General features: G+C 38.4%; 6 protein-coding genes, 1 long non-coding RNA gene, 1 other non-coding gene and 3 pseudogenes across 22 annotated transcripts; 6 read left to right on the forward strand and 5 right to left on the reverse strand.

The window, feature by feature from the left end:
- Window positions 1-10,346: 10,346 nt before the first annotated feature.
- On the forward strand, window positions 10,347-114,331 carry ATR (ATR serine/threonine kinase). Its single transcript, XM_060149694.1, has 47 exons — window positions 10,347-10,470; window positions 20,486-20,577; window positions 21,703-21,852; window positions 23,300-24,177; window positions 24,995-25,173; window positions 25,787-25,978; window positions 27,333-27,526; window positions 28,230-28,382; window positions 29,122-29,314; window positions 29,547-29,809; window positions 31,344-31,534; window positions 31,682-31,782; window positions 32,435-32,606; window positions 33,232-33,402; window positions 34,985-35,179; window positions 36,752-36,937; window positions 41,701-41,793; window positions 43,296-43,426; window positions 44,834-44,977; window positions 47,049-47,142; window positions 48,130-48,255; window positions 55,542-55,748; window positions 56,827-56,940; window positions 61,093-61,208; window positions 64,905-65,025; window positions 66,368-66,505; window positions 67,336-67,546; window positions 69,573-69,751; window positions 71,608-71,772; window positions 72,836-72,927; window positions 75,730-75,821; window positions 76,058-76,235; window positions 77,410-77,589; window positions 78,031-78,190; window positions 80,412-80,591; window positions 84,855-84,997; window positions 96,135-96,232; window positions 96,825-97,057; window positions 97,992-98,126; window positions 99,648-99,848; window positions 101,206-101,349; window positions 103,601-103,751; window positions 106,390-106,546; window positions 106,661-106,814; window positions 108,049-108,200; window positions 112,629-112,734; window positions 113,968-114,331. The coding sequence occupies exons 1-47, from the start codon at window positions 10,412-10,414 to the stop codon at window positions 114,139-114,141; spliced, it is 7,938 nt and encodes a 2,645-aa protein (XP_060005677.1). The 5' UTR covers window positions 10,347-10,411; the 3' UTR covers window positions 114,142-114,331.
- Window positions 114,332-115,501: 1,170 nt separating this feature from the next.
- Window positions 115,502-216,374, forward strand: XRN1 (5'-3' exoribonuclease 1). Of its 5 annotated transcripts, none has more exons than XM_060149695.1 (43): window positions 115,502-115,651; window positions 123,199-123,431; window positions 126,906-127,003; window positions 128,174-128,283; window positions 128,374-128,484; window positions 130,477-130,559; window positions 132,776-132,863; window positions 132,946-133,114; window positions 134,016-134,083; window positions 134,401-134,538; window positions 136,236-136,302; window positions 136,517-136,622; window positions 139,920-140,009; window positions 142,044-142,200; window positions 144,003-144,122; window positions 148,811-148,980; window positions 150,181-150,301; window positions 150,401-150,499; window positions 151,685-151,882; window positions 154,654-154,757; window positions 157,167-157,298; window positions 160,007-160,169; window positions 160,870-160,983; window positions 163,305-163,403; window positions 165,826-165,941; window positions 166,455-166,601; window positions 172,362-172,451; window positions 172,836-172,971; window positions 183,711-183,767; window positions 183,907-184,039; window positions 186,614-186,683; window positions 189,248-189,455; window positions 190,981-191,076; window positions 197,585-197,687; window positions 200,663-200,724; window positions 202,590-202,712; window positions 203,130-203,289; window positions 205,654-205,835; window positions 207,665-207,778; window positions 207,873-207,975; window positions 210,257-210,295; window positions 210,657-210,817; window positions 211,300-216,374. In XM_060149695.1, the coding sequence occupies exons 1-43, from the start codon at window positions 115,577-115,579 to the stop codon at window positions 211,597-211,599; spliced, it is 5,313 nt and encodes a 1,770-aa protein (XP_060005678.1). In that variant the 5' UTR covers window positions 115,502-115,576; the 3' UTR covers window positions 211,600-216,374. The 5 variants fall into 5 exon arrangements, with proteins under 5 accessions (XP_060005678.1, XP_060005679.1, XP_060005680.1 ...); XM_060149696.1 differs by having other exon boundaries at window positions 203,130-203,277; XM_060149697.1 differs by lacking the exon at window positions 210,257-210,295.
- Window positions 216,375-240,977: 24,603 nt separating this feature from the next.
- On the forward strand, window positions 240,978-314,850 carry GK5 (glycerol kinase 5). Of its 2 annotated transcripts, none has more exons than XM_060149159.1 (16): window positions 240,978-241,191; window positions 246,592-246,685; window positions 248,646-248,721; window positions 274,380-274,473; window positions 277,640-277,771; window positions 285,495-285,570; window positions 286,140-286,201; window positions 286,659-286,732; window positions 286,937-286,997; window positions 288,403-288,529; window positions 289,734-289,838; window positions 301,218-301,351; window positions 307,659-307,762; window positions 308,624-308,683; window positions 309,049-309,182; window positions 312,920-314,850. In XM_060149159.1, exons 1-16 carry the CDS (start codon window positions 241,030-241,032, stop codon window positions 313,066-313,068), a joined length of 1,644 nt encoding a protein of 547 aa, XP_060005142.1. In that variant the 5' UTR covers window positions 240,978-241,029; the 3' UTR covers window positions 313,069-314,850. The 2 variants fall into 2 exon arrangements, with proteins under 2 accessions (XP_060005142.1, XP_060005143.1); XM_060149160.1 differs by having other exon boundaries at window positions 301,257-301,351.
- On the forward strand, window positions 250,401-251,089 carry LOC132520404 (large ribosomal subunit protein eL15-like; annotated as a pseudogene).
- Window positions 314,851-324,977: 10,127 nt separating the features above from the next.
- On the forward strand, window positions 324,978-489,938 carry TFDP2 (transcription factor Dp-2). 10 transcript variants are annotated; one of them, XM_060149700.1, is made up of 13 exons: window positions 364,110-364,213; window positions 372,205-372,271; window positions 432,280-432,426; window positions 440,045-440,148; window positions 445,296-445,417; window positions 446,995-447,042; window positions 467,098-467,260; window positions 473,333-473,479; window positions 476,238-476,306; window positions 480,631-480,782; window positions 485,022-485,188; window positions 489,396-489,501; window positions 489,717-489,938. In XM_060149700.1, exons 1-13 carry the CDS (start codon window positions 364,199-364,201, stop codon window positions 489,898-489,900), a joined length of 1,491 nt encoding a protein of 496 aa, XP_060005683.1. In that variant the 5' UTR covers window positions 364,110-364,198; the 3' UTR covers window positions 489,901-489,938. The 10 variants fall into 10 exon arrangements, with proteins under 10 accessions (XP_060005692.1, XP_060005690.1, XP_060005683.1 ...); XM_060149702.1 differs by having other exon boundaries at window positions 440,072-440,148; XM_060149701.1 differs by having other exon boundaries at window positions 364,114-364,213; window positions 473,336-473,479.
- On the reverse strand, window positions 354,378-354,449 carry TRNAG-UCC (transfer RNA glycine (anticodon UCC)). Its single transcript has one exon. It is a non-coding gene; the product is annotated as a tRNA-Gly (tRNA).
- On the reverse strand, window positions 469,994-470,306 carry LOC132520406 (protein FAM32A-like; annotated as a pseudogene).
- On the reverse strand, window positions 487,526-492,325 carry LOC132520889 (uncharacterized). The gene is made up of 3 exons (XR_009540649.1): window positions 491,962-492,325; window positions 488,567-488,643; window positions 487,526-487,795 (listed from the first exon to the last, which is right to left on the reverse strand). It is a non-coding gene; the product is annotated as an uncharacterized LOC132520889 (long non-coding RNA).
- A 10,473-nt stretch (window positions 492,326-502,798) lies between these two features.
- LOC132520407 (large ribosomal subunit protein eL32-like) lies at window positions 502,799-503,552 on the forward strand (annotated as a pseudogene).
- A 7,921-nt stretch (window positions 503,553-511,473) lies between these two features.
- On the reverse strand, window positions 511,474-553,103 carry ATP1B3 (ATPase Na+/K+ transporting subunit beta 3). Its single transcript, XM_060149711.1, has 7 exons — window positions 552,769-553,103; window positions 533,545-533,673; window positions 529,118-529,225; window positions 523,454-523,638; window positions 520,687-520,737; window positions 514,378-514,464; window positions 511,474-512,149 (listed from the first exon to the last, which is right to left on the reverse strand). Exons 1-7 carry the CDS (start codon window positions 552,875-552,877, stop codon window positions 511,979-511,981), a joined length of 840 nt encoding a protein of 279 aa, XP_060005694.1. The 5' UTR covers window positions 552,878-553,103; the 3' UTR covers window positions 511,474-511,978.
- LOC132520892 (transmembrane protein 203-like) lies at window positions 538,163-538,609 on the reverse strand. The gene has a single exon (XM_060149713.1). The coding sequence runs from the start codon at window positions 538,607-538,609 to the stop codon at window positions 538,163-538,165; it is 447 nt and encodes a 148-aa protein (XP_060005696.1).
- Window positions 553,104-576,716: the final 23,613 nt, after the last annotated feature.

The raw sequence follows: 576,716 nt of genomic DNA on the forward strand, positions 1-576,716 counted from the left end.
ATTATCTGCATCTTGTAATAAACCTCTTTATTCTTAAACTAGCAAAAGGGACTTCGATACTGACAAATGCATGTTCCATCTGGGAAACACGTTGTCTTATTTGAAAATGACCAGTAAATAAATGAGAAAATGAATACTAGGAAACTCAAATACAAAAATCCTAGTAAAAAGTACAAAAGAACACTTTTAACCTTGGGGTTAACCTTCTTAGGCAAGACTCAAAACCCAGAAGCCGTAAGGGAAGATACGGACAGATTTGATACAATAAAAATTAAAATTTCTATATGACAAGAAGCAACTGACAAAGAGAAAATATTTTCAGAGTATCTATCAGAAAAGGGTTAATGTCCATAATATATTAAAATGCTCCTATAAATCAATAAAAAGATACAACCAAAATAAAACTCATAAAGTCCTGAGTAGGTAATTAACAGAAAACAAAATCCAAATGATTAATAGACATATGAGTAGATGCTTGAGCCTTTTGGTAAGTAGACAAATGCATATATATATATACACCTTACTCCAAATCAATCAAATCAGAATCTCTGGGAATGCCCAGATACCTTTTATTTTTTACATTATTTTATAATTTTTTCTTCCAGTTTTATTGAGATATAGTTGACATACAGCACTGTATAGGTTTAGGGTGTACAGAATAATGATTTGACTAACATACCTCATGAAATGTTTATTATAATAAGTTTAGTGAACATCCATCATCTCACAGATACAAAATTAAAGGAATAAAAACAAAATTTGTTTTCTTGTGATGAGAACTCAGGATTTATTCTCTTAACAACTTTCATATATAACATATAGCAGTTAATTATATTTATCATGTTTTACATTACATCCCTAGTACTTACTTATAACTGGACATTTGTAACTTTTGACCACCTTCATCCAATCCCTCCTCCCCCAACCCTTCTCCTCTGGTAACCACAAATCTGATCTCTTTTTCTATGTTTGTTTATTTTTGAAGTATAACTGACCTAAAACACTATATTAGTTCCTGTTACACAACATAGTGAGTTGGTATTTCTATATATTTCAAAATGATCACCACAATAAATCTAGTTATGATACGTCACCATACAAGGATGTTACATAGTCATAGACTATATATCCCACACTACACATAGCCATATGTATGTGATTATTTTAAGTTGCTGATCCCTTAAGTTCAAAGGTACTTTAACAAGCCTGCATTTTTTTCTCCCCACCCCACACTTACTGTTTTCGACATCGTATTTTACATTTTGTTTGTGTGTGTGTATCCCTTCACTACTTACCATGGATATAGATGATTTTACTGCTTTTGTCTTTTAACCTTCCTACTAGCTTTATACATGGTGGATTTACTACTTTTATTGTATATTTGCTTTTGAGCTTTTTCCTTTCCTAATTTTCACGTTTCTAGTTGTGGTCTTTTTTGCTCAGCAGAGTCCCTTTAACATTTTTTGTAAAGCTGGTTTGGTGGTTCTGAACTCTTTTAGCTTTGGCTTGTCTGTAAAACTTTTGATCTCTCCATCAAATCTGAATGAAAGCCTTGCCAGCTTGAGTATTTTTTTTTAATGAATTTATTTATTTATTTTTGGCTGCATTGGGTCTTCATTGCTGCGCGCAGGCTTTCTCTATTTGTGGTGAGCGGGGGCTACTTTTCGTTGCAGTGCACAGGCTTCTCATTGCAGTGGTTTCTCTTGCTGTGGACCACGGGCGCTAGGTGTGTGGGCTTCAGTAGTTGTGTCTCACGGGCTCTAGAGTGCAGTCTCAGTAGTTGTGGCGCACGGGCTTAGTTGCTCTGTGGCATGTGGGATCTTCCAGGACCAGGGCTCGAACCCGTGTCCCCTGCATTGGCAGGCAGATTCTTAACCACTGCGCCACCAGGGAAGTCCCGGCTTGAGTATTCTTGATTGTAGGTTTTTCCCTTTTATCGCTTTAAATATATCACGCTACTCCGTTCTGGCCTGCAGAGTTTCTACTGAAAAGTCAGTTAATAGGCTGATGGGAGTTCCCTTGTACATAACTTGTGGCTTTTCCCTTGCTGCTTTTAATATTCTCTCTGTATCTTTAATTTTTGTCATTTTAATTACAATGTGTCTTGGTGTGGTCCCACTTGGGTTGATCCTGTTTGGGTCTCTCTGTGCTTCTTGAACCTGGTTGTCTGTTTCCTAACTTCTGTTAGGGAAGTTTTCAGCTATTATGTCTTCAAGTATGTTTTCTGTCCCTTTCTCTCTCCTTCTTCTGGGTCCTCTGTAATGTGAATGTTAGTATGCTTGATGCTGTCTCAGAAGTCTCTTAAACTGTTCTCATTTCTTTTTTTTTTTTCTTTTTTCTGTTCAGCTTCAGTGATTTCTACTACTCTGTCTTCCAGCTTGCTAATCTGTTCCTCTGTATTATCTAATCTACTGTTGCTTCCTTCTAGTATACTTTTCATTTCAGTTATTGTATTCTTCATCTCTCTATGTTCTTTATATTTTTTAACTCTGTTAAAAACTTCTCATGGGGGCTTCCCTGGTGGCGCAGTGGTTGAGAATCTGCCTGCCAATGCAGGGGACACGGGTTCGAGCCCTGGTCCGGGAAGATCCCACATGCCGCAGAGCAACTGGGCCCGTGAGCCACAACTACTGAGCCTGCGCGTCTGGAGCCTGTGCTCCGCAACAAGAGAGGCCGCGATAGTGAGACGCCCGCGCACCGCGATGAAGAGTGGCCCCCGCTTGCCACAACTAGAGAAAGCCCTCACACAGAAACAAAGACCCAACACAGCCAAAAATAAATATACATTAAAAAAAAAAAAAAAGAGCCTACAGTGGCCTCTGGAAAAAAAAAAAAAAACTTCTCATGTCTCACTCTGTTCATCCAGTCTTCTCCCTAGTTTTTTGAACATCTTTATGATCATTACCTTGAACTGTCTATCAGGGAGATTGCCTATCTCCACTTAGTTCTTCTTCTGGGATTTTATCTTCTTCCTTCAATTAGAACATATTCCTCTATTGCCTCTGTTTGCCAAATTGGCTGCTTTTATTTCTATGTATCTGGGAGGTTGGTTATGTTTCCTGACCTTGGAGAAGTGGCCTTTTGTACGAGATGTCCTATGTATCCCAACAACACACTGCCCTCTGGCCACCAGACCTATATATTCTAGGAGTGCTCCCCATTTGGGCTGCATGGGCCCTTCTGTTGTGGTGGTCTGACTACTGTGGGCGGTCTGTTAGGCATGGCTGGTCCCTGGTCTGGTTGGTTGCCAGGTCCTGCCTTGTGCAGAGGCTGCTGGCTCTGGGGCCCTGGTGGGTCTGGGGGCTAGTGCTGACCCACTGGTGGGGAGGGTCAGGTTCTGGAGTATGAGATTACAGGGTTGTAGGTCCTGGATCTAGTATTGGCCTGCTGGTGGGTGAGGCCAGTTCCTGATATAGGGTGTCTCAAAGCTGGTATCGGCTTGCTGGTGGGCAGGGTCAGTGTCCGGGTGGGGGGTGTCCTAGGGCTGGTGTTAGTTTGCTCATGGGCTGGACTGGGACCCAGAGGGTCCTGGGGCTGGTGCTGGCCTGCAGGGTGGTGGGTAGGGTGCAGGGCTGTGGTGGTCCTAGGACTGGTGTCCACCTACTGGTGAGTAAGGGTGGGTCCTAGGCCTAGTACCAGCCCACTGGTGGGCAAAGTTGCATCCTGGGGTCTCTGGTTGCAGGGCTTGGGGGTCCTGGAGCTGGTGTTTTGGCCCACAGTGGGTGGGGCTGGAGCCCAAGGGGTCCTAGGGCTGGTGCCTACCCACTGGTGGGCTAGCCTGGTCCTTGGGCTAGTGCCAGCCCCTCGGTGGATGGAGCCAGATCCCAGAGTCTCTGGCTCTAGGGCTGTGGGGTCCCAGGGCTAGTGCTGGTGCACTCTCCTGGGCCCTCTGCTGTGTGGGGCTGGGTTAGGGTGTCTATGGGCTCAAGGGGTCTTAAGGCAGCAAGCCTGCTGGTAGTGAGGCTGTGTCTCCATCCAGTTAGTTGCTCGGCCTGAGGTTTTCCAGTACTGGTGCCAAAAGGCTGGTGGGCAGGGCTGGGCGCTAGTGCTAATGAGCTAGAGTCAGGACTTCAAAATGGCATTCGCCAGCTCCAGAGTCCATGGGGTAGATGGTGCTCCCCAAAATGGCTCCTACCAGTGCCTTTGTCCCCAGGATGAGCTCCAGCTGCTCCTGCCTCTCTGAGAGGCTCTCTAAGATCAGCAGGTGGGTCTGACCCAGGCTTGTTTCAAATTATTGCTTCTGCCCTGGGTCCTAGAGCATGAGATTTTATGTGCGCCCTTTAAGAGTAGAGCCTCTATTTCCCCCAGCCCTCTAGCTCTCCCGCACTTGCCTTCAAAGCCAAACTTTCTGAGGTCCCTCTTCCTGGTGCAGGACCCCCAGGCTGGGGAGCCCAATGTGGAGCTCAAACCCCTCGCTCCTTGGGGAGAGCCTCTGCAGTTGTGATTATCCTCCAGTTTGTGGGCTGTCCACCTGGGTCTTGACTATACAGTCTTTCTGCCCCTCTTACCCATCTCATGGTGGTTCCTTCTTTATATCTTTAGTTGTAGAAGATCTTTTCTGCTAGTCTGCCAGTCTTTCTCATCAATAGTTGCTCTGTAAATAATTATGATTTGGGGGACTTCCCTGGTGGCACAGTGATTAAGAATCTGCCTGCCAGTGCAGGGGACACGGGTTTGAGCCCTGGTCCGTGAAGATCCCACATGCTGTGGAGCAACTAAACCTGTGTGCCACAACTACTGAGCCTGTGCTCCAGAGCCCACGAACCACAACTACTGAGCCCGTGAGCCACAACTACTGAAGCACACGTGTCTAGAGCCCATGCTCCACAACAAGAGGCCACCACAATGAGAAGCCCGTGCACCGCAACGAAGAGTAGCCCCCACTCGCCGCAACGAAGAGTAGCCCCCACTCGCCGCAACGAAGAGTAGTCCCCACTCGCCGCAACTAGAGAAAACCCACGCACAGCAACGAAGACCCAACGCAACCAAAAATAAATATAAAAAATTAAATTATAATTTTGATGTGCCTGTGAGAGGAGGTGAGCTCAAGGTCTTCCTACTCTGCCATCTTGGACCCTAATGAGGCTCCATCATCACCCAGATACTTTTAAAAAGCTTCCCACTCGTTGGGCCTTCCTGATGGCGCAGTGTTTGGGAGTCCGCCTACCGATGCAGGGGACACAGGTTCGTGCCCCGGTCCGGGAAGATCCCACACGCTGCGGAGCGGCTGGGCCCGTGAGCCATGGCCGCTGAGCCTGCGCGTCCCGAGCCTGTGCTCCGCAACGGAAGAGGCCACAACAGTGAGAGACCCGCATACCGCAAAAAAAAAAAGCTTCCCACTCACATAATTTCAATGCATAGTCAAGGTTAAGAAATGCTACTCTATAACGGTGCTAACTCAAAGTGTGGTCCATGGACAAGCAGCATCAGCACTACCTAAGAGCTTGTTAAAACGCAAGTTATTGCATTTTCTTTCAGGCCCATTGAATCCGAATGGGCTGGGGCTCAGAAATCTGTTTCAGTAAGCCCTCCAGGTGATTCTGCTGCATGCTCAAGTTCGAGAACTCAGAAACCTCTCCTCAAGCTTTATTTCATTACAGAGCTACTGGGAGGATAACCGCAGATGAAACAGATGAAAGGATTTTGAGAAAAGTAAAAAAATGGTTGCAAATGCAAATAATCATTACCATTTAAACACATTTGATATAAGATTAGGGTCATGCTTGAGACCTTAGCAATGTAAGTGCCAATAATTCATTACTGAGATAGAAATCTCCTGGACACATGCAAAGGTACTCCATGTCATTTCTGAATTGTATCCAAATACAATGGAGTTCTTCTCCAAAATACAGCCTTAGCAGATGTGAAACTGCCACATGGATAGGAAGACAAATAGCTTTACACTTAAGTTTCTTCAATATTTTAAGTTCCTCTATGAAACTAGGTGTTTTTTGATAATGGGCTTTTTCAGCGTTTCTACTAAATGGGTTTAATAGAATTAAATTAATTCATTAATGCAGTTTGGCTGTACAGGATCATTTGTTCTGCTTTATTAAGTTTCAGAATGTTGACTTGTGGTTATGTTGGTCTGTTATTTGAGGCTTTAGCCAATGAAAACCATTAGACATGTGCCCCTTTTTACCCACTAATCTGACAATATTCAATACACAGTCAAGCTACTGAAGCAGGGGAATTGCATAATCATACCTGGGTTTTGAAAAGGTGCTCTGTCTGCCATGTAGAACAATTCCAAACAACACTGGCATCATCTAGGAGCAAAGTTTTAAAAACTATTAAAAATGGAAATTATTAAATAATAAAAAATAAATAACTTTCAAAATTATTAAAAATGAGGGACTTCCCTGGTGGTCTAGTGATAAAGAATCCGCCTTCCAATGCAGGGGATGCAGGTTCAATCCCTGGTGGGGGAACTAAGATCCCACATGCCGCAGGGCAACTAAGCCTGCGCGCCACAACTACAGAGCTCATGCACCTCAATGAGAAAGCCCATGTGCCACAAACTACAGAACCCACGCTCCCACAGCCACAGCTAGAGAGAGAAAAACCCGCATGCCACAACTACAGAGACGCCCGCGCCACAACGAAAGATCCCACATGCCTCAACGAAGATCCCAGGTACCGCAACTAAGATCTGATGCAGCCAAATAAATAAATAAATAAAAATTATTAAAACTTAAAGTTATTAAACATTATTTAAAATGAAAATTTGTGTGTGTGTGCGTACCGAGGAGGTGTATATTGAAGTCCATTCAGTTGTAGAAAGGAACATGGAAAATTGTTTATATTTTTAAATCTCATTTCTTTAAGATTTCTATTTTAGTGTACACAGTAAAATCCTGACAAAATGGAGTTAAAAAAAAAAAATCCAGGGACTTCCCTGGTGGCGCAGTGGTTAAGAATCTGCCTGCCAATGCAGGGAACACGGGTACCAGACCTGGTCTGGGAAGATCCCACATGCCGCGGAGCAAGTAAGCTCGTGCGCCACAACTACTGAAGCCCTTGCGCCTAAAGCCTGTGCTCCCTAACAAGAGAAGCCACCGCAATGAGAAGCCCGCGCACCGCAACGAAGAGTAGTCCTCGCTTGCCACAACTTGAGGAAGCCCCGCGCACAGCAACGAAGACGCAACGCAGCCAAAAAAAAAAAAAAAAAAAAAATCCAATGCATTAAAATGGAACTTGCAGAGCTAGGCAGCCAGGGGTTTGGGCATCTGACGGAGAACGAAGTCCATCTTCGTCTCATTTGGGTTGTGGTGCCACCTGGTGGTCATCTTCCACTCTAGTTTAATCATCCTTGGGGACAATTCTATACACACAGGCCGGCTGAAACTTCCAGGACATTGGTTGGTTGCCCTGTTGTCAACTTGATCTGAGATGCTGGGCTTAGGAAACCAAGGTCCCAAGGACATAGGAACCCACCCACTCAGTCTCTCAGCTTCCTGCTTCACTCTCCCAACACACTCAACTTCCCAAATGATAAAACCGGGAGGGGGTGAGAGGAAGACAGGAAGCAATCAACAGCTGCATTATGTCCATGCATATTAGAATATATTACTAAATATATGTAGTTAGTAAATATGCACATATTAGGGTGCATAGTTTAAAAATTTCAATAATACTGTTGAAGAGAAAAAAAAGTTGTAATACTTCAGTGTAGAGAATACATTGTAGGGGAAACAAGCCCAAAGGAAGAAAGGCAAGCTAGAATGTCATGTAAGTAATCTGGGCACAAGACAGCGATGGTCTGAAACTAGAATGGTGATAATGGGATTTGGAGGGAAGTGGATGGGTTTGATATTTAGTAGGTAGAATTTAGTCCTTACCTTTAAGAGATACAAAATAAAGTGTTTACAGATAAATTGATGAGTTGTCTGAGATTTTCCTTAAAATAATCCAATTAGAGACAGGGGAAATGGGAGGGGTAGTTATAGATGAAACAAAGACTGGTCATAGGCTGATAGTTGTTGAAGTTGGATGATGGGCATAAGGAGGGGGTCCTTATTCTACTCTCTCTACTTTTGTATATATTTGAAACTTTCCATAATAAAAATTTAAACAAAAATAAAATGCCTGGGGGGACTTCCCTGGCGGTCCAGTGGTTAAGACTCTGCGCTTACAATGCAGGGGGTGCGAGTTCGATCCCTGATTGGGGAACTAAGACCCCACGTGCCACATGGCAGAAAATAAAATAAAATAAAATACCTGGGAAAAATTCAAGGGAAAATAATTCAGTAGAAAGGAAGACATAATGAAATATAAAGCTCAGAGAGAGATCTGAACAGAAGGAAGAATTTGGGAGAGATCAGCACGTCATCCAAATATAACAAATTGTAGATTTGTCATGGTTAATCCAATCCTATTAAAAGAAAGCCTTCACAGATATGTTGAAACCTTCTCATTTCATTCCCTTCTCTCCCTCTGCAGAGGTACAACTCTCCTGGAGTTGATGTATATCCTTCCCAACCATGTTTTTATACTTTTATCATATATGTATGTATACAAAATTCACTCACTAAAAGTCTTATTTTGTGGTTTTAAAATGGTATGTGATTTAATATTGTTATGTATACCTTTGCCATTTCCTTTCTTTTTCACTCAACATCGTTTTCAGAATTCATACTTCATTCATTTTAACTAAGAAATGGTATTCCACTGTAGGGCACTACCAACTCTTTTTTAATCTTTTTTTTTTTTGCGGTACGCGGGCCTCTCACTGTTGTGGCCTCTCCCGTTGCGGAGCACAGGCTCCGGACGCACAGGCTCAGCGGCCATGGCTCACGGGCCCAGCCGCTCCGCGGCATGTGGGATCTTCCCGGACCAGGGCACGAACCCGTGTCCCCTGAATCGGCAGGCGGACTCTCAACCACTGCGCCACCAGGGAAGCCCCTCTTATTTAATCTTTACTGTAATCTTACAAGATAGATATTACTAATCTCATTTTATAGATGGAAAATCTGAAGTACAGAGAGGTTAAGTAATTTTACTGAGTAACTTTAGTAACTATAGTTGCTAGCAGGTGAAATGAGAACTTGCACAGGGCTTCAACTTCTAATCCCATGTTCTTCCCACTATAGCATTCCACAATTTTACAAATATTTAGTACACACCAACTATGTACCAGGCACTGTTTTAGGTCCCAAATATCTAAGCAGTGAATAAAACAGACAAAATCCTGCTCTCAGGATTTTAGCTTATATTCTAATTGGAGGAGACAGTCAATAAAATAGTATATAATTTGGTTCTACGTGTTGTGAAGAAAATAAAGCAGGATGGAGGGGAAAAGAGTGTGAGTGTAAGTGTGCTAGTCTATGTGCTCTCTGGTGACATTTCAGCAAACATCTGAAGAGGGGTGATGAAAGAGGGGTGTTTAAGGTCAAGGCAAAGGGCACAGCAAATGCAAAATCCCTGAGGCAGAAGCGTATTTGGCTGTCACTCCATCACTTTGATTTTTTTTAGCATACTGTATAACGATTATTCTCATGTGTAAGGAACCAATGTAAGCACACTGCATGGCCTTGCCTGATTAAATACATAATTTTGACATGTTAACAGCTTCTTATGATGACCATTTTTCGTATAAACAAACTGGGTTGAGGTAGGAAATGTCTACAGCCAAAAGCCACTGATTTTACTTTAAAAATTAAATCATAGGTAATAGATGCCCGTAATGGTGACATAAAAATACATAGTACTGCTGCTGACTAAATGAGACACAAATAAATATAATTCAACCCTCTTTTTAAATAGTAAACGTTGGGAGAATCCTCAAGGAAACCTAAGGGAGACTTCAAGTTGGGAAAAACAAAGAAACAAAAAAAACCCTGCTGAAACAAAAAGGACAAGGAGGAGCCCATCTTTTGCCCCGTATCTCTCAGAAAGGATGCCAAGAGAGTGGTAGAAAATGAAGGACCTGGAGGTGTGACTCCGCGGGGAGACCTGCGGTCTAATCCTGGGCCTTTAGTTGCTGAATTGTCTCAGTCTTCACATTTGTGATGCGAGGCGTTCTGCGCTGGTGCCCACCACGCCCCTTTCCTCCCCAGATCCAGGGGTCTGTCTTATCTGAGCCGCTCAGGCTGGGAGTGAGTGACAGAGCAGGACTGCAAAAAACCAAAACTCTCGCGAATCTCGCCTGCCGAGCTTTCCCGGCTCAGAACGCCCCCAACGCTGGAAATTTGACCGGAGCGCACCCCGCCCTTGCCCCGCCCCTTGCCCCGCCCCCTCGAGTCCTACGCGGAAAAGAACTCTGGCCTGGAGAGCGGATCGGCCGCGGCTTCCGGGAGGAGTTTTGGGCCCTGCGAGCCCCCGTCGGGCGCCGCGCTTTTTCACCAGAGAGAGCTGAGGAGACGCCAGGAGCCCGCCTCGGCGTGGTTGAAGAGTGCCTCGCGTCCTCACCATGGGCGAGCATGGCCTGGAGCTGGCGTCTATGATTCCGGCCCTGCGGGAGCTGGGCAGGTAGGGCCGGGCCGGCGTCTCACGTGCTCTCCCTTCCCAGCCACGCACGTCCCGGCTCCGATCCCCTAACCCAGGCTGCGGCCCTTGTGGAGATGCTCCTCCGCTGACTTGAGCGCTTCTCCCTCAGAGAGGCCGTTGAAAGGACGCGGGGCGTCGCCGCAAACCTGCGGGTTGCGGATCCGAGGGGAGGGGTAGTCGGCTGGCCCCACTTTACCTCAGCGGCGCCGGGGAGCTCGTCCCTCTCCCCCCCCACCCAAACCCCAGGGGGATTGCCTCCGCAGCGGGAGGGAAAGGTCCCTTCCGAACACTTTCTGGTCACTTTCCTACATTCATTTGCTTCTTGAAAGCCTCTTTCCTTACATGGAGTACTTGACGCATGGACTTTCCCTAGTTTCTGTGCTTTATGATCGCTGGTGGAGGGATTGATTTTTACCTTTACGTTTTGACCCAAAACTACCCTCGGAAGAAAAATCACTAGTTCTGATTTCTGTCAAGGAAGGCCAGTTGCTAGGAAAAGTTCGTTTCTAAGTGAAACCATATGCCATTCTGGAGATGGGACCCCTTTCATATCGATCATCCAGTCCTCAATCCGTTATTTTAGTCAGAAACCCCAGGGATCGGCCACAAAATCCACAGAATATAAATGTGCACAGAGTATTGCCAACATTTGAAGATAATGTTCCATTTGCAAAAGCTCTTTTTTTTTTTTTCCTTTCTGTAAACCCAAGAGTAAAATCGTGTAAACCAGTATTCTGCCCGAAGAGAGTAGGTAGATGTTGATGGCTGCTGCCCCCATTCAGGACACACACAGCCTTTCCTAAACCTGACCTAAAGACGAGAAGGCAGGGTTTTTGTTCGTTTGCTTTTTTTAAAAAAAAATATTTGTAACCCACTGTGAACAGAAAATAAGTGAGCTTGTACCACTGCTGCAGTTGAACTATCAATTGGAATAGTTGCTTTCCGATTTCTTGAACTGGTTGGAAACTTAGCACACAGCCACAACTGACGTTAAGCCCATGGGATATTTAATTCCCTTTCTTTTTGCAGTGCAGCTGTGTCCATCTCCACTTGTTGACCGTACAGAGACACTGACATTTAGTCTTCCTCGATTACATACATAAGAGGATATAAATGAAGGGACCATACTTGTCTTAACTGAATCATCATATTGTTGTGTGTATGATTTTTTTTCCACTTTGTATGAATGTTGCAAGCATACTTGTGTTAACATTTTGTAAAGTAACATCTACCTTTCTAAAAGAAGATGAAGGCAAGTGTTCATATAGGAAGTTGATGTACACATTTCATCTTTCAGGCTCGATGTGAAGCTCAGTGTACTTTTCCCACCTTACTTTAATATAGAATTTGCTGATTAGTACTTCTCTTCCCTTTTGTTTCTTTCTCTGTGATACTTGTTAGTAAAAATAATAGGATCTTGGATTTATTTTTAGTCGCTTTCATCAACAGAGCTTATAGTTACCTTTCACTCATTTGTAGCCATTCTAAGAGATGGAATAGAAAAACTGACCCATAGTGAATTGTCTGATAATAGTTTTTACTTGTCATGACTTTTTCATTGCAACTGCTTCATTCAAGCTTATTCAGTCTCACAGTATCTCCATGATATAGAATGGAGCAAATATTATCACTGTTTATTAAGAATCAGAGTCACAGAAATTGAAGTACCAAAGTCAGAGAGATAGCAGTTAGTATTAGAGCTGGGTTTCAGATTCAAGCCATCAAGACCTTGTCTCCTCAGTTGTTGTTTTTTTTCTTCATTGACCATGGCAATTAGATATCTGAAAAAAGTAAGATGTTACTGTTTTAATGTGTGGGCTCTTCTTCCTCTGTCTCTCAGGGATAAATTTTGCTTCAGTGTTATTTTCTGTTAGGACTCTTTTCTCTGCCTAGTCTCTCTGGGTGATCTCATCCACTCTTCCTGCCTTCAACTACCACCTGCTATTTGATGACTCCAAATCTGTGTCTCCAAGCCATGTTTCTTTCATCTAGAACCATATATGCAACTGTATACTGGCAGACTATGTTAGCATAACCCATTTGTTCCCTGGGTGTCCTATATGCAGTTAAGACTCAATATATCCAATTTAAATTCTCTGCATATCCCAAGTGGTTTTTCTTTTTGGTTTTTTTTTTTAATTCCTCTTATTCACTGAGGTAGGGATATCTACCGTGCTCACTTATTTTTCCAGACTGGAAATCTAGGAATCATTCTTGACTCCGTATGTGCTTTCGGGCTATATCATTAGTCCTCTTTCCATCTTCACTCTCTTCCTCAGTAACTTTGTCTAGTCCCATAACTTAAAATACCATCTATATGCTGATAACTCCCAAATTTATCACTCTAGCCCAGAGATATATATTAGGTTGCTTACTCAACATCTATACTCAGAAATGAAAATTAACATATCCAAAGCAGAACTGCTGATTTGTTGTCCTTAAACCTGTTCCTTCCCCAGCTTATTGTAAATGTAGGAACCAAAAGCCTAAGAATTATCCTTGATTTTTTTTTTCCCTTACCCCTTAATAATCCATCAGCAAGTCCTGTCAACTGTACCTTTAAAAACACTTTTTGGGCTTCCCTGGTGGCGCAGTGGTTGAGAGTCTGCCTGCCCATGCAGGGGACACGGGTTCGTGACCCGGTCCGGGAAGATCCCATATGCCGCGGAGCGGCTGGACCCGTGAGCCATGGCCGCTGAGCCTGCGCGTCCGGAGCCTGTGCTCCGCAACGGGAGAGGCCACAACAGTAAGAGGCCCATGTACCGCAAAAAAAAAAAAAAAACCACTTTTCACCATCTCCACTGCTATCACCAAAATTTCTTATCTGGACTATTACAGTAACCTCTCAGCTGATCTTTCCATTTCCACTTTTACCCACTTACAGTGGATTTCCCACTTAGCAACCAAAGTGATTTTTACAACTATAAATCATATTGTAGATTATATAACATTACTCCCCTGCTCAAAATCTTCCTTTGGTTTTCCAGCATACTTAGAATAAAATCCAAATTCCTTCCCAGGGCCTCTAAGGTCTGCCACAATCTGGCCTCTGCCTACCTCTGACCTCATGGCCTTGCTCATCCTGCCTACCTCATCCCTCCCTTGCTCACTCTACTCCAATGACATTCGCTTTATTTTTTTTTTATACACCAAGATCATTCCTGCCTTCATTCCTTTGCACTCGTTTCTTCTCTCTGAACACTGGCTAGTTCCATTCAGTTGTCATTTCCAAGAAGCTTCTCTGACCTTCCTGTTTAAAATTACTTTGTAATCACAAGATCTTTTCCAACAGTGATAGTTGCCATTAAAATGTTAAATGGGAAATGAGAGGGAGATGAGGGGCTGGGGAGCAGCAACATTAGCCACTAGAGGAGGTTTGGATGGTGAGAAGAAGCCAGTCATGTGAAACTGGGAGGAGAAGTGTCTGAGATGGAATAGAAAATACAAAGATCTGTAGGTGGGAATGAGGCTACTTTTTAAAGAGGAGGAAGAAGCCTGGAACATAGGGAGCAAAGATGGGAGTAGTATTAAGGATGGAAGAGTAGGCAGAGGCCAGATCCTTTAGCACTTTATAGGGCAGAATGAGGAATTAGATTTTATTTTAAGTTCAGTGGGAAGCCACTGGGGTGTTTTAAACAGAGAAATAACGTAATTGAATTCATGTTTTAGAAACATGTTTAACCTTCACTCACCTGCTTAGAACCCTTCAGTGTCCCATTGCCTTCAGTACAAAATTCAAACTTGTTAGTCCTTTGCGCTTTGACCTTATCTTCCCTCTTCAGCTTCATTTCCAGATACTACCTCCCTGTTCTTTGGCCATGTAGAACCTCTGACAGTTTCTAGAGCAGCTTATGTTCTTGTTCCTGACCCTTTGCACATGTTGTTTCCTCTGCTGGAATACTCACCTTCCTTTCCTTATTTTACCTGCCTAGCCCCCTAGGGACTCAGCTTTGTGTCATCTCCTCCAGGGAGCCTTGACTGATAGGTCCTGCTCAGGGCTGAGTGTCCCTCTTACGTTCTGTCTTGGCTCTATTAACACTTAACCATGCTGTGTTAAAACTGCCTGCTTACTTTTTTGTCCTTTAAACTACGAATTCTTTTAGGGCAGATATATGGTACCTTGGTTTTCCTGGCGTTTGATACTTGCCCCACGGGAGGTTTTCAAGTGTTTGTTAAATGTATCCAAACTTTATGTGATAAATTACCACCCAAATGTTACTGTATACTTTTGAAAAAGTATACCCTCTTAGCTCAGTACCAAGGTAGAGGTTGCAAAATAAGAAATCCTTACTCTTCCATGAATTTCTTTATTCTGATAGTACATCTAATAAATGACAATCACTTCACCTTTATAAAAAAATGATTTTTAAAAATTATGCAAATGAAATATGAATGCATAACCTTTTTTACAGAGTTACTTTATAGGAAACTCTGACCACCAGCCACAATCCTGGTTCCTCTCCACCACAAACCTCCTCATTAACATTTTTAAATGACACTCGTCAAATTACACTTGGTTTATGACAAAATCTCCTGACTTTGTCTAAAACAATTCATGTTATCTTGTAATTTCAGACTTAAAATTTTTTTTGTTATATTTAAATCTGTGATGTCCTATAACCTACTATGGACACCAGCCAAATGTTGCCACTGAGCGTTTCACATGTGGCTAATCTAAACTGAGATGTGCTCTAAATGTAAGATACTGGGTTTCAAAGACTTAATTACCACCCCGCTCCAAAAGGAATGTAAACAATGTCATTAATAATTTTTATATTATTACATGTTCAGATAATATTTCGGATATATAATTGGGATTAAAATTGCCTGTTTCTTTTTACATTCTTAATGTGACTACTAGAAAATTTAAAACTACACATGTGGCTTGCATTGTATTTCTGTTGGTCAGTGCTGGTTTAAATAAGATAAGAAACAAAATTTTTTCTCTTTCACGTATAAATACAACTACTTGTTCTTTGATTCTGTACACCTAGAGTTTATATTACTTGCAAATATTTATTAACTTCAGTAACTTAGTTGTTTTCTATCAAGCAAGACACAGTTCTAGGTGTGGTATAGGGGATGCAAAGGGAAGTGAAACACATTTTCTCTCCTGCAGGAGCTTATGGTCTAGTGGTGCTGCAGGAATTCATAGAGAAATAAAACATAGTCTCCACCTCTAGGAGCCTATGGTCTAGTGGCAGAGAACAGGTAGATAGATATTCCACAGGTCCGAAAAAGTTTATACATTAAGGATGAAGGAGACACAAGATGCAGAAAGATTCTTATGAACCGTTCATTCATTCAGCAAAATTTTTTGGAGTGTTTACTATGTACCAGGACCATTTCCATCATGGCAGTTATTGCTGTAGATGCCTTGGATCCTGTACGTAATCAATTAGGATTGGACTTTGTGATTGAATAATCAAGAAAATAATTAACCTTCTCATTTTTTCTTTTAGCATTGTTTAAGTGGGAAAACATGTACATTTATAGTACTATGTGGATGTTATAAGTTGTTATTTATATGAAATACATAATTTTATTTTGTGTAAATAACCAGCTTACCTACTATATCCTCAGCTGTTTTGTCAGTAGAAGTGATGGAGTGAGCTAATCATTTATACACAACTTTCCATGAATCCTCTCTGCAGAGCTAGTTATTTCCTGCTTTGGGTGTATATGACACCTGATTAAAATTATTTGTGTGCTTTCTTACCCTCTCCCCAGTGACTTCCTTGAAGCAGGGCATCTGGTTTTATTTGTGTTTTGAATTTATTGTATTATTAAAGTCTGTACTCATCCTTTCCTCCTGTATTAATAAATATATATTAATGATTGTCATTAGGATTAATGATAATCATCCTGTCCAAGGATTATCTCTTTACTTATACATGGTCCCAGGAAGGAAAGCCAAATTTCAAGAATCAATTGTTCAAGTCTTTCCATCTTAAGGGAAACAAAACAAAACCCTCTTGACCTCATATATTCCTTTAGTTACCACTAACTCCCAATTCTTCTCTTCATTCCATGGTCAAGCTTTAGAGAGAGCATGCTATTCTCAATATTCACATTTCATCTGTTTTTCACCCTTTGCAATCTGGCTTCTGCCTTTATCTCTACACTAAAACTTTAAAATCCAAAGGACATAAAAAAATTAACTCAAAATGAATCAAAGACCTAAATGTAAAACTATAAAACTCTTAGAAGAGAACTCTTAGGGGAAAAGCTTCCCGACATTGGATTCGGCAGTAACTTCTTGGCTATGACACCAAAAGCATGACAGCGTATGAAAAAATAGATCAAATGTAAAATTAAAAAGTATCAAAATTTAAAACTTTTGTGCAGCAAAGGACAGTATCAACAGAGTGAAAAGACAACCTATGGAATGAAAGTAAATGTTTGCAAGTCATATATCTGATAAGGAGTTAATATCCCCAAAATATTAAGAACTACAGCCCAGTATCAACAACAAAAAGCAACCTGATTTAAAAATGAGGAAAGGGTCAGTAGAGTATGAGACTCTCAAAAATGAGGAAAGGACTTAAATAGACTTTCTCCAAAGAAGAAAGACAAATGGGCAAAAAGCACAGGAAAAAATGTTCAACATCCCTAATTATTAGGGGATTGTGAATCAAAAGTACAATGAGATACCATTGCAGACCCATGAGGATGGCTGCTATTTTAAAACAACAACAACAACAAAACCAACAAGTGTTGGTGAGGATAAGGAAAAATTGGAACTTTGTAAGTTGTTGGTAGCAATGTAAAATGGTGCAGCTACCGTGGAAGCAGTATGGCAGTATCTCAAAAAACTAAACATGGAAGTACCATATGATCTTGCATTTCCACTTCTAGGTATACACCCAAAATAATTGAAAGGGACTGAAACAGATACTTATACACCCATGTTCATAGAGGCATTAGTTACAGCAGCCAAAAGGTGGAAGCAATCCAAGTGTCTATGGAAACATGGATAGATAAATAAAATGTGGTATAAACACAGTAGAATATTATCTAGCCTTAAAGAGGAAGGAAATCCTGACACGTTACAACATGGATGAACTGTGAAGATGTATGCTAAGTGAAATAAGTCAGTCACAAGAGGACAAATGTAGGATTCAACGTGTAGATAGATGTAAGTAGTCAAATTCATAGAGACAGAATTGTCAGCGGGGGGAATGGGGAGGTATTGTTTAATGAGTACAGTTTCACTTTGGGAAGATGAAAAAGTTCTGGAGAGGGATGGTGGTGATGGTGTAGGATAATGTGAATGTACTTAATGCCACAGAACTGTACACTTAAAAGTGGTTAAAATGGTAAATTTTATGTTAAGTATATTTTACCATAATAAAAAAATATATCCAAAGGACATTTTAACAAACTAGTTTTATTTGATTGTGTGGACAGCTCCCTCCTTAAAATTCTAACCTCCTTGGATTCTAGAACACATCTCTCATTGTTTTTCTTTCTGTTTCTCTGGCCCTTTCCTTTTCTCCTCGTGCCTCTACTAACCTTAACTTTGGGTTCTCTCTGGCTTTCTTATTACTTACTACATTTGCGTTCATATCCAAGGCTTCCACTACTACTAGCTCTAATAGTGGTAGATTATATAATCTCTGTAAGCACCAGTCTCCACATATGCAAATTAGGGTCTAATATCCCTATCTTATTTCTTGTGAAATATGAAATAATACAATGTGTTTAGCCTTGCTTGTTATGTACTATTATATATCGATAAGTTAATCTATATCTCTAGGCTAGGACTTGAGGTCTAGAACTGTAATTACAAAAATCTTTTGGACATTCCACTTAGTTGTTCCCTTGAGACCTTAAACTCAGTATTTCTAAAACTGAATTTTTTTTCTTCCCGTATGTGTGCTTCCACCTGTGTTAACTGTTTGGGTGAATGGCCTCATAATCCAGCCTGGATAGAGGGCTAGATTGATTTATCAGTCTCCTCCATTAAACTGTCTTTCACCTTCCCAACAGTAGCTTCTGATGTGTTGTGTGGCGCATTATAGGTACTCAGTAAATGTTTGTTGATTACACGAATAACTGTATGATTCCTCATTATGTAGTGGAACACAGGCTTTCTATTATTCTATTCCTTGGTTATTTACACAAATCATGGAACTCAAGTTGAGTTCATTCAGGATTCTAGGATACTCTTCCTCTGCTTAATTATTGTATCTCCTTTTAATAATTTTTTTTTTTTTTTTTTTTTTTTTACGGTACACGGGCCTCTTACTGCTGTGGCCTCTCCCGTTGCGGAGTACAGGCTCCGGACGCGCAGGCTCAGTGGCCATGGCTCACGGGCCCAGCCGCTCCGTGGCATGTGGGATCCTCCAGGACCGGGGCACGAGCCCGTGTCCCCTGCATTGGCAGGCGGACTCTCAACCACTGCACCACCAGGGAGGCCCTATCGCCTTTTAATATTATTTTTTCATGATTGTTCTTAAGACTCAATATGTGTATTTTTCCCTAACATTTATTGAATTTTTATTGTGGAAAGTTTCAAACTTACAATAAAAGAGAAAATGGGGCTTCCCTGGTGGCACAGTGGTTGAGAGTCCGCCTGCCGATTCAGGGGACACGGGTTCCTGCCCCAGTCCAGGAAGATCCCACGTGCCGTGGAGCGGCTGGGCCCGTGAGCCATGGCCGCTGAGCCTGCGTGTCCGGAGCCTGTGCTCCGCAACGGGAGAGGCCACAACAGTGAGAGGCCCGCGTACCGCAAAAAAGAAAAAAAAAAGAGAAAATGGTATAACTGATTTCCCATTTCACCTAATAATGATCAATTCATGGCTCGCTTCCTCTCCTCAGAGTACTTTGCAGCAAATTCCAGGCATCATTTTATCAATAAATACCAGTATTTATCTCTAAAGGATAAAGACTTTTTTGACATACCACATACCGTTATCACACCTAAAAATATAATTTCTTAATAGCATCAGATATCTAGTCTGTGTTCAGATATTCCCAATTGTCATATATAGTTTGCTATTTTTATTTTTGATTCAGAATCCAATGTAGAGTCATATATTATAATTGGTTGATATGGCTCTTAAGTTCATTATGGGTTTCTCCTCCTCTCTTTTTTCCCTTGGAATTTCTTTGTTGAAGAAACTGTTTTCTCTTGATTTTCTAAAGGTCTAGATCTGTTCAATAGAAATATAAAGGAAGCCATGTATGTAATAGAAAATTTCTAGTGGCTACATTACAAAAAGAAAGTAAGTGAAATTAATTTTAACAATATATATTATTACCATATTATATTACTTATATGTGGAATCTAAAATATGACACAAATGAATTTATTTATGAAACAGAAACAGACTCAGACATAGAGAACAGACTTGCCGTTGCCAAAGGTGGGGGAGGGGAGGATTCTATTGGGAGTTTGAGAATAGCAGGTGCAAGCTATTATATACAGAATAGATAAACAACAAGGTCCTATTGTATAGCACAGGGAACTATATTCAATATCCTGTAATAAACCATAATGGAAAAGAATATGAATCACTTTGCTGTACATGAGAAACTAACACAACATTGTAAATCAACTATACTTCAGTAAGAAAAAGAACAAGAAAAAAAAAAAGAACAAGAAAAACTTTAAAACCTCACAAAAACCCCAATGTATATTATTTAACTCAGTATATCCAGGTATTATCATTTCAACATGTAATTAATATAAAATTATTAATGCGGTATTACACATTTTTGGTAATGAATATTCAAAATCCAATGTGTATTTTATACTTGTAGCACATCCCAGTTTGGACTAACTACATATCAGGTTCTCACTAGCATGTGATAAGGGCTGCCATATTGCGCAGGGCAGGTCTAGACTTTGCAGATTGGATACTTTGCAGAAGAATACTATCAGTGTCAACATTAAAACTAAGCACATTTGATAAGTTCAACTTTAGAGAATTTTTTACAAATGACGCTATGAGTCCCTTTAAGGGTTAATAACATTTTATTTGTATTTTAGTTCCAGTCCAGAGGAATATAATACCGTTGTACAGAAGCCAAGACAAATTCTTTGTCAGTTCATTGACCGAATACTTACAGATGTAAATGTTGGTAAGAAACAATTATTTCTGATATAAATTTTATAACTTAAATTGTTTTCTTTTCCATGTATACACATTATACTAGCATTTTTCTCCATATAATTTTAGATATATAGTTAGTGTTTATGTTAGTTACTATTTTCAAGCAAGTTCTTTACAATATTACTTGTTACATAATGTGATTTAGGCTTAATGTGATTTAGACTTTTAAAGTAATTCTGTTTTCCTCTTTGTTATCTAGATTTTCTGCTGCTTGCTATGAGTTCTTCTTTGATATATGATATTATTATAGGTAAAAATATTCGGCCAGTTCTGTTTTAGCTAGGTCTTGTGTCAGTGGTTGAGAAACAGTAAATGCCATTAAAAAAAAACTCTTTAAATAAGGGTTGGCACCTTTGTCTATGGGAGGTAATAAGATTCTGTGAGTTGTCGAATCAACTATTTCCTGTTTGTGGCAATCTAAAAGACAGATATTACCAACTTGGCAAGATGGTGTCATATGTGTCATGTCTGTTAAAATTACGTGGAAGGGATAATACAGAGTGGCATTTGGCTCATGGTTTATAAATTTAATTCCAAATTTGACACAGATTTCATGACTTAACAATAGTCATTTAGCCTTTCTTTTTCAATCAGTAAAATTATACGTTCCTGAAAAATAACAAATGACTACTGAATACTTGCAGGATGTGTTTTCATATGGTACTCCATCTGTTTAGACCACTTGTCCTTACCCTGTCTGTTTGACCAACTCCTCATCATCTAGGAATCAACTCCTTCAGGCATATTCCCAGACACTTGTTTCCTCTTTTGTAGATTAGTGCAGTTAACATATAATGACTAGTTTGTCTGACTCCCTCACCTGATTTTGAGGGTTTTTTTAATCCTCAGATTTTCACACAGTGCCAGGCGTATTGTAGGCCTATAGCACATGTTTGGTGAATGGATATATAACAGATGAAAACATGTAATTATTAAACATTTAAAATTAGATAGGATTGTAGTGTGTTTTTAGCCCCATCGGTTTATCATGAGCACTGTGTTGGACATAATTCTTGTCACCAAGTTTAGTTTCTTAAAAGCACTGCCATTTAATTTGTCATGACTCTTTAAAATGAATCTTTTATTGTTTTAGTTGCTCTAGAACTTGTAAAGAAGACAGACTCTCAGCCAACCTCTGTGATGTTGCTTGATTTCATCCAGCATATCATGAAGTCCTCCCCACTTATGTTTGTAAATGTGAATGGAAGCCATGGACAAAATGAGGCCAAAGGCAGTTGTATTGGTAAGTCCTGCTGTTTGTGCATTCATTTTCAATTTCTTCTATGAATTCTACCCTCTTCTGCTCTTCTGAAATACAACATTATAAATATAACAGTATACACATTGTTACACATATTTTTGTCAAATTTGGTATAAACTGAGGGAGCAAAATGGTAATGGTTAGTTTTATTTCATGCATCCTTATTGTTTTCTTTTATTATGAACTAGGTACCCAGAATGGAGTGGAAGTAATTGAATATGTTCATATGCCATTGAAAACTTTAGAAGTTTTCTTTTTTCTGATTTTGGTAATCTCTTTCTTCTAGATCAGGCGTTAGCAAACCATGGCCCACAGGCTGGCCGCCTGTTTCTGTGAACAAAGTTTTATTGGAACACAGCCATGATCATTCGTTTACTTATTGTCTGCAACTACTTCAAAGGCAACACTGAGTAGTGGACATGGAGATCATATGGCCCTCAAGCCTAAAATGCTACTTTTGTCTCTTTATTGGCTTCCTCATAAAGAGGTGTAAAGCACATAGCTTTTTCTTTTTCTGTACAATGCATAGAGTATTTAAAAAATTTTTTACTTGAATTTAAGACTCAACTTTGATAGTATGTCCTCTAAAAAGTCTTTTCTGACTATTACTGACTGCCTACTCTAGGACTGGCTTAGTTGCTCTTTCTTTATGCTGTTAGTACAGGGTGTTCTATATTTCTTCTATCATAGTAGTTTTTAAACTATATTATAAATACCTGTTTGTCTAATATTCTTTGCTATACTGATTTTTAAAAAACAGGTTATAACCCATTTAGTGGGTATTGAAGATGAAATATAATTGACTAGAAAATATCATAGTACATTGCATGTAATAAGTACATGCAATGTACATGTAATAAGTACATGAAACTTTTGTTTCACATATTTAAATTTTAAAAATATGCATATGTATACTGGGTTGTGATATAAAATATATCTCTTAGTTGCAGTTAAGAAGTTCGAGAAACTATATTATAGGATTCAGGAGGACAGGACTATGACTGATTTGTTCTTATGCATCTGAGACAGAGTCACTACTCAATAATATTTGTTGAAGGAGTGATAATTACTATTTATTGAGCCTTTATTTAACTTGAGACACTATGCTGAGAATTTCAAATATATTATCTTACTTGATCAGGGTAGCATATAAAGTAGGTGTCATTATTCCCCTTTCATAGATGAAGTTACAGAAGTTTAGAGAAATGAAAAGTTCACACGACTGATAAGTGGAGAGCTAGGAACTTGTCTGACACCAAAATTGGTATTCTAAATTATTATAATATGTTTCCATTGTGTAGGGAATGTTTTAGACTATTTTGTTAGTGAAGTTTACACTTTAAAAATAAATCATCAAGCATTTAGCAAATTGATTGGCACTCTGATGTATTTATTTATTTAATATCTTTTTTGTTTGTTTATTTCAAAGAATTCAGTAACTGGATCATAACAAGACTTCTACGGATTGCAGCAACTCCATCCTGTCACATGTTACACAAAAAAATCTGTGAAGTCATCTGCTCATTATTATTTCTTTTTAAAAGCAAGAGTCCTGCCATTTTTGGAGTACTGACGAAGGAATTATTATATCTTTTTGAAGATTTGATTTACCTCCACGAAAGAGATGCAACGGGACACTTTGTGGAATGGCCAGTGGTAGTTAGCCGATTTTTAAGTCAATTAGATGAACATGTAGGGTATTTACAACCAGCTCCTTTGCAGTTCATGAACATGCAAAATTTAGAGTTTATCGAAGTCACTTTATTAATGGTTCTTATTCGTATTATTGCAATTGTGTTTTTTAGAAGGCAAGAACTCTTACTTTGGCGGATAGTTTGTGTTCTGCTAGAGTATGGTAGTCCAAAAGTTAAATCCTTAGCAATTAGCCTTTTAACTGAACTCTTTGAGCTTGGAGGACTACCGGCACAACCTGCCAGCACTTTTTTCAGCTCATTTTTGGAATTATTAAAACACCTTGTAGAAATGGATGCTGACCAATTGAAACTCTATGAAGAGCCATTGTCAAAGCTGATAAAGACACTATTCCCCTTTGAAGCAGAAGCTTATAGAAATGTTGAGCCTGTCTATTTAAATATGCTGCTAGAAAAACTCTGTGTCATGTTTGAAGATGGTGTGCTTATGCAGCTCAAGTCTGATTTGCTAAAAGCAGCTTTGTGCCATTTACTGCAGTATTTCCTTAGATATGTGCCAGCTGGGTATGAATCTGCTTTACAAGTCAGGAAGGTTCATGTGAGAAATATTTGTAGAGCTCTTGTGGATGTGCTTGGAGTTCAGGTAGATGCAGAGGTAAGTCATTTGTAAGGTTACTTGTTAAGCATGTAATTTGTTCTTAATTTAAGTGTGTGCATATATGCAAGATTAATAATGAGAAAATAAAATATCTTTAATAATGTACATTCAGAATGGGATGATTTTCATAATCTACTTTGGCTTCCTATTATGGATTTTTAATTTGATTTTAGAAACATTTGTGCACTACATTGGTAATGAACTGCCAATGGAGTTTTAAAGTAGAGTTTGTGAAGTGTAAACATGTTCGTTGCATTATTAATTAAAAAGGAGCCAGTTATCAACTTCATTGCAAAAACTTTGAGCACTCACATAGATTTTTCTTTGACAGGTTATAATCAGTCACTTCTAGAAAACCTATGGGTATATAGTACTAGTCATGCCAAATTATGCCTTTTTTTCCTACTTGGACTGTGGGAGACACTACAATAAAATAGATATACAATAAATTGATTAAATATTTTAGTTTATTTTATCTGTAAGTCTTGCTAGATTTGTAGTATAAAAGAAGTTAGTAATTCCCTTGTAGAATTTTTCTTTGTGTCATTTTGGTTTAGGGAAAAACAGGTTATAGAGAGAAGGATTTGTCTTAGGCCTTCTAAGACTATAGACCATAGTTCTAGATATAGAACTATACATATGTCGATGTATAGACTGTGAAATAATATAGATTAACTTAGGTTTTTGTTTGTCTGATGAGACTCTGAAAATAATTTACCTTATTTGACATCTTAATACCTAATGCATTTTTGCTATGAATAATATAAACTTATTTTCTAAGAATTAGTTTTTTAAATTATTTTTGCTTTCTCAGTATTTGTTGGGCCCACTTTATGCAGCCTTAAAAATGGAAAGTATGGAAATCATTGAGGAGGTTCAGTGCCAAATTCAACAGGAAAACCTCAGCAGTAATAGCGATGGACTGTCACCCAAAAGGCGTCGACTCAGCTCATCTCTTAACTCTTCCAAAAGAGCACCAAAACAGACAGAGGAGTATGACCTTCATTCAGTTTGTATTTAGCCACTTAATAAAACTTTAGTCACTTAAAAATCATTTACGTAAGTGCTTTGACTTAAATACACAAAGAACATTTGTTCTTTCTATAGGTAGTCAAAGGAATGCTTAAAATATCTTAATAGTGCTTGTAGTCTATTCTAGTATAAGAGATTTCATGGCTAAATATGGTTACTTAAAAGACTTTTTAAGTCTTTACTTGCCTAATTTAACTTTTTAATACATGAAAAATCTCTGAGACTTTACATCTATAAGCAATTTAAAAAATGTTAACACACTATTTTTTTGTAATGTAGCCAAAGAATTCCCATGCTTCAGCCAACTATAAAAGTTGTTTTAAATTTCAATAGTTGTAGGGTCCCTGGCAGTCCAGTGGTTAGGACTCGGCGCTTTCACTGCCGTGGCCCAGGTTCAATCCGTGATTGGGGAACTAAGATCCCAGAAGCCGCATGTGGCCAAAAAAAAAAAAAAAATTTCAGTAGTTGCCATTACATGCTATCTTTTGTTTTAAATATTTTTCATATGTGAGCAAAATTATATAAGTTCATATGAATATGAATATCTTTATACTCTGGTTATAATTAATTACAGAACTAAACATGTGGATATGAACAAAAAGAGCATATTATGGAGTGCACTGATACAGAAGGCTGAGTCCCTTCAGGTTTTCCTTGAATTCAATAACCTGAAGAATCCTGTTATTGAGACTTTAGAAGGAATCGCTGTCATCCTACAACTGACTGCTCTGTGTACTGTTCATTGTTCTCATCAAAACATGGACTGGTAAAACAACTTGTATTTTCTGGGTGGGTTTTGTGTAATAAATTTGAATTTATTGTTTTAGAAGACCTCTTTATTCACTTGATTTTTGTGACCTTAGAACACAAACATTTCAGTGAAATAGAAATTTTTTTTTTGAGCACCTGCTAAATGCCAGATACTGTGTTAGGTACTGTACATATCTTATTTAATCTTTACAACAGTTCTGTGAATGAAGTAAATGCTATTATGTCCACTTTACACACTAGAAATTGAGGCTCAGAGAAATTGAGGCTCGTTTTTGTCTGAAGGCTAAACTAACTTTCCTGGGCAGAAAAGTAGAACACATTTTTATACAACTCAGAAGCCAGTGCTCTTCTAGCCAAACGTTTCGTCAAGAGAACTTTGCCCTTTGATCATAAAAGTAGGAATTTAAAAATCGTTAGAGGTATATTTTCAGTTTAGCGTTCTTAATATAGGCTAATTATCAGAAGAAACAAAGTGTGAACCCCCTCTGAAGATTTAGTCTTATTTTTACTGCCACATTATAGACCAACACTCCTGGTTAATTTTTTACATAATCATTTATTCTGTATTTTCTGACTCTTAACTAGCTAATACAAAGTTATGAAGGAGATTTTAAAGAAACTATAATAATTCAGATTGCATTAAATTTGGAATTTGAGATAACTTGAAGGAATAGCTAATTAGGTTGAAGTCTGCCTTTCTCATATACTTAAGAAACGGTTTACACAGGCATATCTTCTGTTATTTTAAAGCCTGGTGGTGTCACATTTAGGTATCATAGATTAGCTTTACCAAATCCTGAGTGATTTAGGCATAAAGGGATTAAACTTAAAATAATAATGATACATTCATTGATATGCGCATTTACTTTGAATTAGTTTAAAGTTATAGGTTAGTTTCATACTCACAATTTTTTTTAATTAGTTTATTTATTTTTGGCTGCGTTGGGTCTTCTGCTGCGCACAGGCTTTCTCTAGTTGCAGCGAGCCGGGGCTACTCTTCCTTGCTGTGCGCAGGCTTCTCATTGCAGTGGCTTCTCTTGTTGCGGAGCACAGGCTCTAGGTGCGTGGCCTTCAGTAGTTGTGGCATGTGGGCTCAATAGTTGTGGCTTGAGAGCTCTAGAGTGCAGGCTCAGTAGTTGTGGCGCACGGGCTTAGTTGCTCTGCACCATGTGGGATCTTCCCGGACCAGGGCTTGAACCCGTATCCCCTGCATTGGTAGGTGGATTCTTAACCACTGCACCACCAGGGAAGTCCCATACTCAAAGTTTCTTTTGGCTTACTACGGTACTAGTTTTGACTATAACAAAATTCATTTTAATTCTATGTCTTAAAAAATGTTTTAACTGCAGCTACTGTGATTTCAAGGACTGTCAACAGAAATGTGAGAAGAAACCTTCAGTAGTGATAACTTGGATGTCTTTGGATTTTTACACAAAAGTGCTTAAGAGCTGCAGGACTTTGTTAGAATCTGTTCAGAAACCTGACCTGGAGGCAATTATTGACAAAGTGGTAAAAATATATGATGCTTTGATGTATATTCAAGGTGAGTACAAAAACCCAATAGATCAAAATAACCTTAAAAGGTAATCAGTATAGAATAGGTTTTCTCTTTTGCCTAAGGCTTAAATATGCAATTGTTGGGACTACCCAAAAGTTTTTTCTTGACTTTAGTTCTATTAAGCTGAGTAATTTGTAAGTTCTGAATTTATTTGTCTAACATTTTGATTTATTCTTTTTCAGTCAATAGAAACTATAACTTTAAAATTTTTGATTTGAGAATCTGAAGAATGCTATGCTTCTTCTCCTAAAAAACATATAAATGCATTTTTTTTTTTTTTTTGCGGTACGCGGGCCTCTCACTGTTGTGGCCTCTCCCATTGTGGAGCACAGGCTCCGGACGCGCAGGCTCAGCAGCCATGGCTCACGGGCCCAGCCGCTCCGCGGCACGTGGGATCCTCCTGGACCAGGGCACGAACCCGTGTCCCCTGCATCGGCAGGCGGACTCCCAACCACTGCGCCACCAGGGAAGCCCCCGTAAATACATATTTTTATAAAGTCACATTTAATTCCTTTGAATTCACAGACCTCAGAACATCATCTCTGTGTTAAGAACCCCTGTTTATTGAATGTTTGCTGTAATTCCACTTGTAAAAGATGTTTAGAATGTCTTTTTTTATTGAAAGAAGACACAGGTAAATATGATTAAAGAAAAGGTATAATTAATCACCTATTGTGTATTTCTGTAGTAAAAACTTCATTTGAAGATCATATCCTGGAAGACTTATGTGGAATGCTCTCACTTCCGTGGATTTGTTCCCATTCTGATGATGGCTCTTTAAAGTTGACCACATTTGCCACCAGCCTTCTAACAGTAAGCCAGAGGATTTCAGATAGCTACTGTAAGTGGTCACAAAATTCTTTATGTGTGATTTGTTTTCTTTTCATTTATCTCTATATAGGACTTCTAACACTTATCATTTCTATTTTTTCAATAATTAGAAGAGAAGGTACATTTTTTAATAATTTAAAAAGAAGGAGTTAGATGTATAGAAAGGAGTAAATTGTAGGATTTGTACATCCTCAACTCTATTCTGCCAACATTGTTCTCCAAAGATGTCATTCCAGTTTATATTTCTGTTAGCAGAATATGTGAGTTCCTGTTGTTTCATATCCTCACCAGCACTTGGCATTGTCAAATTTTAAAATTTTGTTATCTTAAAAAAAAAAAAGAGGGAATTCCTTGCCGTCCAGTGGTTAGGACTCTGTGCTCTCACTGCAGAAGGCCCAGGTTCGATCCCTGGTCAGGTAGCTAAAATCCCACAAGCCACGCAGTGCGGCTAAAAAAAAAAAAGAAAGAAAGAATGTCAGAGACATAACTACCTAAACAAACATGTTTTTTGCTATCTGATGGGTGTTTCAATTTGGATTTCCATGATTATCTAGTAAGATTGGGCATAGACCTTTTTCAGTGCACGTGCTTTATTTTTGGAAAAGGAGCTTTTAATTAAATACTATATGTATTTTAAATGTTATTTGACTTTACAACAGAGAATAAATATGTGTGTGTGTGTGTGTGTGTGTGTGTGTGTATAAAATTAACACTTAGAAATCTTGATTTAATAGACTTAATTTTTTCAGCACCACAGGCACAGTCACGATGCATATTTCTTCTAACTCTTTTTCCAAGAAGAATATACCTTGAGTGGAGAACCGCAGTTTACAACTGGGCCCTGCAGAGCTCCCATGAAGTAATCCGGACAAGTTGTATTAATGGATTTTTTATCTTATTACAGCAGCAGAATTCTTATAACAGAGTTCCCAAGATTCTTATGTATGTATTAATATTTTAATTTGAATATACAACTTGATTGGACAGATATCATATATGCAAATTTATGTTTATTGCTGGGTATATAGAACAAACATTGCTTTTAGTTTTAGAATTAAAAATTTTTTCCTTCTACCTTTTGTTTTACCAGTACTTTTGCCTCAAATTAAACAAGACTATTTAGACCACAAAATTAAGCAAGAAGGTTTAGTACTTTTTGTTTTTTTCCCCATAGAGATAAAGTCAAAGATGATTCTGACATTGTCAAGAAAGAATTTGCATCTATACTTGGTCAGCTTGTCTGTACACTTCATGGCATGTTTTATTTGACAAGTTCTTTATCAGAGCCTTTCTCCGAACATAGACGTACTGACCTCTTATGTAAGAGCCTAAAAGTCACTTCTCAACATGAATGTTCATCTTCTCGACTAAAAGTGTCTGTTTGCAAGCCATTCCTTTTCCTACTGAAAAAAAAATTACCTAGTCCTGTGAAACTTGGTGAGTGGTTTGTTATGATTTATTTAATATTTTACAACCTATTTAAGGGCTTCCCTAGTGGTGCAGTGGTTGAGAGTCTGCCTGCCGATGCAGGGGACACAGGTTTGTGCCTCGGTCCGGGAAGATCCCACATGCCGCGGAGCGGCTGGGCCCGTGAGCCATGGCCGTTGAGCTTGCGCGTCTGGAGCCTGTGCTCCACAACGGGAGAGGCCACAACAGTGAGAGGCCCGCATACCACAAAAAAAAAAAAAAAAAAAAAAAAACCTATTTAAGCTCTGTTTTTAAAATCAGTGGTGGAATTAGGCTAAAGCCTTAAAAAATTAGACTTGCTTGATAGAGTCAATGCTTATGTAATGATCATTCATAAAAGGGATGTCTGGTATTAGACTGTATCACAGAACTAACAATGGAAGTAATTTTTAGATTTTCTAAATGCTTTTGTGATTTGACAGTATAATGGGGCATACCTGATGTTTGTTTCAATATTGTGAGTTTCAGTATTCTATATCCTCTTCAGTGATCCCAGGGACCTTGTTAATGTGTCCCCTGCCACTACTTTGGACCTTAAAACTTCAAATAGTTAGATACTTTGCCCAGCTGAGGAGTATGGATTGTATCTTTGCTGCTTTCCGATGGTAATGGTGTATGGATTTGTTGGGAGCATGAGATGTATACACATACTTGGAAGATTGCTTTGTTTGTGTAATAAATTACAACTTGCCCTCAAGTTTTCAAAACAATGTATGACAGGTGATTTCTAGGACTCCCTAAATCTAGTAATGTAATGTAATGTAATATAAGATTAACAGGGACTGCCCTGGTGATCCAGTGGTAGAAAACCCGCATTACAGTGTAGGGCACGCAGGTTCAATCCCTGGTCCGGGAACTAAGATCCCACACCCGCGGGGCAACTAAGCCCCTGCGCCACAGCTACTGAGCTTGTGCTTCCTGGAGCCTGCGCGCAACAACTAGAGAGAGAAAACCCGTATGCCACAACTAGAGAGAAGCCTGTGCACCACAGCGAACAGCCCGAGCACTGCAGTGAAAGATCCCACATGCCGCAACTAAGACCTGACGCAGCCAAAAATAAATAAAATAAATAAATAACAAATAAATCTGTAAAAACAAAGTAAGATTAACAGTAAGGCTAAGCTTGCCCTTAATTCACAGTTCTTTAGATTAGTGAAATGTGCTTTTAAATCTATCCCAGTAATATAATGATCTACAAAATCTAAGTGACTAGTCATTTTAAAACTTTAAAAAATTCTAGAATTTATTTTAGATTTAAATTATGTGTAACTTTTATTAAGTAAAAGTAAATTTAAATTTATAAGTATTCAGTTTTATAAGTATTCAGTATTTATTCGTTTTAATCCTCCACAATTCTGTGTGCTTTACAAATTTAAACACTAAATATTGACTTTATTAGACAACTTAGCATTCTTTGTAGTATATTATTTATTGACAGTATTTTTATAGTAAAACTTTTCTGTTTACTGTGTTAAATTAAGTATTTTATGCTTTTGCCCTTTAGCTTTCATAGATAATCTGTATCATCTTTGTAAGCACCTTGATTTTAGAGAAAATGAAACAGATGTAAAAATGGTTCTTGGAACTTTATTAAATTTAATGGAAGATCCAGACAAGGATGTTAGAGTGGCTTTTAGTGGAAATATCAAGCATATATTGGAATCCTTGGATGCTGAAGATGGATTTATAAAAGAGGTTGATGATTTTTATTGTAAATTTAAAATTTTATTTTACTTTATTTTTATTTTATTTTATTAAAATTTTATTTTATTTAAATTTTATTTTTTTGTGTTTTCATAAACCTGACTTTAAAAATTTAACTAGTTAATTTTATTGGTCTAGCTTTTTGTCTTAAGAATGAAGGAAGCATATACACATGCTCAGATCTCAAGAAATAATGAGTTGAAGGATACCTTGATTCTTACAACAGGGGATATTGGAAGGTATGTTTGGCAGCTTTTGTATACTTCCTAATTTATTTTGGCCATTTTCCTTTATTGTTTGCCTGCTGTTAGAAATGGTGATAGGAACAGGAATAAAGACACAGACCTACTGGAGAACGGACTTGAGGATATGGGGAGGGGGAAGGGTGAGCTGTGACAAAGCGAGAGAGAGGCATGGACATATATACACTAACAAACGTAAGGTAGATAGCTAGTGGGAAGCAGCTGCATAGCACAGGGATATCAGCTCAGTGCTTTGTGACCGCCTGGAGGGGTGGGATAAGGAGGGTGGGAGGGAGGGAGATGCAAGAGGGAAGAGATATGGGAACATATGTATATGTATAACTGATTCACTTTGTTATATAGCAGAAACTAACACACCACTGTAAAGCAATTATACCCCAATAAAGATGTTAAAAAAAAAAGAATCAAGAACATAAAACAGTTAAAATTCTAATTTGTGTACATTTTTGTTGCAGAGAAGCTTAAGAGATGACTAATAAAAGATTTTCAAGTATTAAAAAAAAGAGAAATGGTGTTAGGAGAGATGTAATGTTATAGGAAGAAGTGTGATATCAGTATGCATTTATTTGTGGATTTCCATTTATTTTCAAAACATTGATGGTAACTTTTTTTTTTTTAATAATTTTAGGGCAGCAAAAGGGGATTTGGTACCTTTTGCACTCTTGCACTTATTGCATTGTTTATTATCCAAGTCAGCATCTGTCTCTGGAGCAGCATACACAGAAATTAGAGCTCTGGTTGCAGCTAAAAGTGTTAAACTGCAAAACTTTTTCAGCCAGTATAAGAAACCCATCTGTCAGGTGAGAGTCAGCATTGGCCTTGACTATAGGAAATAGAATTACTTTGCAAAAGTTAAAAAAAGAACACATATATGTTTTACTTTTCTTGCTTTAAAAAAGAGGTATTTTTAAAAATGGTTTATTTAAAAGAATCTAAATCTCATCAATTTTATATTTTCGTATCTTGGTCTGAAGATATTGTTTATAAATGGGAGAGGGGAAAAATCTTATAATAATTATTATTCTCTATTGTTAATCTGTTAAGAGAAGCCTTTCTGTATTAGCCTTTCTTTTAGTGATAATAAACTTTTTTATGCCTTGATATTATGGATAAGGCACTTTGTTTTAAAAAAAAAAAGGTTGATTCAAGGCTGAAAAGTAAGGATATGTTAAAATACAGGCTTTGCACTGTGTTAGTGGTGTAATCCTTAGCAAGATATTCAAGTTTCTTAACTAAGCCTGGTTACTTCATCTGTAAAAGGGAGTATATGCACAATCTACCTCATTAAGGTTGTTACAAAAATTAAATGAACTAATTTAGGTAATATGTTTAGAACACTGTCCAATACTGTCCTTTATGTTAACTTAAAACATATTAGTTAAATGTTCTTCCTTGTGTGAAAACTAATAAATCATTTTGCTTTAGTTTTTGGTAGAATCCCTCCACTCCAGTCAGATGACAGTGCTTCCTAGTACTCCATGCCAGAATGCTGAGATGCGGAAACAAGATGTGGCTCACCAGAGAGAAATGGCTTTAAATACCTTGTCTGAAATTGCCAATGTTTTTGACTTTCCTGATCTTAATCGTTTCCTTACTGTAAGTTGCAAAGTATAGTTGACTTAATTGAGGTTTTCAATTTAATATTTTGTGTTTATTCCATTCTAGATTTTTTTTAAAGAAAATCTGGCAAGTACAATGTAGACCATAGATTTTCAAATTTGCATGTTTTCCTTTGACTTTGATATGATAATATTACTTATGTTATAAAAGTGAAATACGTGTTGATTTGAGTCATTGCTCTATAGAGTTAGTTATCTTGAAAGGTTCATACTATTTAATTAATGCTAATTAGTTCAGTTTACTGAGCCCTTATGTCTTTAGTGCTATGATTGGTTCCGTTGGTAATGGAAAGTCTAATATGATCTTACCTACCCCTAAGGAGTTGGAGTAATATAGTACAAACTAGTGCTGTAGATGACCTGTGAATTCAGATGATAGAGTTTGTAGTATGGAGTAGTTTGGGAAGCCTTTGAAAAGTCATTAGTGGGGCTGAGGTTTGAAAGATGGATGGTGTAGATTATCTTCTTATGTTTTCCTGAAGGCAAAGTTTATTTTTCTTAGTTAATATTATAATAGTGATCCATGCAGAATTTTTCTCTACAGTATTATCATATTTTAACAAAGTTAAATTGGACAAATCCTAGAAGGAAATATGATACTATACACTAAGGACCACAAAGATATTCTTACTTTTTCCCTCAGTAGTTCCATCTGGGAGCCCCAAAGCACAGATGTTTATTGCAACATTTTCCAAGTAGCAAATAGACAAAACCCAGAGAAGAAACTAGGTGTCTAATATTTAGGTCCTAGAATATTATGTACCTTAACATAATAATTATAAATAGTTTAGAGAAACTACCTTATAATGTCATAACAGTCTTACAGGATTAATATTAAGTTGAAAGGCATAACAGAAATAAGGTTTAAGTGTCTCTGAGGGCAGGGCCTGAGTGTTATTTGCTGTCACATCTTCAGTGCCTAGGATAGTGGCTGACATGTAGTAGTTGTTCATTAGATACATAATAAATGAAAGATCAACCATTTTATGTTTGGGATTTTGTGTATTATTTTATGAACGAGATCTTAAAGGAAACCAAAATCAAAGTAGATTTCTTGCCATGTTGGAATGGTGGGTGTGTTAAAAAGGTTTTCTTTAATATTGCAGCATCAACTTTTTAATTTAAAAAATTTAAAATATTGTATTTATGGCTACTCTTGCTTATTGTCTAGATACTATAGTTAGCTCAAATAGTAAACCAGGCTTGGAACCACTGCCTTAAGAGCATGAGTACATTTTAACACATACTCATGAGAAATTATTTTCTTTGCTACTTGTACATTAGCTTATTTATTGTCTGTCTCTCCCCTTCTGCAGTGTAAACTCTGTGCCATCAGGGACCTTGTCTATTTTTTCACTGCTGTATCTGAAGTGCCTGAATCGTAATAGATGCTCGTTAAATATGTGTTGAATGAATAAATGGTATATCTGAATTCAGATATGTTGTATGTGGACTCCAAATTTGTGTGGCATTTTAAATTATTTTTGAACATAGCTTATATGAATATTTTATCACCTGGACAAATGTACTTTTTAGTAATTGTAGTGTTTCTTTTTCAGAGAACGTTACAAGTTCTGCTACCTGACCTTGCTGCCAAAGCAAGCCCTGCAGCTTCTGCTCTCATTCGAACTTTAGGAAAACAATTAAATGTCAATCGTAGAGAGATTTTAATAAATAATTTCAAGTATATTTTTTCCCATTTGGTCTGTTCCTGTTCCAAGGATGAATTAGAACGTGCCCTTCATTATCTAAAGGTAATTGAATATTTGTTTATATTTTACTCTTTTGTTTAAATTAGCATTATAGGAAAGCTGTTGTGACATTCTTATAGGAAATAGAGTGAGTAGTTTATAGTCTATCTGTAATTTATAGTCTATCCTAGGGTAATATAAGTTCAAATGGTACGTAAATAAGCTTTGCCCTGGGCCAAGGAGAGTATTAAATAGAATTATTCTTTTGTTATATTCTTTGATTGTTTTACCATAATGGTATATGATAGGTAGTCATCCATTCATGGATCAGATTCTCAGCTAATTTCATATTTTTTTTTTAATTTTATTTATTTATTTATTTTTATTTTGGCTGTGCCGGGTCTTAGTTGGGGCATGCGGGATCTTCACTGTGGCATGCAGACTTCCTAGTTGCAGCATGCAGACTTCTTAGTTGTGGCATGTGGGCTTCTTATTTACAGCACACGGACTCTTAGTTGTGGCATGCATGTCGGATCTAGTTCCCCGACCAGGGATCAAACCTGGGACCCCTGCATTGAGAGCATGGAGTCCTTCCCACTGGACCACCAGGGAAGTCCCAGCTAATTTCATTTTAGAATTTATTAATTGATTGGAGCTGTAAAATGACTAATGATATGCAAGTGATTACATCTATTGGAAGAGGCAGTATCCTTCAACTGTAGTACAGTGTCAGCCCTGAGTTTAGTTACTTAGTGCTCTGATTACAGTTTGGCCCAGTTTCTTGCTAGTTTTCAAATTTAAAATTATAGCTTGTGTTTCTTTTTTTGGTGTTATAGTAGCAACAGTATCTGAGCAATAAGAGGCTGTATGGGGACAAGAGAACCTATCAGATATGCATATGTAACTCTACTCTTTTTCTCTGATGTTAACTTATTTCACATATTTCATGATATGCCAGCTATGGATCTCTTTCCACATGAGACTTTTTGAATATTGAGTGTATTTATTCATTTTGAGAAAGAAAATCTTTATTGTAAAGGTGGAATGATAATAACATTTCAGTGCTTCTTACTACATGCCAGAAATTTGGCTAAACAATTTTTATGGATCATTTCACTTGGATAACTCCTCACAGTTACCCAGTGAGATAAAAGTACTATTTTTCCATTTGATAGATGAGAAAACTAAGGCAGAGAAAGGTCAGATTAGGTTACTTGTCTAAGTCACAGCACAACTAATAAATGATAAAGCTGGAATTTAGATATCAGCAGTCTGACCAGAAAGACTGTGCTCTGAGCCACTGATTTTCCTGTCAGGGTTACATTTCCATGAATAATGAGTGAATGACATTTTGAACCTTTATAGAAAACTAGACTCCGTTTTTAAAATTTTATTTCAAAATAAAGTCTGATCACTTATTTTCATTACCTGTAGCCCATGGCAGACCTACCAGGAGAAATCAAGGTCAGAATCCTTTTCCAATGACTTTTTTATATCATTAGTAATTCTTGTCACCTGATCTAGAGCTCCTGATTAACTAATAGTGTATTAAAATCAGTATACTTATTTCCAAGATACTAGTATGGAGAAAAAAAAACTTGTTTCTTAAATTTCTGAAATGTGTCTTTGGGTTAGAATGAAACAGAAATTGAACTCGGGAGCCTGTTGAGACAAGATTTCCAAGGACTGCATAATGAATTATTGCTACGTATTGGAGAACACTATCAACAGGTTTTCAATGGTTTGTCAATACTTGCCTCATTTGCATCTAGTGATGATCCATATCAGGGCCCAAGAGATATCACGTCACCCGAACTAATGGTAAGGAATATGTTGTATGGGTTTTTTGCTTGGTTTTTCTCCTTTTTGTGGCTTAATTATGAAATTGGAGAAACAGGTGTTTTATATATTTTCCAAATGTTAGAGATTTATTTAAATTTTCAATTGGGATTTTTATTTTGAAAAGGCTGATGATTTAAATTACATGGTCACAGCATACATATTAGCATTGAAAAATATGCATTTTCATATGATCTTAGATTTTATTTTTTCATTGGGTAAAAATGTTCATTTTTCTTCACCACTTTTTCACTGTAGATTAGAGTGCGTTTGTAGCTCCCCACGCTACCCCTTCCGTGGCATGACATGCTAACTTTATCACTTCTAACTATATTTAAATCCATTGTTAGATTTAAGATAAGTTAGAAAATATGTTATTCCTTTTTCTTTCCTTGTCTTAAATTCGTATCTGAAATCATCTTACTATTTTATTTCTTCACCTGAAAAAACATAAATCCTGAGGCTTACTATTTTTTCTTTTGATTGCTTTCATTCTTTCAAGAGACTCAAATTTTGCTGATATTTTGCTGATATTTTGACTATCAGCAAAATATCTTGAGAGGTTTCTATCTCTGCTTTCTCATTTCCCATTCATTCTTTAGCTTATTCTAGCCTGACTCTGTTCTAAATATTCTACTGAAATTCTCATCTTAAGGTCAAAAGCAGTCTTCCTGCTATCACATCTAATGGTCACTTCTCTTTTCCTATCTTATTCGGCTTCCAGTAGCATTCAGTACAACTGACCATCCTTTCTTATGTGGCATCTGTGACACTGCATTTTCTTGATTTTCTTTTTGCTTCACTGTCTACTCATTCTTTTTTTTAAAATTTATTTTATTGAAGTATAGTTGATTTACAATGTGTTAATTTCTGCTGTATAGCAAAGTGATTCAGTTAACATACATATATTCTTTTTCATAGTCCTTTCCATTATGGTTTATTACAGAATACTGAATATAGTTCCCTGTGCTATACAGTAGGACCTTGTTGTTTATCCATTCTATATATAATAGTTTATATCTGCTAATCCCAAACTCTCAATCTATCCCTCCCCCACCCCCTCCCCCTTGGCAACCACAGGTCTGTTCTCTATGTCTGTCAGTCTGTTTCTGTTTGGTCGATAAAGTTCATTTGTGTCGTATTTTAGATTCCACATGTAAGTGATAGCATATGGTATTTGTCTTTCTCTTTCTGACTTATTTCACATAGTATTCACATAGTATGATAATCCCTTGGTTCATCCATGTTGCTACAAATGGTATTATTTCATTCTTTTTTATGGCTGAGTAGGATTCCATTGTATATATGTACCACATCTTTATCCATTCATCTGTTGATTGTCCACTCATTCTTTTTTTTTCTTTTTTTTGTCCACTCATTTTTTTTTTTTTTTTTTTTAACGGTACACGGGCCTCTCACTGTTGTGGCCTCTCCCGTTGCAGAGCACAGGCTCCGGATGCACAGGCTCAGCGGGCCCAGCCGCTCCGCGGCATGTGGGATCCTCCCGGACCGGGGCATGAACCTGTGTCCCCTGCACCGGCAGGCGGACTCTCAATCACTGCGCCACCAGAGAAGCCCTGTCCACTCATTCTTAATCTTTACTTTATCTACTTTATCCTCTAAATGTTAGATTGATTCAGTACTGTGTAATTGGGTCTTTTTCTCTATAAATATTCTCTCTTTAAATGAGAAAGAATCTGAATTCATCTGGTCCTGTAATACGATTTACGTTTTGATGATTTCATAGTGGAAATTCTAGTCCAGGCCTCTCTTGAGCTTTGGACTTTTGGGCTTATGCAAGTTAGGTCCTGGCAGGAAACTGATGGAATACACAAAAATGTTTCACTGAAAAGAATTTAATGAAGGGACTATTTTCATTGATATGGGCAAGGTTAAGAGAACCAGCATGGAATGTTAAGGAGCCCAGGGACTAGAAACGGCAGAAAACATATGCTCCCCTTAGTCCTGGGCAGGAAGAAATGGCATTACCAGAGCCTGGTTGAGAGCTAGAATCATGGTGCGGGGGAAGGGCTCTCATTGTATATAACCACTGCCAGGGCCACCTCACAATGCAGAGAGAACAGGAAGCATAAATACCACATGCTCTCCTCCTGCCCTTTGTTCCCTTGTTGGTGCCTCCTGTTGACTGAATTTAGTGGGAAGACAGAGGGAAAGATATCTTGAGTGATGAAATCTGGTTAGCCTCCTAGGCACATAGCAAGGCAGAAAAGAGCAGAGAATGGATCTGAGGATGAGGGAAGATGACAGATAGAGACTGTCCAGCTTTCTCTTTGTAATCTCTATATGTCCGTCTTTTAAACATCTCAATTCCGAACATTACATGTCCGTTAAAAAATCTTTATTTTCCCTTTAACCTGTTTCTCTCACAGTCTTCCCTTCTCAGGAGATGGTACCAGTGTCTACCTAGAAGCTCAGTTGCTTCAAAACCTGGAAGGTATTCATGAGCCCTTCATTTCTTATATCCTTTAAAATTGAATATCAACAAGGCCTTCCAAGTCTAGCCCCAAAATATATCTTTCCATCTCTGCCGCCACCACCCTTATACAAGTGACTGTCATCTTTCTCTAGGAATACTGTAAAAACCTCCAAACAGTTCTCTCCTATTGCTCTTCCTTTCCTGCATCTTTAATCAGTTATTTACACAGCATTTGAAGTACTCTTCTTACAACTTATACTCACATTATCTCCTGCCTAAATTCCTTCTATTGTTTTCATTGCTCTTATAAGGCTGTACGTGCTCTGTATATCTTTCCACCATCATATTGTGGAACTTTTTTTTTTTTTTTGCGGTACGCAGGCCTCTCACTGTTGTGGCCTCTCCCATTGCGGAGCACAGGCTCTGGATGCGCGGGCTCAGCGGCCATGGCTCACGGGCCCAGCCGCTCCGCGGCATGTGGGATCTTCCTGGACCCAGGCACGAACCCGCGTCCCTTGCATCGGCAGGCGGACTCTCAACCACTGCGCCACCAGGGAGGCCCCATATTGTGCAACTTTTATCTTCCTTTCTCCCTGTATTTCAGCATTGTTTTGTTTGTGTTTCTTAAACATGTCAAGTTTTTTTCCTGCTTTACAGCCTTTGCAATACGTAGTTTCTTTACTTGGAATATTATCCTGGATCTTTTTCATTCTTTAGATCTCAGAGTTTCCTGATCACCCTATCTAAGTTCCTGATCACCTCATCCCAGTTCTCTCTCATGTGATCACATTTATTTCTTTATAGCACTTATCACAACCTTATGTACGTACTTGTTTAATGTCTTCTTCTCATATCAGTGTCCCATGTAAGCAAGTAGGGAGAGCTTATCTCGTACACCTGGCACAGTATTCTAGGCATACATAATAAATATTTGATGAGTGGCAGATGAACGAACTTTTTGTCTAAATATAAGAGCTTTAAAATTAGAATGTTGACACAGACTATGTGAGTATCATCTATATCTGCTTTTCATTTAAGAATGGGCTGGAACCATGCGATTAGTGAATTATGGCTTATTAAACCTAAGCTGAGTCTTAATCCAAATCAGAAGTTCGTAAATTAAATGTAATTTTAGGCTTTGGTAAAACTGATGATTCTCTGTGCTTTGGAAGAGAAAAAAAGTTTATCCCAACATCTAACCTGGAGAACGTGTTGGACACCTAATTTCCTCTCTACTGTGAGGTAGTGCACACCCTTCTTACTGCCCCCCGACCCCAGCCTGGCAGTGTGTGTAACCTAGAGATACTTAAATTAGGTGCCTCAATGCCAAACAATGCAACTTTCTCCTGGAGTTGGAAAATATTCTAATTGCTACTTCTCCCCAGCACCCCCCCTTTTTTTTTTGGTCCCTTTTCTTGCCTATACATAAAGATTTTTAAAGAGGGGAAAATTCTTCTTTGCAGAGTACTCACATTCCCAGTTTTTAATAATACTAACTTAAGTTTATTTAACACTTTACTATATTCTAAGGACTTAACACGCGATATCTTATTTAATCTCTTAACAACAAACTCTATGCAGTTGGTGCTTTCATTGTCCCATCTTACAGACCCAGAGGAGCTAAGTAACTTATCCCGTATCAAATACTAGGAAGTGTCAAAACTGGGATTCAAACCCAGGTTTGGCTGAGTTAAAGCCCATACCCACTCCTCTAGGACCCTTTTTCAAGAAAGAATTAACCCTGTCCACTTCAGGAGACCCAAAGTGCCATGGACAGTGATACCTAACCTGTAATGGTTGATGCCCAAGGCTTGTACCCCTTTATTACTATTACATCAGTGGATATTGACCTCTATGTCAGACCTTCATTCTGGCAGGGTACCTGTTCCGTAATCAAGTACTTTTTTTTTTTCCACCTTAGCTCTAAATGCTCTAGATAAGGACATTCACTTGTCTTTCTCTATTCTTCTTCTCCTTAAGATAAATATCCTCTCCACTCTGGATGCTGACATGAGTCAGATCCTGAAAATCCCACCGTAGCTCAACTGTAATTCAAAAGCTTATGATTTTCTCACTGTACAGTACTGTTTAATCATATTTTGATTGTAAATCAGTTTCACTAATTTTTAAAGTATTACATGTGAAAATATATGCTTTGGGAAAAATTTAATTTACCAACTGTTTATTTCCAATATTCTAATGTAGTTAGATAAAATAGAAATAATATAAATAAATTGTTGATTTATGAAATTTGATCTGTATAAAACTTATGTAGTACCTTTTTTATGTGGGTTTTTTTTTCCCTTAGGCTGATTATTTGCAACCCAAGTTGTTGGGCATCTTGGCCTTTTTTAACATGCAGTTACTGAGCTCCAGTGTTGGCATTGAAGATAAGAAAATGGTAGGTGGTGATAGTTGAGTTGCAAAGTGCCAGAACAGAATTCATATAGAATATGCAGGAGACATGACTTCTCCTTCTAGCTGCAAACATTCAAAGATGAAAAATAATCAAACGCATGATATTCTGTGTTCCTGAACAACTCACATAAGCTTTCGGGGAATCTAAACAGAAAAATTATATCATTTACTGTTCTTTTGTTTATAAGGGACAGAAAACTCACCCAAACTGGCTTAAAGGAATTTGTTGGCTCTGTAACTAAAAGTGTGAGGATAATATAGCTTCGGGCATAGCTTGATTTTGGACACGGTGTTCTCAGAATTAATCAGTTAGCTCAAATTCCTTTGGATTGGCTCTAACTTAAGTGCTAGGTGATGGCCCTAACGGCTTCAGGCTCACGTCGTCACAACATCTAGCTCAGTGGGAAGAAAAGAGACCAGCAGTCCCTGATAGCTCAAACAGAAGTTGCATTATTGAATGCATTGGCCCAAATTGGTCTCATGTGAGTCATGGCCCGTGGTGCTTTTGAATACCAAAAATGTTAAGTTACAGAAAGTAAAGTAACTTCAGTATTTGTCAGTGTATGTTTAAATGCATTTGGCACAGTGAAATTTCCTTATGATTGCTGTCACAATTGGTCACCCCTGGAAATGTTTGTCTGTAGATTGGGATAGAATTTTAGGTATTGATTAAATTTCCCTTTTTATTTGTCTCCACTCTTCAGTTAGTAAAATTATAATGAAAACCCATGAATAGAAGCTTTTATTTCAGTCTGTACTCCCCTTCTCTTAATTAATTAACCTCTAAAAATTTCGGCAACCAATACTTGTCCTTTTGATGTCAACTGGTAAACTTAATCCCCCAAATAACTTCTATCTATGTGAAATCTTTCTTACTGTTATCCCAAGTGAGAGAATAACCTCAAATCTAAGAATACTAGAGTTTGTTTTAAACCATAAAGAGTTTGCATATTTTGGCACATAGTTAAGGTTGACTGGAGAGTTTCTTTACCCCTTCATTAGAATCTGGAGCTATTCATACAAGTCTGATTCTGTATTCCACACCAATACAAATGTGTGTATTATTTTCTGAGTATGTCATTAGTTACCTATTTGTTTTATTACTAAATTAGAGCATGTTGAATTTAGTACCATTAGGACAAAAATGCATGTGCTGCATAGCAGTTTGGGATGGATATGAAGAAGATTAAACAATAGGTATTAGATTCTTAATAGATTTGAAAATTACTGCTTAAGGGGACCACCAGAACCAAAATAACAAATCACCTTCAAAGAGGGGAAAAAAAAAAGAACTCAACTCGTGTTTTTCCAATTTATAACTCTTACATAAGCACTTGGACAGAATAAACTGCCAACATTTATTAGACCTTGTGTTGCCAGAGAATAGGTACTCTGAGATTAGTGTGGGAAGCACTTGTCCTTAGGGCTCATCTGCTCCTGCCAGCTTCTTTATGGCTTTATTTTGAAGCCCTGCTTATTTTATAGGCCTTGAACAGTTTGATGTCTTTGATGAAATTAATGGGACCCAAACATGTCAGTTCTGTGAGGGTGAAGATGATGACCACACTGAGAACTGGCCTTCGATTCAAGGATGATTTTCCTGAATTGTGTTGCAGGTAAATGACTGCCTGAGTTCATTAGATTTTTTGCATTTCCCAATACTAACTTGATTTCTTAATCTCTTTGAGGGAATTTGGGTTCAAACCAGAAATAAGAAATAGTTAAGATAGAAAGGCTATTTGTTTTGAAAAGGGAATGTGTTTCCTTCTTTAAAAACATTTTTCTGTGAAGTATTTTAATATATTGGGAAATAGAATAATATAATGAACCCCTATATACCCGTTTCCAAGCCTCAGTAGTTATCAATATTGTTAATCTTATTTAATCTTTCCACCTCTACCTTTTTTATTGTTACTTGGAATGTTTTAAAGAAAACCCAGTATCATATCATTGTACTTCTAAATATACCTCAGATGTATCTAGAGGATAAGGACATTTTAAAAAATATATAACCATCATAAATTATTATACTTAGCAGAACTAATAGGAATTCCTTAATATTATCTAAAATTCAGCTTTCCTCAATTGTCTCAAAGATGTTTTTTCCCAAAGATGTTGGTTTGCTTGAATTAGAATCCACATAAGATGCATATGTCACACATTTGGTTGTTTGACCCCCTAAGTAACTCTTACAACAGATTCGTCCCTTAAGTCTCCTCTCCACATTTCTTTTAGGCCACTGAGATTTTGGCGTGTAGGATTTAGCTGATTGCTAATTTAATTTAATTTCAGTAATACTGCTAACAATAAAACTACTGAATGCAGTTTAAGCTTCTGAAAGTTTCTTTTTGTTCTTGACTATATTTTATTGGAGATGTACAGTCAGAATAATATATTTTACTATATTCAAAATCCTGTGATAAACCATAATGGAAAAGAATATTAGAAAGAATTAAAAAAAATAATATGTTTTAAAGTCATGTGAAAGAATTCTTTCCTATATAGCTGTGCCATCTACTTGGTGTTATTAGGTTCAGTTTAAGTTTGCTTAAAATTTTTAGAGGTTGCTTTTTCCTTCTATTTTATTTAATTTAAAAATCATATAAAGCATTTACTTTGTCCCAAATTCAAATTTGTGTAACAAGTTACACTCAGAGAATCTAGCCTTCATTCCTGAATTGCTAAAAATAGATGTGTCTATTTTTATTAATTTTTGTATAATCTCCCCCTTTCTAAAAGTATAGCAAATGCACACTTACTCACAGATACTTTTTTTTTCATGTTAACCCTGCACCAAAAGGTAGCATATTATAAGCATTGTTTTTCACCTTGCTTTTTTTGACTTAGTGTATTATAGAGATCATTCTATTTGAGTATACAGTACTGATCTTTATTCCATTTTTATAGCTGCCTTGTAATCTTTTTGCTTGTATGTATCATTGTTTGTTCATCTAATAATTAACTGATGGAGCTTTGCAAAGAATAAAAATGATGTGACTTTTAACTTTTGTTTTTTCACATAGGGCTTGGGACTGCTTTGTTCGTTGCCTGGATCACGCTTATCTAGGCTCCCTTCTCAGTCATGTAATAGTAGCTTTGTTACCTCTCATACACATCCAGCCTAAAGAAACTGCAGCTATATTTCACTACCTCATAATTGAAAACAGGTATTGTAAATGAAATTAATAAAGATAACAGCTTTCTATTACTGCATTTTTATGTCTAAATGAAATTAATAAAGATAACAGCTTTCTATTACTGCATTTTTGTGTCTCAGGGTATTAAGGTTACTGTTGGTAGTGTGGAACTGTTCACATTCTTTTTAATTTAGAGTCCGTTAACAAACAGAAGTAATTGACATGCTTTAAGTCAGTACATACCAAACTGATGCTCTTTCAGTTGTGACATGGCTTTTATTATTATTATATTTTAAGCTTAGTAGTTAGTACATCAATAACTGAAAATTATTTTTCGTCAATTTTGAAAGGGGTGAGACTAATATTACCTTTCTTCTCACAGTTAAAAGGCAGACAATTGAATGCATGAGAAAGATTAGGAGAGCTAATAACCTTTTTTCTACAGCTTACCTTAGTTGAAACCCTTATTACTTCATTGCATTAACCAGCCTCCCTTCCTTTAAGCTTTTATTATGTTTCTTCATATTGTTCATATTTTAAAACATCTCTTTATCTGTATCATTTCAGCGTGCAGAGACACTCTGTGTTTCTCCATTTCCTAGCTGATAAATTCCAAATTGTTTATTTTGATATTCAAGGTTTTCTAAAATCTGGCCACATCTTATTTCTTAAAATCATTTCCCAAGATTTTTCAAAGCAGATATTAGACTGTAGCCAATCCAGACTGCTAATGCAAGAATATACATTACTCCTTCCCATTTTTATTTTTCACTCAGGCTGCTTTTTAGCCTGGAATGTCTTTCTATACACTGAAAGTTTTTTTGTCCATTTTTACACATACTGTTGTATGTCATAGTTACTTCTGAAAAATTAGGATTTAAGTACTATTTATTTACCTACTTATCCTTATTCTGTTGCAGTTCCATTAATCATTTTCTGTAACTGTTCAGTCAGGGAGAAAATACAGAAGAAAAGGTTAATGGAGTTTTTTCCAATTAAAATACTCTTATTTTTGGTATTTTGTACATAATGGAACAATATAATCACTGATCTAGATCACTTTTTAAATACCTTTTGGATTATTAAGCAAATAGCATATCTTTGCTGTTTATTTTAGAGGAATTATTTCTCTGCCTTTTCATATAATAAAAAAATTCTCTTTCACTCTGCCAGATAGAAGACCTTAAGGTCTCTGAGTGAAGGAGTTACCGCAGCTTTCTTTATTTTTACATCCCCAGTTTCTAGCAAATAGTAGCACACAGTAGTTACTTAATACCTGTTTGTTGCATGAGTTAATGAAGACTAGAATTTAGAAACACTTTTATTTGGACCCAGAAATATTAGGGCTTTATATTTGAAGCAAGTTAAAAATTGCAGCCTCAGTAAGAATTACTTACTTATTTTTCTCTAGTATATCTTTGTGAGAATTTGTGTTTTGGAGTTGGGTTTGTATTGCCGCATTATAAACCACTCCAAAACCTAGTGTCTTAAAACAACAAGCATTTTTATTTACTCATGATTTTGCAGTCTGGGCTGGGTTCAGCTGGTCAGTTCCTTGGCTGTTCTTACCAATGGTCATTGCAGTCAGCCAGCAGGTAGACTTGGCTGGGCTTCTCCCTCTTTCATTTAGTCTCAGAGCTTCTCTCTGTCTCCATGTAACCTGTCTCTGATGGTAGGCAGACTTCTTACATGGTGACTCAGGACTCTCATGAGGACAAAACCAGAAGCTTCCAGACCTTTTTAACACTTAGGCCCCAAATAGGCCCAACATCTCTTCTGCCACATTCTGTTTTTTAAAGCAAGTCACACACGTAGCCCAAATTGAAGATGAAGTGACTACACATAGGAGTATATACCAAGACACAGAGATTATTCAGGGCCACCAATGTAGCAGACTGCCACAGGGTGATTTTGTTAGATTTGATTATTTGTCACTATTACCTGAGAATCCTAGACATGGTTAGGAAAAATAATTTGCATGTCAACAGTCAACTAGCACTTTCAAGTGTGAATTACGTTGGCCTTAGTTTCAACCTCTGCTTTGTGTTTTTTTTAATTTCATATTTGGCAAGTAATTCTTTTTCTTCCAACTAACTATTAGGGATGCTGTGCAAGATTTTCTTCATGAAATATATTTTTTACCTGATCATCCAGAATTAAAAAAGATAAAAGCAGTTCTACAGGAATACAGAAAGGTATTTAATTTTTTATGTATAGTTTAGGAGATCATTGATATAAAATTATTCCTGAGTTCCAGAGCACTGAGTAGAGATTCTTTAGAATCATATCTAAGGATATTATAGTCATATTCTGATGACTAATTTCTGATGACTAGATAATCCTATCTTGAGTCCATGATTTTTAGAAGGAAGTTTTCATCTAGATCAAAGATGTAATAGGATTAGATAGAACAGAGAGCAAAGGATACAGTTCTTATGCCTTTACTACCCAGATCACTATGTTCTTCCTTACAGTCCCTAAAAGAAGTGACTGTAGCTGCATACTCTGAGTAAAGAAAAAAAGCTGTGGGAGGATTCCAATTTTTTTGTGCTACAAACCATGTTATGGAAGTGTCAGATCTGATTCTGAGCTTTACAAGGGGAATCATATGTAGTTCCAACATCCTGAAGTTCAGTGAACTCTCTGAAATTATAAAAATATTAGTGATGATTCCATAGAATTTTAGGGCAGGAAGTGGGATACCTGACCTTGGGTCAGAGTAGCAGATGTATTTACTACAGATCGCAAGATTGATTCTGAAGACTTTATATGCTTTTTTACTGGGTAAATCATCAGTCATAAGAAAGTAAGTAGTCAAAATAAGGGGTGAATTATCTGCTTAATCTGTAGACCTCGTTCAAGGCTATTGTGTAGCCCTTTGTAAATTAAGGGAAACTTGCCTTTCTTACCAAGAAGGATTTATTTTGGATAAGTAAAGTCTTTAGTTGAAATAAAATTTTTCTCCAGACCTAAAGATTTTAGAATGAAATCCCTTTCCCTGAGAATTACTAAAAGTTCATGTGCTATACAAAGGAAGAGATAGAAATTATTTTTTAAAACTGCTTTCAATTGGGGTACAGTTTAACTACTTTAATGGTAACTATGTAGGAAATACAGGCCTTCTGAAATGGTTCCTGAAGTGGTTAATTGATAAGGTGTATCTCTCTGTGCTCTTTATATAGGAGACCTCTGAGAGTACTGATCTTCAGACAACTCTTCAGCTATCAATGAAAGCAATTCAACATGAAAATGTAGATGTTCGTATTCATGCTCTTACAAGCTTGAAGGAAACCTTGTATAAAAATCAGGTATACCAAGATATAATTAAAGAGCTATAGAAAAGAAAGGTTGGAAGTTTAAAGAAAAGATGACCGATTGGTGTATTTGCTTGAGATTCAGTAGGTTCAATGAAAGAAGTGATTTTTATTTTACCAAGATTATCAGATATGACTTAGAATCAGTAATTCATGAGTTACCCTTTGAGGCTGAAGAGCTTTGCATATTTTTTTGTTGTTTTGGAAGTGTCATGATTTGGCAGTTATATTTTAGGTTTACTGCATCTTCCTGAGGAAGGGTTGTTTGTGTTTGTACAGCAGCAGTTTCTGTGAGTTTTCTCATATAACTTCCTGTAGCTATCTTTCATATACAATTTCAGTAATTATGCCATTTTACATTTTGATGGAATTAAATGTTTTAATGAAGCTGAATTTTTAAATTTCCTTTTTTATGGGACCATGAACTTTATTCTTTTCCTTGTCAGCATAATGTAGATTATCCCTAACCTTGGTAAGAGTGAGAACTGGTATTTAAAATACAGATCACTATAGACTATAAATCATAAAGTGGAAAAATTTTAAATGAGGTATTCATTTTTGCATATCAAGAACCCATATGATGGGTCTTCCCTGGTGGGCCAGTAGTTAAGACTTCGCCTTCCAATGCATGGGGTGCGGGTTCAATCCCTGGTTGGGGAGCTAAAATCCCACATGCCTTGCAGCCAAAAAACCAAAACATAAAACAGAAGCAATATTGTAACAAATTCAATAAAGACTTTAAAAATGGTCTACATCAAAAAAATCTTAGGGCTTCCCTGGTGGCGCAGTGGTTGAGAGTCTGCCTGCTGATGCAGGGGACACGGGTTCGTGCCCCGGTCCCGGAGGATCCCACATGCCACGGAGGCCGCTGAGCCTGCGCTCCACAATGGGAGAGGCCACAACAGTGAGAGGCCCGCGTACTGCAAAAAAAAAAAAAATCTTAAAAAAAAGAAAAAGAACCCATATGATAAGATATGAGAGCCTAAGACCCTCAGGAGTTAGTGAATTGCAAAACTGTGTTATATTTGTTTTCATGATAGAAGGAAGCATTTACTTAGGACAAAAGATATACATGATGGTAACCAAGTACATGCTTCAGAGTCAGTGCACTTGTGTAACCAGTGTGGGAAACAGCCAACATGGAGATGATCCTACCACATGTGAGGAGCCTTGAATCTCCTTCACTGAGGTTTAACACCCTCCTAACTGTAGATCTAGATTATCAGTAGATAATACAGTCAGTATACTGGCCCAAAACACCTAGGAAAAAAGAGAGAAGGAAATGGTTTCTTTTCCAACTATGGCAAGAAGGTAACATCAAAGTTGAAAGCAGTTCAGTTAAGTTCTTGAATAGTGCTATCCAAAAGAATTTTCTGTGAGGATGGAAATGTTCTGCACCTACACTATATAAGCACTGCAGCCACTAGCCACATGTGGCTCTCTGGAGCACTTGAAATGTATGATTGAAGAACTGAATATTTTATTTAATTTTGCTTAATTTAAATTTAAACAGCTGCATGTGGATAGTGGCTATCTTATTGGACTATCTTAGTGCAGCTCTAGAAGAACCTACAGCAATAACCAGAGTAGGAAAATGATGTAAGATAACAGGGTTAGAGATCAAGAGAGTCTTTGTAGCGATGCTGTGAGAGTCCATGAAAGAACAAACACAAAAGATATTCTTTTAAAAGTTCAAATCTTAGCCACAGAGAAAGGAAAAGATACTTTAGGAGTGCGTTGAAAGACAGTGTTTATCTAAAAGTAGATCTAAAGTTGTATAACTGTATAAACAAATAATTTGGTATAATGTAGTAATAAAGCACACTTAAAGATGGTGTGACAGTTAATAAGGTGATGGCTAATGTAGCCTTGGATGCGTAACTACTTTGATGGACTGACCTTGCAAAAGTGCTGTACTCTAGGGTAGTCACCAGAGGATCATTGACATTAAAGAAATGACAGCTTCTACTCCTTACTTTTAAGGAGGAATATACATTTTTGAAGGAATAGAGGACAGCTAAGCTCAGTGGATAGCAGAAAAATTTAACTTCTGTGTCAAAAAAAATCAGGCTATAGATCAAACTAAGCAACCGTATAACCACTTTATGAAAATTGATGCTGTTCAGGTTGAAGTGAATCCCTATGGTTAAATCCCAGAAGGACAAGTTGTTTGTGTTGAGACCAAAATAAACTTGGATGACAATGCAGAATAAATAATAAAAAGATATATTTACTAATAATTACAAATCTGAGAATGAGCCCATTGAAAATAAAGCTGCTAGGGACTTCCAAGTTATCCTAGGATAATGGTGGATGTCTAAATGTGAATCTATGTATACCCTGCAAAACGTCATAAATAGCAAAAAGGAGAGCAAATAAAACCACACATAAGTCACACCTTCAACATAACTGTGAGACTGAGAATACTATGAACTTCAAATTACATGTAATCAGCAGAGCTATCTCTGGAGCTCATGCCACAAGCTTGTGTTGAGAACAGTTAGATTCTGAGGAGACCCTATGAAAAAAAAGTGGACTGAAGGAACTATGGATGATGATAAAGCAAAGACAAAATCACCAACCGAGACGATCCCACTCTAGGTACAACGATACTGAAAGTTGGTCTAAGATGTGGTACATCAGAGAATTGGTTATGGGGAAGGTACTTGAAAGTGTGTAGATCCTAAGGTTGCAGTCTTTGGAAGCTATTATCTCTGGGGAGAAGTAAAAGAATAGGTAGGGGGAGGCACTTTTTGGAGAGAGTAGTAAACAGAAGGAAGAAAGTAAGAGAGAGAATTTTAAGGGTCCTGCAGAAATAAAAAGAAATCCACAAAATCAAAGATATACCTCCCCATACTACTCTCCTGCCAGTAAAAGCTACTTATGAAAAAAACTACACTGAGCTATGCTGACAGAAAAGAGTACTTACAAAATCAGAATCTTGTAAGCTACTACAAAATCCTTACTGTTAACTGCATACAGCTATTATGAAGGGCCCACAATATAAATAGAAAAAAAAATATATGTTCTATACATATACAAAGTTACTGTAAGACAAAAACAGAAAATGAAATCTTTGGTTGATGACAGTTTCTCCCCCAAAACCAATCGTAAAGCATAAGTAAACTAGACTTAGCACTATAACCTGAATTAAATATTTCAAGCAAGCATTTGCAGATATAAAAGAAGAATTAAGGGAATTTCCTGGCAGTCCAGTGGTTAGGACTCCACACTTTCACTGCTGAGGGCCCAGGTTGAACCCCTGGTCTGGGAACTAAGACCCTGCAAGCTGTGTGGCGTGGCCAAAAAAAAAAAGAAGTGAGAAATTTAAACAGAGAAATGGATAAAAAAACAAGATATGAAACAAGAGGTGACTGAACTGAAGAAATTGAAGAAATGAAGGTTAAATTATAAGGACTGTGGGGGGAGAATATGTATGACTAAAACTTTAGTAAGGAGCATTGACGAAAGGCAGAAGAATTATCAAGAGAACAAAAATGAGATTAGAGAAAGGAGTACAAAGGATCAAAGAAGTAGGTGAAATAGAAGCTCGGCAAAGATTTCACATACAAATAGAGTTTCTCAAAAAGAAAAATAAAACAATAGAACATAATTAGTATTTAAAACTATAACCCAAGAAAATTTTCTGGAAATAAAAGACTTTCATTTCATAAAATGAAAGGATCCATTGTGTACCTGTGAACATTGACCCCAGAATAGTCAACCCTGAGACATATCTTAGACTTTAATAATAAGAAATCTTCAGGACCTACAGGTAAAATATTTTTTAAAAATCACTTAAAAGGGCAAGAAAAGTATCAGAATTCTCAACAGCAATATACAGAGTGAGCCTAGAGGATAGCAGCATTTTCAAAAACGTAAGGGACACAAAAATAAGCCAAGCTGTCCTTAGAATATCACAGATAAGAAACACAGTTTTAACATACAAGAATTGAAGAAATGGACTTTCCTGGCGCAGTGGTTGAGAGTCCGCCTGCCGATGCAGGGGACACGGGTTCGTGCCCTGGTCCGGGAAGATCCCACATGCCGCGGAGCGGCTGCGCGCGTGAGCCGTGGCCGCTGAGCCTACGCTTCTGGAGCCTGTTCTCCGCAACGAAAAGAAGAATTGAAGAAATATGAGTTTCACAAGCAAGCCCTTCCTAAGAGGTATGCTACAGAATGGCTTCACTCAATCAAGAGATGACTGGGGAGACTTTGGCAAAAGAACTTATGGTTACTAGTTATATATTTAAAACAACGGTGGGGACAAATTTGGGAGAATTCTATGTAAATGCTATATATTTTAATAAAATAGAAATTATGCAAGTTTTTAAATGGGAGAAGAAGAGACTAAGATATAAATTAAATGAGCTTTGTCACTATTGCGTAGGCAACAACTAGGAATCAAAATATACTATTTAAAACTGGTAAACAGTTAAAGAAGCTTAAATAAAGAGACCAGAGACATTACAAAAGATATTTCTGTAAAGGGTACCTCTAGAACAAAAGTATAAATTTTCCTCTATACCAAAAGAAATTAATTTTTAGGAGCTAATTATAATTTTAAAAAACTTATAGAATTGAGGCCCGGCATATCAGTCATATTAATAAATGTGAAAGACCTTAAAAGAAAAAATATTACAAATTGACTTACAAAGCAGGAAACAACTCTGTGCTGTTTGTAATACACACGTATAAAATAAATTATTTAGAAAGGCTAAAAATAAAGGAGTGAGCAGATTTTTAAGTTGAAGTAAGAAAGCAGGAATTCTGATTCTGCCCCTAGACAAAGGAGAATAGAAACCAAAAAGTATGAAATGTGACAAAAAAGGGTACTTTATAATACTAAAAGCTGTAATTCACAAAAATACAATAGAAGATATGGAACTTACAAAGACAATACATTATGAATATATATACTCCTGAGCAAGCAAACCCATAGAGACAGAAGATAGATTAGTGGTTGCCTGGGGCTGGGAGGTTGGGAGGAAATGGTGAGTGAACTAATAATAGAATTAATGAAAAAAATCATACTGTTATTTTCATAAATGCTGAAACGGCCTTTGACAAACTGTACCATCCATTTCAGATAAAAACACTAAAGAAAATAGGAATCGATGGATAGTACTAATATATTATAAATGTATAGATATGCATATGTGTGTTTATGTATACTGCATACACACGTGCACACACATGCACGCATGCACACTTGATGGGAAAATAAGATGCATTCCCAGTGAAAGCAAGTTTGCTCATTATCTCCACTACAATTTAACATTCAGTTGGAAATATTGGCCAATGAATTTAGATAAGAGAAAACAATCAGAGGCATAAGAGTTGGAAAAGACATGAAACTATCTCTATTTGCAGATGGCATGCTAATATACTTGGAAAACTCTAGAAAATATCAATAAACTAGCTCAGACAACAAACAAATTCAGTAAGATAGGAGAATATAAAAATCATAATCTTCATATAGCAACAATAACCAGTTGGAAGACTTGTTGGAAAACCCAATTTACAGTAGTAACAGAAAAAGATAATATACTTAGGAGTAAGTGTAACAAGAAATGTATAAACCAATAAGAGGAAAACTGAAACACTCCTGAAAGACACAAAAATGTAATTGATTTAAACAAACGGAAACACCCCTTATTTATTGGGTAGGTTGACTCAATATTACAAAAATTTTAATTCTCCCTAGGATAGTTTATAAATTTAATGCCATCCCGAAGAAATGCCAAGCTGTTTGTTTTTTTAACTAGAGAAGTTCATACTAATGTTAAGATGGAAAAACAAACATGTAAAAAATAGCTAGGAAAAATCTGAAAAAAAAAGAAACTGTGGGAGTTCAGTAGCCCTCCCAGACATTAATATACTCTACAGCCTCTATAATTATAGCAGTGTGATACTGGTACATGAGTAAACAGACAGACCAGTGGGCAAAAAATAGAAAGTCTAGAAATAGACCCAAGTGTATATGGACATTTAGGACATGATAAAAACATGGATTTGTTCTTTTTTTCTTTTCTTTTCTTTCTTTCTTTCTTTCTTTATTGAACACACACTCATTTTATAAATTCTTTTGGAATTGAATATTTTTTGCTGAAAAATGAAACCCAGTTTATGTAACCTAGAAGTGAAGTAAAAACATTTTTAAGCACTTAGGAGAGAGGTATATTTTAAAATTACCTTTCATTTAGTGTTCATGTATTTATTGTCTTGAGTATGAACTGCATTTATCTTTGCCAACTAAAATGTTCTTTTCCTTATTGTTTTCTAGTTTTAGCAAGGTAATGTATGTCTATAATTATATTAGTTTTGCTGTTTATTGGTTACTAATTCATCTATTTTAAGTATTTATGCCTGAATAAACCTGTAATGTTATTTAAATGAGTTAATGTTGAAGTTTCTGGATGACATAAAATGTCTTTTTATTTTTCTTTTGAAACGTATTACTCTAATTTGAATCACAGTTTTAACATGGAGTTTGAGATGCTCATATATGCTTTACTTTTGCTAGAAGGAAAATTATGTAAACAAAGTAGTTCTAAAGTGGTCACACAGCTACAATATCTAAATCTAACTGGCTTGAGAATAGTCATTTCTTATGCCTAACAGTTTTTCTTACAGCATCCTCAGTAGATAGATGAAAAAAGATGACTTGAACCAACATATTTTTTCATAAAGCCTACCTCTTTCTTCCTACGTCTTTTTTTTTAAATCATCCCCACAGGACTCTTTTCCCATATCTTTTTCTGCTGTACTAGCTTTTTATACACTCCTCAGTTTTCTTATTTTAATTAATAGCTCTTCCTTATTGACGTATTTACTAAAATATCTATTATCTCTGAAAAGATACTCTTGAGCTCTTTTTCATCTTCTTCATTTCTTCTTTACCTTGTACACATATTTGTTATTGTACATATTGTATGATATTTTATGTTTGTTTGCATGTTTATTTTCCCTTTAGATTATAAACTCATTGGGATAAGACTATGTCTTATTTCTGTATACTGATGTAATAATACTTAGTAACTGTTTATTTAATGGATTAATGATTAAAACTTTTAAGTACACTTAATGGTTCTAATCCCACAGAACATATTGTGGACTATATTATGTGAACTCAGCAAAAACTAGGTGAAAAGACTAAAGATATAGTAATTTAATTTTGTCAATATTTGTCAGATATTCCTTAATATTTTTAAGCTTTCTGGTTAGGACAATATACTAGTTTGTAGAAGTTATATATAAACTTTCTACTTTTATTTTAGGAAAAACTGATCAGATATGCAACAGATAGTGAAACAGTGGAACCTGTTATTTCACAGTTGGTGACAGTGCTTTTGAAAGGTTGCCAAGATGCAAACTCTCAAGCTCGGTTGCTCTGTGGGGAATGCTTAGGGGAATTGGGAGCAATAGATCCAGGTCGGCTAGATTTCTCAACCACTGAAACCCAAGGAAAAGATTTTACATTTGTGGTAAGTTCTGGTAATTTGGAATGACCAGAAGAGTTCACTGTCCTAATGGGGTTTCTATATTGCATTTACAAGAAACTGTTCAGGTTATCCTTAGTGGCAGCTTGATCTAAACTAGACAATTTAGGTAATTTCTGAGTTTATTCCTTAATACTATTGCAGAGACCTTTAGCCAAAAACTATAAAGTTGGAGTCCAGTCTAGTGTGCTATGTTCTTTTAAATAAGCTTTCTAGGGACTTCCCTGGTGGCACAGTGGTTAAGCATCTGCCCGCCAATGCAGGGGGCACAGGTTCGATCCCTGGTCCGGGAAGATCCCACATGCTGTGGAGCAACTAAGCCCGTGTGCCACAACTGCTGAGGCTGCGTGCCACAACTGAAGCCCCCGCGCCTAGAGCCCATGATCCGCAACAAGAGAAGCCACTGCAATGAGAAGCCCACGCACCACAGCGAAGACCCAACGCAGCCAAAAATAAATAAAAAACAAAAAATAAATAAGCTTTCTAACCTAATCATGACAGATACTTAAAATCTAATTATTTAAATTTTACTATTTAAACACAATTGCTAAGTGTCTCCATGGGAAACTGATTCCCAGGGTGTTTTAATAGTGTGTATATAAAAATGTTTCCATAGTCGAATGAGTGTGGGAAATCTTGTAAAACAAAATTAAACAGAACTTTTAATATATTGGGGAATGTTATGAATCTCCTAGAGAAGAGTGTGTGAAAATTATTTTTTGGAGCTTCTCAGCTGACCAAGGTTCTACAGAATGCAAGTTAGGAAATTCTATATGTACAATTTTCTTTCTAAGAGTTAAAAAACAAAAAATGCAAATTGCTGGATTTATGTAAAAGTTGAATGAGTCTAACACTTTATAAATGGTCTGAAAAACCTTAGATTTGGCTTCTTAGCTACAGATTATATTTTAGTCTTGGTACCAAACTTTGTTTAAACCTTACTGAGCTTTCCTTTTCTAAGTTAAATTGACTTAGGTGACTAAGTTAAATTCACCATGGAATGAGGTACAGTTTAAGAAAATTTATACAAATTAGCCTGTAATTTTTTCTTGTTCTTATTGAGACTGGAGTAGAAGATGCAAACTTTGCCTATGGATTATTGATGGAACTAACAAGAGCTTACCTCGCATATGCAGATAACAGCCGAGCTCAAGATTCAGCTGCTTATGCCATTCAGGTAAGAGTGTATATAGACATTACTGGCTTTATGTTATTAAATTCTAGTAAGAAAGTTGTAAATTCTATGCTTTAGAAACTCTTATTTTTTTTTTGACTGTCATTTTTATTATCAAAGTAATACAAGTTCTTAACAAAAATTTCAAAGAGTACAGAAATGTACCCTCCTAACAGATTATTATATGTACTTTGAAGTTTTTTCTATGTATATACAAATATATATGTTTTCTCCACCAAACAAGCAGATCATAGTACTTTATTTTCTTCTGTGCTTAATAGTCTTATCTTGTGTAATTTTCCATGTCAGTACATATATCTCTAATTCATTCTTTTCAATGACTTAATATTCAGTATGAACGTGCCGTAATTTGTTTAAGAAATTTATTTAACACATTTAGGTTGTGTTCAATGTTTTGTTTTTACAAAAAAATGATTTTTGAAAACATGCATAATTTCGAAGTACTTGAGTGAATATATATCAATAATATAAATATCCAGAAATTAAAATGTCTCAGAGCAGATACAGAGTTTACGTTTGATAGATTTCATCAAAAAAGTTTCACCAGTTTACATTCCCTTGACAAACCTGCCCTTAATTAAAATTTTAAGTCTTTGCCAGTGACAAATAAAAAATGATATTGTTTCATTTTAATTTACATTTAATTACGAGAGAGGTGTAACATCTTTTATATATTTATTGCTTTTTTGTGAATTTTCTCTACATGATCTTTTCCCATTTTTTCCTTGGTATTGGTCTTTTTTTTAACTGATTTTTTTTTTTTTTTTTAAGATACTGGGAGTAGGAGTTTATTTATTTATTTATTATTTTTGCTGTGTTGGGTCTTCGTTTCTGTGCGAGGGCTTTCTCTAGTTGTGGCAAGCGGGAGCCACTCTTCATCGCGGTGCGCAGGCCTCTCACTATCGCGGCCTCTCCTGTTGCGGAGCACAGGCTCCAGACGCGCAGGCTCAGTAGTTGTGGCTCACGAGCCTAGTTGCTCCACGGCATGTGGAATCCTCCCAGACCAGGGCTTGAACCCGTGTCCCCTGCATTAGCAGGCAGATTCTCAACCACTGCGCCACCCGGGAAGCCCTTAACTGATTTTTTAAGACCTATTTGGATGTAGTGGAAATTAACCCTATGTCTACCATACGTGTAATAAATATTTTTCCAGTTTGACTTTTTTTGCCCCTTTTCATGATATTTTTTTAATTAAAAGATTTTTTTATTTTGTTAGATATTCAGGTCTGAAATTCATGGTTAGAGGTATGATTTAAACATATTTGGAAGTTTTCATAGTTCATAGTAGAGATGGCATTTACAACTGTGATTCTGGATGGGATGATCAAGAGAGGGAGTATGTATAGATTAAAAGGTTCTAATAATTGAGACCTGGAAAATGAGAGCTCAGTGAGAAGAGGGAAAAAGTAAGAAAACTGAGAAGGAGCTACCAATAAGATAGGAGAATATGGTTTTCTGGAAGACAAAGTGTTTCAGGAAGTATGGAGTGATCCAAATGCTGATCATAGGTTTGATAATTTCAGGATTGAGAATTGACCATTGGCTGTATTAACATAAAGGTCATTGGTGACCTTGACAAGAGCAGTTTCAGTGTAGTTTAGAAAGCCTCATTAGAGTATTTTTAAGAACATGTGGGAAGAGAGGAATTAGAGAAATTACAGAAACTCTTTTGAGGAGTGTTGCTATCAAGGAGAGCGGGAGAATGAGATAGTAGCTGGGGAGGAAAGGGCGTAAAGATGGCAAAAAAACAACATGTTTATCTGTTGCTTGGAAACAGTTCAGTGGGAGGAGGATAGCGTTGTTGTATAAGAGAATTGGTATAATACTATTTTAAATAGGTAAAGAGATGTGGAATATAGTGTACCGGTGGAAAGAGTAGGCTTAATTAAAAACAAACACAATTTGGGACTTCCCTGGTGGTCCAGGGGTTAAGACTCCACACTCCCAATGCAGGGTGCCTGGGTTTGATCCCTGGCCAGGGAACTAGAGCCTGCATGCCGCAACTAAGACCTGGCGCAGCCAAAAAAAAAAAAATTTAAAAGAAAAAGAAACAAACAAGGGACTTTCCTCGTGGCGCAGTGTTTAAGAATCCGCCTGCCAGTGCAGGGGACACAAGTTTGAGCCCTGGTCCGGGAAGATCCCACATGCCACAGAGCAACTAAGCCCATGCGCCACAGCTACTGAGCCTGTGCTCTAGAGCCCGCGAACCACAACTACTGAGCCCATGCGCCACAACTACTGAAGCCCACGTACCTAGAGCCCGTGCTCTGCAAAAAGAGAAGCCTCCGCAATGAGAAGCCCGTGCACCTTTGGTAGTGTATATATGTCCATGCCACTCTCTCACTTCGTCCCAGCTTACCCTTCCCCCTCCAGCCACATAGCACAGGGAGATCAGCTTGGTGCCTTGTGACCACCTAGAGGGGTGAGATAGGGATGGTGGGAGGGAGACGCAAGAGAGAGGAGATGTGGGGATATATGTATATGTATAGCTGATTCACTTTGTTATAAAGCAGAAACTAACACACCATTGTAAAGCAATTATACTCCAATAAAGATGTTAAAAAAAGAAGCTCGCGCACTGCAGCGAAGAGTAGCCCCAGCTCGCCACAACTAGAGAAAGTCCACGCACAGCAACGAAGACCCAACGTGGCCATAAATTAACTAATTAATTAAAAAATAAAACATACAATTGTGACTCATTAAATTAGAGTAAATTAAAAAGAAAAAAACCAATTCATCTGTAGTAACAAAAGAGAAAGCAGAGCATATAAGCACTGATACTGATATTGCCAGGCTGGGGAGATATTAGCATGGAAGTTGTGGAGATCTCTTGTGATTGCTTGTTTTCTCAGTGAAATATGAAGCAAGATCTACAACTTTAAGTGTATGTGTTTTTTGTTTTTTCTTCCAATTTTATTGAGATATAATTGACATACAGAGCTGTCTAAGTTTAAGACGTGTAGCATAATGATTTGACTTACATTGTGAAATGATTATCACAATAAGTTTAGTGAACATCGATTATCTCATAGATACAAAATTAAATTTTAAAAAAGGTATTCTTCCTTGTGATTAGAACTCTTGGGATTTATTCTCTTAACAACTTTCATATATAACATATAGCAGTGTTAATTAATATTTATCATGTTGTACAATACATCCCTAGTATTTATTTATAACTGGAAGTTTGTACCTTTTGACTGCCTTTATCTAATTCCCCTCCCCTAACACTAAAAGTATAAATGGTCCCAAGACCAAAAAGTCGATTGCTGATTTACTAAGTCTGTTATTGGAGGTTGATTATGAGGACTTCTGTAGCCAGAGTGACTTTGCAAACATCAGAAAAAGCTGGCTTCAAACAAAATTTTAATAACATTTTAAAGTTAAATGAAAATGTTTTGAATATTTCTGTATTTGAACTTTCATAAACTTCCTTTTATTAAAAAATGCTAAATATAAAGTACATATTCTATTAGACAGTATTTATACTTTATAATTATTAGGAATACATCTATTGCATGTGGTCCTTTTCAGTGAAATTAGAAAGAAAGAATAGTAGATGATGGGAGATATAATACCCTAACATATTTGTCTTGTTTTAAAGATTGATATTGGAGACAAAGATTTTTTTTTTCTTTATAAAATCCCACTTGTTTTATTTTCAGGAAAGTAAAATATAACCATTTCATTGATGGACTTGAATAGTAAATTGGTCTTTAACATTTGCATCTTATTTTCAGAATTTTAAGCTCAGTACTTTATATATAGAATTTGAGATATCTTGAATTTTTGAACTATTTTGGATTTGTAGTTACATTCATTAAAATTCAGAAAAGGTTAAATTCTAAAAATTCTACAAATATAGAAAATTCCAATTTTTTCCTCCAAATAGCTTAGTCATTTGTTTCAATACATGTTATGTACAGCACAGAAATTGCATGTTCAAATATTACCACAGCTTTGTGACCTTGAGTAAGTCACCTAAATGATTTTAAGCATTGAGACAACTCCAAAATTTTATCATTTTATGTATTTTTCTATGTATTTTTATGGCTGTAATGTGAAGAATGTTGATGGATGTAAAGGTTTATCTGTTTCATTGACGATTTACAACTGTAAAATATGTATTTGTAGGAGTTACTTTCTATTTATGACTGTAGAGAGATGCAGACCGATGGCCCAGGTCACCAATTGTGGAGGAGATTTCCCGAACATGTTCGGGAAATACTGGAACCTCATCTAAATACTAGGTCTGTAGACTCATTAAAACTATTTTCATAAAATTGTTTTTAACTTTATAAACTAAATGTTATCTTTGATATAACTTTTTAGCATTAAAAGTATTTTTAGTATGTTCTAATATGTGTTTTGCACTAAGATTTATGATTATGATATTGTCAAAATGAGAAGTATAGTCTGCTCATTGTTTAAATTCTGTAACTTTATTTAGTATTTAGACAAATTCAGTGAAGCTGAAAGGATTGATTTTTTTTTTAATTCAACTGTCAGTAGTACTTTGAAAAATCTACTTTAAATTGAATGTGAGTTGAAACTTTTGATGGGTCTAATTAACACAGAAATTTAAGAATTTAAAGCTAATCCCAAAGCCTTTAGTAATCCCAGTTAGAGATTAGAGATTTTTAGCCCTACCAATTTCTCCTCATGAAAATATTTTCTCCTTCTACTTTTAAAAAAAGTATTTTCTACCTTTTTCGCTCCCCATTTTAATAACTTTGTTAGGACTGATTGAAGGCCATAAATAATTTTTTGTTAGAAACTTTAATTTTAGGTAGTCTAAGTCACAAGCTTATTGGATATGTGACCTTGCATAAATGTAGTCTTTGAGCCTTAGTAGACATGTAGTAAAATTCTTTATAAAAGCCCTTAAGTATGCATACTTATTTGCTAGATACCCTTTAATATTTAGAAACCTTTTAAACATCATTTTATTTCTTAGGAAGAGCATTGTTTAAAGATGTAAAATAAATGTTTGTGTTTTCTTTTTTGAGGATTCCATACTTCTCCATTTATCTATATTTTATAGCACATATAGATGCTTAAGAGTTTCTGTGATCTCGTGGAAAGTTTATGGTTTTTAGAGTCATGTAGACCGAAATTTGAATCTTTTTTTTTTTCTTTTTTTTGCTGTACGCGGGCCTCTCACTGTTGTGGCCTCTCCTGTTGTGGAGCACAGGCTCCGGACGTGCAGGCTCAGCGGCCATGGCTCACGGGCACAGCCGCTCCGCGGCATGTGGGAATTTCCCAGACCAGGGCACGAACCCGTGTCCCCTGCATTGACAGGCAGACTCTCAACCACTGCGCCACCAGGGAAGCCCCGAAATTTGAATCTTGACTCTGCATTTGCTCACTCTAAAAATCTTGGGCAATTTACTTAATATTTCCAAGTCTCAGTTTTTTTCATCTTGAAAATGTGAATAGCTTTACTTATGTTATATGATTGTTAGAAATAGAGAAGATAATGTTAAAAAGTACCTAGCAGAGTACCTGACATTTGACTTAGACTCAATAATAAATGCTTATTCAATGTCAGCTTGTTGAATTTTGCTTTTTTCTGGAAGGGGTAGTGTGGCTATTCCCTACTTCATGTGAAGTAGAAGCCACCATTTCTGCCCACGTGTTATTCAATTTAGTATTTCTTAAGAAGCCAACATTTTCTGCCAACTTCTTATTCTTTCATAAGAAGAATATTTAAGTGGTCATTTATAAGAGTGATCTTAGCAAAGCAATGAGAATTCTTATGATCCTTCTACTTTTACATCTGGGAGTTTGAAGGAACCTCTCAGATGGTCCCTCAATGGTAGAAGTTCAATTTATCTAGCTGGAATCTGCTCATTGAAATCACCACCTCATAAATGTAAGAAGTCAATAGAGAGCAATATTAATGGAATTGACTCACTTTTGTATGAAACACCAAGATACCAGGTTAGCCTGTAGGGCAGTTTTATAGCTTGGACTGCTTGATATTTTCTTCACAGGGCCTAGGAGAAATAAAAGACTTCCTAAAACCATATCCTTGTTTTTGCTGCTTTAAAGTTACACTCCTATACTCTCCTTTAATTTATTTTTTTTTCACTTGGGCTGTTTATACGCAGTCACTAAACGTAGATCAAAGGGATGGCTATGTTTGGGAGATTTGATTTTTAGAACTAGATAGATCAACTACAGTTCAAAATTGCCACAGAAATAATTTTAGGAGAAAATATCAGGGTGTGTCTTGACAGAACCTGACTTGTACCCCAATATCAGTAGTTTTCTAACTAAGTTCACCATAAAACTTGGTAAAATCATCTAGAGAATTCATGAAGATTCAAAATAGTGATGGTTAACTGAGAGATTATTGGGTTTTTTCAGTTTTTAGCCATTTGTGATACAGTGAAATATATAATGTTTGCCGAGAACCTTGAGTATAGGGCATTAATTATATTTGTCATTTCCTAACCTTGCTTTGGTGATTAAAAAGGAACCCACTCACCTCAAAAAATTGCTGTACACATGGGTAAGATGAGACCTGTTTGAACATGTTTAAGTGTTAACACTGAGGAGCAAATAGAAAGGATCATGTTGAAGTTATGGAAGAGAGAAGTGGTAATTGATATAATAGGGACCCCGAGGGGCATCCAAATGGTAGCCATATATCTAATGGGAGATTAGATTAGAGGAAGTGAAATCTCTTTCTCTGTAATAGGGGAAGATAAAATAATGGATGGAACTCAGCAAATTTTACAGATTTAGTTGTGGGATTGTGTTAATGGTTTCTTCTTTTTTTTTTTTCCATGAAGTAAGAAGTATAGGAGATGAGATTATTGGCTGAAAGTGGCAGTGGAGTTGGTATAAGTGATGTAAGGAGAGCGGTGATGATTTGAAATAGCCACTGTGGAAAGAGAAGAGAGAGCTGATAAGGAAAACTTAAAAGGATTTCTGGGCAGCATAGAGGTCCATTGAGGTTGAAGACTAAGATATGTAGTAGTACTAATCTCATAAGCAATTTAGTGATTTTTCCTCTATCAATGCAGTGGCCTAGGTATCATTTCAATGAAGGCAGGCATTTAGACTAATCCAAGGTTGGGAGCTTGGTGGATGGGTACAGCTGGTAAAGAAAATGTGGGAGTGGAGTGCATACAGGATATTACCAAGAGAGTACTTGAAGTGAAGCACCGTGGAGACCAAGCTGGCTAGGGAGAGAGGTAATGAAAAGGAGGGTATTATAGATCAGGAGAGTTTAGCAGAGTCAAGGGACAGAAGGTCTCAGTGAGAGAACAGATGTGTCAGAGTAACTGAGCAAAAGAACTGGAACTTTGGGAAACTGGCCATAAAGTGAGGTCTAAATAGTACATTTTGGAAGTGAAGAACTTTCTCTGTATTGGCAAGGGAGTCCGGACAAAGAAGTAGAGGGGAAAGTCATTGAGAAGTTTTCATTTTGACTAGATGGTCCAGCCAGACATTGAAGTCACTCAGGATGATAAAACTTGGTGAAGAAAGAAAATGCAGAGCAATTTACTAAATTTATCAGTGAGTTTGGTAATCAGTGGGTTTGGTAGATGCCCATAATGAGGAGTAGAGAATAGTATATATACCTGGGTGGCTTGAACCTCAAAGGAACAGATCTTTCTTGTACAATGATGGGGTTGGAAGGATCTGAAAAGAGCATTGAGGAAGGGAGGAAGCAGACTTAAATCCTTTGAAGTACTTGGGGTGTGCGTGAATGACCTACTGCCCTGCCATTAAGAAGGCTTTAGGGAAAGTAGTGTCCTTAGCCAGATTTCAGTAAAGGCAAGGCAGTAGTGGGGTAGTCAGTGAAAGAGTTGATGTAGTTTCTTATGCTTTCTTTACTAAAGTTCTAAACAGATGGATATATACATATATATATTTTTTTATATTATAAAAATATGTATATATATTTTAATAAACAATTTTTTAAATTACAGATATAAGAGTTCGCAGAAGTCAACAGATTGGTCTGGAGTAAAGAAGCCAATTTACTTAAGTAAATTAGGTAATAACTTTGCAGAATGGTCAGCATCTTGGGCAGGTTATCTTATAACAAAGGTAAGAACTCTGTTCAGAATTTTTAACTGAACAGAAATTGTAAAGGAAATGAGAACATCTATCTGAATGCATAGTACACACAGTAGGAATTGTAATATTTGTGCTGATATAGAAGTTTTCATAGGAAATGTTTACTACTAGAGAGTAACAATTTCTCTGTTGTTACTAGTAACAGTTTCTGAGTAAGAAGGTAGTTTTATCAAGCAAATTGCTATGTTCATGTGTTTGTAAAATGTCTATTATGTCTGTTCATTTAAGGTTGTAAAATAATACTGTTTAAAAGGATATAAATGCTTTATCAGACTTTTTTACATAATAAAATGATTTCTTAGGTAATAAAAAGATAATATTATCCCTTAGTGGCTACTTCTAAAAGAGGATACATTATCTGAACTTCCTCCAAAATAAAAGTAGAGGTTTTTTAAAAATGAAATTTCATGGAAAAATAGAGGTATATTTCTGACGTTTTCCTAATATGAAATTTTTACATACCTGACAAACAAAAAGGTACCCTGTGTTCACCCAAAATGTTTAAGGTGTATTTAAATTTCACAACTTTTGTTTTTAATTCATATTTCTATTAGTGTTTTAAAATATTACTATAATTTGTACCTGGTAATTTCAAGAAAGTGTCTCTCATTTTCTAATGAACATACTGAAAATATAATATGTGAAATATTAAATTAATACTCTTTAATTACTTTCAGCTATGGAATATTTTATTTAGTTGTAGTTTAGTTTGTTTTTTTTTTAAGTGAAGGATTTGTATTTGAAGAAGGAAAAACCTTTAAATTTTTATAAGAGAAACTGTAATGTTGGTAAATTGAAGGTTAGATTATACCAATAAAATTTGACTCTAACACCAAGTAATTTAATTTTTTTATTTCTTCCATTTTGTTTCCTATACTTAATCACTGTTTACTACTTAATAAAAATGTGATCTTGTACTTAATGTGCTGGCCCAGAGAATACCTTCTGGTTACTTTCGTCATCTATGTGCTCAAGGAATAAATATACTAAATTTAAAGTTAGCTAAGTAAAATATACTGTATTTAGGGAAGTTAATCTGTAACAAAACGTGATTCATTTTAAAATGAACTGTAAGGGGAAAAGACCATTTTTGCTGAGATAGTCGGCAGCCCAGGTAGGGGCTGTAGGGGTCTCAGCAGTTCAGGCACTTGACCAGAGGGATGGTGATGTGAAATCCTCCCTGCTTTGAGTGCATTTCTCCATAGAATACCCACTCTGCAATGTTAAATTAGCTCACATGTTGTTTTTTGGCATTAATCAAAAGAATAAAATGAATAAAACTACTTACTCTCTAAACCATTGGAGTTTATAGGTGCGGCATGATCTTGCCAGTAAAATCTTCACCTGCTGTAGCATTATGATGAAGCATGATTTCAAGGTGACCATCTATCTTCTTCCACATATTCTAGTGTATGTTTTGTTGGGTTGTAATCAAGAAGATCAGCAGGAGGTAAGAAATATCATTTTATTTGGTTTCTGTTTGTCCAAACATTTATGCAATGTAATTAGTGTTAAAAAGGCTACATATTAGTAGGAAATGTAGATCAAGGTATGCTATAATATGTAAGTACATATGAAAATGCTTACAAAATCCTTTTTTTATACTTTTATTTATCAAAGAGTTATATAATGCTTAGTTCATATCCTTTACCTATTTGTGGTTGTGTATGTGTGTGTCCTTTTTAAATAATTGGTAGTTTGATATGTATTCTGGATACCAGTTTGTGCCAGTCATATCTCACAGAAATTTTTTCCAGTTAGTGGTTTTCTTTTTAACCTTTGTTTATACCTTTTGCCATGCAGAAATTTTAAATATAAATGCCAAATTTATAAATCTTTTATAGCTTTTTAATTTAAACCTTTTATGTGATACCTTCTCTTATCCAATGTCATGAACATATTTTCCTACATTTTTTTGATCCTTTTATTTTAACATGCCCTTCAATTACTCTGAAATTGATTTTTACAGATACTGTGAGATATTGTTTAAAGTTTTATTTTCTACTAGTTAACAAGTAGTTTCGTGATCATGTATTGAATAATCTAGAAGAATTTTTAAATATTTTTATATTTACTCTCGTGACTCTTTTACAGTGTATTTTCTTTTCAGGGAAACATTTATTGGCTTAATTATAGATGAGAAAAATGATTTATTATTAATGTATGATGGATTTTTTTCTTTTGAAAATTATTGCCTTAAAGTGGTTAGTCTTATATGTCAGGTAATTGTAAAATGATATTATGCAGACATATTATTCACCATAAAATGATTCTTCTTAGGTTTATGCAGAAATTATGGCAGTTCTAAAGCATGACGATCAGCATACCATAAGTACCCAAGACAGTGCATCTGATCTGTGTCAGCTCAGTACACAGACTGTGTTCTCCATGCTTGACCATCTCACACAGTGGGCAAGGCACAAATTTCAGGCACTGAATGCTGAAAAATTTCCACAAGGCAAATCAAGCAGAAATAAGGTGGACTCCATGAGTAAGTCATAACTTCTGTATACTTCCTTCTCTTAATTATTAACCAGTTAGCTCCTTTCTGTAATTTAAGCATTAGCTTTTAAAAGACCTATGTTTTCTTGCATGCCTTTTTTTCCCTTTAAGATGGCCTTTTTACTGAGAAAGAGCAGTGAATTTATAGTTAGAAAACCTCTCTTTAAATTCTTACTGTCACTTCCTTAAGCAAAACACATACCTAATTTTTCTTTGTATAAAACAGGGTTGATTTTATCTCCCTTAGAAGATTGAGGATTAATTGGGATGGTGATGATATAAATTGTTAAGTGCGTATATATATGAATAGTGAAGTGTTCTTTATACTTTTTCACTTATAAGATACTCTTTGCAGTCTTTTTCACATTTAAGTTTTAAATTTCAAAGAGTTTACTTTCATTCATTTCATGGCCTATTTTTTTTTCTTTTTTAAATTCATCTCATTCTTTTTATTCTTCTTTTCCCTTTCTCTGGTAGTGTTTGGTATCCAGCAGGCTCTCCAGATATGCTTAATATATGTTACTATACTATACTCTGCTACACCTACTATCGTGCTATTTCTTTCCCTGTGATATTACAACTCCCACAAAGGTGTCTAAAAGAGGAATCTCATTAGAGTTTAAAATGACACTTGCCCCTATGATACAAGCACTTGGTGAGAAGAATTATATTCATCAGACATTAATAGATACTCTTAATGTCTTTGAACTTTTGTGTTTTTCATTCTTGCAGCAAGTGGGTAAAGTATATGATACTTCTGCTTCTTGTATACTTTAGCCATTTAGTGGGATCACATGATTTTCCCCCAAAGCTTCGAGGCTAATTGGAAAAACTGACTAAGACCCTTAAAGAGGCCTTCACTTACACCAAGTTCTCAGTTTGTGAGCATCTCCCTCTTGTTCCTATATCTGTGGAAGCACATATATTCCTGTTGTTAAGCACAACAGTTTGTTATTTTCTAAGATTTTTTGGACTTGCAAATAATTATGTTTAGGGGAATGTTTTTCTCTGCAGTAAGACTAATTATTGATATATTTTACATTATTTCAACAATTGAATGTTTGTTTCTGTTTCTGCATCTGAAAATGATAACAAAAAACCAAACGCGAACTCCGTTATTACCATTTCTTACTAACATAGTAATGAAAATTCTAGCTTTTAAGAGTAACATTTGTAATGTTTCAAAAGTACAATACTTTAACATTTCTCATAATTTGAAATGATTTACAAATTTTGGTGGAAGTAAAGAATTTATTTTAAATATAATTTCTTTTAAATTTACTATCTTGATTATGAAATTTATTTGTTTCCTGTTTTCTACATGCTGTTATGAATCATTATTAAAATTTATAAGTTTTAAATAAGAATTCTTAAACTGGGTAGTCCAGAAGTTCCTCAGTTAGGTCTTTTCTTAGACTCTTTAAAAAAATTACCATTTTAAAGTATTTGTGATTTTACTTGAAAGGTACTTTTACTTTTTATTTCCATTGTATTAGTTAATATTGTATATATAGCAACACAGGAAAAAAATGGATTGTTAACAAATAATTTTAAAATTAAAAAGAAGGCTATTTCTATAATTCTGCTTTTTTCCTACTAATAGCTATACTTTATCAGTGTTTTTATAGTTATTAATAATAAATAACTCATCTTTGTATCTTTTGTATTATCTTTATATCTCCTCAACATTTAATATAAATTTACATTTAATTGTCACAACAAAATTGTAAGTAAGGCAAGACAGATACTAATATTTCCCTTTTCTAAATGAGGAAACAGAAGCTCAAATAAGTTAAATGACTGTTCAAGGCAAGATAAGTCATAATGGTGCTGTTGGAGCAAGAATCTTCTGAGCAATCTTCTTGTTGGTAGTTACATTCTAAGTAAGATACCCTAATACATTTAGATTACTTTATTTCATGAAATAGATTAAAAATAAATTGAAATTTAAATGGATACTTTTAAAATTTCATCTTCTCAGTCTTTAATTACTCAATTATCTTTTTATAATCTAGTACCTACTGTGGATTATGAAGACTATCAGAGTGTAACTCGTTTTCTAGACCTCATACCTCAGGATACTCTGGCAGTAGCGTCCTTTCGCTCCAAAGCATACACACGAGCTGTAATGCACTTTGAATCATTTATTACAGAAAAGAAGCAAAATATTCAAGAGCATCTTGGATTTTTACAGGTTTGATATTAATATAGTGAACTTAATAATGACATTTAATATTGCCAGTCTTTTATGTTTAGAGTGTTCATTTTATCAGTTTAGACAATAATACTATGACAGTGTAGGGAAGAAAAGAAAGTAAGGGCCAGTGGGCCTAATACAGTGGATGAAATAATAGGTCAAGATTGTTGGGCTTCTTTTCAGGTCAAAAAGCAGAGTGTGGTGAGAGAACTGGAAAATGAGTAGCTTGTAGTCTTTGGATGATTAGTCCTCTCCTGTCTTTTTCTCCCTTGTCTAGCTCTGGGTCTCTTGTTCATTGTTAAAGTCATTCCTTTACAAGGATGTTCAGCTCCCTCATCTTTCTCCCTCTGTGTTGTATTCACTTTGTAAGACTCCAGTGCTGGATAAACTCACCCATCTGCTTTCCCAGTGTCTGCATGTAAGCAGCTGAACATCACTGGAGAAAAATCACACAATGGATTTTTAACTGGTTTTCCTTTCAACTCATAGTCTCAAACATCAGTGGGACTCTTTAACAGTGCCTTCAGTCATTCTATGTTTCTCTAGTAAAGACTACTTTCACACTCTTCAAGATGACTATTTCTTACCTTCTCTTCATTTCTCTGCTTCCACCTTACTTACTCTGTTGAGATGATCTTGCTTCATTGTTCATTAGGAAAGTAGAAGCCAAATGTCTACCAAATCCGAAAATACATTGGCTACTGTACCATATTCTCTTTCTTCCCTTCTCTTGTTCCTAAGGAAGGATCCCTTCCGCCAAAATTCAGTTCTTCTACTTTTGTTCTTGATTTCAATCCTTCAGATATTCCTGCTTTCTCCAACATCATTAATTTTTCTTTCTCAACCAGAGTACATAGAGCATATAGACATGCTCTGGTGTCGCCTGTAAAATATCTTAATTTTTTATAATTCCCTTGATCTTACAGTATCTTCTTCAGATACTTCCCATCTTTCTGTTTCCTTTCACAGTCAGTTTTTAAAAGAATTGCCCATCTTCTCTGTATTCCTTCTTTACTTCCCATTTACTCTTTGCCCATTCCAACAAGAGTTCTTTCTCCATTGCACTGACTCTACTCTTGCTAAGAAAATTGGTGGCCTCCATGTTACCAAATCCAATAAATGCTTCCCAGTCCTCATTTTCTTAATCTCATGGCATCATTTGACCACTTCTTTATTAAGGTATTTTCTTTTCTCTCATAGCTTCTGGGATACCACATTCTCCAGGTTTCTTCAAACTACTCTGGCTTCTCCTCTCAGTTTCATTTGTTAGTTCTTCCTTGTCTATAAATATACAGGTACTCTGATGTCCTTCCCCAGTCCTCTTTTCTTCTCTCCCTCTATTCATTTCCTAAATCATTTCATCCTTTCCCCTGCCATCTTTGTGCTAATTGCTCCCAAATTTTTATCTTCAGCCTGAACATCTCCTTTGAACCCAGATTTAGTCTCTTGTGTTTCTTGAAAGCATCTCAATATGAATATATTAAAATGCTGTTTAAAATGTTTTTAAGTTTTAAAATGCAATAAAATACTTATAAGCTATACTCAACAGAATTTATTATATATTGGATTTTTAAAAGGGTTCAGGACTTTGAGGTTCTTTACAGCTCTCATTATCAATAACAGTTACTAGTATAGATTTGTATTTAAGCGGAATATGAGTATATTTAAGTGGAACAGAATGCCTGGAAATAAGTTTGCAGTTTCACTGTGAATCTATCTTGAAACAAATACATATTGTTGCTTTGAGAAAAAAATTCTTATATATTTTTTTTTACATAAACTGGTGGCTTTATAGTTTTATTTCCAGTTGTGTTTTTTTCCTCCCTTGATTGTTTTTTAATGATTGAACAAAGAAATTGTATGCTGCTATGCATGAACCAGATGGAGTGGCTGGAGTAAGCGCAATTCGAAAGGCAGAACCATCTCTAAAAGAACAGATCCTTGAACATGAAAGCATCGGCTTACTGAGGGATGCCACTGCTTGTTATGACAGGGCTATTCAGTTAGAACCAGACCAGGTAAGAGATAAATGAAAGGCCTTGTAACAAAAAGAACTCTGAACTAGGAACTTTGGAAACCTTAATTTCAATACTGTCTCTACCAGGGTCACAGTGTGTCTGGAAAATATTTAACCGTCTCTGAACTTGAGTTTCCTGATTGATAAAATTAGAGACATGCTAGAGGATCTCAGAGATCCCTTCCAATACCAAATTTCTGTGACCTTACAAATCTCCCAAATAAATGAGATTTACTGTGAAGTATACTTACATTAAACTCTATGTTCCATTACTCTAAAATTGATATAATTTTAGTTTGCTATTAAAAGTATAAGACTCGCATCAATTTTTAATAATAATAGTGATTCTCTACAGCCTAAGAAACTTTTTCAGATTACACATGCCCCCTATCACCATCTGGGAATCTCTGAAATGGTCCCTTAGAATCACTGGGCTACAGTTGCTAATGGGGGGACGTTGCATATCTCATGTATGTTGGAACAGGAAAGGGGTTTAGAATCATTGATTTATAATCTTGACTTAGATCCTCTCTAATCTCGGGGTATTCCTTTCTGTCATAATTGACATGTTCATTTTCTCAGAAGTTCAGTGTGTAGGGCCTTTATTTTTCACAGGCTTGTTTTCAATTTTAAAGAATATTTCACAATCCTATTTAACTTTTCAGTTACTGAAGCCCAAAATCGATATTAGTAATATTGTGATGTTTGAGTTTTAATTTTTACGTGAGAAATAATATGACAAATAATCTTTAAACAAAGTATTAAGGAGTACTTGTTACTTTTATATTTGATCTGAACCAAAAATCAGACCATATCTGGAAAAGATAATAAATGCAATCTGAGGTTTTTTATAGGTTATCTCCATTAAAATAAAAAAATTCAGATGTGTTTAGGACATCGGTAGAGGGCTCTGCCATACAGCCAAGCAAGTCAGTTGTTAAACTAAGAAAGGTAGACTCAGTGAGGTAAATAGCATTCTTTAATGAATATCAGTTAAACACTTTTTGGTTCCTAAGATGTATTTGAAGTAACAGTTGCTATTTTAAATACTTTTAAATTTCCAGATCATTCACTATCATGGCGTAGTGAAGTCCATGTTAGGTCTTGGTCAGCTGTCTACTGTAATCACTCAGGTGAATGGAGTGCATGCTAACAGGTAATGTTTTTTAAAAGAATGATTTTCTTTTGTTGTTGGTTTGGAATGGGAAATTTTTAATTAATTAATTGGGTTGAAGTAATGTTTACTAAAGTAATGAAATCTTTTTTGTTTTCATGGTATTGGAGATAAACACCAAAAAATAATTTTTCCTGCTGTCTCTTAAGTCAATCTAGCACTTAACAGCTTATCTTCTATGCAAAGAGTCATCCTTGAATTAAATTTGCTTTATGACAGGAACCTGCAAGACTTTACCTACTATTGGTGAAGCTCATATTAGTATTCCCAGAAGATATCTAACCTCTGCCTACATTATCAGCACCAGTTATTTTCTGTGCTGGGGAGAGGGAAACTTTGTGACTGAACTAAGGAATACCACTCTAGAATGTGTGCGTTGATTTTCTCCTAAAAGACTAGTAAAAATGAAAGTAGCCTTCCTTTCCTAAAGAAAATGGGTTTCTTATAGCAAACCAAACGATACCCCCCAAAAAAGTACTTACATGTGGCAGAGATTAAGACATGCATGGTTCTTCTAGTTTAGAGAATTACTAGGAAGGTTGGTTGTGCTCTTGAAAAAGCCTTACTCCTTAATGTATTTACCAGACCCCAGTTGACTTTTCTGGACAGTGAGATCTGGTCAAAAGTGATGGGATCTTAGTTTGCCAAAGAGCACAGGCCACTGTTTTTAGTTAGTTCATGCTGAAAACAGCTCTATAATTTCTATAAATTCCAAACTGTGATTTTAAAGACCACTGTTCTACAATGTCTGGCAGTAGAGAAGCTCAATGTTAGTTGGATGGTTAGTGGATTTATGAAATGATGAAAGAAGCTTTACAGAAGCAAGGAAAGATTTGTTATATGTTTTAGATATGTTTCTCCAGATTAATTGAGAGACCTTGTGAATAAAGGGGTTGCAGAAATTTGGGAAAGTTTGTTTTGGCTCAAGCTGAGGTGTCATGTTTCCTTATGATGCACACTGCACAGTCTTCTCTTTGGATCTGTGATACATAGAGCCTCCTGATCGTTCGATTTGTGGAAAGGCAAGTTTCAATATTCAATGAAGGATACTGTATCCTTGAAGCAAATGGTCATTGAGGGGATGAGTTTTCTTTGGGGAGAATATTTGCATTTAAACAAATATTTCTTCAAAATTATTGACTGTGCTTAACCTACACAATCATTTTTTTAATACTTTTATGGAAGTAAGTTCTCACAGCCTGATCCTCATTGCCATTTGGTACTTCTTGGTGTGATATATACCCTCTGGAGAGCAACTCCTGCTAATTCTACTCAGATTTTTTTTTTTTAATATCTTTATTGGGGTATAATTGCTTTACAATGGTGTGTTAGTTTCTGCTTTATAACAAAGTGAATCAGTTATACATATACATATGTTCCCATATCTCTTCCCTCTTGCGTCTCCCTCCCTCCCACCCTCCCTATCCCACCCCTCCAGGCGGTCACAAAGCACCGAGCCGATATCCCTGAGCCTCTACTCAGATTTGTATCCTAAAATTTTGATACTTTGGCATCGAGTGATAAGCTAGTGAAGTTATTCAAAGTTGGACTTTTGAAAATTATATTTCTATTGTATTTCTTTTAGCTTTGTTCTAAATTGTTCTTGGTGGTACTTAGACATTAGAGAATATTCGATATTTATGCTACTACTTTAGTTTTTTTTAATAAAAATTAATTGACTCATTTGTTATGTTTTCTTTATGTGTTTTTACTACAGAAAGAACAAGGAGGGCTTTTAAGGGCATTGATCCCAGCCTCCCTGAGTCTGTTACCTTATTTATAGTATGTGTACCTTTGTTATTATTAGGTAATTAAATAGAAAAATGTACCTAGCTGAGGGTCTAGTATATAGCAGGTATTCAAATGATATGATTTAATAAAGAAGAAACATGGGGAAGTATAGCTTCTCCTATACAGTCATGATCTAAACATCACTAGCCATCTTAGTGTCACATAAGTAGGATACTTAGAAAAAATAATTACCTATATAATGCTGCTTTTAAAAACCCCAATTTTAAAGTAACTGAAAATAATTTAAGAATAGTTATGTATTTTAGGTAGCTAATTTTGTATCCTTTGTCATACTATTGACACATAATTTGTAACATTGTTATGCCTTTATTATTGAGTGTCCTATGTACCCCAGTACTCAACCTACCCCACCAGCTTCTATGTTTTTTGTCTTAAATTTAATTCAAAATACCAAGTTATTAGAATTGCTTACCTCTGAATGCATGTATGTTCAGTTGGCTCTTTTTTCTCCCTGCTCTTTGTTCAAGTTAAGCATGCAACTCATTTTACAACTGCTCTTTGTAATTATCCAGGCCACCAGCTTCTATGTTTTTTGTCTTAAATTTAATTCAAAATACCAAGTTATTATAGTTGCTTACCTCTGAATGCATGTATGTTCAGTTGGCTCTTTTTTCTCCCTGCTCTTTGTTCAAGTTAAGCATGCAACTCATTTTACAACTGCTCTTTGTAATTATCCAGGCATTAATTCTGCTCTAATATATGACAAATTTGTCCCAAAAAATGACATTTTTAAATGGCTGTATCAGAAGCAATTATTGAAAAAAATGTTTTGGGGGACTGGAAACATTAAAATTTGGGGGATTGTTTTGGATAGAGATAATTATTTTGTACCTACATACAAAATACAATACCATACAAATACAATGAATAGAGCAACAAATAACTACAATAAATAGAGTATCTAAACCAATGAAAAAATCTCTAAATGCCACTTTAAATACATGTTTAAGTGATACGTATTTCTTTTAACAGGTCTGAATGGACAGATGAATTAAACACATACAGAGTGGAAGCAGCTTGGAAATTGTCACAGTGGGATTTGGTAGAAAACTATTTGGCAGCAGGTAAAATTACTTCTTAAAATATAAGCAGTTTTAATATGCCATAAATATTTAGACTTAAGTAGCTAAGCAACATTCGTAATTAATCTCTCAGCTTGTTTTATGATTGCCTTGTTTAAGTTCAAAGTGGAATGAAACTATTTGTTCCGGATTTCTGTTGACCATTTTATCAAATGAAATAAAGCTTGTTCTGGAATCCAGCTATCATGGCATGCCTTGACTCTTCATTTGTTTTTCAGATGGGAAATCTACAACATGGAGTGTCAGACTGGGACAGTTATTATTATCAGCTAAAAAAAAAGATATCACAGCTTTTTATGACACATTGAAACTAGTGAGAGCAGAACAAATTGTGCCTCTTTCAGCTGCAAGCTTTGAAAGAGGCTCTTACCAACGAGGATATGAATATATTGTGAGGTATTTTGAGGTTTCCATTTTTATATTCCTGGTCTGTAGGTGTCATATGACAGGCTTGGAATTTTGTGCTCGCTAAATAAGTGATAGTGTGTTTGGTGTTACGCAGAGCTCACAAAATGGCTCTTTTCATTTTTTTACCTCACAATCACCCTATCTATAGTTTTTTAAAAATGTCCTAACATACATCCTTTTAATTAGAAAGGCAAATATGAGACTTCTAAAAAATAGCAAAAATATCTTACATTTGTCTTGTTGTGATGTCATAGTTTATTTTCTATATAACCTAAATAACTAGACGTCTACTCTGCCTGGCACATTGGTGCTCAGTACTTGTTGGTTCCCTTTCCTTTTTCTCTTTGAGAAATGCAGTTGACATTTCCCACTCCCCCCTCAAATGTAGGTACTACATTACTCACAAGTAATATTAATATTACTCACAAGTAATATTAATTTTTAGAGGTAAGGAAGAAAATGATGGAAAACATTTTAGATCTGTTAATTTACCTGAAGAAAAGAATAAAACATATGCTGTAAATGAACAACAGTAAATTAAAAAGAAAAATACGCTATTTTTTAAATTATATTTTGTATCAGCCCCTTTGGTAACAGCTTAATGAAACCAGAGATTGGACCACTGGGATTAATTCAATTATGTAGCTACTCAACTGCATGCTTGAACACTGGGTTATAGACATGGGAAAAAGTTAATTTGAATGTATCACAAATGTTTCCATCAGCCTTAGGAAAAAAAAAAATTGCATTCATTTCACAATTTTTTACTGGCATCTACTATGCCAGGTCCTCTTACAATAGCACCAGCAATATATACAAATATTTACATTGATTTATATTTTCTTTTATCTTTATACAGGTGGTACAGTCTGGCTTTCATACATTTGAATTTAGTTTTATATACCCTTCTCCAATTTAATTAGAGGGGTCTAGGGATCATAGCAAAGCACTAACTATTCAAATCAACATAAATTAGTGTTTATACCCAATTTGAAAAGTTTTAAATGTTACTGTTTATATACCAAGAATATATATTGGTTAAAGTTTTTCCAAAGAAAACTGCACATTTCATATTCTTTATGGTTAATTTAAAGTACATGCTTTATATGTCAGATTAATATGGCTATTATAACATATTAACATAGGCTCTATGTGTCTTCAGATTGCACATGTTGTGTGAGTTGGAGCATAGCGTCAAACCACTTTTTCACCAGTCTCCAGGTGACAGTACTCAAGAAGATTCACTAAATTGGGTGGCTCGACTAGAAATGACCCAGAATTCCTACAGAGCAAAGGAGCCCATACTGGCTCTCCGGAGAGCTTTATTAAGCCTCAACAAAAGGTTTTACACACTTTTTTTTTGCATGTCAGTTATTGTGAATTCAGTATTATATTTGCATATTACTTGGGAGTATTTATCTTTCCTAATTTTCTCTCTGAATCTGTATTTTTCTATTGTCAGTTGTCAAGTCTACACTATATAGTTAAAATGAGCCTAGAACTTAAAAATTACTTTTATGTGCAATATATCATTTTTTTAATGTTGAAAACGTATCTGGGGGAGGTACAGATATAAGTCAATAGTAAGGTCTTCATAGGCTTGTAATTGATAACAATGGAGAACTCTAAGAAAATTAAAATTAGTTTTTTAACAAATAAATATTCTTTGATTCCTTTGAAAAGATATATTGAGAAGGTTCCATGTTAGGAAGAGATATTTTAATTAAGCTGTTGAATATACTTAAAAATGCTCTTTCCCCCCCATTTTGTCACATTCCTTTAGACCAGATTACAAAGACATGGTTGGAGAATGCTGGCTACAGAGTGCCAGAGTAGCTCGAAAGGCTGGTCACCACCAGACAGCCTACAATGCTCTCCTTAATGCTGGAGAATCACGACTTGCTGAACTGTATGTGGAAAGGGCAAAGTGGCTGTGGTCCAAGGTAATGGCCAAGGGGACGTCATTGTACGTACTTCCATCATAGGTACTTCCTACAAAGGCATGACAGAGATTAGATCCCTAATCTAAATTCAGAACCTTCTATTTCTGTCACCTTTCTGCATCATTTATCTACTATCATCTGGAAGAAACTTCCTTCTATCCTGAAGTCCCCAAATATTTTCCCATTTCAAGACTGAAAGTGCAGTTCTCTCTGTTTTCATCTGTCTTCCATTTTTTTCTTGAGGGAAATGACCAATTTTTACTTTGTTTTTACCATATATATATGTGTGTATATATATGTGTGTGTGTACACATATATATATATATATACACACACACACACATATATATACATGAGTGCACTCAAGAAATGTTTAGGTGAACATAACACTGTCCTTATTACATTCTTGGCAGATAATTAGTTTTGTGTAGACTTGCCACTGTTGCTGTAAAGATCCACTTCTAATCTAGCCTGTCAGAAAGGGCTTAGCTTCAGAACAAACGTCCTCAGCAATCCTCAGATTAAAGCTACAGTTATAAGAAGGGGGCTTTAAAATATACAAACTCCTTGAAAAGCTCATGCCGCAGATTTAAAGGACTCTTACTTTCATGTCTCCTCATGCTTGCCACCAGTCTAGAATTAGTAGTAGGCATAGCATGTTCTGAAATTGACGGTTAGCAACTATAGTTGGTGCCATCTGTGATTAAACCAACTTTTATGGTGGCTAAGAAAGGACAGGGGAGGAGATGTTTCCTGGATGGGAGATGAAAGTAATAATTCAGCCTGCATTAGTCAGGTCATTTTCAGAACTAGTGCTAGAACATGTATGTATTGTAATACCTTAAATTCAGTATGCTCAAATGCAATTCATCATGTAAAATTCACTGCCTGTTTCTCCTCCCATATTCCTTATTTTTCTGAGTAGGACTCTGTCACATCCTCTCATTTATGACAGTAATCTGGGCATCATCTTGAACTTCTTCCTCTCCCTCACTTTCCACATCAAGTTGGAGACTAAACTGACCTTAGAAATATCTTTTGAATCCTCTCCCTCTTATTTATCTTTGCTGCTTTCCTTCATGCCCTTAGCATTTACACCCTCTGGCAATATTAAGTTTTTTTTGAGGTCTCACCATTTCTTGGTGTTCATTACTGCAGTCTGTCATCTTTCTAAAATGTACACTGAATCATGTCACTCCCCCAGTTAAAATCCTTCAAAGTATTCTTCATGGCTTTAGGATTAAGTCAGAACTTTAGAAAGTACACAAGGCCCTTTCTCATCGAGTCTCAGCCTACCTCTTCAGGTTCAGTTGTCACAAACCCTTTAGTATTCACAAACCCTTTAGTCTTCACAAACCCTTTATCTCACAAACCCTTTAATCTTCAGCTAAAACCAGACTACTTGCCTTTTTCTCAACTAAAATTGAGACACTCTTCTACCAAGAGTGTCCTTCACTGAATTCTTTGCCAGGAAAATTTCTACTCATTTTTTAAGACCTAATTTAGATTTTCCTCATGTGATTACTTTGCCTGACCACTGCTCAACTCCATTTTCCTATATCTTCAGGTAGATTTAGCAGACTGTCTTCTCTTTCCTACATAATATGCATGTATATTCTTCTGTTAATAACACTTAGCACATTGTGTTGTTGTTTTATAGTTTATTCCCTCACTTGACTATGAACTTTTTTTTTTTTTTTTCGGTACGCGGGCCTCTCACTGTTGTGGCCTCTCCCATTGCGGAGCACAGGCTCCGGACGCACAGGCTCAGCGGCCATGGCTCACGGGCCCAGCCGCTCTGCGGCATGTGGGATCCTCCCGGACCGGGGCACGAACCTGCGTCCACTGCATCGGCAGATGGACTCTAACCACTGCGCCACCAGGGAAGCCCATACTGTGAACTTTTTTAAGCTAGAGATTTTGACATATTTATGTTTGTTTATCCCTAATCATCTACATATATCTTCAGTTCCCTGCACTTTGACTGACTGTAAAAAACAAGTGAATGAATGAATACAGGAGTTCTATATGAAATGAAGCAATGATTCCTGTTTAGGATTTTACTTTCATAGGAGGAAAATGAGAGATGAACATGAAATTACGAATAGATTTATACATAAAATACCTTATGAACTTTAAATTCTAACAGTTTTATTTGCTTTTCAGAAAATGGAAATATGTTCTTAAATTAAAAGGCTTGTTGTTGCCTTTTTTCTTTCAGGGTGATGTTCACCAGGCACTAATTGTTCTTCAGAAGGGTGTTGAGTTATGTTTTCCTGAAAATAAAACCCCAACTGAAAGTAAGAACATGTTAATCCATGGACGAGCTATGCTACTAGTGGGCCGTTTTATGGAAGAAACAGCTAACTTTGAAAGCAATGCAGTTATGAAAAAATATAAGGTAAGTGAATGTATAATGCAATTTCAGTTAGAAACTCACTTTTTTTGTTGTTTTTGAGAATAGATAAAATTACTTTAAGGTCCATATGGGAAGAGCACATGTATAAAAATAGCCAGGAAGCTTTTTTGACTTTTTAGTGAATATATAACATAAGTATAGTTGGAGGAATTATCACAAAATAAATATAGTCATGAAACCGCCATCCATATCAAGAAGTAGAATGTTCTTAATGCTCTAGAACTCACCCTTTCATCCTCCTTCCCAAAGTTAACCACAGTCTGGCCTGAAAATTTTTGAACAAACACAGTATATACCTTCCTTACTACGTATTAAGCCTTACATAGATGGTGTTAGAAAAGAGATACTTCTCAGTAACCCATGGGGTCAAAGAAAAAATTGCAATGGAAATTGAAAAATACTTTGAACTGAATGATAATAAAAATATGACATGGCAAAACTTGGATTCAGCTAAAGCCATTCTTACAGGGAATTTGAAATATTATTTACATATGTTAGAAGAAAATAAAGGCTCAAAATTAATAAGCTAAGAATCCATCTCAAGAAGTTAGAAAAGGAACTGAAAAAAAATTAGAAACATGGAATATAGAAGATACAAAATAATAAAATAAGAGTGGATGGCTAGAATTGTGAAGCAGACTAACCTGGAAAAAGGAGTTAGACAAAAAGTTCTAGATCTGCATTAGAATCACCACTGAGTCTTTGACTGAATACCACGATACACATGCATAACTCAAAACTCTATGAGGCTCAGCTGGAAACAGCTGCTAAGGAAAGAACAATCATGGGGGAACTATAAGAAGAACAATTTCCAGAAGGCAAATAGGCCCACTGATAGAAATCAACAATGTCAATCTTTTGGATTATAGAGCAGAAAAGAGTGGAGTGACAAGTATATTTTAGAGGGGCAAACTGAGGATAACCAGGATGTGTTTCAAGACTTATTATAAAGGTATAGAAATTAAGATGATGTTGTGTTCATGTAAGGCTAGGCAAATAACCAATAGAACAGAAGAGAGAACCCAGAAACAGATTCTAGGTGGTATTGTAGAGTTGAGAGAATGATCTTTTCCGTAAACATTGTTGTGTTATTTGGATAGCTTATGGGAGGAGAAATCAAACTTGATCCCTTCTTTACAACATAAACAAAAATAAACTTCAGGTAGATTGTAGATCTAAATGTGAAAGGCAAAATAATAAAGGTCCCAAAATAGAATATAGGAGAGTATCTTCAAACCTAGAGGTAGCTCAGGACATCTTAAACAGATCAAAAACAATAACTATAAAAGAAACGATTAATAAATTTGACTAACTTAAAATTATGAATTTCTGTTCATCAAAAGATACCATTGAGAATGTAAAGGCAAGAAGGACGGGAGGTGGGTAGGGGGGAATAGATGAAGAGGATTAAGAGGTATAAACTTTCAATTATTTAATAAATAAGTCATGGAGACATACAGTATAAAGAATATGGTCAATAATATTGTAATAACTTAGTATGGGGACAGGTGGTTACTAGACTTATCATGGTGATCATTTTATAGTGTATGCAAATGTCAAATCATTATGTAGTACACCTGAAACTAACATGATATTGTACATCAGCTTTTATTTTTTACTTAAAAAATAAAAATATATATTTATTAATAAATATTTTTTAAAAGAATGTAAAGGTAAGCAATAGATTACAAGATATTTGCAATACATAAATGGTGAGGCTTATATCCAGAATATAATAAGAACTCTTAAAAGTCAATAAGAAAAATACAGACAACTCAATTTTAAAATTGAATAGAAGACTTAACAGAAGGATATATATAAATGACCCCAAAAAAGAAAATATCTTCACTGTAGTAGACAGGAATAGATGCAAATTTAAAAAGTATTATGATGAAACTAATACAATATTATAAATCAACTGCCGTTCAGTTTAAAGAAAAGTATTATGAGCTAACACTATATACCTACAAGAATGGTTAAAATTTAAAAGATTGATATTTTCAAGTGTTAGCAAGGCTATAGAGCATTTAGACGCTCATACAGTGCTGCTGGAAGTATAAGTTATTACAATCATTTTGGAAAACAGTTTGGTGTTTTCTCCTAAAGGTGATAATACTGTGACAGCCACTTTATCAATGCTGAACACGTCTCCATGGAACATGTACAAAAATGTTTATACCAACGTTATTTGTAGATTTTAAACTGGAAGTAGAAATGTCAATCAATTATAGAATGGATAAACGAATTATAACATATCCCTATAATGGAATACTGTATGTATACCAATGAAAACCAACAAACCAAAGTTACATCCAACAACTTGAATGGTTCTCCCAAACTTAATGTTGAAGGAAAAAAGTCATATGAAAAAATCATACATGTAGTATGATTCCATTTATATAAAGTTCAGAAATGAGCAAAACAAAATTCTTGTATCAGAAATGGAGATAGTGGTTGTTTTTAGTCCATATGCACTGCTATAACAAACATACCATATACTGGGTGGCTTAAGCAACATTTATTTCAAACAGTTCTGGAGGCTGAGAAGTCCAGAATTAAGGTGCTAGCAGATTCAGTCTGGTGAGGCCCTGCTTACATAGACAGCCATCTTCTCCTTATGACCTCACATGGCAGAAGAGGCAAGGGAGGGCCCTGGGGCCTCTTTTATAAGGGCACTAATCTTATTCATGAGGATTCCACACTTATGACCTAATCACCTCCCAAAGGCCCCACCTCCACATACCATCACATTGGGGATTAGGCTTCAACATATGAATTGGGTGAGGGGGGAGGGGGGACAACATACAAATATTTAATCTGTAGTAGTGGTTATTTGGGAGGAGAACAAAGGGAGTAGTGTTTGGGAGGGCGAAGGGGGAGGCTCGTGTTTCTGGAGTTCTTATATAAGTGTGATCACTTTGTGATAATTGAGCAAGCTTTGCATATAAGATTTATCTTTCTGTATGTAGATTTTATTTTCTAAAATAAAATTTTAACTTAAACCAGGAAGGAAGGAGAGAGGGAGGGAGGAAGAAAGCAAAGGAAGGGAGATAGAAAGATGATGAAACCAGATTGAAAATATCTTTTTAGAAGCAATCTTAATTAGCATTTTCCTTCATTCCGTTTGCTTCTCCTTTGACTAGATGGGAAAAGCACACTGGGAGCCTCGTCCCTGTGGCCCGTTTTAGGCACATGAATCCAGCATCTGTTCCATATATCTAATCATGTCATTCTGTCCTCTATCCACAAGCAGGTTTGTATCTGTAAGGTTTTAGGATTAGATTTGGAGGAAACTTACGATCTCATTTTAAGGTTCCTGGTCTAAACTGTGTTCTTAAATTTGCTTGAATTAAGAGTCGAGCTTTATTTAAAAATTTTTTTTTTACTCAGCTGTTCTATGTATTTTCCATCACATTTCAAGTAATATAGTTAAAAATTAATAAACCACACACAATATACAAATATAAGGGAAAGGAAGAGGAAATGACAAAGGCGACTGAGTAGGAGTGGCCAGAAAGGTAGGAGAAAACTTGGAACATTGTGGCCTCACAAAAGCAAAAGGAAGAAAGTGATTCAAAGAAGAAATGGCATGGACAACAGAAACATGCTGAAGAGAGGTTACTCACATGAGATCAGAATTGGAAAGTATGTCTGTTTAAGTTGCTACTTTAGTGGAGTGGTGTCTACTGAACCAAAAAGAAATAGTTTGAGGAATGACAGTGAGTTGGAGAATTCTTTTCAAAAGCCTGATTATGAAGGAGTTGAGAGAGAGGGCAATAACTTGTAGATCTTAGAGAAAAATGATATGTGATTTCTTTTTTAAACCATATTTGAATGCCTTTAAAGTCCTGTCCTCTTCAGAGATTTGGTATTCTTCTTTCTCTGAGGTTTTTTTTTAAAACAATAAAAATATACCTGTACACACATACATGAAATACCTTAATCCATCTGAAAATTATTTTGATGTATCATATAAAGTGGCAATGTAAGTGGAGTGTTTTTCCCTATATAGCAAATTAGCATGACATGTTGATCAGCGGGCAACCCACCAGAACCCACCAGCTATCCTGAGAAAACCTTTGTAAGAAAGTAGCTATTCCTTATTTACACCAGTCAGTCTGCCTTTGACTTTGCTCTGCCTAGATGTCGGTCTCATACTTTTGATCCCTAATTATCTATTTATACTTTACTTCCCAACATAGTGGGGGGTTTTATTAAGTGGATATTCGCTGTTATCTTTTGCAGGATGTGACCTTGTTCCTGCCAGAGTGGGAGGATGGGCATTTCTACCTTGCCAAGTACTATGACAAATTGATGCCCATGGTCACAGACAACAAAATGGAAAAGCAGGGTGATCTCATTCGGTATATAGTCCTTCACTTTGGAAGGTGAGAGTGAGAACTGCATGTTTGCTGATTAAATATATCAAGGTGACTCTGTTGATGTTGAACTATTATCACAGATCTTAGCATATGTAGGATGTTTTCTGCTTTATGATTATCACCTTAGATAAGATATAAATTTTTTCTTTGTACAATTTTTTCCTTCCCTTTAAATAACAACTATTTTAATGGAATAAGTAATATATGCATGTTTTTTTAAAATTCAGTAGTACCAAGAATATACAATGAAAATTAAGTGTCCTTCCCATTCTGGACCCTCATCCTCTGAGTCCCCTTCCCTAGAATTCCAGAAGGCCCTAAATCTAGTACATTTAATGGTTTTACTTAATTGCCTGTGGAATGTTTCCTTCCAGCCCATTCTCTAAGAAGTAGTATATATAAAAATGGTTTTGACATTAGACTTGTAGAAAGAGCTTATCGCTTAAACTAGGTAACAGGTGAAATGTAACTTAATTTCGTATATTAGTGTATTATAGTCAAATAGTGTATTGTCTCATGCCTACTGTTTATATTATCACAAATTATTAATTCCTAAGAAGTAATAATAACGTTCCACTCATTTTCTTGTCATACTCGTGGACCATTGCTTTACTGATGAATAACTTACTTCATACTAATAAATTTATTTAAAGTTGCCTATTATCAGGTATTTTGACTTCTCAGTTCAATATTTTCAGGAATCAAAGCAATGTATTTTTGTTCATCAGCAGTGTTAGGATTGCAAGATTTGGCCAAGCCTTTCTTCCCAAAATGGAATTCAATTTTTGTTTGCTTGTTTGTTTTTTTGTTGTTTGTTTGTTGGCCATGCCATATGGCTTGTGGGATCTCAATTCCCCAACCAGGGATTGAACCTGGGCCACGGCAGTGAAAGTCCGGAATCCTAACCTGTAGGCCACCAGGGAAGTCCCTGGAATTCAAGTTTTATAAAATCCAAACCTAATTTAATTTTTTATTGATTATTAATGACTTGTTATTGAGGAAGAATTCCTGGCATATTGGCATTTTGAAATGGAAGCATAAGCAGAGGACAGTTATTAAATTCATTTTTCTTTTCTAAAATGAATAATACCTCTCATTTGCTCTTTAGTCTTGACATATATCATATGCATTGGTATACAGAATTTACTTAATACATTTCTTCTAAAACGAGTTATTTGGAGTCCTTGATATGCATAAAACTATTAGGTATAGTGTGAGATTTTTAAAAGTACAGTTTAAGAAAGTAAGACTATTTTAGAATATATTTTATCCATAGTAGTTAAAATAAAACATATGGATGCTTAAAGGAGTAAATAAGCTCAGCTATCGATGCTTTTCCTCTGAGTCATTGAATTACTGTGTTATTGCTAATTAAGCATTAGTGTTTGCCCTCAAGGAGCTACAGTCCAATTGGGTAGAGAAACCTTAGCACACAAAATATTTAAATAATGGTACACAGTAGAATGTGATCAAATATCAAAATAAGTGGTACAAATATTAGAAATATCTTTTTGATACTAGCAAGATACCAAAAATGAACCAAACAAGTCCAGGAGTCATGGATTTGGGGCAAATCTGAAGTCAAAACTCAAACCACTGGCTTCATGATATCAAAAGTATCTCTTTGCACTGCATTGCCAGAGAAGTTTGGTAGGCCTTGTGAAGAAGGTAGGATTTAAAAGGTAATTAAATTCAAGAAAGAGAGGACATTACAGGCATATCTCATTTTATTGAGCTTCACAGATACTGTGTTTTTTACAAATTGAAGTTTTGTGGCAACCCTGTGTTGAACAAGTCTATCAGTTCCATTTTTCCAACAGCATTTATTCACTTCAGGTCTCTGTATACTCACATTTTGGTAATTCTTGCAATATTTCAAACTTTTTCATTATTATTGTGTTTGTTATGGTGATCTGTGGTCAGTGATCTTTGATGTTAACTATTGTAATTGTTCTGGGGCACCATGAACTGCACCCATACAAGACAGCGAACTTATTCCATAAATGCTGTGTGTGTTCTGACTGCTCCACCAACTGGCCATTCCACCATCTCTTTTCTTCTCCTTGGGCCTCCCTATTCCCTGAGACAACAACATTGAAGTTAAGCCAATCAATAACCCTACAATGGTCTCTAAGTGTTCAAAGGAAGTGTTGAAAGGAAGAGTCACACATCTCTCACTTTAAATCAGAAGCTAGAGATGATTAAGCTTAGTGAGGAAGCCATGTCAAAAGCTGAGACAGGCAAAAAGCTAGGCCTCTTGTGCCAAAGAGTTAGCCAAGTTGTGAATGCAAAGGAAAAGTTCTTGAAGGAAATTAAAAGTGCTACTCCAGGGCTTCCCTGGTGGCGCAGTGGTTGAGAGTCTGCCTGCTGATGCAGGGGACGCGGGTTCGTGCCCCGGTCCAGGAGGATCCCACATGCCGCGGAGCAGCTGGGCCCGTGAGCCATGGCCACTGAGCCTGCGCATCCAGAGCCTGTGCTCCGCAACGGGAGAGACCACAGCAGCGAGAGGCCCGCGTACCACAAAAAAAAAAAAAAAAAAAAAAAAAGTGCTACTCCAGTTAACACATGAATAATAACAAAGTGAAACAGCTTTATTGCTGATATGGAGAAAATTTTAGTAGTGTACAGAGATCAAATTGGACACCATATTTCCAAAGCCTAATCCAGAGCAAGGCCCTAACTTGCCTCAATTCTAAGAAGGCTGAAAGAGGTGAGAAAGCTGCAGAAAAAAAGTCTGAAGCTAGCAGACATTGGTTCATGAGGTTTAGGGAAAGAAACCGTCTCCATAACAGAAAAGTGCAAGGTGAAGCAACAAATACTGATGTAGTAGCTGCAGCACATTATCCAGAAGATCTAGCTAAGATCATTAATGGTGGCTACACTAAACAACAGAATTTCGATGTAGACAAAACAGCCTTATATTGGAAGAAGATGCCATCTTTCATAGCTAGAGGAGAAGTCAATGCCTGGCTTCAAAGCTTCAAAGGACAGGCTGACTCTTATTAGGGCCTAATGCAGCTAGTGACTTACTACTCTGAAAATCCTAGAGCCCTAAGATTTATGCTAAGTCTATTTTGCCCGTGCTCTGTAAATGGAACCACAAAGCCTGGATGACACCACATCTGTTTACAACATGTTTTACTACATATTTTAAGCCCACGGTTGAGACCTACTGCTCAGAAACAAAGATTCCTTTCAAAATGTCAGTGCTCATTGACAATGCACTTGGTCACCCAAGAACTCTGATAGAGATGTATAGTGAGATTAATGTTGTTTTCATGCCTGCTAACACAGCATCCATTCTGCAGCCCATGAATCAAGGAGCAATTTCAACTTTCAAGTTTTATTGTTTAAGAAATACATTTTGTGATTGGAGTGATGTCAGCATTATGGCAGAGTGAAAAGCTACCTTTGTCTCACCCCATCAATGTACAACCAGTAAAACATCCACAGTACAACAAGGGTACTTCCGCTCAACACACCAGCACACCGGAGAATCCACACATTGGTACATCTAAAGGTGGGTGTACTGAAACACATAGAGAAGTTGGAAGCAAGGGAACAGCAGGTGGTGCCTGCAAAACCCAGCCGTCCAGCCACAGCAACTGAGTCTGCAGCCCCAGAGAACCCAACAGTGGCAGAGGAGGGAGGTACACATGATTCTAGCCTCCTGGCCCCAGCAGCTCCTGTGGCCACGGGTAACTGGGAAACAGTGGCAGTGGGGCCTGAGACCCTGCCCCTCCAGCCACTGAGGCGCCAACAACTCCAGGTCCACTGTGGCAGAGCCCCACGAACCTTACAATACCAGACACAGCAGAGACGCCCATGCAACCTCAGCTCACCTCCCAACTCTCCTCATTCCCCTCGCCCCATGGCAGTGGAGCCTGCAATTCATGGGATCCTAGATGAGATGGCAGAGCCTACCATCTAGATGCACCAAGCAGCAACACCAGTGACAGTGGGAGAAGGAGCTACCATCGACTCCAGAGGCACAAGGTGCGATAATGAGGGCAGGGAGTCACACCTCTAACAGAGGAGGTGGAAGGTGGAAAGGGCCGACTCAAATAGAGCCAGAGGCGCCTCAGGTAAAAGAAACCAAAAACCTATGCTATAGTGCCACCTACTGGAAAACAAAAGAAAGGCCTCTAATCTCAAACCTGCCCCTACTTCAGATGTACTGGCAGAGGAACAACTCATCTAGCACCATGAATAACCACAGTGACAGTACCACAAAAAGCAAATGATGATTTTCCAGGAACCAGACTTAAAGATGCAGAATATTGCAATTTGATAGAGAATTCAATATAGCTGTCATGAAGAAACCCAGTGAGCTGCAAGAAAACTTAGAAAAACAGTTCAGTGAGCTCAGGAATAAAATTAATGAACAGAAAGAGTACTTAACTAAGAGAGTGAAACTCTAAAAAAGAACCAAACAGAAATTCTCGAGTTGAAGACCTCAATAAATGAGATGAAGAGTACATTTAAAAGCATTGGAAATAGAGCAGACCATATGGAAGAGAGAATTAGCAAACTTGAAATGGTACAAGTAGGACAGGAAAGAGAAGATATTTTAAAAATGAGGAAATTCTAGAGAGCTATTCAACTCTTTTAGGAAGGGCAACATTAGGGTAATGAGTATACCCGAAGAGAAGAGAGAGAGAAGGGAGCAAAGCATTTATTTAAATAATAGCTGAGAACTTCCCAAACCTGGAGAAGAAACTGGGTATACAAGTTCATGAAGCTAAGAGAACACCTAATTACCTTCTCTAAGACAGATTGTATTAAAATTGTCAAAAGTCAATGACAAAGAAAGAATTTTAAAGGCAGCTAAGGAAAAAGGGATGGTAACCCACAAAGCTACCTCATTGGGCCATCAGATTTCTCAGCAGAAACTCTACAGACCAGGAGGAAGTGGAGTGACATTCTCAAAATACTGAAAGTCATCACTCAGGAATACTCTATCCAGCAAAGTTATCATTCAGATATGAAGGAGAAATAAAGACTTTCCCAGACAACCAAAAGCCAAGAGAGTTAATCAACATGAGACCTGCCTTACATGAAATGTTGAAATGAGCTTTTCTACCAGAAACAAAATGGCAAAAAGTACACAAAACTTTGACTAAGGCGATAAGTAGACAGAATCAAAAGTTGCAAGTCTTTATCACAACAGCTTTTTAAACACTTTGTTATAGCGTAAAGGTTAAAGAGGGAAAATGTTGAAAAAATAAATATAGCTGCTTCAATTCAGTAACAAACTCACAACATAAAATGGGATAATTTGAGACAACAAAAATATAAAAGGGGAAGAGGAAAAGGATGGAACCTACATAGGTAAATGAAGGTAAGATCCTATCAGCAGAAAAAGGACTATTTTATCTATGAGAGATTTCATACAAACCCCATGGTAACCACAAAACATAAATATAGAGTAGAGACATGAAACATAAAAAAAGAGGAAACTACGAAAAACAGAAAACCTCCAAACCAAAATGGCAGACAGAAACACAAGGAAAAAACAAAACAAAACAAAACAGTGGATATATAGAGCAACCAGAAAACAAAAGCTAAACTGGCAGTGCTAAGTCCTCATCTGTCACCTAAAATGTAAACGGATTGAATTCACCAACCAAAAGACACAAAGTGGTTGGATGGGTTAAAAAAAACAAGACCCAACTATATGCTGCCTCCAGGAGCTCAGCTCTAAAGACAAACATAGGCTGAAAGTGAAGGAATTACCAAGAAAATGGAAATTAACAGCAACACAGTAATGGTAGGGGACTTTAACATCCCACTTGTGTCAGTGAATAGATCATCTGGAGAGAAATTCAAGGAAACAGCAGAACCAGATGGATTTGATAGATCTATACAGAACATTACATTCAAATGCAGCAGAATACATATTCTTCTCAAGTGTACGTGGAACTTTCTAAAGAACAAATCTCAATAAATTTAAAAAGATTGAAATCATATCAAGCATCTTTCCCAATCACAATGGTATGAAACTAGAAGTCAACTACAAGAAGAAAGGTAGAAAAATGACAAGTATATGGAGACTGAACAGCATGCTACTGAAGAGCTATTGGGTCAACAAAGAAATCAAAGAAGAAATTAAAAATTACCTGAAGACAAATGAAAATGAAAATATAACATACCAAAAAAATCTATGGGATGCAGCAAAAGCAGTACTAAGAGGGAACTTTATAGCAATACAGGCCTACCTCAAGAAACAAGAAAAATCTCAAACAATCTAACCTTACACCTAAAGGAAATAGAAAAAGAACAAACGATGCCCAAAGTCCATAGAAGGAAGGAAATAATAACAATCAGAGTGGAAATAAATGAAATAGAGACTAGAAAGACAGTAGATAAGATCAGTGAAAATAAGAGCTGGATCTCTAAAAAGATAAACAAAATTTACAAACCTTTATCTAGACTCACCAAGAAAAAAAGAGAGAAGGGTCTGATAAATAAAATCAGAAATAAAAGAGGAGAAATAACAACGGATACCACAGAAAAACAAAGGATTGTAAGAGAATATTATGAACAAATTGGACAACCTAGAAGAAATGGACAAATTCTTAGAACCATACACCCTTCCAAGACTGAATCATGAAGAAACAGAAGGACCAGACAGCTTCACAGTGCATTCTACCAAACATTCAAAGAAGATTTAATGCTCAAAGTCTGCCAAAAAATTGAAGAGGAAGGAACACTTCCTAACTCATTTTATGAGGCCAACATCACCCTGATACCAAAACCAAACAAAGACAACACACAAAAAAGAAAATTATAGGCCAATATCTCTGATGAACATAGACACCAAAATCCTCAATAAAATATTAGCAAACCAACTGCTACAATGCATTAAAAGGATCATACACCATGATCAGTGGGATTTATTCCAGGGATGTAAGGATGATTCAACATACACAAATCAACCAACATGGTACACCACATTAACAAAATGAAGGATAAAAACCATATGATCATCTGAATAGATGTAGAAAAAGCATTTGAGAAGATTCAATATCCATTTTTGATAAAAAGTGTCAATAAAGTGGGTATAGTAGAAACATACCACAAATTAGTAAAGGCCATGTATGTCAAACCCACAGCTAACATCATAGTCAACCATGAAAAACTGAAAGCTATCCCTTTAAAATCAGGAACAAGACAAAGATGCCCCCTCTCACCACTCTTATTCAACATAGTATTGGAAGCCATAGTCAGAGCAGATAGGCAAGAAAAAGAAATAAAAGCCATCTAAATTGTAAAGGAAAAAGTAAAATTGTCACTACTTGTGGATGACATGATTTTTTATATAGAAAAGCCTGAAGAATACACGAAAAAACTATTAGAAATAATAAACAAATACAGTAAAGTTGCAGGATACAAAATCAGTATACAAAAATCTGTTGCATTTCTATTATACATGCTAGCAGTGAGCTAGCAGAAAGAGAAATTAATAAAACAATCCCATTTACAATTGCAGTAATAAGAATAAAATACATAGCAGTGAATTTAACCAAGGAGGTGAAAGACCTGTACACTGAAAACTATAAGACATTGCTGAAAGAAATTGAAAAAGACACAAATAAATGGAAAGATATTCCATGCTCATGGACTGGAAGAATTAACATTGTTAAAATGCCCATACCTAAAGCAACCTACAGATTCAGTGCAATTCCTATCAAAATCCCAAGGACATTTTTCACAGAAATACAACAAAAAATTCTAAAACTTACATGGAACCACAAAGGACCCCAAATAGGCAAAGCAAACCTAAGAAAAAAGAACAGGGGGCTTCCCTGGTGGCACAGCGGTTGAGAGTCCACCTGCCGACGCATGGGACGCGGGTTCATGCCCTGGTCCGGGAAGATCCCACATGCTGTGGAGCAGCTGGGCCCGTGAGCCATGGCCGCTGAGCCTGTGCATCTGGAGCCTGTGCTTCACAACGGGAGGGGCCACAACAGTGAGAGGCCCACGTACCATAAAAAAAAGAAAAAAAAAAGAACAAAGTTGGAGGTATCACATGCCCTGATTTCAAACTATATTACCAAGCTGTGGTAATCAAAATAGCGTGGTACTGGCAGAAAATAGATACATAGATCAGTGGAACATAACTGAGAGACCAGCAAAACACCCAGGCTTCTATGGACAACTAACATTCAACAAAGCAGCAAAGAATATACAATGGAGAAAGGGTAGTCTCTTCAATAAATGATGTTAGGAAACTGGACATCCATGTGCAAAAAAAAAAAATGAGACTAGACCACTATCTCATACCATACACAAAAATCAACTCAAAATGGATTAAAGACTTTAATATAAGACCTGAAACCACAAACCTCCTAGAAGAAAACCTAGGCAGTACAGTCTTTGACATCCACCTCAGTAATATCCCTCTGGATATGACTCCTTAGGCAAGGGAAACCAAAGCAAAAATAAACAAATGGGACTACATCACACTAAAACATTTCTGCACAACAAATGAAACCATCAACAAAATGAAAAGACAGCCTACCAAAAAGGAGAAGATATTTGCAAATGGTATATCCAATAAGGGGTTAATATCCAAAATATATGAGAATTCACACAACAACAACAAAAACCAACCCAATTAAAAAGTGGGCAGAGGAGCTGAATAGACATTTTTCCAAAAAAGACATTCAGATGGCCAGCAGACACATGAAAAGATGTTCAACATCATTAATTATTAGGGAAATGTGAAACAAAACCACAATGAGATATCATCTCACTCCTGTTAGAATGACAGTTATCAAAAAGGCAAGAGAAATAACAAGTGTTAGAGGATGTAGAGAAAAGGGAACCCTCCCACAGTGTTGGTGGGAATGTAAATTGGTGCAGCCGCTATGGAAACAGTATGGAGATTCCTCAAAAATTTAAGAATAGAACTAGCATATGATCCAGCTATTCCACTTCTGGGTATTTATCCAAAGAATATGAAAACACTAATTTGAAAAGGTATGTGCACCCCTATGTCCATCGCAGCATTATTAAAATAGCCAGGATATGGAAACAACCAAAGTGCCCATCAACAGAAGAGTGGGCAAAGAAGTTGTGGTGTATACACGTATACAATAGAATACTACTCAGCCTTAAAAAAAGATGAAATCTTGCCATTGTGACAACATGGATGGACTTTGAGGGTATTATGCTAAGTGAGATAAGTCAAACAGAGAAAGACAAACACCGTATGATTTCATTCATATGTGGAATATAAAAAAACAAAGAAAAACAAAACAAATGAACAAAACAAACCAAATAAAAACAAACAGGTAGATACAGAGTAGTGGTTACAGAGGGGAAGGGGAGAGTGAAATGGGTAAAGGGGATCAACCGTATGGTGATGGATGGGAACTAAATTTTTGGTGGTGAGCATGCTATAAGGTATATAGAAGTAGAAATGTAACGTACACATGAAACTTTTATAACGTTATAAACCAGTGTTAACCTAAATAACATAAATAAATAATGAAAGTAAATGTTTTAAAAAAGAAATACATTTCGTATTGTAATAGCTGCCACAAGTAATAGCTGCCATAAATAGTGATTCCTCTGAAGGATCTGAGCAAAGTAAATTGAAAACCTTCTGGAAAGGGTTCACCATTCTAGATGCCATTAAGAACATTTGTGATTCATGGGAAGATGTGAAAATATCAACGTTAACAGGAATTTGCAAGAAGTTGATTACATTCCTCATGTATGACTTTGAGAGGTTCAAGACCACTATGGAGGAAGGAACTGCAGATGTGGTGAAAGTAGCCAAGAGAACTAGAATTAGGAGTGGAATCTGAAGATGTGACTAAATTGCTGTAATCTCACGATAAAAACACAATAAAACGAATGAGGAGCTGCTTCTTATGGATGAGCAAAGAAAGTGATTTCTTGAGATGGAATCTACTCTTGGTGAAGATGCTATGAACACTGTTGAAATGACAACAAAGGATTTAGAATCTCACCTAAACTTAGTTGATAAAGCAGTGGCAGGGTTTGAGAGGATTGCAGTTTTGAAAGAAGTTTTCCTATGGGTACAATGCTATGAAACAGCATTGCACCAACAGAGAAATCGTTCATGAAAGGAAGAGTCAGTCAGCGCAGCACACTTCATTGTTGTCTTATTTTAAGAAATCGCCACGGCCACCCAGCCTTCAGCAGCCCCCACCCTGATCAGTCAGCGGCCATCAACATCGAGGCAAGAGCCTCCGCCAGCAACAAGATTACAACTCGCTGAAGGCTCAGGTGATGATTAGCATTTTTTAGCAATAAAGTATTTTACAATTAAGGTATGTATATTGCTTTTTTTAGACATATGCTATTGCACACTTATTAGACTACAGTATAGTGTAAACATGACTTTTATATGCATTGGGAAACCCAAAAATTCGTGTGACTCCCTTTATTGTGATATTCGCTTTATCGCAGTGGTCCAGTACCAAACCTGCAATATGTCCGAGGTATGCCTGTACTAACTTTTCACACATTTGGCAGAGACACAGGGTTGAGTGGTTTGTTGAGAGGATGGTGAGGAAATTGAACTTGATGGAAGATGTATGTGGTGAATAGTGAGAGACTAAGATTGCAAAGTTATAAAGAAAAAGGGTTGTATATATTTGAATCCCGAGCAGAGTCATTCATATAGTCTTAATCTAAAGGTAAGTGATTGCTGTTTTTAAACGAGGGGAGTATGATAAAGCTAGAATTTCAGAAATGGTAGCCTGGAATTTATTGAAGGGAAGAAATGTGGAATTAGGGAGACCAAGTTACTGTAATTTCCCAGAAATTGAGTGATTGGGCCTGACCTAGGCTTATGACCATGGAATACAAATAAAGGCACAGATCCTAAGGACAATTTAAAAGAAGTACTGACAGGAGTTTGACCAGGTCAAAACTTGAATTATTTTTGGTCAGTGTATTGATACTATAGAGGTTAGTGAGGAGTGAAGAAAGAAAAAAGTGGGGAGAGAGGAGTCAAAGATAATGTGTACTAGGAAGAAATACTGATGCTATAAAAATTTTTGTCAGAGGCCATATATTTCTCAAGTGGTAGTTTAAGCCTTTATATTTAATTCATATAATTAAAAAAGAATACTACGTTAATATATTTTCTATGTAATTGCAGGTCTTTACAGTATGGAAATCAGTTCATATATCAATCAATGCCACGAATGTTATCACTATGGCTTGATTTTGGTGCTAAGGCATATGAATGGGAAAAAGGTATAATTTTTTGGTAAAATTTTTAAGGGACTGAGAAGAATTATGATTTATGTGAGAGCAAGAAACGAAATGTTAAAAAAGAGGAGAAAGACTAAGCATAGACTTTTTAAAGTAGTTGGAGTTGCAGGGCCTGGAAGTGTAAACCTGCTCGTTCCTTGGTAAACCTAACACATTTTGAAAAATAATAGTTTAAGCCAAATAATTTACGTTAAAAATTACAATGGATTGTGGCTTGTTCTGTTTGCTTCTAGTCAAAATATATGTATATGTATAGCTGATTCACTTTGTTATACAGCGGAAACTAACACACCGCTGTAAAGCAATTATACTCCAATAAAGATGTTAAATAAATAAATAAATAAAGTCTGTTTAAAAAATTTTAAAAAGAAACGGGCCTTGAGATTTTCAGTGGACTTAAATATTTTTTCCTACCTGGACAGAGAAAAGTATCTTTTCACAAATTGGCAAGTGATCTAGCTTTGGACCTGGGAATAACATATATCTTAAAGCAGTTTTTAAAACAAAATTTTTTTTCTGTGAAATTGATATACTTTTTTACTGCTGTTTTTAACTTTGATTTTTTTTTTTCCAGCTGGCCGCTCTGATCGTGTACAAATGAGAAATGATTTAGCTAAGATAAACAAAGTTATCACAGAGCACACAAATCACTTAGCTCCATATCAATTTTTGACTGCCTTTTCACAATTAATCTCCCGAATTTGTCATTCTCATGATGAAGTTTTTGTTGTCTTGATGGAAATTATAGCCAAAGTGTTTCTGGCCTATCCTCAACAAGCAATGTGGATGATGACAGCTGTGTCAAAGGTGATATATTAATCACAATAGTGTCTTTTTCCATATTAATGCTAATATGTAGATACAAGTTCCAGGGTTTCTCTCTTATGTTAGATTTGTAGCAAGAAGTTTTAAGTATTTTTAAAAAGAAACTATAGTACTATGTCTCATTATAAAATTTAGAAATATTTACTGTATCAAATGAAGTGACTAGTATGTTTAAGATTGAAGGATTTATCATGTGTTTTCTTTATGAAGTATAGTAAAGTGTTAGTGCTTGGTATAAAACGGTAACCTATTTTTTTCCAAGTTTTTTAATCCAAAGTATCAGAACTATTAATACTAGAAAATTTTATTGCATTATTAATAGGAATGTACAAATTGGTAAATATATTGAATTAATAAATATTTTAGAGAATTTAGAAAATACAGAGAAATATAAAAAAGAAAATTAAAATTCACTGTTTATATCATTAATATTTTGATGTATTTTTGTATGTTTATTATCTATGCATATTTTAACACTAAATTTGGATTGCATAAATATGTAATTTCATATTTTTCACCTAAAATTGTTACCATAATCATGTTCCCATGTTAAATATTCATTGAAGAACCAATTTTTAAAATTTTATAAAATTCTATAATGGTTAGCCATCTATAATTTATTTAACTGCTGTTGATCATTAAGGTTGTTTACTTTCTTTGCTGTTGCAAAACATCTAGACACATCTATATTTATTCTCATTTCTGATTATTCCTTCAAGATAGATCCTAAGAAGGGAATTCATCAGGTCGCAGGATAGCAGCATTTTTATGGCTATTGATAGTATTGCCAAATTGATTTCCAGGAAATTTCTATCACTGTAAACTTTCATCATGCGTACTGTTTAAGTTGATTTTTGTCAATCAGAAGTTTTGTTATCTTTTAACAATTGCATTTAACTTTTTTTTTTTATGACAGTCTTCTTATCCCATGCGTGTAAACAGATGCAAGGAAATCCTAAATAAAGCTATTCATATGAAAAAATCCTTAGAAAAGTTTGTTGGAGATGCAACTCGCCTAACAGATAAGCTTCTAGAATTGTGCAATAAATCGGTACTATCATAAATCTTACTACTTATAGACCAAGTTGGATGAAACTTCTATATGATTTCAGCTGGTTGTATTTCATTTGATTAATTAAATTTAAATTCTCATATATGTTGGTATACACATATATCAAAAGTTATCAAATTGTATACTTTAAATACGTGCAGTTTACCTTAATAAAGCTGTTTTTAAAATTTCTAACATATGTCCCTCTCTCAAATATCCTCTAAATTTCTAAAAGTTCTTCTTAATGTAAATTCTTCTGAAAGTAAATTATCCATATTTATTAGAAGTTTTTTAAAATAGAGGATATGAAATATAAGAATATAAAATACTCAGTTAAAGTTCTCTCTGTGATTGTTTTCTGTCATATCTTTGAACTTTCAAAACTCATATACATTAACCTACATACATGATAGGAAAGAAGACTGGAGTTTTGGGTTTCATCCTTTCAGTAACATTTCATCGTCTACCAGGGAACAAGCACTGTGCCTAAGGGAAACAAAGATGAGTAAGACATGTTCTCCTGCCTCGAAGTGCTCACAGTCTCATAGGAAGCCACTCAGATGGTTATCATATACTGTATAACTACTTTTTTCAGTAGGTTTATGACTAGAGTATAGACATGCTTGTAGGAATGAACTAGTATTCTACCCAAGGAATTGGAGGGGAAAAAATCCTGAAGAATGTGTAGGAAGGGTAAAAGTGGGGGTAGGGGTAATTATAAGGCGGGACAGACTCTATAAGGTAAATAACTAGACTTCCCCTTACAAATATTTACTCTATCATCTATTTACAGTTGAGGAGGTAGAGACTACCCTATTTCTCACCTTCCCTTCCAATAAACATCTTGAAAGAGTAATCTGTTTTTGCTATCTGCATTAATCCTGTTTGTCCCCTGACAGTCTTGACATTATGAAAGATAGTGTTATGATAATGGCCAACATTTATTAAACACTGGCACTTTTCTAAGTGCTTTACTTGTACAAACTTCCAGTTCTCTATGTGAAACCTTTGTGGCCAACTACATTTAGAAATTCAGGATTTTTAGATTTTTAAAGATAATGCAGTACATATACTTTTTATTAAGTATCATCACTAGGGGTAATCTGGTAGAGTATCCTGTAATCAGATACATAACTATTTCTTCAGTGAAACATATTAATCTTTGTACTAAGTGAGACGTTCAGATATCTTTTTGCTGCCAAATGAGATTTGGTACAAAAAAAAAACTTTGATTTACAGAGCTCTTTGGAATTTGTAATGTGTGATAACAAATTGTAGGCCACTATTACCTACCTTAGTCATTTAACATCGTATAATGTAGGTACTATTTATTGATAAGTAAAAGAGTACAGAAAGGTTTAAATGAGGTGATGTATTTTTAAAAATTAGAAAAGTACAGACTGCTGAGCCATTGTAATTAAGCTATTATAGAAGTGAAATTTTTGTTTTGAGTAAAAGTAAGCATTCTATAATTCAAGGTAAACAGAGAAATTAAAATGTACTATTTTTCCCCCCCCCCAGGTGGATGGAAGTAGTTCCACGCTGAGCATGAGCACTCATTTTAAAATGCTTAAAAAGCTGGTAGAAGAAGCAACATTTAGTGAAATCCTCATTCCTTTACAATCAGTCATGATACCCACTCTTCCATCAGTTCCGGGTGCCCATGCTAACCATGAGCCATTTCCTGGGCATTGGGCCTATATTGCAGGCTTTGATGATATGGTAAACTGCAATTTTATATAACTGTAACTATGCTTTTAAAATTAAGTTGAAATTTCAAATTAAGTTTAAAAGTGTTTTTCTCAGAGACTAAGTGGATTTTATTTGCAAAGAAAAAATGATTGGAAATACAGAAAAGTAAAACTATATAGTGATGGGACAAAATTAATAAAAATCTCATGTTCAACCTAGTATTTTGATTTTTTCAGATGTTCATATTGTTTTAATATGACTAAAATCTTTATTTTTTCCACAATTTGATTTTTCCATATTCATCTTTGTCCTAAAAATGGGGAACAGAAAGAGAACGAAATACAATTTTTGTTTGTAATTTGTATTTTGGGAGGAAGTGAATTTCAGCTAGGAAGAGCTTGATTCTTTTTTGTTGCTGTTGTTACTATCTTAAAGAAATGGTACCAGAGCACTTCTGAGTAAATACTTTTGAAAACTCTGTATTTATTCCAGTACTTCTGTGGCTCAAAACATTTGTTTAACTGCTTCAGACCAGTTAATAAGCCACATAATAAAATCATTCTCGTCACTTATAGTCATGCTTTGTTTTTAACTTAATATTATTCAACTTATTTACTTACATCTTTAGTTGGACATGATTTTGGAGGCATTTCTTTTGTCAAAAATAAAATTACTTTCCATTGATAAACATTTCTTACCATTAAAGAAATTTAAAAACCATCTTAGGTTCTGCAGAAAAGTCCTAAGAAAATGTTTCAAAAATCTTTTAAACATTACGGCTGCTTTAAGAGGCTGCCTAAATTTGAATGTGTATGTATTTACTTACACTGCTGACAGAGTAATCCTGATTTTTTTTTTATAAATTTATTTATTTATTTGTTTGTTTTTATTTTTGGCTGTGTTGGGTCTTCGTTGAGGTGCGCGGGCTTCTCATTGTCGTGGCTTCTCGTTGCAGAGCACGGGCTCTTGGCGCGCGGGCTTCAATACTTGTGGCACATGGGCTCTAGAGCGCAGGCTCAGTAGTTGTGGCGCACGGGCTTAGTTGCTCCATGGCATGTGGAATTTTCCCAGGCCAGGGATCGAACCTGTGTCCCTTGCATTGGCAGGCGGATTCTAAACCACTGTGCCACCAGGGAAGCCCCAGACAGAGTAATCCTTTTACTTCAATAGCCATTTCTAATGGGTGAAAATGTGTCTCTATTTATGTCCAACCATTCTTTTCATAGATCATAATTAAGATAAATTATTAAAATAATAAATTTGCTACATAATATAGGTTATTATATTTTCCTTTTTATTGTGTTAGGTAACACAATATTTATAATACACATAGAAGTTTAAACAAAGAATTTTGACCTTTATTTATATATAACTCATCATCTTTTAGGTAGAAATTCTTGCTTCTCTTCAGAAACCAAAGAAGATCTCTTTAAAAGGATCTGATGGGAAGTTCTACATTATGATGTGTAAGCCAAAAGATGACTTGAGAAAGGATTGTAGACTAATGGAATTCAATTCCTTGATTAATAAGGTTTGGATATAGTTTGCTTTTATTTTAGAATTGCCATAATTACTATCAATGAGATATGGGCAAATAGATCTCTCTTAAAAAGAGGAAATGAAGTACACTGCCTTTTTCATTTTCACTTAATTTGTTTTATTGGGATAAAATATACATAACATAAAATTTACCATCTTAACCATTTTTAAGTGTTCAGTTCAATTCAGTGGCATTAAGTACATTCACAGTGTTGTGCAACCATCCCTCTCCAGAACTTTTTCATCTTCTCAAACTGAAACTGTATATCTGTTAAACAGTAACTCCCTATTCCCCTTCCCCCCAGGCTCTGGTAACCACCATTCTACTTTCTGTCTCTATGAATTTGACTACTCTAGATACCTTGTATAAGTGGAGTCATACAGTATTTGTATTTTACTGGCTTTCTTCACTTAGCATTATGTCTTCAAGGTTCATCCATGTTATAGCACATCAGAATTTCTTTCCTTTACAAGGTTGGATAATATACAGTTGCATGTGTATACCAATTTTGTTTATCCATTCACCCATCAGTGGATATGTGGGTTGCTTCCACTTTTTGGCTATTGTGAATATTGCTGCTATGAAGATAAGTGTACAGATAACTGTTCAAGTCCCTGCTTTCAATCTTTTGGATATGTGCCCTGACGTGGAATTGCTGGTTTCACTTAATTTTTTAAAAATAAGATACTTTTTGTTATATTGAGAAAAATGTATAAGACATATTAACAAAGGAAAATATTTTCTATTTAATGTTTAAATTATCTATAATATACTTTTTCTATCAGATTTATTTATGTTTTATATTTTGATGCCAGAAAAAAAAATGTTAGGTTCTGTTTTTACCAACACACTTTTTAGAGGTGATCATTAGTATTTTTTTTCAGTTCTGTTGGTAAGTGCTTGATTTCTATCTCAGAGATGATATGAGAAATCTCACTAAAGGGTTATTATAAATGCATAGTCTTCGGGGTTTTGAATTATTCGCTAGCCAGGTATTTATAAGTGCATAGCATCTGTTTTTCCATTGGTAAAAAATTAAACCATACTGTGAAAACTTTATTGTTTTCCTATAAGCTCTTTGTTCTGCCTCTCTATCCCCTTCCTGCATTTTACTGGTACCTCTTTTATTAACAGGAAAAAGTTATGGACCTTTAACATAGAAAATAAATAGCAGCAGATGAGTTCATTTTTTAAAAAGGAGAATTATGGTTTGTGCTTAGTTTAACCAAAAGTAATTTAAAAATTAATACCACAATAAAAACCCATTTCATAGGTATTAAGGGAAAGAATATTTTTATTTAAAATGTTGTTTGGTAAATTGGTAACTTAATTCCCAAAGCTCCCGGAGTGTTTTTCTAGTTGGGAGTATCAGGTGGCCTGGATTTAATTTATAAATTTATCTTAATCAGCCTTGTTACCAATTAAGTTGTTTCATTACCTTTCCCCCACATTAACATGGTCAAATAAAATAGCCTGATTGTGAAAAACTCGTCTCATTACGTTGGTCTAGGAGGCCATATACTGATCTTTACATGTGATTCTCATGCCATACTATTTGGCTGACATTTATGTAGCCTATCTATTCCTAAAGTTTAAAATGTATTTTTGGTCAGTGATTGTGCTTTAAAATTTGACAGGTTACAATTATAGATGTGTGCTTAGTTTGTTTATTTCATACAGTTCCAGAATTAAACAAAATACTGTTTATCCTTACCTAGTATATTTCAGGATTAATCAGATGAGATGTGTAAAGCTTTCTTCTGCTAGGAGATCATTTTTCAAATGAAGCTATGATATTAAACTGTAAGAATAAGATATATGTTTTGGGGATATCATAAGACTCATACTTTTCTGTTCATGCATTGTTTTAGGTAAAATTAAACAGCATTCCCTGCGCCCAAGGACTTACTATTTCAGTAATATCTTAGAAGCAATTTTTAAAGAGTATTTTGTCATTGTTAAATATATAACTATAACATTTTTGAACCCAGTATTGTTGTCACATTAGTACTGAATAATTAAAAGAAGTACTTACCCAAGGCATTTTTAATGATTTGCAAATAAATTAAGGATATTGTCCCAGTAGTTTCCTGCTCTACCTTTCTGAAGAATTATTCATCTATACTACATAATAAGCTTTTATGGACATTATTTTGCTATGAAATGAGCAATCTTTAGATAGGTTTGATATAACATTTAGAAATTTTTAACTTTTAAGTTTATGTGTGTTTTTTTTTTATAGTGCTTAAGAAAAGATGCTGAGTCTCGTAGAAGAGAACTTCATATTAGAACATATGCAGTTATTCCACTGAATGATGAATGTGGGATTATTGAATGGGTTAACAACACTGCTGGCTTGAGACCTATTCTGACCAAACTGTATAAGGAAAAGGGTACTAAAATTAATTCTTACTATATAAGTATGTAATATGGGTATAATAGCTGCTAACATATAATATAGGTATAATGGTTATTATCATTGTACATTTTGGGGGTATAAGCCATAGTAAAATTTCTTGGTACTATTGATACATACAGAAGTAGTTAAGTGATTTCTTCTTTCCTTCCTTGCGTTTTAATTCTTTCTCTATCTTTATCCCAAAAGAATTTGAGGTAGCTTACAAAAATATATATGAAAATGTGTTTTTCTAGGAGTTACTGGTTAGCAATTCTGAAACTACTTTTGTGTAAACTAGACTTCAGCAAATAAATAAATACATTGTGGCTAATGAGAGCTAGTTTTTCATATTAGAGAAAGAAAAAGAAAGGGAAAGCTAGAATGAAACCGAAAGTGTTAGATTAGAGTTAGAGTCTCCCACTGGCCAAACCTGGGATAACTTGAGCACCAAAATAAATAATAATAGTATTAGATTATAACCCATGGAATAAAATAGACAGGAGTCTACACTTATGTAAACAAATACTTGAATTAATAAATAAATAAGTAGGAAGGTAGGAACAAGTTCTTCCTTAGAGTAGAATTACAATGAATTAATGTAGAAGAGATGATGAAAACAGAAAATTGCCAATTAGTAAATATCACAGTAATAATTGTTGCAGACAGTGATTAGCAATGACTGCTGAAATTCGTTGGCAAAAGTATGATGGAAAATAGGTTATTTGCAGAGTCTCAAAGTATCTCTCCACCAGATACTTATTAATTACAAAGGGGAAAAAGTAGTAACTTTACAATGAAGAAACAAAAATATAACAGGTCAGAACTCCTTAAAAATTTCATGGTAATGAAAGACAAAAACAGAAATTTCCCAGATTCGAGGACATTAAGGAGACATGACAACTGAATGCAGTCAGGGATCCTGAATTGGATCCTGACCCAGAAAAAGGATGATAGTGGGACAGTTGAATAAAGTCTGAAAGTTAGTTAATAATACTATGAAAAAATAATTTCTTGGTTTAGGTAATTGTATTCTGTTATGAAAGAGATGAACACTGACAAAATCTGGGTGATGAATATATGGGAAATCTGTATATTTTTTGCAATTTTTTGTAAGACTAAAATTATTTCAAAATAAAAAGTTTTAAAAATGTTTATGATAAAAAAATGTTTATGATGCAATACATTAAAAACAAATATATCAAGTTACTAGAGTAAAGTAAAAAATATTAGTTCCCTAGGACTGCCATAACACATTACCACAAACTGTTCACAAACAACAGAAATTTACTCTCTCACAGTTGTGGAGACAAGGAGTCTAAAATCACTGTGTCAGTAGGGCCACAATATCTCTCAAGGCCAAAGGGGAGAATCCTTTCTATGCCTTTCTGTAAGTTTCTGGTGTTGCCAGCAATCTTTGACATTCCTTGGCTGTAGATGCTTCACTCCATTCTCTGCCTCTGTCATCACACAGCATTCTCCCTAAGTCTGTATGTCCCTGTTTTCTCTTATAAAAATATCAGTCATACTATATTAAGGGCTCACCGTAATGACCTCGTCTTAACCTGATTACATGGGCAAAGACCTTATTTTCAAATAAGGTCACATTCACAGGTACAAGGGTTATTTTTTTGACGGATACAATCAACGCATAGCATTAAGTAATATTGATAAATTACTATATTATGGGTATTATGCTAAGTATTTTGTATATATCATTTTTTTATTATTGTTAACAAGCCTAATTATCACTATTTTTGGACAGTGAAGTAACTTAATGCAAGCTACTAATATGTTGTAGAGCTGAAGTTCAAGCACACTTGAATCTGATTTCAAGGAACTTGCTATTGACTATTTTATTTAAAGATGAAATATTATATAAGTGTTAGTTATTGCTATTGGATTTTTTAAATATATATATATTTTCCATCCTATCATGAACATAGTTGAACTGTGCAACATTTGAGGCTAAAAATCTCTAATCTCAAAACTTGTCTACGGAAATTTTAGCTGAACCTTGGGTCCCAAAAGCACCAAACGAAGGTGGGCCTAAAAGGCACTTTATAGACTGGAGTCATGTCAACCATATAATATGAACTCACAAATACATCAGAAGGAAAATGTCTTCTGCTTCCATTTATGATTTGAATTGTACAAGATTAGTTTTAAAATCACATATCCTGTGAATCTTATAGGCTAGCCTTCACACAGAGTAAATTATTTCAGAGCACCATTGTAGGTTTCTTAGTAATGATTCAGTGTGGACCCATACTGCCTGCTGATTAACAGAGAGATCACTGTAAATTTAGTGAGGGCTGTAAGCATTTTTACATGCAGGGGCACTATTCACATTGGATTTATTCTGAGTGGTATCTTCTGGTATGTGTGGTCTTACTTGGCACTGATTATCATCAACAAGAGGCCTCACTCTAGATGAGTATTAAGTGAAGATAATGTGTTTATTATTTTCATATAGTATCAGAAGAAAGTTTACCTATGCATAATTGAAATGTTTCCATTTATTCTTGCTTTTGACTAAAAGTAGATATTTCCTGTCCTATTTTCACCAAAAAAAAATACATTGCCCCTTTTCTCATTTGGCTTGTGTGATTAATGGAAATCACTCTACCTTGCAGGAGTTTATATGACAGGGAAGGAACTTCGCCAGTGTATGCTACCAAAATCGGCAGCTTTGTCTGAAAAACTCAAAGTATTCCAAGAATTTCTCCTGCCCAGGCATCCTCCTGTTTTTCATGAGTGGTTTCTGAGAACATTCCCTGATCCTACATCATGGTAAGTTACCAAAAATATAATACATTGTTATGGTTAGATTTTTTAAAAAATATTTTAGATGTATGTGGCCCCATATGATACAAGGATACTTGATAGGCATTGTGTTTCCTTTAGGTACAGCAGCAGATCAGCATACTGCCGTTCCACTGCCGTTATGTCAATGGTTGGTTATATCCTGGGCCTTGGAGACCGTCATGGTGAAAACATTCTCTTTGATTCTTTGACTGGTGAATGTGTACATGTGGATTTCAACTGTCTCTTCAATAAGGTATATGATATGACTTACTGTAGTTAATTGTATGTTTTCTCCTAATTTCCTTTCCACAACAACTGTTCTTCCTAGACATACCTGTTAGTAGCAGCTGTAGTCACAGTTGAGTCACATTGAGAGTTTGTTGACTGGTTTTGATCAGTGGATCCCATAGACCTCAGTAAAGCAACTTAGGTTGGAGAGAACTCAGAAGAGTCATATAGGAAAACTAGCACTGAACTTGAAGTCCAAAAGCATAGATCCAAGTTCTGACTTATTGGTTCTTGGTTATATGAACATGGGGTGTTTATATAATATATGAACAGTTCATTTTACTGAGACTCAGTTTTAGAGAGACAGAGTAGTTTAATGTGATTGCTTCCAAACCTGGCAGCAGCATCTAAGAATTTTTTTTTTTTTTTAATGCAGGTACCTAGGAAACATCACAGGAAATTCAGATTGTGTAGGTCCAGCTGGGGTCTGGAAATAAATTGAGGTCATTCAGCTCTCCTTAAGGGCCCCCTCCAGTTTTCCAATGTCATGATCCTGAAAGGCAGACTAATTATTAAACCCATTTTTTCCTTCATCCTTAGTTCTCTATGGGTTGCCGTCTGCTATCACAGGAAACCAAGAAAGGTCACAGACCCAACTGAAAACAAATCAAAGATAAACCACTGGTATAGGGGATTCATACAAGAGAGGAATTTAGGGAAACTGATTGGAGGGATGAAAAAGCCCTAGGAAAGGCAGGTGTTAGAGAATGGAAGAAAATAAATGAACTGGACTTCATTATATTACATGTTACATTTCCTGTCTCAGGGATTGTGAGCATCTAACACTTGGCTATTTCTTTTCCCGTCCTGTTTTAAAGTGAAAGTCTTAAAGAAAAGAAGAAAATTGTGAGAGTATTTTGTTTGTACTTTATACTATTCAAGAAGGATATTAAGGGAGTTAATATAAGGCTAAATATTGAATGCATAAATATTGCTCTATAATTCTCTGTAATTACTTTAGTAATTCAGTGAAAGATGAATCCATCCATCCTCTAGATCTTACCCAAGGAGTTGTGTTTCAGCTCCTCAAAAGCAAAAGTAGAGTCATATGGCTCCTTCAGGATGTAGGCCTCTAACATAAGTTGCACATACGAATATTTTGAGGGTATGTTTGCTCTCTCCTAAAAGCTTTTAATTTTTTGCATAAAGATTTTTAAATTCCAGCATCTTTACTTTTTAATAAAATGCATTGTTTTAAGGGAGAAACCTTTGAGGTCCCAGAAATTGTTCCATTTCGCATGACTCATAATATGGTTAATGGAATGGGTCCTATGGGAACAGAAGGTCTTTTTCGAAGAGCTTGTGAAGTTACAATGAGGCTGATGCGAGATCAGAGAGAACCTTTAATGAGGTAATCATCTATATTTTGTAAACAGTAGTAACTTTGAATGTGATTATTGGTTTCTAAGTTGTTTTCTTTATATAGAGCTACTTTATACTGGTTGAAGTAGATGTTTTTTGGGGGGCTTTTTTGGGTTTTTTTTTCTTTTTTTCGGTATGTGGGCCTCTCACTGTTGTGGCCTCTCCCGTTGCGGAGCACAGGCTCTGGATGTGCAGGCTCAACGGCCATGGCTCACAGGCCCAGCCGCTCCGCGGCATGTGGGATCTTCCCGGACCGGGGCACGAACCCTTCCCCTGCATCGGCAGGCGGACTCTCAACCACTGCGCCACCAGGGAAGCCCTGAAGTAGATGTTTTTTAATAATAGCTTTTATTAAGATATATTTTACATACCATAAAATTTAGTCTTTTTTTTTTCTTAATTTATTTTTGGCTGCATTGGGTTTTCATTGCTGCTTTCTCTAGTTACGGCAAGCGGGGGCTACTCTTCCTTGCAGTGCGTGGGCTTCTCATTGTAGTGGCTTCTCTTTGTTGTGGAGCACAGGCTCTAGGCACACGGGCTTCAGTAGTTGTAGCATGCAGGCTCAGTAGTTGTGGCTCGCAGGCTCTAGAGCACAGGCTCAGTAGTTGTGGTGCACGGGCTGAGTTGCTTCATGGCATGTGGGATCTTCCCAGACCAGGGCTCAAACCCGTGTTCCCTGCATTGGCAGGCGGATTCTTAACCACTACATTACCAGGGACGTCCAAAATCTGGTCTTTTAATATACATACTACGGTGGTTTTAGTATATTCACAAGATTGTGTGACCATCACTGCTATCTAATTATGAAACATTTTCATCACCTCCAAAAGAAATTAGCAGTCACTCCCTAACTCTACTCCCCACCATCTCCTAGCAACCACGAATCTTTCTGTCTCTATAGATTTGCCTATTCTGGATATTTCATATATAAGTAGAATTATACAACATTTGGCCTTTAGTGTCTGTTTTCTTTCAGTAGCATGATGTTTTTAAGGTTTATCTGTGCTCTAGCATGTATCAGTACTTCATTCTTTTTTATTGTCAAATAATATTCTATTATATGGATATACCACCTTTCGTTTATCCATTCATCAATTAATGGACATTTGGGATTGTTTTGGCTATTGTGAATAGTGTAGCTGTGAACATCTGTGTACAGGTTTTATGTGGATATATGTTTTCAGTTCTCTTGGTTATACCTATGAGTAGGATTCTGGATATGTTAACTCTAAGCTTAACATTTTGAGGAACTTTCAAACTGTTTTCCAAAGCAGATGTAATATGTTATAGTCCCACTAGCAATGTCTAAGTGTTCCAATTTCTCCACATCCTTACCAAAACTTGTTATTGTCTATCTATATTATTTTATCCATCTTGATGGGTATGAAATTGTATCTAATTGTGTTTTAATTTGCATTTCCCTAATGACCAGTTATGTTGAGCATCTTTACATGTTTATTGGTCACTCGCATAACTTCTTTGGACGAATGTCTATTTAAATCCTTTGCCCGTTTTTTTTAATTGGATTATTTTTTTAACATCTTTATTGGAGTATAATTGCTTTACAATGGTGTGTTAGTTTCTGCTGTATAACAAAGTGAATCAGCTATACATATACATTTATCCCCATTTCTCCTTCCTCTGGCGTCTCCCTCCGACCCTCCCTATCCCACCCCTCTAGGTGGACACAAAGCACCAAGCTGATCTCCCTGTGCTATGCAGCTGCTTCCCACTAGCTATCTATTTTACATTTGGTAGTGTATATATGTCCATGCCATGCTCTCACTTCATCCCAGATTACCCTCCCCCCTCCCCATATCCTCAAGCCCATTCTCTACATCTGCATCTTTATTCCTGTCCTGTCCCTAGTTTCTTCAGAACATTTTTTTTTTAGATTCCATATATATGTGTTAGCATACGATATTTGTTTTTCCCTTTCTGACTTACTTCACTCTGTATGACAGTCTCTAGGTCCATCCACCTCACTGCAAATAACTCAATTTTGTTTCTTTTTTATGCCTGCGTAATATTCCATTGTATATATGTGCCACATCTTCTTTATCCATTCATCTGTCGATGGACACTTAGGTTGCTTCCATGTCCTGGCTATTGTAAATACTGCTGCAATGAACATTATGGTACATGACTCTTTTTGAATTATGGTTCTCTCAGGGTATATGCCCAGTAGTGGTATTGCTGGGTTGTATGGTAGTTCTATTTTTAGTTTTATAAGGAACTTCCATACTGTTCTCCATAGTGGCTGTATCTGTTTACATTCCCACCAACAATGCAAGAGGGTTCCCTTTTCTCCACACCCTCTCCAGCATTTATCGTTTGTAGATTTTTTGATGATGGCCATTCTGACTGGTGTGAGATGATATCTCATTGTACTTTTGATTTGCATTTCTCTAACGATTAATGATGTTGAGCATTCTTTCACGTGTTTGTTGGCAATCTGTATATCTTCTTTGGAGAAATGTCTATTTAGGTCTTCTGCCCATTTTTGGATTGGGTTGTTTGTTTTTTTGATATTGAGCTGCATGAGCTGCTTGTAAATTTCGGAGATTAATCCTTGGCCAGTTGCTTCGTTTGCAAATATTTTCTCCCATTCTGAGGGTTGTCTTTTTGTCTTGTTTATGGTTTCCTTTGCTGTGCAAAAGCTTTTAAGTTTCATTAGATCCCATTTGTTTATTTTTGTTTTTATTTCCATTTCTCTAGGAGGTGGGTCAGAAAGGATCTTGCTGTGATTTATGTCATAGAGTGTTCTGCCTATGTTTTCCTCTAAGAGTTTGATAGTGTCTGGCCTTACATTTAGGTCTTTAACCCATTTTGAGTTTATTTTTGTGTATGGTGTTAGGGACTGTTCTAATTTTGTTCTTTTACATGTAGCTGTCCAGTTTTCCCAGCACCACTTATTGAAGAGGCTGTCTTTTTTCCATTGTATATTCTTGCCTTCTTTATCAAAAATAAGGTGACCATATATGCGTGGGTTTATCTCTGGGCTTTCTACCCTGTTCCATTGATCTGTATTTCTGTTTTTGCCAGCACCATTTTTGAAGAGATTATTTTTCTCTTTTTTTTTTTTTTTTTTCTTCTTTTTTTGGTACGCGGGCCTCTCACTGTCGTGGCCTCTCCCGTTGTGGAGCACAGGCTCCGGACGCGCAGGCTCAGCGGCCATGGCTTATGGGCCCAGCCGCTCTGCAGCATGTGGGATCTTCCTGGACTGGGGCATGAACCCGCATCCCCTGCATCGGCAGGCGGACTCCCAACCACTGTGCCACCAGGGAAGCCCTATTTTTCTCTATTTAATTGTCTTGACATTTCTGTTGAAAATCAATTGACCATACATGTAAGGGTGTATTTCTAGATACTCAGTTTTATTCCATTGATCTGTATGTCTAACCTTATGCCAATAGCACATTCTCCTGATTACTATAGCTTTGTAGTATGTTTTGAAGTCAGGAAGTGTGAATCCTCTGACTTTTTTTTTCTTTTTCAAGACTATTTGACTGTTATGAGTCTCTTGCATTTCCATATGCATTTTAAGATCATCTTGCCAATTTCTGCAAAGGCCAGCCTGGATTTTGATAGGAATGGCATTGAATCTGTAAATCAATTTAGGGAGTATTGCCATCTTAAGTCTTTTGATCCATGAACATAGGATATCTTTCCATTTATTTAAGTCTTCTTCAATTTCTTTCAACGTTTTATAATTTTTCGTTTGTAAATCTTGTATTTAACTTTTTAAAAATGTGTTCCTAAGTATTTCTAAATGGAATTTTTTCCTTAATTTCATGTTTGGATTGTTCATTGCTAGTGTATAGAAATATAACTAAATTTTTATATTGATCTTGTATCCTGCAACCTTAATGAACTCATTTGTTAGTTGTCATAGTTATTTTTGCAGATACCTTAAGATTTTCTCTCTACAACAACAGGTCACCTGTAGATAGGGATAGTTTTACTTTTTCTAATCTAATCTCAGTGCCTTTTCTTTTTCTTGCCTAATTGCCCTAGCTAGATCAATGTCAAATAGCCATGGCGAGACATCTACATCCTTGTCTTGTTCCTAATCTTAGGGGTGAAGAAGCCAGTCTTTTACCATTAAATATGATGTTAGCTGTGGGAAGTAGTTTTTCTAAAGGACATTTAAAGCTCACTTATTCACTTTTTTATTTAAAACCTGTCTACCAGGCATTATGGTAGAATACATTGGATAGTTAGATGTAGGCAAAGCAAGTTCTCTGAAGGAGGAAGCATAGCATTTTCTGAAACGGTAGTAATGTGTTTTGTAAGAGTATTACCATTAGCTTCTCATCCTTCAGTAGTTATCCTTCACCTAAGTGTTGACTTTAATGAGAGTTCTTTTTACAAAGATAACATTGTATTATTACCATAATATTTGTTTCCATTTTAGTGTCTTAAAGACTTTTCTACATGATCCTCTTGTGGAATGGAGTAAACCAGTGAAAGGGCATTCCAAAGCACCACTGAATGAAACAGGGGAAGTTGTCAACGAAAAGGTTAGTAGAAGGTGTAGCTTGATATGAACCGATATTGTATATCTCTACAAATGGGAACTAATTCTAAATACTGTCAGTGACTGACCATTGAATACTCTGAAATTTAGTTCTCTATCTAGTATGACAAGGCCATAAGTTTTCTTTATTGTCATTACTAATGTTAACATTCTTATCATTAGTATAGTAAAAACAGAGTTCAACACATGCTTGTTTAACCATAAACAAATCACAGTTATGATATAGAGTGGGAAAAACTTGAACACAAATTGCCTGAATTTATAGAGCAGCAGGTCTCAGCTTCAATATGTAGAACTCTTTACTAACATAGTAGTCCCTTGCCCCTTGATTTCCATGGGGGATAGGTTCCAGGACCCCCCTGTGGATACGAAAATCCTGGAATGCTCAACTCCCGTATATAAGATGCTGTAGGATTTGTATATAACCTGTGTATATCATCCCATATACTTTAAGTCATCTCTAGATTACTTATAATACCTAGTACAATGTAAATACCATGTAAATAGTTGCAAATACAGTGTAAATGCTATGTAAATAGTTGCTGGTGCATGGCAAGTTGAAGTTTTCCTTTTTGGAACTTTATGGAATTTTTTTCCCCTGAATATTTTCAGTCCGTGGTTGGTTGAATCATTGGCTGCAGAGAGCTGACTATATTAGCCGAATCCTCAAATTTTCCAGATAGTTATTTTAAATAAGTTAGAATAGATTTGAGGATTGTTTTTCTAATTACATCATTCTCACTTTTGCATTCTGATATGCTTTCTTGATTGAGAAAAATATGTAGAATTCCAAGTAGCTCACTTAGAACTCCCATTTGCATATAACATAATCTAAACATTAGGCATTAGAGTATTGTTGCTCTTATTAGAATACTAATATTCAAATGTTTAAGTCCTAAACACTTTTCAGAGTAGATTTTTTTATACTATTATTTTTCTAGACTCCTAACATGGAAGAGATTCCCTTGTATTTCAGAGTCCTGAAAAATGTCCAGTTGATGTTAGATCAACATTGCAAGCCTCGAGATCAGTATCTCAAGTTATTGTATTTGTTTCATTGCTTCTCTCCTTTGTCTGCATTTGCTCTTACAAAAGGGGTAATGATCAGTAAAATGGCATTAATATTTGTTAGATAAAAGAAAGGCAGTAATTCCAAATTATAAACATCTACATGTCATTGGGTCCTTAGTCCTTATGATTTTCAATTTCTTTTTAGGCCAAAACCCATGTTCTTGACATTGAGCAGAGACTACAAGGTGTAATCAAGACCCGAAATAGAGTGACAGGACTGCCGTTATCTATTGAAGGACATGTGCATTACCTTATACAAGAAGCAACTGATGAAAACTTGCTATGCCAGATGTACCTTGGTTGGACCCCATATATGTGAAATGGAGTTACTTCAAAGAATATGTTAATAATCTAAAATTAATGCACTTGGATCATTAATCTGTGGTTGTATCTATTCAGTTCCAAAGTACAACTTATGTTTATGTTCTCGCAGTAACTGATATTTCTCCCTGATTGTTAACAATATTTAAAATAATATATGTTGTTAAATAAACTGCTTTCTTAACATATACTGTGTATAACTGGAGAAATGGAATATCATATGTTCTTATGCTCTTACAAAGATGTATTTGTGAGAAACAAGCCAGCCTAATTTCATTTTACAACTTTCGTTGATTTTAAGTACTAACATAAGGATTCATTTGAACAAAAAATCATATTGAATAAATACTGTAGACAAAGCACGGATCCCCTTCCCTCTGGGAACTTTCTAGTAAGAGAGATGTAAACATAAATAGCACATCATTAAGTTCACTTAGTAATACTCTTTTTGTATTTGTTGAAAATGTGATAGGGAAAAAAAATTAGCCAATTAACATGAATATGAAAACTATATAAACATTCTGTAATTTTAAAGATGCTGCCATACTAAGTGTACCAGAATGCAGAATCCAGTGGTTGGGGGAAACAGCATTACTTAAAATTTCATGAGGTTTTATAATCTAAAAAATTTTAACGTTAAATTTGGGGGTACATTTTATTGCAGAAGATTTAAAATAATTCCAAAGCAAAGAGGTTATTACATACAAATAAATGAAAACATAATCTTTTTGTAACAGATAATTTCACTTAAGTTTACCTTACAAAATTCTGCCTTTTTGTACAGTTGAAGTGTGATGGGGGAAAATATAATAACCCAAGAGGTATAAATGTGAAAACTAAACGTATACTTTCCTATCGAAGGCCTAATGTTAAGAGTTAAGGAGGAAGCTGGGTGGAGGGGAGTTAGGAAATCATTTTACGCAAATAATTTGGAAAAGAACGTTTTTAAGAGAAATTTTTGTTGTATCCTGAAAGAAAAAATTTCCGCTCACAAAACAAACTAAACCAAATAAATCATCAGACCTTTCCAAATCTGTGTTGAAAAACAGAGATTAGTAATCCCATAAAACGGAAGCAGCCAGGACTCTTCCAGTCGTCTCGTGAGGTTTTCACCCCCTTCCAAATCCACTTAACAGCGCTCAGGTCTGTCAACTGACATTTTCAGAACTGAATTTCACACACGCGTTCAAAAACGCCTGGCGCTCTTAAATGTAACCAGGCAGCTCCGCGGCAGCGAGTTCGGGCCGGGGCTAGAGCCCCGCCCCGGAGATGCAGTCTCGAAGCCGGCCGCTCTAGGCCCGGCGGCCGCTCTCTATGGTTGGCCGGGCAGTGTGTTGTCATCTGCGGAGCGACGGCCGGAGGCGGCAGCGTAGGCCCCGGCGGGGCGTTTGGTTTCGATTTGGCCCTGACTTGAGTTTGTACTGACGGTCGAAATGGGAGTCCCTAAGTTTTATCGATGGATCTCGGAGCGGTATCCCTGCCTCAGCGAAGTGGTGAAGGAGCATCAGGTGGGTAAGCAAGGGGTCAGAGGCCCAGAAGGCGGAGGACCCGGGGCTCGGCGGCCCTTTCTCCACCCTGGGACCGGGGGTCTCCGCCGCCTCCTTCTTGCTCGTCGTCAGCTGGCTGAGTGGCGAAGGGAGGGGAGCAGAACGTTTGAGGACACCCTGGTGATCTGAGTGGGGGCGAAGACGCAAGTCGCTCTCCTGTGGGCAGAGCGGCGGGGATGCGGCTGTTCTGACAGCTTCTGCCCGGGCCGGGCCTGCCGCGACTTCGCAATCAAGTCCCGGGGAGGAGCGCTTTCGGGAGTGCTTCCCTTTCCTCCCCAGGGAGCTGCAGGTTTCGTTTTTCTTTTTGGAGGTGGGATGGTTGTCCTCCTAGGACCTTCCCCCAATCCCCAGCCAGAGCAACAGGCCTACGTACAAACAATAATATCGGCCAACGCAGTTGAATCCCCTTGTTTACTTTCCCGTATCTAGAGCTGCATCCCGCCCTACCCCCAACGCGTAGACTTTTTGACGTGGCTGATGGTTCATATTTATGATACAGTTCCTTACTCTTTTTCTGTTACCCCAAGGACCGTACCAATCCCCTGTTCCAAAAGAAATAAAAATACATTTGGACGGGGCCGGGGCAGTTATTTGGAAGCTTCATTGTGTGAATGTGTGTGTGTGTGAAAGAGGGGAGGAAGGAGATGAGGGAGGAAGGAGACGTGGGGTGAACGGAGAGAGAAACAGATTGTTAGAGCACTAATACTAGGAATAGTAATATTCGGTATATAATGACCCCAGGGCAACGTTTATGTGCAGACTTCAAAAATGTAGTTTAGGTATTAGAACTGCGGAAAAAAATAGTAAGCAGTCGTCTATTAGGTAAACTGGACTTTGGGTCTAGTGTTTGTCACATTTAATGGTTTTGGTAGCTCTTTTGCCCATTTTATATTTTACAGGAAAAAGTCATTTTTGTCTCCGAATGGAGGCGTGGGTTCAAATCCCACTTCTGACACACACACACACACACACACACACACAAAGTCATTTTTGAAATTTGTACAGCTAATTGAGTTAGTTGAGATGGATAGCATTGTATTAACATGGAGGGAAATAATACAGTGAACACCATCATGCTGTCTATTAAATTATGGTTTATTATTTTTAAAAAGTACTGTAAGCATGAAAATGGGGTTAAACTTCTGGAAAGGATTCTTTGTTGTTGGATTCCAGTCAGGTTTGGTATATGAGGAAAAAGCTTACCAAAAATTCCAGAATGGTGGTTTGTCTTTAATTTATTTGAAGCATGGGTTGAATTAGATTTAGGGAAACATTTCTTTCCAGAGAAGAGGATAAAAATGGTGACAACTAACTTAGGCGTTTCCTGGATCCTTCACTCAAATATTTGAGTACCTGCCATGCATCAGGCACTTTATCTCTAAATTGAAAAATTCAGACTAACTTGACAATGCACAATCTGTTCAGTAATCTTTTTACTCTCTACTCTTTGGCACAGAATTTGGTTTGGTGTAAGGATCTTGGATTTTCTCCATCTTGAGGAATTTTGTTACTGAACAAAAATAATGGCTTTAAGGCAATTTTATGACACGAACACTAACAATAGGTTTAAAACTTGGTTCATCAAAGTGATGTCTTTCAAAAAGAAATCACCAGCTACTCTCTCAAGCAGTACTTAAAACATGGTAGTTCCTAAGTCACAGCAGTTCAAAAGCTAGTCCTTGGGGAAAGGGACTGGATGGAGGGGTGGGTTCTGGGAAGATGGTGGCAGTGGTGACATAGCATAGTTTTTGGTTTCTCTGAATCCTCATTTGAAAACAGAAAGAGAAACTAGATAGCTAAATTTAAAATCCATAGAACAATTACAACAAAACCATGTGACAGGGTATCCCCATGAACCCCAAGATACAATTTGGTGGGGACAGACTACCGATAGCCTCTAGACCCAGTTGGTATTGGCATGTGTGCAAGAGGAAGAAGGAGAAATGGGGCAACATCTGATGAACCTGAGAGCAGAACTCCAGAATATTCACTAAGACTCTACAAGCCCATTAGATAGCAGTAGCTGTAACTGGGGGGTTTTAAAGCGCAGGAGCAGTCTAACTCCTGTGAACCCACAAAACTGACTTGGCAAGGTACCATTCTAAGGTAGAGCCCACCCTAAGGAGAAAGTGCTGGGAGTGAAATAAAATTTTATCAGGAAGGAGACAAGAGAGATAAGGTCAAGATAAAAGTGAGGGAGGGTTACAGAGTCAAGAAATCTTAGAAAACAAACCAGGCAAGCCACCATATTTTTTAATACTACCCCAAAATAGCAGAAGAGGGAGCTTTGTAAAGTTAAAGCTTTCCTGAACCCCTTCTCATTCCAAAAGTTCAGGAAAATTAAGTTTACATAAAAATGAATGATAGAAAAGTGTCAAGGTCAAATAGTATACAAAGTTATTATGGGGGAAAAGGGGAACAAAATAATATTCATACAGACAGTAAAAGCTTGCAATAAAAACATGCACACATAACAGACCAAAACTATAACCTACTATTTCAGAATGAGCTAAAGGCACTAAGAAAATAAGACATGAAAGAACAACATATATCAATTACAAAAACTCAGGAATAAGGTGACAGAACCTAAAGAAAATGAGACATAAATGGCAAAATCACATCAGAAGTGAAGCCTAAAGTAGTAGCAAGGCAAAAACAAATGATGCCATAAGAAAAAAATAGAAGGTGGAAATAAGAGAAAATTTTAGAAGATAAAAAGGTTCAAAGCAATATAACAGAACAAATACTAAAACTGTAATTAAACCTTTCCTGAAATTAAAAAAAAAAAATTGAAGCCATGTTGAAAGAATATACCATGTACCCAAGAATATTGACTCAGATGACCAACATCAAGACATGTTCTAGTTAAATTCATGGACTTTAAAGAAAAAGAGAAAAAAGCTTTTGTTACCTACAAGAAAGGAACATGACTTGTAAGGGAAAGAAAATCAGGTTCCCATCATAGTTTTTCACAGTAGTGCTTTATGCCAGAAAAAAATGGAGTAACATAAAGATACTCAACTGACTTTTTTAAAAAATTTTTATTTATTTATTTATTTATTATTTTTGCCTGTGTTGGGTCTTCGTTTCTGTATGAGGGCTTTCTCTAGTTGTGGCGAGCGGGGGCCACTCTTCATCACGGTGCGCGGGCCTCTCACTGTCGCGGCCTCTCTTGTTGCGGAGCACAGGCTCCAGACGCGCAGGCTCAGTAGTTGTGGCTCACGGTCCCAGTTGCTTCGTGGCATGTGGGATCTTCCCAGACCAGGACCGTTCTCCTGCATTGGCAGGCAGATTCTCAACCACTGCACCACCAGGGAAGCCCTCAACTGACTTTTAAGTATAAACGATAAGCTGGTCAAATGATCAGTGTAGAAGTCAGGCAATATTGTTCCTTTGAGCACTTTCTTGAGGAATCTGCCAGAGAATGAGCTTCAGACAATCAAAAGGACTGGGGAAATATCAACATAAATACCAGTGGTGAACATTAAATATAATTTCCTGTAGAACAAAATCAAAATAAGAGTGAAGAGAGAGTTTAGTGTATAATGGCTATGTGTTCTGACAATGTTTAGATAGTACAACTATAAAATAAATGGGAGTAAGAGAGAATGGGGAAAAGTTATGCAAAAAAAATTATATTACCATTAATCATATTAGTGGTAATATTAATATTGTTTTTCTGAAATTCGTGTGTGTGATATGATAAATACCTAATTAAAGGGTATTTTATTTTATTTATTTATTTATTTTTTTGCGGTATACGGGCCTCTCACTGTTGTGGCCTCTCCTGTTGCGGAGCACAGGCTCCGGACGCGCAGGCTCAGCGGCCATGGCTCACGGGCCCAGCCGCTCCATGGCATGTGGGATCTTCCCGGACCGGGGCACGAACCCGTGTCCCCTGCATCGGCAGGTGGACTCTCAACCACTGCGCCACCAGGGAAGCCCCACAGTTCCCAATTTTGAAAACCTTTCCTGTACCACTGGGTAACCAAGAGGCAGAATGATCCCCTTTATAAAAGTATTACAATTAATAAAAAAAGAAGTGATAGAATATCACCATTTTGCAACCTCAAATAAGTTAATAGAAATAGGCATTAAGCACCAATGGCTGGTAATATTAGAAAAAAGAAAGAAAGGTGACACAAACAAATAGTAGAGCTTAACTCTATTCCTATTTTAGAGAATTCTTGACATGGATAGTATATACAAGACTTATATTGGTGTTTGAATGTGTACACACCTAGAACTATTTTTGATGCCTAGTTCAAGTGGTCCAGTAGTTTGGTAGAAGTATATTATGACTATAAAATTATAGTTATTTCATACATCTGTATTGAATATAAAAATTATGTACCATAGGATCCAAAAATACGGAGATATATAATACTTTGTGCAGTCTTATCTTACTGTTAGCATATTTCTTGTTCAGTGAAGGTTTGGGAGTGTAAGGAGTTAAGTAAATAAGTAAATAGGGAGAAAGGAAGGAAAGGAGAGGGAGGAGGGATGAAACCAAGCAAAATATTATTTTTTAAAAAAAGCACTTTCCTTAAAGTTGAGGACAATAGACTAGACCAGAATGTGGAAATTAAAGATTATAAAATACCAAACAAACAAAAAACAAAGCCTAATACAGAAAATCCAAGGGGAAGTTGCACGTCTACTATATGCTTACTCAATGTCCTAGGTTACTGGAGGTAGATGGGGGAAAAGAATTAAACCCTCTGACCAATAACATTTACCATTCTAAGAAACCACAAATTGCCCATACACTATGGTCCAGTTTCTATGCAGATACATATGTAGATAAATATTTTCAATAAGTGGGATAATAATTTACCTGCCATTTTATAAACTACTTTTGTCACTTGACCATATGTATTATGTACATTATCCCATGCCAAATATGAATCTATATTATAATTTGTAATTGCTTTGTAGTATTCCCTTGTGTGGATGTACCATTATCAATTTTCTTTATTATTAGGCATTGTTTTCATTTTTTATCTTTTCTTTTTTTTAACTTTTTATTTTATATTGGAGTATAGTTGATTAACAATGTTGTGTTAGTTTCAGGTGTACAGCAAAGTGATTCAGTTACACATATATTGACACGTATCCTTTTTCAAATTCTTTTCCCATTTGTTACATAATATAATTTTTTATCTTTTCCGAACAGTACTGCCATGAATAATCTTGTACTTAAGTCTTTGTGCACATTTCTGATTATTTCTCAGGATAAATTTCCAATAGTAGAAGTCCTGGGTCACAGATGTGCACATACACACACACACACACACACACACACACACACACACACACAAAAGATGTGCACACCTCAAATTTTGATATATATTTTCATATTAGTTACACCAGTTTATATTCCCATCCCAGACTATTGGGTATATGTCTATGCCACCTCTCTCCCTTTTAGCCCTGTGATTTTCCTCTAATATAAAATGGGGAATCGAAATATCTCTCTTTTAAGATTGTTACCATAATTAAGTGAGAGAATGAATGTAAGTGTTTAGCCCAATGTTTGGCACCTAATAAGCTAATAAGTGCCAGCTATTGCTTTTAATAACATGAAATATGCATTTCTCCAAATCCTTACCAATAATGGGTGACATCCATCTTTCTAATCTTTGCTAACATGATGGGGAAAATGATGTATCATTTTAATTAGAAATTTGGGAATGTGGAACATTTTTTTCATATCATTTAGAGTTTTGTGTTTCTTCTTTTGAATTGCTTTGCATTTTCCATACTTACTTTTAACATATGCTCTTTTTCTTACTTGATATTTGAGGGTTGTTCTGTACATTAGAAATGTTGACTTGGTCCTTATTTGCAAGTATTTTCCTGCATTTTGTCATTTTCAGTTGGGCTTGTTTATGGCACTATTTTTTCCCTACAAGATTTTAAAAAATACATTTTTAGGTAGCCAACTCCATCATTTGTTTGATTTATGATTTCTAACTTTCCCACATGAAAATTGCCAAAATATTTGTATATAATTGTTTTACTTACATTTCTCACATTAAAATTTCTAATCCTTCTGGAATTTATTTTGTTATAAGGTGAAATACAGTTTTGTTTCCAAATAGTTACCTAGGTGCCCCATCCCTTTCTTTCACTGATTTGAAATGTCTTTTATATACTAAATTTCTGTGTACATTTGGACTACTTCTAAACTATTTGGTTCAATTAAACTGTCTATTTTATAATTAAAAATATCATATAGGGCAGGTTTTCCCTCATTACGCTCCCTTTAATATGCTCTCTTACATGTTTATTCTCCTAAGGAAACTTTGTAATCATTTTGTAAAGTACCCCCACCCCCTCAAAAAAAATCACATTGAGATTTTGATTGAGGTTTTTAGATTTCTTGAAACAAACAGTAAATCTTGAATGTACAGTTAAAACCTCATGATCACAGTTGTCATTTCATTCGAGTCTAATACTCACTAAGGGCATTTAAATTTTTTTTTACTTAGTCCAATCCTATGTAAATAGGTGTTTTATAAATGTATTTTTATGGTGTTCATTGATTCAAAGACCAAAACTTTTTACTCCTAAAACTCAAAGGCATGTTATTTTCTCAATAACAGGAAAATGTATTATTACCTATGAATATGGTAAAATTTGAATAATTGTTTCACAGATAGTTTTCATTAAGTTTATACAAAAATGCCCATTATGTTTTTATGTTTGAAAATTCAAAATACTTTTCTTCAATTAGTATGTAAGGCAGACTACTCTCAGATCCCTTAATTACACTAGATATTAAGTTGTGCCCATTTTAGTTCCTTGTTAGTTTATATTTGTTTCAGTAGTGTTCCCATTACTTGTTCACAGACATTTAAATAGAGGAAACGTCAATCAGAGTCAGAACCACGAAGGCCTTTCTATAAAAGTAGATGCCTGTTAGCCAAAGTTTAGAAACTATTTAATCCACCTATAAAAAACAAATCAGTTTTCAAAGTTTCCTAAATTTCTTGGCGTAATCTAAGCTTTTTAAGTTAATATAACCAAATTAATGATTCTGTTTCAGTGAAACCAGATATACAATAGGGCTTTAAATCACTTGTAAAACCTTTTAATGACCATGTACAAATAGCCTTTTGATATAAATGGGCATTATGTTACTCATTTATAGAGGAAATTGAGGCTTTGAGGAGTTAATGTCAAATTGTAGGAAGAAAGGAAACTAATATTTTGAGTACCAAATCAACCAAGAGCTTTATTTGGTGTTTTCTCAGGTTATCTTATTTTAAATAAGTAGATAATTTCCTGACAGTAAATGTGATCAAGCTTTTGGTGCATAATGTAACCACATAATATGTCTCTGTCTTACTTATTCCTCCTGTTTACTTTCTTTATTCAACTGTGATTGTTTACTCAGTTTTTATATAATAAGAATAAGCCCCTGTATCCTGCTTTTGATCAGATGTCTAGGTATCTGTGTTTGATTATAATAATGATCTTGATCATTTTTCTTTGTTTTTTAGATTCCTGAATTTGATAACTTATACCTGGATATGAATGGTATTATACATCAATGTTCCCATCCTAATGATGATGATGTTCACTTCAGAATTTCAGATGATAAAATCTTTACTGATATTTTTCACTACTTGGAGGTGTTGTTTCGCATTATTAAACCTAGGAAAGTGTTCTTCATGGCCGTTGACGGTGTGGCTCCTCGAGCAAAGATGAACCAGCAGCGTGGGAGGCGTTTTAGGTAAAACATTTATGGTTTATTTTCGAATACTATTTAGATTAATAAAATATATTACTTCAAAGGTAATTGACTTAACACAGTGCATCTCCCATTCACGTTTCTTTTCTGCTTAAATTTCCCCCCAGAAGTGGGAGTATCTCAGACTTACAATGTCATGTTTTATCAATCAAGTAAATGAATTAGGAATTCAAATGAGGTGTCATTTCTCAACGTATATGATGGGTTGTATAAAGTTACTCTGTTGTTCTCTGTCACAAATTTTTCAGACTTCCTAAAACTTGGTAATTTGGAAATGGTAGTAGTAGAGAAAGTTCCTAGAGTATTTCGTCCTGAGCTGTGGAACTGCAGAGTGAACTGAGAGATTGTTCTAATGAGAATATCACTGACATTTAATTTGACCCTGGGCTAGATGCTGACCCTGCTTGAACATGGGTCCCCACTGGGCAGAAAGGCAAATTAGATTAGAAGGGGATGGATAGAGTATGAGAAGAGAACTGAGTTAGGACACTCGAGATATTATCAGCCCAGTGTACGACTTGGGTAGTAGAAGCAAAAGGTTGAAAAGGAGTTGTATACAGAGAGGATTTTAAAGTCAAAATCCTGGACCTGTGGAATATTTCTAAATAACAATGAAAACATGCAGTGTCCTTGTTATGAGTAACAGGAGTAAAGTTAAGAGGGTTGTTGGAACTGAAGGAAAGAAACCCTGAGTCTAGTGAGTTTGATAGGTCATTAGCCTAATAGATCCTTTCCTTTCATCACAATGGCAGGTAAAGAAGTAGAAAGGGCACCTATGAATCAGATGTGGAAATCATCAAGGAAGGTGGGAGAGTACCTTGGAGAAGGCTAGCAGTGAGAATGGGTAGAGGATGGTAAACTCTACTAATTTAAATATCAAAAGAGAAAAGATACTGAAGATATTGGAACTGTGAAATCCTTGAAGACAAGGGCCATCTCTTACTAAAATTTAGATTCTCAAGTACCACCCAAGACTTACTTAATCTGAACCTCTAAAAACTAGGCCCTGGAAACTATGTTTACCAGATTCCCCTGGTATTTGTTAAACTAGTTTTGGGGCGCTGCTGGGCTAGATAATCTAGTGTTGAGAAAGGGTTATATAAGCCCACTGTATCAATCAGTTGCAGGTAATAGAAATTTAACTATTCTGAGCAGAAAGAAATATAATACAGAGAATTGGGTGCTTATAAAAATCATTGTAAAAGCCAAAAGGTTGTGCATTTAGGTTAGCCTTTAAGAATGACTTCCAGAACAACACCATAGAACTCACCCACTGATGGCATCACTACTGCAACATTCAGGAAGGTGAGGAGTTCAGAGGCCCTGACCAGAACAGGTAGTTCTAGGAATTTATTCCTTTAGCTCTGATCCAGAGATTAAGAAGCTAAGTCATATCCAGAAGCCTAGCTGCAGGGAAGCCTGAGAGTTTAATTTTTTTATAGCTTTCTTCCAACCTCTCCAGTATCAGAAGACAGACTAGGAGAGAGGAATGGGCATCGAGGGCCAGTTGACCCTAACCACCACAAGCGTTCGCTCGGTACTGTGGCGGCATCGAGTGTGCCATGTTTCCTCCAAATCCCCCAGTCAGCTTTTCCTCATTCTCCATGACGACTGTTTTCTTCGCTCATAATCTTTAATCCTCATCCCTTTGCATCTCTGCCATCTTTTAAATCTGCTGCCATCTGTCTTTCATCCCCACCGTGCCACTGAAACTTCCTTACGAGATTATTAATAGACTCCTTAAAGGGGCTAAATCTAGAGAATAATTCTGTCTTTATATTACTTCATTTATCCCTGGTATTTAGCAGTGTTGACCATTATTTCTTTCTTGAACTTCCTTCCCATGACCTTCAGGTAACTATACTCTATGACCAGGGATGGAACCTGGGCCCCAGCAGTGGAAGTGCCAAGCTCTAACCACTGTACACCAGGGAATTCTTTCTGACTGTACCTTGTTATATTCTCTTCCTCTGCTTTGTCTCAAATATTGATGTTTCTTAAGGTTCCGTCCTGGGTCCTAAGATATCTTATCCGATGACTTTAAGTACTGAATCTGTACTGATGACTCCCAAACTTACCTTTCTGGTGGATATCTCTTTCCAGAGCTTGTATACATCCAAATGCCTGCTAAATGCCTCCTCTGGATACCATAGATACATTTCAGGCTTAATATATTCAGAACTGAACTCATCTTTGCCTCAAACCTGCCTTCCTTCTATGTTTCTGTGAATAACATCATGTAAATAACTGCTCAACTCCAAAGTCCAAGAGTAATTGGACTTCTCTCTCTTCCTTATTCCTCACATCTAAGTCATATCTACTTACTTCTTTTCATCTTTACTGCTACTGTCAGCCTAGGCCACCATAATCTTCTACCTAGATTACTTTAATAGTTTTGCCTTGCCCCTGTCCCAAACATTCTCTATATTGCAGCTACATTAGACATTATGGCTGTTTAATTTCTATCTCCCCACTAGAGTGTAAATTCCGAGAAGAGGAATCATTTCTTTTTTGTTGTATCCCAAGAACTTGTCACATAGTAACATTGAATAATCATTTCTTCAGTCAAAGAAGGAAGGGGAGAAAAGAGGAAAGAATGGCTTCCATTGGAGTGATTACAAATGAGTTGATATCTTCAGAGTCTTTGTTATATTGAAGAGGTTGGTAAGAGAGAGAGGTTAAATACGAAGAAGAGTTTGTTTATCGCAGAAATAGAATTCCACAGGGCACAGTAGATAGAGCTAATAACAAGGCTGTAGAAAATGTACATAAAGCAGGACTTCCTAACTTGTATGCCATGTGGCATATTTGTGTGCCACACATGGGTAACTGGAGAAGCCAGATTGGAATTGGGATGCCAGTATTCAAACCTGTGTCTATCGGACTCTAAAAATCATGTTCTTCTTAGTAAATCCTGTTGCCTCAAAAATGAGATCATTTTGGCTACTGATGTCATTAATGTTATTAGGCTTTCGCTTTAGATGTTTTCATGAGGAAACCCAAAGATATACATTACAATTTTATAATTATTTTTATATAATATTCTTAGAGATCATTTTAATGATGTACTTATTTGATATTATTAAATGTAGTGTGTATAATGAATGTTTATGCGATACTTTTGAAATTATTTCTAGAACTAATAGGCTGTATATTTGTGATTAGAAAAGAATTACTTTATAATAAGTATTTGTAACATTCTTTGTCAGTTTTATACTGTTATAATGTTCTACTTCTATAGTCCCTAGCTGAAAAACTCAGTTCTTTAAATGAAAAGAAACAATTCTGAGGCTCATCTTTATTGATTATAGACATTTCAAAACTTATATGTTTTGAACTTAAAATTGATGAATTAGTATTTTAGTTACAAAAACTTCTAAATAACCTTTTACTTTATGTAGAGGTCTCTATTTTTTCCAGAAAGTTGAGCACTTCTTTTCCCCCTTAACATTTAAGGTCAGCAAAGGAGGCAGAAGACAAAATTAAAAAGGCAATAGAAAAAGGAGAAACTCTTCCTACAGAGGCCAGATTTGATTCCAACTGTATTACACCAGGTAAATTCACTGAGAGAAAAATTCTGGCAGATTTAAAATGTAAATTTATTTCTCTTTTCTAACCTCTATGTATTTTGTCCTTAGGATTCTATTTGCTGTATTTTCCCAGTTATGTCTCTTCATGAGATGGTTTGGTCACCTTGGTCATAAATGCCCCTATGGAGACCCACTGTAGGGATTTACAGATGCTGATAAGGGCACCTATGGACAGGACTCTCCCAGATGCACAAAATTCCTGACCTAGAAGGAACTTACAAGATCAGTCCTACTCCTGCCATTTATTTGTATGAAAGCTGACTCAATGAGGTTGTGGTTCACCCAAGTTCATAGAGCTAGCTTGTATTCAGGAGAAGAAACCCACTTTCCTCGTCTAGAGTGCTTACTCTTCTTCTCAGAGGCTGTTAAGATTTCTGTGACTTTAAGGAAGAATTAATTTATCAGTATTAAAAGTTTAATCTTATATGCAACAGCACAGTCTGCCCTTCCTAGAGTTTTGTCTAACATCATTATAATTCTTTACATTGAAAAAAAATCTTATAATCGTACTATCTCATTAATTTTTGCTATGCTAGTTTTCTCTTTCATTAAGTCCCCTAATGACACATTGCCCAATTTAATAACCAGTTTTATCGTTATACAGTTTAAGACTTATTGCCTTTGACTATTGACTATCTGGGCTTTTCCTGAAACATAATCATTGTAGACTCAGTTTCCATATTAATAGTAATTTTTCAGGTTAAAAATAGTAATGATAATAGTTGTTGTTATTGGCAATCTTATTGAAGCTACATGCCTTAAAAAAAAACAAAAAACTTTAGAATCCAGCAGAGAAATAGAAGATTGAAGTTTGTTGGAGTGTTGAAACCCTGCCCTTGTGTGAAAATATTCAAAGCATAGTCCTGAGGCAGCAGTAACCTTCTTTGAATTTCCCCATCTGACATTAACTTCATTTTGGGGTGCCTGGTAAAGTTGGAAATAGTTGTGATATTTGGTTGGGAAAGATACAACATTACTCGCTTTTCAAGATAAGCAAGAGAGCTTTTGACCTCCTGGGGAGATCTTATACCTAGCTATTCCCTGGATACCCAGATCCAATTTCATGTTGTCACTGGGAACTCACTGTTTTTATATCTCTTTCAGATTAAATTTTTAAAAACCTTTTATTTTTAGGGACTGAATTCATGGCCAGGTTACACGAACATCTGAAGTATTTTGTAAATATGAAAATTTCTACAGACAAGTCGTGGCAAGGAGTTACCATCTATTTCTCAGGCCATGAGGTTATTATCTTATTTTATTTAAAGAGTTTTTTAAATTTAATCTTGAGAAATATAGCATATTACCACATTTTTTTTAAACATTATATTTAGACTCCTGGAGAAGGAGAACATAAAATCATGGAATTTATCAGATCCGAGAAGGCAAAGCCAGATCATGATCCAAACACCAGACACTGTCTTTATGGCTTAGATGCTGACTTGGTAGGTATAATGTTTATTGTATTCTAATCTTATGCCATTGTAGTTAAAATATCTAGGAAACTTGGTCTTAATAAAAGAAGATTTCTGGGCTTCTCTGGTGGCGCAGTGGTTAAGAATCCGCCTGCCAATGCAGGAGACACGGGTTCGAGCCCTGGTCCGGGAAGATCCCACATGCCGCGGAGCAACTAAGCCCATGCGCCACAACTACTGAGCCTGTGCTCTAGAGCCCACGAGCCACAACTACTGAGCCTGAGCTCTAGAGCTCGTGTGTCACAGCTACTGAAGCCCGCACACCTAGAGCTTGTGTTCCACAACGAGAAGTCACCACAATGAGAAGCCCGCACACCGCAACGAAGAGTAGTCCCCACTCGCGACAATTAGAGAAAGCCCACGCACAGCAATGAAGACCAAACGCAGCCAAAAAAAAAAATTAAAAATTAAAAAAAACATTTAAGAAGATTTCTGGCTATGGGATATTATTATATCAGAGATATAATAATGATTGCTACTTCTGCTATTACCAAAGTTCTAAAACATTTGGAAAAGGAGTTCTTTTGCCATAGTTTATGATCAACAGGTCTCTATAGTTAGTGTTCACACCTGACTGACCCTAGTGCTATGAATACTCTGCTGAGGTCAGGATAGAGGGCCCTTTTTACCCTCATTCTTAATACACGATTTTTAATACCACCTGATCTGATGACTCCATAACCCAAGTTTGCTAGACTCTTTTTGTTTTAACTTTCTATTACAGAAGTTTGCAAATATAAACAGATGTAAAGGAGAGAGCATAATGAACCTCCTTGTGTCCTTCATCTGTCTTCAGTAACCTTCAGCTCCTTTCCCTAATCATCTGTCTCCTTCCTTCTCCTCCCCTGGATTCTTTTTTTTTTTTAAGACTTTTTTCTTTTTTTTTAATAAATTTATGTATTTATTTATTTTTTGGCTGCGTTGGTCTTCGTTGCTGCGCGTGGGCTTTCTCTAGTTGCAGCGAGCGGGGGCTACTCTTCGTTGCAGTGTGCGGGGCTTCTCATTGTGGTGGCTTCTCTTGTTGCAGAGCACGGGCTCTAGGCACGTGGGCTTCAGTAATTGTAGCACGTGGGCTCAGTAGTTGTGGCTCACGGGCTGTAGAACACAGGCTCAGTAGTTGTGGCGCACGGGCTTAGTTGCTCCAGGGCATGTGGGATCTTCCCAGACCAGGGCTCGAACCTGTGTCCCCTGCATTGGCAGGCAGATTCTTAACCACTGTGCCATGAGGGAAGCCCATCCCCTGTATTCTTGAAGTATATGACATGTATTATTTAATCTATAAATATTTCATGATGGAGAATATTAAAAATGATAACCCCAATGATATCCCACATAAAACAAAAATTAACAAATCATTAATATATAAATAACCATTTAGTATTCTCATTTCCCTGATTGCTTCATAAATGTTTTATTTTCTTTGAATCAGGATTAAATGAAAATAAACAATATACATTGCAGTTGGTTGATATGGCTCACTAGACTATTTGACTTACTTTGGGGATTAGAATACTATGTGAGAATATTAACTGAAAATATCCTTTTCCAGTTTTTTCTGAGTTTCCACATACTAAAGGTATCTTGGCCTCCAGAAGAGTCCTGTATTCTTCTGTCATGGAAATGCTGTTGCCCTAATTCCTTACCCATTCCTCCGTGGCAAGTGGAAAGGTGTAAAAACCAAGAGAACATTATTGGAATTTTTTTATGGGGGTACAGTGGGGTGGTTATAAAGGTTATTTGAGTCTAAAGTGAACATTTTTTTCTTAGAAAAGTACACAGAATTTACCCAATTTATAACCTGTAGATGTATCATATTTTGATAGTTATACATTTAATTTGCTAATGAATTATTTTCCTTAAATAAGCATGTTCTCTATATAGAAACGTTTTTTGATTGCTTTTGTGAACCCGATGCTATAAAAAATGAGAGAATAGAAACATTTCTTCATCATTTTTCAACAGATTATGCTTGGATTAACAAGTCATGAAGCACATTTCTCTCTTTTAAGAGAAGAGGTTCGGTTTGGTGGCAAAAAGACACAAAGGTAAATCATACTGCCTATATATCAGAAGGTAGAACAGAAATTAAATTAGGAATAGTAATCCCTTAACAGGTATATGACCTGTAAATATTTTCTCCCAGTCCCTGGGTTGCCTTTTCACTCTGTTGATAGCATCATTTGATGTACAAAATTTTTAATTTTGATGAATTCCAATCTATTTTTTTCTTTTGTTGCCTGTACTTTTTAGTGTAATATGCAAGAAATCATTGCTGAATGCAATGTCATAAAGCCTTTTCCCATTTTATTCTAAGGGTTTTATAAGTATTAACTCTTAACATTTAGGTCTTTGATCTATGTCGAGTTAATTTTTATATGTGGTGTAAGGTAATAGTCTGTCTTCATTCTTTTGCATGTGGATGTCCAGTTTTCTGAACAACATTTGTTGAAAAACTGTCTTTTCCCCATTGAATGATCTTGGCTCCCTGGTCAAAAATCACGTGACCATATATGCAAGGGTTTGTTTCTGGGATCTGTATTCTATTCCGTTGGTCTATATGTCTGTCTTTATGCCAGTACCACAAGTATTTTGATAACTGTAGCTTTGTAGTAAGTTTTGAAATCAGGAAGGGTGAGACCTCCAACTATATTCTTCTTTTTCACGATTATTTTGGCTGTTTGGGGTCTCCTGAGGTTAATAATTTTTAAGATAGGTTTTCTGGGTTTTTTTGTAAAAAAGTTGGGATTTTGATTGGGACAGCATTGAATCTATAGATCCCTTTGGGTAGCATTCACATCTTGATATCAAGTCTTCCAGTCTATTAACATAAAATGTCATTCCATTCATTTGTGTCTTCTTTAATTTCTTTCAGTTTTGTAGTTTTAGTGTACAAGTCTTTTGCCTCCTTTCTTCTTTTTTTTCCTTTAATTGAAAATAATGTTTTTAAATATAGTTACCTGCTGTGTATTACATCCTCAGAGCTTATTTATCTTATAACTGGAAATTTATACCTTTTCACCGCCTTCACCCATTTCACCCACCCCCATCCCCTACCTTTGTGAATCATCAGTCTGTTTTCTGTATCTTTGATTTCAGTTTTTTTGCCTCTGGCTTTTTCTTTTGCTTCCTTGGTCAAGTTTATTTCCGAGTGTTTTATTCTTTTGGATGGTATTGTAAGTGGAATTGTTTCTTAATTTCCTTTTTGGATTGTTTATTGCTGGTATGTAGAAACACAACTGATTTTTGTGTTGACCTTATACCCTGCACTTATGCTGAATTCATTTTTTAGTGGTAGTATTTTTTTTTTTTGTAGATTCTATGGGATTTCTACATATAGAATTACACCATCTGTAAATAGAGTTTTACTTCTTCTTTTGCAGTTTGGATACCTTTTATTTCTTTTCTTGCCTACTTGCCTTGGCTAGATTTCCAGCATAATGTTGAATAACTATAGTGAAAATGGGCATCCTTGTCTTGTTACTGATCTTAGGAATAAGAATTCCTTTCCTTGGGAGGAAAGCTTTCAGTCTTTCACCATTGATTATGCTATAAGGAAATTCCCTTCTGTTCCTACTTTGCTGAATGTTTTTATCATGAAAGTGTTGAATTTTGACGTATGCTTTTTCTGTTAAATGATTATGCGGGGTTTTTTCTCCCTTTGTTTATTAATATGGTGTATTACATTGATTTATTTTCTTATGTTGGACTATCTTTGCATTCCTGAAGAAAATCCCATTTGTTCATGGTGTATAAATGCTTTTAATATGCTGTTAACAGCTTATATTCTTACTTGTAATTAATCCTGGAGTATAGGCCACAGCCAGGAATATAGACCCCTATACCAAGCCCGGAAAAGGTAAGAGGAAGAAGTGATGGTGCCTCAACATTGAAGCCTTGGACTGTACTGCAGTAGATACAAAAGTATACGTACTCACTTATCTATATGCTTTCTGCTGGTGGCCAGCCTTAAATGGACCAGATCCCACTGGTTTATTACATCTATTATGTATTATTTAGACTTTCTCAATTCTGAGAGTCCTTCCACAGAAAGCATATTGTAAACCTATTATTATGAACTTTATCTCTGTTGTAATTGTAGTTATATTTTTATCTTAACATTACCCTGCAGCTTGCCTATAAATTACATGCCTTAATGACAAGAATTAACTATTTTCTAATGATGTTTTATTTTAAGCTACGTTTTTAAACTTGAACCTTAAAAATATAATAAGCTCTGTGTTGATCATCTGACTAATTACAGGGTATGCGCACCAGAAGAAACCACATTTCACCTTCTACACTTGTCTTTAATGAGAGAGTATATTGACTATGAGTTTTCAGCATTAAAAGTAAGTATTAATATAACCATGGGCCAAAGATGAATATGCAGAAATTTCCATAGGATTTGACTCTTCTCTTCATATTGCATAGGACAAGATCACATTTAAATATGATATTGAAAGGATAATAGATGATTGGATTTTGATGGGATTTCTTGTTGGCAATGATTTTATCCCTCATCTACCTCATTTACATATTAATCATGATGCACTGCCTCTTCTTTATGGAACATATATTACCATCCTGCCAGAACTTGGGGGTAAGAAAAGTTTAATATTTGTTTGAAGCTACTTTAAGTTAGCACTCAACTAACCCTAAAAATGTCACTCAGTTTATTAGATTATGGTATGTACAACTAAAGTAGGAAAAAAATTTGGAGTTTCTTTTAGTCTAAGGTGCCAAGCTCTCTAAAGTTGTAATTTTCAATGGTTCACAAGCAAAGAAGATGACGCCAGTTAAGCAGTCTCATTTATTGATACCTAACTAATCTCCACCTTAAATGGCTTAAGAAAGCCAGCAGAGGTTGCTCGTTTCACTTAGCTCGTTTCGTATTTAAGGATAGAAATTTAGTTTTCTGAATGGATAATCATCAGAGTATTTAATATGAGGGAGAGATTTTCAAGTTAAAATGGGAAACTGACAGTGGTGATGCTGAATAAAACAGACGACAGGGAATTCCCTGACCGTCCAGTGGTTAGGATTCCGCATTTTTACTGCAGAAGGCGCGGGTTCAATCCCTGGTCAGGGAACTAAGATCCGGCAAGTCACGCTGCACAGCAAGTCAATCAGCTAATCAATCAGTCAATCAACAGAGTAGCAGGACATTAGTCTTTTCTTTCTTAAGTTAACATATCAAATGAATGACCTAGATAGATTCTAGAACATATTTAATTTAATTAACTGTCTCCCAGTGTTGTTTGGAAATTTGGGAAGATTATTACTATGTAAACCTGGAATTTTTTATATTTTCCTTCAGTTCTTACATACTGTGTATTATAGTAACATCAAGTTCATAGAAACTAGGGCCACTTACATAGTCCAACACTGTTTTTTCTTGATTAGTAGAATGTCAAAACTCAATGTTTTGTAACAATTTTGTAGAATTGTTTAGAAAAAATAATGTCAGCTTTTAGTACAAGTTTAGATTTTGTTCCTTTTAGGTTATATTAATGAAAGTGGACATCTCAACTTACCTCGATTTGAGAAATACCTTGTGAAACTATCAGATGTAAGTAACTAGAAGTTTTTGTTTTCCTGTCCCAGGTAGCTATAAATGGTTAGTAACCAATTACATAATACCAGAAGAAAAAGTTTTTGTGATTCTACTCAAGTTGGTCATTCTGTATAAGTAATTTCACCTAAGTTATTTTTATTTCTATTTGCTTTTCATTTTTAGTTTTCAGAGTAATAGATGAAGTCCCCATGTAAAAAAGTAATATCCTCTGATTTCCTATGCCCTAGAAGTAGTCACTGTTAAAAGTTTGGTCTGTATTCTTCTAAACATACTTAAGTTATTTTAAAATAAATGTAAATATTTCTGTACAGTTTGATCGAGAGCACTTCAGTGAAGTTTTTGTGGACCTAAAGTGGTTTGAAAGCAAAGTTGGTAACAAGTACCTCAATGAAGCAGCAGGTGTCGCAGCAGAAGAAGCCAAGAACTACAAGGAAAAGAAAAAATCAAAGGTGTCCATTTTTTTAGGTGTCCTTTCGTTTTTTTAGCTGTAAAGGTAAAACTGATATTCCTTGTTTCTCATTTTCTTTCTTATGATTTTAGGGTTGCCTCATTTTAGTTTCATTTCTTCTTTTCCTCTATGGACATTTTAAAAATTGTTTTGGTTTCTTTTTCTCTATTAGATCCTATCATTTAAATCTGATCTTTAGAAATCAGTTTATTTTTACCATCGAAGAACATTGTGTTTTCTTTGTTCTTCCACTCTATTAATAAGTGTATAAAACATTTCTAAATATAAGAGCCCAGAAAATTAGTTAAAGTGTGGATATTTATAGCATTTAATGTTATGAGACATTAACTAGATCAGTGATTTTTCTCTAGAAGTAATTTATATATAAAATCGTGTGTAAAATACAGTGATAGGCTAGGCTAAGAGTAGTTAATAGCACAATATGTGGTAACTGTTAGGTCCTCAATAAGTGATTAGAGTCAGTTAGAATATGCTAGTACACTGTAAAACACCTCTAAGAAGCCCTAAAGAATGTCTTATGTGTGTTAGCTTGGAAAATAAACCTCTTCTGAAATTTTCCTCAGCTAACCCATAGTTATTGGATTCTGGTGAAACTGATGAGTTTCCTGCACTCTCTTTGCTGTACTGGTTTTATTCAGGCTCAAGCCCAATATCTCTTGCTCCAGGAAGGGCAACTGTCCTGATTTTCTTTAGTGCAGTCTTTCTAATTGCTTAACTTTTCCTCAGTGGAGCTTAGCAGTAGTCAGTCTGCATTCTACTCTGTTTCTTGTCTTAATAAAACAGGCTCTGCAACTTTTGGGGGACCCGTACCCACAAACTTAAATATCAATAATCCATGACTCCGCCCACCTCAGCTCAGTCCTTAAGCTTCACCAGTCATCCAGGGGTGTGTAGTTAACATTAGAGACACTGGTAGATTGAAAGGACCTGGAGAAACAGCCCAGACGCAGGAAATTGGCAGAGGCCCTAGCTTGGATGAAGAAAAGGAAATTGGGAATAAGGGAGTAGGAAGAACTAATGAGAGGCACTGGCAGTTGATAGGCAGTTAGAAGTAGAGGAGAGAAAGGATGAAATCACAAGGAGGAAGAATAGATGGGCAGGATATGAAGGATGTGATGAAATGGAAGAACTTTAGAAAAACAGATGAGTTACATGGAAGAAAATTTAGAAGTGGCTGGTAGAGTCATAGGAATGATGGGATCCAGAGATCCCAAAAAAATAGGTAATGTTTGTAGTTATTGGATTCAATCATAAACAAACAGATTGTGTTAACAATAGCCCAGAATTTGACATATAAAAATGTTAAAGTTGAAAGAATTTGATATTGATTGTGTACTTTTCTCTAAGTAAATGAAATATTCTTGAAGTGTTTTGTTTTTGGAACACATATATAATTAAATATATTTATCTTTTATATTGGTGAACATTACTTGTTATTTATCATTGAGGGGTCTGAATGTTAAGTTCTACATAATAAAGATTTATAGCTTCAGGAAACAGTGATATAAAACCAAAAGCATTTACACAGCATTTGAGGAATATTTTTAAAACAGACTTTTGCAGTGTGTCACTTAAGCATCATTCAGTTATCTTTAGTATTTTTTAAATCTTCCTGTTAAATGTCTCACCTTAAAGTATATCCTGCCTTAATTTTATATTGATTTATAATTTGTATAGGGCCAGGAAAACTCAATATGTTGGGCTGCTTTAGACAAAAATGGAGAAGAAGTGGTAACTTCTAAGGGTGAGTACAAACTATGTATTTTAATATATGCAATTTTTTTTGACAGAATAGTTGTTATATCTTTCCTTTATTAGTACTAATTCAGTAATATTGGATGAAATAGATGTCTATGATAGTTTATAAGCATCTGCTTTGATATGTATTTATCAAAGCATTAGATGTAAAAACAGAATATTCGTAATTGTCAGCCACTGTCTTTCTGTCTTTTTTCTAGACAATTTAGAAGATGAGACTGAAGATGATGACTTGTTTGAAACCGAGTTTAGACAATATAAAAGAACATATTACATGACAAAGATGGGAGTTGACGTAGTTTCTGAGTACGTTTTTGCCAATGCTTTTACTTTAAAGTAGAAAAAAATTAGACTTTGCAGTGAAAACGACATAATTTTGATAGTTATGGTAATGGGTGGAAAGGATTTTTTGTTTTCATAAATTATTGTAAGCCTTTCAACTAGTACCGTTTTGGACAAGGTAACATTAATTGACATGTATTATGCAGTTGACCTTTGAACAACACGGGTTTGAACTGCACAGGTCCACTTATATACGGACTGTTTTTACTAAATACTTAATGCAGTACTACGTGATTCACAATTGGTTGAATCCACGACTGGTTGAATCCACAGATGCGGAATCGCAGATACAGAGAGCCGACTAGTTATAGGTGGATTTTCTACTACACAGAGGGTTGGCGCCCCTAACTCCTGCATTGTTCAAGGGTCCTATGATAAAAATTGCCAAATAGAAAATGGTTAGTGTTTTGCTTCCTATCTTCTAAAGCTCACATCACACTTATCTCAAAGGGCACCTGGCTCAGCCCCAGGTTAATAACTAGTACAAAAGTTCCTTAACAACTTGACCTCTAGAATGGGGGTCCACACTTCTAAACTACAGCCCACAGTATGAATTACATATATTCGTATTTTATTTATTTTAATTAACAAACACTTATAAAGTGCTTACCAAGTGCCAGGCACTATTCTAAACATTTGAAAAATATTAACTCATTTATATTTTAATAATATAAACATATAAATATATATATATATAACATGAAAATGTTAACTTGTAATTCTCACAATAATTCTTTAAGATAAGTAGAATTATTATTACCTTAAAATAGAGGAAATTAAGGAATGAGAGATTTAAGTGATTTGCTCGAAGTGACATGCATAGGTAGTGAGTGGCAGAGCCAGGATTTAAACACAAGCAGTCTGGCTCCAGAGCCCATGCCTAACCACCAGATGAGGCTGCTTTTCTATAAGTGAAATAAGAGTTTCATGAAATGCTATGTACCCTTATTACATTAGCACGTAGGACTTCTGAGACTTGAGAAATAACATATTTAAAATAGTTATGCTTTTAATCCTTTTTCCCTTTGTTCTTATATTTCCTTGATTACAGTTAGATAGAACTGTAGTACATGCAGTTGACATTAAATGCTTAATTTGATAGGAAACTAGTCTTCTGTTTTATTTCTTTTTCCTTTTATATAGTAAAATATAGACTTATGAAAATGAGATACTATTTGTTTGCCTAGTAAATAAGCAAATCTTTTTAAGTTGTTATATTCAGTGTTGGTCCAGGAGTGGTAGTAGATTTCTTCCCTTAATTACTGGTGGAAATATAAATTGGTAAAATTATTTTGGAAACTACATATCCAGAAGCCTTTAAAATAGTCATCCCTTTGACCCAATAATTCTAATTGTTAAAATATCTTAAAAATATAAAGTTAAACACAGAAGATCTTTATACACAAGGAAGTTTATTACAAAGTTTTTTAAAAGTAAAAAATTAGAAACGATGTACATGTCCAGTAAGAATGTTCATCATAATTGTCTCCACCTCCTCCTCATTACAGTCACTATCTCTGCCATTTCCAGTATTTCCAGAATATGCGGAACTGTTAAACTGGTACTTATGGGAAGTTCATAACAATTCAGAAAGATACTTTCAGTATATCATTAAGTACAAATTTTAAAAGCAGGATACAAAAATCATAATGCACAGTATCCTCTCATTAATACTTAAAACAAAACAAAAAAAACCTGGGCATAGAAAAGAGATTGAAAAAAATACCAAAAGATAATAGTGATTGCTATAAGGTGATAAAAATGCTTTTTGTCATTATCTGTATTTTCAGTAATGAGGAAATATTTCTTTTATAATAAAAAAGTAATGCATTTCATTTTAAAAAGCATAGCTCCCAAGACTTCCCTGGTGGTACAGTGGTTAAGAATCTGCCTGCCAATGCAGGAGACATGGGTTCGAGCCCTGGTCCGGGAATATCCCACATGCCGTGGAGCAGCTAAGCCCATGCGCCACAACTACTGAGCCTGCTCTCTAGAGCCCATGAGCCACAGCTACTGAGCCCACGCACCACATCTACTGAAGCCCGCACGCCTAGAGCCCATGCTCTGCAACAAGAGAAGCCACTGCAATGAGAAGCCCGTGCACCACAATGAAGAGTAGCCCCCGCTCGCCTCACTTAGGGAAAACCTGCGAGCAGCAATGAAGACCCAACACAGCCAAAAATAAATAAATTAAAAAAAAAAAAAAGGCTTCTCTGGTGGCCCAGTGGTTGAGAATCTGCCTGCCAATGCAGGGGACACAGGTTTGATCCCTGGTCTGGGAAGATCCCACATGCCACGGAGCAACTAAGCCCAGGCGCCACAACTACTGAGCCTGTGCTCTAGAGCCCGTGAGCCACAACTATTGAGCCCACGTGCCACAACTACTGAAGCCCACGTGCCTAGAGCCCATGCTCCACAACGAGAGAAACCACCACCATAAGAAGCCTGCGCACCGCAAAGAAGAGTAGCCCCCGCTCGCCGCGACTAGAGAAAGCCTGTGTGCAGCAACAAAGACCCAACAGAGCCAAAAATCGATAAATAAAATAAATAAATTTATTTTTTTTAAAAAAAGCGTAGTTCCCAGAAATAATGTAGATCGAGAATATATAAGTGTATCTCTACCTGAATTTTGGTAACAGACACTAACAAGGTTTATAGCCACTTTGGGGTTTAACCTAGAGTGCTCTTTTTTGCTCTGTGTGTGTGTGTGTGCGTGTGTATTGTGTGTGTGATTATTTTACCTTAAATGATGGTTTTTGAGAAAAAGGGATTAGAGGGAATATTGTTCAGTGGATATCGCACTTTTCAAAGTGTGTTCTAGCTCTATAACTAGATTTTAAGATCTTCTGATTTCCTCCTGTGATTCTCTCAGGCATCCTCCCAAATAAAGAAGATTCCCATCCCTATCTCTCGTCACACCCTGAATATTTAAGGCATTGGTAGTGCCACATTATAGAAAGTTTCATTAACTAAATCCTCAAACTTTAAACCAAAGGCACAGTACATTCACTGAATAAATATGCACAGCATGTTTAAGTATTCTGATGGTTGGTTTAGGAAAACTATAAGGCAAACCTTTAATCCGGCATGATGGAATTTTTAAAAAATAATATTTTGGAGTTTTTCTGATTGCAGTTTTTGGTTTATTCATTGATTAAATAAAACGTGAGGCAGAATGTGATATCAGGAGATATGCTCTAAACACAATGGCCTGTCTTCAAAAAATAATGTTATAATGAAAATATTCTTTTCTATTTTCAGTGACTTTCTGGCTGATCAAGCTGCATGTTATGTTCAGGCAATACAATGGATTTTGCATTATTACTATCATGGAGTTCAGTCCTGGAGCTGGTGAGGGAATAAAAACAAAAAGTTTTGTCTTTTATAATGGTTCATTCTACTGTAAGCTCATTTGAGAATCTCTTTTCTTTTTATTTCTGTTTATGATAGTATTTTTTAAAAGATACATACAGCCAAGTTTAAATGAAATACAGGTAATCTTTTTTTATATGAAAATACTTTAAAAAGACCCTTTTATAACAAAGATACTTCCAGCTATAGCAGATGGCCCATAATAAAAGCTCTCTGTTAATCTGAGGATTTAAAATTTTCTGTTATAATGAATGAAGTGTGACAAAGTCTTGATAATTAATGGGTCTGAGCAGTGGTTAAGTGGGATTGTTTATTATATTCTTCTCTACATTTTTATGTGTTTGAAAAAATTTTTCTATCAGGAGTAATTATTGAAGAATGGGTTATATGAATGTTAGACTGGGAAGGGTAAAGAAGAAAGGAGAAAGGAATTACTTGCTTTTCCTGGAAATAATAATAATTTGTCTTGTTTCCTATTTCAGCAAGTTCCATCTACATTTCCAAACCATCCACTTGTTATAGAAAAAAATAACAAGCCAAAATATGCTGCAGGGAAAAGCAGAGACTTTTAAGTGATGAGATAGCTAGCTTGTTTTGTTTTGTATTCAGAACACCTGCTAGGCTCTGTTTTAAAGCACCAACAGCAAAACAAACGAGTGCAAAATAACGTGGCATTAATTTCACATGATTTCACTTACTAATAGCCTTTAGAAATCTTTGCAATAACTAACATGATTCTCAGGGCGTCTCTGAAGAGTATTCTATGACAAAAATCCTTGATTTGCCATTTTTTAAGAGGGTGAGTATAAGTTATCCCTATTATATTACCAGGCGTTAAGGCTAGGCACTTGAAAAGCATGTTCTCATATAATCCTCACAACTATTTAAAGTAAGCATTGTTCTCTGCCTTTTACAGATGAGGATTAGAGAGGTTAAGTAATCTTTCCAAGATGACATATACCCAAGAATCAAGTCCAAGGCTGTCTGATTCCCAAAGTCTATACGTTTTGCCTTGTTTCACATGCCATTCTGCCTCCTAAACTTTCCCACCCTTTTGAAGTATGACATAATTGTGGAATATAAAAATATTTCTTGGGCTTCCCTGGTGGCGCAGTGGTTGAGAGGCTGCCTGCCGATGCAGGGGACACGGGTTCATGCCCTGGTCTGGGAAGATCCCACATGCCATGGAGCACGTAGGCCCATGAGCCATGGCCACTGAGCCTGCGCGTCCAGAGCCTGTGCTCCGCAACAGGAGAGGCACAACAGTGAGAGGCCCGCGTACAGCAAAAAAAAAAAAAAAAATTTCTTCATTGTTTTGTTGGTATCTTTAGTCAAACATTAAGAACATTGAAAGTTTTTTAAAAATTGTATGTTTCAAGTTTTGTAAAAATATTTTTTCTGTAGTTAAATATGGGAAGGTATTAAAAACAAAAATAGTTGGTGTGTATGATTGATAAGTGGTTTAATTCTTACCACAAACACAATATATATATACTAATGCAAAGATAAAAGTTCTTAGAACTGACCAGTAACAGCCATATGAGCTCAGACTCACTGTTCCCTCTGTCCTTACGAGAGAAGCTCAGGCCCACATGAGCTAACTGAACGTCTTCTGACTACCTCATTACTTCATTCTAAGAATCTATTGTTTGGAAGACTCACAGTCAACATTTTCGAAACTGAACAGCCATTATCTTATTTATATATATAAATAATAAATTGTATATTATATATATTTATATATTATTAATATATATATCCTTGCATGCATCCAAATTTTGAGTGTGAAACTGCACTTAAAAAATTAAGGAAATAGAATATTTGTTGCCATCAAATGACCTAAATCTCCAACATTGCTGATTTTTTATATTCAAGTAGCAGAATTATGAATGATTTTTTTGTCTTTAGAATTATTGCCATGTGTTGTTAAAATAGAATATGGAGAAGTATATACTTACTATTGACCTGTTTCATAAAATTGCCAATTGTTTAAAACTCAGTTTTGTTTTATAGGTTTTATCCGTACCATTATGCACCTTTCCTATCTGATATCCGCAACATCAGTACACTCAAAATCCATTTTGAACTAGGAAAACCTTTTAAGCCATTTGAACAGCTTCTTGCTGTACTTCCAGCAGCTAGCAAAAATTTACTTCCTACATGCTACCAGGTGAGTTTTAGAATTAAATGTGTTTACGGTCTTTTTAATATTTAGAAGCTCCTCCTGCAAACTTAGAAACATCATACCCAAATTTCTTTAATAGCTAAATATATTTATATTCAGTTTCAAATATAGGATTCCTTAAACAAGTCCCTTGAAAAGTAGTTGCTTGATTTAAAGTTAGCTTTGTTTTATATTTTATTTTTATTTATTTGGTTGTGCCGGGTTGTAGTTGCAGCCTGTGGGCTCCTTAGTTTCAGCATGTGGGCTCCTTAGTTGCGGCAGGTGGGCTCCTTAGTTGTGGCTCACCGGCCCCTTAGTTGTGGCATGCGAACTCTTAGTTGCAGCATACATGTGGGATCTAGTTCCCTGACCAGGGATCAAACCTGGGCCCCCTGCATTGGGAGCGTGGAGTCTTAACCACTGCGCCACCAGGGAAGTCCCCAAGTTAGCTTTGTTTTAAAAAGGCAAACAAATTTCATAAGCCATTCAGAGCATAGCTTCTTTATTTTCAGTACCTTTAAGCACATCTTCAATTTGTCTCTGCACTGATGAAAGTAAACTGAGATAGGCAAAATCCGAAGCCATCTACTTTGTCCAAACGTTTACAGATTTCATTTCAGTTCTCTTTTACCCTCTACCTATTAGAATACGGATGATTCTAATAAGTTATTTATATCAACAAAAGTATTACCTCCGTTTATATTTGGATTTTAAGCATTTCATTTATCAAATTGTGGAATAAAAGGCTTTTCTCTGGTTAACGTATTTCACGTAACAGGAAAAAGATATTTCAGGGGTGATTGAGTCACCAAAATTAAGCCAAGCCTGCTAAGCTGATTCTGAGAGTAAACTTCATTTAGTTCTTCTAGAGCATCAATCTCTTCTTCTAATTCCATGGTCTGGTACAAGGAACTGGAGTAGACACATATAAACACAAACACACACACCTGCCTTCACTGCTTGAACAGTATCAGGCTTCCTTCTGTATCTTTCTGAAACTTAACCTGTCCTTCATCCTGGCCCCTGGCCTTTCTTTCTTAAGTTTCTTTGATGGTTTTTTCCTACCTTCACATACATTAAGGATTGATACTCAACCACTCTGGACCAGTAACCATGCAGGTTTTTATAGCCACATCTGTTTTGATTGTTCTGTGCTCATGACTTGCTGATTATTAAATACTTTGAATATGACCTTGAGAAATATGCTGTTTCTTTAAATTTTTTATATCATAATCTTCTATATTCTATTCCTAGAAGACATCTTTAACTTTCTTTATCTACTTCTGTTATAAAATCTCTGATAAACACGTCATATTGAACTTCTTATCTTTGCTATTGGTAGTAAAAAGATTTTGGATTTTAGGATTTTTTTTCTTTTTAAATTATCTTAGTTTTTATATAACTTAATAAAATCAGTTGATTAGGACATGAAAATAAATTGCCTAAGGTTAAAAATGGAGTGTGTGAAATGAACTGAAGTCTGAATGGGAAAACAATTTAGATAGGCCTTGTAAAGTGAAAAGACAATAGAAGATAGAAATGATAAAATTCAGAGTAAAGATAGTTTTGCTACATAACTAGCTTAGTGGAACAGGAAAGTGGTGAATGGTGGTGAAATTAGAAGCCTCATACTTGAAAATCAAAATATAACAAGTATATCACAACATATCTAAGATGTGAAAATTTACTTTTGCTTTGCTTAGAAATTTTAAACTGTTACAATTGAGGAAATATTATAAATATATTAACAAAAAGCTACATTGATATTAGTTGTTACATTTCTATTACACTATTTTATATTTTCACAGCATTTGATGACAGATGAAGACTCGCCAATTATAGAATATTATCCACCTGATTTTAAAACTGACCTAAATGGGAAGCAACAGGAATGGGAAGCTGTGGTTCTAATACCTTTTATTGATGAGGTCAGTGCATGAAATAGTTATATATACATGTATATTTTAATCAGATATTATTTCACATAAATTAATAAGCAGTGGATTTTAATCACCATTTTTGTTTTTTTAATGAGTTTTAACTACTCTTATCTTCATTATGTGCATCAAAACTTGTAGGTATGCTAATTATAAGAAAGCTGGCATTGCTTTACTAATAGTAGACAAAGTAGGCTTCAGAACAAGGAGCATTACCAGAAATGAAAGGCTTGAATAACACTGTAAACCTACTCAACTTCATTAATATATGTAGAACACTGTGCCCAACAACTAAAGAATACACATTTTTAAGTGAAAGAACATTCACCAAGATTATTTGGTGAGACATAAAACATGTCTGGGGCTTCCCTGGTGGCACAGTGGTTGGGAGTCCGCCTGCCGATGCAGGGTTCACGGGTTCGTGCCCCGGTCCGGGAAGATCCCACATGCCTCAGAGCGGCTGGGCCCGTGAGCCATGGCCGCTGAGCCTGCGCGTCGAGCCTGTGCTCCGCAACGGGAGAGGCCACAACAGTGAGAGGCCCGCGTACTGCCAAAGAAAAAAAAAAATGTCTGAATAAATTTAAAAGGGTTGAAATCATAAAGAGAATGTTCTCTGACCACATGGAATTAAATTTAAAATCAGTAACAACTCTCTGGGAAACTTACAGATATTTTGAAATTAAATAACACACTTGTAAATAATCCATAGATTAAAGAAATTAAAAGGGATATTTGAAAATACTTTATCTGAATGATAATGAGAACACGTATCGTAATCTATGATAAAGCTAAAGCAAGGCTTAAAGGGAGACTTAAGGTTCTAGATGCTTATCCTAAGCAATAAGACATTTTAAAATAAATTAAGCTTCCTACCATAAGAAGCTAGAAAAACAAGAGCAATTTAAATCCAAACTAAGCAGAATGAAGGAAATAAAAATAGCAGAAATCTATGGAAAATGAGCAAACAATAGAGAAAAATCAATGAAACCAAAAGTTGGTCCTCTGAAAAGATTAATAAAATTGATAAATCCTAGCTAGACAGATCAAGAAAGGCTGAGAAAAGCCAGAGCACGAGGGGAGAACACATAAATTGCCAATATTTGGAATGAAAGAAGAGGTGTCCTATAAATTCTACAGCTATTAAAAGAATCCGTAAGGGATATTGTGAACAATTTTATGACAACGAATTCAGCAACCTAAGTGAAATGAACACAGTTCTTTAAAGACACAGTTTAGCAAAACTGACCAAAAAACATGTAAAAATCTGAGTAGTCCTATATCTTTTAAAGACATTTAGTTTCATGATTTAAAATCTTCTCACAAAGAAAATTCTAGGTTCAGATGTCTTGACTTGTGAATTCTAGCAAGCATTCAAGGAAGAAATAATACTAATTTTACACAAACTTTGAGAACATAGAATAGGAATAATCACTTCCCAATATATTAGACCAGCATGATGCAGATACCCATAGTAAATGATGTTACAAGAAAAGAAAATTACTTGCTAATATCCTTCCTAAAAGTAAATGCAAAAACGTTTAACAAAATAAAGCCAGATGGGATCCAATAATATGTTAGAAGGATAATACTCATAACCAAATGTCATTTATTTTAGAAACAGTGTTGATTTGCGATGTGATTTACCACACTATCAGTATTCAACATCCAATTATAATAAAAATGCTCAACATACAGTACTAGAAATAAGATGACACTTCCTCAACCAGATAAAGTGCATCTTAAAAAAACTTGCTAACAATATACTTAATAGTAAAATTTTGAATGTTTTCTCTGTAAAATCAAGAGTAAGACAAGGATGTTTATTCTAACCAATTCTATTACTGTACTGGAAGTCCAGTGTATTAAGGAAAAGAAATAAAGGCATGCAAATTAGAAAGGAAGAAGAAAAATTGTTTTTATATGCACATAGCACTATTACATATATAAAAAATTCTAAGCAATCTTCAAAAAGATACTCTAACCAATAAGGAAATTTAGCAGGGTCACAGAAAATCTATACAAAATCTATATAAAATCTATACAAAATTCAATTGTTTCTATATACTAGTAGTAAACAATTGGAAAATATAAATTTTTTTAAATAAAAAGATTTTTATTCTGCTTTCAATAGCATTAAGATATATAAAATACACAGTTACAAATTTAACAGCATGCACACTGAATACTACAATAGTGTTGAGATACAGAAACCTAAATAAATGGAGGGACATACCATGTTCAAGGAATAGAAGATTTAGTATTGTTAAGATGTACCCTCTTCCCAAATTGATCTTTGGACTCAACATAATCCCAATGAAAAGGCCAGCAGATTTTTGTGTAGAAATCAGAAATCCTAAAGTCTTTATGAAATTGCAGAGGATCTAGAGTAGCCAAAGCAATCTATAGGAAGAAAAACAATACTGGAAGACTTTCATTCTCTGATTTCATGACTTACCATGAAGCTAAAGTAATCAAGGGAGTATGTTATTTACATGGCAACAGACAGATCAGTGGAACAGAATTGAGTCCAAACATAGATCTATACTTGTCCAGTTAATAAATTTTCAATTAAGACATCAAAGCTATTCAATGGGTAAAGAAAAAGCTTTTCAACAATTGGTGCTGAAACAGCTGGCTATATATGTTGAAAAAACCTGTACACTAATGTTCAGAGCAACTTATTTGTGATAACCCCAAACTGGAAAAAATTTGAATATCCTTCAATGGGTGAGTGAGTAAAAAAACTGTAGTACATCCATATAAAGGCATACTACTCAGCAATAAAAAGAACTATTGATATAAACAACGGATGGAAAAAAGTTCATTTGAGTGAAAAAGTCAATCTTGGAAGGTTTTATATAGTTCCATTTATATAATATTTTTGAAATGACAAAATTATTGTAATATAAAACACATCAGTGGTTGTTAGGGGTTAGGGTTGGAGATAGGGTGTGACTATAAAGGGATAACATGAAGAGGTTTCTTTATGATGATGTGACAGTTCTGTATTCCAGTTTTAGTGGTGGTTACATGAATCTCTACATATGATAAAAATTCCATAGTACTGTATACACACACAAAATTTAGATATAAAAACTAGTGAAATCCGAATAAATCTGTAGTAGTGATGTACCAGTGTCAATTTCCTGGTTTTGATGATGTACTGTGGCTGTAAGATGTTATCATTGAAAGGTACATGGGAACACACCATACTAATTCTGTAAATTCTTATGAATCTTAATGTTTTTTGCCACTGTACACATGCTATGAAAAAAGGACTTGTGTGTTTATGTATTCTTTTTGTTTGTTTGTTAATGCATTCTTTTCTGTTGTTGTTGTTAATGCATTCTTATATATCAGAGATTTTATTTTTATAAGGTAGAATCCCCAAAGCAGGAATGCTTGGTTAATGGGAATGTGTATTTTTTGTTTTAATGAATATTACCAGTCTTCTTTTTCAAGAAGACTGGTCTAATTTACACCAGCAATATTTAAGTGCCTACTTCTCTGCTTTTCTAGTCCTGAATATTATTGCTTTATTTAATTTTGATGATAAAGTCTACTGATGATAAAGAATGCCATTCATTCAAATTTATTTTTCCCTGATTCCTAATTTAAGTATATTTTGATGTATGTTTGTCTTTTGCATTTTCTCTTTTGTAAATTGTCTGTCTATATCCTTTTCCTCATTTTCTTTCTTTGATTTTGAACAACTCTTTTTATATTAGGAATATTTTTCCCCAGTGTGGCATTTGCCTGTTGATTTTTTTGTGACATCTTTTATCACATACATTTTCTTTTACTTGAAAAATGTCTTTTTCCTTAAAGCTGTTCAGCTTTTTCCTGCCTTATTTAAGAGTTTTTCACTCCAAATTATCAATAATCTCCTAGATTTTTTCCCATTATTTTTGTTGTCTCATTACTCTGATACTTGCTTTTATATACGGTATGATATTGGAAAATATATGTGCTTTCTCTCCTAGCTGGATAGCTAGTTATGACAAAAGCGTTATTTAAATATCTGAAATACCATGTTTGACGTAGATTTGGATTTGTTTCTGAACTCTGTTTTGTTCTTCTGGTCTGTGGGTCTCTTGTGGTGTCAATACTTAAATGTTTTGCTTACAGGTAGTTTTATAAAAAGTGATAGGATCTGGTAAGACAAGTTCCTGGTAACTTTGTGCAGCTCACACATTCATCCTTCCAATATGAACGCTAACATCATTTTGTCCTTTAAAAAGAAGTATTTTAAACCATTGTGATTTGATTGGAATTATGTTAAATACAAAAGATAATTGGAAAGATGAACATACTTATACCATTGTACAATTTGTAAAGTAAGAGATCAATGAGCAGTGAATTAAGATAAATTATAATTACGATCAATGCATATTTAAATTTTGATTTTCTGCTGATTTTATCCACACGTTAGTGATTGCTGTTAGAGTGATAGTTTCAGAGGAATTTGTAGTGACAAGCAATATTCTAGGGCCCTTTGAAACAAGAATAGCACATCTGTTTTTCATTTAATGAAATGGAAAAGAATTGTATTAGTTAAGATTTTTGTTTTTCAAGAACACAAATAGTAATTCTGTATTCCTAGGGAAAATATTTATTCTGTATGTTGAGATTACAGACTTTTTGTATTTTTAACCCCTCTCTCCAATCTTTATATTCAGAAGCGATTGTTGGAAGCCATGGAGACATGCAACCACTCCCTGAAAAAAGAAGAGAGGAAAAGAAACCAACATAGTGAGTGCCTAATGTGCTGGTATGATAGCGAGACAGAGTTCACGTACCCCTCTCCATGGCCAGAAAAGTTCCCTGCCATAGGACGATGCTGCGCCAGGTAATGTTGTTTGGTAATTTTTCAACAACAGAGAGCTCAAAAAAAAAAAAAAAAGCAAGCTTTTGAATATCTACTTGGAGAATTAACAAATAATTTATGACAGTTGTAGTCAATTGATAATGAATTACATGCAACTTGCCAAGAATCATAGCATCTCTCTCTTTCTCTCTCTCTCTCTCACAGTTGTTTCTATAGTTCTCTGCTTTGGTCCAATTCTGCTTCTCTGTTTTCATCTTCTGTTAAAGTTGTCCTGCCCCTGTATATATCTGTTCTCTCCCTCAAGAAGTTCTATGAATTTTTGTTTCCATTGCCAGTGTCTGCTCTCAGCATTATTTGACATGCTATGACTTTGCCTCTTATACTCCCCAACCACCCAACTGGAAAGAAGGAGAACAAGAAATAAAAGAGCTCCTCTGGGGGCTTCCCTGGTGGTGCAGTGGTTGAGAGTCCGCCTGCCGATGCAGGGGACACGGGTTCGTGCTCCGGTCTGGGAAGATCCCACATGCCGCGGAGCGGCTGGGCCCGTGAGCCATGGCCGCTGAGCCTGTGCGTCCGGAGCCTGTGCTCCGCAACGGGAGAGGCCACAACAGTGAGAGGCCCGCATACCGCAAAAAAAAAAAAAAAAAAAATAGCTCCTCTGTTTCTTGCCTCAAACCTATTTCTACTTTCTCTTCTTCATTAAGATGTCTTCCTTGTTTTTTCTCTTCTCTCATCTTCTCTGCAAATAATATCTAGATGGCAGTCGTGTTGCAGATAAACGTTTCTCAGTTATGATTTTTCCTTATGTTAAAACAAAGAGAAAGATGAAATAGACATTATAAAATGTTTATTTTCCATTCTGGGTTTTGGAACATGGAGGATATAGAGATTTGTAGTATGTTTTGTATGTTCCTTTAGTATAAAAATCATGTATATATACATATATAATTTATATATTTTATATATATTATTTTTTTAATATATATATTTTTTAAATTAATGGGGAGGACGTCCACTCAGTATCTTACAGGCATGGTTGTGTCTGGATCAATACCAACGAAGAATCTGCTGCTCTATATTTTCTTTCTCTTAAAGGACGAATTGTTAATTCTCCTGTTAAAAGCAAGAAGGACTCTGGCAAAATACTGAAGGGAATGCTGAAAACCTGTGATTGCTTGCAATGTATGAATTTTAAATTAAATGCCTCCATTTATTTTCTAGGTATAGAATAATATCATTAGATGCTTGGCGTGTAGACATAAGCAAAAACAAAATAACCAGGGTTGACCAAAAGGCATTATATTTCTGTGGATTTCCTACTTTGAAACACATCAAACACAAAGTCAGTGGCTATTTATTTTCATAAAATTTTTTCACTTTATTGAATGTGAAGTGATAATGGAGAAAAAATTAAAATTAAATTCTATGACTTCTTTTAAAGTTTTTTTTGAAGAAAAGTGGGGTTCAAGTATTCCAGCAAAGCAGTCGTGGAGAAAACATGATGTTGGAAATATTAGTGAATGCAGAATCAGATGAACTTGTAAGTATTTTCTTCATTATATATTTCTTAGGTGCTTATTATGCATAAAACTGTTTTAGCTGCAACGTGTTTTCCAAAGTGGTATAACATGTAGTAACTCCAGAAGTTCACAGGAAATAAGGGTAAAGTAAAGAAACATTTACACAAATTAAAGGACATATATAATTGTGACATAATGAGCAAAAAAAATGCTGTAGGAATTTGAAGAGGAGATGAGCTGTGTGAGCTAAAGATTAAGTACAGATCTGTAAATGAAAATAAGCTTGAGCTGGGTGCTAAAAGAAAGATTATCACAAAGAGGAAAAAGGAGGGGAAAGGTATTCCAGTTGAAAAGAATAACATGAGCTGGGAGTTATAGTAAAAAATAAATGTGATACATTATCTTATTTTTTTTAACCTTTTTGTAGGTCTGAATTTTTTTTAATACTTTTTCTTTTTTTAGAGTAAATGTGATGTATTTGAGGAGAAGGAATAGATAAACCTGACTGAATCAGAGGACTTATATTGGGAAATAATAGACAATAAGGTTGAAAAAACAGATTGAGGCCAGATTATGGAGGACCTTGAATACCAGGCTAAGGAGTTTGGACTTATTTTTCATGACTGTTATCTTGAAATTGGTATTTTCATAAAGATTAATTTGGTGGCAATATAGTAGACTAAAGTGCATACAAAAAAATGGAAGAAAATGGAAAAGCCTGCAAGTTGAGGTTGTGGTTATAGAAGCCTTAGACAATAAGGACATAAACTGTGGAAGTGGTAATAGATCTAGATGAACAGGACTAAATAAAATTCACAAGTTTCATCATTTGTTCAAAAATAGGGGATGAAAAGAAAAAGAAAATATTAAATATGAATCACTCTTAGATATCAGACTAATTAACTGAAAAACAATTACTGTTTATTGGAATAAAGAAGTTAAAATGGGAGAGGCACTGGCTTGAGGGGATTAATTATCAGTAATAGAATTTCAAGTTGGTGCTAGGACATTTAACTGGAGCCGCCCTTTCAGCCTTTCTCAACAGAGTTCCACAAGAGTTTTAAGCCTTCTTGCCCTAAGTCATCCGTTCGTTTATAATAGATTAATTTACCTTTTGTGCATTTAGAATGGTACTAGTTATGTACCATCCTTGGAAGAATTGGGGAAATACATAGTCAAATTGTTTTTTGTGTTCTGTGGTTCAGATGAAAAACTTCAGTCAAGAAAGGCAACTTATGGGCTTCCCTGGTGGGGCAGTGGTTGAGAGTCTGCCTGCCGATGCAGGGGACGCAGGTTCGTGCCCCGGTCCGGGAAGATCCCACATGCCGCGGAGCGGCTGGGCCCGTGAGCCATGGCCGCTGAGCGTCCGGAGCCTGTGCTCTGCAACGGGAGAGGCCACAAAAGTGAGAGGCCCGCGTACCGAAAAAAATAAATGAAAAAATAAATAAATAATTTAATTAATTAATTAAAAAAGAAAGGCAACTTATACACAGTTGAATACCTGGAGCTAGAGCTTGTAAAGCAATAGGGATATGTAGGGTGTTGGCAAGGAAGTGATGGCTGGGGCCTTGGGGCTCATTTCCTTGAAGAAAGGGGATTCTCAGGGTTCAAGGCCCCAGCATGAGGAAGTACCCATGGGTGGAAAGGGTGGAAAAGGAACCAGTAAAAGTTACATAGTGTTCAGAGAAGAAAGAGAATAATTCCCATGTTTAGTAGTGTCACAGAAGCATGGAGTAGATGGTACATACAGTTCAAGAAGAGTGAAAACTAAAATAAGGTCTGTGAGTTTGTCCTTTGGGCATCATTACTGGACTTTGAGGATTCCATTCCCATAGGTTGTTGGAGGCAGAAGTCCAATTCCTAAGTACTAATCCGGGACTCGTTAGGTGGGAAGTCGAGGTAGCAAGTCTTAAGCCCTTGGTTAAGAAGTTTATCATTGAAAAGAGGGCTAGAAACATAACTGTAGGTAAAGAAGAGGCAGCTCATTTAGCAAATCCGTACAAAAGAAGAGAGGTAGAGCTAAAGAAGAAAGGAGGTCTTAAAGGCACTGTAGAGGGAAAGGATGTGAAGTGGATTGCCTCTAGGGCTTACGGGGAAAGGATTAATCTAGGAAAGAAGGGAAAAGGATAATTAAGGGAGCCTAGTTCTAATGTTGAAACTTGTTTTATTTATCAGAATAGTCATTCTTTTATATGTTCACTGTAAGAGATGTCTAAATATAGTAAATAAAATAAAAAGTTACCCCCAAAAGTCTAAAAATAGTCATCTCTATTTGTTAAAGAAGTATTTGCTAATAATGATTAAGCATAATGAAAAGAAAAAATGTGAATCAAAATTTATATTTCAACTTCAGTTTCTACCACAAAGTTGTTGTCTGACCAACAGTAATAATAATAATAATGTTTCCTTTTAAGAATTTGTACTTAAGGTATTATTTCATACAGAATATTTATACAGTTGTCCCTCAGTATCCATGGGACATTGGTTCCAGGACTCCCCACTGATACCAAAATCTGTGGATGCTCAAGTCTCTTATATAAAATGGTGTAATATTTGCATATGACCTACACACATCCTGCCTTATACTTTAGATCATCTCTTTTACTTATAATACTTAATACAATATAAATAATTGTAAATACAATGTAAATGCTATGTAAATAGTTGCCAGCATTTGTTGAAACTTTCTGGAGTTTTTTCTTTTTGTTTTTTTAAATATTCTCCATCAGTAGTTGGTTTAATCTGCAGATGTGGAACCCATGGATACAGAGGGCCAACTGTGCAGTGTTTTATAGTTTAAAAAAACTTTTGTGTATATTATTTTATCCTTAAATAAATATTGTGAGGTAGATGTTATAACTTCTTCTCATAAAAGAAAACTGAGACTCAGTGGGATTAAAGGATTTGCCTAAGAGTCCATAGCTGAAGAGAGGCAGAACCCAATTTTGGACCCATAGTTTCTAACTTGAAATAAGTCTAGTGTTCTTATTTAATTATACCAACCACAAACTGAAATGAATTACATATTTTAGATTCTGTTTTATGCTATCTGATTATTTGATATGAAATAATAATAGCCCTTTTCTAGACATCTATGCTGTTCTTTTCACTTTTCTCAGTTTCCATGAGAAAAATAAGCTGATAATCATGAGAATAATAGAATCATAGAATTTTACAACTGGATGGAATTTTGTGAGGCAGCTAATCCAGCTCATTAATTTTACAAATTAAAAAACTTAAATGGAGATTGGGAAAGGGACATTCACTCAGCTAGTTAGCAGCAGAACTAAGAACCTAGGTTTCTTGCTGAACATTATTTCTACTAATGTTGGCTATTATTGTGAACAGTAATACTCACATTATAGGTCAGTGTTCTTCTGTTTGATTTTACTGAAACCTGTTTTCTCGCCAAGTAATTTCATTTAGGATTAAAATCAGTGGGCCATCCTTCACTAATAACTGCCAGTGCTGCTGAACAAATGAGGAGGCAAGCTTCCTAGTGTTGAGATGTTTATACTGCAGAAAATTACTTTTAAGTTGGTCATAGTTCCCTTCTAATAAGAAGAGATTGGCAGAGGGGAAGGTAAAGTTGGTAAACTTATACAGATTCATAATAAATTAAAGAATAAAGAAAGGCAGATAAGTAAAAACAACTGAAAAAAAAATTTTTTTTAAGAAGGAAGACTTCTCTGGTGGTCCAGTGGTTAAGACTCCATGCTTCCACTGCAGGGGGCTAGGGTTCAATCCCTGGTCAGGGAACTAAGATCCTGCATGCCGCATGACATGGCCAAAAAAAATTTTTAAATAAAAATAAATAAACTTAAAGGAAAGGGAAAAAATGTAAAAGAACAGGAATCCTGGAAAATGTACTAGAAAGACAGAGAGTAGTTGGCAATAAAGGCACAACTTAGAGAAGAGAAATTTTAAAAATTGAATTCAAGTGGATGGAATAATTAAGTGGGAATAAAGCTGAGAAGAGCAGTTACTAATAGGGAATAATTGGCCTGAGCCATCAAATAATATTTTATATCTGTTTTAATTATTAAGGCATGGTTTTTATAGATTTTAAGTACACTGTTATAAACACAAGCCAGTTTTAATTATTTAATTTTGCCTCTGTAAAATTCTCTCTTGGACCTAAAACATGAATGAACTTTTCTGTTTTTACTTTAAGAGTGTAGAAAATATAGCTTCATCAGTGCTTGGGAAGTCTCTCTTTGTTAATTGGCCTCATCTTGAAGAAGCTAGAGTTGTTGGTGTATCAGATGGAGAAACTAAGTAAGATTTTATTTATAATTTTTAAAGTTTATATGTGCTTTGCTATTTGTTGGCTTTTATTCATACATTTTAACTGATATAATATTTGTAAAATATTTACACTCTATAGTGAAAATGAAAGTCCTCTAATCATACCACTCCAGGTTCAACCACTATTGACAGTTTATTGTACATACCTTGAGATGCATATTTTTTATTAGTATTTTATTTTATTTTTTAAATTAAATTTTATTGGAGTATAGTTGCTTTATAATGTTGAGATGCATATTTTAGATGCATATATTATTTTTTCCCTTTTGCCTTCTTTTCCTTTCAATAGCTTGGAGGTTCTATATCCTAATTCTATTCTACCAGTTATCATTATATAAATTAGCAAATATATTTCTTTCTGACAAGAATAAATAGCATATGTAACCTTACCTTTTCCATGCCTTTCCCAGGTTTCATTTAAATAATATATTAAAAAACACGTATCTTCTATTCTAAAAATAATTTCTTAACATTTTATTCAAGTTCACAATCATTTTATCAGTGATTATTTAGACAAGCTATTCTTTGTCATCTTTTACTTGGTCTGATATCTTGTTCTTTTGTTATTTTTCATGTCTAGAACTTTCTAAAGTAATTTTTTTTTCGGAGAAAATGTGAGGATGTTAATGTTTTCTGAGTTATTACATATCCAAAAGGTTTTTTTGGTTGTTTTTCTCATGCATAGGTTTAGAGTTAGAGGCCTAATCCTTTTTCCTTAGGTCTCTGCAAACGTATCTCAGTTGTGTTTTGTTGCGTAATTTTGTTGATGAGAAGTCAGTACCAGTATGAACTGGTATTGAACATTCTTTTTTAATCATCAAAATTCAGTTCCCCTGCCTTTTTGATGAAGTCCAGTTATCAGTTTTTAGTTTTATGGATCGTGCTTTTGGTCTAAGAACTCTTGACCTAGCCCTAGGTCCCAAAGAAGATTTTCTCCAAAAAGTTTTATAGTTTTACCTTCTCCTTTTACATTTAAATCCATGATCCATTTTGAATTAATTTTTATATAAGGTATGAGGTTTGGGTCAAGTTTCATATGTTTACCTATGAATATTGAATTAACTCGAGTACTATTTGTTGAAAAAACTCTCCTTCCTCCATTAGTTTGCTTTTACACCTATGTCAAAAATAAGTTGAGCATATTTGTATGGGTCTACTTGTGGGTTCTCTGTGTTGTTGCATTTGCCTCTATGTCTATTTTTATGCCTACACCACATTGTCTTGTTACTGTAGCTATGTAGTAAGTCTTAACCTTAGGTAGAGCGATTCCTTACTTTTTTTTTTTTTTCAAAATTGTTTTAACTATTTTTGGTCCTTTGTCTTTCTATATATAGTTTAGAATAATTTTTTTTATATTTATAAAAATCTTTGAGAAATTTTGATAGGAATTGTACTAAACTTATAATTTGTGGAGATTTGACATCTTTACTATGTTGAGTCTTCTGATCCAAATGGATAAATGAAGCTCCATTTATCTCTCCATTTATTTTAATCTTTGATTTCTTTTATCACTATTTTGTTTCCTCAGCATACTGAACCTGTATATGTTTTGTTAGATTTATACCTACCTAAGTATTTAAAACTTTTTGGAGCAACTATAGATAGTATTATGTTTTCAATTTCAGTTTCCCCAGCCAGTATATAGAAATATAATTGATTTCTGTATGTTGATTTTATATCCTAGGACCTGGCTAAACTTACTTCCCTGCCTTTTTTCTTAAAGTCCAAGCCAGTTATTTTTTAGAATTCTGAATTTACCTAGTTGTTTCCTCTTAGTGTCATTTAAGTTGGTCCTCCATCCCACATGTTTCCTGTAAACTGGGAGTTAGGTATAGTGGCTTGATTAGAATCAAGTTAAACTTTTTTAGCAAAACTACTTTATTGGGGCTTCCCTGGTGGCGCAGTGCTTGAGAGTACACCTGCCGATGCAGGGGACACGGGTTCGTGCCTCGGTCCGGGAAGATCCCACATGCCGCGGAGCGGCTAGGCCTGTGAGCCATGGCCGCTGAGCCTGCGCGTCCGGAGCCTGTGCTCCTCAACGGGAGAGGCCACAACAGTGAGAGGCCCGCGTACCGCAAAAAAAAAAAAAAAAAAAAAACTACTTTATTGAATTTGAGAGTATTAATTCTTTAAAATTTTATATTTTTATTATGTATTTAGTTTAATTTCTTATAGAGAAAGAATAATAATTTGTTTTAAATTTTGATTAAAATTTTTTACAAGTGTTTGTTCTGAAATTCATATTACAGTTTTTAAAAAGGAGGCTTTTTGTGTTTTTGCCGTTATACCATGTAGAAATCTTTTCACTTTGAAGACTCACACTACTAGAACTCTATATTAAACCACAAATTTGCGGGTAATATAATTTTAATTTTTAAGGTTTTACTTGGAAGAACCTGCAGGAACACAGAAGCTTTATTTGGGAAGAACTGCACCACCCTCTAAAGTGGTCCATCTTGGAGACAAAGAACAATCTAACTGGACAAAAGAAGTACAAGGAATTTCAGAATAGTGAGTGTCATAAATAGTATTTAATGTCATTGAACTAGAATGTGGTTGTCTAATGTACTTATTTTTTAACTTATTTTCCACTTAGTGTGATTACTCTGAATACTGACTGCATCTTCATTTTATGGTCTAAAAAAGTAATGAGTTCTAATTTAAAATAAAATCTGGTTAGCAGCAGTTCGAGCCTTGCCCAGTTTGTCACTAAAATACTTCATGATGTACAAAAAAAAAAGAAAAGACATAATCACTTACACTAGGAATACACAGTTCATAAGTTGCCTGAATTTGAGAGTTAATTTCACTAACCATAAGGCCATTGAATTTCTTGGCCACATGTAACTAATAAAAATAGGAGGGCATACTCTCCTTTGTTCTTCACCCTTCCCTCCTCCCTACTCCCCTCCTCCCTACACCCAAGTCCCTTATGCTCTGAATTCAGAAATGCAAGGTCTATACCAGCTAAGTAAAGAAGAAGCTAACCCTCCTTGGAATGCTAATTTTCAGGGTGCTTTGTGTCCCATGATCCCACCCTAACAGTACCTCTCCTTTTTCATCCAAACACTAGAATTCCCTAAACCAAAACAGAATAATAGAAACTGACAGTGGCACGTGAAATGGTGTTATAAATGTATATCAGTCAGCCCTCCTGTTCATACTGTAGTAGCATCCATTGATAAATGGGAACTCAAGGAGACACCTCTTCTACAATTATAGGAGCTAATACCAGGCCATAATATCCTTATTCAAAGATGATTAAACAGGAAATATGTAAAAAGACCATGAAAAGCTATCCAGCATAAAAGGAGATGAACACAGCTGTCAGGGGGAGAAGAGCATTTTTGGCCTCCCAATAGTGTAAGTTAGATACCCCTGTCATAGCTCACATCATTCTGAATTTTCTTTTATCGCATATAAATAGAATCATAATAATAAATTTATGAATGTGGTTACTTTAAGACTCTTTTCATAGATAGTAGGCTCCATAAGGGTAGGGAACATATCTGGTTTTTTCACCATAATTTTAATTTAGCTATATAAAATATATGTATATATAATAATGTTATTTAACTATATATAGTGTATATTATATAATACATATATTTTTGTATAAACACATATACGAAAATAAAATTATGATTTCTATAATGAGCTCAGTAGATGGTCTGAATAGTAATATGGGCATACTGAAAAGTGAATCAGTGGGCTAAAAGATCAAGCTAAGGAATTTCTTCAGCACATAGTACACAAAGAGATGAAAATAGTATAGTCAGAATTTCTGATATGTAGCTGAGAGGAGTTCTAGAAAGAGGAAATGGAAAGGAGACAAGAAAATATCCCTCAGGTGAAGAACGATTGCATCTTCATATCAGGAATCAGCACACTTTTTCTGTAAAGGCCAAATACTAAATACTTTAGGCTTTGTAGACTTTACAGTTTTTGTCACAACTTCTCAACTCTGTTGTTATATCACAAAAGCAGCCATAGATATTAAATAAATGATTGACTGTGTTCCAGTAAATTTTATTTATAAGAATAGGAGGCAGTCTGGATTTAGCCCGTTACCATAGTTTGCCAACCCCTACTTTAGACTGAAAAGGCTCACTGAATGCCCCTCCCTGTCAATCTCTATTTTCTCTTTCTGGATTTACCTATTCTGGATGTTTCATATAAATAGAGTCACATAATATGTGACCTTTTGTGTCTGGCTTCTTTTACTTAGCATGTTTAGGGGGTTCATACATATTGTAGTATATGTCAATACTTATTCTTTTTATGGCCAAATATTTCATTGTATGGATATACCACCTTTTGTTCGTGCATTCATCTGTTGGACATATGGCTTCTTTCCACCTTTTTGCTATTGTGAATAGTGCTGTTATGAGCATAGGTCTATAAATATTTGTTTGATTACTTGTTTCCAGTTCTTTGGTTACATACTTAGGAGTGGAATTGCCAGGCTGTTTGGCAGTTCTCTGTTTAACTTTTTGAGGAACTGTGAAACTGTTTTCCGCAGTGGCTGCACTGTTTTACATTCCCATCAGCAGTATACAAGTGTTCCAGTCTCTCCACATCCTTTCCAACACTTTTCTTTGTTTTTTTTTTTGGCTGCATTGGGTCTTTGTTGCTATATGTGGGCTTTCTCTAGTTGTGGCGAGTGGAGGCCACTCTTCATTGCAGTGCACGGGCTTCTCATTGTGGTGGCTTCTCTTGGTGCAGAGCACGGGCTCTAGGCGCACAGGCTTCAGTAGTTGTGGCACACGGGCTCAATAGTTGTGGCTCACGGGCTCTAGAGCGCAGGCTCAGTAGTTGTGGCACATGGGCTTAGTTGCTCCACAGCATGTGGGATCTTCCCAGACCAGGGCTTAAACCCGTGTCCCCAGCACTGGCAGGCTGGTTCTTAACCACTGCGCCACCAGGGAAGTCCCACAGCGCTTCTTGTTTTCAGTTTTTTGTTATAGCCAGCCTAGTGGGTATGAAACACAGGAGTTTCTTACAACTCTATGAGTTCTTATTTAATCTTACAGACTTTGGGAAAGGTAGCCACAGGATAATGCAAAAAGTCTTAAGTTAGGTACTCAGAACTGCTAGCATATTTATTTAAAGTTTATTTAAGCATTTGATTATGAATTGGTAGTTTGAATGATGATTATCATCTTAGAATATATGCACACTCATACACATCTATATTTATTTTTTATTTTTTCTTTGAGCTACCTGAGAAGAAAAGGAATAATAATAAATGAAACATCTGCAGTTGTATATGGTCAGTTACTCACAGGTCGTAAATACCAAGTAAATCAAAATGGTGAAGTCCGTCTAGAGAAACAGTGGTCAAAACAAGTTCTTCCATTTGTTTATCAAACTATTGTCCAAGTAAGTCTCCTTCAGGTCTCAATTCTATCTTAATGTACACTGTTGCACACTGTATAAAGAAAACACTATATCATATTAATATGCAGCAATATATAATAGATATTATTATTTAATGTAATTTGCAAAATACTGTAGTGTTTAAAAGGAGTATAACACGCTCAGACACTCATTCTGTGTATGGTTAGGAAACTTTTCTTTTGTATTTATTTATTATTCTCACAAAAAGTTTGCTTTAAATAAATTAGTAAATACAAAAAGCATTTGCTTTTGTGTTTGTGATCTTAGATGTTGTAAGGGGGCAAATTTTTTTAAATGCATGTAGTGATCATGTAATTTGGGGGAAGCAGTATAGCATAGTGATTAAGAGTACTGACTGAGTTGACTTCTTAGCCATATGACCTTGGGCAAGATCACCTTTCTGTGCTTTAGTTTCCTCATCTATAAAGTGGGGCTAGTAATGGTCTCTGCCACAGAGGGTTGTCTTCAGGATGAAATGAACTAATAAATATGTAAAGTACCTAGAAGAGTGTCTGGCATATAAGGAGATAATAAATTTTAGATTCTGGTATTGTTATGTAGAAAATCTTTACATTTGACATTTGTAGACAGCATAGTCATAATCCCATAGGAAAAAATCTTGATATGCAGTCTATAGAAATTTTGACTGTAACGATTCACTTTTATATTTCATTCTACATAGGACATCCGAGCTTTTGACTCCCGTTTCTCCAATATTAAAACATTGGATGACTTGTTTCCTCCTAGAAGTATGGTTTTTATGCTGGGAACACCCTATTATGGATGCACTGGAGAAGTTAGTACCTGTTATTATTACTATTAAATTTCTTTATGGTTTCAAGTTAATACAGTTATTTAACTTCTCTTCATTTAGGCATAAAATAAAATGTAATACTGAAGGGGGAAAAAAGAAAGAGTTCATTCATCTAATTTATAAACACAATATTTGGCTATATATCTTTAGTGTTGAGCACACTGAGATCAGGAGGTGGTAGAAGCAGAATTCAGATTCTAATCTCTTTTTTCATAGGTTTATTTATTGTAGTACGGACGAAGCAATTCTGAAATTATTTTCAATGTATTATTGGGTTGATGAATTGATAAATGTGTTGATGTTTTGGGGAACTCCAGCTCTCACATGGGAAAAGGTACTTGTAAGTATAGAACAGGAGAATGCAAGAAAGGACCTGTGGGAACAGATTAGAATTGGAGGTATTAATGTGAACTCATGATTGCTAAAATACTTTATACGTGTGTATGTGTATGTATATAGGCACATGTATATGGGTATATTTATGTATGTTTGTAGATAATATGAATGCATATGTGCCTATACGTACATATATTTTCTAGCCCTATTTGCTCATAAGGATTGGAAGCAAAGATACCCTGGTAGCATGTAACACTCTGATCTTGATCTCTAACACCATATCCCACAAAAAGGAACTGGCCTTCTCAGAGAAATGGCTGATTACAGGGCTGAGGCAGAATAAGTACACGATGAGCCTAGAACTACTAGTTATGCGGGAAAGCAAGGAAGTACTCACAAGAATGATGTGAGCATATGTGGTACACAGGTACCAGGTTGAAGAGGCTCCTACCGGCCAAATCTGGGACTGTTTAAGTACCAAAGTAATTGAGTACATATTGAATTATAAACCATCAGGGGCGGGGAATAGGAATGCATGATTCCATAGTGATAATAAATAGGTAAATAAATGGAGAAAGGAAAGACTTTTGCCTGTATTATCATGTCAGGGATAATTGTGGAGGGAATGAGGGATTTGGAAAACCATCATTTAACAAGCATAATGATTCAGATTGAATCAGGCAACAATCATCATTGGAAGCTAAATCTAAGGGGAATTTTTGATCAGGAGCAAGATATTTTCATGGTCTTAGAAAGTGTCTCCCCACAGATTGTTTATTTAGTTGCAAGGAAAACAAAAAACTATAACTGTACAGTAAAGAAATTGAGCAACATCTTGATTGTGTGATCAAAATTAAAAAATAGTGAGGAACAGATGAACATCATGTACCTCCAGATGGGGTACTCTACAAAGGACACATCCTCTGTGCACTATTCTGGCTGAGAATATGTAACATTAACCTAATCACGAGAAACACTAGACAAATCCCAAATGTAGAAATGTTTTTAAAAAGTCAGGGTAGGGGGCTTCCCTGGTGGCGCAGTGGTTGAGAGTCCGCTTGCCAATGCAGGGGACACGGGTTCGTGCCCCGGTCCGGGAGGATCCCACGTGCCGCAGAGCGGCTGGGCCCGTGAGCTATGGCCGCTGGGCCTGCGCGTCCGGAGCCTGTGCTCCGCAATGGGAGAGGCCACAACAGTGAGTGGCCTGCATATCGCAAAAAAAAAAAAAAGTCAGGGTAGAGAGGGAGGAATGAACTATATTCTTCAAAATGTCAGTGTATGAAAGACAAAGGCTCTGGATATATTAAAAGAGGCTAAAGAGATATGACAACTAAATGCAATATCTGATCCTAGCCTGATCCTGTAGTAGAGGGAGTAAAGAGTTTTCTATAAATATAGGTCACTTTTAGGTCAACTGACAAAACTGGTGTATGGACAGTGGATTAGATAAAAGTATTGTGTTGTAAATTTATGTATTTAATAACTGTACTGTGGTAATATAATAAAATATCCTCTTCTTAGGAAATATGCACCAAAATATTTAGGGATAATGGACATGATATATATAATATACCCTCAGAAAGTTTCAAAAAATAATTATGTGTATGTAAATACACACATAGAGCACAAATGTTAAATGGAGTTAAATGTCGATAATAGGTGAATCTGGGTAAATGTTCTTTGACTTGTTTTATTTTTGCAACTTTTTGGTAGTTTGAAGTTATTTGCAAATTAAAGTTAATTTTTTTTAAAAGGCTGGTTAACAACTGGTTAAAGCAAGGTACAATGACTCAAATTTATAAGCACATCCACTTACAAATTCGAAGAAAATGTCCACTATCTACTTTTATTGTGTTACTGTATTTCAGAAATACTAAACACTACTCAAATAAGTAGAAAAACAAGTAAATAAAATGTAGTGAAAGAGACTAAAACATACTGTGATTTTTTTTTTTTTCCCCTCCAAGGTTCAGGATTCAGGGGATGTGATTACAGAAGGCAGGATTCGTGTGATTTTCAGTATTCCATGTGAACCCAATCTTGATGCTTTAATACAAAACCAGCATGTGAGTACTATAGTCCGTGTGATTTAATTTAGAATTGATTACCTTTAAAAATGTTAGAAAGATATTTTTGGTACCTCCTTTGAATTATTGCAAATATTTTATTTAACACTGATTAAATTCTCTCACAGTTGTATCTAGTATTAGTTAAAAATAAGTGGTATCTGTGCTCAAAACTTCATGCAAATCTTTGGGGGAAAAACTGCTGAGATCCCACTATTAATCTATAATGGTTGTTGTTAATGGTTGTTGGTAGTGTGGCTTGTGGGATCTTAGTTCCATGACCAAGGATTGAACCCAGGCCCTCAGGAGTGAGAGCCCGGAGTCCTAACCAGTGGACCGCCAGGGAATTCCCAGTGGCACATTGATTAGCATACCCTCTGGGAATAGACTTGGGTTTTTTTAAACCTTTCGTAATTAATCAAGGTCTGCATTTTTAGTTACAAGTAACAAATGACCTTCTTGCAAAAGTTATATGTCTCTACTCAGCTAAAGATGAACAGTCCCTAGAGAAAATTGGGAAACTGCACTTAAGTTCATGGCACCCTTTTATTTTTCTCTGTTAAAGTAAGGGGATAATCCCGATATCTATCATTTGTTTTTATTGATTGATTAGATAATTAACTTGACTGAAATTAATTCACATTCAGCCAGCCGTTGCTACTTATATTTTATTTTTGCTAGTAGTAAAAATCTAAAACTTCATTTCCTGTGAAATGCGTTTAAGGCATTAGGCATCAGCATACCCGTGAGGAACCTTTATGGAAAGCAGAGAAGTCCCTAAAATCTTGCCATCAGGTCTCTTTTGGAGAAATAATTCAGAAGGCATAGTCAGGAAATCAGGAGAGTGGCCCTTTAGATGAAGAAGCTGGAACTCTGTTTGGGAGTCAGTGGAGGCAGAAGAACTTGTTGCTTCATCCCTGGCTTTTTTTAGATCTGACAGAGCCTACCCAATTCTAAGGGTACAGTGTTGCTAGGCATGCCTTCTCCAGTATACTTTCTTTCTCTTTACATATTTTCTTTATCTTTTACTCAAGCCTTCTTTCTCTACTTTTTATTTTATAATTTCTAGGATATTTGTGGTGATTTAATTAACTTTAACTATACCATAATCCAATATTTTTCAAAAGGAGTACTAATTGTATTTTGAGCAGGACTACTGTGTATTAAATAGGACTGCCCTGTATATGGCAAGACAATTGGCATCTTGGTGCCTGGACACTAAGTGTTCTTAACCTGTGTCAATTATTGTAACTGAATGTGCCTCAACACATTTTCAGATACTTATTAGAAAAGTGGTACTACCTGTGATAGAGAACTATTGCCTTAATTCTTCCTTTATATTCTGAAATTATTTCTATATCTGATAATATTTTTGATTGTGTTGCATTCTTTACTAGCATATTAATGTATTTTAATAGTGACTTTATGTACCAGGCGACTAAAAAAATTTATCCATTTAGGGGTCATTGTAGACATGATCATTAAAAAAATAATCGTGGAAAATAATTCCTTACCATTCTCTGTAAATTTTGCTTTGCTGATGATAAAAATCCTTACATTCCCATGAAATAAGAATATAAAATATTTGTATAATTTATTAAATATAGTATATTTATTATATTTATATATTCATTTACATGAACATAGTATATGAAATCCATATAAAATAAGTATGTATTATTATTATTACATACATAATGTTAGGAGTATATGGTAGCTTACCATAGTTGGTACTGGATTTGTGAGTAATTTACTTCCTGGTTAAAAATTGTATGATCTGGTAATTTTTTTTTTAATTTGACTGTCTTCATAGTTTCTTCCCATAAGTACACAAATAAAGGTTACATTTCATTGACTGAATTATATTAACAATGTATTAATTATGAGCCTATTCATACTTATTTTCATATGATAAATGATTTGGGGAAACAAATATTACTTATATCTATATATGAAGGACACTCAGTTTTGCTCAGTAGCAACTATTTTGATGACATACTCATGTTTTAATTCAATGTAATAATTATCAAGACCTCAATTTTTCCCAGGTATTTTACCAGGTCCTTCTTAGAACATGAAAATTAATTTTTTAAAAATCGTTCTCACCTACAGAGTTTGCCGTTTAATACTTACTGTAGAATTTATTTCTTAAGGCAGTTTCACAAACTGTATGTTTCCTCCCCCTTTCATTCATCCTTGGGAATTCTGTTCTTTAAGGAGAGAGAGGAGCAGAAATATTCTGCCTATAAATCCTTTAACAAAAAGCAGGGTGGGGGGTAATAGGTCACTTACTTTTGAGAATCCTTACATTGCCACAATCCAAAATGTTAGTGATGTCTTATCTCCAGATTTTAAAGGTAAAGAAATGCTGCTTTAATGCTTTGTGTTTCCATAATTGACCTTTTTGTTTTTATATTTAAAGAAATATTCTATAAAGTACAACCCAGGATATGTGTTGGCCAGTCGCCTTGGAGTGAGTGGATACCTTGTTTCAAGGTTTACAGGAAGTATTTTTATTGGAAGAGGATCTAGGAGAAAGTAAGTTTATGTTAGAGAAATTTACTTAAAGTGGCAGAAAAAAATTAAATAATAAAGATAAAATGGTTAATATTTCAGTATTTATTTTCTCTTATTAATTGCTCTGAATTTTCTTTAAAAATTATGCATAGATTCCTCTGATGGTGATCTTTTATCTAAATGGCACATGCTTTAGGTGTTTGGAAAGACAGTTCTTATTTTTAGCAGCTAACAAATTGAACCTTGAAAAAAGGTATCAGATGGTGTGTGTGAATCTCAATTATATATTTCCCTACATTTCCTTATTTCATTCTCCTCTCAATTACATAATCTATTTGTATGCTTTGTTGACTTGGGTTTTGAAGCCTTTCCTCTAGTTTTTCCACTACGGCTACTTTGGAAATAACCATGATAACTAAAATGTAGAAAACCAGTCAAGACTAAACTTTTCTAAAAATTGAAAGCAAAGCTTTTTATTCTTTGAACAAAATTTTAAAACTTTTGTGTGTATGTGTGTGTGTGGTTTAAATTCAGCCCTCATGGAGACCATAAAGCAAATGTGGGTTTGAATCTCAAATTCAACAAAAAAAATGAGGAGGTACCTGGATATACTAAGAAAGTTGGAAGTGAATGGATGTATTCATCTGCAGCAGAACAACTTCTTGCAGAGTACTTGGAGAGGTAAGTGCCTAGCAAGATCCTGCTAGGCATCCAACAATGTAGGAATGTGATAACTATTTTGCCTTGCTGATAAGAAAAATGTTTCCTTTAGTAAAATGTGACATATGTTAATATAAACTTAATTTAGTGTCATGAAGCATCATAGCCACTAGTTACAATAGAGTAGAAAAATACTGTACTTATATTATTCAAAATTAAAAAGGAAGGCGAGAATTGGCCTCCTTTTAATTAAAAATTTCCTTAACTTACTATCTTAAGTTATTCACTACTCTGCATGTCTGTGTCAGTAGTAAGAGGATTGGTATGGATAAACAAAACAACTCTTGGCGTAGTGAATTTTCTTAAAACTCCAGCTGGACAATAGATTACTATCCTAGAATCACTGAATTTAATTGCTGAAATAAATAGTCTAAGAAGTCAACAAGTCTCAGCTCCTCCTTATAAAAATGAGAAATCTGAGTACCAAGATTTACTGAATTAGTGTCAACGATTCATAGGAAATGCTGTACTTCTGGTTAGCAATTGAATGTTCTGTCCATTGTTCCACTGGTTTCTAACCTTCTTATATTTGAGGATCCCTGTATTAGTTTCCTAGAGCTGCCTTAACAAAATACCACAAACTGGTTGGCTTAAAACGACAGAAATTTATTGTCTCACAGTTCTGAACACCAGAGTCCAAAATCAAGATGTTGATAGGGCCATGCCTCCCCTGAAGGTGCTAGGGAAGGACCTGTTCCATACCTGTCTCCTAGCTTCCTGTAGCCTCACGAGTTTTGTTCCTTAGCCTATAGATGCATCACCCCAATCTTCCATCTTCACATGGTTCTCTCCTTATGTGTCTTCATATCATCTTTTTCTAAAATTTTATTGGAGTATAGTTGATTTACAATGTTGTGTTAGTTTCAGGTGTACAGCAGAGTTACTCAGTTATACGTATACATATATTCATTCATTTTTAGATTATTTTCTCTTACGGGTTATCACAGAATATTGAATAGAGTTCCCTGTGCTATACAGTATGTCCTTGTTGGTTATCTATCTTATATAAGTAGTGTGTGTATGTTCATCCCAAGCTCCTGATTTATCCCTCCCTGCCACATTTCCCCTTTGGTAACCATAAGTTTGTTTTGGATGCCTGTAAGTCTGTTTCTGTTTTGTAAATACGTACATTTGTATCATTTTTTTGAAAATTAGATTCCACATATGAGTGATATCATATATTTGTCTTTGTCTGACTTGCTTCACTTAGTATGATAATCTCTAGGTCCATCCATGTTGCTGCAAATGACATTATTTCATTCTTTTTTATAGCTGAGTAATATTTGATTGCACATACGTACCACATCTTTATCCATTTCTCTGTTGATGACATTTAGGTTGCTTCCATGTCTTGGCTATTATAAATAATAGTACTGCAATGAACATTGGGGTGTATGTGTCTTTTCGGATTATGGTTTTCTCCAGATATATGCCCAGGAGTGGGATTGCTGGATCATATGGTAGTACTGTTTTTAGTTTTTTAAGGAACCTCTATACTCTTCTCCATAGTTGTTGTTCCAATTCACATTCCCACCAACAGTGTAAGAGGGTTCCCTTTTCTCCACACCCTGTCCAGTGTTTACTGTTTGTGGAATTTTTGCTGATGGCCATTCTGACCCATGTGAGGTAATACCTCATTCTAGTTTTGATTTACATTTCTCTGATAATTAGCGATTTGAGCATCTTTTCATGTGCTTTTTGGACATCTTTATGTCTTCTTTGGAAAAATATCTATTTAGATCTGCCCATTTTTTGATTGGGTTGCTTATTTTTTTGATATAGAGCTGCATGAACTGTTTGTGTATTTTGGAGATTAACCCCTTGTCAGTCGCTTCATTTGCAAATATTTTCTCCCATTCTAAGGGTTGTCTTTTCATTTTGTTTATGGTTTCCTTTGCTGCATATCATCTTTCCTTTGTTTCTGTCTCTGTGTCCAAATTTCCCCTTTTTATAAGGACACCAGTCATATTGGATTAGGGCCTATCCTAATGCCATTTTAGTTTGATTACTTCTTTTAAAATCCTATTTCAGAATAAAGTCAGATTCTGAGGTACTAGGAGTTGGGACTTCAGTTATGTCTTATGTTGGGGTGGGGGTGGGGGAGACACATTTCAACTGCATATTACCATCTCAAAATTTAGATAATTTCTTCTATTTACCTCCATGTTTCCTTAAAAATGTCATATTTAGACTGCTTTTTCTTGATTTTTCAACTTGACATATGCATTGATTTCATGCCATGAATGATGAAGCTTTAGCTTTCTTTTACCAGCCCCACTCCCCATTCCCTTACCTCCCTACACACATGAACACATTTCCCCTCTCATTATAGTTTTATCACAATTTTTTAAATTAAATCTGTTCTTAAGGTTTAGTCGATTAAGGTAAATGTAAATGGTCACCTCTGGATCTTGTAGAGTATTGCATTTCCTTTCTTGTACACATTTTTGTTCTTTTCTGTGTTGTTTATTCATTTGTTTCTTATCTATGTTCACGTAACCAATGCGGCCCCAAACTCTGTGCCATAGCTGGAAAACTTAATACAGTCAAACAGGTCATGTGACCTCTCAGTTCCATTTTCTTCTTGTATACTTCCTCTTAAAACTGTCTTCCTTCCTGCTTCAGTGTGAACTAATTGCTCTCCTGGGCTGTTGTACAGCTTTCATTCAAGTTTCTCTTTACTCTCATCCTAGGAATTCCCTTCACCATTCTTCTGCATAGGATTCCTTTATTTCTGGGCTTTCATGCTTTATTCCTTCTGATTTATGTCTCCATTTTGATGGAGCACTTATGCCAGTGGCTTCCTGAGAAAGCTTACATGTCTGGAAATTTCTTTAAACCTCCCTGATACTTGGTTGATAGCTCGCCTGGGTCTAGAATCCTAGATTGCAGATTATTTTCCTTCAGAATTTGAAAAGTGCTGCTCCATTCTCATGTTTCCTTTGCTGTCAAGAAGTCTTGTGTTATTCTGATTCTTAATCTTTGTGCATGATCTGTTTTTCATTTTCTGAAACCTTTTTAGAATCTTCTCTTTACCAATACTATTTAATAATGTGAAGATGTGTGCCTTGGAATGGGTCTTTTTTCTTTCATTTTGCTGTTCAGCCCTTTCAAACTTGAAACTGATGCCCTTCCATTCTGAGAAACTTTCTTGTATTATTTCTTTGATAATTTCCTCCTCACCATTTTGTTGTTGTCATTCTCTCTTTCTATTTTTTTTGCGGTACGCGGGCTTCTCACTGTTGTGGCCTCTCCTGTTGCGGAGCACAGGCTCCGGATGCTCAGGCTCAGCGGCCATGGCCCACGGGCCCAGCCGCTCCGCGGCATGTGGGATCTTCCTGGACCACGGCACGAACCCGCATCCCCTGCATCGGCAGGTGGACTCTCAACCACTGCGCCACCATGGAAGCCCTAGGACTCCTTTTGATAGATGTTAGACCTTCTGGATTAATTCTCCTAATTTTCTTATCTCTTTTCATCCGTTTTCTATATTATACTCCTGTTCTACTCTGTGGGAGATTTCTTCAGCTTTAACTTATTTTTTATTTAATCATTTTTAATTTCTAGAAGTGTTTCCTTATTCTCTGGCATTCCTTTTTTTGTAGCATCTTGTTCTTATAATGAATGAAATATCTTCTTTTATTTCTCTGAAGATAGTAATCTAGATTTTCTTCTATTCTTAATACTTTCTGTTTACTACAAATTGCTTTTTTTTTTCCTTTTCTGTTTGATTTGATCCTCTGTTTTCATGTTAAAGATTTTTTTTTTTTTTTGGTCTTGTGGTTCATATTTACTATTCAGTGATTAAAGAGCTGACTGGATGGGCTTCCCTGGTGGCGCAGTGGTTGAGAGTCTGCCTGCTAATGCAGGGGGCACGGCTTCATGCCCCAGTCTGGGAAGATCCCACATGCCGTGGAGCGGCTGGGCCCATGAGCCATGGCCGCTGAGCCTGCACGTCCAGAGCCTGTGCTCCACAACGGGAGAGGCCACAACAGTGAGAGGCCCACGTACTGCAAAAAAAAAAAAAAAATGCTGACTGGAAATTTAATGTGCTTCAGTGAGGCTTCTCTGGTGGGACTTGGCTGTTGCAGCAGAGCATCTCCAAATATCACTACCTATATGTATATCTTTTCTCTTGAGCTGGGTAGTTTTCCCAGAAAGGTATTCTGCAGCCTTTTTCTTGGAGGACAGGTATGGAGAACAAAACTGACTTCCAGTGTTCTGGAAGTTAACCAGAGTAAGGGGGTCTCATTACATAGTGGATACTGTGGTACACACCCAGATGTCTCTTCACGACTCAGGACCTACTCCCTGGACAGTAGGAATGCTGCTGTCTCACAGCCCTCAGCAGTGAGCCGTCTTCAGGAATTGCCCAACAGAAGAGAACTGCCTCACCTAAAGTTATGTCCCTTTCCCACAACAGCCACACATCCAATACCTCATCAACAAGAAGATGTAAAGGCTCAGCCAACCTGATTGCCCCAGTTCAGGATAAGTCTGAGGAGCCATCCTACTTTGAGATCTCTATGCTACTGGCCAAGGAGTTCATTAAGATTGAACCACAGCCCAACTTCTCCCTGAGCCCAATTCCCCTTTCTTCTTTCCCTTCCACAGGTGTTATTTCCACAGAACACACTAATAAACTTTTTCCATGTTTAATCTCCATCTCAGAGTCTGCTTCTTAAAGATGTTATACTTCCTAGCCTGCGTCCTAGTGGCGTGTTGTATAGTAATATTTTCACTGATCCCCTGTTTTCAGTAGGGCACCTATCCTCTCTTCCTCATGCCCCACCCATCCAGTTTCCTGTGCCTGGATTACCCAAGGCTCGAGCAGCCCCCATTTAGCCTCTCTGAAAGTAAACTACATGATTTACGCTGAGGTGGAGGTGACTGCCTAACTACTTATTATACAAAATTTTCAACTAAAAGCCTGTTAAACCCACCCCATACTGCAGCATCAAAATGTACGGAGCCCATATCTCCTGAGCTTTTGCAGACTTTCACAGTTCACATCAACTTGCTTCTTGTTGACTTCCCACTCTGGTGACTTAGGGTACAGCTTAATCCTATCTGTCAAGTCAGTTCATACATATCTATTCAGTTTTCAGTTTCTAAAATTTTGTTAACTCAACATGTACTATCAGATTCTCTGCTTCTCTGTTCATCTGTCTTTATAGGTCCATGCCCTTTTTTCTACTTTACTATTCTTTTAGCAGGCTGGGAAGGGAGCAGAAATAAGCACATGTGTTCAGTCTGCTACGTGTATTTGAAAGTACTACAGTACACTGTTAGAGAACAATGGAATTTTGAGGAATATCAGAAGAAACTTTTAGTGGATTTTCATTTGCTCTTTTGTGGAGTGCTCTAGCTTTATTGTGAAAACTAGAAAATGAACCTGTATACATTATTTTTGTCCATTTATCACCTGTCATTATAGTCTAAGAGGGATAGAGTCAGTAATTGAATCATCATAGTTTCAATTATAAAAATTTCAATTATAAAAATCATAGTTTAATTATACTTAAGAATTGAATCATTTCTCCCTCATCTTTTTTTGAGGACCTATGAATACTTTCAATCTTTTGGTCTCTATCCCTTATATGTGTACATAATTAGTCCTCAGTATATTTAATATATCCCCTTAGGATCCAGAAATTTGATAGGAAGTTTATATGAAATTAGCCATATTTTTAAAAGCAGTATTTTTGTTTGTTCTGCTAGAGCTCCAGAACTGTTTAGTTATATAGCCAAAAATAGCCAAGAGGATGTGTTCTATGAAGATGACATTTGGCCTGGAGAAAATGAGAATGGGTAAGCAAAATTGATGAGATTTATTGCCGCATAGTTCAACTTAGTGGTTCTACTGAAGGGTAGTAGTTAATCAAGAATTTATATTACTCTTGGGGGGAGGGTTTTGTATTGTTTTGTTCTTGCTTTAAGATCTTAATATAATTTTTTATTTCATTTAATCAGTAAAGTACTTCTAAACTAATTTTTGCGTTTCATTATAATTACTGAGAAATAACATGTCCATGTTTATATTGGATTCATAATTAGCCCCAATTAAGTGGTGTGATTGATTATATATTTGATATCTTTTATAATTCATAGCCCTCAGAAAGTTCATATCAGGCCTTTTATATAAACCCTCAGAAAGTTTCAATTAATGTGAAAAAATTATTGTTTTTAATATAGTGCTGAGAAAGTTCAAGAAATTATTACTTGGCTAAAGGGACATCCTGTCAGTACTTTGTCTCGTTCTTCTTGTGATTTACAAATTCTGGATGCAGCTATTGTTGAGAAAATTGAAGAAGAAGTTGAAAAGTGCAAGGTACTAATTTTTAATAACGAAGATTACTGATGAGATTTGAAGTTAAATGAACTATATGTTATCCTACAAATAATTTATTTGTATTTCAATCAGATAAAACATATACTTAGTGATTCTAAATTATGTCAAAATAATCTGTAATTTAAAAAAATATTCCAGCCTTTTCCAGTGTCCATTAAGTTTGTCTAAATAAATATAAATGCCCATCTTTTTTCTTTTGGCCGCACCCTGTGGCATGTGGGATCTTAGTTCTCCGACCAGGGATCGAACCCATGCCCCTTGCATTGGGAGCATGGAGTCTTAACCACTGGAACACCAGGGAAGTCTCTAAAGCCATAGCATTTAAATTTTATGTCCTTGTAGTGTTTCTAATTTTAAGAATTAATATTTTCTGAGTCTAGTCAATTAAAAGTTTGTGATTGAGAAATAAGGTTAATTCCCTATTCTTTCCTATTCTAAGTTCTTTAAAAGATACAGTTCATCTTTTTATAGAACATAAAAACTATATTTATTTCACTTTTATTTCCCACTGATAAACTCATTCAGTTACTAAGTATTTTTGAAATCCCACTTAAACTATCCTTTTTTTATGTCTTGATTTTAAAAAGCAGTAACCTGTGTAGGCTTAACTGTTTTATCTGTTTTGATTCCCAATCTTGATGCAATAGAAAATGGGTTAATTTGATTCCTTTTTTTAACTTACAATTTTATTTTTCATATATTTGCCTTTTTATTAAAATGATGTTGCTTTCCTAACACAGTGCTCTCTTGTTTGAACTAATAGCAGAGAAAGTTAAGAACTGGTCTCTCACGTCATTTTCCCCCATCCCTCTTTCAGTATTTAAAACCTTAGGCAAGATAGTTAACCTTTCCATGCCTCCATTTCCTGATTGGTAAAATAAGAATAAAATAGTCCTCATATAGTCCTCAAAAGAATTAACTGAGTTAATACATATAAACTCCTAATAATGCCTAGCTATTATTAATGCTTAATAATACTTAGCTATTATTATTTGAATTCTCTTATCACATGCTCAAGAGCTATGAATTCGGTCTGGAAAACCACCACTAGATGACTCTTTAAGAAAAAATGTAAGGCTCAGAGCCAAGAGTTTGATATTTTGAAAGGTTAATGATATTCAGCTGAGGATAGAAAGCCTGCATTTCTTTTTAATTGTCTTTCAGTGTAAAGTCTATTTGTCCAGTATGGTTTTTGAAATGAGTTTTCCACTTAACAAAAGTTTATAGCTTTAAGCCCTCAATTTTTATTTGAACCCATTTGGATGCAGAGCTTTCTAAAATGTTTTACACATTCTCCCCTTACTTTGCAAACTGAAGATACACATACAAAGTTGTAGTCCATTATTTTGATTACAACATTTTTAAAATGTATGTACATATAGATAAGACAGGACTTTTTTATTAAACCTGTTAATGAGTCAAGGAGGAGCAGTTATGAGTGACTTTTTTTTTCCCCTTTTCAGTGTTATAATGTTATTAGGGTAATAAAAGAAGGAGAAAAAACTAAAAAATGAACATAACATTCTGAATATAATTTAAACTTTTCTTTTTAATGCTGGGTCATCATTAAAAGTATTCCTAGTTTTCTTATTGACAGTGGTTCCCAAACTCAGCTAATTATCAAAATTACTGGAGGAGCTTTTTAAAAAACGTGCATTCTGGATTCCACCCTCAGAGCAGTACTTCTTGAACTTTGCAAATGAATCACTGGGGGATCTTGATAAAATACAGATTCTGATTCAGTAGCTCTAGGATGAGCAGCTCTTGATATTCTGCATTTCTAGCAAGCCCCCAGGTGATCACACTTTCAGTAGTCGTTCCCCAGAACTTCTCATTTTAGTAGCTGTGGGTTGGGGCCTATAGTGAAAATGCGCTAGTCTATTAATTTGCCTAATGAGTCAGGTTTGAATGCCATATTTTCTAATCAATGCTGTAATTATAGTAATAATGCCTAGGGATGTGTTAGATCATATGGGTTGTTTTTTCATATGCAATCCTCCAGGCACAGTTCTTGTGTCTGCTTTTTTAAATTACTTTAAATCTTTTCTCATATTCTTTTTTCTTGCTATTGTCAGTAGGCACCAGTTGTACTCTATCAGTACTTCTAGTCTGCTATGCCCTGGAAACATAGACGCCTTGTCAGTAAGACCTTCACTTTTCACCCTATTTAAAATTTCAGTCTCTCCCCACACTGCTGATCCCCCTTCTCTGCCTTATATTCCTCTATGCTTTTTATCTTCAAACATGCTATTTTTTTTCCCTTAGTTTGTTTCTTGTATGTCTCCCGCAACTAGAATAGAAGAACAGTTCACTGTTCTATCTCCAGCACCTAAATCAATAAATGGCACATAAATAGAACTCAGTAAATATTTATTGATAGATAGAAATGAAATATCTCTATAATAAAAGAAAATAGACTCTGTTTAAAGGCTGGAGCATTTTACAGTATATAAATACAAGAACTCTATAGTACATGGACTCTGTAGCTTAGGGCTGTTTTGTGCCCTTTTGTACTTATGTCCATAAGCTATAGTCTAAAAATAGGTGACTATCATTACAAGTAAACTGCTGCCATTTTTCCTATCAGGTAAGAATTCACTTTTTGAAAATATTTAATGTAAATCATAGTAATGGATTGCAATGGTTATAAAGTATTCTCACTTTTTTTTTTACACAGTATATTTTTCCCTGTTATTTTTTTAATAGATCTTTATTGGAGTATAATTGCTTCACAATACTATGTTAGTTTCTGTTGTACACCAAAGTGAATCAGCCATATGCATACATATGTCCCCATATCCCCTCCCTCTTGAGCCTCCCTCCCATCCTCCCTATTCCACCCCTCTAGGTCATCGCAAAGCACCGAGCTGATCTCCCTGTGCTATGCTGCTGCTTCCCACTATCTAACTATTTTACATTCGGTAGTGTATATATTGTCAATGCTACTCTCACTTCACCCCAGCTTCCCCCTCCCACCCTGTGTCCTCAAGTCCATTCTCTATGTCTACATCTGTATTCCTGCCCTGCAACTACGTTCATCCATACCATTTTTTTTTTCTAGATTCCATATATATGTGTTAGCATACGGTATTTGTTTTTCTCTTTCTGACTTACTTCACTCTATTGACAGACTCTGGGTCCATCCACCTCACTACAAATAACTCAATTTTGTTTCTTTTCATGGCTGAGTAATATTCCATTGTATACATGTGTCACATCTTCTTTTCTTTTATAAAGTGAAAGGTGTTTTTTTTTTTAATTTATTTTATTTTTGGCTGCATTGGGTCTCTGTTGGGACATGGGCTTTTCTCTAGTTGCAGCGAGCGGGGGCTACTCTTCATTGTGGTGTGCGTTGTGGTGCGGTGGCTTCTCTTGCTGCGGAGCACGGGCTCTAGGCACGTGGGAGGCACGTGGGCTCAGCAGTTGTGGCTCGCAGGCTCTAGAGCGCAGACTCAGTAGTTGTGACGCACGGGCTTAGTTGCTCCGCGGCATGTGAGATCTTCCCGGGCCAGGGCTCGAACCCGTGTCCCCTGCATTGGCAGGCGGATTCTTAACCACTGTGCCAGCAGTGAAACCCGCCACATCTTCTTTATCCGTTCATCTGTCAGTGGATATTTAGGTTGCTTCCATGTCCTGGCTATGGTAAATAGAGCTGCAATGAACAATGTGGTACATGACTCTTTTTGAATTATGGTTTTCTCAGGGTATATGCCCAGTAGTGGGATTCCTGGGTCATATGGTAGTTCTATTTTCAGTTTTTTGGTTTTTATTTTTTTGCGGTACGTGGGCCTCTCACTGTTGTGGCCTCTCCCATTGCGGAGCACAGGCTCCAGATGCACAGGCTCAGCGGCCATGGCTCACAGACCCAGCCACTCCGCGGCATGTGGGATCTTCCTGGACCGGGGCATGAACCCGTGTCCCCTGCATCGGCAGGCGGACTCTCAACCACTGTGCCACCAGGGAAGCCCTCTATTTTTAGTTTTTTAAGGAACATCCATATGGTTCTCCATAGTGGTTGTATCAATGTACATTCCCACCAACAGTGCAGGAGGGTACCCTTTTCACCACACCCTTTCCAGCATTTATTGTTTCTACATTTTTTGATAACTGCCATTCTGACTGGTGTGACATGATACCTCGTTGTAGTTTTGATTTGCATCTCTCTAATAATTAGTGATGTTGAGCATCTTTTCACGTGGCTATTGGCCATCTGTATGTCTTCCTTGGTGAAATGTCTGTTTAGGTCTTATGCCCATTTTTTAATTGGATTTTTTTTTGTTATTGAGCTCCATGAGCTGTTTGTATATTTTGGACATTAATCCTTTGTCTATTGTTTCATTTGCAAGTATTTTCTCCCATTCTGAGGGTTGTCTTTTTGTCTTGTTTATGGTTTGCTTTGCTGTGCAAAAGCTTTTAAGTTTAATTAAGTCCCATTTACTTATTTTTGTTTTTATTTCTGTTACTCTAGGAGGTGGATCAAAAGAGATCTTGCTGTGGTTTATATCGAAGCGTATTTTTCCTATGTTTTCCTCTAAGAGTTTTATATTGTCTGGTCTTACATTTAGGTCTTTAATCCATTTGGAGTTTATTTTTGTGTATGGTGTTAGGGAGTGTTCTAGTCTAGTTCTTTCACATGTAGCTGTGCAGTTTTCCCAGCACCACTTATTGAAGAGGCTATTTTTCTCCATTGAATGTTTTTGCCTCCTTTGTCATAAATTAGGTGACCATATGTGTGTGGGTTTATCTCTGGGCTTTCTATCCTGTACCATTGCTCTATATCTGTGTTTTTGTACCAGTACCATATTGTCTTGATTACTGTACCTTTGTGGTATATAGTTTGAGGTCAGGGAGCCTGATTCCTCCAACTCTGTTTTTCTTTCTCAAGATTGCTTTGGCTATTCGGGGTCTTTTGTGTTTCCATACAAATTGTAAAATTCTCTGTTCTAATTCTGTGAAGAATGCCATTGGTAGTTTGATAGGGATTGCGTTGAATCTGTAGATAGCTTTGGGTAGTATAGTTATTTTCACAATATTGATTCTTACAATCGAAGAACATGGTATATTTCTCCATCTATTTATGTCATCTTTGATTTCTTTCATCAGTGTTTTATAGTTTTCTGAGTACAACTCTTACACCTCCTTAGGCAGGTTTATTCCTAGGTATTTTATTCTTTTTGTTGTGATGGTAAATGGTATTGTTTCCTTAATTTCTCTTTCTGATTTTTTGTTGTTGGTGTATAGGAATGCTAGAGATTTCTGTGCATTAATTTTGTATCCTGAAACCTTACCAAATTCATTGATTAGTTCTAATAGTTTTCTGGTGGCATCTTTAGGATTTTCTATGTATCGTATCATGTCATCTGCAAACAATGACAGTTTGACTTCTTCTTTTCCAATTTGTATTCTTTTTATTTCTTTTTCTTCTCTAATTGCCGTGGCTAGGATTTCCAAAACTGTATTGAATAAGAGTGGCGAGAGTGGACATCCTTCTTTGTCCCTGATCTTAGTGGAAATGCTTTCAGTTTTTCACCATTGAGCATGATGCTTGCTGTGGGTTTGTCATATATGGCCTTTATTATGTTGAGGTAGGTTCCCTCTATGCCAATTTTCTGGAGAGTTTTTATCATAAATCAGTGTTGAATTTTGTCAAAGCTTTTTCTGCATCTGTTGAGATGATCGTATGGTTTTTATTCCTTAATTTGTTAATGTGGTGTACGACATTGACTGATTTGCCTATATTGAAGAATCCTTGCATCCCTGGGATAAATCCCACTTGACCATGGTGTATGATCCTTTTAATGTGTTGTTGAATTCTGTTTGCTAGTATTTTGTTCAGGATTTTTGCATCTATGTTCATCAGTGTATTCATCTATAATTTTCTTTTTTTGTGATATCCTTTTCTGGTATTGATATCAGGGTGATGGTGGCTTCGTAGAATGAATTTGGGAGTGTTTCTCCCTCTGCAGTTTTTTGGAAGAGTTTGAGAAGGATCAATGTTAGCTCTTCTCTTAAATGTTTGATGGAATTTGCCTGTGAAGCCATCTGGTCCTGGACTTTTGTTTGCTGGAAGATTTTTAATTAGGGTTTCAATTGCAGTGCTTGTGATTGGTCTGTTTATATTTTCTAATTCTTCCTGGTTTAGTCTTGGAAAATTGTACCTTTCCAAGAATTTGTTGGTTGTCCATTTTATTGGCATATAGTTGTTTGTAGTAGTCTCTTATAATCCTTTGTATTTCTGCGGTGTCAGTTTTGATTTCTCCCTTTGCATTTCTAATTTTACTGATTTGTATCCTCTCCCTTTTTTTCTTGATGAGTCTGGCTAAGGGTTTATCAATTTTCTTTATCTTCTCAAAGAACGAACTTTTAGTTTTATTGATCTTTGCTATTGTTTTCTTCATTTCTGTTTCATTTATTTCTGCTCAGATTTTTATGATTTCTTTCCTTCTACTGACTTTGGGTTTTCTTTATTCTTCTTTCTGTAATTGTTTTCAGTATAAGTTTAGATTGTTTATTTGAGATTTTTCTTGTTTCTTGAGGTGAGATTGAATTGCTATAAACTTCCCTCTTGGAACTGCTTTTGCTGCATCCCATAGGTTTTGGGTTGTCGTGTTTTCGTTGTCATTTGTTTCTATGTATTTTTTGATTTCTTTAGTGATCTCTTGGTTATTTAGTAATGCACTGTTTAGCCTCCATGTAGTTGTGTTTTTTACAGTTTTTTTCCTGTAATTGATTTCCAGTCTCATAACGTTGTGGTCAGAAAACACGCTTGATACGATTTCAATTTTCTTAAATTTTCTGGGGCTTGATTTGTGACCCAAGATGTGATCTATCCTGGAGAATGTTCCATGTGCACTTGAGAAGAAAGCGTATTCTGCCACTTTTGGGTGGAATGCTCTATAAATATCAATTAAATCTCCCTGGTCTATTGTGTTATTGAAAACTTGTGTTTCCTTATTTATTTTCTGTTTGGATGATCTTTCCATTGGTGTAAGCGGGGTGTTAAAGTCCCCTACTATTGTGTTACTGTCAATTTCTCCTTTTGTGGTTGTTAGCATTTGCCTTATGTATTGAGGTGCTCCCATGTTGGGTGCATAAACATTTTTTTTTTTTTACTTTATTTTATTTTTGGCTGCGTTGGGTCTTCGTTGCCGTTAGCGGGCTCACTCTAGTTGCGGCGAGCGAGTGCTACTCTTTGTTGTGGTGCATGGGCTTCTCATTACACTGGCTTCTCTTGCTGTGGAGCACAGGCTCTAGAGTGCAGGCTCAATACTTGTGGTGCACGGGCTTAGTTGCTCCACGGCATGTGGAATCTTCCCAGGCCAGGGCTCTAACCTGTGTCCCCTGCATTGGCAGGTGGATTCTTAACCACTGTGCCACCAGGGACGCCCCATAAACATTTATAATTGTTATATCTTCTTCTTGGATTGATCCTTTGATCATTATATAGTGTCCCTCCTTATCTCTTGTAACAGTCTTTATTTTAAAGTCTGTTTTATCAGACACAAGTATTGGTACTCCAGCTGTCTTTTGATTTCCATTTGCATGGATATCTTTTTCCATCCCTTCACTTTCAGTCTGTATGTGTCCCTAGGTCTGAAGTGGGTCTCTTGTAGACAGCATATATATGGGTCTTGTTTTGGTATCTATTCAGCCAGTCTGTGTCTTTTGGTTGGGGCATTTAATCCATTTACATTCAAGGTTATTATCAATATGTATGTTCCTGTTACCATTTTCTTAATTGTTTTGGGTTTGTTTTTGTGGGTCTTTTTCTTCTCTTGTGTTTTCTGCCTAGAGAAGCTTCTTTAGCATTTGTTGTAAAGCTGGTTTGGTGGTGCTGAATTCTCTTAGCTTTTGTTTGTCTGAAAAGCTTTTGATTTCTCCATCGAATCTGAATGAGATTCTTGCTGGGTAGAGTAATCCTGGTTGTAGGTTTTTCTCTTTCATCACTTTAAATATATCCTGCCACTCCCTTCTGGCCTGCAGAGTTTTTGCTGAAAAATCAGCTGATAACCTTATGGGGATTCCTTTTTATGTTATTTTTTGTTTTTCCCTTGCTGCTTTTAATACTTTTTCTTTGAATTTAATTTTTGTTACTTTGATTAGTATGTATGTGTCTTGGTCTGTTATTCCTAGGGTTTATCCTGTATGAAATTCTCTTTGCTTCCTGGGCTTGGGTGACTGTTTCCTTTCCCACGTTAGGGAAGTTTTCGACTATAATCTCTTCAAATATTTTCTCAGACCCTTTCTTTTTCTCTTCTTCTTCTGGGACCCCTATAACTTGATTGTTGGTGAATTTAGTGTTGTTCCAGAGGTTTCTGAGATTGTCTTCAATTCTTTTCATTCTTTTTTCTTTATTCTGCTCCTCGGCAGTTATTTCCACCATTTTGTCTTCCAGCTTACCTATTTGTTCTTCTGTCTCAGTTATTCTGTTACTGATTCCTTCTAGTGTATTTTTCATTTCAGTTATTGTGTTGTTCATCTCTGTTTGTTTGTTCTTTAGTTCTTCTAGATGTTTGTTAAACATTTCTTGTATTTTCTCAATCCATGCCTCCATTCTGGTTCTGAGCTTCTGGATCATCTTTACTATCATTACTCTGAATTCTTTTTCAGCTAAATTGCCTGTTTCCTCTTCATTTATTTGGTCTTGTAGGTTTTTACCTTGCTCTTACGTCTGTGACATATGTTTTTGCCATCTCTCTCTTTTTTTTTTTTTTTTTAATGAGCGGGATTGTGTTCCTGTCTTACTGGTTGTTTGGCCTGAGGCTTCCAACACTGGAGTTTGTAGGCTGTTGGGTAGAGCTGGGTCTTGGTGCTGAGATGAGGAACTCGTGAGACCTCACTCCAATGAATATTCGCTGGGGTCTGAGGTTCTCTGTTAGTCCAGTGGTTCCGTCACAGAACTCCCACCACAGAAGCTTCAGCCTGACCCCTGGCTCGTGAACCAAGATCCCACAAGCCAAATGGGGTGGCAAAAAAAAAGAGAGAGAGAACAATAACAAAGTAAAAGATAAAATTAGACTAGGAAGCTAACAGATATGTTAGAAAGAATATAAAAATAAAAATATGGATGAATCAACAACTGGAAGGTACAACAGTACAATTGTAAAAAGGAGGCGGAGGGAAAAGAGGGAAAGAAAAGGCAGGGATGGAGGCCTTGGCTGTGGAGGGCGGGGCCTAAGCAAGGACAAGGTTTGGGCAGTGGGTGGGGCCTGTGCTCAGGACCCACAGGGCCGGAAAAGGCCCTCATGGCTGTGTGGGGTGGGGGGTGGGGCTTAGGCTCAAAGGAACAGGAGGGACCCAGGCATACCCCCCACCCCTGGTCTCAGAGGCCAGGGCCTCACCTGGGAGCCCAGCAGGCTCCCTGAGCCTGATTGGGAAGGGCAAACTCCCTCTGCTCCCCTCCCACTCCTCCTGGAGGGCCCCTCCCGCCTGCCTCGCCTGATCTCCCCAGCCTCCCTCCTGTGCCCCCACAGCCTGGAGGGGGCTTTGGAGAGCAGGGTCCAGCCTGGGAGCTCAGCAGGCTCCCTGTGCCCACATGGGTGGGGCAAACAGCCTCTGCTCCTCTCCCACTACTCCCAGAGGGCCCTTCCCGCCTGCCTATCCTGCTCTCCCCAGCCTCCCTCCTATGCCTCTAGGACCCACGTGGCCTGAAGGAGGCATTGGTGGGGGGGCTACCGGCCTGGGAGCTCAGCAGGCTCCCTGGGCCAGAGTGGGCCGGGTGATCGCCCTCTGCTCCTTTCCTGCTCCTCTTGGAGGGCCCCTCCTGCCTGCCTTTCCTGATCTCCCTGGCCTCAGGGGCACCCATCCTGTCAGGCCTCCACTTCTCCTCCCCCCTGAGTTCCCCCACCTTGGGCATCAGGGTCCCCCACCAGCGGCCGGCAGGCACCCTAGTTGTGGGGCGATGCTAACTTGGCATCTTCCCACACTGCCATCTTGACTCCTATTCTCACATTTTTATTAGGTAGAACAGGTAATATTATTTCCATCTTACAGATTGAAGGAAGCTGGTGCTTAAGTGTGAGGTCACAGAATTAACAAGTAGCAAATAGAGGAGAAAACTCTTCTTCCAGCATTTTTAGATAGTCAAAAATTTAAACACCAAAGCCAGTTTCCAAAAACAAAGACTTTGTATGAATGTTACCTTAATTTTTATAAGTAGCCACAAAACCCAAAGTATTGACATAGATCAATACTTTATACCTGTTTTTCCTTTACTGTTAATCTTTATTGACCATTATATACAATTCTTCTTAGGATAAAAAGGCATTTGAATAGGATAGCATTTACATAAAGTTCAAAACTGACAAGTATAATCTTTAGTGTTAGAAATAAGGTTACATTGGGGAGGGGTAGTAACTGGAAGACAATACAAGCGTTCCCTATTTTTAATTTCTTTTTTCAAGGTCTTTTATGTTGTGCTTAGTAGGTTCTGTTTCTTGAACTGAGTGTGGATATACATACATATGCTCATACTATAAAAATTCATCAGATTTTATACTTATAAGTTTGCATTTTTCTATATGTCTTATATATCAACAAAAAAATTTTACTTTAAAAAATGTAAGAATTTATTCATTCTTGCTTGCATCTAAAGAAATTCACAAATCTTAAAATTACTCATTTCTTTTGGCTTTTTAACATTCAGGCATGTCCATATATTGAAAAATAATTTAAAATTTTAATATTTTAAAAATATTTTCAAATTCTTCTTTCCTCAGCAAAGAAAGAATAATAAGAAGGTTCGAGTGACAGTGAAGCCCCATTTGCTATACAGAGTAAGTTTCCTGTCAGAGAATTCAAAGTTGCTGTTTTTGCTTTGAAAGTATAGAAGGAACAAAATGTTTTCAATACATTAGTAGAAAAACTTCTTAAAATTAGAGTTAATAATAATAATTAAATCTTTCTTCTCTTCAGCCTTTAGAACAGCAACATGGAGTCATTCCTGATCGGGATGCAGAGTTTCGTCTCTTTGACCGAGTTGTAAATGTGAGAGAGAACTTTTCCGTTCCAGTTGGCCTTCGGGGCACCATCATAGGAATTAAAGGGGGTAATAATTCAATATTTGACGTGTCTCCAACTGTGTTTATATTGTAGAGTGAAACACAAACTTGTGTGTCTTATACGTAAGCAGTAAGCAACTATAAATCAGGAAAAACACTAAATCCTTTTATGTTTTAGTTAAGTTTTTTCCAGCTTTAGGTTTTCAGAGAAAATTCTTCTTCTCTATCTTGTGTAATCATCTGGGAAGTGATTAAAACGTGGGGAAGTTGAGGAACGGCTGCTGAAAATTTGGTAGCTTATGTGTAGCACATTAAAGTTATCTAAAACCTTAGAATACATACTTGTGTTTTCATGAAACTAAGAGAAACATTTCATCGGGCTTCATCTAACCTTGTTCAGGGCTTTACCTTGTCATTGTAATCTCTTGATATCTGTGGAGAAATAAACAAACATGATGCATCATGTGGTTAAAAGATTTGCATATTTATTTGAATTTTATGAATACAACTAGATATTGTATGTAAAACAGACCTATCAATCTGTTGTATAACAATGTGCATATAGTTAACACTACAATACTATACATTTAAAAATGGTTACAATGATAAATTTTATATTATATGTTTTTTACAAAAAAAGAAAAAAAAAGAAAGAAAAATGAGAGTATGGAAAGAAAAGGGAAGAATTAGCTAAGCATCTAAAAACGCCTCAAAGAGATGCCTGGAGTGCGTAGCTTTGCAGCATAGATTCCAAAAAAAGTCAACCCAACATGAAGCAGCAAATCAGGTACCTAGAGGTCAGAGCGCTGGCAGCACTGTCCCTCCATATCCCAGGCACTCAGCCTTGGTCTCACTGCCAGAAAGAAGGAAGAGCAGACAGGCCATGAGCCTAAGAGAGCTGCTTATTTATTGCCAACAGTGTGCCCGGCACTTTTACATTTTACATTTAACCCTCCCAACCACCTGAGAGGGAGATATTATTTCCTCGCCTAAGAGTTTAAGTGACTTGCCCAAATTTACACAAATAAGTGGCAGAGCTGGGATTTGAACTCTGTGCCCTGTTTCTTTTCTAACTTTGAGCAGTGGTTCTCCACATTTGCACATCTTCTTGGGATCTGCCTCTAAAAAGAGAATTTTCTTCCCTGATTTTTCTTTGAATTTTTTTGGGTACATTTCTGGTGCTGAAAATGGAGGTGGGAAGGTTAAATAGGTTAAGCCCAGGCTAAGTATGGTAAGGGTCAGATGGGTGCAATGAAGCAACCCTCCTGCTGCTATCTGTTCAGCCTCAGGCATTGGCAGTTCAAATGTTGAGCTTATTGGATTGTACTCTAATTAGATTGTCCTGAAAAAGCCTTAGAACTCTGATAACATAGAAGTTTCCTTTCTTCTGACAACCCCTATCAGTAGTAGTGACCACTTGTAATTTTGTCTTGACAAAAATTTTAAAGCTACATCTACTCTGAGTGGAAAAAGCTCTGTCATTGATTAACCATATCTGCCATGGACATGGAATATAAAGGGAAATATTTGTCTTACTGCCTTCAGCTGATACCTCATCTCCGTTGTCATCTCCACTAAAGGGGGTGAACAATCCTCTTATCAATAATCTTTTGAGTAAGTGGCTTCTCCCTCAGACGGGAAACAGGAACTTAGAAAGTGGACCTTAAGCCTTCAGAGGAGAAACTCCTGCCTCCCATTGAGCCCCACTTTCTTGGGTTTAGATTTTAGGTAAAAGTGTCAGGTGAAAGGTACAGCTAGATGGGGGAGAATGAGTAAGCTCTGCAGGCCTGGTTTCATTTGGGCAATGAGGGACCAAGAACGAGGGACCAAGAATGAGGGAAACATCCCCCAACCCCTGACATAGTATCAGGTATGGTATTAGCGTTCTCCCGAGAAACAGAACCAATAGCATGGAAAGGGATGGGGAGAGAGATGGGGAGAGAGAGAGAGAGAGAGAGTCAATTCTGAAGTTATGTGATAGACTCTATTATTAATTTGGGCTTAGAATTCAAATATTATTATAGTTAATTATTTCACTTTATCTTGGCATTTTAGTAAATTTAAACTTTCCAGTTATATCCCATCATCCTCTCTGCCAAAATTTATTCTTTTCTGTTCCTCCTTAAGTTTATTGCACCACAGTCTTTCTCACGTGTCTCATGTCTCAGTCATGCCATCCATTATCTACCAAGTCATCTCAGCCAGAACTTTGGAGTAGTCTTTGACATCTCTGTTCTTTTTGTCTACACAGGTCACAGACTCCTGCCAGTTCTATCTAGTAGTATATCCATTCTCTCCATTCTGTTCCTTTCATTACTGCCATGTCTTCAAATCTTCACTTCCTTTGTCTGATTGTAAGACCTTCTAAACCGCAAATTCCAAAGTTATCTCTTATTAACTCTCTTTTTATGAATAATTTCCAACATACACCAAAACAGAGAGAAAAATATAATTAATTCTCACAGCATCTAATTTAAAATAGTATTATTTTACTCTGTGAGCTTATTTTCTTTTCATTCACTCTCTGTATTGTTAGTTGTAGTGCTTCTTATCCCCCAAAAACTTACATGCTGATTTTTCTTTTATCGTATGATTTTTCAGTCTCTCTCTTTTTTAAACAGCTAATAGAGAAGCTGATGTACTATTTGAAGTGTTATTTGATGAAGAATTTCCTGGAGGTTTAACAATAAGGTTTGTATTTCCAGATGATAATTATACTTTGTAAGTATGCCCATGTGGCCAATAACTACATTACTTGTTTATTTGTCCACAATTTCAGTTCCTAGTATGTACAAGACATCATACTTGCTACCAGGAGTGTAACAGTGAATAAGACAGACATGGTTTCTACCCTCATGGAGCTTTCATTTTAGTAGGGGGGATACATTGAGTTGGCCAAAAAGTTCGCTCGGGTTTTTGGTAAGATGGTACCAAAAACCCAAACGAACTTTTTGGCCAACCCAATAATTAACTTACTACAATATTAATTTTTTAATTAAAATGTGACAGGTGCTGGGAAGAAGTATTTCAGGTGTCTATAAGAGTATGATCTGTCCTGAGAGTTCTAGAAAGGCTTTCTTTAAGCAGTGACGTTTAAAATGGGACATGAAGAATAGGTAACTGGAGGAAGAGTGACAAGTGGTCAGGAAGAAAGAATAGCATATGCAACAGAGGACATTTTCACTCATTTAAAAACTAAAAGAATGCAGGTGTGTCAACTTCAGCAACTGTGTAAGATTAGAGTAAGGGAGAAGAGCAAGGACCACACTACGCAGGAACTGGTAAGCCACTTTCAGGACATGCTAAGGATCTTGGTATCATGGTCTTTATCATTAAAGCAATGTGAAGCCATCAAAATCAGAAATGTGACATGATCAGATTTGCATTTTTTTTATGGTTAAATAACTTGAGGAATAGAAATGTTCTTTGAATTGAGTGACATTTTAAGTCTTTGTCATTTGTTTTAGTGGAGTTGTGGGTGCTCAAGCTAGATTGGGTTGGTTTGAGGAGTGAATGGCAGGTGTAACAAGGGAGGCAAGAAACTGAGCTGACCCTTGAGAAGTTTGACCATGAAGGGGAGAAAAGATAACTGGGGGTGAGGAGGTTTAAAGGAAGAGGATTGGATTGTTTGTTTTTAATTTAACATGGCGGAGACTTGTTCAAATCTATTTTGGGGAGCATTAATAGAAAGAAAGTTTAAAATTATAGGAAAAAGATCATGTTAGAATGAGAGGTGCCATGGAATATTAGAAAGTGTGGGCTCTTTCACTTAACCTTTGTGTTACCTTAGGTAGGTTAGTTAAAAGCATTCTGACCCTCAATTTCCTCATCTGTAATGAAGATGTGCACTTCACTAGGTGATTGTGAGGGTTAAATGAAATCCTTTCCAGTTTTCCTTTCTCCCTTCTAAACACCAACTGGAAAACTGAACTGAAGTTAGCTTAGTTTCTTTTTCTCCTCTGTTTTGATTAGTGGTAATTAAAATAAAAAATTAATTACTCTTATTTAGCCTATTTGCATAAAATCACAATCTTCAGTCCTTACAAGTAGTGATCACATTCAGAATACTATTATTGTTTTGCAACTTGAATGTGCCTATTACCCAAAGACTTTACTGTCTGCACTCTTTTTTTTTTTTTTTTTTTTGTGGTACGCGGGCCTCTCACTGCTGCGGCCTCTCCCGTTGCGGAGCACAGGCTCCGGACGCACAGGCTCAGCGGCCATGGCTCACGGGCCCAGCCGCTCCGCAGCATGTGGGATCCTCCCGGACCGGGGCACGAACCCACGTGACCTGCATCGGCAGGTGGACTCTCAACCACTGCGCCACCAGGGAAGCCCTACTGTCTGCACTCTTAAATGCAGCAGCAGGGTCTGGATCCCATATCTGATTTTATTTTTCATGAAAATGTTTGATTACCAATAACTTTAGGCAAAATAACTTTGAAATATATTTTTAGGATGATTAACTTTTTTCTCAGGGTTTTTTTTTTCCTCTCCTAGGTAGAGACACCGGATTTCTTGACTGACTGAGAGCTGTGTAAAAGATTACATGCCTGCAATATATTCATTTCTATAATGCAGAATCTTAAACTATAGTTCTCACAAAAATATTTTCTAGAAATCTTACAAAGATTTCTCATGAAGGAATTCTACTTCCCCATGATCTCAGAATATAAGAAAATTACTTTCTAAAGAGGTGATAGAGTTGAAAACTTTTGACCAGAGAAGGCTTATTTTAATATCTAAACACTTTTATCAAGGCCAGGAAGGAAGGAAATCGCAAATACTTGTCTCTTAGCCTTCCCAGTTCTGGAACATTAAGATGGGAAGATGAGGATAAAAAGAACTGGACTCAACAATTGATCAGGAGACAAAAGTGATCAAAGCTAACATTTGCCCTGTTGCATAGGTAGAGCCACACTAGCTCCACACGGGGTAGCTTCATAACCTTTTAAAGAAGTTTGACATTTAATTCATGAATTTTTGGTTAACTCAGCTATTATGTTGCAAGCCTTCTGAGGACAAACTAACACACACACACCTCTACACATACAACTATACCTCTAGAACATTTTCAGAAACTTTTCAGAAATCTTATAAATTGAGATCTTTCTATGATTTCAAGTTCCTCTACTGAATTTAAAAGTAATATTTCTTAATTAGGATTACGGACTGTCCACCCCAAAATTATTTGATTCTTTTAGCTCCCTTTAGTATTAATTTCCTCTGACCCTGATAAAACTTTTTACCTTTAGGTGCTCACCTGGTAGAGGTTATCGACTGCCAACATGTGCCTTGGTGAACCTTTCTCATGGGAGTCGCTCTGAAACAGGAAATCAGAAGTTGACAGCCATTGTGAAACCACAGCCAGCTGTGAATCACTATAGCTCAAGTTCATCAATTTCATCTGGGCATTTGGGAGGTCTGAACCATTCCCCTCAATCACTTTTTGTTCCTACTCAAGTAAGACTTTTATTTAAATAATGATCTTGAAAATATCTGTTTTCTCTTTGTATATTTACTTGGTAGACTAACACTTATTTTGTCTTATATCACCCAAATGTCCTATATTATCTCCTACAAAATGACATTAATTTGAAAGGTAAGGGAGAGGACTATATCATGTTTATCAAAGGCAATTTTCAAATTCCCACCATATAACTCATGGGTGATTTCCTTTATTTCATCTTCCTGAGGGCAAAACTTGAATTGTTTTGTGTGAGATACTTAACTTTATTTAATTCCATGGCCCCAAATTTTAACCAAACTTTTTGTTTTGTTTGTTTTGTTTTGTTTTTAAACATCTTTATTGGAGTATAATTGCTTTACATTGTTGTGTTAGTTGCTGCTGTATAACAAAGTGAATCAGCTATACGTATACATATATCCCCATATCCCCTCCCTCGTGAGCCTCCCTCCCACCCTCCCTATCCCACCCCTCTAGGTGGTCACAGAGCACTGAGCTGATCTCCCTGTGCTATGCAGCTGCTTCCCACTAGCTATCTGTTTTACATTTAACCAAACTTTTTAATCCAAATAGCACATGTTTATTATAGACTAATTAGAAAACAGATAAGTAGATGATAACAAAGGAAACAAGCAAAAATCCTCTCAAATCTCATAGGTAACCACTGTCAAATTTTGTTGCATATTTTTCTAGATTTTTAATTTGCATGAAATCAGTTCTCCATAAGTAATAGCTGATTTTTTTAATCAGATTATTTTTGTGTAAGATAAAAAATTTTTTTTTAATTTTATTTATCTTTGGCTGCATTGGGTCTTCGTTGCTGCACGCAGGCTTTCTCTAGTTGTAGCGAGCGGGGGCTACTTTGTTGTGGTGCACAGCCTTCTCATTGCAGTGGCTTTTCTTGTTGCGGAGCACAGGCTCTAGGTGCACAGGCTTCAGTAGTTACAGCACGTGGGCCCTAGAACATGCGGGCTTCAGTAGTTGCGGCGTGTGGGCTCAATAGTTGTGGTGCATGGGCTCTAGAACACAGGCTCAGTAGTTGTGGTGCACGGGTTTGGTTGCTCCACGGCATGTGGGATCTTCCTGGACCAGTGATCGAACCTGTGTCCCCTGCATTGGAGGTGGATTCTTAACCAATGAGCCGCTAGGGAAGTCCCAAAAATTTTTTAAATAAATATTATTAAATGTTAGCTTGAATAAGATAATATGCCAGTACACTGGAAGACCAAAAAAAAATCTTTTGGTGGGATATTGATTCAGTATAATCTTTTATAGCATTTGTTATGCTTTAAATATTTTTTAATAACCAATTACGTCTGTAGAAGAACATTTTCACTCCAGCAGTATAGTTTTATGGTTACTATACAGAGCTCCAGAAAAAAAGAACTAAGATAACAGATAATGAAATTTAAATATCCTGTCTACTGCTAAATAACTTTAATAAATAAATTATTTGATTTTTAGTCTGAATCTTTATTTTTTCATGTTTCAGTTTTCCTTAAGTTTTTTGTACTTTCCCAGGTACCTGCTAAAGATGATGATGAATTTTGCAACATTTGGCAATCCTTACAGGGATCTGGAAAGGTTCAGCACTTTCAGCCACCTCTACAAGAGAAGGTTAGTATACCTTGCTTGATGGACATTTAATTTTTTTTAATTTATTTTATATTTCTATTTTAGGTATGCAGTGATTAGTTTCCCTCCTGAAATCTCATAAAATAGAAATAACACTTTGATCTTGAATTTTCATAGTTCTCTTAGGCTACATGTGTTTTTGGACTAATGAGTAAGAATGTAGACAATTTTTCTTTTTAATAAAGGCTTTAATGGCACTCATTAACTTATTCACTTCCACTTGAATATATAGCTTTATGCTGGCAGTTGGTTTTCTTAGATGTGAATGAGCAAATTCACATTCCTTGATAGAGTTTAAGAAAAGGAAAGAAATTCTGCTGAAAGAGTAGACTCAGGCACCAAAAAAAAGGAAAAAGAAAAGGAATGAATTCCTACTACATTTTTTGCTAATTACTAACCTAACTTCTCAGCTTAGGTCAAAAAGGAATGTCCTCTCAGGTTTGTAAACCAGTAGCCTGCACCATGAGGGCCTAATTTATTCTAATGTCCCCCCGTGATGGTGGCATCATCAGTGCTAGGGAGGGGAAAATAGCAAAGGGAATGTTCGTAAAGTAAACATGAAACGTGAGAGTGACAACAACACTGTAAGTCAACTGTACTTCAGTTTTTAAATAAATAATAATAAAGTGGGAAAAATAATCTAAACAAAGTAAAAAAAAAAGTGAGAGTTACAACACACAGGTCACTTCTGCCAATATGCTCTTTTAAGTTTTCCTTAAATCATTCATAAATCTTTCTACATAAATGTAATCCATAACCAGATTTTTTAACCCTCTTTTCCTCTCTTATTTATTTAATATGGCTAATTCCTCAAGAGTGCTTTTTTATCATTCATTCAACATGTATTTATTAAGTGCCTACCATGTGCCAGGCATTGTTCTATGCACTGAGAATATAGCTGCAAACAAAACAAAAATCCTGGCTCTCATACAGTTAGTACTGTAGGGAGGAAAGGACAATAAATAAGACCAAAAAAAATGGTATATTAGATGATAATATAAGTTTGAGAAAAATTGCAGGGAAGCAGGATAGGGAATTTTGGGGAGGGGGAAGACAAGGTTTTTCAGGGTTTTTGTTTTTGTTTTCTTGTTGTTGGTTTTTTGGGGGGGGTTGTTTGTTTGTTTTTTACTTTGTTGATTTGTTTTCTGGTTTGGGTTTTTTTTTTTAATTTTGGTTGTGCTGGGTCTTGGTTGCAGCAGGCAGGCTCCTTAGTTGCAGCTCATCAGCTCCTTAGTTGCAGCAGGTGGACTCCTTAGTTGCAGCTCATCAGCTCCTTAGTTGCGACACATGGGCTTCTGAGTTGCAGCAGGCAGTTTCCTTAGTTGCAGCTCACAGGCTCCTTAGTTGCGATTTACTGGCTTCCTAGTTGCAGCACATGGACTCCTTAGTTGTGGCATGTGAACTCTAAGTTGCAGCATGCATGTGAGATCTAGTTCCCTGACCAGGGATCGAACCCGGGCCCCCTGCCTTGGGAGTGTGGAGTCTTAACCACTGCACCACCAGGGAAATGCCCCGCAGTTTTAAGTGGAATGTTCAGGTAACATTTGAGCAAAGATTTGAACGAAGTGGATATACAGATATCTGAGGGGAGAGTATTCAAGACAAAGTCAAAGGCCCTGTTGGGGGTGGTGACCCCCGGCATACACAAGGATGAGGAGACCATTTGGCTGAATCAGTAGGGTGAGTTGTAGGAAATGTAATTAGAGAGGTAAGAGATTGATACTATGTAGGACCTCCTGGACCATTATAAGGACATTGGCTTTTTACTCAGTGAGATAGGGAATCAGCAGAGGGTTTTGCACAGCAGAGTGACATGATTTGACTTATATTTTAATAGGATCACTCTGCCTGCTATCTTGAGAATAGAATGTAGAGGAACCAAGGTGGAAACAGAGACTAGTTCAGAGACTACTGAAATCATCAAGATAGAGTTGATATTGACTTGGACCAGGGTAGTAGGACCCTGTGAAAAGTGGTCAAATTCTAAACATATTTGGAAGGGATTTCCAGCTGATGATGAATTGGATATGCGGGTAAAAGAGAAAGAATGTATTAAAGGACGTGACTCTTAAGGTCTGGATAGAGGGGCTATTAACTGAGGTGGGAAAGACTGCAGATCTGGTAGGTTTGTTGGGGAAGATCAGGAGTTCAATTTTGGTAAGTTTGAGATGTATACTAAACATTTAAGAAGAGTTATTGGAGTTAGATACTTGAGTGGAGATGTAGAGTTGGACATTGAGTCTGAAGGTCATCAATGTTGTCCAGGCTGGGGAGAGAAATTTGGGAATCATTATATACATATATATGTAAATACACCCACACATATACATATATGTGTGTATATGTGTATGTGTGTGTGTGTGCATATACGTGTATATATCTATTTATCTATATCCAAGAAAGTGGATAGATAGAAAAAAAGTTCAACAACTTAGCCTTAGAGCATTCCATCCTTCAAGAGGCAGTGAGACTAGGTGGAACTAACAAAGAAGACTGAGAAGGAATGGCTGGTGACGGGAAGAAAATCAGGGAAGGGTGGTTTCTAGATGCCACATGAAGAACAGATGTCAGAGAGAACAGAGTAATCAACTGTGTCAAACGCTGCTGATGGATCAATTAAGATGAAAACTGAGAATTGACTATGCACAGAATTTAGCACACAAAGGCCATTGGGAACCTTGACAAGAACAGTTTCAGTTAAGTGATAGGAGCGAAATACTGATTTGCGTGGGTTTAAGAGAAAAGAGGAAGAGAGAAATTGGAGGCAGCAAATATGGGTAATTCTTTCAAGGAGTTTTGCTCTAAGAGAAAACATTACCCCGAGTCTCTCCTCTTTCCTTTCCCTGTTTGTTCAGGTTCTTTGTTAACCTCTGTTCTTCCAGCCTTTCACTGGGGGCTGTTATTTCCCTAAAACGCAAAAGTTTTCTTTTCCCTTTTGCCTTATTCCTTGACTGGTGACTTAGGGTCTTTCTTCTCTGCTAATTAACACTTAATCTATGTCTCTAATTCCAACCTCTCAATCAAGATCTAACCCAATATCTCCAACTTTCTAGAAGACAGGTATAGATGGATGCTCCGCCATCACCTCAACTTCAGGATATCTCACAACTGACCTCATCTAAAGCCTCTTCTCTTATCCTTATTTTCTAACGCAACCATTTACTCAGGCATATAATCTGAAAAGCATGAAGTCAAAAATTTTTGCTTCTTCTCTCTAACATTTTTTGCATTGAATCGCCAAATCTTTTTACCCCTTCTCAGTTTTTACAACTGGACCTTAAATTGTCATCCCAGCCCTAGATTAACCTCCTATCTGTGCTTCCTGTTTCTTATGTCTTTCCTTTCTAGTCCTTCTTACATAATACTTCCTACCTAATCTTTCCTAAAGAGCCTTTCACCAGTGTTGCTCAATCATGGCATAATTGAGCAACGTATCTAATAAGGACTCCTGCTTTTGAACTCAGTTTACGCCCTGTGGCAGTGTAGTGAAGATAAATCTGGTATTAGACTCAGAATCAGGAAATCGGGTTTTGTGCCTCAAGTTGCACAAATCTGATTTCCCTGGGCTTCTGTGGCCTCGTGTATAAAATTAAGGCTTGGACTTAGATGAACTCTGAGGTCTTTTCCAGCCCTCAAATAGTGTTGTTCAAATACTCTAGAATGTATAGGGCTTCCTGTTTAATACTAGTGGAATTCAACCTCAACTCAAACTAATATTTAGGCCTTCTATAATCCAACTCTGCCTAGTTCTTATATAAAGTATGTCAACTATTTTGTAAAATGGTCTGTTCTAATCAGATTGGTCTCCTAACTTTCCCTTTCCCATAAACAGGTAATTTCCACTTCAGATTATGTGTTTGCATTGTTCCTTCCACTTAGGATGCCCTTTCCTCTCTCACTGCCAAAAAGTCTACTAGCTATGACCACCAATTTCCTTGAGATGGAATGCCACACTTGATATTATATTTCCTCAGAATCTTCTGTATGCATCTCTTATTATTAGGTGCTATTTCATTATTTATATCAGCTGAACACTCCCATGTTTTATCTCTTGTATATTCTAAGAATTATGAGCCACCACATATAACACTTATATCCATGAAGCCTTAATAAGCAGCCTGGAATTCATATGATAAGCAAATTATAGAGAACTCAACATGATTTTTTTTATAAAAAAAGGTATTCATGCTTCTGGAAAAGGCAAAACTATAGAGTCAGTAAAAATATCAGTGGTTGCCAGAGATGATTGGGAATGGGAGAGATGAATTGGTGGAGCACAGAAGATTTTTAGAGCATTGAATATGCTCTGTATGATACTATAGTGATGGATATATGTCGTTACACACTTGTCCAAACCCATAGAATATACAACACCAAGAGTGAACCCAATGTAAAATAAGGACTTGGGGTAACAATTATATGTCATTGTAGGTTCATCAGTTGTCACAAATGCACCACTCCAGTGGGGATGTTGATAATGGGGAAGGCTATGCATGTGTGGGGCAGGAGGTATAGGGGAAATCTCTGTACCTTCCTCTCAGTATTGGTGTGAACCTAAAACTGCTCTTTCAAAAAGTCTTTAAGGGCTTCTGGTGGCGCAGTGGTTAAGAATCCACCTGCCAACGCAGGGGACACGGGTTCGAGCCCTGGTCTGGGAAAGTCCCACATGCCGCAGAGCAACTAAGCCTGTGTGCCACAACTACTGAGCCTGCGCTCTAGAGCCCGCGAGCCACAACTACTGAGCCCGTGTGTCACAACTACTGAAGCGCACGCGCCTAGAGCCCGTGCTTCGCCACAAGAGAAGCCACCGCAATGAGAAGCCCACTCACTGCAACAAAGAGTAGCCCCCGCTCGCCGCAACTAGAGAAAGCCCATGCCCAGCAACAAAGACCCAACACAGCCAAAAATAAATAAATAAATTTATTTTTTTTTAAAGTGTTTAAAAAAAATTCAAGTCTTTATTGGCAGAATATGGCAATGTGACTGACACAAATAGCTTTATGTAGACATCAAACAGAAGAACTCAAAAAAACATACTTAAAAGTAGGATATTTTCTTTCTAATTAAACTTAGGGCACTTTTTGTCTGAAATGGTACTGTGAACATGGGTTTTAGAGTTAGAGCTCAGATATCAGCTCTCCTATTTAGTTCTGTAACCAATTACATTATCACTTTGAGCCTCAGTTTACTCCTCTATAACATGGAATCAAAATACATCATAGCATTTTTATGATTATAGCATTATTATAATGATGTTAAGATAATGGATGCAAAGTACATCTTAACCATGCCTGGCACATAATAGACACACAGTATTCGTTCACACCAATTTATTGAACCTGCTGTTCTAATTCCCTTCTTTAGAGTCAGAATCCCCCACAAGCCATTGTGCTATGTGGATGGAAATCTCTTGGCCCTTTTTTTTAAAGAGTAAAGAGCCCTTTTTTTAAAAGAGTAAAGAGCCCTGGTAAAGAGCCCACATGTACCCAGTGTTCATTTGTCTGTGCTCAGAAAAAATTAAATAGGGCCCACCAAAAGCAAAATTGTGTAATCATTGTAAAGTGATTAATTTGTATTGAACATCTCCAGCCCCTACTTCTGCTTCCGCTTCCCACTTCAGCTGTGGCAAGTTATCTGTCTCTTTTTGCCTTCAGGTCTCTTCTCCCTATCAGAAAGCAAAAGGATCTGCTGTGATCTTTATATGAAACTTACTCATGTCATTTTGCTAATTTTGTCCATTCATGCACTGTCTCAATTACAGCAGCTTTATAATCAGTCTTGCTATCTGGTAGCAGTAATAGTCTTCCAGCATTTGAAAACCTTGACATTATAAATATTAATTAATAAAAATCAGATATTAGGGGAAAGGATGTGAAAGGGCTAATAATATCCTCAACTTTTATAACATAGGGACAGGAATGATGAATTTTTTAAAACTCTGATGGAAATTTTTAAAATAACGAAGTCAAGAAAATAGTATAATAAATCTACATGTACCCCTCCTTTACCTTGAACATGTCCACTTCTGTTTCTTCCATGACACCTATTCATTTCCTATCCCCACATACCCCAGAGATAGGTATTTTGAAGCAAATCTAGAGGGATCTTTAGAGGCTGATATTTCTGTTATGAAGAAACATTCACCTGAAGTTTAATCTTTAGTTTCTCTTGAACTTCAAACAAAATTAGATTGAATTCTTTCTATTGAAAGCATTTTTGTAAAATGATTGTTTTCTGTGTACCTTACTATCTAACTAATGCATAGAGAAACGTCTGGAGTGGTGATCGTAATGTTAATGGTTATTTGGGGGCGGTAGAATTTGAGTGGTTTTCTTAAATTCTCTGTACTTTTCTGCATTCCTTAAATCTTTTTCTAGTGAGCTCTATAACTTTTATAAAAATAATAAAGTATTTATTAAGCATTGAGGAAGAGAAGTAGTTTTAATATTAAGAGTTTGTTTAAATCATTTATAAGAATTTTAATTTTCAGGGTGCAGTTCTACCTCAAGAAATAAGTCAAGTAACTCAACATCACAAATCTGGCTTTAATGAGAACAGCGTTAAGCAAAGAAAACATGAGCCTCACAGAAAATGTAAGTTATGAGTTAGAAAGTATACTTGTGGTGCTAACTGCTTCCTTTTATTTTTGTTAATTAACAGCTTTATTGAGTTATAATTCATACATGATAAAATTCATCCTTTTAAAGTATACAGTCAGTGTTTTTTGGTGTTTTCACAAAGTTGTACAACCAGTGCCACTGTCTAAATTTAGAACAATTTCATCTCCCCAAAAAGAAATACCATACTTATTAGTAGCGATTCCCCTAGCCCTGGCAACCACTAATTTACTTCTGCCTCTGTGGATTGACCTATTCTGGATATTTCCTGTAAACAGAACCATAAAATATGGGACCTTTGAGACTGGCTCCTTTCACTTGGCATAATCTTTTCAAGGTTCATCCATGTTGTAGCATGTATCAGTACTTCATTCCTTTTTACAGCTGAACAATATTCTATAGTATGAATACTACATTTTGTTTATCCATTCATCTATTGATGGACATTTGGATTGTTTCCACCTTTGGGCTGTAATAAATAATGCTGCTGTGGATGTTTATGTACAAGTTTTTGTGTGAACATATGTTTGCAGTTCTCTTGGGTATATATGAATGAATGGAATAATTGAGTCATTTGTTAACTCTATGCTTAACTTTTTGTGGAACTACCAAACTGTTTTCCAAAGTAGCTGTACCATTTTACATTCCCACCATCAATATATGAGGATCCAATTTCTCTACATCCTCTATAACACTTGCTATTATCCATCTTTTTTATTATAGCCATCCTAATGAATGTAAAGTGGGGTCTCCTTGTGGTTTTCATTTGTAATTCATTAATGACTAGTAGTGTTGAACATTTTTTCATGTGCTTATTGGCTGTTTGTATATCTTCTTTGGAGAAATATATATTCATATCCTTTGCTCATTTTAAAATTGGGTTGTCTTTTTATTCTTGAGTTGTAAGACTTCTTTTTATATTCTATATCCTATATGCTGAGCAGATATTTGATTTGCAAATATGTGCTCTTATTCTCTGGGTTGTCTTTTAACTTTTTATACAGTGTCCTTGAAGTACAAAAGTTTTTAATTTTCATCAAGTCCGATTTATCTGTTTTTTTTCTACTTTTTCTTTGTTTGCTTATGCTTTAGGTATCATCTAAGAAACCATTGCCTAATTCAAGGTCACACAAATTTACACCTATGTTTTCTTCTAAGAGTGTTATAGTTTTAGCTCTAACATTTAGGTCCTTTTTTCATTTTTGAATAAGTATATACATGGTATGAGATAGGGGTCCGTATTCACTCTTTTGCATGTAGATATCTAGTTGTCCCAGAACTATTTGCTAAAAGACAGTTCTTGCCCCATTGAATTCTCTTTGCACTCCATTGAATTGTCTTGGCACCCTTGTCAGAAATCAATTGACCATAGATGTATGGATTTATTTCTAGTTTGTCAATACCATTTCACCTATCTATATGCCATCTTTTTGGAACAACACACCGTCCGTCTTCATTACCATAGCTTTGTTATCAGTTTTGAAATTGGGAAGTTTGAATCCTCCAACATTGTTTTTCTTTTTCAAGATTATTTTGTCTGTTCTGGTCTCTTGCATTGCCATATGAATTTTAGGATCAGCTTGTCTGTTTCTGTAAATATGGCAGCTGGAATTTTTATAGGGATCATACTGAGTCTGTAGACCACTTTGGGTAGTACTGTCATTGAGCAATATTAAGCCTTTCTACTCCTTTCAGTGATGTCTTGTAGTTTTCAGTGTACAAGTGTTGAACTTTTTTTGTTAAATTTATGTCTAAGTATTTTATTCTATGTAATACTATTGTCAGTGGAACTGTGTTCTTAATTTTGTGGGGGGAGATTGTTCATTACTATTTATAGAAATAAAACTGACTTTTATATATTGATCTTGTATCCTCGCACCTTGTTGAACTTATTTATTTGCCCTAATTGTTTTGGCTTCTGCAAATAGAGATAGTTTTACTTCTTCCTATACAGTCTGGATGCCTTTTATTTATTTTTCTTGCCTAATTGCTGTGGATAAAACCACCAGTACAATGTTGAATAGCAGTGGTGTCACTTTTTATTTTCCTCCTTTTTGCAAGAATTCTTCCTTACCTTCCTCTCTTCCTTTCTTTTCCCCTCTCTGTTCCCTCTCTTTCCCTTTCCTTCCCATCTTTGTCCCTTCCTTCCTCTCTCATTCCATCCCCTCCCTCCCCCTTCCATCCCTTCCCCTTACTTCTTTCCTCATCCTCTCTTTCCTCTTTTGTCTCTTTTGTCTCTCCCTCTCTCCCTTCTTCCACCCTTTCTTCCTTCCTTCTTTTCTTTTTTCCCTTTCCTTCTTCCTCTTCTAATCCATCCTTTTCACTTTATTTCTGTTCCCGTCATTTCCCCTTAACAAGAATACTAACATAGCTTCCTACTTGGTCTCTTACTCCTTCTACCTAGCTAATAAGCCCCTGCCATACTATAATTTTCTTAAGGCACAATTCTGATCAGATTCCTACCAGCTCAAAACCTTTCTGTGATTGTGCCTGTTGCCTACCAGTGTAATTCCATAGTCTTCAGTCCTTTGCAGATTGTGGCTGCAGCCTGCTTCTTTAGTTAAACTAAGCTGCATTATACTCCTCAACCTCCAGCAGAACTGGTCTGTTTTTAGTTCCACAAATATTCCTTGCTTTCTGCTTCTACTATTATTTATCTTTTCTCCTATTATTTCCTTTGCTGGAGTACTTAGCCTCTTATTCTGCCCTTTGGAAACCCGCCGTCCTGCAAGGCTCAGTTAGATGCCACCTTTCTTTTTCCCTTATTGTTGTCATCTGTGAGTTTCTCTTCTCACCCTCATCTAAATTATAAGTTCCTCAAGATCAGGGCCTTTGTCTCCTTGGAATTCTGTGAATTTTTTACACAGTGCCTTGCTATGGTAAATACTTGGTAAATTTAATTGGTGTGCAGCAAATTTCATTTAACAAAATCTCTGTTTTCTTGTCTCTAGTTAAAGAAGAGTGTAAGAGTCCTAAAACTGAGAGTCGGTCACAAAAAATATCAAATAGGCAGGTAAGCTTCTTAAAATCACATTTCTAGTAGCCCACTTTTTTTTTAAACATCTTTATTGGAGTACAGTTGCTTTACAATGGTGTGTTAGTTTCTGCTTTATAACAAAGTGAATCAGTTATACATATACATATGTCCCCATATCTCTTCCCTCTTGCGTCTCCCTCCCTCCATTCCACCCTCCCTATCCCACCTCTCTACGTGGTCACAAAGCACCGAGCTGATCTCCCTGCACTATGCTAGTATTTTTATTGTAGTTGGTGGCTCTGTGGCATCTGACTGAATTTTGCAGCCCTTTCAGCCAGATTCATAAAGTGCATGACAGGAGGGTTGCTGAGCCTGTCAGTCACTTGGATGGGAGGTTGTACAGCTGGAGTCCAGGATTTGGAACTAGAGAGACCTGAAGTTCTGGTTCTGCCATTTAACAGCTGGGTGGCCTTGAGCAATTCACTACACTTCTCATAGCCTCAATTTCTTCATCTTTAAAATGGAGATAAAAATATATCACTTGTGTCTCTCATTATATATAGTCTGTATATACATAAATACATACAAACATACCTACATATATGAATATATGTGGGTACATTATATGTATAAAATATGTAGAAATATGTTTGTATATTCAATGAAAGTATATGGACCAACATGGCAAAGTTAACAGTTAATTCTGTGGAGTTAGGTTAATGGGGGAAACTGAGATCATTTATGTTTTATTTTATATAGTTTGTTGTTTGATAAGGAGTATGTATATATTTTATAATCAAAAAAACATTTTAAGTCTAAAAATATTTATGTACACTTATGTGCATTTTATATGCATATTATATAACACAAAGTTCTTAAAAATTAGATCTCTTATAAGCTATAATATATTACATTTATAAAAGATACTTTAGGGCTTCCCTGGTGTCTCAGTGGTTGAGAGTCCTCCTGCCGATGCAGGGGACACGGGTTCGTGCCCCGGTCCGGGAAGATCCCACATGCCGCGGAGCGGCTGGGCCCGTGAGCCATGGCCGCTGAGCCTGTGCGTCCGGAGCCTGTGCTCCGCAACGGGAGAGGCCACAACAGTGAGAAGCCCGCGTACCACAACAAAAAAAGAGATACCTCAGAAGATATCTTGGCACATAACAGGTTCTCAGCCCATTAATTTTTAGATACCAATAAAGGGTTGAATTGCATGACTTTCAGAGTCATCTCTTATGCTATAATTTCCTTTCTTCTAGAGAAGGGGTTCATAAACTCTTTGTGCCGTGGACCTCTTTGGTGAAGCCTATGGACTCTTTCTCAGAATAATAGTTTTAATGCTACAGTAAAATACATAAGATTTGAAAGAAAACCAGTAATATTGAAATACCATTAGAATCACCACCATTGTTTTATTGCCTACATTCATAATTGAAGGGAATACTAAGTCTCATTTAGAAATTAATGAAAATAAAGATGGAATTTTTTCCCTCATCAAGTTTATGGGCCCCCTTTTTTCTCATGGTATAAAAGAGAAAATAACACATTAAAAAGTTTGCAGCAGTTTATTTAGAATACTGTTAAGTCGGAATTATAATTTTATTTGCACAAAAACTCATTCGTACTCTCTTACAGGTGTTTGAAGGGCCTGCCAAATGTAATGTTAAGCTTTTGAAGAGAAATTAGAGTGCAGAAGTCTCAGAAAACCGAAAGGTTGAAACTAGTTATCCAAATGCCATTGATAAGCTAAAAGACTGGTTTATACAAGTTCTCTTCCCAAACTTTAACACCTGGGAAGAAGATTGAGTGAAAATTAAATGATCATTTTTGTACATAAAACTCTGAGCTATTTTCGTGTCCTTGTACTTTCATCTTCATGTACAAAATATTTATTCTTTTAGCCTAATCCTGGAATTGAGAACTTCTTAGCATCCTTGAATATCTCCAAAGAAAATGAAGTACAGTCATCTCATCATGAAGAGCCTCCAAGCGAAGAACATTTGTCACCACAGTCATTTGCTATGGTTCGTATTTTGTAAGAGCTTGTACACTATGGTAATTTCATTACTGTTAGCCACACATACCCTGTGCAACAGTTAAAACACTTTCTCTTATGTAGACTGGTGTGTGGCATTATTATTGTCATCCTGTGAGAAAGATCGGGCTTCCCTGGGCAATTTAGCCACCATAGCTCCCTTGCTTTTCAAACATTGCCACTAGACAATTTGGTCAAAAGTTAAGCAGAATGATAAGTATTGTTTCTTTGCCAGGAAATGTGAATTTTTTTTTCAACTCTTATTTTTCCTTATTCTCTATCTGAATGTAGTTATCATCTTAATTTTTAACAATGGAACTTATTAAAAGAAACATCAGTAAGGTCTGTAGCTTTTAACTTTTCTCCCTTATCCCTACTATCTCCATACCAATCATTTTCAAAACAGAAGGGAACTCGGATGCTTAAAGAAATTCTAAAAATTGATGGCTCTGACACTGTGGACCATAAGAATGAGATGAAACAATTTGGTAATGAGGTCACTGTTTCCTCCAGTAGAAGAGATGAATATGGATCTTCCTCACAGCCTAAACAAAGTAAGAAATTAAGTAAGTAAGCTAAGTACTAGTACTAATAACCAATCACTTCAAAAATCCAGTTCATTTATTTTTTAATCATGTGATTTTTAAAGATAATTAAGTATAATTAAGAGTAACGTGGGCTTCCCTGGTGGCACAGAGGTTGAGAGTCCGCCTGCCAATGCAGGGGACACGGGTTCGTGCCCCGGTCCGGGAAGATCCCACATGCCACGGAGCAGCTAGGCCCGTGAGCCACGGCCGCTGAGCCTGCGCGTCCAGAGCCTGTGCTTCGCAATGGGAGAGGTGACAACAGTGAGAGGCCCGCGTACCGCAAAAAAAAAAAAAAAAGAGTAACAAATAAGAGTATAATTTTATACTTGTGTCATTTATATAACAGTGTAACTATGTAGCCAATAGATCTGTAGTCCCTAAATGTCTTCTTGTGACATTTTTTTCAATACTTCTTTTTTTAATAAGTTTATTTTTTTAATTTAATTTTATTTATTTTATTTTATTATTTCTTTTGGTTGCACCAGATCTTAATTGCGGCAGGTGGGCTCCTTAGTTGCAGTTCGCCGGCTCCTTAGTTGTGGCACGTGTGTTCCTTAGTTGCGACCAGAAGGCTCCATGCATGTGGGATCTAGTTCCCTGACCAGGGATCGAACTGGCATCCCCTGCATTGGAAGGCAGATTCTTAAGCACTGCGCCACCAGGGAAGTCCCTCCTTGTGACTACTTAAATTATACTATTACAGATACTCATTATGGAGATCCCAAACCTGGAAAGGTTTTCACATTTTAGCTTTTTCTCAGTAATTTAAAAATGATTATGTAACTTAAATACATTACTTAACTTTTCTATAAATTCTTTTATCTACAAAATAACATTGCAAATGACGGTTGTGATAATTGTATGACATATATAAAGCGGTTAGCACTGTGTCTGACACATCATAGGTGCGAATAATTGATATTAGTATTACGTTAAAATAACTTGACCAACATAAAAATAGGAGAAGCTGTAAAATCAATTTAAAATAATTAATGGAGGCACACGCTGGAAAGTGGGCACTTACCTAAAGTCTAAGAAGCCTATAGCATAACATCTGGCACATAGCTGGATTTCAGTAGATGTCCATCATTACCCCTACCTTCTGCATCCCCTGTACTTTAATATTTTGACTGTAATTATCTGCAAAAGCCTACCAGGAAAAATGACTCATGTAAAAGTAGATTGGGGACAGAAGTTTCTCAGAGAGGTAAAAAACATTTTGAAATAAGGTAATCTGCATTTATTAAGTATCAAAATCAGAGCCTAACTTCATTTATACTCCACTGAGTATTGGGATAAATAATTTAAAATTCCAGTAACTATCAGGAAACAATATTTATCCTAGGGACAGATATGCTCTTGAAATAGAGCACAATAAAATTTTAAAACAATATTGGATAAATATGGTCCCACTGTCAAAAGCAAGTAACTTTTACTATACTTCAGCATAGTAAAAAATATCATCTACCTTAGAGTCAAGAACTCGGAATCCAGCTCATGTAACAGAACTAATGTGTGACTTCAGGCAAGCCACTTAATTGCGGTATGCGGGCCTCTCACTGCTGTAGCCTCTCCCGCTGCGGAGCACAGGCTCCGGACGCGCAGGCTCAGTGGCCATGGCTCACGGGCCCAGCCGCTCCGCGGCATATGGGATCTTCCCGGACCGGGGCACGAACCCGTGTCCCCTGCATCGTCAGGCGGACTCCCAACCACTGCGCCACCAGGAAAGCCCACATTTTTTTTTTTTTTAATCTATAACAGTAAGAGGTTTAGATTCATTCTTCACTGAGGTGTGCTTTTTGTTCTGTTGGTGAGTTTGTTGATTATAAAGAATGTGAACTTTCAGAATTTTTATATCATAATAAAGGCACTTAAAAGACTTAATTTCAGAAAAAGTTTTAAGAAGCATTATTTTAGAGCAAAAGAAACATTCATCCGTGTGTTCAGAAAATAGGATGGAATTTTGAGAAGACTGAAGCTAAAGCCTCAGAACTTAAGAATTAATTGTAAATCAGCTCAAGAAAGCCATTTGCATGTTTAGATTTTGCCTGTGAATAACTGAGTAATCATTAATCTCTCACAATGCTAATTTTTGGCAGTCATCTACTTACATTTTTAAATCTTTGTCTTAATTATATATCAGTAATTAATTATAATCATCTAAAATCTTCATTGAATTTAGTCATTTTAGGCAAAACTAAATAGTTCTTATATTTGCTTCATGCGAGATTCCTCTTCTCACTTTTTAACAATGTCCTCCTTGCTATTCTGTAAAGCCCTGCCATAATTGCATAGTTTGAGATATCATTTAATGTGGATATGTCCTTTTCTCTTTTTTGGCAGCATCTTATATGAACAAGCCTCACAGTGCTAGTGAGTACCATAATGTTCAGTCTGTGGACAGTGTGTGCTGGCCTGCTGCCAGCCAGATTCCTCCTGTGTCCACACCAGTAACTGAACTTTCTCGAATTTGTTCCCTTGTTGGAATGCCACAACCAGATTTCTCCTTTCTGAGAACACCACAGGTATTGTATATTACCGTTCTTCCATTTACATAACTTATTGAACACTGAGCTTAAATAAATTGACTGAAAATCTTTGACTAGAAATAATATAGTGGAGCTGATTTTTTTGACTTTATGAGCAGCATAGATTAATACCTCTCACTCTGGGTCTTCCATTTATGCATAACCAGACCCCTCAGAGAAACTGGTAGAGGAACCTGGGCAGCAGGTAGCCTCACAAGATTCTTCAGACTGATAGAGCTAGGGATCTTGGTCTCTAGCAGCAGTTTTCAAACTTTTTGGTCTCAGAAACTCCCCATCTTTTTTTTGAGGACCCCAAAGAACTTTTGTTTACTTGTGTTATATCCATATTTACCAAATTAAAAATTAAAACTGAAAAAAATTTTAATGTTGTTAATTAAAAATGACATCGAGGGCTTCCCTGGTGGCGCAGTGGTTGAGAGTCCGCCTGCCGATGCAGGGGACACAGGTTCGTGCCCCAGTCCGGGAAGATCCCACATGCCGCGGAAAGGCTGGGTCCGTGAGCCATGGCCGCTGAGCCTGCGCGTCCGGAACCTGTGCTCCACAATTGGAGAGGCCACAACAGTGAGAGGCCCGCGTACCACAAAGAAAAAGACTTCGAAAAAAATTTAATGAGAAGAGTCACATTGCTCTACATTTTTGCAAGTCTTATCCATCTTCTAGCTGAATAGAGAAGCTAGATTCTCATATCTGCTTCTTACTATCAATCTCTTGTAATACGTGGTTTTGGTTGAAATATATGAAGAAAATCTGGCCTCACACAAATAGATAGTTGGAAAAAGGAAGAAAATTTTAATAGCCTTTTCATATAACTGTGGCTATTCTTTGATACTACATTAAAACATGGTATTTTCTTAAAAGTTAGTGCAATGTAGAATCTGAAATTATATCAATGAACTTTTTGTTCTCTGTATACTTATGAAAAAATGAGAGTGAAAAGGGCAAATAGCATTTTCATATTATAATAAAAATAGTTTGAACCTCAAGGATCCCCAGAAAGGGGCTGAAGGACCTCCAGGATCCCCACACTGCACCTTGAGAACCACGGCAGGAAGGCCGTTTTCTCCTTTTTACATCCAGATTCTTGACACATTCTCACCTAAAGCAGAAAGCATGATTAAACTAATAATACTACATAAAAATGGCTACCTTTTGAAAAAGTAACATTTTTTAAAAATCTTTTTTATAAAAGAAAAGCGCATACTGTAAAGAGTTATCATTTAAATGTAAATATAAAATCAGTCAGAACCTCTGAGTCTTTTAAATTTTAGCAGTTAATTCATATTAGCGAAATATGTGCTATGTAAAGGATGGTGGAAAGCAGGGTCAGCAGATTTTTTCTATAAATGTCCAGATAGTAAATATTTTAGGCTTTGTGGGCCATATCGTCTCTGTCACAACTACTCACCTCTACAATTCCAGTATGAAAACAGCCATAGGTGATACATAAGAGTGGGCTTGGCTGTGTTCCAATAAAATCTTACCTACAAAACAAGTAGAAAACCTAGTTTCCTGATCCAAGATATAAAGAAAAAAGTTTTGCTGGCTTTCATTTACATTATGATGGTTGGTCCTTCACCTAGCTTAGAGATAATTTTAACTTTGTAAACATTGAAAGATAAGGCAACAATTGTAAAGTTTTTGCATCATAAACCAGAACTTAAGCTGATAGTCCCTTTTTGAATTCTTAAATTTTTTTTTAACAAAATGTTAGATGAAATTATTCCATTTGTTTAAACTAAGCTTTGGAGGAGGAGGTCGACTTCCTGGACAGATAACTTCGTAACCATTCATGTTCTTTTTTTTAGACAATGACAGTTTGCCAGGTAAAATTATCTAATGGCTTACTGGTACATGGGCCACAGTGCCATTCTGAAAATGAAGCCAAGGAAAAAGCTGCACTTTTTGCTTTACAACAATTGGTGAGAACTGTCCATGAATTCTCTACTAACTCTTTAATTAATCCCTCTGGATGTTTTTGTTGTATTGTTTTATAACTTTTAAATACTTCCATAGGGCTCCTTAGGAGTGAATTTCCCTTTGCCTCCACCAATATTTCCAAGTTATCCTCCTGCTGTACCACCTGGAACCATTCCTCCAGTTTTTCCCCAACCTACTGGTAAGGTATTTTGCTCTTTTCAATATTAGTTATTGAATTATATTGTTTTTGGAAAGTTCTTTTAAGAAGCATCATTTTGAGGAAACAAAAAAAATTACCTAAATGCTTAGGTAATTTAAGGAGTTGTGAGAAGTAAGCCTGAAACCAGAGTCTGCAGGTTCATCTAAAAATACCATTTGCCCTCCTACAGTCTCTAGTGTGGCTAGATAGAGTAGGACTGTTCTCCGTTTTGGGCAGCCCAGTAGCTGCCAACGCATGAGTTTGGGTTTAAGGTTGACATCAAAAACACAGGGATGGGGGGGCGGGGGTTGGTTGTAGGGAGTTGGGGGAGGTGTGGGAAGAAAAAACAGAGATGAAGGGAATAAGAAGCTGTGGATTTGAAAGAAACTGCCCTTGGTGATGAGGGAAATGAAGAGCGGAGGGGATTTTGAGCTTACTCTATGTATGTTTCTTAATATTCTCTCACATTAAGGATAGGTACATAGAAGACTAAAGAGCTTTTAAAAGATAATTACTCTTAAAAGAATTTTTTTTTTAAGTTTACAAAAAAAAAGAAACATAATCAGAGTACCCTACTTGGCTTTGCAGTAATAATATTTATACAGTCACATATCATAAACACTTTATAATTTTAAACAAACATTGTAATATACTTACATTGGGAGGACAGGGTAAGTAGTGAGGGGTGGTATGAAAGAACTGAATTTTGATCTATCATAACAGGAAGTCTAAAAATGCCTAAAATTGAAAAATCAACTAGCAGTATAAGCAAATTATTGAACAGTTTGGAAATAAACAGCTAAAACAGTTAAACCTGGGATGGACTGGATGACTGCTATATTATGTTGAAAACCCTTTTTATTACAATATGTATGTGTATAATTATCTTTACTTTGATTTGTTTAAAAATGCAATTTGTCTAAGGTCATAAGTTACTAAGTAGCAGTAGTAGCATTCAAAAGCAAATATATCTAATTACAAAGCCCACAATTTTGTTACTGTACTACACTGGCATTCCTTTGCCTGTATAAACAATGTGTAGTCATAAAATCTTTACGACACAGTGGATCTGAAGTTTTCATATAGCTCAAGGTAGTAAGTCCACTATAACCTGGAAAATCTAATTTAACTACTTTTTCACTTTCAAAAATGAATCCAGCAACTATATATCAATTAATTTTAAGTAATTAGTTCATGCAGGTTACCTAAAGGTCTACCCACAAGCTTCTCTCAAAAAGGATTTGTCTTATGAGAATATATTATCTAAAAGAAATGATTGTTTTCCCATTTATTATTGATATTTTATAGCTTGATATTTTACCTTTTTAATGTTGATTATTATGTTTACGTTCATTATTATATCATGTTTATTAGTGTATTCATACCTACCAAGAATTTTAAAGTTTAATTGGAGTTCTTTTGGTTTTGTGCTCTCCAGTGTTCCAATAATAATATATGATATAAAAGCCATGAGATTTGAATGTTAATCAGGAGAAAACAACTTATGCATCAGATTAAGATTTTAAAGTTATTTTGTAGATTTCCACTTTACGGTATGAAAGGGTCCCAATGGAGAAAAATATATTTTATATTTAGGACAGTGATTTTGGGAAATGGTTGAGTTGACCTATGCATAAGATTACTATAGCATCTTTTAAATAGGTCTTCTTAGTCTTATAACTGCCACCAAACTTGCACATAACTTTCTAAATCTTACTAGTGTGTTTCATATTAAGACTGTTCTTTATCCTGGAATTTTTACATGTGTAATTCATAACATTGAAATATATTATTATTCTTCTCTCCTGATCCAAACATTTTTTAAGTAGCTGAGTTTTAGTTAAGCTATACTGTCTTATAATTCTGGCTGCCTTTTTATCTCTTTAAAAAGAAGGTTTGAGCACAGTACATACCTTCTTTGGTGGCAATGTGCTGGTGTCTCAATTGTCATTGTTTAATGCAGTAGTTCCCAAATGTTGCACTGGTGCTGACTGTGGAAGAATCACCTGTGGAGCTTATTAACAATACAGATTACTGGGCCTCTCAGAGTCTGATGTACTAGGTCTGGAGCTTTGCCCAGGAATCTGTATTTCATAAGCTCCCTATGTGATTCAGATACACAAATCAGTCTTGGGAACCACTGATTCAATGTGCTTTTAATAAGAAAATGTAAATTTTAAAAAAATTCTTGAATTACAAATATTAGAATAGGGAGAAAGATTCTACTGTTATATGAAAGTGATCAGATTTCAAGACTTAAGCTTTTTTGGTTTTTTTGTAGGCTGGGATCACTATGGAAGCAACTTAGCATTGGGGGCAGGTGAGATTCTTAAGATTTCTCTCTTTGTGCCCTGGCTTTTCTCCCCCAAGGGACAGTTTCATGACCCTTTTATTATTTTTTAAAATATTATTACAAATATTCCTAAAGCTTATATCAGTATATGGTACTATTGACCTTCGTAGGCCAGACAGCATAATGATAAGCTGACTTCTGTAGATGATTCACAGTCCTTAAGGGGCTCCTGAGGTTGAACGTTGTAAGCAAGGGTAATCAGAAATTAAGTGTATGTGCCCTTTGCCAAAGCAAAAAAAGCCAAAAAAGGGTAGCAGAAGGAGGTCTTAAATTTCAAGGCTTTTATGATACCATTTTACTAAAACAGCTTTTCCATAATTTTTAACAGCTAATATAATGCCCTCATCATCTCATCTCTTTGGCTCAATGCCATGGGCACCACCAGTGCCAGTTCCTGGGAAGCCCTTCCATCATACTTCATATGCTGGGACCATGCCCATGGCTGGAGGAATGCCAGCTGGTGTGCACAATCAGTTCATACCTCTACAGGTGAGACCTGAAAGAGAATTATTATATTTTTTTAACAGAATTAGTTTCTCACTGCTCAAAGACCATTGATAAAATTTTGTTTATTCAGTAATTATTCAGTGCCAACTAGAGGTCCATTCAGTACTGGTCTGGGTACTGAGAATATATTTTGACCAGTGGTGACCAGTCTGACCTGTTCCCTGCTATCTGAGTTTGTGTTCTAATAGATAATAATAATTGCAACAAGTAATAACATCCTTTTCTAGAACAAAGGGATTTAAAATCAGGAATATCAATTTTCTTTATATTTCAGTTATGGATAATTTTTAAATATTTTATTTGTAACCATATTCCTTGAATTTCTAAAGTCTGGTTTGGAGGTTATAAGTGGAAGTCACAAGTCAGCAGTGATTGACAAGTATTAGCAGCATGGTTTATGGTATTTTCTGACACTAGCTTTTTTGGTCTACATTGTTAATTAATGATGCTTTTATTCCTCAAAGGTAACTAAAAAAAGGGTTGCAAACAAAAAGAATTTTGAGAACAAGGATGCCCAGAGTTGTCAAGCCACCCTACTTCAGACTAGCCAGTCAGCATCTTCTGATGTCACCAAAGTGATTCCACAGGAGAGTTTATCAGCTTCCTTCAAGTCCCCTCAGATTACTCAACTTGCGTCTCCTTTTCAAGTTGAAGCTGCCTCCCCAGGCCATAGTATGTCTCACCATAAATCAACACCAAGCTCCTCAAGAAGAAAATCAAGAAAACTGGCTGTCAATTTTGGAGTTTCTAAACCTTCTGAATAAATTGTACTTGGAATTAAGTTAATTTCATTCCTTTACTCCCACCTTTTTATAAATCCATATCTGCGTCTCATAAAAAATTACAGTGTACTATTTTAAAACAATATATTTCAATTAAAATTTTTTAAATTTTTAGTTGTCAGGCACTTTTCATGCTATTTAAAAGACTATATGTCAAATTGTGCATCTTAAGTATGTGCAATTTGTTTTACATCAATTATACCTCAATAAAGCTGTAAAAAAAGACTAAATTCAACCTTGTTTTAAAATAATATCAACGGACTAAGCATTCAGATATACCACTCTAATCATTGGCCTCATCATTAGAAGCATCCTAAACTATGAATTAGACATCATATTGCAATAATTATAAACATTTTTTACACTATCATTGAGGGATAATTAAATGGAGCATGAAAATTGGATCTCAAGTATAATTTACTGAATGTGGATTTTATTTCTCTTTTTAATGATGTAACAGAAGTGTCAGGAGAATGGCTCTTATTTATAGGTATTTTAACTTAGGTTTTATTATATCTGAGGGTCCTTTGGACCTGTTGTGAAGTGATCACACTTGTGGTGGTGCTGCCAGTTTTGCTTTATTCTCAATTTTGTACCAAAGCAACTTCAGAATACTGATCAGAATATTTCATTTAACTGCTTAGAATTATAAATAACAATCTAGATTTGAGTAAATAATTACAATTTTTTAGATTATTCAAGAACCAGCATTAGTAATTTCTAATAAAATTAAGTTTCAAAATCTGCAGGGTATAATGATTACAAATTAATCTTCTAATAGAATAAAGTACAAAATATTAATCGTGTTAATTAAAATAAATTGTGTTATCAATTTGTATAGCTTTTTACCTGCTTACTTAAACATACATGAGAGCTCTGTTGTTGGTCCATGTGTAGTGCTTCCTGGAACTGATGAAATTCTAAATTTTTTAAAAATAACAAGGTGTGCACAGGCACCATCAGTGTATACTGTACATTATTTATATGACAAGTGCCCGTCTCATTCTCGTTCCATATTTTTAGCTTTATGCTGAACTGCCCAGGGACTCTGGCGTTTTGTCTTTGCATGTCACGTGTGGGTGTGTATTGTTCAAGCTGTAGCTGTTGAAATTATTTTAGAGTTTATGAAAATGTCTCAGTGGTACCAGGGCCTGAGTTTTTATATATATGTTTGTGCTTTCATTTTTGTGATATGCTTGTATTTTTAAGGAAGTAAGTTATCATACTTTTTTAAAAGTACGAACAACAGTCTTTGTATGGAACTGCTTATGATTATATTTAGTTTCATTTGGCTCATTGAAAACTCTGAGTCTTTGTTTGTTTTTAAAAATGCTAGTACTGAATTAAATGGATTTCTTTCTCTAACTGCTAAATGTTAGAGTTTCTCTAAATGTTAATAGGATATTTGTATATTAGTCGTGCCTTTAGTGTAAGAGATAAATGTTCATTATCTGTCATTTATCACAGTCATGTGAGTTTCTGTGATTTTATTTTCTATTAATTTTCCTAGATTCAGATGTTCATTGGTTCCCAGAATTTCTTTTTTGGGGAATATTTGTTTCTCTGTAATGGGATCTTGAGTAATGAGGCTCAAGTAATTCTCAGTATTTGTCCTTATTGCCTCACGACCTTTTTTTTTTTTTTTAAGGGAACATCTGTTTGGGGCATACAATACAAAAAAGTTAAATTGTGACGGTAAGATTATGTCAACCTCTTACTACTTTAAAGTGTATAATATTTTTCACCTTATGTAACTTTACAAACTCCAGCATTCAAGAATTGCCTCACTCATCATTGCTCTGTGACCACTCTATAAACAATGTACAACCCACATCTTTTTTAAAGCCCAGAAGAAGGAGCACGTGCTGTCTTCTGAAAACTCCAAGAGAAATTTCGGTAAGCACAGTGCCGCTGAACCCGTATACGGATGTTTCCTCAGTATTCAAGCAAAGCAAGCTGACAATTCTAGGTGGATAGGCAGTAAAAGTGTTTTCTTTTCATTCTTTCTTCTCTTTTTAAAAAATGTATTATTCTAAAAGTCAAGACTAAAGAGAGATTAAAATGGGAGAGAGCTCCATAATGACTAGATAGTGTCAGGCATTCATCTATGTTCTCTTCACCTTGTTCACCTATTCTAAATGTGGGCCTGAGAGCAGTAGATGTGCCCTCTCTGGGGAGGATGTAAGAGGCAGAGACTGTTTTTAATCTCTCATGACAATCTTGAGGAGACTAGATCCACTAATAGACTGGGAAACTTACAGTTTTTCCTTTTTTGGATGGTGCAGACTCAGAATACCCCGAAGTTTAGAAATACGCCCATTCAACTGTTGAATCTGTTGTGGCCTTTCTGTGGAAACCATGGGCTGTACAGGGCACAGAGGATCAGATTCCCCAAAATACTTCATGTTTCCACGTACTAAAAGCAGTTAAATCTATTTAAACCTTCTTCTCCTCGCTGAAACATTATTTCTAAATATCTTTGTTCAATAAAGTTTTTTTTCTTTTTTTTTTTGAGCAAATTAAGTGAATTTTGAAGATTGGTCCTTCAGTCTCATTGTTCCTTTTCACCATTTCCTACATTACCTGAGCTTTATAATTTTACAGATAGACTGTATTAATTGACTGAAACATCATGTAGACTCACGTCTTAAACGTCTGAGACTCAGTTGCCTGAGAAATTAATTTCACCTCTGTATCTTGGTTTCAGTTTAAGACTTTCCTTGCTGTTCAGAGGGATAAGTAGTTCTTTTAGAACTAAAAAGATAAGGAGATCTTTTTTTCCTGTTGGTGGGAGAGATGAAAAACTCCTGATGCAGGTTTTTTGTTTTTTATTTCCTTTTCTATAATCAGGTACTTGCTTTGGTTTTAGACTGATATTTTTCAAACTAATCTAGGTTTTGGGGGGAGGGGTCAGAGAGGGAGGCAGTTGGAAGAAGGAAACAGTTAAATAAGACCCATCCAACACTGCATTTTTAGACTATATCTTTCTAGCTCAAGGAAATAGATAAGTTGCAGGGTCTTTTTTATTCACTCACTTTTTTTTTATGATTTTTTTTTTGAATTGGAGTATAGTTGTTTTACAACGTTGTGTTGGTTTCTACTGTACAGCAAAGTGAAGTAGAGTTCCCTGTGCTATACAGCAGGTTCTTATTAGTTATCTATTTTATACATATTAGTATTCACTCACTTTTAAATCATCTGTTTTATTTGTATTAATAAATCATACATTTTCATAGTGGTTGTCTAATTTTTACCTTTAAGATAGCTAGGACTGTCCAGCTGTCCTTTGAAGTTCATTGTAATGTGCTTCATCTCATTGTCCAGAGCCTCTTTTTTAAAGCAACTGTGTACAATCTCCTAGCTTTTTGAGTTTGCTATATTTCTTAGCACCATCTGGCTTCCAAATTGTGTTTTTACTGTGGAGGAGAATTAATTTATTGGAGAGAAATGACCATGACAGACATTCTCAACCTTTAAAAAGAAATGAATCACAGAAATTCCCTTATTTTTTTTAGAGACAGTGATATAGAACTCAAACTGGCAGTGTTCTTATTTAATAAGTTTTGTCAGTGAAACAGTGTTTTTTTGCAGGAGCTTCCTTTCCTAGTTAGGATAATGCTTAAAATTCCAGAAATGAATGTGTTTCAGACAGAGCTGGTTCAGATTTCCATCAGACCACTCCATCTTCTGCCAGGGAGCAGTATGAGACAGCGGCGAGACAGACAGAATGGGGGCAGGTGGAAGTTTCACTGACTTAACTCCAGCACCACTTATCCTTTGTTTAGAAGGAGAGAAAAAAACAGGTATAAAATAGTTTTCATAGTTAAGAATATCACCAATCCATAGCTGCTTTGTGTGTGTGTGTGTGTGTGTGAGAGAGAGAGTGAACCAGCAGTAATGCCTTGCTCAGTCGCATTCAGCCATCTCAAGTGCAATTCATGATGGAGACTCTGGTTTCCAACAGATAAAGTTTTACGTAGTTAAACCTGTAAAAATTAATTTTTTTTCAACAGTACACCTATTGCTATTATGTCAGCAATTGGTATACTATTAAATTGCCCAGGCCAAATAATTAAATTTCTGTAGATGTTTTAGTAATTTGAGCCAAATCCTCATACTGTTTTCTCATAAAGAATGAGAATTTGGTCCTCAGTTTGCTTTAAGTTCTCTTATTCCTTTCTTTCCCTTACAGTTAAAGGACTTTTTTGTTTGTTCTGAAGCTTGGGGGCTTTTTTTTGCCTGAAGTGTCATACATTTTCTTTTGCCTGCACCCAGTTGCTTCTTTGAGTGTTTTCATCTATTTTGATATATGAGTAATAGATAGTGTACTATATCATCAGAGTGTTCCAACGTTTTGTTCTTTTAAACAATGTAAGTATAACTCATACATATACATCTTAATTCCTTTCTTTCCTCACATAAGTATTTTATAAGTAACCGGAATTTTTCATTAGATCTTATACAGAGCAGTATTTTATTAAAAGTTCAAAAGGGAAGACTTTTATGTGCTCATTTTGTAGTTTTTGGTTTATAAATATCTTTACATTGTCTTCAATTAAAGTGTTTTAAACTTGCATTGGAATGGACTCCGAATGTATTTTTGTGTTAAGCTGTACATTTGTAGATTTCTAGCATGAAGTTAGCCTCAAAATGTGCAAAAGGATTTTAAAATATATGAATCACTGAAAGAGTTTAAACATCTATACATGTTAAATGATATATGGATTTTAATTAAACCTTTGAGAATGATTTCATAAGTTGTTTGTTCTTGTATGTTTGCAGTGATATTAAAAGCAGAAACATTACAGTATTCACTTAAACCTCATATCCTTTTTTTAGCAAGTTTTTAAAAAGTATTTATTTACTTATTTGGCTGTGTCGGGTCTTAGTTGCAGCACGTGGGATCTTTGTTGAGGCATGTGGGATCTTTTGTTGCAGTGCACAGGCTTCTCTAGTTGCAGCGTGCAGGCTTCTCTCTAGTTGTGGCACGCAGGCTCCAGAGCATGCAGTCTCGGTAGTTGTGGCGCACGGGCTTAGTTGCACTGCAGCATGTGGGATCTCAGTTCCCCATCCGGGGATCAAACCTGCATCCCTTGCGTTGGAAGGCGGACTCTTACCCACTGGACCACCAGGGAAGTCCCAAACTCCATATCCTTTTATATTGGTATTTTGAAACTATGTCAGTTAGCATAAACTAGACAGCACGATTGGTGGAGAAAGTCGGACTATAGATTCTGTTGGCCGCTGTTCAGATCCTACCTCTACTTCTAGTTGTAAATAAATCATTCTCATTTTAGGACTGGCAAGTTATGTAATACCTAAGCCTCAGTTTCTTCATCTCCTAAAGGAAGAAAACACCCCTTGTATGGTTAATATGTTTAAAGCACTGGGTACATAGCAGGTATATTACAGATGTTAGTACATAAGGATTTGTCACATGTACCCAAACACACAGAGTCCTGTATGGTGCCAAATACCTCTATGCTTTTCCCACTGAGTCCCTCTCCAGTATTCAATTCATGCAGAGTCCCCATGCCTCACTTAGGCATCTGGGAGACTTTTCTCTTTCTGTTCTTCCTTTTCCCTGCCATTGATCCCCTCTATCTTTTCTACCAAGGGGAAGGTTCTTACAGAGCCATGTTGGAAGAGGCTTTAATTCTTACTCATAAGACTGGGGAACCTACAATACTAACATCTTGCTAATTGGCCATGTCTCACAATATAACTCCAATGCATTATTATGCGTATTACCAAAATCTCTCTATGGTAGGGGTGGGAAGGAGTTGGAAAGAAAGGGTTAAAGAGGGAAGACAATCTCTACCTACTATATCTGCTTCCAGCTCTGCCCCTTCAACCTGAGTCTGTCTCTACTGTTGTACTTTTACTCAAGACCCCAAGGAGTGGTCACATTCTGATATGGTGTTGGGCCACCTTCATCCAGCAGAAGGCACGAGGCCTGGGATCACCAGTGGAGACATCGCCAGCTGCTTTTCCACTTCATCCCCCAGACCGCCAGCCCCCCACAGTAACCACCCCTGTCTACCCCAACTCTGTAGCATCACTGGGCTCCCCCAACCTTGGTGTCAGTTTTTTTACTTGAAAATCAAAACTAAACAAACCAAAACCCACTCAAGCTAGCTTAAGAAAAGGAAATTTGCTGTAAGAATATGGGACTATCTCAGAGAATCCAAGCAGGCTTCTCAGGAACTGAACCTTAGTCGAGGTGTCACCTTCCAATTCACTCTCTGTCTCCTCTCCATGGGGCCGTGGGCTCTATAGTGTCTGTGACTCTCTGTAGATCAGGTCTTTGCTCCGACATCTATATTTGGGGGTGGGGGACAGGTCACCTTGAGGGGCCACCCCTGCTGGACTGTGGGTTGATGAGGAAATTTGGACCTATCAAAGGTAGGCTCTTAAGAAACAACCATATTCTGGACTGGCAGTCAGTCCTCATAGTTCATATATAAAAGAAGGCCTGCAGGGACTTCTCTCGTAGTCCAGGATGTACAGAAACCACCTAGAATCCAAAAGCAGAAACACGGCTGAGCTTCAAAGGGGCTTGGGCCAAGAGCAAGAAAGCTATCAGAAACATAGATACCTAACTTCTCCAGTCTTACCTCTGCCTTTCTGTTTAACACTCAAGCCTTCCATATTCCCTTTGTACATTGCTTTAGTTCTAGCAACCAGCCTCGGACTAGCATCTCTCCATCATCTCCATTCCAGATGGGCTAAGTTTGTATCAGGTGTCCACCTCCATGTAAGCAATTAACATCAACTAACACAAACATGGCTGCCAAGGCCCATTCATGTGGAGCGATGTTCTTCGGAGCAAGAAAGATCAGGATGTGAAGATACCCCTAAAAGCTATTCTCATAGGAGCTATTACATGATTTTAATTAAGTAGGGGTTATTTGCTCTCAAAATGAAAACTGGTGGCATTGCAGAGAATTGATTAGAGAGAGTGGAAATCTGAAACAGACAGAAAGCTGTTTCAGTCATCCAAGTAAGAATGATGTAGCTGCACTAACTCTTAGGGGCTCCTATATTGTTCAGTATGTTGAATGTCAAAGAGAAACAAGAAATGTGGAATCAGAGTTCCAGCATCACCCTCTCAGGCTGACCCATTAATATTTTACCAGAGATTCTCTCTGGCATATTGTAATTCATGGTGTAGCTGGTCTGGAAGCAACACAATAGATCCAAGCCTTCCTGAGGACAATCACGTTCTCCCACATCCTCCCGTGTATGACCTGCTGACTTTAGTATCTAAGAAATATGAGCTCTTTCCAAGAAGTCTCTCTCAGCCTGATGACACTTCCTAGAATGTCAAACAAACATGACTTCTGCAACTATATTCGTGGATAGCAGAAGCAAAAACTGTTTCTTTTTTTTAATATTTATTTATTTATTTTGGCTGCACTGGGTCTTAGTTGCAGCACGCGGGATCTTTTAGTTGCAGTGTGTGGACTTAGTTGCAGCATGCAGACTCTTGGTTGCGGCATGCATGTGAGATCTAACTCCCTGACCAGGGATCGAACCCGGGCCCCTTGCATTGGGAGCGCAGAGTCTTACCCACTGGACGACCAGGGGAGTCCCACAAACTCCCATTTCTTACCAAGAATGTATCACATGGAGTCAGAGCTAGCCTCAATCACAAAATCCTCAATGACAGTAGGTACTCTTTGCTCATTATATTAGTACATTATGTTCTACAAAAGACAACTGAGCACAAACTGATGGAGATATCCCTCGCGTTATGGCCAAGGCTGGGAATTTCTCCACTATGTCGGTTGCAGGGCAATTTGTATTGTTCACAGGCACAAGTCACATCATTAATTATTTCTCTATGAATATAGCACTGAAGGTTTGTGCTCCAGGCTCAGTGATAATAACAGTTACCACTTACGGGCTATCTGCTAGGTACCATCCACTTTATATAACACTTTCAATCTTCAAAACAACAGTAATATAAAATAGTATTAACTCATTTCACAAATAAGGAAAGTAAGACACAAAAATGGCTAACTTGCCCAAAGATACAACATGCAGCTGAATTGGAATTCAGAAGAGATCTGTTGCATCCCCAAACCCATGTTCTCGTTTACTTTCTCTTTTGAAATTAATTTCTAATTGTTTAGGTAACATATGGCTGCATTTCCTACAAATTTTGAAAGTATGGCAGGTAAGAGTAAAATCTTTGGACCACCTTCTAGAAGTAATTGTTGTGAGCATGTGGTGTGTGTCCTTCTAGCCTTTTTTGATGCCACCCTATCTGCACATACAACTACTTATAATTGCTTTTCTATTTTACATAAATGGCGTCATGCTTTAGGCATCATTCTGAAACTTGCCTGTTTCCCTCAGCAAGTATCTCTGAGACTTGGCCTGCTCTGCCACTCATGCTGTTCCCCTTCCTAGGCCCACCTGCTTCTCTGAACACCTGGCAGAGTAAGAGGTAGTGATGAAGATCTCAGCTGATCACCACTGACAGCACCAGACACTTTGAGGGAATTTTTTTCTTTTTTCCAACATTTCATTATGAAAATTTTCTAATAGCAAATATTATACAATGAGCATGCATATACCCAATACCTAGATTCTACCGTTAACATATTACTATACTTGCTTTATTACATATCCATCCAACCACATTAGCAGAGCTCCCTGAAGCACCTCATTGAGCTATCAGCTCTGCTCAGGTTGTCAAATGACCCATATGACACCTAATGCGCGGGGAGCAGTGGTCAAGCTACCTGTGGAACCCAGTTTGTTAGATGTCAGCAGAGTTCTCTATCCTGGAAAGGATGTCTTTTATGGAAAAACTACCTATCCTGCAGGACATCCAAGGCGATTTGACTGAAGGAATCACTCAAAATGGCCTAGAATTGTACTTAAGGTTGAAAAGACTGTAAGAGAATGGATTACATATCAGCCTGCCAAAGCAAACTATCCTGGGTCCCTCCTTTTCGGGAGGGCGGCCCCAAGAGCTCCATCAAGAATCCAGACTGACTTCAAGGAAACCATCATGGTCGATAGCTTCCCCAAATGGATCCAGGTCTTCCCCTATCCAACTCAAACCTCTGGAGAAACAGCCCTGAGAGAGACAACTGTTTGCAGCACCAGGATGTCAGGAACGACCATTTATGACAGTAAGTCTATCTTTATTTCATTTGACATGAGGAAATTTGTGGTCAAGATCCTTACTGTGCAGTACAGTGGGTCAGGTTGTAAAAACAGTACAGATCTCTAAGCACAAACTTGCCAGGTTTTGTGTCCCTCCATAGCAGATATTTTTTTAAGGAATGTGGCCAAGAGTGAATGAATGAATCAACGTTTTTTAAAACAGAGCATTATCTTAAAGCTGGCTTTGCCTATTTGCAGCAAAACTTAACGGGCATACAGCATTCTGGTTGCAGTTTTGTCTGTAGGGATTCTTGAGTTAGGTTTATTCCAGGAGTATATTCCCACCCCTGTGACTCGGGTTATTGGGCCTGTGACATGTACTAACAGGCCATTGTGGTATCCCCACACATAGCTGAGGCAGAAGTGTTCCTCAAGGAATGCAGGGGGTGATATGGCACCAGAAAGAGGTGAGATTTCTGGCAGAGGGCAAGAAATTAGTGGAGGGAGTGCCAGCAGGGACCAGGGATAGATTAGTGGAGCTGGCAGTGCAGAAGGGAAAACTTCCTATACTGCTTGAAGGAGATGCTTTGATATTGTTCCACAAGTATTAGTTGAAGGCCTGCTATGGGCTGGGCACTGTCAGGAAACCCAGGCTTCCAGGGAAGGACTCCAGAGGAAGGAGAAGAGAAGCCAGTACTCAGCCAGCATACAGACTTTATTCCCTTCACATAGAGGTGACTGTGTATTTATCACACAAGGCCGCTACCTCATTCAGGACCCTCAAGGTCAGTTTTCTTTTTCTCTTTTTAATCAGAACATTTAAAAGTAAGCTGACATGATTTCCAGCCAAAGAGGGACTTTTGACAGGGAATTTTGCTCTCTTCCTTTGCTGCAAAATAATGTATATTTCTCTTCTGGGGAATGAGCACACAGACGCTTGATTAAGCACAATAGATAATAGTCACAGCTCACTGATTTCATCTATTTCTCCCCCCTAAAGAAAAAAAACATTACAGGGTGATATCAGAGAGTCCTCATAAGGGGACTTGACTGAGAATACAATGCAAAGCTCAAATGAGCAGTATCAGACAAATGAGGGTGTCCATAGCAAGGAGTCTGGGAGCTAAAACCGCCAGGTCTGCACACGTTGCAGAATAAGCTATGAGACAATTTTTTTTTTCTTTTTAAGTAGAAAACATTATTTATTTATTTAGGCTGCCCTCTGTGTTAGTTGCGGCATGCATGCAGGATCTCGTTCCCCAACCAGGGATCGAACCCCAGCCCCCTGCATTGGGAGAGCGGCATCTTACCCACTGGACCACCAGGGAAGTCGCTATGAGATAAATTATTAATGCAGCTTTTGTGATCTTTGCTTTTCTTCTTTAAGCTGTAGTTCACCATTGCTAGATAAATGCTTCCTGAGTTCAACACACACAAACAACTTTCCCCATCTCAATAGCTTAACCAAACACCAGTGGAGTCTTAACCAGTGTCTCTGGGGTTGTCAGATGATAATTTCCCAATGACACTTCCTTATCACCACTAAGTGAAGGAAGTCTTCATTTTGGCCTGAAATGCCATCATGTGATATTTCTACATTTATTGCTAATAATAGAGGTCACAGCTGCATGAGTCATCTTTGATTCCTCCTTTTCTTCACCCGCCACACGCACTTCGCTTGTCGTGGTGCAATGTCATCTCCTATATCTGCCCTCTTCTCTCCATCCTCATGGTTACCTTACCTTAATGTAGGTTCTCTTCTTCTCAATCTTAGCCTATTGACATGGTCCTCTTTTTTTCCTGCTTCTAGACTCCAGTCCATAAGAACAACAATAGTAAGTACTGTTTACAGACCAAGTGCTTTATAGCATTCTGCCATTTAACTCTCACCACAGTGTTGTGAGAAAGGCATTTTTTTTCTTTTATTGTGGTAAGAACACAACATGAGATCTACCCTCTTTACAAGATTTTAAATATAGAGCACAATACTGTTGACTGTAGATGCAATATTGTACAGCAAATCTCTAGAATTTATTCCTGTAAACTGAATTCATGTAGAACTTAAAACTTTATGCTCGGGACTTCCCTGGTGGCGCAGTGGTTAAGAATCCGCCTATCAATTCAGGGGACACAGGTTTGGTCCGGGAAGATCCCACATGCTGCGGAGCAGCTAAGCCCGTGCGCCACAGCTAGTGAGCCTGTGTTCTAGAGCCCACGAGCCACAACTACTGAGCCCGCGTGCCTAGAGCCCGTGCTCTGCAACAAGAGAAGCCACCGCAATGAGAAGCCCGCGCACCGCAACGAAGAGTAGCCCCTGCTCGCCACAACTAGAGAAAGCCCGTGCGCAGCAATGAAGATTCAACACAGCAAAAAAATAAATAAAATAAGTAATTTTTTTAAAAAAATTGAAAAAAATCATAAAAAAAACCCCTTTATGCTCATTAACTAGAAATTCTTCAATTTCAACCCCTGGCAACCACCTCAGATTGACATTTTCCTCAACTACCCAGCAATGAATGAACATATGCTAGGGTCCATCATCATGGCACTTTAGGATACTGAGGCAAAGAAGCTCTTGAAAGCTTTCAAGAAAAAAAAATCACATACAAAGGGTTAGGAGTAATAATGATTTAAGACATCTCAAAGGTAGTGCCAGAAGCTAGAGAATAATGCAAAGTCTTCAAAATACTGAAAGGAAATAATTTCTAACATACAATTCTATACTCAACCGAAGTATTGATAAAATATTAGGATATAATAAAGACATTTTCTAACGTAAAAGTCTCAAATAATGTAACACTTTTTTTTTGTTTTTGGCCACACTGTGCAGCTTGTGGGATCTTAGTTCCCCAACCAAGGATTGAGCCCATACCCTCAGCAGTGAAAGCATATAGTCCTAACCACTGAACCACCATGGAATTCCCTCAAATAATGTAACTTTTTTTTTTTTTCCTGTACGCAGTCCTCTCACTGTTGTGGCCCCTCCCGTTGCGGAGCACAGGCTCCGGACGCGCAGGCTCAGCGTCCATGGCTCACGGGCCCAGCCGCTCCGCGGCATGTGGGATCTTCCCGGACCGGGGCGCAAACCCGCGTCCCCTGCATCGGCAGGTGGACTCCCAACCACTGCGCCGCCAGGGAAGCCCCAAATAATGTAACTTTTAAGTGGCCTTTCTCAAGAAACTATTAGAAGATATGCACTAACAACGTGAGAATGTGACCCAAGATTGAAGATTTAAACCAGATGGAAAGAGAAGTTCTGATCTAATTAACACAAGATAATTTCTTCAGTGATAGCAAACGGAGATTTCATTATGGAAGCTGTCCATCAGGTCTAGAGGTTGACTAGTACAAACTGGAAAAAGTTAGAAAGCCCCAGAAGAGATGGCTTTAAGAAAATGAAACTGAGAAAATTCCTGATGTTTCTGAACATCCAAAGGGGAGATTTAGAAAATTATAAAAGGTACTTGGATTGAATTAATAATAAATTTATAGAAAACCAGAAATATCAGATTAAATATTAACTCCAGAGAAAATGGAAAAGTTTTGCAGGAAAGGAAAATATTCATAATTTAGGTCTAGCAGAAAATAGCATAATTCAGGAGACCTTAATAAAGACACTAAAAACTTGTAAGGGTGTAGGTAGACTTAAGAAAACTAAAAAGACTAATAACAACATAAGAATTGTTACCACTCCAGGACAAAAAGGGCAAAAAGAACATGCCATTACTTGACTCCAAAGAGACGGAGGCTGTTGCCTGACAAGAGCTGTGACCTTTTGTAGAACTAAGCAGCTAACCCATGGTCACCTAGTTGGGCAGGAGCTGGGGAACATATACTATGACCTCATTGTTTCTCCCTCCAGTGTCCTGCTGGTGCTTTCTATTGGTCAAACCCAACTGAGTAACCATGGGGCAAGGGAACCCTTTGATGGAGTCCGTGCAGATCAGCCTCCCAAGACACAGCAGAATGGAGAAGGATGAAGAGTGAATCTGGAAAGGCAGACAGAAGAGACACAGCATAGTACTGATACACTGGGTCAACTGTGGATTATGGTTATAATAACCATGTTAAAACATATGATTATAATAATGGAAGCCAAATAGTCATCTAAACAAAAGCATGTTATAACTGTATTAGGAAGATGGAAAGGGTGCACATAGGTGGTGGCAGATGGAAATGTGTGTGTACTCTTCCATGGTGAACGTCAGTAGATCATGTCCCAAACTGATAAAATATGTCACTAATGGAAATACGAAAAGAAGACTTAATGTAACTGCCTACAATAAAATGAAATAAAACAATAAAAGAATTAACCGAGAAGACCTCTCACGTCTTTCTCAGCCCTAACACCTTATTATTATTATTCTCATGGTCCATAGGTGGAAAATTCTACATTTGACTAGTGAAACCTCCACCTCAAGAATGATTAGGGGCTTCCCTGGTGGCGCAGTGGTTGAGAGTCCGTCTGTCGATGCAGGGGACGCGGGTTCGTGCCCCGGTCCGGGAAGATCCCACATGCCGCGGAGCAGCTGGGCCCGTGAGCCATGGCCGCTGAGCCTGTGCGTCCGGAGCCTGTGCTCTGCAACGGGAGAGGCCACAAGAGTGAGAGGCCCGTGTACCGCAAAAAAAAAAAAAAAGAATGATTAGAAATTTAAAAATCCTAAATTAGGGACTTCCCTAGCGGTGCAGTGGTTAAGACTCCACACTTCCAATGCAGGGGCCGCAGGTTCAATCCCTGGTTGGGGAACTAGGATCCCGCATGCCGTGAATAGAAAAACAAAAAAATCCTAAATTAGGATTCTCACAAACTGGATTCTCACAGTCTCAAAAATATCACTCCATGGATTACTTATTAAGTACAGAAGGGGAGAATGTACCTTCATAGTGTGGAGATTTGGCAGTCACTATTTTAAGCAAACAGTCAAGCTTGGCAACGGTTGCAAGAGTAGTAGGGAAGGACTGACCTTCTATACTTCTTGATGTGATGCCAGTTGTTGAGGACTCAACATCTCCAGTGTGGTATTCTTGCCAAAAATGCTTGTCCTGACTCTAGTAGAGGGAGACACGTGGGATTTACAGCATAAATCAGGACCAGATAACTGACCTGTTCTCTCCAAGGGAGGTTGGGGGCAGGGAGGGCTGGGAGAGATTCAAGAAAACTAATGGTCAGATACAATGTGTGAACCTTGATTGGATCTAGGTTAGGAAAAAATAACATTTATAAGGTACTTTATGGCTCAATGGACTTCTTTGAATATGAGTGATATTACTGAATTAGGGTCAGTTTTCTCAGGTACAGCAATGATGCCTCAGTTATGTAGGAGATGTTCATAATCTTGGAAGACACACACTGTTGTATTTAGGTGTGAAGTGTCATGTACCTGCCTCCCACTTTCAGATGGTCTGGCATAAAGGAAGCATAGAAAAAGATGGAGGGAATGTGATCAGATGTCAACAATAGCCCTTTCGATGAGGACTATTCAGGTAAGAATACTGAAGACTATTCTGTCAACTCTTCTGCAGATTCAAAAGAAAAGATTTTAAATGCTTCTGAGGAGGGACAAATGTGGGGATTGGTGGGGTATTGTTTCATAATAAGCTTTGTTGAGCGTGGGCTCTATCTACATATCTACATAGTACATATTTAACCTTGATAAGGATAAAAACTAATAAAATAAAATCACTCAAAGCCAACAGGAAGGACTTCCCTGGTGGTCCAGTGGCTAAGACTCTGCGTTCCCAATGCAAGGGGCCCAGGTTCAATCCCTGATCAGGGAACTAGATCCCACATGCCACAACTAAGGGTTCACATGCTGCAACTAAAGATCCCACATGCTGCAAGTAAAAGATCCCGCATGCCACAACTAAGGCCGGGCACAGCTGAATAAATAAATAAACATTAAAAAAAAAAGCCAACAGGAGAAACATTACAATTTTGATAAATGTCATTTGGAAATTAGTACTTTTTACGTTTAGCAGTTGAGTCTTAGGGCTGGAACTTGCCTGGAGAACCTCTCAGCCTGCCTCCTCTGTTGTAGAGATTAATAAAGTGAGGCTCAGCAGAGTTAAGTGACTTGCCCAAGGTCACACACCTATGTAGCAGCGGAGCCAGGTCTAGGGTGGCCGCACTTCTGCTCCAATAATCTTTCCTTTATGTACCGTGAATCACTCATCTTCTATTGAATGCCATTACTGCATAGTGAGTACACCACCGTGCAGTGATCTGTGCTCTTTCTTAAGAACGATAACACCAACAGCAGTGAAAGGGGAGAAGAGGGAAAACCAGGAGGCTACAAAGACCACAGTCCAGTATTGGCTGGGAAGGGAAATTGACATTGACATTGCAGAGTGGTCCCTCTCAGGCAGTAAAGAATCCATTCGACCTAATTAGAGGGTTTCATCAGTTCACACTCTAATTGACCATTAAAGCTTAGTAATTGATACTAAGAAGCTTGTAAGCCTTTGGCTCCCAAGTTTGGCCCAGCTGTCAAAAGTCAGCGCAGTCAAGACAGACAATGAAGCTTTGTTGCTGCTTGTGGTCACCAGTGAGATTTTTAGACAAAGAGAAACAGTTCTTAGAATTTGGGGTACTTGGCTAGTTTTAAAAAATTTCCTTGCCACGTTTTAAGGCTCCAAACAATAAGGGTGTGTTTGACGATGTATATTTTATTCTTTTCCCCTATATCTTATTATAAAAAGTTTCCAAACACACTAAAAAAAAATTACTTCTGAACATCCATATACACACCACTTAAATTCTACCATTACTGTTCTACTATTCTTACGTTATTACCTATGCATCGATCCATCTCTCTTTCTATTTACTGGTCCATCTTGTTTTTGTATGCATTTCAAAGTAAGTGGCAGACATCAGTATACTTCCCCCAGATACTTGAGCATGCATATCACTAACTAGAATTCAATATTTGATGGTGCCTTTTTGTTTCTTTACAGGTAAAATTTATATAAAGTGAAATGCACACATTTTAAGTGGACCATGAGGTCTGGCAAATATACACACACATGCAACCTAAATCATCACCAAGGCACAGAACAGGAACATTACACACACAAAATTCCCTCACACCCTCTCCCAATAAATCCTCAACTGCCCAGAGGCAACCATTGTTCTGAAATTTTTTCACCAAAAATTAATTTTGCCAGCTCTAGAACTTCATATCAATGGAAAAAAACAGTATGTACTCATTTTAAAAAAAAAATTGAAGTATAGTTGATTTACAGTATTATATTAGTTTCAGGTGTACAACATAGGGATTCGGTATAGAGTATATACTGTTTATGCTAGGTTTCTTTTACGCAATATAATGTTTTAGCATTCATTCATGTTGTTGTGTGGATCAGTAGTTTGCTTCTCTTTATTTCTGAATAGTAGTCCATTGTGTGAAGAAGATAGCTTAAGATTTATTCTCCAACTGATGAACAGCTGTTCTGTTTCCAGTTTCGGGTTCTTATGAATAAAGCTACTATGAATGTTCTTGTACATAGCTTTTTGTAGACATTTGTTGGGTTTTTTAAAATATGCTTTTTAATGTACTTTTTCTAAAAAATAAATTTATTTATTTATTTTTGGCTGCGTTGGGTCTTCGTGGCGGTGCGCGGGCTTCTCATTGCGGTGGCTTGTCTTGTTGCGGAGCACGGCCTGGGCTCTAGAGCACAGGTTCAGTAGTTGTGGCACATGGGCTTAGTTGCTCCGGGGCATGTGGGATCTTCGCGGACCAGGGCTCGAACCCATGTCCCCTGCACTGGCAGCCGGATTCTTAACCACTGCGCCACCAGGGAAGTCCTAGACATTTGTTTTCATTTATATTGGGTAAATACCTAGCAATGGAATTTGTGGGTCATAGGATATGCATATGTTTAGTTACATAAGAAGCTGTCAGACTTTTTCGATGTGGTCATACTAACTCGTACTTTCACCATCAATGGGTGAGAATTCAATTTATTCCACATGTCCACCAACCTTTGTCTTCTTCGTCTTTAATATGAGCCATTCTGTTGGTGTGTATTCTTTATTCTTTGATAAACACATTAATACCATTAAAATCAGTCTGTTTTTAGAAAAAAAGTGTACCCTCACTTAGAGAAGTTAAGACTTTGCTTTCTTGCACTCACAGGAAATTGACATACTTTAAAATATATACATGCAGTCTCTCTTTTTTTCTTAGATTCTTATTTTTTTGTCGTTTTTCTGTAGTTTTTTTAAAATGTGGCAAAATACACATGATGAAATTAACCACTTTAACAATTTTAAAGTGTACAACACAGTGGTATTAAGTACACGTATGATGCTGTGCACTCATCACTGTATCTAGCTGCAGAACTTTTTCATCAGCCCAAATGGAAACCCCACTTTTCACTCACCCTTCTCCTTCCTCCAAGCCCCCAGCACCCACAAATCTGATTTTTGTCTCTATGAATTTTCCTATTCTGGATATTTCATATAAATTGGATACTACAAAATGTGGCTGTTCTATGATTATAGGATAGTAGGTATGACTATAGACTCTTTGGTTGCCAGGACACAACACAAAGGCACTCTGGGTAGATGAAAGGCAGAACATGTTGTTACTTACAGCTCCAAATGAGAGAAGGCTTCCTTGCAGGAACGCGCTGGGTTGGCAGGGGACAGGGCAGCAAGAAGCCAGAGCCGTAGGAGGCAGCTCAGGTGTGACAAGCAGGGTGGGATTGAGCTTGGTTTTATGGGCTACCTGGGAAGTGGGAATTTTGAAGAATTATGTAGGTCTAAGGAAGAAGAGGTCACCCCTGTTACGTATCTGGGAGCCTCTGGCAGTTGGGAATGTTTGTACATACCCCAGGAGTGTCAGAGCCCCAGAGGGAAGTAGTTGGGGTGGATGCTTAGCAAACTGCCCACAAAGGGGAAATGAGAATTTTCACCATGACTTCAAATTGGGTCAAGAGAGCACTTGTGAAATATTATAGTACAGCAACCTTTTGTGTCAGGTTTCTTTCACTGACTACAGTGTTTTCAAGGCTCATCCATGTTGTAGCATGTGTCACTACTTCATTCTTTGCTGTGGCTGAATACTATTCCACTGTCTGGATATACCACATTTTGTTTATTCCTTCATCCATGTAATGGACATTTGGATGGTTTCCACCTTTTGGCTATTAGGACTAGTGCTGCTATAAACATTCATGTACAAGTTTTTATTTGAACACCTATTTTCAATTCTTTAAAGCATATTCCCAGTATATTCTTTAGAGTGGAATTGCTGGGTGGTATGTAATGTACTGAGGAATCTCCAAACCATTCTCTGAGTGGCTGCATGATTTTACATTTCTGTCAGAAATGGACAAAGATTCCAACTTCCCTACACGCTCACCAACACTTATGATTTTCCACCTTTTTATTATGACCAGTCTAGTGGGTATGAAGTGGTATCTCACTGTGGTGTTTTTTTTTCTTTTTTTTTTTTGCGGTACGCGGGCCTCTCACTGTTGTGGCCCCTCCCGTTGCGGAGCACAGGCTCCGGACGCGCAGGCTCAGTGGCCATGGCTCAGCGGCCATGGCTCACAGGCGCAGCCGCTCCTCGGCATGTGGGATCTTCCCGGACCGGGTCACGAACCCGCGTCGCCTGCATCAGCAGGCAGACTCTCAACCACTGCGCCACCAGGGAAGCCCTCACTGTGGTTTTGATTTGCATTTCCCTAATGACAGACGACAGTGAGCACCATTTTCTGTGCTTGTTGGCCATCTGTATATCTTCTTCTGAGAGATGTCTATTCAAGTCCTTTGCCCATTCCTAAACTGAGCTGTCTTTTTGCATGAAATCTATCTTAACTCCACAAGGCAACTTTCTTTTTTTAAATAATTTCTCCTTATTTTCAATACAGGCATACCTCAGAGATATTGCAGGTTTGGATCCAAACCACCGCAACAAAGCAAATATCACAACAAAGTGCGTCACATAAATTTTATGGTTTTCCAGTGCATACACAAGTTATGTTTACACTATACTATAGTCTCTTAAGTATTGCATTATGTCTAAAAAAGCAATGTACCTACCTTAATTTAAAAATAATGCTGTTGCGGGCTTCCCTGGTGGCGCAGTGGTTAAGAATCCACCTGCCAATGCAGGGGACATGGGTTTGATCCCTGGCCCAGGAAGATCCCACGTGCCGCGGAGCAACTAAGCCCGTGCACCACAACTACTGAAGCCCGCGCGCCTAGAGCCCGTGCTCTGCAACAAGAGAAGCCACCGCAATGAGAAGCCTGCGCACTGCAACGAAGAGTAGTCCCTGCTCGCCGCAACTAGAGGAAGCCCGCGCGCAGCAAGGAAGACCCAACGCAGCCAAAAATAAAATAAAATAAATAAATTTATTTTTAAAAAAAAATAATAATGCTGTTGGAAAAACGGTGCTGATATGCGTGCTCAATATGGGGTTGCCACAAACCTTCAATCTGTAAAAAATGCAATATCTTCAAAATGTAAACAATAAAAGGAGGTATGCCTGTGTTTGTAGTTTTAACTTAATAAAAGATAAAGGTTTGCTTATTCCAACATGCAATATTTTTAAAAACACGGTTAAACAAAATATGTGCACTGTTTACGTAAAAGGATCAACTTTTCAGATGACATTATTCTAGTTTTCAGAAAAGAACTGAATATCCTGATTAGAAGGCATTAAATTAAACTGAAATTCAAACCTTATTATCCTATTATCAGAACAGGTGGCAAAAACACTATTCTTTTTTTTTTAACGACTTTATTGGAGTATAATTGCATTACAATGGTGTGTTAATTTCTGCTTTATAACAAAGTGAATCAGCTATATGTATACATATATCCCCATATCTCCTCCCTCTTGCGTCTCCCTCCCACCCTCCCTATCCCACCTCTCTGAGTGGTCACAAAGCACCGAGCTGATTTCCATATGCTATGCGGCTGCTTCCCACTAGCTGTCTATTTACATTTGGTAGTGTATATATGTCCATGCCACTCTCTCACTTCATCCCAGCTTACCCTTCCCCCTCCCCGTGTCCTCAAGTCCATTCTCTATATCTGCATCTTTATTCCTGTCCTGCCCCTAGGTTCTTCAGAACCTTTTTTTTTTTTTTAGATTCCATATATGTGTTAGCATACGGTATTTGTTTTTTCTCTTTCTGACTTACTTCACTCTGTATGACAGACTCTAGGTCCATCCACACCACTACAAATAACTCAGTTCCGTTCCTTTTTATGGCTGAGTAATATTCCATTGTATATATGTGCCACATCTTCTTTATCCATTCATCCGATGATGGACACTTAGGTTGCTTCCATGTCCTGTCTATTGTAAATAGAGCTGCAATGAACATTGTGGTATATGACTCTTTTTGAATTATGGTTTTCTCAGGGTATATGCCCAGTAGTGGGATTGCTGGGTCATATGGTTGTTCTATTTTTAGTTTTTTAAGGACCCTCCATACTGTTCTCCATAGTGGCTGTATCAATTTACATTCCCACCAACAGTGCAAGAGGGTTTCCTTTTCTCCACACCCTCTTCAGCATTCACTGTTTGTAGATTTTTGGATGATGGCCATTCTGACTGGTGAAAAACACTACTCTTGAACGTAACAGGAGATGTTAAATACAATGGAGAAATGATGAGTCTCCTCAATTAAACCTAATTAATCCTCCAAAATAATATTTTAAATGTGGGCAAAATTTCATCAAGCTATAGTAAGAAAGCTAAATTTTAATACTATTAAAATTAATCAAAAAACAGGCCTTGGCCACTATAATTCTAGGTAGTTTTTTTGCCTGCATCAGACAAACTGTATCATAAACAGGAAAATCATACCCAACATGACCAATTGAGGGATTTAACTTTTCACATACATACCAAATTGCAAACACCCAAGAGTCAGGGAACACACGAAAACTAACTCCTAGTAAATACTAACTGAATTCAACCCAGTTAGAAACCACAATTTCTCAAAGTAGAAAAACAGGCCAAAGCAATCCAATGGACTTCTTTCAAGTGCTAAATAGGTGGACAGAAAACATGTAAACAAGGATAAAATTTATTTAGTCTAGAAAAATAAGTACAACTAAGCTTTATACCAAAATCTCTTTTAAGAAAATAAGAGGTTCCTTGGCCTAAAGGAAAATTTTTCTGGAGAACTGCCTTAGAGATGAGAAACAGGGCAAGAAAAAATGGACTTCTCTTTTGATCTCAGGAATCAGGGTGCACACTTGTTTCATTTAACATATTGGTTCTAAATCTGGGAGAGGAAGGTCATAGTGACATATTTAGGTTGTTTGATGAACCCAAATTGTTGTGTTATAAAAATGTCAATCAATAAATCAATAAATGTAGAAAGAATGATGGAATGAAAAAAAAATCACAATTTGGCAACCATCTTAATAATTGATTAAGGCAAGAATCATCAATAGATGCTAAAATTATTGGGTGAAATTTTGAAGAGTGATAGGATATTTGTATAGTCTCAAAGTATCTCCCTATAAGACATTTATTAATTACAAAAAGAACTACAGTATCTGCACAATGAAGAAATCTGGCTGACACCACCTTAATCAAGTGACCAACAGACATCATACTGAAATAATAGATACCACATACCTCCTAAGATGATGTACTGAGAAGCAGGGCGGGTACTCGGTTGAGGCAAGCAAGGCATTTGTAGTTTACCCTGTACTAGCTGAGAATGAATATCTCCTTAACTTTTGTGCACTGGGTACCTCCTTTGCCTCATCCAAGGCCCAGCCCTGCTAAGAAGAGCACGTTGCTTTTGTGCTGTTCTGGCCCAAACTGCATAACCACCTGAATCTAATCAAGAAGAAACATCAGTCAAACTTAAAAGGAGGGACGTTCTAGGGCTTCCCTGGTGGCGCAGTGGTTGAGAGTCCGCCTGCCGATGCAGGGGACACGGGTTCGTGCCCCATCCCACATGCCGCGGAGCGTCTGAGCCCGTGAGCCATGGCCGCTGAGCCTGCGCGTCTGGAGCCTGTGCTCCGCAACGGGAGAGGCCACAACAGTGAAGAGGCCCATGTACCGCAAAAAAAAAAAAAAAAAAAAAATGAGGGACATTCTACAAAATGAGTAGCCTGTACTTTTCAAAAATGTCATTGTCACTAAAGACAAAGACTGAGCAATGGTGCCAAGTGAAAGGAGACTAAGAAACATGACACTGAATGCAGCACACAATCTGGGATTTTCTTTTTCTGTAAGAGACACTGTTGTGACCATCAGTGAAATCTGAATAAGAACTCTAGATTAGCTAACAGGATTGTGTATGATGATTATACAAGAGAATATACTTGTTTTTAGGAAGTTCTGACTCAAGTATTTTGGAGCAAATGGGCGTCATGCCAGCAACTTACTTTCAAATAGTTCAGAAAAACATACAGGTAAATAGATAAATAGAAAAAGATAAACTTAATGTGGTAAAATGTTAGCGTTTGGGAAATCTGGGTAAAGGCTATATAGCAATTCTTTGTGCTATCTTGTAACTTTTCTGTAAGTCTGAAACTGTGTCAAAATCATTTTTTTAATCAAATATCTAATAGGAGAAACTAGGGAGGCTAGGAGGAGGCAACGTGTACAAAGCATTTTCCAGAACTGAAGACCCAGGTCTTCAGTCTGAAGGATAAACTAAAAAGAAGACCACACCTGTGAAGACCAGAACACTGAATCTGAATAGAAAATCTTAAAGGCACGTGAGAGAAAAGACAAGAGTACCCACAAAAGAATGAGAATTAGACTGGCAGCTGACTTCTCATTAGTAATTACAGCTAGAAGCCAATGGAACAATATTTTCAAAGTGCAAAAGGAAAAGCTGTAAACTAGTATTCTCTACCATGTCAAACTATCTTTTAAAAGTGAAGATATATGTGTAGATATTCAAAAAGTGGGGAAGTTCACGCCCCAAGGATCCTCACTGAAAAGAACTACTTACTTGTATCATCTGAGAGAAAGGAAACTGGCTTAGAAAGATGGAAATTGAATGAGATATGAAAGGCAATGCTGGGAAAATAAATTGATCTACATGTTGCTAAATCTAAATACGGAGACTTAGAGAGACAGAGAGATGTGCACATTCTCAGCTGAGCTCAAATAAGATGACATTCTGCCTTCCTCTTTCAGCCTTCATACTGTAAACAGATGTCCTTTCTACTGTCTATTTAGTGCCGCATTTTTCACATGCTTGTGCTTTTTGTTGGTGATTTTGTGTTTAAAATGGCCCCGGCATAGTACCAAAATGCTCTGAAGTGTTTCTAAGCCCAGGAAGGCCACGATGTGCCCTGCAGGGAGAATACATGTGTTAGATAAGCTTCACTCAGGCATAAATTATAGCGCTGTCAGCTCTAAGTTCAATGTTGATGAATCAACAATATATATTAAGTAACATGTTTTTAAATAGAAACACATATTGAACAAGGTTATGTACTGATCAGTCGTTGGAAATGTGACCAGAGGCTGCAGGAGCCTAACCCTATATTTCCTCCAGCAGCAATGATTCATTATTTGCCAATTGTGTTGGCCATAACTTTATAGAACAGTAACTACTGCAAATAATGAGAGTCAACTGTAATTCTTTTTCAGTTAACTTAAAATCTGCTGTTTTTTATGGCTCTTTATTTCTAGTTTCTTTACTTTGTGCTCTGAATTAATTAGATTTTATTCTGAGTTTCATCCCCTTTATAGTTAAAGGATCTATCTTATTAATAAAGCATAACAGAGATTATTAAGGCACATTATCTAGAGCTACAATTTGTGAAATACAACCTGTAGTAACTGTATTTCAAAACAGGGCTTTTCCTTCCTTGACAGGATAAAATGTAAGCTTGCCAACTGAATGTTCTCATTGCTTAGAATCACTTCAAGTAGTGTGGATTTACTCAAAACATATAAAGGAACCAGGAAGTGTCAAGCTATTACTTAGCTTTATGTAAGCATGTCATTTGGTGAAAACCCCAAGTCCACAATCTGGCCCACATGTCACGAGGACCAAGCTCATTTACAGTCAGTCTGGAACGGGCAACTTCTTTTTGGGATGGGTTGCATCTCAAATTACTGAGATCAATCTGCTAAATTCAAGAGTTCTGAGTTACGTATGCAGATGACATCACCTTATGCTCATAGTAAAGGATTCAGAGTACTGTGTGCAAAAGGGACTTTTTAGAGTGATGGAGATATTTTCTATATTAATGGTGGTGGTGATGGTTTCAGGGCTGCATATGTTTGTCAGAAGTCATAAAACTGTGCATCTCAATAAGTATGACTTCAAGAAAAGAATCCTGTGGGATCTGGGGAAAAAATAATGCCAACAGAGGCTAAGCAATATGTAAGGAGATGTTTCCTTCTTTATTCTGTCTTATTCTTAGCCAAAAGGCTAAGACAGAAATCTTTATTTTTGAAAACTTACCTCAAAAGTAGTAACAGTTACTTTTCTACATTTTCTTCCACAGTACCATTCTTTATTTTGGATTTAAAATTGCCTTCTACAAAAATTCAAAATTTTTCCTCAAAAAACAAAGTTTTATTTGTATCCATGAATTCAAAAGTGTTTTCAGCCATTCTCTAACGTGGTTTAAATCTTAACTCACAGAACTCATTCATTTGAGACTTTATAATCTCCCTAGTTGAATAAAGGCTTCTGACCACAAGTGAAACAGGATGATTGGGATGAGGAGGGAGGTAGAATGCTTTTGTTTTGTTTTGTTTTGTTTTGTTTTTGCAGTACGCGGGCCTCTCACTGCTGTGGCCTCTCCCGTTGCGGACCACAGGCTCCAGACGCGCAGGCTCAGCGGCCATGGCTCACGGGCCCAGCCGCTCCGCGGCACGTGGGATCTTCCCGGACCAGGGCACGAACCCGTGTTCCCTGCATCGGCAGGTGGACTCTCAACCACTGCACCACCAGGGAAGCCCTAGGATGCTCCTTTTAAGCCATGGCCTCTCTTCAGAACTTTCCAGCCTCTGGGTGTTCACAAACATGAGAAACCTGGCCACATAAGGCTTCTTCCCCTCCCACAATGTATACAGACAGGTGAGTGAAGGAAAAGATTTCCTGTCACTTAATCCACTTCAGGCGGGGAGAAGTTAAGACACGGAGCAACGAGCCAGCTCATGTTTCTGACACTGGATGCCTCAGAAGGGCATGGAGATGAGCAAATACCTGGGCAGGTGTGGCAGGTGTGGCTCTGGAAAGGACCTCAGCAGAACAATGGTGAGAAATGGGCAGGGTCTGGATCTTAAGTTGGCCCGGATGGAGAAGGTCAGGGCTTATAACCATGATTACTCAGAGCTGTGTAGGGAGGACAGACTTCATCAGCTGATGACAGTATTCAGGCGGTTCTGAACGGTGAATTGGGGACTATGTTACTCAGAGTGCATGCCAACGGTATTCCAGACCACCACACTGGGATCCAGAGAGGAAGTCCTCCTGGCTTTGAGGACTATAGAAAGGTGGGGAGGGCTACGGTGTTTGGGTTTTTTTGAATTTTTATTGGAGTAGAGTCGATTTACAATGTTGTGCTAGTTTCAGGTGTACAATAATGTGAATCATTCATACATATACATATATCCACCCTTTTTTTAAGATTCTTTTCCCATATAGATCATTATAGAGTACTGAGTAGAGTTCCCTGTGCTATACAGTAGGTCCTTATCGGTTATCTATTATATATATATAGTAGTGTGTATATGTCAATCCCAATCTCCCAATTTATCCCTCCCCTGCCCGCTTTCCCTCCTGGTGGGAGGATTATGGTCCTGTGGGAATCGAAGCTTGTACAATTTGGAGGGCCCACTTTAGGAAAATAATACAGAAAGAATCCACTTTTGCAAATGCCATAAAGCACAGGATGCTGAGCAGTTTGCTAGGGCTCTGCTCAGGGCCTCGGTAGGAGCCCATGCAAAGTGGGGGACATGAAGACATACTATGGTAAGTCTACCCCTGTGTTGAGGCCAGGGCTGCAGACGCAGTCAGGAGTGGAGCTACAGAGCAGGAAGCCGAAGAGGGAGTCCAACCCAAGTTCAGCTGAGCTCATGAAATAAGGGTGAAAAGAAAGGATGTGGTTTGACGCTCACGTGGGGATCTGGGGCTCAGTCCTGATGTTCCAGGCGCCAGGCTCAGGGCAGGCAGCCTGACCTCCCTTCCACATCAGAAGGGCTGCATCGGTGGTCAGATGACGACAAGCCCAGATGAAAGCAGACGTTAGGAAGGGTTCACTGCCCTCTGTGTCCTGTGGCCACGTCAGGCAGAAGGTAAGGTCTGATAAGGACTTGCAAACATTAACTTGTTTGTTCATTTAGTCATTCAGCAGTTACTTTGTGCCTCTTGGAGGAAAAATGACTAAGGCCCTGTTTCTGTCCTCAGGGAGCTCACTGTCTAAAAGCAGTGTCTGACACCTAAACATGAAGCAGCCAGCATCCCAAAGGAAGTCACCTGTGGACCCCAAGAGTCTCTGAGTGGTGAGGAGGACTGTTCTGGTTTTAGCATTGAATGTCCTGTGTTTCAAGAAATTCCTCAGTCCCTGGCAAATAGGGACAGTTGGTCACCCTAGGAGGGAAGGACAGTGATTTGTTTCCTTGGAGGGAGGAGGGCATCGAGTGAGGTCCCTGGACTCAGCCTCGAAGCACCATCCTTTTTCCTTCAGGGAGTCCCAGGGAATGCTGGCCTCACACGCTTTCTGATCCAGCCCTGAGTAACTGCATCCACGTTTCTCAAGAGCCTGGGAGGCTGGTGCAAGTTGTAATTCTGGGCCTGCTGCCAGAGGAGAAAGTGTAAGGAGAGACAGTGGTGGGGAATGAGGCTGGGAGAAAGCCTCAGTGGCCATCTCTGGGCCAAGACCAGAATCTAAGCCAGAGGCAGACCAAGGCCATCAGGTGATGGAGCTCAGAGCAGCAGTGGCCTCTGAATCCAGAACAATGAACCGACCCACTAGCAAAGGGACTTTCAGAGTTTCTGAGCTCTGTGCCCGTAGCCACTTGCTCCTTTCCCTGAGGGCGGAGCAGGGTGAGAGGCACTTCCAGAGAACAATGAAGGAGGAGGAAACACAGTATCCCTTTGTTCCCCCAGGCCTCTCCTAGGCAACAGTCTGTCCAGGTTAGGGAATTCACTCTGGATTTTTAATCTGAGATCTTCATGTTTAGTTTATCCCACACCCACCTGAAACCTCATGCCAAGTATTGTGTATATAAGCATGTTCTTGGGAAGATAGCGTCATCAGGATCTCAAAGTTGTTCAAGATCAGAAACAGATTAAGAAACACTAGACGAAGTGGTTGCTAAGCTCCCTGTTTTCACAGTCTATGATTCTTTGTTAATACTCAAGATCACTTGATGCGGATGTATAAAAGAATCACAAAAGAAGTTACTGTAGGTGTCCAAGAAGCCCAAGAATTATCACTTGGAGAAATATGCTAAATGTTCATATCAGGAATACAAAACAGCTTTCTCTCTTGTGAAAGGGGACCTGGGATGGTTAATTTTATGTGTCAACTTGACTAAGCTAGTGGGCACACTATAAAGGTGCCCAGTTGTTTGGGCAAGCACCAATCTAGATGCTGCTGTGAGATAGTTTTTAGATGTGATTAACATTTAAATCAATAGACCTTGAGTAAAGCAAATGACGCTTCACAATGTTGGTAGGCCGCATCCAATCAGTTGAAGGCCTTAAGAGCAAAGATCGAGGTTTCCCAAAGAAGAATTCTCCTTAAGATTGCAACATAGGAACCCTGCCTGCGTTTCCAGCCTACTGCCCAGCAGAATGTAGACTCAGACTGTAACATCAACTCTTATCTGAATTTCTAGACTTCCAGCCTGCCCTAAAGATTTCTGGGACTTGCCAGCCCTCACGAGCATGTGAGCCAATTGCTTAAAATAAATCTCAATCTCTATCCTATTGGTTCTCTTTCTCTGGAGAACTCTGGCCAGACTACGTGACTCATTAGTCATTTATTTCAAAATTACAGTACTGGGGATTAACATAGTATATATGACTCACCAAAATGGTCACCACTGGTGAAGGCAGTCCTGGGGCCAGTTGGAACGAATGAGTACTATTAGAGAGTTACAGGGTACAAAGACAAAGATTAAACACAAAAACAAAAACCATGCTCTTCCAGGTGCTTGTTCCAAGTTTCAAGTAATATGGCCAAAGAACCATTGGTCAAAGGCCATTGGTCAAATGGGCTGAAAGCAAGTGGGTTAACATGACAAATTGTTCAAAAGAACGATTTGGCTCAAAATGAATATCCCTTACTTTTTTTTTTCCTTACTTTTTAATTGATATACCACTCTGCACTGTGAAACTTTTTCACAAAGAGCACATATCCATATTACTTTCATAATTTTACAAAAAGAAGACATTGAATATTTTCAGACACTGGTATTTTTGGAGTGCTGGTGTGGTGATGGTGGAAAGGTGGCTGAAGCAGGCATTAACGCCTCCGCACTCCCCGCCTGTAAGGACCACCCCATGGGAATCCCGCTGGGCTCGAGGCTGGTGACCAGAGCTGCAGGAAACTCGAAATTTCCGCAGGCCTCCTTCTCTGTCCCCTGCGTGGAAGAGCCCACGCTCTTTGGGCAGGAGTGAAAGGTAAAGGGCCCTTGAGGGACTTCCATGTTCCTGAAAAGGCAGTCGTTGGGGTGGAGCTTGATGGTAAAAACAGCCACCCCTGGCTTTGTCCCTTCTTCCCCACCAGAGGGCTGGGGAATGTTCAACTCATTTGAGGGTTTATTTCATTGAGCAAGTATTTTTTGATGTGTATTATATGTGCAAACCTGACCAGGTTTTCTGAGAAGTCTTGGGGGTAAAACCCTCAGTTTATTAATGAATACCTTCGGCGGAATTTTGAATTTCTTTTAATTTTTCTTAATAGAGATTCATAATACGTAATTGGGTTGAAAGAAATGCAGGCACTGCCGCAGGGTACGTGGAGTTAGGAGGGAAATCACGAAAATTACGGGCCAGGGCAACGTTGAGAGCTGCCGGTGTTTGGAGAACCGGGCGGCACGGGTGACCCGGGACTCCAGGGACCCACCACCTTCCTGCTCGCCTCTACGAACCCCACGCTGCCGCCGAGACCGCGCTGTCTCCTGCAAAGGGTTCCTGCGCCGCCGTGACGTCACGGCGTCGGGGCGGGGCCCGCGGCGGGGGCGGGGCTGTTCCCGGATCTCGCGGAGGGGGCGGGCCGGGGGCGGTGGCCCGGCGGGGAGCGCTCAGCCTCTGAGGTACGGGCGTTTAGAGCGCGCCCGCTCGGCTGGAGGCAGGTGCGGAGAGGCGTGGGGGTCGGGATGCCAGGGCCGCCCACAGTCGCGGAGCAGACGCGCCCCGAGCAGAGCGCGCCGGACCCGCGGCGCGCAGGCTTCGTGCTGGGGCTGGACGTGGGCAGCTCGGTGATTCGCTGCCACGTCTATGACCGCGCGGCGCGGATCCGCGGCTCCAGTGCTCAGAAGGTGACCGAGGAGCTGGCGTCGGGGCAGCGGGTCTGGGTCGCGCGGGGCACCCGGGATCGGGTCGCGGGGGGGCGAGAGGGCGGGACCTCCTCGTGCGGCTTGGACGCAGCCACCTGCAGCACCGCGGGCCCTCCGACCTGAGCGGCGCGCTGGGACCGGCCAAGTCTCCGCATTCCCTCCCCGGGCAGGGCTGAAACCTGCGCGCCCTTCCTGTCCCGGCTGAAGATAGCAGGGGCTCGGTTTGTGACCTGGGGTCGCTCACTCGCTTCCGCTCACCTGAGGATTCGCCTCTCTGGCCTCACCTGGGTGGGACTGCGGTGACTCCCGGGGCAGGGCAGGGCAGGCTGCCTGCGGGTATCCAGTCAGAGGGTGCTTTGTGACTTGCTTGGTTTCTCCTGTACTTCCTTGATAGGCATCCAACCCTGTCTTTATTTACATTTAGGATTTTCAAATCTTGTTGCAATTTAAGTTTATGTTCGTAATTCAGTTATCATCATTAACTGATTCTCAAAGTGCTGAGCAACTGATTCCCAGAGATATGAGAAGTATTGGACAAGTTTCGAAGGCTGTGTTGTCATTACTTTTCTCATTTCCATCTTTGACAATTCATGAAAGTATCTTTTTTTCTGGTTTGAGAAACCTATCAAGTCATTAGTTGTTATTAGTAAAGCAACTAACAGATTGGTATTCTTCTGTTCTCGTTTTAATGAAGTGTTGATTTCTACACAGTTGACAGCATGCCAAAAATAATGTTGATTCCATGTGATGTTTCTTATTTACTCTTCTTTCCAATACCAACATCTTTTTATGTTGGCGGTGTTGGGGGAACAGGAGCTATTAGTTACCTAACCCATTCCCAGCAGCACTGGACTCCCTCATTTGCTTGGTTCCCACCCTTTTCCCCACCCCCTTAGAAGTGTTTTTCAGCTGCAGGGGTTGCCCAGGAGCAGGTCCAGCCAAAAGACTGCTTTGAGCGTTTGATTTCAGGACTTCCTCATTCTGGTTTCAGGACCAGGACAGGGAGCTGGGACTAGAGCAGCTCCCTGGTCCCTCTTCTGTTCACCTCTGCAGGAACACTGCCCACCACCCACACACCCCACCCCTAAACCCACCTGAAAGGACAGCTGAAAGGCGGATTCTGTCCTTCAGTGACTATGTCCTCCTTATCTTTTTATGAGTCTTTATCAGAACACGATGAGACTTTACACACAGTCTCCCTTACAATTCTAGACACAAAGTACTTTTGTTTTAAGCAGTGATTTTTTTTCAAAGAAGTTGAAGTGTTTGAAACCGAAGGGATGCAGGAATTGTTAGAAGATCAAGTTTCACAGTTGCTATATAATTTGGGGGGAATCATTATTTTTTTAGAAATGAGGTAAGAATCTCAAAGATGAATCGAGATTGCTGTGAGCAGCATTAGACTAGAATGGTTTGGTCAGACTCAAAACTGTGGCGAAGGTGTCTGGAAAGGTATGTGAGTAAATAAAAATACAAAAATTCCTTGCCCTCAAAGGATGAAGTGCTATGTCTTAAATTAGGAGTTGAAAGCAGTGCCTCCCAACCTGTGATAGGAGTTTACAGCAGTGCTTCTGAAAGTGTGGCTCCCAGCTGCTGGGCTTGAAGAGAAAAACTAAGATTTAGAAACTTGTGTAGCAACTTGGCAGAGTCATTTTATGTCTGTTGACCTCAATAATAAAACATTTGGGATTTTACTTTGTATGTCCTTTTTCCCTAGAAAGTTGTTTTAGTTGTGTCTTAAAAATTGTTGGTTCACAATGAATTACAAATCAGAAAAAAACCCAAACAACAACTGGTCCTTTACTTCAGATGGCTTGAGTTCTTTGGGAAGAATGGTCTTGTTGGTCTACATTGCTTCTTAGCACCAGGCTTATTACTTCATGAGTACAGAATAAATAACTGAATTGCATTTAATCAAAGTATTAGGAAATCAGTTTGCTTCATGGGACTCTATGTATTAGACACGGAACTTGTGTTTCTTTACTCAAGTGAAAATCACACCTCTGCTAAATTATGTTGGAAAGAATGTATAATAGAAACCCAAACGTCTTAGTATAGGATTTGATTGATATTGCTAAATAAATAGCTTAAAAAGGAGAGAAAGAAGAACTGAACAGATCACCCTTTAGAGATAAGAACAAAGTAGGCTTTGTTGGTCTTTTAATTAAAATTGAAATCCCAAACAGGAGCCTTTACATTAGAAGGCTAGTACTAGGTCTCTCAGAAGACTTTAATTTTATCTCTTATCTCATTTTTTAATAGCAGAGGCACATTTTTAGCCTTTTTCTATAAGTTGTATTTTTAAAAAAATCTTTCTATGGACTCTTAAATATTGGCATTATATACTAGAGTAGTATTCACAGTTAGAAATCCCACATGTGAATATTTGATATTTTTAGTTTTTCAAAATGAAGAAGGTTCATCATGTTCCCCATTGAAACATCATGCCATTGTGAGAAACCGTAAAAGATGATTACATCTTGGTTGGAAGAACAGGACAGAAAGGCCACTCCAAAGAAAACAGTGGACTCTCCAATACTGTGTACCCTCTGGACATTCTTGAAAAACACTGGTTGTTGTCTTGTTGTCTTTTGTTTTTAATCAACAAAACACGTTTTCTTCTTAGCTTTGATTATATTCTTGATCTAATATCGGTTTGGTCTTCTAAACTATTGTGACATGTTTAGGGATGGTGAGCTGTCCGGGTTGGTGGAGTCGGGGGAAGGGACCCTGAAGTGCCAGGGACCCTGGTTTGTAGGCTTGACGCGATTATGGCCACAGGGTACGCGGGCCTCTCACTGTTGTGGCCTCTCCCGTTGCGGAGCACAGGCTCCGGATGCGCAGGCTCAGCGGCCATGGCTCACGGGCCCAGCCGCTCCTTGGCATGTGGGATCTTCGCGGACCGGGGCACGAACCCGTGTCCCCTGCATTGGCAGGTGGACTCTCAACCACTGCGCCACCAGGGAAGCCCAAAAGTTGTATATATTTAAGGTATATAAATTGATGTTTTGGTATACGTATACATTGTTAATTAAATAACACAATTAATGTTAATTACTCATCATGAGTATACAGATGAGATACTCATCATCTCACATGGTGACCATTTGTGTGTTTGTGTGTGTGGGTGTTGAGAACACTTGAGAACTACTCTCTTAGCAAATTTCAAGTGTATAATACATTATTATTAACTCTAGTCACCATGGTGTACATTAGGTCTCTAGACCTTATTCATCTTATAACTGAAAGTTTGTATCCATTTCCCCCACTCCCCTAATAATTGTATTTTTTAATCCTGAAATTGTTAGAATTTCTTTTTTCTTTTGTTTTTTTTTGGCCATGCCGCTCAGCTTGTGGGATCTTAGTTCCCCGACCAGGGATTGAACCTGGGCCTTGGCAGTGAAAGCGCCAAGTCCTAACCACTGAACTGTCAGGGAATTCCCAAAATTTTGTTTTTCTTCATGTCTTTTATTTCTTTGCTGAGACTTTCTATCTTGTTTCAAAAGAATTCACCCTTACTTCTTGGAGCATTTTTATAATAGCTGCTTTAAAGTCTTTATCAGATATCTGTGTTATGTTGGTATTGGTATCTATTATCTTTTCCCATGTGAGCTGAGATTTTTCTGATTCTTAATATACCTTGTAATTTTGGATTATATCCTGGGCATTTTGATTATCATGTTATAAGACTCTGGGTCTTGTATAAAGTCTATGACAAATGTTGATATTTTTCTTTTAGTAGGCAGTTAATGCAGCTGTGTTCAGGCTACAAATGCTCACCAGCCTTCCTTGGACTTTGGTTTCAATGTTAATTCTGTTTTTAAGATCTTGGAGGTACTATTTGGATCTGCCCTGTGTAGTATGTGCCACCTAGAGGTCAGTCTGGGACCTGGGCAGTGGTCTATATTTTCAGTTCTGCTTTTAACATCGTTGCTATGCTGTCTGCTATTATATTCATATGCCTGCAGCTTCCAGGTGAGCCTAGGAATTCATCCACAACTTTGTGGAGTAGCTTTCCCAAGCTCTTCCCTCTCAGATCTTCCTGGGATTTTTGGTTCCCTGAGCCTCCCCCTTTTGGGTCCTCTTGCCAGAAGCTGGAGCTTTCATTATCCCATTCTGCTGGACACTTCCTATGTCCACATCTGAGGCTAGGCATCAGGAGCACACAGAGAGAAAAAAGCCATCGGGGGTTCACCTTACCCTCTTGGGCCCCCAGCTCCTCTGATTAGAGAGGAAGCTTTGCCTCCCTCAGTATTTTGGGTGCTTGTGGTTACTGCTGCAGCCAGCACGATGGGATAGCCAGGATATAAAAGTACGGAGGCGGGTGTGGGGGGATAAAAAACAAAAGTGAGGGATTTCTCGCATTCCCTCTGAGTGTTAGCAAAAACTCTGCAGGCGTTTTCACTGCACCCTGATACCCACTTCTGGTTTTCAGGCTGCCTTGAGTCCAGGCCAGGGGGTACCAGAAGAAAAGTGGGAAACTCACCACCAGTTCAGTGGTATTCTAATTCTTATCTTCTTCCCCAGTCTGCCTGCCACCACGTGCTTTTTGCAGTCCACAGATAGCTGCTCCATGCATTCTGTCCAGGTTTTACATCTGTATTCAGTGGGAAAGAGGGGGTGGAGTGTGCTTACTCCATCATAGCTTGAACCAGAACTCAGTACTTTATTTGCTAATTTAAGTTTTTTTTTTAAGTTTGACTTTTTTTTAAATTACAAAAACAACACATCTTCATTGTAGAAAACCTGTAAAATAAAGGTAAACTTAGAATAAAATAAAGCTAAAATCTTCTGTAAACTTATGAACTGAAGAAAACTGTTATTTTGGTGGATCCTTTTTTATTTCATATATGTATTTTTAAAAATTAATTAATTAATTTATTTTTGGCTGCATTGGGTCTTTGTTGCTGCGCGCGGGCTTTCTCTAGTTGTGGCGAGCAGGGGCTACTCTTCGCTGCAGTGCACGGGCTTCTCATTGTGGTGGCTTCTCTTGTTGCGGAGCATGGGCTCTAGGTGCGTGGGCTTCAGTAGTTGTGGCACGCAGGCTCAGTAGTTGCGGCTCGCAGGCTCAGTAGTTGTGGCTCGCGGGTTCTAAAGCTCAGGCTCAGTAGTTGTGGCACAAGGGCTTAGTTGCTCTGCGGCATATGGGATCTTCCCGGACCAGGGCTCGAACCCATGTCCCCTGCATTGGCAGGCGGATTCTTAACCACTGAGTTACCAGGGAAGTCCCTGTATATGTATTTTTTCCATGTTAACAATAAAAATGAATTAGGTAATTAATAAAATCTTGTTTTAAATTATTTTAACCAGTAACCTTAAGACCCAGATGCTATTGACTTGATCTAATATTGTTTATACTAAATCTTCTCTTTTCCTAAATAGGTAGAAAGTCTTTATCCTCAAGCTGGCTGGGTTGAAATTGATCCTGATATTCTCTGGCTTCAGTTTGTTGCTGTAATAAAAGAATCTGTCAAAGGTATTTGGATTTATAGAAGTAAAGATAGGCAGTAAATATGTTTTGTGTGTAATAAAGAGTTTTCCTCAGGCGTCTGTAGAATTTTGTGGGTTTCCTAAGTTATACATACAATATTTTATTGGGGTCACAGTTTCCCAGTAGTTTGGGGAGGGGAACATTTGTGGTTTACACTGAACCACTTTGTCAAGGAAAGGTAACAGCAGCTCTGTCCTCTGCTTTAACTCTTTTTGAGCTGCAGTATTAAAGTCTCACCTTCCCTCTTGGTTCCCTGTTGTAGCTAGTGCCGATTTGATTTCCTGTTGTGTTTAAAATACCAGAGGGTTATAAACAAAGTTACAACACACAGTTCCTGCTCTTAGGAGTTTACAACTGAGTTACCTTTATTGCAAAATAAGTTTTTGTTTTGTTTTTTCCTGAGCAGCCTCTTAATGCAAAGTGCTCTCCTGGCCACAGCCAGGGTAAGAGATCTTAGCTCTTTAAGAACATTTGCAGTGCTACCTTCTTTAAGGATATGGCGAAAGAGTACTTGTCAATTCGAAAAGGTCTTTTACTTCATTTTTCTGACTGAATTGCTTCTCCTTCTCACCTTTCTGGCTTGAAGTATTTCAAAACCTATAAAAAAGAGTTCAGAGAATACTACATTGAACAGCTGTGTACTTTCTCCTAGATTCAAATGTGTTTTACAGTGTTTACATTACCATCCTCTACAAACTATTTTTCTTTTTGGCTGACCAATGTGAGAGTTGGTTGTGATGTAATAACCTATCATCCCTAAATACTTCATCATTACCTCCAAAGATAAGGAGTATTCTCAAATGGAAACACAATGCAGTTATCACACAGGAAATTTAACATTAACCCAGTGATATTTTCTAATACTTGGTCCTCAATATTCCCCTCTTATCTCAGTCTTTTTTTGTTTTTAATCTTAGTCTTGAATAACTTTTTTTTCAATCCAAAATCCAACCAGAGATAAGGCATTGCCTTTAGCAGTCAGTCTGTTTAGTCTCCTTTAATCTAGACCATGTTCTTCATGACACTAAGACTTTTTTTTTTTTTTTTTTGCGGTACACGGGCCTCTCACCGTTGTGGCCTCTCCCGTTGCGGAGCACAGGCTCTGGATGCGCAGGCTCAGCGGCCATGGCTCACGGGCCCAGCCGCTCCGCGGCATGTGGGATCCTCCCGGACTGGGGCACGAACCCATGTCCCCTGCATCGGCAGGCGGACTCTCAACCACTGTGCCACCAGGGAAGCCCACTAAGACTTTTTAAAAGTACGGAAGAGTCAAATAGACTGTCCTGCATTTGGAGGTTGTCAGATTATTTACTTATGATCAGGTTAGGTTAAATATTTTTGGAAGGAGTACTGAAAAAGGGGGGGATGTGTCTTCCTCAGTGCTCAAACTGAAGTTGTCCCTATGTTGTTCAGTGGGGTAAATTGCTTTTTAAAAAGAATATCACGAAAACACTTGAGCTGCTATATTTTAAGCCTTCCAAAAATCCAAGTTTTTATTTGCATTCTAGCATCTGTTTGTGTGGAAAATAAGATCTGTGCTTCAATATTTATACTACTTTCCCTGAGGACTTTCTCTTGTTGCCATCAACCAGCTTCCATTGTGGCTGATCTTTGCTTAAATTAAGATCCAATTTTTTAGTATCAGTATTATCAAGAAGAAAATACAATCTGACTTACTTTAAGTAGTGTCTGTTTTTTTCTAATCTTTAAAGCAAAAATGCCATTTTATTATTACTAGATTATAACCTTTTTTCCCTTTAAGTAAAAAAATACTAGAAAATCATCCTGGTAATGCTTTATTTATTAGCTCCAATTGTGTTATTAAAATGCTAAGCCCAGTTGTTTTTCTTAAAGATTATATTAAATGATTTCTTTTCCATATGATAATATTATAAAGAAAAACTTCCTGGGCTTTTAAATGTATCTTTTCTATCTTTATTTTTAGCTGCAGGACTAGAGATGAATCAAATTGTCGGTCTTGGCATCTCAACACAGAGAGCAACTTTTATTACGTGGGACAAGTAAGTGCATTGTGCAATAAGAACTCTAATGCTGGGTTCATACCACGGTGAACACATTGCTGAGAAACCTGTTTGGGTAGTTTTAAATTTTTGAAGTAAGAACAGTTTTGCTTGATTAAGAGGGATGAAGGTGGACCTACTTTCTGGCTTAATTAAACATGCTCGCTGCCAACATTGTTCTCAACAGTGAAAAACTGCAACCATTTCCACTAAGATCAGGAACAAGACAATGTTGCCCACTCTCACCACTGTTATTCAACACAGTTTTGAAAGTTTTAGCCACAGCAATCAGAGAAGAAAAAGAAATAAAAGGAATCCAAATTGGAAAAGAAGAAGTAAAGCTGTCAATGTTTGCAGATGACATGATACTATACACAGAGAATCCTAAAGATGCTACCAGGAAACTACTAGAACTAATCAATGAATTTGGTAAAGTTGCAGGATACAAAATTAATGCACAGAAATCTCTTGCATTCCTATACACTAATGATGAAAAACCTGAAAGAGAAATTAAGGGAACACTCGCATTTACCATTGCAACAAAAATAATAAAATACCTAGGAATAAACCTACCTAAGGAAAAAAAAGACCTGTATGCAGAAAACTATAAGACACTGATGAAAGAAATTAAAGATGATACAAACAGATGGAGTGATATACCATGTTCTCGGATTGGAAGAATCAACATTGTGAAAATGACTCTACTACCCAAAGCAATCTACAGATTCAATGCAATCCCTATCAAACTACCAATGGCATTTTTCACAGAACTAGAACAAAAAATTTCACAATTTATATGGAAACACAAAAGACCCTGAAGTCAAAGCAATCTTGAGAAAGAAAAACGGAGCTGGAGGAATCAGGCTCCCTGACTACAGATTATACTACAAAGCTATAGTAATCAAGGCAGTATGGTACTGGCACAAAAACAGAATTATAGATCAATGGAACAGGATAGAGAGCCCATAGATAAACCCACACACATATGGTCACCTTATTTTTTATTTATTTATTTTTTTGCAGTATGCGGGCCTCTCACTGTTGTGGTCTCTCCTGTTGCAGAGCACAGGCTCCGGACACACAGGCTCAGCGGCCATGGCTCATGGGCCTAGCCACTCCGCGGCATGTGGGGTCTTCCCAGATGGGGGCACGAACCCATGTTCCCTGCATCGGCAGGCAGACTCTCAACAACTGCACCACCAGGGAAGCCCTAGTCACCTTATTTTTAATAAAGGAGGCAAGAATATACAGTGGAGAAAAGACAGCCTCTTCAAAAAGTGGTGCTGGGAAAACTGGACAGCTATATGTAAAAGAAAGAAATTAGGTCTTCCCTGGTGGCAAAAATGAACTCAAAATGGATTAAAGACCTAAATGTAAGGCCAGACACTATAAATGTAAGGCAGAACACTCTGTGACATAAATCACAGCAAGATCCTTTTTGACCCACCTCCTAGAGAAATGGAAATAAAAACAAAAATAAACAAATGGGATCTAATGTAACTTAAAAGCTTTTGTACAGCAAAGGAAACTATAAACAAGGCGAAAAGACAACCTTCAGAATGGGAGAAAATATTTGCAAACGAAGCAACTGACAAAGGATTAACCTCCAGAATTTACAAGCAGCTCATGCAGGTAAATATCAAAAAAAAAACCCAAACAACCCAATCCCAAAATGGGCAGAAGACCTAAATAGACATTTCCCCAAAGAAGATATACAGTATTCTATCCGCCGCAGATCTCTTTTCATCTCCACCATTCAGGCTCGGGGACCCTGCGACCTCGGAGCTCCTCCTGTCTCCTGTGAGCCGAGATGGGCGCTTACAAGTACTTCCAGGAGCTGTGGAGGAAGAAGCAGTCGGACATGATGCGCTTTCTGCTCAGGGTGTGCTGCTGGCAGTACTGCGAGCTCCCGGTGCTGCACCGGGCCCCGCGCCCCACCTGGCCCGACAAGGCGCACAGGCTGGGCTACAAGGCCAAGCAAGGTTATGTGATATATCGTGTTTGCATGCACTGCGGTGGCTGCAAACGCCCGGTCCCGAAGGGCGCCACCTACGGCAAGCCCGTCCACCATGGTGTCAACCAGCTCAAGTTTGCCTGGAGCCTTCAGTCTGTTGCCGAGCTATCAGAAGAAACCCTGACACCCAGTGGATCACCAAACCAGTCCACAAGCACAGGGAGATGCGGAGACTGACGCCTGCAGGCAGGAAGAGCCGTGGCCTCGGCAAGGGCCACAAGTTCCACCACATGATCGGTGGTTCTCGCCGCGCAGCCTGGAGAAGGCGCAATACTCTCCAGCTCCACCACTACCGCTAATATAAGTAATGTTTGTAAAATTCTTACCTAATAAACAGTTTAGGACATCCAAAAAAAAAAAAAGAAGATATACAGATTGCCAACAAAGTCATGAAAGGATGCTCAACATCACTAATCATTAGAGAAATGCAAATCAAAACTACAATGAGGTATCACCTCACACCAGTCAGAATGGCTATCATCAAAAAACCTACAAACAATAAATGCTGGAGACGGTGTGGAGAAAACAGAACCCTCTTGCACTGTTGGTGGGAATGTAAATCGATACAGCCACTATGGAGAACAGTATGAAGGTTCCTTAAAAAACTTAAAATAGAACTACCGTATGACCCAGCAATCCCACTACTGGGCGTATACCCTGAGAAAACGATAATTCAAAAAGAGTCATGTATCACAGTGTTCATTGCAGCTCTACTTACAATAGCCAGGACATGGAAGCCACCTAAGTGTCCATCGACAGATGAATGGATAAAGAAGATGTGGCACATATATACAATGGAATATTACTCAGCCATGAAAAGAAACAAATTGAGTTATTTGTAGTGGTGTGGATGGACCTAGAGTCTGTCATACAGAGTGAAGAAAGTCAAAAAGGGAAAAACAAACACCATATGCTACCGCATATATATGGAATCTAAAAAAATATATGTTCTGAAGAACCTAGGGGCAGGACAGGAATAAAGGTGCAGACATAGAGAATGGACATGGGGAGGGGGAAGGGTAAGCTGGGACCAAGTGGGGGAGTGGCATGGACTTATATACACTACCAAATGTAAAATAGATAACTAGTGGGAAGCAGCCCCATAGCACAGGGAGATCAGCTCAGTACTTTGTGACCACCCAGAACAGTGGGATAGGGAGGGTGGGAGGGAGATGCAAGAGGGAGGATATATGGGTATATATGTAGATGTATAGCTGATTCACTTCGTTATAAAGCAGAAACTAAGACACCATTGTAAAACAATCCCAATGAAGATGTTAAAAAAAAAAATGCTTGCTGCATGTCAGCTGGGCCTAACTTATATAAAGTAATAGTAATAAAAAGACTGTTGCTTTCATTAAAATTCAAATAAGCATGGATTGAAGATCTGAAAAATTAGTTTATACCTAAAGAGATTCAGGAGAACCTGAAAAATTTCTAAGACACAAGACTATATAATATGAGTTATATTTTCAGTCTACTCCAAATTTAATACTGAAGTACCTACAGCATATGAGGTATGTATGGATTAAACACAGTAATAACACCATAATGGCTACCATATAGTGATTACCTGTGATACTTCCTTCAGGTTCCAGTATCCTTACAACAAACCTGTTATTTAGTTGTTAAATGTATTTTTACAGAGAAAGAAACTGAGGATCATAGAAATAAGTAAGTTATTCAAGGTCACTCAGTTAATTAATCAAGCCAAGATTCCAAATTATCTTTTTGATCCCAAAGAATATGCTCTTTCCACTATCCCCATATCGTGTTCAACAGGTGTTTCTTGTCTTAAAAACAATAACAACAGAAATGCTGTAAAATGTTTCTCTGTTACAAAGCCCTAGATTCCAAAGGGCACCTTGAGCTTGGGGCAGTGGGGAAGAAAAGTGGTGGATGTGGAGGATAAGGGTGAATTCATGTGGACTTGGCCTTTAATTCAGTGTTAGGAAAGAGGAAGAAGTTTAAATTTTCCAGTATTTGACTGGATGGGATCAAGATGGTGGAGTAGGTAGACCCTGAGCTCACCTTCCCCCACAAACACATCAAGACTACGATGACATATAGAACAGCTCTCTCTGAGAACAGCCTGAAGACTAGCAGAATGGCTCTTCTACAACCAAGGTTATTAAGGAAAGTGGAGTCTGGTAGGAAGGAAGGAGAAATGATCTAATCGGGACCCACACCCCTAGTGCTAAGAAATAAGAAAATATTTATTTGAAGGAAAAATATCTCACTGATATATGTAAATATATTGTAAAGGCAGTTGACCAACCACTTAAGTAAGCTACTATGAAGGTTAAAAGACAAAATTGTAAAATCAACCATTAATCAACTATAACTACAATAAACAGTTAAGGGATATTCATAAAAATGTAAACTATGACACCAAAACATAAAATGTTGGTGGGGGGCTTATTAAAAAAAAAGTAGGGCTTTTAGAATGCGTTTGAACTTAAATGACTGTCATTCTAAAACAAGTAGATATATTTATAGATATGAACCTCATGGTAACTGCAAATCAAAAACCTACAGTAGATACACAAAAAAGCAAAGAGAAAGGAACCCAAACATAATACTTAAAAAGTTATCAAACCCAAAGAGAAGAGGTTAAAAGAAGAAAAGAACAAAGAAATACAAAAACAACCAGAAAACACGTAACAAAATGGCAATAGATACATACCTATTGATCATCACTTCTAATGTAAAATAGACTAAATGCTCCAATCAAAAGACATAGGGTAGCTGATTAGATTAAAAAACCAAGATCCATGTATATGCTGCCTACAAGACACTCACTTCAGAGCTAAAGACACACCCATTGATAGTGAAGGGATTAAAAAAGATATTTCATGCAAATGGAAATGAAAAGCTGGGGTAGCGGTACTCATATCAGATAAAATAGACTTTAAAACAAAATCTATAACAGAAGACAATTTAGGACATTAAATAATGATAAAGGGGTCAATCCAAGAAGAGGATGTTAGACTTGTTAACATATATGCACCCAATACATTTATGCACCCAATATATAAAGCAAATATTAACAGACATAAAGGAAAAAATTGATAGTAATACAATAATAGTAGGGGATTTTAATTACCCCAATCACATTAATGAATAGATCATCCAGACAGAAAATCAATAAGGAAACATTGGCTTTAAATGACATTTTAGACCAGATGGACTTAATAGATACCTGTAGAATATTACATTCTAAACCAGCAGAATACACATTCTTCTCAAGTGCACATGGAACATTCTCCAGGATAGATTACATGCTAGGCCACAAAAGAAGTCTCAGTAAATTTACAAAGATTGAAATTAAATCCAGCATCTTTTCTGACCACAGCAGTGTGAAACTAGAAATCAATAGCAAGAAGAAAACTGGTAAAAACACAAACAAGCGGAGACTGAAAACATACTATAAAAAAGCCATTGGGTCAACAAAGAAATTAAAGAAGAAGTCAAAAAATACCTTGGGATGAATGAAAATAGAAACACAATGTCCAAAATCTATGGGACACAACAAAAACATTTCTAAGAGGGCAGTTTATAGTAATAGAAGCCTACCTCAAGAAAAAAGAAAAATCTCAAATAAACAACCTAACTTTCCCTCTAAAGGAATTAGAAAAGAGGAACAAACAAAGTCCAAAGTCAGTAGAAGGAAAAAAACAATAAAGATCAGAGTGGAAATAAATAAAATAGAGACCAAAAAACATAGAAAGGATAAATGAAACTAAGAGCTGTTTTTTTTGAAAAGATAAACAAAACTGATAAACTTTAGCCAGACTCATTAAGAAAAAGAGAGAGTGCTCAAATTTAAAACATAAGTAATGAAAGAGAAGTTACAACTGATAGAAGTTACAACTGATATCACAGAAATACAATCATAAGAGAGTAATGCAAACAGTGATATGCTAACAAATTGGACAACCTAGAATAAATGGATAAATTCCGAGAAACATACAGTTTTCCAAGACTGAATCAGGAAGAAACAGAAAATCTGAATAGATTGATTATTAGTATTGAAATTGAATCAGTAATCAAAAGACTCCCAACACACAAAAGTCTGGGACTAAATGACTTCACAGGGGAATTCTACCAAATATTTAAAGAAGAGTTAATATGTATGCTTCTCAAAATGTTTCAAAAAATTAAAGAGGTGGACTTCCCTGGTGGCACAGTGGTTAAGAATCTGCCTGCCAATGCAGGGGACATGGTTTTAGCCCTGGTCCAGGAAGATCCCACATGCCACAGAGCAACTAAGCCTGTGCACCACAACTACTGAGCCTGCGTCTAGAGCCTGCGAGCCACAACTACTGAGCCTGTGTGCCACAACTACTGAAGCCCACGTGCCTAGAGCCTGTGCTCTGCAACAGGAGAAGCCACCGCAATGAAAAGCCCATGCACCGCGATGAAGAGTAGCCCCTGCTCACTGCAACTAGAGAAAGCCTATGTGCAGCAATGAAGACCAATGCAGCCATAAATAAATGAATAAACAAACAAACAAATAAATAAATAAAAGAGGAGAGAACACTTCCCACCTCATTCTATGAGGCCAGCACTACCGTGTTACCAAAATCAGATAAAGATACTACAAAAAAATGTACAGGCCCATATAGCTGATGAAATAGATGCAAGAATCCTCAACAAAATATTAGCAAACCAAATTCAACAATATGTAAAAAGGATCATACATCATGATCAAGTGGGATTTATTCCCGGGACGTGAGGATGGTTCAATATCTGCAAGTCAATTAACATGATACACTACAGATACACCACATTAACATAACCAAGGATAAAAATCACATGATCATCTCAATAGATGCAGAAAAAACATTTGGCAAAATTCAATATCCATTCATGATAAAAACTGTCAACAAAGTTGGCATAGAAGGAACAAACCTCAACATAATAAAGGCCATCTGACAAACCCACACCTGGCATCATACTCAGTGGTGAAAAGCTGGAAGTATTTCCTTTAAGATCAGGAACAAGATGAGATGCCCACTCTTCCCACTTCTACTTAATATAGTATTGGAAGTCCTAGCCACGGCAATCAGACAAGAAAAAGAAATAAAAGACATTCAAATTGAAAGGGAAGAAGTAAAACTACCACTGTTTGCAGATGACATGATACTATATAAGGAAAACCTTTGACTCCACCAAAAAAAACTACTAGAATAAATGAATTCAGTAAAGTTGCAGGATACAAGATTAATATAAAGAAATTTGTTGCATTTCTGTACACTAATAACAAAAGAAATGAATCCCATTTATAAATCAAAAAGAATAAAATATCTAGGAATAAATTTAATGAAGGAGGTGAAAGACATGTACTCTGAAACCTATAAGACATAGATGAAGGAAATTGAAGAGGATGGAAATAAATGGAAATATATCCCATGTTCATGGGTTAGGAGAATTAGCATTATTAAAATATCCATACTACCCAAAGCAATCTACAGATCTAATGCAATACCTATCAAAATACCCATGACATTTTCACAGAACTAGAACAAATAATCCTAAAATTTGTATGGAACCACAAAAGACCCTGAATAGTAAAGCAGTCTTGAGAAAAAAGCACACGGTTGGAGGTATCTCTGCTCTCTGACTTCAGACTATACTACAGAGCTAAAGTAATCAAAACTGTGGTATCAGTACAAAAACAGATACATAGGTCAGTGGAACAGAATAGAGAGCCCAGAAATAAACCCACGCACACATGGTCAATTGATCTATGGCAAAGGAGGCAAGAATATATAATTTTTAAAAAAGACTGTTCAACAAGTGGTATTGGGAAAACTGGACCAGCTACACATAAAAGAATGAAATTAGAACATTTTCTCACACTATTTACAAAAATAAACTCAAGATGAATTAAAGACCTAAATGTAAGACCTGAAATCATAAAACTAGAAGAAAACATAGGTACTACACTTTTTGACATTGGTCATAGCTATATTTCTTTGGCTTTATCTCCTTAGGCAAGGGGAATAAAAGCAAAAATAAACAAATGGGACATAATCAAACTCAAAAGCTCTTGTACAAAGGAAACCATCAACAAAACAAAAAGGGAACCTACCAAATGAGAGAAGATATTTGCAAATGATACATCTGGTAATGGTTTACTATGCGAAACATATAAAGAACACATACAACCCAATATGAAAAAAAAATAGCCAACCCAATTTAAAAAGGGCAGAGAATCTGAACAGACATTTTTCCAAAGAAGACATACAGATAGCCAAAAGGCACATGAAAAGATGCTCAACATCACTTATCATCAGGGAAATACATTTCAGAACCACAATGAGATATCACCTCATACCTATTAGAATGGCTATTATCAAAAAGAAAAAAAATAGCAAATGTTGGCAAGGATGTGGAGAAAAGGGAACCCTTGTGCTCTGTTGGTGGGAATGTAAATTGGTGCAGCCACTATGGAAATCAGTATGGAAGTTCTTCAAGAAATTAAAAATAGAACTACCATATGATTTAGCCATTCTACTCCTGGGTATTTATCTGATGAAAACACTAATTTGAAAAGATATATTTACCTCAGTGTTTATAGCAGCATTATCTACAATGGCCATGACATGGAAGCAACCTAAGTGTCCATCAATAGATAGAAGGATAAAGAAGATGTGTTATATATATAGAAACATAGGACTATATATATATGTGTGTGTGTATATATATATATATATTTATATTTATATATAAGATTATTACTCAGCCATAAAAAAGGATGAAATTTTGCCATTGGAAACAACATGGATGGACTTGGAGGGTATTATGCTTGGTGAAATAAGTCAGACAGAGAAAGACAAATACTGCATTTCACTTAATATGCAGAACAAATGAAACATATACAAACAAATGAACAAATAGAACAGATACTGAGAACAAACTAGTGGTTACCAGAGGGGAGAGGTGTCAGGGTTGGGCCACGATAGGTGAAGGAGATGAAGAGCTACAAAATACCAGGTGTAAAATAAATAGGTTACAAGGATGTTATGTACAGCACAGGGGATATAGACAATATTTTATATCTTTCTATGGCATATATTTTATAAAAATATTGAATTACTATGTTGTACACCCAAAACTAATATAATATTGTAAGTCAACTATACTTCAGTTAAAAAAAATTAGTTCAATTTAAAAAATTAACTTACCACTATTTCTGGTCTTGATGTTTGGGAGGACGTGAAAGAAATTATAGAGAACATAAGAGGAGGAATGAGTTAGGTGGTGATGAAGGTGGGTAGAAGGAAACATGATGAAGTGTTTGGTTTGGGACATGTGAATATGGAGATATCCCACAGGTTTAGGCAGGCATGGCTCATTTCCTCCAGAGAGGTACTCTTCCTTTTTCTTGTTTTGTTTTGTTGTTGTGTTGTTTTTATTTTTTGGCTGCACCGTGGGACATATGGGATCTTAGTGCCCCAACCAGGAATGGAACCCACACCCCGTGCATTGGAAGCACAGAGTCTTAACAACTGGACCACCAGGGAATTCCCTAGGTACTCTTTTTTTTTTTTTTTCAGCTGCATTGGGCCTTTGTTGCTGTGCACAGGCTTTCTCTAGTTGTGGCGAGTGGGGGCTGCTCTTTGTTGCGGTGCGCGAGCTTCTCATTGCAGTGGCTTTTCTTGTTGTGGAGCTCAGGCTCTGGGCATGTGGGCTTCAGTAGTTGTAGCATGCAGGCTCAGTAGTTGTGGCACTTGGGCTCAGTAGTTGCGGTGCATGGGCTCAGTTGGTGTGGGATCTTCCCGGACCAGGGATCTAACCCGTGTCCCCTGCATAGGCAGGTGGATTCTTAACCACTGCACCACCAGGGAAGTCCTCTTGCTCATTGTTGAGAGAAAAAGAGAGACAGATTTGACCCTGTGGAACAACCTATTGTTCATCCAGCCCCAGCCAGCGCCTGCTCTTCCCAGATCATTGTTTTTTCCTCCAGCGTCCATGGTGCATTCTGTCATCATGGCCATAGAAACTTTGTTTTCCTTAGAATTGCTGTTAGGATGTCCAAAACTTTGAACTTTCTTTTTTTTTTTTTTTTGCGGTACACGAGCCTCTCACTGTTGTGGCCTCTCCCATTGCGGAGTACAGGCTCCGGACGCGCAGGCTCAGCGGCCATGGCTCACGGGCCCAGCCACTCCGTGGCACGTGGAATCCTCCCGGACCGGGGCACGAACCCGTGTCCCCTGCATCAGCAGGCGGACTCTCAACCACTGCGCCACCAGGGAAGCCCTGAACTTTCTTTTTATTTTTCTCCTCGTTCCCCCCCACCCCTCAGATGCCAGAAAACTCTTTTTGTTTGTTTGTTTTTATTTCTATTACTCTAGGAGGTGGGTCAAAAAGATCTTGCTGTGATTTATGTCAAAGAGTGTTCTTCCTATGTTTTCCTCTAAGAGTTTTATAGTGTCCGGTCTTACATTTAGGTCTTTAATCCATTTTCAGTTTACTTTTGTGTATGGTGTTAGGGAGTGTTCTAATTTCATTCTTTTACATGTACCTGTCCAGTTTTCCCAGCACCACTTATTGAAGAGACTCTTTTCTCCATTGTATATCCCTGCCTCCTTTGTCATAGATTAGTTGATCATAGATGCATGGGTTTATCTCTGGGCTTTCTATCCTGTTCCTTTGATCTATATTTCTGGTTTTGTGCCAGTACCATATTGTCTTGATTACTGTAACTTTGTAGTATGGTCTGAAGTCAGCGAGTCTGACTCCTCCAAGTCCGTTTTTTTTCCCTCAAGATTGCTTAGGCTATTCAGGGTCTTTTGTGTCTTCATACAAATTTTAAGATTTTTTTGTTCTAGTTCTGTAAAAAATGCCATTGGTGATTTGATAGGGATTGCATTGATTCTGTAGATTGCTTTGGGTAGTATAGTCATTTTCACAATACTGATTCTTCCAATCCAAGAACATGGTATATCTCTCCATCTGTTTGTGTCATCTTTGATTTCTTTCATCAGTGTCTTATGATTTTCTGAGTACAGATCTTTTACCTCCTTAGGTAGGTTTATTCGTACGTATTTTATTCTTTTTGTTGCAATGGTGAATGGGATTGTTTCCTTAATTTCTCTTTCTGATCTTACATTCTTGGTGTATAGGAATGCAAGAGATTTGTGTGCCTTAATTTTGTATCCTGCAACTTTACCAAATTCATTGATTAGCGCTAATAGTTTTCTGGTGGCATCTTTAGGATTTTCTATATATAGTATCATGTCATCTGCAAACAGTGGCAGTTTTACTTCTCTTTCAATTTGTGTTCCTTTTATTTCTTTTTCTTCTCTGATTGCCATGGCTAGGACTTCCAAAACTATGTTGAATAATAGTGGCAAGAGTGGACATCCTTGTCTTCTTCCTGATCTTAGAGGAAATGCTTTCAGTTTTTCACCATTGAGAATGATGTTTGCTGTGGGTTTGTCATATATGGCCTTTATTATGCTCAGGTAGGTTCCCTCTATGCCCACTTTCTGGAGAGTTTTTATCATAAATGGGTGTTGAATTTTGTCAAAAGCTTGTCTGCATGTATTGAGATGATCATATGCTTTTTATTCTTCAATTTGTTAATGTGGTGTATCACATTGATTGATTTGCATATATTGAAGAATCCTTGCATCCCTGGGGTAAATCCCAGTTGATTATGGTGTATGATCCTTTTAATGTATTGTTGGATTCTGTTTGCTAGTATTTTGTTGAGGATTTTTGCATCTATATTCATCAGTGATATTGGTCTGCAATTTTCTTTTTTTGTAGTATCTTTGTCTGGTTTTGGTATCAGGGTGATGGTGACCTCATAGAATGAGTTTGGGAGTGTTCCTTTCTCTGCAATTTTTTGGAAGAGTTTGAGAAGGATATGTGTTAGCTCTTTCCTAAATGTTTGATAGAATTCACCTGTGAAGCCATCTGGTCCTGGACTTTTGTTTGTTGGAAGATTTTTAATCACAGTTTCAATTTCATTACTTGTGATTGGTCTGTTCATATTTTCTATTTCTTCCTGGTTCAGTCTTGGAAGGTTATACCTTTCTAAGAATTTATCTGTTTCTTCCAGGTCGTCCATTTTATTGGCACAGAGTTGCTTTCAGTAGTCTCTTAGGATGCTTTGTATTTCTGTGGTGTCTGTTGTAACTTCTCCTTTTTCATTTCTAATTTTATTGATTTTAGTCCTCTCCCTCTTTTTCTTGATGAGTCTGGCTAAAGGTTTACCAATTTTATCTTCTCAAAGAATCAGCTTTTAGTTCTATTGATCTTTGCTATCATTTTCTTTGTTTCTATTTCATTTATTTCTGCTCTGATCTTTATGATTTCTTTCCTTCTGCTAACTTTGGGTTTTGTTTGTTCTTCTTTCTCTAATTGCTTTAGGTGTAAGGTTAGATTCTTTATTTGAGATTTTTCTTGTTTCTTGAGGTAGGATTGTATTGCTATAAACTTCCCTCTTAGAACTGCTTTTGCTGCACCCCATAGGTTTTGGATCATTGTGTTTTTGTTGTCATTTGTCTCTGGGTATTTTTTAATATCCTCCTTGATTTCTTCAGTGATTTCTTGGTTATTTAGTAATGTATTGTTTAACCTCCATGTGTTTGTGTTTTTTACGTTTTTTCCACCTGTAATTGATTTCCAATCTTATAGTGTTGTGCTCGGAAAAGATGCTTGATATGATTTCAGTTTTCTTAAATTTACCAAGGCTTGATTTGTGATCCAAGATGTGATCTATCCTGGAGAATGTTCCGTGTGCACTTGAGAAGAAAATGTAATCTGCTGTTTTCGGCTGGAATGTTCTAGAAATATCGATTAAATCTATCTGGTCTATTGTGTCATTTAAAGCTTATGGTTCCTTTTAAATTTTCTATCTGGGTGATCTGTCCATTGGTGTAAGTGAGGTGGTAAAATCCCCCACTATTATTGTGTTGCTGTCGATTTCCTCTTTTATAGTTGTTAGCATTTGCCTTATGTATTAGGGTGCTCCTATGTTGGGTCCATATATATTTATAATTGTTATATCTTCTTCTTGGATTAATCCCTTGATCATTATGTAGTGTCCTTCCTTCTATCCCATAATATTCTTTATTTTAAAGTCTATTTTATCTGATATGAGTATTGCTGCTCCAGCTTTCTTTTGATTTCCATTTACATGGAATATCTTTTTCCATCCCCTCACTCTCAGTCTGTATGTGTCCCTAGGTCTGAAGTGGTCTCTTGTAGACAGCATATATATGGGTCTTGTTTTTTTTTTTGTTTTTTTTTTAACATCTTTATTGGGGTATAATTGCTTTACAATGGTGTGTTAGTTTCTGCTTTATAACAAAGTGAATCAGTCATACATAAACATATGTTCCCATATGTCTTCCCTCTTGCGTCTCCCTCCCTCCCACCCTCCCTATCCCACCCCTCCAGGCTGTCACAAAGCACCGAGCCAATATCCCTGTGCCATGCGGCTGCTTCCCACTAGCTATCTACCTTACTACGTTTGTTAGTGTGTATACGTCCATGACTCTCTCTCACCCTGTCACAGCTCACCCTTCCCCCTCCCCATAACCTCAAGTCCATTCTCTAGGAGGTCTGCGTCTTTATTCCTGCCTTACCCCTAGGTTCTTCATGACATTTTTTTTTCTTAAATTCCATATATATGTGTTAGCATACGGTATTTGTCTTTTTCTTTCTGACTTACTTCACTCTGTATGACAGATTCTAGGTCTATCCACCTCATTACAAATAGCTCAATTTCGTTTCTTTTTATGGCTGAGTAATATTCCATTGTATATATGTGCCACATCTTCTTTATCCATTCATCCAATGATGGGCACTTAGGTTGTTTCCATCTCTGGGTCTTGTTTTTGTATCCACTCAGCCTGTGTCTTTTGGTTGGAGCATTTAATCCATTCACATTTAAGGTGATTATTGATATGTATGTTCCTAGGACCATTTTCTTAATTGTTTTGGGTTTTTTTGGTTTTTTTTTTTTTTTTTTTTGCGGTACACGGGCCTCTCACTGTTGTGGCCTCTCCCATTGCGGAGCACAGGCTCCAGACGTGCAGGCTTAGCGGCCATGGCTCACGGGCCTAACCGCTCCACGGCATGTGGGATCTTCCCAGATGGGGGCACAAACCCGTGTCCCCTGCAACAGCAGGCGGACTCTCAACCACTGCACCACCAGGGAAGCCCTGGGTTTGTTTTTGTAGGTCCTTTTCTTCTCTTGTGTTTCCCACTTAGAGAAGTTCCTTTAGCATTTGTTGTAGGGTTGGTTTCATGGTGCTGAATTCTGTTAGCTTTTGCTTGTCTCTAAAAATTTTGACTTCTCCGTCAAATCTGAATGAGATCTTTGCTGGGTAGAGTAATCTTGGTTGTAGGTTCTTCCCTTTCATCACTTTAAATATATTGTGCCACTACCTTATGGCTTGTAGAGTTTCTGCTGAGAAATCAGCTGTTATGGGAGTTCCCTTGTATATTGTCATTTTTCCCTTGTTGCTTTTAATAATTTTCTTTGTCTTTAATTTCTGTCAATTTGATTACTCTGTGTCTTGGTTTGTTTCTCCTTGGGTTTATCCTGCCTGGGACTCTCTGCGCTTTCTGGACTTGGGTGGCTGTTTCCTTTCCCATGTTAGGAAAGTTTTTGACTATAATCTCTTCATATATTTTCTTGGGTCCTTTCTCTCTCTCTTCTCCTTCTGTGACCCCTATAATGGGAACGTTGGTGCATTTAATATTGTCCCAGAGGTCTCTTAGGCTGTCTTCATTTCTCTTCATTCTTTTTTCTTTATTCTGTTCCATGGCAGTGAATTCCACCATTCTGTCTTCCAGGTCACTTATCTGTTCTTCTACCCCAGTTATTCTGCTATTGGTTCCTTCTAGTGTATTTTTCATTTGAGTTATTGTATTGTTCATCTCTGTTTGTTTGTTCTTTAATTCTTCTAGGTCTTTGTTAAACATTTTTTGCATCTTCTCGACCTTTACCTCCATTCTTTTTCCAAGGTCCTGGATCATCTTCACTGTCATTATTCTGAATTCTTTTTCTGGAATGTTGCCTATCTCCACTTCATTTAGTTGTTTTTCTGGGGTTTTATCTAGTTCTGGTACATAGTCCTCTGCCTTTTCATTTGTCTGCCTTTCTGTGAATGTCGTTTTCGTTCCACAGGCTGCAGGATTGTAGTCTGGTGAAAAAGGCTATCTAAGAGCCTTGTGCAAGCTTCCTGATGGGAGGGACTGTTGGTGGGTAGAGCTGGGTGTTGCTCTGGTGGGCAGAGCTCAGTAAAACTTTAATCTTCTGTCTGATGATGGATGTGGCTGAGTTCCCTCGCTGTTGGTTGTTTGGCCTGAGGTGACCCAGCACTGGAGCCTACAGGCTCTTTGGAGGGGCTAATGGCGGACTCCAGGAGGGCTCACGCCAAGGAGTACTTCCCAGAACTTCTGCTGCCAGTGTCCTTGTCCCCGTGGTGAGCCACAGCCACACCCCGCCTCTGCAGGAGACCCTCCACCACCAGCAGGTAGGTCTGGTTCAGTCTCCCTTGGGGACACTGCTCCTTCCCCTGGGTCCCGCTGGGCACACTACTTTGTGCGTGCCCTCCAAGAGTGGAGTCTCTGTTTCCCCCAGTCCTGTCAAAGTCCTGCAATCAAATCCCGCTAGCCTTCAAAGTCTGATTCTCTGGGAATTCCTCCTCCCATTGCTGGACCACCAGGTTGGGAAGCCTGACGTGGGACTCAGAACCTTTACTCTAGTGGGTGAACTTCTGTGGTATAATTGTTCTCCAGTTTGTGAGTCACCCACCCAGCGGTTATGGGATTTGATTTTATGGGGATTGCGCCCCTTGTACCATTTCATTGTGGTTTCTCCTTTTTCTTTGGATGTGGGGTATGTTTTTTAGTGAGTTCCAGTGTCTTCCTGTCGATGATTGTTCAGCAATTAGTTGTGATTCTGGTGCTCTCACAAGAGGGAGTGAGAACATGTCCTTCTACTCTGCCATCTTCTGCCTATTCACCGAAACTCATTTTTTTTTTTTAACTCTTTTCAGTCCTTGAGTTTTCTTCATATGCTTCAGGTTAAAATTTTTTTCAACATATTTGATCAGTGGTTGTGTTTAGCCTGTTTTCTAAAACAACTGTAAATGATAACTCCTCCATTTTGGTTGTTTTAAATTCACTTTGTTCTAAAAAAAAAATCTTGAGTTGTTTTCTTTCTTCTGACACTGTGTCTCTCAGGGAGGCTTCTGCCAACTAACCTCAGATCAGGGTGTGTGCCAATTAGTAGTATAAGCCATGAGTCCCTGCACCGGGATACACTTGGTAACTGTTTGAGGGCTCATCGCAAGTAAGGCATTGTGCTAGTTGCTGATTTGAATATAAAGATGCATCAGAACAGCAGCCCTCCAGGAATTTACAGTCTCATAATGCAAGTATCTAAATTAGTCTGCATTCACTCAGCACCAAATCTATCTTTTATTGTGGCACCTGCTACTTGTGTTAATGGTTCTTAGCAATTTTTTATGGCACAAAATAGACTCAGAGCCAAGAATGGTACACTGTGTTAGAGAGGTTTAAGACAGTTCATTTACAATACTGCATTCTTGTTTTCCCTCTTTTTCCTTTTACTGTTGATAGAGCTAAAACAAACGTAAGTCACCACAAGTGAATGTTAAAACATGGGCTATTGCTTGAGATCAGCATTATATATCATCTTCTATCCTGTTATGAGTTAATGATGCCACATTCACTTTGTGATCTTCTCCCCTCTTTGTTCTTCAGCTACTCCAGCCTTTAACACATCATGCCCCATCCTGCCTTAGCACCTTTGGACATATAATGCATTTTGTTGGGAATGTTCACCCTCCTTGTTTGTTCCTACTTATCCTTTGGAGCTCAGTTCTGTTGTCACTTTTGAAAGAAGGCTCTCCTGACCTCCCAGACTAGGTAGAGTCTCCCCGTTAAGACACTCATGGTACCCTTCATGGACTTGTTCCTTTTGTAAGTAAGCAACTGAGTAATTGATTATTTGTTTGACTTCCCTGGTAGAAAATATATTCATAAGGGCAACGATGCCATGTCTCTGTTCACAGCTGTATCCCCAGCTTCTGGCAGAAATTGCTGTATAAATATTTGATGAACCAGTGAAAACATCAGATTTAAGTGTGTAAGTAGATGCTGTTGTAGAATGGCTCCAAAGAATCATATATCAATAGATTTCATTTCTGACAAACCCAGTCTGATAGTTCTCATTAGCAGAGCAGCGTTTATTCATTTATCAGTCAAATACCTCTTTCGTATCTGGGCTAGGTGGTGAGAATCTGAAAGTGAATTCACTGTTCCCTCAGGAGGCTCACAGTCTAGTGTTAGATACAGACGTGTACATAGTGAGGGTGCAGCTGACAGACGTCTGCTCTGCAGGACTGCTTTATACCTTAATGAGGGAGCCGGAGGGGGTGACTGAATAGCCTAGAAGTGGGAGTTAGGGAACGTTTCACAGAGCCAAGTCTCGAAGGATGAGTAGGAGTTCCCTTAGTGGAGAGAGCAAACCACTGGCAGAGGCAGGAGATGCAAGAGCATGGTGCGTCTGAAGCACCTAAAGGACTCTGGAAGGAGTTCCCTGGCGGCCCAGTGGTGAGGACTCCGTGCTTTCACTGCTGAGGACGCGGTCCAGCCTCTTGTTGGGAAACTAAGATCCTGCAAGCCGTGCAGTGCAGCCAAAAAAACTAAAAATAAACAAGATAAAGGGCTCTGGAATTCAAGCAGTGACATCGGGAAGGCACCACACCCGAGTGTTCTCACTCCTTCCTGACTCTAACCTCATCTCTGACCAACCCTCCTGCTATGCTCTGTGCTGCAACCGCCCCGCGGCCTGCTTCTGGAACGCTCTCCACCGATTCCTGCCTTCGAGCTTTGTGCCTGCTGCTCCCCCTGCCTGGAGCTCTGTTACCCAAGATCTTCCCTTCCTCATCATTTGGAGCTCACCTCAAAGATCACTTCTTCTAAGGGACCTTCCCTGACCATTTTATTTACCTGTGACTTTACCATTTTATTTTCCTCCTATCACTCATCACTAAAATTTTTCATATCTAAAATCACTTCATGTCTAAAATTTTTATTTACTTGTTTACACATTTTAAAAATTACATCTCTCCCATAGAAGTAAGAAGTTCTATGAGTGTTGGGACTTTCATCTGCCCTGTCCTCACAGGGTCCTTCACACCGAGTACAGTACCTGGCACATAGTAGGCACTCAAGGCTTTGATGGCGATGAACCTGGAGAGGAACGCAGGGACCCAGACCAGAGAAGGCCATTGGTTGTGGTAAAGAGTTTACCCCTTATAAGCAGTGGGAAACTCAAAAGCTGTTAAGCAGGAGAGCAGTGTGACCAAATTTATATTTTAGAAAGAGTATTCTTAAAGCAGCATGGACAGTGGGTTTGAGGGGAATGAGGCTGAAACTGGAAGTCTCTTTGAAAGCTGTTGCTTATTCAGGTCTCTGATCTCATATCAAAAAGACACCTCAGGACTTCCCTGGTGGCACAGTGGTTAAGAATCCACCTGACAATGCAGGGGACACGGGTTCGAGACCCTGGTCCAGGAAGATCCCACATGCCGCGGAGCAACTAAGCCCATGCACCACAGCTACTGAGCCTGCGCTCTAGAGCTTGCAAGCCACAACTGCCGAGTCTGCGTGCTGCAACTACTGAAGCCCGCGCGCCTAGAGCCCATGCTCCGCAACAAGAGAAGCCACCACAACGAGGACCCCGCGCACCACAACGAAGAAAGTCCTCGGAGATCCAGTGGACTTGGCGCTTTCACTGCTGAGGGTGAGGGTTCAATCCCTGGTTGGGGAACTAAGATCCTGCAAGCCACTCGGCCAAAAAAAAAAAAAAAAAAGAAAGCAATAGTAAATAAATAAATAACTACATTGATGAAAGTAGTGAATGTAATTTTCATGAATGATTGGCAATCTAAATTGCATTTGAATTGTATGTAGTTGAGGTAGTAGGAAGTGATATGGAAACTGAGAGGGCTTAGTTGGGTGGGGAGGTATCGTGGGTCAAAGATGGAGAGATTTAAGCAAGTTTAGAGAAGACAGTTGCAGGAATGTTTGCGAAATGAAGTGATAGAAGAGACAGGAAGGCATGGATAAAGAGAGTACAGGTGGAGATGCCAGCCTTAGACTTGGAGAGGGAAAGCTTCTCCTCTGACCCAAGAGTGAGATGCACCATCGCTGTAGGTGTAGCTGGAGGAGTAGAGAGTTGAGGAAAGTCATTTCCTGTGTCCTTACTTCCCTTGAGAAACAGGAGGCAAGTGGTGGCCTAGGGCTTGAGAAATCTAGTGAAAAGTTAGATGTGCCATTGGTGGGGAATGGAGAGGAAACTAATTAGGGACAAGAGAGAGACTTTCATCATTTTAAGTGACTTTGAGAGAGCAGACGAGCTTGTATCTCATAGGTATGGTACCAATTCACAAGGCTATGGGACTTTCCTCCAACTCCTCTCAATGGTTCTGACATTGAAAGTGAACCCAGAAGAAAGTTAGATTAATCCCAGATTAGGTATTGAAAAGGTACATAGTTAACTTGTAAGTCAAGGGATAGAGAGTGACATCACCAAAATAGTGGAGTGGGAAGCTATAGGGGTTGGTCCCTCCACCAAAGCAGTTGTTGATTTGGAGAGATTGGAATAAGCTCTTTCAGAACTCTGGAACCTGATCCGACCTTATAACAGCTAGGGGACTGCTGGATAAAGGTAGAGGCTGCTATCCTTGGGTAAGAGAGGACATGTGCAAACCAGCCACCAGCCTCCATTCTTCAGCCCTACTGCACATGTGGGGAAAGCGGCCCACATTCCAGGAATGAGGGCTGAGAACTTTGTCCTACCAAAATGTGGGCCTATGTACTTTGGTAGATTTTGCAATGCCCTGCATAACTGGCACAGATGCTTACCTAGGTTCTGGCCCTCTCAGCTGCAGTTGCTTCCTTTGGCAGCGTCTGTTGGAAGATTTAAAGGGCCAGTATCTTTTGGGGGTTTGCGAGGCCACACATTTTAGAAAATGTTCGTCAGATCACTAGCCGATCACAGAGAAAACATAACAGACGTTTCAGAAACTTCAGCGACCACACACCAACAAGGAATACATACTTTGCCAAAGTAGTTTGGAAAAGTCACAAATTGACAGCCTTCAGCCAGGAAGAAATGGCAATCCCTGAGGAGTGGGAAAAGCAGATTTCTGGAGTTATTACACTTATTTTCAAAGGAATAAAACTTGAAAAAAATCTCACTTACCTGAGTTAAGTAATTAGTCAACTTAAGGAATGTTTGAATTTATCTGTTAAAAACTGAAACTATACATTAAGGTATAATACTACACATTTCAAAAACTGTATAAAACCATACAGTTCAGGATTCATGCCTTTCCTTAAAACCTTTTCAACTCCCTTAATTACTCGGTCTTTCCTGTAAACGGCACCTCCCAGTATTCAACCTCACAAGTTATTAAAGCGAGGTGCGTTTTTATACCTTAATCTAACAAAAAGAAAAATCAATGTGTGTGAGATTATGACAGATTTGTTTCACTCATGCATTACTCTCATATTCTATAATATATTCAAGTTTGCTTTCATCTAAAATTAATGTCTCCAAATACTTATTAAGGAAACCTGTAGTTCCAAACACTGCCCATGCACCGTCTGGAAGGGGCAGCCTAGCTGAGAAGGCATTTAACTGTGTGGCATTAAAAGTGTTAAAACAGTCAATATGCAATATTGATTATAAGAGCAAATATTGCAGGTTTCATCACATTTGAGGAGCTGGAAAATTGTCTTACTCTTTGACTTAGTAATCTCACACTTAGGAGCGAAGGAGATTTGGGGGAAATAACTCAACAGCAGTGCCTCAAAACGTAAACTTTGGAAATAGGGTCATTGCAGATGTAATTATTTAAATTAGGATGAGATCATAATGCAGGATGAGGTGGACTCCTCATCAAATATGACTGGTTTCCTCATATGAAGACTGCCATGTGAAGACAGACACAGGGAGAACACCATGTGAAGAAGGAAAGATTGCTGCAAACTACCAGATCCTCCCAGGCAAAGGAGGATCCCCTTACAGGTTTCAGAGGGAGGACGGCCCTGCTAACACCATGATTTTGGACTATTAGCCTCCAGAACCATGAGACAATACATTGCTATTGTTTTAGTCACCCAATTTGTGACCTTTGTTATGGCAATCCAAGGAAACTAATACGGTGGTCACTTGGTTTTATACCAGGGAGCCATGACCAGACAATAGGGAAAGAACAGTCTCTTCAACAAATAATGCTGAGAAAACTGGACATCCACTTGCAAAAGGAAGAAGTTGGACTCTTACCATATACCACATACAAAAATTAACTTAAAAAATGGATAAAACACTAACTTTAAAACAGAAAACTATAAAACTCTTAGAAGAAAACAGAGGAAATCTTCATTACTGTGGATTTAGCGATGACTTTTTTTTAAATTTATTTTATTTTTGGCTGCGTCGGGTCTTCATTGCTGCCCCGTGGGCTTTCTCTAGTTGCGGCGAGCGGGGGCTACTCTTCGTTGCAGTGTATGGGCTTCTCATTGCCGTGGCTTCTCATTGTGGAGCACGGGCTCTAGGAGCACAGGCTTCAGTAGTTGTGGCTCACGGGCTCAAAGAGTGCAGGCTCAGTAGTTGTGGCTTGCCGGCTTCAGAGCGCAGGCTCAATAGTTGTGGCTCATGGGCCCAGCTGCTCAGCGGCATGTGGCATCCTCCCAGACCAGGGCTCGAACCTGCGTCTCCCACATTGGCAGGCAGATTCCCAACCACTGCGCCACCAGGGAAGCCCCAGCAATGACTTCTTAAATGATATCAAAAATACAGCTAACAGGGACTTCCCTGGCAGTCCAGTGGTTGAGATTTTGCAGGTTCGATCCCTGGTCAGGGAACTAAGATTCCGCATGCTGCACGGCCAAAATAAGATTTTTTTTTTAAAAAAAGAAAAAGTGCAGCTAACAAATGAAAAAAATAGGTAAGTTGAATTTTATCAAAATTAAAAACTTTTGTGCATCAAAGAATACTATCAAGATATTTTCTTCTATTTATGATGAGTAATTTTTCTTTAATTTTCTCAACTATTGGAACTGTCCAAAGTAGAAACTGAGAAGAGCCCTAAATTTAGTACAGAATAATAAGAAATAAAGTCATGCTGAAATTATTTTGACATAACGTATAATTTGCATTTTAAAAATGTCTGAGGGCCTCCCTGGTGGCGCAGTGGTAGAGAGTCCGCCTGCCAATGCAGGGGACACGGGTTCGTGCCCCGGTCCGGGAGGATCCCGCATGCCATGGAGCGGCTGGGCCCGTGAGCCATGGCCGCTGAGCCTGCGCGTCCGGAGCCTGTGCTCCGCAACAGGAGAGGTCACGACAGTGAGAGGCCTGTGTACCGCAAAAAAAAAAAAAAAAAAAGTCTGAAAAATTTTATAGCCATTGATATCTTAAATCTACAGTTAGATGTCTGAAAACTGACTGAAGCATGTAATATGGAAGGTATGTGTCTTGGTATGTTTGGTTTGTAATTTAAGATGGAGGACTAAAACAATAGGAGAGGAACTTCCCTGTGGCACAGTGGTTAAGAATCCACCTACCAGTGCAGGGGACACAGGTTCGAGACCCAGTTCGGGAAGATCCCACATGCTGCGGAGAAGCTAAGCCAATGCGCCACAACTGCTGAGCCTGCGCTCTGGAGCCTGCAAGCCACAACTACTGAGCCCATGTGCCTAGAGCCCGTGCTCCACAACAAGAGAAGCCACCGCAGTGAGAAGCCCGCGCACCGCAACGAAGAGTAGACCCCGCTTGTTGCAACTAGAGAAAGCCTGCGCACAGCAACGAAGACCCAACGCAGCCAAAAATAATTAAATAATAATAATAAATAAATAAATAAATTTATTAAAAAATAACAATAGGAGAATCACTTCTCTGATTTGCAGTAACGATAATCGTGATCGTTTGGATCACTAAAGGAAAAAGACGTACCATATTCATGATGTATGTGAATGCTGTGATCCCATTAATAAAGGTGAAAAACAGAAAGAAAAAAAAGGACACTTTAAAGTAAGTGAAAACTCATAAAATGGGAGAAAATATTTGCAAATCATATATTTGATAAAGAATTAATATCCAGAGAATATAAATAACTCTGACAGCTCAGCAACATCACCAAAGCCTAAACCTAATTCATAAATGGACAAAGGGTTTAAATAATATTCAAGTGGTCAACTAGCACATGAAAAGGTGCTCAATATCATTAGTCATTGGGGAAATGCAAATCAAAACCACAATGAGATACCACTTCACATCTCCCAGGATGGCTATAATTTTTTAAATGTAAACTAACAAGTGTTGGTGAGGATATGGAAAAATTGGAACTCTTACATACTGGTTGCTGGAATGTCAAATGGTGCAGCTGCTGTGGAAAACCATTTGGCAGTTCCTCAGAAACTAAACCTAGGGGACTTCCCTGGTGGCGCAGTGGTAGAGAGTCCGCCTGCCAATGCAGGGGACACGGGTTTGAACCCTGGTCCGGGAAGATCCTACATGCCGCGGAGCAACTAAGCCCATGCGCCACAACTGCTGAGCCCACGTGCTGCAACTACTGAAGCCCATGAGCCTAGAGCCCGTGCTCCGCAACAAGAGAAGACACTGCAATGAGAAGCCCTCGCACCACAGCAAAGAGTAGACCCTGCTCTCCACAACTAGAGAAAGCCCACGTGCAGCAATGAAGACCCAACGCAGCCAAAAATAAATATATAAATAAGAAACTAAACACAGAATTATCATATGACCAAGCAATTCTAATCCTAGGTATATACCCAAAAGAATTGAAAACAGAGACTCAGATATTTGTACAGCAGTGTTTGTAGCAGCATTATTTACAGTAGGAAGAAGGTGGAAACAGCCCAAGTGTTTGGAAATAGTGCTGATGGTTACACAACATTAATGCCACTGTACTGTGTACTTAAAAATGGTTGAAATGGTAAATTTTATGTTACGTATATTTTACCACAATTTAAAAAAGAGAGAGTCGAGGGATAGACAGTGTGTGAAGGCAAGTTATTAAAAGTAATAGACCATGTAAGTAAGCCTAGTAGGAAAGTAAGCCTAGGAGGGGTTGGTAAGAAGGAAAGGGAATGTTTGAGGGATTAAAGGATGCAGTAAGTCTGAAGGGAAGGTATTTAGGGAGTAAGATTGAGAGAACTGAAATAATAGCAAGAAGTATTGACTGATATATTAGAATGTTAGGATTTCTTTTTCTTTTTGGTTAATTTGCCTTATTTATTTATTAGCAAATTGGGATTGCAATATATGTAAAGTTTTTATCCTGATTTTTTTCCCTTTAATATTATACTGTGGGCATTTCCCCGTCATTAACCTATTGTTGTATAGCAAAGGTATAGTATAGCAAAGTGATAGAATTTCGTGGTAGAATGTTTCCAGGTGATAGAGTTGAGGATGTGACCATGGGTGAGGACTGCTTAAAAAGAGTGGGAAATGACAGTCTTGGGAATTGAACGTGGTCAGTCACATAGGAGGAGGCCTGGAGGGAGCACAGAAGGCCAGCCTGGGCTGGATGTTGAAGCTGAGTGGATGGCAGTGGTTGATTTGTAGGAGCCTCAGAGGAAAAACGTTTATTTCAACTCTATTTCTTAGTGCTGTGCTTTTATTGTAGTATTGACCCAGAGTTTGTTGAATTTCTTTTTCTTGGACAAATTTTGGGAAGCCTGGGAAGGTTGCCAGTCAGGGGCTGAACCAGTCCTAAAGTTGAGAGGTTTAAAACAGGCTCAGGGGTTTCCCTGGTGGTGCAGTGGTTAAAAATCAACCTGCCAATGCAGGGGACACAGCTTTGAGCCCTGGTCCGGGAAGATCCCACATGCCACGGAGCAACTAAGCCCATGCGCCACAACTACTGAGCCTGTGCTCTAGACCCCGCGAGCCACAACTACTGAGCCCGCATCCCACAACTACTGAAGCCCACATGCCACAACTATTGAAGCCCACGCACCTAGAGCCCGTGCTCTGCAAAAAGAGAAGCCATCACAATGAGAAGCCCGTGCACCGCAACGAAGACTAGCCCCCGCTTGCTGCAACTAGAGAAAGCCCATGTGTAGCAACAAAGACCCAACGCAGCCAAAAATAAATAAACTTATAAAGAAAAAAAAAACAGGCTCAGGCTACATTTTAGCTGTTCTGTAGGTACAGAAGTTTTTACCTGATTGTGTATATTAAGATAAGTAAAATGAAAAGAGAAAATATTGGCTTCTTTGTCTTGCTTTTAAAATTGTATGAGCAAGTCTTTGAAGGCTTTTCATCAGTTTTGTTTTTGGAAGTGTATACATTGTAATGCTTCAAAAAGAAGATTTTTTGGATAGAATCTGATCTAAAATTTTATACTGTACATCACATAATTGTTACAAAGTGTGTTCAATTTATCAAATCAAAGAGAAGAAGGCATTCAGAAAGCCCCAATTAATTAAATCATATGTTGAAATTACAGTTTGGCTTCTAATTTTGTTTTCTCTTGTGAGAGATCTTTTATATAATATAGTCTCTGATTTATATTGAGTCTCAAAATACTGTTTCCATTTTTCTTAGGAAAACGGGAAAGCATTTCCACAACTTCATTAGTTGGCAAGACCTAAGAGCTATTGAACTTGTAAAATCTTGGAATAGTTCTCTTTTAATGAAGGTAATATTTTTCTTATGTTCGGTGATTTGGTTGTTGCTGTTTTTTCCTGTAAATGTCCTTTAGCCGTAGGCAGAATTGTATCATCGACTGATGATGTCTTAGGACATTAAGCAGAAAATACACACATGCACACTCCCCACCCCAGTGAAATTTAATAGTAGTCACCCAAGAGCGTGCTGGTGGACCGAAGTCCTTAACAGCTGCACATCAGGAACTGATGAGGAGGTTTGGGGTGGACCAGAGGTTCACAAGTTAGTGAGAATTCATTTCCATTCCTGGAGAAATTGAAAAAATACGGACTATGTCCAGAAAAGGTACAGACTATGTCCAGGTTTTATCATCTTTTGCTATAAAAATGGTTAATGGATGTTGAGATAGATAACTGGCTGACTGCCACAAGCTTTCACCATGATGCCTGGCAAATGATGATGCTGATGACTACAGTGACAGCCGTAGTAGCATCTCTCTCTGAAGTGTGAGACTACCGAGTTAAAGAGCGAGACAATTTTCCAGCTCCTCAAATATGTTGAAACCTGCAATATTTGGTCTTACAATCAATATTGCATATTGATTGTTTTAATGCTTCTAATGCCTCACAGTTAAATGCCTTCTCAGTTAGGCTGCCCCTACCAGGTGGTGCATGGGGAGTGTCTGCAGCATCAGTTTTCCTTGATAAGTGTTCGGAGACATTAATTTTATATGAAAACAAACTTGATTACATTATAGAATATGACAGCAATGCACGAGTGAAACAAATCTGCCATAGGCCCACCCACAATGATTTTTTTTGTTAGTTTAATATATAAAAATGCACCTTGCTTTAATAACTTGTGAGGCTGAATACTGAGAGGTGCTGTTCATGGGAAAGATAGAGTAAGAGAGTTGAAAGTGGTTTTAAGGAAATAATGTGATCTTTGAATGATATAATATAAAATTATACTATTTATAATGTGCAGTGTTATACTTTAATATATAATTTTAGTTTTTAATAGGTCAAGTCATTAGATGTTCCTTAAGTTAGTCAGTGAGGTGTTTAATAAAACTTTTATTCCTTTTAAAATAAATTGTGAAAACATTTATTTCTGTAGTATAAGCCCCAGATCTCAAATCGTGATGAAAAACTGACATCAAGCAGAAAACTGAGCATTTAAAGCACTTGTCTACTTGATATTGAACAGGTATATGATATAAGTTTTGGCCTCTCTTAGCAGAGAAATGCACGCAAACAGACTCATGGAGTTTAGCACACAAAATTGCAGAGCTGGTCCTGCCAGTGAAGGAACCCTACCCTATAATCATCCTTTTCCAGATGCTTATGGTCTGTTGACTCAGGTTCTTGGAAATGTTTAGGGAGGATGTGCCAAAGCGGGCACCAAGGTCATGCGTTTAGCCAAGGCTACCCACAGGCAAAGTGGTGAAGTAATTGGGGCGTGGTGGCAATCTCCTGGCACCACAGTTTCCTCCAGTCACGCCAGGCACCCATGCTTCCTCTCACTGTTCCGATTCTTGCCTGTTGGTTGCTAAGGCTTCTCTTTGCTTTCAGCATAAAAGTCCCAACTCCTTACCAGAGTTTGACCCTGTCTCCAGCTCTGACCCCTTCCCAGACCCCTCTCTCCCTGAAGTTGCTAAGGATTAGGCTCCAGCTTTGTCAGCCCTCAAGCCCTTTCTTACCTGAAGGCCCTCGTATCTGCAAGGGGCTCTCTCTGCCACCATGGCTGGATCCTTCTCATCCTTCAGGGCCCAGCCTCACCACCATCTCCTCTGTGGGAGCCCTTCTCTGCCATCCTATTCATAGTAGCACTCCTCACCCCCCCAATCCGATCTCTATTACTGTCCTTTATTTCTTTCACAGCACTCATCAAATTTCAGAGACTCTGAGATGTACATTTCTTAATTGAAGTTTTAATTGAGGTCATTGCAGATTCACATGCAGTTGTAAGAAATAATAGAGATCCCTTACAGGCTTTGCAGTTTCTCCCAGGGGTAACATTTTACAAAACTATAGCATAATGTTACAACCAGGATATTGACATTAATATAAGCCATAGATCTTATTCAGATTTCCCCAGTTTTACTTGTACTCAGTTCCATCTGTAGGTATGTGTATGTGTTTTAGTTTCTGTACAGTTTTTTCCATATGTTCACGTATCTGTCACCGCAAGGATGATGAACAGATGCGGAACTGTTCCATCACTACAAGGATCCCTCCCTCATGTTGCTTTTCATAACCACATCCACCGCTGTCCTGTGTACCTCCCCACCCTCTCCCATCCCTAGCTCCTTGCAACCACTAATCTGTCCTCCATTACACATTTTTCTCATTTCAAAAATGTTATATATGTGGAATCATGCAGCATAAAACATGTTTTTGATTTGCTTTTTTCACTTAGTATGATTCTCTGGAGGATGCAGGTTGTTTATTTTGGGGAGGGGTGGGAATAATAGGAAAAAATGCATAAAGTAGGTAAATTCTCTTTAAATGAATGTTTTGTCCAACATCAGTTTCAGAAATTGAATTGTCCATCTGCATCCTTCTAGTTAGGTAGCAGGATAAGGGTTCATTTTGTTGTGGTTTTTGGGGGTTTCTTTAGTATGACTTACAAACCTTAAAACTCAATGCTAGTTTTCTGTATAAGGCTTTTTTGTTTTCAGCTAAAGGTTTTGCATACGAAAAAGTAAATTGAAAACTGTATGTTTCATCTTCAATCATTAGATAAATATAAATAGTATTAAATAAAATCTCTTATCCCAAATTTTAAGCACTTAATGTGTAGGGGGAGCTTCCCTTCTGAGTTAATACTAACTTGATTAAAAATATATTTCTAATAGAAAAATAGCCTTCTCCCGTGACTCTCTACCTTTACTTCCATAGTTAAAAATAGGTAAAGAGGTAGAAAATAGTTATTTTTAAAAGACTTTTATAAGTACTTGAGCCTCTAGTGTTTGCTAAAGAAGTTCATAGTAGATATGTCACATTTCATAATTTAGAATGCAAATTGTCCTCTTAGGGTGCTTTGCTCGATCTCCTTAAGTGCTGAGAACACTTTATAAGTAGTTAAATAAATTGTTTGCTATTGGGTTTGTTTGCATGTGCATGAAATTTAATATAGAAACATCAAACACCATTAAATGCATTTTCCTAAAATATCTTTTTTTTTTTAAATAGCTCATACACAGCTCCTGCCGAGTGCTGCACTTTTTCACTAGAAGTAAACGATTTTTAGCAGCCAGTTTGTTCACTTTTACAACCCAACATGTTTCTTTGAGATTGGCCTGGATTTTGCAGAACCTGACTGAGGTAAGGAAAGAGTGTGTGTGTGTGTGTGTGTGTGTGTGTGCGTGTGTGCACGCGCACGTGTGTGTGTGTGTGTGTGTGTGTGTGTGTCTAGATTATAGGGATGAAAAAAATGCAAGGAATAAAGATAATAATTTGCTTATTTGAGGGAAAATTAAGTGTCCACCACATTGGGATGGAAGACAAGGAATCCTTACTCAGTTTGTTTTTTTAAAAACTTTTTATTGTGAGTCATGGCACATATAGAAAAGTGAACAAAACAAAAATGTACCACTCAGTGATATTTTGTGGAGCAAATATCTGTGTAACACTACTCGAATCAAGAACTAGAACACTGTGGCACTATGTATTACATTTTCTTTCCACTTTTACAATTTACATGTTTATTCCTTAACACTACACTTTAGCTTTCTTTGCCTGAATATTTTTGAATTTTGTAAATTGAAACATACAGTGCTTATTCTTTTGTGTCTGACTCCTTTTGCTTAACATATTTGTGAAATATGACCAAATTTTATGTAAATCAATTTCCTTATATTTTCATTGCTATTTAGTGTTCAGTATATGATTTTACATAGTTTATCCATTTATCCATTTTGTTCATGTACATTTGAGTTATTTCCAAATGTACATTTTGGGTCATTATGAATAATGCTATGTAAATGCATTTCTGCTGTATCTATACATGGGAATGGAATTTTTAGGGTATGAATGTGTATATATATTTTCACCTTTAGTGGATAATATCAAACATTTTTCCACAGTTTTTGAGAATTTACACACCCCTCATCAGCGAAGGAGGGAATTTATAATTTCATTTACCATCATAATTGATATTATCAGTCTTTTTTTTTTTTTTTTTTTTTTTTTTTGCGGTACGCGGGCCTCTCACTGTTGGGGCCCCTCCCGTTGCGGAGCACAGGGTCCGGACGCGCAGGCTCAGCGGCCATGGCTCACGGGCCTAGCCGCTCCTTGGCATGTGGGATCTTCCCGGACCGGGGCACGAACCCGTGTCCCCTGCATCGGCAGGCGGACTCTCAACCACTGCACTACCAGGGAAGTCCTATAAGTCTTTTTAATTTTAGTCATTTTGGTGGGTAGGTAGTGATATTTCATTGTGGTTTTAGACTGGATAAAAAAGCAAAATCAAACTATATGCCGCCTTATGGGAGACATACTTTAGATTCAAACATACAAATCAGTTAAAAGTAAATGGATGGAATCTATGCAACGGAAACAGACTCACAGACATAGAGAAGACAGGCTTGTGGTTGCCAAGGGGAAGAGGGAGTGGGGAGGGAAGGATTGAGTGGTTGGGATTAGCACATGCAAACTAGTATATATAGGATGGATAAGCAACAAGGTCCTACTGTATGGTGCAGGGAACTATATTCAATATCCTGTAATAAACCATAATGGAAAAGAATAAGAAAGAGAATGTATGTATATGTATATAGAATCACGTGGCTGTAAGGCAGAAATTAACACAACATTGTAAATCAACTATACTTCAATAAAATATTTTTTTAAAAAGCAAGTGAGTGGAAAAGATTTCCATGCAAACAGCAACCACAAGCTAAGTGACTAATATCAGACGAAACAAACTTTAAAAACAAACAAAAAAAATGTTGCTAGAGAAAATAAGGGCATTTTATAAGGAGAAGATGTCCATCCAATATATAACAATTGGGACTTCCCTGGCATTCCAGTGGTTAAGACTCCACACTTCCACTGCAGGGGGCACAGGTTCCATCCCTGGTCAGGGAAGATCCTGCATGCTGAGCTGCGCAACCAAAAAATATATATATGACAATAATGCACATAATAACAGTGCTCGGAAATACAGGAAGCAAGAACTGACAGAACTGAAGGTGTAAATAAACAGTTCACCAGTGGTAGTTAGAACAACTAGAGAGAAGATCAACAAGGAAATAGAAAACTTGAACAGCATAAACCAACTAGACCTAATAGACATTTATGGAAAACTAATAACAGCAGAATATACATCCTTCTTAAGTGCACATGGAACCTGCTCCAGGATAGAACATATGCCACACCATAATACAAGTCTCAATAAATTTAAAAGGACTGAAATTATACAAAGTATTCCTATGACTACAAAGGAATGAAATTAGAAGTAAGTAGCAGAAAGAAATTTGGGAAGTTCAAAAATATGTGGAAATTAAACAAAGCACTTTTAAATAATCAATGGGTAAAAGAAGAAGTATCAAGAGAAATTAGAAAAATTTTGAGATGAATGAAAATGAAAACACAGTATACTAAGATATGATGTAGCAAGAGTAGTCTTTACAGGGAATTTTAGAACAAGACTATATTACATAGAGAGACTACATGAAAACAAATCTAATATTCTTTCTTAAGACACTGGAAAAAGGTGAGCAAACTAAACCCAAAGCAGGCAGAAGGAAAGTAATATAAAGGCTAGAGTGAAAATTGATGAAACAGAGAATAGAAAAACAGTTGAAAAAATCAACAAAACCAAAAGTTGGTTTGAAAAGATTAGCTAGACTGACAACGAGAAAAAAAAAAGAAAGATCCAAATAACTGAAATTATGAATGAAAGAGGGAACATTAATTCCAGCTTCACAGAAGTACAAAGCTCTATTAAGCAATACTATGAACAAGCCTATGCCAAATTAGATAACTTAGATAAAATGGAAAGCTTCCCAGAAATGCACAGACTACCCAAACTGACTCAAGAAGACATATACAAGTGGAATAAATCTTTTGTCCTTTAAAAAAATTAGTACATGTTAATTTTAGAGGAGTTTTAGGTTTACAGAAACATTGAGCAGAAAGTACAGAGTTCCCATATTCCCCCCAACACGGTTTTCCTGTTATTAACATCTTGCATTAATATGCTCCATTTGGTGCAGTTGATGAATCAGCAGTAACACATTATTGTAAAATATTATTAATGTAATATATCTATGATTACAGTGTCATACAAAATAGTTTCATTGACTAAAAATCCCCTGCACTTCATTTATTCATCCCTCTCCTCTTACCCCTGAAACCCTGGCAACCACCGATTTTTTTTTTTAACTGTCTTTATATAGTTTTGCCTTTTCCAGAATGTTGTATAGTTGGAATCATACAGAATGTAGCCTTTTCAGACTGGCTTCTTTCACTTAACAATATGCATTAAAGGTTTCTCCATGTCTTTTTGTGGTTTGATAGCTTATTTCTTTTTACCACTAATTAGTATTTCATTGTGTAGATGTATCACAGTGTGTTTATCCAGTCAGCTATTGAAGGATATCTTATTGCTTCCAGTTTTTGGCAATTATGAATAAAGCTGCTGTAAACATTTGTGTGGAGGTTTTTGTATGAACAAATTTTCACCTCGTTTGGGTAAATACCTAGGTATGTGATTGCTGGATCATATGGTAAGACTATGTTTAGCTTTGTAAGAAACTGCTAAATTGTCTTCCAAAGTGGTTGTACCATTTTGCATTTCTACCAACAATGAATGGGAGTTACTTCACATCCTTGCTAACATTTGATGTCAGTTTTGGATTTTAGCCATTCTGATAGGTGTGACATAGTATCTCATTGGTTTAATTTGCAATTCCCTAATACAGGGGTCCCTAACCACTGGTACTGGTCGGCGGTCTGTTAGGAACGGGATTGCACAGCAGGAGGTGAGTGGTGGGCAAGCGAGCGAAGCCTCATCTGCTGCTCCCCATCGCTCGCATGACCGCCTGAACCACCCCCCCCAGCCGCCGTCCATGGAAAAATTGTCTTCCATGAAACCGGTGTCTGGTGCCAAAAAGGTTGGGGACCCGCTGCTCTAATAGCATATGATGTAGAAATGTGACTCTACTCTCATTTCTTTTCCTTTGCATTGACAAGGACCTCCAGGATATATTGACTAGAAGGGATGACTACAAACATCCTTTTCTCATTCCTGATCTTGGAACAAAAGCTTTCAACATTTCACATTTAGTATAAATTTCTTTAGCTATCCTTTATCAAATTAAGGAAATTCTCTACTTTTCCTAGTTTGCCAAGACATTTTGTTATGACTGGATGTTGACTTTATCAAACACATTTTCTGCGCTTATTATCTAGGTGTGACAACCTGCTTGGCGTTTGTAGGGCATCTTAAATTCATTGTTTGATATCTGTTGTTGATTTGGAAAATTTCTCAGCCATTATCTTCAAATATAAATTTCTGCTGCATTCTGCTTATCTCCTTTCCTTCTGAAAATCTGATTACATGTATGTTAGACCTTTTGACTAAATCCTTTCTGTCTCTCACTCTGTCTTACGTATTTTCTATTCTTTGGTCTCTATGGACTTTATTCAGGATATTTTCTTCTAACCTTTCTTCCAAATCTCTTATCTCTTTGTTTCTAATGTGCTATTATGAAAACCCGTCCATTAAGTTCTTAATTTTTTTAGTTCTAGAATTTCACTTGTTTTCCCCACATAATTAGCATGGTATTTTAAAAGTCCATGGCTATTAATTCCAATATCTATAGCTCCTATGGACTGTCTCTTTCTCCTCCCCCCACCCCCTGCAATGTTCTCTTGTTTCCTTGAATGCCTGGTTACTTAATTGGTTTTTTAAACAATTTTAAGCCACTTTATTGAGGTATGATTATTGGCATACAAATAGCTATGCATATTTAATGCATACAACTTGATGAGTTTGGTGAACCTGGCTACTTGTTTGTATGTATGTGTGTATATATATATACATATATATGTGTGTGTGTGTGTGTGTGTGTGTGTGTGTATATGTGTGTGTATATATATATGAACTAGACATTGTATTTGTGAGCTTGTGTGTAGAAATTACGAGAGCCTTAACATATGTTGCTCTGGATAGGATCTATGTATGCTTCTTCCATTCTTCTATGCACCAGCATTATCTCAATTCAATTTAATGATTGAGATGGTTCAAAGCTGAGTTGGAGTTCCTATAAGAGCCCATCCTTCTAGTTTACCCTTTCTCCGAGGGTAGAGCCGTTAGGAGTCTTAACCCAATGTGCAGAGGATTGCCCTTGGTCCTCCTACCTTAGGAAGCCCTGATACCTACTCTGTGTCCATCTAGCCTCACAAGGGCCTACTACCTATCAATCAGAGGGCCTGGCTCTCAAATATTTTTTTTAATAAATTTATTTATTTTATTTATTTATTTTTGGTTGCATTGGGTCTTTGCTGTGCACGGGCTTTCTCTAGTTGCAGCGAGCAGGGACTACTCTTCGTTGTAGTGCGCGGGCTTCTCATTGTGGTGGCTTCTTGTTGCGGAGCATGCTCTCTAGGCATGCAGACTTCAGTAGTTGTGGCACCCAGGCTCAGTAGTTGTGGCGCACGGGCTTAGTTGCTCCGCGGTATGTGGAATCTTCCCGGACCAGGGCTTGAGCCTGTGTCCCCTGAATTGGCAGGCAGATTCTTAACCACTGCGCCACCAGAGAAGCCCTCAAGTATTTTTTGAATGAGCAAATGAACTTACTACCTGGCATGCATTATTGCTACTTGCTGAAATACAGATTAACCTTTGTCTAATCTGAAACAAATTTTAGAATCACAATTTCTAAATTTAAGAAGAGTTTGAAATCTAATAATATTACTTTAAGTACTCCATATGTAAGTGGTATAGTACTTGACTCTTCAAAATACTAGTTATAAGTAATCTACAAATGACTTCTTTTTTTGGAACTCATGTCATCTGTCTTCTTTTTTTTTTTTTTTTTTTTTTTTTTTGCGATACGCGGGCCTCTCACTGTTGTGGCCTCTCCCACTGCGGAGCGCAGGCTCAGCGGCCATGGCTCACGGGCCCAGCCGCTCCACGGCATGTGGGATCCTCCCGGACCGGGGCATGAACCCGCGTCCCCTGCATCTGCAGGCGGACTCTGAACCACTGCGCCACCAGGGAAGCCCATGTCTTCATTTTATTGATCCTTTCTACTGTTAAAATATGATTCATTCTTAAATGTCTCCATTTGCTGTTTTTTTAAATCTCATTTATTTAGCAAGCTTTATTTTTTTAACATCTTTATTGGAATATAATTGCTTTACAGTGTTGTGTTAGTTTCTACTGTATAACACAGTGAATCAACTATATGCATACGTATATCCCCATATCCCCTCCCTCTTGCCTCTCCCTCCCACTCTCCTTATCCCACCCCTCTAGGTGGTCGCAAAGCACTGAGTTGATCTCCCTGTGCCATGCAGCTGCTTCCCACTAGCTGTCTATTTTACATTTGGTAGTATATATATATGTCATATTCCATTGTATATATGTGCCACATCTTCTTTATCCATTCATCTGTCAATGGACACTTAAGTTGCTTCCATGTCCTGGCTATTGTAAATAGTGCTGCAATGAATATTGGGATGCATGTGTCTTTTTGAATTATGGTTTTCTCTGGGTATATGCCCAGTAGTGGGATTGCTGGGTCATATGGTAATTCTATTTTTAGTTTTTTAAGGATCCTCGATACTGTTCTCCATAGTGGCTTTATCAATTTACATTTCCACCAACAGTGCAAGAGGGTTCCGTTTTCTCCACACCCTCTCCAGCATTTATTGCTTGTAGATGTTTTGATGATGGCCATTCTGACAGGTGTGAGGTGATACCTCATTGTAGTTTTGATTTGCATTTCTCTAATGATTAATGATGTTGAGCATCTTTTCATGTGTTTTTTGGCAGTCTGTATATCTTCTTTGGAGAAATGTCTATTTAGGTCTTCTGCTCATTTTTGGATTGGGTTGTTTTTTTGATATTGAGCTGCTTATATATTTTGGCAATTAATCCTTTGTCAGTTGCTTTGTTTGCAAATATTTTCTCCAGTTTTTTTTTTAACATGTGCTATATGAAAGGAACCCTCCTAGTGCTGGGGTTATAAACGCAATCTAGTTCCTGCTCTTAAGGAGCTTAGGGAAGTAATGATGCTATGAGATAATGGCTATATGAGGTTGCCCGTGTGGTACTGGGTTAGGCACACCCAAGAAATGCTAGTCTTGAAGGACAAATAGGAGTTGAAGAGGTGATCAAATAGAATTTGTGGAATTATTTTCCAGTAAGTTAATGATATCTTTACAAGCATGCCAATTTCTCTATTGGCTAGTTTAAAGAGGTTTTGATTCTTTTGTTTCTTTTGGTAGATTTTTTCTGTGACATTCCAGGTAAGTAATATTTTAGGCTTTAAAGGCCATGAGGATTCTGTCACAAACAGTCTGCCATCGTAGCATGAAAGTAGCCATAAATAATACATAAATAAATGAGCATGGCTGTGTTCCAGTAAAACTTTATTTAAGGACATGGAAATTTGAATTTCATATACTTCTCATCTGTCACAAGGTATTCTTTCTGTTCTTTTAACCACTATAAAATTACAAAAATGTTCTTAACTTGAGGTACAGACAACAGGTTGGATTTGACCTATGAGCCATACTGTGCCATCCCATTTTAGACTTTCTATATTTAGACATATTTGTATATCTAAACTGAAAAAGAGACACACTTTGTTTTTTTCATCACAAAAGTAAACATTCTTGGTGTAAAACTAAAGCCTTTCATACCCTATAGTAATTGCTTAGAACCATTGGGGGTAAATTCTAGAAATTATTTCTCTATGTATATATTAATTTCTATAAAAAATGGGATTATATTGTATTTAGTGGTTGGCACTTAGTCATGCACTTAATAATTTAGCCTTTTGAATTGATTTTGTGCTGTTGTGTTTTCAAGGTGCGAAAGGCAATTGAAGAAGAAAATTGCTGCTTTGGGACTATTGATACCTGGTTGTTACATAAGCTCACAAAAGGTAAAGATGATTTGATAGATCTGTATCTCAAGTAAGTGGAATTTGACTGACAGAAATGACTTATCTGAAAAAAGTGGAAGTTTGAAACTTTTTCCCCCATATCCCAGACATACTGTTTCTTTGGTACCGTAGTTACTTCATATTATACTAAAGCTAGATTAATTTCAGATTTATTCTAAGAGGAGGGTGATTTTAAAATTGTGATGAAACCTCAAACATAAGACCGAGGAACAGTCGTAATTTCGAGAGTGGTAAGACTTGAGTTCAATTCCTAATCTACCACTTTGCAACTATACCTATAGTATAGCTATAGGTAATCACGTTGCTTCTCTGAGCCCCTTTCCACATCTTTAAACTGGGAATCATGATATGGAAATGTGCCTGAAAGTGCTTTTGTAAAGTATAAAATTTCAAAAAGATTTAGTGGGAAATTGCTTTGGAGACTTTGCACTGGAAATACACATTTTGGAATGAATTTGAGGGCAGACAAAGGTTGAGACTATAAACTAGGGATAGGTGTTGATTTATGCTACCTGATCATAAATAAATTGTTTCCAATATAAATTTAGGTTCTGAATTTGCCACAGATTTTTCAAATGCCAGTACAACTGGACTTTTTGATCCATATGAGGTAAAGTTTTTTTCCTTTTGAATTTATTTATTTTATTTATTTTACTTTTGGCTGCATTGGGTCTTCATTGCTGCTCACGGGCTTTCTCTAGTTGTGTCGGGCGGGGGCTACTCTTCGTTGCAGTGTGCGGGCTTCTCATTGCGGTGGCTTCTCTGGTTGTGAAGCGTGGGCTCTAGGCACGTGGGCTCCAGGCACACGCGGGCTTCAGGAGTTGTGCACGTGGGCTCAGTAGTTGTGGCTCGCAGACTCTAGAGCTCAAGCTCAGTAGTTGTGGTGCATTGGCTTAGATGCTCCTGGCATGTGGGATCTTCCCGGACCAGGGCTCAAACCCGTGTCCCCTGCATTGGCAGGTAGATTCTTAACCACTGAGCCACCAGGAAAGCCCCTTCCCTTCTTTTTGAGTCACCAATTTTTCTGTAATTTAGCTTGGATTCTGATGACATGTTTCTGTGCTCAGATGTGTTGGAGTAAGCTCATCACCTCCCTGCTTTCAATCCCGCTCTTTCTGCTGCCTCCCGTGAAGGATACAAGGTAATAATGAAAATCAGGCATAGAAACCAGCAAAATTGTCCCTGAATTCACCTGGCCTGTGTGGGGAAAAGCATCTTATTATACGTTTGAGGTGCTTGTATGTTCATTATGTAACTTTTTGGCCTACGCTAAAAACAATTTGCTGAATTTTAGAATTAATATTTCTAGAGCTATAACTTACTTTTTAACAAATTTTATTTGAAGCCACAATTTTGGATCAGTGGATGAAGAGATATTTGGCGTGCCTATACCAGTAGTGGCCTTGGTAAGTAGAAAACTTGAGGGCTTCTCCTTGTATAGTATAAACTAAATGAATGTATATGAATAGTTAGGATTAGATTTAAGAAACAAAAAAGGTCCTTGCAGAATAAAGTTAAAGTATCTTTTTTCTTTTTAACTTAAAGGGCTCTCAATATAATCAGAAGTGTTCTCCACTTTCTGGAAAAGGGACCCGTGGGCCAGTGTTCTATCATGGAAATATTTTATAACCTTTTCTGACTTCTCTATATATAGTTTTTCAGAAAACTGTGTTAAATTTTTTTTAAATGTTGTATTTTGAGTAATGTGTGGCTTGTATTTAATACTCTGAGATAAAAAACCGTGATGGGGCCAATGCTTAGTTTATATATGACATAGTATAATGATAAACCGTGATAGGGCAATTAAAGTAAAGAAGAAATATATTTACATTTTATAAAATCCTTCATCAGCATCTACTTAGCTGGTAAAGAATTTGTGGATGAGTGAAAAATTAGCTGTTTCTGATTTTTGAGGTTTCTTTCTTGATTATAGAAACTCAGATCTTGCCTTTAATTTCCTGTAACAGCTTAAACAGGAGGTATAGAGCATCTGTCCCTAGATGGACAGTCACTATGGTAGGTGGAGAAATCAAGTGAGGGGAGGGGAATTAAATTCTCAAGTTACAAATTCCTGGAGAGGATCAGTCTTAGTAGGCTCAGGTTTAGATTAAGGTATGGCTAGAAGACATAGATTAGTGAGAAAGCATTCTTCAGATGAGTTTTGGTCCTTAAAATATTGCTGTATATATATCTACATGTAGTTACATTAACCAAATGTGATAGGGAAGTCCCTGGTGGTCTAGTGGTTAGGATTTGGCACTTTCACTGTCATGGCCTGGGTTCAATTCCTGGCTGGGGAGCTGAGATCCTGCAAGCCGTGAGATGTGGGGGAAAAAAAAAGTTATAATTATTTTTAACAAAAATGTATGTTTGGGAAATGTATAGTTTTAACCTACATCTACTTATACACCTATCTCTCTTATTAAAAGAGAAATTTGTGTGGCCAGTTATTTTGACTAATGAATGAAAATGCTTGCAAGTTGCAAATGAACAATCTTAGTTGTTTTTTTCTGGACAAATTTTTTTTTTCTGGACAAATTTTATTCTGACTTTTATTTCTAAGATTATTCTTATGATACTTAAAAGTGGTGAAGTAGGTAGACTGCTGAAAATTCCTGAGACACGTTAGTTATCCCCATAACGTTAGTCCTAGAGAGACTCCTATCATATAGTTGTTGCTCTCTGTTTCCTTTTTTTAAGGAAAAGGAAATAAAATGGTGAACCATGAGAATACAATAAGTAAGACAGTGGGATACAGTGAAATGGAACACTGCTAAGGGCCCAAGGTCTTATTTTGAATGTTTTTGGCAGGTTGCTGACCAGCAATCAGCCATGTTTGGAGAATGCTGCTTCCAGACAGGAGATGTGAAGTTAACCATGGGAACTGGGACATTTTTGGATATTAATACTGGAAATAACCCTCAACAGAGTGTTGGAGGTAGGTAGTTAGAATATATCCTATTTATTAATAAAATATCCCTTCTTTTTACTTGTTTAACTTTTGTGACACTATTTTCTTATTTTATATTAAGGATATTGTCTAATATTTTTCATTATTCTTCTTAGAGACAGTTAATCCCCTTTCCCTTTTTTCTTAAATTAAAAGCACTGAAAAAAGAGAAAGATTTTAGGGAAAAGTTCAGAAAGACTAGGGTATTTTGGTCAGCTTTCCAAATATTTACCTATAATACATGTTATATTCATTGAAAACATCTTTCTAGGCCTCTAAAATTTGTTTTATGTGTTAGAATTTCTTCTTTTTGTGATACTTTTTGGCGGTGGTACTTCTCAACTAGTGATCCATGCATATTTGGGGTTTTAATGACAATTGCTAAGAATTTGCTCTCTCTGATGGAGGAAATCCTGGAATGCACAAACCAAGAAATTTAGATTGTGTAACTACACCCAGGAGAGCTTGGGGCTCTTAGTCTGAGCTCTGGTCTCCTAACATGGTTACTAAGAGGTGGATTTAAAAATGTTTTTCTTGCCTTTCATCCCCCCTAAAGTTCTTCCTTTTTCCCTAAATGGGAAAATGAAAGCTGGAAAAATGATCATTATAAAAATTAAATTAAATGAAAAAAAAAACACAGAAGAATGATCATTGTTTCTATTTAGGAACATTGTTTAGAAACTACAGATAGGGGATTCCCTGGCGGTCCAGTGGTTAAGATTTTGCCTTCTAATGCAACAAATTCAATAAAGAGTTAAAAAAAATTAGTAACTACAGATAAATGCAATAGCATGGTTAGTTGTCTGACAAACCAATCTCATAATAACCTTTAATTTCTCAATTAAAATATTGTTTCTGTGTTTCTAGAGACACAGATATGCTTGTAGCTACTAAAAGCTAATATTTATTGTTCTTTTTCTATGCCAGGCACTGCCCTAAGTCCTTTTTCAGTTTATTTTCACAGAAGCTCTCCGAGGTAGACCACTTTACAGTCGAGGAAACTGAGACTAAGAAACTAGAAACTTGTAAGACCACAGCTAGAAAATGAGAGAGGGCCGGGATTTGAACTCAGGCAGTCTGACTCCACAGGCATGTTGCTAGTTTTTGAGATAATCAAATTGTTCCACTGTAGACTTCTCTGTAATTAATTCACTATTTATTGTGTAACTTATATTGTTTATTTGTTTTTAAGGCTTTTATCCATTAATTGGGTGGAAGATTGGGCAAGAAGTGGTGTGCTTAGCTGAAGGCAATGCAGCAGACACCGGTACTGCCATACAGTGGGCTCAACAGTTAGGTGAGTCGTCTGTTTCAACAGATTTCATAGGCCAGACATAACTCAGGAAAGCCACAGGATTGCAGATCAGCACGAATGGATGATTCAAATGAAATGAAATAAAATGACGTGCTAGAAGAAAATACAGGATGTTATTTTTATGACATTGGGATGGTAAAAGGCTAGGCATTAAAGCCAGATACCATAAAGAAAAAGAATAATAGATGTAAGTATAGAAAACATTAGAACGTGTAGGGAGAGATGCTGTAGCAAAGTTGAAAGACAAACTGGTAAGGACAATTTGTGGCATATGTTAGAAAAATTTAAAAACATGACCAAAAAATTGGACAAAAGGCAGAGGAATAGGTATTTTTTAAATCAAGTGACTGTTAAAATATGCTGTTTAAATTCAATAATCAAAGAAATACACATTTAAAAATTGATGTCTCCTATGATTGTCAGAAGTTAATTACTTCTACGATGCTCAGCATTGATGGAAACGTAGAGAGAAAAGTATTCTTGTTTTCCATTGCGATGAATGTTAATTAGTATGGCCTTTCTGGAGGGCAATTAGGCAACATGTATCATTTTATAGAGTACAGACCCTTAGCCCTCAGGTCTATTCTTTGTTTCCTAAGAAAATAATCATACAGGTGTGCAAAGACATGTGTACATACATGGGTGTTTAACATGGCAATTGGAAATAAGTTCCTGTCTAATAATAAAGCGTTAAGTAAGTAAATGTCAGTACATCCATATAGTGGAACGCTGTACAAATAACACAAATACTGTAGTCACAAATAACCGTGTAGTTGCACATCTTATTGACATGCAACATTGTCTGTGATACATTAAGGAAGGGATGAAGCAGCCGCAGAACAGCCTGTATGAATATTTTTTGCTTTTTTTTAAAAACAGCTTTTTGAGATATAATTCACATGCCAAATAATTCACTTACTTAAGGTGTACAGTTCAGTATTTTTTAGTATTTTCACAGCGTTGTGTAGCCATCACCACAATCTAATTTTAGCATATGTTTGTTCTCCATAAAAGAAACCCCCCTACCCCTTGGCGGTGACTCCCTGTGCTACCCCCCAGCCCTAAGCTACCATTAATCGACTTTCTGTCTCTATGGATTTGCCTATTCTGGACATTTCATATGGATGGAATCAAACAATATGTGGTCTTTTGTGACTGGCTTCTTTCACTCAGCATGTAATGTTTTCAAGGTTCACCCATGTTGTAGCATGTATCATTACTTCATTTCTTTTCATTGCTGAATAATTTTCCACCATATGGATGAACCAGCATTTATCCATTCAACAGTTGATGGCCATCTGGGGTGTTTCCACTTTTTTTTTTTTTTTTTTTTTTGCATTACGCGGGCCTCTCACTGTTGTAGCCTCTCTCATTGTGGAGCACAGGCTCCAGACGCACAGGCTCAGCGGCCATGGCTCACAGGCCCAGCCGCTCTGCGGCATGTGGGATCTTCCTGGACCGGGGCACGAACCCGTGTCCCCTGCATCGGCAGGCAGACTCTCAACCACTGCGCCACCAGGGAAGCCCTGTTTCCACTTTTTGACTGTTGTGAATAATGAAGAGCCTATATATTATATAACCATATTTAATGCATACAGTATGTAGTGTTATATACCAAAGTATTAACAATAGTTATGTCTGATGATTAAATTATGAGGGGCTCTGCTATCTACTTTGCTGATTTGAACTAAACTGATTTGTTTAAAGACAAAGATAATTCTGTTGGCAGAAAACATACACTTCAGGAGGAAAATGCCAATCCATTTCTTCCTTTCTCTCTCTTTCTCTATAAGCCTGCACCTGCATTATCACCATAAGATTACTTATTAACAACAACAACAAATTGTTTATTTGGAAGCTTTTTATCACTTAAAAGTCTCTTCTTCCTTAAATATACTTCTTTTAATTTTTTGGACATGTATCTTTAGTCAACTCAGAATTATCAGAAATAGAAAATATAGGTTACCTATTTCTTCTCTTTTAGTTATACCTTTTATTAATTTTACTCCTTCCCCCCGCCAAAAAAAAAAAGTGCAAAGAAAAAGCAGAATAATTTCACATTCCTCATTAAAAAAAAAATCTTTCCCAAGTTCCTTTGATATCATGTACACATTATCAGGGGGAATCATTTCCACTGCTTTGCTGAGTTGGGGCTCATTCACTGTGATTCTCAAATGATGAAAACTCTTTTCTGGGGGTTGGAGCTAAATGGCCCTGACCTAGAAAAGAGGTGTGATTTCCAGTGGACACATAAGGCCCTCCTAAAGACCAGTCCCATCTCTGGCAGGAAGCAGGACCATTTGTCTGACTGGAGAGAGAGAGAATTCAGAGTTGAATTATTTACTTAAAAATTTCAATCATTGGCAGAGCTAAACATCACTGGTATACATCTGTCTGAAATGTAAAAAAAAGTTGACCTTTATTTGAATATATCTCTTTCTGTTCTGAGAATTCACTTTAATGAGTATAGTGAGAAAATAACTGAATTATGTTCAGGAGAAACACAGTGCATAAGAGCCTGAGTGACCCTGTCATTTCCTTGAAGATGTGTATTCTGAGAATTTATGTCTGTGTGACATGCTGGGTTTGTTCCACTCTGAATGGTGGCTTCCTCCTACCCCTTTACTGGGTTGAATGCCTCAGTCGAGCTCAGGCACGAAAGCTCTTTTAAGCCACTTTCATCTTGGCTTTCAGATTTATTTTCTTAATCTTTTTCACACAGGCCAATTCTCTCACTTTTTTCCCCCTTGAGTCCCTATGGGATCATCTCTTTTTCCTTTTCATCTGGTCCATCTCGGCTCCCCTTCACTCTTTGTTCTCTATTTTGCTATCTCAATCTTAGAAATATTTCTATGTCTTCCAGCTTTTATTCAGTTAACAAGTAGTTAAGTGCTAAGTACGAACCTGGACCTGTACATGCTAGGAGACACCAGTGGATGAGACAGTCACTCCCTGCCCTCACGGAGGTTATAGTCTAGCAGGAAAGAAGTATATTAAATGAATAATGGAAAAAAACAAAAGAAATTAGTGTTAAGTACCAGGAAAGAGAAGTAGAGGTAGAATCAGTGATCTCTTTCTAAAGGGAGGGCTTTGTTTGGTCTGGGGAATCAGAGGGCTTCTTTAAAGAAGTCATGTTTCAGGCTTCCCTGGTGGTGCAGTGGTTAAGAATCCGCCTGCCAATGCAGGGGACACGGGTTCGAGCCCTGGCCTGGGAAGATCCCACATGCCGTGGAGCAACTAAGCCCATGCTCCACAACTACTGAGCCTGCACTCTAAAGCTCGTGTGCCACAACTACTGAGCCCGTGTGCCACAGCTACTGAAGCCCACGTGCCTAGAGCCCGTGCTCCGTAACAAGAGAAGCCCCTGCAATGAGAAGCCTGCGCACGGCAACAAAGAGTAGCCCCCGCTCACCGCCATCAGAGAAAGCCCCTGTGCACCAACGAAGACCCAACGCAGCCAAAACCAATAAATAAATAAATAATTTATTTTTTAAAAAGTCATCTGCAACTAAAGAAAATAAAAAATAGAAAAAGAAGTCGTGTTTCAGCTAGGACTGAAGTTAGAACAAGAGTGGCTGAACAGACGGGAGAAGCACTTGGTCAAGGAGCAGCCCAAGCAGAGAGGACCAGTGAAGAAGGCCCTGAGCAGGGAGAAGCATGGCCTATTTAAGGAACTGAAAGAATGCCCTATTTCTTTTCTACAACTGAGACAGTTCCCGTCTCTGTTGTCCTCTAGTAACTTGGGTCAGGGGACATCGTTTCCCTAGCAGTTCCACTTTTAATTGCTACATGTCACATCTGCCTGCTCCAGGCAAGCCCCATCAGACTCCCAGTATACATTGTAAATTACCCAGGACTCTTGTTTACTAGAAATAAAGGAAACTGATTTCTTCTCTCTGGGTCTCTTCCAAAGAGAGATAACAGCCTCTCTCATTAGAGGAGATGAGATAAACATTCTCTCATCTAGGAACTAATTAGGTGGTGGTGAATGGTTACATGCTATTGCTAGTGAGTAGGGTTTTTGTTCATGGTCTTGCATCCCCCTTGCTTCCTGCTGGGATGACACACAGTAAGATAAATATGGCTGCAGCTGGAGTGGAACCCAGCCATGAATGAAACTTTGAGTTGTCAAGGAGACTGTGCAGACCCAGGGTCTGTAGAGGGCACCAACGGAGTGTTATTGGTGAAAATACCAGAGGCTGGTGAGGACCCTGTAGATGTTCTCTATGGATCGAGCCGGCTGAGTCAAGAGAAAATCCCCTCAGATGTGGAGAAGGAAAAGCTGGGCCTCCCCACTCCTGGGAGAACCTGATAACAGTGGACGTCAGTACTGATTGGTCTGAATTGCTCCTCTTCCAGGATAAGTGGAGAGGCCTAATCTTTCTCATACTCTGAGAAACCCGAGAGCCAAGGGTATTCATTCCCTTACCTCTCACTGCCTGCCAACCCCATAAGCCTGACCTGAAGGAGAGCACAAAGCATTCAAGAACATCCAGTACCTTGAAGGAGGGTGACCAAGTTCGATAAAGCACAATAGGTGGCTCCCACAGAGGCAGATGTCATGGAGGAAACAGAAGATTAAAATAACAACAACAGTGGGCTTCCCTGGTGGCGCAGTGGTTGAGAGTCCGCCTGCCAATGCAGGGGACACGGGTTCGATCCCTGGTCCAGGAAGATCCCACATGCCGCGGAGCGGCTAGGACTGTGAGCCATGGCCACTGAGCCTGCGCGTCCGGAGCCTGTGCTCCGCAATGGGAGAGGCCACGGTAGTAAGAGGCCCACATACCACACACACACACACACACACACACACACACACACACACACAAATATATATATATATATATATATATATATAACAACAACAAAAATAAAACAGTAAATGGATAAAAGAAAATATTGCAAAGAAATGTTGGGAACAAATAAAGAATTTCAAAGGACAAAAACCGTGACATATAGTATGTAAAGAAATTAATAAAATGTAAAATGGACAGTACTGAAAACCCAAGTAGGGATCAGGAAGAATTTAACAACAAAAAGGAAAAAAATAGAAAATAAAGCTGAAAGGTAAGATATATAGAGGAAAGATCAGAGGAAAGAAATATGTGACTAATTGTCTCTTTTCTAGAATATGAAAATGGAATTATGAAAATGTAAAAATTGAAGAGAGAATTGAAAATAAATGTCCCTGAACTGAAGAAAGACCTAAGTTTTCAGAGTGAAATGGCTTTACCAAGTTTAAAAAAGTCGCACACTAAGACAGTCATATGTAGATGAATTGTCTGAATCCCAAGAATAAAGAAAAGAGTTGAGACAGGAAGAATAGTTGATTTATAAAGAGAAGAGAATCAGACCGGCCTGGAAGTTAGTTGTAAAATTTTGAAAGTGGAACAACATCTACCCATTACAGAGAAAAAAGAACAGGGAGCCAATATTCCAGGGTCTGGCTAAGATGTCATTCAGATTAAGTGCAAAAGGCACATTTCTTGGCCATGCAGTATATACTTTCTGAAGAAATTACCCAAAATGATCTAGAACAAAGATCTCAAAATGGAGAAAGCAAAGGATACAAATAAAGTGTTTTCCAAATAAAAATATATTTTTTTCCTGGTAGTAGGCCAGACTTCTCTTTGTTCTATTTTATTTGAGCTGTTCTTAGAGCAAACTGATTTAAGTTTTCTTACTGTAATGTAAACACTTTATTTCCATACATTAAGAACATAGTTTTGGGGCTTCCCTGGTGGCGCAGTGGTTGAGAGTCCGCCTGCCGATGCAGGGGACACGGGTTCGTGCGCCGGTCCCGGAAGATCCCACAGGCCGCGGAGCGGCTGGGCCCGTGAGCCATGGCCGCTGAGCCTGCGCGTCTCGAGCCTATGCTCCGCAACGGGAGAGGCCACAACAGTGAGAGGCCCGCGTACCGCAAAAAAAAAAAAAAAGAACATAGTTTTGGATATCCTTTTAAGAGATTGAAATGATCTTAACACTAAAAAGAGCCCCTAATTAAGCTGGGCTTAAAGATTTTATGTGTGTGCATGCTTGCTCTACAAAAGAAAGTAATGTTCCTGTCCAATGTTTCAAAATGGTATTTTTTTTTCCGTCCCATAAATGCTTTTAATTCTGTGATGTGTAATTTATGGGGCAAATTGTTGGTCAAGAATAGACAATGGAGTATACATCTTTTCTGTTGTTCATTCTTCTTCCTGTTCATCTATGCTTTTATTTCAAGTCTGTGTAAATCCCTTTTCTCACACACACACACACACACACACACACACACACACACACGCACAGAACCAAATCCTTTTCTCAGTGCCATACTTAGACAAGCAAGAGTGGAACATCTCAGGGCTTCCCTGGAGGCGCAGTGGTTGAGAGTCCGCCTGCCGATGCAGGGGACACGGGTTCGTGCCCCGGTCCGGGAAGATCCCACATGCCGCAGAGCTTGCGCGTCTGGAGCCTGTGCTACGCAACGGGAGAGGCCACAACAGTGAGAGGCCTGCGTACCGCAAAAAAACCCAAAAAAACAAGAGTGGAACATCTCAGCCTGTTATGTAATACAGTTAGAAATGAATAGTAAAAACAGTATTTAAATGGTACTTAGCCACATGGAAATTTGAAATGTCTTTTCTTAAGTAGCATAGGGCCAAGGAAAACATTTGAAACACAATTTAATAGTGTCCAGAAAATAAAGAAAATGACTATAATTCTGTAAAAATTAGTACTTAGATGAAAATGATGAATGCTTATTAATATGCAAATAAAGAGAAGCATTTTAAATTTCCAAGCCAAAAATGATAATGGTATGCAAATCATAAAAGGTAGATTGATAAACTAAATCTCTTTTAAACATATCTAAGTTACCCTATATACGTTTCAGTGAGTTTATATACGTATATGTGGGGGGGTGGAGAAAGAGAAAATGAGAACTGTTTTAACTTTTTGTTTTGAAATAATTTCAAACTTGTAAAAATAGTACAAAAATTCTTGTATACCCCTTATCCCAGATTATCCCTATGTTTCAACATTTTGCCATAATTGCTTTACCTATCTATCTATTACCCACCCATCCATCTATCCATCCAATATGCTATAGGACAGATAAATATCTATATAATTTTCTGAGCTCTTTGATAATAGCTTGCGTGCATCTTACTTCTTTCCCTGTAGTATTTCACTATGTAGTTCCTAAGAACAAGAATATTCTCTCACATAGCTAAAGTATGGTTACTAACTTCAGAAAATTTAACGGTGGGTACAATACTTTTGTCAGATGTCCCAATCCTGTCCTTCATGGCAATTTTTTTCCAATACAGGGTCCAGTTCAGGATTGCTTATTGTATAATTTCCTTTAATCTAGAACAGTTTCATCAACTTTTCTGTTTCTATTGACATTTTTGAAGAATATAAGTCAGTTATTTTATAGAATGTCCCTCAATTTGGGTGTTTCATGTCTAGATCCAGGTTGTATAGTTTGGACTGAAATTATACATAAGTGATAATGTGTCTTTCTCAGAATACCTACCTGGAGATGCAAAGTGCCTCTTACTCCTGTTTTGGTTCTGTCAATTTTGTTCAAGTGCATAAGATATTTTCTGATTTCTCCATTGTATAATTAACATTTTTTTGTAATAAATAATATGTGGTGAGATACTTTGAGATTAGCTAGATACCCCTTTTCTCACCAAACTTCCCCCATCCCCTAAATTTAGCTTTCATTGATGATTCCTACCCGGATCAGTCTTCACTCTGATAGTTGCAAAATGGTGCTTTCTAACTCCATTTTTCCCTCTGTTTGTTAGTTAGCATTCTGTTATATAAGGAAGAGCTTTCCCTTCTCCTCTGTTAATTTATTATTGGTATAAACTCATGGTTTCTTATTTTATTCAGCAGGTTATAATTTTTACCATTCTTATTTATTTTTTTTCATGCTCAAATAGCCCCAGATTTGGCCAGTGAAAACTTGCTCAGACTGGCTTCTATGTCTTTGAAGTGTCTATCTGTATTATTTTTGAGCACTTTCTTAATTTCTGGCACAAGGTGGTTTTAAGCTCATCTTGTGTTTTTTGTATCCCTGCCCTGGAATTAACCACTTTTCCAATGAGCCCTGCCTCCTTTTAGTGGGAAATGGTATTTAAAAGCAATGAGGGACTTCCCTAGTGTGCAGTGGTTGAGAATCTGCCTGCTGATGCGGAGGACATGGGTTTAAGCCCTGGTCCGGGAAGATCCCACATGCTGCGGAGCAACTAAGCCCATGGGCCGCAACTATTGAGCCTGCGCTCTAGAGCCTGCGAGCCACAACTACTGAGCCCGCATGCCACAACTACTGAAGCCAGCACGCCTAGAGCCCAAACTCTGCAACAGGAGAAGCCACTGCAATGAGAAGCCCGCGAACCGCAATGAAAAGTAGCCCCCGTTCACTGCAACTAGAGAAAGCCCGTGCTCAGCAACTAAGACCCAACAATGAAGACCCAATGCAGCCAAAAATAAATACATAAATAAATACATTATTAAAAAAATAAAAACAATGACTGGGGGAATTCCCTGGTGGTCCAGAGGTTAGGACTCTGTACTTTTACTGCTGAGGGCTCGGGTTCAATCCCTGGTTGAGGAGCTAAGATCCCACAAGCTATGCAGTGCAGCCAATAAGTAAATGTACAATTTGATAAATTTAAAAAAATTAAAAAACATATAAGAACAATGACTGGAATGCCTTTGTAGCAGAGCTGGAAATGTGTGTGTGTGTGAGAGAGAAGAGTCCCCGTTCTATATTTTTGTCTCCCACTTGTTTTTTCTTGACGTGGAAAAAACCACGTCGAGAACCTGGCTCCCAACAACATTAATATTATGTACTTATTTGCTCAATCTTAAAATATACACCAAAGAGTTTGAGTTACTAGACCCATACCACTCCAACAAACAATGTTCAAAGGTTTTTTTTTCTTTATATTAAGGGTATATGGTCCAAGCATGCTATTCAAATTACCTGGATTAATTCTTTTTCTTCTCCCTTCGGTGAGTTTATTAATTTGAAAAGAACTGGGTTCATTTGTTTCTGTTACTATTCATTTTTAGTTTTTTTCCCTCTGCATCCTTTTTAAAAACATTTTTTAATGTGGAATTTTAACATGATTTCCAAGTCAAATTCATAAAAGAAGGAGCAGTTGACTCCCTCTCCTCTCCCTTCACCCTGTCTTCCTACCTCTTGTAGATAATCACTACATTTGTTTTTGGTTTATCCTTCCTATTTGTTTTTGCAAAAACATGAAGATACAATGTTTTTTCTCTCTCATTCAGGTAGAATGGAAAAACATTCAAAAAACAAAAAAACAGGATCATTTCCCCACTCTCTGTCCTGTGGAGACCCCTGACTCTCACTCCTCAGACCAAAAAGAGGGGCTTCTTCAGAAGCTCTTCATATTTGTACCTGGTATACAGACCCAAGTTTCAGGTTTCAGGCTGTCCCTGATCCTAGGACAGGAGATATCAGAGAAAATAAAAAACAGGAAACTCACTGCTGGTTTGGTGGTACTCAGAGTTCCTTGGTTGGACTGCTAGCTTATTCTTTTGAGTCTTCAGATAGCTTTTCTGTGTATTGCATCCAGGATTCTTAGTTGCATTCACTGGGAGAGACAGAGTGAAGTCTGCCTACTCCACAGGACTTTCCATTAATCAGCTCATTGGTGAGCATTTTAGGTAGAAGATTGTTTAGAGAAATTCTTCAAGCAAGGACAGAACAACCAGTAAAGAATGTGGACAAACTAGATTTTCTTCCCCCTGTTTCTTTGTCTGTTACCAAAAACTTTCCTCAAACCAGCCATGTAGTATGTTTTCCACATCTTGGTTGAAAAAGTGAGACATTTAGACATGATTTCTTCAAAGTATAGATTTTAAGAGCAGTGTTTTCTTCTTAATATATTAGTTTTTGAAGTGCTGTCTATTTTGATGTGTTATTGGACATTTTGAACAAATGAGTGTAACTTATGGATCTGATAACTGTCATTTTGAGTAAAATTTGTAATAATTATTGAGCGATCCTCATTAACCATAGTTTTATCATAGGTGTTCCTTGAACATCTTGTCTTTAATCAATTCTTCATTATAAGAATAACAAAACATACAAGAAAATAAAACCAACTTAAGTATTACTGTATAAGGCCAGCAATATTTATTACGACCAATTCCTGATCTTTTGCATCTGATCTGTGCTGTCAGTCTCACATACTTATTCAGGAGTCACATTACAAACAAGGGTATCCAAATGGCCAGTGAAAAGGATTTCAACTTCATTAGTCAACAGAGAAATGCAAAATCAAGCTATTGTGCAATACCACCAAACAGTGAAAATGAAAACCATAGACAGTATCAATTGTTAACAAGAATATGGGATAACTGGAACTCTCATATGCCTGGCAAGAGCCTTAAATTGGCAAAACCACTTTGGAAAACGATTCAGCAATATCTGCTAAAGCTAGTCCTAAATGTGAAGATCCTAGGACCAGCAATTCCATCCCTTGGTATATGACAAACAGAAATATATACATATGCTTACCAAAAAGAAGGTACATGAGTGTTCAAAGTGGCCTATTTATATTAGCCCCAAACTGGAAACTTACCCATATGCATATCAGCTGTAGAATAATTGAATGAACTGTGTATGGTGAGAATGGAATACTATACAGGCATGAGAATGAATGAAGTACAACTACTTGTAACAAAAGAATCTCACAAACATGATGTTGAGCAGAAGAAGTTGGTATCTTGACCTAGATGTTGGTTTCCTGGGTGTATTCACACTGTGAAAATTCATCCAGCTGTACATTTAGCATTTGTGCATCTTCCTATATGTATACTTCAATAAAAAAGTATACTAAATAAATTAGATCTTGATTTTTTTGTTTGTTTTATAAAGATTGACTTTTAGTGTATCTCTGTGTTACTGGCCCTTTACTGAACTCCTTAGATGGAATAGTTTTTCAGTTGACTCTCTTGTTTGTTAGAGGTAGATGATCTTTTCATCAGAAAACTAGAATGGGTGTAACCTTTAGGAGAATAAAGTTTTTAATGCCAAAAAACACATAGAAGTAATTCTTAAACAGCCCAATTATCTTTAAAGGAAAAAAGTAAGGCCTGTTACATCCAGAGCCCATCTGAGAGGGTCTTCTGTCTCCCTTGTCCTTTCCATGGGCCATAAACCTCTGCAGTGGGAGAACCCACATAGCACTAGAGCAGATTGCCTTTGTGTTGACCCTTTTAAGTGAGCGACCTCTCACATTATATTCGTAATAAATGCTGATGCAGGTGAATACTAGTCGTATAACATAATTCTGTTTGTCCCTCCCCAACCCCTTCGTTTTGTTTTAGGGTTTTGTTGTTGTTGTTTGTTTGTTTTTGTTTTTGCAGATCTGTTCACAGATGCTGCTGAAACTGAAAAAATGGCCACAAGTTTGGAAGATTCTGAAGGAGTTTATTTTGTTCCATCTTTTAGTGGATTGCAGGTATTTTTTTTTAAGTTAATGGCAATTACAAACATTTCCCTCTTCATACTCACACCTAATATTATGTATCTGAAAATGTGGGCACTGAACAGAACTGAGGTGAAAGGTACTTTCTAGGGCTGAGAAGTTGTGTTTTGACCTAGCATGAATTCCACGAGAGGGCAGGGCAAATTCTGCTGGCTTCTGCTCAGAACTCCATCTCTGTGAAAACTAAAAGTTGGCAGGTTTATTATAGAACTTTTACATAAGACCCATGGTTACTTTATCATGACCAAAAATAGCCATTTACCAGTGGGGGAAAATAGATCAGCATTCTTTAGTTAGAGGAGGTGTACCACTGAGAATTAGAAAAATAATGTTAAGGTATATATTATACCTTATTTTTTTCAGTTGTTTATAAGTTTCATTAATTTTTTTTTCTTTTTTTTTTTGGCTGCATCAGGTCTTCGTTGCTACGTGCAGGCTTTCTCTAGTTGCAGCGAGCTGGGACTACGCTTTGTTGTGGTGCATGGGCTTCGCATTGCCATGGCTTTTCTTGTTGTGGAGCATGGGCTCTAGGTGCGCAGGCTTCAGTAGTTGCAGCACGCAGGCTCAGTAGTTGCAGCACATGGGCTCAGTAGTTGTGGTGTGTGGGCTCTAGGGTGTGCGGGCTTCAGTAGTTGTGGCACATGGGCTCAGTAGTTGTGGCGCACGGGCTTAGTTGCTCTGCAGCATGTGGGATCTTCCCAGACCAGGGATCAAACCCGTGTCCCCTGCATTGGCAGGCAGATTCTTAACCACTGTGCCACCAGGCAAGTCCCTAACATTTTAAAAAAACATCAGAATTTCTTTTCGTTAACCGTTATGATGTGGGATGTTGGTTACCTTGCCTAACTAAAAAGTGAACTCAGTAAAATACTTGATTTTGTAATATTTAACTTTGTATTTAATTGAAAGATCTGTTGATACTACCTTTAATTTTAGCATAGTGTTACAAAGACTTTTACAAACTGTTTTCAAGTATATTATTATAAACAAAATTCCTTTTTGGGGGGATAATTAGTCCTTTAATACTCCTCTAAATATTTTTTTCTTTCAAAAAATAAAAATTTCCCTTTCTTCTAGTCCATCTATACTCAAGCAATCAGTTACAAAAAATCCAAAATTTAGAAGTTTGGATAATACAATGTAGAACCTGGTGAAAGGAGTTAGATCAGGATGGTTTTAAATCCCTAAAAATACCATATTTTCAAACTAGATTTTTAAATGAGCATTATTTTAATATCTGTAATAATTTCCTTCTATATACTTTATCACAAAGGACTAAAAGTTTATTAACTACATAAAGAGGTGGCATTGCATCCTCTTCAGAGTGATGTGAGGCACCTAAATAGCGTCCATGATAGGACAGGTAATGAAGAATATTTGTCTGATTGAGGTTTAAGGAGGAAAGTTGGATGAACAGTTGTCATCAGCAAAGGGAGGGTTTAATTAGGTTACTGTGGATTCTTCCCTTTTTGAAAAATGTGCTGGGGGACCTAGTTGTGGCAACTCTAACTTCTCCACCAGTTCATATGCCTGTAAAAATAATGTAAACTATGTGATTAGAAAAACCAAAGTATAACTAAAGTCTAAAAGATTAGACAACACTATCACAGATGTGATTTTAATTTCATGTTGCTAACAAAATGTCACCCCTGTGCTGCCATGATTGCAACCTGGCAGTATGTTGAAGTGGGTGGGGTGGGGTAGGACCGCAGGCTCGTTATTTCCTGAAGTAAAATGAAACTCTTAATTGGAAACCAAAAGTTAATTCAAACAACAATAATGTGTTGATACTAAACTGTTCAGAAAATAGTGGGGAGATCACCTGTAAGTTGCCAACGTCAACAACTAGAGAAAATGCGGGCTAGGAGAATGGAAGGAAGGAAGGGTCAAGTATCTATGATACTGCCTTTAATTTTAGAATATTGTTACAGTTGCAGGTAATGGGGGGCAGGCTATTGAAGGCTCCTAATAGCCTCAGGGGCGTCATCTGAGAAAGGGGCATTGGAGGAACTTCGAGGACAGGGGGAACTTGTGGGGCAGCCACTTTAGGGAATGGGCTGGAGCATAGGGCTGTACACAGAGTGGCATCAATTGGTGCAGCCATTGTGGCTTTGTCTAGGTTTGGGGAGGGGCATGCTAGAGCAGAGCATCCCTCACAGGTATCGGAGGCAAGAATCAGTGGTCATCTACCTGACGTTAAAGTTACTCTGATGTTGGCCATACATAGTAGGATGGCAGGACCGTGAGCCAAGTGCCAGTCTTCAGCGGATGAGGAGTCATGCTCCAGTGAAGGTTCTTGGGTTTGCAAGGAACAGGCTTGCTTGAGCACCTCCCTCTCTTCCCCTGCCCGCCCAAGAGGAGCTGGCTGTTCACACACTCCTGAGCACCAGGATTGGAAAGGAGTTGGCAACTGACGTAGCAGTTCTCAGTGTTCTCTGTGGTTTCTGCCTCTCTGTGGCTCTGCTTTTCCCTTCTCCTTACCAGCTTTGCTCTATACCCTTTCTTCCTCATAGCTTCTGTTTAACTGTCATTCTTTTCCTTATACTTTCTGCCTTTTCACAGTTTGGATATAAACACAACAACTTTTTTCCATCTTGCGCATCCTTTTCGCGTCTGTTCCCTCTGAAGCACTTCCTCTTTCAGATTCCAGGGGAGGGAATCTGATTGGGCCACCTTGTCTTTTCAAGCCTTGGACAGACTTGTGCTCACCCCCTGCAGTTGTGGTGGCAGCAGTAGGACTAGGGCATGAAACATGGCTGCTTTAGACAAGGATTCAAGCAGTTTACTGAGAACCCCTCCCCCTGTAATTCCCCCTCTAGTTCTGTGCGTGACTGGGACATCTGAGCCATGGAAAGGCAAAGGGATATAAAGCACGATATTGATGCAGACCTAAGCAAACACGGGGGAGGCGACGCGCCTGCTGACAGCAGATGCATGGTGGCTGACGGTGGTCATGGGAGGCTAGAACAGTCCTTCTGGTCCTTGTGTATGGAAGCCTGTGGACCTTCCACTCCATAGCTGCAGCTGAAGCCATTTGCCCAGCACAGAGCCAGGCTCGTTATAGCAACCAACCACAAAATCAGTGGAAGGCACGTCTCAGAGCTGTTTAAGAGTTAGAGGAGTTTATTGACAACAGAAGGAAAAGTTGAAAAGGCATAGTAAAAGAGTTATGAAGAAAGTGAGTAATAGTGGAAAGGCTTTGAGTAAGAAATGACAATTAAAATATAAATTATAGTGGCAGCTAACCTGTGAATACTCGCTATGTCTCAGGCACTGTCCTAAATTCATTACACGCGTCGGTCTCATTTAATCCTCAGTCACTCAACAAGGTAGAAGATACTCTTATCATCCCATTCTGAAGCTGAGGTTTGGAGCAGTTCTATCACTTGGGCAGTGTCACACAGCTAGTGAGTGACAGAGCTGGCTTTAGGACTCCGGAGTCCAGATTCTTAACTGCTCTGCTGTTTCCTGGGAGAGCATAAAATACTCTGACAACAGGAATACATAACTGGAGCCAGAAGAACTTACTTTTAGGGTCTAGGTTGACAAGGACAAGAGGCATGGTGGTCTTAACCATTGTACAAGTCCCCAGCGGATTAGGCTGAGGTTCCAGTGGGGACAAGGACCTGTGGCCCGGGCAGGAGTCTGCTGGTTTAGCTTAGAGAGCCACACACAACTTTGCTGAGTCCTGCTGTTCTGGAAAGCTCACTTGATGGGCCTGGCAGTGATAGATTAGAGGTGTGGCTGGAGGCTGTCTGCCCTGGCAAGGTGTGACCAGGCCCTTAAAAGTACCTTGCCAGTGTTTTTCCTACTTTATCATCCCAAAGAGAGACTCAGTTGGACTAACAAATGCAGGGACATTGTAACCTATTAAGAAATTTTTAGGTTTCTATGGAATTTATAACCCCTCAAGTTGGCCTATTACTAACGGTAAATTATGTTCATAGCTATTCGTAAAAAAGTGATTTCAGGCCAGGATTTTATGTGGTATATTGGAAGAAGTAATTTTTACACAGAAAAAAACCATAGCAAGGGAATTCCCTGACCGTCCAATGGTTAGGACTCAGGTCTTTCACTGCCGGGGCCCAGGTTCCATCCCTGGTCGGGACCTGAGATCCTGCAAGGCACGCGGCACAGCCATAAAAAACACAAAAAAACCCATCACGTACTACTAGGGACTAATTGAACCGGCTGAGTCTGAACCATCTTTGTCATACAGTATTATATCACTTGGTATATAGACCAGCTTTACTGTATAACTTAGCTTTTACTGAGTGAATCACCAAAAGCTGTTTTAATAAGTTTGAAAAATTCTCTTTCAAAATAAATTTGAAAGATAAGATCACAAGGAGGAAAATCATGGCTATGATAAAGATAAGACGTAATATAGAATTTCTTCATTTAAGGCATTAGGAAAAGTATTATTTGTTCATGGAGTCGACAAATGCGTAGTGATCCCCTGTGTGGGGCTAGGTGCAGGGCTAGGCCCTGGAGACACACCGTGAGCACATCAGATGCGTTTCTGCCTGTGATGCTAACAGTGTAGCACAGAAGATGGAGTTTCAACAATCACACAAACATCTGTGATTATAAACTGGCACATGATATGATGGGAAGTTACAAGGTTCCATAAAAATGGATAGTGGGGAACCTGCCCTAGTTTCTGGGATTCGAAGTTTTCCCAGAGGAAGCTGAGCCAAAATTTGGAAGGGGAGTAGGATTAACTAGGAGGAGGTGTGGTAGAAAGTTTTCCAGGGAAAGATGGTATGTCAAGCTCTGAAGCTAGAAGGAGCTTCTGGGGACCATCATTTCCTGACAACACTAGCCTGTCCCCCTGTCATGACCTTGCGTAGGTGTGTTGGGACTCTTCTGTCTGTTTCCTTGTGAGATGGCAAGGCCTGACAGGGATCTTTGTGTTTCATCTTTGTGTCCCAGAATCGTCTTGCATTTCTGGCTACACAAAGATGAATACAAACTTCATCTGATGAATACATAATTCCAGCTCAAGATTATGCCTTCTAAACGCAGATGTTAGGCAGGGTCATTTCTTTTCTTTTCTTTTCTTTTAAATCTACAGCTCTATGTTCTCTTTTTTAATATAAATATTTATTTATTTATATTTATGGCTGCGTTGGGTCTTCGTTGCTGCGCATGGGCTTTCTCTAGTTGTGGCGAGCGGGGGCTTCTCTTGTTGCAGAGCACGGGCTCTAGGTGTGCGGGCTTCAGTAGTTGTGGCACGCGGGCTTCAGTAGTTGTGGCTCGCGGGCTCTAGAGCACAGGCTCAGTAGTTGTGGCGCACGGGCTTAGTTGCTCCGCAGCATGTGGGATCTTCCTGGACCAGGGCTCGAGCCCGTGTCCCCTGCATTGGCAGGCAGATTCTTTAGTGTTATTGCCTAATATCATAAATGACCCAGCCTAGGACTTTCCTGGTGGCACAGTGGTTAAGAATCCGCCTGCCAATGTGGGGGACATGGGTTTGAGCCCTGGTCCGGGAAGATCCCACATGCCGCGGAGCAACTAAGCCCGTGCACCACAACTACTGAGCCTGTGCTCTAGAGCCCGCGAGCCACAACTGCTGAAGCCCGCACACCTAGAGCCCGTGCTCTGCAACAAGAGAAGCCACTGCAATGAGAAGCCCGTGCACCACGAGGAAGAGTAGACCCCGCTCAACGCAACTAGGAGAAAGCCCGTGCCCAGCAAAGAAGACCCAATGCAGCCAAAAATAAATAAATAAAATATATAAAATAAAAGAAAAAACACTATTTAAGCTAAGAAATAGAGTTTACTTGGAAAGTCTGACAACATATTGGGTGTAAGTTATGACACTGGAAAACACTTTCTTTGCGTTGAAGTTTTTTTATCTTATGTCTAACTTAATATCCTCAAAAAACCACTCTACACAGTAAACAGTTTCAGTGTAAACACTTTACAGTTGGAGAAAAGGGGAAATACTGGCATTGCTTTCCGTTTTCCTCATATATCAAGCTAAGCATTTCACAATCTATTACTCTGGGCTTCAGTCCCTTTTCTTGGTACAGGTGCAAACAGAAGATCCAGCCCAGAAGTCTAATATCTGTGACTCATCCTTGCTTAAGTCCTATCAAAAGGTTATTTGAATAGTTAACATCATTTTGGGGCTATCATTTATGTTAAAACTATTTATCTCTAAATGAGCATTCTTTTCTTTTCTAACATGGCTATGTTTTTATTGTATAATATACCTTCAAGTCTATAGATATAATTTAGAGCAGTAATAATATATTACTGTCTTTTACTTCAGGCTCCATTAAATGACCCCTGTGCATGTGCCTCTTTTATGGGTTTGAAGTCTTCCACCAATAAATACCACCTTGTACGAGCAATATTGGAGTCCATAGCTTTCAGGTACCAGAACCTGCCCGAAACTCCACCCTCCCCATACAGTATTGCTATTTCCTTTTATTAATTTCTACTAAACTAAATTTTTAAATTTCTTAATTTTAACTTTATACCTTTAGTTTAATTCATACTGTATATGATATAATCTATTCTTATTACTAATTTTTTTGCATCTCTTTTTTTTCACATTTAATAGTACCAGTACCACTTAGATTTGATATCTGAAAACTGAATGATTTTTAAAATATCCAATTTATTAAGCATAAAGGATTCAAAATTTGGACTTTCAAAGTCTTTTATTTCCTTATTCATGAAGGAGACTTCTAACTAATAATGCTTCTTTTATACTCAAAGATTGACTCATCAGAATTATTCTTTATGTATATTTCTTTTGGTCTTTTTGTTACGGGGCAGGTGTAGCTCATTAAAATTAAAAACGCAGCTGTCATGAATGGAACAAATGGAACATTTGTAATGTTTAAAATAACATTTTCTCTGATTACAAAATCATTATTTTTATATTTGATTTCTATTAGATGCTGTTTATGGTGTGTCATCCATACCTATTAGATGGATGCTTGCTTTAAATTTTTATTTGCAGGAATGGTAATAGATTAAATTTAGTTCTGAAATAAAAATTATGTTCTTTTGCATCAAAGTGAAAAACAGAAGGGCCTGAACCTCTTGTTTACTTGACCATCTGTTATTGACATCCAGTTAGCCTAATATATTTCTTTAGTGTTTTCTTTTGCATATTTTATAAATGTCATGTAAATAAAACCACAGTTATTATTCTAGATTGGAAAAAAACAGAGAATTATTATGATATGAACTGCCTCTAAATAGGTTCCTTGTTTTTTTAACTAGAAACAAACAGTTATATGAGGTGATGCAGAAAGAGATCCACATTCCTGTAAGAAAAATCCGGTAGGTAAACTTTGTTTCTAATAGATTTAATTAGAAATTGGAAGTTAAGTGGTAGCTGCTGTTGGCATTTTCATGATTATGATTATTCAGGATTTCAAAAAGAACTTACGCTTACCTTCTTTGCAACAAAATTCTTGGTCATAGGAATTTGGAGAGGAAGGAAAGCTAATTTTGGATTTAAGGAGAATAAAACCCAATATGGAATCTGAGAGGATCTTAGCACCCATATGTGTATTATAAGAATCTTTAAACTTTAAAAATAAAATCAAGGATCTAAAAAAAAAATGTGGCTTTTTAAAAAAGAATTAATAATGTATTTATGCTTTTGTTACAGTAATTTATCTCCGATATCTTTCTCCCCACAGAGCAGATGGAGGAGTTTGTAAGAACAGTTTTGTCATGCAGATGACTTCAGACCTGATTAATGAGACGATAGACAGACCCGTCCACGTTGATATGTCCTGCGTAGGTGCAGCTTCTCTAGCTGGCCTTGCTGTTGGTACGTGTGGGTTTTATTAAGACGAGAGCTGTCTTGCAAAACCATTTCTTACAGATAGCATTTCTCCTCCCAAATCACAAAATTATAGATAGAGAGGGTCTGGAAAGCCTTGGTGTCCATTAGACCCCATACACATATGCACATCACTCACAAAATGTTCCAGTGATCTCTTCTGTGGGTGGGCCTGGTTGCACCTCCTCCCTCCTTGGTGCTCTCCTTCAGTCAGAAGAATGAGACCAGGAAAGCTAATTCTCAACTGCTCTGGTTTTTAGCAAGGGAATGTCTCTGGGTAAACTTTCTGATTAGATAAGCTTGTCTTTGGCATTAGAAACCACTCCACTCTTTCATTTAGTGAACGTTTGTTGAGCACCTGCTTCATGAGAGTCGCTGCTGGGAATAATAGAGTTTAAATGATATAGTCCCTGCTGTGGGAGTCTCCAGTGGGAGCAGTCAAGCAAGTCAACCGATTATTATTCTTCTGTGATAAGCCCAGCGAACAGCCACAGTATCAAGCAATTGGTGTACGCTTTCCCAGAGGCAACAACGTATAGTTCAATTTTGAAGAGGTTAGCAGACAACCAGGTGAGGAGAGAATAGAGGTGAGTGGTCCAGTAGAGAAGGCAGCTCGTGCAAAGGTACTGGCCCATTATGGTGCTGATAGGATGAGAGCAAGAGGGGAGGCTGGAGAGGTACATAGAGGTCCAGTCATGGTGGCCTCTTCATATAGAGGAGATTGGACTTGATCTTGAATGCATTGGAGAGCCACTGAACAATTTTAAGCAGAAGGACATGGTAAGATCTATATTTGAACAAATCACTTTGGCAATTAGTGTTTTCACTAATTAGTTGGGAGGAGTAAAGAACAGACATGGGGAGGCCAATTAGAGGGCTCTTTAGGAGCAGGATGACGCTTGGGACACTGGGAGTGTTTTCCTGTGTAACTATATGGAAGGGAGGAGTGTTTGTACAAAACAGGATATCTTACACTTAAAAGTTTAGGCTGTTATTTAGCAATTAAAGTTATGGACCCAAAAAGCATCAAATCTTGGTAAGTTCACCTTATACTTTATTCTACTAAAAATCTGTTAACTTTGAATAAAATTGAAACCATCACTTTCATTTGTTCATTGACTGGTGTTTGATTAATTCAAGTTGAAGAAAATAACTTCCCCTTAAATAGTCATTCCCGTTTACAAATTTGTTACTTTGTATATTTCAACTCTTTAAGTACAATATAGCTGATGTTATTTTTAATAATTTCACATGACTAATTGAGCAAACTTAGAACTATAACAAGGAAATTTCTCCAATACTTAAACAACTCTTGAAAAATGAATAAATTAAGCTTATCATTACAGTAAGCCAAATGCTCATAAGCATTCCAATATTGTTTATAAAGTTAATCAAATTGATCTACACTTATCACCTTATAAAGCTAAGTATGTCAAATTCTCTTGAACATTTAATACACTTTAAATAACAGACACATGCAAGTTATTCTTACATATAATAGAGTGGCTTGAGTTGTATCTACTTCATTTTATCTGTATTTAATTTCAAAACTTTTCAATACAAAGATACTTCACTAACTACAGGGAACAGTTTTACCTCCTCAGAGAATCTGAAATTTCTGGTTGGATTACTTCTCTCTCAGAAATATGAGACATGGCGCTTCCCTGGTGGCGCAGTGGTTGAGTCCACCTGCCGATGCAGGGGACACGGGTTTGTGCCCTAGTCCGGGAAGATCCCACATACCGCGGAGCGGCTGGGCCCGTGAGCCATGGCCGCTGAGCCTGCGCGTCCGGAGCCTGTGCTCCGCAACGGGAGAGGCCACAACAGTGAGAGGCCCGCGTACCGCAAAAAAAAAAAAAAAAAAGAAATATGAGACATGAAGGCTACGCAAATTCTCTGTATTTTCAAAATTCACCCAGAAACTGGGTCTGTTCAATACACATTTAATAAAGTGACTTTTAAGAGTATGTATGCCATTAAGTGTAAATAATAAATTCTGGAAATAAGAATTTTAAGAACATACTTATTTTCATGACTAGATTTATCTACTTGTAGTACACTAATAAAGATTATTTTTAGTCTTTTAATAACTTCCATAAAATAATTAATATCTTTAAATATAGACAGTCTAAAACACGGACTTTGTAAATAGAATGTGGCCTGATGGAAAATTTTAGAAGAAAGAATTTTATGTGTCAGCTTTATTGGTAAGAGAAAAATGTACTTCTTGAAGACTTGTCAACCATGTTAATACTTCAGAGTAAGTGAGATGTACCAAGTTTATTAACAAGGGATTGCTACCATTTCAGACTACGTATGATCGTAGTTATAATATGTTTTCTTGCTGCTTTTTATTATAAATCACATGATCCTCTTTGTAAAGAACAATATATGCCAGAACTACAAGATTATCTTGAAGTGGAATTTAAAAGCCTTGTATGAAATGCAATAGTTTGAAAAAGAAACTATTTTTTATATTAATCCCCAACTTTGAATTTTATGCATATCCTGAGGAGTTGCCTCTCACCTCAAGATATATGACAAAAATCTTAACTTGGGGGATTCCCTGGCGGTCCAGTGGTTAGGACTCTGTGCTTTCACTGCTGTGGGACCGGGTTCGTTCCCTGGTCGGGTAACTAATATACTGCACAAGTTGCAGAGTGTCGCCAAAAAAAAGGAAAAACCTTAATTTATCATTGTTTTGCTTTGGTTTTTTAAATAAATAAATTTATTTATTTATTTATTGGCTGCATTGGGTCTTCGTTGCTGCACACGGGCTTTCTCTAGTTGTGGTGAGTGGGGGCTACTCTTCATTGCAGTGTGCGTGCTTCTCATTGTGATGGCTTCTCTTGTTGTGGTGCGTGGGCTCTAGGCACACGGGCTTCACTAGTTGTGGCATGTGGGCTCAGTAGCTGTGGCTCACAGGCTTAGTTGCTCCACGACAAGTGGGATATTCCTGGACCAGGGCTCAAACCCGTGTCCCCTGCATTGGCAGGCGGATTCTTAACCACTGCACCACCAGGGAAGCCCTATCATTGTTTTTTTTTAAATTGTATAAAAAGAAAGTATATTATTTCTTTTTTTTTCTTTTTTTAGATGTTGGGGGTAGGAGTTTATTAATTTATTAATTTATTTTTGCTGTGTTGCATCTTCGTTTCTGTGCGAGGGCTTTCTCTAGTTGTGGCAAGCGGGGGCCACTCTTCATCTCGGTACGCGGGCCTCTCACTGTCGCAGCCTCTCTTGTTGCGGAGCACAGGCTCCAGACGCGCAGGCTCAGTAGTTGTGGCTCACGGGCCTAGTTGCTCCGCGGCATGTGGGATCCTCCCAGACCAGGGCTCGACCCTGTGTCCCCTGCATTAGCAGGCAGATTCTCAACCACTGCGCCACCAGAGAAGCCCCTACTATTTCTTACTTGGTTTTTTTTTTTTTTTCTTAAGAGCTAGTCATGAAATTAAATGATGGCAGGATGTGGTTGCTCTAGAAATGATCTGGTGCCCTTCCACACAGAAATAAAGCTGCTAGTTAGAAACCAGAAGATTTTTAAACCCTGATGTATTTATTCCCAGGGATAGTCAATCTAACCAAGCTCAAAGCAACAAAATAGTTTGAACTGTGTTTTAAAGTAATAACTGTTCACCTGTACACCAGTTCACATAGGTTTGTGGATAAACTTTACGGACTCATTATGTGCCTTAAAACTTGAGAGTAAATTTTTTCATCTCTAGGGTTTTGGACTGACAAGGAGGAACTAAAGAAACTGAGGCAAAGTGAAATAGTTTTCAAGCCACAGAAGAAATGGCAAGAATATGAAAAAAATATGGGAAACTGGGTCAAAGCAGTGAAACGCTCCATGAATTGGTATAACAAGACATAGCACTAACGGAATGACTGAAACCACGCATGGCTGGTTGCTGTGATGTGCAGATGAGACAAAGCTCAGGGACAACAATACGACCATGAATGAGAGGAGAAGACTGGAGCTGAGCTCTGCAACTGGAGAGAAAAAGCACTGCTTTTTTGAAAACAAAACAAAACTCCTCATTGAAAAAATTCTAAACCTTGGTAAGATTGTAAGGCAACAATACCTCAGAACTTTTAAATCTTCTGTTTTGTAGCAAATTCCAAAGGACGCTAGCTATTTCCAACCATGTTTTGACCGTCACGGGTCCTCCTCCTGTTTGTACTGGGCCAATATGAACATAATTGTTTACTATCTGAGTTAATAGTTCCGGGTCAAGCACTGTTCGTGTTTTGTTCCAAAATGATGTGAAAAGTGTTTCCTTAATTCTTTAAAATGAAGTGGGCTCTTTGAAGTCCATATAGTTAAAAAGAAAGAATAACCAAGAAAATGTGGAATTTTGATATTTGAATTTTAATATTTTCTATTTAAAGCCATAATTGTTCAGTGTTGTATCCAAATGTTAGCTCAATATGTCTCTTTTAGATAGGCTCATTTGGTAGTCAATTCTTTCCCTTATTGGGTTTAAAGACACTGCCTTAATTTTTCCTTGTTTAACCAAAATCTGAGCTTTCTTTATATATTGAAAAACACTGAAAAAAATCATTTTAGTTAATAAAACCAAAAAGGGTATTGATTCATTGGGTATTGATTCATAAGGAATAGGAGAATACTTTCTTTCTCAGATAGCATTCTTTCAAAAATTTCTGGGTAAAGTATAAAATCTCATTTTTTACAAAATACACGTAGTAAATATAAATCTTGCCTTTCTTCTCCTCTTCTCTATCCTTCTTACTTGTTGAGATGCTGGTGTAAACGTCTTTTATTTTTATTAAGTGCCTAGTCGACAGAGCTTAATTTGAAGAAAGTGCCCTAATTTATTGCTGACTTAAGAATTGCCTTCATTGGGGTATTTTGCTTGTCCAGGTATCTTTCTTGTTTTTGTCCAATCTACTCATCTCTCTGAGATTTGTGCAGTGAGGTAGCTGACAGAGGGGATGGGAGTGTAGTCAAGCTAGTGACTGCCCCTCAGCCACTGAGCCAGAGATCCACAGAGAGGAACAGCATGAGTCGTACATTTTCAAACTCACTTGATAGAAACAAGGTAGAGTAAGGTAAGAGCTAAGAGTTGTGAGTAGCTTCAGGCCAGATGTAAACTTGTCCTAAGGCAAGTTGACCACCTTCCAACATGTTCTCATGTTATTTGCCCCTCCCTGTTTTGGGGCTAGGTTCCTTTTAGATTTGCAGCAATAATGTATTTCCCTCTTGGTCAGGCTTTATCATATCACATAAAGTCCTACTGTTGTAGAACTCACTGTTAAATAATAATGTAATTAAAGAAGTGACTGTTATAGGGAAGTTTGCTGTTACTATCATGTACGTCCATTTCAGAGACAGGTAATAGATATTAGACTTGGAAATATTTTTGTTAAGTCAAGGTGTTTTGTTTACTGTAATAAGTCAGATCCCCTTATGTAGATAACATCTTACTCATTTCATTCTTTCTGTTATTCACATCCTTTTTTACAAAGCTTAGTGGCCAATTAAAAGCTTTCTTATCAAAGTCATATGAAAGCCACTCTGTTTTACTATTTCTTATAGAGTCTGCTCCTCAGTGGGTATGATGTCCATAGGAAATAATTGTCTTTTTGTATTAGGATGTACTGAATTGTGATATTATTAATACCTAAACATTTGTTATTTCATTCATTTTCCACATTGTTCTTTCTCATCATGAAACCACAAAATAAAGGAGAAATATCTTTTAGATAATGTGGAAAAATAACTTTGAATATCTTTCTACTGGAATTGAGCATCTCCTCAAAAATCAGTGGCTAATTTTTTCTTCCATTAGTTTAGATGTTAATCTTCTATTTTTAATATGTCTGGCCTTTTTTTTAGTAACACAGTTTACTAGATCTTTTGTCAGATTTGACCTAAATCAGAAACATGACCACATTTGCTTTTGTGGTTGTAGAAAGCGCTGATTATCAGAATCAATTGAGCAAAAAATTGTCCTTTCAAGTTTATTTTTCATACGTATGCTAATAATTGAAGTTAAAAAAATTTCTATGCTAATATTTCTCAGCATGTTTTATTTCCTCACTATGGGTCTATCAGATAATTTTAGGAGATCTGTAGCTATCTTATCAAGGAGAATCTTCCTGTACAATCCTTCCTAAAGTGGTACTAAATGCTTTTATACTATAGACTTACTGATTTTTAAATTTTTTTATATCCAACCATGACATGGTTTCTCAACCTCAGCATCATTGACATTTGAGGACAGATAATTCTTTGTTTTTGGGTGCTATGTATTATAGGATGTTTACCAGATCCCTGACCTTTACCCACTAGCATCCATCTACTTAATGATGGCAAAATGTCTCAAAACATTGCTAAATGTCCCCTGAGAGACAAAATCACCCCCACAGTTGAGAACCAGTGATATAGACTGTTGGAAGAAAATTGAAGACTCAGTGAATGTAGAGTGTCTATCGTACTCCTTTTCTCTCTGCTTCATTTTTACCTTAGGAAATAGTTGTTAGCAAAAAGAAGTAGTAGTATCTTAAAATAAATAGCGTTTCTGCTTTGCTGGTTAATGAGGTGGGGAAAAAATGTCATGCTGTAATTGTCTTCTGCTGTTTTTATCCACCTACCCTCACCCCCATGTCTGCATTCTCTGTGGTCTTAATGAATTTATGACTTCAGTATGGGATTAATGTAGTCTCCAGATCATCTTTGATTTGATCTGCCTTTTTGTTTCCTTTTCATCTCTGAACAAAGGAGATGATTACTCTTTTATCTGCCTCTGGGCAAGCCTCCACCAAACTAGAAGTTCCCTGAAAGCAGAAAACATGTCTGCTTCCACAGAACTTAACTCTGTGCCTTCATATTTGTGGGATGAATTTGTACTTTGTGTTTGTAAGTGCAACTTTTTTTGCATATACATTTTGTCCTTGATGTTACATGTGTTTCTTGATAGGGAAATTTATATCATGTTTCTCAATTAAAATTAAAAGCCCAAAACACACCCTGGATCTATCTGGTCCCAGAGTCCTCATCTTGCATACTCAAATCCAGGTCATCTGGTTCAAACCAGCCTAAAGGGGTAACTCCAGAGAAGTCAGATAGGCCGTCAAGAATCACATTGTTTTTTAAAGTTTGGGATCCTCATAGCTGTAAGTATTTTGGCACCAGCATCTACTGTGAGTCACTGGTTATTTTGTCACCATATTCCCATGGGACCTTTGCCCCTAGAAGGATGCAAGAATGATCATGGGAATGGGAATGATAGAGGCAGGAACCTGCAGAATCGGATGTTTCGGAAATTCTCTGTTATTCTATTTCCATTGTCTTTCCCCCCACTTTACATTACATTTGGTTTATTAAAATAAAATGGATGTGTCTGTATAGATACCTATGTTGTGTAGAAAATAAATGATAAGGTTTCCAATTTAAATGAGCCGTATCTTTACAAGAAACCGCCAAACTGTTTTGCAGAATAGCTGCACCATTTTACATTCCCACCAGCAATGTATGAGGGATCCACTTTCTCCACGTTGTCACCAGCATTTGATGTTGTCACTGTTTTTCATGTTCGTCCACTGTGATAAGTGTGTGGCTTTCTCATTGTGGATTGAATTTGCATTTCCCTAATTAATAATGATGTTGAACATCTTTTCATGTGCTCTTTTGCGATCTGTTTATCCTCTAGTGAAATGTCTGTCCATATCTTTTGTCCATTTGCTAATTGGGTTGTTTGCTAAAGGAGCCATATCCTTAAAGGAATATCCTTTTTAAAAACTTAAAAAAAAAATCAGTCCAGTGACTTAAGAAGTCATTAAGTAGCATTTTCAAATCCTTCTGGGCAAAATGTATATAGCATTTGAATATGACTTTGTAATGTACTGAGCAGAAGAGCTCTTGTATTTCTTACATACTTATTATGTAGTGTGGTACTAACACTGTATAATAGCAAAAAAGTTTCAAAGACACCTTTACTTAGAATGTTAAGTAAAGTGTACAAATACATGTTTTGTACATAGATATCATAATCCTAAAAATATTTTTTATTTAAAATAAGCTGATTTGTGTAAATATTTCAGAATGATTTTGTGGAAAATTAATTCAAAATTTTCCTATTTGTGCAAGACAGTTAATATAGATTCCAACTTGTATGCATCAGTAAATTTATAATTTTATTTCTCTCATGTTCTTTATGAATTTCATAGTTTTATTAAATGGTCATTGAGAACATCATAAATCATTGTTAAAATCTATAGATAAAATCAAGGATGCAGAATAGAAGGAATCTTTTTCATGTGTATGGGAATTTTCCCGTTACCTTTTGTCTACTTTAACTTTTGGATTTATTTTTAAATTTTACCTGGAAGTTCTTATTTAATACCATTTCTTGTTTTGGTTTCTGCGCATTAAGAATGTCACAGAGAAATAAGCATATGTTAACTTCGGTTGTGACTCAAGATAAATTTGGGCTTGTGTTTCCCTTTTAACTGGAAGAAGAAAAAAACGAGGCTTAATATGGTTAGAGAAGAAAGGTTTTCTGTAACCCTGCCTCTTTAGATCCTGTTTAGGCTTATTCTATAGTCTGCATTCTTGCACAGAGGAAATTACTAGAGATGAGAGTTAATTCTTTGTAGTGGAAAAAAGATGGTACAATCTATTGTGAAAATATACTGTATATTTAAATGTTTAGAAAAATTTTAAATAACTGGAAGAAACATGCTTTCAAATGCTAATGTGACGGAATTAACCTAGCAGCTGTTAAAATCCATTATGAAAATTATCATTAAAACTATTTGGGAAATTATAACGAAACAGTGAGTGATCTGTACATATTGTGTATTAAAGCCATTTTTTTTTAGTGTTTCTCTCTTCGTTGCTTCACATCCGCACACATAAATAGCGACATCCCGATGGTGATGGCAGAGGATTCAGTCGGACAATCTGGATTCCATTCCCTGACCGAAGGGGAGCCCATGGTTCATTCTGTAGTAGGGATTTTGAAGGATAATAAACATTCAATTATTTGAAGAAAGAAAGGGGTATGGTTTTGATGTTATTGTTGTTCAAAGTCATATGAGTCTAATGAGGAGGACAGGAAGGGGCAGGTATGTGGAGCTGAATTTTCTGAAATGTATGTGACTATAAATTGTATTAAATATTATAAAATTATTTTTAGGGAATTCGCTGGCGGGCCAGTGGTTAGGACTCCGTGCTTTCATGCCAAGGGCCCGGGTTCGATCCCTGATCGGGGAACTAAGATCCCGCAAGCCGTGCAGCGCGGCCAAAAATATACATATATATATCTGTGTGTATATATGTATATATATATGTGTTATATATATATATAAAGAATCTGGCTATGTAAAAGAAATTGTAGGAAAAAAATAAATGAGGGTGATAGGGACTGATAGTGGATTCTTTGCTATTTAGAAACAACCCACTAGGATGTGGAGATTGTAAGGCAAATACCTTAGATTTACTAAATTACCTCTCCCTCTTCCCCACCACTTGGGCAAGGTTATTAGCCACCAGATCCCAGGGAATTCTCATATTCTTTAACCCAGCTCACAGGGTTGTCCTGTCTCTCCCAGAAGGTCCTGTCTCTGTCAGCATCCCAGTTTCATCACCAAACTCTGTCAAGAACTGAGAAGAGTGTGAAGTTTTTCTGTACTTGGAAGCTAACAAGTTAGCCTCCCACAGCTCCATGGATACTGGCAGCAGATATGAGACTCCTGGGTCAGAGACTAAAGACTTTATTCCTCATGACATCGCAAACATCATAATCTTCATATTTGCATTGGTTTCCTTTGCCTCTTAACTCCTGTGTGGACTGTCTGGGTTGATGCTGTGCACACAGTGGGTTTGCAGTACAGCTGAGCAATCTCGAGCTTAGGAAACTTGAGTCTTTTGTAATGGGCTGCAAGCAAGTGTGCCCGATGCTTGCTCCAGAGGAGATAATTTTTATTATACTGGACAGGAAACAAAACTGCCCTCTATTCTGGAGGGAGACGCTATCTCTATTTTATAACAGAGGCCTCAGTACCTCTGCTTACCAGACAAGCAGAAACAAGAAAGCCGTGTAGAATTGCCTGCCAACCATAAATTCATTATCTTGATTGTGGGAATAGTTTCATGGTATATACATATGTCAAAACTCATCAAGTTACTCACTTTATGCATAGTTTATTGAGTGTCAGTTTCACCTTAATACAACAGGAGGGAACAAGTCTTGCTACTCAGATATGTTGTTGGGACCAGTAGCCTCCGTGTCACCAGAGTGCTTTTCAGAAGAGCAGAACTTCAGGCTTCATTCCAGGTGTACTGAAACAGAATCTGTGTTTTAATAAGATCCACCAGTATTTAGTTTTTTTTAAATTGAAATATAGTTGATTTCCAATATTTAGCTTTTTGGCTTTCTATTTTGAAATAATTTTAGACTTAAAGAGAAGTTGTAAAAGTAGTACATAGAGTTCGTTCCCCCAGCTTCTCCTAATTAACATGTCACTTACATAACCATAATATAACTACTCAACATGGGAAATTCACATTAATACAGTAGTATAAACTAATCCACAGGCCTTACTTGAATTTGTCAGTTTCCCAACTCTTGTCCTTTTTCTGGTCCAGAATTCAATCCAGGATCCCACGTTGCATTTAATTTTCATGTCTTCTTACTCTCCTCCATTCTGTGATAGTTCCCTAGTCTGTCTTTCTTTCATGACCTTAACATTTTTTAAGAAGATTGGCAGTTATTTTATAGAATGTCCCTCAATTTGGGTTGGCCTGATATTTTCTTGCGATTAGGTTAAAGTTCTGAATTTTTGTTAGAATCCTGCAGAAGTGATGTCCGTGGCCTTAGTGCAGTCTATCAGGAAGACATCAATATGTCTTATTATTGTTGTTAACCTTGATCCTTTGATTAAAGGGGTGTCTGCCAGGTTTTTCCATCGTAGAAGTACTATTTTCCCCTTTGTAGTTAAGTATCTTGTGAGGAAATACTTTTTTTTTAAAATTTTTGTTGGAGTATAGTTGCTTTACAATGTTGTATTAGTTTATGCTGTACAGCAAAGTGAATCATTTATACATATAAATATATCCACTCTTTTTTAGGTTCTATTCCCATATAGGTCATTGCAGAGTACTGAATAGAGTTCCCTGTGCTATACAGTAGGTTCTCATTAGTTATCTATTTTATATACAGTGGTGTATATGTATCAGTCCCAATCTTCCAATTCATCCCACACAGGAGATACTCTTAGACCATGTAAATATCCTGTTTCCCATCACACTTTCACTCACTAGTTTTTAGTATCCCCGGATGCTTCCTGTCTGCAACAATCATTTCTGTAATATTTGCCTAATAATGGTGATTTTCTATTTCCATTATGTCTTTACATTTATTCATGGAATTCTACTGTAAGGAAGAGTTGTTGCCTGTCCTCCATTTATTATCCAATTATCTATATCAGTATTGGTCATCTCTTGCCCCACTTCACATCCTCTTAGCCCACTTTTTGATTCCAGTTGTAGCAACCAGGTGTAACCTGACAGCATCTTACTGTACCATATCTCTGGTTTTATGAGCTGGGATTTCTCTGCCTCCCAGCTTGGAATACTCATTTGAACTCATTCTGTCATTTTTCACCCATGGTCAAGCCTGGAATGCTAGAGAGTTGACACCATATGGGTAATGTTTAAACAATGGGGCCAGGAGCCCGTGTGTAAATGTGCTCCTCTCTATTAGTTAGCAGATGTAATAGTTTGCGTCTGCTAATCCCAACCTCCCCCTCCATCCCTCCCCCATCCCCCTTCCCCTTGGCAAAAGCAAGTCTGTTCTCTATGTCTGTGAATCTGTTTCTGTTTCGTAGATAAGTTCCTTTGTGTCATATTTTAGATTCCACATATAATTGATGTCATATGATATTTGTCTTTCTCTCTGACGTCCTTCACTTAGTACGATAATCTCTAGGTCCATCCATGTTGCTCCAAATGGCATTATTTCATTCTTTTTTATGGCTGAGTGATATTCCATTATGTTATATATGTACCACATCTTCTTTATCCATTCTTCTGTCAATGGACATTTAGGTTGTTTCCATGTCTTGGCTATTGTAAATAAGTGCTGCTATGAACATAGGGGTGCATGTATCTTCTTGAATTATAGTTTTGTCTGGATATATGCCCAAGAGTGGGACTGCTAGATCATATTATCATTATTTCTTATACCTCACATAATTTATATTTTTAGGATAAATAAGATATTTATCTTAAAATAATTTTAGGTTTGATATTAAGAAAAGTTTACTTCTATTAATGGTGGCTGTGTAATCTCTCCACTGCCTGAACAAAGTCATTCCAGAAATGAACTCAGGAGAAAGCTGTGTCCCTCACTGAGGAAATTCCAAGGCTTTGATTCCACTCTGCAGTTTAATGTGACTAAACTGCACATGATACAACTGTCTCTGGAAGACAAGGCCTTGCTGTAACAGATTTTTCACTTAAGTGTTATTTCTTTTGTCCGTCACTGGATGGATTGGGTGTGAAATCAGGATGCTTTTTAGAAAGTCATCTGCAGGATTTGCCTGGTGGTGCAGTGGTTAAGAATTCGCCTCCCAATGCAGGGGACACAGGTTCGAGCCCTGGTCCGAGGAGACCCCACATTCCGCGGAGCAGCTAAGCCCGCGTGCCACAACTACCGAAGCCTGCATGCCTAGAGCCCGTGCTCCACAACAAGAGAAGCCACTGCAATGAGAAGCCCGCGCACCACAGCGAAGAGTAGCCCCTGCTCCTCACAACTAGAGAAAGCCCGCGTGCAGCAATGAAGACCCAATGCAGCCAAAAATAAATAAATAAAATAAATAAATAATAAATTTATTTTTAAAAAAGTCATCTGCAACTACAAAAGTGTAGACAACTATGGATTTTGGGGAATGGTAAAAAGGTGTCACTGAGGTCCTTGTCAGTCAAACTGTGGTGTTTGCTGAAGCAGCAGCATCACCAGTTGGGAGTTCATTGGAAATGCAGACTCTACCCCCACTCTGAGGTGGGGTACCTCAGACCTGCTGATCTAGAGTCTGCATTTTAATAAGATCTCTAAGTGATTCCTGGGTACATTAAAGTTTGAGAGACGTCGGTCCAGGAGCACTATAGCTAGGCCTCTAGAAACAGCATCCAGCTTCAGGAGAGGGGCAGCACAGGGAAATTCCTCAGGTTTAATTTTAGCAGATCTGTCTCTTTCATGGCCGTCTGTTTGTTGCCCCGCATATACAAGTAGAGACTTTATTTATGCTCGTCTCCTCTTTCCAACGTGCTAGGCTGTGGCACACTCATCCATTCAATAAAAACTTACTGAGCTTCCCTCAAGCACCGAGGATAATGTAGTGAATAGAATGGCATAGATCCGAATCGCAGGGAGCTTACAGTCTAACAGGATACAGGTACTAAATGAGTAATCAGAAGTTTGATGAACGTTAGAAAGACAAACAATTTTATGGGCCAAGAGCTGGAGACGGGGAGTCAGAGGAAGCTTTTCTGGAGAGAGTGTTGTTTCAGCTTAGATGAGAAGGCATGTGTAGATGAGGTGTGGATGAACTGGGGGATTGTTCAAAGCACAAGGAACACCCATGAACAAAGCTCTTTGGACATTTATGTGTGTATTTCCAATGCCTAGCACTGTTGGTGGCATACAATAAGCGCTTAGTAAGTGTTTGCCAAATCAGTAAGTGTTCTGTCGTGTTTCAAACATCTACTCTCTTGCTTTGGAGATAGTGGAAGCTTTATTTTCCTTTTCAAAGGAAATCAGATCTTTTAATGGGGAAATGAGAAGGAAGAGAGAAAGCTGACTGTTGTGCAAATTGCTAAATTGGAACTGTGAGTGGGAATGAAAAATTGATTTACATGAATTTTCCTCCCTGAAGCAACTTGACAATTTATTCTGTTCTGGGGAATTTTCAGTTTTTGGCTTGAAAACCAAGCTGTTCCTTATTCTGAATTTCTTGGCCTGCCGTGAAACTAGCATTTTGTGTCTTTTACAGCATACCCTGATTAGGTCATGGAAATTCACAGCTAGATCAAACCAGTATATGGAAAATTTGAAACTTGCACTGCCCATTTTACTTCAAGGAGTTGGAAGGTGTTATGAAACATTGACTTTTAAATAATTCTTTTCAAAAGCACTATTATCAAATGATCATAATAATCACCATTATTTATTGAACACTTACTATATGTATTACATAGCAAAATCCTCATATTAACTCTACGAGTCATATGAAAATTGCCAAATATTAACAATTTCATGTGGTTTAACTTAATATTATCTTCCGACTCTCACCTTAAAAATTTACAAAGAGGTTAGAGAATCCCTGATTGCCATAGCCTTACTCCAAAATTTAGCACTGAGTTGTCTTCATAGATAAAGAGATTCCGAGGTACAGTTCCTTAATAACATCCACTGCTTCTCCCTCCCCCATTAGCCCAAGCACAGCTCTGCATCTACTTCTACTTGGACAGTTTACACTTTGACCTGAGGTGATTAACAATCCATCTCTCCTGATAGACTGAGCTCCTTGAGGATGGAGGTTCCGTCTGTTTTCCTCATTTTTGTATCTTTGTGCTTACGATGTTTGAAAAGTATTTAAGTTGAAACCACACAATTTCTGTGGAAACTAAATAAATCTTATTGATTTGTTATTGCAAAATGCAAGGTAATGACTCCATTGGGGCTTTTGCATTTTAGAATGAGTCCAAGGAGACTGCATTCAGCATTCTTGACCACCTAGGACTTTATCTACGTACAATTATGCAGAAATTATCTCTCCACTCCACCCCAGAGAAAGGTCCAAAGGTGCTTTCTCACCTCCCCCAGTTCCTTTAGGCATTTATTTAAATGGCGCCTTTCCTGCTGCCTTCACTGAGCACTCTATTTAAGTCAAGCCATCCCTCAAACACCTTTTCTGCTACATATTTTCCCCAAAGCATGTCCCAGCATGTAACATAGCTTATATTTTGCTTATTTCTTTTGCATATTGTCCTTCCCACCCCACTAAAATGTAAGCTCACACATGGTTTTCAGATAGGCACAAAATGTATTAATATTGAACTAAATGGACAGGTATGTGGGGGGTGGGAGCTGCGATTTTCTCTTCAGCTTCCACGTGACATGGTGACCTGGCCCGGTTTGGATCTTACTTGCCTGTGTACTGAAGAAGCCACATGCCCAGCGGTCTCTAACCCCTGTCTGAATAATTTACCGCACACTCGTCCCCACACGTGGCCTCAATCACTCGTCCCCATGCCCCTCCATGCTGCTGCCCCGGAGGTGACCCATCAAGTGACTGGGGACGGAGTTGTGCTTGGGAACTAGGGATGACCTAGTTCCTCCTTTTCTAAGAGAGATGGGGGTTTTCCTGCTTGGGCCCGGGGGGATGGGGGTGGATGGAAAAGTCGAGATTCCCACCCAAGCCGGGGGAAGGGGCGGGGAAGGGTGTGTCTATAAATTTTAGGCCTCAGGCCTGTAGCCTGCCCCGGAGGCGGCTGGGGAGCCGCGTTGGCGAGATCCCTGCGGGGGACCCACTGAGAACCTCCAGTGGACAACCCAGGGACCCGGCACAGTGCCTGACGCCCCGCTGCTACACCTCGCGGCCCCCTCCTCTCTTTGGGAAGCCTCGGGGCGGGGTTTGTTTACTCCTCGCACGCACCGCAGGCCTGGCCAATCCGTGGGAAGAGGTGCCGTACGACATTCATCCCGAGGGCCAATCGGCGCTCACCGTGCTGCTCCGCCGCCAAAGCTCGCGCGGGGGAAGCGGGGCAGTGGCTTGGCCGGGCGAGGGCGGACGAAGCTGCCAGCGGTCTCGGCTGCAGCCGCCGCCGCTGCTCGGTACGCGGGCGCGCCCTGACCCTTCCTCTTTGGGCAGGCTCAGGGGCGCGCGCGTGGTCGGCGTCCCGGGGCCTCGAACTCCAGGGCCTCGACTGGGCAGGCCGCGGATCGCCAGCCTGCCCGGCGTGCAAGTCGGCCGGGACCCGGCCGCCGCCAGCCGCGGGCGCCACTGGAGCGGCGGCGCCCGAAGACGTGCCCCAGGCTCGAAGAACAGCCCTGGGCGGTCGCCTCGTTTTCTGCAGCCAAGCGGCGGTAAGGTTCAGGGTGCGGGCGCGGGCTCCGTGCCGAGGGCCTCTGGACCCGGCCCGGCGTGTTCCTGGGCAGTTCCCCTCCCTGCGCCTCCGGGTCCCCTTGTCACCCCGAGTCCCATCTGTTTATTCCCACGCATTCTTCCAGGCCTGGCCGAGTAACCCTTGAATGTCTGGGGAAGAGAGTCGGAAACCGGAGACCGCCCCTCCCCCCCGGTCCCCCCCCCCCCAGCCACACACAGACACACAGAGCAAATTGGGGGAGGCACCGTCCCTGAGTCACGCCTCGTGGAAGAGAGGAAGGGCTGCTTTCTACTTTCTCGGTATCTTCAGGGGAGAAGCATGGCTTCTGTGTCTGGTTTTCCATCTCTACCAGGTGTATTTCAGAGTTCTAAAGCCTCGTGCGCTTGGAAGAGCCTCGTAGCCTCTATAAGGGAACTTTTCTCTCAAGTAGAGGGTCACTTTTGGAGCCCAGACTCCTTTGAGAAATTCCGGAGAGCCAAGGTCTCTCTCCACAGAAAAGGGTAAAGATTTTTATAGGCTCTTGCAGGGAGACAGTGCAACTAAAGGGATGAGTGCTCCGTCTCTGGTACCAGTCTCTGTTACCTGGCGTTGTGTGGTCTCAGTTTCTTCATCTGTAAAATAGTATCCACCTATTGAGGGTGTTGCCAGGAGGAAATGGACTAATCGGTGTCACCATTTGGAACAAAGCTCACCTCCTATTAATTGCCCTGCCCTGCTTGAGTTAGGCATTTAACTGACCCCCGTGAATGACGGTTTAGAAAACTTCCCCGTATTGTTTCTCTTTTTCCGTTGAAATGGTTAACAGGCTCATCCCTTTCCGTATTCACTGCTGAAGCTCCCTTTGAGGCTTTGAATACTTTTCCTCATTCTGGCTCTGAGGGCTCAGACTCCCTGTCCCACTTCTTTGCTCTCTTTTTAGTAAGTCAGTAGCTCATTCCCTTCCTTCCCCTTTCTCCCCCAAATCTTAGTGTTGTGTTTTTTCATTTGATTTCTATAGCCTAATTTTTTTCTGGGCCACTTTTCTTTTCTCTTAATGGCTTGAAATCATCTTCACCTAATAAGTATAGTTGAGGTTATTCATCTGTCCTCTGTACGGTGTAATCATGACCCTACCTCTGTACAAAATTATACAGAAAATAATTTAGTTGATCTGATATTGCATGTTGCTTTTCCATTTCATTGGTTGGCCTATAATTTAGCTAAAGCTTTATCACTATCCTGTTACTGTAATAAATCTTTAATGGCAGTGTCCATTCTCAAGTAGCACCCGGAGAAAAATCAACTGCCTAGACCCCGGATTCTGTCACACTTCTGTGCTGGCTCTTGATGCATTTGTTATTTATTAGAACATCTTGTGCCTGGAACTAGAGTCTAGTCTCATGGCAGACATGGTGTCTGTAGCCCTGTTCTGGCAGGTACAGTTGCAGTTTCAGCAATGTGGTGCTTATATTTAATAAAGGCCCGAGACTCATTAAACTCTTATTTTGGAGTTCTCTTTATGTCTAGTTGTTTAATCAAGAGGGAAAACAGAAGTTTCAAGCGTTTAATACTTCACGTTACCATTTTGTGATCACGTACTTTTCCCCCCAACTCTTGGAAATGTGTCCTCCGGCTGGCACCTTCAGGTTTTTCCCTTGCACCCCAAATTCTTTACTGTGAGCTATGTCCCCTCAATACAACTTGAAACTGGGTGCACAGATATGTTTATCCTTAATGTGGAAAGCATTTGTGGATGGAAATTATACATTAAAACAACCTGAAGGATTCAAAGATTGCTTTTTGTAATTAGGAATTGAAATGTGAATATACATTTGCTTTTTTTTTTAGCATTGTAGAAAGACAGGCTTTGTTTTCTTGCTGTTGATATTTTATGTTTTTTATGATTTATTTTTTATGATATTTTATGATATTTTATGCATAATGCATGAGTCGTATATTTACATTGCACTTCACCATTTTTATTTATTTATTTTTAACATCTTTATTGGAGTATAATTGCTTTACAATGGTGTGTTAGTTTCTGCTTTATAACAAAGTGAATCAGTTATACATATACATATGTTCCCATATCTCTTCCCTCTTGTGTTTCCCTCCCTCTCACCCCTCTAGGTGGTCACAAAGAGCTGATCTCCCTGTGCTATGTGGCTGCTTCCCACTAGCCATCTGTTTTACGTTTGGTAGTGTATATATGTCCATGCCACTCTTTCACTTTGTCCCAGCTTACCCTTTCCTCTCCCCATATCCTCAAGTCCATTCTCTAGTAGGTCTGTGTCTTTATTCCTGTCTTGCCCCTAGGTTCTTTATGATCTTTTTTTTTTTCTTAAATTCCATATATATGTGTTAGCATACGGTATTTCTTTTTCTCATTCTGACTTCACTCTGTATGACAGACTCTAGGTCCATCCACCTCGCTACAAATAACTCAATTTTGTTTCTTTTTATGGCTGAGTAATATTCCATTGTATATATGTGCCACATCATCTTTATCCATTCATCTGATGATGGACACTTAGGTTGCTTCCATGTCCTGGCTATTGTAAATAGAGCTGCAGTGAACATTTTGGTACATGACTCTTTGAATTTTGGTTTTCTCAGGGTATTTGCCCAGTAGTGGGATTGCTGGGTTGTATGGTAGTTCTATTTTTAGTTTTATAAGGAACCTCCATACTGTTCTCCATAGTGGCTGTATCAATTTACAGTCCCACCAACAGTGCAAGAGTGTTCCCTTTTCTCCACACCCTCTCCAGCATTTATTGTTTCTAGATTTTTTGATGTTGGCCATTCTGACCGGTGTGAGATGATATCTCACTGTAGTTTTGATTTGCATTTCTCTAATGATTAATGATGTTGAGCATTCTTTCGTGTGTTTGCTGGCAATCTGTATATCTTCTTTGGAGAAATGTCTATTTAGGTCTTCTGCCCATTTTTGGATTGGGTTGTTCGTTTTTTTGATATTGAGCTGCATGAGCTGCTTGTAAATTTTGGAGATTAATCCTTTGTCAGTTGCTTCGTTTGCAAATATTTTCTCCCATTCTGAGGGTTGTCTTTTGGTCTTGTTTATGGTTTCCTTTGCTGTGCAAAAGCTTTTAAGTTTCATTAGATCCCATTTGTTTATTTTTGGTTTTATTTCCATTTCTCTAGGAGGTGGGTCAAAAAGGATCTTGCTGTGATTTATGTCATAGGGTGTTCTGCCTATGTCTTCCTGTAAGAGTTTGATAGTGTCTGGCCTTACATTTAGGTCTTTAATCCATTTTGAGTTTATTTTTGTGTATGGTGTTAGGGAGTGTTCTAATTTCATTCTTTTACATGTACCTGTCCAGTTTTCCCAGCACCACTTATTGAAGAGGCTGTCTTTTCTCCACTGTATATTCTTGCCCCCTTTATCAAAGGTAAGGTGACCATATGTGCCTGGGTTTATCTCTGGGCTTTCTATCCTGTTCCATTGATCTATGTAGCCTGCCCTGGAGGTGACTGGGGAGCCGCGTTGGCGAGATCCCAACTTTTTTGTGCCAGTACCGTACTGTCTTGATTACTGTAGCTTTGTAGTATAGTCTGAAGTCAGGGAGCCTGATTCCTCCAACTCCATTTTTCATTCTCAAGATTGCTTTGGCTATTTTGGGTCTTTTGTGTTTCCATATAAATTGTGAAAGTTTTTGTTCTAGTTCTGTGAAAAATGCCAGTGGTAGTTTGATAGGGATTGCATTAAATCTGTAGATTGCTTTGGGTAGTAGAGTCATTTTCACAATGTTGATTCTTCCAATCCAAGAACATGGTATATCTCTCCATCGATTTGTATCATCTTTAATTTCTTTCATCAGTGTCTTATAATTTTCTGCATACAGGTCTTTTGTCTCCTTAGGTAGGTTTATTCCTAGATATTTTATTCTTTTTGTTGCAGTGGTAAATGGGAGTGTTTTCTTAATTTCACTTTCAGATTTTTCATCATTAGTGTATAAGAATGCCTGAGATTTCTGTGCATTAATTTTGTATCCTGCTACTTTACCAAATTCATTGATTAGCTCTAGTAGTTTTCTGGTGGCATCTTTAGGATTCTCTATGTATAGTATCATGTCATCTGCAAACAGTGACAGCTTTACTTCTTTTCCAATTTGGATTCCTTTTATTTCTTTTTCTTCTCTGATTGCTGTGGCTAAAACTTCCAAAACTATGTTGAATAATAGTGGTGGGAGTGGACAACCTTGTCTTGTTCCTGATCTTAGTGGAAATGGTTTCTGTTTTTCACCATTGAGGATGATGTTGGCTGTGGGTTTGTCATATATGGCCTTTATTATGTTGAGGAAAGTTCCCTCTATGCCTACTTTCTGCAGGGTTTTTATCATAAATGGGTGTTGAATTTTGTCCAAAGCTTTCTCTGCATCAATTGAGATGATCATATGGTTTTTCTCCTTCAATTTGTTAATATGGACTTCACCATTTTTAAAGGCTATTTAGGTATATGAAAGTTCGTAGAATGTGGTGAGGAAACAGACTAAGCCAAAATTAAATTCATGACAAAAATAGTGAAGTAGAACCTAGTATTCTGACTTCTAGTCCATTGTTTCTTAGTTTGTCAACCTTAACAATTAATCGGGACTAAAAGATGAGAAGGGAGAGTTTAAGATGAAGTCTTAAAGGCAGAGGGGGAAACTTTCTAATTTGGGCATTAAATATTAGTTATTGAGTAGTATATTAGCACCTCATCTTTTAATCTTTAAAATTAGGTATGTTTCTTTTAAAGATGAAATAGTAAGCCATTATTTCTTACAGTCAGGACTTACTTATAGTCAGTTTACATTGTCGCTTGGCAAACTTGATTTCACTTTTTTTCTGAACCTGTCATCATATTTTAAGCTCTTATTGTAACATGTATCTTAATGTGTCTTAGAGGAAACTAGAAAGCATGAAGTTCAGTGCTTTTTAGATCATAAAGTTTTAAGCTGTAATCAGTTTTAAAGATTATTAAATATATTTGCCTCTTCATACTTGAATCTTTTCTGTTTTAATTTGGGATAAATGATTCTAAGGATGGGGCATGAATACATGAAAAGTAGATTTGTGAACCCTTGGAAATTTTATGTGCATTTGTATATTTTTCTGGAGAGAGGATTCATAGTTTCTGAGGCAAAGATATTTGGACAACTCTAATTTTTATAAAATTATTTCTTTTACTGAACTAGAAGTTATATCTTCACTGGTTTTAGTTCTGTCCCCTCTGTAGTGGGTTTTCAAATATTTGAAGATACTTCCTATACTCTCCTCATTCGTTTCTTTTCTAGACAAAATATTCTCAGTCTTTAACCTCCTCTAATGATTTTGTTGTTTTGATTTGCACCTCCTCAAATTACTTATGGCTCATTTGTGGGTTTGTGTCAGTTCATCCATATTCTTCTTAAAAGTGTAGTACCCATAATTAGATATTAACCAGTAGAGAAGACCGTAAGTTACCTCTCTGATTTAAGATTAAGGGTAGACTTGCTTCTTTGGCAATCATGTGGCACTGTTAATTTACAATAATGTCCTGTCAAGAAGGCAAACTCTGGGGCTAGCCTGCCTGGGTTTAAATCCTGGTTCTACAGTTTATCAGCTGGGTGACCTTGAGTAAATTATGTAAACATTTTGGGGCCTCAGTTTTCTCATCTGTAAAATGGGGTTTATCATAGTACCTATCTGATAGAGTTCTTCTAAGGAATAAATGAATGCATATATGTAAAGCATTTAGAATAGTCCCTGGCATTTAAGTGCTATGTGCATTACCCATTATTGATTTTATAGTCACCTAACATTCTTGAGTTGTTTTGTCCATGCTCTCCCCGTTCTTTAATAGAATATTTTTTGGTAGGACTTCATATTTATCCCGATTAAATTTTATCTTGTCAGATTGGTTCCAGTATGTTGACTCTAAAAAAAGAAAAAGTCTTGATTTGGTCATTCAATAAAAAAGTTTATTTGTTTATCCATAGATTTGATAAACTGTAATTTTGATAATGCTGACATAGCCTTCATGCAACTATTATTAAAATGTTGACTAGATGGGCCTAGGAGCAGAGCTCTTACCCTGCTAGAGACCTCATAATGTTGATTTTTAAAAACCTGTTAATTCTTTGATTCAAGTTGTTCAGCTAATTAGAAATCCAGCTAATTTATCATTATCTACCTCAAATAGTTTTAGGTTTTCACAAGGAAAATATAAGGAACTTTAACAATTGCCTTCCTAAAACCCAGGTAACTTTATATATACTTCATTAAAAAAATCCTATCTGTTTAATAACTGTCAAAAAAAAAAGAGCATTAATCTGTCATTACTCATCCTTAATGAAACTACACTGATTTCCAGGAGCATAGGTTGGTTATTGCTTTTTCTGTGTTCATAGACTTCTCTCAGTAATGACTCTAAAATCTTGTCTAGAGTTACATTTAACTTCGGTGATCAGTAGTTGGCAGGATCCCCTTTCCCTAGCAGCTGCATGGACATTTCATCGGGAGTGATATACCTTGTTGAAGATTTCCTTAGAGCAGTTAGGAACTCTCTTTAGAATCTTCTCATCTATATTGAGCTTTGGTTTCCATTAATTCATTGATTAAATTTATTAAATGCACATTTTGTGCAAGATACCGATGCTTGTTTAACCCCATCCAATCTGAAGAGAATTTTTCTTGACAGAGATACCTGAAGCAAAAAGGTAATCCATGTCCGTTTCTTGCCATTCCTACTGTTGTTACCATAGTCTGGGCCTCCATTCCTTTTCTCTACAATAATAGCTTCCTTTTGACCTTCCTCCTTTGATCTTTTTCTGTCTCCAGTCCTTAAGCATTGCAGCCAGAATCATCTTTTTTGTTTTGTTTTGTTTTTTTGCTGGACTGCTCAGCATGCAGGATCTTAGCTCCCAGACCCGTGCCCTCTGCAGTGGAAAAGTGGAGTCTTAACCACTGGACCACTAGAGACGTCCTTCATGTTTTTTCCTTAAATTAATTAATTAGCTTTTGGCTGCGTGGGTCTTTGTTGCTGTGCGTGGGCTTTCTCTAGTTGTGGCGAGTGGGGGGTCACTTTTCGTTGCAGTGCGCGGGCTTCTCATTGCGGTGGCTCCTCTTGTTGTGGAGCACGGGCTCTAGGCACGCGGGCTTCAGTTGTTGTGGCACGTGGGCTCAGTAGTTGTGGCTCGTGGGCTCTAGAACACAGGCTCAGTAGTTGTGGCGCACGGGCTTAGTTGCTCCTCATGCGGGATCTTCCTGGACCAGGGCTCGAACCCGAGTCCCCTGGATCGGCAGGCGGATTCTTAACCACTGCGCCACCAGGGAAGTCCCTGTTTTTAAAATGCATGTATTTCTTTAAAGTATTTTCTTCCCCACTGGAAAAATGTTTAATGATCTAATTAGATTTTAATTTTTGACTACTTTCCAACTCCCTTATTCTGTTTACTAGCCTTTTAAATTCAAGCCTCCCCCGCCCTCTTTATTTTTCACCTTACTTATTCTTAGAGATGATATGAACCATCAGCCAGATAGTAGGCATGGAGCAATGGTGATTCCTCACCAGCTGGTCTGTGTGTGAGTCACTCAGCTGACAGATATGGAGCGCTTACTATGTTACAGGCACTGTGTGAGCCACTGAACTGACAGAAGAGCATGACATAGCCTCAGCCCTTGAAGAATTCTAAGTGCAGGGAAAGATAGAATAGGGGAAAGGATTTGGAAAAGAGAAATCTTTCTTTTTTTTTTCTTTAATACTCAAAAGCATAATAAGTTTATGTAACAGATTCCGTTGTATTTTGAAAAGAACCAAGTATGTTGTTGTTAAAGAATGAGTTTGTGGGACCTGCCTGGCGATCCAGTGGTTAAGACTCCGTTCTGGGACTTCCCTGGTGGCACAGTGGTTAAGAGTCCACCTGCCAATGCAGGGGATACGGGTTCGATCCCTGGGCTGGGAAGATCCCACATGCCACTGAGCAGCTAAGCCCGTGTGCCACAGCTACTGAAGCCTGCTCTCTAGAGCCAGTGAGCCACAACTCCTGAGCCCGTGTGCCACAACTACTGAAGCCTGCGCACCTAGAGCCTGTGCTCTGCAACAAGAGAAGCCACCGCAGTGAGAAGCCTGCGCACCACAACGAAGAGTAGCCCCTGCTCACCACAACTAGAGAAAGCCCACGCGCAGCAACAAAGACCCAATGCAGGCAAAAATAAATAAATTAAAAAAAAATACATAATCACTATGCTCACAAAATGTTCCTACTTGTAAAGACTCTGTAGCTTAAAATGTATCAATTAGTGCAGAATCATTTATCTAACAGTTTTTCCAAACTTTCTTTAGCCTAGAAATGATTTTATTGACTGCTATTTGTTAGTTGCATATGTTCTTTTTCTTCCAATTTTATTGAGATACAGCTGTCAAAAGCACTGCAGAAGTTTCGGTGGACAGCATGATGATTTGTCTACATACATCGCGAAGGGATTATCACAATAAGCCTAGTGAATATCCATCATCTCATACAGATAAAAAACTAAAGAACCAGAAAAATATTGTTCTCCTTGTGATGACAGCTCTTAGAATTTCCTCTCTTAACAACTTCCGTACATGCTTCTCATTGCAGTGGCTTCTCTTGTTGAGGAGCACAGGCTCTAGGCGCGCGGGCTTCAGTAGTTGTGGCGCACGGGCTCAGTAGTTGTGGCGCACAGGCTTAGTTGCTCCGCGGCATGTGGGATCCTCCCGGACCAGGGCTCGAACCCGTGTCCCCTGCATTGCGGTGCACGGGCTGCTTATTGCGGTGGCTTCTCTTGTTGTGGAGCACGGGCTCTAGGTGCTCAGACTTCAGTAATTGTAGCTCGTGGGCTCTAGAGCACAGGCTCAGTAGTTGTGGTGCACGGGCTTAGCTGCTCCACGGCATGTGGGATCTTCCTGGGCTCAAACCCATGTCCCCTGCATTGGCAGGCAGATTCTTAACCACTGCGCCACCAGGAAAGCCCCGTGATTATGTATTTTTAAGTTGAACACATCAGTGTTCAAAGGTAACAATATATTACCTGTGGACATTCTGAGAAACATACACTGAAAATCTTTGTGAAAAACGCCGTAACTTCTTCCATTGACCTTAACATTTGAGCAAATACTTGCTAACTTAATTAATTAGTAAACTAATTACAGTGTAAAAGCAGCTAAATATTTCTTATAAATGAGCTCTTTCTGAAAGAACTTAAAATATTCCTTCTTCCCAAGTCAAATTATTTTCTTTTATTGTTATTATATCAGATCTAGCACTATTCTTGGGATAATCTGGACTATTAGATACTACAACTCTAAGATCTGTTCCGAGTTATTAATTTCATAGGCTAATTGAAGTTAGCTCTGGGGGAAATGTTCAAGACAATTGAATTTCTTCTCTTGATATAAGCGACATAAAATAGGAATAAATTTGAAGAAACTGAAATACTAAGCAAAAGCATGTGAAACTAATGCTAAGGAAAAGCCTTTTTAGAAAGGGGTCACTACCTACAAAACCCTTCTTCCCAATAAAAGAAAGTAATTTCAAGTGAAATGAGAGAGATCATAGTAAGTAAAGAAAATAAGAGATTCAAATATAAGCAGCTCATTGAAAAAAGTGAAATCCTGTTTACAAGGCTGTTCTTTCATAACCTACAAAATGTAAAAGACCACAACATATTTTCTAGGATTAAGTGAGAAAATAAGATCCAAAATCTGAAAGCTTTGTATTCATTATGAATTTTAATGGCTTACTTTGCGAACACTGACAATGTGATGAGAACCTCATGTAGTCCTGCCCAGCAGTGTGTGAGATAGGTTTAATTGTTTTTCATTTTATAGGTGAGGACATAAATTGTTTTACTGGGATTAGAAAGAGAGTGAGGGCAGAGCTGGGGCTCGAACATGAATCTGTCTGACTGTAGTGCTAGCCACTCCACTATATTACGTCACTGAAATGTTTAGGCCTTTTCTTCCGTATTTGGCTGTACAGCAGATATTAGCACAATCTTGTAAATCACCTATACTTATATTAAAAAAAAAAAGTTGGGCTTCCCTGGTGGCGCAGTGGTTGAGGGTCCGCCTGCCGATGCAGGGGAGACAGGTTCGTGCCCTGGTCCGGGAAGATCCCACATGCCGCGGAGCGGCTGCGCCCGTGAGCCATGGCCGCTGAGCCTGCGCGTCCGGAGCGTGTGCTCCTCAACGGGAGAGGCCACAGCAGTGAGAGGCCCGCGTACCGCAAAAAAAAAAAAAAGTCACTCTGATCACCCAGCTAAATAAATAAATAAATAAAAGTTTTGCAAAAATAAAAATAAATAAAATATTTAGACCTTCAACATTAATGCAAGAACCCAGACATCTTTATAGGGTCTTCTTAGTTGAGTCTTTCCAGTATAGTTTCTGTTTTTCCTAGAGCATTGTGAATTGATCCTAATATAAGTAAGTGATTTGAAAATTAGCCACCGTTTTTGGTTGATCATCCTTTCTCTAGCATCACTGTTCACTATAAATTAAAAATAGACCATTTCTGTATAATGTTGTGATATCTTCATTTCAGCTGTATTTCAGTTAATTGGTTAAATCCTGATTATGACTATGTGAATCTGTTATGTGACTGGTTTACTGTGAATAGAAACAAGGACATGCTTAGATAAGACGTTAACCTAACTGCTTTGTAACATAAATTTTTAATTTATCTTAATGCCTATGTTATATGCTACATGTCCTTTTGACTTGTTTAACAATTAACTATGTATGGGCTTAAAGAAAAAAAGTTGGGTATTATGAAATGATGTAAAATCTTAAAGTTGTGACGAAAGAAGAGAAGAAGGCTAAAAGTGTTCCGAAAAGTAAGAAAAATAAAAATATAATAGCAAATAATAGGGGCAGTGTTTATTGTTCCTCACAGAGCAGGAGTGCATGTATTTCATAGTCAAAAAAAGCAGTGGGTAATGATGCTGTTATCAACAGGGCTGTGGATATGCCTGGTGAATTGAATATGCAACAAGGAATGTGTTTTGTTGGTGTTTTTAAACATCTTTATTGGCGTATAATTGCTTTACAATGGTGTGTTAGTTTCTGCTGTGTAACAAAGTGAATCAGCGCTACATATACATATATTCCCATATCTCCTCCCTCTTGCATCTCCCTCCCACCCTCCCTATCCCACCCCTCTAGGTGGTCACAAAGCACCAAGCTGATCTTGAAAATAAGAATGATAGTACATATCTTTTCACCAAAGTAGAAAATATTGTACAGAAGGATTTTTTTTTTTTCTCTTCACGTTTAACTCTAGGTATATATTGAAGCGTCCTGATCAACTGTAGCATAGAGCTCAGACTGTCTAGTTAGGTATTATCTTAGGGTCAAAAGCCTCTGACTTATTTAATACCTCTTCCTGTTTGTGTAAAATTCACTCCAGTACTCACCCCGGAAAGAAACACTTTGACTCAGATTGACCTTGAGTGGAAACAGGGAACTATGACACTCGTTTGACTTAGTAATTTGTGTAAAACTTTTTCTGACTGTTTTTTATTATCCTAATTATATCAAGGGTAGAGTAATTCTCAGATCACCATCTAGTTATATTTTAGACTTTCTATAACAATATGAAGCATTTTTTCATGTTGTGACTACTAGCAACTTAGATGAATTTTTCACATTGAATCTACATCTATCTTAAGTAACCAGTGTGTGTTTGGTAAAATTTTTATGTCCGATATCAGAAGCTCTCTCACAGTTTACATTATCTAGTGCTTACTGTGTGAATCTTGTTGTGTCTGATAGTTCCCTTGAAGATACTCCCTGTTAATTAATTAATTTATTTTTGCTGTGTTGGGTCTTCGTTTCTGTGCGAGGGCTTCCTCTAGTTGTGGCAAGCGGGGGCCACTCTTCATCACGGTGCGCGGGCCTCTCACTGTCGCGGCCTCTCTTGCTGCGGAGCACAGGCTCCAGACGCGCAGGCTCAGTAGTTGTGGCTCACGGGCCTAGTTGCTCTGTGGCATGTTGGATCCTCCCAGACCAGGGCTCGAACCCGTGTCCCCTGCATTAGCAGGCAGATTCTCAACCACTGCCCCACCAGGGAAGCCCGATATCCCCTGTTATATCTGCTCTTAGTCTTAGCTCTTGGTTATCTTGCACAAATCCCACTTTTTCTCAAGAGGAATATAGGAGATCAGTTGCTGATGACGGGGAAATGAAATAGACCAGTTGTGCTTTCTATATTCTTCTGGGCTTAGGGTCTCATGCTTGCCTTTCTGACTTCTTGTATTAATATTTGGCAGTTACCAATTTAAAATTTTCTGAAAAAGAATCTTCTTCATATTTTTCATCTCACTATCCAGAGGTAAAACTATGTTTTTAAAAACTGCTTTTTTACTGAAAGATGATAGATACCTAAAATTGGACAAATTTTCACTAACTAAATAACACATCAGTGTAACTAGCACCCTAGATCCAGAAACAGACGATTAACAGCACCCTACTGCCCTTTCCAGTCACGAACACCTCTTCCCCAAGGGGAACTATCTTGATTTCTAACAGCATGAATTAGTAAAACTACCTTTAACCATATCTGCTTTTAGTTCTTTTGATGGTTATCACTCTTAGCGGTATAATTATTGCTGTATTTCTTTTTTTAAAAATCTTTTACTTTAACCTAATTTTAGACTTACAGGAAAGGTACAACTTCCTAATGTTAACCTTTTCATAACCATTGCATAATTATCAGGAGCAAGAAACTAACATCAGGACAATATTATTAACTAAACTACAGACCTTAATTTGAATTTCATCATTTTTTTCTGTAATGACATTTTTCTGTTCCAGGATCCTGTCTAGGCTCCCACATTGCATTTAGTTGTTTCTCCTTAGTATTCTCTATTCTCTAACAGCCTTCAGTTTTTCTTTGTTACATGACCTTGACACTTGGAAGAGTACTGATCATATATTTTCCAGAATATCCTTTATTTGACTTTGTCCAATGTTGTCTCATGATTGGAGTATGGTTATGCCTTTTTACTAAAAATACCACAAAAAATGATGTGTCTTTCTTTCACAGAGCTCATCAAGGGCTTCGTCATGTCAATATGTTTTATCATTGGTGATATTTACCTTGTTTAACCTTGTTTACCTTGGTTAAGTTGATGGATGCCCACTTTCATTTTTTAAATCTTGATCTCTAATCCTTTTGGAGTTTATTTGTGTGTATGGTGTGAGATATGGATCTAATTTTATCTTTTTCAGAATGACTGCCCAGCACCATTTATTAAAAAGTTCATCTTTTCAGTTGATACCGAAAAGTATTTGACTAAATTCAACACCCTTTATGATAAAAACACTCAACAAACTAGGCATAGAAGGAACTACCTCAACATGTAAAAAGGCCCTATAGGAGAAGCCCACAGCTAACATCACACTGAGTTGTGAAAGACTGAAAGCTTTTCTTCAAGTTCAGGAACAAGACAAGGATGTCTGCAGTCACCACTCTATTTAACATAGTACTGGAAGTCCTAACTGGAGCAGTTAGTCAGGAAAAAGAAGTAAAAGACATCTGAATTGGAAAGGAAGAAGCAAAATTTTCTCCATTGGCAGACAATATGATCTTTATATGTAGAAAACCCTAAAGATTCTACATACCCAAACCTATTAGAATTAATGAACAAATTCAGCAAAGTTGCAGGATAAAAAAATCAACACAAAAGAATCAGTTGCATTTTTACACACTAACGTAGTGAACAATCCAAAGGGGAAATTAAGAAAACAGTTCCATTCAGGATAGCATGAAAAAGAAAAAAGAATAAAATACTTTAGGAATAAACTTAATCAAGGAGGCAAAACACTGGTACATGGAAAATTACAAAACATTGCTGAAATTAAAGAAGACACAAATAAATAGACAACTTGTGTTCCTAGACTGGAAGACTTAATATTGTTAAAATGTCAATACCACACAAAGTGATGTACCAGTTCAGTGCAATCTTTATCAAAATCCCAATTTCTTTTTTTTAACAGAAACAAAAATCTGTTCTAAAATTCATATAGAATTTCAAGGGACCTCACATAGCCAAAATAATCCTGAAAGGGAACAAAGCTTGTGGACTCAGACTTCCCAATTTCACTACTTATTACAAAGCTACAGTAATCAAGCAATGTGGTACTAGCATAAAGACAGACATAAAAATCAGTGGAATATAATAGCCCAGAATAAACCCTTGCATATATGGGCAAGTTATTTTTGACAAGGGTGCCAAGACCATTCAATTGGGAAAGGGTGGTCTTTTCAACAAATGATGTTGGGGAAACTGGATATCCATGTGAAAAAAAAAAAAATTGGGCCTTTATACCATATATGACAATTAACTCAAAATGAATCAAAGACCTAAACTTAAGAGCTAAAAGTATTAAATTCTTAGAAGAAAACATAGGTAAGAATCTTTATGATTTTGGATTTGGCAGTCATTTCTTGGACATGATACCAAAAGCACAGGTAACAAAAGTAAAAATAGATAAATGGGACTACATCAGAATTAAAAATGTCTGCATCAAAAGACACCATTAAGGGTGAAAGACAGCCTATGGTATGGGAGAGAATATTTGCAAATCATATGTCTCATAAGGTGTTAATATCTAGAATATATAAAGAACTTCTACCAGAACCCAAACAACTTGATTCAAAAATTGGCAAAAGGACTTCCCTGGTGGTGCAGTGCTTAAGAATCCGCCTGCCAGTGCAGGGGACATGGGTTCGATCCCTGGTCCGGGAAGATCCCAGATGCTGTGGAGCAACTAAGCCCGTGCACCACAACTTCTGAGCCTGCGCTCTAGAGCCCGAGAGCCACAACTACTGAGCCTGTGCCACAACTACTGAAGCCCGCACTCCCCAGGGCCCGAGTGCCACAACTACTGAAGGCCGCGTGCCTAGAGCCCGTGCTCTGCAACAAGAGAAGCGACAGCAGTGAGAAACCCATGCACTACGACGAGGAGTAGCCCCCGCCGCTCGCTGCAACTAGAGAAAGCCTGTGTGCAGCAATGAAGACCCAACACAGCCAAAAAAAAAAAAAATTGGTAAAAGACTTGAATAGACATTTCTCCAAAGAAGATATACAAATGGTCAAAAAGCACATGAAAAGATGTTTAACATCCACTAATCATTAGGGAAATGCAAGTCAAAACCGCAGTGAGAGGGCTTCCCTGGTGGCACAGTGGTTGAGAGTCCGCCTGCCAATGCAGGGGACACGGGTTCGTGCCCCGGTCCGGGAGGATCCCACGTGCTGCGGAGCGGCTGGGCCCGTGAGCCATGGCCACTGAGCCTGCGCGTCCGGAGCCTGTGCTCCGCAACGGGAGAGGCCACAACAGTGAGAGACCTGCGTACCCCCCAAAACAAACAAACAAACAAAAAAAACAACGCAGTGAGATACCACCTCATACCTATTAGGATGACGCCTATAAAAAAAAAAAACCAATAAAACAAAGTAACAAGTGTTGGTGAGGATTGGAACCTTGGTTGGTGGAGAAATTGAAACCCTTACCCTGTTGGTGGTAAAATTTATAAAATGGTACAGCCAGTGTTGAAAACAGTATAGAAGTTCCTCAAAAAATTCAAAGTAGAATTACTATGTGATCCAGCAATTCCACTTCTGGATATATACTCAAAAGAATTGAAAGCAGAGCCTCAAAGAGATATTTGTACACTCATGTTTACACCCGTGTTTATAGAAGATAGAAGCAACCCACGTGTCCATCAATAGATGAATGGATTAGCAAAATGTAGTATATACATACAGTGGAATATTGTTAAACCTTAAAAAGGAAGAAAATTCTTACACATGCTATAACATGGATGAACCCTGGGAACATGATGATAAGTGAAATAAGCCAGTGACAAAAAGACAAATACTGTATGATTCCATTTATATGAAGTACTTAGAGCAGTCAAACTCATAGAGACAAAGCAGAATGGTGGTTGTCAAGGGCTAGGGGGAGGGGTGAATGTGGAGCTATTGTTTAATGATTATGTAGTTGCAGTCTTTCACGATGAAGAGAGATCTGGAGGTTGGTTATACTGCAGTGTCAATGTACTTGATGCTGCTGAACTCTAAACTGAAAAATGGTTAAGATGGTAAACTTTATGTTACGTGTATTTTACCACAATTTTTAAAAAATCTGAAAAGAGTCCATCTTTACCCAATGATTGGGGATGCCAACTTTGTCATATACTAAATTTCCATTTGTATTTAGGTCTAATTCTGTACTTTCTATTCTGTCCACTGGTCTACTGGCCTATTCGTGCATCTGTACCACAATGTTTTAATTATAGAGGCTGTATAGCATATTTTAATATCTGGTAAGGTTATTTTCCATTCATAGTTTTTCTTTTCCAGTACTTTCCTAGTTATTCTTGCATGTTTGTTTTCTATGTCAACTTTATTTTTAAAAATTTTTTAAAAATTATTTATTTATTTATTTGGCTGCTTTGGGTCTTCATTGCTGTGCGTGGGCTTTCTCTAGTTGTGGCTAGTGGGGGCTACTCTTTGTTGCGGTGCGCGGGCTTCTCATTGCGGTGGCTTCTCTTGTTGCGGAGCATGGGTTCTAGGCGCGTGGGCTTCAGTAGTTGTGGTACACAGGCTCAATAGTTGTGGCGCACGGGCTTAGTTGCTCCATGGCATGTGGGATCTTCCCGGACCAGGGCTCAAACCTGTGTCCCCTGCATTGGCAGGTGGATTCTTATCCACTGCGCCACCAGGGAAGTCCCTCTATGTCAACTTTAATATCAACTTGTCTAACTCTATAAAATGGGTTGTTAGTATTTTTATTGGGATTACATTGAATTTATAAATTAACTTAGGGAGAATTTATATCCTTATAATGTTCAATTGTCTTATCCAAGAACAGGGTATGTCTTTCCGTTGTTCAAATCTTCTTTAGTATTGAAAATTTTCCTTGTTTTTTTTTAAAAAAAAAATTTATTGCATTATAATTATCATAAAATTCACCTTTTAAAGTATATGATTTGGTGGTTTTTGATATATTCACAGAGATGTGCAGCCATCACCACCACCTAATTCCAGAACATTCCCAGTAACGCGAAGAGAAACCTGTGCCCTTTAGCAGTCACTCCTCATTCCCTTCTCCCTCCAGCCCTGGGCAACTACTAATTTACTTTATGTTTCTTTGGATTTGCCTCCTCTGAATAGTTCATATAAATGAACTATTCATGTATAATATCTAAATCATATTTAAATTAAATCATACAACATGTGGCATTTTGTGACTGCCTTCTTTCACTTAGTGTAATATTTTCTAGGTTTATACATAGTGTAACGTAACAATACTTCATCTCCTTTTTATTGCCAAATAATATGCATTCCGTTGTATAGATATAGTCCTTTTTATTTATCCATTCATCAGTTGGTAGACACTGGGTTTGTTTACGCTTTTTGGCTATTATAATAATGTTGCTATGAACATTTGTGCGCAGGCTTTTGTGTAGACATATGTTTTCAATTCCCTCATACAAGTTTTTATACATTTCTTGTAATTTATTATTATTTAATCTTTCCTACTATTGGACTTTCTTTACCCTTGTAATCCTCCTAGTGTTTATTGATTTTTGTGTTTTTCTGTATTGATTTTGCTGTACGTAAGTTAAACTCGACTGTAGTTTAACATATTGTTCCTATTATCTGGCTTTGGTGTAAGGGTTATACTGAGCTCATCAAATGAGGCATTGTTTTGAAGAGAATTCTTTGGAAAACAATGTGTATTCTCCCATTTTGGGGGCAGGTTGGTACATATGTCTCTTAGACCACACTTACTAATTGTGTTGATGAAATTTTGTGTATACCCTTACTGACTTTCTTATTTTGTCTGTTTGACTCATCATTACTGAGAGGTGTATGTTAAAATCTCTTTTATAGTTGTAAATTTCTCAGTTTCTCCTTGTAAATTTGTCTTTTTTTTCTTTATACATTTGTGAACTGTTATAAAATACATTCAAATTTAGAGTATTTGTGTCTTCCTGCTGAAAAGAACCTTTAATCGTTATATCCTCTTTATCCTCTATAATGCTCTTACCGTGAAGACCATTTGTGTGTTTATAGAGTCACATTGTCTTTTTTCATTCTGTTACTTTCTGTGGAGGTATGTGTTAGATACTGCAAAGAGCAGTTGGATTTTGTTTTCCATTTTATTGTTTATTTTAAACCCAATGTGACAGTCTTTTTGACTAACGAGTTTATTTATGTATTTGCATTTCTTTCTACCATCCATTTATACTGCTTTTTCTGTGCTGCTTCTGTTTTTCTATCCTACCAGCTTTTGATAATTCCTTTATCCTTTAAGTGGTTGCCTTTACATTTTTAGTGAGCATATTTAATTTAACACAGTATTTTCTAAACAGCACAAGGCCCTTTGAATTCTTTAATTCTGATCCAGGCATATTTCCTTCTGCTTTTCCCCCCACTTTCTTCATCTTCTAAAACTATTCAATATAACTATCATACAGATGATGTATGTTTATATATACTTGTACCTTTTTTATTTCTCTTCCTTGAATTTCTTTTGCATTTTCAGTTTAGTTTTCCATTTTCCTGAAGTATATCCTTTGGATGCCTCTATTGAATGTCTGTTGAAGGTAAACTCACTGAAAATGTCTTTTATTTCACGCTTATTTTTAGGTGAAAACTATTCTAAAATAGTTTAGAATTCTAGTTTGCTATTATTTTCCCTTAACACCTTGAGGATATTACTTCACTGTGTTTTTGCTTTTACTGCTGTTGAGAACTCTTCTGCAGTCTAATTGTCATTTGCTTGTAGATAATCTGTTTTTCTCTCTGCCTGTGTTCTTTTCCCCAATTTTAAAAAATTGTAGTAAAATACACATAACATAAAGTTTACTGTGTTAATAACCATTTTAAAGGATACAGTTCAGTGTCATTAAGTACATTCATATTGTTGTGCAATCATCACCACCATCTCCAGAACTCTTCGTCTTGAAATCTGAAACTCTGCACCCATTTTCCCCTTCTCCAGCCCCTGACAGCCACCATTCTACTTTCTGTCTCTATGATTTTGATTACTCTAAGTAGTCATATAAATCATAGAATCATACAGTATTTGTCTTTATGTGATGGGCTTATTTCACTAAGCATAGTGTCCTCAGAGTTCATCCATGTTAGAGTACGTGTCATTATTTTCTTCTTTTTGAAGGTCGAATAATATTCCATTGTATGTGTATAGGTAGCATATTTTACTTATCCATTCATCTCTCTATGGATACTTGGGTTACTTCCAAATTTTAGGTGTTGTAAATAATGCTGCTGTGAACATGGGTGTACAAATATCTCTTTGAGACCCTGCTTTCAGTTTTTTCGAGTATATATCCAGAAGTGGAATTTCTGGATCACATGGTAATTCTAGTTTGAATTTTTTCAGGACTTCCATACTGTTTAAACTCCACACTAGCTGTACCATTTTATATCCCCACTGGCAGTGCACAAAAGTCTCGACTTCTGTACATCCTTGTCAACGCTTCTTGTTTCGAGAGTAGCCATTCTAATGGGTGTGAGATAGAACCTCACTGTGATTTTATTTTGCCTTTTTCTAATGATTAGTGATGTTGAGTATCTTTTCATGTACTTGTTGGCCTTTTGTACATATTCTTTGGAAGAAAGTCTATTCAAGTCCTTCGCTCATTTTGGAATCGGGTGGTTTGGTGGTTGTTGTTTTTTTTCTTTTTTTTGGTTGTTGAGTTTTAAGAGTTCTCTGCATATTCTGGATGTTGATCCCTTGTTGGATGTATGATTTGCACATATTTTCTCCTGTTCTGTGGGTTGCTTTGTTACTTTGTGGATAGTGTCTTTTGATGCGCAGAATTTTAAATTTTTCATGAAGTTCTGTTTGTCTGTTTTGTCTTCTGCTGCCTGTGCCTTTGGTGTCATTCTCTGCTTGTTCTTAAGATCTCTTTATTTTTAGTGTTTTGCTGTGTCTGGATGAATTTTTTTTTTAATTGGAGATCATTATGATACCTGAATCTGAAGATTTTTAGGAGACCTCTTTTTCCCCTAGTTTCCAGAGCTAGATAGAGACATTTTCTTGTCTTTGCTGGTGGTTGATTTCCTTCTTCTCCCTTAGTCCATCCTTTCACTGAGAATGTTTGAAATGGGGTGGAAAAAAAAAATAAAAGAAAGGGAGTGGGGGCCTTAATTCCAACTCTTCACTTCATGTGATTCCCAAAGCCTCGTCTCTTGTCACTTTAAAGCCATTAAAAGTTAAAAGTTTTGGTTATTTGTGTTGACAAATTCCTCCATGGCAGCCGAAAACTTTGCTTTCTTGTGAGCTTAGCATTTGAGGGAATATGTATTTTAATTTATCCAACATTTCTAGATATTTGTTAAGGTGAAGTTTACAGACCCTTTAGTTCACTGTGTTACCAGAAACAAATATGTCCTTTTGGGGGTATAATTTCTGTCCTTCTTTTCTCTTTTCTTTTTCTGAAATTCCCTTTTAGTTGGACATTCTAGATTTGTGATTCTTATTTTTTTTCTAATTTTAAAAAGCTTTTTGTTCTAGTTTGTAGATTTCCCACTCTTCCTTTGCTTTCTTTCTCTTTCTCCCCTTCTTTTCTTTCTTTCCTCTTCCTTCCTTCCTTTCTTTTCCTTCTTCTGTTTTGTTAATTCAGTCTCTATTTCATGTTAGAGACTTTCCTCATTTGTTCAGTAAACTTTGGCCATCTGTTTAAAGAGTGAGACAGTAAAAACTCTGTCCGTGGGGAGTTGTTAACTGCAAGTCTTAATACAGGGTGATGGAGTGATTGAGGGTCTCTTCTCTTGGGTCAGATTCCCTATGGAGGAATCTCCTAGTCTCCTGCTTGATTGGCTTGTGTTCTGGAAGCTGATTTGAGGAAGAGGGCTGAGGTCCACTGTTCAGCATGTGAATCTTAATTTAATCTCTTTGTGGTATGCTGTGACACACAACCCCTGTGTGTACCTGGTTTCTACATCCTGTCTAGTTCAGTGTCTTAAGACAAATCACTCGTCTCTTGCTAGGGTGCAGGAGAAGCAGTTTCTTGGCTACATGATAAGGCTTCTGGGTGAAACCTGTTCCTCATACAGCCTTTCAACCAATTTTCCTATTTTCAGCCCCGACCCAGATGTCTCCATTCTTAAGCCTTTCTGTTGTGTTTGCAGCTTATTGGTTTCATACCCTCACCTGCCCTCACGTGCATATAGGGTTTGGCTTGTTCTGTTTTACCAAGCCAAGTTCAGCTACCCTCTATCTAGCTTCAATAAGCTGTATTTATGTCCCTGATGTTTCCTTTCATGCTACATATGTATATGTTTTTTAAAAAATATTTATTTATTTGTTTGGCTCTGCTGGGTCTTAGTTGTGGCATGCGGGCTCTTACTTGTGGCATGTGGGATCTAGTTCCCTGACCAGGGATGGAACCCGGGCCCCTTGCATTGGGAGCGTGGAGTCTTAACTGCTGGACCACCAGGGTAGTACCAATATGTATATTTTTTTGATGGTTTTATCCTTTTTTAGTCCTTTAGTCTTCATTTTAGTGTAGTTTCAAAAGAGAATGGATATAAACCTGTGTTTTCATATTTAACAAAAGAACCTTATGGACAACTACATGTAAAAGAAAGATATTAGAACATTTTTTCACACCATATACAGAAATAAACTCAAAATAGATTAAAGACCTAAATGCAAGCCTGGAAACCATAAAAATCCTAGAAGAAAACATAGGCAGAACATTCTTTGACATAAATTGTAGTAACATATTTTTGGATCTGTCTCCTAAGGCAAAGGAAACAACAGTAAAAATAAACAAATGGACCTAATTAAACTTAGAAGCTTTTGCACAGCAAACGAAACCATCAACAAAACAAAAAGAGAACCTACTGTATGGGAGAAAATATTTGCAAATGATATGACTGGTAAGGGATTAATACCCAAAATATATAAACAGCTCATACATGTCAACCTTAAAAACAAACAACCCAATCAAAAAATAGGCAGAAGACCCAAACAGACATTTTTTCCAAAGAAGACATACGGATGGCCACCAGGCACATCACAGGATGTTCAGCATTGCTAATCATCAGAGAAGTGCAAATCAAAACCACAATGAGATACCACCTCACACCTGTCGGAAATGCTATCATCACAAAGACCACGAATAACAAATGTCGGCCAGGATGTGGAGCAAAGGGAACCCTTGTACACTGTGAGTGTAAATTGGTGAAGCCACTGTGGAAAGCAGTGTGGAGGTTCCTCAAAAAAATAAAAATAGAACTACCATATGATCCAGCAATTCCGCTCATGTGTATGTATATGAAGAAAATGGAAAACACTAATTCAAAAAGATGCATCACCCCAGTGTTCATAGGAGCGTTATTTACAGTAGCCAAGATATGGAAGCAGTCTAAGTGTCCATCAACAGATGAGTAGGTAAAGAAGATGTGGTACACGTCAATGGAATACTACTCAGTCGTTAAAAAGAATAAAAATTTTCCATTTGCAACAACATGGATGGACTTGGAGGGTGTTATGCTTAGTGAAATAAGTCAGACAGAGAAAAACAAATACTGTATGACATTATTTATATGTGGAATCTAAAAGATGAAGTAGTGAATATAACAAAAATGAACCAGACTCAGATATAGAGAACAAACTAGTGGTTACCAGTGGGGAGAGGAAAGGGAGAAGGGGCAAAATAGTGTTAGAGGATTAAGAGGTACAAACTAATGTGTATAAAAATAAATATGCTACAAGGATATATTATACATCACAGGGAATATAGCCAATATTTTATAATAATTATAAATGGAGTATAATCTTTAAAAATTGTGTATCACTATATTGTATACCTAAACTTATATAAAATTGTAAATCAACTACGATTTTAAAGCAAAAGGAACCTTATAATACGTTTTATATATGTTGTATTCACTTAAAATAGTATTGTTATAAATTCAGGAATTTCTTCTATCTTCCTTTTCCACTAATGTTTATTTCAGTTTCATATCTTGGGTGAAGAGTAGAAGGATAGGTAAATACAGGCACGAATGCAGAAGGGCAACAGGACAGAGACATAGAGAAAAGGAAAAACAGGTCTCTTAATAAGACCTTGAGAGACTTAGATGTAGGTACCAGTGAGACTTTAATGAAGTAATAGTGCCATCTTCTGGCTTTTTAAAACCTGTGTTCCTGTAATTTTATCTTGGAATCCCACATGTCGCTACATTGCACCGTGTGTCAGATATGGTGAATTTGGTCTTGTTTAGTTCTCTACCTTATTGTAGAAAAAGGCTTTTCTTTACATAGGATTTGATTAGAATACAATAATTCTGGTTTTTCAAGCTCCTTAAGCGAGGATTCTATCTAAAATGTTACAAAAACCATACCCTGACTCTGTACTTCAGATATTATTTCTACTTATTTTTTGAAAGCAGTATCGTTTCTCTCTCTCTCTCTTTTTTTTTTTTTTGGCTACATTGGGTCTTCATTGCTGCCCACGGGCTTTTCTGTAGTTGCGGTGAGCAGGGGCTATTGTTCATTGCGGTGCATGGGCTTCTCATTGTGGTGACTTCTCTTGTTGCAGAGCACGGGCTCTAGGCATGTGGGCTTCAGTAGTTGAGGCACGTGGGCTCAGTAGTTGTGGCGTGTGGGCTCTAGGGCACGTGGGCTTTAGTAGTTGTGGTGCACAGGCTCAGTAGTTGTGGCTTGCAGGCTCTAGAGCACAGGCTCAGTAGTTGTGGCCCACGGACTTAGTTGCTCCACAGCATGTGGGATCTTCCTGGACCAGGGATCGAACCTGTGTCCCTTGCATTCGCAGGTGGATTCTTAACCACTGCGCCACCAGAGAAGTCCAGAAGTATTGTTTCTGTATGAAGGAAAATACAGAATTAAAAATTAAATTGGTGTGTTACATAGGTACTTTGTGTTTGTAGGAAAAATACAGAATGTATAAAGGATGTAAGTAGCTCATCTTATTATTTCATTAAAATTGATCAAAGAAAAGAAAAATGTGTTCTTCCCACTCTTTGCCATATGTCCAGCCAGTTCCTTGCCTAGGAGGTAGTCTTTTTATACAAATGCTAGTATGCTTCACGTACTTCTCTTTAACTTGCTTCCTTTCACTGAAAGGTTTACATTGGAGGTCATTCTTTATTAGTTCACAATGTGCTCCCTTACTTCTTGTTTTAGGCCATGATTTGTTTAACTAGTCTAATATTGGTAAACAGGGTTTGTCTTAACTTTTGCTATAAAAGTGACACCATAGTGAGTATCTTTTATATCTATGGTTTCACATGACCCTAGGAAAAAACCTCATGGGATATATACATGTATAATTTTCATAGATATGGTGAAGTTACCCTGCATAAAGACTGTACCTATTTATTCTACCACCAGCAAGTATGATAAAGTCTGTTTTCCCTCCTTTTTCTCAGTACAGTATACCAGTGTCAGTATTTTTGATCTTGTGTATTACAGCTTTATTTTGTATTTCTCTTATGAGAGAGGTTGAATATATTTTATGTTTAAAAGCCATTTGTGCTTTCTGTTATGTATCTTTTGCCCATTTTTCTTTAGACTCTATTTATGTTCTGTTTATTTATAGGAGCTTTCATAGGTTAGAAATTAACTCTGTTTTTGGAATGTGAATTGCAAATATTACTTTCCAGTTTATTTTTCTTATGACTTGCATTGTGGTGTTTTCTTTAAATATAAAAAAATGTAGTCATATCAGTTTTCTTCCTTTGATGACTCCTGGGTTTGGGTTCATATTTTAGAAGAGGTTTCCACACAGATTAAAAAATCAAGCTCCCGTGTTTTCTTCTAACACCTAAAAAATTGCATTGGATTTTTTGATCCGTCTGGAATTTGTTTCAAACAAGGTACAAATTATGGCTCCAATTAATTTTTTAATATAAATTTATTTTATTTTATTTATTTGTTTTGGGCTGCGTTGGGTCTTTGTTGCTGTGGGGGGGGCTTTCTCTAGTTGCGGCGAGTGGGGGCTACTCTTCGTTGAGCTGCGTGGGCTTCTCATTGCGGTGGCTTCTCTTGTTGTGGAGCACAGGCTCTAGATGCGCGGATTTCAGTAGTTGCAGCATGTGGGCTCAGTAGTTGTGGCTCGTGGGCTCTAGAGCGCAGGCTCAATAGTTGTGGCGCACAGGCTTAGTTGCTCCACGGCATGTGCGATCTTCCCGGATCAGGGCTCAAACCCACGTCCCCTGCATTGGCAGGCGGATTCTTAACCACTGTGCCACCAGGGAAGCCCTCCAATTAATTTTTTTAAGATGATTACTCAATTGTCTTGTATCCTATTGCTATTTATTGAGTAATCTACCTAAACCATTTATACCTAACTAATATGAAGTGTCAACTTTGATATATACTAAATTTCTTTGTAGATTTAAACCTATTCTTGCACTTGTTTTTTGGGTCCATCCATCTATACGCTTTTGCATTTACAGTATATAACATTTTAATTGTTGTAACTTTATAACTGGTTTTAATAATTAGATGGGGCTAATCCTTACTCTGTATTTTCCAGAATTTGTGTGGCTGTTTTGCTTACTTTTCCGTGTAAAGTTTTTTGTTTTTGCTCATCCCCTACTTTATTGTCTATCCATTAAAGAAATTTTTTTTATTGTGGGTAAAATACACATAACATAAAATTTACCACTTTAAGCCTTTTTTACTATGTAGTTCATCATAGCTATAACTCTTCATCTTGTAAAACTGAAACTCTATACACATTAAACAGCAGTCCCCCATTTCCATCCCCTGTCCCCCAGCCCCTGGCAACCACCATTCGGTATACATTCTGACTCTCTGATTTTGCCTCTACTCTGAGTACTTCGTGTAAGTAGAATTACAGTATTTGTCTTTTTGTGACTGGCTTAGTTTGCTTAGCAGAATGTCCTCATGGTTCATTCATGTTGTAGCATGTGTCAGAATTCCCTTCCTTTCTAAGGCTGAATAATATCAGCCTGGGAGCAGATAAACTGAGAACCTGAACAAAACGGATGATTATCCAGGAAAATATAAACTACCAAAAACTACCTCCAGAAGAGGTGAAAAGTCTAAGCTGTCAGGTTACCATAGGAAAAATAAAGTTGTCAAAGGGTTGCCCATCTAAAGAGCAACTGGGGCCGTACTCTTACAAATAAGTTCTATCAATAAGAAAACATTTTAAGTATTTATTAGTAATTATTATTAATTTTGACTACTAATGCCTTTTAAGCAAATGCTAAAATATGCTTTTAGAAGATTTGATAAGGTTTAACATGCATTCATTATACAGTCTTGTTAAATTCTCATTATAAATATTTAATAAGAGAAAATGATTAATATTTAGTAAGATTATATTTTATGAAGAATGCATATGGAATCTTATCAAATGCCCTTTCAGCACCTATGGATATATTTTTCATTAAGTATCATTAAAGGAACAGTCTGATTAAAGAATAATAAGAAAGAATGTCTGTTATTACCACTCCCCACTATTATTTAACATTGTACTGCAGAAATCAGCTAGTGCAATCAGAGAAAAGAATGATAGAAGTATGTAAAGTGGCTGAAGAGGTAAAGTAATCATTACTTACAGATGATCTGACTGTTTACAGAGAAGCCCCAAGAGAATCAACTGGAAAGCTCTTTCAAACAAGTGATATGGCAGATTACAAAATTCATACTCAGAAATTCACAGCTTTCTTTCTTTTTTTTTTTTGCGGTACGCGGGCCTCTCACTGTTGTGGCCTCTCCCGTTGCGGAGCACAGGCTCAGTGGCCATGGCTCACGGGCACAGCCGCTCTGCGGCATGTGGGATCTTCCCGGACCGGGGCACGAACCCATGTCCCCTGCATCGGCAGGCGGACTCTCAACCACTGCGCCACCAGGGAAGCCCCTCAGCTTTTTTAAAAATGGGAAAACGAGAGTGTTTTGTATTACTTGTATGTGCTTAAAAGAAATCTGGAGCAGATACAGTAGAAACAAAGTACTTTGACTGTCCATGCAGGGGTATAAATGGGGCAGATGGGAAATAGGCAGATGGGCCAACAGCATCAGGAGAATAACATTTCGCTGTACACCTTTTTGTACTTTCTGGCTATCTTCTTTTAAGAAATTAATTTATTTTTAAACCAGTGTTAAATAAATCAAATTAAAAATATGTGATAGCTCTAAGTTGATAGAGGGCTCATATAAATAAGACAAATGTTCTTTTTCTAAAAATATTTATTTATTTATTTCTTTGGCTATGCTGGGTCTTAGTGGCGTCATGCGGGATCTTTGTTGTCGCATGCAGGCTCTCTAGTTGCGGGATGTAGGCTCTTAGTTGTGGTGTGCGAGATCTAGTTCCCTGACCAGGGGTTGAAGCTGGGCCCCCTGCATTGGGAGCGTGGAGTCTTAACTGCTGGACCTCCAGGGAAGTCCCAAGACAAATGTTCTTACCCTCTGCCATTTTTCTAGAAGTCTCTTTTAATTAATTAATTAATTTTTTATTAATTTTTATTGGAGTAGAGTTGATTCACAATGTTGTGTTAGTTTTTTTAATTAACTTATTGAAGTATACAGAAGTTGATTTTAGATCATTTTAAACTATATAATAGTTTATATTCTTCGCCATTTATATACAATACAAACTTTCTTAAATGTTTTTAAAATCTTAAATTACTTTAAAATTAAAACTGCTTGGAACTCATCTTTTTATGATATCATGGAACATGTATGTAGTAACTTTAATGCAAATTTTGGTTGTATATGACCTTGTGCAAGTTATTTAAGCTGACTCAGTTTTCCCTCCTGTAAAATGGAGATAATAACTATTCTGTAGGTTATTTTGGGTAATTATATAGTAAGTAGCTCTTGTGATGATGCTGGATATAAAATTGTTTCATTTCCATTTGGATATAGATGAAGTATTTATATAAGAACAGTGCTGGGTTTTTTGGGTTTTTTTTTTGCAGTACGTGGGCCTCTCACTGTTGTGGCCTCTCCCGTTGTGGAGCACAGGCTCTGGACGTGCAGGCTCAGCAGCCATGGCTCACGGGCCCAGCCGCTCTGCGGCATGTGGGATCTTCCCGGACCGGGGCACGAACCCATGTCCCCTGCATCGGCAGGCGGACTCTCAACCACTGCGCCATCAGGGAAGCCCGAACCGTGCTGTTTTAAATGAGGATTAGAAACTGTACGGTTTTCTTCACTGATTGCTTCCTTTTTTTTTAAGCTTTTTTAAAAATTAATTTTATTGGAGTATAGTTGCTTTACAATGTTGTGTTAGTTTTTACTGTACAGCAAAGTGAATCAGTTATACATATACGTATGCCCAATCTTTTAGATTTCCTTCCCATTTAGGTCACTACAGAGCATTGAGTAGAGTTCCCTGTGCTGTACAGTAGGTTCTCATTACTTACCTATTTTATATAATCAGTTGCTTCCTTTTGATTGCCTCCATTTTTCTTTTCTTCTTGGACCCTTAGGTGAATTGAACATTTTACACTTGCATAGTTTTTTGTACAATACTTTGTCTGTAAATTATATTAATACCCAAGTGATGTTTTAAAAACTCATCTAGTCTGTTGTGATGTATCAAGTAGGGATAAATCTTAACATTTGTATTACTTATCTAGAGCTACATTTATCTGGAAACAAGACTTTGCTAAAGAGCATATGGACAACAGGTGATCTAATCCATGCATTGTGCATAAATTGATTAATGGTTTAAATTTTGGCTTGTACCACTTGATAAAAGAAGCTTTCTATTAGGTTCTTGGCAGGATCTTGAAATGTGATTTTTTTCTAAATTTGGGTAACTTCTTCTGATGTTGCTTGTTTGGTCAGGGCAGAAATAAGTTTTCTCTCAACTTTTGTTTTCTGTAATTAAGAACAAATAATAAATGTTTTGATCTATGAAAATGTTTTAAACAATAATATTCCTTAGGTTTTATTGTGAAAGCTTGTATAAGACCATGTCATTAATGTGGTTTTGCCAGGGAATGAGGGAGGATTTTTTTTGTTTTTTTTTTCCTGCGGTGCCACATGGTTTGCGGGATCTTAGTTCCCCAACCAGGGATTGAACCCGGGCCACGGCAGTGGAAGTGCAGAGTCCTAACCACTGGACCACCAGGGAACTCCCGGGGGAAATTCTGTTTCAGTGAATTTACTTGGTAAAATATAGTATGTCTAGTTTTCCTTAGTATTAAGCTGCCAGTTGTCAATTACTTTGTCAATGTACTCACCTATAGCAGTGCCTAACCCATTTGCTCCCTGAAAATCAAGATAAGCAAATTTACCAAGAATTTTATGTTAAATAAAATCAAGTGAAAAAAGGCCTGTGTACTTGAGTTACTGACAAGTGCATAGGTTTTATGAAAGCTAATTTGAGAGCTGGGGACTTTTTTTTTTTTTTGGTTTATTTCTGAGCTTTGAGTTTTGTTCTAATGGGATAAGGTGTTTGTTAGATAAATGAATTGTAGATGATGAATATACACTTACCTGGTATAGTCAGGAAGTGAGTGAATATTTCAGTTACCAAGGAATTACAGAATATTATAGGTGATATTACCAGTTTTTCAAGAATTAGAATGCACGTAATTTGTACTTAATCTTTGGTGAATGTAATTTAGTATCTCTGGTTCAGATGTTCGGCTCTTAAAAATCTTTCCAAGGCTTCCCCCTAATTTAATTAAAAAGACAAGAAAAAAGTAATGTCCTGCATGATTGGGCCTCCAACCTTCTCTCTCAGTCTTTCCTCGTCTTGCCCTTTGTTTTCAGGTACATAGATCTTCCTTCAGCTACTGGAACTTGCCATATGTTTTTCTTCCTCTGAGCATTCCCCTGTCATGTTTGCACCCTCTGGCTGTGAGGTCCCCCTCTCTCTTTGCCAGTGGTTTACTCTGTTTGTCTGTTGAGCTCAGCTCAAACTTCACTTCCTCAGAGGAATCTTCTTTAAAACCACCAGAGTTCCAGACCCTTGTTGTACGTGCTTCCTTTGCATCTTTTTTTTTGCCTCTATAGTAGCACTTATAGTAATTGTAATTACATAGCTAATTGGGAAACATTGTTGAATGCCTACCTTCAGAGTTAAAATGTAGGCTCCATGAAAGCAGGGACCGTCTCGTTGTTTCTCGAAGTATCTTTAATGCTCAGCCTACTGTTTGACAAGCAGCAGGCAGTCAATCAGTATTTACTGAATAAGTGAACCAATAAGTAGTGCTCAGACAACATTATTCGTAATTTCCCTGCACATATGTAGAAGACTCTGTTAAAAGTTGTTACAGATTGCTTGTAGTATTAACCAGTTTTTATCATTGTGTAGCGTCCTAGGTGAAAGCTTATGTAAACCTGGACACATTTTTTTTCAATTAAAATAGGTGAACAATGAACGTAAAAGCAATTATCTTTTTCTTTTTAAGTGTAAGATGTTGATGGTTTCTTAGAAGGGGCAGCTTGTAAATTTTAACTCTTGGGACTTCCCTGGTGGTCCAGTGGGTAAGACTCTACGCTCCCAATGCAGGGGGCCCGGCTTCAGTCCCTGGTCAGGGAATTAGATCCCGCATGCCTGCCACAATAAAGAGTTCTCATGTTGCAACTAAGAAGTCCGCATGCCTCAACTAAGAGTGCGTGCTGCAACTAAGAAGTCTGCATGGCGCAACTAAGAAGTCCGCATGCTGCAATTAAAGACCCAGGTGCCACAACGAAGATCCCGTGTGCTGCAACTAAGACCTGGGGCAGCCAAAAAAAAAGAAAAGTTAACTTTTGCCTACTGTTCTTTTCACCTTAAACATCAGTGAAATTAAATACACCCTATTAGAAAATTTTTCCCATTTTTTGAAATTAATGAACACAGATATAATGCTGGCTCCAAAACACTTTTTGTTCATGACAGGAAAGTGACACACACATTCTGCTATGTAGCTTAGTGGCATTTCGGATGTGTGAATGTGTTCAATGTTTATATGTTTTCTCATTTTCTGCTACCAAGTCATATTAAATGAGATTATATATTATTAAAGCATGAAAATAAATAAAATATTGAGTACATAATTAATTTAATGAATATTTCTTAAAAAGCAAACAAAAAACAAATATTTCTTGAGTTCCAACCATGTGCCAGACACTGGGTATATAATAAGTGAACAAAATGGATAGGGTTGGGAATTTCTTGGAGGTCCAGTGGTTAGGACCTCCAGGGAATTAGGAGTGCTTTCACTCCGAGGACCTGGGCTCTATCCCAGGTCAGGGAGCTAAGATCCTGCAAGGCGTGCAGTGCGGCCAAAAAACAAACAAACAAAATAGATAGGGTCCCTGCCCTCGTGGGATTTACTCTTCAGTTGTAGAGATGGGCCACAATCTGATAATCACACAAATAAATAATGACAACCAGATGTGTACTATGAAAGGAGAAGGTAGGAGAGCATTAACTGGAGACTCCTGACCTAGTCTGGGTAGTGGGAGAAGGACAGTTTTCCCTGAGAAAGTGACATTTGAGAAGAGATCTGAAGGAAGGAGCGTTAACTGCTGGGGAAAGTTCCAGGCAGAGAGAACAGAATGTGCAGAGGCCCTGAGGCAGGAGAGCCTGTCTTTGAAGAACGGAGGGGAAGGCCAGTGGACCTAGATGAGAGAAGGATATGGGAAAGTGTTTCAACACAGAGCTGGCAGGGTGGTCAGAGAGCAGATCAAACACTGAGGATTGAGTCACTAAAATGTGATTACTGTCACCAGTGTAGAAATGTAGGAAATCTAAATGTCCATCAGTAGGTGACTAGTGACATAAGTTATGGTGTAACAATGTAAAGGAATACTATATAGCTGTAAAAAAATGAGGAAGTTTACTACCTACCCAGAAAAATAAATGTAAATTTAATACTGAAATTTAAATAAAGAACCTTTAAAAAGGGGAAAAACCTGACCCAATGATATATGTTTTGTACTATATGAAAATAATTCTTTTGGTATAGTAAGTTATCCTTTTATATATGGATTTATTGTAATAGTAATTATGTATTTTGTTTTATTTTGAGGATATATTTATTGTATTTCAAGGCAAATATATTTTACAAATTAGCATAGTAGTTAAGAACATGTCTGCTGGTCTAAGATCCTGACTTCATATTCTGGCATTGCCATTTACACAGTTGATTAACTGGCCAAATTACTTCAACTCTCTAAAGCTCAGTTTTGCCATGTGTAAGATGCGAACAGTAATAACATTTACCTGATAGAGTTGTGATATGAATTGAATGAGATTATATAGGTGAAGCACTTAGATGTGCTCATCACCTAGCAAAAAGTTATATACTGTCACTTTTTATGAAAATATCTTCTCATTAATACCATTTATCAAAAGTTAGAGTGCAGAAAGAGAATACTGAAGAAAGTTATATCAAAAATTTATGGTAGGGCTTCCCTGATGGCGCAGTGGTTGGGAGTCCGCCTGCCGATGCAGGGGACGCGGGTTCGTGCCCCGGTCTGGGAGGATCCCACATGCCGCAGAGCAGCTGGGCCCGTGAGCCATGGCCGCTGGGCCTGCGCGTCTGGAGCCTGTGCTCCACAACGGGAGAGGCCACAACAGTGAGAGGCCCGCGTACCGCAAAAAAAAAAAAAAAAAAATTTATGGTAGTTGCCTCTCAGAGGTGGGATTATGGCTGCTATTTGTTATCTGTTTTATTGTTGTGTATATTTTCCAAACTTTGAAACGTGAGCATGTATTTAAAATTACTATTGCCTTCCATTGAAATATGCTGGCTTTGCTGAAATTTAATTTTTAGTAACATCTTTTTCAGCAGTGTGAGAAAGTCTACAAACCCCGATTCAAGTGATGTTAGTTCTGTAAATGTATTCATAATTATTTTTGCTTTCTTCCTTATATTTTGATTAACGTTGTACCAATTTAAAAGGCTTTGTGCCCACAGCTGCTAAGTTGTGTTTGGAAGGGAAAGGGGCTTGCATTTTGAGACCATCTGTGGGAGTTGAATTGTCTGAGTCTGACAAGAGATCATGGCAGATGGTGAGGTCACTAAGATTGACTTTTTGAGCTTGACATAATGTGTTCATGAAGCTGGAAGAAGAAATCTGACTTAATTTTTTACCCAACAGCAGAGCATGGTGACAGGAAGAGTACAATTGTTGAGTCTGGATGAAACATAAGGCATCAGTGCACATGACTGGTTTATCTTTGAGAATCACCAATACTGCCAAAGATGGCAGTTTCTTGAAACATTCAGTGCTGCATTTATTTACTTTCTAGGCCCTTGATTTAAGTCATATACTGCAAATGAAGACAGTGTAAAAGAAAGATAAAAGCTTTAAAAATACTTAGAAATGTATATTTTTAATTAAAAGGTTATAGGCTATCACTCAAAGCCTGTACAGCATACTTCTTCATTTTTAATTGAATGAAGATGTCTGTTGCAATCCCATTTCTTTTTATAACATTTATCTTAATGTAATTTTATATCATTTAAATTACACTTGAAGGTTTATGCTTCCTGTTTCTGTCATCTACTAGGACGTCTCCAGTACCTGGATTCGTGTTTTGCCCGTAGTGGGTATTCAGTAAATGCTGGATAGATAGATAAATTAATGAAGGAAGTTATTGCCGACTCTTGTTAATTTTAGATGAGTTTTTCTTAACCACAGTTAAACACTTGTTTTTTCTCCTTTAAACTTGGATTTAAATGTAATAGCATTGTAAACTTGGATTTAAATGTAATAGCATTTTACCACATTTAAATGTATTTATCACTTCAACTACATGTGAATTAAGTATTATTTATTTTGGAGGAAGAAACCTTAATTTGTCATGAGTCAGTGAACCACTTTTTTCTTTAACATTGATTACCTTTTGCTAGGCAGTGTCCTAATTATTTTCCAAGTCTTGACTCATTTAATTAAGTAGATGCACTAATACTATTTTGTAGATGAAGAGATTGAGGCACAGAGATATTAATGTAAATGTGCTCAAAATATTCATGTACTTTGGCTCTATTTCAAACTTTTATCATTTAGGTAACATTTAGAGGTTGCAGTTTATGCTTATCTTTGGTGAGAAGATGCAAAGGGAATTCTAAACAAAATTATGTTTTGTCTTATTAAGCTCAGTTAATGTGGCTACAAAGTATTTTTATTGGTTGCCTCCTGTTACAGTGTGTTGAAATAGTAACACCCTGTTATTTCTTCTTGTTTGCATGAGTAACAGTGTCACTCAACAACCTGGCCCTTAGGAAATATAATCCCATACTGAACACTGAGTATAATAAGGAAGCAGATGCATGGAAACAAGGAGCACCAGCCATTACAAGCATACTCTGGAAACGAAGAAATGGGGAGGGGGGAAAACGGCATTTACTAGCTGAATCTAGTAGCCCAGCCCAGTGATGGTCTGCTTATATTTCATTGGCTAGAATTATGTCATGGTCAACCCATCTGAGGGGGAGACAGAATGTAGTAGTTTCAGTTGGGCATATTACTACCTTCAACTTCTCCTAAGGAAGAGGAGGAAAATGATATTGGGTAGGCAACAGGATCTGCCTTAGGTAGATACAGCAGGTTTCTAAAATTTAGCAAGTACTTTGGGTAGAAAAGAGTCTATTTTGTTGTTGTTATAACTATATTTCAATAGGTCATTAGACCATCTAAAAAATATTTAAAACTGATTTTTTTTTGGCTGTTTGGAGTGTTCAGTGTTTATGTATTTATAAATTGGAGGACATTTGTTACATTGCCTTGGGTGATACAGTTGCTTTTCACTTTGACACAATGTATCTAACTTACTCCTAATGAAACAGCACAACTCAGATGGGACTTGAGTCCCAGATTGGGACTTGAACCCACAAGTTGAGACTCAAACCCAGCCAAAACCCAGACTGGGACTCTAACCCATGGGCTGGGACTCAGACCCAGCCAAAACCCAGACTGGGACTTGAACCCACTGTCTTTTAATTGAGATCACACATCTTGTCTCAGGATGTAATGAAGCTCAGGTTCTTTATGTCTCGTCACAGAAAGAATTTAGTGAGAGGCAAAGTGATAGGTAAGAAGTGGATTTATTTAGAGAGATACACATTGCACAAACAGAATGTGGTCCGTCTGAAAAGGTGAGAATGGCCCTGGGGAAAACACACTCCACAGACAGAGTGTGGGCCATCTCAGAAGGCAGGAGGCCCCAAAATATGGAGTGGTTAGTTTTTATGGGCTGAGTAATTTCATAGCCTAACGAGTGGGAGGATTATTCCACCTCTCTTGGAGAAGGGACGGAGATTTCCAGGAATTGGGCCACTACTGTCCACTTCTTGGCCTTTTATGGTTGGCCTTGGAACTGTCATGGCGCCTGTGGGTGTGTCGCTTAGCATATGCTAATGTATTACAGTGGGCCTGTAATGAGGCTCAAGGTCTCCTGGAAGTCGATCTTCTGCCCTCTTGGACCTAATTGGTTCTAACCTGTTTTATGTCGTAACCTCAAGGGCTATGTCATTCTTTCAAAGGTTGTGCCCTGCCCCCTTCCCTCCTGTTTCACTGATATAACCCTGAAAAACTCTGTATACCTATTTTTCAAATGAGGACACTGAAGCTCAAAGAGGTTAAGTCACTTGTTCAAGGTCACACAGCTAATAAGTGTCAGCTCAGACTGAGCCTAAGTTAAAAAAAGAAAAATCATGCTCTTTTCACTCTGCTACACTGCTGCTTATTATATGTCTACTTCAAGCAGGACACTTAGAACCAGTTGTTATTTTAATTTTTTTTTCCTATTTCATTAATTCTTTTTTTTTTTAAATTAATTTATTTATGGCTGTGTTGGGTCTTCATTGCTATGCACAGGCTTTCTCTAGTTGCGGTGAGCTGGGGCTACTCTTCTTTGCGGTGCGCGGGCTTCTAATTGCGGTGGCTTCTCTTGTTGCGGAGCATGGCTCTAGGCACGTGGGCTTCAGTAGTTGTGGCACGTGGGCTCAGTAGTTGTGGCTCGCGGGCTCTGGAGCGCAGGCTCAGTAGTTGTGGTGCACAGGCTTAGTTGCTCCTCGGCATGTGGGATCTTCCCGGACCAGGAATCGAACCCGTGTCCCCTGCATTGGCAGGCAGATTCTTAACCACTGCACCATCAGGGAAGCCCCCTATTTCATTCATTCTTACTCTTCTGTTTCTTTTCTTCTTTCTTTGAGTTCCCACTGATCTTTTAAAAAGCTTGTAAGTTGATTACTTAATGAATGAAGAGAAATGTAAATTTACTTCTAAGTACTATTTCAGCTGCACTTTACCGTTTTTTTTTATTATTGTTTTCATTGTCATTCAGTTCTAAACATTTTAAATTTCCTTCTCTAATTCATGGATTGTTTTAGCCATGCTATAGTTTTATTTTCTAAATATACAACTTTAGAAAAAAATGACTCCTAATTTAATTTCATTGTGGTCAGAGACCATAATCTGTATAATATTGTCTCTGAAATTTGTTGCTACTCCATTGGTGATTTTGTATGTGGACAAATTTTGTAAGTCTGTGCTTAAAGAGATGTTTCATATCTGTTAGCTACAGAGTTTTATGTAGATATATTAAACTTGCTTAAAATATTAATCTTCAAAATGCAATACTTACATTTTAGCCTTAAATTCCTTAGTGTGACTATGTCAGGTAGTTTGGTGAATGGGATGTCATGAACTTGTGCTTTATTATTTACGTCATATTTGTAACACTGAAGAGGACATAAGAAATAACTGATAAATGTGAAGCAGTTCCATTGTAGGAACTTGATTTTCATATTAGGTCATGACAGACGTGAACAGATCTGCAGCTACAGTGGGAAAGCAAAAATCACAGTCGTAGTTCAGGTCTTGCTTGGGTTTTTAAATATATGTTTTCTTTATCATTGAAAAATTATATTGCTTTACTGAAAAGTAAAAACATCTCCCCACCCCCCCAAGCCCCAACAGTTTGACTTGCAGATTCAAATTCTAGCAGAGAAGGCGGACATATGGAGCCTCCATTTCTTTAAGTCCCTATTATTTATGGCCTTTTTGAAGTGAAATTTTATTTTATCCTTCCCCTTGAATGTCTTATAAAAGTTTTAATTTTGAAATAATTTTTTTTTTTTTTTTTTTTTTGCGGTATGCGGGCCTCTCACTGTTGTGGCCTCTCCCCTGCGGAGCACAGGCTCCGGATGCGCAGGCTCAGCGGCCATGGCTCACGGGCCCAGCCGCTCCGCAGCATGTGGGATCTTCCCGGACCGGGGCACGAACCCGCGTCCCCTGCATCGGCAGGCGGACTCGCTACCACTGCGCCACCATGGAAGCCCAATTTTGAAATAATTTTAAAATAAAAGTTGCAGAAATAGGGCAGAGACCTCCTGAGTACCCTTCACCCAGATTGACCAATTGTCAACATTTTGCCACATATGCTTTATCACTCCCACTTTCTCCATATATAGAGATTATATATTTTTTTCGTCATTTGAAAGTAAGTAGCTCCTATCATACCCTTTCACTACTAAATATTTTGGTATATTTTTTCTAAGAATCAGGACATTTACTTAAAAAAAAGAGCACAATCCTCTGATCAAAAAAGCAAGAAATGAAACAATACAGTTATCTAGCCTGTGGACCATGTCTTGATTTCTCCAATTGCCCTTGGTCTTCATAGCAATTATTTTTTGTGGTTCAGAATCCAGTCCGGGATCATGCATTAAATTTAATTTTCATATGACTTTAGTCTTTTAAAATCTGGACTGTTTCTTTAAGCCTCCTTTGTCTTTCATGATACTAATACTTTTTTAAGAGCTCAGGCCATTATTTCATAGAATGTCTCTCAATTTGAATTTCTCAGTTGCTGCCTCATGATTAGATTTAGATTATACATTTTGGGAAATACCTCAGAAGTGATACTGTACCCATTGCCGTGCACTTGAGGAGATGCATGATGTTGGTTTGTCTCATTGTTGGTTGTCATTTGGTAGCTTTGATCACCTTGGATGAAGTGGTATGTGCCAGGTTTCTGCACTGTAAAATTGGAATTAAGAGGTATTTTGTAGGGAAATATTTCAAGACTATGTAAATATCCTTTTGCTCACCAACTTTCATCTACTAGTTTTAGCATCTTTTGGTGATTCTTGCCCAATCCATTAATATCACAGTGTTTACAAATCGGTAGTTTTCTAACTGCTTCATTTCTTTATACATATTAGTTGGCATTGTATTGCAGAGAAGAGCTTTCCCTTCCTCCTCGTTATCTGTTTCTATCAGTATGGACTCCTGGATTATTATTTAATGGGTTTAGAATCTGTTCTAGTCTGTTGCTATCAGTATATACTTAGGTGCTTAATTGCCTCTTTAAACTAGCTTAAGTTGTCCCTTTAAGTTGTAGACCCTTTAAGCTGGCTCCTGTATACTTTTCATATGTCTCCATCATTTTTTCGAGCCCATACTTACTTTAGGTACAATACAATGTTCTAGGTTTATCTTATACATTACCTGCCCAGTGCTGGGAGTGGCTGTTTCTCCAAGAAGCCCTGGTGTTGCTTTCAGTGGATTATCTAAAACAGCATGGTATAATATTTCAAAGCCCAGTCTTTGTCACTTCTTAGCTGAGTTGATTTGGTCAAATTATTTAACATCTCTAAATCTCAATTTTTATCTGGAAAATGACAGTTAGAATGGTACCTATCTCACAGTGTTGTTGTGAGGGTTAATTTAGATAATTTAAAGAAGAATGCATGCCACATAGTAAATATGACATAAATGTTGCTTATTATTATTATTACATTATTATTCCCTTTTTTCCCTTTAACAGGATGTTCTTTTAAAGAATATTGAAGACGAAGTTTTTTGTTTTCTTTTGGTTTTTTGTTTGTTTTTTAATGGCTTTACAGAATTTTAAATTGAATACAATTTGACATGACGGCAAAAAATGTAAGTATCTGTAAATTTTTAAATGTAAGTATTTAAAAAATGAGTTGTACTTTTTCGTATGCGTATTTGCTTTGTCATTCTGATTAATGAAATTCAGTTTACCGGCATTAGTTGATCACTGTTTTTGTTCCTGCAAAGAATGAGATGGTAAACTTTAACACTGTTGAATATTGTGCCAGGTTGCTCCATCTCAACAGCTGCAAAATTGCTATCTCCAGAAGGTTTCCCACTCCCCCACCCCTCCTGTTTTGTGTGCTGTGATAAATTTGTTTTGGTGCTTGCTGGAGACTTACTTGGCATTATTGAGAAAAATCACTGTTTTCTTTGGCTCACATTTTTTCTTTTGGATTTACTCTTGGAAGTGTGTACAGTCAGATGTTATTCAGAAGAAGCTTGCTGTCCTCCATGAGATGATTTCTGAGGGAACATGAGACTTAGCTTTTTTGGAGAAGTTATTTCTGTTTTTCTTTTGCTTAAGGCTCTCACTTCTGAATCTACTTCCTTTCAAGTTACATTCTTATTATCACCCTGTATCAATGGATTTATTTCCAGTCATGGTGAAGGATTATGCCAGAAAAGAAATACTATAACATATAGGGAAATAATTTATTATAATTACTGTTCCCAGATTATGTTGGAATATTTGATTACAGGTAACAGAAACCAGCTTGGGCTACCTTAAACAAAAAGGGAATTTATTATAAAGATACCGGATGTCTCAGCGAATTCAAGAGGAGGAATTTAGTGGGTCCTCAGAAAGATCTGGGTCCAGAAACTTGAAATCTACCAGGAATCGAAGCAGTATTTGGTTTCCATTTGTCATCTCTGTTTGTTTCTGTGCATTGGCTTCATTACTCTCTGTCTCTCTGCAAAGCATCTTCCTCAGTTCTCAGTCAGCATCTTGATCTACTTGTTACAGTACCAGCCTATTCAGAGAGAGAGAGAGAGAGAGAGGGAGAGAGAGAGAGGGGTGAAGGAAATGGGGGCAGGCAGCCTGACAAATCCTGTCTGCCTATGTCAGCTCTAATTTCAGACTCCTTGGGAAGGACCTCTGGCACTACTCCAGCCTGATATCTGCTAGTAGTTTGGCTAGTTGTGACCAGAGGCAAGTGTTACATTGTATAAAAAGATCTTGTGAGCCACACAGATAGTTCCAGATACTACCCATTATACATTTAGAGAAGAGCATCAAAAACAAACAAACAAAAAACAGCCAAAAACCAAAAAAACACCCTGATTACTTATCTCTATTTTCCCATTATTGGCCTTTTAACACACAGGAGTAGCTATAAGCAGATATAGACTTTGGTTCATTATCATCTAATTAATTATTTTAGCATAAATTATCAGGAGTAGTCTGCTTTTTAAAAATTTTTTTCATTGGGGTACATTTGTTTTACAGTGTTGTGTTAGTTTCTACTGTACAGCGAAGTGGTGTTGAGTTCCCTGTGCTATACAGAGGGTTCTCGTTATTTATCTGTTTTATACATATTAGTGTATATATGTCAATCCCAATCTCCCAGTTCCAGCTTTCCCCCCTTGGTGTCCATACGTTTGTTCTCTACATCTGTGTCTCTATTTCTGCCTTGCAAACCGGTTCATCTGTACCATTTTTCTAGATTCCACACATATGGGTTAATATATGATATTTGTTTTTCGCTTTCTGACTTACTCTGACGGTCTCTAGGTCCACCCACGTCTCTACAAATGACCCAATTTCATTTCGTTCGTGTGGTATATGTACCACATCTTCTTTATCCATTAAGAGTAGTCTGTTTTAATCTATGGCTCTTGTATATATTCGTTTAAGTGCTGTCTGGGGAAAAGAAGAAGCAAATTTTTAGTCTGTGTATTGGGAATTTTCTTCCAGGATATTTCCTTGATTTTCCCTCCTCTAGAAAAAAGAGAATATAAAAGTTATCCTGAGCAACAAGATGGTTAACATTCAAGTAGCAAGTATATTTTGGCTTAAAAATGTACCTTAAATCTTCCTAGCCATATGTACAGTTTGCCATATTAAAAGTTGTTTCCCTAAAGTAACAAAGCATTTGAACCAGTGGTAACTATTCTCCCATAATTTCATTTGTATATTTGGAAGTAATCAAAGAGTATGCAAACAGTTTCTCTTTCCGCTACAGCAACCTAGGGGGAAAGGGCTACGTCATGAGCTGACCCTCTTCGGATTCCTTGGAGTTGGGGACATGGAGAGGTCAGGCCTCAGACTGGGCTGAAGCATGTGGGAAAGAATTGAAATAGGCTAAACGTTTAATCAAGTTCGCTAGCCATTCTGCAGTAGATAAGAACATTTTTGTGACTTTTAATATATTTTGTCAAGGTACTTACGGGAAGGCTCATACCAGTTTACAATGCCATGAACAACTCATTCTCATCTCCCCCCTCCCCATCTCTCTCCAACAAATAGATGTGTCTGACGCTGTTCCGGGCTCCTACCTTCTTGGGGTTTATAGTGTAGTGAGAGAAGATGGTAAATATATAATGTCAGGTAACGATAACAGTTATGAAGAAAAATAAAACAGGGTAAGAGGAGAGAAAGTGACAGTGATGAGGGAGATCTCTTTCAACAAGGTGTTCAGAAGAGTCCTCTTTAAGGAAATGATGTTTAGACAGAAGAATGCTCTTCAGTCTCAGTGCAAGAAGAAGGAGCCAGCCATGTGAATATCTGGGGCAAGAGCATTCCAGGTAGAGGCGGGAGAAAGTGAGGCTGTTCAAAGAGCAGCAAAGGACCAGTTGATAAGACGGAACAGAGTAATTAAGCCGGGGAGAGTGCGAGGCTCCAGGTCATGGGGAGCCTCAAACACTGGGATGAGCAGCGTGTGTTTTAAATGTCAGTGGGGAGCTATTGGAGGATTTGAGGATGGTTTCATGTCCTGACTTAGCATTTTCAAAAGCTTGTCTGGCTGCTGAGTGAATAGACTGCAGAGGGTCATAGTAGAAGTGGGGAACTCATTTGGTATTTGTCCCAGTAGTTCAGACATCAGAGTATGGTGACTTGAGCTGGGGTAATGATATTAGAGATGGGGAAAAGTAGTTGAATCTAAGATGTATTTGAAGGGACAGCCACCAGGACTTATTGAGTAATTAGGATATGGGGACAGGGAAGAAGTTAAAGATTTCTCAGCATTTGGCTTGTGTAACTGGGTAAGTGCCTTTGCGGTTTAATGAGAAGAGGAACCCTTGGGGAAGTGCAGGATTTTGTGGCAAACTCAAAAATTGTTTTGAATATATTAAAGTTGAGGGACCTGAAAACATCCAGGTGGAGATATTGACCAGGCAGTTAATATAATGATTAATAATGACTCTGGAGCTCAGGGGAAAGCTTGGGGCTGCATATAAAAATTTTGGAGTCATTTCATATTAGATTGATTATTTTAAAGCAGTATGATTCCATGAGATTATATAGTTCATGCGTGGCTAGAGAATACATAAGGACCAAGGTCTGAACGCAGGGAATATCCAACAATTGGGGAGGAGGAGAGGCAGCAAAGGACACTGAAGGAATGGACAGAAAGGAAGGAAAGAACGTTACCCTGATGATGTGGAAGCCAAGTGAAGACAGTGTTTCAGGAAGTGGGGGTGGAGCGATAATTGTGTCACATGCCGCTGAAAAGTGACTCTTAGATATAAAAGAGATTGCGCAGGTTTTATGGAAGAATTATTATTATTATTGTTATTTTTGCGGTATGCGGGCCTCTCACTGTTGTGGCCTCTCCCGTTGCGGAGCACAGGCTCCGGACGTGCTGGGCTCACGGGCCCAGCCGCTCCGCGGCACGTGGGATCCTCCCGGACCGTGGCACGAACCCGTGTCCCCTGCATCGGCAGGCGGACTCTCAACCACTGCGCCACCAGGGAAGCCCTGTGGAAGCATTATTAAACATATGTTCAAATATTTGCATCTTCAGTTCCTGTTTCTCATTTTGCATTTCTCTTATGAGAACAGTTTTTTGTGAAACGTTAGTTTTGCCTCAGCCATGCCATCCTAGGTCTCTTATGGTTGCAGGTGTTAGAAACCCTATTCAGAATCACTTAAGGCAAAACGTGGAATGTGTTGATTGGCATAACTGAAAAGTCTGGAGTACTCTGGCTTCAAATACAACCGGGTTCAGGGAAATGATAGGCATCAGGGCTCTGCCTCCCTTTTTCCAACTCTTGGCTTTATATTGTGGCATAATAGCCTACATTGGCCTTATAATGCTTATAAGGAGAAGAGAGGGAACTTTTCTTTTTTAGTATTTATATTTCAAATTCCATGGAGGAGCTTTGGTTAACTCTGCTTGGCCCACACGCTTAGACAAGTAGAGAAGGAAGTAGGGTACCATAAATGGTTTGCTGCTTCACTGTGGGTCCACTCCTATTGTCATAGCACATTTGAGGCTCCAAGATGAACAGCCCTACCAGAACTGCAGGGAGTGTGGGATGTTTCATTTTGCAAAAGGAAGTTCTGCAGAGCTGGCAATATATTCATTGTATCTGGGACAAAATTGTTATCAGGTAGTATCTAGTATCCAGTGATACTCTTTTAGTATCTCCAAAAATGGAGATGTGTTCTCACTTAAGTTCACTTAGTATACAATAAAGAATTTGAAAGATACTTTGAGATGTAATTTTTTGCCTTGTCAAAGAATCTTTTAACAATATGTAAGCCATAATACTCATTACAGAAAAATTAGAAAGTACAGATAAAGAAAAGAAACTAGCCTAGAGATTATCAGGAAAATTCTGCCTAAGAACAAACACATCTGGTATATACACAAATATATATATATATATATATATATACCCCAAAATCTATGTATATTATATTTTTTTTAATAAAAATGAGGCCAGACTGTTTTGTAACCTACTATTTAGCTTAGTCTCTATGATGAAAACCTTTTCTTGTCTTGATAACTCTGTAACATCATGTTAAATTGCTCTTTTATGTTATCTATTCTATGGACATTACACTAGTTTCCTAATATTGGCCGTTATTTCCATTTTTTCTCTTTTTTTTAACTTTTTGTTTATTTTTGTTTACTCATTGGATTATTTCCATGAAACAAAAGTCTTACGAAATTACTGGCCCAAAGAGTATGTACTTTTTGGACTCTTGATTCATATTGCTAAATTGCATTTCAGAAAGGTTGCACCAATTTACATATTCACTGGTGGTGTATGAAAGTGCCATTTCCCTTTATTTTCTTTCTAATCTTGGTCAATCTAATCAGCAAAAAAATGGTATGTAATTTACTACATTTCTCTAATTGCTAGTTAGGTCAAATTGGTATTCTCTGTGTTTATTGGTCATTTGTGTCTCTCTTATGAATTGTCTAGGTCAGTGTTGAAGTAGTAAGGCCATTGCCCTTTGAATTAACGACCCAAACTTGAATATTGCTTTGCCATTAATAAACATGTTCACATAATTATTTAATTTGGTCTAAAGAGCTGTCTGAGTTGCACACGTGTGTATTGTCATCCTCATTTTGCAGTGACTGTTCTAAGAATACCTTGCTTGTGAATGAATGGTAGAGCTGAACTTTGACCACACACAATCTTGCTTTGAATCTTTCAGTTATATCAGTCTGAAATGTTAAAGATCAGTGAAATTATAATGCTGTTATTGGGGAATATCGTTTGACTCTTAACATTTGGGCTTTGGATATTTTTTATTCAATAGACATTTAGTGACTGCTTACAGTATGCAACACAGTGTTTGAATATCCTGATAGAAAACTTTTCTCAGGATCTTATTAGATGAAAAATTTTACATAAAATTAGTTTACTTTTTTCTCTTGATCTGGAGAAACATGATATAGAAAGATCCTTTTTAAATGGACAGAATAAAGAAAGAATAGCTAATATTTTTAAATGCCTTTCCTACCCAACTTTTTCTACTTGCATATCTACTTTTTCTTTGAATCTTTAAACTATACAGTGTTTATGAAAGCAGAAATTAATACATTTTTGAAGTTTTAATTAAATAAATTTTAGTAGTATTTATTTAAGCTCTGAATACAAACACCTCCCCTCCATCCATGAGACCAAAAGTACACACACTATTGATTTACAATTGACTTTTATCTTTTTGGGGTATAACCTGTTGTTCACTAAGGTGCAGGTGTACAGCTGCTTAAAACATTTCCTAATTCGTTTGCTACTTCACTTAGAAGTAGCAAAAGTTAAACAGTAAGAGCAGGTGTTTAAATGTAACAGTAATCCAGTAACTGAACTCTCGTCTGTGAATATGTGGTTTTGGTTGAGGTTTTTGCCGTTATCTTTGTATAATAACAAAAAGGTATAAACGGATACTTTTGAAGTTATTGTAATGTATTAAATAATCACATTGTATGAAGCATGGAATATATTAAAGGCTGTCTTTGCCTTCTTTGCTTTCTGTTTACAGTAGAGCACCAACAAACATTTCGCCTTTCTCTTTTTTTGTAGTAGAAGAGCTTAAAAAGGAGAGGCATGTTAGTGATCACAGTAAACTCTTGGCATTTACAAATTGAACGCTTAACGTTAGTATTTGTGAGCAGCTCTGGAAATCCATGCAGTGGTATTTTGTTGGAAATTGTGTTGCAAAAGGTTTACTTCTCATAGAATACTTACGAGAAGCTAGACAGGATTAAGGATCTGCACCATTATCTACATAGAATTAAGAGGCTATGTTTTAGATGCCTCTGTCTTCAGCCGCTTCCATAAAAATTTAATATGAGATGCCAGACATAGGTTTGCATCAGAATTACTTTTCTATGATGTGAACGATATGTAGAAATATTTCTGGTAGCATCTCTTGAAAAAAAGAACTAGCTGTTAGTAGAACATCTGAATTCCCAAATAATGAAATAATTAGCTCTTATATTATGAAATTATAAAGTATCAAATGAGTGGTTTTGAAGAATATACAGTGTTAAAGCAGTGGATAGTTTAAAAACATAAAGCAAGTACACAGATACAAACTTACAGAACTACGTGTGCCTTAAAATCCTTTCGGTGTGTTAGTACTTTGAGGGGATGTTTGGGGTACCAAATTAGCGTGGATGTTTCAAGGTTACAAATCTACAAGGATTAAAACAATAATACAGTAGTAACAGTAGAACCATTTGTTGGATACTTGCTTTGTGACGAGTTTTTAAAAATAGAGGGTTTTTTCCTGCTGGCTCTATCTATAATGAAATTTTAAAACTCCGCTTGCTGATACTACCATATTCAGCTTATGATTCCAAGTAGTCCAGTAGACATCACATTAAAAGAAATATATTGTCTAAAGGAGAATTTATAAACACACTTGCTTTAGGTAGTCCCTCAAGTATCTTACAAACAGTAATGAACATTAAAATGGATGGAGCACTTTGTGCCAAGCCCTGTGCTTTACATGAATTCTTTTTCTTAATCTTTCTAACAACCTGAATTGGTAAGCACCTTTAGCGGCCTCTAATTTATGGACGAGGAGACCGAGATATAGAGAGCTTGTGTGACTTGACCACGGCCATACACATAGTGGGCTTGATGAACTGCAGGATGAACCCAAGGCCAGTGGACCTCATGTCTGCGTTATGGTATTAATGGTCTTTATTTGGTCCATTACAGGTCATAATGTTTAAAAGCATTATATGCAGTGATCGTGAACAGTAAAAATTAAGGGCAGCAATGAGGGTGGAATTTTGGTATATCTTTTGGCAACTTCATGGTTGCCAGATTACTTGCTTTCAAAAAAAAACCATCAGTGAAATCTGTAGATCTCACATCTGCTCATAAGTGACATTATTTCATTAATTTTTATCTTGATCTGGACAGTGCATTATTTTTCCCATTTCAAGCAAAATGACAATGTTTTAATCCAGCTCCTATAGTTGATATCATTAACTCACCTTTATGTGACAATGTATAATATTTGATATGGACCTCTGATGGAAGGTTATTAATAATAGCTTATTAAGTGATCACATATTATTTAAGATCCTATGTATAATTTTTTAAACTGTTTTATTCAGGTTGGTTTGACTTCTACAAATGCAGAATTAAGAGGATTTATAGATCAGAATCTCAGTCCAACAAAAGGTAAGGACAGTTGAATAAAAATTTTCTGCATTGAGCTAGTTTTATTGCATTTGCTATATAAAATAAACAGTTAAATGAAGAATTACTTTATGTATAATAATTATATAATATTACTGTGTTATATTCCAAAGAACTGTCGTATTCCAAAGAACTTTTATCATATAAAAGTCAGTTACCTCTGAGAGGTGGAGAGGGGGAGAGAGAGAGAGAGAGAGAGAGAGAGAGTTTTGAGAGACCCTATTTGCTAGTGGTGTAACTTGTAAGGAATACAGTAGAATGAATGAATATATATGTAATTCCTTTGTGTAAAGTAGATGGTTTACTGGGGGAATGCTTATATCAGAAATCTGATCCATCCATACAAGAATTTGTGCAGGACACTTGTCAGTATCTTTCACCATATATCTTTCAACAGTGTCTTTTAGTATGTAGAAATAACATCTGAAATCTTTATGGTTGAAATGATATAGTGTTTGGGATTGGCTTCAGAATAATCCAGTGAGGGAAGAAGAGTAAAGTGAGTGGAATTATAGATACAACAGAATTCTCTGTGAGTTGGTTAATGGTTTAAGCTGGGTGATAGTTATACGGGGTTTCATTATTGTTTTCTCTCTTCCTTTGTATATGTTTAAATTTTTCCATTATACATATATAAAGGTAAAAACAAAAGTGTCTACTATTACAATACAGATAGCTATGAGAGAAACATCAGCTTCCTCAAAGACTTTATGTCTAAGGTGGGCTATGTATGTCTAAGGTGGAGAGAAGGCTAGAGAAATCTGTATTTCCGTATAAAAATTGCTAGTTTAAGAGTAGAAATGGTCTGTAGAAGTAGTCTAAGAATTAAAATGTATTATGAAGCAGTGAAAGAGATACTTGAAGCCTTGATGCTTGTCATTTTTCCCCCAGTTTTTTAAATTGTGGTAAAACACACATAACATAAAATTTACCACTTCAACCATTTTTAAGTGTACAGTTTGGTGGCATTTAAGTACATTCATATTGTGCAACCATCAACACCATTCATATCCGTAACTCTTCATCTTGCAAAACTAAAATTCTACACCCATTAAACAATTCCCTATTTTCTCCTCCTCCTTTAAACCTCTGGCAAGAACCATTCTACTTTCTGTATCTATGATTTTCACTACTCTGCGTACCTCATATAAGTAGAATTATACAGTATTTGTCTTTTTGTGACTGGCTTATTTTGCTTAGTGTCCTCAAGTTTCACCCATGGGGTAGCATATGGCCGAATTCCCTTCCTTTTTAAGGCTGAGTACCATTCCATTTTAAGTATGTACCACATTTTGCTTATCCATTCATCCATCAGTGGACACATGAGTTGCTTCCATATTTTAGCTATTATGAGTGATGCTGCTGTGAACTGGGAGTACAGATATCTTTTTGAGACCCGGATTTAGTTCTTTCGGATATAGTCCAAAAGTGGAATTGCTGGGTCATATGTCATATGGGTCAAATAACAGAATTATTTTTTTGAGGAATTGCCATTTCGATTTTTACAGCAGCTGTACCATTTTACATTCCCATCAACAGTGCACAAGGGTTCCAGTTTCTTCACATTCTTGCCAACACTTAACTTATTATAGCCATCGTTATAGGTGTGAAGTGATATCTTATTGTGGTTTTGATTTGCAGTTCCCTAATGACTAGTAATATTGAACGTATTTTCATGTGCTTATTTGCTATTCATATATCTTCTTTGAAGAAATGTCTACTCAAGTCTTTTGCCCATTTTTGAATTGGATTTTTTGTTCTTTGTTGTTGAGTTCTAGAAGTTTTTATGTTCTGGATATTAATTCCTTATGAGATAAATGATTTGCAAAATTTTTCTCCCATTCATCAGGTTGTCTTTTTGCTTCCTTGATAGTATCCTTTGATGTGCAAAACTTCTTTGTTTTGATGAAGTCCAGCTAATCTATTTTTTCTACTATTGCCTGTGCTTTTGGTGTCATTTCCATTTAGTGGTTGCCAAATCCAGTGTCACGAAAATTTTCCCCAATGTTTTCTTCCATGAATTTTAAAGTTTTAGCTCTTTGGTTTAGGTCTTTGATCCATTTTGAGTTAATTTTTGTATATGATACAAAGTCAGGGTCAAACTGACATAAGGATATCCAGTTTTCCCAGTACCATTTGTCAAAAAGACTGGCCTTTGACCATCGAATGGTCTTAGCACCCCTGTCAAAAATCAGTTGGCCATATATGTGAGGATTTACTTCTGGACTTTTTATTCTATTGCATTGGTCTATATGTCTGTCCATATATCAATACCATACTGTTTTAATTACTGTAGTTTTGTAGTATGTTTCAAAGTCAAAAAGTGTGAGTCCTCCTACTTTATTCTTCTTTGAGATTGTTTTGGCTATTTAGGATCTCCTGCAATTCCGCATGAATTTGAAGATTACATTTCCCATTTCTGTGGAAAAGGCTGTTAGATTTTTTTAAAAAATTTATTTATTATTCATTAACTTTTGGCTGCATTGGGTCTTCGCTGCTGCATGCGGGCTTTCTCTAGTTGCAGTGAGTGGGGGCTACTCTTTGTTGCGGGGCACAGGCTTCTCATTGTGGTGACTTCTCTTGTTGCAGAGCACAGGCTCTAGGCGTGTGGGCTTCAGTAGTTGTGGCACACGGGCTTCAGTAGTTGTGCCTCGCGGGCTCTAGAGCGCAGGCTCAGTAGTTGTGGCGCACGGGCTTAGTTGCTCCGCGGCATGTGGGATCTTCCCGGACCAGGGCTCAAACCCGTGTGCCCTGCATTGGCAGGCGGATTCTTAACCACTGCGCCACCAGGGAAGCCCAGGCTGTTAGATTTTTGATAGAGATTGCATTGAATCTCTAACTCACTTTGGTTTTATTGACATCTTAACAATGCTATGTCTTCTTATTTATGAACATATTCAACTTGTCCAAGCCTCCTTTAATTTTACCATTTCTTTTTGAAGTCATGAAAAGGTTCTGGAAATAGTGGTTGTAGCTGTATAACCTTGTGTATATACTGGAAATCAGTGAATTTTTGGGTATGTGAATTATACCTTGATTTAAACAAAAAACATTTTCTTCAACTTAATCTCTCCTTCCAGCCCTCATTTGTTCTCCCCATCATTATCAGACTTCTTGAAAGAAGCTATACACTTACAGTCCCATTCTCAGCTTTCATTCACTTCTCTGCCCAATGTAATCTGGCTTTTGACTCCATTAATCCATTGAAACTGCCCTTGATTTTGTCTTTTTTTGTTTTCGGTTTATCAGCTTTTGGCACAGTTAATGTGCCCCCCACCCTTTAAAAATAACCTTTTAATTTTAGAACAGTTTTAGGTTTATAGAGAAATCACAGAAATAGTACAGAGAGGTCTCATAAACCCCTCACTCGGTTTCCCTACTGTTGACATCCTACATTATTCTAGTACAGATTTTATAATGAATGAGCTCGTATTGATACACTATAATGAATACAAGTTCATACTTTATTCAGACTTCCTTAGTTTGTAGCTAATGTCCTTTTTCTGTTCCAGGAGAGCATTCAGGATACCACGTTACATTTCATGATCATGCATCCTTTGCTTCTTTTGGCTGTGACAGTATCTCAGACTTCCCATGTTTTTAATAACTTGACAGTTTTGAGGTGTACTGGTTAGGTATTTTGTAGAATGTCCCTGAATTGGGATTTTTCTAATTGTTTTTCTCATACTTAGATTGGGGTTATAGGTTTTTGAGAGAAAGACCACAGAGATAAAGGGCCATTTTCATCACAACATATTAAGGGTATCAACATGACTTATCATTATTGGTGTGAACCTTGGTCACTTGGCTGATGTAGTGTTTGTCATGTTTCTCTACTGTAAAGGCACTCTCTACCCCTTCCCCCTTTCCATACCATAGTCTTTGGAAGGAATTCATTATGTGGAGCCCACACTTGAGGAGTGGAGAGTTTGCTCCACTTCTTTGAGTTGTGAATATCTACATGATTTGTTTGGAATTCTTCCACCCTAGATTTGTCTCTTCTCCCCCATTTATTTATTTATTTAGTTAATTCTTTCTTTATACCAGTATGGACTCATGGATATTTGGCGTACAGTCTGGGTCATAGTCCAATACTACTTCAGTTTTTTTGCTCAAATTGTTAGGACTATGGCCTTTGGGAGCGTTCAGTTGCTTTTCTGTGTCCCTTTGACATATTTCCAGCCCATTCCTCAGATCAGCCATTTTCCGAAAGAGTCCTGATTCCTTTTTATAGAGAATGTTGTTAGAAATCAAGGTCTTGGTGCTAAGCGAGCTCATCGTTACTAGGGTGGTGTCTTTCTTTTTGAATCACTGTTTTTCTTTGTGTCTGTGATACCACACTTTTTAAGTCTTACAGGAAGCAGTACAGTGTAGTGGTTAAGAACAAGGGCTCTGGAGGATGAGGGTGTAATCTTGGTTGCACTTCTTATACTCCACCAAATGTGTAAATCTGAGCAAGGTGATCTCTAAGCCAAAATGTCACATCTGTAACGATGCAGATAATAACGGTAAATTGCTCATAGGGTATGTAAGGATTAAATGAGGTAGTGCACGTAAATCACTTAGTACAACCCTAGCACATAGTAAGCATTCATTAAGTGCTTACTCCTTTTCCTCTTGTTAATATTTTCATCTTCCTTTTTGGCCATTCCCTTCAGTCTACTCTCCTCGCTCTTCTTTTGTTTGTCTTCTAAATGTTAGTGTTCCATGGTTTTCTTTTTTTTTTGTGGTGGTGGTTGTTGTTTTTTGTGGTACGTGGGCCTCTCACTGTCGTGGCCTCTCCCGTTGCGGAGCACAGGCTCCGGACGCGCAGGCTCAGCGGCCATGGCTCACGGGCGCAGCCGCTCCGCGGCATGTGGGATCTTCCCAGACCGGGGCACGAATCCGTGTCCCCCGCATCGGCAGGCGGACTCTCAACCACTGCGCCACCAGGGAAGCCCTCCATGGGGTTTTTGTCTTAGTTTTTTTTCCTCACCTTGTACATTTTCCCTAGGCAATTTCATCTATTCTCACTGCTTTTACTTTGTGTATGGTTGATTCTCAAATCTGTACCTCTGGCCCAAACCTTTGTATTGAGTTTTTGTATATTTAACTGCTTATGGGACACCTTCATTTGAATAACTTATATGCATCTCAGACTCAGTCTGTCCATAATTAAAGTGATTATTTCACCCTCTCAAAACCTACTTTCCCTTTTCTTTATCTTACTGGATAGTACAGTAGTACCTTTCACCCTTTGCCCAAACCAGAAACTGAAGCATCATCTTTGACTCCTTTTTTGACCTCTCTGCTCCCAGTCAAATCACTTACAAGACTTGTTGATTCCAGCTACATATCTCAGTTCTCCCCACCCGCTTTCTCTATTCCACTGCTATTATCTTAGTTCAGACTACGATAAACTATTTCCTGGATTACTGTAGCTATTTTACTTGCTTTGAGATTTTATGTCTTTCTGTTTCATTCACTGTACTATAGCTACATACTTTTTCTCAAACACAGATCTGAACAAGTCTTCCCAAGTTAAAAAAACATTTTTTGTTCCTTATTGCCCTCAAGATAAAGTCCAAACTCCAGTTTAAAAGATCCTTCATGATATGGTTCTTGCTTTCATCTTTAGCCTTATCTCAGACATTTATGCTTCTGCTACACTGAACTACATTCTCTCTGTCTGTCTGTCCCTCTTCTCCCTCCCCTCCCCCCTTCTCTCTCTCTCTCTCTCTCTCTCTCTCTCTCTCTCTGTCTGTCTTTCTGTATTCTCTTCTCTGTACCTATAATGCCATACCTTTCTGACAGCATCCTCACTTCACTCCTGATAGATATACATTTCACCTGGCTAATTTCTGTTCATTCCTAGCATCTAAGTTTAGGTCTTACACCCACTTGGCCCATAAGCCTCTAATACTCTCTACTTATCCTGATTGCAGTATTTATCACACTGGACTTTAATTTTACTGATTTACTTATTGGTCCCCACCTGACTCCATGAAGTCAGAGACTTTTTTATCTTATTCATCACTGTTTCTGTAGAATAGATACTTCAAAGTAACTATTCCATAGTAGCTGTCCCAAACTGGAACTTTGTTGAAAGAATGCGTGTCTTTCCTTCTACCTATAATTCCCTTGGCCACTGGGCAAATTCCTGTTTATGCTTTAAAATCTAGCTGAGCACGAATTCCTCTGTACCTCCTTGTTACTGAGCCTCCTTTGTGTTAACCTTTGGACCCTGTAGATACTTTGTGATTGTCCTTATCACATTATATTGTGTTTCTTTATAAGATTGTCCTTTCTTTTTTTACTAGACTCTGAGCTCTTTAAGGACAGTGTCTTTTTTTTATATATATAAATTTATTTATATTTTATTTATTTTATTTTTGGCTGCATTGGGTCTTCAGTTGCCGTGTGCAGGCTTTCTCCAGTTGTGGCGAGCGGGGGCTTCTCTTCGTTGTGGTGAGCACGGGCTCTTGTTGCTGAGCACGGGTTCTAGGAGCACATGCTTCAGTACTTGCAGCACGTGGGCTCAGTAATTGTGGCTTGCGGGCTTAGTTGCTCCACGGCATGTGGGATCTTCTTGGACCAGGGCTCGAACCTGTGTCCCCTGCACTGGCAGATGGATTCTTAACCATTGCACCACCAGGGAAGCCCAGGGTCTTTTTTCATATTTTTGTCTTTGGAGTCTAGCTTGGCATCTAGTGCAGTTATATATATTCAGTAAATTTTTTAAAGTTTATTTTTTATTGAAATATAGTTAATTTACAACATTCTGTTAGTTTCTGGTGTACATCAAAGTGATTCAGTTATACATATAAATATATTCTTTTTCATATTATTTTCCATTATAGGTTATTACAAGTTATTGAATATAGTTCCCTGTGCTATACAGTAGGACCTTGTTGTTTATGTATTTTATATATAGTAGTTTGTATCTGCTAACCCCAAACTCCTAATTTATCCCTCCCCTCCCTTCCCTTTTGCATACTAAGTACATATTGAACTGCAAGAGCTTGTTTTGCCATAGCATTTCCAGACTTTTAATGCAAATATTTACTTATCTAACCTTTGAGAAATGTATAAAGAAGGAACTTGCCTTGAATGCCTTTTGAAACAAAGTGTTAAGATATTCAGTGAGGAAGGTTTCTGAGCTTTTTGTCTTAGGGCATCTATCTAAGAGTTGGAGGTCTAAAAGTTACATAATTAATTAAAATAAGAACAAGCCTGAAGATGATTTTATTCTGCCATAACCAGGCGAGTAGCAGAGGATTCGAAAGCAGTTGAGTATTCATATATCCTTGTCATAAATCATGTAATTGTGTATTATTTTTTATTTTATTTTACTTTATTATAAATTTATTTCCGGCTGTGTTGGGTCTTCGTTGCTGTGCATGGGCTTTCTTTAGTTGAGGCGAGCGGGGTCTACTCTTCATGGCGGTGTGTGGGCCTCTCATCGTGGTGACTTCTCTTATTGCAGAACATGGGCTCTAGATGTGTGGGCTTCAGCAGTTGTGGCTCTCGGGTTCAGTAGTTCTGGCTCTTGGGCTCAGTAGTTGTGGCTCACGGGCTCTAGAGCTCAGGCTCAGTAGTTGTGGCACATGGGCTTAGTTGCTCCGCGGCATGTGGGATCTTCCTGGACCAGGGATCGAAACCATGTCCCCTGCATTGGCAAACAGATTCTTAACCACTGCACCACCAGGGAAGCCCTGTATTATTTTTTTAAATGAAAGAAAAGATAGTGTAACTCAGGGCTTCATTATCTCTAGTGTTGAAAGCCCAGCGGAACCTTTGTTGAAGCCAGGGATTCCTTTATTATCTGAGAGGTACATGCTGTTTCTTGGGCTATATCTTTGGGTGGTTCTGGCATGTGAAAGAGGCCATATTTGCCTGTAAGCTGTATGCGTTTCTCAGGCAGCTGCTGTGGGCTGAATTGCTTGTGTCTCTGCAGGTAGATGAGCCCTGCCGTGTATCTTCCTCTTGCTCCTTTATGTCCTCAGCAGAGCTAGCAGTGCCACCTTGCCAGCTCCTTCATTGCTTGCACATCAGATTGAAAATATGTGTATCTTTTACTCACTGCCAGTTCTGCACTGTCCAAGAGATTGCAGTAGCCTACAGCTATGGAAATGACAACCTACTAAAAGGAATGCAGCAACTCAAAAGAGGGAATATCCCTGGATAATCAGATTCCTCCTATGGAGGCAGAACTAATGGAAAGGTAAGAGAGAGCATGACAGGAAGAAAGAAGAATGGAACTCTCAAGAGGATACAGTTGGAACACCGAGAAAGTTGTTTTGGAACTAAAAATATATTCACAAGTCTTGAATCTAAGGAAGATTAAAAACAAAAAAATGGCCAAAGATGTACCATGAGCAAAACAATATTGATACTAAATAAATATACTAACAGCCTCAAGCTATTAAAGGGACAAAGAGAAATATTGTATTGTGATGAAAGGAACAATCTACCCAACAATGCAATTTTTAGGAAATGGGCAAAACTTATGACTAAACAGTTCACCGAAAAATATTAATGGTTCTTAACACAGATAAAAAGGCACTGTACCTCATTCACAAACCATACGTAATTTAAAATTACACTTGAGTACCATTTTTCACTCTATAAGGCTGGCGAGTATTAAGAAGTTTGATAAAACACTGTTGTCAAGGGTGTAGGATAATGTGCTCTCTTATACTGCTGGTGGGAGCATAACCTTTATGGGAAGCAATTTCACAGTATTTATTAATTTAACATTCACATTTCCTTTGACCAAGTGGTCCCAGTTTTGGGAATGTATTCTACTGATATGTTTATAAATTTGGGAAATAACATTTAATCTTTGTAGTATTGTATGTAATGGCAAAATATTGGCAACAGTGTAAATCCATCAGTAAGATCTGGCTAAATAGATTATGTTCAATACATATAATGGGGTTCTATGCAGATGTAAAATTGGGAGTGAGAAAGCTATGTACAAGTATGGAATGATCTACAAAGACACATTATTAACAAAAGCAAAGTGCAGTACAATTGCCGAATAACCATTTGTTTAAAAAGAAGTGACGTAACAAGCACACGTATCATGTTTCTTGTAAGGATACACAAAGGCTTGACATTCCTTATCTGGTAGTTAGAGAAACAGTATCTTTCACAGAGAAGTTTTCATCTTAATGAAGTCCAACATTAAAGCCTCATTTTTTTTTTCATGGATCACACTTTTTGGTGTTGTATCTATAAAGTCATTACCACACTGAAGGTCAGTTAGATTTTTCTCTTATTTTTCTTCTAGGAGTTTTACAGTTTACATTTAAGTCTGTGATTCATTTTGAGTTAATTTTGTGACAGGTGTAAAGTATGTGTCTAATTCTTTTTTTTTTTTTTCTGCATGTGGATGTCTGGTTGTTTCATCCTCATTTGTTGAAAAGACTGTCCTTTCTCCATTGAATTGCCTTTGCTCCTTTGTCAAAGTCTAGTTGAAAGTATTTGTGTAGGTCTTTTTCTGGGCTCTCTATTCTATTCCACTGATCTATTTTCTTATTTTTTTGCTGATACCACACTGCCTTGATGACTGTGAGTCTTGAGGTTGGGTGGTATCAGTCCTCCAACTTTTCTTCTTCAATATTGTGTTGGCTATTCTGGGTCTTTTGCCTCTCCGTGTAAACTTTAGAGTCAGTTTGTTGATATCTGCAAAATAACTTGCTGGGATTTTGATTGAGATTGCATTGACTCTGTACATCAGTGGGAATAACTGACATCTTAACAATATTAATTCTTCTGTGCATAAACGTGGACTTCTCTCTCCATTAATTAGATCTCTGATTTCTTTCATCACAATTTGGTAGTTTTCCACATATAGATCTTATACATATTATTGGATATATCCTTAAGTATTTCATTTTTTGGTGCTAATGTAGATGGCCTTGTGTTCGTAGTTTCAAACTCCAGTTATTCATTGTTGGTATATAAGAAAGCAGTTGACCTTTATTTATTAACCTTGTATCCTGCAACCTTGCTATAATCATGTATTAGTTCCAGGATTTTTTTTTTTGTAAATGATATTTTTGTTATTGGTGGTGTCTTTTTTCTTCTTTTCTTTTTTCTTTTTTTGGCCACGCTGCGTGGCATGTGGGATGTAAGGTCTTAGTTCCCTGACCAGGGAGCAAACATGTGCCCCCTGCAGTGGAAGTGTGGAGTCTTAACCACTGGACTGCCAGGGAAGTCCCTGTAAATGGTATTTTTAATTTCAATATCTAGTTGTTCTTTGCGAGTATGTAGACACACAGTTGGGTTTTGTATTTTTTGTAGCCTGCTCCCTTGTGAAACTTATTTCTAGTAATTCTTTTGTGGATTTTTTAGGATTTCCCTTATATACTCTCACGTCATCCGTAAATAAAAAGTTTAACTTTTCCTTTCCAATTTGTATTTCTTTTTCTTTCCTAACGTCACTGATCAGGACTTCCAGTTCAAGGTTAAGTAGAAATGGAGAGAACAGAAATCCTTGCCTTGTTCTTGATCTTAGGAGGAAAGTATTGTCTTTTATTATTAGGTGTGATATTAGCTGGTAGAATTTTCATAGCCACCCTGCAACTGGTTGAGTAAGTTTCCCTTCTAAGTTTTCTGAGTGTTTTGATAATGAATGGTGGATTTTGGTAAATGTTTTTTTTCTGCACCTATTGCAGTGATTATATATGGTGGGAGTAATTTTAGCCCATGAATATGGTGAGCTACATTGATTGATTTTTACATGTCACAAAAACTTTGGATTCCTTGCATAAACAGCACTTAATTTTTTAAAAAATTAATTATTTTTTTGGCTGCGTTGGGTCTTCGTTGCTGTGCGTGGGCTTTATCTAGTTGTGGCAAGCGGGGGCTACTCTTCGTTGCGGTGCGCGGGCTTCTTATTGTGGAGGCTTCTCTTGTTGCAGAGCACGGACTCTAGGCGTGCAAGCTTCAGTAGTTGTGTCATGTGAGCTTAGTAGTTGTGGCACACAGGCTCAGTAGTTGTGGCACACGGGCTTAGTTGCTCTGTGGCATGTACGATCTTCCCAGACCAGGGCTTAAACCTGTGTCCCCTGCATTGGCAGGCAGGTTCTTAACCACTGCGCCACCAGGGAAGCCTAACACCACTTAATTTTGAGAGGAGCTTATGAGTTCTCCATTTGGAGAGTATTGTTGATTAGAGCCTGTTTTGTACTATTTTTAATCCCTTATAATCTAGAGATGATTCTGGAATCCCTGTGTAACAGCAGGGAACAAGTTGAGGTTAGACAGAGTACATACGTTTATAGTGGTACCAATTGTTCAGGTTTTGTAACGTTTTTTTAAAAGATCTTCACAGCCTGGAAACAGAAATAAAAGAAAGCATTTTGTGGGTAAGGCAGTAGGAAGAGAAGGAATTCAGAGTTTTCCCAAAAGTGTTGCTGGAATGGCTCCTTATAGGGGCCATATGAATGCATGTCTGGAAGAAGGGAATGTGAGAACTTACCTTCCTTGATGAGAAGAAGTTTAAAAGGAGCTGGAAAGGTGAAAGGGTAAGGAACTGGTATTAGAGATTATTTCAGTCCTCAAAATCTTAAAAAGAGAGTAGCTTGTATATTTTGGAGTTATATGTTTCATTAAAAAGGCTGCTAACGTTTGCCCCATTTTTTTTAAAAATTTTACTTAACAAATTTAAGTCCTCAAATATCTAGTAAGCTTTGTTTTATTTTATATTTCTTTGAACAGTAGGTATAAGCGACATTTGGTTGCTATTTCTATGAAAATTCTTTGGCAGGCTTCTGAATCTGAGGTCATGTTAGGGTAAGTTGGGCCTCTCTTGCTGTGTGAGGCTTCCTGAGAGATTGTATTTTAATAAACACAGTGAATGGTTCTGGCTTTGCCTTTTGAATCTGAATTTGTTTTCAGGATATTTAAAAATATCTTAATGATCTGATAATAGAGTAACACATTCTACAAGTAGTTTTATCGACCTGTTCAATCCAGTAGCTTGCTTTTCCTGTAGGACCGGTGCCATCTGATCTTTTTCTCTTTTGTATTTTTCTGATCTTTTTTTCTCTTGTGTTTATCTACGAGATAAGTTTTATTTAAATAATCATGTTTAGTTTACCATACTACATAATTAAATACTAAAATTAAATAAGAATGATCTTTTAGAAATAAACGTTAAGTTCCTGACTTAAAACAAAAAATAAAAGAAAAATTAAAATGTTTTTAAATAGACTGTGCTTACTACATCTTTTATCTTCCTGTTAACTGCTTTCGCAATGTATATTGTGGTTAGGTAGAATTACATAACTTTGTTCTGTGTTTTGATTGCATGTTCTAGATTTATAAATAATTTTGATAACACAGTATGTTGTACCTGAGACCGAATAAAATGGGTTTTTTCCCCCTTTTTTTTTTTTTTTTTTGCGGTATGTGGGCCTCTCACCGTTGTGGCCTCCCCCGTCGCGGAGCACAGGCTCCGGACGCACAGGCTCAACGGCCATGGCTCACGGACCCAGCCGCTCCGCGGCATGTGGGATCTTCCCGGACCGGGGCACGAACCCGTGTCCCCTGCATCGGCAGGCGGACTCTCAACCACTGCGCCACCAGGGAAGCCCTCCCCATTTTTTAATATACATTTTTATTCTCTATTCTGATAGTTAATATAAATTGCTTTATTATAGAGCGTGACATGATGATACCTATTTTTAATATCTTGAAATAACGAGTCACTATTTCTTATGAAAGGATGATAAATGGATATTACTCTTTTTGGAGGAAAGGATATCTGCAGTCTTGTTTCTGTAGTATTTCAAAATTCATTTTCAGTGAATCAGCTTGTAACTTAGTTGGCAGAGTAGAATACTGTTGATGTTAAAAGGTCCTTCTTTATGTGATTTCTTATTTGCTAGGTAGTTGGAAAATGGAGTTGATCTAATTGCCTGTTTTTATTTCCTATTCCTATATGGCTCACTGTCTTCTAGAAGAAAACTTCTCCACACCTCTAACTTAGCTAGCCATCTTGCTTACTATTGGTAACAACTATTGGTACTGGTTAATTTCAAACCCACAGCACTAAGGGAAGATGATAATTTTGATTGTCAATTGGAATTTAGTTCTAAAATCAACTTCTTAAATGTTTTCTTTTTTTGAATTTCCTCATTTAAATTTATCTTGTTTATGACCAACATAAAATTTGCATGAGTTGCCAAATCTAAAAGCAAAATATCAAAAATCATGCCTTCAAGTTGTTTAACAGCTTTGTTGCCAACACAGTGTTTTGGCGATTTAAATTGCAAATGTTATTTAGGAAAGATTAAATTGCCTCTTCTGAATTTAACCTGGTTTCTCCTCTGCTTTATAAATTACCTAGTAAATAAAAATGGTAGCTGTGTCTTTAAAAAATACTAAATAGGAAAACTATTAAAAGTTGGTAAAATTTTACTAACTGTATTTCTTTAGGAGTTTTTTATTCATTCTAATGAAAACACATTGTATTTTGCTTCATGTTGTAAAGTAAGTTTGATATATTTGAAAAGGGTCAGGTTTTGGAATCAGTGAAGCAGAGCTTCAAATTTCAGCTTTGCTATTTACTAGATCTACAATTGATAACATCGGAAATATACTAAATCTCTCTTCTGATTTTCACATTTGTGCTTTGGTGATTGTAATACCTACCTTGGAGGGATTATATTTTCTTATTTAACTCTCATGTGTAAAGCTTTATGCATAATGCTTAGCATGTAGTGGGTGCCCAATAAAATATTAATTCTCTTCTCCTTTACTTCCTTCATTGTTCCTTTGATATTTGAGCCTTTCCTTATCATTGTATCAATTATGTAGAAAATGTCTGCAAGTTGCTGGTTAAGTTATTGAAAAAGACCAGCCTGAATACATTTAATTACAAGCTGTATTTTGAAGTAAAAGGAAATTGCTATCAGGATTTACTGGTAATACAAATTACTTCTTTCATTTTCTGCCTGTGAAACTAATTAAATCCAATTTTTTGCATATCTCAGAATAAGCCAGGACCTGTTTTGTCATCCCTTTCTTCAGTGACATCCTTTACATCCCCTTTAGTGAGTCCATTTGGGACCCATTAAAGTGTGACGAGTAGCATGACTGACACTGCAGACATGTAAATTACAAATCTAAAAGAAGTGGAACAGAAGATGAAAACATTTATCTAACATGAAGGCCCTCAGTCTCTCAGATGAGCAAAGTAGCAATTAGAATAATAGTTTCTAAAAATTATTTATCTTTTTTCCATTCCCTGATTAATAAAGGTGATGTTTTCTTAGTATGCCTGGAGGTTTAGAGTGCTTTAGTCCAGTAGTTCTTAAATTTTAGCAAGCAACAGAATCACCTGGAGGGCATCTCATAAAGATTGACTCCAGAGTTTCTGATTCAGTAGGTCTGGGGTGGGGTCTGAGAATTTATATTTCTAACAAGTTCCTAGGTGAAGCTGATACTGCTAGCCCTGGACCACACTTGGAGAATTACTACTCTAAGGGTATGTAGAAGAAGTGGGGATTAAGCAAAAGGTAGAATCAGACTGACTTTTCTGCCTAAGATTTTTCACTCAATTCAGAAAACTTTTTCCAGTACCTTCTATGTGTCTACTACTGCGGTATCATCAAGCCTCACGTCTTAGACTTTCAAACCACAGATTTTGCTTTACGAAAGGACTCTACTGCCTAAGGAGCACTTCTAAAAGAAAAGACAAGTGAAGAAAGGAGGATAGGCTATCCATTTTGTTGCTTTTTCAAACCTCTGTCCTCATATTATAGCAATATTTTATCTTTTGCTAATTTTAATGCAAGAACATTGGCTCTTGTAATTCTATTTCTAGGTATCTCCCTAAGGAAGTAAATTTTGACTTATAATTAATATAGACAAAGACAGGTATTTATCATAGCATTGTTTGTAAATAGCAAAAAAGTAGCTCACACACAGAAGTATATTACTAGGTGATTTTAAAGTAAATTGTGTTTGTATATGATAGCTAAATTTGTAGTCGTATTTTGCTTATGAAGGAACACATTTTGAAAATAGAAAATGCTTAATACACATAATTATTTTACGTAGGTATGTTTTGATATAATTTAACCTCACATTTAAGTAAAATTGTATGTATTCTATGTTCTTAACTATGTGACATTTATAGAAAAATGAGGAAATCTATCAAATTACAGGTATCTTTTAGAATATGAGATTATGATTGATTGGTACTATATATTTTCTGCATTTTGTAATGTATCCAGAATGGAGTATTTACTTTTACAATGAAAATATTCATGTCATATATTTACATATATATATGTGTGTATGTGTATATATATATAAAGTTATCAAGTTTTAGTTGAAATACATAGAGAAAAGTACAAATATAGGTGTACAGTTCAGTGAAATTTCACAAACCAGCACTCGAAACTAGAAGCAAAATACCAGCATCCCAGAAGCATGCTTTGTGCTCCCCTTGAAGGCTAAGTGCTGTCTTGACCTCTAACAGGATAGACTATTTTTGTCTGTTTTGGGGCTTTACATATGGAATCATACAGCATTTATTCTTTGTGACTTGCTTTTCTTGCTCAACATGTTTGTGAGATTCATCCATATTGTATGTAGTTGTACTTGATCTTTTCTCATTGCTATATAATATTCCGCTGTGTAACTAAACCATAATTTATTTATTCATTCTAATGCAATTGGGCATTTGGGTAGTTTTCAGTTTGGGGATATTACAACTAGTGATCTGACAATATAATTTTAAAATACCGAGTCTGTCAAGTGTATTTTCGTAATTGAATTTTATTTTCCTATTACCTTATATTATAATTGAAGTTATGTTCTCATATGCAAATTCTTCAGTAGAATGAGTTTAAATTTTTTGGCAAAGACAGATAAGTTGATAGGCTGTTGGCAGTTGCAATCAGGAACATTACTAGACTCAATACTTTTAAAGCACTACACAGATATAAAAAAATTTTTTTAATTTAATTTTATTTATCTTCTTATACAGCAGGTTCATATTAGTTATCCATTTTATACATATTAGTATATAAATGTCAATCTCAGTCTCCCAATTCATCACCCCTCCAGCTGCTTTCCGCCCTTGGTGTCCATATGTTTGTTCTCTACATCTGTGTCTCAATTTCTGCCCTGCAAACCAGTTCATCTGTACAATTTTTCTAGGTTCCACATATATGCGTTAATGTACGATATTTGTTTTTCTCTTTCTGACTTACTTCACTCTGTATGACAGTCTCTAGATTCATCCACGTCTCTACAAATGACCCAATTTCATTCCTTTTTATGGCCGAGTAATATTCCATTGTATATATGTACCTCATCTTCTTTATCCATTTGTCTGTTGATGAGTATTTATGTTGCTTCCATGACCCAGCTATTGTAAATAGTGCCGCAGTGAACATTGGGGTGTATGTGTCTTTCTGAATTATGGTTTTCTCAGGGTATATGCCCAGTAGTGGGATTGCTGGGTCATATGGTAATTCTATTTTTAGTTTTTTCAGGAACCTCCATACTGTTCTCCATAGTGGCTGTATCAATTTACATTACCCCCAGCAATGCAAGAGGGTTCCCTTTTCTCCACACCCTCTCCAGCATTTGTTGTTTGTAGATTTTCTGATGATGCCCATTCTAACTGGTGTGAGGTGATACCTCATTGTAGTTTTGATTGGCATTTCTCTAATAGTTAGTGATGTTGAGCAGCTTTTCATGTGCTTCTTGGCCATCTGTATGTCTTCTTTAGAGAAATGTCTGTTTAGGTCTTCTTCCCATTTTGGGATTGAGTTGTTTTTTTTTTAATATTGAGCTGCATGAGCTGTTTATATATTTTGGAGATTAATCCTTTGTCCAATGATTCCTTTGCAAATATTTTCTCCCATTCTGAGGGTTGTCTTTTCGTCTTGTTTATGGTTTCCTTTGCTGTGCAAAAGCTTTGAAGTTTCACTAGGTCCCATTTGTTTATTTTTGTTTTTATTTCCATTATGCTAGGATGTGGATCAAAAAAGATCTTGCTGTGATTTATGTCAAAGAGTGTTCTTCCTATGTTTTCCTCTAAGAGTTTTATAGTGTCCGGTCTTACATTTGGGACTCGAATCCATTTTGAGTTTATTTCTGTGTATGGTGTTAGGGAGTGTTCTAATTTCATTCTTTTACATGCAGCTGTCCAGTTTTCCCAGCACCACTTATTGAAGAGACTGTCTTTTCTCCGTTGTATATCCTTGCCTCTTTGTCATAGATTAGTTGACCATAGGTGTGTGGGTTTATCTCTGAGCTTTCTATCCTGTTCCATTGATCTATATTTCTGTTTTTGTGCCAGTACCATACTGTCTTGATTACTGTAGCTTTGTAGTATAGGCTGAAGTCAGGGAGCCTGATTCTTCCAGCTGTTGTTTTTTTCCCTCAAGACTGGTTTGGCTATTCGGGGACTTTTGTGTCTCCATACAAACTTTAAGATTTTTTTGTTCTAGTTCTGTAAAAAATGCCATTGGTAATTTGATAGGGATTGCATTGAATCTGTAGATTGCTTTGGGTAGTATAGTCATTTTCACAATATTGATTCTTCCAATGCAAGAACATGGTATATCTCTCCATCTGTTTGTATCATCTTTAATTTCTTTCATCAGTGTCTTACAGTTTTCTGCATACAGGTCTTTTGTCTCCCTAGGTAGGTTTATTCCTAGGTATTTTATTCTTTTTGTTGCAGTGGTAAATGGGAGTGTTTCCTTAATTTCTCTTTCAGATTTTTTCATCATTAGTGTATAGGAATGCAAGAGATTTCTGTGCATTAATTTTTTTTTCTTGCCTTTCACTGTTGTGGCCTCTCCCATTGCGGAGCAGAGGCTCCGGACGCACAGGCTCAGAGACCATGGCTCACGGGCCTAGGCGCTCCGCGGCATGTGGGATCTTCCCGGACCGGGGCACGAACCTGTGTCCCCTGCATCAGCAGGCGGACTCTCAACCACTGCGCCACCAGGGAAGCCCCTGTGCATTAATTTTGTATCCTGCTACTTTACCAAATTCATTGAGTAGCTCTAGTAGTTTTCTGGTGGCATCTTTAGGATTCTCTATATATAGTATCATGTCATCTGCAAAGAGTGACAGTTTTACTTCTTCTTTTCCGATTTGTATTCCTTTTATTTCTTTTTCTTCTCTGATTGCTGTGGCTAGGACTTCCAGAACTATGTTGAATAATAGTGGTGAGAGTGGACATCCTTGTCTTGTTCCTGACCTTAGAGGAAATGCTTTCAGTTTTTCACCATTGAGAATGATGTTTGCTGTGGGTTTGTCATATATGGCGTTTTTTATGTTGAGGTAGTTTCCCTCTATACCCACTTTTGGGAGAGTTTTTATCATAAATGGGTGTTGAATTTTGTCAAAAGCTGTTTCTGCATCTATTGAGATGATCATATGTTTTTTATTCTTCAGTTTGTTAATATGGTGTATCACATTGATTGGTTTGCGCATAATGAAGAATCCTGCATCCCTGGGATAAATCCCAGTTGATCATGGTGTATGATCCTTTTAATGTGTTCTTGGATTCTGTTTGCTAGTATTTTGTTGAGGATTTTTGCATCTATAGTCATGAGTGATATTGGTCTGTAATTTTCTTTTTTTGTAGTATCTTTGTCTGGTTTTGGTATCAGGGTGATAGTGGCCTCATAGAATGAGTTTGGGAGTGTTCCTTCGTCTGCAGTTTTTTGGAAGCATTTGAGAAGGATGGGTGTTAACTCTTCTCTAAATGTTTGATAAAATTCACCTGTGAAGCCATCTGGTCCTGGACTTTTGGTTTTTGGAAGATTTTTATCACAGTTTCAATTTCATTACTTGTGATTGGTCTGTTCATATTTTCTATTTCTTCCTGGTTCCATCTGGGAGGGTTATACCTTTCTAAGAATTTGTCCATTTTTTCCAGGTTGTCCATTTTATTGGCATAGAGTTGCTTGTAGTGGTCTCTTAGGATGCTTTGTATTTCTGCAGACTACACAGATTTTTGTATTACTTTTAGAGCTTTGATAAGTTTGAAATGTTCTTATCATCTCGATTTTCTTTCTGTTTTATCCACTGGTACCCTTATTCCGAACTCTAAAAGTATAGTTCTCAGAATTTATTCCCTTCTTCCTATTGTCTGAGTCTTTAGAACAAGGTGGAAAGCACAAAATAATTCAAATTCTCCAGTAAAAAAAAAAAATCCAGTTTGTATATATAATATGTAAGTTATACATGTATAATCTTATTAGCCTCGTTGGTATTTTAAAATTATATTGTAGTGGCAGGCTCTTGAGACAAAGTAGGACTTGTACCTAGCACAGTGCTAGGTAAGTGACTCACAGGTGTTTAACATCTATCTGTTGAGTGGATGAAACAAAGACAAAATTCCACTATCAAGTTTTTCTCTTCTCAGGTTTTGTTGGCGTTTCCACTTGTCCACTCCCCTCAAATTTTGTATGTTTAGTTTAAAAACAGGTATTTGAAATGAGTAAGAGAAAATTGTTATTAGTGGAATTTTTTAAAGTGGAACTTTTTCTCAAGATAACCCCATAGACAAGTCAGAGGAGAGAAAGGTAAAATCGTGAAATCACTGGAGATATTACACATTTTAGTGATTTTTTTTTTATAGTTCAAATTTTGGGAGAATCTATTCAAATTCCCATTAAAATAAAAAGCAAGGTTAGTGTTATCATAATATTAGTTAAGGTGTATCGGTGAAGTAAATTCTACAATATATATTGGCTACTTATGAACAAAGAGAACTAGGGGAAATAATGCTTTAAGAGAAGGAAGATAAAAGAAGTTCCAAATACAAGGAAAGAAAGCTAGAGGCAGAGAGATCAGGAACAGTGAAACTGTCTGACCAGCATCTGTTATCCTAGATGATATTAAAGAGCTTTGTGTTGAATGTTGTTTTCCTCAACTCTCTTCTACTTTGGATCACAAAATTTTATAGTGTATTATTTAGTTAGAAAAGACAGCTAATCCTCTAGAAATTGTTATTTGCTGCCAGTTTTTAAAGCTTTCCTTGGTTTTTGGTTCCAGATCTTTAAACCTCACTATGAACCAACCCAGTTGTTGAGAAACATTGGATACAGTCATTGGAAAATCTTAACCATATGTGTTAGAGCGGCTACAAAGAAAAGGCACAGGGCTTAGGCCTGAAACTTCAGTGCTTTGTTTAATGTGTGTTTCAATTTTATGTAATTGATCAAAGCAAATATATAAAACTGCTACTTAATTTTGTATAAAAATATCTAAGTAACTGTTGCTTTATTCTGTAACATCAGATACTCAAATTCAAAGATAGTCTAGATTTTATTTGTTTACGTCGCTGTGTTCTCTCTTGGATTAGTATCCCAAGGTAATTGTTAAATGAACTGGATATTTTAAAACTTGTCAGCTTATACATGAAACTAATATAATATTGTAAATCAACTAACTTCAATAAAATAAATAAAATTTAAAAGTTTACTTAAAAATATTAATTCACATAGCAATTTCTAGAAAACATAGGTTAGATCAGGCTTTATTTAAATCAGTGAATTGTACTATCCTGGAGAGGTAAGCTTTTTAAGGCAGTATCCTTATCTCAGTTTCTATGAAATTTGATTTGGGGATCTTGTTAAGATAATTGTGACTGTTTTGCAAACCATGAGGAGAAAAGTAACATCTGGTATATCTGGAACACAGACTTTAAAGGATTCCAGCATTAACTCATACTAAGCTCAGTTGGTGTTGAACTGGCCTGGGGAATAATGTGTCATAATAGCATATGACCCCTGAGATGGTTTGGATCGAAAACCTTATTATATAAAGCCAAGGGGGCTGAGTCTGGGGCCTGTGATCAAAGAAAGCTTCTAGCATCTCCCTGCAGCCACATTTAGTTTTACTGTTATTACCTACTCCCTTCCAACTCATCCTGTATTTTTGGAAAAGGAGGGAAATGTCTTTCTCTGAGATTTTTCTATTCATATTAGATAGTTAGAATGCAATCACTTAAACTTAATCTCTTGGAATACAATAATTTATGGAGTTCATAATACTCAAATTGTTTCAACAGATACTCTTAGAAATTCTGGATTAGTTGATTAACCACAGTTCACAGCTCTTCAGCTGCACATTATGCTTAAGTTTCAGAAATTCCCTTCTGGATGGGAGAGTCAAAACAAGCCACCCAGGAGCAAACTCTTTTCTTGGTTGCAGAGCCGTTTCCATTCTTAACGTACATGAAATAGCTTTGCCATTCTTAGCTCTGCTAGTTTTTTCTCTTATTTTTGCTTGTGTTTCTATTTTCACACAATTCCCTGAAGTGATTAAGCTGATCTCAGAGAAATATTTTTTATTTTGTAATTTTAGAAAGATCTTTGAAAAGTATTTTGTTTCAGAAAGGATAGGCTGTCGTTAACAAACTTTGTTATCCCGTGGAGGCTGTGGAAATTCGCCATTCAGACCTCCTGCTTGAACGGAGGCGTAACTGACTGACAGTGGCAGCTGTGGTCCCTCTGGATCCACTGCCTCATTCTTGCTGAGGCCACCCACGCTGACTGTGGCTGCTCTCAGCCACGATGGAGCACAATGGAGTACTAGCATAGTCCCATTCTTGCAGGATGCCGAACTCCTGTGATGGGCAGAGCATTTCTGTTGCTGCATAACAAATTACCCTGAAACCTAACAGCTAACAACAAACATTTATTATCCCACACAGTTTCTGAGGGCCAGGCGTGGCTTAGCTGGGTGATTCTGCCTCAGGGTCTCTTGTGTATTGTAATCAAGCCCTGGGCCAGGGCTGTCGTCATCTGAGAGCTGGACTATGTCTGGAACATCTGCTTCTAAGATGGCTCACTTATGTGACTTTTGGCATGGGCCCTCAGTTCTTCCCTGGCTGTTGTCAGGGGCTTTAAGATCCTCGCCACATGGGGGTCCCCAAATTTGTTGGGGATAAGTAATACTGATAATTCAGTTTCCATCTTGGGTATCATTTTCTCTAAGACACTTTTCTAAACATCATCCCCACCTAGGGTTGCCGGGTATAGCAAATAAAAATACAGGACAATATTAGGGGCATACTCTAGAAACGTATTCATTGTTTATTTGAAATTCACATTTAACTGGATGTCTTGGAGCCCTACTTCTGGCCTCTCTGGGTTTAATTTGTCTCATCTGTGCTCCTGTGGCACCCTGTGCTGACCTGTCTTTGCATTCACACTATATATATATTTTTTTGCAGTACACGGGCCTCTCACTGCTGTGGCCTCTCCCGTTGCGGAGCACAGGCTCCAGACGCGCAGGCTCAGCGGCCATGGCTCACGGGCCCAGCCGCTCCGCGGCATGTGGGATCTTCCCGGACTGGGGCACAAACCCGTGTCCCCCGCATCGGCAGGCGGACTCTCAACCACTGCGCCACCAGGGAAGCCCCACACTATATTTTAATTATATATTTAGTTGTCTGTATCTTCCTACTAGGGTGAACGTTCCCTTGGGTAGGAACTATGTCTTGTTTATTTATTCACCGATATTTCCCCAGTGCCAAGTGCTGTGTTTGACCTTTATAGGTACTCAGTAAATATGCGTAGGCTATTCAAAGAAGGAAAATACTTGGCCTTGTAATTCAGTGTACTTTTTCTCCTCCTCTGTCTTTTTCTCCTCTTCACCATCATCATTATCATGATGAATGTCAAAGTAATACTAGTGTGGAGAAAAGGCAGGGAATTCCAAGATTCAAAAACTTGCTTTATCACTTTATATATAAACTTTAGTTTCCCCTTCTGATAGCTGGAGGTAATAACCTGTTTCCTGACTCTCTTGGATCATAGCTGCCTCCTGTCTCCCTTAGAAAAAAACTAAAAATTACTAAGCCTACTATTTTCTAGGAAATGTGCTAGTTTCAATAATTGGAAGCTGGGCTTTTATATAGTGGTAATAGGCTTAAGTAGTGGTAAGGACATGGAATCAAAAGCTCTGAGTTTGAATCCTAGCCTTGCCACACTAATGTCACATACTAATGGGCAAATTACTAAATTGTGTTCCGGAATGTCAATTTTCTCATCTCTGAAACAGCTAGCTGATACCTGATAAGGGCAATTGTGAAGATTAAATGGTACACATGTGACCTTGCACATGTTTTTGGCACATGGTGGGTACACAGCAAAACCCTAATGAAGCCTCTCAGCCTCGCCATGTTGTAATTCTTTGAGTGACTTTGGCTTTTGATTTATAGACATTCATAATTCTACCAACTGTAAATTCTCAGCCAAACACATATACAAAATATTTGATCCTGTGATTTCTCTTATTGAGATGGTTTACTATGGCAACAACATATCAGTAGAGTGAAGCTAACTTGTTTTATATCAGTCTAAAATAGCTAATTTTCCCTATATGTAGTGCTTGTTGAATCCTGTTCCCAGTGATGGAAGGAAACTACATTGAAGGATTGAAAATGGATGTTTACTATGATTATTTTTCTGCCCCGTGGTGACTTTTGTGATATCTCCTGCTTAAAAGCCAATATATAAGAAGGCTCATGAGATCCCACTTTCTCAGACTGTGGTTATTCTGAAAACTCAAGTTCAAGTGTAACTTTTGGCCCTTTGCTTCTCAAGAGGTTTAACCGTCCTTATTGGCCTCACATACATTAGGATTGCTGGTTGTACCCACCCCAAATCCCCAACTCTGTCTTTCCCCACTTTATCCCAGTGCTGTTCAGTTTAATGAATAAGGAAACTTAGTTTCATATAGATTAAATGACTTACCACAGGTCACCCACGTAGTCAACTGAGATTTGAATCCAGGTATCCTGACTGCATTGTGGTATGCATAGTACATTCCACTTGTTTTATTATGCAGCCAGTAGATTGGTGGACAAATATGTGGTATTATTTTTAATATTGTGAAGTGCTGTACAGAGATACGCAGTAACCCCTATGGCAGAAGGGTTTATAGTTGATTTAAGGGGACATAAGTTAAATAACAGAAGATGGTAAGTGCCAATGATTCATGTAACCAAAAAAACGACTACTGAAAATCAGAATTATTTTTAGCCATATAGAATATTTTAATATATTTTATTAATATCATTTGTGTCTAGATTCTTGTATCAATACTTAGGATAATGCTTTTGAGATTTATTTGTGTTGTGTGTCAGTTCTTTTTTGTTCCATTGTATGGATGTACCACAACTTGTTTATCCATCCATGAGTTGATGAACATTTGTGTTGTTTCCAGTTGTCGACTATTATGAATAAGGCTGCTGTGATTAACATTCAAATGCAGACTTACATGTTGACATAAGTTTTCGTTATGAGTGGAATTGCTGGGTCAATGGTATGTGTATATTTAACTTCATAAGAAATCACCAAAATGTTTCCCAGAGTGTCTGTACAAATCAGTCATCCCATCAGCGATGTATGAGAGTTCTAGTTGCCTTGCATCCTTGCTAGCACTTGATATAGTCAGTCTTTTTTCATGTTAGCTGTTCTAGTGGGTTTATATGATATCTCAGTGTGGTTTTAATTTGTATTTCCCCAGTGAGTAATGATGTTGTGCATCTTTTCACATGCTTATTTGCCATCGGCATATCTTCTTTGAAATAACAGTTCAAATTTTTTTGCCCATGTTTAAATTGGTCTGTTTGTCTTATTCTGGATACAAGTCCTTTATCAGATATATATATTGCAAGTATTTTCTCCCAACCTGTAGCTTGCCTTTTAATTTTCTTAACATTAAATTTTGAAGAGTAAATACCTATTCTATTTTATTTTATTAAAAAAAAATTTTTTTTGGGTTGCACCGTGCAGCTCTTAGGATCTTAGTTCCCCAACCATGGATTGAACCGAGGCCCCCTGCAGTGACAGTGCCGGGTCCTAACCACTGGACTGCCAGGGAATTCCCCATCTTTCCTATTTTCATGTGCAGTTTGTCAATTTAAAAAATAGTTTGTTCTTCTTTATGTCCTATTTAAGAAATCTTTGTCTAAGCCAAGATTACTAAGGTTTTTGCTTATTTTTTTTCTTGGAGTTTTATATAGTTTTGGCTCTTAAATTTAAGCTTGGGGTAAGTTTTGAATTAAATTTTTACACATGGATTGAGGTGAGGGGTGAGGTATATCTTTCTTACATACAAATAACCAATCATTATAGCATCATTTATTGAAAAGATTATCCTTCCCCATAGAATTGCTTTGTGCCTTTGTCAAATATCAGCTGATACATAGTTGAGGGTCTATTTCTAGATCCTATTTTGTTCCATTGATTTAAATATTTGTCTTTATGACAGTAACACACTATACTTACATAGCTTAGTGGTTCTCAATGAAGGGCAGTTTTGCCCTCTATGAGTTATTTGGCAGTGTCTGGAGACATTTTTAATTGTCACACTTGGGGTGTGGAGGATTTGCTCTGGTAGAGGCCAGGATCCTGCTAAAAATCCTACAGTACACAGGACAGTTCCCCATCACAAAGAATTAGCCAGTCCAAAATGTCACTGGTACCAAGGTTGAGAAACTCTGCTGTAGCTGTATATTAAGTCTTAAAATCAGGTAGTGTAAGACCCCCAACTTTGTTCTTTTTCAGAGGTGTTTTGGCTATATTAAGTCTGGCATTTTTATATAAATTTTAGAATCAGCTTGTAAATTTCTACTGAACTGCCTGTTGAGATTTTGATTGGGATTGCACTGAATCTATAGATGAATTTGGAAAGCTTTGACAACTTAATATTGAATCTTCTAATTTATAAACATGTTTGATCTGCCCATTAATTTAAATCTTCTATAATTTGTCTCAGCAAAATATTACAGTTTTCATTGTATAGGCCTTGCACATATTTTGTTAAATTTATCCCTAAGTATTTCATGTTCATATTTGGTATTATTATGAATCATATCTTTTTTTTTTTTTTTTTTTGCGGTACGCGGGCCTCTCACTGTTGTGGCCTCTCCTGTTGCGGAGCACAGGCTCCGGACGTGCAGGCTCAGCGGCCATGGCTCACGGGCCCAGCCACTCCGCGGCATGTGGGATCTTCCTGGACTGGGGCACAAACCCATGTCCCCTGCATCGGCAGGCGGACCCTCAACCACTGCGCCACCAGGGAAGCCCTCTCAGGAAATTTTTGATTAACGTGGAACATTATTGACAAGACCAGAAGTAATTTAAAGAACTATACCACTGAGTAATCTCAATGCCCCTTGTTATGCTAACTGGTTTTAGTATTATTTGTGTGCTAACTTATTTTTCAGTTTATTTGGAGACTGTCTCTGATAATTGGCCTATTATCTCACCAGTTTATAGGTTTTATCATGTACACTCTATTGTGGAGGAACTTGAGTATTTCTAGTTGGTTGCTACAATTGCTTAGGCTTTTGTTTTGTTTTTAATTAATTAATTTTATTTTTGGCTGCACTGGGTCTTTGTTGCTGCACGTGGGCTTTTCTCTAGGTGAGGCGCGCGGGGGCTACTCTTCATTGCGGTGCGTGGGCTTCTCATTGCGGTGGCTTCTCTTATTGCGGAGCATGGGCTGTAGGTGCACGGGCTTCAGTAGTTGTGGTGTGCAGGCTCAGTAGTTGTGGCTCACAGACCCTAGAGCGCAGGCTCATTAGTTGTGGTGCACGGGCTTAGTTGCTCCACAGCATGTGGTATCTTCTGGGACCAGGGCTCGAACCCGTGTGCCCTGCATTAGCAGACGGATTCTTAACCACTGCGCTACCAGGGAAGCCCATACAATGCTTAGGTTTAAACCTTAGATCTATTGGCAGTTTCTTGACATTTTGATCTGGAGTAGAGCTTCCTTGAGAGAAAAATAACACTTTCCTTTTTAATGTGCTCTATTCTATATGCTCAGTAATATCCATGAACATTTCTGATTATGTAAATTCGTAGTGTGGTTGAAAGTTAAGGGAGGCAAGAGTAGATAAGAAGCTATTTCTTCCGCTTATCTGCTGTTCCCAGGCTGAACACGTGCCAGGTTATTGTAGGGCATCTTAGCCTCAAGATTTCAACTGTGGGAAGCCTGGGTTTAGCTGGCAGCCAGCTAGTGGAACCCAACTTAATTTCCTCTGTTCTCCCATGGTCAAATAGGTGAAGATACACAGAGAAGCAGGATTACAACTAGAATCAGAAACTAGAAATACAAATTAAAATATGCCAGGCATCAGGAGGATTTTCTACCAGTAAAAGTAAAGACAGATCCCCAAGACAGAATAGCAGGGACAGGCAGGAAAAAGGTAATTTCCTACCCATCTCTACTGCATACCTACATTTAAGGAAGTAGGTGCTTTGCCAACGAGAGAATTGCCAACTATCTCCTGCGGTGTTGCAACTGCTATCTACAGCCTCCAGGGCTCTTTTTCTCCCTCCCATCTTTCTTATCATTACCTCTCTACTTCCCTTGGTGACCACAGTTCTGTAAAGGCGGGGGCAGAGGTGGACTGGTTATGGTGTATTTTCAGATATGAAGTAGGAAGAGGCAGGGAGAGGAAAACCCATGGGGTGATATGCATTTTTTTTAGGCCCTATACACAAATAAACTCACAAATAAAGCTTTTTATTTTGAAATTTTCAAATATTTACAAAGAGAAGAACAATTTGATGAATGCCCTTGCACCAGTCACCAGCTTAAACAACTCTTGGTTAAGCCCTACTTTGGACTAGGGAAGAACTATATTCTATTTCAAAGTAACCAGGATTAAATTATCAGTCATGTGCATCACATAACAAGGTAACAGGATCAGGAGAGCCTTCATTAGCTAATCAGAACCATAGTAAGGGAGGGGATCCTTAACCTAGAATCCATGAATTGACTTCAAGGCATGACGGACTGAATTGGTAATTAAAATTCCATGTTTTGGAGAGAGAGTATATAATTTTAATGGGATCCTCAAAGAGATCCTTAATCTCCAAAACATATGATAGTCATAGTAATGATGTGACTGCCTAACACTGGAAATACGGCTAAGAGTTGTGTGAATCAATCTTTTCTCCAACTTAAGAACTAAGAGTTAAAAGTCAAATAATGCCCCAATGGACAGTAAAGGGGAGAGACAAACTAGAGTTTGTCTAACTTTTTCTTAGCAAACACCAAACCTAGATAGTTTTCTCAACTTTCAAATAATTGACAGCATTTTTTAAAAAGGCATCATGGGCTTCTTAAGAAATTCTGCAAAATAAAAGAAGGAAATTTTCTATTTAAGACACAGAGGAAAATCATACTTGGAAAAAATTGATAAAGGAAACAAGAAAATATTAGATGGGAGTTGCTTTCTTCTCAGAATTATCTAATGAATCTGAAATAGTATGTAAAAGATAACAGATTGACATAAAAGGGAACCAGCTGAGATATTAGTGAAGATTATAGTAATAATAGCTAAATGTTTATTGAGTACGAGATACTGTATTAAAACCCTTCATGAATTAGCTAATTAAATAATTAAATGATTATTCCCAAGAAAATTGAAGTAAATAGGTTAAATTACTTCCACTGAGATTATACAACTAGTCAGAGTTAGGTTTCACATTTGAATCCAGATAGACTGACTGCAGGGCCCTGGAACTAGAGGAAATAAACATGATTGCAAAGGATCTTGAATCATTTTGTACTTTTCTGCATGTTAAGTTTTCCTCAAGACTACTCAAAACTCATAAATTATGATAGTGAAATTCAATGTACTATTAAAATCCACAATGAAGGAGTCAGAAGATGGTGAATGGTGAAAATCAAGTAAGTGATGTGGAAGAGAAGCTGGAGAAGGTCTTCCAAAATACAGCAATGGAAAAGGGTCAAAAATGAAAATGATAGGTACAGAGGATAAAGACTCAGTATGTAGATAAGTAGTATTCCTGAATAAAGGAGCATATAGATAGAAGAGAAGCAATAATCAAAGGTAAAATGGAAGACTGTTATCTTCCTTGAGCTCAACAAGGACCAAAGTTTACAGTTTAAAGGATTTCACTGATATAGGGAAAGTACTCAATGTATCACTGCAGATTTTGAGGAAGATTAAAAGATGTACTGTAAACATCCAGGCAAGGGGTGAAAAGGGTACTGCTACAAAAAGCAATCTGTTCACTATTAAATAGCGGAAGACAATGGAAGAATATTTATAGTGTTATTATGAAAAAGAAAATGTCTACAGTGTGATTAGACAAAGACAGAAAATACAGGAGATAATATTAAAAATCATCAAGAATAACAGTGACATAATGTAAGACCACCTAATTGGTAATCAGAATAAAAGTGAACACATTAATATATAAGTTTAAAGAACAGAGACTCAGATTGGGTCAAAAAACAATATCTAAGACTTATACTACCTGATTTTGAGGCTTACTATAAAGCTAAAGTGATCAAGACAGTATAGTATTAGGGAAAGAGTAGAAACATACATCAATGGAGCAGAATAGAGAGCCCAGAAACAGACCTATTTATATATACAAATACAGTCAACTGATCTTTGACAAAGGAGGAAAGGCAGTTCAGTGGAGAAAGGAGAATCTTGTCAACAAATGAGGCTGGAATAATTGAAGTCCATGTGCAAAAAAAACTAGATGCAGACCTCACACCTGTCACAAAAATTAACTCAAAATGGATCATAGTCCTAAACGTAAACATAAAAAGATAAAACTTCTAGGGACTTCCCTGGTGGCGCAGTGCTTAAGGATCTGCCTGCCAAAGCAGGGGACACGGGTTCGGGCCCTGGTCTGGGAAGATCCCACATGCTGTGGAGCAACTAAGCCCATGAGCCACAACTACTGAGCCAACGTGCCACAGTTACTGAAGCCCACATGCCTAGAGCCTGTGCTTCACAACAAGAGAAGCCACCGCAATGAGAAGCCCATGCACTGCAACAAAGAGTAGCCTCTGCTTGCTGCAACTAGAGAAAGCCCGCGCGCAGCGCCGAAGACTGAACACAGCCAAATTTAAATAAATAAATAATTTTTAATTAAAAAAAGATAAACCTAGTAGAAGAAAAATAGAAGAAAATCTAGGTGACCTTGGGTGTGGCAGTGATTTTTTAGATACAGCAGCAAAACATATCTTAAAAAGGACTTAGTGAAATTAGCCAATTGCAAAGTTCGGGAATAGTGCACAAAAGGCTGCCCTTAACTTCTGACACCAGTTGTGAATTCACGGTTCTCCAAAGTCACCTTTTAGGTTTGCTAATACTCCGGAAGGACTCACAGAATTCACTGAAAGCTGTTATACTCACGGTTATGATTTAGTACAGCTGAAGGATACAGATTAAAATCAATCAAGTAAAAAGGCACATAGAGGGGCTTCCCTGGTGGCACAGTGGTTGAGAGTCCGCCTGCCGATGCAGAGGACACGGGTTCGTGCCCCGGTCCGGGAAGATCCCACATGCCGTGGAGCGGCTTGGCCCGTGAGCCATGGCTGCTGAGCCTGCGCGTCCGGAGCCTGTGCTCCGCAACAGGAGAGGCCACAACAGTGAGAGGCCTGTGTACCGCAAAAAAAAAAAAAAAAAAAAAAGACACGTAGAGCAGAGTCCAGAAAGTTCCATATGTGGAGTTTCTAAGTTGTCCTCCCCATGGAGTCATGGACAACATTACTTTCCTGGTATTATGTTTGACAGCTCATGTGGAGTATTGCCAACCAGAGAAGCTCACAGGAGCTTTATTGGGATTTGATCATGTAAACCTGACCAGCTACTCATGTGGCAGATTTAAGTCACCATTTCCTCAGGAGGTCAAGCTGATACCACATGGCCCAAATGCCCCCAACCTAAATCTCATTGTTGATGTTACTCAAAGCCTCCACCCTAAATTATATTGTGACTATGTGGCTGGCCCAATGCCTCCAGTTAAGCAAAGACACTTTTATCAGACGAGACCTTCCAAGGGAGCAACTAGGCCCGTGAGCCACAACTACTGAGCCTGCGCGTCTGGAGCCTGTGCTCCGCAACAAGAGAGGCCGCGATAGTGAGAGGCCCACGCACTGTGATGAAGAGTGGCCCCCGCTTGCCACAACTAGAGAAGGCCCTCGCACAGAAAGGAAGACCCAACACAGTAAAAATAAATAAATAAATAAATAAACTCCAAGGGTTTAGAGATTACCCCCCAGGAGCTAAGGGCAAAAGGCAGACCTGTCTTTGGGTAAGATTAAATTCTTTACTACCTAGACTTGTATCCAAAATATAAAAAGAACTTAACAACAAGAAAACAAACCACCCAATTAAAAAGTGAGCAAAAGATCCAAACAGACATATCACCAAAGAATGTGTACAGACAGCATATAAGCATATAAAAACACACTCAATATCTTTTATAATTAAAGGATTGCAAATTAAAACAATAGTGAAACAGTGCTACATACCTTTTAGAATGAGCAAAATCCAAAAAAAGCTGACGATACCAAATTGTTGACAAGGATGCAGAGCAACAGGGACTCTCATTCATGGTTAGTGGGAATGCAAAATGGTGCAGGCACTTTGGAAGACAGTTTGGTAGTTCCTTACAAAGCTAAACACTCTTCTAGAAGTTGTTCTTCCGGATCCCATTATCCTTTATATGTCTACTTATGTGCTTAATCTCCTATTTATAACTAATTTCTCATCTCTGCCACCCCACTAAATGGACACCTTCCTCACATTACTTCAGCTCTATCACTGGGTACCTGACAAAGAATACCCCTTCTCCTCAAGCATTCATGGAACATTTATAGAAGGTAACCATGCTAAAAAACAGAAAAATCTCAATATAGTCTATAAAGCAGAAATTTGATAGACCGTGTATCTGGCGACAGTGCAATAAAATTTGGAATTAATGAAAGAAGTCCACTTGTCATTTCTTTTCCTAAATAGCTACTGAATCAAGGCAGAAACCTCAACTGCAATGACTATCAAAAATAACAAATTGTAATTTTATATAAATACACACATATACATATATTTGTAGGATACAGCCAAAGTTGTATATGTGCATTTTTTTTAATTAAAAAAAATTTATTCACTTATTTATTTATTTTTGGCTGCGCTGGGTCTTCGTTGCTGCGGGTGGGCTTTCTAGTTGCGGTGAGCGGGGGCTACTCTTCGTTGCAGTGCGCGGGCTTCTCATTGTCATGGCTTCTCTTGTTGCGGAGCATGGGTTCTAGGGCGCACAGACTTCAGTAGTTGTGGTGCTAGGGCTCAGTAGTTGTGGCTGGCGGGTTCTAGAGTGCAGGCTCAGTAGTTGTGGCGCACAGGCTTAGTTGCTCCACACAGCATGTGGGACCAGGGCTCAAACCCGTGTCTCCTGCATTGGCAGGCAGATTCTTAACCACTGCGCCACCAGGGAAGCCCTGCATTTATTATTTTTCAATGAAAGAAAAAATGTATTCACCTCCCAAATTTAGCCAAAGGTTAGCAACAGGAGGCATGTAATAAAAATAAAAACAAAATTGAGCAAAATCAGAAGATAGAAAAGTGTAGAATTGAAAGATCCAGGTAGATTGGCCATAATAAACTCTAGGAAGTCACTTAGCAAAATATTGGAATATTAGGAATATTAGAGAAATATTAGAAATATTAGAGGATTTTTAAAATTAACGTATCATATAATAATTATGTTGAAGAATTTGAAAATACTGATAAAAAATTATTTGGAGGAAAATATCAATTACCAGATTGATATTTTTTTAAGTAGAAAACTTGAAAATTCTAATTATGTTGGTAGAAATAGCAAATGTTGTCCAAAGAATTTACTTTAAAGAAGACTCTATTCCTGACAGTTCTATGGGCAAGCTTTTCCCTGTTTCTAAGAACAGATAATCCAGCCAATAAAACATGCAAAGTATAAAACCAAAGACTTCCAGTACATGGAACAAAACTGATTTAATTCATAAATAAAACTTAACAGTACAGAAGGTTATAAACCAATTGCACAACTATAGTAGCAAAAAACCTAAGTATTAGCAAATAAAATTAACATTATATTAAGAGAACTATATGCCATGAACCAGAATTTGCTTCAAGAAACTAAGGATGGTTGGTTTAATATTAAGAAATTACCATTAATATATTTACATAGGTAGATTAAAGAGGAACCATATTTTTCTCTGAAATACTTTTCAGGCTACATTTTAAAAGATTTGGTCACTTTTTAAAAAAATATCCTTATGAACTAGGGGTTAAAGGTATTTTAAAATATATTTTTTAAATGTCTATCATTAAGTTATTAGTCAATACTATATTTAATACATTTCCATTAGAAACATACTATATTTAATACATTTCCATTAGAAACAGACATTCTCATTTAAGATAGGAACAAGATAAGGAGATTCACTGGTACCACTATTACTTATTTGGTTTCCTGTTGTTTTGTTTTTTAAAGTCAGATTTATTGAGGTATGATCTATGTGCAGTAAAGTTTACTATTTTTTGGTGTTTTTTGTATATTGTATATTTGGGGCCTGCTACCTTGCTATAAACTCATTAGTTTATTAAAATTTATTACTTTTGATAGCTTTTTTGTAGATTCTTTTGCATTATGTCTACCAGCATTCTTTGGATAGATACCACTTGTTTGTAATGTATTATCCTTTTTTATCTATTGCTGGATTAAGTTTGCTAACATTTTGTTAAGGATTTTTTTTTGGTACTTTTTTTCAACTTTTTGGCCGTGCCACATGGTATGTGGGATCTTAGTTCCTTGACCAGGGATCGAACCCGTGCCCCCTGCAGTGGAAGTGCAGAGTCTTAACCACTGGACTGCCAGGGAAGTTCTGTTAAGGATTTTTTATGGTGGTAAAATATACATAACATAAAATTTACTGTTTTAACCAATTTCAAGGTATACTTTGGTGGCTTTAAGTACAGTCATAGTGTTGTGCAGCCATCACCACCGTCATCTCTAGAACTTTTTCATCATCTCAAAATAAAACTCTACACATTAAATAATAATTCCCTATTCCCCTTCCTCTAGCCACTGGTAACCATTGTTCTAATTTCTGTCTCTGAATTTGATGATTCTTGGTACCTTATATAAGTGGAAACATACATTATTTGTCCTTTTGTATCTGGCTTATTGCACTTAGCATATTGTTTTCAACGTTCATCAATGTTGTAGCATGTCTCAGAATTTCATTCCTTTCTAAGACTTGTTAAGGTTCATGAAGGATATTGGCTTGGAATTTTCTTATTATTTCTTTGTTTAGTTTTGGTATCAGCCTTGTGTTGGCCTTATTAAATGATGTGGGAAGTGTTTTCTACTGTTCTGTTTTCTGGAAGAGTTTGTATGTAGCCATGTAGGCCTGAAGTTTTCTTTGCAAAGAGGTTTTAAACTGGAAATTCAATTTCTATAATAGGTATAGGGCTATTCAGGTTGTTTTTCCTTGAGGGACCTCTGGTAGTTTGTATCTGTCAATGGATTTGAAAATGTGTTGTTCAGTTTCTAAATGTTTGGAGATTTTTTTCCAGAGACCTTTTCTGTTACTGATTTCTAGTTCAATTCTGTTGCTATCAGAGAACATCCTTTGGAGATTATTTGAATTGTTTTGCAGTTTTGAAGTTTGCTTCACAATCTCTCCCATGGTCTAGCTTAGTAAATGTTGCAAATGCACTGAAAAGAATGTGGATTTTGCTGATGCTGAGTGGAGTGTTCTATAAATATCAGTGATGTCAAGTTGATTGCTAGTGTTGATCAGACTTTCTGTATCCTTTCTATCTGTCTGCTTATTCTGTTAATTACTAAGAGAGAAGTGTTGGTCTCCAATCATGATGTTGATTTTTCTATTCTGTGAGTTCTGTCAGTTTTTCCTGCATATATTTTGAAACTCTGGTTTTGGGCACATGCACATTTAGGATTGTTATGTGTTATTTTGTTCATTTGTTTGTGCTGTTTTCTTTTATCATTATGTAATACCTGTCTTTATCCCTGGTAACATTCTTTGTTCTGGGAATCTCTGAATTTACTTAGGGTCTCTAGATAATTTATATTTAATATAATAATTGGTATGATTGAATTTAAATCTGCCATATTGTTAGTTTTTTTCTCTATATCCCATCTGTTTCCTGTTCTGTTTCTTTCTTTTTCTTGATCTGTTTTGGATAAATTGAATTTTTTTTGTGATTCCATTTAATTTACATTCTATTTTTGCTTATTTGTTATACCTGTTTTTAAGTTTTTGTTTTATTCTGTTTTGATATAATCATTTATTTGTTTTATTTTTTAGATTCCACATATAAGTGCATACAGTATTTGTCTTTGTCTGATTTATTTCACTGAGCATAATACCCTCTAGGTCCATCCATGTTGTTGCAAATAGCAAAATGTTATTCTTTTTTATGGCTGAGTAGTATTTGTGTGTGTGTGTGTGTTACATCTTCTTTATCCATTCATCTGTTGATGGATACTTAGATTGCTTCCATTATCTTGCCTATTGTAAATAATGCTACTGTGAACATTGGGGTGCATGTATTTTTTCAAATTGTGGTCTTCATTTTCTTTGGATATATACCCAGGAGTGGAATTGCTGGATCAAATGGTAGTTCTATTTTTAGTGTTTTGAGGAACCTTCATACTATTTTCTGTTGTGGCTGTATCAATTTACATTCCCACCAACAGTGCATGAGGATTCCCTTTTCTCCACATCCTCATCAATATTTCTTATTTGTGGTCTTTTTGACAATAGCCATTCTGACAGGTGTGAGGTGATACCTCATTGTGATTTAGATTGCATTTCTCTGATGATTAGCATTGTTGAGCATCTTTTCATGTGCCTGTTGGCCATCTGTATGTCTTTGGGAGAATATCTATTCAGGTCTTCTGCCCATTTTTTGATTGGGTTTTTTGCTTTTTTGATATTGAGTTGTATGACCTGCTTATATATTTTAGATATTAACCCCTATTGGTTGTATCATTTGCAAATATTTTTTTCCATTCAGTAGATTGTCTTTTTGTTTTGTTGATGGTTTCCTTCTCTGTGCAAAAGCTTTTAAATTTAATTAGGTACCATTTGTTTATTTTTACTTTGTTTCATTTGCTTAGGAGACAGATCCAAAAAATATTACTGCAATTTATGACAGAGAGTGTTCTGCCTATGTTTTCTCCTAGGAGTTTCATGGTTTCAGGTCTTATATTTGTATACAGTGTAAGAAAATGTTCTAATTTCATTCTTTTACATGTAGCTGTCCAGTTTACCCAGCACCACTTACTGAAGAGATTGTCTTTTTTTCCCCATTGTACATTCTTGCCTCCTTTGTTATAGATTAATTGACCATAAGTATGTGAGTTTATTTCTGGGCTCTCTATTCTGGTCCATTGATCTATGAGTCTGTTTTTGTGTCAGTACCATACTGTTTTGTTTACTGTAGCTTTGTAGTATAGTCTGAAGTCAAGGAGTATGATAACCTCAGCTCTGTTCTTTTTCAAATTGCTTTGGTTATTTGGGGTCTTTTAGGAATATTCTAGTTTGTGTAAAATGCCACGGGTATTTTAATAGGGATTGTATTGAATCTGTAGATTGCCTTGGGTAATATGTTCATTTTGACAATATTAATTCTTCCAATCAGTGAACAAAGTGATCTCTCCATCTGTTTGTGTTGTCTTCAGTTTCTTTTATCAGTGTCTTGTAGTTTTCCGAGTACAGTTCTTTTACCTTCTTAGTTAAATTTATTCCTAGGTATTTTATTCTCTTTGATGCAATGGTAAATGGGATTTTTTTTGCTTAATTTCTCCTCTTCTGATGGTTCCTTGTTAGTGTATATAAATGCAGCAGATTTCTGTATATTAATTTTGTATCCTGCCACTTTACCAAATTCATTGATGAGTTCAAAGTTGTTTAGTGGCAACTTTAGAGTTTTCTATGTATGGTGTCATGACATCTGCAAACTGACAGTTTTACCTCTTCCTTTCTAATTTAGCTTCCTTTTATTTATTTTATTTTTTCTTGTCTGATTGCTCTGACTAGGACTTCCAATACTATGTTAAATAAAAGTGGTGAGAGTGGGCATCCTTGTCTTGTTCTTGATCTTAGAGGAAAGGCTTTCAGCTTTTCACCTTTGGGTATGATTTTAGCTGTGGGTTTGTCAGAAATGGCCTTTATTATGTTGAGATATGTTCCCTCCCACTTTGATGAGAGTTTTTATCATGAATGGATGTTGAGTTTTGTCAGAAGCTTTTTCTGTATCTATTGAGATGATCATATGATTTTTGTTCTTCAGTTTGTTAATGTGGTTTGCCCTAGAGTGTACATCTTTAAGTTATTACAGTCTGCTTTCAAAGAATTTATACCATACCTTGTATACTTCCATTTCCTCTCTCCTCTTTTGTGCTGTTGTTAGCATACGTTTTATTTTTACATAGTTATAAGCCCTGTAATACGTTATTAGTGTTCTGGTTTAGACTCTCAATTATCTTTTCAAGTGATTAAAGATGAAAGATAGGAAAAAATTTTTCTTCCAGTCTAATAATGAGAAAGTTTAAATAGTTATTTTAAAGCCCCTGTCTGATATTTTCAACATCCAGGTCACATATGAGTCTGTTTCTATTGGCTGCTATATTTCTTGGCAGTGGGTTTTTTTTCCCTTTTGTGTGTGTTTTACAATTTTAATTTAATGCCAAACACCTTGTACAGAAGCATAGTAGAGCTTGAAATAAGTAGTATTTATACATGGAAATGGGCACACTTCTACTTCGCATAGGGCAATTGTCTGTGGGATTGAGTCAGTCAGTCAGGAGTTGAGCTGGGTGTGGGTTTTGATGTTGCCATGATTATGTTCATCGTATCTCAGAGGGAAAAAGAGGTTGAACCTTTAAGAAAAATCTTGGTCTTTGGAAAGGGGAAATGATTCTGAATAGTGCATGGTGGTAATTACTAAGTTTTGTCTTATGGCCAGACCTATTCAACTCATTGTGAATCCTATGAGAATAGAGTGGGTATGGTTTTTATGAAGACAACAAAACAGTTATCTTTTAAAACATAATTGAACAAGAATCATCTTGTTAAGACACAGGCAGTGCTGCTTATGTGTATCTCTTATACGGCAGTCTAGTAAGGGAGCAAAATATTCTTCCTTATTTCAAAAAAGGCAAAACTTGAAGCTTGGCATTTTATGGATGCCCAGTGTTTCTGCAGAGGAAGGGGGAGGTGATCTGTGCCTACTGCATTGCTCAGCAGCACTTACTGGAAATGAGCTTTCATTGAGGCCATGAAACAGACTAAGGTGGTGTTTCTCTAGCTAAGATACACATTGTAATCACCAGAGACCTTTAGAACAGTACTTCCCACCCTCAGAGGTTCCAGTGGAATTGGTTTGAGATGTGACTAGACATGAGATGTTTAAGTTTCCCAGGTGATTCTAATGTGCCGCCAAGGCTGAGGCTCATTCCTCTAAAGGCTCGCAGAAAGCCCGTGGGCTGTTGGAGACTTTGTAGGATCTGGAAGATTTGCATTAGCAGATGGAGGAAATACTAGTGATATATAAATTACTATCATTGCTGTGATATACAGAAAAGCAATTGTTTTATTATGCTGAGAAACAACTTAGCACAAGGCAAGTCTTGTCTTTTAACAACTCAGTAAATGAAAGTTATTCCATATTCCTAGCAGAGAAAAATAAGTATTTTAAAGTTGACAATTCCTTCCAAAGCAAATAACAGTTATGTAATGCCATTTCAATCAAATATTTTTAGAGTTTTTAAAAGCCAGTAATGTCACTCACTGCCCAGATCTTGGTGCCTAATACCGTTCTCCAATAAAAGCATCCAGGACTCCTTGGAAAAATAGCTAATCTGTGTTTGCACAGGAAATATACAAAATGAACATGGTATCAGAAAGTAAGGAAATATTAAAAAAAAAAAAAAGTGGAACATGCCAAAGCAACACAGGAGCCAACCTGAAAAAGATCCCAGGGGCCAAAACTGGAGCAGTTTGAGCAACAAAATAAATAACGTAATGTTGGATTTTAACCTAAAGTATAAAATAAAAATAAACAAGTACATAGTCATATGAATAAGTGACTGAATAATTAAGTGGGAGAGAAGAGACAAGTCTCCCGTACAGAATTCCAAAAAATTTATGTAGGTACTCCCTACTCAAGGAGGTAGAGCTTTAACCCTCCAACCTCTCCTTGAGTGTGGGCTACATTTATTGCAATGCTTCCAAAGAGTGACTTGTGTCTGTATGGGGACGGGGGAGAAGTAACTTTACAGTGGGGAAGCCTAGAAACACCAGCTTGTCCAGGTGATCCTCAAAGTTAATGTTAATAGTCATAAGTCATTCTGATAGCATGTGTCCTCGATATGATGTGAAGAGATCTTCCTCCCGATAACCCATACCCCTAGCCTAACAATGAGGAAAAAAAAAAATCCGAAAAACCCAGATTGAGTGGCTTTCTACAAAATGCCTGATCAGTACTCCTCAAAACTGTCAAGATATTCAAAAACAAGGCAGATCAGAGACCAAAGGAGGCTTAGTAAACACCACAGCTAAATGTCATACAACTATATAAATTAAATATTGGCATTACAAGAAAAAACGGGGCAGCAGAGTGGGAAATTCACAGAAGAAATGCAAATGGATAATAAAAATATGAATATATATTCAATTAACCAGTAATCAAAATGCAGATTTAACTGACAAAGCCGATGTTTGCCAGTCATATTAGCAAAGTGAGTTTTTTGTTAATACTCACTTTGGGGAGGTAGAGGAAATTATGGTAACTCATAGAGTGATACAACCTCTTTGGAGGCTAATTTGCTCAGTACCTATCAAAAATCTTAAAAATATGCAACCTCTGACTCAACATTTTTTCTTCTGTGGATTTATCCTAATTAAAGAAAGATCTGTGGGAAGATTTTAACAGAGAATGTTTACCATGGCATTGTTGATAAGAATGAAACATTGGAAGCAGTGTGATAAATGAGTATATTGTGACACTGTTGTATGGTGGTATTCTATAGATATTATAAACTAAGCAGTTTATTAAGTTCAGAAAGTTAAGCCAGCATATACAGTATGATTTCCTCCCTTCCTTTTTTAGAAAAAGAAAAATATGTAGCATAGAAAAGGAATTGATATATGTATATAAGATATTAATTATAATTATTTCTGGGTGTTTGAATTATAGATGATTTTAACTTTCTCCTATGTGCTTTCATATATTTTATAATTTTTCTGCATTGTACATGTGTAGTATTTTGGACATCATGTAAAAAGCTATTTAAAAACAAAATCTTATGCCTCTATCAAATTAACAGACTTTCTTAAGATTATGACCTGTGTTGGCAAAGGTAAGAAAAGTTGGTTATCTTCATTTCATAGCCACTTCTTGTTATCCTGTTTATTCATTTCTTCTTATCTACTTCTATTAGGAGTGTGAGTCAGTACAAGCACTCTGTGGGAAAATTGGTAATACTTATCAAACCCCTTAAAGTAATTTACAGTCTTTCACCCAGTGGAAACCGTTCCAGGATTTTGTCATTAGAAAAGAAAAAGATATGAGTGTAGAAGTGCTTATTACATAATAGTTTATTAATGCAAAAATATGGAAACTGTGGAAATATCCATTTATAAGGAAATAAAATATGATACATCCACACAGTGGAATATTATGCAGTCATGATTGTGTTTTAGAGAATATTTATTGAGGTTTGAGAATCCTCTTCCTTTTTAGTCTTCTGGTCAGAATGGCATTCATGATCCAGATTTTTTTTTTTTTACATCTATATTAGAGTAAAAAACATTTATTGATAGTTGTAATGTATCATTTTATAGATGAGGAAATGGGGGCTTGAAAATGTTAAATGAGGTGCCCAAGTCATGTGGCTTGTAAGTGGCTGAAGTAAGATTTTTATTTATTTATTGGCTGCATTGGGTCTTCATTGCTGAGCCTGGGCTTTCTCTAGTTGCGGCGAGCGAGGTCTGCTCTTTGTTGTGGCGCGTGGACTTCTCATTGCAGTGGCTTCTCTTGTTGTGGAGCACGGGCTCTAGGTGCATGGGCTTCAGTAGTTTGGGCACGTGGGCTCAGGAGTTGTGGCTCATGGGCTCTAGAGCGCAGGCTCAGTAGTTGTGGCGCACGGGCTTAGTTGCTCCGCGGCATGTGGGATCTTCCTGGACCAGGGTTCGAACCCATGTCCCCTTCATTGGCAGGTGGACTCTTAACCAATGCGCCACCAGGGAAGTCCTGTTGTATACTTTTTAAATACACAGTGTATATAGTTTTAGGTTCACAGCAAAATTGAGCAAAAGATACAGCTGTTTCCCATATACCCTCTGTCCCCACTCCTATGTGAGTTTTTTTTTTCTTTCAGTTCTTAAAATTGCTGTAAAATACACATAACAAAATTCACAGCCTTAGTCATTTTTAAGTATGCAGTTCAGGGGCACTGAATATATTCATAATGTTGTACAGCCATCTTTAAGACAGTCATTTTAAAGTCTTTGTCTGATATATCTGCCATCAGGACTTTTTCAGGGACAGTTTCTGATTTCTTTTTTCCCCTTGCATTGGCCATAATTTCCTGTTGTGATTTTTCGTTGTTGAAAACTGGGTGTGTAGATCTAATAACGTAGTAGCTCTGGAAATCAGAATTTCCCTCGTCCCCAAGGTTTGCTGTTGTTTGTTAACTGGCTTTGTTCATTTAAAAAAAAAAAAAATTGTTGTGGGCTGTCACTGTGCCAAGGATCAGCCTGAGGTGTAAACTTAAGGTCTGCTCAGGTCTTTTCTGAGCCTTTCCCTGGGCGTGTGTGGTCACTTTCTAATTTTCCCAGATATGCAATGTCCTAGTCTTTAATGTCTGGCTGTGGAAAGGGTAAAAAGAGAAAAATGAAGGAGGGAGGGAAGGCCAGGAGTCCTTTCAATCCCCTGGAAGTCACTTCAGCTGGAGGGGGGCTGGCGGGGGCTGGGTGGAAGGATGTGAGGAGTTACAACAGCAGTGCTGCCCACTTCTTTGTCTGCACCTCTGTGAGCAGAAGCAGCAGTCCCCAACCAGGGCACGGATGCCTGATATTTGGAGACCGGGCCCTTTTTGCCCACCCTGGCTCCCACATGCTGTGTGCAAACTGCTCCAGGAACAGTGTACAGCTGCCAGCCACATGGCTGGGGTTGGGGGAGGGGTAGCTACTACTGCACCATCAGCTATAAATTGACCAAAATTCGCTGAAATTTACCATCCAGGCCTTCCTCTGGAAGTTGCAAGACTTCCTTAGACTCCAGAGTTTCAGAAGAGTTGTATGAGACAGATTCTGCCAGTGCAATTGTTGCCCAGGTGAATAGATGGATTCCTGATGCTTCCTATTCCGGCATCTTCTCAGAATCCTCTTTCCAACATGAATTTTTAGGACAGAACTGCAGCAATATCTCTGGCATATTTGGAAAACTATTACAGAAAATTGTGGATTACTAACGGAGAGGACAGCTAGTTGATGGTAATTAGTAATGGAAAGTTATTAGTTATAAAAATTCATCTGGGTCTAATCATTAAGAGCCTGAAAATCGGGCAAAAGCAGATAAAATTTCTTCTGCTGTCAGTGGAGTTCTTTTAACAGATGGGAAGCAACTGAAGGTATTTGATCAGTAAAGGACACTTATTCATTCATTTATTTGTTTAATAGGTATTGTTTGAATATATACTGTGTACGAGATGGTTTTTTAGACAGGAAGGGTGGAGGGATGGAATGGGAGGGCTGGAGAGCCAAAAACCCGTTGTGGAGGAATTCACAGACATGTAACTTACAAAGGAATATGATGTGGGAATAGGAATATGGGAACTTAAAATAAGACCAGGTCTCCTTTAGGGAATTGGGAATATCTTAATTGAGGAGATAACATTTTATGGTTTTGGAGGAATACTAGTTTACCAGGTGAAGAATATTGAGAGCTTAACAGTAAGGTCATGGGCTGCTCAGGGAATGGTAAATAATTCATGCCTCTGGAGTTGTGGGAAATAGACCTTGAAAAGCAATTTGGGATCTGATCATTAAGGGTGTAGTGTGATTTATTTGATGAGGGAAACATCAGAGATTTTTAGGCAGGGGAACTGAAATGATTTTCTTTATTTTTTTCTCATCTGGAATAGCTTAATTGGCATTAATGAACTAATATTTGACATAAAGAACAATACTAGATTTTAGTAAGACTTTTTTTTTTTTTTTTTTGGTGATACGCGGGCTTCTCACTGCTGTGGCCTCTCCCGTTGCGGAGCACAGGCCCCGGATGCGCAGGCTCAGCGGCCGTGTCCCACGGGCCCAGCCACTCCGCGGCATGTGGGATCTTCCCGGACCGGGGCACGAACCCGCGTCCCCTGCATCGGCAGGCAGACTCCCAACCCCTGCGCCACCAGGGAAGCCGTTAGTAAGCCTTTTGATTACATCTACTCATTGAATTTATATCTCTAATTAATATCCATAGACTTTAAATGTGTGGACTTTAAGAACTGGATTAGAATCATAGTTCTACCATTTTGTAGCATTTATACAAGTTATTTGATGTGGTAAACCTCCATTTTCTCATCTGAATTATTGGGCTTCTTAAGTTTCTGGGCACTATTGACAGGGGGGAAGTAATGAGATTTCTGTTGAATGGGGAAGAAATCAAGTGAGACTCTCCACTGGATGTAATGTAGTCTTGAGTGTACTCTACGGACTGGTGGAAGGCCATAAAAAAGGTGTGCATTTAATCTATAAGAGACAATTAGTTCTAAATAGGTTTTTGTATGCTGGGCTTAAGGATTTGGACAAGGGAACCACTGAAGGTTTTTAAGCAGGAATCCGTATGATCCAGTTTTTCCAAACTGCTTCAGTTGTATCCCAGTATAATTATTAATAGTGTGCCCCCTTTAACTCTCAATGGTTAACCCAGTGTGGATAATAAATTTTGTGGCCAGTCACCTTCTAAAACAAAAATATAGTAAGAACAGAGAGCCGTGGTTGAGCCATTTAGAATACAAGTAATGAGAAAAAAATAAAAGGAACCCCCCTAGAAGGTTGGAGTGAAAGAGAAGAGTCTTTACAAAAATCTTTACAAAAGCCAAGAGAGGATAATTTTAGTGGTATTAAGAACGTGAGATTTGTGAGGTCAGCAAGGTCACATTCGCAAGGTTATGGAGCATAAGTGTACATTGATTTTCCAAGTAGAGCTCCTTGTCTACTCTAGACAGTACAGTTTCATTTGGGCACTTGGAGAGAAGCCAAATTGGGTCGTTTCTTTGAGGCTAAGGACTCTGCCCTTTATTTTTATATCCCTAGTGCCTAGCACAGTAGGTATCATGTAGGAGGTACTTGGTGCTTTTTTTAAGAATTGAAATATAATTAATCGTTTGTAAAAAGGTGAAAGAGCAGCTATGGATATCACACTTTAAAAAAATTCCGTCAGACGGAAAGGAGGATGTTTTTAGTTGGACAGCAGTTAGAAAGGAAAGAGCTCTGCATCTTAAACGTTAAGATGAACTCAGTGAAGAGGGAAAAATTAAAATTTCTGAAAAGGGAAGGAAGTTTGAAAGCTAAAGTTCTTGCCGCTTAGGGAAGAGTCTATTACAAAGTGAACAGTGTGGCCTTAAAGAGATAAGTGGATAACATACCCTCACCTACCCTCCAACCCCGCCCCCAACCCTTTGATGATTTAGGAATATTCTAATGAAAAGAGTACAGACATCAGAGTCAGAAAACCTAGAGCTAAATCTTGACTTTACATTTTACTAGATTAGTGGCAAATCATTTACTCTCTTATATTTAAATGATTCAGCTAGAGATTTTAGTGGCATCTGTGAGATGCCTGGAAACCCCTTCACAGATCTCTTCCTCATCTACCTAGCTACTACATTTTCGTGATTATGTCCTTCTGGCCACAGTTGATTGTTCCCCAGCACATCATCGCTTTGACAGCATTTCACTGGCCAGGACGAGCGCCTGACCCAAATTCCGCCAATGAATGTCTTCCTGGTATGTTAAGAGAGGGTTAGTGGAATCTGTAAGATATAAAACTAGTGACTCGTCAATGACCATGTTTCCCACCAGCTGAAGAATACTGATCTGTAGTGAAAGAGAATGATGCTGGCGTGAGAGAAAAATCAGAGGTAAAAGAAAGGAGTCAGACAGACCCAGTCCTGGCAGCCTGAGAGTTCCTGAGACCCTGCTGACCCCTGACCCTCCTAGTTTGTTTCTCTAACCTTTTCTTGCATTCGGTGAGCTAGCCAGTTGAGCCAACTAATTTCTTTTCAAGTCAGACTAGTATGAGTTGAGTTTCTTTACCTTATAACTCAACTAATACCTGAATTTGGGTGAAGTGTTGTGACTCCAATGCTCATGCTTTCTCCACTGTAACATATTCTTTCTCTAGGGCTGAAAATCTTTGGTCTAAAGTTCTGTCCCTTCCTAACTTGTGAGGGCTTTAGTGAACTATGTCTGTCCTCTCTAGCGCCTTTGGTCTCTTCCCTTTCCATAGAGCCTTCTCTGAGGTACTGGCAAATGCCTCCCTCATCCTGGAAAGCCTTCGCCTTGATTCATTCGGCTCCGCTAATTCAGCTGTGACTAAAGCACGCAAAGGGATTTTGGTAGAAGATAAGTTTAGAAAGGGGCCAGATTGAGGAAAATTTAGACAGCAGTTTTAGGTCGTTTGCTGTTATTGTCTAGACCAAAGATGTTTAATAGAACTTTCTGTGATGATGGAAATGTTCTGTATCTGCAAGCTGTTAGCCACATGTTGAGGACTTAACATGTGTCTAGTGCAACTGGGAATTGAATTTTTAATTTTATTTAAATTTAATCAGTTTAAGTTTAAATAGCCGTATATGGCTAAGGCTACCAATGTTGATAGTGCAGCTCTAGCCATCAGGAGGTCATCAAAAGTTGTATTTCTTATTTCTTTTGTTTTGTTTTTTAAATCAGGGAAATGATGTGTGTTTTAGAAAAAAAAAACCAACTGGAAACAATGTGGTCATTTGGATGGTGAGGAAGAGGCAAGAATAGAAAATCACTTTCTTTTCAGGATGATGATGCCTGTAACAAGGATGGGGAATGTAGGAGGGTGAGCTGCTTGGGGACAGTAGACGTGGAGCTCAATCCTGCAGAAGTTGCGTTGATGTCGTGGGACTTGTAGACAGATGTCCAATAGGCCATTGCAATGAGAGTATAGAGCAGAGAAGCCCAAGACTAGAAGTATACATTTTTGTAGTCGTCTACATAGAGGTGACAAAGCCATAGAAATGGGTAATGTCCTCCAAAGAGGAAATATAAATCTTGGAGAAACGAGCATCAAGGGCAGAACCTTGAAAGATGTCTACATTTTAAAGGTAGAGGAAGAGGAGGTGCAAAGGTGAAGTTAACTATGGTCACTATGCTATACATTAGATTCCCAGAACTTATTCATTTTATAGCTGGAAGTTTAGATTTAGATTACTTCCATGTCTTAGCTATTGTGAATAATGCTGCAATAAACATGAGAGTGCATAGAAAAATACTATATGATATTTTTAAGAAACCGACACTTACCCATGTGAGTGGTAGCAGGAACTCTTTGCTTTAGGCATAGCCCTCATCAGGGAGATTAGACATTTTACTTGAAAATGTGAATAAATATGTCCCTCATGATATGGATCTGGTAGATAGTTATATTTAGCAGGCATGGGGCAAGTAAAAACTATTATTGTGCTATCATAGTGTAATTTCTGCCTATAGAATCACAAATGTATCTGTAAAATATGGTTAATCTCTGGTCAGATGGCCAATAGACATAGCAAACCCTAGTCCAAATAAGTTAGCTTATAAACTTGGGGAAGAGAATGGCTTGTCCCCTTTGGTGTTTGCTAGATAATCAGTAGTTGTAAATAATATAATGCTTAAGTAGATTTTCTTTCTTTCTTTTTTGGCAACTCTGGACGGCTTGCAAGATCTTAGTTCCCTGACTGGGGATCGAACCCAGGCCCCCTTCAATGGAAGTGCAGGATCTTAACCACCAGACTGCCAGGGAATTCCCTTAAGTAGATTTTCTATCTAAGATTAAGGAGAAATTGTTTGGGAGAACCTACATAAGATGCATTTTATTATGCCAGTGGGAAGACTCATGAACTTCCCCACCATGTGTCGTACACTCATGAAGGCGTACAGAAGGTAGTGATCAAGCTGCCTGCTGAGAAAAGCTTGGGAGTAGATTGAAGAGCAGTGTGAATGAAGAATTTGGGAGTTGAAAGGGGGCACTGGCAAGGAAGGGAAACAGAGACAAGTAAACATGGTAGAGAAGGGCTTAAGGTCAGATCTCTGGAGCAGACAATAAGGAGCAGGTCAATTTGCTGCCTACCTCAGTGCCTGATGCATAGTAAGTGCTCAATAAGTATTTGTTGAAGGAAAGATGAATGATGGTTACGGAGAAAAAATATTGCTCCTGCAGGACCAATGGAATCCTCCTTTGGCCCAATGTTATTTTATTCATTACTTGACCTCAGTCATCACAATGTCTTCCTGACCTTGGGTTACTGTTAATTTATTGTTAGAATACATACTAACTATTCCAGGTAGAATATTTGAACATGTAATCACTGTCCAGCCCTGGGGGCGGGGGAGGGGATGCTCTGCCTACTTCCTACTACTAGAAGTAGTAGGATCGCAGTGCCTGAGTATTAGAAAGTTTAATTTCCTTATAAGACTGTAGCAGAGTAGGTATGACAATATCTAGACCCTGAATATCCTGGCCTTGGGTGACATGGGCGATCACTTCTGGCTAACCTCACAGGTTAGAGGTATGTGCATATTTACTCTGTGTGGTTTCTGGTAAGGTGATCAAGAATGGTGAGAAGCAGCATAGGGAGATTAAAATTATTTCCAAATGTGGGTATATAAACAGATGTAACCATGTTAGATTTTAATACACAAAACTGATTGGATGCTGGGTAATTTTCAAGTTTCTTCTTTTTTTATTCAAAACTCCTCTGAAAACTGATAGTCCACAAAACCTTAGTGTATAGAATTTTAACTGATGCCTTTACTCAAATATTATAGTGACCTCATTTGATATTGAAAACAGATTTTAGAATCTGAAAAGATACAGAGCCATAGAGGTTGTATTTTCAGTTTTAAGCTAATATGTACTTGCAGCTCAATTTAGTTTATACCCTATGCTATATTATTTTTGACATATCTCTGTGTGTATATAAGTGTAATATGTCGTACATAGTCTGTTTACAAAGAAAAACTTGACTAAGAAAAAGCTCTGTTTGATCTGTTTCATTCAGTATATGTTTATTGGGGTGTCTAACAGGCTCTGTTTTAGCCACTGGGGATATAGCACTAAACCAAGCGCAAGATCCTTGCCCTGCTGGAGCTGTTGTCAAGACATACTTTCAGAGAGGAATATTTCAGATTAGGTGGTACCTAATCAAAGAAGGAAAGGTACCTTATTCATCCAGGGGAGTTACACTTTCAGGGAACTGAGATATAAACCACTGAAGGCAGGGATTTTCATTTGGCTTTTGTTCACTGCTGTATCCACGGAGCCCAAAATAGTGCTTGGCTCATATGTCCGTTGACTGAAGCGTTTATTGTTTTGAATTTGTATAATCAGAGACATGTACTTTGATAAATGATCTTTACACCGAGCTGGTTGAAAATTTTATAGTCTCCTTTACCTTATTTTTATGTTTGTTACCTACTTTCTCTTCCTCTTGGGGCCCATTGTCAGGACGCAGGCACAGCTTATTAATATTAATAATTAGTCATATGGTAATCTGATATTGCAAAGGTTAGATTTGGAAAGGAATTTAATAGGTCATCTTTTGTTCAGCTTCCTGCCTAGGAAAAACCGAGTAAGATAATTAGGTATGTATTTTTAATTAATCATTTAAAAAACTAGGACAACATAATTGGGTTCTCTCGAGAAAATGGAGAAAGGTACTTAACCCTAGATACAAAGGTACTAACCTGAAAAAGTTAGAACTTCTAACTGTGTGGGAAAGTGAAAAAAATTCGAGCACCACTAAGCTGCTCTTTGTTGATATCAGAAATGGGCCTGTCATTCATTTTGGCATTGAAGCATAGCCTCCTATCTCAGGGGGCAGAACCAGGACTTTTTTTTTTTTCCTCCCAGAGGAGCTGGACAGTTATTACAGGTTGAAAAGCCTGACTAGTTTTTCAAGAGTTTCTCCTCCTTTTTTTTCTTCCCCCTGAAACTCATGGTGCTTTTGCTCTGCTTTGAAGATGCACTGAGGCCTCCTGCTTTGTGACTGCTTTGGAGCCCGCAAATACCCTGACATGTATAATTCGAAATATGCAGGTTTCATAAGTAAGTTCCATCTTGGTGTTTAGCCAGTTAAAATTCAAGTTATTTTTAGAAAAATGTTAGGGTGGAGTTAGGCAGCGGTATTGTTTCACCACTTTTATTTTAAGCCTGTTTCTGAAACAGTAAGACCTGTACTTGGTTCGTTTTTAAGTGTCTTTGTTGCATGAGACAGTATTCATATGTCTTTTAAAAGCTAGTAATGAAACTATTTTCTTGAGCATCTTTTTAGTTTTACTGAGAAGTATTTTAAATTGAGTGTTTCTGAGCTCGATTGCTCATGTCTGACACAGTCTCAAGTTTCCACTGAATGGTAACAAAGACTGTAGAGTGTTGTTGGTACTGCAGTGAGAGGCATGCTTCATTAGACCAGGTAAGAGAGATCATTTTGTTTCTTACTGCTGGGTGCGTTTTTACAGGGTTTATTTTATATTCTTTCAACAGCAGCAGTGTTAAATTGATAAATAGCCAGGAGCACGCTGAATTCAAGACGTCCTTGCTTGTTGCAGACAGGAAAGCTACAGGGTATGGGGGTTGGGGTGGGGGGGAGGGGTAGAGTAAGCTTAGTTTATCACTGTTACTTATATAAATCAATTTAAATATAAAGATAATTCTGGAGCTCCATTTTCTCCGTGCAAGAACTAAAGAAGCAGTTAAAGAAATGAATAATATTAAAGGTACTTCGTGGTTCTTACTTGTGAGTGCAATTCAGATGTGAGTTTTTACTTTCATTTCTTTCCAGTAGTTAATAAAATAAGCTTTGCCTCTAACTCTACATTTTTTTTTCCATTTACGAAAACTTTGAAATTGTCAACAGCAAAATATGCTTCCTCAGGATCTTTGAAATAAACCTGACACTTACAAAAACATTTCAGCTTTTATAGCTGTTTCATTCTCTCTTTTTCCTAGTACATTTTTCTTAAAAGTATTTGTGCTTTGAAAATGTCAGCTGTATTCTAATGAAGCTCAGGCATTGTTTGCTCATAAAGGGGCCGGTGCATTCCACTGCTTTATGGTTTATTATGAGGCACAGTGTGAGAGTTTGGGTGGCACCATTTGGTGTCTGCCTCTTGGGGTAGTGACTGCCATTATGTTCGCGTTGGATTGGCAAAGAAAATATAGAGTGCAAGATCCTATATGAATCTGGATCCTGTGAAGAAAATCTTTACCATAAACAATAGCTACGTGAGCCTGGAATGTGTGACAACTTGAGCTGATCACTTCAAGTATACTCTTGAAGCCTGTATTTTAGTTATAATTAATAGTCTCCCAGTAACATCTCTGGTTTTGTGATGTATGTAAATAACATTTACTCATTATTTGAACTGTAGTAAAGTGAATGTCTCTAGGTAAACTATGACATTTTAAATGGACACGGTACAATTTTCAATCATACATGTACTTTAAAAAAAAGTTTGAAGGAACTTAGTGTCGAGGGAGGGGGAGGGGGAGTGGGAGTGGGAGAGGAGGTCAGGCAGAGAGGCTTTCTTTCAGTTGGGAAAGCCCTGATGAAGAGAAAAAGCAACAGATGTTTCTTCTGTTACAATTGAGGTTGTTTCATTCAAAATTCACAGTAGCTGGAAACGGGAGGGGTGGCCATAAATCTGACTTAATCAGTGAATAAAGAAAACTTAGTCATTTCAAATTTATTCTTTTACATTCAGGATTTGAGAAACAGTATAGAGTAACATATTCTGAGTAACATACTTTTTGAAGAGGCTTTTCTTAATCTTAAAAATTTTATGTGTAATTAGTGGAAATGTGAGAAAGCTAATTTTAGTGCCTTTAAGTGATGAAGAAAATGATTATTAAGTCATAAAGAATATTAGGAAAAAAACGAAGCCACTATAAAATATATAAGGAATACTTAGGTGGCAAAAGTTTGTAATTACACAATAGGTATTAAGGCTCAAAATGAAATTGCAGTATGAAACATCATTTGCATTTAGTGAGAGACTATTTTATCTTCAGTGTGAAGCCATGAGACTTACTTCTAAAGAGCTTTGAATAAAAAATGTGGGAGAAATATTTTGAGTTTAATTGAAATGATGTGTTGCAGTTTCCCTCTTTAAAAAAAAAGATAGTAAGTAAGCTAATGGAAGGAGGGGAATGTTTATCTCCTGAAAAGAATAAGAAGAGCTTGGACGTGATATGCATGTAATGAAAGCAGTCAAAAAATAGTTTTTTAATTCGTGGAGTTCATAATGAGTAAAGTAAAAATCTATCCTTTTACAAGTAACATGTAGAGAAGTTCTGTGCTCCCGTATACTGTGTGTTTATATACATTACAACTTTATGTATTTCTTAAAGTTAGCTCTTAGAAAACCAGTGCTGAGCGCTGAATCTTTCACATATTAGGCACTTATTAAATTTTGCCCTACCCTACACTGTAAAGTTAGTAATAACATATAATAGCCAAAAACTTCTTTGAACCGTAGTTCAAAATTTGCATACTGAGCAAATGTTAAACGATTTTCTAAATGTTTAGTTGGTCTAAGGAAAGGACTGAGAAAGATACCAAGATTCAAGGAGGTTATTAAAAATGTCTCTTGCTCTGAGCTAGGATCTGTGGTCTTCCCTGAAGATTTTCTTTGCTTCAAATAATGACAATAGAATTTAGAGATTTCAAAACTTTTCAGATCATTGTTTGAATTAAGATTGAGTTTAAAATCGATCTATGTACATTTTGCTTTTTTAAGGAATAGCAATATGGAGCATTTGAATTTTTTTCTAAGATAACCAACTTACATGGAGTTTAAAATGGATTTACCAAGTTATAGGTTTGATTAGAGTAAGAACTTTTATAATTTTGACCAAAGAATGTATAGTTTTGATGGAATAGACAGTCCTAAAAAAAAGTTGGTGACCTCACATGTGAAACAGAACTTTGACAGCATCATAGATTGCAGTTATCAAAAATGTGGGTCAGCGGCTTCCCCGGTGGCGCGGTGGTTAAGAATCCGCCTGCCAATGCAGGGGGACACGGGTTCGAGCCCTGGTCTGGGAGGATCCCACATGCCACGGAGCCACTAAGCCCCTGGGCCACAACTACTGAGCTTGTGTTCTAGAGCCCGCGAGCCACAACTACTGAGCCCACGTGCCACAACTACTGAAGCCCGCGTGCCTAGAGCCCGTGCTCCACAACAAGAGAAGCCACTGCAGTGAGAAGCCTGGGCACCGCAACAAAGACCCAACGCAGCCAAAAGTAAAAATAAATAAATTTATATTAAAAAAACTGTGTCACTTATGATCATAAATGTAGGCATGACAGTACGTTACAGCATCATTAACAACAGTGCAGAAGTAATTGAGACTGTTAACCCTTCAATTTAAGAGCAATATATTGGCTGAAAAAAGACTTCTGGAGTGAAGTACCTGTGGTTCCTGCCTTATATGTGAACTCTTTAGCAAAAATTGATGTCTGGGGCAATCTGAGCCTTCCCTATTCATTTTTCTCCAATTCAGAATACCCAGAGAGTGACCGATGTAGATGTTCTCTCTGCCTTACATATTTTAATGCAATTAGAAACTGTTGACGGTGACCTAGAAATCTCTCATTTCTGGTGTGGAAGTCAGAGGGAAGATTTGCCGGACACCTACATTTTTCTGAAAAGAAAACCTTTTACGCCGTTGTTTAGGAGCAGGTATGAGTGTTGTGCCTTAAGTGTATTATGAGCTAACTCTGTTTTGCAAGTGGCTCCAGGAACGGATGGTGTAATAGCATTCTTCCTTTCTACCAAGTTTTAAGCAACCAGTTTTCAAGTGAACTTTTGGGTCTTGACTCTAAAGCTGGAGATATCAGCAGGGGGCTTTGTTTTCGGCATTTGGCTCTCTTGCAAAGTTTGGCAGCTCTCTTGGCAATTTCTCTGACAGAAAGATGAAGAGACTTCTAACTGAGCACTTACTGTTTGCCAAGTAGACCCAGTAGAACTTATTTATAAAATTTAGCAGTATCTTTTTTTTTTTTTCTGCGGTACGCGGGCCTCTCACTGTTGTGGCCTCTCCCGTTGCGGAGCACAGGCTCCAGACGCACAGGCTCAGCGGCCATGGCTCACGGGCCCAGCCGCTCCGTGGCATGTGGGATCCTCCCGGACCGGGGCACGAACCCGCGTCCCCTGCATCAGCAGGCGAACTCTCAACCACTGTGCCACCAGGGAAGCCTTAGCAGAATCTTTTAATGGGCAAGATTTTAGTACAAAAGCGTTTGTTGATACTGGTGTCTAAGATTTCCTGCTCTTGACAGTATGGTTTAAATGTAGCTTCAGTAATAGCTCTCAGTGGAACATATTATTGAAATACGAAGTTGGTAACAATGCAATTTTGAATGAGGTACTTAGCATGACCTATGGAATATAATGATCCCTTTTCTTATTTGCTAAGGAAAAGAACTGCCTTTGAAATTCTGATTCATGGGTGGTCTTTGGTCTTTTTGAATTTGTGTCCTAAAGTTTTAAATTTATTTTAAGAACTCACCTTTTAAACTCTGGATCTGTCTGTAGTCATTGCCACCTTTTGTAAATACTAGAAAAATAGCTTCTCTTGACTGTAAATTTAAAATGATTTATTTGTTAACACTGTCTGGGGCAGGTTACCGTCTCAGAAGGTAGTGGGCTTCTTCTTGAGAGTGATTTCCAATTCAGTGCCTTTGGGTGTTGTAATGCTCATCAGTTCTGACCCTTGTGGTTGCGCCCAGCTGCGTTGATCTCCTCTAGCCATTCAGTGGCTCTTGGTACCAGATAAAATGTGCTGCTTTCTGTTCACACTCTTTTCTAGGCATGCGGACAGCGTCTGTGTGCCATCTGGCAAGTGTGTTGGCTGTGGTGATGGTGCTAAAAGTAGTGGTTGAAAATAGGCTAAACATTGAAAAGATACAGCATTTAAGAACAAGAGACAAAAATGATGATGATGATAATAATATAAGGGTCACTTGGCCCCTTCTCTTTTTAAAATGAAAATAGAGGTAAGTGTAGTAGAAAGAGTCTACTTAGACTCCATTACTTCCTGAATTTGAACAGAGAGGAAAGGGGCACTTGCAGCAGTTTGTCCCAGTCCTTCTTGATCCTAATCATCCTCTGAGGCACTTGTTTAAAATACGGATTCCCACCTGGTTTCTTTAGGTGTTTAGTGGAACCCAGAAATACGTATTTTGAATAAGAGGGACACTGCCCCCTCCCACTTTTGTTCACCCCCTTTGTATCCTATGTCCAAGCACATTTGGTAAGAATTACTGGGAAGGCGTGGAAGAACCAAGTTGTTTGAGGCCATATGGTAAACTAATTCAATTATTAATCAGAAGATAGAGTGTCCAAAACTGGGAAATTCTAATTAAGGAGGTGGAAGAGAAATGAGAAAATCAAGAATTAAAAGACGGTCCTTGTCTGAGCAGGGTAAATAGAAAAAGGACAAAAGGACATGTTTTAAATAAAGATAAAGAAGCCAGTGAAGAAGCAGTAGGATCCAGCCTCTAGATGAGATGCATGTTTTTGGATGGACATCGACCAAGTATTGAAAGGGAAGGGTCCTACAAGAGAAACCCAGTGAGAATGGACTAAATGATTTCTAAGATCTTTTAGCTTTGAGGTTTGATGAACTAAATGAAAAGTTATAATATTCCAGATACTAGAGCTTGAATTAAGGAGTTCATCTAAGCAATGAAGAGGCCCTGTTTAAATCCTGACATGTAGGAAGATGGAAAAAGAAATGTTTTTCTCCTTTCAAGTTGAAGAATCCGGGGCATTTATGGTTCTGGATACCAGAGAAAGAGGGAGCTAGCTAATTGTTTTAAAAGGTGTCCTCCAAGTAAAAATGCTTATCGAAGCCAAGAGAAAAGACTTGATCCTCTAGGGAAAGTATGTAGGAAAGACTGAGGTAAAAGATTTATTGACCCATTAGGAGTATACCCTGAGGGCTGTAGAACTGTTTTTTGTTATGGTCATTTCGAGGATCCTTTCTGTGGTTCTTTGGAAAGATTCTGGTGAGGTGGTCCACTGGGGGGAAATCACAGAAGTCCTGTGCTCTGACAGCTGCAAAAACATCCCGGCTTTGGCTTCCATGCCTGTGATATGTAGGAATGTGCATTTCAGATCTTCTGTCTTTATCTATGCGTTAAGGATACTTGATTTCCATTTTGGAACCACATACAGAGAGGGAGGTTCTAGAGGTCACTTTAACCATTATACTTTGGAGATATTATGAACTTTTATCTTCTCTTTCTCACCCTGACCGTTTGCAGTGATATTATGGTCACCCACGTTAAAGAGTTTAGTAATGGATGGTGGCCTTTGGATTTAATCTTGGCAACTTTGGTGAACATGATTGAGTACAGATGCAACAAAATAGAACATAACAGTGTTATAGGGTGCATATAGGTAATGCACATTATAGTAGCTAACCTATAAATAGAATGAAAACTAAAAAAAAAAAATCTGAGTATATTTAAACAAAACCGAATGAAGTCAGAGTGACTGCAAGGTTTATTTACCTTCAGTTCCCGTTCCTGACATGCACCTTATACATGGATGTGCTGTATTTTACTATCTTACAGATTTGCTGTTTCCAGTTGGATATGTTGTCTTTTCAAATTAATTATGAGCAATTAATATGTGTTTCATTTATGAAGATAGTGCTGTTGATCTATTGGGCCTGAGTTATTTTTCAAATAAAGGTGATAGATATCCCCTGAGCCATCATATTGTTCCCCCTACTTTACTCTCTCTTCAGTGACATATGTTGCTTTCTAGATGGCCGGCTGAAATTAGAAATATAGTCTGAAGGTTGTGGAATCTTTGCTCTTTGCAAAATGAATGGGCCTATTCCAGAACCGACCTGGGGCTTGACCTCATTAGTACTGTATTTGAAACTGATCGATAGTCCTTTAAAACAGTTATTAACAAATAATTAAAAGGTAGTGTGGGAAGGAAAGAGATGCTTGACACTTTTCTTCTTCTGAGTCTCCTTATTCTCTGTTTGAAATGTTAATTGTGAATGAAGTGAAGCACATGATACTGTCACATAAGTAGGCAGATCAGTGGAGCAAATAGAAAGTCAATAAGGTAGACTTTCATGTTAGCATGGGGGAGGGGGAGTAGATTACTCATTAAAAGTAGCCATTTAGGAAAAATAAATTGGATCATTCGCTTCTCACATCAAATAAATTCCAGATGGTCAAGGATGTAAAATTTAAAATGAAGGCATCGAAGGATTATAAGAAAACATGGGGGATGTTTAATACAGACTTTAATATGTAACGAATGATAATTAAATTCAAAGAACAGCATATCCAACTGGAAATACCAAACGTGTAAGATGAGTAAAACATAGCACACCCATGTATAACGTGCAGCTCCAGGGTGGGAAGCGAAGATAAATAAACTTTGCAGTTACTCCAACCTCCTTTATTTTTATATTTAAACAGACTCACAGACCTTTTTAATGGCACTAAAGTCATAAAAGGAAAGAACTATGAGATGGACAGCATTCTTTTAAAATGTGGAAAGAAAATCATATATAAAAGCCAAAGACAAATGTCAAATTGGGAAAAATATTTTCAGCAGGTATAACAAAGAATACTCTTATTCCTTCGATATTTAAAGAGGGTCAACCAATAAAACAAATCATCAATAGCCAATAGAAAGTTGGTCATAATTCTCAGGAAGGAAAATTTAGATGACTTTTAAACGAAACACGTCAGTCTTATTCATAATAATAAAACCAAAATAAAATCAATGTGAGATACTATTTTTAACCTAAAGATTGACAACAATAAAGTTTGATAACACACTGAGTTGGTAAGGATATGTGGAAATGAATACATTCCATACATTTCTGAACAGGGTGAATTGTTACAGCCAGTTGGTACAACCAATGTGTGTAAAGACATATGTGTAGTCATTGCAATATTACTTGTAGTAATAAAAGATTTTACTGTTAATCATGTTTGTAACACTAAAAGCTTTCCATTATTAAGGGACTCAGATAAGCTGCTAGAGCCATAAAAAGAAGTATTACATAGCTAATGAAGTAAATATTGAAGCAAAATTACATATGTATGTACGTAGTATGGAAAGACATCTAAAATAGGTATAGTATTGTTAAGTGGTAAAAAAGCAACATGCAAACTGATATGCAAACCATATGTGTAAGGAGAAAAGGATATGTATTGCATATATGTTTGTACATGCCTAGTGTATTTCTGAAAGGTTATATATGAACTGGCACCAGTAGCTGTCACTAGGGAAGGGAATGGTTAGGTGGTGGTCGGGGACGAGAGGAGACTTAGTTTAACTGTATACTCCTGTCTCCGGAATTTGTATCACATGCTTCCATGCAGACATTCATGTATTTGTGCATTCATTCATTCATTCATCCATCCAACAAATATTTGTCGAACTATGCTATGTCCCAGGCACTGTGCTAGGTGCTGGAGATACAGCGGTGAATAAGATAACGAATCCCCTGTTCTTATAGAACTTAACATTCTGAGAGTGGGTGCTTATATGATTGTAAGCAAGTAAATATAAATTTGCAGTACATCATATACAGATAAGTACTCTGGCGGAAAGTCATAGTAAGTGAAGAAGTGCTGATGTAGGGTGATCAGGCATCTCTGATACACTGACAGCTGAGCACAGTCTTCAAGGAAGCTGGGGAATAAGGCATGTAGCTATCTGCGGGAAGAAAGTTACTGGCAGAGGAAACTTTTAAGGACAAAGGCCACGAGGTAGAAATTTGCTTGTCATGGTTTGAGGAACCGCAAAGAGGCCTGGGTGAATGTAGTGGATTGAAGGGAGAGATTTGACAGTTGATGAGGTCAGAAAGGAGGGGTCAGGTGACACAGGGCTCTGTAAACCATCACACAGACTGAGATGCAAAGCCCACTGGAGAGCTGAAAGAGAATTACTCCACAAAGCAGGATCACACTGACCGCTGTGAACAGCAGTGCTGTTCAGTAGGATAATGTAAGTCGCATAATTTAAAATTTTCTAGTAGCCACATTTAAAAAGGTAGAAAGAAACAGGTAAAATTAATTTGAATGATAGATTTTATTTAATCCAATATCCGAAACATTATCATTGAACATGTAATCAGTATAATCAAATTTTTAGAGTTAGGTTTTGATTACTTAGCCTTGAAAATCTGTATTTTACACTTAGAGCACATTTCTGTTTAGATGTTAAATTTTCAACAATTGAGGTGAAATGTAGTACTACCAAAACAATAATGCTGTTTTTAATGGGAAAATATTTTATACCGCTTCAATTTTTAAATTTAAATTCGTTAAAATTAAATACGTTTAGAAATTAGGTCCTCAGTTGTACTAACTACTAAAGTCGTGCTTTATAGCCTCTGATCTAGTGACTACTGTATCGGAAGGCTTGGGAGTAGTTTTGTGGGGTGAGGTGGGCCTAATGCAGGACAGGTGGATGAATCAGGAAGATATTGCAATAATTCAGTCTAGAAATGGTGACTTGGATCATAGTGGTAGCTGTGGAGTGGATGAGAAGTGGTTATATTCCAGATAACATTTTATTTTATTTTTTGTAAACATTAAATCATTTTTATTGTGGGTATGGATACAGACATATAGCAAAGAACTAAGTAAAAATTTAAAATAAGGACCACCATCATAAATGTAAACCAGCAATGTTCTGACACAGCCACCTCTTGCTACATAAATTGTTTGGGGTTGGTTTTTTGTTTTTGTTTTTTTTTTTTACATTGGCCATCTACCTTTTTTTTTTAGTATATACAATTAAAAAAAAATAAATTTATTTATTTATTTTTGGCTGTGTTGGGTCTTCGTTTCTGTGCGAGGGCTTTCTCCAGTTGCGGCGAGCGGGGGCTACTCTTCATCGCGGTGCGCGGACCTCTCACTGTCAGCGGCCTCTCTTGTTGCGGAGCACAGGCTCCAGATGCGCAGGCTCAGTAGTTGTGGCTCACGGGCCTAGTTGCTCCACGGCATGTGGGATCTTCCCAGATCAGGGCTCAAACCCGTGTCCCCTGCATTGACAGGCAGCTTCTCAACCACTGCGCCACCAGGGAAGCCCCAATATGCAATTTTTAAAGGTTACTTTCCATGAACAGATACTACAAAACATTAGCTATGTTCCCTGTGTTGTACAATACACCCTTGAGCCTATCTTACACCCAATAACTTGTGCCTCGCACTCCCCCACCCCTATATTGTCCCTCTCCTTCCTCCCCACTGGCAACCACTGGTTTGTTTTCTATTCAGGATACATTTTTAAAGATAGGACCAATAGGATTTATTAATGGATTGTATGTAGGCTATAAGAGAAGGTCAACAGTGATCTCTTTTGGTCTAAACAGTTGAAGAATGGAGTTGACATTTAATGAGATGAAGAGAGAGATGGGAGAAGGAGGTTTCTGGGTGGGATGGGGAACAGTCAGGAATTATATTTTGAGAATGTTAAGTTTGAGATGCCTGTTAAACATCAAAATGGAGATATTTGAAATGACAGTTGGATACATGAATCTGAAGTTTGGGCGAGAGGTTTAATCTGGAGAAATATACATGGGAGCTGTCAGACCACCTAGTGAGGAAGAGTTGACAGAGAATAGTCGAGGACCCATGTAAGGGGCTCCCGAATGGTTTTAGAGAGGAGGATCCAGCCACCAAGACTGAGAAGGAGAAACCAGTGGGTTTGGAGGAGAACCAAGAGAGAATGGAGGTTTGGATGCCAAGTGGAGAGTGTTTGAAAAGAAGGTGTGTTTTTGTTTATTTTTTTTATTTTTTTTTTTTTGCGGTACGCGGGCCTCTCACCGCTGTGGCCTCTCCTGCTGTGGAGCACAGGCTCCGGACGCGCAGGCTCAGCGGCCATGGCTCACGGGCCCAGCCGCTCCGCGGCACGCGGGATCCTCCTGGACCAGGGCACGAACCCGCGTCCCTCGCATCGGCAGGCGGACTCTCAACGACTGCGCCACCAGGGAAACCCAGAAGGTGTGTTTTTAAAAAGTATTAGATACGGCTGGTAGGTTAAGGTTAAGTTGAAAACTGAGAATTGACCATTGGATTTAGCAACGTGGAGGTGATCTTGGCAAGAGCTGTTTCAGTGAAGCTGAGGAGCGGGAATGGGAGTGGGTTAAAGAAAACAGAGTGGAGAAGTGGACACAGCATATGTTGACAGATTTTATGAGTTTTGCTGTAGAGCGCAACAGAAAAGAGTTGGTAGCTGGAGAGCTGTGTATGGTTAATAAAAGTTGTTTTGTGTTTTGTTTTTAAGATGAAAGAAAAAATGCATGTTTATGTGCTGGTAAGAATGACCCAGCAGAAGGGGAAAGATTGTGATGATGCAGGAAGTTTTCAAAAGAGAAGGTAGCTGGAGGGATGTAATTTAGACAAATCCATGAACTACCTGTTTATAAAATACATTTTAAAAGTAGATAGCAGAAGGTAACAGAAGAGGAAAAGCAAGAGGATTGTATAATCTGTAATTAGCTTCTTACTAATAAATAATGAAATTGCCTAGGTCACTTTTTCCCATTTTTTAAATTAAGGTATATTTTACATGTATATAGTAGAATTAACCCTTTTTAGCCTAGAGTTCTCCGAGTTTGACAAACACATACATACACCACCACAATGTAGGTCATTTTTTTTTCCAATAAATTTATTTTATTTATTTATTTTTGGCTGCGTTGGGTCTTCGTTGCTGTGCGCAGGCTTTCTCTAGTTGCAGTGAGTGGGGGCCACTCTTTGTTGTGGTGCGCAGGCTTCTTAATGCAGTGGCTTCTCCTGCCGTGCAGCACAGGCTCTAGGCACGTGGGCCTCAGTAGTTGCGGCACGCGGGCTCAGTAGTTGCGGCACACGGGCTCAGTAGTTGTGGCGCACGGGCTTAGCTGCTCTGCAGCATGTGGGATCTTCCGAGATCAGGGCTCGAACCCGTGTCCCCTGCATTGGCAGGCGGATTCCTAACCACTGCACCACCAGGGAAGCCCAATGTAGGTCATTTTTAAACTTACCTTTAGGGCTGTAAGTTTACCTTGTCCTGTGAAGTTTGGACCCTGTATATATGGGATATACACTACTTCTGATTTGAGGTATTTAGAAACCCATAAAATAAGCATATTCTTTCCTATAATAAGTTACTAATTAGGTTCTTCTGGGAGAATGTGATATAGGCTTGGGTGAAGATCTTCCCCAAAGCTTATTCAGGCCAAAAATAATTTTTCCCCCAGCAGGTCAGTACTGTGAAAAATAATTTATGTTGGCTTCCTGTAGACAAACCACAATTATTTGACTGAATTTTTCATTTTAATTGGACATATTGAAGGTGATTAACTATAACTGAAACCCCCCAAAGGATTATGAGTGAAAGAAATCTTTGGTGTCTGGACAATTCTAATGGAAAACAGAAGGATTCCAGTTATTCAAGAGATCGAAATAAAATTTGAGCCGAAATTTTGTGCCTGTGCAGGGTTTGGCGTAAGTGTTAGCTTTTCTTAGCCCCTTTCCTAGGTGATCGATCTCATTTTAGTTAATTCAGGGAGCTGCCAGCACCAAAATCCAGGCAGGTCTTTAAAGTTTTGTTTTTAATAAATATATCAAGTGTCAGGCATTGGCTTTTGGGCAGTGTCAGGACCCTGTTGCCACGGAGCTATGAATTAAGGCCAGGTACTTAAGAAAAATTGTTTAGACTTGGTTTGGTTTACTCCTAATGTGACTGAAATTTCAGGAGACTGGATGTTTATAACCTATTTAAATGTACTTTTGAGTCCAAAAAATTATATTTCTGCTGCTGAACCTAGTTGATTCGATGAAAGCAAACTGTGTCTAAATACGTGGCTATTATTTCTGGATATTACAATTACTGAAATCCCAGCAGAGCCCCTTTAAACGCTTCTAAAACATTTCATTTTTGCTAATTCTGAAACACAGGTACTTCATTTATAGATCGTCACCTTGTTTCAGCAGCTGTGGCTGATTCTCTGTCACTGTCTTTTTTTTCCTTCAGACTGGCAATAGCTTTTCCCATTATAAAACAGGTGCATGCATGTTCATAAAACTTTATTAGTAATAAAGTATAAAACAAAGTAAAACACTTCTCCATACTACTCACCCAGAGCTAACCTCTATTATTGTTATCTTGCCAGACTCTTTATGTGTATGTAAACTTATGTGTATATGTAGTTTTTAAGGTAAATGGAATCATACCATTTAATCATCCTGTCTTATAATGGGAACATTCTTCCATGGCAATACATACTTGTAATTTTTTAAGGGACTTTATAATATCCCATCATATGCATGTACCAAAGATGTTTAAACATTTAAATTGTTTCCAGGGTTTTGCTTTTATCCACAGTGCTGCAATCCTAGGACATGTGTAACTGTTCTCATCTGCTTAGATTATTAGGATACACATCCCGCAGAGGAGTTGCTGGTCAGAGGGTATACCCATTATTAACTGAGACGTTGTTGCAGAGGCCAGGGATCACCTTGCCACTTAGGCAGCAGAGGGCAGTTGAAAGATTATTTGTTGAGGTAGAAAGAGCCTTTAAAATGTGTATAATTGCTTATAAAGCCCTTACTTAAAAATTTATACTCTAACACACAATCCTCAAACTCCTCTCTAATTACACTGTCGGACTGCCATCCAGAAAGGCTCTCCAATAGTGTTAGCCCCTTGACTGCAGTGGATAGTTCACTTGCCCTGAGTATCCGTAGCACTTAGCATTAGTACTTGGCATACAGTAGGTGCCAAGTAAATATTTTTTTATTTTTAAAATTTTTGGCCGCACTGCACGGCATGCGGGATCTTAGTTCCCCGACCAGGGATCGAACCCGTGCCCCCCCTGCAGTGGAAGCAGGGAGTCCTAACCACTGGACCACCAGGGAATTCCCTAAATATTTTTTAAATGCATCCATTTTGCCACATCTTTACCAACTCAGGACATTATCAGACTTCTTAATCTTTACCAATCTGGTACATTAAAAAGTTTCTTTTTGTGTGTGTGACTTTTTTATTTTTAAAATTAAGCATCTATTCCTGTGCAAATTTGTTTACCAAGTCTGAGATTTGTCTTAAATGTATTGGGTCTTTTGCTGTTTAGAAAATATTTATTTTTAGGTAGTCAAATCTGTCAGTCTGTTTTCACTTAAGATTTCTGAATTCTGTAACATGCCTGGAATGTTTAATTTTTATATTTAAGCATTTGGTCTTTCTGGGATTTATTTTTGTGAAAGATGAGAAATCTAAGATTTTTTTTTATCCAAATGGACAGTTTCTTGTCTCAACAACATTTCTTAAGTAATCTACCCTTTCTCCATTCATTTGAAAAGCTATTTACCATATATAAAATTTTCATGTATAAATGAAGTAAATTTTGGACTTTAACTTCTGTTTTGTCAATTTCTTTGTCTGCATCTTAGCCAGTGTCACATGATTTCAGTCCCTTTAGCTATGTAATAATTCTGAAATCTGCGAGGCTACGGTTCCTCTCTTCCCTATTATTCCTTTTTTCAAAATTTTCTTGGCTGTTCTCTGTCTTTACTCTTCCAGAAACACTTTAGAATCAATTTTTTAGGTTTATTAAGTTCCATCTTCTTTGATATTAACTGCCATGACAGATCTGGCTTTAACGAGGTTTTTCTATTTTTTTTAAGATTTAAATTTATTTATTTATTTATTTTTGGTTGCGTTGGGTCTTCGTTGCTGCACGCAGGCTTTCTCTAGTTGTGGCGAGCGGGGGCTACTTTTCGTTGCAGTGCGCAGGCTTGTCATCGTGGTGGCTTCTCTTGTTGCAGAGCACGGGCAATACTTGTGCTCAGCAGTTGCAGCACGCGGGCTCTAGAGCACACAGGCTTCAGTAGTTGTGGTGCACGGGCTGAGTTGCTCTGTGGCATGTGGGATCTTCCTGGACCAGGGCTTGAACCCGTGTCCCCTGCATTGGCAGGCGGATTCTTAACTACTGCACCACCAGGGAAGCCCTTTCTTTTTTTTTATTTAATTTTTAAAAAATTAATTTATTGATTGATTGATTGATTGATGGCTGCGTTGGGTCTTCGTTGCTATGCGCAGGCTTTCTCTAGTTGTGGCGAGCAGGGGCTACTCTTCGGTTGCAGTGCGCGGGCTTCTCATTGCTGTGGCTTCTCTTGTTGTGAAGAGTGGCCTCTAGAGTGCAGGCTCAGTAGCTGTGGCTCACGGACTTAGTCGCTCTGCGGCATTTGGGATCTCCCCAGACCAGGGCTCGAACCCATGTCCCCTGCATTGGCAGGCGGATTCTTAACCCCTGTTCCACCCAGGGAAGTCCCTCTTGTTTCTGTTTTTGACCTAAGTTTTATATTCTTAGTTTGTCTTTACTGTTAAGTTTCAATTTAGGGTTATTCCCTAACCTTAATTATCTTTTTTTTTTTTTTTGTATGTTTCTTGCTTCACTGTTTTTTGTAAGTTTTTGGCTTTTGTTTCTAATATGGTGTATCACAGATGATCTCATCTTAAACATTCAGCAGCCTTAAGGTAATTTTAAAAAACCATCTGAGGGCTTTCCTGGTGGCGCAGTGGTTGAGAGTCCGCCTGCCGATGCAGGGGATGCAGGTTCATGCCCCGGTCCGGGAAGATCCCACATGCCGCGGAGCGGCTGGGCCTGTGCGTCTGGAGCCTGTGCTCCGCAACAGGAGAGGCCACAACAGTGAGAGGCCCGCGTACCGCAAAAAAAAAAAAAAAAAAAAAAAAAATCTGAGAGCCAGACTTTATCATGGCTGGGTTCTTCTTCACATGGATCGGTGGTGTTTCCCCTCCTGTCTAGGACTGAGTTTATGGCACATGTCTATCAGTTACAGACCTGTTCCTCCCTCTGGAATTATAAATTAGTATTCTCCAGTTAAGTGAATTCTTAAACAGGTGAATAACCGTATTTGGGTTATAAATATCAAACCGTATTTGATAACGTAGAGGCATGTTGTATAAAAGATCAGTTGCACAGCTACAGAGAAAGGAAACTATTTGCTAATACCAGTTGGTCAGTCATGTTTAAAAACAATAAACAAAGGACCTGGTGTTTAAATTTATTTCACCTGTTAAAAAGTAACAAAAGATACAATTTAGGCTACATTACAGGAAGCATGGCATCCAGATTAGGAAAGGTAATAGCTCCAATCTGTGCAAATCGAACAGTTTTTATTGTTTCCTGTACCTCTTTGGGGCCAGGGACTAAACCAGGTGCTAGGATACAAAGCTGACAACATAGCCTACTTATAGTAGAATTACAAGTAGATAATAATAGGTTTTATGAAAAGCCAGAAGAAGGGCATCCGAGACCTAGACCCTAGAGGCTGGAGACGCCTAATAAGGGGGAGGTGACACAGAGAGCAGAAGCTTCGGAGGTGGAGCTATGGCCCTTTACTGCCTGTGGGACCTTGTACAGACTGTTTAACCTCACTCCGTGTTAATTTCCTGTGTAAAATGGAGTCATCAATAATATATGTCTCACTGTTCTAAGCATTAATGAGATGATGTATATATGGGAAGCCTCTAGAGCAGACCCTGGAACATGGTGATTTCTCAGAAAATGGTAAGGAGTACCATTTTGAAGTGCTGGAAGGTAGGCCTTGTCCCAGTAGAGAGAGACTTCCCAGCAGAAGGAAGAGTGTGCATCAAAGCTGGAGTGGTTGGTCTGGGGCCTTCCTGGAACTGCAAAGTATTTAATCTGATGGGAGCCTAGGGTGCATGTGGACAGAGTAGCTGAAGATGAAACTGGGAAGGGAGGGGGGGTGAGATCTCCAAATGGGAGCTTGTGTGTCATGTGAGGAGTCTGAGAGGCATTTAGGAAGTGTCATGGAATCTCTGAAGGCCTTAAATAGGGGAGTGTCCAGCACAGTTTCATCCGTGGAAAGACTGGTTTGTCACAGATGTGCAGAGGGGTAGGAAAGCTGTTTGGATACCCAGTCGGGGAAGTGGGGCTCAGCTCTGGCTGCACCTTGGAACTATCTGGAGAACTTTAACAGTCTGGTGCCCAGGTTGACTCCAGTTCAATTATATCAGAAGCTCTGGGGGTAAGACCCAGGCACTGGCATTTTTTATGGCTTCCTAGATAATTCCATTGCGCAGCCAGGGTTGTGAACCTCTGGATTAGAGAGTAACTGTTTTCAAACCGGATTTGATAAAGTTCCAAATTAAACAAGCACCGGCAATATAAAGGAACCAGGGTAAGAAGGTAACAAGTAGGATGTGGTAGTTGGTTGAATGAGGAGGGGTTGATGGTTTCTGGTTCGGGTCACTGGGTGCATGATGATCTATACCAAGAAGGAGAAGCAGATTTGCGTTACTGGGCCTTGCTGAGTGGGCATGAGAAAGATAAAGAATTTGATTTTGAAATGTAGAATTTGAGGGGAAATAATACAAGGCAGAGGGGCAGAGAGAGAAGCTGAGGGAAGGAACCGGTGGTATAGTTGAAAACTCAGAAGACAGAGTAAATAAGTGATGCGTGAGTTCCCTGAGAAGACAGGAAGTGCAGAGCAGACATGAAAGAAGTAATTTATATGAGAATCTTCCACTCAGAGAGAAGTAAAAATATGTGAGGGTGCCGGTAAGTTCCCAGGTTGAGGAAGAAGAGCCTGGTGGCCTGAGTTCCTTACTGCAGGAGACGTACTGAGAGTTAGGAGATAAGAGAAGGGCATTCAGGAGTTGGGCAAGCTTTGGGGGAGCTCAGGAAGGGGGAGGGAGAGTAAGAAGGAGGTGCCTTTCTGGTCCTGCTCTTAAATGTTGTTTTTTCCCCAGAGTTTCAATATTGACCCTCTTTCACGCACTTCCTGTGTGATCTCCTTTGTTATATTGGATTACACTCTTATCTTCTAAGAGGAACATTGGTAAACTGAAGTTTGTCCAGAGAAGTTAAGTAGTTGACATGGTAGTTCAGAAAATTATTGGTTGGCTTTTCATTTGGGGGGAAGGCATTTTGCTACCTTAATTTGAAATTTAAATTGTTGAAATCACTTGAAAACACTATACAGATCTCATAGTTTCCACCATCAGAAACTAGGTGGCATCATTTATTTCTCCACTGTGATAAAAATCTCAGAACACTGCCAACTCAACATTTTGAAAACATGTTAGCTTTTAGTATAAAATGTTATACTGTAAAGAAATTCTAATAGATACTTATTTTATTTCATGTTATACTTCATGCATTTATTTTTGTTCTGTGATTTCTAATAAAGATCTAACTGGAATTCTCAACTCTGATATAAACTATGATGTGCATTATGAACTCTCAAAATGTTTTTTCCTCTAGAAAACCAACTTAATGTCCAGTAGTTGTCAGATAAACCAACTTTCCTCTAAAAAGCCAACTTTTCCTCTAAAAAACCAATGTCCGGTAGTTGTCAGACAGACTGAACTATTTATTTTACAGGTGTGCTGTTCTGCAGAATTAATTGTTCTCACTACAACAAAGCAATAGTTGGTTGGCTTTTCAGTATGGCTCTTTGGTCTTAACTTCCTTATTAAGATAATTATAAATTACTTAAGCACAGCTGGTTAGGACCATGGATGCATAGATAGGTAGAAGGTGGCCTTGATATTGCAGAACATTAACCGAGTGTTTTGATATAATTTCAGGTAACGTTTCATTTGTTGCATTTCCAGTTTCCAGCACCAACTCACCAACAAAGATTTTACCAAAAACCTTAGGACCAATAAATGTGAATGTTGGACCCCAAATGGTAAGAAAATCATCATATCTTGGGACTTGAAACTTTGCTTAGGCAAGACTTATTTAAAGGAGAGTTGTACCAAAGACGCTTGGTCAGATATTCCAGTTAATTTCTTATCTCAGTCACTTATTTTTTAAAGTTTTGTTTTTACCTGAACGTAACTGATTAGTCTTACGAAAAAGAAAGGCGTTATACTCTTCAATGTTCAATTTTCACGTACTTGAATCTGTGGATTCTGAACGTGTTAATATTAAGGTTTTTGCTCCCTATATGAGGCTTCTCTTGTTTTCAGTTGTTCGATTAAATTGATTTGAAATCTGTTATGTTTTATGTTCTCCTTTTTCTTTTTCTTGTAAAATAGTCTTTACTGCACTAAACCGTGTAATCTCATATAAATTGAATATCATATAAATTGAGTATGACCCAACAGTTAATCTGTATTTGGAGCTACTAATTTGAAACTCTTTGATGAAAGGACATTTAGGAAGAAACAACTCACCAGTTCATTTTAATCTTTAGCAGTAGAAATAATGAATTAAAATGGAAAGTATTTAACTGTTTCTCTGAAGGTATTCCATTAATTATGCTAGAGCTTAAAGTATATAACACTTTTAAGAAAGCCTTATTTATAAACAGAGTTGCATGCAGCTAATCTAAAAACTATACCTAATTTAAATGGCCTCACCCACCATTAGCAAAAGTATGTAAACATTTGAACAGTAACTCTTCATTGTCAGTGTTTACATCTTCTTATCTATAAAGCAATAAGCATAAATTTTGTTTGTAATGTACGGTACTGTGGACTATGTTAAATGCACAATTATTTAGACAAAAATCTCTTTTAACATTCTGAATGGCTTCAGAAAGTCTTTGAGATCTTAAGCCATTCTAGACACAACATTTTTCTTGATCCCTTGAGGACTGTTAATCATCTGCAGAATCCGAGCTAAAGATGTTGCACAATACTGTAACTATGAGAAGAATGTAATCTAGCTCCAAGCCTCTTAGAAACTTAAGCTCAGGTGAATATCTGCATTTCAAGGTAGTTCAGGGTATATTTTCAAACGTTTGCTAAGCATTTGCCCCTCACCAGCCACTACAGGAGGTGCAAATGAGATTATACACCTGACTTGAAAGTCGGTATTTTGAAATGTGATTATATAAACATCAAAATTAAACAGATGTGAACTTTCTTGACTTTGACTCTTACAGTACTCTTCTATTTTGAAAGACTGTTTCCTCTTGGTATTTCAGTGATGCTGCTATGGCTCAAATTTGAATTCCTCTTTTAGAAACATAATTGTTCTTCCCATTGTCAGTTTAAACTAATGTACATGTAAGCCCTTACACACTTCAGTTCTGACAGTGATAACTAGTCCTGTATAGGACGTACCCAATTACTGCAAACCTCAGAATCAGCAAAGCAAAGGTCAGACAGAGAGAAGATTTCGGCCTCTCCTTTGAAACAGGCCAGCCCAAGACCTTCATTTGTCTTCCGAATTCTGAGGTGCTTTTTGTAGTTTTTAGTCCCTAGGCAGGAATCAAGAGTTTTCTTTTTGATTTCCTAATATATCGTGGAACCCCAGGGAGAGCCGCTCTCTCTCCTCTTGCTTGTCTCTTTTGAATGTTGTTCCCTCACATTCAATCTCTCATCCATGATTTAAAAAAATTTTTTGTTAGAAAATTCTTAAATGAAACCTCACCTGTTTCCTTCTTACAGTTGTCTTTCTCTACTTGCCCTTTAAATTTTACATGTCCCTTTGGAAGCCAAATCTTCATGGTAGATAGAAATTTCAAAAGGCCTCAAGAAAAAGTTGTTTTCTGTGTTTCTAGAAGCTAGTTTAGCAGTAACTGTTTCACTTTGGGATACTTGCTCTTTTCTTAAAGGTATCTGGTTTTATGGGAGGGGAGTTTGGGGGAGAATGGGTACATGTATATGCATGGCTGAGTCCCTTTGCTGTGCACCTGAAACTATCACAACATTGTTAACCAGCTTTATTCCAATACAAAATAAAAAGTTTAAAAAGAAAAAAAAAAGGTATCTGGTTTTTTATATAAGATAATCTCATGATTATTTTAACATGGTTAAAAATTACTTGTTTCTTACAGTGAAAATGAAAATTTTGTCAAATAATGAAATCCTTTAATATAACACTTTATAGTTATATAGAGTCTTTCTTTTCAGAGTATAGATGCTCTCTTGGCCTTTCTTACTGTAGATGGCAGTAGTACATAAGTTATCTTGATTGAAGGTAGAAAATCTTCAGAATGAGGTTCAGTTGCTATTTGATTTATGGCTAACTGTAATCTATTGTCAAAGAAACCGCATGATTACATTTAAGTTAAGGATGTCTGGTTTTTTTGTGGGGAGGTGAGGAAGACTTAAATTTAAAATAAATGTTCATTTTCCTTATCAGATTAACTGAATACTATTTTAGTTTGGGATTTCAAAATTAAGGTTCGGTTTTATAGAGCATATGTGACTTGTCACCTATGTGAACTAATTTTCCTGTGTTCGTTGACTTACTTCCCTTTGATTTTGTTTCTTAAGGCTCAGTCACTGTCACTGCCCTAGTTTAAGAACTCATTGCGTCTCGTAAGGATTTCTAACTTGTGGTTCCAATTCAAGTCGAGCATCCCACCAGTTCGTTCGTTCATGAAACGTTTGTTAAGGACTTCCCAGGCCCTGTGCTAAGAGAAAGGAACAGAGTATTGCTCATCACTCTCAGATCAGGAAAGAATAGCAGCTGACAATCTGACATTAAGGAAGAAAAATAGAGTAGAACATAACAATTTATTTCCAAAGTCATTCTCAATAAAGATAACCAGCTTTTCTCTATGTCCTATTTCCCTTCCTCCTTTCTTCGTCTTCTTTTTTTCTTTTTTTCCTACAAAGCCCTTTAAATCAGGTAAAACCAAGCCTGTAGGGTCCTAATAACAGATGAATAAAAAACTCCTTAGTAATAATACTGCACAAGTAATGCAGTCTGTTTCATGGGTAAATCAGAATGCTTAGATAAGTTGCTTTCTGGAGACTCCTGTTCTAGGAATAGAGTAGACCAGAGACTGATCAAACGCTCAAAATTTCCCTCTCAAGCTCTCACACTCAGGGTCAGCATGAAAGAGAACATCTGAGTGTGTGGTGCTGTGATTGGTGAGAACTATGCCCTTTTCTTACAGGATTTTATATAATCCTTTCTAGCATATCAATGAACAAAGAAGCTACTCTTTTCCATCATTTTAAAAGCTGGGTCTTCTGTCTCAGTTCAATAAATATTTATTGATTCTTTCCTATGAGAGTCCCCTAGCACTATGGTAGGCCCCGCAGACACTCTCTACCTTTAAAGATCGTGCATTGAAATGGAAGTGAGGAGGTGGTGTGGAATATGTGCAGGGCTAGGAGGTACAAACACCTTGTCTAGTGTTCATATTTTCTCATGAGGCAGACTTCTGAATGCCCTCTTTAATAATCCTTGGCATATTAGGAGAATCAGAATTCTCCAGACATCTGTCAGTATTTGTTGTGTTTTGTGTTTTTTGAACTATAGAATTAACATATTAAAAGCATTTCCTAAGCATTTGTATGTAGTAACATCTCCCTAGCCCCATTAATACCCCCATTCCCTGGAGCATGCCTTTATTCTATTATTTATTTATTTATTTACTTATTTATTTATGAAAATACTTAAAGATATTACTAGGGTGCCAAATTATTTTCACCAATGAAAACTATAAGACCTGGAAAGCAATTTGGCAACACAGATCAAGAAACGTTTTTTACAAGTCCATATCTTTGGACTTCCCTGGTGGTGCAGTGGTCAAGAATCTGCCTGCCAATGCAGGGGACACAGGTTCCATCCCTGGTCCGGGACGATCCCACATGCCATGGAGCAGCTAAGCCCATGCACCACAACTACTGAGCCTGCATTCCAGAGCCCACGCACCACAACTACTGAAGCCCGTGTGCCTAGAGCCCGTGCTCCACAACAAGAGAAGCCTGTGCACAGCAAGGAAGAGTAGCCCCCACTCACCGTGACTAGAGAAAGCCCACGCGCAGCAATGAAGACCCAATGCAGCCAAAAATAAATTAATTTTTTAAAAAAGAGCAAATTAAACCCCAAATAAATAATAAAAATCAATAAAATAGAAAACAAAAAATATATAAAAACAATAAAATAAATATTTATTTTTGGCTGTGTTGGGTCTTCATTGCTACGCACGGGCTTTCTCTAGTTGCGGCAAGCTGGGGCTACTCTCCATTGCAGTGTGCGTGCTTCTCATTGCCGTGGCTTCTCTTGTTGCGGAGCACGGGCTCTAGAGCGCAGGCTCAGTAGCTGTGGCACACGGGCTTAGTTGCTCCGTGGTGTGTGGGATCTTCCCAGACTAGGGCTCGAACCCATGTTCCCTGCATTGGCAGGCAGATTCTTAACCGCTGCGCCACCAGGGAAATCCCCAAAATAAAAAAATTTTTTTGAAAAAGTCCATATCCTTAGTTCCATTAATTCCCTTTCTGGAGTCTGTCCGTAGGAAATAGAAATTAAAGCCAATATCATTTTACAGAAATGTTTATCACAGCATTATTTATAATATTTAATATTTGAATATTCATAAAAATCTAATAATAGGGGATAATTAATCCACATGACAGAGTGTTTTATGGTCTTTAAAATGTCTTCGAAGAATATTTAATGACATGAGGAAATGCTCTTGGAGAAAACAGGTAAAATTATATCTGTATAAGAATCCAAATTGTATTATGTCTTTGTATATGTTGTGGACTGTGAAGAATTAATTTGCTGTTACCCCAGTTCTAGTAAAAAGAGAACAACTGAAATTAGTTTCCATAATTTCAAAGAAAGCTTTTCATTTTTCTGATTTTTAAAATGTTGTCAGTTGCCAACTTAATCCCTCCCAATTGCTGTTCACTTGCTGAAATCTACATTGTGACTTCATATCAGTATTCAGGATACTTGTGCTTTAAGATCTTAGAATATAAATGTATCAGAGGTATTGCTTATATTTAGATGATTGATATTAAGTACATTTTAGACAGTAAGGTTTACTCCTTGTGTATAGGTTAGCATTCAGCATTATTTTCTGCCTGTAGGTTTTCCTTAATAACTAAGAATATTTTTTTCTTTGTCCTGACTTTACAGATTATAAGTACACCACAGAGACTAACCAGTTCAGGAAGTGTTCTGATTGGGAGTCCATATACCCCTGCACCAGCAATGGTTACTCAGACACACATAGCAGAAGCTACTGGCTGGGTCCCTGGGTAAGAGTGGTACTGCAAATGACCATTTTTAAAAACTTTTTTTTTTTTAAGTTCTGATCTTTTTTTCTCACTATCTTGTCTTCTGTTCTTGTTTTATGTTCTTAAAAACTAATATGTTTCCTTTAAAATCACCTATTTTATTTCACTTTATATCCTAGATATAAATCAGCTCTGGAGCAACCATTTTTTTAAATTTTATTTTATTTTATTAATTAATTAATTAGGCTGCACCACCACAGCATGCAGGATCTTACTTCCCCAACCAGGGATTGAACCTGTGCCCCCTGCAGTGGAAGCGTGGAGACCTAACCACTGGACCGCCAGGGAAATCCCTGGAGCAACCATTTTTAAACAGAAAAATAGAACCATAACTTGTAACTGAATCTTCTTTCTTCAACTCTGAAAGAAGACTACTTTTTATGATTGTGACATTTAGCCACTTTGGAGATGTAAAAACTGCGTTTTATATTGTTTTAACAAACATTAGAAAGGAGTTTTATATATACATGTGTGTGTACTCAGAATTTCCCCTTAAAACCAGCATGTTTATTTCCTTTAAAACCAGAAAAGGAACTAGGAAAAAGAGCCCAAATATATTAAAACTTTCATTGAGTTTTATCTTCGTTCCTTTAAACACTGGGCAATTAAATCAGTATCCCTTCTTTGTTACTCATTTGCCACTTTTAGCATCAAATCTCTATGTTTCTTTACCTGTAAAATACCTTTATTCAACCTTTCTCCACTCCTTATCATTTCAGCATCTCATCCTTCCATAAAAGAAAAGAAGTAGTAAAATAAATGATTCCGTTTTAGTTTGTCACTTTAGAAGTTATTTCCAAGGTGGCATGCCACACTGGTGGTTCTATCATCGACTTACAGTTGTGAGTTCTAGCAAACAGTAAATCTTGGTTGAGTAAGAATCTCCTTGCTTCAAGGATATTAAAGAAATGAACGAAATAACAATCCTGGCAAAGTGCTGTAAGCCATACACACAGACAGAGACAGAAGAGTTTCATGTGTATACATAATGTCTTCTCCATTATCGAATAAGATGAAGTGACAGAGTCACCTGTAATTCCTTTGCCTTTATTCAGTCGTTAACAACATTTCTCATGTAGATCTAAGATCTAAAAATCTTGGATTTTTTTCATAGCCTTGAGAGAGAATCTAATGAAAGCCAAGCCTGTGCCAGTAGCTTTGGCCGACTTTGGAGGTGACCAGAGTTTGGCTCTTTTCAGCACCAGCTGTGCTGTATGCTGGGGGCAGTCTGATTATCTAATGTTTTTATAGTCATTTCTCCCAGAGCAAATAAAACTTTTCTATGCCTTCTCCTCTATAAACCTGCAGTATTTTCCTCCCTAAAGATTCATTGAGTTCATTTCAAACTGTGGCTATCATGTTGCAATGTCTTTGTCCAGTGATAAAATTTAAGTTTTTATTTCATGTACGTATCTTTTATATTTGTTACTTTTGTGTTTGGATATTTTCAATGTGGAATTAGACAAGTTACAATAAATTATTCATGAAATAAAGTTCTTTATGCATGTTCTTTTTATGGTATCTTTTTTTCTTTTCAGTGATAGAAAACGGGCTAGAGAATTTATAGACTCTGATTTTTCAGAAAGGTGAGTATAAGTTTAACTATTTTGTTTAGGAGGTGCTACTGCATAGAGAGGGGTTTGGTGCCCAGACTCTAATGAGATGTTTTTCTTCGTATAACTTTAACTTTGTTGAGTTTCTACCGTTATTTCATTCCACATGGAGTATTCTGCTTCATTCGTCATTACATAAATTTATTGTATTTGTGTGGTTTCAAAAGATACTATTCTGTGAGTAGACTGTCTGTTGGCAGTATGCCATTTAGCCCCCTCCCTCCTTTTGGGAGTTGAAGTGTTTTGCCAAAGTGAATACTCCCTATTACCCCCAAATACACAAACATTTTAAAAACAAGTTTCGTTGAACACATTTAAAGGTCATAGTAAATTCTCACTTCGTTTTTTTCCTTCCAGCCTTATTGAGATATAATTGACACACAGCACTGTGTAAGTTTAAGGTATACAGCATGATTTACATACATCATGAAGCGACTATCACAGTAAGTTTAGTGAACATCTGCCATCTCATATAGGTATAAAATTAAAGAAATAAAAAATAAAAATGTTTTTCCTGTGATGAGAACTCTTAGGATTTACTCTTAATAACTTTCATATATAACATACATCAGCGTTACTCTATCATGTTCTACATTACATCTCACCTTTTTCTTAAATAAGACATCCAGTGTAATATAACCTTTCCTTAGACTATTAGGACAGTGGTTCTCAGTTCTTGGTGTGCATCAGAATCACCTGTGGTCTGTTGAATAAACTGTAATTGCCTACTAAGTCAGAAACTCCAGGATTGAAAACTGTTACTTTAGGGTCGTTATTTGAACTTAAGTTCAGTGTTCCACAAAAGCCACTCTACCGAATATCGTATTAATGTCACACTATGTTAAAACAAGACACGTAATCTCAGAGGCTGTTGAGTTCTGTAAGATAGTCACTATTTTAGATAAAACCTTGTCATCAGTGCTTTTTAAAATTTACTTTTGATTCTGAGATTTTGGAATTGCTTTTGTCAATTGTGTTTTCATCTCTTTTCTCCTGTTAGGTCGTCTGCTTTCAATACAATAGTTTTCTGTTTCTCCAGTTTCTAGTTGCTTTCTCTGATTTGCTGTGCACTGAGAAACTACTTGGCCAGATGTGTTAGAATTCAGTCTAAAATAAAAGTGAATAGGTTCTGAGTGAGGACCTTGGGGCTGTATAAAAGAATGTGTGTTTTCTTGCATTGACACTAGCTCTGCTTTAGTTCCTTGGTGGCTTTTGTAGTTTACTTCTCACATCTTAACTGTTTTGAACAGATAAGATCATGTCTGAGGAACTGCTATATCATATAGACATATATGGCGAGATGGTCTTTTCTCTCTAATGGAAATTATGGCTCATACTGGTTTTTCTTCATGTATATCCTTGGAAAGGGCAGCAGCACACATTTTTTTTTTTTTTTTTTTTTGAGGTACGCGGGCCTCTCACTGTTGTGGCTTCTCCCATTGCGGAGCACAGGCTCCGGATGCGCAGGCTCAGCGGCCATGGCTCACGGGTCCAGCCGCTCCGCGGCATGTGGGATCTTCCCGGACCGGGGCACGAACCCGTGTCCCCTGCATTGGCAGGCGGACTCTCAACCACTGTGCCACCAGGGAAGCCCAGCACAAGTTTTTTTAACTATATATTTAGCACTATTTAAGGCCTTAAAATGGAACTATTCATTAGTTATGATTGGTGGCACCTATGTATTGCAAATAATATAAAAAACAAGGTTCTTTTTATTCTTTATAAGAGAGAAAACTCTAAAGAGCACATATAAAAGTACCAGATTAAATTCTTTGGTATAGCCACTGATTCGACTTTCCCCTTCTACATTTGGTTCCGTGGCCTTTTTTCCTAGTGCTTTTTATTATTCTCTTTCTATTCTTTAATATAATTTTTCTATAATGAATCCCGTTCCCTCTCCCTAATCAAGCCACAAAAATTACTACGTGTGGTTTTCTTTTGTTGTTGTTGACCTTACAAATGTTATTTTCCTCCAAATTTATGTGTTTTTCTGTAATGCTGCGAAAAGTCTTCGGTTCCCTTTCCCCAAGTGCTGAGCTTCAAAAAGCCAGCTCTCAACCCAAAGTAATCTTCTTCATCTCTTTAATGTCTTATATGTTGATTTAGTATCATATGTAATTATTTGTATTACTGTTCCTCAGGGATATGGAGTGAGAGAGAGTGAAAGAGAGAGAGAGAGAGAGATAAAACACACACACACATAGTCCCACATAGATAAATACCACCTTTTTATCCTCATCTTACACTTGACAGTACAACCTTAAGTATGTTTTACACAGCTATTCCTTCGTCAGGTTCATTTGCGAGAGCAAGTCAGTTTCTGAAGAAATTTTTTGTTGGTTAAAGATCCATTGAAGTATTCTCATTGGTTTTTTCCCCTGTGTTCTGATCCACCGGACTTGTTTGCAAAGAGCTTGTGGAAGGAGCTGCGAAAGCCCCCTTTCTGGTCTTGCCGGAGGTTTTGATCCTGAAAGATGTTTGCTCACTTTCTTTTTCTCCCTTTGGACAGAATATGGTGGTGTCTTCTAAATGCATCTCTTCCAAATAGGGAAGGGGGACCTATTTGGGATCTCTTGGGTGGAAAGAAGGTCCTGGATGTGTGATGGGCAATGGCAATAGCTGGCATATGTTTTACTGTATTCCTGTCTTAAATGACTAAGATTTAGCACAGTGGTGTTTCACTGTTCCTTTGTGCTCATGTAATCTTAAGACCTTTTTTTAAAAATTCTGTTGGAATACAGTTAAAACCCTTTTATTTAGAATAAACTAATAATTTATAATAATATAATTTAAACTATAATAAGCTAATAAAAATCAATATAATATCTGTACTGCTTCAGTGATGTTTATGAAGTTGTTTGTTCAACAATTGTTTTTAAATTACTTTATTTATTTATTTAGTTTTGGCTGTGTTGGGTCTTTGTTGCCACGTGCAGGCTTTCTCTAGTTGTGGCTAGCGGGGACTACTCTTTGTTGCGGTGTGCAGGCTTCTCATTGCGGTGGCTTCTCTTGTTGCGGAGCACGGGCTCTAGGCACGCAGGCTTCAGTAGTTGTGGCACACAGGCTCAGTAGTAGTGGCTCACAGGCTCTAGAGCACAGGCTGAGTAGTTGTGGCGCACAGGCTTACTTGCTCCGCGGCATGTGGAATTTTCCCGGACCAGGGCTTGAACCTGTGTCCCCGGCATTGGCAGGCAGATTCTTAACCACTGCGCCAGCAAATATTTTGATGTGATAAATGTTGGTATGTTCTAGGCATTGGCAAGAATAATAAACAAGATAGATAAGTCTCTGCCCGTTAAAGAGCTTATATTTGGGATGGGGGAGCAATAAACAAAATAAGATAATTTTAGATTGTGATAGGTGGTATGTAGAAAACCAAGAAGGACGATTTGTAGAGTATTGGAAGGATGGTGGCTACCTTAGAAAGGCCTTTCTAAGGGGGTGACATTTGAATGCAAGGAAGACAGGCATGTAAATACCCTCAGGGAGCCAGGGGTTCTAGGCAGAAGGAATGGCAAATGCAGAGATTCTAAGTGAGGAACGAGGTTGTTGTATTTGGGGAAGCACAGTGGCTTGGAGAGAGTGAGAAAGTCAAAGAGTGATGTGGGATGGGGATGGAGAGGTAGGCAAGAGTCAGAACATGAAAAGCCTTGTAGGTCATGGTAGAGAATCTGGTTTTTATTCTAAACAGGGTTTTAAGTAGGGAAGTGACATGATCTAATTTACACTGACTGCTGAGGGGGAAATGGACTCTGAGAAGACAAGAACAGAAGCAGGAAAATCAGTTAGAAGGCTGTTGCAGGGCGCACTGGCCTGTCAGTGGAGATGGAAGAAAAAAATGGATAAATTTTGGAAATAGAATCAACAGAATTTATTGATAGATTAGATGAAGGGAAGAGAGAAATAAAAGATGGCTTCTGTTTTTTTGCAGTGAGAGCTAGGTGAATGTTGATGCCATTTAGACTTACTATACTTAGGAGTAGGTTTGGGGAGGAATTGAGTTTTGTTTTGGACATATGAAGTTTGATAAGTTTATTAGTTATCTAAGTGATCATATCATTAGTGTATAAGTAGTATCATCAGCTTGTAATTCGTCACAGGCCTGGATGACATAACCCAGGGTGGGGAGAGAGTGAAGATCTGTAAGTGATCAACAATTATTTCCCATTCAACAACCCCCCCAACACACACACAATGAATACATATGTACAGGAAAGTGGGGTTTGGGGTTTTTTTCCTAAATTATTTTACTAAATTACTAAATTATTTTGCTGATTTAAACATTCTAGTTAACTTATTTGAATGGGAAATGAGGTTTTTATTGTATATTTTATATAATTTCTTATGTAAATGGAATACATTTATTATAACTTATACCTGGAGTATACTGTTATACTACAAATTTGAGTTTTATATTACTTTTGTAAATAAATATAAATTATTATGGGAAAATACAAAAAGATTGTGGATTCTAGTTAAGTGCCTGGAAAAATAAATACTTTTTATTCCTTGGGAGTAATTCTTTTAAATACTTCATATGAATATGAAATTATGAATACTTCAAATGAAATAAAATACAGCATGCTTTTCAAACTGTGCTGTATTAATAGTTTTATTTTCTTAAATATCAAAAAAATTTTCAATTTGGTTTTATTTGGCAAGGGATGCTTCCTACTGGTTCTTTTTTTTTTTTGATTTAGGGACTAATAGAGATGATAGTGTGTACATCCTGTGGCCAAATTTTGGTGTTATTTGGAAAGAGGGTCTTGGTGTTTCAGAGAGCTCAGGTTTTAGGAAAATGTGTAAACTCTACTTATTTAAGGTTTAGAGGGCTTCCCTGGTGGCGCAGGGGTTCAGAGTCCGCCTGCCGATGCAGGGGACACGGGTTCGTGCCCCGGTCCGGGAGGATCCCACATGCCGCGGAGCGGCTTGGCCCGTGAGCCATGGCCGCTGAGCCTGCGCGTCCGGAGCCTGTGCTCAGCAACGGGAGAGGCCACAACAGTGAGAGGCCCGCGTACCGCAAAAAAAAAAAAAAAAAAAGATTTAGATAGGGAGCTTCCAGTTTGAGATGATGGGCTGAACACCCATTTTTAATCCCCAGCCCCTAAGATCGTAATAAAATTTTTTGTGTAAAAAAATAATAAAAAATAAATCTCTTAAATTGCCGTAAAACATGATAGAGGTGTAGATTTTCCAAGGACTTGAAGGTGAAAGCTGGTGTGATTATAATGATGACAAGTGAAAGTAGAGAAATCCACATCCCAAAATATGCATGGGAGAAGTCAGATTTGGAAGCTGCTCTCGCCTGCACTGACATGGAGAGGCCCCAGGGTCAGAGTTGACAGGTATTAAAAAACAAGAAGGAATTGGCAGGGGAGGTGCTGAGGGCAATGAAATGAAAACTATCCAAGGAACACCTGGGCCAGTGGAACCTTCTCAACCCTCCAGATCCACTGTCCCTACCATACTGTCTCCACACACATAAAAATTACGTGTTGTGGCATATATTAGTACTTCATTCCTTTTTATTGCCCAATTATATAACATTGTATGGATATACCACATTTTGTCTATATTTGTTCATTGATGATGGACATTTGAGTTGTTTTTACTTCTTGGCTATTATAACTACTGCTATGAACATTTGTGAACAAGTTTTTACGTGGATATAAGTTCTCATTTCTCTTGGATTATATACTTAGGAGTGGAGGTGCTAACAGACAGTTTCTAGAGTGGCTGTACCATTTTACATTCCCACCAGCAATAGGTTGCAGTTTCTCCACATCCTTGCCAATACTTATTCTCCATCTTTTTTTATTATAGCCATACTTGTAGATGTGAAATTGTATCTTTTTTTTTTTTTTTTTTGCGGTACGCGAGCCTCTCACTGTTGTGGCCTCTCCCGTTGTGGAGCACAGGCTACGGACGCGCAGTCTCAGCGGCCATGGCTCACGGGCCCAGCCTCTCCGCGGCATGTGGGATCTTCCCAGACCGGGCATGAACCCGGGACCCCTGCATCAGCAGGCGGACTCTCAACTACTGTGCCACCAGGGAAGCCCCTCATTTTGGTTTTGATTTGCATTTCCCTAATGGTTAGTGATGTTGAGCACCTTTTCATATCTTGTTTTCTTTTTATTGAAGTATAGCTGATTTATAATGTTGTGCTGATCTCTGCTGTACAGCAGAGTGACTCAGTTATACACGTATAGACATTCTCTTTTTTACATTCTTTTCCATTATGGTTTATCACAGAATATTGAATATAGTTCCCTGTGCTATACAGTAGGACCTTGTTGTTTATCCATCCTGTATATAATAGTTTACATCTGCTAATCCCAAACTCCCACTCCGTCCCTCTCCCACCCCCTCCCCCTTGGCAACTCTGTTCTCTATATCTGTGAGTCTGTTTCTGTTTTGTACATAGATTCATTTGTGCCATATTTCAGATTCCACATACAAGTGATACCATGTGGTATCTGTTTTTCTCTTTCTGATTTGCTTCACTTAGTATGATAATCTCTAGTTACATCCATGTTGCTCTAAGTGGCATTATTTCATTCTTTTTTGTGGCTGAGTAGTATTCCATTGTATATATGTACCACATCTTTATCCATTCATCTGTTGCTGGACATTTAGGTTGTTTCCATGTTTTGGCTATTGTGAATAGTGCTGCTGTGAACATAGGGGTGCATGTATCTTTTTGAATTATAGTTTTGTCTGGGTATATGCCCAGGAGTGGGATTGCTGGATCATATGGTAATTCTATTTTTAGTTTTCTGAGGAACCTCCATACTGTTCTCCATAGTGGCTGCACCAGCTTACATTCCCACCAACAGTGCATGAGGGTTTTCTTTTCTCCACACCCTCTCTGGCATTTGCTATTTGTAGACTTTTTAATGATGGCCCTACTTTTTTAAAGATTTATTTATTTATTTATTATTTAATTTATTTATTTTTGGCTGTGTTGGGTCTTAGTTGTGGCACATGGGATCTTCACTGAGGCATGCGGGATCATTCCTTGTGGTGCGCGGGCTCTTCGTTTTGGCGCGCAGACTTCTCTCTAGTTGTAGTTTTCTCTTCTCTAGTTGTGGCATGCAGGTTCCAGGGTGTGTGGGCTCTGTAGTTGTGGCACACGGGCTTAGTTGCTCCGTGGCATGTGCGATCTTAGTTCCCTGACCAGGGATCGGACCTGCTTGCCCTGCATTATAAGGCAGATTCTTTACTACTGGACCACCAGGGAAGTCCCAGTGATGGCCATTCTGACTGGTGTGAGGTGGGTACCTTATTATTGTTTTGATTTGCATTTCTCTAATAATTAGTGATGTTGAACATCTTTTCTTGGGGCTACTGGCCATCTGTATGTCTTCTTTGGAGAAATGTCTATTAAGATCTTATGCCCATTTTTTGATTGGGTTGTTTGTTTTTTTGTTGTTGAGTTGTATGAGCTGTTTGTATTATTTTGGAAGTTAATCCCTTGTCTGTTGCATCATTTGCAAATATTTTCTCCCAGCCTGTAGGTTGTCTTTTTGTTTTTTTTTGTGTGTGTGTGGTTTCCTTTGCTGTGCAAAACCTTCTAAGTTTGATAAGATCCCATTTGTTTATTTTGTTTTTATTTCTATTGCCTTGGGAGACTGACCTAAGGAAACATTGGTATGATTTATGTCAGAGCATGTTTTGCCTATGCTCTCTTCTAGGAGTTTTATGGTGTCATGTCTTATGTTTAAGTCTTTAAGCCATTTTGAATTTCTTTTGTGCATGATGTGAAGGTGTGTTCTAACTTTATTGATTTACATGCCGCTGTCCCAAGTCTTTTTTTTTATTTTACTAGTGTAAATATCTTATAAATAATTTCTGGCAGTTTCTAACCAATGAAATATATTGCATAATAAACCACCTCACATCTTCCAGGAAGAAAAAAACACTAAATTTCAATAGTAATGACATCACCCACTGAATTAGGACACAATTGAAATTTGCTTTAAATATGTCTTTGGGGAAGGGGATACACACTTCTACTCAATTAAGAGAAACATTTTTACAGTTCGGAGGTCTTTTGTGTTTTTTTTTTTTTTTATCATGCCATGAATTCATAGGGACTGGGTTCTGGCAGCTCAGACTCCTTTCCATTGGTTCTCACAAAGTGTGCATCTCTAGGTGGAGCAGGCTGGTGCTTCAATTGAACCCAAGTCCCTTTCTCTTTGGCTTTTTTTTTTTCTGATCATTTTCCTTCACACATTTCAGGAAGCCATCTTAGCTCTTAGAATGCTTAATTTGCTTCATAATCTCTTTGCAGGAGTCTTGCCTTTAACTTGTTTGTTTACAACAGTGCCAACAGCAGCTGGGTGACATTGTAGACTCTTCTGGTAGCATTTGTGGGGTGTTCCCTTTTGAACAGTGCCCATTCCCTTGATGTCTACAATATCATCTTTCTTGTAGATTGGCATATTTGTAGCCAAAGGAACAACTCCATGTTTTCTAAAAGGCCTAGAGAACATATAGCGGGTACTCCTCCATCCCTTTTGTGTTGATCATTTTGGTGAATTACTAGAAGATGGCATTCTTGCTGAAAGGAAGTCTAAATATGTTCCTTGAAAAACTCTATTCCGATCTTTTGGGTTGTTTTTTCTATTGAGTTGTAAGAATTCTTTATGGATTATAGATACAAGACCCTTATCTGATACATGATTTGCAAAAATATTCTCCTATTCTATGGATTGTTTTTTCACCTACTTGAAGCACAGAAGTTTTAAATTTTGATTATGTTTATCTGTTGGGTTTTTTTTTCTTCTTGTGTTACTTATGCTTTTGGTGTCCTATCTTATTTAAAAAAAAAATTGTCAAATCCAAGATCACGAAGACTTAACGCTTATATTTTCTTTTAAGAGTTTTATGGCTTTGCGCTTACATTTAGATCTTTGATCCATCTTTTTGTTGCATGTGACATTATAAGGTTAATTTGTCTAATGTAACCCAAAAGCGTATAGAAGATACGTGAAAATGTAGACATTTATTTTCATAACATTTTTCAACCATTTAAATTTTTAAAATAAGCCTGTTTTAAATTTATCATTTTAAATTATTAGCTAAATTAGAAAAGTTTAACTTTAAGTTTTTTTAAGTTTAACAAAGCTAAATTAACTTTGGGTTTTTTTGGCCGCACTGCGCAGCACATGCAACTTCCCCCACCAGGGATTGAACCTGCGTCCCCTGCAGTGGAAGCACGGAATCTTAACCACTAGACCGATAGGGAAGTCCTGAGTTATTTTGGTTTTAACCCTTATTTTGTGGTGGGGAAACAAGCATTCCTGAACTATTTTTGTCAAGAAAAGTCACATCTTTTCTGAATGTGGTGACAGTAGTAGTAAGCCAGATGTGACAATGGAAATAGTTTAAAGAATGAAGAACAATAAAGTTTGTTTTGCTCAGAAGCATGTTCCCTTGTATACTGAGTTTGGCTTTTTTCGAAATAATGATGAAATGCTAAAACCACAACATCTTATTTTATAGATATTCAGGCTCGTGAAGCCATCAACACTTAAGCACAAAAGACAACAAAACATAAATAAGTTCAAAAGCAAAAAAACCACTGAGAAAATAAATAAGAAATTATTGTGCATTTGTTGCCACTAGCCATCTGCAGAACTTTTTCACCATCCCATACTGCCACTCCTTACTGATTAAGCAATAACTCCCCACTTTCTCCTCTTCCAGTCTGCGGTAACCATAGTTTTACTTTCTGTCTCTATAAATTTGACTATTTTAGGTGCCTCATATAAGAGGAATCATACAATATTTACCCTTTTGTGTCTGGCTTATTTCACTTATCATGTCTTCAAGGTTCACTCATGTTGTATCAGAATTTCATTTTTTTAAAAGCTGAGGAATCTGTTATGTGCATTTACCACATTCTGTTTATTCATTCATCTATTGATAGATATTTGGGTTGTTTTCACCTTTTGGCTATTGTGAATATTGCTGGTATGAATGTGGGTATACAAACATCTGTTGGAGACCCTACTTTAAATTTCTTTGGGTATATACCCTAACGTGGAATTGCTGGATCATATGGTAATTATATGCTCAGTTTTTTGTGGAACTACCATAGTATTTTCTACAATGGCTGCACCGTTTTACGTGCCCACCAGCAGTGCACGAAGGCTCCAATTTTTCCACATCCTCCCAACACTTAACTGTTTTTTGTCGTTGTTTTTAATAATAGCCATCCTAATGTGTGTGAGTGGTGTCTCATTGTGGTTTTGATTTGCATTTCCCTAATGATTAGCGATGTTGATCGTCTTTTTATGTACTTACTGGCCGTTTGTATATCTTCTTGGAAAAAGCATCTTTTCAAGTCCTTTGTCCATTTTTGAGTTGAGTTGTTTTTGTTGTTGTTGAGTTCTTTATATAGCCTTTTACCTTTTAATGTTCTTTTACTAGAGGTGTTGTTCACTTAACTTTTAAAGAAGTGGTTTATAGAATTGGTTGCAGGACCAAATCTCCTATCTGTGTACTGCAGGTATTAGCTATTCTAAATTCTGTTGAATTTTAATGTAGACATTGATTGGGTTTTGGCATGCTGCTCCACCAGCCTTCCAAAGATCAGGCTTAATTTCTTTTTTTTAAAAAGTTAATTAATTTATTTATTTTTGGCTGCGTTGGGTCTTCGTTGCTGCGTGTGGGCTTTCTCTGGTTGCGGCGAGTGGGGTCTACTCTTCGTTGCGGTGCGCAGGCTTCTCATTGCGGTGGCTTCTCTTGTTGCGGAGCACAGGCTCTAGGTGCGCGGGCTTCAGTAGTTGTGGCTCACGGGCTCTAGAGCGCAGGCTCAGTAGTTGTGGCGCACGGGCTTAGTTGCTCTACGGCATATGGGATCTTCCTGGACCAGTTTTATATGTGATGTATGATTTAATCCTCACAGCAAGATGGGTATTTATGTCTGTATTTTTCAGATCAAGGAAAACTGTGGGATCAGAGTTAAATGAAGTAAACTGCTGAAAATATATAGTTAATAAATAGTTTACCAGTGTTGATACTTAGCCACAGCTTTCTTCAAGTCTATCAATTCATACACTGAACTAACCGTATAAAACTCATACTGTAGTCTTATATCTGTGTTTCGAGAATATGTTCATAAGCATTTAATAGTTGTTAAAAATCTAGTTATTCCTATCTAGTTTCTTCCTTTAAATATTAGCCAGGTATGACTGTAGAGGGCAAATTAGTCAAGTGATCCCCCCAAAACTACTGTATGATTGTCTTATTACTCTCTTTTTAAAAAAGACCTAGAATTATATGAAAAACAACAACCCTGCTTCATCCCTGGCTTTTAAAAAGTATGTAAACACTGAGTTAAGGATTTTATTTACTTTAAGCCATTGTCCAGTTCTTAACATAAATGTAAAATCCCACACACAACGTATTTCTTTCAAAATAACTCCTGTCTCTAGCAATTCTTAAGTATTTTGTTACCTAACTTGCACTAATTACGTAAATTTAGGTGTGACTAGCCATTTATGTCTGAATACACTAAACTCTAAGGACAGATCAGCATAGAGTGGGTTGTGTGGGGAAATGTATGTAGCAGACAGGAATTGATGGATTCTTTTGAGAAATGAAATTACTTAGTCCAATGACTGGTACACACTTAAATTCAGGGAGTGTATGCTCTTTACTACCATTAGCACCAGGTTATTAGGGTTATGTAGAAAGGTCACCAGGATGGCCATGTGGAGGAGGGATTGAAAGCCCTCGCCTCTACGCAGCACAAAGGAAAACAGTTATATGGCTCTAGTTATATTCCTTTTTTTTCCTTTAAAAAAAAAAACTTATTGAAATACAGTTGATTTACAGTATTAGTTTCAGGTGTACAGCAGAGTGATTCAATTATATATTGTTTGTGTCTGTATATATATATATTTTTTTTCAGATTCTTTTCCCTTATAGGTTATTATAAGATATTGAGTATGGTTCCCTGTGCTATACAGTAGGTTCTTGTTGGTTATCTATTTTATATATAGTAGTGTGTATATTTTAACCCCAAACTCCTAGTTTATCCTCCTTCTCTCACCCTTTCCCCTTCAGGAACCATAAGTTTGTTTTCTATGTCTGTGAGTATATTTCTGTTTTGTAAAAATAAGTTAATTTGTATCATTTTAAAAAATATTCTGCATATAAGCAATATCATATGATATTTGTCTTTCTCTTTCTGACTTCACTTAGTATGATAATCTCTTGGTCCATCCATGTTGTAAGTGGCATTATTTCATTCTTTTTTACGTCTAGTTATATTCTGAGAGAGATTATGAGGGCCTGAACTTAGGGCAGTGGGAACAGAGAGAAGAGGTTGAATTTCAGAGCTCTTTAGGACAAGACTTAGATTAGATTTGACAGAATTAGATTGATTAGATAGAAAGGGAGATTAGGATGAGTCTGTTGTTTCTGGCTCGGGTGATTGGGTGAATGGTGCCGTCACTCACCTAGATGAGAACTGGAGCAGGTTCAGGAGTTATGGATTGGACATGTTGAGTTCTCCTTTGTATTAATACGGTATTGTGATGTATTAGGACCCCTTCCTGAGAAGGCTGGGCTGAGTGGAGGAAACTGAGCCTAAGGACTAAATCTATGTAAATAACCGAGGATATGCCAGAACCATTATTTTTCTCTTCTTTTTTAAAAAACTCTTTATTTTGGAGAAATTTAAATATAGAAGTACATGAGTCATATTATGAGCCTCCTATGTACCCATCTCTGAACTTAAGCAATAATGGTGTATCTTGTTTTGTATATACCCCTTCTATATTATTTTATTTATTTTTTATTTTTGGCTGTGTCAGGTCTTAGTTGCGGCACACAGGAACTTTTGTTGCCGTGTGCGGGCTCTTCGTAGCGGTGCGTGGGTTTCTCTCTAGTTGTGGTGCATGGGCTCCAGAGCACACGGGCTCAGTGGTTGCGGTGCACAGCTCTCTAGTTGTGGTGTGCAGCCTCCAGAGCACATGGGCTCTGTAGTTGTGGCACGCAGGCTCTCTAGTTGTGGTGTACGGGCTTAGTTGCCCCACAGCATGTGGGATCTTAGTTCCCTGACCAGGGATCGAGCCCACGTCGCCTGCATTGGAAGATGGATTCTTAACCACTGGACCACCAGGGAAGTCCCTATCCCTTCTATATTATTTTAAAGCAAATCCAGGACATCCTATCATCTTCATCATATCTCAGTATTTATTTCTAAAAAGACTCATTTTTAAACATATCATTATTATACCTAAGAAAATTAGCAGTAATTCCTTAATATCAAATATCTAGTAAGCATTCAGATTTCGAGTTGTTTCAAATGTCATGTTTTGTTTGTTTGCTTTTCTTAAAATTTTGTCAAATAAAATACAGATACAGAAAATCACCAAAAAGCAAATGTATAACTAATGAGTTACTTTAAGGCAAACACTCTTGTAACCATCACCAGATGAGGAAGTAGAACCCCAGAAGCCCCTCCATATGCCCCCATCCCCTCTCTCCCCTATAAATAACCATTACCCTGATTTTTATAGTTATCACTTTCTTGCATGTTTAATTAGTTTTATCACCTAAATGTGCATCCTTTGGAACATTTTAGTCTTGCTCACTAAAAACAAAAGTTGATTGTCTTTTATATATAGAATTTTCCTCTGTCCCATTATTTTCCTATACTTTAGTTGTGGAAGGAACTAGGCCATTTGACCTGTCAAATTTCCCACAGTCTAGATTTCGCTGGTTGCCTACTCAGGTGCATCTCAGTATATTTCTCTGTTCCCTGTATTTCTGTAGTTTGGCAGTAAGGTTCAGAGGCTTTATTAGACTGACGTTTGATCCTTTGGCTAGAATATAGATAGTGGTGTGTTCTTCCGTTAAAAGGCACATAACATTTGATTATCTCTCTTTTTATGATGTGAACACCACTGATGCTTAATGCTTGTATCTGTTCATTCATGGTGTGTGGCTGTTAGTGTCATTCTGTCACTTCTGCTTCATTTACTACAGGCACTACTTTTATATAAAGACTCTTTCCCTCTTCTACAGTTTGTTTACCTGAAGGGACAGTTTATATAGGAAAGCAGAATAAAGCGTGATCCCTTCCCTTTACTGACCAGTTTTCAAGATGAAGAGTTTGTTTCTGTTTTCCTCCAAAGGTGAACAAGTCTTCCCTTTAAAAAATATCATTATAGGGACTTCCGTGGTGGTCCAGTGGTTAAGACTGTGTGCTCCCAATGCAGGGGGCACAGGTTCGATCCCTGACTGGGGAACTAAGATCCCGCATGCCACACAATGTGGCCTAAAAATATCATTATAAGGCTTCCCTGGTGGCGCAGTGGTTGAGAGTCTGCCTGCTGATGCAGGGGACATGGGTTCGTGCCCCAGTCCAGGAAGATGCCACATGCCGCAGAGCGGCTGGGCCCGTGAGCCATGGCTGCTGAGCCTGCGCGTCCGGAGCCTGTGCTCCGCAATGGGAGAGGCCACAACAGTGAGAGGCCCGTGTACCGCAAAAAAAAAAAAATCATTATAAACTCATGAATATAAACGTATTTGATGGGTTTCATACAATGCAATTGTCACTATTAAAACTTAAATTGTCCCGTCTTAGGTCTGTGGGAGCCTCTTCTATAATACTTGACTCATAAGTCCTTTTGATATGACCCTAGATGACTTTGATAGCTTGTTTGTTATCTGGTGTGGCAAGATGTTCCAAGTTCATCTTGTCCATTTCCTGCCCTGTACATGGAATCAGCCATTTCTCTAAGAAGCCCTGGTTTCCTTTAGGGTGAATTATATGTCAAGCTCCAGTTAGGGGCTAAGGATGCTCTCTGCTACTAGGTTGGTCATATTTTCTAGTCCTTTTAAATGGAGAGAGCTAAGATACACACCCACAAAGATACAGTACTTCATGAGTTCATATTGATATTTCCAATTCAAATCTTATTAAACCTCTTCTCCATTACATCCCAATCCTCTTTTTTCCATTCCAAGAATCTTGATCTTTAAGGATGTTGGGGATGAGATGTTAGAATTAATGTATATGGTAATTACTTGTTGACTTTATCCCATAGTACATGCTCAATAGTCCCAAATAATAATACTAATATAATCATTAACATGATTATTGAAAACATTAAAAAAAAATTTTTACATATGCTCTCCCCATTCTCTTCCCATTTTTCTAATGGTCATACATAATTGTCCCACAGTATTTGAGCATTTGCCTATTTAAATACTATACTCTCTGCCTCTTAGCCCTCATTTTGTCTCACGTCTACAGGTAACTATACATAAACACTCACAAGGCCTTTATGTCAATGTTTCTTTAGTCATTCTGATTGTCTAAGTCAGTTATGCTGGATACAAAAATCCTTGTCTCATACTTTCTTTCAAATTCTTAAATATATTAATTTTCTTCTAATGTAACAATTTGCTGTTGAAAAATAGGATACTCTCTTTTTCTAGATACCTAAAAAGTTCTTCTTTGAAATACAGCAGTTTTACTAGAATGTTTTGGTGTTTGTCATTCTAGGCTGATAGTCTCTTTTTCCTTTTATTTCATGAACACTTTCTTGACTTACTTAGCATTTAGTATCTATTCTGTTCCCTTGCCTTGATTTTCTTCTTCGATACTCTTATTGTCTATATATTCTTTGCCTCCCTCCAGTATTTCTAATTTTCTCTTTGAGTATCACTCGTGGGAGTCATACGGGCTAGATTGTTGCAACCTCTTCAGTCTTTGTTGGCAGCCTCTTGCACTCAGCTGGTACTGAGAGGTCAAAACTCCTTCTCATTTCAACTGCTGCTCTCAAATTGGCCTGTTGTGCTTTCTAGCAAATTCTTGTTGCCTATTTTGGGCTTATTCTGTTCTGAGTTCCATTAAATGCAGCCTCATTGAATCTCTCTTTTTCTGCCCACGCAGACACTACCGTGTAGGCCTTTTGGCTATTGGTAGTTTGTATTCTGGCATTTGTTGAAGGTACTTTGTCATCTAGTTTTGTTGTAGATGTTGTCGAGGGGTTTAGGTTTTGCTGCCTAGTCGTTCCATCTGTTTTTATGTGGGGATTTGGAGAGTTTGAGAACTACGCTGCTATTGCTGTGTTCCCAGACCCCCCCCTAACTGGGGTGTGTGTGTGTGTGTGTGTTTACAGTCTGTATGAATCAGAATTTAAATAAATTGATGTCTTTTATAATCTGTAGATTCCCCCTCTGTATGTCTCTCACTCTTTCGCTCCTCTTTTCCCTTACAAATTATTCGTTGAAGAAACTACATTATATGTCCTGAAGAGGAATCCTAAAGATTTTGCGTATCGCATCTCTCTTGTATAGTTTAACGTGTTCTTCTGTCCTCGGTATTTCCTTCAAACTGGTAGGTGGAGCTGGAGTCTTGAACAGATTCAGCTTCCATCATAGGTTGTACATTCAAAAAACAAACAAAACACTGGATGGGCCAACTCAAGGAAAGCAAACAATACAGAAACAGAAGCACTCCATTTGCAAAGTTGACATTGAAGAATAGACAGTTCCATAGAAACAGAAAATAGAATAGTGGTTGCCAGGTACAGGGGGCAGGGAGGCTGAGGAGTGACTGCTCATGGGTACAGAGTTTCCTTTTAGGATGAAGAAATGAGGTTGTGGTGATGGTTGCACAACTTCTGAAAACCACTGAATTGTATACTTTAAAAAGACGAAGTTCATGGTACGTAAATGGTATTTCAATAAAGCTGTCATCTTGTAAAAGGAAGTTAGATTTGAAAAGGAAGAGGGTTACCTAATTCTCTGAGACTGGTAGGAAGGAGAGTTGGCATGGGTACACGTGCTGATAAGTTTGTAAGTGACCTCTCCCACTAGCTGTAGACTAATATATTCAACTATCTATTGAATACACCCATTTGGATGTTCTATAGGCATGTCAAACTCAACATCATTGCTGCCCGATAGAATGTAATACAAGACACATGTAAGTTTTAATTTTCCAGCAGCCAATTTAAAAAGTAGATGGAGGGCTTCCCTGGTGGCGCAGTGGTTGAGAGTCCGCTTGCCGATGCAGGGGACACGGGTTCGTGCCCCGGTCCGGGAAGATCCCACATGCCACGGAGCGGCTGGGCCCGTGAGCCATGGCTGCTGAGCCTGCACGTCTGGAGCCTGTGCTCCGCAACGGGAGAGGCCACAACGGTGAGAGGCCCGCGTACCACCAAAAAAAAAAAAAAAAAAAAGTAGATGGAAGTATGTGAAATTGATTTTATATCTTTTATTTAATCTAGTATATCTAAAATAATATATTTCAGCATGTAGTTATAAAAATTATACATGAGCTCTTTTACCTTCATTTCTCATGAAGGTCTTTGAAATGCAGTATTTCACACTGACAGCATACCCAATTCAGACTTGGCACATTCCAGGTGTTCAATAGACACATGTGGGTTACACCTAGAGTACTGGACAGTGCAAATGAGAAGGTTTAAAATGGAATTCATGAATTCATTCCTGTCTCCTTGATCTCAGTAAACGACCCCTCCTTTTAAGGATCATTGTCCTATTTCTTCTTCCTTACAATCCACATCAATCAATCATTTAGTTCCACTGATTTTTTTTTTTTTTTTTTTTGGCTGCGTTGGGTCTTCGTTGCTGCGCGCGGGCTTTCTCTAGTTGCGGTGAGCGGGGCACTACTCTTTGTTGCGGTGCATGGGCTTCTCATTGCGGTGGCTTCTCTTGTTGTGGAGCACGGGCTCTAGGCACGTGGGCTTTAGTAGTTGTGCCTCCCGGGCTCAGTAGTTGCAGAGTGCGGGCTCTAGGGCATGCGGGCTTCAGTAGTTTGGCATGCAGGCTCCGTAGTTGTGGCTCACGGGCTTAGTTGCTCCGCAGCATGTGGGATCTTCCTGGACCAGGGATCGAACCTGTGTCTCCTGCATTGGCAGGCAGATTCTTAACCACTGCGCCACCAGGGAAGTCCTCCACTGGTTTTTATCTTTAACATTTTTGCAAATCCATCTCTTCTTATCCGGTCCTACCAGTTTCCTGAAATTCAGCACTGCTTGCCTGGGCTATTACAGTAGCCTCTCAACAGGTCTTCCTGTTTCTGTTTCTGCCCTTCGTAAGTTACTCTGCTGCCAGAATCTCTGCCTCACTGATAATTTCACCAGGCCACTCCCCTACTCAATACCATTTAGTGGCATCCCAGTATTTCAGTAGTAATCTGTGACCACAGTGAGTACTACACAGATGATTGGGAGTGTGGGAAAAAGAAAGTAGACATCTGTCCTTATTCTTTTGAAAAGTACATTTAGCATCTATTTCTTAATGGACATAACACGGTAGAACATGTAAATAACTTATAAACGAATATAATTATACTGATGGAATATGATAAAGTCTAGGTTCCTTTGCGTAGCAAACTCCCCATTTCCCCTTTCCCTCCAGCCTCCGGCAGGCACCATTCTACTCTCCGCTTCTGTGAGTTTGACTATTTCAGATCCCTCATGTGAGTGGAATCATGCAATGTTTGTCCTTCTGTGACTGGCTCATTTCACTTAGCATGATGTCCTCCAGGTTCATCCATGTTGTCACATATGGCAGGGTTTTATTCTTTTTCAAGACTGAATAATATTCCAGTGTGTATATATATATATACATACACACACACCCCATATTTTCTTTATCCATTCATCCATCTATGAGTTTTCCATATCTTGACTATTGTGAATAAAGCTGCAATGAACATGACCGATATCTCTCTTTGAGATCCTGATTTCAATTCTTTTGGGTATATACCCAGAAATGGGATTGCTGGATTATATGGTAGTTCCATTTTTAATTTTTTGAGGAACCTCTATATTTTTTTTCCATAGCAGCTGTACCATTTTTACATACCCACCAACAATGTGCAAGGGTTCTATTGTAATTTCTCTACACTCTCACCAACACTTGTTATCTTTTTTTTTTTTAATAATAGTCGTCCTGACAGGTGTGAGATCATATGTCATTGTGGTTTTGATTTGTGTTTCTCTTACGATTAGTGATGTTGAACACCTTTTCATATAGCTGTTGGCCATTTGTATGTTTTCTTTGGAGAAATGTCTATTCATGTCCTTTGCCTATTTTTTAATTGTGTTATTTGTTTTGCTATTGAGTCGTAGATGTTTCTTAGATATTTTAGATATTAACCACTTACCACATAAAGGGTTTGCAAATATTTTCTCCCATTCCATGGATTTCCTTTTCATTTTGTTGATTGTTTTCACTGATTCTTACTCCAGGAAGACTTCCTCCAGTTAGACTAGATATCCCTCTTCCCAGTTCCCATAGAACATTGTGAATAACTCTGACTTGGCACTTACGTTATTATATTAGAATTATCTGTCATTATATGTCTGTTTTGTCTCTCTTCCGGCCTCAAGACTCATTGAGGGAAAGGATTTTGCCTCAGTTATCATTTTTGTACTTCTAGTCCCTAATACAGTTCCTATTATATAATTGGTACTCAGATATTAGTAGAACTAAACTGTGCCCCTGAAATTTTAATGATTAAGTTATCAAAGGTTAGACCTAGGCATTAACCTAACTTAAGATAACCGAAGATGTAGATTCGTTATTAATACCAATGACCTCTGATTGAAAATTGAGCAGATAACTGAACCTGAGAATAGTGGTATTTTTAATTTTAGGTGGAAAAAAAAAAGCTGTAGCATATATAGAATACAAAATGATAAGTATTGAGAATATAAACTCTGCAAGTGCAGAGTTTTTGTCTGTTGTTTTCACGGATCTTCTCCCAATGTGTAAAACAGTCCCTGGCACATAATAATAAGTAACTGGTCAGTAAATATTTATTGAATAAATGAGTGGGCATAGAAAAGCACTCTAGCTTTCCACTTTATTAGGCGTTTAAGGCAAAAATTAAGTTTAAAACATTTCCTTATCTCGAATTCAATGAAAAATTGACCAAATTCCTGTCTTCTCACATTATTTTACGTTTTGTAAAGGAAATCTCTAAAGTATAATGGAGTATAATTTTTTTTTCTCTTTTAGCAAACGAAGCAAAAAAGGAGATAAAAATGGAAAAGGCTTGAGACATTTTTCAATGAAAGTGTGTGAGAAAGTTCAGCGGAAAGGTACAACATCGTATAATGAAGTAGCTGATGAGCTGGTGTCCGAGTTCACCAATTCCAATAACCATCTGGCAGCCGATTCGGTAGGTAGATCATGCACTTGACATTGACTGTGATGAGTGATGCAGCGGTGTCCCTCTCTGGGTTGTCTGTGTCAATTCGAGGATTCAGACAAGCTAGGGAATCCCCAACTCCTCCTTCACTTGAGGGTTTCATAATTGTCTTGGGGAATTTTGTTTTGATTTTTTGTTGTTTTGTCTTAGAAAGAATTCTTTTACTATTTATTTAAACATAAAGATGGACAAGTATTTTTTAAATGTCTTTGGGGGTTATTGAAGAAACATACTTTGTAAAAATATGCTTTTTATATTTGAATGACTTCAGATACATTTCTGAGCCTTTTAGTGTTTCTTCCATGTCTAAGTCAATAAGAAAATTGTATCTCGTTTTTAATTGAAAAAATACTACATGAACATGTTTATAAAAATTCACTTGTACCGAAGAGTATGTAATAAAAAATATCTCTCCTCTACCACAGACCCTAATCTGCCTCCCCAAAGGCACTCTTCACTATTACCAGATTCCTGAGTATCATTCCAGACATTCTGTATGCATATATATAATAAAATTTATTTCTTTTATTATTGTAAACACAAATGTGATTATGCTTTTGTATGCTTCATTTTATTTTAGTCATTTATTTTTAAAATTTATTTATTTATTTTTGGTTGCGTTGGGTCTTCGTTGCTGTGCGTGGGCTTTCTCTAGTTGTGAGCGGGAGCTACTCTTCGTTGCAGTGCGTGGGCTTCTCATTGTGGTGGCTTCTCTTGTTGTGGAGCATGGGCTCTAGGCGTGTGGGCTTCAGTAGTTGTGGCACACGGGCTCAGTAGTTGTGGCGCACAGGCTTAGTTGCTCCACGGCATGTGGGATCTTCCCAGACCAGGGCTCGAACCTGTGTCCCCTGCATTGGCAGGCGGATTCTTAAGCACTGCGCCGCCAGGAAAGCCTGCATGCTTCAGTTTTAATTTTATTTTCTTAGCAATATTTATCTTAGAGCCTCTTTTTTAGCACGTATAAATCATTCTCACTTTTTAAAAATGGAGATAAAATTACATGCAGGGAGGGAAATACACATGTCTTAAGTGTACAATTAAATTATTTTTTCCTTATTTATTGTGGAATAATTTACATACAATAAGATGTATTCATTTCAAGTGTAAAATTCAGTGAGTTTTGACACTTGTATGCACCTGTGTCATCACCACCATAATCAAGACACAAAACATTTACATCACTCCCAAAAGGTTCTTCCTGCCTTTGTCATCCATCCCTCCCTCTCCCTCTATCTCCAGGCAACTGCTGATATGCTTTTTATCGTTATAAATCAGTTTGCATTTTATTTAAATGTAGTCATACTATAGGTATTCCACAACAGTATTAAGTAATAGTAGTAACTGTAGTCATATTGAGTCTTTAATTCTTGACGTTAGTAGAAATATTTGTAGTTTTGCAACCTTAATTATGATAAGGGTTTTATTTTGCGATGATAGTAACCATAACTTAATTTTTAAATGAATGTTTATTTCTTTTTTCTTAAAACAATTAGGAATGGATGCTGAGTTTAATCAAACTCTGGATAGTTTCCTGGAATTTTAGGATTTTTACACTGGTATTAATGAATGAGATTGGTGAGGGGTTTTTTTACTTTTGTTTTTACCATCTTTGCTGTTTTTTTAATAACTTTTTTCCCTTTATTCTGCAGTTCACATATGAGTCCCAGACTGGTTTCTCTTCTGGCTTTGTTATTCTTTCAGTGTCTTTGTCAATACAGACATTTCTCCCAGTAGCATATGCAGTTTGATCCCTATCCAGTGAGTACACGTAGGCCTTCAAAGTTCCTGGTTCTCCAGCATCAGAACCTGGGTCCTCCTTTTTGACTGCACCCATGTCTGTCTGTGCTGGGACTCTGCCGCCTTGGTCCCATCACCCTTGAGGTATCCTTAGGCCAGGAACGCCAAACACATTAACGTGCCAAGTCTGAATAAATACGGGAACTACTTCGATCTTAGCGTTGAGAGTAGGGAAGCAGACTGTGTCTGAGTTCTGTTACAAAGAATGCTGTACGCGATTAGCAGCGTCTGCCTTGGCAACACTCACTAGACATGTCGGGAATGGAGTATTGGGAGAAGAGGCTACGAGCTGGCCCAGATTCAGAAAGGGACAAGGGGTATATTCCATCCTCACCTTAGGTGGTTGTTCTGCTGCCCAGGCTGCGTTGTCTCACTGGCCAGGTGGCTGGGGAGGCCGACTGAAGGCTCCCCAGGCTCTTGGTGGAAGAGCAGAAGCCCCAAGCTAGAGGGAGCTTGGCAGGGCAGCCCATGCAGGGCCCTGAAGGGGTGTACATGCTGCAGGCTGCCCTGGCGTTAGCTCCTTGTCCTCTGGAGTCAGCCTCATGCAGGCAAAGGCAGCTGGATGGCTGTCAAAGAGGCAGATGCAGCTCAGGGGTGAAAACACTCTTCCATGGCACTTACCCAGAAACAACCTTAATCTCTGGATAAACTTGCAAAAACTCCCATTCCAAACTAAAATGGTTTACCTCCTGTGTGCTACCAAGAAATCAAAATAGAATAGAAGATCAGTCTTACTTTAATCAAGTCCGGAATGAGGGCACACTGCTTTGAAAAGCACTGTCTCAGCAGAAGACACAAGGGTGTGTGTCAAAGAATGTTTCTGGAAAATACCAAAGGCACCAAACATACCCCCAGCTTTGCCTTCTGCTTCCCTTCCGTGCCACCCCATACCCTGGGGCAGGGAAGCTACTTTTCCCAGCTGATGCTGGGCATGTCACAGTGCTCCGTGAGTGTGTCCAGGTCTCTGTTGAGTCCTCTGCTCTCGGTTTGTGGGTTTGGGATGCTTTCTTCAGGATCCTCTCCATTTGCTTCATCTCCTCCAAGGCCACCTGGGCCGAGGTCCACATTTCCAGGCCACACCTCTTCTCCTTGTTCTTTATGCTCATTCCCATCGCTTCCAGGCGTTTTGCCTTGTCTTTTTCTTCTGCTTGGTCATGCTGAGCTCTGCGACACCTTTCAGCTTCAAGGGCCCCTTTTGGACCTGCTCGCAGGCCTCCATGGCGCCCGTCTGCAGTTCAGTATCATCTTGCAATTTTGATTAGTAGTGTTACGCTGGCTTTATAAAATGAATTTAGAGGTTTTCTCTTTCTCTTTACTCCATCACAGATTTAATGGCATTGGATGTCTAGTTCTGTTCCCTGAAATTTTACAGAAATCACCTGAGATGCCATCTAGGCCTGGTGACTTGGTGGGGGGTAGAGTTTAGATAGCTTTCTCCATTTCTTTTTTGGTAATTAGTCTGTTTACAATTGCTTTCTTCATTAAGAGTCAGTTTGGTACTTTATGTTTTCTTAGAATATCCTCCATTTCATCCATGCTCTCAAAATTATTTGCAATTATATTTCCAAAATTAAAAGAACCCAAACATCTCTTAGATTTGTTTGTATCGACCTCCTGTTTTGCAGTTGATTTCTGTTTTTATCTGTATTTAATAGTCTGTTCTCTTTCCTGAAGTTACTTCTGTTATTTCTCTACCCTGCAGACTATGATGTATACTTTATTTACTTTTATTATCTTTGTTTAGTAATGAAAGTCTTTATGGCTGTGACTTTTCCATTTATTTATGTATGTATGTATGTATGTGGCTGCATTGGGTCTTAGTTGTGGCACGTGGGATCTTCGTTGTGGCACGCGGGGTCTTTCGTTGCGGTGTGCAGGCTCTTCATTGTGGCATGCTGGCTTCTCTCTAGTTGTGGCACGCAGGCTCCAGAGCGCGTGGGCTCAGTAGTTGCGGTGTGCGGGTTTAGTTGCCCTGCGGCATGTGGACTCTTCGTTCCCTGACCAGAGATCGAACCCTGCATCCTCTGCATTGGGAGGCCGATTCTTAACCACTGGACCACCAGGGAAGTCCCGACTTTTCCTCTTGTGCATGGCTTTAGCCATATCCCATTGATTCCGATATGTTATTCTTTAGATATTCTATAACTTTGGTTTTAATTTCCTCTTTGACCTAAGAATTGCATTAGAAAAGTTTCTTGTAGTTCCAGGTGGTAGGAATTTTTGTTCATTGTCATGAATTTTTACCTTTATTACCTATGATCAGAAATTGTGATTTGAACTTTTTCCTTTTTGGGGGGATTGCTTTGAGATTTTTCTTGTGAGCCATTATGTGGTGATTTCTTTTTCGTTTAATTTCCCTGGGCACTTGAAAAAAAAGTATATGACATTCTGATTTTCAGTGAGCTTCAGAGTTCTCTAAATGGTCTCCCAGCCCCGTGTGACCCGGCCCAGCATTACCTCTCATCTCCTACTATCCACTCCCTCAGTTACTACACTCCAGCCACACATTTCGTGGATATGCTCCTAATCAAGCCATTGCACCTGCTGTTTCCTTTGCCTGGAATACTCTTTGCTAGGGATACATATGGTTTCCCTCTCCTCTCCACCGAATCTTCACTCAACTGTCACTACGATGAGGCATTTCTTCCCAGCACTTCTCAACATCTAACATACATACATTTTTACTAACTACCCACCTCACTCCCGAATATAAGCAAGGGTTGGGGTTTTTTTCTGTTTATTCACTGCTTTGTTGGGTTTTTTTTCTGATAATTTGGAAGGTTTGTAGTCTGTAGTTCAGTTTTTTTTTTTACAACTTTAAGTAACTTCAGTATTTTATTTCTTATCACCTACAGACCAGTATCTGTTGATTATGGAGGGAAAAATAGATCAATATGCCTATTATTTACTCCCGTCTCCCAGTTTTCCCCTCTGCCACAGGATTCGGATTGATTAGTGGCAGTTGTTAAAAGAATATTATTATTGTTGTTGTTTTTATGACTTTAAATGAATATATTGTGCCAAAATTGTTACTTAGTTCCTCTGCTTTGAATTCATGCCCCTTCCAATATCAAAGAGGAGATCAGCAGACTTCCTTTGCTGCCTCCTTCTGATATTTGTGGTTTTATTATCATTATTTCTATAGTGTCAGGATTTCTAATATTTACATTCAGTTCTATAACTTAAATCTCCCATTTATTTAAGTTTAGTTCTATATTTAAATTGATTCAGTGCTTCACCATCCTTTATTTTCATGGATTGATTGGATTTGGTTCGTATGACCCACCTGTGCACAGTGAGATAAGGGGCTTTTCCACAATGTAAGTTAACACAGTTTCCTTCATTAAGAGAGTCTTGCTAACCGCCCCTCCCCCCCAAAAAAGTCAGCTGAACTAAACAGTGTGTATAGTGATCTGTGTGATTATATTTTGGTGCAAGTTCACTATTTCCATTGTGTATTAGTAATAGTTCACAGATCAGCACTAGTGCATGGACCACATTTTGAGAAGCATGTTTACTAGAGCTTAAAACATGGATCCTTGGGCTTCCCTGGTGGCGCAGTGGTTGTGAGCCCGCCTGCCGATGCAGGGGACACGGGTTCGTGCCCCGGTCCGGGAAGATCCCACATGCCGCGGAGCGGCTGGGCCCGTGAGCCATGGCCACTGAGCCTGCGCGTCCGGAGCCTGTGCTCCGCAACGGGAGAAGCCACAACAGTGAGAGGCCCACGTACCGCAAAAACAAAAACGCAAAAAAACATGGATCCTTGACTTTTCAAAGTCTGATATCCTCCTAGGCACTGCAAGGCCTTAGCCACTTTAACTTCATTATGCCTTTCTCATATATATACTATTATTGTCATGTATATTAGTTCTATATATATTCTAGACTCTACAAGATATTATGTTTTATACAGTGAGTATTGAGATTTACCTTTAGAGTTGGTCTTCATTCCATCCTACATCTCCAAGCTCCCATCTTAGATTATCTTTCTTTTACCTAAAGAAGGCCCTTTAGTATTGTTTAATTTAGATCTGTTGGTAACATAATCTTTATTTTTAAGATTGTTTTATGTTTTAGATTGCTTGAAAGTATCTAGTTCATCTTTACTTTTGAAGGATACTTTCACTGGGTGTGCAGTTCTTTCAGGTCTTTGAAGATACTATAATAACATTAATTAAATATTCTAATATCCTGTGACTGTATCTTAACCTTTAAAATTTATCACTCAATAAAAATATTTTTTAGCAGGCTTATGACCAGAAGAACATTAGGCGAAGGGTTTATGATGCTTTAAATGTGCTAATGGCAATGAACATAATTTCAAAGGAGAAAAAAGAAATCAAGTGGATCGGCTTGCCTACCAATTCTGCTCAGGAATGTCAGAACCTGGAGGTAAGTGAGGAAAATCTGTTTACAGATAGCAGTTTGCTTTCTTTTACATCAGAGACATTTTAATTTAGAGATATAATCACATAGTATTAAAATATTCCTAATTGTTCGTTCATGTATATTGTGCCTTTTTTTAGCAGATTCTTCTATGTAGAATTTTAGAACTGGAAGGAGATTTAGAGAGGTCTAGTCTGACTCATGTCCTGATGAAACCGAGGGACAGAGAAATTAAATGACTTGATTTTTACGGTTTCTTGGAGATCTTTATTTTATTCTAATTTCATTCTCAGCAGTCTACTAATAAATGTTTGGTGACTCGTGTGATAGAAATGCTATCTTATTTGATGAAATGCTGTATCCATCCAAAAAAATGGATCAAGTTGGCCGTTTATTTCTTGTATTTAACCTTTGACTCTAGAATCTGCAACAGAATGGTATGGTATTTCATTTAAATCCTTATTGGAATGTTCAGCTTACACGAATTTTTGGATGATGTATGCCAAAACATTGTTTATTCTGTTAAGTGTAATCATTAGACAAAATCTTTCCTAAGTGAGCATGTGTCCTGACATACTATTTCTAAATTGATTTGACATAATTTTACTGTCATGGCCATGAAAGGTAATAGACCAAGGCTGACTACAGCTTTAGAGGTGAATATGGTTGATTTTGTGGGTTTTTTTCCGTCCCTTTTTCCCTCCAGCAAATCAAAAAATTTTGGTATTATTAGACTTGTGGATGGAGGGAGAAACCAAGCAGTCATCAGAAGTTCTAGAATGATGTTCTTCATGTGCTACGGTGGATATGTCCTTTTTTCTCCTCCTGATAGAGTGAAATTTGAGGGTTATATTAATTACCAGTAAGATTAAGCCGCTAACAAAGACTCAGTAAGCAGTAATCTATTAGCATCTACCATGTGCTTAAACAAAGATTATATGAGACAAAATCTCTGACCCCAAGGAGCTTTCATACTAATTGAGGAGAGCAGAAGTGTAAAAGGAGTTAACCAGAAATGTGATGACACCTGTGAAAGAAGTATGTACAGGTTCTCTGGAAAGGTAGATAAGGGAGGGCTTTACCAAGAAAAAGAAATCCCTGTGCTCAGTCCTGAGGGAGGGGTAGGAGTTTGCCAAGTGGTTTAGGGCAGGGAGGGCTCTCCAGGCAGAGGCACCGCCTGGGCTGAGGCAGGCTGAAGAGGGCGTGCCCGCAGTGGGTGTGGCCAGGGTACAGGCTTCGAGAGAGGGCATAGGTTTCTGAGTGCTAAAGCAGTAGGGACCTGATCCTATAAACAACCGAAGCTGCTGGAGAATGATAAGGAAGAGAGCTGAGGGCATGTGTTCTAAAGGGTCACTCTACTAGTGGGTTGGAAGTTGAACTGACAGGAAGGTGAGGAGGGAAGGTGAGGGCGGGTGGGTTGGAGAGGGGCTGAGTTCTGGCTGTGGCGGTGAGGCTGCAGAAGTGTTTTAGAGGCAGCGTCAGTATAGCTTGGCCTGGCTGGGTGCAGAGCATGAGGGGCAGATGGGGGCTGCCCTGTCACAGCCTCAGACACAGGGGGAACCCCCTGCAGCATCTTTTCAGATGGGGGAGAGCACAGATTTTACAGTGGGTCTTCAGTGTTTTAGGACTCAAGTGTGGTAGTGGTTAGAAGGCACCATGAGAGAAACTCTCGGTGCGGACTAGATGGGGAGCAAACAACAAAGACGCTGCTTAGCTCCCTGGCGGTCCAGTGGTCAGGACTCAGCGCTCTCACTGCTGTGGTCCCGGCTTCCATCCCTGGTTGGGGAACTAAGATCCTGCAAGCCACACGGTGCAGCACAAACAAACAAACAAACAAAACATATTTATGGGACTTCCCTGGTGGTCCAGTGGTTAAGACTCCGCGCTTCTGGTTGGGGAACTAAGGCGCAGCCCACAAAAAAAGAAAAAGAAATACGCTGCTGGAGTAGATACGAAAAATGTCTTATTAGATGTCATTGGCTTTTGCCCAAAGACACAGTTGGGGAATTCATCTACGGGAAATTCAGACCCCAATATATGTTTTCTAGGTAGCTGTGAGAGTGAGGAAAATAATAGTTATTTGAAGCTGGGAAATTTGTCCCATAAGCATGTTTCTTACAACAAGTAGGGATTTCGTATTGAATATGTAGCCTCTCTGTATTAGCAGCTGTGCCTGTTTAAAAGGCAGTTAAACGGAGATCTTAAATGAGATCTTACCTCATTCTTAGCAGTTCATAGAGCAAAGGAATTAATAATAGGGTCTCTGAAACCAGGTGGCTTAGGTTCAAATCCTGGCTGTTGCCACTCACCAGCTGTGTGACCTTGGGCAGTTACTTAACCCTCTCTGTGCCTCCATTTCCTTACTGCAGAAGGGGTAACAGCAGTACTTACCTCTAGGGTTTTGTGAAGACGAATTAAGAGAACATGTGTCCAGGGCTCAGCTGAGTGCTGGCAAGTAGAGTAGGTATTCACCACGTGTTAGCTGTTACTCTGATAAGCGCTTCTGTAATAAATAGCAACAGGTACTGCAAAGCGAGTGTTCACTCAGGGGATGGTTGTCATCATGGCAGTTGCCACAGTTCCGCTGTCTTGCCTGCGTGCTCACCCAAACCCAGAAGGTGCGATTTGCCTTTACTTATGTTCGTTAAAACGGGTTGAGTGTCTCTAAGGAAAATTCTCGATATCTCAGAACTGGGACCTGAAAAGCGAGCAGTACTTTCTACTCTGCATATGTTCATGCTATTTTGTTACCTGTGTTTTAAAGATCGAGAAGCAGAGGCGGATAGAACGGATAAAGCAGAAGCGGGCCCAGCTTCAGGAACTTCTCCTGCAGGTAAAGAAGCGGGGGTGTGTTTCGTTACCTTCCCTGCCTGTACTCTGCCTCTCCCCTCACTTGCTTAGAGTCAGCGTTTTCTGCTTTGGGTGCCTTTGAGGATCTGGTGGGGCCTTGCTAGGGCAGCCACTGCCACGCCCGAGCTCATCACCGTGCTCATGACCTGCCTGTCCCGGCGACATCAGGGGGCCTCACAGCAGCTCTAACGCGGAACATATTATGCAACAGTTTACTTTTGACTCTTACCCTTACTCTGAACAGAAATTATTTTAGCCCTTATTTGGAACATCAAGGAATAAGGCTAGTTAAATTTTAGGCGCTTTGAGTAAAACAATCTAATCCACCTGTAATACTTACTATCTGTAAGTGACATTATAACATAAAAAGCTTTGTAGGAATACGAAAACTGAAGGTGCATTTCTGTTTAGGAAAATTAAATTTTATAGTGTAATGAGGATCCCTGTATCTATGCTTTTTTTTGATAACTGTCTAGAATCTGGGTAATTTTAAAAAAATATCGTAGAGGCCTTGTATAAAATCATGTGAGTAAAATCACAGGGTAGATGGACCTTTTTTTTTTCTATTTCTGGTAATTGTCAGTTGGTGTAAAAATTCACTTTGAGCAGTACAGCGAGTCATTTTCAGTCCAATCAGAAAAGCTTTGTAAAATGAGCCAGCGAGTCTTTATACTTTTGTTTTTAATCAGCAAATTATCTTTATATGAAAAGCTTTCAACCAATCATGAAATCGATGTGGATTTGAACAGCCATAGGTCCTATTTCACTTTTGGTGTAATCTACTTTTCAGAAATAAAGGAAGCAATAAATTACCAAATAATTGTAACATTTTCCCCCCCCCAAAATACTTTGTCTCATGGACAGAATAGGTTAAGTATTCCTACATGTTCCAGATTTTTGTTTTTCACTTTCTAGACGTGTATTTCTTTGTTTGTTTGTTTTTCACATTTTACGTACACATCAGAGAGGAAGGAGAAAACCGCTAGCCCTTCCACAGCTGTGCGTGGTCTGGGAAGGAAGGAGGGGAGGAAGCGGGGCAGGGGAGATGGGACAGAGGCTCTCGCGACGCAGGCAGCCCTGCCAAGATGTTCCCTCCTCATTAGGCACCGCCTTCTCGCTACCCTGTGTCTGCAGCTCACACTGGCCCCTATGGGAACTACCTCTGGAGCAGGCATCTTACGTATTTTTCATACTGGATTTCCAAAGTGGGCTTTGTTGGAAGAGAGCATTCTGCAGCTTAAAAGAAAAACAAAACTTGAAAGCTGACAGTTTATTCCTGTGCTGCTCCCCGTACAGCTCTGCCTGCTGAGAGACATGGCCTGCCTCGCCGCCACCTTCCCCGGCTGCCTGTCTGTCGTCCCTGTCCCTGCAGCATCTGCAGTATTTCCCTCCCCACTCACAGACCCTGAAACCCTGTGCTAGGCCTTCCTCACATTTCCTCAAAACCCTCATGGAACATTTTGGAGCTTGATTTTTAGCATATGTTATTATAAAAACCTGTTTATCAGTATGCCTGTAATTATCTGTTTATCAGAAAGACTTGCGCTGGGCAGAATCGCCCTCATGTATGTGGTGCTTTCCCATCCCTAGATGGCCAGCACAGAGGATGAACTGGAATATGTTTTCCCCTGTTTATCTTTATACAATGAACATTGCTTTTTTTTTTTTTTTTTAAGTCCTGAGTTTCTTTTCCTCTACTGTCTCTCAAAGTAAATGTTTATGGAAGATTTCAACCCAGGCACAACCTAGCTGTCAACATTTATAAAAGCAAGTCTCTCTAAACATTAAAATGAAACCCCAAGTATAACTTCTAATCTCCTGGTAGACATATAGCTTATTTCTTCCTCGTAAAATTAAGCAAGTTGTCCCTAAACAGGAAAAATTTGCCTCACTGCGGCTAAGCTAGCTTAATTTTTTAACAAGGTCACAGCTGCTGACGTCACATGACCCAGGTCACTTTTACTTACATGGCACCCTTTCGTCCTTTTGATGTGGGAGAGGAATGGTGTGAGTAGCTTCTGCCTACAGATAATCTAGATGGCCTGCTTTTGTCTGTATCATTGTCCCTTCCAGCCAGTAAATCTCTTCCAGAGCTACTAATGCAGGGCAAAATGAATGTCTGAATACACCTGAAGCTGCTTAGCCTCTGAAATAGATGTTAATGAGCTCGGAAAAGAACGAAAGGCTGAAGGAAATCAAAGGGCAAAAAATGAGGAACTCAGTCCAAAACAAATGGGAAATGATTTTTCTTTTTTACTATCCAGATAACTTTATATCTGTATTCACAGTGCTTTGCACAAGAAAAATCTTTTGTTTTTTTTTTTTGCGGTACGTGGTCCTCTTACTGTCGTGGCCTCTCCTGTTGCGGAGCACAGGCTCCGGACGCGCAGGCTCAGCGGCCATGGCTCACGGGCCCAGCCGCTCCGCGGCATGTGGGATCCTCCCGAACCGGGGCACGAACCCGTGTCCCCTGCATCGGCAGGGGGACTCTTAACCACTGCGCCACCAGGGAAGCTCAAGAAAAATCTTTGATGCTATTAAATGTACACAGTATTTAACAATGAATCATACACATATAAGAACTTTTACTTACCGCTGTTTATATTCCACCCTCTACCGAGGCCCTCCCATGGCACTAGGACCACAAAGCTAGGAAAAGTATGGGGGTGTCTCCAAGATGCTTTTTCTAGAAGAGTAAGGAAGCTAGGCAGAAGTATTCAAACGTATAATTCTTTTTCCCAGTTTTACAGTTTCAGCATATTTTTCCTCTATTAAGTGAACTAAGCATTGAATATAAAATAGCCTTAGTTCGTTAGCAGCAGAAAAGAACAAATTAATAAGTATGACAAGTAATGTTTGGTAATGAATGGTGTTGACAGTGATGGTTCTGGACACACTGTCAGGGCTAGAATAAATTGGTTTCCCTTCTGTTTTGTGCATTTTAAAAGAGTAAATGTTTACTTTCTAGGGAGATAGCACCCAGCCATTTTAAGATGACAGTAATCTTATCAAGCTTCAGTTAAGGCCCAGGACCTAAAATAAACACTCGTAGGATAAGGTTGCTAAAACATAGAAAATAATTTAAATGCGTCACTACTGGGTGAGAAGAGGGAACATGCTGATGGAAGGGTTGAAAGGCTGTGACTTTAGGAGCTTTTTAAGCCAGTATCTGTTCCACAAGCAGATGAAAGACTTCGGCTGCGTAAGGTCTTTCTAGCTGTGGAATTCTGAGATATGTTTGCCTTATTTAAAGGGGGGGTGGGGGGCTTCCCTGGTGGCACAGTGGTTGAGAATCCACCTGCCAATGCAGGGGACACGGGTTTGAGCCCTGGTCTGGGAACATCCCACGTGCTGCGGAGCAACTAAGCCCATGCACCACAGCTACTGAGCCCACGTGCCGCAACTACTGAAGCCCGTGCGCCTAAAGCCCGTGCTCTGCAACAAGAGAAGCCACCGCAATGAGAAGCCCACGCACTGCAATGAAGACCCAACACAGCCAAAATTAAATAAATAAAATAAAATTTTTAAATAAAAGGGGGTGGCAGGGTCTCTTTCTTTGACTTTTGATTAATGGTTATAACTTAAAAGTAGCAGCAAAATTCATTGTAAAGATTCAGGCCTTATATACCTTATAATCAATGCGAAGCCTCAGTTCCCTCATCTGGAAGATATCAGGTGGGGAGGGGCTTGGACTAGATACTAAACTGTGCCCTAAAGATGCTTAGAAGTTCTGTGAAGGAACTAAGCGGTGAATGAGGGCAGAGCTGGTAGGACTCAGGACTCAGCCCCAGTGCAGCCAACCAGAGCAAGGATGCTTTGATCTGTTTTATAAACAGTGGGTGTCCCAGAAGATTTCATTTGAAGAAAGCATTCTGTGGCTTTATAAAGTTTGCATATTTCTGGGCTAGACAATCTAAGGGGCATATTTTTAACCCTAAACTCTCAGGAGTCTGTGTTAGATAAACACTGTATCTGTTGCTGTATCACTCTAAGAAGAGTTGTAGGTGCCACTGGCTCTCCCAGATTTGTAAGATCCTGTTTCTATGCTTGATGGAAACCATGGGTCCCATTTTCTGTGATAGGATATGTTAGACACCATTTAAATGTATATTTTCTTTCCCTCGAAATATATTTATTGAGTTGGATCATTCTCATCTTTTTTCTTAAATGTTTAATTAACTCGTAGGTGAAGGGCCTCTTTAAATGCTCTAATTTTAAACTATATTTTAAATGTATTTAATTCATTTAGTTCCAACTCACTTATCCACGTTAAATAACTATACGGGTAATTTTGTTGATCATTACAGCAAATCGCTTTCAAAAACCTGGTACAGAGAAATCGGCAAAACGAACAGCAGAACCAGGGCCCTCCAGCTCTGAACTCCACCATTCAGCTGCCATTTATAATCATCAATACAAGCAGAAAAACAGTCATAGACTGCAGCATCTCAAGTGACAAGTAAGTGGAGAGCCAGCGGCAGAGGGCGGGGCTGACCTTCTGTTAACCTGATTCCTATCATTTGCAAAATAAAGAAGGTTGTACCCATTATCCGAGCGCACCAAGGCTAACTTCCTTGGGGCTCATGAAACAAGCTTTTCAAACGTGGAGTGCTGTCATCTACTAGCGCTTGCTTTCACATTCACCCTCCGCAGGCCCCTCTCTTGAGCCTGGCACTGTGCTGCCAGTGCTACAGGCATACTGGTGCCCAAGTCAGGATGTGCACGTATATGGTATAAGTCTGGGCAAGTCACTGCGGTAAAGTAGAGCGTCACTGGGGTCTGGGACAAGGTAGGTTCACTAGTGATTACTGTCATTTATGGTGGAAATAGTTGAGATCAACACGCGGCACTAAAGCAGTTGTTTGTTTTGCTATATCGTATTTGAGTGTGCTTCTGTTTATAATGAATGAATAGACATGAAAGTGCTAGATGCCTTCTCTGCTTGCTTGCTTTCCTATTATCTTATAACTTGAAGTTTGTACTATTTATGACCTTCATTCATTTTACTCACCCCCAACCTCTGGCAACCACCAGTCTGTTCTCTGCACCTATAAGTTTGGTTTTTAAGATCCACATATAAGGTCCATCATCCGTGTCATTGCAAATGGCAGAATTTCCTTTTTTTTATGGCTGAATAGTCCGTTTTCTAAATACACCACATTTTCTTTATCCACCCATCCGATGATGGACACAGGTTGTTTCCATGCCTCGGCTATTATAAATCATGCTGCAGTCAGTGAACATGGGAGTACAGATATCTTTTCAGGATAGTTATTTCATTTCCTTTAGACGTATACCCAGAAGTGGGATTGCTGGATCATGTGATAGTTCTATTTTTAATTTTTTGAGAAACCTCCATACTGTTTTCCAGTGGCTGCACCAGTTTACATTCCCACCAGCATGTTTTTCACTTTAACTAAGATTGATGGCAATATTTATCACAGTAAGTGAGAAATAGCAGTTTTCAAAATACAGAATTTATTTGTAACTTACTTTACCCTTCATGAAAACAGTAGTGGTCTTCAGGCCATGACCAGTATCGAGGTCGTTAAGGGCATAGGGTGCAGAGTGAGGCAGACACAAGTGTGGCTTGTGGCTCCCGCATTTAACTGCTTCAAAAGCTCTGTGTCCAAAGAACAAATGGGGATGATGCTGGGGCCTCTGTCACTTCCTTAGCCTTGCTGTGAGGATTAAATAAGATTATGCCTCTAAGAGGTCTGACTCATGGAAAGTGCTTTGTAAATGTTAGCTACTTTTCCAAGGAGTCAGCATATAACTTATCATCCAAATTTGGGACACGTTTGAGAGCAAACGAGGGCTCAGTAACCACATCGGTGCCAGAGGCGTAGCCTAGAACTGTCCTGGGGACTGGAACTTCGAGCCTCTTAGAGCTACTGCATCACCGTGGGGCTTTACCACTCCTGGTTTCTCCCACTCTTTTCTCTGGCGGTGTTGCTTCCCTGTCTTGATTGCATACAGAGATTATGGGTCACTTAAATAAGAAGGAACCAAAAAAAAGAAGAGTAAGAGAAACAACAGGGATTTCTAGAGTATTTGGTAATTAAGCCTATAGACACAAGTAGAAATAGTAGGGACCGTGCAGGCTGTGATGTCAGAAGATGCATTTTTCAATCTTTCCTCTAGTTGTATAGTTTCTTAACTTCTCTGAGATCTCATTTCTTCCTCTGTAAAAACAAGAATTATAGTATTTAACTTGCTGGTTTACAGATGTTAAATTCATAAAGGACCAGCCCAAATGGTAGATGTATTATTATTCACACACTTAAAATTCTTTACAGAAACATGTGTCTACAAGGACTTGTGACATATTCTCATAAATCTGAGAATTCTAGAGAATGGTTAACATATTTTTGGGAAAAACTGTTAGAATTCTAGTTATTCTCTCTAGTTAGTCTCTTGTTTTGTGGGAAATCATTAAAATTCTCTTCTTTGGTTAATCTTTGAGGTCTAAAAGAGTAGCAGGAAAGTGTGGGGACCAGAGACCTAAGGGAATTAAGGATTCTTGTCCTTCTTGGGTGGTTACTGACTCGTGCCCTTTCCTCGCCCTCCCCTGAGTGGAGGGAAGGAGGCTCTGAGCTGCTTGTAGGAGCTTGTTATTCAGGGTGGGGTGCAAAAGCCTGGTCTTTCAGTTACTTTGGTGATGCAATCCTTTCCCCTTAGCCAGGAGGCTTTCCCACAATGATGATTACATTTATGAAACCTTCAGCTTTTAACGTATGCCTGAAGTCACCCCTGGGGCAGGCATCCACTCCAGATTTTGTGTGGTTTCTTTTTTTTCTGAATTTCTGTTAATGTCCTTATTTAAATTCATATACTTCAAATTACTTAAATGTGGCATTTTGCTTTAAGTTATAAATTTTGCCCTTAAGATCTAGCATAAAAAGTTTTACCCTTGCGTGACTTTAATAGAATTTCGTGACAACGTAAGCCCACCACTGTCCCAGAACTTCGCCTGCACTCTGTCCCTGAGGGGCTGAGGCTCTGGGTGATGGTGCCCCAGGGCATAGCCTGGGAGTCAGATGGACTGTTTCTTCTTACAGTCTCCTCTTTATTGAAAGCCTGTGCTAGGTAGCTGGGCATCCTGATTTGGTATTTTACAGAAACGTTCGGAAACGTGCTGTGTGTTATATATGACACTTTTTTCTTGCAGCGTTTTTACTCCTTAGGCCCTCAAGACACGATTTGGGGGTTGGTTAGTTTGTGAAAAGTCTTCCATTTTCTGCTCATCTAAGGTATCGTGTAGCTAACACTTGACTCATGAAAATGAAGTAAGCATCCAACATGCTTTTTCCTCAACCCTAGTTAGGCCAACTCATAGTAGGAAAGTTAGATGTTAAATTGGAAAGGCTTTCTTTGCGTTATTTTTTTGTTAATGACTGCTTGCTTTATTTGTTTTTATTGAAGTATAGTTGACATACAATGTTATGTTAGTTTCAGGTGTACAACATAGGGATTTGACACTTGCATCCATTACAAAATGATCACCGTGATAAGTCTAGTAACCATCTTTCCCCGTACAAACTTATTACAATATTATTGACCATATTCTTTATGCTATATATTATATCCCCATGGCTTATTTTATAATTGGAGGTCTGTACCTTTTAATCCCCTTCACTTATTTCACCCACCACCTTCAGCCCCTCCCATCTGGCAACCGACCACCCATTTGTTCTCTATGAATGTATTTTTATTTGTTTCATCTTTTAGATTCCACATATAAGTGAGATCATATGATATTTGTCTGTCTCTGCCTGGCTTATTTAGCGTAATACCCTCTAGATCTATCCATGTTGTCGCAAACAGCAAGGTTTTTGTTTGTTTTTTTTTTAATGCCTGACTAGGAATATTCCTCTGTGTTTGTGTGTGTGTGTGTGTACATCCCACATCTTTATTCATTCATCTATTGATGGACACTTCAGTTGCTTCCATATCATGGCTATTGTAAATAATGCTTCAGTGAACGTTGGGTGTGCACTTTATGTTTCTGAATTAGTGTTTTTGTTTTCTTCAGGTAAATACCTAGAAGTGGAATTGCTAGATAGTATGGTAGTTCTTTTTTAAATTTTTTGAGGAAACCTCCATACTGCTTTCCATAGTGGCTGCACCAGTTTACACTCCCAGCAGCAGTGCACAAGGGTTCCCTTTTCTCCACACCCTCTCCAGCATTTATTTGTTGTCTTTTTGATGATAGCCATTCTGACAGGTGTGAGGTGATATCTTATTGTGGTTTTGATTTGCATTTCCCTGACGATTAGCGATGTTGAGCATCTTTTCATGTGTCTTTTGGCCACCTGTATAATCTACTTTGGAAAAATGCCTACGTGGGAAGGCTTCCTTAATATTTTATCTTTTGTGACAAAGTTATAGACAGCTTTGAAAAGTATTAGATTTAGACCAAAATTTCTGTCTCCAGTTTGCCACAGCTTAATGAGGGCTGAAATTTATGGACTCCTGTTGTCTGTCACAGGAAAGGTGTTTTAATTGGCAAGTGGTTTATTTGAGATGTCATTCTTCTGAACCCAGCAGAATGACTCATTGCCCTAAACGGTAACAATTTCTAGTACTGTAGCTGAGCTTAGGTCCTCATTCTTTTATTGAATATGCAGAGTACAAAACTATTCAGACCTCCCCAATACCGCAGAAAACCCCACACTAACTTTGTTTCCTGATGCAGGTTTGAATATCTTTTTAATTTTGACAATACCTTTGAGATTCATGATGACATAGAAGTGCTGAAGCGGATGGGAATGTCCTTTGGCCTGGAGTCAGGCAAGTGCTCCTTGGAGGATCTGAAACTTGCTAAATCACTGGTGCCAAAGGCTTTAGAAGGTTATATCACAGGTATGTTAACTCATGCTTTTTCAGTGTTGTCCTTGATTAAATGTCAGACCCTAACTTGCTAAAACCTTTCTCATAGAAAATTAAAGCCCACACTGTATGCCCTTCCTCAATTCTGTGCCCTTCCCTACCCTAAAATGTAACCTCTCTCTTGAATTTCTTGTTTATCACTACTTGCTTTTCTTTAGAGACACAAACACAAACAAATATAGTAAGCTGGAAACAATTTATTAGTTTTGCCTAATTCTCACCTTTACGTAAATAGAATCATAGTGATATATTCTTTTGTGATTTGACTTTTTTCACTCAACATCATGTTCTTTAGATTTGTCCACGTGGTTTCATATAGCTGTAATTGATGCATTTTTACATAGAATTCTTGTATGCATAGAATTCTAGTATGTGGGTAAAGCACATTTGTTCATTTTACTGATCATAAACCTTTAGTGTGTTTCCAGTCTCTTGATATTTAAACGGTGCTGCTTTGAACATCCCCGTAACTGTATTGCGGTGGCTGTGTGCAAGTGTATAGAGTGAGATTGCTGGGTCAGAGTCGGGTGCATCTTCATCGTTACTAGATGATGCCGCAGCTTTCCAATCTCATTTTGCCAAGTTACATTCTCACCTGCAGAGTGAAAGAGTTTTATCTTCCCAGGCAGGTGGATGTGAAATGGTATGGTAATTTTTTAAAATTGAGATTTAATTCATGTACCATTAATACACCATTTTTTTAAAAAAGTTATTTATTTTTGGCTGCGTTGGGTCTCTGGTGCTGCGCGCGGGCTTTCTCTAGTTGCGGCTAGCAGGGCTACTCTTTGTTGCTGTGTGTGGACTTCTCATTGCGGTGGCTTCTCTTGTTGCGGAGCATGGGCTCAAGGCGCGCGGGCTCAGTAGTCGTGGCTTACAGGCTCAACAGTTGTGATGTGCAGGCTTAGTTGCTCCACGGCATGCGGGTTCTTCCCAGACCAGGGCTTGAACCCGTGTACCCTGCATTGGCAGGTGCATTCTTAACCACTGCGCTACCAGGGAAGCCCAAAATACATTTTAAAGTGTACAATTCAGTGGTTTTAAGTATATTTACAGGGTTACTATGCAGTCATCACCAACCATTATCTCATTCTAAAACATCTTATCACCCCAAAGAGAAACCCCACATACACTAGCAGTCACCCTTTATTCCTCCTTTCCTCCCGGCTCCTGGCAACCACTGATCTACTTCCTGTCACTGTGAATTTGTCCATTCTGGACCTCTCATATAAATGGAATCATATAATATGTAGCCTTGGTGACTGACTTCTTTTACTTAATGTAATGTTTTCAAGATTCATCCATCCTGCTTCATCCCTTTTTATTGCTGTTTTGTGGACATACCACATTTTTTTAATCCATTTGTTAGTTGGAGGACATTGGGATTGTTTTCAGTTTTTAGCTATTATGAATGATGTTGCTATAAACATTCTTGTACATGTTTTTTTATGAACATAAGCTTTTGGTTCTGTTGGGTGTATGCCAAGCAGTGGAATTGCTGGGTCATATGATAAACTGTATTTAACATTCAGAGGAACTGCCAAACTATTTTCCAAAGCAGTTGTACTGTTTTACAATCCTACCAGCAATGTACCAGGGTTCTGATTTCTCCATATCCTTCTCCACGCTTGTTCGTCTTTTTTATCGCAACCATCCTGGTGGATGTGAAGTGGTGTTTCACGGTGGTTTCAGTTTGCATTTTCCTCATGACGGATGATGGTGAGCATCTTTTCATGTGTTTACTGGTGATTTGTTTATCTTCCTTGTAGAAATGTCTATTCAGATCCTTTGCCCATTTTTAAATTGGGGTGTTTTAAGAGTATAGTGAGTGTACTTGAAAATGGAAACACTATGTTTTGCATGTTCTAAAATTCAGATTTTCACTAATTCAGAAATTTTCTTTATGACTGTCCTAGTTCCTAAGACTGTGGTATATTCTGCACATAGAATTTGGATGTATAGACAAAAGCATTCTTTGGCCTTTGCTTTTGCCAGTTTCCTTCATTTATAAGCATTACTACCTAGAACTAATATTAAAATGCCTTTAAAACATGATGAGAAATTCTAAAGTATATTAAGTCAAATATAAGCAAAGAGGTTGTTTTTATTTTGTTTTATGGTTTTGGCCCTTTAGTCACAACACAAGAGTCTGTTGATTGAGATTTGGTTTCTGTTGGATTTAGTTTTTAAATTCGCACCACCCGCCTCCTGCAAATGGGACCCCCTCTTCTTGCCCCTCAGCGACCCAGTTCCCCGTCCTCACCCCGACCTGCTCCGTGCTCCCCTCGCTCCCCCCCAGAGAAGGACCTCCTGTTTTATTAGCAGCTCAGGCATCCTAGCCGTCCAGCAGGGTCTGCATAAAGCTCTTACTCCATAGATCACCAGGACTTTATTTTAGCTCATTCTCAGTGAAAAGACTCAGGGCGATTAGGCGGGCTCTGTGGCTTTGATCTCTTCGTGACCTTGTTTGCAGACCGGGATGCAGACTTTCAGGTTAGTTCAGAAGCAGAAGCGTGTGTGCCTTCAGTATGTGGAGGGACAGGGTGGCTCTTGAGGAGGGTTGTGAGAACCGTTGTGTGGGTCCTAGGAAAGAAAGAAATGTTGGCTTCTCAGAGCCATTGTGAAAAGAAAATGTGTCAAGAGCTGTGTTCTGGGCTTCCCTGGTGGCGCAGAGGTTGAGAGTCCGCCTGCCAATGCAGAGGACGCAGGTTCGTGCCCCAGTCCGGGAAGATCCCACATGCCGCGGAGCGGCTGGGCCCGTGAGCCATCGCCGCTGAGCCTGTGGGTCCAGAGCCTGTGCTCCGCAACGGGAGAGGCCACAGCAGTGAGAGGCCCGCGTACCGCAAGGAAAAAAAAAAAAAAAAAAAAAAGAGCTGTGTTCTGGCAGAAGGTTTCCATATATACTAATTGATAACACTTAGCACAGGATTCTGGCTTTAATTTCATTATGTACGGACTTGTTCTTATTGTATGTGTTTAAAGTCTACTCTTAGAATTGAAGGGTTTTTGTTGTTGTTTTTTTCCCCACAGCTGCCTTAGTTCGCCTGGGAAGAAAAGATCCACAAGGCCATTTTAAGATGAATGTAGTCATTTAGTTTACTTTTTTCCTACGTGGGAAGCCTCTCACTTGGTCAGGTAGTGCCAGGATAGTGGAGTTTCCAATCCCAGTACACAGTTTCTTTTCCTTTTTGCACAGTGATAATCAAAATAGTTTTATAAAGTATAATAAAAGCTTATTTGGCAAATTACACTTCCTCAGCATACACTTGGTCTTATCTCACAACGTAAGTCAAATAAGTTTCTTATTTTAGGAATGCATTTCTGCTGTACCTACCACCTGTGTTGTAAACTCACCGTCGAAAGAGATGGTACTCCTTCGTGCGGTAACAGATCTCAGATGTTCCAGTCACTGCCTCCTCTGAGCTAACATTCTAGATAAGGAGACAAGCGTTAAACAAGTCGAAGTACAATAAGAATTGGTCACGGTCGTGATAGGAAAACTATGGTAAATGCATAGAAAATGAGATTGCAAGGACGTAGCCAAAATGTTTCATACAGACTAAAACAGCAACGCCTGTCTCGCCCTCATGAAAAACGCGACTGTGCGTGGCCTTTTAAAATAAGGTCTAGTTCAACTTGTAAAGCAGAGGGTACCAGGAAGAAGACGAGGCCTCTGGTGCCTAATAGCACTGAGTTCACCAGGGGGCACGAAAGGACGGCGTGCTGGGGGCCTTGGGCAAAAATGTGTCTGTCCTTCTGGCCTAAGACATTGCGACCTGACTTTGTCTGCACCCACTCGTGCTCAGCTTGTTAACGCCCCGGCCAGAGGCTTTTGTGCTGAGTTCGGCGGGTGTTCAGGACTAGTACAGCTCTCACTGTACTGAGTGAGCTGCCCTCTCGAGGTCTTCTGTAAGAAAAAAGAATGAAGAGTCTGTGATTGGTTTAATTTGAATTCTTTCCTGCTGTAGTCTGCCTTCCTGTATTTCCCCCCACCCACCCACCCACCGCTCTTAAGTTCTGTTTTCCAAGCTGAAGAAACCTGGGTTCTTCCCAGGGCAGGAGACTCGTCCGGCTGTAATTCAGAACAGGCCGATGGCCTTACTTGTCTGTGTTTTCTTCGCGCCATAACAAAAGCAGCCACGGAACTTACAGAGCTGCCATCTGTTTTTGTTTTTCCCTGTAGACATCTCCACAGGACCGTCGTGGTTAAATCAGGGACTGCTTTTGAACTCTACCCAGTCAGTTTCAAACTTAGACCTGACCGCTGGTGCCACCTTGTCCCAATCAAGGTACGTATTTTTTCAGGGTGAGAAGGGCGAGCCACGAAGCCCTGACCCTCCCTGGAGGGGAGAGCCAGTGTGCTGCGCCGGCCGGCCGGGTCCCAGGCGGCGCCGGCAGGGCTGGCCTGCGGCTCCCCCTTTCCCCGGGTTCTTTTCCCTGTGCTCTCCAAAGCTTGAGACATCCACCACGTTAATGAGCCTGTGTGTTTTCAATTGTTTGCTAGTGCAAACCAAGGGTTGTGCTTGGATGCTGAAGTGGCCTTAGCAACGGGGCGGCTCCTGGCCGCAGACACTCACCGGTCCGGCAGTGCGGCCTCCCACTGCTCTGAGTCCCGAGGCGAGACCCCCTGTTCCCTCAACGACGAGGACGAGGACGAGGACGAGGAGGACTCCTCCTCCCCAGAATAAAGACAGGCGCAGACCCACGTTCTGCTCTTTGATGCTCATGTGTGTTTTTAGTGTGAGCTCTTGTGTTTGAAACGATTGCTTCGGTCTTTGCCTTTGTTTGCACTGTGTGTTCAGTGAAAACTAGGGAAACACAATAAGCAAATTACCTGAAGGCTGAGAGGATTGAGGTGAAAGTTAACGTAGTGTGAATGAAAACCCTGAACGACAGAGCAGTAGATCACATGGCAAACAAAGCACGTACTCGGAGGTGGCAGAGGGGATAGTCCCTGACTTGGCAGCACGAACGCAGCGCATTTATCTTCCGTGAGGCGGGGCGCCGTGGCCCCCAAACCCACGCAGCCCTCCTTATTGCCGAGGTGGCTCCATGAACAGTCCCCGACGGCCGTGTGCCCCACGCCCCGCTCCCTGCTCTGGGCTGCCTTTCACGAGGCGGAGCTGAACGCGAGAGGTTCCCGGTGGGAGGAGCTGTACAGCGAGGGATGGAGACCCTCGTGGCCCAAGGAGCACAGATTGAACCGCTGAACTAGTTGAAAGTCTAGTCGAGGTGCTTTACGCATCAGCTGCCTTAGACGGCTTCTAGAAAGGAGCGAACGCTAATTCTTGAGTACTTAAGTGACATTTAGAATAATTTATAGTCAAACTGAAATGATCACTATTAGCCAATGCATTGGTGCATAGAATTTTCTAGGGCTACTTCTGGAAGCCAAAATAGAATAGCATTTCCACGTGCATTAAATACTTTGCCAGCACTGCCTTTCGCCAGCAACCTAAATCTGGAGTTTTACAAGAGAAGAAAATTGTCTCTATCGTTTTAATCAGAGCTATGCATTTCATACCGCTTTTTCACCTAGAACAAAACAAAGAAACAAGTCCCTATGACCGAGCTGCTTGCTTACAAGTTCCCTGCCGTAATTGTATGATTTCACCCCGTGTGCAATTTGTGAAAATGAACTGTCATTACTTTTGTCTGAAAAGTATTTCCAGAATACGAACAGCAATGTTTTCCTGTCCATGTCACCTTTGGTACATTCTCATTCATCAAAATGACCATATTGGGTTGATTCCTGGGTCAAACGCATTTCAAACTCACCCGATATTCAGTGTTTCACAGAAACACCAAAAAACGTTGAGCACTCCAGGTGACTGGGTGTGCAGTAGATCAGGACATAGACTGTCAGGTCAGAGCCAAAGATGCCGCTAGGAACCGCGCACTGCTGGGTTCACTTCCCGCCCCTCTGAATACGCGTGTGGAGTCACTGCCACCACAGCCAAACCCCGACCTAAGCGCACATTAGTTAAGGTCTTGGAAAGGAGCAAACGATAATGGAAGATTAACTCTAAATCTCTGACTTGAATCATTTAGATTTGCCCCGAGATTATGCATCCAGCGTCTGTGGGCTCAGCGCTGAGCTCAGCCCAAACCGGCTCTTCCCTAAGCCCCGCAGGGGAGCGCGGGAGCCGGTGCCCACAGTGAGCCGGCGGGGAAGGGCCTGGCTGACCCACACAACCAGTACACAAGGATGTACAACTCTAAGTTCTCCTTTGAGACAAAACGCATTCCATCAGGAATAAGCCATAGCGCAGACTCAGAGTGCGGAGGGGCCGGAGAGGTGGAGGCAGGTGCAGGAGGGCCCCGTAGCAGCCTGAGTTCCGGGCCACCCTGAGGCCGGGGTGGGCGCGGGAGGGAGGGCCCGAGGGCCTCCAGGGCACGTTCTGCCTGGAAGGTGTCAGCTGCACCGTCAGGGAAAAACCGGGTCTCCTTCAGGCTGCCTCTCCCTCTCCCAAGCCCAACTTTTCTTGCCCCTGGACTTGAAAGGGGCCCAGCGGGGACCTGGAGAGGCCCAGGGCCACAGCGGGCTTTTCAGACTTCAGAATACCATGCCGCAGGTCCCAGGGCCACACATCAGCGTTCATGACAGGTACACCAGTCGTGAGCACTCCTCTACCAGGTAGCAGGCTCCTTGCCAGAGTTCGTGGGGCACCGAGCCCCTCCCTTCTCTGTTCTCTCTCTGCTGCTGATAAAATATGGGTTTAAAAGAAAAAGCAACCAAAGACTCTTACCATTCGTTACTGGTGCCCCATCAGTGGCCTCCGCAGCCAGCGAGCGGCGTGTGGTGTTTGTTTGGCAGGAAGTGGCCTCCGTTCCTCAGTGACACCCTTGGGTTACTGCTGAGGACGCCCAGCAGAGTCACACTGTGGTCACAGGATGTGTTGTCACTGGTGTAAGGCTTTACCTGAGCAGAAAGCTAGACTCAGATGTTTAGAAAGAGAAATTCTGTCATTCTTCTGCTTCTCCCTTAAACAGATTTATGTGGTTCTAAAGTTCATTACTCAGTCACAATTTCATATAGAAATCAAACAGAAAAAAAAAAAAAGGAAATTATGGTTACAACATCCAGGCTTCTCTATAGGAGTAGCACTTGGGGTTATTTGCACACGCACATGTACACACACACGCGGACACCCCTCCCAGAGGGTGCTGGTTACACTCTGCTTGGGGGAAGTTCAAGAGTCCCCCTCTCCCTCAAGCGCCAGTGTATTCGGTAACCTTTCCGGTGCACGGTGTCGCCCAGTGAAGTCGTGATCCGTTTAGCACCCGCGCAGGTGGCACCAAGCCTGCCGTCTTTGGCCCTGATGTGGGAGGGTCCAGGCAGTGCCCACGGCGCCCAGGCAGCCGCCCACACTTGCTGCCCTTCCCTGCTGCGCGTCTGTCTGACCCGCTTCATTTTCTCCTGTGATGACAAGGTGATGGGAGCAGCTTCAGTAAGTGTTGGCATAAACTGTGCCTTATGATCACGGAGGACCTCGGGGAGGGGCCAGGAGAGGAGGTGCTGAGACGGTGATTCCTCACCTCTCAGCGCTGCCCGCCCCCCTGCAAAACTTTACAAATGACCCGTCTTCTAGAAATGGTGGGGAGAAAACTGTCTGCAGTTGGCTGCCACTTCACCAGGATAAAGAGGATAACTCTCTTCGTTAGCAGAATTTACAGTTGTCCCCATACTCTGCCCTACCTGAAAAATGATGCCGGGGCAGCCCCCAGGCACACATGAGCCCCTGCAGGTAGTTCAAGCAGAGAGAATTCCACAAAGGCGTGGCTCACTTTAGCCGTGCAGACACCAGAAACTCGGCTGTTTGGTAAAACACAGCCCTTTCTGGGCTGCTCAGGTTGTAGAGACAGCAAAGTTTGGGTGTAACCTGGGCCCTGGGACCGTCAGAGCTTAGTGGGCATGGGTGGGGCAGGGTTAGCAAAGGAAGGAAACTGCCTCAGCTCTTCCTACAAGAACCACACACAGGGGGAGAAGCCTGGTTAGCTTCCTGCGTGAGTCACTTCACGTGGCCTTTGATTCCTCACCAGGCCCCTCGCCTCGGGCACATCTGTGAGGTGGCCTTCAGGGCTGCACTGCCACAGTGGTCCCTGCAGGGTGGGGGCTGGACGGTGAATGGGAAGATTTAATCCTTCAGTAAGTGTTCGAGTGAATACAGGACAGAAGATGTTCAGGTTGATTCGTGCTATGGAAAAAAATGACAGGGTCGTGGGGCAGTGGGGGAAAGGCTACTTTGGCTGGCGGTATCCGGGGAAGGCCCCCTGAGAAAGTGACTTCTGTTCTGAATCAGACAATTGAAAGACCTCCCTACCAGGCCACCCTACCCCATAACGTGCACTTGGAAATCTCTGCTAAATTCCAAAGGCCCCACTCTTCCAGCTTTCATCGTACATTTTGGAGTCTGTCAGGGAATTTCTAAGATTAATAAAAGAAAACCAAACTTAGCTACCAGCAGTAGCCATAAACTAAGAGAACATTCTAACCCATGGAGGTCTCCTTGTTGGCTCTGTTACCTTCCAATTGAACCTACACAATAGGAAAGTGAGTAGAAACGGAGAACTTTTCTAGGTGTTTTCTTCTAGTTTTACAAGTTGTTAGATACATAAAGATCTACTTTTTATATTAGATGTATAAAAGAGAATCTTTTATCCTGCATATGGACTAGTTTTAGCAGAGCTGAAGACTACCTGAGGATCATTTTCCCAAATAGGTTCCCCATTTTCAGGCACCCGAAGCAGTGGTCCCCCAGCACTGACGATCACTCCCGCATTTATCCAGACCCACGGGGTGTGCCAGGGCCCCTGCAGGACGCCGCTTGAGCGGCCCTCAGAAACGTGCCTCCCTGCCCTCTGATTCACAGTCATACAACGTTCAGTTCATTTGCTTAACTTCCATTCAAGCCGAAGACTATTACCCAAAAGGAAAATAGTGTCTGACGTCTGACTATTACCCAAAAGGAAAATAGTGTCTGACGTTGACTTTACCGTTTTCTAAAAAGTTCAAGCTAATGCCCACGTAAGTTACATTTCTCAGGAATTAGCCAAGATCTCTCTGGAACGCTGTGCGTAGATAACCTTCGGGACCCCGTTTTCCCACCTACTTCTACACTCACACTGTGCTAAGGAAGAAAAGGTGAGGGCATAAACTCTGCCCCTCCAGTTCTGACCTGGGAGTCCCTGACAAGTACAGAAGTTTCAGTGGCCGCAGGTGTGCACTGACCACGCTCTTGTGACAGAAGAAAGTATATTCGCTTACTTCTGTGCAGCTGTACTTTCAGATAAAATCCTGTATTCTTACAGGGCCTTCGCTTTACACGAAGGCCTGTGAATTCCATGCTGTCGTGACCCCTTGCTACTCCAGCAGATCGGACCCTGGTCCTCTGCCTGTAGCTGCCTTAGAAGCCAGCGTAGTGGACACGTGGGGGCAGGACTCGCCCCTTCTCCACCAAGGGCCTCAGAATAGGGGCAGACCCTCCCCACTTACTCAGGCATGTGAAACCGGCCGGGGGCGTGACCGGCCCGATGCCCCTCAGCCTGTCTGGCAGAGCCTGCCCTGCATCCCGAATCTCCCTCCTCCCGGGGCCCCACTGCCTCCTACAAACCCAGCCCTCACCCGGGTCCTCCCAGAGGGCTTCTGGGTTAGCATCAGCGCTCTGTCACACCAAGTGCTGAACAGCTGAGCAGCAGGAGTGGACTCCGCCCGTGGGTCCCGGCGAGAGGCTGTGGTGTCAGCCTCAGGCCTGTCCCGGCCCGGAAGACCCAGGCTTAGAAGAAACCCGTTCCTCCCTGGGCAGAGCCCTTCACGCACGTTGGAGGTCAACTGGCCCTTGTGTAGCAATGTTAGCTTTTTTCTGTCCGTGCCCGTCTCAACCAGGAGACGTCCCCCGATCACGTTTGGGTTTTAAAACCCGTCGCTTTGTCGCTGCAAACTCACCATGTTGTCACTTCCCATGCGCTGTCTTCAGCATGTCGGGCACTAATGGCAAATGGCCTGATGGTTCTGTGTGTTCACGACTGGGGTCAAAGATTTCTCGCAAACCCAAAGTCTCTGGGGACCGAGATTCTCTTCTGCTAAGAGACTTCTCTGAGCGTGTTGCAGTTCTGTTTTTCCCAGTAGAACCGTGGCGGCTTCAACCGTTCGGTGTCCCGAAAGGCGGACCCACCGGCCGCGCCGGAGCTCGGAGGCCCACAGTTCAGTACTGTGAGGTCTCGAGGCGGCTGCTTGCCATCACCACCCTGTTAGACAAAAAAGAAAGGCCATGAGCCCAAATCCCCAGCTGGTTCACCTGTTCATTTGTAGATGTCGTACTCTGATCATGTGCTGATAGGTTTTATTTCCAGAAAATACAGTTCTGCTTTTTTCTGCATGAAGGAAACATCATGGTGCCACATGCTTTAAGCAGTTTAAACGAGAAATAAGGGGAAAATGCAAACACCACATCTGACCTGCCTAATGTAGACTTTATTAGATTGAAGTATCTAACCTGATTATTATTTTGTAGCATTCTCAAACTTTGTAAATAAATACCATTATTTTTATATGGAAATTTTATAGAAGAGCTATTTCTGTATACTTAATTATTCCTGGGTTTTCTGAAATTGCTTCCAGTAGGTAATGGACAAGTGCTAATCTGTGTTCCTGTAAAGGATGGTTCAAGGACCACCCACAGCAGAATTGATGGGGGGAGTTTTAAAATTTTGCCTCCCTAGGACTCACCCCAGACGCTCACTCAAAAGCTCTGGTGGCGGGGGGGAGGGGGGGAGCCTGGGAAGCTGTATTTTTAATAAACTCTTGAGTGGGTTTTTTTGTCCATTACAGTGTGTCTGTCCATCCTGAAAGATTAAAAGAAGGAAAGAAAGAATAAGCATTTGAAATGAGTTTAAGTTGTGCTTGAGGAAAAAAATGTATCAGACTGTTCCATGATTTGAATGAGATGTACTATAGAAAAAATAAATAATTTAAAATAACTGTGGTCTCATTATTAGCAGGCTGATGGCGGTGGTGGTTAGTGAATACTGTGCAGTGCCCAGACCCCGGCCCCATCTGAGTCCCTCTCCCCAGGAATTGCCCTTAAAAGGGAGCTGCCTCACCCAAGGTAATATACCACACGCAGCCAGTGAGGGGTACAAGAGGCCCAGCCGCCTTGCCCCAGTTGGGGTATCTGAAGGGCCGTCTCCACGTCAGAGTGCCTCGGGGAATTGGCTGGTTCCTCTGACGACTGTGTCACGGCTCAGCTACTCTCTAGCCCACCCTGCCCCCCTCACTACTTACAGGTCACGTCCCCAGAGCACTTCAGTGCACATCCACCACCTGTCCCACCTAGGATGGAAATGTCAGACATTTAAAAGGTTTTCTGCATTGGAGACCTGTGACTTTACATCTTTATAAGATCACTTTAGAAGATAATCGCCTAAAGAATAATGTCTTTACAGTCTCAGAAACAACCGACTGTAATACAGGTTTTTAGGGAGAATGCTCATCTTGCCTTTAACCAAACCGGCATCAGAGAGACGAGCTACAGTGATGAGTACAGAGTGAGGCCCCAGGAGCCACCGTGGCCCCCAGAACCTCCTGCTCAAGCAATCTCTGCCTGCCTTGGGAGGGGTGGGAGCCCTTGATAACGCTGTCTTATATGCAGTCTGAGCTGGGTGCGTGGTGGGCACGTGGACAGTCGGAAGGGTTTGGCGCAATTGGGGGATGGCAGGATGGGGCCACGTCCTAAAGAGAGACTAGGAAATGGTGAAGGAAGCACTCACTTGAATGTTAATGTCCAGTGGGACTTCCCTGGGGGTCCAGTGGTTAGGACTCTGCGCTTCCACTGCAGGGGGCACAGGTTCAATCCCTGGTCAGGGAACTGAGATCCTGCAAGCCATGCTGCATGGCGAAAAAAAAAAAGAATGTTAATGTCCAGGAAGAAAGGCATCCTCCCTTAAAGACTCTCACTTGAGTTGAGCAGACCAAGTCAGTGATGGTGGTGTGGACTGTCCAGCATTGAAGTGGGGAGCCAGTGCCTGCCCCCTTTCCCAGGGACTTCCTGGAGTGGTGAGCCCAAGCTGGTAGCAGCTCCTCCCTAGGGCTATTTGGCGAACGTGTCCAAGGACCCATGCGAGTAACACTGGATCACTTATTTGGCCATGAGGACGTGCTTTGCTCTTGTGGCCGCATGGGGGATGTCGTGCGAGACTGCTGGGAGTGTCGTTGGTAGGTGTCAACACAACCAGTGGCCACGGGATTGGCCGGGGAGATGTCCACAGAGCCCCAGCAGTTGTTTACGTCAATACCCAGTTCCTTGAGCTGGGCTCTGCTGAGGCGACACGGCATCAGCGAGAGGATGGCCTCAGCCAAGGGTCCTCCCCAGAAGCCAGAACTCATCTGACAATCGACTGTTGCCTTTTTCGGTTCCTACTCCCAGAGCTAGTTTTTCCCCATTCCATCGGACAGACGAACTGCTACAGTAGTTCCATCCTCCTTCCATTTCTGTGTCTTATTTATTTGAGCGCTGGCTCCTCTAACTGCTGCTTGTGCCTGAGAACACCTCGATACTTCCCCCGTTTCTTGCCTGGGAAGAGGGCTCCGCGTGTTCATACCGTGAACCACTCCCAAATGCCCGGGAGCTTCCTGCTTACTGCCAGCTCAGCCTTCTTCCCGAGAGGCCTTTCCAGCTTCTTGCTGAAACTTGCTTTCAGGAAATCTAAGCGTATAAAATGCTCTGTAGTAAAGGCAGGCCTGTATCAGGGTGGGTGAAACCAGTCCCACTGAATGCAAAGTACAATTTGTCATGACCCCTCTTTCACTTTCATGCAAATCACTTTGCCATTTCTGCCACTGGGGCACAGCTCCCATCGCCAACCACTTCCTTCTCGCTGGCTTGTCTCCTGCCTTACTCCAGGGCCTCGAGTACTATGATGCCTGTCATACTGAGGTCAGATTTGTTTTCATGCCCTAGCACTTGGCCATGGCCCCCCAAAGCCAGAATTTGATTAGAAATCCCCAAAAAAGTATGCACTGAAGCCCCAAAATAATGGTCCTTAAAAAGGTGCCATCTCCACAGGAATTATTTTCAGATTCTGCTAATAAATAGATTTGTTTTTGAACCTCCAGTGAACAAAGTCTTGTATTGCATCTTTAAAAAAAATATTTATTTTTGGCTGCATTGGGTCTTAGTTGTGACACATGGGATCTTCGTTGAGGCACGTGGACTTCTCTCTAGTTCTGGCGTGCGGGCTCGGTAGTTGCAGTGCGTGGGCTCTCTAGTCGTGGCGTGCAGACTACAGAGCGCATGGGCTCTGTAGTTGCGGCATGCAGGCTCTCTAATTGTGTCTTGCGTGCTCAGTAGTTGCAGTGCATGGGCTTAGTTGCCCCACAGCACGTGGAATCTTAGTTCCCTGACCAGGGATCGAACCCACGCCCCCTGCATTGGAAGTGCGTATTCTTAACCATTGGACCACCAAGGAAGTCCCTTGTATTGCATCTTTAATCTGAATACAACAAGAAGTGCTCTCACAGAAGGTGTCTGTAGAACATCTAGGTGCGGCCTGCTTCGTGCGATGGGCCATTGGAGCAGTGCTGGGCTCTTCCACTCCTGCCCGTCCTGTGATCATCTAAAAGATGAACAGTTTCCTCAAGGTTTATCAAAATTCAGTTTATAAATCACTATTAACAGTTATAAGAATGATAGATTTTTACTTTAAAAATACTTGTGGAAATTATTTTTTAAGAACAAAAACCAGGGACTTCCCTGGCGGTCCAGTAGTTAAGATTCCGCGCTTCCCCCGCAGGGGCACGGCTTCGATACCTGGTTGGGGAACTAAGATCCCGTATGCCATGCAGCATGGCAAAAAAAAAACACCACAAACCAAAACGTGAGCCCAGTGGACACTCCTGAAAGTCAGACTAAAGGCATGTAAGGAGACAGAGACCATCAAACTGCAGTTCCTACTGGGGGCGGTTAGTGTCCCACGGGCCTCGTCAGACAGGCAGGCGGGCCGGGGCAGGCCGTGGGGCTGCCTGCTTCTTCCTAGGTGTTGGCTCCGACCCTGGCAGCACCGCAGAGAAGACAGGCAGCTTCAAAAGCCACAGGCTCTGGCTTCCTCACCTGCACTCCTGGATGCAGACCTTTGGAGGAGGCGTCTGTCTTCAAAGACAGTGTTTGTTAACGGGCAACACCTTCTCCAGGGCTTCCAGAGCCAAATTCCTCAAAAGACATTTCTAAAACCTCTGGAATGAGGGTCGGCATCAGGGCAGCTGTTTCCTCCCTGTTGGGCCTCTGTGCCAGGAACCTGGCCTGTACGTGACTGGGCAGGTTAAGGACAGGCCTGGCCAAAGAAATCTGCTTGCTGAGGGGACAGTCATCGTCCCCGCCCCCCCCCCCACACTGTGGCTTCCCCACCCTGAATCCCTTTTGAAAGTCTTCTCAGAGCCTGGAGGGCAAAAGCATGAGCAAGTTGCAGGGTTGGCTGGAGTTAGGCCGGGGAGGTAGGTGCTTGCTGGGGCCACTCCCAGTCATCATGATAAAGGACAGACACGGAGCAGATGGGGAAAAAAGTCCAGGAGAAACACCACGGGCAGAACAAACACAGAAATGAAAAACTGCGACGCCCACGTAGCATGAGCCATGGCGGCCAGGCAGGCGCTGGAGGGCCTCGCCCGTCAGCCAGTAGCGGCTGGAAAGCAGCACAACCTCCTGTGAGGTGGCCATGTGCTTTGCTTAAGTTTTTGTTTGTAAGACTCAACAAATACCAGCTGCTGCACTGGGAGTCCCTGATGGAGTTTAAGTCCTGCTGGGTATACGGTAATGGATTGAGGAGACAAGTCGGTCACACAGTCTACTCATCTGATGAGCTTGGATGAGCTGGCATTTGAGAAATTTTAGTTGACTTTTTTTTTTTTTGCGGTATGCGGGCCTTTCACTGCTGCGGCCTCTCCCGTTGTGGAGCACAGGCTCCGGACGTGCAGGCTCAGCGGCCATGGCTCACGGGCCCAGCCGCTCCGCGGCATGTGGGATCTTCCCGGACCGGGGCACGAACCCGTGTCCCCTGCATCTGCAGGCGGACTCTCAACCACTGCGCCACCAGGGAAGCCCAGTTGACGTTTATTTACATTTGCGTGCGTGTACACAAATTCCGTAATTCCTAGTCATCGTCTGATAACAAAATTCTAATTTTTCTGTAGGACTTTGTCATGTTCAATAAGCAGTATTAGAACACACTCTGCAGTTGACAGTCTGTTGACTTTCTTGGCAAATTTTTTTTTTTTAACATTCTTGGCAAATTTTTAAGTGAAGAGAGACAGTCAGGAAAGTAGGGAGTGTAGCCAGGCTCTGGCCAGATCATTCATGCTGAAGGTGAGAGTGCTACTTGGTTATTCAGGCTAACCAAAGGGTCAACATAAAGAGTGTGTAGTTCACCTGTTCATTCGTTCATTCACTCGTTTGCACACCTTGACCTGTCTTCCTCCCTCTGATCACAGCGTGTGCGCACATCGGGGTGGGCTGGCTGGGGCCGTTTGAGGGACCTCCGTGCAAGAGGAGGGAGGGAAGCCCCTGCAGCTCACAGGCTCCAGCATCACAAACCGGCACCCACCTCACTCGGGAATTCTCAGGCTTCACTGTCAGTGGGAGGGAACCCAGGGAAAATCTTTGTCTCTCAGAAATTAGAAGTTCTCTGAAAATGACCTACAATAGGAACTTGTTTCTTATACATGGACTTTCTTTCATCTTTGTAAATTCAGGGCCTGGCACAGTAACTGGTATGTAATGATAGGTTCTTAGTCTTTATTGAACGAGTGAATGAACGAACGAACGCATGAACAGGTGAACTACACACTCTTTATGCTGACCCTTTGGTTCGCCCAAATGACCAGATAGCACTCTCACCTTCAGCATGAATGATCTGGCCAAAGCCTGGCTAACCTGGAAAGACTGACCTCTTAACCATCCTATGTTCTGCTGGATTGAGTCAAGAGAGGACAAGACGGTGAAAAGAGACATTTGCCTGGCTTCGGAAGTAACTGGGTGATAGGAGCAAATAAGCTGATGCAAGGAGAAAAACTCTGCCTCTTGGGGAGAAGGTCGGGGGTAGCAGGCCTCACTGTCACCCGCCTCTGGGTCCTACCTGACAAATCCTTTCTAGCGACTCGCCCACAGGCCCGACTGTGCTTTTCCAACCAGCCCAGGCCCCTGCGTACTATACGCTTCTCTCCCCACCAGGACGTTAGTAGTTTATTTTCTATGAGCCAGTAAGAGACCATGGAAAGATGAGGGCTCCACTCTGATAAGTCTCAAGCCAATATGGTTTGTGTTTCCAATACAGAAACAGCTGCTTCATGCCCCGCACCCCCCCGCCGCCAGTCCAGTACCAGCAGTTCTGTCTTTCCACTGCTGCCATTAACACACTTGTTCTAACCAGCAGCCACTGGATTTTTCCATACTTGAGTGTGGGCAGCTGTTAACAAGAGAACACTTGCCCAGAGAAGCCAGCAAGCATGGGAAGGAATGAGCTTGTTACACAGTCAAAAACAGATGACTAGGAACTACATGAAGTCCGTAGCACTTCCAGCTGCTTTCCATGTGAATTTATCAGTAACAACTCCACAGGAGAAGCTTGAGTGGGAGAGAAGGTGAGGGACTGTCCTAAGGTCATGAAGAGACCAAATCACTTGCAAAAGAGAGTTCCAGCCAGAGAGCTTACCTCACCCAATCTTTGTATCCAGGGAGGGAACAGCCTTAAATGCTGGAGGGGCCGACACGAGGCTCCCCACAAGTCCTCTCCTCAGAAGTCCATTTTAAAAGGCCTCCTGGGACTTCCCTCGTGGCGCAGTGCTTAGGAATCTGCCTGCCAATGCAGGGGACAAGGGTTTGAGCCCCGGACCGGGAACAGCCCACATGCCGTGGAGCGACTAAGCCCGTGCGCCACAATTACTGAGCCCGTGTGCCACAACTACTGAGCCCATGTGCCACAACTACTGAAGCCCGCGCACCTAGAGCCCGTGCCCTGCCGCAAGAGAAGCCACCGCAATGAGAAGCCCACGCACTGCAACACCCACGCACCGCAACGAAGAGTAGCCCCCGCTCGCCGCAACTAGGGAAAGCCCTACGCAGCAACGAAGACCCAACGCAGCAACGAAGCAACGAAGACCCAACGCAGCCAAAAATAAAATAAATTTATAAAAAATAAATTTAAAAAAATAAATCAAAAGGCTTCCTGGGCCAGGCACAGAGCTGTTTTCTTAGTCTCTGCACCCATAGGTGTATCACAGGCCAGGGATGCACCTCTCTTGGGGCAAAACTCTTTTAGTCATTTGTAGGTTGAATTAGCGACTAGTCTTTGATGGGGCAAGATTCTTTTCTACTACCCCAGGGAACTGCCGCAAACCCCTAGCAAGTCTCCCAAGCTGAACGGTGGGCACTGGCTCCAGATGCCCACAGTGGTCAGAGTGCAGGGATGCGCCTGGACCAGGGAGACTCTGAGGGAAGACAGAAATCCTTTGTTCCTAAATAATGAATCTTCTTTAACAGTAATAGCTCTCTTCTTCGGCGCTGCCTACAGAGCGGGCAGCATCTCCTACCCGGGATCATGGCTACCCTCAGACCACTCGTGAAGCCCAAGATGGTCAAAACCTGATGAACCAAGAAGTTCATCCGGCACCAGTCAGACTGATATGTCAGAATGAAGCGGAACTGGTGGAAGCCCAGAGGCATTAACAGGGTGCGCAGGAGATTCAAGGGCCAAAGGTTGATGCCCAACATCAGTTACGGAAGCAACAAGGAAACAAAGCACATGCTGCCAGTGGCTTCCGGAAGTTCCTGGTCCACAGTGTCAAGAAGCTTGAAGTGCTGCTGACGTGCAACAAATCTTTCTGTGCTGAGACTGCTCACAGCCTCTCCTCCGAGAACTGCAAAGCCATTTTGGAGAGAGCAGCCCGGCTGGCCACCAGTCACCAATCCCAACGCCAGGCTGCATGGTGAAGAAAATGAATAGACAGCTCGTGTGCACATTGTGTTTGTGTTAATAAAACCATGAAACTTGGCCCAAAAAAAAAAAAGACACACCAGTAATGAAAAGCAGCTAAGGCATCTAGCGCTAATTGCCAGGCACTCTTCTAAGCACTCGCCCTACTTTACAGACAAAACTAAGGAAACAGAGAGGTTACTGTCCGAGGTCACACAGCTCTGAGCAGGGGGCAGAGCGAGGACTGAAGGCGAGCAGCCTGGCTCCAGGCTGTGCTCTTAAGGATAAATTAGAGCTGCCCCTAGTCCCTCCAAGGCAGTCTTTTCAATTCTGATAAGTGTATCGTCTTACGTTTTATACAAAGAAATCCAGGTCAAACAGGCTGTCACCTGACCCAGAGTTAGTTGGGGGCGGGGTGAGGGTGGTCAGTTCTCTGGGTTTTGAGGGGAACGAGAGTCTGGTGTGGAGATCTGTGCAGTTAGTTGGGACAGTGGCCCAGGAAAGAATGACTAAGGCCGAGAACAAAGCCCCTCTCTCTCCTGCGCCAGCCTCTTCCAGGGAGGGAAGTGTCTTTTGGAAGTGGGGTCCCCAGCAGGCGGTGTCTGAAGGTGGCATGGCTGTGCCCACAAGTCTCCTGTGTTTGCCTCCCTGCCCACCTCTTGACCCTGTGAGTTTCTTTGTCAGGCGAGCTCTCCCCAAATGGTGGCCAGATGGTCCCCAGCAGCTGCTGGATTCCTCACTGCCCTCCAGTCCTCTAGCCCAGAGGTCAGCGCTTCTCCTGACCAGTGTCTTGGGGTTTACTCTTCTTGGACCAGCCTGGGCCACATGCCACCCCGACACCAACCAGTGTGGCTGCAAAGAGCATGCAGATGAGCTCGGCCCGGGCAACCCCTTGCCCTTGGAAACAGGTCGGTGTGGCAGCCCTGCCTGGACCGCGTGGCCTGAGGTGGGGAACATCAAGGCGCTGTGATGGGCCTGGCAGAGACGGGTCAGGGCAGGAAGAGACACGGACACCCGCATTTACCCAGAGCAGCCTTGCTGGAGGAGACCCTCTTAAAAGTGAAAGCATTTGCATTCTACAGCAACACTGTTTTATGTGCTGCTGTGAAGTTAAACACAGTGGGGGTGGTCTGGGCACTTACAAAAACAGCCATGCTTTTCAATAGTGCATTGAAACGCTGGAATTCATAGGATGGCAGGTCTGGAGCAAAGACCTGGATTTCCACTGCGGCTCCACTAAAAGTAAGTCCCTGGGCTGGACTTGTTTCCATCCTCACAGAAGGGGAGCCTCACCTCCGCCCTCCATGCCTCACAGGCATCTCAGGAGAAATACGAATGTGAAAGTGCTTAGCGCTGTTGCAGGAATGTTCAATCCTGAGCAAAATCCTCAGGAACTGGGGCAAAGTGAGTATGGCCAGAAGTCAGTACGACAGACGACAAGTGCAGGGGCCTCTGGGGCCTTGGAGGACGGGGTGTCACAGGCAGCGCCGGGTGGGAGGGGAGACCAGAGGGCCACAGAGGGCAGGCTCCTGGGCTCGGGGGACTGACAATCACAGCTGAGAAAACACACACTTCACAGACTTGATACTTCTGCATCAGGAAACGGCACGAATGATCAGGTCTAAATAGAACAGAGAAGCACTGACCAGCAGAGAGGCCTGCGAGCACAGCGGGCGGGCGTGGAGCCGCACATCCCCGGGGCAGGACAGCTGTGGACAGAGGCATATTCCCGGCAGGCAGGGGACAGTCGGGCCGGCAAGAGATTGAGTGCTACCTCAGGGGACCACCCATTTCAGAGGCCCTGTAATTAGGAGACACACAAAAGATGGCGACATAGTACATGGAGAGAGCTGAAAAGGGTGAAAAGACCCAACTGCTACTATGTATAAAATAGATAACCAACAAGGACCTACTGTATAGCACAGGGAACTATACTCAATATTTTGTAATAATCTATACAGGAAAAGAATCTGAAAAAGGATATATATATCTATCTATCTTGTGCTGTATACCTGAAACTTACATGATATTGTAAATCAACTATACTTCAATAAAAACAAAAGACTTTGAAAAAAAATATAAATAAACAAAAGACCCAACCGGGCGTGTCTACACTCGGTCTCTGCAACAGTTCAGAGAACAGGCTGTGCTTACCTGCCCAGGCCAACCCTAATCAGAAGGCTCTTCATGGAAAAGACATCCAAGAAACCCATTCAGACCGTAAGGAGGAAATGCACCAGTGGCTGCTGTTTGCATCTGCAGTTTCAACACGGAAGGTAACCACTAGTTGGGCTTCCTCTTGTAAAGCTGCCACAGAGGTCTGGGGCTCCCCGAATCTGGTTGATGCTTGGGGTCTGCTAGGGAACCACCTTCCTTAGGAGGCCTCGTTAACAAACTTCCTTGGATGGATTTGGGGACAGTCTGTCTTTAAAACAGCTGCTTCTGAGGGATCCAGATGATAGTCAAATTACCACATGAGATTTTCAAGGAGCCCTTGTGCTACTTTTTTTTTTTTCCTTGTGCTACTTTTAAACCCTAATATGTGTTTCTTGTATTTACTTGCTACGCACATACAAACGTCACACTATTCTTTTCCAACTAATACGGATTTTAAATTCTGCTCGCTACACCAGATAAACTTCTTGTCCATTGGAGTTATTTAAGGATCTGATAGAATCTTCTACAATCCTTTCTCTCAGAGCATTTATAAAATGCAAATATCAAATTTTTAAAAAAGGGGGGGGAATCCTCTGGCGGTCCAGGTTAAGACTCCACATTTTCACTGCTGAAGGCGCGGGTTCGATCCCTGGTTGGGGAACTAAGACCTCACAAGACGCGTGGCTCAGCCATAAAAATAAAAAATAAAATAAAAGGCAAGTATCCTGAAGACTGTGTCTGCAGGTGTGATTATTGCCATCCTTCTGGGTGGCTCCACACTTAAAGCCATTTAAAGTCAGTTCCAACATGTCTCCTCAGAAAGAGGCTCCCCAGACCTGCTGAGCGCTGGCTGAGGGCTGTGGACTGAAGGTGTGAGCAACGTGTGGACCAGCCTACTCTGGCCAGAGGCCATCACCTCCTGGAAGGGCAGCGAAGACAGCCACCACACACAACAGCCTACCAGAAGCAGTTTCAGCCTTGCTGTAGTTGCTGGGCTGTTAAGTTCCACGAGGGCAGGGATCTTGTTTCCATCCCCAGTGTATCCCAAGCTCCTAGCCTGGCACACACAGGGGGATCAATTAAAAAAAAAAAAATTTTTTTTAAATGAATGAGTCCATTCCTTCTCACTAAGCGATAGCAACTTTGCAGAGTTTTCTTTGTTGATGAGGTGGGTTCCCTTCATCTCCAAGCTGGTGGCCCCCAGAATCTGACCTTCTATTCAGCTGGGAGAAAGGGTAATGCTGGCGAGGATGTTGTTAAAGGTCAGGCTGGGACCACGCTGTCCTCAGGAAGCTGGAACCATGGTGCAGGCTCTTGTCCTCCCCCAGGGCCTCAGAAAAGCAGCACAGGACATGGAAATGCCCCATCTGCAGCCAGGTCCTGCCTGCTGTGCAGGCCACGGATCACAGACGTGAGGCTCACGATCCAGAAGCCAGGGGCTCACGACACAGGGCACCCCTCCCCCTCGACCTCTGTGAAGACTAGTTCACAGCGGAGCAATACGTATCCTAGGCCTTTCTTCTCTCCGTTCTCATTTCCTCCCTCCTCTGCCCTGGCTCTGAATCCCAGGTGCTGCACTGACCAGGATGGTGCACGACAGCCTCGTGGGCAAAGGTGATCCTCAGAGTAGCAGCACACAGGAGCTCGTCAGGAAGGCAGACTCTCAGGCCCCACCCTAGACGTGGCTGCATCAGAAAATGCATTTTAAACAGGGTTCCTTGAATGAATCCCATGCACCCGAGACTTGAGAAGTACTGGGTTGGAGCATACGATCTTCATTGAGAAAACGACCACCTTAGCTTTCTATCTGCTGCTGAAACAAATGACCACAAATGTAGTGGCTTCAGATGATACTCATTTATTCTCTCCATGGTTGTGGTCAGCCGTCTTGGTGGGCTGGGCTGGGCTCTCCTCCGGAGGCTCAGGGAAGACTGGGCTTCCAGAATTCAGTTGCTTATCCTGTTTCCACACGGCCCCCTTCATTATCAGAAGAGCAACTGGGTGTCTTCTCACGCTTCGGACCCGACTTCTGCTTCAGGCTCCCATGATTACACTGAGCGCTCTGGATGATCCAGGATATTCTCCCCATTTTAAGGTCAACTGACTAGTAACCTTAATTTCATCTGCCAAGTCCCTATTGCCACGGGATGCAACATAAGCACAGGTGTGACACCAGAAGGCAGAGGTCATGGGGGCCCCAATTCTGCTTACCACAGTGATTTCATCAGCAGTAGGTCCAAACCCGGATGAATGGTCTCAGAAGGGCACCCCAAGCGCTCTGAATGCTCGGTCATCTCTGTTGGCGTCTCTCCCTGCCACGCCTCATTTGGTTCTTCCTGCCTGACCCTTAGTTTCACTCCAGTTACCACTGCCCGCCCCCTACCCTGCCATACAGTCTCAACACATCTCAACTCCCTCCCACCCAAGAGAGCTCTTATCTGAGGGTGCACATAATTCTGCAGGAAGTCCATCCTTTCCACGCCATCTCAGCTCTTCTCAGCCACCCAGAGGGAAGATCACAAGGAACAAGGCTAATGCCAAAACAAGATGGCGCCCACGCCTGCCACTTCATGTCACCCCTCGCTCTCCCTCGGCTCTGGCATTAGAGACCTGGGGCTCTGCCCTGCAGAACAGAAGGGGCGCTGGACACGTGAGTGTCAGCGGCAGGGTCTCTGGGAGCTCAGCACCACCCCAAGGTCACCTGAGCCAGCAGCCCTGCATACTCTCCAATTCCAGACAGACTCATACTTGAGTGGAGAGAGTGGTCCTGTCTTCAAGCAAATCCAGAACTAGCGCTAGCCTGTCACTAGCTGGTTGGTCACCAGTCAAATCCAGTTTATTCTCATGAAGGCCCTTCTGAGTTATCCCAAGGCCGCACAAATAATCTGGAAAGAGAGGGTCAGGAGACATTCTCCGCTTTGGTTTTCATACTTAAATATCAGCCCTTCCCAGTGTTGACTCCCTAGTGAATTCTGTTTCTAAAAAGCAAGCCCATCCTCAATGGACAAATCCTGCCATCCGTGACAAGGGCTAAAGGCTGTTCCATGCTCTTGAGAGCAAATCCAGAAACTATTCCCGAAAAGTTCTGAAGGACTTATTTGAAGGACAAGTCACTGGAATGTGAGGAAACTGGTTTGTTCAAAAAGCAGACACACTGATCTCTGTGTGACCTCCAGTATGAAGGAAGCCCTCCTGGGAACAGATTCTCCCTCCCTGGAGTACCAGTCAGCCGCAGGCCGGTCTCGGGGAGGCGCACACGAAGACGCATGGCTCAAAACACAGCTCCTTCTGTGCGGGAACCAATGGAGCTAAAAAACTCTGAAACCAATGTAGCAAATTCTGTTGAGCCTTCTTTAAACTCCAACTTGACAAATTTATTAAAGCAAGAAAAGCCAAGGGAAATTAAAAATCCCACGTGGATGACAGTTTCAAATTCACCCATTTGTGACCCCCGCCCTCATACAAACCTGCTGCACAAGGCCACAGGCAGCCAGGAAGGACTTTCAACTCCTTCTCTACCACACCCCTCCCAGTGATAAACAACCCGCCAACGCAGCAGCAACACTGTACTTACCGTTTCCAGTTACCAGGAAGGAAACACTCCCGAAAAACCTGCAACCTCGAAAGGAGGGGGAGCCTTTGGAAACTCACATTTATAAACATCTACTGCATGTTGGCGTGGCATATATATTCTCTCATTTAATCCTCACAGCCCTGAAGGGTGGCAACACCCTCATTGTACAGTTAAAATGAGAACCGCAGCTCAGAAGGGTAAGTACCCTGCCTGAGATTTCCAAACAATCAAATGCAAATCAGGATTTAATGCCAATTTTCCCTCCCTCTCCTTCCACAATGAATGATCGGGGATTTCATGTGAATTTCTCTCTTCCAACAGACTCTACACAGAATCTGGGAAGTCCTCCTCACAGACTGTACCTTCAGTGATAGGCAGTCCTACTGGATTTCGTGAAGAGCACAGACCAGCCTTTCTTATCTCACTGCTGCACGTGGCGGGGAAGCTACCACTAAGAAAGGACAACGGGGCTTAAGTTATAGGACGAACTACACACGTTCGAGGTAGGGAGAGTTCATCTTGTACAGAAAACCCTACTAAGACACTATAATACAGTCTAAGGCTGAGTCTGTATGTCCAAATTGGGATTGAACTATACTGTAATTTGTTCCCTCCCACCCACGGAAGTGATCAAAGGGAAATAGAGTTCATTTGTATAAAAAAATTCCAAGTATAAAACAGCTTGGAGATCTACGGAAACTGACACATAATTTTCTTTGAGCTAGATATGTAACATACCTGTTGAATTTTAAGTATCAGCTAAAGTCAACTGACAGTTGAATCTTCTCCATCCAGTAATCAAACTAGTGCCAGACTCAACCGCTTGAGGATGCAAAGCTGATTGTCTTTAGTCCTTTGTCCCCTTGCTATTCAAACTGTGGTCTGTGAATAGCAGGCTAGGCATCACTTAGGAGGCTGCTGAGTGTACAGAATCTCTCCTATGGAATCAGAATCTGCCTGTTAACAAGATGCCCAGTGAAGCTCTGAGGAAAACCTGAAATGTAGCAGAAATGCAGACTCAAAGCACGTCCAGGGCTCCCTTCATTCCTAGTCACCCTTTGCATACAGACCCAGCCCCTTCCCATACTGACTGTCTCGGGGGACCTTTGGAATAACCCAGGCCCCACACCTCCCTCACATGTACCTGCCATCATCTCAGAGCCTGTTCCCTCCTAGTTTAAGATCTTCAAGAGACCACGTCTCTTCATCTCTTTATCCTCAGAGTCTGGCAACTCATTACCTGGCCCACAGCAGGCTTGGGATAAAGTTGCTAAACTCCCCTAATTTCAACACAAAAGAGAGCCAGGAAGAGTTGGGTAGGTCAACTAAGGTCACAGGCAGTCAGGGGCCAAGCCACGACCAACCTTCTGAACCAAGGAGGCACAAATGGGACTCATGTCTATGTCCCTTTTTTCTTTCTTTCCAAAACCCACTCACCCATTTTGGAGATCTCAATTCTTGTCACATGTTCTGAGAACTACTTTGCTTCTGCCTAAGCTCATTAAAACAAAAATTCCACCCACACTATACTTCAAAAGATACAAAATTAACTGAATACTTAATTTAATGATATGGATTTCACATGAACCAAAGTTGACAGCTGCTGAGGACCTGTTCACACTTGGCCAACTAAAATGGTGTCCTGGTTGCAGCCCATGACACTGCTCTGCCATCACAGCATCTTTTCTCCTTGTTTTATACTCTTAAGAGATAGGGTAGGTTTGCTTTATTAACAACTCCAAGAATCATTTTCTTCAGTTGCAAAGGAGGCTTCTAAAATGAAAATCTGTTATCACTAAGATCTTAGTGACAGAGCAAACCTCCCAATGGGGCTGAGTGACAACTACCCAAGCGTTCAGGCTGCTCCTGGGCCACCAAGGCCCATCTGGCCAGTCAAGGCCACCCAGAGCACTCATGTTTCCTCCAGACAGCCATTCCGGAGCCAGCTGGGTTGGGTCCCACTCGTCCTGGCTTGCACCAACACAAAGAAAACCTCAAGAATATTAGCCCTGCCTTTTTTTAAGGAGAAAAGTAACAATTTTTAAAAATGGGCTTTAAAAAAACCACAGATCATGTGGGAAGCACACCTTTCTCAACAGAGGAGAAGTAGCTCACATTATGACAAAGAATCATACCAAACACCTCAGACTGAAGGAGGAAATATTTCATGACACTAATCAGACAATGCTGAAATAAAACTGTTTGGTTGGAAGCTTTGAATAAGTTCCAAGTTTTTATATTTCACAATTTGTAGAGTCCACAGTCTGCTAAATAAAAGCAGTAGTAAGATTTCACAAACTATTATACAATTTAAATATTATGAATTTAACTCCATAAAAATTTAGGTGCACATATTCTTACTGGCTAACCTAAAAATGCAGTTTTTATCTATGGTCTAAAATACTTTAATCTTAATACTTTAAAAGATTTAGTTCCAGCACTGAAAATAATCCCATCACTCTTTTTGTTTGTTTTTACATGTTTTACAACAAAAAGGTTGTGCTCCTAGTCAAAAAGATCCACAGACTAATTCAGCATGTAAAAAATAATTTTACAAAACATCCAAGACAACCTTTCAAATCCACTTTTATTTTCCTTTTTCCTGCTCACATACAGAACTTCTCCACACACTGCATTTCTTGCAGCTATAAAGTCATTTGACGTTGGTCAGGTACCATTTTATCCCCTAAAACTTTGCTGGCATCAAAATATGACAGTTAACCAGTGTTAAATCTATAAAATATTTACATAGCACAGCACATTAAGCTTTAGACACTTGGCAATTAAACCACATAAAAATTGGACAAACCCCCATCCTACATGTTCAGAATCAGCTGTTCACAGTCCCTATCTGGTGACTGTACATCGTTCAAAAGGCAGCAGAGGCAACAGGCAGTTACTTTGAAGGATACCGAACACTATGGTGTGGAAGCACATTATGATGCTACCCCAGTGTCATGTACCACTCCACCTTTCTCCAAGGCGGTCTCATAATTCTGGAATGGCAGGTCCAGCTGATACAAAATGAAGACAGACAACACAACGTTTACTCTGTGGAGATATCTTAACTCCTACTATGGACGCATGGTGATTTTGAATACAACTCGTCCTAAAAACTTGTCACGATCATCCTGGTTTTTTAGGTTGGGTGATCCATCAATCTTGCACTCAACTGTGACTTCGTTTATGTCATTTCTATTATCAAAGGTGAGCTGGACGGCAACTAATGGCTGTAGATAGCTCCCCTGGCAAATAAAGGAAAATACATTAATTCAAATTCTGCAATAACTTTACACTTTATCAGGAGTTTGTTTATTCTGTAAAATTAAAAAAGCAAGATTTTAATTTAATAATTAGGTCTATTATTTTTTTAATCCTCTACCTTTTTTTCCCCTTAGCTGGATATTCATTTATTTTCACTTTAATTTTTATTGATAAAAGTGTTTATGACTATGAATTTTCCTCTAAGCACTGCTTTAAGTGTATTCCATAGGTTGTGATTATGTTGTGCTTCATTGTTTTTTAGATATTCTATAATCTTGGTTTGAGTTTCCCCCTTTCCCCAAGAGTTGATTAGAGAGTTCCCACCTCCTCCCTCTTTTGGAAGGGCCCTTTTATTTCAATAATTTCTAGTTTTCCTGCATTGTGATCAGAAAGTATTGTAATATATTTCTATTTTATGAAACTTGAGCATGCATTTTTTATGATAAAGTTTTGTGACTGTTCTGGGTGTCTGAGAAGGATATGTATTGTATCTATCTACATATTAGTATGTTTGATAAACATGCAGAAGATCTACCTCACTGATTATGTTACTTAGGTTTCTAACATCCTTACTTATGGTTGCTGTGTGACTTGGTACAAAAATATACTCAAAATTGTTTTGCCATCACTGTGGTTTCTAAATACAATTCTTCACTAAAAGGAACTAGGGGCTGATTCCAGGGCTGAGGCAGGGAAAGTACAAGAAGAACCTGGAACATCTTGTGGTGCCAGAAAGTAAGGAAGTGCTATAGGAATCAAGGGAACATGTCTAAAGGACACAGGAGCCAGAGCCAGCCTGAAGGTCTCCCACCAGCCAAATCTGGGACAACATTAGCACCAAAATAAATGATTATAACATATAACCCCTGAATTAAATAAGAATCCATGAGAATATACTGATATAAATAAATAAACAGTGGAGAAGGAAAAGCTCTTCCTTACAGTGGAATGCCAACTAGTAAATGGAAAAAGAAAAGATGAAATTAGAAAAAACATTTGAGAACAATTCTATTAGTAACTGATTGTGGAAAGAATTGACAGATGCTAAAGTTATAGGAGAAATAATTTTATAAATTCTCCAAGTATTCTCCCCACATGATACTTACAAAGAAAAAAAAAAGTATAACTTTACATTAGGGAAACCTGGCTGACACCACCCTAACAAGGTTAACATCACCATTAATGGGACTCAACACCACGTCCCTCCTGATATGCTATTCTGAAAAGGACATAACATTTCTTCTGAGGCATTCCTGCCAAAAATGTACAACCTACATTTAATCATGAAAAACATCAGATAAACTCAAACTGAGGAACATAAACCAACAAAGTAAGCCAAAAAAGGCCTGTACTCATTTCTGAAGAGCTCAAGGGCATGAAACAGACAGATGGAGGAACTGTTCCAGGTTATAGGTGAATAACAGTGTAACATCCTAGACCAGGAAAAAAAATTTTTTTTTTTGCAATAAAGGACATTATTGGAACAACTGGTGACATTTCAACAAGATCTGTAGATTAGATAATAGTACAGTATCAATGCTAATGGTTATATATGATAATGTCCTTATTTTTAGGAAATTTAATGTAAAGAGCATTTAGTGTAAAGAGGCACCATGTTTATCACTGAGTGCCAATGATGGTTCAGGGGGAAAAATTATATATATATATTTCACATACATATATATACATATACATACATATATGTGTGTGTATATATATATATATGGAGACTAATAAGACAAATGGGAGATCTGTGTAAAGGGTCTATAGGAACCCTTTGTACTATTCTAGCCACTTTATGTTTAAAATCATTTCAAAATAAAAAGTTTACTAGTATACATACAAAATGCTATTTATATACATATACTTAAAGAAAAACTATGGAAGAAATTACGCTACAATAATAGTTATCTCTGGATAATGACTTCTTTACTACTTCTCTATATTCTTTAAATAAGCACACCCTAAGAAATGAAAGAGGAAACTGTATTTTGAAACTAATCATCCTTTAACTTAGCTGCTTCGGTTTTGTGTTTGTAGTTAAGATCTGGAGTCTCCATTTGCCATCACCATTTGTATATAAAAACCAGAATAGATGATGCACACGTTACATACGGCATACGTCTACCTAATCCAGACAACTGGCATTTTAATACAGACTACCAATTTTCCAAGAGTCACTACCACTTAAGAACTTCTAAATACTTACATGCAGTTTTTTCCCATAATATGGAAAATATTTTAAATCTATCATTCCATTGGAAGGATAAGTTGATAGCAATGCTGTATTTTCACCCTAAAGTTGAAAACAAAACAAACCCTTTTTAGGTCACAAAAAATAGCTTTTAAAAATGTATTTTTATTAAAGCAGTATCAGTTATGGACAGTATGAAGAAACTACAATGTTGCTCCAACTGCATTCACCACAAGTGTATTTTTGAAAAGAGACTTACTCATGTTGATTTAAACCGTTTGACACAAACTATCCTGATTTCCTAATATATCTTATATACTTTTCCATGACAGTCCCTTTAACTTACAGCCAGATCTACTCATGCAATGTCTGTAAAATCTTATCTGCCTTCCAACTACCAAATGCCAGTTCTCCAGCCACTGACAGCAGGAATGCACAAGTAGGTCTGGGACCAATGAATTCTAAAATGAATAAAATATTGTGCTTCCAGACTGGAAAGCAATAGCTGCCACACCTAGAAGGTACCACTCAGGCCTGGGAGGCAGCAGGTCCAAAAGTTTCACATGATTAACAACCATGATAACTGTAACCAGAGGTGGAAACTATGATGCAGCTGACACACTGCTGGGGAAAATTTAAAGTACTCCAAGGAATACCCTTCTTAACTAATTTAAATACCACATTTCCCTTGAATAATTTTTACGGGCACATGTAAATCAGTTAGAGGTATTATATGTCTACTGCAATTATATTCCACGTATTAAAAAAGCTGATACAGGAACTTCCCTGGCGGTCCAGTGGTTAAGCCTCTGCGCTTCCACTGCAGGGGGCACGGATTCCATCCCTGGTCAGGGAACTAAGATCTGGGATGCCGCTAGGCACACCCAAAAAATAAATTTAAACAAACAAACAAGCAAACAAAAAACTGATACAACAAAAAAGAAACAGACTTTCAGATATAGAAAACAAATTAGTAGTTACCTTTGGGGAGAGGGAAGGGGAGAGGGGCAATATAGGGGTAGGGGATTAAGAGGTACAAACTACCATGTATAAGATAAATAAGCTGGGCTTCCCTGGTGGCACAGTGGTTGGGAATCCACCTGTCAATGCAGGGGACACGGGTTTGAGCCCTGGTCCGGGAAGATCCCACATGCCGCGGAACAACTAAGTCCGTGCGCCACAACTACTGAGCCTGTGCTCTAGAGCCCGCGAGCCACAACTACTGAGCCCGCGTGCCACAACTACTGAAGCCCACGCGCCTACAGCCTGTGCTCCACAACAAGAGAAGCTACCGCAATGAGAAAGAAACCCGCTCACCGCAACAAAGAGTAGCCCCCACTCACTGCAACCAGAGAAAGCCCGCATGCAGCAACGAAGACCCAAGGTAGCCAAAAACAATAAATAAATAAAATAAATTTATAAAAAAATAAAAATAGAAAAGCTACAAGGATAAACTGTACAGCACAGGGAATATAGCCAATATTTTATAATAACTATACATGAAGTATAATATTTAACAATTGTGAATCACTGTGTTGCACACCTGAAACTTATGTAATATTATAAATCAACCATACCTCAAAAAAAAACTGATATACAAGATAATGATACAAATATAGTATTCTTCTTGAAAAATAAGCAATTTATGAAAATTCTCATGTAACACATTCTGAGTAGACCCAATATTAATGACTGTCGCTTTTACACATACTGAGTAGATGACAGACAACAATGATTAAAATCAGTGGCAACTTCACAAGGCACTAATTAAAATAAAACGTTACTAAATGTTTGCATTCTAGATTTGAATACACGAATTTCTACTTTTGAAAGCATACATGCAACACTATAGCAAAACTAAGAATCTTCTCTAAGGGAAGCGGTACTCTGCTTACTTCCCTTAACCACCACGAAGCAGCAGATGTGCATGGGGTGAGAGAAACACATGGACAAGCGACACAGGCAAGACAGCAAAGCATAAAGCGATGACAACCCACAAAAAGGGCAAGTTCTAACGATCCAGATCAACAATACGTAGAAAGAACAGGAGAGGGGCTTCCATGGTGGCACAGTGGTTAAGAATCCGCCTGCCAACGCAGGGGACATGGGTTCGAGCCCTGGTCAGGGAAGATCCCACATGTCGTGGAGCAACTAAGCCCACGTGCCACAAGTACAGCACGCCTATAGCCTGTGCTCCGCAACAAGAGAAGCCGCCACAATGAGAAGCCCGTGCACTGCAAGGAAGAGCAGCGCCCGCTCGAATGAAGACCCAATGCAGCCAAAAATAAATTTATAAAAAAAAAAAAGAAGAACAGGAGATAACAAGGCTAAGGGAAACTGCAGAAGCCATTTTTCATTCACTATTCAAACACCACCCTACATTTGTACTCCTTAATTTAAAAAAAGTCTAAAAAGAATCTAAAAAGGAGTGGATATATGTGTATGTATAACTGATTCACTTTGCTGTACACCTGAAACTAACACAACATTGTAAATCAACTATACTCCAATAAAAATGAAAAACAAATTGAAAAAACCAGAATACATGCTAAAAAGAGTCTAAAGTAACATTTTATATAGGAGAAAAAAATAGTCACTTTGATATAAGTACTTTTGTACATTAATTACTTTTTTTTTTTTTTTTGCGGTACGCGGGCCTCTCACTGTTGTGGCCTCTCCCACTGAGGAGCACAGGCTCCGGACGCGCAGGCCCAGTGGCCACGGCTCACAGGCCCAGCCACTCTGCGGCACGCGGGATCCTCCTGGAGCGGGGCACGAACCCGCGTCCCCGGCATCGGCAGGCGGACTCCCAACCACTGCGCCACCAGGGAAGCCCCATTAATTACTTTTAACCTATTTTTCCTTAATAATTCATAGAAACACAGAGATGTTCCCCAAAATGTAAAAGGTTTTCTTTAATTAATTAATTAATTTATTTATTTTTGGCTGTGTTGGGTCTGTTGCTGTTCGCGGGCTTTCTCTAGTTGTGGCGAGCCGGGGCTACTCTTCATTGCGGTGCGTGGGCTTGTCATTGCGGTGGCTTCTCTTGTTGCAGAGCTCAGACAGCACTCGGGCTCAGTAGTTGCGGCACGTACGCGCGGGCTTCAGTAGCTGTGGCGCACGGGCTTAGCTGCTCCGCGGCATGTGGGATCTTCCTGGATCAGGGATTGAACCCATGTCCCTGGCGCTGGCAGGTGGATTCTTAACCACTGTGCCACCAGGGAAGCCCTGGGTTACAGTTTACTGAGCACTTCAGTGTGCATTTTCAGCCACATACCACACTCAGTTTATATTTACCTCATTTAGGCCTAAAACCCTTAAGTGTGTAGGATCAGTTATAGAGAGGGGAACTGAGGCTCAGAGTTATGGTCACATGCTCAATTAATTGTTCTACGGGTTTGTGCCTAAGCCATCACGTTGGCAGACTTCTACTTAAAATTAACATTTAGAAATTGTGAAATAATAAAATGCATATCTGAACAATGATGAGGTACTTTACGGTGAAGCTACATGTCATGGTTCTCTAAGTATACGAATGGCATCATATTGGAAACCATGAGCAACTAAGTCCAAGAGTCTATTAGCAGTCACTAAGTTCCACTGAAAACAAAATAAAGGTTTAAAACTAATGTATTTTGGTTCTACTGTAGAGTCATCACCTGTAAGTAACTTGAAGAACACACACCAAATGTTCTAAGCAGTGATTAACTCTGGGTAGCATTTACCAAATGTTTTCCTTCTGCATTTTTCTATATTTTCTTAAATGAACACGATTCACTTTTGTAAGAAAATTTAAAAAAACACTAATGACATAAATATGAATATTACATCTTTTGCAGGAACCATCCTTTAAAATTAAAGGCCACCTGTAAAAGCATGTTCTGTCATCAATGTTTTAGTGTTTCCAGGACTCTTAACTTGTATGAAAGCAATTAAAGGACTGCCCCAGTGGCACAGTGGATAAGACTCCACGCTCCCGATGCAGGGCACAGGGGTTTGATTCCTAGTCAGGGAACTAGATCCCACATGCGTGCCTCAACTGAGTTCACATGTCACAACTAAGGAGCCCACGTGCTGCAACTAAGGGGCTGGCAAGCTGCAACTAAGGAGCCCACCTGCTACAAGTAAGACCAGGCCCAACCAAATAAATAAATAAATAAACAAAAACAAGACAAAAAAAATCCCTATAAATAAATAAAAGCAGATCAAAGTTAAGAATACAAGACAAAATAAAAGACAAATGTATTATATTAAAATTAAGTCAACTAAAGAATTTACACTAAGAACACTTGATTATAGACAAATCTAATGGAAAACAGCAATATGGTGATATGCAGTAAATGTTGCCATCTGTTCACAGAGCCACACCTCGAAAATTTATGGATTCCACCTGATTACTCCTTTGTGACTAGCCAACGAGTAAAATGCAGTTTTACAAAGATTTCCTCCAATTTTGTGTTTTTTTCTAAAAACAAAAATATTCCACAACTAAATAAACAAAACAAAAACCCCATCTATTATTTTGATTATTTTATGTACTTTCCACACAACTCTTCAAAGCAAAAGGGACAGCAAATTGAAATCTGAGTCATTAGACCAGATGTTCCTCCAACTATTCTAGAAGTTCCCCCAACTATTCTAGAATAGTTCCCCCAACTGTTCTAGAAGCAAAAGATACATAACAGATAACAAGGAGAAAAATCCATTTGTAATCCTAAGTGAAGAGTTAACATGGAGGAGTTTATACTGGCCAAAGGCTTACAGAAGTAAACCTTAGGAAGGGAGTGGAAGGCTTTTGTCCTTCTGGCTGTGTGTGTGTGTGTGTGTGTGTGTGTGTGTGTGTGTGTGTGTGTGTGTTTTCCTTTCTTGATGGTGTTGGCTCCACAGACCCACTGTTCCAAGTATATCTACATTGTCTGCTCACATGCAGAGGCAAAAGTTCCTGCACACAGGACGCTCATAAAATCAGCACTTCCACTGGCTGAAGGCTCACAGCCAGCCTCGGGAACCTTCTACTGGAAAGAATTGCAAGCAAGGGGGATCACAGAGTTACACCATACATTTCCTAAATCTGTCTTGTAGGTGTAACGTTTTCTCCTGTTTTGAGATGACAGTAGAAGCTCACTAGATTTTTAGAAGGATTTGTATACCAAGAAAAACTCAGCTTAGATGCAGCATCTGGTTTTAAGTGAGGTTCTGATTTTTTAATCCAAGTTTCCTGCTGAGCTGACTATGGCATAAGGAGATAAAGTGAGCTGCCTATGGTCACACATGCATACTTCAACCCAGATGAGAAAAACACAAACTTCCCAGCTTTTCATTCTATTCTAAATCGTGAATAAATACTCAAAATAAATCAATAAGGATATTCTAAAGCAGGAGTTCTCAGAGTGTGGGTCCCAGACCAGCAGCATCACCATCACTTGGAAACTTTAGTTAAAAACGCAAATTCTGCAGCCTCACCCCGGACCTACTGAGTCAGAAACTGCAGAACTGGGACCTAAGAAACCCTCCAAGTGATTCTGATGCATGATCAGATTTGAGAACCACCCAGCAAGAAGTTTCTGCCCAAATAAGAAATCCATTCATCGTTAAAAGGGATTACAGTTTTCTTTGGCAAACAACTTTAGAAGTGATTTCAATGTAACATTTCAAGTAAGACACTTCTGACATATTAACTGGAGCTGGAATGCTAATATTTTACACAATGATAAAATTAAATTTAGAACTTAACAGTTTCTCCTGAGAACTCTTACCCATCATTTACATATTTGTCTTAGTTGAACTTTGCAGCATGGAGAGAAAACAAAAGAAATTATGAAAGGAAAACAGCACAGTGCTCTGGAAAAAATAAAGTAGGGATGAGAGAGCAAAATAATGCCTCCTTAAGGAAAATGTGCCATGTTTTTCATTAAATCTCAGATGCCACTGATGTACACCAATTTATGTACTATTAAGAAAGAAAAAATCTTATACACTATTAAGTCACTATCAGTTATAAGGCCAACCCCAATTTTGGTGTTATCAAGCTAGAAAAAAGAAAATGAATCTTAAAATCAGTGAAATATGGTATATGTAAATATAAAGGCAAAGTATGTGAAATCAAATGCACATGGAAAATAAGTCTTTTTGAATTATTATTAGCAAACAGAGAAGGGCTACCCCCAAAGGTTGGTGGAGTTTCATTCTTCTAAGAATGGGACTACAATGGACTTTAAAAATGTGACAGGGAAGAAAAAAATGACTAAATTCATTAGACTTTTAAAGTATTTTTAAGATACACTAAGGTTTTAACAGAAGTTGGGTTATTTTCTGAATACTAACCTTCAAAATACATTCTATCCTTGGTTCTCCTTGAGGCTTTAATCCAATTATCTAAGGTAAAGAAACATTGATTAACTGAAACATCACAACTGTACACAACAGAACGTCTTCCTTCATTGCTGGGGACACGGGTGGGAGGGTTGAGATGAACACTAACACTGCATTAAAACCCTGTTACCTCTGCCTTTTAATTTTATTTTAGAGGATTAGAACAGACTTTTCAATACAATAATCTTACCAATTATCTATCTTATTATAGTACTAGGACAATTTAGAAAATATATCAGTTATCAACGAATTGACCAAAACACAGCATTGCACTTTGCTACCCTAAAACAAGAAATAAACAGAAACCTTTACATTTCGTTATTTATATGAACACATCATTAATGCAAATAAGAATGGCAAAGGCATAATATAATAACTGTTCTTCATGAAAATATATTAGGTCACAACGCTACCATGTTTCCATAAGGCTTCCACAGAGCCCTGTTGTATTTCACATCTATCTGTTCTACAAAACACATACGCTTAATGAATCCCATTTTGAGGACTCTCACAGCACCACTCAGTTCTATGTAATGAGGCTTTCATTTATGTGGTTGATATAACTAACTCTGTATGAATGATAACAGATATTTATCCATATATTTTATGAGAGGATTTTTTGTCCTTTTGAATTATATGCATTTTAATTTATATTTTATAATTTTATAATTTATATACATTTTAATGTGAATGCCTGTAAAATGTAAGTACTCCTCCCGAAAGACAGGTATTGTTGCAACCGAAATAATAATTTCAAGAGCAGTAACTATCCGTGCCCTTGCAATGATTTTGGAACAAACTATACTGGGATTAAATGCCCTGCTACACCCTTATGCAACATGTCACTGCCGATCCCTGTGTGCCTGATGATGCCTTCCTGGCATGCCTGTGAAGTTCTGCCCTATCAGCAAGTATAATCTCACATCCTCATCATTCAGAGGACATACTGACAAAGAAAACAAACTCAGAAGGTTGGTCCTGTGGCAGATGGAACTGGAATTTCTTCTCTTGGCTTTATATTGGGAACAGATTTTCCATCAATCTAGGTGTTGTGAAGATACTCCTAGGAGGCAGGGATTACAAAAGGCATCCCTGTGGGAGGGAATGGGTTTACTTCATCTTACAAGCTAGATCACCTGGCTTCACATTACAGTTGGCCCTCCCTATCGGGGGGGGGGTTCCACATCTGCAGATTCAACCAATCGCAGATCAAAAACATCTGGGGGAAAAAATTCCAGAAAGTTCCAAAGAGCAAAATTCGAATTTGCTGTGTGCTGACAACTTTTTACACAGCACTTACACTGAATTAGGTATAAGTACTCTAGAGATGCTTGAGTACACAGGAGGATGTGCGCAGGTTATATGCAAATACTACGCCATTTTATATAAGGGACTTGAGCACCTCCAGATTTTGGTGTCCTCAGGGGTCCTAGAACCAATTCCCCACAGATATCGAGGAATAAACTATCTGGGTTTCTTGTGTGGATTGTGAAAACCCATTTCTACTTTATTTAACAGTATGTGGTATGTATGAGCTCCCTAGCATTTCTGAGGAAAGTAGGGGTCCCCTTGAAATAGTTGTTCAGATTGCTCCCACTTCCAGGCCTACCCATCTTGCCTTCAGTTTCACCTCCACTTTGTTAACCTTAGTTCCTAAGTTTTGCTAAAATATCCCATTAAATGTTTATTGAGCGCCTACTATGTGCCAGGCAATGTTTCAGAATGATTTCCGGAGTGCTATGAGATAATCAGAAACTGTCGCTGTCCATGGGGACAGGGGAAAGAGAGGCTGGAGGGAAGCCAGTGTGGGCGCTTAAGGGTCTAGCTGGCTCTCCCTACAGGGAAACTCCTTATTTAGCAGTGCCAACTTCAGAAGACTCAAGTTTTAGTTTTATTAGGGATGGTAACTTTAGTGATATGTAAACTCAAGCCCTTGAGAGGTCTGCACCTGTTTAGGAAATTGCCTTTTCTCTGCGTAAATGACCAGGAATTACCTCATTCTTCAAGGGAGACCATACAGGCCTCAACAGGTTAACTCTATCAGAACACAACTCTGCAGTACCATTTATAGAGCAGGAAGGCACAGGGTCTGGAGATCACTTCATTATGCAAGGAAGGCATCTTCCTTTTGCACAATGACTCCACAACATTGTTACTTAGATGTAGAGCACATTAGCTTCTTGGTTTGCTAATGGCTATACAATTCAGGCACTTTCTCTGGACAACATGGCAAGATGCTGCTGGGTTCATTTTAATGCAAATTTATCTCTATTTCTACTATTTAATTACATAGACATATACTATAAAGCTATGCTTTGCTACTAAATATTCAGAAAAAGTTAAATAAGCCAAAACTTTGTAAGTTTGCCGTGGGATTTTAAATTACATTGCCACACAGGATGCAAAGATGAGCACAGCATATTAACACAACCATGCTGTGGGCATGATCCCCAGAATACCTGATCCCTGAAGCTCTGATCTACGCTTAAGTGCATACAGCTAGTTCCAAAAGAGAAAAACTGAAGTTGCGTTACTCCCTAATTTATGACTCATCTATGAACCAATTGTTTTTTTCTGTATTAATTTTCCAAAGGTCAATATCACTGTTAGCTTTTTACACAAGCTACCACCAAGTGAGAGAGCACTGAATAAACAGTTGCCAGCTTCTTAATAGAAGAGATTTGGAAAAAGCAGCCGCAGCAATAAATTATGTACATACTCTGTTCATTTTCACAAGAATACAAGGGCGTCCTGTGGAGTAGCCAAACTCGGGATCATCCACACCACTGCACGCTTCGAGTAAGACAAGAGGAAACCGACACGAAGTATATTCTGGACCCTTCTGCTCAAAAAGCGCTCCACTGCGACAATCTGTGAGATTCTTCTGTTCTTCTAAGCCATACGCTAAAAAGGAAACAGCCGAAAAGGACCTTAAACACAACCAGAAATATATCATCCTTTGGACAACATTCTTCAAAGACAAAAACAGCAATGCCATTTACTGGAAAATTTTAGGGAAAGAATGTTAAGTCTGTTCCTTTAAAGTCCGATTGCTATCTAGCGCTTTGCAGTTTATTTCATTTCAATACAAACTGGGTGACAGATTTCTTTTGTCACCATTAGGTGGCACTAGCCACGGCTACAGCATTACCTGAACGCCCGCGATGCTCTTGGCCCAAAAGATACAATGGTGAGGACATAAAAACGCATTACCTCTGCCCTTATGGAGGTAATTTACAGTGTAGTGGGTAAGACAGGTGTTGAGGATAAAATCATAAATGAAGGGCCTAAAGAAAGGTGTACATGTGAGTTAACGTTAGCTTACAAAAGGGTGTTTTCAGCAGAGATGGAGGTAACAAGATAGATCCAAAGGGGATGAAGGAGTAAAATGGTTACAACTTGGAGATAGGGAAGGAAGGAGAGGGAGACAATTCAACAATTTTTCGAATGTTTGCTGTGCACTTGACACACTGTTAGACAAAAGGGGCACAACGGGGAGCCAGTCTGCTGTGGACCCTGCCCTCAATGAGCTTAGGCTACTGCAAGGCACTCACTAATAAACACGGTGCCACAATGCCTCAATAAGAACTGTTGGTGTGTGGGTATAAATGGTACCAGAAAAAGGCCAGCCTAAAATGAATTCAACCAAAAACAGGAACCAAAATTTCAAAGTACTCACATATACTTATTTAACTTTATTTAAATTTATTTAAATTTGTTCATTTGCTTGCTTGCTTGCCATGCCACGAGGCTTGTGGGATCTTAGTTCCCAGGCCAGGGACTGAACCCAGGCCCCAGCAGGGAAAGTGCTGAACCACTGGACCACCAGGGAAGTCCCAAAGTAAACACTTTTAAAAGGAAGTATGATCTTTCCCTTAAAAAAAAAAAAGTCAAAAATTTTGGTTTCAACTTTTATTTATCAAAAATTAGGATATCATGGGAACTATGTACCCATTAAATAGCCAAGAATGACTCAGGTATTGGGGAGGGGGGATAGGAGTAAACTTTTAAAACAAAACAGTACCACTGACATTCGTCACTCCTTTTTGACTTTCGTGGCACAATCATGAATGTCATTTGGCAGAAAATATTCAAGGCCTACATCAGTTTCCTCCAAGGGCTTCTCCTGCATATACTCTGTTGGTACAGTTCATCAGGGACCATTTTTGTATGATGCCAACTTCCACTTCTACACAAAACCGCTCTAAGTCAAGGAGTTGGATGAATGGTCAGAATATGAAGACCCCTGCTCAGCACATGATGGGAACAGAGAAAGGTGACCATTCCCAGAGAGAGCACAGAACCCCACATTCCTGAGGAAAGCCTAAAGTAAGATAGAAAAAGGTGCAGGTAAACGGGGGGGGGGGGGGGGGGGAGAGACCTGAAAGATAATTTGAACAATATAAGATTTTAAATTCTAATTAGTATTCAAGGGGGGAAAAAAACCCAACCCAGAGCAGATAATGTATCTTTTAACAAGAGACTGTATCTTTTAAACACCAGAAAGGCATTCCTAAGAGCAACAATGACAATTCAAAGTTTAAAAAAAGGGAGGGGGGAGGGCATGCTGAACATTGAAGATCTAAAAGTAAATCCCCAGTATAATAAAGCAAAAGTAGAAAATGAGAGAAAAACAAGAGATCCAAAACCCAACAACTAACAGAATAGCTCTAGAAAGAGAACCAGAAAACTGAGGTGAGGAAATTTTCAAGTAATAATAGTTTCCTCAACTGGAGAATCTAACTCTTCATCTCGAAAGACCCCATCAAGTTTCCAACAAAGTGATATTTCAGAGACTGACACCAACACTTGGGAATTTTAGAACCCTAAGGAAATACATTTAAAAACAAAAACAAAAAACACTGTTGAGCAGAAAAAGGCAAATACAAAGGAACTAAAATTATATACACAGCTAAACTAGAACAGTAAAAGCAGAAGTCATTTTCAGAAATGAAAGGATTAAAAACCTACATTCCATGTATCTTAAAAATTTTTTTTAAATTTAAATACAAATTGAGATATAATTCACATATAACATGTTTCATGTGTACAACACAATGAATGCTTGAATATTTGTACACATTGTGAAATGATCACCACAATAAGTCTAGTTAACATCTTGTCGCTATGTATAGTTACAAATTTTTTTCTTGTGATGAGGACTTTTAAGATCTACTCTCTTAGGAACTTCCCAATACGCAATACAGTAGTGTTAACTAGCGTCACCATGCTGTACATTACATCCCCAGGGCTTATTTATTTCTAACTGGAAGTGTGTACCTTTTGACCTTCCTTCACAACTTCAGCCCAGCCCCCTGCTGCCTCTGGCAACAACCAATCTATCTGTTCTCTGCATCTATGAGCTTGGTTTTCTTATTTGTTTCTTAGATTCCACATATAAGTGAGATCATTTGGTATTTGTCTGTTTATTTCACTTAGCATCATGCCCTTTAGGTCCATCCATGTTGCTGCAAATAGTAAGATTTCATTCTTTTTTTATGGCTAAATAGTATAGTGGTATATATACAATGGAAGAGTATTCATGTATCTTTTCTTACAAAGTTATTTGAGAATATACTCCATCAAAACTAGGGAATAAATAAAGAAAAAGAACGCAGGAGGCAAGAAACAGTGAATCCAATCCGAAAGGGATCAAACAAACTCCCCAAATGACAGCTGGGTGGTAGAAGCCCTAGACAGAAACCAGTACAGACTGCAGCAGAGGGGAAGGACTCTAGGGAGGAGTTCTCCAGAGAAAAGGGACATAAGAGAACTCTCAAACGATAGTATACAAATAAGGGAGTTAGAGAGTCTCTACAGATGGTAGAATATGACGTAAAGACAAGTATAAGAAGGCAACCAATAATGAAAATAAAACAGTAATTCAATTACTTTTGATTTGAGATTAGGGGAAGGTGTGAGGCATGTGAGCTAAATCCTCATTTAACATGGCAGGAAGTAAAGACAATGTATAAAAGTGATAAATCAAGAGCCAGCAGATTGCATTTAAAGATACAGAAGAAAAAGTTCAAAAGTATGAAGTTATTTCCTGTTGAAAATGTATCCAGAATCAGACGATTTCTCACAGCCTCACTGCTCCTGACCTTGCCACTATCTCCACTCATCTAGGTGACTGCAACGGCCTCCTAACCAGCTTCCCTGATTCCCCTCTACAGTCTAGTCTCAAAAAACAGCCTGAGTGATCCTTTAAAAATCTGAGATGATGTTATTCTCTGCTTAAGAACCTCCATCTTGGTCACTGTGAAAGTCAAAGAACTGAACAACAGCCTCTAAGGCCTACACAATCTGGTCCTCCTTTAACTCCCTGACCTCAATCTCCTACTACTCTCTCCCCACTTACTCCATCCAGCCCCTCTGACTTCCTTGATGAACGCTGAACACACTGGACATTGTGAGCCTCAGGGCCTTTGCACCTACTGCTGGGTAGTTCCATGGCTACTTCCCTCATCCTTAGATCTTTCCTCAAACATTCCCTTTCAATGAGGCCTTCCCAGACCACTCTGCTTAAAATTACAGCCCTCTCAACTCTCCCTATTTCCTTTCTCTGCCTTATTTTCCTCCACAGCACTTATTACCTTCTAACACACCACTAGATTATAAAAACTCCATGAACACAGAAACTTTGTTTGTTCATTGATGGAAATTAGAAGAGTGCTTGACACAAAAAAGACCCTCAAAAAGAAGTATTTGTTGAATAAAGGAACAGGACTACAGCTAGAACAGAGTACGGCAGGGAATTACTGTTCTACTTATACGCCTTTCTTTACTATTTGGTTCTCAAACCATGGATTATACTCTCACAAAAACATCTCCATTTAAATAATAAATATACATTTAACTCCCAAGGGAAAGAGATTTAGGACGGTAGGTAGAAGAAGACCAGGATCAAAAGGTTTTTGATTTAAGATAGGAGGGAGGTTGAGGATTTCTACATGTTGACAAGAAAGGATCCAACAGAGAGGCTAAACATATATGAGAAGGATTAGTAATTACCATAATGCTCGAGGCAGTGAGAGGGGATGAGATGCAAAACGTGACCCAGACAGGTGGACTTAGATAAGAGGAAGGGCAGCTCCCCTTGTTAGAGCAGGAGGAAAATCACAGACAAAAAGGCTGCAACTGAAGGCTGGTTTTACTGGTAACAAGGAAACTGGGGGAGTTTCCACCTGAGTATTTCTAGTTTCTCTTGAAGTAGGAAACCAGGTTATATGAAGAAAGTGAGTTATAGGGGAAAAGGTAAGGAGCTAGAGTTTTGAGTAGAGGCTGGAAATAATCCCTTCAGAGAATTACCCAGGGAAATTCAGCAGGATTGCCAGGCAGTAGATCTGATCCATGAGGGAGGTGATCAAGTATTCACAGTGCTAATTAGTCTTCAGAGGGCAGGCTCAAAGGAAGAGCTCCATCCAGGAATTACAGGGCTTCATCTAGGGGCACTGCACGGCTTCATCTACTTGCAAGTTTTATGACAAACGGACTAGGAGGCGAGGGATTTTAGAGTACTGGCTTAAGTAAAAATGAAATGAAAAACTATGGAATTGACGAGCTTGACCAGAAGGGCAGCTGAGCGGGGAGCGGCTGGGATAAAATAAAAGGGTCAGTGAACTGGAAGTCCCAGTGAGGGAGACAAAGAGCGAGGGCAAGTTAAGCAAACGAGAAGGTTGTATAGGGAGCCCCATCAGCGGCCGTGGCAATGGAGTCCTGCACATTCTAAGAAGCACTGCAGGAGAGCGTGGCTGAGGAAGAGCTGCGGCAGCCGTGAACCAAGAGGCCATGGCGCTTGATGGCTATTCGGGTGAATGTTGATACCGTGGAGTCAAGGCAGACAAAACGGAAGAGAAAACTGGGCCAGGATGGCTATTAGAAAGCACTGCAACCAGTAGCTCTGAAAAACTCACAACCGATACACAAACTTTTTTTCTTTTAATGAGGAACACCATTCCTCGTCCCCACACCGCAAGCACTACACTGGACCCGAAGATCCAAATCCTTAGAGGCATCATTTTATAATATAGTTTTGCTCCATTAGTCACATGCTATTTGTTTTGATGCAGATACAAATGTTATGCTTCAATGAACCTACTTCATGTACTTATTAAAGGGTAGATTAAAAAAAAATCAAATAAACTGCCCATTAGGGTTAGGCCCCTGTGCTTTCCGTAAGTCAGAATATGGACTAATCATAAATTCATCATGAATAACAGTAAATTCCACTTGCCAAGTCCTCTCAATTGACTGTGTTTAACAGAAAGAAAGAAAAAGGCAAGACAAACTCTAAGAATAATGTTTCTAAAAGTAATCATAATTTGGTACTAGTTTCTGTAATAACTAAAATTTTTAACTTACTCTAAAAAAACATACTTACACTTTAGAAATTTCTTAAGGTCATTAATGTACCCTCTATAGGACTCTGGATTAGACACGCTGAATGAAAAATCCAATGCTGTCACCGGTTTTGGAAAAACCATAAGCCCTATAGAGATAAAAGAAAAGGGGGGAAATTAATTATAGCAATTCCCTTCTCTCCTTCCTTCTCCTTACTCTTATCTCTAAAAAGGAAGATCTCAGTAAATTCTGTGGAAATTGTTTTCACAGGTAGGTTGAAATTATCAAGAACCTCCCACTTCTATCTGACTACGAAGAGACATCTAAAATGAAAAAATTCCACATCTTCACAATCACCTCGGACATTACCAATTAGAAACCTCCTCTAAATCTTAGTTAGAATTGCTCTGTTCCTTAATTTAAAAGATGCAAGTTTTCCTTTGTACTTTCTACATTCATTTTCTATTAAATATTTTTAGGTTTTGCCAATTTGCCATTAATATAGAGAAAATTTTAGCAAATCAAAATCTAAGCACTTTGTCATTCAAATTACAACTGTATGAAAACATTCGTAAAGAAAGCTTACCTTATTCAGTGAAAGAGGCCTATACAATTTTAACTCTACAGTTAAATATTCTTCCTTCAATAATAAACACTGCTCGATAACTAAAATGTGGTTTTCTCATACTGAACTGACGCATAACCACCAACAATTTCACATTAGCAATCAACACCCATGTATATAGAATATGTTTGCATGAGTTTATTAACAGAAAATGTAAGCCTATTTATCTCTAACAATCAGGCTTCCAACTTTAAGCTTTCCTTGATTTAAAAGCATTAGATCAAAAGTGTGTCTGTACATGTATAACTGAGTCACTGTGCTGTACAGCAGAGATTGGCACAGCATTGTAAATCAACTCTACTTCATAAAAAAATTGTTTAATTTAAAAGCATTAGATCTACATTCAGCCTTGCACAAAGGCTTAAATAAAAAAATCCTAAAATTCTCTCTGGTTTCTAAACATTCCCCATATATCAAAGTTATTATAGATAAGCCTTGCATTGAATCTGAAAATAAATAACAAGGTTGTTTTAGTTTTCATTAAAATTGCTTTTGCTGTTTGCAACTAGAGAAAGCCTGTGCACAGCAATGAAGACCCAATGCAGCCAAAAAAAAAAAATTGCTGCTCATAGACATCTAATTCGTTTTAGATCAAACCCAGTTTCTTTCAAATCCTAAATACTTGCCTTTGTTGATCTGCATGGTTCTTGAGTTAAACTACAATAGATCCGATGCTACTCAACTATGATGAAACACTCAATGTTCCCAAATGGCAGAGCAAATCTTATTCCATATACAGCACAAAAGAGCCCCAATTAGATTCCCCATTCACCTACTATCTCAACATACCAGATCACTTGGATTTGGAGGATCTCATATGCCTATTTTTCCTTACCCCTCCACCTACTACAAAATCAATAGTAACTTTCTGACTTTTTAATAAAAATGTTCAATGTAGAAATAAAACCTGACCATCCAGTATATGAAGTGACCATCTGTGTATGTCTGAAATTGTATGTTTTCATTTTTAAGGTTTTACAGAAGGAACAAGAAATAATATACTGTAAGTGAAAAAGTAACAGAATCAAGGCAGCTTATACATAACTGTATAAAAACACCTAACTTTAAGAAAAACCCAACTTTTAATAAAACATCCAGTTTGAAAGAAATTTTAAAGAAAAATATGAAAATGTCTATGCTTTATAAAAAAAAGATTACATTCCTTTAACATGACTTATTTCTATGGGAAGTTTTAAATGACTCAATTTACAAAAACTCTGTAGACCAGAATGTCTAAAACTGAGTTTCTGATACAAGTTACTTCTTAGATCTTGCTGAGCAATGCTCTTGGAGCCTTAGTTCATTTAACAGCCTGTTTGAAACTCTTAAGTAAAAAAAAACACAGCAGGAATGTGCCGTACGGCTGCATTTTTTGACGCAGTACACCTACGTCCTCCAAATGAAGTCTTGGCTTACCCCAAACCATGAACATCAACAGAATGTGAAAACTACAGTAACTCTTACGTCTTTATAATTTAAACCACTGGAGCATGAATATGTGTGTATGCATGTGTGTGCATCTATAGGGGTGTGCATGGATGATACGTGTTTATATCATATGCATGTATATGTTAATACACATACCAATTTCAAACTAGCATTTATTTTACCAGGTGCAAATACATTATTGAAATGATGCCATTTAAAAATAAAACTTAGGGCCTCCCTGGTGGCGGAATGGTTGAGAGTCCACCTGCTGATGCAGGGGACGTGGGTTTGTGCCCCGGTCCGGGAAGATCCCACATGCCACGGAGCGGCTGGGCCCGTGAGCCATGGCCACTGAGCCTGCGCGTCTGGAGCCTGTGCTCCGCAACGGGAGAGGCCGCAACAGTGAGAGGCCCGCGTACCGCAAAAAAAAAAACAAAAAACAAAAAAAAAACTTGAATATGGTCATTGTTAAAAAAAAAAAAACCTTAGAAAAAAGAAGTAGAAATAAAATTTAATTACCCATAATTCCTTTATGAAGAGAAAATCATATTTAACAAACTAGTATACATTCATCTAATATTATATTGATATATAATATGAATACGTGTGCATATATATTTGTTTATTTGAACTAATATTAAGTTTTTAAGTACTATAATACACTTGGTGAATGATTTTAAGGAACTCAGTTTAAAATTATATACTTAAAAAAGTATATTGAACACATTTTACTGCTTTTATTATTCATGAAATTATAAATGGTTTAATATTTCTGAAATAGATCAGCTTATGTTCAACAGTAATAGTCACATAACTTAAGGCAGCAAGAGAAATAATTATCTTAGAATTCATCTAGGTAGAAAGAAAACAGGGCTACAATGAAAGATGAGGAAAAAATTAGCATGGAGCTGGTCTCAGATACATGGTCAAATAGACCAAAAGAGTTATTCATGATATTTAGATAAATATTAGCTGCAAACAAAGGAAAAGCCATTAGAACAAACTTTTTAAGAAAACTGGTTGGGGAAACTGGTTCAATCTCGCTGCTGATATAGCTGAGAAGTCCATGCAGTGGGCAAGGATCTAGGCTAGGGTTCCTCAGCCGTGGGCCTAATGACATTCTGAACATGATTCTTTGTTGTGGGAGGTTGTCCCATGCACTATAGGGATGTTTAGCAGCACCCCTGGCCTCTACTCACAGTAGCACATCTGCAGTTGTGACAACCAAAAATGTCTCCAGACAGTGCTGAATGGCCCTGGGGGGGCAAATCACTGCTGGAAGAGAACCACTGCTGCAGACAGAAACCTCCTGCTGCAGACTCCCACCTTCCCTGGCCTGCATGCCCACTCTGCCTGCTGCCCAAATCACGCTCCTCCATGGAGAGCCGTCCCTTTGCTAGCATCTCTGGACGTTGTTTATATTTCTGGGAATTAGATACACTGGAGTTCTGCACATTATTGTTATTTACTAGCACTTTGAGGACAAGGGCCGTGTGCACCAACAAAAGCGGAGCTAACATTCAAAGACCAACTGTTTAAAAAGAATAAAATCAGGAAGGAGAAAATGTGACTTAAACAAGTGCTCCAGGTTAAGATTTTCTTCCGTATGAAGGTACATTCTCCAGTATCCTAGAGGAAATTTTTTTCCCTAAGACAATCAATAGAGAATAATTCAACATATTAAGAGTATACTCATTTTATTCTCTATTGACTTCTTACCATTTCCACACTAAGCAATTAAAAACACGCAGCATGGGGCTTCCTTGGTGGCGCAGTGGTTGAGAGTCCACCTGCCGATGCAGGGGACACGGGTTCGTGCCCCGGTCCAGGAAGATCCCACATGCCGGGGAGCGGCTGGGCCCGTGAGCCATGGCCACAGAGCCTGCGCGTCCGGAGCCTGTGCTCCGCAATGGGAGAGGCCACAACAGTGAGAGGCCCGTGTACCGCAAAAAAACAAACAAACAAACAAACAAAAACATGAAGCATGTATTTTACAAGACCAATGCTCTAACCCACACCAGAGCTGAAATATATACTTCATAAGTAAATTACTCAGAGCAAGGTGAAATTACTATACAATATTCATAAACACTATTCATAACTATAACTATATTCATCAATCTGGCTTCACTTTAACTCTCAATATTCATTTCTGCTTACTCTTGGCAAAAGACTCAAGATTTATCAGCCAGGGTTTTGTATCACTGTGTAAATATTAAAGGTTTTTATATCAGTATGTAAATATTAAAGGTCTTTATATCACTATGTAAATATTAAACAAAATCAAAACTTTCACATTATCTAACCCTAAAGTTTAACATCTTCTACTGGCTATGTAATACAGACTTACGGAGAAGATAAAAGTATAACCCAATTTTGTTAGAAGCCATGATAATCACAACATAATTAATTACCTGGACTAGGAATCTGGTCACGATATTTTGGAACCTCATCGTTCAGAGTCTGAAGCATAGCCCACATTGTGAATGTAAAGAGTGCAGCCAGGAACCCATAAAAGACTAGGTAGAAGAGCAAGATCAAACCTGTAAAAGAAAATAAAACTCATAAAGTTGAAGTGTGTGTGTGTGTGTGTGTGTGTGTGTGTGTGTGTGTGTGTGTGTGTGTGTGTGTGTGTGTGTGTGTGTGTGTGTGTGTGTGTGTGTGTGTGTGTGTGTGTGTGTGTGTGTGTGTGTGTGTGTGAGAGTGATGTGGCCAGGGTAAAAAAAACAGACCCATCATTGCAAGGCTAGAACTCCAAGCTTTGCCATGCACACAGCCAAGTATCTTCATATTCAGAGCGATATGAATTTGCCCAAGCAAGGGGTATTTCAGCAGGCAGCACCCACCCACATCCTGTGACCCCCTCCTCTCCTCTGATACTTCCAACTACAAGTAGCTTCCACAGATCACACTGATTCAAGATCAGAGCTTTAAAGTTCCAGCACATAAGGGAGTATTTCCCGAAATGGAGTTAATGCTCTCTAGAAAGAAGAAAGATGATTTTAGGTTGGACAAAAACCCCAGTATGTATATGTGACAAACAAAAAAATTAACACATAGGACTTCCCCCGTGGTCCAGTGGTTAAGACTCCGTGCTTCCACTACAGGAGCCATGGGTTCAATCCTAGGGGAAGTTCTGCATGCCGCACAGGCGGCCAAAAAAAAAAGAGAATTAGCACATCAACCCTGTATTTCACAGTAATTATTAGCATAAATTTGGGTTTTAAAAAGTGAGCTGATTTAGAGAATAGCCAGGAAACATGCAGAGAAGGTAATCATGAAGCTGGTATCAATGAATAAAGTTTAGGAAACACTGGTTGAGTGGAAGCATCATGCAGAAGTGAAGAGAGGAGCATACCAACCAGTGGGACTTGACAACTCCCTGCTAAGCACGCACCAAGAGCTGGCAGACGCAAGTTTCAACATCAAGGGCTTAACCTTTTTTTCTTCACAATCTGGAAACACTAAGATCTATCCTAAGCCAGTGATTTATTTTGTGAATATCTAGATTTTTCTCAAATGTCTGTATTCAAAGATCTAACATCGTAAGTGGTCACCATCAAGATTATATACTAGAATATATTGTTAACGTCACACATTTATATTTGAACATTTAAAAACTGATCAAAGGGACTTCCCTGGAAGTCCAATGGTTAAGACTCCGTGCTTCCAATGCAGAGGGCACGGGTTGGATTCCCGGTTGGGGAGCTAAGATCCCACATGCCACGCAGCACAGCCAAAAAAAAACCTGATCAAAGAATATTCAATAAATCCTCAGTTACAGCAACAGTAAAGAACACTTAATTCCCCAAAGTTGAATTAACATCGGCTTCATTTTCCAGTCTTAACATAAACCTGCTTATTAATATTTGTCCTAGCAGAAGGGCTAGAGCAGGGGTTCCTAACCTGGAATCTATGGACCCTTCACCCTCACTCATCCCCAGAAGGATTAACTTCAGAGCTTCTATGACTTCTGTAATAATACAGTTCTGAATATACCCATTTTTCTTCTGCGGAGTGGCTCTACAACGTTCTTGTGATGCTCAAAAGACCCTGTGACCCCGAAACAGATTATGGCAAAAGCTAGATAACTTTCCTTTGTTACCTGCGGGCCAGGAAACTGCCTCCCCTTTTTTTAAGCAAAGGGGAAATAGTTAAAGCAATTTCATTTTAATTTAGACCAGCATTCCCCGTCCTCCCCCTGCCCCAATTACCAGGAGGCCAAAATAGGGAGCGAAAGGACAGAAGGAAGAAAGGAGCACAGGATGTCGCCTCCAGACAGCATCACTTCCCTATCACACAGAGTGATCCTGTTGCAGAAACACAAAGGAAGACCAATCTCAAAGAAGTGATCAGTTTACTACAGAGGTAGATGAAATACGTGCAAAGCCCAAAGGATGGTTTAATGAGATACAGAACAAAAACCATTCTTTCAGATCTGGGTATTTGTAGGAACTAATGGATAAACTCCTCCACAGAGCAGACCAGGGTACAAATATATAAATGTGATAAGGAGTGGGGGATGTGTTCCATCCAATAAAGCCTCACTTACAGAGCAGGCAGACTGAGGCCACAGTAGTTTGTCAACTGACGCAGTAGATATTAAACTGGAGAAGTTTAAAACAGAGGTGCCAGGAGTTTAATTATTTAGCGGTGTTTCAAAGTCATCTGAAAATATGCTTACCATTTTCAAATTTGATTTTAAATTTTCAGGAAAAATAATATAAAGCAGATTTATAAAAATGGTTACAAAGCAAATGAACATATAGCAAACACGAAGAGAAGTGTAAAAACTTCCTATAAAGAGTTGGGTTGGGACTTCCCTGGTGGTCCAGCGGTTAAGACTTCACCTTCCAAGGCAGGGGGTGCGGGTTCCATCCCTGGTCGGGGAGCTAAGATCCCACATGCCTCGGGGCCAAAAAAAAAAAAAAAAAAACCAAAACAGAAGCAATATTGTAGCAAATTCAATAAAGACTTTAAAAATGGTCCACATCAAAAAAATCTCAAAAAAAAAAAAGTTAGGTTTATAAAATACATACACAGATTAACAGCCATGTCCCAAACCTGATGCCATGTACTAGTGGCCATTAAGTCAATTTTTAATGTAGGGAGTGTACCAAGTAGATAAGTGATTTTCAGCACTGAAGCCAATTTCCCCTGCTTGATAAGATCCTCTCGCCAAGAACAAACTTAACATTTAAAAACTAAAATTAATCTCACTTGTAAAAACCACATATGAAAGACCACTCACAAGGATGGCAGTACTTTATCAACTTAACCGCCTTTCTCCTACACTAAGAAAAAAAATACCTGAAAATAAAAACAGACGTTGTAAACTGCTGTTCTTATATATCAGTATCTTGCAGTTATTTACTCAGATGCATTCCTGACAATGACAGGGATGAAACAAATTGAGCTACCCTACCTGAGTAATAGGTAGTGCAGATGGGACCTGTTCAGTGTGCCATGTCTGCCTCAGCGCTAGTTAATGTAAGCAGGGAACAGGTAAGTCATTAGGCTTCATCAAGGCCTGGACATCCACACCCGTTCAACACACTGAGACCGCGTGATCTGACTCCCTACTTCTGCAAACTTCCTAGTTACCTGAGGGTACCTAGACAATAGAAAGACTATGCCTTATCCTCAGAGAATTCTGATGAGAAACAACTTCTCCTTGGTAAATAAATTAATAACCTGTTTATAGTTAAAAATAAATTAAAGCAGAGGCAGGTATAATTTTTTAAAAAATCAATTATATGGACAAGTACAAATTTAAAGTCCTTTGTATATTCAAATTTTTATAAGGAGCTATTTATTGAGGTATAATTCACATTTCATTCACCTATGAGTGGAACTGCTTGATCATATGGTAATTCTGTTTAGTATTTTGAGTTAAGTACCAGACTATTTTCCAAAGCATCTACAACATTCTACATTCCCCCTAGCAGGATTCCAATTTCTCCACATTCTCATTAATACTTCCTAGTGGGTTTAATTTGCATTTCCCTAATGACTAATGATGTTGAGCATTTTTTCATGAGCTTATTGGTCATTCGTACCTTCTTTAGAGAACTGTCTATTCAGATCCTTGGCCCATTTTTAAATTGGGTTGTCTTTTTATTGAGTTCTAAGAGTTCTTTATATAAGCACAAGCCTCTTGTCAGATACATGATGTTCAATTATTTTCTCCCATTCTGTGGGTTGTCTTTTCACTTTCATGACAGTGTCCTTTATTATTATTTTTTTCAGCAAAACATTCTTATTTTATTTTTATCTCAGCAAATGTTCTCATTTGGCACCCGACTGGCATCAAACCAAAGCCCTTAGGCCAACAGGTGTGGGCTGAGACCACCTGCAAACTTCCCATGTGTAGGTCTCAATGGCTATGCACATCAGAGCACCTATTTCTCTCTCTAGTCTCTTAGGGTGGCCTAAAGGTCTCAGGTGCGCTAACAGTGCTGGCCACGAGGTGGTGGAAAAGTTGTGACGCTGAAATCTGCTGGGATAGGAAACCAAGCAGTGCCCTGAAAGCAAGTTCTTTTCTCAGGTGACAGATACCCAGATAGGGTCCTGCTCATGCTTATTCAACATACTCCTGTCTGCCTGGTGACACTTTTTAGAGCTCAAGCATCTAAGGAAGTCTTGTCTGGCGGGATGGGACAGTAAGCTCTCAGGTCAGCACTGTTGGCCTGGGGAAATCCCGAGTCCAGCTTTGCAGCCTTTGCACAGTGGGTACTTTCCCAGGATCCATGATAATACTCAGAGCCCATCAGGACATTTTACTTATATGCGGTTTCCAACTGTCAGAGGAGTTCAGGACTGTCTGGCCTTCTCAGGATCTCAATTCAAGATTAGCTATTCAAAGCATGAAATAAGAGGGAATACGTTTTAAGAATCAAGGCTGCTCTTTTCAGCCCTGCTGAGGGAACAATTTCAGACATGACTTTTAGAGAGGAAGCTGGGCACTCAGCAGGGCACAAGGTGGCTTTCAGACCAAGACTCCTCCTCCTCTGGTGTGGCGGAGGTGGGACCTCAGCGTGGGGCCCCGCATTCTAGCTTTTCTTCTACGAGCCTGGTTGACCGGCAGGCAGGGATCATGAGAAGCTGCAGGAGAATGAAGACCGGAGACGTGATCAGGCCGAACCAGAGCTCCCGAGTCTGCTCCACCAGCTTCTGGCACAACAACATCTCGAAGACGAACTTCAGGCTAAGAACCGTGAGGACCCAGAAAAGGTGGAGCACGGCCAGCCGCTTCTCTCCGACCTGGAAGAGGTGCACGGAGACGACAGTAGTGAAGTTGGTGCTGAGCCGGTCAGCGGCGAAGAAGGGCACGAACACGTTCCACCAGGAGAGGCCCGGAGCCAGGCCGTCCACACGCAGGGCCAGCAGCACGAACACCGACAGGGCCATCAGGTGCACGAAGACCTCGAAGGGAGCGAAGCCCAGCAACTGCACCAGCTCCCCGAGCGCGGAAAGCATCGCTCCGGTAGAGCGCGGGCCAGGGCCCGGGCGACGGTCTCACCCGCCTGGCTGCGTCGCCACTCCCCACGGGCCTCGCTGGCGCCTGCGCCGTCGTCGCGGCCAGCGAGCTGCAGAAAATGGCCCTGCCTGCCCTGGCTCTTGGCCCCAGCCCAGGACCCAGCACTGGCCGCCAGCTGATGCCCGCCTTGCTCGGACGCCATGCCCCGCTGGGCGCCGACAGTGTCCTTTAAAGCAGAGAAGTTCTTAATCTCAAGGAAGTCCAACTTATCTATTTTTCTCCTTGGTTGCTTGACTTTTGGTATCATATCGAAAACACCACTGCCTAATCCAAAGTCATGAAGACTTGTAATTATATTTTCTTCTAAGAATTTTTAGTTTTAGCTCTTTAAGTTTGGGTCTTTGATCCACTGTGTGTTAATTTTTGTACATGCTATGAAGAAGGGAACATTGGGGTTTGGGATAAAAGCTGGGCAAGGTCCTGGATGGGTTGGTAAAAATCTAAATCTCTCCACAGAGAATCTCCATACCTGACCAGCTCTTGGCTACCTATGCCTCATCCCTGAATGCTATGACAGGGAAGTCTAAATACAAAGAGGAGGTGCAGAGAACCAATAATTACAAAATACTGAGAAGAAAAACTAATCCAATAAAGTATCAAATGCAACAAAGAAAGTAATGCCTGAAAAAACTGGGTTGTAACAGGGTACAGAACCAGGGGGGGTAGCATGAGTATAATTAAAATACAGAGTATAAGGTAAGAGGATAATTTTTCAAAATCTGATTTCATATTCTGATTGTTAAAATTTTAAAACTTAGTAGATAGCTGAACTGGAGAAGAGTCAAATAATAATAAAAAAAATCCAGACACCTAACAAAAAAGCAAACCAAAGACTGGGAAAAATATTTTGCATAATATGAAACCAATAAATTACTTATTTGCAATCTAGAATATATAAAGAACTCTTACAACAAAACAGATTTCTAAAACATGGACAAAAGTTTTGAACAGAAACTTCATCAAAGATGTAATGAGAATTGCAAAACAATAAAGCTCATGAAAACATACTCAACATCACTAGTTATCCAGGAAGGGCAAATCAAAACCACTACATGCTCACCAGAATGCTAGAAATTCTAAAGACTGACCATACCAAGTGATGATCTAGGAGCAGAGCAGCTGACACTCTAATACACTGCTGGTGGGAATGTGCCAAAACAAAAACCGATTTCGGAAAACAATTTTTTGAAAAGTTAGTAGCATATACCTATGATAGGATCCAGCCAATCCATTCCTAGATATTTAACCAAGAAAAATGAAAGCACACGTTCGCAGAAGTATATGAATATTCGTAAATGCTTTATTTGTAATCACTAAAAACTCCAACAACCCAAAAGCACATCAACAGATGAATTAATAAATAAATTCTGGCATATAATACAATGGAATACTATTCATGAACTACTTCTCAAAGTAACTGTGCTGAATGAAACAACTCAGCACTCCTGACCCCAAAGAGAACACGCTACATGATTCCATGCATTTAAAGTTTCAGAAAATACAAACTAATCTAAACTGTCAAAAAGCAGATCTATTTTTGCCTGGATACTGGGGAGGTAGGGAAAGAAAAGGATTACAAATGGGAAAGAGGAAATCTGGGGAGTGATGAATATTTTCATTACCTTGATTAGAGTGATAGTTCCATGGGTACAATATATGTATATGCATATAGGTGAATACACATCAAAACTCAAGTTATACATTTTAATTTTAAATACGTGCAGTTTACCATATGTCACAATTATACCTCAATAAAGCTATTTAAAAAACAAAAATTTGGAAGAAGGCCTAACCTAGAGAACTAGCCAAGCCAAAGAAAACTTCAGTGAGCTAAAAGATCAAACCAAGGTGTTTTACAATACTGGGCAAAAAGACAGAGTGTGTATGGAGCTTGTTGAGACACGGGAGACAGAACCATAATATCAATAAATCTAACAGGAATTCCACCAGAAAAGGGGATGGGGAGGAATGCCCAAAGAAATAACACATTTTGTGTCTAGATTGGAAAAGATTGAAAAATATTAGAAAATACCCTATACCTAGATAGAAAAAGGTAAAATTTCAGAATACTAAAAATAAAGTGAAAATTTCTTAAAGCTTCTAAAAAGATAAAACGGGTTTTATATCCAGAGAAATATGAGAAATAGCAGAGAAATATGACTGACAGATATCTCATCAGCCAAAAATAAAACAGTATATTCCAAACTGAGGAGGCTTTAAGTTTTAGCTACACTGTCTTCATTTCCTTCGTTTTGGAAGAAAAACTTATATATTATCTAATCTGAAAAAAAAGGACAAAGTTCACAGACTAAATTCTAGAAAAAGCTAATATAATTGTACATTTTTCATTTTTTAAAGTTTTCTTTAAAAATCTAAGACAAGAAAAATATATAAAGCAATGGTGAGCAAAGAAACCAGTAAGACTTGCTGGTAACATCTAAGTAAGTGTTGATTTTAATTTCTTTTCCTTATCATGTCTGAGGAATAACTTACATACAATAATTTTCATTGATTCCAAGTGCACAATCCTAATGATACAGAACATTTCTATCACCTCTGAAAGGTTCCTTGTGCCCGTTTGCAGTCTGTACATCCTTCAGCCAGCCAATGATCTCCTTTTGCCACTACATTAGTCTGTATTTTACACAGTTAAAATTTGATTTTAATTTAATAACAAGTTAAAATCCCCAAAATATTAAGGTAGGAATAATTTAATAGTAGTCTAATAAAAGACATTCTCAAAGTGGGTTAAAGAAAACCTGATAGCACTATAAATAAATGCTATTTATAGATAAAAACCTAAAATTATAACACATACTGGTTGAAAATAAAGTAGATCTTGGCTAACAAAAAGAAATGTAGAAGTGGCATTATTCCTGTAAGCAAACTATTTAGAATTCAAGTCAAAAGGTATTAACAAAGCAAAGATATTCTCTATTAATAAAAAGTAAACAAAACACATCAAGAAGATACAGCATAAAGCCATGAACATTTGTGATGCTAAGTGGCTTAAGATATGTAAAGCAAAATTTATCACAATCATCTGTAGAGATTTTAACGTACCTCTTCCAGAAATCCACAGATCAGGTAAACAATAACAAAAAGGATAATATTTTAAAAACACAACTAATAGTTATTTAATATATGTAAAACTTTGTAGTCACCAGAAAATATACTCTTTATAAACCTGGAACATTGCCTCGAAACTGACCATGACTTAAATTTCAAAAAAACCAAACCAAAACAAAATAAAAAATAACCTAAAAAAAAAAAATCAAGGCCATATTTTTCAAAATCAAAGTATGTTAGAGAAGTATAACAAAAATTTAGAAAATGGACTGCTAAAATAACCTTTGGATTAAAAAGACAACAAAACCCAAAACATTCAAAATTCAAAACAATCATGTAGCCAAAGCAGAACACAAAGGAAAATCCATAGCCTTATACGCATTCACTAAAAAACCAGACTAACCAAAAAAGCCAGGTTTTAAATTCAAGAGTAAAATAAATTCAAGGAAAGTAGGAGATTTAAGATACAAGCACAAGTTAATGGAAACAAATGCAAAAAAAAATCATTAATTTTACCAATAAAACCAATTTCCAACTAGTAAACTCGAAAATAGATGAAATATATGATTTTTAAAGAAAATAAACATATTCAAATCAGAAGTTGTTACAAGAAATAAAGAGCTCTATCCCTAACAGAGACACTATGTCCAAATGGCTTTAGTTCTCCCAGTTTTCAAGTAGATTCTTTCTCTACACACAAGCTATCCTTTTTGTATGCTCCGTAAGTTACCTAAATCTTTATAAGGCTAGCACTCTCCAGATACCAAAACTAAACAGACAGTACTCGCACAGATTTCACAAATTATTTTATTTTAAATGCTTACATAGAGCTTACACGCTATAGAGTGATAATGACACAGGAACAGAGATACAGATTAATAACAAAACATAACAATAATCAAGAAAGGATCCATATAAAATCCATGTAACAAAGCGGGCACTTCAAATCAGTGAGAAAATGATGGATTATTCAATATATATATATTCAATATATATATATTCAATATATTTTGAGATAAGTGATCAGGAACAGCCTATAAAAGACTGTTAATAATATTTATTTAAACAAGTACAATTTTTAAAATAAAAGAATTAAGAGACAAAAGACAGCAAAAAGACGAGCAGGTCGCTGTAAAGAAACGAAAACTGAGCAAACATAAGTTGCAATTATCAGAGATACTGCAAATTAAACCAACCAAGACACCAGCATCCCATCAAACTGGCAAAAATTTTTAAAGAGTGATGATAACCAATGCTCAGAAAGTTGAAGGGAAACAGGTAATTTGATCCCTGCTGGTGAGAGTATACACTGGTACAGCTTTACTGGAGGACAATAAATTAATATAAAAATAAACATATACTATAAACTGGTGATTCCATTTCTCAATGACTACCCTGGATAAATAGTTGCACACATGCACTGCACAATTTGCAAGAGAAAAATTGCAAACAATCTAAATATTCATCACAAAGAAATATATATATATCTTGGATATATATCCCTACACTATGGAATATTATGCAATGACTCAAAGGAATGAGATAAATAAATGGGGGAGGGAGAGAGAGACAGAGACATGGAAACAGTCAAGACATATTAAGTGAAAAAAAGCAAGTTCTAGAACATACATTCTTCCTATTACTCATGTAAAAGTGGAAAATTAATTATTCCTACATAGTCCATATATACTCATATACATACATACACACACACACACATATACATATACACATATGTAAGTGTGTTGAAAAAGGACTGGTAGGAAAACTGATAAGCAATCATTATCTGTGGGAAAGACTGCGACTGGTAGAAGGCAGTGAAGAGAAACAATATATTCATGTATTCTTTTTTCTCCAATATCCAATTAGGAATACTTAGAAATACACAGAAAAGTTAAAAGAAATGTAAGTGAACACACATAAACCCCACCTAGATTCTACAGTAAAGTCTACTATATTTACCTCTTATCTATTCACCATCTATTTTTTTTTTAAGAATTTCAAGTTGCAGATGTCAGTACACTTAACCCCTAAATACTTCAACATTATATTAACTAAAATTGAGGGAAAATTGCATTCAGCAAAATACACAAATCTCCAAGGTACCATGACACGGTTGTTGAGAAATACATTCACCTCTATGATTCAAACAGCTATCAAGATACAGAACATTGCCAACACCCTATAAAGTTCTCATGCCCCTTCCCAGTCAATCCCCATGACCACCATCCTAGAGGCAAACACCATTCTGGGCTTTTCCCCAGCATAGGTAAGTATTGCTTGATTTAGAATTTCAAAGAAATGAAATTATATAGTATATTCTCTTTGGTAAAGCTTCTTTTCTGCTCAGCCTAATTGTGGGATTCACCCATGTTTTGTGTTACCTGTAGTTTGCTCCTTTTTACTGTTGAGTAGTATTCCACTGTGTGGACACTGGTTTGTTTATCCATTCTACTGCCGGACACCTGGGCTCTTTCCAGTTTGGAGCTACTATGAATATTTTGTGTATTTTTTTGGACATATGTTTTCATTTCTCTTGGGTAAACTGCTGGGGATCATGGGGTAAGTGTATATTTACTTGTACAGTAAATTGTTAGACCTTTATCCAAAGTGGATATACCACATATGTTTTAAAAAGTATGACAGGTAGCAGTGGTTACCCAGGGAAGAAGCTGAGGATGACAGTGGACTTATTGACTATTCACATCTGTACTATAAAAACTCAAATAATGAAGTTACTTTTGTCATATGAAAAAAAACAAAGCCAAGAGTCCACATTCCATTTAAGACACGTTCAGGTTTCTTGGATTAGCCTACGCTGACCACTAACTAACTTCTAAAGCATAGGTCAGCAAATCATGGCTGCTGCCTGTTTTTGTAAATAAAATACTGAAACGCAGCTAGGCCACTAGTAAACATATTGTTTACGGCCGCTTTCAAGCTACTAACAGCAGAGTTGAGTAGCTGCAACACATACTGTATTCCTGGCAAAGCCTAAAATATTATCTGGTCCTTTAAAGAAAAAGTTTGCAGCCTCCTGTTCAAAAGCATTTATATAGGCCTTGATTTTCATTCCAATGTGACATCTGAAACTATCTCGTGCAACTTCTCCCTTACAGAGGAAACTAAGACCAAGAGATTTTTAATGACTTATCTAAGCTTAGATGGAGATGTGGAATTCTAATTCAGGTCTATATTCTGAATCCTAGTCTGATCATCTTCTCAGTATACTGGTAAATTTCTAAGACTTATCAAGCAAAAATACATAGGCCCACAGGCTCACTTTGACTACGATGCCCTATCTGGAAACTTCAATGAATTAGAAATTTAGTGGAACAGAATCATGGTGAGCTGAGGGGAATGATGAACAAGTTTCTCCACAAACAAGACTTTCATAGTGTGGAGCTATACCAATTAATCAAAATACTCTCAACTTTAGCCCAACGACCAGGTGAATCACAAGTGGAAACTGACTAAATGACAATTTATTCATCAAAAAAATAGTAAGTGCTTACTATGTGCTAGGTGTTGTAGGGACATAAAATGCACCTGTGATTCCTGCTCTGGGAGAACATCCAGCTAGTGGGAGCAACGTATATAAACAACTCTAATCCAGGATACAAAATTTTTAGGTGTTATAGACGATAAATGTATTATTTTCACCTGGGCAAGTCCGAGAAGGCTTATGGCAGAGAGGGCACTAGATCTATGAAGCAGGGGAGAATTTATGATGCAGAGAATGAAGGGCACGGGAGAGGGAATGAGCAGGGCATTCCAGACCAAGGGGCCTTAGACATACCCATTTGGCTATGACATGTGGTGTACAGGGAGCAGGGTGTAAAATGACAGATTATATAAAGTTGGAAATGTAGTTCCAAGCCAATATGTAATATATCCGGAATACCAGGCTGTCTGGAACTGATTTAAACCTTCTGAAAGCAGTGGGGATCCCAACAGCTTTGGGGTATAGGGAGTAGCTTGACCAAAGCTGCAGCCTTAGAAATAATCTGATAGCAGTGAAGTTACACTGGTTTAGGTCACAATGATTCTAACTGATTCCTTGGATCTTTCTGGGGCTGCACCAGAAGAGCCTAACTTCCCCAGTCAACAACACTACACTTTTTATAAGCAGCAGATAAAAGTTGGAAAGCCAGTGGTCTCTCTAAACTAGGACCAATTTTGAAAGAAATTTACAAAAGATCTTCATCTAGTGCTTTAAGTTTTTTAATCAGAGAATTTACAAGAAAAGGCACTACCAGATCCTGAAAAAGTGGGGCAGGGTTGGTGGGAATATTGAGGGCTCTGCAATGTGCAACAGGTGGTTAGCATTATGAAGCTAGGAAAAACAAGCACCCTGGGCTCCCTCTGAATGCCTGTTTTCCCAAGATACTGGAGGGTGGGGTGAGGTGGGGCAGTGGTGAGTAGGTCAGAGAAAATTAATTCCTGAATTAACTGTAGCAGTGGTAATGAGGGTGTGGGTCACCAAGAGATTCAAGAGATGTTATGGAAGTACAATTGGCATGGTTTGGCCAGGTTCAGAGCCCAGATGACAGAAATGGTAGTGACAGTCTTCAAAACTTGCAAATACAGAAGCAACTCACAACTTCAGTGGAGGAAGGGGAAAGAGCTCTGTTTATCAGTTGATAAACAAGGTACTGGAGTTGTCTAAGCCTCACTCTCAGGTTTATGGGATATGCAAGAAGCAACTGGAATCTCAGAGAGATGTTAACCAAGAAGTAAAATTTGTCATAATCTTTGCAATTGTTTTATGAGATGAAGAAGTTGAAAAAAAACAAGGCCAAAGACAGCACCTGGGAAATCTACATCTAGGAAACAAGAGAACCAGGAAAGGAATGGCTAGAGAAGTATAGAGTAGGGGTAAGGGCCACTTTTATGGACCAGATACTGCCAACTGGCCAGAAGCCATCAAAAGTACCTCGTGCTGTGGACAAGGGTCAATTCCTTACCATGGCATCAGCAGAATACTAGGAGGAAGTCATAAATGAGAGCCAGCTCCACCAATGACTCAGTAACAAAGTTTAAACAGATATGGGGAGGTTGTTAAGTTAGGGAATTCTTCTTAAAAATATTATTAGTTAAATAGCACCCTGTAGGGAGAGGATGATACTATTAAATAAACCCCCATTAAATCTGAGAACAGGTAAGTTTAAAAAGAAAAAAAAAATCTTTATGTTCTCATAAGAGCCATATAAGAAGCAGAATAGAGCAATAAAGCAGGCCACAGGAGGCCTGGATAATTACCCTGGTTCTGTTATCCTAATCAGATGCACGACCGGGGCATGTCAAACTCAGCTGAGTCTCTTTCTCAGTCTCCCTGAGAAAGTTAAGTGGAAGCTTTTTCTGAACACTGAACTATAAAACCATCAGTGCTGAAGCAAAAAGGAAAAGAAAAAAAAAAAAAAAAAGGAAAATGCCCAAACACTGGGTGAACCATTATGCTATGATACACCAAAACCATCAAAGACATTAAAAACAATGTTGCAGAAGACTAATTACATTTAATTAGACTGGAAACATTTCATAATACTGTTCATTCATTCAACCACTTCTTATTACATTCCCACTAAGTGCCGGGCAACAGGCTAGGTGTTAGGGAATTCAAGACGGGTAAGATGTGAATAAGAAGCTTATGTCTAATAAGCAGGCAACAACAATACTGTTGAAGTCATAAATACTATACTAGAAAAAGGTATCATAGAATACGCTGGAGCACTTGACCCAGTCTCAAGGCAAAGAATGGTTCGAAAAGGTTTACCAGAGATCAGGCCATCACAGCTGACATCTGAGTAGCCAGGCCAAGTTGAAGGAAGGAGAGGCTCGGAAGCTAGGAAACAGGCCCAAAAGCAGTGGGAGAGAACTATGTGGAACAGCAGAGATGACAGGGGAGAAATATGCCAACCAGACTGCAAAGAGTCTGCACGTCATGCTAAGGAGCCCCGACGGCAACAGAGTTACACGAAGAGGTGCCCATGAAACATCCAACTGAAGATTTCTGACAGGCATTTGGTAATAAGAATACAAAAAAGCCTTAGGGACTAGAAATGCAGATTTGGGGGTCTCAAATGGAGATAATAACTAAAGCCACCAGAACATGTAAGTTCCAGCAGGAAGTGTGGACAATCCCCACAGAAGTGATGGAGAGGGCCAGGGATACCCCAACAGAAAGTGGCAGAGGAATAAAAAACATTCCCCTTAAACGTTAAGTGATCAAACTAGGTATATCTGTGTATTTTCAAATTTTATTTATACATTTGAAAAAACTTTATACATAGGAAAATGTTAACAGTGGTTACTCGTGATTAAAGATGACAGGTTTTACTTTAAAATCAATATAATGAATGCATAATTAGAACATATTTATCTTCCAAAGTTAATTTTTTTTTTCCTATTACACAATTCCTTTTTTTAAACTGCTAGGTTAGTAGAGGCTAACCATAATGGAAATGCCGGAAGTCGAAAGGGGGAGGGGAAGGGGAACTGATATCTCCTAAGATTAACCTTCACTTTTTAAAAATTATTGTACATGTGATTTTTTTTCCTGCTCATACATATGCTGCCCACGTACTCTTGGCATATTTCAATAAAAGTGTTTGGAACATAAAAGCGTTAAACGGTCCTTAATCAAACACAATGATAAATCACAGTAAAGTTGTTACTAAGGACAGGAGGGTTTTTAAACTTCTTTTAATACAACTAAATTAATTCTAAAAATATAAATTCAAAAGTCAATTTCAAAGAAATGGAATTACTTCGGGGGTGAGGGGAGGCTGCTCTTTAACACAGTAAAGCACATACTACTGTAATTACAAAGGCATCTGGAACATCACACACACACTTGCCCCCTCCCTCCTTTCCACTAGCAGTCCAGAAGTGCTGCCTCCTGCTGGGGGACAGCTCGGTTAGCCTCAGCTGCTGCCGCTGCCACACCCACCACTGCCCTTCATATTTATAGCCTGCACACAGGGTAAGGCAAGTCCTGTTACTTTCCCAACAGTGCAAATTTCTGTAAAGTTCAATATGTCACTCCACAGGACAAAGAATACCTTACAAAACTGGGAAAATAAACACACTTGCCTTCTCCCCTACAGTCAGACACCCAAGATGGGATGGAGCCTGATCTCCAAAGCAGAGCATTTACTGAGGCATAACCCAGAATGGGAGCAGGTGACTGAAAAAACAGCACTTCATATATAATATGATCTATAATAAAAGAGACCTATAATAAAAGAGAAGCACGTGAACAAAATGTAGATATTAGTAGTTTGGGTCCAGAATCCTGACCCTGCTTGGAATCAATAACTTGAGTTTTAGGTCCATGTTAAAATAAAGCATTTATTGACAGATAACCTTAAGATAATGAACTCCAAAGAAGCCCACAAGCAGATGTCATTAAATGACATTACATCATGTTTAAAAAAAAAAAAAGCTCTGTCCTTGGAGAGTCTGAGGCCAAGGATTCTATCACTAGCTGAGTAAGTGAATTCTGACAGATCAGATCTGTGGGTTCAATTTTCTCACATATGAAAATGAGGGCACAGGGCTAGATTAGTGGCTTTCAACCTTTTCTTGATTGTGAGCCACAGTAAGAAATACGTTTTACATCAAGGTATCTGAATATACAAAAAGTTTCACAGAATGATATTTTCTCTTAGAATAAACTTATTAGGCAGAATAAACTTTGATAATTTTTCTATTCTATTTCATTATTTTTAAAAATGTTAACTGCAACACATGGTCCACTGTCTACAATTAAATAACACTAGATGATCTTTGAGCTGCCTTTTACTCTAATTGTACGTAATGCATTTAGGTTTAATATCTGCAACATAGCCACAAGGTGCTAAATTGTCTTTGTCCTGTGTTTTCGTAAAAGGCAACTACTTATTCCTGATGCATCCTTACTGTCCAGCTTGAGAAAACAGCTCTTAGGAACACTTTGATCACCTACATGGTGTGTGTAGAAAGTTGTGAAGATGGAATGAGGTAAGTACGTTTATATAAGCATTTTGAAACTGCTGTAACCAAGTGTCACATATTAACCAAATATACAAGAAGCTAATCAAATTCTTCACACAGCTGTTTTAAATCAGGCAATGAGATGAAACGTTGTATTTTCACTTTATCCCCAAGGTAAACTGCAAAATTGCTTTTTAAACATGTGTTTTTAACATATATAATGCACTTGGAGAGGAACCTCAGATTACATGGGACAAATGTACTGAAGACTTGAATGTAAAAAATAAAATCAGGAAACATCTTAAATGTCTTTATAGAATCCTTGAGGTAGAGAAAGGTTTTCTTTATATGCCAGCAGCCCAGCAAATTTACCTAGGTCAAAAATAGATGTAAAAAAAAAAAAGAAGAGAAAAATAGATGTAATAATTCCCCCCCGCCATTAATTTCAAAAGCGACTAAAAGAAAAAATTTGCACTAATGAGGTTTAAAAAAAAAGCCTATAACATGTTTTCAGAATATAAAACGTACATAATGTTATCCACAACCCAGAAATTCCACCAGTAGAAACATATCTCAAGGAAATAAATTTGCAAAACTGTACAAGGATGAAGGGAATGGGAGGAGGAGGGACCAATACATACAATAATGCACTGGTTAAAAAAAAAATCAGGAGTTACTTCTATTACCCTGGGTATCTCCCATGTATACATACGGTACACATTAGTAAACTTAAAAAAAAAAATCCCAGTACGTCTAACTATACAATGGAACACTAGCCAGCTATTAAAAGTGGTGATATAGGTCTTTATTTATTAACATGGGAAGATGCCCACAATATACTCAAAAGATTATAAAGCAACACTTACGGTATGATCTCTTTTTGTTAAAAAAAAATTAATAATAACATTATACACATTTTTAGTGTCTGCCCAGACATATACCAAAATATGAATAGTGGACGTCTCTGGGGTGATGAGATCAGGCAGCTCACTCATACACTGCCTTTCTGAGAACTACAAGAAGATATGCTTTCTCCAGGCACACCCCATGCTCTAGGGTACACAGCCCGGTGAGCTGAGTATGGATTTCAGCCTCCAGGCACCACTCCTCCGCATTTCCTTGGAGTGAGCACCCTTATATTGGGATAGGATTATGGATAGCTTTCTCCTATTTAAGCCATTCTCCGCTGGCTTACTATTATTACAATAAACCCAGAAATTTACTATTTGTTGATATTTTCGATTTTGAAAAAAAGGTCTTGCCTTAATCCTTCCAAAACTAATCCCAACTTTACTTGTACTACTCCCACTGCCCTTACATGATGCTGCATACTCGGATAATTTGTGCGTGTTATCTATTTAAATGCACGTACCAAATAAAATCTCTACCCCAAAAGCATATAATACAAAGGTTAGATAAGGAGCACAACCTGCAGTAAGAAATGTCATTCTAACACAAAGTGCAGATACTTATTACTGGAAATGAGAAGGCACTGAGAAAGGTAGTCTACACAAATTAACCACTCTCCACCACTCAAAAATTCCTTCAGCAGAAAAAGTTAGTACACTCTAGAAACAATAATAACTGTTTACAGTTTTTTTCCCCCATTTAATTCCAGATGCAAGATCTATTTCCTCATCACATTAGTGGGTTCCCCACAGACAGCCATTCGAAAAAAAATCGTGAGTGATTACCATGCAGTTAGGCAAGGCATCTGTAAAATAATACCACCGCTGGACTAGGATTAAAGGACAACTGGTTCTTTTCTTGGCTCTTTGGAATATGTAATTTTACACAAAGTAAAAACGCAACCTCTCTGGGGCTCATTTTTCTCGTCTCTAAAGCTGGGTTTGGGCTAAAAAACCTCCAAGGCCCCTTTCACCTTGTGATAGGACTTTAAGCCGCCTTTCCACTCTGGAGGAGCCGATTTCAAGCAGCAGCCAGTCTATTTTCTAAGTCAGAGCAAATTTACTCTCTTCGTGCTTCTCTTGACAATGTCACGCCCGAATAGTTCTCAACTCTAGAAATATTCTCACTCAGAAAAAAAGGTCTGTCATGATCAACTAACAAAATATTTTTCAAAAGGAAAGAAAAACTAGTTTACTTAAGTGTAAAGGGGGGAGGAGGAAGCGCACTAGTCCTTATTCAGATATAAACATAATTTTTCCAAAAAAATAAAGAGTCACTCTAAAGCAGCACCACACTGGCGGATGGTTTAAATATTTCTTTTAAAACAAAGAACCCATGCAGAGGAAAACTGCTAGCAAATTCAATCATCACACGTTTTGAGGGCACAGGAAAAAAACCTGTGCCATTCAGACCGGATTTACTTTCCCCCAATGAAGCACGTTGGTAAGAAAACCTGTGTCATTAAAAAGGAATTAGGGAGAAAGCAACCTTTTAAAAGGTCTTTTCACTGTCCAAACTCAAGTGCACTTTCGTGTACCGTGTACTTCTGTGCTTAAAACATGAGTGCAGACCACACACTTAACACTCACACTCTTCCGACCAGCTGGGGTGGCAGCGTGGACGAGTCACAAGATAGCGGCGGGAGTGGAAATTTCCTCTCCCCGGGCGTGGGGCAAGGTCGGGCTTCCCCAAACCGCTCGGCGCCGCTGGCCGCCTCCGCCAGGCCTCTCCGGGCCGGCGCGCTCCGTACAAAGGAGGCCGGGCGCTCAGCCCCCACGCGCTCGGGGTTCGGGACAGGGTTTACCGGCTTCCGGCGCCGCAGGCCCGGGCAGCACGTGCGGCCCACTCCCGGCAGGGAGGAAGGAACCGGCGCGGCGCGGCCCGGCGGCGGCTGCCAGCGGGCCCCGCAGCCTCGCTCGCCCGCCGCCGACCCCGCGAGAAATGAATGGGGCCGCGCTGCTCCTCCGGCGCCGCCGCCCGCGTTCGAGTCTGGCGGACGCGGCGAAAACCGCTGCGGCGGAGGCAGCGGCGGCTCCCGGGGCCCCCGCGCGGGGAGCCGCCTCCCGCCTTCCCTTCCCACCCGACCCCGCCCGGCGACCCCCGGACCGCGGCCGGCCCCGGCGCCCAACCGCCGCCCGCTCACCCCAGCTCTTGGCGGTGCGCCCCAGGAACTCTCCGGTGGTCGGGTTGTAGATGAAGAGCTTCCACTCGGCCAGGCTCTGGTTGAAGGACTTCTTCTCTTTCTTCGTCATGGTGTGCGTGCGGACGTCGAGGGGAGCGGCGGCCGCGGGGGTGGAAGCGGCGAGGAGCGCAGAGGCGCGTCCGGGCTCGAGCGGCGCAGCCCGGCGACGGCGGCAGAAGGCGGGACGGCCTAGGAAACCTCCTCTCTGTGGTGAGCGCTCGACCCGACTGCGCTGCGCCGCGCCGAGCCGGGCCGCCGCTCCGGCCGCGGGAGCCTGACGTCTCCGCCCTCCGCAACCAATCCCCGCGCCGTTCAGGCCCCGCCGCCGCCGCTACCGCCTCCAGCCGGCGGCGGGGCGCAGCTGGAAGCTGTGAAGACGCCCCGCCCACGGCCACGGCCCCGCTCGGTGGTACCCGGCTTGGCTCCGGGACGCTCGGCGCTCCCTCTTCCCGGCAAGAAGAAGCAAAAACTACGCATAGCAACTTAAAAAATCATGAGAGCTTAATAAGAAGCAGATTTATAACGACAAGCAAAAGATGAGCATCCCTAACCCGCTGGTTTTTCAGAAGAACTCTGGGGAGATGCTGCGGGCAACCGGGATCCGGAGTCCCCTCGCTTCCTAGCCTGCGGCGGCGCGGGACTAGCAGAGAGCGGAAACGACTCCAGTCCACCGAGGACGGGACTTCACCACCGTCTCCCCAAACCGTTTCCAGGCGTTCTCCTCTGGGCTCTACGACGTGACTAAAAGATAATCCGCTGTAGTATCTCGTGAGGGTGTACGGTGTGTTACATACCTTCGCTCAGAGAATGCCCTGACTTCGCTCTTTTGAAGGAGTCAACTGGGAATCTTGGGTCAATGGGAATTTCATCCTAAACATGCCAGTATTAAGTAAATGCAGTATAGTTTTCCCCAGATTTAATTGAATTTATCAATGAAATCAATACACATGCTTTCCTGAGTTTCCTGTCAACCGCAAGACCTGCTTTTTCTCAAACACTTAGACTCTACAGGAAATCAATTCTTCGTTTAGTGTTGATGCCTAAATACTGTTCGCGGCTTTTCATCTTTTCCACTGTATTGGTTGCTCCCCTTGGTCAGAGCTGAGGGTGCAGTCGATGTTTTCCTACACGAGATGGAGCTGAAGAGTACAGTGCTTTGAGACTGTTGGGACAGCATGAAAAGACTTAAATAGGAGTTTGGGCAGGAGGTGCTTTCTTTCTTTTCTTTTTTTGGAAAAAAGAAATGGAGCACTGCCTATGTTTCATTAGCAAATAAAAAATTATGAATGAAGAAATGTAGCACACATCTTACCGTTTGGAATGATGCATCGTGATCCATCCGACAGTTTAAACAGCCAGCAAATGCTTTAAAGGAGTAAATGGATAACAAAATTCTGGCGTTGCTTTTGTTTCCTCACTTTGTTTATCAAAACAAGGAATTATGAATTATGTCTTTCACAAATGGAAAAGGAATAGAAGAATATATTATTATAAAATGATTTTCCCCCTGCGCTTACGAAAGCTAAATTTAAAATTATGACCTTGGGAATGATAACCAAATCCAGTTACTTTGTTGAGCCAATGACAGCAAAAGATTTGTAGAAGCATTTTGTAAAATTTGGCATGAAAATAGTACCACAAATAGCAAAACATCGTGCAAGCAGACTAGAATGCATTTCTTTAGTTCATAAATAAGGTCGAAAGGGAACTGAGGAATGGAAGTAGTTAACTATTTTTGTCTCATTAAAAATCTAACTACAAATTAGAGGACAGCTAAAATATTGGTAGAGCTGATAACAGGCTTTCTAGTTTGGGTAAGAGGGAAGATACAGAGTCTATTTGGAATAAAATATAAAACTGCTTGGACTTCCCTGGTGGTGCAGTGGTTAAGAATCCACCTGCCAAAGCAGGGGACATAGGTTCAAGCCCTGGTCTGGGAAGATCTCACATGCCGCGGAGCAACTGGCCTGTGCGCCACAGCTACTGAGCCTGCGCTCTGAAGCCCGCATGCCACAACTACTGAGCCCACGTGCCACAACAAGGGAAGCCACCTCAATGAGAAGCCCACGTACCGCAACGAGGAGTAGCCCCTGCTCGCCGCAACTAGAGCAGCAACGGAGACCCAACGCAGCAAAAAAACAAAACAAAACAAAAAAGCTCTCTGCTTTATTTATTTTGTGTGTGAGTTAATAACACACAATAACACAATAAGCACACTTCAAGAAATAATTACCTGGCACATACAACGAAAACATGGTAAACAAGAACTTTATGAAATAGTGTTTCAAAGATACTGAATGCTGTCAGATATTTGTGGCCATTAATATGCTTTTCATATGTAGTGCTTTGTGGTTTTCCAATTAAGTACTTAAATACAAATATAATTCAGTAAGTATTTTCAAAACTCATGCCTAGTTTAGTATAATACCTGATCCAACAGATTTCAGTTTGGGGAAAAGTTTACATCCTAATCCAAAATACAGGAACTATTTGTTTCTCTGATACATGATACTTGAGCATTACTTGCAAGAGAAAATACTAAGTGTTTTGGGGGATATTGGCCTACCAAGTATGAACAGATGAAATATCAAATTTAATCAGAGCTTTATTCCCTGTAGATTTACTTTACCATACCCAAGTCTCCCTTTTATTTCTTTTTTAATTTTTGAATTTTATTTAATTTATTTTTTTATACAGCAGGTCCTTATTAGTCATCAATTTTATACACATCAGTGTATACATGTCAATCCCAATTGCCCAATTCATCACACCACCACCTCCACCCCCTGCCGCTTTCCCCCCTTGGTGTCCATACGTTTGTTCTCTACATCTGTGTCTCAATTTCTGCCCTGCAAACCAGTTCATCTGTACCATTTTTCTACGTTCTACATATATGTGTTAATATACGATATTTGTTTTTCTCTTTCTGGCTTACTTCACTCTGTATGACAGTCTCTAGATCCATCCATGTCTCTACAAATGACCCAATTTCATTCCTTTTTATGGCTGAGTAATATTCCATTGTATATATGGACCACATCTTCTTTATCCATTCGTCTGTCGATGGGCATTTAGGTTGCTTCCATGACCTGGCTATTGTAAATAGTGCTGCAATGAATATTGGGATGCATGTGTCTTTTTGAATTATGGTTTTCTCTGGGTATATGTCCAGTAGTGGGATTGCTGGGTCATACGGTAGTTCTTTTTTTTTTTTTTTTCGGTACGCGGGCCTCTCACTATCGTGGCCTCTACCGTTGTGGAGCACAGGCTCCAGACGCACAGGCTCGGCGGCCATGGCTCACGGGCCCAGCTTCTCCACGGCATGTGGGATCCTCCTGGACCGGGTCACGAACCCGCGTCCCCTGCATTGGCAGGCGGACTCTCAACCACTGCGCCACTAGGGAAGCCCCTATTTCTAGTTTTTTAAGGAACCTCCATACTGTTCTCCATAGTGACTGTATCAATTTACATTCCTACCAACAGTGCAAGACGGTTCCCTTTTCTCCACACCCTCTCCAGCATTTGTTGTTTGTAGATTTTCTGATGAAGCCCATTCTAACTGGTGTGAGGTGATACCTCATTGTAGTTTTGATTTCCATTTCTCTAATAATTAGTGATGTTGAGGAGCTTTTCATGTGCTTCTTGGCCATCTGTATGTCTTCTATGGAGAAATGTCTATTTAGGTCTTCTGCCCACTTTTGGATTGGGTTGTTTGTTTTTTTAATATTGAGCTGCTTGAGCTGTTTATATATTTTGGAGATTAATCTTTTGTCCATTGATTCGTTTGCAAATATTTTCCCCATTCTGAGGGTTGTCTTTTCGTTTTGTTTATGGTTTTCTTTGCTGTACAAAAGCTTTGAAGTTTCATTAGGTCCCATTTGTTTATTTCTGTTTTTATTTCCATTACTCTAAGAGGTGGATCACAAAAGATCTTGCTGTGATTTATGTCAAAGACTGTTCTTCCTATGTTTTCCTCTGAGAGTTTTATAGTGTCTGGTCTTACATTTAGGTCTGTAATCCATTTTGAGTTTATTTTTGTGTATGGTGTTAGGGAGTGTTCTAATTTTATTCTTTTATATGTAGCTGTCCAGTTTTCCCAGCACCACTTGTTGAAGAGACTGTCTTTTCTCCATTGTATATCCTTGCCTCCTTTGTCATAGATTAGTTGACCATAGGTGCATGGGTTTATCTCTGGGCTTTCTATCTTGTTCCATTGATCTATGTTTCTGTTTTTGTGCCAGTACCATATTGTCTTGATTACTGTAGCTTTGTAGTATAGGCTGAAGTCAGGGAGTCTGATTCCTAATCCAAAATACAGGAACTATTTGTTTCTCTGATACATGATACTGGAGCATTACTTGCAAGAGAAAATACTAAGTGTTTTGGGGGATATTGGCCTACCAAGTATGAGCAGATGAAATATCAGATTTAAACAGAGCTTTATTCCCTGTCGATTTACTTTATCATACTCAAGTCTCCCTTTTAAAAGAGAAGTTATTTTGCCAGATAAAATACAGGATGCCCACTTAACTTTGAATTTCAGATAGGTGAATGTATATATAAGTATAAGTATATTCCATGTAATATTTGAGACATACTTACATTAAAAAAATGATTCTTGTCTATCTGAAAATCAAATTTAACTGGATGCCTTGTTTTTTCATTTGCTAAATCTGGCTTCCCTACTGTAGAGGATACCTACGAATCCCACAGCAATAATAACAATGATCATTTATACATACCAAGTCCTAGGCCCCGGACCACTTGCTTAGTGTGATTTATTTCTTAATCTTCACAAATACCCTAAGAAGGAGGTATTAGTTCCCTAATTTTGTAAATGAGGAAACTGAGGTTTAGAGAAATTAAGTGACTCACCCATGGTCAAAAAGGTATCAAACAGCAGCACAGTGATTCAATGCCCATCTCTCCTCCACCACCCAATACGGCTTCCACAGTGAATGATGACAAAGTTCTAGGAAAACTTAACAAAGCTGAATGAGGCAGAATGAGAGAGAAATGGTTGTAGGCCACTGGCTGAGTATGCCCTCCAATCAGCAGAATCCATTTTCTACTTTCTGTGGGCATAAACAAGATATTTTGGCTCTTAATTTTCTAAAATTCTTTGTTTATTCCCGAATTTTATTTTTTTAATATTATTTTATTATTTATTTTATTATTTATTTAGGCTGCGCCAGGTCTTCTTTGCGGCATGTGGGATCTTTGTTGTGGCATGTGGGATCTTTAGTTGTGGCATGCATGCGGGATCTAGTTCCCCGACCAGAGATTGAACCCGGACCCCCTGCATTGGGAGCATGGAGTCTTACCCACTGGATCACCAGGGAAGTCCCTATTCCTGAATTTTAGAATTGTTTATACTGAAAAAAGTATTTCAGTTCTTAAAACAGCATCTTATTTATAACTTGGTGTTATAACTAGGACTGTGATACTAAATCACTGAAAGACCATTGTCCCTCAGAGAATAGATATTAAGATTTCCTTAGAAATAGTCCTTTCTTCCCCACAAGCAACAGCTATAATTGTGTTGGGATTTTATTGTATCTGAGAAATACAGTCATGAATATATATATTCTCTTCACAGAAAATGTCCTTTTCCACATATTGATTTTAATATTGAATACTTTTACTAATCCTTTAACAAACGCCATCTCTACATACTTTGCAGGTTAAAGGGCAGACAGTTGCTTTGTTGATTATCTTGAATAAAATGAACCAGTGCTTTCATAAAGCATGAGCACAGTGTCTGGCACAGAAAGCGCTCTGTAAATGGTAGGGGGTTTTGGGGTATAATTTCTAATACTGTCATCCACTGTGTTAGGTGTTTTATGAAAAAGTGTATGATATGATCTAACAGGATTTTTTACTAAATGAAAAATAAATTCAAAAGACCAAATCAATATGAAAGAGTAATTAATAATTTGGTTATAAAAATTTACAGGAGTAGGTGAAGTTGTAAGTGAAACAAGAATGGCAGAATATTGATGTTTATTGAAGCTGGGTGATAGGTGGATGAAGTTCATTATACTTTGTTTACTTTGTATATCCTTGAAATTTTCCAGGATAGAATGTTTTTTTAAAATGGGGGCAAAGGATAGGAAATTTTCTTGATGCACAAGAAAAGTTCACTTAGTTGAAAAATAACCGGAAGAAGGTATGGATGTAATGTTTTCAAAAGAATGATTTAAAAAAAAAAAAAAAGCTGAACTAATGGGAAACAGATAATTCTGGGAACATAAGATAATTTTTTTGTATTCTAATTAGTAACCAGAGGTAAAGTTGAGAAGCTATTGTATCCATAAGACAAAGACAAGTGTATGTATATAAATATATATATGTATGTATGTATATATATGAGACAAAAAATTATTGAAAATTTAAAATATAATTAATTCCTATAATTTAAAAAATCAACATAAGGGCTGAAATAAAAGGTCAATGGAATCTCCCAGAGTGTAAAGCAAAAAGATGAAAGAAATACTGTATTTTTAAAAGTCCAAAGACTATCTAGGTTCAATCCAGGAGGGACAATAGTGAACTAATAGTTCCAGAAGTAGGTAAGAAAATGTGGGAGAGAAAATAGTGAGAGAAATACAGAAAAAGAAATGTCCTAGAGTTGAGAAAAGATAGAAGTCTTCAAACTGAAAGAGCTTACTGACTGCCAAGCAAAATAAATAAAAATAGACCCGTACTTAACCCTAACCTTGTGATTTTATAGTACATCAAATACTAAGAGAAGTTCCTAAAAGCTTCCGGAGAACAAACAACAGGTCAACTACAACAGAACAACAGAACAAAATCCTGATTGGCACCAGTCTTCTCATCAACAACAGTGCTAGAGACAGTGGTGGACTGCCTGCAGAGTTCTGAGCATCAGAATCCCATACCCAGCTAAGCTATAAGGGTAAAGTGAAAACACGTTCAGACATGTAAGAACTCAGAAAGTCCACCTCTCAAAAATCCTTTCTGAAAACATCAGTTAAAGATGGACCAGTAAAAAGGAAAAGGAATCCAAGAAAGAGAAAAACCTGGGATGCAAGAAACACTGGTCCTAACCCAGGAGTGCTATGAAGAGAAGGTCTAAAATAACAACTGTACAGCAGGCTAAGAGAACAACAGATTTTAAAGGGAGAAGAATATCTTCAAGCAGAAAGTAGATTCCATGGCCATGGAGACTGGAATTAAGATCCTGAACAAATTTAATCATATGGTGAAGGCATGTGCTTCTTTTGTTAAATGGAAGGCAATTAAAACCAGCAGAAAACTGTGTTCCAAATATAAAGCAAACTAAAATGTGGCAACTCATGGAGCGTTTGAAAATGTAATTATATAATCTCAATGTTTGGAGCATCCTTTATTTTTTTTTAATTAATTAATTTTAATTTTTGGCTGTGTTGGGTCTTTGTTGCTGCGTGCAGGGGCTTTCTCTAGTTGCAACAAGCGGGGGCTACTCTTCATTGCAGTGCGCGGGCTTCTCACTGTGATGGCTTCTCTTGTTGCGGAGCACGGGCTCTAGGCGTGCAGGCTTCAGTAGTTGTGGCACACGGGCTCAGTAGTTGTGGCTCGCAGGCTCCAGAGTGCAGGCTCAGTAGCTGTGGCCCTCGGACCCAGTTGCTCCGCGGCATATGGGATCTTCCCAGACCAGGGCTCAAACCCGTGTCCCCTGCACTGGCAGGCAGATTCTTAACCACTGAGCCACCAGGGAAGCCCTGGAGCCTCCTTTCTATTGGCACAGGGCTAGTGATATGGATTTACTTTTTCTTTTTTTTTAATTTACTTTTTATTTTATATTGGGGTATAGTTGATTTACAATGTTGTGTCAGTTTCAGGTGTACAGCAAAGTGGTTCAGTTCTACATATACGTATATTCATTCTTCTTTATATTCTTTTCCCATATAGGTTATTACAGAATATTGAGTAGAATTTCCTGTGCTGTACAGTAGGTCCTTGTTGATTATCTATTTTATGTATAGATTTACTTTTTCTATTCTAACAGATGCATTTTGTTCTGCAGTGAATACTATTTTCATAACCAAAATAGTAAAATTGCAGCTTATTGACTTTCAATTCTTCAGAGTCAACTGAATGACCAATCACAGAACAAAATGTAAATGTTGTAAATTACGACAATATAAAAGTAATGGTGGGGTTGACAGAAGTCAAGGGCTTTATGCAGGAGAGAGCTGAAGGAAAAAAGTTGAAAGGAAGTGTAGAAGTGTTCATTTTTTTACATAATAAATAAGAAGGTAAGAAATGTTAAGAGTAAAGAGTTTAAAGATGGTGGAACTGGAATGGAGGTTTAGGTATGTTCTTTAAAGTTATAACTATAACCAATGGAAAAATAAAGTAAATACTAAATAATAGGACTTCCCTGGTGGTGCAGTGGTTAAGAATATGCCTGCCAATGCAGGGGACAAGGGTTTGAGCCCTGGTAGGGAAAGATCCCACATGCTGTGGAGCAACTAAGCCCGTGCACCGCAACTGCTGAGCCTGTGCTCTAGAGCCTGCGAGCCACAACTACTGAGCCCGTGTGCCACAACTACTGAAGCCTGCATGCCTAGAGCCCATGCTCCGCAACAAGAGAAGCCACCGCAATGAGAAGCACGTGCACCACAACAAAGAGTAGTCCCCACTCACCACAACTAGAGAAAGCTCACGCGCAGCAACAAAGATCCAACGAAGCCAAAACACAAACAAAAACTGGATAATACTACATATTATTAATAATAAAATAATACTATGGCTAAAAAATAGGAAATGGAGGATGAAGTGGGATATAGTACATAAATAGCTCATTTATCATCTTCCTTGGCAGAGAGTTAATAGTGTTAAAATTTGACAAATAAAAAGATAGGTATATTGGGAATTCCCTGGTGGTCCAGTGGTTAGGATTCCCTGCTTTCAGTGCCAAGGCCATCGGTTCAGTCCCAGGTTGGGGAGGGAACTAAGATCCTGTAAGCCATGCAAGGTGGCCAAAAAAAAAAGAAAATGTATATAAGCGTATTATTTGGAGCTAAGGAGAGAGTGACTGACTTCCTTAATCCATTCAGGCTGCTATAACAAAATACCATAGACCAGGCGGCTTATAAACAACAGAAATTTATTTCTCCCAGTTCTGAAGGCTGGAAGTCCAAGATCAGTGTGCTGACATGGTGATGTGAGAGCCCTCTTCCAGGTTGCAGACTTCTAATTGAACCCTCACATGGCCGAGAGGGGAGGGATCCCTCTGTAACCTCTTTTGTAAGGGCAGTAATCCCATTTATGAGGGTTTCACCCTTGTGACCTAAGCACCTCCCAAGGGCCCCACCTCCTAATACAATCATCTTAGGGGTTAGGATTTCAATTTATGGATTTGGGGGAGCACAAACATTCAGACCATAGCAGTGACCAAATGAAATAAAGCGAGAAAGGATTTAAAGTGATTACCTCTAGGGAGTTCAGTGAAAATCATGTATGTTTTTCCAATGGGATAGGAGAGAGGACACATGTACTTTTCATTTGTAGTTCATTTCATCTTGTAGTTTGATTTTTTGAAAACCATGTACATGTTGTTCTACTTTGATAGTTTAAGTGGTTGGGAAAAAAGCACTTTAGTGTAACTGGCTCCTCCCATTACAAACCCTGAGACCCACAATTCCTACCTGCAACCCTTTTTGTTTCCTCCTTAAAGGAAGATTTAAGTTCTTCAGTAACAGGCTAAGAACTAACACCTTAATAAATGAGTTACAAGGTATTAGGTGAAACCAAATGAAATTTTGACCTACGAAGATAGCAATTTCATATCATTCAAATTAATATATGCTTTTTTCACTAAAAAAGTGCAAGTGAATCCAGAACTGTAATTATAGCCTGTTATGCACCATACATTTCATTTTTATATTGATTTTTCTACTTAATTTAATTAAAAAAAATTTAAACCCCACAGAGCTCTGTCAAAAACACAAAAGTATTTTCAATTATAGAAAGGGCTAAGCCATCAGTCTCCAGAGAATTTTGGTTTACTTTTTTTTTAATTAATTTTTATTGGAGTATGGATGCTTGGTTTACTTTTGTTTGATATGTCTCTTACAAAGCAACCTGCTAATTTAACTCAAATTTGAAACTAAAAAGGTGTCACATGAAGCCATCTATTTAATATTCAGGCCCCTTGTACATGTAATATGCCGAAGTAATATACCCTGCAATTTTTCTATTTATTTCTTTCATGACAAACTCTAACCAAAGAGGGGCCAGGAAGAATTTCCTAATACAAGGGCGAGGCAGACTTAAGAACAATGTCTTATTACTTAATCACTGTTTTTCAGCAAACCTTGAAAGTACCTGAATCTCAAAAGTTAGCCCTAGGCTTTTTTTTTTTTTTAATAAAACTCAATGCTCCTCCCAAATTTGAGGTATTTGATTCCCTAACTGAGAATCCTTCTGGAATATTTTCATCCTATACCTGACAATTTATTCCTGATTGTTACTATGAAGGACTAAAAGCTGTAGAGGATGCGTAGTTTCAAACTATAGTTCTTGATATTATATAGTAGGATAAGCATATTGCTCATAGACTCCTAGATCTCTAGAGAAGGGACCCTCAAGATCAGCTGAGCTGTTCACAAATGAGGAAACTGAGGTCTAAAGAGACTGAGAAATTTAGTCTATACAGAAATTTAATGAGATACATAAAGTGACCAGAGAGTGTTCAGCTCCTGGTGAGACCTTTTTTCTGTTATACTGTGCTGTTTCCTTAACTCAGAAATTCACCATCAAAAATATCCAGGTTTTTTTTTTAAAAGAAACTACTCAAAAATGGACTTTTGTAAACCCAGAAAATCATGATTCTCCAGAAATTCTATAAATTAAAAAATATGTTGCCCCTCAGAGGTCAGGAATAATGGTGGTAAACAAAATACTTTCCATATCCTGAAGTCCGGGGCATCCTTCAGTGGAAAAGGAAATGTGGGCTAAAAGAATAGTAGGCCCTATCTTTCCATATTTCATCTTTATTTGAACAAAGGTGTCTCACAAATAGTGATCAGGGCTCATTTCCCTCTATTCAAATAAGCTGTAGGCTTCTGGTATGTTTGCCAGACAACTTCTAGGGCAAAATTGGAGCAATTCAAAACTTGAATCCAATTTTCTAGCTGCCAGGATTGCATTACCTGATAGCATTAATAAATAACTGACTTATTTAAACAATCTCTTTTCCTTTCAGTTTGATGTTTTGTTTTCAGTGGAAAATAATTGTGTCAGAGAAGTGACTGTTTTCTTTTAAGCAGGAACTATCTGTCACAACCTGACTACGAGGAACATGAAGGAAGATTTAAATGTCACTTTAGGTAGTATTGCAACAGTGTTTCCTAAGAGACTTGATAATATCTCCAGGGCCATGGGAATTCAAGTTCCTTGACTCTAATTATTGTGTTGCAACCAACTCCTGACATGACCACAGCTACCATAGCTTAATTACTTTTACACAAATTCATTATCTCTCATGAATTGTGTACAAGTATATAACTCTGCCTTACTGGATATATTATGAGGAGAATGGTCTTTTGGTTATATGACGGTTTGGGAGTTAGGAAATCCCCATAAATGAATATTGTGTTTCAACTTCCTGCAAATCACGTAAGCTTATATCAGCTAATGATCTTTCCATAGCAAGAAACAGAAAGCAAACTCCTAGTGACTTAAACAATAAGGAAAATGTACAGGTGAACATAGCGTAAAGTCCAGCTTTGAGAAAGGTTTAACCCAGGGCCCAAATGAAGTCTATAAATCCTGGATTCTTGCTTTCTATTTATTGGTTTTTAGGATTAGTTTCTAGAAGCTTCTGGGCCTAATTATTTCCATGTTCAAATCCAGAAGAAAAGAGAGACTCAGCATCCTCAATAGCTTAAATAAAACTCCTAAATGTAGCCTCATTGACCCACCCACTGCCCTGACTCGGGTACTGTGTTTGTCCTAAACCAACTGCGAAGACCAGAGAGGGAGATGGTATATGCTGATTGGATCAAGCCCAGGAGGGTCCACTCTTGACCTGGGGGTGGGGTCAGTCTCTCTCAATTGCATGGTTCAAAAATTTGGAATAGTGTTAGGAAGAGGGGAGGGGAGATGAATCCTACAGACTTCTATTTAAATAACTGTCTTCAAGAACTAAAATTTCAGGGACTTCCCTGACGGTCCAGTGGTTAGGACTCCGTACTTCCATTGCAGGGGGCCCGGGTGTGACCCCTGGTCAGGGAACTGAGATCCCACAAGCTGCACAGCCTGGCCAAAAAACAAACAAAACCCCTTGAAACCAATCCCCCTTCAAACAATAACTAACATTTCAACCTAGAGTCATTCTTGCCTTCATTGATTTATTCAACTAACATTTCTTTAGGGCTCCCCATATGTGAGGTCTTTTTTTTAAAAAATATTTATTTATTTATTTATTTTGGCTATGCCAGGTCTTAGTTGTGGCACACGGGATCTTTAATTGTGGCATGCACACTAGTTCCCTGACCAGGGATCAAACCTGGGCCCCCTCCATTGGGAGCACAGAGTTTTAACCGCTGGACCACAAAGGAAGTCCCTAAAGTGAATGTGTTTTGATTTTTGAAGTTAACTTGGGGGTTGGAAGAGGGTTTACATACATTGAACACAAGACACTGTCTTCATAATTTTTTCCAGAGTCAGCTCCTTTTAGATCTAGGAGATAAATAAGTCTTCTTGCAGCAGTAATTTATCAGTCAGCAGTTGAAGTTCTGAGGAAGCAGTTCATTTGTCTAGTGTAGTGATCTTCTCTTAGAGCTCTTCCGGGCTCCTGACTACTCTCTCTCACCTCCCACCTCCAGGCTCAGTCTCCCTCCCACTCTAGGGAGGATGCTTACGGGCAGGAGTCTCCAAAGCCCTTGTTGGAAATTCATTAGCTCAGGATAGAGTTGGTCTTGCTCTTTCCTGCGACTGCCTCGACCTTGGTTTCTGGATTTCTAGTAACCAAGAACTTTTCCGGTAACCAAGATCTGCCTATCTTCTTGTTCTTGGCTGACCCTTGCTCTGTTCTTGAGTCCCTGGTAATTGCATTTCCCTCCCAGTTTCACAGGAAGGTTATTGCCCTCTGTTCTCTCCAGTGACTACATTTGTCTGACCTTGACTCCTAAACTCGTAACACCTGAGTTATCTGCATACATTTCTCCTCTCCTTGGCATGGAATCATTCACTTAACCCAGGTGTAAGAGTGTTCGTGTTTTTATTGGGGCCTGTATTCTACTTAGCTTTTTTTTAATCTTAGTTCCCCAACCAGGGATCGAACCTGCACCCCCTTCAGTGGAAGTGCAGAGTCTTAACCACTGGACCACCAGGGAAGTCCCAGAGCTAGTATATTTCTTGAATGCCCTGGATCTCACTGAAAACAACTCATTAACTTTCTAGCATTGAATTATATCAGCTGACAGGAACACAAACAAGGTGGGCTAAAAATAAAAAAAATACTGGATGATCACTTAACACCTCATAACATAAGGGGTGTGATATGGACAAAAAGCAGTGCAAACACTTCAATAAAATCTGAACTAGTTATAACAGCCATCTGGTCAAGAATCCTATTTTAGTTTTTACAAGAGATCAAAAGCTTAAGAATTAAGAATCATAGGCATAACAATTTCCATAATCATCTCACTGCTTAAAACAGGAAGAAAAAAACATTGGTATACTCTGTTTTTTCTCTAAGTTTTCTTGGCAGAAAAAAAAAAGAAATGTGATTCAGTTTTGCAGATAAGAATTTTTTTGGAGCAACTTTCTTAAAGATAGGGGTTTCTGCACACTCACAGATATAGAGAACAAACTTGTGGTGGCCAAGGGGGAGGGGGAATAGGGGAGGGATGGATTGGGAATTTGGGGTTAGCAGATGCAAACTAGTATATGTAGAATGGATAAACAACAAGGTCCTACTATATAGCACAGGGAACTATACTCAATATCTTGCGATATATGTGTCATATATATATATATATATGTAGGTAAGTCACTTTGCTGTATAACAGAAATTAACACAACATTATAAATCAACTATACCTCAAGAACAACAACAAAAGACAGGGGTTTCTGTCTCTGTTTCATCATTGAAATAGTTCAATAGACCAATTGCAGTATAGGATTTAAAAGACAAAATTCCGTTTAGAAATGGTATATGAAAGCATCTAGTTGTACTAACAGAATTATGCAAGACCAACACAGGCAAAATTAGCTGCAAAGCTCTTGAACCTTTTTGGGTTCTGAAACCATTGATATTACCTGGGGTATTTATGCTGTAAAATTTGATAGACCTCACACGTTTTACTTGGTGTATTCTCAGCTGCCACTCACCAAAAAATCAAAGAAAAGTGGTTTATATGACAAGAATATTTTTCTCATGGAGGAGGGCCCAGAGTTGGCTCAGGGCTCAACAGCGTCACAGAGAATCCAAGTTCTTCCTGTCTCATTCTCAATGGCTCAGCCCAGTGTTCCCTCGGGTCACATGATGGCAGCAGCAGGTCCACAGGGACATGTCCCCAAGCAGGGAGGAGGGAGCTGGGTCTCCTCACACATCCCTGTCATTTTATTGGAGAAGAAAACCTTTCCCCAAAGCATGTACCTCTCTTTCCCCTTCTTTCATCGACCAGAACTTGATCCTACAGCACTGTTCGCTGAAAAGTGATAGTGTGCTATGGACAAGCTTTCCACATTTTACTAACCCATGGAACATTTCATATTACATGAGGTTCATCTCCCCTTTGAAGTCTTGAGAGTACTCAACCTTACGGGCCACGTGGACCTGCTTTCTTTTGTAAAGGTAGACCTTTGTCTACCTATTTCTTATGTTATTATTGGTGATTTCAGGCTTTCTATTTATTTAGTCAGGTTTGGAAAGTCATTCCCCATGGTCTAGATTTTTAAAGTCACTGGAATGAAGCTGTACCTAACATTAAAAAAAATTTGTTTTTAAATATCTGCATCCTGTTTTCATTCTTAATGAATGTTACAGTGTCTTTCTGCTTCTTTCTTTTCTGGAACAGACTTGCCAAAGGCTTTCTATGTTTTGATCTTGTCAGAACATAGAAGTTTAAAGCTATTGTTTTTTGGCATTCTATTTCATGCTATCTATTATATCTTTATTAATTCCTTCCTTCTACCTTCTTTGGTTTATTTTTTTATTTCTTCTCTGGTTTCTGGAGCTGAATGCTAAGTTCATTTATTTTCAACCTTTCTTGCTTTCTAACATCTGGATTTAACATTATAATCTGCTCCCTGAGAAAATATTTTGTTATGACTCAGAGCTGAGATGCTTTGTTCCCATTGTCACTGATTTCTAAATAATTCTACTGCCCCACCCTGTGGGAGAATTATACTTCTTTAACCCATTGATGCTAGACTTAGCCATGCAACTTATACTTTAGTCAATAAAATACGAGTAGAGGTGAAGCCTACATTTCATGAGTCATAGTGTGGGTCCATCATCTTTCTTTTCCTTTGGCAAAAAGACAAACAAAGTCCTAGATAGGGCTGCTTCTTCGGCCTGCACACCAGACTGAAGGTGACAAGAGAGTTGCCACTGGCCTGGGATAGTGATGTAGTGAGAATGAGAAATAAATGATTGTTGTTCTAAACTCCTGAAACAGCCTTAAATGCTTCAGCACGCATTTCTGAAGAATAAGAACTTCTTCCTATGTAGACAAAAATGATGTTTCACATCTAAAAAAAATTAATGATGATTTCTTAATATTATCCAATACTTAACACATATTTGAATTTCTTCATTTGGCCCAAAATGTCCTTCATAGCTGGTTTGTACAAACCAGAAACCAATCCAGAGCCACATGTTCCATTTAAGTTTTTAAACTGTCTTTTAACCTAGAAGAGTCCCTTTTCTTATTACACTGCTTTGTTGAAGAGCCTGGGCCAGCTGTCCTAAAGAATGTACCATCTTTTAGATTTGTTTGTTTCCCCATAGTTTTGTTTAGCTTGTTCCTGTATCCCCCCTATTTCAGTAAATAAGTTAGGTCTAAACATTTGGTTAGGTTCAAGTTAAACATTTTTGGCTAGAATACAGTGTATGTGATATTGTGTGCTTTGTATTGTATCACATCAGAAGACACATACAGTTGGTTATCTCACCATTAGTCATGCTAATGGGATAGAGGACCACTAGGTTAAAGTGGGAGCAGCCTGATGCCTCCATTATATCGTTATGTTTTTTATCTCTTGTGACCAGAAAGTAACCCAAACGTTATCACTTTAATACGATATGAATAATCAAGTATCCGTCCATAGAGGTTTTAACAACAATTGATAATCCTTGCCTGAATCAATAATTTCATTAGGGACTATAAAATGACTCTTCTGTAAAGCAGAGCTTCTCCTTCTAAATGGAGACATTTGGTTTCTGCAATAAAGTTGCTACTAGAAAGGCAGGATAATGTTCCAATATTCACTGTATCACTGTTTATAATAGCCAAGACATGGAAACAACTTAAGCTTCCACTGACAGATGAATGGATCAAGAAGATGTGGTATATATACACGACAGAATATTACTCCGCCATAAATGTGAATGAAATAATGCCATTTGCAGCAACATGGATGGACCTAGAGATTATCATACTAAGTGAAGTAAGCCAGACAGAGAAAGACAAATATCATATGATACCACTTATATGTGGAATCTAAAAAAATGATACAAATGAACTTATTTACAAAACAGAAATTGACTTACAGACATAGAAAACAAATTTACGGTTACCAAAGGGGAAAGGAGGGTAGGAGGGATAAATTAGGAGTTTGGGATTAACAGATATACTGTACTATATATATAAAATAAACAACAAGGACCTACTGTATAGCACAAGGAACTGTATTCAATATCTTATAATAACCTATCATGGAAAAGAATCTGGAAAAGAAAAGATATGTATATATGTATAACTTAATCACTTTGCTGTACACCTGAAACTAACACATTAGAAATCAACTGTACTTCAACTGAAAAAAAGGGATTTCAGACACTGAGAATATCTTGGAGTACGCAGGAGCTACTGCTGGCTGTGGCTACTACCTAGTTGAGAAAGTGAGTAACATGTACTCTGAATCACTGGTCACAGTGATTCTGTACTTAATTCAGATTCAGTACTTAATTTCATTTTGGTTTAGTTTAGTTTTTAATCACAAGCGAGGGTGGGCATTGTGCAAGAGCACAAGAGGGCTGCTTTGATCCAGCCTCTGCTCCTGTCTTATCACCACGTGACCTTAGGAAAGACACAACCTCTCCAAGATTCAAGTCCCTCATCTGTAAAGTAAGGACACGAACACCTTCCTTACAGGGCTTTGGTGAGAATTTACAGGAAAGTGCTGTGAAGCCCCATGTAAATGAAACCTGTGAAAAATTAATAAGTTAAAAATGTTTCGGGTTCTGTAAATGCACGGATTCAGTTCTAATTTTTAAAAATCAGCACTTGCCTGTGACTTCCTGGTACAGAACAGTGAGGGTGGATGGGCAGGTCTGACAGACCCACCCACTGCTTGGAGTAGCACCTTGGCATGCCAGACTTGGAGGATGGAAACTCACAAAACCACCACAAAGGGTCAGAATCCCCCTCTCCTAGAACAAGTAACTTATAAGAGATTTTTTTTTTAAATTATGCATAGGTTGGAGCTTTCTAATTGATAGGCTGGGTTTTGCTATTCTCATCTAGCTACCGGGAGCGAAGAATCACTTACCTATTTTCCTAACCCGAACTTGGACCAGCAGCTGTACCCTGGCATGATCACATTCTAGAGGACTGTCTAAAGAACTCCTTAGTTTCTGGTTTGAGATTTGAAGAGTGATTTGTGGAATGTCCCCTCTGGAAAGCAAACAGTGCTACAGAGCACGAATTTAATTCTTATGCCCAGAAAGTTCAGCTTTGATATTTTATTATAGACAACATTAACGGAAGCCACTGATTTCTCTGGGGACTGCTTTGGAAATGGTGTGAAAAAAAATGGAACTTCGGAAGGACTGCCCAACATCTCTCCTCATTTTACCATTTATATACAAGTCCTTATTAGGCAACAGGGAAAGAGTCACAGCAATTTCCTCAACTGTGATCAGGAAAGTAGCCACACCCTCCTCTCAGAAGTTCCCTCTTCCCCCACAAAGCTTTTTCCTTTTGAAAATGAGATTTTTATTCTATTTATAAAAGAAACGTGTGCTCCTTTCTCCAATTACAGTCTACAACTAAATCAATTTCACATCAGGTGAAAGCCAATCTTTTCTTCGGAATGGCAACATAAATGTTCATGGAACTGGTGATTTTTGCTAGTGAATCATGTCCTAGAACAGAATTAACAGACTTTTCATTTATCTGAGGGCAAGGCCAGATGAAGGCACACACCAACGAAAGTAAATACACAAAGAAGAAGATATAAACAAAGGAGAAACCTATGTGCTTTTAGTACTACATTAGGAAATTGTTTTATATTGTCATTTCTACATGCTAAATACTTTACAGGTATTTTAGCATTTAATACAACAACCTTGTAAGATAAGTATTATTATTATTATCCCTATTTTAAGATAAGGAAACCTCAAACAGAATGGTTAAATAACTTGCTTATGGTAACACGCTGAACCCTATTTGCTAAATATTTACTAAACTCTACTTGCTAAATATTCCTCTTTGCTGCATCAGCTGTAGACCCTAGGGGTCTTAAAGATTTTTGTTCTCTGTCACTTTTTCCAAATTCACGGTAATTTCAAAACTCATATGCACAACCTTTCCAATCCCTGTCTGCCAGCACCTCAGCCTCCTTTTTTCAGTGATCTCGTTCTTTCACCTTACCTGTGCCAGAGGCCAGCTGTGACTCCCCAAATCTGTTTCCTCTCCTTCCTGGGCAGATGACATTTCCCCGACTCATTTGTAGTTAGATGTGGCATCGTGACTGAGTTTTGCACAAAGGAATATGGAAACTGCCCTCTGTTTGCTCTATTATCTGCAGCCAGGTGGAGAGCGTCCAATGGAGGGTTCTGAGGCCCTAGAACAGCGCTGTCCAACAGAAATGTCACGTGATTTTATTTTATTTATTTTTTAAAATTTTATTTATTTATTTATTTATGGCTGCATTGGGTCTTTGTTGCTGCACACGGGCTTTCTCTAGCTGTGGCGAGTCCGGGCTACTCTTTGTTGCCGTGTGAGGGCTTCTTACTGCAGTGGCCTCTCTTGTTTCAGAGCACTGGCTCTAGGCGTGCAGGCTTCAGTAGTTGCGGCATGTGGGCTCAGTAGTTGTGGCTCGTGGGCTTAGTTGTTCCGCGGCATGTGGGATCTTCCCGGACCAGGGCTCGAACCCATGTCCCCTGCATTGGCAGGCAGGTTCTTAACCACTACGCCAACAGGGAAGCCCTCACATGTGATTTTAAACTTTCTACTAGTTGCTTTAAAAAAAAACACAAAAGGAAACTGGGGAAATTGATTTTAATAATATATTTTATTTAACCCAATATACCAAAAACATTATGATTTCAACCTGTGATCAATATAAAAATTATTAAAGAGGTATTTTGTATTCTTTTTTCATATTAAGTCTTTGGAATCTGGTAATCTGCACTTTTAGCATAAATCAATTCAGATGCTAAGTTCCCATAAAAAACACTTGATCTGTATATAATTTCATAAAGTCGATGCACACACTAAAATCATTCCAAACATTCTTTCTTGGGGGGAGGGGACTTGGACTTCCATAGCATCTTATATACTTAATTGAAGTATAATGGATTTATAATATCATGTTAGTTTCAGGTACAGTGATTCAGCACAGTGATTCAGATATATTTATATATATATATTCTTTTCATATATATATGTATATACATATATATATATATTCTTTTTCAGATTATTTTCCCTTATAGGTTATTACAAAATACTGATTGTAGTCCCTTGTGCTATACAGTAGGTCCTTGTTGGTTATCTATTTTACATGATTATATATTTATATTTTATATATAGTGTATATGTTAATCCCAACCTCCTAATTTATCTCTCCCCTCTCAAATATTCTTTCAAATTTTTAAATGAATTAAGTATAAATAAAATTTAAGATTCAGTTTCTTAGTTGCACAAGTCACGTTTCCGGTGCTCAGTGTTGAAGAGTGTGAGCCTAGAATCTGAGCTGCTGTGGAAAGAGCCTAGGACTGGAAATGACTTCAGGGAACTGACTTTTGTCCCCACCCCATCCGTAAGCATGGGACTGTGGCATGAGTGAGAAGCAAACTCCGTGTTTGTTACGCAGCTCGTCTGCCCAATATACAGCCTTAACCACACCCACATTTACACGTTGTTACCAATAGCTCTGCCTCCCCCCAACCTCCATTTCAATCTTCCTCCTTTTCTCACTTGCTATATTTTCAGCTCCTTTCCTCTAATATCAAAACTCTAATAATTTGCCGTCCCCACTTTCTTCCTCACCCATGGACCCTCATTCTCTGGCTCTTACTGCCTTGTATACACCCTCAGCTCCCTAGTCCTTGCCTCCTTCCACTGTGCTTTCCTAGCAAACCCCCACTGGGGTGGAGCCCACCTCCCTGCCTGCAGTCGGTGAATGTGGACACCCAGAACCATGCTGATTTTCCTCACTTTAAATGAGTGACCAAATACTTTACTAGGGCATTTAGTACTGCCAGGAACTCCTCCTACATTTCCATTCCACACTGCTCTCGCCAATTTTTCTTCTCTTCAACTCTTCGCTTCTTTCCCTCTCCTCTGTATCAGCTTCTGACGGGCTACCTGTTTCCAATGAGAAAATAGCAACCATCCAAAGACCAATTCCATGCACTTCTACTACCACACCAGCCAAACTATGCACTCACCCCATCCACTCTTACCTGTGACACAACCTTCCAGCAACTGTCTCCTCTTTCCTGCATCATTTTTGTTTTCTTTTAGAGTTTTTAAAACGTATGTATACTTTTAAATAGAGCAAAACACACCAATCTTAAGTGTAAGGTTTGATTAATGTTTGCATATGTATATAGCTCTGTTATTACCATTCAAGACAAAGAACATTTCCAGCACTCCTGAAGGCTCCCTCATGCTTCATCCAAGTAAGTACCCCCTCAAGGGTATCTACTATTCTGACCTCTATCACCCTAGATTGATTATGCAAATAAAACTTTATATAAATGGAATATGACAGAATGTATTTCTTTTGTGCCTGACATTTCATTTAACTTTATGCCTGTGAGGTTCACTCACCACGAGTAGCAGTAATTCATCTTTTTTATTGCTGTGCAGTATTCCATTGTATGAGTGCACAACAATTTGTTTACCTATTTTATTGATTGTGGCAGATTTAAGATGGCTGTAAATTCTTTGACAGTCCTCCCATCGACAGTGGAGTCCCTGTCTCGTTGAACTTGGCTGGCCTGCGACTGCTTTGGCCAATAGAGTATGGTGGAGGTGAGCCTAAGCTGGTTCCAAACCTAGCTTTTAAGAGGTTGGGCAGTTTCTGCTTCTTTCCTCTTGGAGCCCGGAACCTCTATACAAGAAGACTGACTACTCTGAAGGCGCCATACCGCACAGAAGCCCAAGCTAGCCATGTGAAGAGGCTGAGGGTAGAAAAAGAGAATTTCCTTGCCAATCCCCACACCTTCAAGTCATCCCACTGAGGCCCCAGAGATCACAGAGCAAACATGTGTGCCTCGTCTGATTTCCTGACCCACAGAACCATAAGGTATAATAATACTGATATACTGTTGTGTTAAGCCTCTGAATTTGGGAATTGTTTGTTACACAGCCATTAATAACCAGACAACTACTGTTAAATATTTCGGTTGTTTCCAATTTCTGGCTATTAGGCGTAAAGTGGCTATGAACACTCTTGTACGTGTCTTTTGGTAAATGTAAGCCCTGTTACTCTTGGGCATTGCGCCATCACCAGTGTTTCCCTCTTGCCTGGATCATTCCCATCAATATGCAAGCATGCTGCAATTTCTCGCATGTTAAAAAATAAGATGTTCTGGACCCCAGCTACTGCCCCGTTTCTTTGCTCCCTTCATAGCAACACTCCTTGAGTTATCTACTCTTCCTATCTTCACTGTTCCTCCTCCCTTGCATCCACTCCAGCACCGCTTTTATCTCTTCTACTCCATAGAAATAGCTCTTGTTGATGTCCCAAGGACCTTTATACTCCCAAGTCCACTGGGTCTTTCTTGGTCCTTATTCTTACTAGACTTTTTCAACAGCACTGAACACACAAGATCCCTCTCTCCTTATTGCAGCACTTTCTTCGTTTGACATCTAGGCTCCACTCTTGGTTGTCCTTTCACTTTTCTAGTCATTCCTCTTTAGCCTTGTCTCATCAGTCCAAATGTCTAAAGGTTGACATCTCCCAGAGCACTGGCCATACTCAATAGATGTCCACACCCAATCTCAAGGCTTTAAATACCATCTATTTGCTGCTGACTTTCAAATATATACCTCCAGCCTGGACCTCTCCCCTGACCCATAATCAATTGCCCAATCTGATGACTTCATCTCTTATCTCTCTTCCCCTCACCTTACCATGCTCTAGCTTCACTGGTCTCTTGCTTTCTCGGGAAGTCCCGAGCTCAATTAATTGCACTTAGAGCCTTTGGTTTTGCTGTTTCTGCTCCGTGGAATGCTCTTTCCTAGATCTGTGCATGGCTGGGTCGTTATCTTTCAGGACTGAATGAGTGAATAAATGAATGAGTGAATTATTTGAAAGATATGTTTTATAACTTTAATAGTATTGTTACTAGCATCTTTTATTGTTAGCCTATATCTTGAATGTAAAGATGAAAAGACTGGTTTCAGTCAAGGAACAATTCAGGGGGTTTTCGTCTTCAAGACACCAAAGAGCTAGGTGATGGACATTCTCCTCTGCGGGGTGTTCTGGATCAGAAATAAAAAGACTAGAAAATTTAAATTAGACATCATTAGACCTCACACTCTCTGCCTTCTTATTTATAAAAGGAATGTAACCTGGAATTTTCTACCAGTCTTGCCAAATCATCAACCTAAGACATTGAATCTCATTTGGATACTGCCTATTTGGCAGATGTGTGTGTGTGTGTGTGTGTGTGTGTGTGTGTGTGTGTGTGTAGGTGAAAAGACCACTTGGGGTTCAGCATCAAGTATTTCACTCTATGGTTTGGCATCATCAACTAACCTCCTTATAGTTCCACTAATTCAGGAGGAAGCCCAAGGAAAGAATAAGACCTAAGGGTCAACCAGCTTTTTCATTAAAAAGTCTGCTTTCCTTAGAGGTGAAGACCATCCAGCCTTTAGAGTGTATTCCTTTGTAGCACCAAAGAAGATGCAAACTTACCAGGCTGCCACTTAGCTAACATGGTAGATTATGGGTGAGTGGAAGAAACTGACTAGTTTACATGGCTAATTAAAACCAAATTAACAGGGCTTCCCTGGTGGCGCAGTGGTTAAGAACCCACCTGCCTACGCAGGGGACATGGGTTCGAGCTCTGGTCCGGGAAGATCCCACATGCCGCAGAGCAACTAAGCCCGGGTGCCACAACTACTGAGACTGTGCTCTAGAGCCTGCGAGTCACAACTACTGAGCCTGTGTGCCACAACTACTGAAGCCCACATGCCTAGAACCCATGCTCTACAACAAGAGAAGGCACCGCAATGAGAAGCCCGTGCACCTCAACGAAGAGTAGTCCCTGCTCGCCGCAACTAGAGAAAGCCAGCGCACAGCAACAAAGACCCAATGCAACCAACAATAAATAATTAATTTTTAAAAAATTATAAAACAAAACAAAACCAAATTAACAAGGACAAGATTCAATGCACCATATATCCAGAAACAGTAACTGCATGGGAAAGGACATTGAGATCCTTGCAAGAGTGTTTAGAAGAGAAGGTTAAGGTGAGTCA

The sequence above is a fragment of the Lagenorhynchus albirostris genome, chromosome 5 (assembly GCF_949774975.1).
Source record: "Lagenorhynchus albirostris chromosome 5, mLagAlb1.1, whole genome shotgun sequence".
Taxonomy (NCBI): domain Eukaryota; kingdom Metazoa; phylum Chordata; class Mammalia; order Artiodactyla; family Delphinidae; genus Lagenorhynchus; species Lagenorhynchus albirostris.

What these genes read in the sequence shown, in the direction of transcription:
- GK5 (XM_060149159.1), top strand. Translation starts at nt 241,030, where the DNA reads ATGCCAGGGCCGCCCACAGTCGCGGAGCAGACGCGCCCCGAGCAGAGC. An exon ending in ACTTTTATTACGTGGGACAA is followed by an intron (nt 248,722 to 274,379) that starts GTAAGTGCATTG and finishes CATTTTTCTTAG; the next exon opens with GAAAACGGGAAAGCATTTCC. An exon ending in CCTCCCGTGAAGGATACAAG is followed by an intron (nt 286,733 to 286,936) that starts GTAATAATGAAA and finishes TTTTATTTGAAG; the next exon opens with CCACAATTTTGGATCAGTGG.
- TFDP2 (XM_060149700.1), top strand. An exon ending in TGCAGCATCTCAAGTGACAA is followed by an intron (nt 480,783 to 485,021) that starts GTAAGTGGAGAG and finishes TTCCTGATGCAG; the next exon opens with GTTTGAATATCTTTTTAATT. An exon ending in GCCACCTTGTCCCAATCAAG is followed by an intron (nt 489,502 to 489,716) that starts GTACGTATTTTT and finishes ATTGTTTGCTAG; the next exon opens with TGCAAACCAAGGGTTGTGCT.
- ATR (XM_060149694.1), top strand. Translation starts at nt 10,412, where the DNA reads ATGGGCGAGCATGGCCTGGAGCTGGCGTCTATGATTCCGGCCCTGCGG. An exon ending in CAGCTGCTTATGCCATTCAG is followed by an intron (nt 56,941 to 61,092) that starts GTAAGAGTGTAT and finishes ATGTATTTGTAG; the next exon opens with GAGTTACTTTCTATTTATGA. An exon ending in GAACCTCATCTAAATACTAG is followed by an intron (nt 61,209 to 64,904) that starts GTCTGTAGACTC and finishes TTTAAATTACAG; the next exon opens with ATATAAGAGTTCGCAGAAGT.
- LOC132520892 (XM_060149713.1), bottom strand. Translation starts at nt 538,609, where the DNA reads ATGCTTTCCGCGCTCGGGGAGCTGGTGCAGTTGCTGGGCTTCGCTCCC.
- XRN1 (XM_060149695.1), top strand. Translation starts at nt 115,577, where the DNA reads ATGGGAGTCCCTAAGTTTTATCGATGGATCTCGGAGCGGTATCCCTGC. An exon ending in GTATCAGATGGAGAAACTAA is followed by an intron (nt 154,758 to 157,166) that starts GTAAGATTTTAT and finishes TTAATTTTTAAG; the next exon opens with GTTTTACTTGGAAGAACCTG. An exon ending in CTTGCAGAGTACTTGGAGAG is followed by an intron (nt 166,602 to 172,361) that starts GTAAGTGCCTAG and finishes TTGTTCTGCTAG; the next exon opens with AGCTCCAGAACTGTTTAGTT.
- ATP1B3 (XM_060149711.1), bottom strand. Translation starts at nt 552,877, where the DNA reads ATGACGAAGAAAGAGAAGAAGTCCTTCAACCAGAGCCTGGCCGAGTGG. An exon ending in GCGCACCGCCAAGAGCTGGG is followed by an intron (nt 533,674 to 552,768) that starts GTGAGCGGGCGG and finishes TTTCTTTTACAG; the next exon opens with GTTTGATCTTGCTCTTCTAC. An exon ending in CCTTAAGAAATTTCTAAAGT is followed by an intron (nt 523,639 to 529,117) that starts GTAAGTATGTTT and finishes TTTCCTTTTTAG; the next exon opens with CGTATGGCTTAGAAGAACAG.